Raw genomic sequence first — 498,866 nt, 5'->3', positions numbered from 1 at the left:
TATATTCTTTACTATAACTAGTAGGAAAGTAGTTAGGAAAGTATAGACTAATAATAATATAGATAATAGTACTTCTTAATTTAATATCTTTTATAGTAATACTATTAGGACTATCTTTAATAGTAATATTAGAGATTATTTAGATAAATTTAGAATTAATAATTATCCAGGAGTATCCTATATCTATATAAATATTAAAATAGTTCTTAGTAATATTTAAACTAATATATACTATAGTACTATAGTAGATCTAGAGTAATTTAGAGATATCATATTAATTAATAGTATATTTTAACTTAATAATATATACAGCCTTAGGTATAGTAGTAGGAATATTATCTATAGACTTAGTATAGATATAATAGAGTAAGTATTTATATAAAATATTATTTAGAGTAAAACTAGTAGAGTAGTAGTAGTAATTAATAACTATAGAAATAATATTAGCTATATAAGTATAAGTATTTAATCTAGTGATTAATAGTTTATACTCTCTATAGTAACTAGTAGTACTATTACTAAGATCTATATTATATTAGTAATTAATAATTAAAGATTTAGAGTTATAGGTAGTGTAGATATCTTACTTAAATAATTTAAGGATGCTGTAACCGGGGTTATAGGGATTAACCTATATATTTTAGTTAATATTCTTATCATTATGTTACCTGAACCACAGTTCAGAGAACTGAACTATTTAACTCAGGGAACTAACTATTTCTTAGTTAGAAATTAGTTATAATAGTTAGTTAAGTTCTTCCTTTATAGAAGTTCTAGAAATTAATAACTTTACTATTATAATTAATATTAAATAGTACTATATCATAAATAACATACTTCAAGAATATCAGGACTTTTTATTCTTTATTTATTATATTTTAATTTAATTTCTGATTCTATAATTAGGGTCTAATAAGTTTTTTTTATTAAATAATTAAATCCTTCTTATTAACTAATTCTCTATTATATTAGAGACTATCTCTTTTATTAACTATTTAGATCTATAGATTATATAGTTAGCCTACTAGATTAACTAGTTCTAAAGAAACAGGCTTAATTTTATTAATAATTTTAATAATAAAATCCTGCTATTTATCTAGTTTATAGTTATTTATATTAAGGAATTTATAAACCCTTTCTTCTTTAATTTTCTACCTAACTAGAATATTAATTATAGGATTTTAAATATAGTAGTTTAAGATTTTATTTACTATAGCAAGACTATAGACCTGTTATCCTATAAGAAGTTTAGAGAATAAAGAAACTTATAATCTAAGTTATCTTATCTAAATTTTTCTTAATTATTAGACTATACTACTAAATATTTATACTTCTAGAGTATATCTTCTTTAAAAACTTCTTTAATTTTCTAGCTAAATCTTCTAAGTTAAATATTTAAACTATTATATAATTAATAAGTTAGCTTAAATCTTTCTTTTTTACTAAACCTACTAAATTTATTAAAATCTTAATATTATAATTTAGTAGTTACTATTTCTTTTCTAAATTAACTACTTTAAAGTCTTCTTCTATTTTAGCTCAAAAAATATACCTAAAACCTTAATCTCTTAATCTCTTAATTTTATAATAATATAAGTTCTATTAAATAGACTATCTCTAGAAATAACTTTAGAATCTATATCTTCTAAATCTAGATTAAATATATAGTCCCTGTAATTAGATAGAGATTATAAAGATTCTTAATAAATTATAAAATTATCTTTATCAGCTAAACCTTATACTAGAAATAATTTATATAATTATAATCTCTAAATAAAGAACTACTATATAATAGATTAGTTCTAAGATATAATTTAAAGTAAACTTTAAATCTATATATATAATCTATAAGATTAGAATAATATTTTCTAAGAGTCTCTATAAGACTAAAATATTTAATTTTATAAGAAAATCTATATAGAGAATATCTAGATTTAGAGTAATAAATTAAATACTAGAACTAATTTTAGAATTAAGAATCTTTATTTTAAATATTAAATTCTTTACTTATTCTCTTATTAGAACAGGCTAGCTAATTATATTTATTAAAATAATACTATAGAATTAGATCTAATAGATATATTAATAAAAGCTAAACTTAACTAGTTTTATTAGAAAATTAAGAATATTAGCTACTTTGAGCTAGACTAAATTAATAATCTAGAAAATCTAACTAAAGAATAGAGATCTAAAACTTTTTATAAAAATATATATAGTTTTATTAATTAAATATAGAATATTACTCTTTTTAAGAGAGAAGCTATTATAAAAATTAACATTTATAAATATTTTTATAGAGTAGCCTTGAAATAATATACTATTAAACTTATTAAAATAAGAAGTAGCTTCTTTAAAATTTAAATCTAGAAAATAAATAATTAACTAAGTTTATAAATTACTTTAAATCTTATATAGCTAAAGTAATAGTAAACTCTAATATATATTTTATTTATATTAAAATATATAAAAACACTAAACCCTCTATTTCTTTATCTAGAAGATACTTTAGAATACTTAAGCTACTAATATTAGAGATACTTATAATTAATTAATTATAATATAGAATAAGCTAGATAGTAATCTTTAAATTTATATTCTAGAATTAATCTCTATTACTATAAAAACTTAATTTCTAGAATAGCTAGATAGTTAATATAGTATATAGAAAAATATAATTATTAAATATAATTATAAGAGATTCTTTACTAAATCTACTAAGCTAGTAAACTTATATTTTACTAAAGTAGTTTATTCTTAGCTAGCTAATAATCCCAATTAAGTTAAATCTTAAGGTAGGTACTAATTTAGACCTAATTTCTAACTATTTTATTTTAATTATAATCTAGTTATAAACTATACAGGAGTCTTATTATACAGGCTAGCTTTATATAAATATTTATTATAGCAGGCCCTCTTATATCTATAAATAAGTAATCTAAGCCTGAATCTAACTAGACTAGTTAATTAAAGAACCTTAGCTTTATTAAATTAGAAGAACTAAAGACTAAATATTAATAATAATTATAAATTCTAGAACTAGAATAACTTTTAGAATAATAATAATAATAATATAGACTATTTAATTAAGATAAATCTAGTAAGTCTAAATACTTTCTAAGTATTTTTCTATTATTTTTTTTATTAGGCTACTAAAGCTCTAACTAGTCTTCTTCTAATAAATTTCTCTTTATTTATACTAGATATAATATACTCTAGAAGTATAGCCTATTCTAGATTCTTCTTAATTAATATTAAACCTGATTATAGTAAGCTCTATAAAGGATATAAAACTAAATTATTTAAAAAAGTCTCTAAAAACTTAGTTAATTTATTTAATATAAAAGTCTTTTATATTTATATTAATAAAGATAAGATTATAGAAATTTATTAAAACTATAATATAGAGTTTATCTTCTAGAATATTTTATTTAAATATCTTAAATATTATCTATTAAAATAAGTAAACTAATTAATTTATTTACTAGCTTATCTAGCTTATATAGATAAAATTCTAATTATAAAATTAAAGTCTAATTATATTTTATTAATTAAATAATAGTATTACTCCTGGAGATATCTAATAACTAAAATATAGATTAATAATTATAATTTTTTTAATACTATCTATCTAGATTCTAGCTATTCAAGAATATTTATTAACTAAGATTTAATTAAGACCCTAGGCCTGAAGCTTATTTAAATTAATATAATTAAGATTTCTAAAATTAGTTCCTAATATTCTACTTTAATAATAGTAGAATTTAATAGTTACTTTCTAGACTAGCTACTTTTAGAAAGTAACTTAATCCTTAATAAAATCTATATATATATATATATATATATTATTACTAATCTTAAGATACTTCTTCTAGTTAGTATAGATATTATAGGACCTGAAGACTTTAAGCTAAACTTTTATATATAATAAATTATTATTTATTTCTATTAGAATCTTTGAATCTGAGTAAAATTTAGAATAAGCTTAATTATATTTAAAAAACTCTAATATATACTATAGATAAGTTTATTATTCTATTTTATTTATTAAATTAAGTACCTATTTATCTAAAGTCTAAACTCTTCTCTAATTATAACTTTATTTTTAAATCTACTTAGTAAACTAGATATATTCTCTATAATTAGCTTATTAATTTAAACTTTATAATAGTTTAAATCCTGAACTAATTTACCCGAAGTATTAATATAGAATATTAAACTAAGTTAGGAATAATATCTAATACTAACTTTACTATTACTTATTAACTCTTAATAAATATAGTCTATTTAATTAAATTAAATACTATAGTTTTTAATTAACTCCTGTATAATAATAATCTAGATACTATTTTATATTATAACTTAAAGATAATTAATTAGGAATCTCTTATTTATTAATTACTATCTAAATCTTCCCTAACTAAATTATTAAGATTTAATAGTAAATTTAATACTATAATACTCTCTAATAATATATTTATTTATAGAAATAATAATTAAGTAACCTGGCTTTCTATAGTACTATTAAAATATTATATTTAAGATAATAATCCTAAAGAGAATATAGTTAATATCTCTAAATTTAAATAGATAGAAATCCCTCTAATTAATAGATAGGAATCTTGAATACTAAAATCTAAGATCTACTATACAGGCTCTAAAGATTAAGTATTTATAGATAAAACTATAAATAGATTATATTTATAAGATTATATTAACTAGACTACAGGGTATATCCCTAGTATCTATCTAGTATTTATAATTTAATAAAAGATAGTAAAGGATAGTAAGACTATTATAAAAGATTATATTATTATTAATATTTACTACTTAAACTAAATCTCTAAACCCGACCTTTACTCTATCCTATTATAAAAGAAAATATTAAATATACTTAAAAAAATATTATATATTAGTTATTAATATAAAGGCCTGATTCTACTAATAGCCTGTAAAGAAAATATATTATTAGAGACTTATTATTATAAGTTATAGAAATTAGGAAATCTCTAAAATAATTATTATAGATTATTATAATTTAGTTATCTTTATTTAATAATAGATAGATATTTATCTATATAACTTTATTAAATTTTATAAGATTTATATAAATAATATAGTAATAGCTTCTATAATCCTTATAGAATATATTTAATATATTAATATTATTCTTTACTACTTAGAGAATCTAAACCTTATCTTAGATTTAGAGAAATTATTTATAGATTATCTAAATATATAATTATTAAGCTAATATATTAATATCTTTAAATTAATTACTAATAACTCTAAAATTACTATTATTTATAATTTAAAGTTTCTAGAAACTCTTTACTAACTAAAAAACTATCTTAATATTACTAGATATTTTTACTATTATATGCTATATTATATCTCTATTATATTATCTTTATAGGAATAAAAGACCTGGTTATTTAAGAAAGTTCCTAAAACCAGACCTGATTAAAAGAACTAGTTATTAAATATAAAATTCTTTAATCTAACTTTTATAAAAAGAAAAGCTTTTAATTTTCTTTAATAATAATTTATTAAATTATATTTTCTAACTTACTATAATCCTATAAAATAATTATATATAGATCTTAATACTTTAGCTGAAGAATATAGTATAATAATTTAATATATTTAAAGAAATTATAAATATATTAATTATACCAGTCCTTCTTTCTAAACTATAACTAAACTAGTATACTTTCTTAGTTAAAAATTAATATCTACTTAATCCTGCTATTAGCCTATAGAATTAGAAATATTATATCTAGTATAAATAGTTTAAAAAGATCTACTACTTAATTTAGGCTGCCTCTAAAGAAGTTCTATTTATTATTTATTTAGACTATACTACTACTATAACTATTTTATATTAAGCTAGTCTAAATTGACTTACTATAGAATACTTAAATCTATAATTAATTTATACTTTATAGTATCTATAATAATTTAGTATTTATATCTATTATTACCTGGAAAAAATAAATTTTATTACTAATAATCTTCTATCTATTTAAATAAAATATCTAATCTTTAGATATTAATCTTAATAAGCTCCTGACTTCTATATACTTTAATATCTTCTAAATAATCCTGAACCCTGGGTTTAAAAAGTAAATTAAAAAAGTCTATTTCTAAGACTTAAGAATTAAAGCTATTATAGATATACTTAAATAATTAAATTTAGATCCCTTACTATATAAAATCTTATATTAGCTAAATAATAATCTATTATATTTAACTAAGGATTTAGATAAATCCTAGCTTATAATTCTAAGATTCCTAATAATAGAAGTCCTCTAAATAATTTATAATTTTAAAGACTATTAGGGCTATAAAATAGATATTTAAAAAAATATAAGATCTAGTGGTCTATAAGAAAACTAAATTATTAAATAATTATATTAATATCTATCTATTCTACTAGTCTAATTAAACCAGGAACTATAAATCCTATAGCTAACTATAATTTATTATTTAAACTAGTCCTATATTATATAATAATTATAGATTTTATAATCAGCCTATCTATTACTAAAACTAGGTTTAACTAGATCCTTATAATAATAAATAAATTTATTAAATAGGTTAATCTTATACCTAGATTTATTTCTTAAAAAGTAGAGAATTAAAGTAAAATATTATTATTCTTCTTTTAAATTATAGACTAGGAAATCCTGATTAAGATTATATTTAATAGAAATATAAATTTTATTTCTAAACTATAGAAAGACTTATTCTAAAAACTTAGAATTTACTAGCTTTACTTTATAGTCTAGTATCTATAAACTAATAGTTAGTCTAAATAAGTTATTATAATTATTAAAGTAATAATAAGATATTATTTAATAGTCTATCTAGAATATTTAAAAGATTAAGATTAAATTTTTTTAAGCTATATAATCTAAAATTAATAGCTTATTAAAGATCTCTACTAGTTAATTATCTTATAAACTTATATATAGAACTACTATTTACTAATTTTAAAATCTTCTTTATTAACTCTCTTCCTAGAACTTTACTCTCTATATAGATATTAATAAAGCTCTAAAATTTATAGCTATTACTATAAAATAAAATTATAACTAGTAATACTTACTAATATATTTTAAAAAGAACTAAAAGATATTAATCTAATTTTATAAAAATTATAATATCCTTATTAACTAAATACTAGATAGAAAATTTAGAATTTAGTATTCTAGATCTTATATTATTCTAGAATATATTAGTGAACTTACTTATTATCTAGACTTATCTAAGAAATAAAAAATCTATTTAGTAATATTAGTTACCTAACTTAAACTATATATACTAGATCAATTTAAATACTAATCTTCTAAACCTAAAGTAATTATTAATAAATAGTATCTAGATAATAATAATTACTAGAAGATAGAAAAAATAGTTAATAAGTAAATTATCTATAAAAGATATAAAAAATAATAGTAAGGCTTCAGACCTGAAAATAACTAGTAGCTTAATAAAGATAGAATTACTAGAGTAAAGAAGCTTATTAAAAAATATAAGAAAGTTTAATAATAATATAATTCTAGTATTTTTTTATTTTATTTCTCTTATTTCTTTTAATCTTTTTCTTTTTTTAATCTTTTCTTTTATTCTATTCTATCTTTATTACTAATATCTTATATCTCTCTTTTTCTATATAATTAATCCTTATTACTTCTATTATTAATCCTTATTACCCTCTATTATTAATATAGCTAAGGCTAGAGATTAAACTTCTAATCTATACTATAATTAAGATTAAGCCTTGGTTACTGAATATCTATAAGTCCTAAATAATTCTAGAAAAAATAATAAACTAAATTATTAGTTAAAAATATATAATAAATACTCTAAGGTACTAAAGGCTGTTCCCCTAACTAAACTATTAGAATAGATAAGATTAAATACTTAATCTACTATACCTCCTTATAAATATAATAGAGAGAAATTTAATCCTTATAATTTTAATATTTATTCTTATATACTTATAGAATTTAACTTATATAATCTTATTAATATAGATTTTAAATAGTTCTCTAATAGAACTAAACTTTCTAACTTTAGAATTTATATAGCTATATAATATCTTTAAAAAGATATTTAATACTATAAATACTCTACTAACTTTAAATCTAATAGATATATTTATCTAATCTAGGTTCTCTATAGTCTAACTATTAATTTTTATATTTATAGTACTATCTAGTTCCTGGTATATACTAGATACTATATTCTTTATAGAGAAGATTATATTTATTAAGCTATATAATTATTTAAATCTTTTAAAGATTTTAAAAGATCTCTAGTATAGTATTCCTATAACTAGTTCCTTGCAGGTCTAGTTATAGATAAAGTTAAAGAATACTGTATTAAAACTACTAAAAGTAATATCTCTAATATCTAAGATTTATAGTATATTAATTATATAAATAATAATATTTATTCCTGGGATAGAATCTAGTTATATATTAAATATAATTAACTAGACTATATTATTATCTATAATATTAATTATTATATCTAGTTTCTTAATCTTTCTACTACTCCTGCTGGTATTCTTATTTTTAAGAAATTTAAGAATAATCTTAATATTTTAATTTCTACTCTTTCCTATTATTACTAATCTATTAAAATTCTGAAATAGGCTAATATTAATAGTACTAGCTAAAGTAAATATACTAGTCTTTTATTTAAATAAAATAATATTAGTAAAGATAAATCTCCTATAGTATCTTTATTTTAAATTAATAATCTAAATCTTACTTTCTTAATTTAGAGTCTCAAGATTTCTGCCTGATAAATTAGATTCTATAAGCTAAACTTATAATTACTAGTTTAACCCCTATTATTAATACTATTACTAATCTAGTTCTATAATTTAAACTTACTACTACTGGCTTGGCCCCTGCTAGATTATCTAGTAATTACTAGCTCTAATCTAGCCTGTAATATTTAAACCTATTATTACTAATTTAGAATTACTAATTCTAGTTAACCCCTGCTATTAATACTATTACTAATCTAGTTTTATATTCTTAACTTACTATTACTAGCTTGATTCTAGTTATATTACCCAGGGAATTAATTTCTAATCCTGAGCTATTAGCTCTAATCTAAACTATAATATATAAACTAATTACTACTAATTCTAGTACTAAACTAGTAATCTCTAATCTAGAGTCTTTAATCTAGATAGTAATATCTATAACTATCTAGCTAGCTATAATTTAGAATTTCTAACTTAAACTCTACTATTTAATTCTATTATTACTTTAGTTACTCTAACTAGTAATTCTTATTTTTTATATAAATTTTATATTCTAGGTCCTTCTTAATCTCTACTAGTTTAATATTATTTATCTATCTTAAACTATTAACTTAGATTTAATAAATTTCTTGATTAAGATTTTAATAATCTCTACTCGCCCATGCCTAGCCTCTAACAAACTTTAGAGATATAGCTTAGTAATAATCTTAATTTATTAAAATATTAATCTAAGTTAACTGTATTAAACTTACCTCAGACTTTAGAAATAATAAATACTAAAACTAAGAAGAATTTTAATAATTATTTAATTACTAGAAGCTAGATTAAACTTTATAATCCTACTTATTTAATTAGAATCTAGACTAGTTTCTATATAGTTACTAGATTATACTTATCTTTTCGAAATCTTATATTCCTTGAAAATATAAATATTTATTCTCTAATAATACTAATAATAAAGTCAAGGCCTTGTATTATTTACTATATTTAATATAAAGAAATATAGATATTTCTTTTTATATTTCTAGTATTTATTACCTAAACTGTAGTTTAGAGAACTAAACTATTTAACTCAGAGAACTAACTATTTCTTAATTAAAAATTAATTATAATGGTTAGTTAAGTTCTTCCTTCATGGAAGTTCTAGAAATTAATAACTTTACTATTATAATTAATTAATATTAATCAGTAGTGTTTAATAGTTTAGATTAGATTATATTAATAATACCAGCAGTAGTAGGATTATTTTTAGTAGTATAAATATAAATACCAGGGTTCTAGTATCTACTTTAAGAATTATTTTAGGGTTAGTAGTTTTCTTAATTAGAGTAGCTATTCTAAAAGCTATTATTATAACTAGTAAAGCTATTATAGGAGTAGTTATTAGTATAACTAGAATTATAAATAAAACTAGTATTACTATTAATTATCTAATATTAATTTATATTAGAATATCTATTTTAATACTGCTAGGGCTGGTAGCTATATTCTCTATTATTAAGTCTAGCTTAAAAACTAGATACTATTCTATTACTATTATATAGAGGTCTGGAGTAATTATTCTACTAGAAACTTAGCTAGTATACTAGATAAAATAGATAATTAATAAATAAATAATTTAATAAATATATATAGCTTTAATTTTAGCTACTAGTATAACTATTAATAGGTAAACTTTAATAGCTATAAAAAAAGTTTAGAATAAAGTTTTAATTAAAACTAGTATTACTATAGAAATCTTAGTAATTATATCTCTAATAGTATTAAATAGTAATATTTTTCTAGAGAAATTATTTTTCTTTAAGGATTTTAAGAAATTAATCTAGGGTTATTATATCTTTAGATATAGAAATATCTTACTAGAGGTTAGGCTTAAGTTAATCCTAAATTATTTATATTTAATTTAAGGAATCTACTAGGTTAGTAGTATAAGTATAATAAATAATATTTTTAATAAAGCTTTATAAAATTTAACTAGTATAGATATTAGTATAGCTATAAAATAAAAAAATTAGTTTATATAAAGCTACTTAAGTATTAGATTTAAATTATTTAGTAATTAAGATAAGCTATCTAGTTTTTATAAAAATAATATATATATAAAGTAATCTTTTTAAGATTATTTAATTAAGTAATAAATTAATTAAGAGTAATATTATAAAGATATACTTAGATATTTACTTTTACTATATCTTTACTCTTATAGATAATAATATCATAAATTTAGTCTATAAAAATATGTATATTCTTATAGTAGATAGTATTATTAATTTATTTTATAGTAATATTATCTATAAGATCTAGCTAAANGTAACTAATTTCTTCTATTTTCTAGAAACTAATAAAGTTATTAGTTATTAGTATAATAGAAATATTATTATTTATATTTTAGATTTAATTAGTATTTAGGTTTAGATTTAGATTTAGATTTAGATTAGGATTAGGATTAGGATCAGGATTATTATTTCTATTAGAATTATCAGGATTACCAGGATTCCTAGTATCTTTAATATAGTATTAATAATTTTTGTAGATTCTATTTAATCTTTCTTTAAATTATATAAGATATTAATTAGTATCTTTCTAATTTTAATATATTAGTTAATTTATATTAGCTTAGTTATTTTAGATTAGTATAAATAGATTAATAAGTAATAGACTAGAAGAACTAGTATTTCTTATTTTAGTATCTCTAATAAAACTAGTAGGGTTTACTAAACTTAATATTATTAATTCTTAGTAACTAAGATAGATATTATCTATAATATTATATTAATATAATAATTTACTGAACCTAAAGTAAGAATCTAGTCGGGTTTATAGTAATACTTCTAGTAAAGATAAGATAAATATAGATAATAGAATTAGTATCTTAGCTAATATTTTTTAAATAAAAATAAATAATAACTTAGAATATTTAATCAAAAATATAACTATAAGAATAGTTAGATATATATCTAGTAAAGAATAAGAGAATTAATAAGAGATATTTTTATAAAAGATACTTAATATAGAGCTAGCTATATATAGTATAATAGATAGTTAATAATCTAGTTAATAGATCTTTAGATAATACTATATTTAATAATATAGTTATATTAGTCTTAGAAGCTCCTTTAAGAGTAAGATTAATAGATATAATAGAAGTATCTATAAAAATAAGATAATTATTAGGTAATTTACTATAAGATATATTAAGTAAAGTAAATATATTTAATTTATATAATTATTAATTAATAGTATGTTCAGGCATGTATTTATATTTATTAATAATATATAACTTATCTTTTAATATATTTAATAAGACTGAGGTGGAACAGGAAACTAAATAGGATATATAACTAAGTACTTATTAAGAATCTATAGTATTAGCTTTAACTAATAATATAGTATAGTAATCTATTTAAGATATTCTAGCTGGTTAATAATTTTTAAGGTCTTTATAAGCTTATAAGATTCAGTAATAACTTTTTAGTAGAGATAGATAGAGAATATATAGATATAAAAAATTTAATAAAATAGATAGTTAGTCTATTAAATTTAATAATATCTATATTTATAGAATAATATTTAAATATAGCTAGCTAATATACTAGCTCTAAAATATATTTTATAGACTATACTAGTATTAGTGGAGATAGGAATATAGGTTTATATAAACTAATAATTAGGAATACTAGATTAATAATAAATCTATAAAAAAGATAAAATTAATAGAAGTAATAAAATAATAACTTCAGTTATTAAATAAAATAAGTAATTTAAATAATTATATTAAACAGGCTATCCTAGCTTAATCTGGAATATACTACTAATTATAGTAAGTTAATATTAGCTTAATATAATTTATTAGTAATTAGTTATTAAACTAAATAAAAGCAGGAACCAGAGCTATTAAAAGACAGGAGCTATATAGTTAATTATAGAGACTAACCATATAACACCCAGAAGAACAGTAGAACCAACAACCAGGAGGATCCATGTCATGGTAAGTATAGTATAAAGTATAGTATAAGTATGCGACATTTTTTTAGATTATTCTTTTTCTATCTAGTAGTACTTAGAGTATTATTATTCTAGAGTACTTTTATTATTAATTTAGTTATTATATAAGTAATATTAATCTATACATTATAGATAGCTAATCCTTACTTTTTTATTTAATAATATTATATTATATAACTAATTTTATTATAGTTAAAGTACTTTCTAGTAAACTTCTTCTTATTCTTACTATTTTCTTTAATTATAGAATTAATAATAGTAGTATTTAGCTATATTTCTATATCTTTATCTTAATCTTAGTAATTCAAGTATTTAAATTAGTTTATTCTTAACTAGTCTTATTATTACTTTTATTTATAGTATTATTTAACTAGTTAATTCTTAATTCTAGAAGCTATATTAATTATCTTATTAAAAATATTAGATTTATTTAGTATATATATTATTATATTCTTAATTTCAGGCTTAAAATTTTAAAATTCTAATAAATTATATTAAATTAAGATCTTAATATTTATCTTTCTAGTTAAGATTTAATATAATTTATTAGGATTTTAAGATAAATTCTCTAATACTTATATTTAATTCTTACTTTAGAGTATATGTATATTATTTAGTAATTTTTTTAGTATTAGAATCTTCAAAAACTTTAGTAATTTATTTTTTAAAATCTTTATAATTATTAAAAATAGTATTAGTTAAGTCTTTTTAATTATCTAGCTTAGGATTATCCTAGAAGTTTTATATATACAATTTAAATTAATTAAAGACTAGTTCTCTTAGATAGATTCTAGTGAATATAATCTTATTTAATTTATCTATATTTTTAAGATTATCAATATAAATATATATATTTATAGAAGTTAGATATTTTCTTAAAATAGATTATTTATTTTTAAATGTTTCCATCTTATTTATCTTAATTTTCTTAAATATTTAAAGTAAGTTAATTTAGCTTATAAGTAAGTTAACTATATTATTAAATTAGATAATCTTTCTAATATTAGTTAGTTTATAGATAGCTATTTTAGTAATAGTAGTTTTTATATTATTATCTATAATAATAATAGATATTCTCTTTTCTTTTAAATTAAGGATCTATTATTATTAGATAAGGTTTACTAATCCTTCTTAAGTCTAGTTAGTCCTAAGAATATTTTTAAAATAAGTAGAAAAGAGTCTTTAATAAATATATTAATAAAAGAAAATAGAAATATATAATAGTCTTAAATAATATTAAAATATAGACTAGTTATACTTTTAAAAATAATAAATAAAGAGTAGTACTCTAGATACAGTAATAATAGTTCCTTAAATACCTTTTCTTCTAGTATTATTAATACTATATATCAGAGCAAGTAGTAATACTACTGTAGTCCTAATTTATCCTAGCATCATATCCCTGATATAACTGGGTTGGTTTATTATTATTCTACTGTTATCACAGCGCTAGCTGTGGTGCAGTAGGTTCATTAGCTGATAATATCCATATTTCCTGATAATTATCTAGAAATTTTACTAAATATTATATAAATTTATATACTAATTAAAATATTTATTATCTTATATTATAATAAGAAATTATTACTTCTTTTCATAATATCTCTAAATTATTAATGATATATAGTAGTATGTTACTAAAGTCTCTTTATATTAAAGATTATAGTAAAGTAGTTTATATACTTTTTTAATTATATAACTAGATACTAATAAAAGTAATAATATTTGATGTATTTTTTTAATTTTTTTTATAATATTTTAAGAATACTTAAAAAAAATTATACAAAAATATTAAGTTGAATATTTATATAAATTATAGCCTATAAATTCTTTTATCTATAATTATTCTTTTAAGAACTTTTTTTATTAAATAATCTATTTTTATAAATTAATTATTGTATAGGATTTCTAGTATTAATTATTTTATATCTTAAAGATCTTAGAATAATATCTCTATATTTATTATTATAATTTTATTATTTATACTTAGTATTACTTATAGCTTTATTTGTTTATTTTATAATATTATAAATCTTATTTATATAATTATTTTTTTATTTAATAAATTCTATAATTTCTTTAAATATTTATAAAACTTTTGAAAAATAAAAAAATATTTATAATATTATTATTATTTTATTTTTTTAGTCCCTATTTTCCTTTACTATGTTAGAATTTTATATTATTTTATTATTTTATATTTTTAGAGTTACCTGTATCTACTTATTATAACATTAGACTTATCTCTAAATTTAGGTCCATGATTCTATTATAACTATATATTAAGTCTCTAAAAGATAAATAATTAGAATTATAAATTTATAATACTAATCTAATAGCTTTAGAATAATGATAAAGATATAATATTAATAAAAAATAGCTTATATATTATATAAAACTAATTACTAGTTCTCCTAGCAGAGAGTTAGTAGTATAATATATATCTTTATGTTATATAATAGCTGTGAGGCAGCTGCAGTTTATCTCAGGCACACATGCCCGGCGCCCGCATATAGCAGTGCATAACATAAGTTTATAGAGCTGGTTCTATAATTATAAGCTATAATAGAGATAACTACTATAGTATTACAAGTACTTTAATATAATATAATATTATTAATGACACTGGTCATGCTTGTTGTACAGGAAACACTAATATAATAAACCAAGCTTATTTCTTCTTCTTGGCACTTCGTGACTCTAAAAAGACAGTCAGTAACATTGAAAGCGACAAATTGGCGAAATAGAAAAGCAACGGCCCTACCTGCAGCAGTTCGTTTCTTTTTCGGTCTTCCCTTTCCTCTCAACTTCGCACTGGTTCAAAATGTAAGTAGGGCGCACCGTCACAGGACCAGAATAGACTCACATCTGGATAGCCTCTTCCCTGTCATCTTCGGCCTCGTCAAAAGTTGTCAGACCCAGCGATTTGCATGTTGTTCGTAGATCTCGGAAAGAGACGACTTTCTTGGGGTACCATGATGCTAATGTTGGACCTCGTAGTCTCTGTCGCAAAACTTTATTACCAAGCCGTAGCCCATTGGGGTTGAAGTTCAGGGAAAACACTCGGCATTGAACCTGTTTAATTTAAACCGTCAGATTCAAAACTGTAATGATACAGAAGGACAGGAACATGGCCACTAGATACCTTCGCTAAGTCCAACAATCGGCTGTACTGTCCTGCCATCTTGGGGGTAAAGATGATTTTGTAAGTTCGGCGAAGTTACTAATTATCTCAGGAACAGATAGACAAATGAGTTGTTATCTAATATCACGTGATCTTATCGCACTGACATGCCGAGCCGACTTTCAAGGAAGCCCTTAGAAACCCCGACCCAGCAGCTGCACCCTGTCTTGACAATCATTATGGATAAGAAGCGCAAGTCAGTCTTTTCATCGCATCGTGGTGATTCAATACTGACAAGGGCGAAGGTTAACACCTCCAAAATTGAAACTCTTCGCCAGTGCTGACTTTGGACTAGAAAAACCATATTGATCATAGTTCCAATACGGCCCCTTTGCAGGGATTCTTATCAGACACAGAATTTGCCAACGATGTACAAAATATTTTCAATTTAGTCGACAAAATTATCGCAACATCTGAAGATAGTGTTGTTAAGCCCAGCCCAGTCATTTTAAAAGCGACCAAGGACTTTAGGCAAGCTCTACGGCATGCGTCTACTTCCAGCAAACCAACTACAAATATCTGTCATGATCGTGATATGCCGACAAGTTTATCATCAAGTTCTAGCCTGCCACAATTGCCCCGAATTATTGACGAGGAACTTGAAAGAGCGGTTTTTACACACCCGGGAGTGAGCAAAGATCCAAAAACAAGTTATGATAGGCTTGAAGTCCTTGGCGACGCATATATAGAGCTCATAGCTACAAAACTTATCTGGGACAAATTCCAGCAGATACCATCTGGCCGAATTTCACAGATTAGGGAGATTCTGGTCAAGAACGAAACCCTGGCCGAGTATACCACCCAATATGGGATCGACAAAAGAGCCTCAGTTCCGCATGATTATTCAAGCCAGCCGAAGCGGTGGATCAAAACGAAAGGGGACATCTTCGAGGCCTACGTGGCTGCTGTTGTACTATCACATCCCAATGGCTATGATATTGCCGAAAAGTGGCTCTCACAATTATGGTCCCCAAAACTTGCAACCATCGAGGAATCGCATGCACCCTCACGGGCCAAGGAAGAGCTTGCCAAAAAAATAATGGGAAAGGGCGTCAAACTGAAGTATGTTGATGAAAGGAAGCCCTTACAGCATGAGGGAGGTATGCAAACTTTTTTTATCGGTGTTTACCTCACGGGTTGGGGATGGAGCAATAAGCACCTTGGATCTGGTCAGGGTTCAAACAAAACAATTGCTGGGAATAAGGCGGCTCAACAGGCCCTAAAAAATGACGGTTTAATCAAGGATATTGTCGCATCCAAGCTCATGCATGGGACAGACAAGCCGTAGGATTTACTTTTTGACGGACAATCAACCCTTGTCGTCGTACGAGCATAGATAGATACGTACCGGTCATATCTTGTTGTAAGTCTGCGAACTGGATCGTGGGAAAGAGCAAAGCTATGAGTTATTTTTTTTGTTAATATATGGAGAGAAATATAACGTCGGTTATACTAGTATAGGCTCTGGGTTAGTACGGTACCTGGACTTGGGCGCGTCGCATAGCACTAAATTAGGCAAGGTGCCAAGGTCTGAATGGATGAACCAAAACAGACCAAACAGTTTCTGAGCAGTCTCGATGCGTCTTTTATCTTTCTGGGCAGGGCCAATGCCGGACTCGTGGACGACGGAGTCGATGGTACCACGTATGTAAGAAGGTAGATAGTACTATCCACATCCATTTAAGCTTTTTTCGCCGTGTACCCTGAACGTACTGAGTACAGTTGCAGTGGTCCACCGCAATCCGTTCTGGCAAAGATGATTCAGCATTGTTGCCACACCTGTCAACTAATTACCAGTGGCTGGACAACGAGCCCAACCAAAACCTCGTAATTTGATATTTTTCGAGGCAGTTTACCTGAGCAACCTTCCGGACTTCGGAGGCTATACTGTTCTACACCGAACACATGCAGAGTACGTACTGTAGCTGTACGAGTACTCTGTCAGTGGATCGTCTTCGGAAATCCGTGTGGCACTTTGCCATGTCAGGTGTTTAGCGCTTGACCCGGTCAACTCGAACATCCCCAGTTAGGTGCCCAAGCCGCTTCTCTTTCCTTCAAAATTGACACGAACGCCACAGATGGATTGGGAGCGTACAAGGAGGTTTGTTTACCCTATGTCACGGTTTGTCTATCCCATATACTGAACATGGTATTTGTTACAGATTTGATGATCACCGTGGCGGAGAGAGTTATCGCCCAGGAAGCTCTCGAGGATACAGTCGTCGCAGCAGGTCCCCCCCCCGGATACGCTCACCCCCTAGTCGCCTTGTTGCCGATACGTGGGCGCCATCTACTGGTCGGCCGTATACTCGCCCGAGAACCCGTTCGCCGCCTTCATATAGGCGCCGTTCACGAAGTCCGCAGCTGTATAATAGGGATACTGGTGTTGGTTCGTATTCGAAGACGTACGTACCCCGCCGATTCTCCCCTCGTCGTGATGGGAGGCCCAGATCCCCTGCGTCATCTTCAAGACGGCCAAGGTCTCCGTTCGGGGAAGATCGGGCTCGTGATGCTGGATGGAACCAGAGTACCTCAACCTCTAGGCCGGCAAGGGATTCATCTGCCGCAGGCCGCGATTACGGGTACTATAGGAAGGAGCGTTATCTGCCTTCTGCTGGTCGACACACGAGATCTGGGTCACCTCTGAGACGTGGACCATCATTCGAAGACGATCAGCGCCCGCCGACGACAACTCGTGCCCGGAGCCCTTTTTATAAGGGCCGTAGAGACGCTACTAGCAACCGATATCTGGGGCAAAGGCGACGGTCCCAATCCCCAAATGATACACACACCAAGCGACCTTCTGCCCCTGGCTCCATGTCCAACTCAAGGCGGTCGTCTCCCAGCGACAATAAGAACAATACCCCTTCAAGAGGCAATAGAAGCCGGTCACCACCTGCCAGCCATCTTCTGGGTCGTCGTCGCTCTAGAGACTGGGGAGACTCGCCAGCCCAGAATGATCCTACGCCCTCAACAAAAAGTAAATTGACCACTCCGGAGGGCAGGATTGATTCACCAACTGGAGAGCAAATACTTGGGAAGTCACTGCCCAGTAACGACGATACAGGACCATCCCCACTGCCTGAAATACAGGGTAGGTCAAATCACATCAAAGCATCATATCCGAGTAATGCTCCAAGTCAGCCAAAGGCGTTCACAAATAAGCGCAACCACAAATCACCTCCACCAGGACCGCCACATGGTCCCAAGACCTTTGCATCGCATCCCCGCGCATCGAACATTTCCCTTTTGTCTGCCCCGACGAGGCCACGTGGAAACTCAATTCTCAAAGACAGTGGTTGGACAACTACGCAGATACGCCGTGGACCTGCACCTGCTGGGTCACATGGAACGCCCACTGCTCCTCGAGGCAGCCAATTACCAGCTCTTGGTGTCGAACCACAACGCCCCCGTTCGTGCCATCATAACAGTGTTTCCAGTACCCCGTCTCCTCACACCCCAAGGTACTTCAGGTTTCTTGTAGGTCTCAATACCATCATTCCTGGAGGTAGGCTCCATCCATTGGAGCTTGACAGTATGACGGAAAAGCGCCTTTCTCAGCTTGACGCAGATAGGGGTCGACTTTTCGAACAGTTTGCAGAGAGCCAAAAGCTGAAGCGTGCTGGGTTAAGGGATTGGGATAAGCTGGATCGGGAGAGCTCTATTTGTGCCCTGAAGAGCGAACTTGCTGAAGGACATTTGCAATGTATCACTGACACTGAAGGTACACTTGGCAGGGCATTGTTTTGATACTTCATTTCATCGTCACAACACTAATGTTTTCAACCACGTGCGGACTGATTTCAACATGTAACTTCTTTTGGGCGTGGTTCGCGTAGCGTTTAGCTCGGAGCAGTTTTGTTCTTAATGCGGTCCGATCGAGTGTTCCTGAGCTTTTGATTTTTGAGCCCCAGATGAACCTAGGGGATAGGGCTTTTAAAGGACCCAAAAAATTTCCAAATAAAAAACTGTTATTATTGCTACACACGGGTTCTACATGCGAATAAAAATCAAATAGCATCAGTTGTACTACGTAGTCGTGCCTGCATTAGTCTCTGGGCCTATTAATTATGTAGTCACGTACCCGGGCCTAGGTTGTAAATCGACAATTCCCAAGCTTGGGAAATGCGGCGTAAATGTGGGGCTCACCCAATCCGTCTGGCGCGGTCGCGCATCTTGAACTCCAAGAGGCTTCGTGTCAACATTCATCTCTCCTTCGCAGACCTAAATGGAATCAACCCTTCACACGAAATTTGATGAACGATCTAACTGCCGGGTAACGCAATTACTCTCGGATCAGTGTCTGTACTCATTACTTCATCGACAGCAACCTCAATTACCTGCTCTTGCGCACTTGCCTTCGCCCACAAAGCAAACATTACGAGAAGCACGATGAATATCTTCAGGTTACTGGGTGAGTGCGGTCAAATTGCTGGTACTAGCGGTCCTGACGATTTATTAGCCGATTTCTCCCATCTTGCTTCAATCTTCGTTCTGCTACAGAAGATGAAGTCGTCGAGTGTGCGTGCGCCCATTTGGGATTTGCTACGCGTAAACTAATCATAGATCCCAGAGCTGCTCGGGGCTGTCTTTCAAATCACAAGCCTTGTACTTGATGGTGTTCGTGACTCGTTATCTTGGTGGGTTCCAGGGCATCAAATCTATGATCCTTGTTGCAACTGCTAATAAAGACGCTAGATTTGTTTTGGGCATTTACCGACTCGCTGTACAATACGACCTTCAAAATATTATTTATCGGGTCGTCGGGGTACATTATTTACCTTATGCTCAATGATTATCGACCTACACATGATCCGAACCTGGACACGTTCAAGGTGCAATACTTGCTTGCTTCGAGTGCAATCCTCGCACTTTTCTTCACACATGACTATAGTATTTCGGAAGTGTGTCAATTTCCCTTTTAACACCTGGCTGATGTTGACTTGTGGCAGATTCTCTGGACTTTTTCGATTTGGTTAGAGTCCGTGGCAATCCTCCCTCAGCTTTTTATGCTTCAACGTACTGGAGAGGCAGATACTATAACCACCCATTATTTATTCGCACTCGGTATATACAGGGCCTTTTACATCCCAAACTGGATATACCGGTATTTTTCAGAAGGTCATCTGGACCCTGTTTCGGTCGTAGCGGGCGTCATTCAGACCCTTCTATATTCCGACTTTTTCTACATTTACTACACGAAGTAGGTTTAACCCCTTCTATACAATACGCCAAATCATTGACCTGCATACCAGGATAATGAAAGGCAAGAAATTTTCTCTTCCCGTCTAAAGGAAAAAGGCCTGGTCCGCAGAAGGATATATACGTACATTGGTAAGAGCATGCCGCTTTACGTACAAGAAATTTCAGGTGCGTTGGCACCTGCCGGGGGTTAATGACTACGACATCTTGCATGAGAAGGTTTGACCCGGGAAGACAGAGCCGAAAGATAATCCTTTTTTGAAAATAATATCCTCGCCAGTCGTTGTGTGCCATCCCAATGGTATGTGTCAAGTGGCGATACAACAGTTAGGCATTATTCCTGGTTATATGTACTATATGATGGAGCTAAAATCAATGCGAATTCTTTGACCACCTTGCGGCTTTTACTTAGACTGAGACCCCAACGCCAGGACAATAAAGGCAACGTTTAAGAGAAACGATTGTTTTATAGCGATAGGAGTTAGAATGGCGATGTTTGAGCGTCGAGTTATCGGCGCTGATCGGCGTTCATTTTTAAGCCGCGAAGACACCGCATTATATCGACCAAATCAAAACCCGGCCTCCCTCTTTAATGTGGATAAAAAAGGGGAAATGCATCTATGATCACAAAATCCCTTCCACTGCTGCGAAAAGGCCTTGGGTTTTCATGAAACAGGCATCAGCAAGAGAGATCTCGGTGGGTGGATGGTCCTTGTGTACTGGAATATCCGGTGTTATAATTGATTTGAAGCGACGACATTGGAATGTCATTTTGGAAGTGATTCAAGTTTGCGGAAATCGGGCCTGGAAGCTGACCAAGTTCTCCGCCGCTAATTGATCGCACGGGCCCAATACTCAAGCTTGCGTGCCGATGTGACTTGCGACCCGGCTCTACCCAGTTGTTTTGTTGGTGAAAACACTCCATCTGGATTTTCTCCAGGGAAACCGGTCCAGCAATGGCTGACTCGCGTCTTGTTACTGGTGGCGAGGGAAATTTTGAAGAGCGGGAGGATACTTTGAGAGAAGGCGAGCCTCTTCTCGAGTTAGGGGGTGTCACACGCGCGGTCCCGCGGCGGATTTGGCAAGTCGGGCATATTTTTACAAAACGGGATATCAGCTCTTTGGGAACCCTTTGGGGAAGTGAGGTCAGCTGGGTGTTCAAGTTGTGGACCTGCTTCTGTCGCGAGATGCTGGATTAACTCCAGCTGTGACCAGTCACATACCATGAGTATATTTGCCGGACTTGGGCAGAAGTTTTATCCCGACCCCCATGTTGACATTGTTGGTGCGCCTTTGTGAGTATCTTGAACAGCTTTTCTCTGACGGCGACAGGCTTGCCTTCATGGCAAATCATGCGCCTGCACTGGATGAGACAATAAATACTATTAGTATGGCCTCTCGTGTCACTCCAGACTGGTGTGGCTTACGGACATCTGAGGTATTACCTCCAATCACCTGGAGTTTAAACATTTTCTTCACCCAGAACCTAATACTGCTGCTTAGTCTGGAAATTCCCATGCTAACGAGACAGAGAATAATCAGGCCGGAGGGAGCGGTGCCATACCGAAATTGGGCTGATTCGATAGCTGTATCCTTAGGATCTATCAGAACAGTTCTTATGTTTCGCGCCCTTTTGGCGTGTATTAGGGCTTTGTCTTGCTTTTTCACAGATAAATCGTCCACATAACTGTCCAAATCTCATTGTGAGCCCAATTCCTACCTACTCCGATGTGCCTGGGCACCTGACTTACCTTTTGACAAGTTTATCAAATTCCGTGACATTTGGAAAACCTTCTAGGTGGGGAGTGATTGGCTCTGAAAGCATTGTGTCCTCATTCCTGGAGTCCTGGCTCTCGAACTCCGTCTCGGCTAATACTTCATGTAGATGGAGGTACGCGGGCCCTTGGAGATAACGCGGCTGTGGCATACACTGCGTCGACGGGTGATGTAGGGGTGTTTGGTCAGGAATTGATGGCATTGACACTCCAGGTGAATGGTGAGAAGTTATGCCTGTATGGCTATAGGGCAAGCTAAAATGAGATGCATATGAACTGAAGTTATGTTGAGGGAAATGATAGGAGCCTGCTTCGAAATCATGGCTCTCTCCGTGGCTGCCCGGGATGGGTAATGACATGTGAGGGTTGATGAAGTACCCTTCATGACTGTCATTACCGCGCCTATGGAAGCCACTCATTGCTGCGTTGTCTAGAGCCGTTGTACGCCTAATTGAATATCCGAACTCGAAAATACTCTCGGTCCGACGTTGCCTGAGAGGTGGTCGTCTTAATCCCCCCTCCTGGCGAGCAATGCTTTCACAGGCCTCTGTATGTATGTTTGGTTTCTCCTGGGGCCTTTATAAGCTAAGGTGGCGTCGAGTCTAAGTTTGCGGGAAAGACCAATGTAGCCCTACTGGGAACTGTATGATGAGAGAGAGGCAAGCCCGATTTCCTTGAACAAAATAGATGTGGAGGAGATTTTAGTTTTCGTAGGCTGGTATCAAGACCCGAATGGACGGATACAGGATTATATTTAAACGCGACATGCCCTACGTCTTTAATAACTCGGTTTCATTACCACTGTGTTATTTTTCTATTTTCCCCCACTTCACCCCATCCCCCTTCTCTTCTTGGAGTTCCTGCTATGCATATCCAATGGACAGTAGTGATGCAAGGTGGCAATCAATTAGTCTCTGGGTGGGCGACAATGCAGAGGACAGATGGAAATAGAAATTCCTGGATTGCTAGGCCTAGTTCTTGTCTCTGCTCACATGTGATACAACAACAGGGGACTGGAAAGGAGGGGTAGGTCTAAACGACAGGCAGGAGATGTAGGATTGGCGAGAGAGATTGGTAGCAAACAATCACGACGAGATGCAGAAAAATGAAATCAAACCCCAAAATCAAGACCAACAGTGTGCTCTGCAAAGAGCGTCCGTCAATACGACGACGACCAGTGAGGCTGCAGCAGGCGTGCTAAACAGGAACAGAAGCGTCCAAGGCTTGATAAAACTGACCAGGATCAAGCATCTCGAGCAGCAGAGCCTGGAAGGGTTTGCAGAAACACTGAGTATGGAATGATTACTTAGGGAAGAAGAAAGCACGTCATTTCGTTCATTGGCTACCTGGGTACCAGGGCCACCGGTACGCCCACATCTGCTCGTTCAAGCAAGCTGGCGTCCGCCTTCTACAGTGACGAGCCAGTGCCCTAACCAAGAGTTAACCTAGTGCTCCACAGCTCAACGCCTCGTTAATCCCTTTGGGGCTACAGTGTTTGAGTATACTAGTACATATCCCACATGAATTGATTGGGCCTGTATGAAGTTGTATGAAGTCGTATCGGGCTGGGAACGCCCATAACGCTGTGCGTTGGGGCCGTTAATTGTTGGCCCCTCTATGACAGCAGCTCGTAAAGTCCGATACAGCCTGGAACAGGCGTTTTCTCATCGACCGACTGCATAGCCCGGGGCTTTCTGTGCTGCTTCAAAAATGGAGGATCCTTGTAGCAGCTCAGGGAAGATCCGTGATGTGGCTGGGATTTCCCGCGCCAACGAGTTATCGATGGTCCATCCTCGCAGCACCACGAGGTGGGAGAAACATTGTCAATTTTCCCGCATATTCCGCGTATGTCCCGGCCCATGGATTCTTAATTCCTCATTGGGTTCTCCTCTTCGTCGGGTTTATCTGCTCGGGTCCTGTTGCAATAGTTCTTCAGTCATCGATACGCTCGGTTGTTTTGCTTCTTTCTGTACTACCTTTGCTTAGGTTGCCATCATGATGGTACTAGAACCTACGGAGCAACTTGCAACAACCCATGCAGACGCGTGGGCAAATATTGCTCCTTTGTGATGACCCAAGGCAAGGAATGAGGCCAGGGATAAATCGGTGTCTTTTTTCTGAATATCATCCCCAAGAGGTAGGCTGACTACCATCCCCATGCTTTTGGTAGCTTTGACTAAATTAGTTTCAATTGACCACCATAGAACTTTTTTTGCTTCCACGCACTGCAGGGATCCATGCTGATGGCAGGTAAGCGTATATGGTAGCCACTTTCAGCGTCATCGTAGGCTGATTTCTATGTATTGATGTGCTGGCGTTTCGGCGTATCTGGACCACTATCTCTATTTAGCAATGTGGTGTGACTTACTTACATGTCCACGGAGTAGAAAATGTCAGCAGGCTTCCCAATCACGCATGGAAAGTCCTCAATATCTATCAATGGATGGCGTAAGTTCGTAACCATCGAGTCCAGGCCAGTGCGGACTGCACCTAGCTGCCGACGACGTAGTCTTCTTTTAGCGCACTTAATTCTCATTTTCGATTATTCCGAATGCCTGACCGTGCCAAAGGGCAGGCCGGCGGACTGGGATGTATAAAGATAATGGGGATGAGAATGTGCATACTGTTTGTTGTACATAAGTAAATATAGATAACAAGGATGTACCACCCGCATGGCCCGTCTGGATAGTGTGCTTGATGCCTAGGCTCCTCGAGTCCAAATGCAGAAGAGGTCCTTATTCAATATATCCCCGTGGCGGCGCCATTGTTGAGGGGGTTTTATGTGACAACTTCCGGGAACACCTAGTTAGCTTACTAGGGCATTATTTGCCAGGTGCCAATGAGCAATCTGTCACTAATGTTGCCACCTGTAGCTCTGGAGTTGCGGGCCCTTGGAGTCGACGCATTAAGACAAGGAAGATCAGATCCATTGACTTCGGTACGTGTTTTACACCATATACTGATTACCCGAACGACCACCATCGTGCCGAAGAACCCAGGGTTTTTAACGATCGTTGTGATGGCGTAGGGTCCAGTAGCAAGCTTAGCTGCGGATAGTCTCGGGCAATAATTTCACCCGACAGAAGTAAGTAGGATCAAAATTGAACCTCATAATTTCTATACTATGTTTCATCAGTTCGAGTGAAGTAATAAGAGTATCCACTAACACGAAGAGAACAGGGATGTGGTTTTATAACAAGAACATTTATTGCAACGCAGGAAAAATCACTGCAACAGTCGAATTTCTCGCCACATTATCAGAGCCCGAACACAACAATCAATAGAAGAAGCTCCGCTAAATTCATGGGTATCATCATTATGGTCTCATTCGTCTCACCTCAAGTCTCGGGCGCAGAGGCGGAAGCAATCAAATCAAACAGTCATGCATTATTGAGTTTACGAGCCCCAAGCATGTTGTTGGTCCTTACCAGATCCCGGATAGCCCACCTCCAGTTGCTTCCAAAACCAACATGGGTATGGTTCATCCATTTGTCCACCTTGCGCCTCCACTTTTCTTCTTCCATGCGCTGACGTCGAATGAATTCCGGCCCGACATCAAACTCCTCCGTCATGGGCCATTCATCTAACGAATCCTCGCCGCTCCTGTCATCCCCACTAACTGCAGGACCGAAATCTTCTAGGGTCCCTTGTTGCCTTTTATCGGAGACGCTAGGTTCATCTAAATCTGCCAGGTTAGAGAATATGTCATCCTCGTCCTCAACCGCAACGACTCCGTCCTTCCCGGGCTGCGAGGGTGCCATTTTGAGCCAGCACATGCGTTGTGGATCAAAAACCATCCCGCCGACCACTTGTACATTTTGCATTGCTCCCACATTGGTGATTAGAGCAGGTGAGGGTTTCGGTGATTTAGGTGCGCTAGTATCAAAGTCATCAACCAGGTTCTCATTGCCTTCCCACCGGTAAGAGACGGGGTTGTAATGCATGCCATTCACGGCTTGGTAATTATTAGTACAATGTTCAAGCATATCATTGATAGGAAAAGCTGCTTACATTTCCGTTCTTGGACACCCGCACCAATGGGTTTGATTAACTGCGGCCTGGGTCCAGAGATTGAACCGGATAACCCTTTTTTGCTTCTTATGGATCCCGTTGCTGACGGAGTCCGTGAGACGTTTGGGAATTTCCAGTTCGAACTAAGGGGAGTAAGTGGATTATTTTCCCGAAGTTTCGAAATTGCAGACATAGAAGCAATGCGTTGTTCCCTAGCGTTCCTTGACGCATTGGTATCGCGCGCAAATCGGGGAAGAGATGATTGTTGCAGGGATGGAGCATTCCTTGGCTGCGCCTGCTGTGGAACTTCTGACTTTTGGGGTGCGGATTGGCTTATGCTCAACTTGTTTCTCAAGGATCGCGGAGCTCCACGTCCGCTGGGCTGCTTGACAAATTTGTTCTCGGTGGTTGCCGATGTAGGTAAGTCATCGAAAGAAGCCAATTCAGTTCCGTCACCATAGTTTCGGCGACGCGCTGGTCGGGTAAGAGTTCGCTTAGGAGTTGTGCTCAGTGTTTCTAAGGTCGTGTTGTTAAAATTGCTCCCAGAACCGTGGTGACGGCTTGACCGTGGCAATCGCATAGCGGGGCCCTGTGTATTAACGGTATCGGTAGTACCCTCGGAGCTCGTACGACGGGAATATCGATAGTTTTTAATGCTGGCATGATGAGATTGTCTTTCGGATGCCCCGGCAGGCAAGAATGGCACCTGAGTTTTACGAGCTAACAGCTTCCCGTCTAGTCCAGTGCGATCGATGGAACCAAAGATTCGGGTGTTTAGCCAGCTTGAGCCACCTTGACGAGGGGGGCTTGGGAATGGGGTGCTTGTCTTTGATTGCGGTGCATTCCGCATTGACGGCATCGAGCGTTTCGGTTTTAGTAGCTGCTTCCCAGCGCCGCGTTCATCCGCCAAGGCCTCTTTTGAGATACGGGTTCCCACTATGCGTCGGGTTGGTGTAAAGGGAAGTGATGGTATTGTTGTTGAGCCGGATATAGGGAGACTGGATACGGAGGAGTGAGAGACATGGCCTGGTCGGCGTGGTGAAGTACGAAACTTGGACAAGGGAGCACCACTCTCCGATACTGTTTCCAGATGCGTGGAAACCGGTCGATCATGTCCAGAAAGGCGAGGAATGCGAGTTTTGGGAGATGTCGCCGCATTTGTAAATGTGAGCGTGGTTGCAGAACGCCGAGCCGGACTTTGAAGAGCCTCTGTTCTGTATTTGATATTTGGATTTATTGAAGACTTTTTGCCAATGAATGCCTCGCTGCTGCTTATCTCAAGATCAGAGAAAAAGTCGTCGCAGCGAGATTGATCTTGATCTTGACCCTTATTCTCGGGTGTACAATGAGATAGGTCGGGTGTGTTTGCTTTCCTTGGCTGAGCTAAACGCGAGCCTAGGTCTAAAGGTCCTTCTGGAATCACAAGTCCGTCGAGCCCATCATCGTCACTCTCGCCTGTCAAGTAACTTGAGGCACTTGGGCTGACAATCGAAGCCGAGGAGCTTGGATTCGACCGATGGTCTCGCGTAGTGCCACCAAACCGCACGCCAATACTGCCTTCGGACCAATCGACATCAAGATCATCAGGGTTTGGGCTAGAATTTCTTGCGGAGGGATGCCGTAGTTGAAGGAGGTTATCTGTTGGAAGTTCAAAGTCACCTTCAAAGTCATCCACCGTGGCTGTTCCATTGCTCGGCTCCGTATCATGAATGATACCCGGCCTTTGTGCAGAGCATTGTTTGACTGCTTTTATCGTGGGGACATTATGAGTCTCATTGTTTAGAAAGTCACGCGAGATTGTGTGGGCGGGTGGTTCCGGTGCCGGGCCGTCGCCAGACGATGGAGAAAAGGCATTCAAATGATCTACTGAAGTAGAACCAACTTGCAGAAGGGCCTCAGGGAGAGTGGTCTCATGAAATCGCTTCAACTCTAAAGCAATACTGGGGTTTGGTAGCTCTAAGTCGTCAGACCAATCATCGATAAACTCTCGCTTTGTCTTTTTCTTCCCCAGTCGTTTAATCGTGCCCCCGACAAGGGCATTTTGGGGAATGTCCGCTGGCAATGGGATCCCAGCATTTTTGACAGACGCCATAGCTTCTTCGTTTACGAGTTCGTCATCGTCCAGCAACTGAATCTCCCAATCCTCGTCTCCGCCCGCGGTGGAGTCGATATCGGAACGAGCAGAGCGGCGTGAAGATATCGAGTCACGATGCCCAGACCGACGGATGGATGAGTTTGTCACAGACGTAGCACTTGAGGTAACGCGGAGGTGGATATCCTCGAAGCATTGTAGGTCACCGTCGTCATCCCAACATTCAATTGCCCCGTCACTATTCTGCGGCACTTCAAGAGTAAATGGCGCCATAGTAACTCGATTGTAGGCGTCGTGCGATATGGCACGGACCCATAAAAGAAATATATAGTTGAGGATCGTGAATTTTAAGTCCTTTGCATCGAACGCTCCGGTGCTGATAGGGGGTTTGGATAAGGTAAGAACGTCATGCCGTGCTACTGCTAGATATGTTCGATCCCTGTGAGATGAAAATTAGGACAATTTGTGATGCGTTGGGATTCGACTTGTTGGACGGCTAGGTAGTCCGATTGGCGGTTTGTGTCCTCGATGATATATATGTAGTCGGGACGTGAGGGAAACGACACTTGAGGCCTAATCCAATTATCCGATTATCACGAGGAACTGAAAGGTGGTATGGCAAGAGCGGAGGTAAATTTATAACGTGGGAGAAGTTGGGCCTGAGGGACACGAGTCAAGGTGTCCGCGATCGTGCGAGAGCTCGTGTGTCGTGACAGGGGTGGCTGGTGGAAATTCCCTCGGGAGGAGGGAAATGAGCGTTATGGATACCAACTACGCGAGCATCCGAGGGCCTGCCGAAATAATGTTCATCCCGTCAAATACTTCGTATGGGAATGGCGAAAATTAGGGGATATTATCAGGTGAGGTGGGAGGTGAGTGTCTGGAAGAGAGAAGAGAAACTCGTTTGGTTGATGAGGCCCAAATGAAGTGTGGATTAGATGCTGCGGAGGTGCGGCGTTCCATCCACTAGTTCTATACTAAGTCTCCGGTTGCTCGGACAGTCGTAATAGTAATACTTGTAATGCATCACACTAATTCGAATGCATCAGATTGAGAGGTCTCAGTCTCTCACTCGCATCAGCCTCACTGTCTGACGTATGCTTTGCAGTGTCTCAATTCTGAGAAGACCTGTCGCTGGTCACATCTCAGACATCACTTGCATACTCTGCGCAGATGAGATCTTTGTTCATACTACTTTAGTATGGGCTGTGAATTCTCTAAAAAAAAAAAAAAAAAATCAAGCACAGCACTAGTACTCAGTAATCAATGTCCAGGAGATGCTGATACCAATGCGGTGTTGGTTTTTGGGGACGCGAAACAACTGACAATAAGATAAGCATGCACTACCACCTGTTAGTGTGTGTATATTGTAGAAGCTTCCCAGATGCTGGTGGTGTCAGATACATTATTATATATCAGATGGTTGTTTTACGTTTTTAGATCATGTAAGACCTTGTTTGCTATTGAAGTAAGCGCATACCAACTTGACCGACAGTTGCCGAAGCGGACATCATTCCAAGGCTCCTTTCCCCAGTCTCTAAGTACGTCGCTATAGCTGCTAGTCCCACTGTTTCTTAGTTCTCTTGCGCACACAGACGCATATTCACTAAAAAAAGCTACAGCTCAAAGTTTTCCATACAATAGCACAAAGTTTGTGGTATCAACTAGGTATTAATATTGCCTGTGGGTAAACCCTCCATGGGACGTACTTCATTGAGAGTAGTGATACCAAGGCTACAGCCCAGAGCACAAGGCACCAGCACCTGGTTGCCATGGACTGAGATCTCACAATAAGAAGAAAGAAAAAAGCCGAAAGAACTACTCGCGCCATCTTTCCAAAGTTCTAATTCCACAAGTTCGAGATGTCTCCTGTAAAAGGTACCCTGTCTCCCCGCGTCCTCCACATTCGTCGATCGGACGAAACCGATTCTCATGTTCTTCTTCACGTTTCGCGCTCCGACTCTACCGGGGAGTTGACTATCATAGCGACGGAGGGAGAATTCCCTTACACCGCAACTTGTAAGCGGCCCCTAAAGTTGCTTTCCCTGTTTCGAGCTACTAACGTACACGTGCAGTGCAGCAGTCTCAGCTGAAGAAGCTAAGAACGAAAAGCTACGAAGGTAGCGATGATGAGTGGAAGGATACTGTTCTTTACGTCCTCGGCCTTCAGGGCGAGATGGCACAAACGACAGAGCTTATCGCGGGCATTGAAGCGTCAGCTACCATAAATGACTCCGGAGATGGTCATAAGGCGCTAGTGATCGCCGTGAGGAAGAGAATACAGACAATCACAGTGGGCCTACCCTGATGCGAATATCAAGAACGTTGTATCTGACCATACTCAGCAAAAAATAGGATCTTTAAGCCTCCAACAGAACGATGAACAGGGTATCGAGCTATTTGAATGGTCTAACCTTGCCGTTACCAGGGCGGATATCCTCGAGCAACGCTTCAATTTATTGCTCGATCGCTTCCGTACGGCCGAGGATACAATAACTTTGTTGAACAAGCAGTTGGAGGAGTTCATCAGCTTGAAAACAGAACATGACCAACAACTCATATCTGATTTTGCTCAGTTGTTGAATGAAAAGAAATTGAAGATCCGCAATCAACAACGTCTACTTGCGTCCGCCCAAGTTGACCCCGAGAAAAGTAAGTCGTAAATTACCTGATTGGCGTAACACGAGTCTGATATTAGGAAAGTCTCTACAATGCAGAGGGCTACTGTAACGGACGACCCGAGGCCAAATGTGAAGGAACGGAGACCAAAACGCCCCGCAGAAACGACACCTGATGAATCAGACGGCGATGGTGGGTTTGAGAAAATGCACACCGATGAACTAAAACAACAAGTCGGCAATGTTGCGGATGAGGAAACGGACGATGAAGGAACATCGACCCCCCAGCCATTTGAAGATGATGATAATGCAACGTCTGATGATGAAGATTTGGTCTCAAGTGCTAAAGGACCACAACAAAGAAATCGAAGAAGTCAAGGACTGCATGAACAGGCTGTCGCGAAATCACCGCCGCCAAGGAGAGAGCTGCCCTTTTTAAACAGGACAGGAGAAAAGCCGACACTCACACGACCTTCTCCGGTGCAACGAAGTCCTGATGAAGCAGGAGGAATGACGGATGATGATGAACTATAGTTCGTATTAGCGCATTGGGGCAGAGAAGCAATGTGTTTATTTTAAGTTGATTATTATGCTAAGTGTTGGGAGTTAGCAACGACATGACTATTTTAGAAGTCGTTCGGCCGTACAAGTGCTGGTTTGAGTGGACCAATTGATATCTACACTCTAATACGTATTCTATACGAATACTTTAAGAATCAGTAGGGTTATCTATTCCCGAAGCCGATTTTGAGCTTATGTACAGGTTGGCCCCGCAAGCTTTTGACCTATGTCAGAATGGAGCTAGAAACACTAAAAAAAAGGGATTGAAACAATAATATGATTAAACAGGGACCAATGACAATGTTTACGTAGGTGTTACAGCAACAACGCCTTAAAAAAAAAAAAAATAACAAACCAAAGCGGCCATGATAATCAAGGCTCGAAAGGGTTTTCTTTCTTTCTTTTTTTCCTCTTAACCGTACATGTGCTGAGGAGACACTTCACCACCTGTAGACATGTAGTTTGTATCAGGGTTCCCAGAGGCCTTGGCCGCTGAGGAGCGAGCCATCGTTGGTGAGCTGCGATAAGGTTAGCGCTTAGTGATGGATATAGACGCAGGAGCCTTTGATCTTACCTTCTAGAGATAGAGTCTGTGAAATAGAAATCTTCAATCACCTTCTTGAAGGGCGTGGTGGTTACATTAGCACCCTTGTTTTGATCGACCAGTTGAACTTTGCTTAGTTGGGCCAACGAGGCGGGTTCGACAACATCGTAACGACGCATGACGGGGCTAACTTCTTCCATGCGGTCGCGAAGAGCCTCGATATCATCGTACATGAGAGGGGTGTTGAGGAACTCGCTAGCGGCACGGATGATCTTCCAATCATCACGGGAAGCACCAGGCATCGAGGTTGCTGCACGGGTAACCTGAACACGGCCTTCGGTGTTGATGTAGGTGCCTGATTTCTCAGTATAGGCAGCGCCTGGCAGAACAACATCTGCAAGCTGAGCTCCGCGGTCACCATGGTGTCCTTGGTAGATAACGAATGCGTCACTAGGAATATCGGACTGTGTGACTTCGTCCGCGCCAAGTAGCCAAACCATTTTGGGCTTTGTCTGCGCAACTTCTGGGGACGGTGTGGTGAAGCCGACTTCGTACGCGGCCGCACGCGATGCCGCGCGCTGAAGAACGTTATAACCCTGCCATTCCGGTGTGTTGAAATTGCTAGAGTGCTTCTCCGCAAAGCTTCCGACTGCCTCAAAAATTGCCTTTGCACTTTCATGCTCTGCTGCAGCACTGCCGACAATAATCATGGGTCGCTTAGCGGAAGCCAGCTTCTTGCCAAAGGAACCTGAGAGGGCGGCCTTCAGAGCACCAACATCCGAGCCGAGGTGTTCAAAGTCGAAAGTGCTATCAAACGTTTCTCCAACGAGGCCGATCTCGAGATCAGAACGAAGGTACTGTTTGCGAATGCGAGCATTAAGAACAGAAGCTTCATGGCGAGGGTTCGTTGCAACCAAGAGTATGGCATCCGCCTCCTCGATTCCATAGATCTTAGAGTTGAAGAGATAGTTCGAGCGGATGTCAACACCGTGGGCGATGGGTGAGTTACCGCCAGGTTGATCCAAGGCAAGGTTATCAGAGCCGAGCTTGTTAGCCAAGTCTTTCATGGCAACCATGGTTTCCGCGTCCACGAGGTGGCCGGCAATGGCCTTGAACTCGTTCTCTTTTGGCTGCAGTTTTTGGTGAACTGATGCGATTTCGGTTAGGGCTTGCTCCCATGTCGCAGGAGCAAACTTTCCTTCCTGCCGGATTAGGGGGGTAGTGAGTCTCTGAGTCTTAAGACCATCGCATGCAAAACGGGATTTGTCATTGATCCATTCCTCATTAATGTCATCGTTGAGCCTCGGTAGAACGCGCATCACTTCCATACCACGGGTATCTATCCGGACGTTGGACCCTAGGGCGTCATGCACATCGATGGATTCGGTGTGTTTCAGCTCCCAAGGACGAGCGCGGAAGGCGTATGGTTTTGATGTCAGGGCACCAACAGGACAAAGGTCGATAATGTTGCCGGAAAGCTCGGTATCCAGATTCTGTTCTAGATAAGTCCCGATCTGCATATCGTTTCCTCGGCCGGTGGTTCCGAGCTCGGGGGCGCCAGCAACATCATTCATGAATCGGACGCAACGAGTGCAGTGAATGCATCTGTTCATAGAAGTTTTGACCAAGGGACCAATGTTCTTGTCTTCAACAGCGCGCTTGCCACTAAGTTCGTGAAAACGTCCGCGGTCCGCACCGTACCGCATTGACTGATCTTGAAGATCACACTCTCCTCCCTGGTCACAAATTGGACAATCAAGAGGATGATTCGCAAGAAGGAACTCCATAACACCTTCCCTAGCTTTATGCACTAGTGGAGAACTTGTTTTGACATTCATACCCGGTTGGACGGGCCAGGCACATGATGCCACCGGTTTGGGGGCTCTTTCGACTTCGACTAGACACATGCGGCCTATTCAGGTTAATAATTAGCATAGTCGTGGTTCTTCCGTAAGACTATTGGGGCCATACAGTTTCCTGCAATCATTAATTTTCTACCGAGTGCATTAGTAGCCGACGGTGAAAGTAGGGGGGGAGGGGGAGGGGAGAATCGCATACTCATGGTAACAGTATCTGTCACGAATTGTCAGCAACCATTTATAATAAGTCTCGGGCGAAATCACGTATATACCTAGGAATTGTAGCTCCTGCCTTCTCGCATGCTTGAATAAGAGCCGAGCCAGCTGCATTGGTGAATGTAAGTAGCGTTCTTCCGGGAGAGTTCCAAGGAGTCGATAATCACCTTCCACCGAGACTTTCTTGCCATCTATTCGATAAAAACATTAGATATTAAGCCAGGAGAGTAATATGGATGTTAATGACATACCAATTGTGAGTTCCACCTCAGCAGAACGAGGGATTGTGGTTGCGAAGGCCCTGGCAGTATTGACATTTGGAACCCGGACAGACCGGGCGGCCGCGCGGAATAGCTGCGGCCGCATACTGTGTACGAAAGAAACAAGGGGGAGAAATGGAAGAAGACGAAGAGAGAAGCCTAGAAAGAAAGGCGGCCGAGGTGCAACTTGGGGAGAAACTGGTGTCTTTCGGTCAAAGCACTTTTGGTGTCAGGTTGGATTCTCGCAGTTCCGGTCCGGGCGTCACTCGCAAATTGCTGCCTCCGGATTGGCTCGGTGCCACGGGAAATCCCTTCATCCGAACCAAAGCCTTTTTCTTGCTTTCTCAGCAAATTCAGGTTTGTTTTTCTTTTTTCCTTTTCTCTCCATCTCATTCACGGGCATGTTTATTGTAGGTGGTAGGGTTTCATTTGTCCCTCCCTCCTCTGCATCATGATCCAAGAGCAGGATGCACTGAGCTGGAGCCCCGGAAGGTAATCCTCAACAGTTGAAACACTGGCGGAGATGCCTACTGAAGGTAGAGTTCCTTACCGACAGCGGCGACAATTCGCGACGCATGTTAAATAATACTATGTGGTTTTGTCTCTTCAATAATTTTTCTAGCTCGTGCCTGACTTAGCGCCTAAATATATCTACTTGTTCCCTTGAAAAAAGAAAAAAAAAATAAAGACCAATAAAATACGTATCCTTGCATCAATTACTACCACCTGTCGCTCTACTAGTTATCTTGGTTTAAGACTTTTCGCAGGCTAGTCATAAGAAAAGGTGACAATACCCTTATTGTATGGTAGTGTTCCATCTGGTCAACTATTTTCTGCCCACTGGACTATATAACTAAGACGCCCAGCAAGCCAACAGCAACAAAACCTCTATGTTCCTAATGGTTCATTAATTTTGTACATGCAGGGGCAATTTTGTTCCTAATTCAACACCGCCGCGACATGCTACAGGACGGGAAATTCTAATCCAAGATACATAATTATTGGCGAAACACGTGCAAAGGCTGCTAATCAGGAGTCGCTTGCTTGCCAAGTCATCTCTTGTTTTGTGCCAGGCGGCAACCAAGCTTTCGCATTGCTACTTGCCCTTGGGCGAGCGTGACCGATACCATCATCTTTTTTCGAGTTGCTGGAGATGGAATGCGAATGATTCGGAACGTATCGACCTAGGGATTTTCCTTGAGGAAATGCATAACCGTTGGAATCCCAGGCTTTGCTGGCCGGGCGAGTATTCAAAGGGAGGACCGTTTTATTCGAGTGGAAGTGGTCCGCGTTGGCTCTCTGATCTGCGGCATCGTCATGGCTATTGCGATCGTAGAGATAAAGTCCAATGAAGGTTAGGCCAATGCCAACACCTTGAACGGATGTCGTAGAGTTACCAAACCAAACAATGGCAACAACAATCACAAATACCCTCTTTATGAGAGACGCGACGGAATACGACACAGGTGAAATCATGGAAAGGATGACGAACGCCAGGATGTTCTGAGCGAAGTGAGACACCCCATTGAACACAAATTCGAGGAAAAGAGCGCCATGGTCCAATGATCCAGCCTTGTTTGTGAGGGAGATGGCACCATCGTACATCAGATCAGAGAATAAGGGATAACCCTCGGTGACGAGCCAAATGGGCAATGTGAGGATGAAAGCCAACCCAGAACAGTAGTAGAGCAGATTCAATTTGTCCAGCTTTCGGCGACCTGTGGACTGCATATCTGACTCCGCACGTTCGGCTTCGTTGAAAAGCTTTTTCGAAAAGATATTTTGCGAGACAAATACCAGAGCCGCAACTAGAGCGCATAGTATGCCAAAAAAATTTGTGGAAAAACCTGTCGAACAAGCAAGCATGACACCCAGTGTCAGCGGCACGAGAGATAGGTAAGTTGCCATGGCATAGCGAATGCGGAAAAAGAAGCGGTATGCTATCACAGTAAACAATGGAGAGAGTCCCTTGATGGTGTGAACTAGCGAAACAGGTATTTGAGATGTTGCCATCGAGCTTAGAATATGTCCTGCTAGTTGGAATACGGCGAGAGGTAACGCGGACATTATAACATCGCGCGACGGTGGGCGAATATTGTTCTTGAGTGCCGGTATGCTGACTTTGAGCGAGGGAATCACGGTCGACAGGTATGAGAGTAGGAGGCAATATATCGATACAAACGCAAACTGCACGGCCGTGAGTGTGATTGGTTTTGGAAGCGCGTTTAAAATAGATTTCGAGGATGTATTTGTCAAAGCCGAAGTAGTATACCAAACGAGGCAAAGCACCTGCAGACGAGTAAGCGGCGGCAATTGGCGGGACTTTAGAAGGGGGTAGGTAGGTAGAGAGTTATACTATTAGTCTGTATGAAACAGGTGCTCTAAGCGCTTGAGCCAAATCTTGCGCATTAGCGCTGACACTACCATTGCGTGTCCTAATCGCACTTATGGTCTCGCTGATGCTCTTTCTGGGCTTTCGTTTTGGATCTCTGGCTGGTCTATAGTCCCACCGATCATTGGGCGCATACCTGACTGTGGAATTGAGATGTAGCGTTTTCGACTCCGTGGAATCATATTCTTCGTCATGGAACGGTGGGAACTTGTCTATCGGACTGGCCATGTTTTGAGGGCTGGACACTTTGACTGAAGTTTGTAACTCTGGTTGTCGTATCGACGCGCGCCGCCCCGTGCCTGTCACAGTGGTTGTGGACATTTTCCTATCCTTTCAAGTGCGCCCGTGTAGGATTGTCGTGCAATGCGGGATAGACACAAATTTTGCGTCAGCACGGATAACGCTTTTCAAGTGTTGCCCCGGATGGTTCCCTTGAGACCGGATGCGGCCAAGTTGTCTCTTCCGATACGTTTCTAAAATCGATGATTAATCTGCGCGGCTATCCGCAAAACCTATGGCTCTCGAGTACTGTTTTAGGCGGTGGATGTGGCATGGGTCGACTTCGTGGCAGATACTCAGGTAGTATCCATCTGTCACCATCCTGATTTATTGGGAGTGAACTTCAGAGGTCCCGAGGTCTCGACGGAACTCTTAATGTCGGAGGGGACGAGAGCGGAAATCCACTAGCGCGCTTTGGTGTTAGTGAGGAGAGAGATGACGAATCTCTGAGTCACTACTGACCACTTACATTCAAGATTTGAGGAACGCTTGATGCACACGACGGGAAGCTCTCGCCGTGGGAGGAGCGATACACCTTCTGGACAAGGGACCGATCGACTCCCGACATTGTTACCTGGCTGTCCCTGGCGATCAGATAGTTAATCAATTATCTTACTCCGTAGATAGCCTAAGACCCAACTTCAAGTGTCAACCTTTGCGCGGGTCAACTCTTTTGAGCAGCAAAATATTTTAAAAGAACCGATCATTTGAGCGCGACCAATTTCTAACTACTCTGAGCAAGGACGACGCGCTGATTTTGATGAGGGTGTCCAGTTAGGTTTCTTACCTACTTGATTCAGTACACACAATCCCGCATTCTTAAATGAGGACCCAAGGTCGCAGCAATCTGATGCCAGCTCCACCTGTGGTGTGGCATGCATAGAACCATGTACTTCTCATCGGCATACTTCTCAAAGATACTGGTTCATGTGGCCCTATTCCGCAGTGCACTTTGCAGCGTATGGTCTCTCGGCCCACAATTTCACACACCCCAGTACCCGCTTGACGAGATCTCCAATGTTCACTTCTCAGAGAAATGGCAGGTCCTCGGCCCTTTCGAATGCGGAACAAGAGGTTAGTATTTCTCTACCTCACTTGTGGAGTAATATACCAACCAGACTTTTATAATCGTTTTTCAGAAGCCATTTGGGGAACTGATCCTCTGGAGTATTGGGGCGGATTCACAAACCTATCATTTGACGAGACGGTAGGGTTCAACAGCCCTCTTGCGACAGACGGAATCGTGAGATGGGACTCGGTGTGGGCCAATGTCACCAATTCTCCCCCGGCACAAAGCAGGGCAGAGCTTGTGGTAGATTTTCCACAAATAAATTGGAAGTCCCTTCAATCCGTATATGGATGGTCGGCGCTGCAGTACCAGGCTTGGGTGCGTGGATACATCAACTTGCCTAGTTCAAATTACCAGGCAGTTGGGATATTTACGGACGGTATCTTGGATTTATTCATAGACGGTCAACGGTACTTTGGCGGTGACTTTTACAGCTATCGCAGAGCACCTCTGATACTGGGGCTCGCACCCGGAGAGCATGTCATTGAACTGCGGCTCATTCGTGATGTTCGGGCCTTGGGTGGTCAAGGTGATCCCACAATAAATGTAGTGCTCGAGGCCAAAATACGCCACGAACTGTTAACGATTGACGAACGAAGCCTTTTGATACCCGAAACTACAAATTGGCATTTTGGGAGTTCCTGGGGGTCAGTGAACGTGCAGAACAATGCCGCTGAATGGGTAGAGGTGCTTTCCCTCAGCTGTTCTGATGTTGGTGCCAATATTACCCATCACTTCTAGCTCACAAATGACAAAATCGGATAGTTTCCTCTAGATATGAGTGCGCCATTGCCTCTTGCTCCATACCAAACCCGGCCACTGCCTTTCCGGCTCATAGGCCGCAGTCTCTTGAGTGCCAGGTTTTCGGTCGATATTCGCTATAGACTGATTCAAGGCGGAAATACCTGGGTGCAATCTTTCATCATCAAGGTTATCAATAAGTCTTTCTCTGAGCCTCAGCGGTTGACATACATCCACCCAGCCGGCATTGTTTCGTATGCTATCTTACGTCCACCACCCCTCGATTCTCCTTGTTTGTTGAATAAGGCGATCATGTCTCTACCTGTCGTAATAGGCCTCCATGGAGCAGGACTTGAGGCTGACAGTGCGCAAATCCGCCAGATGCTGGACTCTGCTTACGGTATCTGTGCGTGGATGTTGTTCCCAAGCGGTGTTACCTCTTGGAGTGGCGATGACTGGCGTAAGTACTTGGTTGCGGTGCTTCTTGGTTCTGTGTCTGAGAACAACCAAAGCGCCTTTTTGATTAGAATGTCATTTTCGCTAATTCCTTTTCGCAATAGATACTTGGGGTGTTGCAGATATAAGGGCTGCCGTGAGAGCTGTGCCTGACTGGAAGGGAGCTGTTGGTTGGAGTGGCCCGGGATTCTCGACTGATGATTGGATTGCGCTAGGGCATTCAAACGGAGGTAAAGCCTCGGATTCAGTGTTCATGATTACATTGGATGGCTCACCAAGTGACAGGTCAGGGTGTCTGGTTTCTTGTCACTCATCATCCCGATAATATTATCGCTGCTGCCCCGGTGTCGGGGTATACATCTATTGAAAGTGAGCTATTTTTACCCGTCACTCCAAAGAAATCCACCCATAATTGCAGATTCTGATCATGTAGATTACGTACCATATAACATGTGGCGAGATTCCGAGCCTCTGATCTCCGCCATCCTTCATCAATCGCGGGCTAATTTCAAACATGAACTTTTGGTAGCAAATGCTGCTGGTATCCCAATATTACAACAGCATGGCTTAAACGACACAAATGTCCCGGTATATCATTCGCGCCTTATGCATCAGTTGCTAGAGGAGACTGGTCGGTCATCTGGTTATGTCGAGTTACCTCATGAAGGCCACTGGTATGATGGTGTGATGACAACCGCTCCACTGCTGAAGTTTTATAATGATTCCTTACAATCGATACCAAAGCGTACTCCATTGAAGTACACAATGTACGTTCCACCTCCCGGAGACATGGTGTCCAAAGGCGGAATATGTGTGGATCAGCTACAGTCTCCTGATATATTCGGGCGTTTGCATGTCAAAAAAGATTCGCATGCAAGGGTCTGGTACATACAGACGCAAAACATCCATCGTTTCCATCTTACAGCCAAAATATGCAAGACTGAAGCAGATCCCATGATCTTGGTTTTAGATGACATGGACATTCATTTCGAAGTTGACCAGGTCCAGTGTGAGTCCACGTGGTATGTAAAAGATACCAAAAGTGGTTGGATTAGCTCGACGAAAAATGATTGGCGGTCTATATCCCAAAGATATGGCCGTCAAATGGGTGCAATGGACGCTATTCTGCGAACCAATGGGATATTCACCATCAACGTATGCTCGGTTGGTGTTGAGCAAACGGCGCTCCAAATTAGCCGCAACCTTTTACAGTATTTCGCCGCCGACTCGCACATCAATCGGGAATGCAGCTTATTGAACACAACATTCCCGGGGAATGTCATAACGGTCTCGTTAGGGAACGAATTGCCAGTCTCATTGCTACCGTCATATCCAATTGATGTTGCAGATGACCATATCGCTTTATATAGAGGGTTACTCCCAGCTCCAGGCAGCATTCATGGAAGTGTAAATTTCGAGATGGGAGGACAATATCAAAGGTATACCGTCAACCGTGAGCCCGCAATGGGTGCTCTATTCCTCCGTCCTCTGGGAAACGAGAGTCTGGAACTGGTAGTGTGGGGTGAGGATATGAATGGCCTTGAGCAGGCTGCACGCCTTGTGCCTACACTTACCGGAGCTGGTCAGCCCGAATTCCTAATTCTCGGTGACAGTTGTCGCTGGAAGGGCCACGCGGGGCTCTATGCGGCTGGTCATTTTGACAAATTTTGGCAAATCTCAATAGGGTCTTATATTGCCAGTGGCACATAAGGTTTTTGGATCTTTTGTGGCTGGCCGAAGATATGGCATTTTCGGCTTGGGCTAGCTTGTTAACAAAGCATGTACGTGTGAGTGACGAATTCCCACTTTATACCTGGAGTTATTGCTCTCTAGCTACTCTGTACTACCTACATAATACTACGCTAGTAGGCCAAAGAGGGCCCCGGTATTATTTCGGAGCTTTGGCTTCGTAATTCAAAGAGAGTGTATTTTTGAATCTGCTGTGTGTCCATTAAACATGGACCCTAGTTGGTTATGCAGCAGGTAAGAGAGTCTCTTAGTGTCGTAATTCGCGTGCGGTATGTTGATGAGCTTTTCCACCGAGTAGTTGAGGTGAGGTCTCGCGAGATGGATGGTTCTCTTCCTTCCATTTTCAGCAGATCCTTCTACTATGATGGACAGGCGCCTGGCTTTCTTCTCGTTTGCAACATTCACCCAGGAACCTCCCTGCCTCTCCTTCTTCTCCACTGATCCTGTCGTTGTTTCCCAATTGTCTGTCTGTACTTGCTCCTTGAATCTATTCTGCTGAGGTATCTTTTCTAATTCCCGCATCTCCCTCTTTCTCTCCCTCCCCCTCTCTCTTCTGATCTCTTTTCTAGATACTTTAGTATACCTTCTGCTGCGTCCCAAGCCTCAAGTGAGGGAAGTCAGTAGGAAACACCTGCTTCTTTTCTCTGCTATTTTTTAAGCACTTTCTCCTTCAACTTGCTGTTGCATGTACGAGCGGTTGGACTTTGTGGATGTCCTTGTCTTTTACGGCATCCTGATCTCGGCTTCGTTTACCTTCTTCGCAACGCAAATCCCTGTATTGAAGAGATCTGGTTTCTTTTGATGATTCAACATGTCTTTGCTTTCGATCGCGTTGCCGGAGACTGGCTGCAGAAGCCCTGGTGAGATACAATCTTCCAATAATGGAAATGGTGAAATTCGCTCCTTATCTATTGGGGGTGAAATATCAGTATGTTCACATACGCACTGCACTGCATCTATCATTGCTTTCCTGGTCAAATTTCTAACAGACTTTGTGAATCTCCTCCAGGGCCCCAAGCACCAAAACGCCTGCATCAGCCCCCCCGAACCGCTGGAGACATCCAAGCTTGGAAATCTTCAGTCTCCCGTCAGCCAGAAAAATGACAATACCCCAAATAAGGTCGAGTTTCTCTCAATTTTATCTTCTCCCTTGTTAAAAATGGTATCTCACAATCCCAGAAGCAGAAGTTAGAGCATTTCAACAATGCCGTTCCTTTGGTGGGAAATTCCAAAATAGAAAAACTGCTAGCGAAACTGTCGCCAAAGGCTCAGGTTTCAGACACCAAGCAGGCCTCGAATCACGAGATCCTCTCGAAACTATCGGAGCAGCAATTATTCCTTGACCAGCAGAAAAACGTTCTGTCCAAGAATGAAGTAGACAGCATGGGGAGCCCTGGGGAGCTTGACGAATCTCCTGGTTTTTCGCTGCATACGGGTGTCAACAGGCGTAATAGCGCACAAGACGCAGCGAGTCAAGATGGTTCTGACCCGGAAGCTTCTGAATTACTTCGTCTGAAACACGAACTTCAGGCTGCAAACTCACGAATCGCCCTGCAGGAACAAGAACTGGCACAATCCCGTGTTATCAACCACACCCTGGACCAGGCTCTTGGTCCTCCATCTGAAGCCGATTTTAGTGGACGCGACATAAGCGAACAAACGTTCAGCAACCTGCAAAGCGCATTCAACACATCCATACCGACCCCTAATTTACTCCAGGATGGCTGGAACACGCAGGAAGATTCACAGTCGGATATATCCGATGCACTTTCCGCCGGCGCTTACAATAGGGCTAAAAGATTTTGGCCACATTCTACCCAGTCAGTTTACGGCGGGGGACTCAACTCGGAAAAGGCCTGTGGTGATAACAATCTTCCCCTGTCCGGCGCTTCCTTTGGTCAGGATTCAAGCAGATTTTGGAGACAATCAGCAACAACCCCTGCTGTTCCGGGCAACGGTTCTTTTCACCCGCAGCGAGTGCTCTCTGGCCCTTCTGTTACCCCTTGTAGTTTTGACGGACCATTCCCGGAGGATCAAGGTAGGTTTTTTCATGCATCGGGGCTTGGACCTCGCCATCCAATTGCTCAGTCGAACCGCATCGGACCATGTTTTCCCGGGGCAAGCTCTCCCTGGACTGCATTTGCTCCTTGCTCAGGCGACAGCCAGGGCTCTCGATCACCCCCGAGTAAACCAAGCAGCACCTATCAGCAAGTCGGATTGTACCCACTGCCGCCATATCATCAAAGACCTATCGCACCTCCGCTTTCACCAACAACGACGGAGTTTTCAACCCCCAGCGGTAATTCGGTGCAATGGGCTGCCTCGTCTGTGAGTTATACTTAAGTTGATACTTGTGCCTTAGCTGACTGGCTGAGGTCGGTGGGGTTCCCATCCAGACGTACATTTCGCCACTTGAACCACTCAACTACCGGCGCCTACTTGATAAGAACGTTTCCTGTGATTGGAAGTATATAGTGGACAAAATCGTTTGCAACAATGACCAGCAGGCCTCAATATTTTTGCAGCAAAAGCTCAAAATTGGAACAACAGAGCAGAAATATGATATAATCGAAGCGATCATACAACAAGCGTACTCGCTCATGGTAAATCGGTTTGGGAACTTTCTTGTCCAACGTTGCTTCGAACACGGAACCCCTACGCAGATTATTGCCATTGCGAATGCTATTAAAAACAATACTTTGAGTCTCAGTATGGATCCTTTTGGTTGCCATGTGGTCCAAAAGGCATTCGACTGCGTGCCCGAAGAACACAAAGCCGTTATGGTCCACGAACTGCTGCGTAGGATTCCTGAAACCGTTATCCATCGGTATGCATGCCATGTCTGGCAGAAACTCTTTGAATTACGATGGAGCGGCGAGCCTCCACAGATCATGGCGAAGGTTAATGAAGCATTGCATGGAATGTGGCACGAAGTTGCGCTGGGCGAGACTGGAAGTCTTGTGGTCCAGAATATCTTTGAAAACTGCATTGAAGATGAGAAGGTAATGAAACTTTATGTCTATTCCTCTAGTCACATATAACTTGCTCCACAATTGAACAGAGTGCTAACTGCTGTGCCTAGCGCCCAGCCATTGAAGAGGTCCTAAGCAAGGTCGATGTGCTTGCTCACGGTCAATTCGGAAACTGGTGTATTCAACACATCTGTGAGCATGGCGCCCCGCATGACAAGAGCCGCGCCATTGAACATATCCTCCTTTGGGCTGTGGATTACAGCATGGATCAGTTTGCGTCCAAGATCGTTGAGAAATGCTTGAAGATTGGCGGAGCAGACTTCCTAGACCGCTACTTGTCGCGAGTGTGTACTGGTCGGACAGATCGGCCAAGAATGCCGTTAATTGACAGTAAGCGAATTCGATTCTGTTCCTTTATACCCTTTATATGGATATCGTACTAAAACTAAGAAGTTGCTGGGGACCAATACGGCAACTATCTCATCCAGTGGATTCTTATGAATGCTGCTTCCCACCAGCGGGAGCTTGTCGCAACCCATATCCGGTAGGGCTTCTTGGTCACGCCATATACAACGATTCTAATAAACCATCCCAGAAAACATATGGTTTCTCTCCGTGGATCCAAGTTTGGTTCGCGCGTGGCAATGCTTTGTTGCAATCTGTCTCATACCACTCGCACAGGACCCGGGACGGGCGCCCAGATAGGTCGGTTCAACAATTTTAACGATGATCGATTCCAGGCACCGACCCAACACGTAGGGCGCTTCAGCCGTGGAAGTCAGTGGAACCCTAGCTATCCCCCTTTCCGTTAGGAGAATGACAGCCGGAATGTTACAAGATACCTGAAACATCTCGAAAGTACAGAAGCCGGCATGGCCGACCAAAGACATAGATTCGATCTTAGTGTGATTTGTCGCATGAATGGCCTGCAAGTCGGACTCCGAGCTTTCCACATCTACATGGTTGGGCGAGGCTGGAAAAAGCTTGATATCCTATGCCACGTGCTCATTTCATTATACTCATCTGGTTGAAGTCTTACACTCTTCATTGTTTATGTTTTTTTTTGTTTTGTTTTCAGTGTCCATGTTTCCAGTGTCCCATCAGCACAGAATTTGATGGAAATGTATTATTTTTTGTGGAAATGACCCGCGCTTTATGAGTGCACAATTATGGATTGCGTTCGGAGAGGTCACAGCAGCAATGGATTGCTTGCGCAACTGCTTTTTAGACTCGACTCAATGCTGTTTGTTTGACTATTGCATATTCATAACTATGGATTTTTTGTATTCATATATGTGGTCCCTTCTTGATAGGCATGTCATTACTAGTTCCTGCTCCAGAAAGAAGCTATGATCCACGAAGTACCATTTCTAGCGTTTTATATTGGGCTTAGATGTGCAAAAAGAAAAGAAAAGAAAAGAAAAACTAGGTTTCAATTATATATTTCCGAAGCTTGGGTTCCTAGACAGTTCGTGAGCGGCCTACTTCACTGGAATCGTTGTTATAGTTGCCATACCTCATCCGACGAGATGATACCTAGAGCCCCTAGGTAGTTTCCTCACTCTCCCAGGGTTTTAATCTCCTTGGCTTCGCACTTGGGGCACCCTGACCCGTCAAAAGAGTATCCGGTATCTCTTGGATCCCTGGGATAGGCTGGCCGGTGGTAATAAGCTCGACTATATGGGCAAAAGAAGTGGGATAGGTTGGTTCTTGTAAAGTTGATTTCGATACTTGATGCTCAGAAGATGATGCCTCAGATACTGTGAATGAACTGGTTTCTTGGGATTCATCCAGGGAGTTCCTGGGTCTTGGCCTTGTTTCAAGCCAAGATTTGAAGGCCGCAATATTCAGCGGCGACGCAAGGTTCTTTTTCCTGGGAAGAACAAGATCAGATCAGCATAAACAACAGAAATATTTACCACCATACATGAAAATATCAGGATTAGGAACCATCACCCACCGCTTACAGGGGGCATACCTCGTAAAGTAATAACACTTCGCCTGTAGAACCAAATCATCGTCGCGGGCTATCTCCTCTTCCGATGCGGGCGTCTCGGGATGTCCGAGTATTATCGCAAGACCTGCTGCAAATTCACGGTCCTTTGTGAATGGATACGTCCTTAATTGTTCAAAAACTTCTGTCTGATGTTGTGGGGTTTCTGTTTGCAAGGTGGTGCTCCCGTGGAAAGGTGAAGGCGGAGAAGATGTCTCCGGCTCTGTGGCTGTATTCATTGGCGGCCAGGTTTGTGTCGCCCTTTTTATTTCCTATCTTTTGACTCGTACAATAGACTGTCGGCTTTTTGGGGAGCTTGCCTCGTTTGAATCACTGGATTACTGAGAGTTGGTTTTGCTTGGTGCTGCAGCTTTGTAGAAGTTGTGGATTTGGAGTTTGCGGAGGAAGCTTGGAATAGCCGAGGCTTCTTCTACTGTGACTTACGGGTCTGGTTTGTCAGTACTATCGGGAAAATTGTTGCGCGTGGCTCTGACATTTTGACAGGTATTCAAACAAGATATTACTGAACAAGAAGCGGGTTAAAACGTCAAAATTATGCAGCTGACCCAAGCTGCAGCCTCTAACTCGCTTTGTATTGGGTATCTATATTTCACTTTTGTGTGCAATCGCACCATGCCTAATATTTTCAGATATCCATTTGATCTAGACCATGTTGTCCTCCAGAACCACCATCAAGGGGACGATATGCAACACTGCTCTGGCAGCCAGGACAATTGTGCACCACCTCATGAGAAAAGAGGTCACAATCAATACAGAAATGATTTTTGCAAACCGTACATTCGTAGCGACTGCTTACACTCATTCCCTTGGCAAGATTCTCAGTGGCCTGCCATTGTTCCTTCGGAGGAACGGCGGGGAAAGGTATGCCACAGGCGAAACAAGCGGTGCTGCGAGAAGCGCGTTGCCAGGGTACTTCAACCCAGTTCATCAAGGGAAATAAGTGATGATAAGACCGTGCGAGATGGGTTGATAGGATCAAGGTAAGGCCACAGGATGGGCACTCCGCAGGAAGACCGCAGACTTTGCTATTGCATCGCGAGCATAGGTAACCCCCGGAAGTGGGATTAGAGTGGCATGCGCAAAGAGACGGGAATGGTGCAATGGTACGCGATGGAAAGCCCATCATTAAGAGGGAACTTCTGGATTGTTTCTGGGAATATGTGGCTGGTGGAGTTGTTACATCCATCACCAACTCTCGAAAATGTTGTTCATTAAGAGCCACACCGTAGTAGGTGTCGTCACCACCGTTTGTTTTCCAGCATAGTTCACGGCAGATTGCTACCTGAGCTGCAAGTCCCACAATTCCGACCCGGATCCTATCATCAATAAGTGTAGTAATCGTTTGGTGAATGTCACTAGGGTCAGAGGAAAGCAAGGAGCCAAAGATGATGAAAATTTCTCGGGTTCCGTGGCTGGGGGTATGACTTTGAAGGTGTTATTATTAGCGTGTGGTATAGAGTCAGGCAGTGGCTTCTAAACCTGGTGAACCTACAATAGCGCACCTCGGGCCATCTCAAGTCCATTCTGCAGACTAGGAAGACCCTTCGGATCTTGACTCCTCAAGTCTTGTATTGCACTAATATGTTCCGTAGGGTTTCCGCTCATGTCGCTGATCCGGAGCGCAAGGCCATCTCTTAATCCGACAATGCCAACCTGAGAGATGGGGTTTTGCTCAAAGAACTCTCTCACAAACTCTTGTGCATATCGCAGAGTCAAAAGATATCGCGTTGGTCGCAGGTCTTTCTCCATCATTGACTGTGACAAATCCAAAATCAAAACGACATGGCGTATTATGCCGCGCTGTAGTGGTGTTGTGTCCTTCAAGAGCCTTCATTCGGCAAGAGGAATCAGCGCAAGTTCTCCGATGATGACTGCGGCAATGCGATGGATGAATGGATAATATCGGGTGACTCACCTCTTTCTTTTACTGGCTTCTAAGAGCCCTTCGACTGTTGAGCTGATCGTGCCATCGGCACCTTCAACTAATGTCTCCCAAGTCCGCGACAGCTCAAATTCCCCTCCGCCTTTCTGCTTCCTTCGCTTCGAAGCCGGACCGGCCGCGCCTCGAGAACCACGAACAACATTATCGTCGCCTTCATCTTCAGAAATACCTCCAATATATTCTTCATCAGAATCGGCCATTGTGTACAGAGAGTGTTGGTGATGAAAATTCGGCTTTGGCCTCGTGAGTACCGCCCGAAAGGTCCGCTGGAAGCGAGGATTGTAGGTACCTCCAGGATCGGCGCCAGGGAAGGTCCAAGCTCCTCCGCCCGAGGGTCCGGACTCCGGACCGTAGATTTTGCTCCGTAAGAAGCTGAGGGTTTGAGCATACAGAATGCAATTGGCAGAACGATAAGCGAGGTTGATGACACTCGACAGATGCTTCTTGGTCAGCCCCTTGCCATCCTCTGTATCCCCAAGGGACTTTTTTTTTTTTTTTTTGAGAAAAAAAGAACTAACCACTCTCCCCGGCGATAACCGCTGAAGTGGTTTGATCAAATGTGGGGGAGACGCAGCATCGCGTCACCCAGAGCTGGGCTCCGTCGCCTGCCAGTGCCTCGAGTTTATCGACCCCTCCGACCAGTTTCGTCCCTCTTCCGTCCCTTCCCCTCACCTCGCTCAACCACCCTCACACGGACTCATCTTTCATCCCGCACACGCTTGGCTTGTTCGCTCAGGCCTGTCATATCATTCACCACCAAAAGGCACTGCTCGTCTGAAGTTCGCGCAATGGAAGCAAAGGACAGAGACATTCTGCCCAGCGTGTGAGTTGGTTTTCTCTGGAATACCCTAACCAATAGAGTGGGTTTGATTTAATCCATACCGTAGGGTCAAGCCCAGCCATTATGGCATATCACTTTTCGACCTGCAGCTCGGTGAATCGTGGGCTTACAGGGGTATTGTCAAAATCAACTCTAAAGTCAGCGGTCCCACGACGGACGTGATACTCAATTCCAAAGAGATTGAAGTACAGCACGCGGAGCTTATAGCGGCAGATGGTATGTGATAGTCACTTTATTCTGAACGCCCTATCTCTGGCCAACGGACACCCTTAACAATGATGCTGCTGTAGGCGCAGAGCTAGCGAAGGCATCTGAAATCATTTACGACCAGAAATCGGAGCGTGTGACGCTTAGGTTTCCCGACGAACTCCCTCAATCAGATGTCGTTGTCTCTATTTCATTTACTGGCACAATGAACAATGCCATGGCTGGGTTCTACCGCTCAAAGTATAAGGCCGCCGTTAAGCCAACCCATGATACTCCCAAAGAAGGAGACTTCCACTACATGTTAAGCACTCAGTTTGAGTCCTGTGATGCGCGCAGAGCCTTCCCTTGTTTTGATGAACCCAATCTCAAGGCTACGTTTGACTTCGAGATCGAAGTGCCCAAAGGTCAAACGGCTATCAGCAATATGCCAGTCAAGTCTGAGAAGGATGGCAGCAAGCCAGAGCTCAAAGTGGTTTCTTTCGACACCACTCCGGTGATGAGCACTTATGTTCGTATATAATTCCCTTGGAATAAATACAAACTGACACTTTTCATCAGCTTTTGGCCTGGGCAGTTGGTGACTTTGACTACGTTGAAGCCTTCACTGAGCGGAAATACCGAGGAAAGAGTATTCCTGTTCGCGTTTATACGACAAAGGGGCTTAAGGAACAGGCCCGCTTTGCTCTTGAGTGTGCACACCGGACCGTTGACTATTTCTCGGAAGTTTTCGAGATAGAATATCCTTTGCCCAAGGCAGACCTTCTGGCCGTCCATGAATTTGTAAGTTTCCCCGTTTTGTTTCATCCGGCCAATCCAAAGTTTCGATTTGTTCTAATTTATCTTAGGCTATGGGAGCTATGGAAAATTGGGGCCTTGTGACATACCGCACAACTGCTGTATTGTTTGACGAGGGAAAGTCTGATACTCGATATAAGAATCGAATTGCTTACGTCGTTGCGCACGGTAAGTCTGATTTTCACTCGCAAGCCATAGCATTAGGGCCCGGTTGACGTTAGGTATATGTTAGAACTTGCGCACCAGTGGTTTGGCAACCTCGTCACAATGGATTGGTGGGACGAGCTTTGGCTGAATGAAGGGTTTGCTACTTGGGTTGGATGGCTTGCTGTCGATCATTTCTATCCCGGTGAGTAATCTCCTGCTTTTCTTGTTATTGAAAGGGATTGCCTAATATTTTGAATAGAATGGAATATCTGGTCTCAGTTTGTGGTACGCAATGCCCGAGGTAACTTTAATTTCTGGCCTAAGTGGTTGACTATTGCTTAGGCTGAAGGTGTCCAACAAGCATTCCAGCTGGATTCATTGCGCGCATCTCACCCAATTCAAGTGCCTGTTAAAAACGCTCTAGAGGTTGATCAGATATTTGATCATATTAGTTACCTAAAAGGGAGCTCGGTGATCCGCATGCTAAGTACTCATCTTGGCCGAGAAACTTTCCTTCAAGGTGTTGCTCGGTATCTCAAGGCTCACGCATACGGTACGTACATTTCCATTCATAACTACTTTACTTCTATGGCAGCTGCTAATGGACCACATACAGGCAACGCTACTACTAATGACCTCTGGTCTGCGCTTAGCCAGGCATCTAACCAGGATGTTAATAACTTCATGGTAAGTGGTGTCAAGGTTAGATTTATAGATAAAGTCGCTGATATTCGACTGCAGGACCCTTGGATTCGAAAAATTGGGTTCCCCGTTGTCACTGTTACGGAAGAGGCTGGTCAACTTGAGATTCGACAAAACCGGTTCCTCTCAACTGGGGATGCTGAACCCGAAGAAGATCAAACAATGTGGTGGATCCCACTCGGCATCAAGTCGGGGCCAGATCTGGCAGCTCAGCAGCCTCGTGCTCTTGTTTCCAACGCAGATACTATTCAAGGTCTTGGACGCGATTCGTTCTACAAGATCAACAAAGATCTGTCGGGATTTTATCGAACCAACTATTCTCCTGACAGACTAGAAAAGCTCGGAAAATCTCTAGATTCTCTAAGTACTGAGGATAAAATCGGGTTGATCGGCGATGCTGCCGCCCTTGCTGTATCAGGTGAAGGCACCACCGCGGCTCTATTGTCTCTCCTAGAAGGCTTCAAGGATGAGAAAAACTATTTGTAAGCCCCCACCCCCTGGTCTAGACAGACCTTGTAGTCCCCTACTAACACATCTCGTAGGGTTTGGTCTCAAATTTCGTCCTCTGTCGGCAATCTGCGATCCATATTCTCCCAGAATGAAGCTGTGGCTGGGGGTCTGAAGAAATTTGCTAGTGGATTATCGTCTCCGGCTGTGAATAAAATCGGCTGGGAGTTCAAGCCCGATGAGGACTATCTGACTGTCCAGTTGAGGAAGCTTCTCATTGCGATGTCAGGGCTTGCGGGCAATGAAAGGTACGCAATTCCCAATTCTCGTCCTTCGTGTTCTGTCCACGATTAACCGTATTGTCCAGCATTGTTACGGAGGCTAAGAGACGCTTTGATCTTTGGGCCACGGCGAAGGACAAGAGCGCTATCCACACAAACCTCCGCTCTACTATTTTTGGCATTGCTGTGTCGGAGGGTACTCGCTCAGAGTACAACTCCGTTAAAGACGAGTACCTCAGAACCGATTCCGTCGATGGCAAGGAAATCTGTTTAGCTGCGCTTGGACGTACGAAGGATGCTATACTGGTTGATGATTACCTGGATTTCGTGTTTTCGGACAAGGTTGCGATCCAAGACGTGCACAATGGTGCAGTCTCCTTGGCTGCAAACTCCAAAGCTCGCCACCTGCTATGGGAGTATCTCAAGAAGAACTGGGATTTTGTAGAAGGTCGTCTATCCACAAACAATGTCGTTTTCGAGCGCTTTGTGCGGATGGGACTCTCCAAATTCGCGGATCACAGCATTGGAGCGGATATTGCTGCGTTTTTTCAAAAGAAAGACACAAGCGCGTATGATCGTGCACTGGTGATTGTGGCAGACAGCATCCGAACCAACGCTAACTACAAGGAAAGAGATGAAAAGCAGGTTTTGAAATGGCTTCAAGAGCATGGCTATGCTTGATGGTTGGTGGGATTAGAAGCATGTGCAGGTTGCATTATTCGGGGGAATGATTCTTATTATGCATATTATTAATATCGAATAAAATGAGCTGAATAACTATTCAATTATGGTGTCCTCGAAATTGGTTATCAAACTTGTCCCAGTTCAATGTTCTTGAACTAGGTATTATCTTAGACGTTTAATTACTATATAACATACCTACATTAGTCCAAGTCGTAATGTCCATTGAACGCTCCCTTGCTTGACTTGACATCTATATCCGCTCTATCTATCCGTAGGCCAGTAGGAAACTCTAGGTTACATAGGTTTACATAATCCTGCAAGTTAACTAAGTTAGTTAACTGGCTAACTAGCTAGCCAGGTTCCTTCCTTTGAAAAATTCCTGCTGTTTTTGGAGTTTAGTCCGTAGTGAAGCTGGAGGTGACAGGCCAAGGGATGTTACGGGCTATTTTTGAATGGAACACACTAGACCTAATCTGGTCAAGGTTGGCTCTGGGCCGGGTCAGAACGTGGAACGGTCACAGGCTACCTGCACGCTGGGCTCCTTTGCTCACCTGCACTTAGCAACACCGCCGAAGTCCATCCTGGCTGACACTTTTCAACGACATTTACATCACTTAGATTTCGCTCTCTGTCTCGCTGCAGATACTGTCTCCCATCTAATCGTACTTTACTTTCATTCCAGGAATACGCTGTCGGATAGTATCCAAGATGAACCCCGAGTGGTAAGTTGTTTGAATGTCTGCCTACAATGATATGTCTGCACTCCGGCCATTACTCTGCCCCAGCGACATGGTGCCTCCTCTCAATTTATCTGCCTTGCCTACACAACTCCGATATTCCGTCTTTGTTCAACTGGCTAATTTGTTCAAAACTCAGAGTACTCTACCCCCATGCCATACCCGCTGTTACTCTCGAAATGCCGATTAATTCGGACTGCCGTGTCCTAACCGCATGGATAGATACGATTACCTCTTCAAACTTCTCCTTATCGGAGATTCCGGCGTTGGAAAGTCTTGTTTGCTCCTTCGATTTGCCGATGACACCTACACAGAAAGCTACATCTCTACTATTGGCGTGGATTTCGTACGTATCCCGGCTAACGGTTTTGTCATTTTTTACAATATTCTTATTTGTTCTTTATCTTCTTTCTTTCTTTCTCCTTTTTTGACGTTCCAAGTCGTCGTCAAGTATTCATTCCAGAAAGCGAACATCAGTATACTGACAGCTCCCTCACAGAAAATCCGCACTATCGAGCTTGACGGCAAAACAGTGAAACTTCAAATTGTACGAAGACCCAGAACACTTCTTCCCATAATCAAATATAGCTGACACAGTATGTAGTGGGACACCGCCGGCCAAGAGCGATTCCGAACCATCACATCGTCTTATTACCGTGGCGCTCATGGTATCTGCGTTGTATATGATGTTACCGACATGGATTCTTTCAACAATGTGAAGCAGTGGCTCCAGGAAATCGACCGTTATGCGACCGAAGGTGTCAACAAGCTGCTTGTGGGGAACAAGAGTGATATGGAGGATAAGAAGGTCGTGGAATATACTGTCGCGAAGGTATGTAGCCACTACCCTATGCCAGCACAATCGATCAGTGACCCTCTCCGCTTTCGTTCACGTAATCTGTCTAACTTGCGTGTGTGCCTTTTAGGAATTTGCTGATAGCCTCGGAATCCCATTTTTGGAAACATCTGCCAAGAATGCGTCTAATGTCGAACAAGCCTTCTTGACGATGGCCAGACAGATCAAGGAGCGCATGGGCACCGCGACCGTAAACAACAAGCCGACTGTGCAAGTTGGTCAAGGACAGGGTGTCCAATCTGGATCCGGTGGTGGCTGTTGTTAGACGAATCATGACACAAAATCACTATTGCCGAACCCTCCCCCTTTGGCACAGGGCACAGAGAATCATTCGTGGGGCCTTGGTTTGCTTTGCGAAGTTTGGCGGCTGTGTTCATTCAGCATGGTATGAACGAACGGTGTTGATCGGTTTAATTAGCTGAGGAAGAGTACGGGGGGTATTTCGATTGTCCGCCATGCTTTAGCCGGCTTACTACACTTCGTCTTTATACAAGATCTTTTTTTTAGGGATTAGCACCCTGTTTCTCTGCGTACTTTTTACCCCGACACTTCGTTCTTCCTTGCTTTCTGCTTACTTTCTGTTTTGCGACTCTATTATGGACATCTTTACTTCATTTTCTTCATGTTGCTTAGGTTGGATTCCTTGCGTATCTTGTCGGGCTCAATTAATAGGAAACGCATGAATGACTTGTGGCTTGCTGCTGTGGTAAATTAGAAGTTATCGAGTCTTTTCTAGCCATAATCAGTACCTCACCCAGATTGAACTAAGAACTACGGAGTATGCTATTAAATCTCCGGAATTTGTAAAACCTGGATTAGATGCACTACCCGGCTTCAAGACTCAGAGTAGATGACTCTACACCTGACTCCCAAGGTCGACCGCATTATTTCCCTGGGAAACAACAACAAAAAAGAAAGAAAGAAACAACCACGAGCGCGATCATCCGGACATCTGATCCCTCCATACGGCCCCTAGTATATGCTGCAGTATAGTTTCAGCAAGATCACATGCAGGATACACCTAGCGACAAGAAGGGTCGGTCCCTAGGAAGCACAAGGGCTTCATTCATTACTCGTATAATGTAAATTGATGCTATTATTACTTGAGAAACAGGGCCCCATATAGAAACTGATAATGCATCAAGATTTAGGTACAGGCTTTCTACCACGGTGACGGCGAAAACAAAATTCAACCTCGGCCAAGGGCCAGGTGAAGCTTAGTGTGACAATCTGATATCGTCTTTTACCGTCTCGACCACGCCCACACCGTTACGCTTGGGAGTGACCGAGAAGTTCCCCGTATTGAGATGAACGCGAAAAAAACACTGATACTGGTGAAGAAGTTCTCGAGACCATAAAGGCGGTCATTTAAGTAGGCTACCGGTCGCTTTTTGTAGCTTCTAGTCTTCTACGAGGCGTCGGAAGGAGGAGGGAACTTCATCGTAAATCAGCCGAGGTATAGGGATTCGGCAACGTCATGAAATCGGTCATCGTTCCCCAGTCGAAGGCGATCCAAGCATCTTCACTCCGTTCGAATCACACTCCATTTATTCCGATTGTAATTCGTATACGGTACCGCTCCTTTTGACACCTCCTTTCATTTCTTTCCTCCTTTACCCCCTTTCTTTCCACCTCACTATAGCTTTCAATCCATTGCATATTCACACTCCTTCGCGTCCGAGTTTGAAGGGATAGTCCCCATATCTCATTATGTCTTTATCGAAGGTCGAGGATCCGAAGAAGGTCGCTGCAGCTGCAGCTGCACAGCAGAGCGACAACATAGCCCATGCGCTGGCGGGCGCTGGAGGTGGGATACTGTCCATGGTTTTAACGTACGTGCATGAAACAGAATCCGTTTATGGCCCCCAAGCGTAATCTCACATGGATTTTTCTTAGATATCCGCTTATTACGCTTTCGACCCGAGCGCAAGTCGAATCGAAGCGTGCACAGTCTTCCACCATTGATGCGATTCGCCGTATCGTGCAGAGGGAGGGAATAATCGGACTTTATTCTGGTCTTGAGTCGGCGTTGTTTGGTATCAGTGTCACTAACTTTGTGTATTACTACTGGTATGAATGGACTCGATCGGCCTTTGAGAGAACCGCCGAGAAAGCGGGTCGCTCAAAGAAGCTGTCGACGGTTGAATCAATGATCGCTGGTGCGATTGCAGGGAGTGCTACTGTCCTACTCACCAACCCGATCTGGGTTATCAACACCAGGATGACCGCACGCAAATCCGCGGAAGATGACCCATCGTTACCCGGTGGCCCTAAGAAGCAGCCGGCCTCTACATTTGGCACACTCATGGAGCTGCTCCAGAAAGAGGGCCCAGCTGCACTTTTCTCCGGTGTTTTGCCTGCCCTTATCCTGGTGATTAACCCTATTCTGCAGTATACCATATTCGAGCAGTTGAAAAACATAGTGGAGCGCCGCCGCCGTATGACACCAAAGGATGCCTTTTATCTCGGCGCGCTGGGCAAAATCCTGGCCACCTCAATCACATACCCTTATATCACAGTGAAGAGCCGGATGCACGTTGCCAGTAAGGACGGACCCAAGGAGAGTTTGAATGGAAGCTTGAAAAGAATAATCAACGAAGAAGGTTATACTGGATTATACAAAGGCAAGTTGTCCGTCTAACCGACGCGCGCGCCCATGCTTATGATTCTACAGGAATTGGACCTAAGGTCACCCAAAGTGCAATCACCGCCGCATTCCTATTTGCTTTCAAGGATGTTCTATACGATTCAATGGTGACCCTTAGGAGAAGCCGTGCTGCCAAATAGATGAGATTGTTATAGGTGGTGAAATGGTCCAATGGGTCATTGGGGTTAACAGTAACAACCAACTAAACCCCACTGCGGAGCAGTTGTGGAATGGGTCTGTATCCCATGTTTCCAAAGATGAAATTTTTCATTTAAATTCTAGGCCTGGCCGTCTATCTAACAATGGGGCGTTTTCTTGTACAACCTTTATACAGTTAGAAGGCTCCTGGCGTCTAATACGATCCGTTCACAAAGCCGAGGCAATACCTACCTTCGGTACTTCTAGTGGGAACGATTAGTAATAGGATGGTTCTTTTAGCTCAGTTAATAATGTATATAATTGGCCATACATGATTCTGTACTCAGTCTCCTGCCTTTGAAATAACATATAACATACCCAACTCTCACTCTACTCTTTTATTTTAAATCATACTTCATATCGTATCCACTATCTACACCATAGCCCAAGTTCCCACTGAAATTGTAGGTTATTAACTAACCAGTTAGTGAACTTACTTAGCTAACTACCTTTGTGTGGCTTGACTTTGTCAGCAAAACTTTACCGCCTACTGTTTATGGTAAAAATTGGCTGTCGCGTTCACGCGTCGCGAGATGCTTCCTCTTTCTCTTATTCACTACCAGACCTTCAGCAACCATTCTCCTTTCCTTTCCAAGAACACACTGAAAATTTGAGCATAGTTATATGCTAAGCACATGGCTTACTGAGTGGCTAAAAAGTAAAGGCGATTGTGCTGTCTTGCATTTGATAAATCCTTACCTCGACGTCCCCCTCATGTAAGTCCTTTTAGGCTTCTTCTTCTTCCCCTTCAAACTAACCATAGTCTTGCTCTAGGCATAGCCTTTATAATAGGCTGTCTTTGTTTTTGTACGGCTAGTGGCTTTAATTTTCCACGTATTGTTATATCTAGTAACCACTTTAGGGTAAAGCTAGATATTATGGTTATACACTCTAAATGAGAGTGAGACACTACTTGGTACCCTATTCCTTGGGCTATTAACACTATTTACCTTAAAGTTCGCCCATAAGGGTGTCTCTGGAAATTTTCGTTTAATCGGACAGTGCATACATATGTCTTGTCACAAATATCCAATACCCTTGCGATAATGTATGTTCTAACCTGAGGATCCCGCATCGAGCTGAGACTAGGTAAGAACCTCTAAACAGCACAGCCAGGGCCAATATATTAATACCTTTTTCCACATTAGACAACACAAATAACCCGGAGTCTAGTTAAAATGGAAAAAGACTCTCTTAATTCTCGATATCCTATACGGTCAACCCTCTTAGGATCGGATGACCCCTCTATGATCAAAGAGTCAGAAGATCTACTTTCAAAATTCATGAGAGGGACGTCTGAGGAGTCACGAAATACCTTCCAGCAGCCTCACAACACGGAGAACCCAGTCACCAAGTTAACGGCCGATAGATCAAAAGCCCGAGTGAAGATTCCCAGGGGGAACGTTCAGTTACGCCCTCAAAGTAACCCACGGGCAACCGAGCATGTGCCACCAAAAGCTCACGTCAATCCGGCGATGATGACCAAGCGAACAGTTACATTACCGACACCTAGAAGAAAACCATTGAGGGCGCCGCAAAGAAAGCAGACCGTCCAATCGCCTTCACCTGATAGTGAGGCACCAATACCAGGATCTGCGGTGTTACGACGTTCTGGTCGTTCAAGAGGTCCCAAAGAGTACTACAAGAAACTCCCTCTGTTTAATAGTGAGGGTGAGGAGAAAGCGCAAGAAATCAAGGCCATGCCAATCCCCAGGGGCTCGCTACGGTACTCCCGTTATGCTATCTCTTCTACAACAACCCAATATCCTGCGAGCAGGATTAGTAGACACCGGGATACATCATTCAGCAGTCTGTTACAACACCGGGAATTGGGTGAACGCTCGGACTGGCGATTATATTCGCAATTTACCGGTGATTTCAAAGTATCAAAGGCATGGAAGGGTGCTTCCAATGATGTTGTTACTCTAGCATGGTCACCTGATGGGACAAAATTCGCAGCAGGTGCTACCGCACAATGTGATGAACATATGATGGCGTATAATAGGAAAAACAATCTTTTGTTTGGAAATCTCACCAACAGTGAACTATGTGAGTTGCCGGACCACTGCATACCACGTCCCAGGGATAGGGGCTCAGCAAACGATATTGTGAATGATTCTCGTCTTTTCATGAGTGTTACTGCTGTGCGGTGGTTTGAAGACACGTTATATACTGCCAGCTATGACCGCACCGTTAAACTATGGGATACTTCAAGAGGGAAAGCTACGTGTCACAAGACCCTGAAGCACGACTCAAAGGTGATAGTTATGGCACGTTCGAACTTCGCCGAAAATATATTGGCTACGGGGACACGTACAATTGGATATTGGGACACCAATGATGCGAAATATACAGCACTCGAACTACCGCGTGCGAGGTCAAGAAAAGAAATTGAGTTGATACCGACGTCAATTGCATGGGGGTCTAGTCACGCAACAAAGGACTACCTACTCGCAGGAATGTCCGATAAGGAAGATGGCGTTGCTCAATATGGACTTCTCGCTGCATTTCGTGTCCGGGAATCATCGGTCGACCCTGAGTACTTTTCACCAAATTCACAAAATGTTTTTGACGTTGCCTGGCACCCCACCTTACCTATATTTGGGGCAGCTTGCACTGCGGGTCAGCAAGTTTCTCGGGGCACCCGGTCGGTTGTGAACATTTACGAACCACTTAGACTCAAGTCTCGAGTTTTAGAGCTTGAGTGCCCAGCTTTGGACATGAACGAAGTGGCGTTCTGCCCCGCTAATACAAACTATGTTTCCACTAGCTGTACAGACGGCATCACCTATGTCTGGGATATGCGCAATTGTGGCGAAGTCGTTCACAAGCTCAACCATGGAGCCCCCTTGAATCAACTGGACGAAACGGTTCCTAAAGAAGAGGCAGATACCGGCGTCAACATGCAGTTATGGGGCTCAACATCTGACCAGTTGTATACAGGCGCTTCAGACGGTGTAGTAAAAAGGTGGAATATCCTTCGCGCGCCTGATGATGTGCTTGTTGAAGATGTGGCCGCTCTCAATGAAGGAATCATGTGTGGAGCATTTTCGCCGGATCGATCTAATTTGCTGATTGGAGATGTTTCTGGGGGTGTGCATCTTCTATCTAATAGTCCATTCTGCCCAGACGACGCTGCGGCATTCATTTTTAAAGAAAGCCCTCACGGCGTTGGGCGAGAACCCGATCCGGAATCCGGTGTTAAAGCTGCTCAGGATCTGGTTTCATCAGGGCAAATTGAATTCCACCCTGTGTTTGGGCCTGGCAAGGGCCCTCGCTATAGGGGCCCGTTTGCTGCATGGGCACGACCAACTGGAACCTCGCTGGAAAGTATAGCATTCACTCCACTCACAAATTACTATAAGGCGCGACAGCTCTGTGGCATGCCGCCTCAGTATCGCGAGGGCTTGAAACCTGAAGTACGGAAAGAAGTTGAAGGCCACATAACACTTGCAACAGTGCGCAACCAGATGCGTGCTCGGAACAAGAGGCGAAACCCAGGGACTGTGATTGTTAAATCTGAGTGTGCTGATGAGCATAACTTCATTGATCTATGCAGTGATGGATATGATGATGAACCTGCGTATAAGATTTCACCAAAGCGCAGGCAGCCAGATTCAGCCGCTCTTGACAATATTGGCATTGAGGTCATAGATCTTACCGGTGACTCGGATGCGGAAGATCTTGCGAGCTCGCAGGCATCCTCTCTGATATGCTCTAAACGCGGGGGTGGTTCAGATGACCTCGATGATCTTGAAGATGACTTCTGGTGGCCCAATAGCAGCACAATAGACCCAAACTTTTCCGACTAAATGGGAATAAGCTGCGAATTCTCGGGTGATTATACAAGGTACAATAGATGGCTTTTTCTTGCATGGATTTAATGAAACCGGTAAGGCATCTACTAGACCTTCTGCAAACCACCTCGTACTTGTAACGGGCTTGAGTTTATTAGCCAGAGGTAAAATATAACCAATATAATAGCTAATAAAACACCATACAACTGTGCGGGAAAATATAAAAATAACTCCAGTCTTCAATCATAGAGTTTATCTAGGGCAGTCCAATATTTACTCAGTTGATTGAGATCACAGGGGATATAATTACAACATATAGTAAATATTAATCTCATGCGCACGATGCGATGAAAGTTAGTATTCATACCTTGTTCTAGGTAGTTCGAGCTCATTAGTAGGGCTGGATATCAGCCTGTATGACGTCAGTTCTGAATTTCACATTTTGTATGTTGCCTGGGCTCTTATAATGTTACACGCAAAAGTACTTAGAATAACAATCTGACAACTTATCTGATCCGAGGTCCCTCCATTCACTATCCATCTACTCCGTATGTTCTTTATATTAACGGTGGCTTAGACGCACAGCCACACAATAACCGTCGCTCCATTCAAGGAGGAAGGTCACAGAATATCCGGTCCACCAATAGCATCGTCGAAGGATTCTCGTGGCAATTGTGACTAAAGGCTATATGAAACAGCCATGGCAATCCCCGCATCTCACCTCACCACTCTTGCATTCAATACCTGGCCTATCGCGCGAGCTTTCCATCTGTATTGATATAACTCCCGCTACTTCAAGTACGTCGACTGAAGCCCTTCGTGCAACCTTAAAGAGATTCGATATACTTTTTGATGTCGTTCGTCCCGCCGCCTGGCCCCCCTCCCCCTTCTGTCCCGGAGGGGTGGACAACACAGTTTGACGATACATATAAGCAATGGTATGCATGCCATCAATTTTGCTCTTCCCTCCTCAGACAGATCTGACCAGACTCTGCTCCAGGTTCTTCATCAACCTGGCCACAGGCAAATCCCAATGGGAGCCACCCCAGTCCACCCCAGCATCTACACCACAAGCCCCAGCACAAGCCCCAATACCTGCGTCCGAACAACCACACGCAGATCAACCAGGCGCACCACCGCCGTCATATGAGGACTCCGGACCGGGCAATCCGTCCGCCGTCTCCGACGCAGAAGACTCTGGCAAGAAGAAGGCCAATCGTTTCTCGTCAAACAATCCATACAACGGCGAACCGGCTTCCGGTCCGGGAGTATCCGGACCAAGCGCCAAAGACACCATCGAGAGCGACGCGGCGCTAGCAGCGCGATTGCAAGCTGAAGAAGACGCAAGGTCTAGTTCCACAGGGCCTGGTGCGGCAGCAGGCTATTACGACAATGTCAACCCACATTCTCCAACACCCTCCTTCCCAGCGGGGGACAGAGATAAAGGCAAGGACAAAAAGAAGGGCTTCTTCAGTAAGCTCATGGGCAAGGCTTCATCCGGTCAAGGATATTCTGGTCGTCCGTCGGCAGTGCATGGAGGGTACCGGCCTTCCCACCCCGGATATGGCGCTCCCAGTCCTGGTCCTGGGTACGGGGCCCCCGGTGGATTTTACCCGCCACAACAGGGGTATGGACCTGGACCTGGGTATGGGGCTGGATATGGGCCGCAGCCCGTTTACGGGTACCCGCAGCAACCCTATTATGGCGGGGGAATGCAACCGCAGAGACGACCAGGTGGAGGGGGAATGGGGATGGCTGGTGCGGCGGCGCTGGGTGTAGGAGGTGGGTTGCTTGGGGGTGCGCTGCTAGCAGATGCGATTGACGATCACCATGACCATGATGATTATGGAGGCGATTATGGTGGTGGTGGAGATGACTTTGGAGGTGGAGATGACTTTGGAGGTGATTTTTAGTTATACCTGTAACTTTAACCATAACCACCGAGGTTATGCACGTATTATGATGATTCTGTAATGGTATTTTGGAGGCTGTCTGTGTTATTCGCACGAGAAATTATAGGCAGCTCGCATGTAGCGTCTGGCGAACCATTGCCCTGGACCTATCTATACCATACACATACGTATCTTCAACAACTAAATATACATCAAAGAACACTCCTCGAGCGGCTCACCTCCTCCGCGCTCCTCCCCTATTTTCCCTCCCAGTCGCCGCACCAGGACCAGGAGACGCCGGAACGGGTTGTGTCCTCGGCGCAGCTCCAGCCATCCACCCTGCAAGATCGAAGTTTGCGGGACCACCACCAGCCATTGCATTCTGCGCACCAGCCATAGGCGACGCGCGAGACTGTTTCTCGAATTCCTCACGCATTTCGGGGTCCACTGCGCTCAAACCGTTAGCAACCCACATCGTAAAATAACAGACAGAACACGACCAGGCTAAGGGCAAATGCAGATAAGAATGACCAAACATACTGTTTTCCATAAGCTTTGGCATCCCAAAGGTAAAACCCAGCGCAACAAGCGCAAGCAAAATCATGGGGTTCTTGATTAGTGACAGCGGCGAGACTACCCGAGAATGTTAGCATAAGACCTGATAGACCGTTTGAACAGCGCCTCCGAGAAAGGAGATAACATTTAAATGGAGGCGACTGGCGGGTGAGGAAACACATACAGGTCTGTCGAACTTCGTAGAACCCCTTCCTCCCAACAACCTTCAAGTCAACGACCACATCACCGGCATCCCCTTGCCCGCCATCAACTTGCACATCCGCGGGCCTCAGATACTTCTCAACCCCGCGATTACCCCACTCATTGCCTCGGAATGTTTCCCAAACACCCTTCACATATCCTCTCTCATCAAGATCAACTCTTAACGGTGTAAAAACATATTCCGACGATCGAATATCGAGCAGGTACGAACCAGAGAAGTCGTCTCTTTGGGCAATCTTGTACTCAGATGAAGCGATTCCGGGGAAGACAAATGTTGCGGAGCGGGTAAGAGGTGCTTTTAGGGGTTTTGCGAGAGATGCCGAGGTGAGTGTTGCATGAGTGTCGGCGGGCAAGGAATGAGGGTTTGGGAGGAGCTGGGATGGCGGAATGGTGAATGTTAAGTTCGAGAGGGCCGGCGTTATTATAAAGAGTAAGAGAGAAAGCGGATTTAAAAGATGCATCTTGTCGAAGGTGAAACTAGAATTGGTAAGTTCTTGCCGGAGTGTGCTGTTGTCGGAATGACAGAAACTTAGGAAGTTGAGGCTGGTGCCAAGCGTTAAGCTAGCAGATCACATGTCGCCTCGTGCAGCGTAGGTAGAGCTCACTATACAAACGATTCAACATGCGCAAGTCTACCAAGTATCGATATCATTAATTCGCTAAAGTGTTGCATGGTCGATTGATTCGATAAAAAGTTAATTAACATAGTTTATCATACAATATCAATTCTAAATTCATACAGAAAGACATCCGCCATCAGGTGCTATGTACAAAAAGGCTTCGCGCGTGACTATGTTGTAACCGGATGTAAACTACAACTTAGCTTTAGGCGCGGATTGCTCATTGTTAGCAGCTTCGTATAACTGGTCTAGAAGCTGGCGATACTTCTTTACAACGGGAGGACGCTTGAGTTTGAGACTAGAATCCAGAGTTAGCATCATTCTCATTTTCAAAAGCGAGATAAAGTAGTACGTACGTTGGTGTCAGTAGGTCATTCTCTACTGAGAATGGTTCGACCATCAGAGAACAGTTCTTTACTCTCTCGTACCCCGCGAGCTTGTGTTTCTTGGCGACACGCTCGAGGTCTTTCTGCACCGCTTTCTTGATTTTGTCATCTTGCAAGACCGACTTGATAGCTGTGAGATCGGTGGGTTCGATGGTTCGACCAAGTACTTTGGAGGCAAATGTAGCAAACATATCGGGCTGCACACCGAAGATACCGACCAAAAAGGTCTGCACGCTGTCGCCGTGCACGTAGGCCTGCGCGAAATATCCCAACTCCGACATGATGATGCCCTCCAATCGCTCGGGCGAGATGTACTCTCCCTGTGCTAGCTTGAGAACGTTCTTACGGCGGTCAATAATGATGATACGGCCCTTATCATCAATCTTGGCGACGTCGCCCGTCTGAAACCATCCGTCCTCCGTGACAGCCTTGGCCGTCTCTTCGGGATTCTTCAGGTACTCCTTGAATACATTGGGACCACGAATGAGGAGCTCACCGCGAGGGAAAGGCTTGTCATCAACGGAGTATTCCATGTCTGGCAGAGACAGTAGGCACACCTCTGTACAGGGGGCGACGCGCCCACAGTTCCCAGAAGAAATATCACTGGAAGACTGCGCGGATGCCATAGCATAAGTTTCGGTCAAGCCGTAGCCCTGGGAGAAATCTGCGCCAATTGCCACTCGCAAAAAGTTGTGCAGGGACGGGTCCAAAGGCGCAGAACCAGAGACCATTGTTTTTACATTTTCAAGACCGATGGCTGCGGCAACCTTCTTGGCCCAGATCCGGTCATACAGAGCGTGCTTCACGGTGGCTTTGCTGGGATCCGGGTTTTTCAAGTTTGCGGTCTTGGCGGAAACGATGTGCTTGGACAAGGTTCCTCGGAAACCGGGGGCTTCGGTGGTCGCGGCGCGGATAGCGGTTCCAAAACGGCTGTATAGACGTGGGACAGAGACAAACCCAGTCGGCTTGAGCAACTTGAGGTCGTCAACAAGCTCGAGAACGTTCCCATGGAAGTAACCAATGCGAGCACCAGACCAAAGAGCCGCGTGTTCGATGAGACGCTCAAAGATATGAGCCAACGGAAGGTACGACGGAAACGTATCATTTCGCGCCTGAGGAATGGAAACCAATGCACCAGTAGTAGCTGCTACCGCGTTCTCATGGGTCAGGACCACACCCTTGGGAGCACCAGTAGTTCCCGAAGTATAATTGATGGTGACGATGTCCGAGGGTTTCGGGGGATTACAAGGACGGTTAGCGGCAGCACCCAGGGCCTCAACTTCTTCCATGCTGTAGATCATCAGGTCATGGTCGGCGGCCATAGACTCTAGAAGCGCGCGCTTGGAGTGACCTGCCTGCTCGCCCGCATCGAGTGAGTCCAAGCTCACAATGATTTTCAGGTTAGGCAAAACCGGTTTCAGCTTGATAAGTGTAGGGATATGAGGTAGAGACGCCACAACACAGCTCAATTCGGCATGGTTGATGATATATTCGGTGGCATCGGCGGCGAGCACATCGTAGATCGAGACCGAATATAAACTCTGAGACATACATGCCAGGTCTTAAAACTTAGCGGAGACCATAATAACCTAGTGAGGGAAATAGATACCTGTAATCTGCCACTCCGGGCGATTCTGACACCAAAGACCAACACCATACTGCCCAGGACGGACACAATTGTGCTTGTGATGTAATTCAACCAACCCGGAACCAAATTCAGTGCGCCGTTTCTGGACAGTGGCATAACTCATCCACTGGTATTGACCCCACGTCTTTTTTACCGGATCATAAGGGCGCCATCCGAGACAATCGGACTTGGGGGAGTGGTTCGCTGTGGACTCGAAAATCTCGTGTGCGGTGGTGACCTGGTGTCGTTAACCCTAGCACTCACCAAAAATAAAAAAGGAAGGGAAAAAAAAAAAGGATATTATGGCGTACCTTGGGGTCCAGTGTTTTCACCAGTTCCTCCTGTGTATTCCAAGCACGGTATACCGGACTCCGTCCATCCTTCTGGGTGCCGGGAATGGGGACAGAGTAAGGCTTGCCTTTCGGAGGCTCCTGGTTGAGCTCTGCCGCACGGACGAAGTGAGCTCGCTCCTGAGAGAAAAACATGACTAGAGGGTAGTCAGATATGTTTGCAAGTAGATCTAAGGTGACGAGGCCAGGGATCCCAACCTGGTCAATCGAGTATACTGCAGGATCCGACAGTAAAAAAAGAACCGGATCTGGTGTTTCGAGGGCGGCGGAGATAAATCCACTGGCCGTGCGACAAACGGCGTCGATCTGTGAGGGAAAGCGCGAAATAGCGGAAGGGAAGCTTAGAGGAGAGAGGTGCACAAGGATAGAGGAAGAGGGAGAGAGAAAGGCACGGAGTCGAGCCTGAGAAGCTGGAGATTAACTATGCAGCAGCGGTTGAAAGCCCTCCTGTCGGCGGGCCCGAGAGATAGGAGGCCAATGATATGAGTGGTTAAGCAGGACAGCAAATGCCCCACAAAATGTACGATAACGGTAAAAGCCTCGGTATCTTTCCTAGATGCAGGTTTCCATGCTCCTTCGGGGACAAACAGCTGGGATTATGAAATTTGAAGGGGTTGACGGACAGAAATGGGCTTGATAACCGAGGCCATCCGTTACACGACAATTATTTCATATTCTCGACGGGGTCGCTCAGAGCCAGCGCCCAGGACTGCGCGTCCGTCTTGTGATCGGTTACTCACATGCCTCGAGTTGCATACATCATGAATTCATGATGACAAGACGCTAAAGCTATAGCCTTCGGCCAAGTATCGATCGATCCATGGGGTGTTACTAAGAAAGGTGTCTGCCCCGGTTTCAAGCCAGCATGTGAAGTCCTTTCTTGACTCTTGATGATATCCCGAATTATGTTTCTCACATCGCCACTTAAAACACCAGTTCGTCCGCTCGTGCGCCACTGTCTTCTACACGAACCCTGGTCGCCACCGACCATGTAGTCTGCTCCATATATACTTCGCATTTAGGATGCTCAGGTGAAAATCCCGTACCCGTTGTATGGTCCAGTTCTATCTCGGTCACTCTGACCCCAATCCACATGATACCATTCGGTCGCCGCAAATTATGAAAGTCAATTCACCCAACTCCATGTAATGCAGCAAATAATACGCGCATAATATACAACTGGAGATAGACGGGAAACAAAAAAATAAATACATCGAAAAAATGGCTGAACCCTCTCCCATGCGAATGGCTATAAACAGTAGTAAAAAAAAATCATTAAACATCGGGAATTAAATGGCAGGGCGATCTATGTAAACGCCGCTCTATAAGCCCGTTTATACCACTTCTCTGAAGTCGTGGTCTCCCAGTATTCGTTCTCCAAAGCAAGGCGGCCGGTATCAATGTCTGCTTCGATCGGCTTGACAAAGGCGGGCCTGAAGATGATCTTGTGGCCAAGATAAAGTACCACAAAAAGAATCAGACTGATGTAGGCAATGAAAAAGTTTGTCACATCGAACTCTGGTATCCACGCCGTGAATCCTTGGGTCAAGATAATTATGATGTTGAAGAAGAGCCCGTACCATGAGAACCAAGGCTGCCATAATGCTTTATAAGGGAGAAGATCGCGAGAGATATTGCGGGCTTTCAGGGCACGCATGAAGGCCAAATGGCATCCCAAGATGGATGCCCAGGAGATCAAACCGGCAACACTAGAGATGTTGAGGAACCAGTTGAACACGGTGCTGCCAGAGTCCGAAACATTCATGAAGCCAAGAAGGCCGAAAGCAGAAGTAAACGCAACGCTATAGTAGGGGACACCCTGCTTTGAGGTTTTCTTAAAACAACGTGGAGCGAAACCCTCCTGGGCGAGACCGATCATAATACGACTGGCACTGTAAACATTTGAATTGGCAGCTGAAAGCACCACCGTCAGGAGAACCGCATTGATGATGTCTGGCAGCACAGAGACACCTGCACGTTTTGCTGCGATGACGAACGGTGACGAGTTAGCATCATTTCCACTCGAGTTCAAAAGCGCGTCGTCGTTAGACGGCATAAGGATGCCGATGAAGAAAATCGTCAACACAAAGAAGAATAGAATACGGAAAAAAGCCTTTCGGATGGCCGAGGGCACAGTCTTGCGAGGATTCTCGGTTTCACCTGCAGCAATACCAACCAACTCGGTTCCTTGGTATGAGAATGCGGCTTGAATAAGAACAGCCCAGAATCCAACGAACTTGGCCGTCGAATCTGGGGATATCCCGTCGTAGGCCACAAAGGGGCCCGGATGTACCCAGTAGCGAAATCCGAGATATCCCTCTTTGCCCCCGCCTGACGACATCCAGATCCCAAAGATCATGAAACCGATAACAGTAAGGACCTTTATGCTGGAGAACCAAAACTCCAGCTCGCCGAAAAAGCTAACAGGGAGCAAGTTGAAGAGCGTGATCACAACCCAGAAGACACCGATGAAGATGGCGATGTTGACGTCCTTATTCCAAAAGTGTATAAGCAAACCGGTCGCTGTAAGCTCGAGAGCAAATGTGATTGCCCAGGAAAACCAGTAGATCCAGCCCATAGCAAAACCCAAGCTAGGATCAACCAATCGAGTAGCGTAGGAAGTAAAGGCCCCGGGAATGGGCAGGTAGGTGGCAATCTCGCCCAACGCCGTCATCACAGAGTAGACAATCGTTCCGATAAACATGTAGGCGATCAATGCGCCAACGGGACCTGCGGACGAGATAGCCGAACCGGAAGATATGAACAGGCCAGTACCAATTGTGCCACCTGCAATTGTCAACACTCTGAACCAATCAAGGTATCACGAACCTCGGCGAGCAGGGAAAGATATCGGAAAGCATACCGATGGCAATCATTTGCAGATGTCTGCTTTTGAGCTTCCGCTTAAGGTCTGGTAGCGGATTCGACTCGCGACTGGCGCCATGCTTCTCGCAGTCGGCATCATCTAGGCCGGAAGACGGTTGTGTGGCAGTGACCAGGACGTCGCCATCGTTGGTCATCTTCTCCTTCTCCCCTTGAGACGCGGCCCGATCAAAGTTGAAGTCGTGCTCGGAAGACATGACTGGCCCTAGGCAGTCTAATAGCAGAGGGCTTCGAAGGGAGAGTTGAAGGCGTCGCTGAAAGCTTAAGGACGTTATAGGTAAGAAGGTGAGAGGAAGAGGAAGAAAGTGGTCCGCGTGAAGAAAATGTCAGGGCCGACTCCACCCAGACCAGAGTGTGACACTTGCGCTCCAACCGGCGGAATTGAAGCAATCTGGGAAGGCGAGAGATCCAGCAGGAACCCCAGAACTGCGCTTTTAAAGGGGGTTTAGGGTTACCCTCTATCTCTCCCCTCATGCAGCGTGAGTCAAAAGATAAGAAGACATGGCAGACGACGGCAAACGGGGGATAATGAATTGGAAGATGTTATGTAAGGAAAACCAGGCAAAATGAGGGGACAAAGTAGGGTCTCCTCACGATGGCGATGGATGCAACGCTGGCTGATAAGGGGAACTAGGGCACGAGACGGGCATCTTGACGGCGCCTTCTGAAAAAGTTTTTTTTTCCTTTTTTTTTTTTTTTTTTTTTTTTTTGGCTTTCATTCGGAGACCGCCGTCCATGCCATTGCCCTCTCCGGCATGGCACCAGATCCAGAAACCCAATCATGGCTTCTAGAGCGCGAAAAGTCAACGCATCGCAGCTGTATCCGAAGTGGGCCGGAAAGGTAGTGAAATTTTTTTTCTCGTAAGAAAGCGGCAAAGCGCCACTCCACCCAGTGGATGGACCCAAGACTCAGAGAGGCAACAACCGCCGAATATCCGGCGGAGAACTTTTTCATACCCCAGTGAAGAGTGAGTATTACAGAGTCCTTATTTGTACGGAGTCCCCGTGTGACTTATTCATACTCAGGGCAGTAATCATACGTACCTTAACTCGAGCTCGATAGTATAGATATATGCTAGACCTAGAAGTCGTGCTGTGGCGGATTTAGCCTGTTTACCCTTGACCCGTACCCCTTTCGCCAGACGCCAATTGCTTAGCTCCGCTGCCGTTCCTGGCGATTTGTTATGAACGTGGCGCAGATGATGGCCGCCATACAAAGTCACTCACCCCCGCCAGTCACCACGGGGTCCCCGGAACTATCAGAAACAGCCATGCGGCATACGCCAAAATAAAAATACGGGGCATATCAGCTTCCAAGATCATTCAAGGTCATGCTCCATGGCCCATAAGCCTCTTAACCTGCAGTAGTTGCCGCCGCAGCCGCTTCCGGGAGACAGTCACCCAAGAACGTGGCGGCAATGCAACTCCAAAGCTTAGCCCCTCACCACCAACCAATTCCAGGCCAAGCTATTAGATGCACAAGACATTTCTTCATGCTACTCACTGTTTAACGTTTATAATGATGACCTAGTTACTACACCTAATCGGGCTTACTTGGTTTCAGCTACCAACGACGCCAAAGAGAAGCGGATATACATTCATCACAGTAGTTTAGTTGATCATTGTTTTCAAATGATGCAGCACACGGGGGTATTATTAAACCGATGCCAAACAAAGAAAAAGACCGGGTATCCACGAGCTCAGTACATGAGCTAATGATATCAAAAAGAAAAAACAGAAACATTGCATCCAATATTCAAATACATGTTATGTTGCACATAAATCTCTCAGTTGAGTTGCTCAGAAAATGACGTCATGGGAACAGTCAGTTGTTGACCCTTTCAAGTACATTCAGCACCTTGTTAACTCAAGGCACATGGGCAGTAGGAGGTTGAGGGCCGGGCGCCGGATCTCTCCGAAGAGCGCCAAGCGCGTTCAGAACGGTTGTGGCTAAAAACAAAACCCTAGATATCTGAGTTAGCGATCAATCACATATTCCTATGGGCCCGCTTTCTAATCTGGGGGGCTGCCTACCAGTTGAAAGCCCCAAAGGCTGTGGCAGCCTGTATCTCTCGGCATAGGGAACCCTTCGAGCAACCTTGAGTATCACCAAGGTCGGCAGCTAGGGCAATGAAACCAGCGAACCAGAATATCATGGTGACTGCATCCACAGCCACGAGAGCGAAACGGTGGGCAAGTGCGGGGACAAAGATCGGCGCCAGGATGAAATAGGGAACGACGATAAAGAGTGACCATACGCCGTTGAAAAGCATGAAATTGACTGTATCAGCATGGCTGTAGGCTCGGTTCACAACTTAGCAGGGTTAGTGTATGATTGAAGACAGGTCAACTCTTGAGTGTACGAACAATGTCCGGTTAAGCCCAAAACTATAAGGGCGAAGATGGCTTGGACGCCCCGCAGAATATAAAAGAGAGGGAAATCGAATTTTGGCATAGTGAAGAAGCTCGGTGGGTGATTTATGACAGTCAACAAGTGAGAGCTTCAAGCGTAGATACTTCCGTCAGTGAAGGCCGTTTATTGGGACAAATCCGGTTAAGAATGGCTGACCTTGGTTTGCGGGCTTGGACGTACCTCAGTATTTGTACCTGCACCGACGAATACAAACAGAGGATTTGAGATTACGGCACGGAATTAAAAAGAAAAAGGGTGAAGAAAAATAACAGTTGGTGTGGGTTGGAAAGCGGCTAGAGTGCAGGGTTAGAGCTTCAAATATATGACGAGCTGAGCCTTGAAGAAGCAGGCAATAAAATTGGGAAGTACGTATGGGCGTCATAGGGCAGATCTCGTTAAATCGTAATTGCTGGAGCAGCCACAATGCCACATTCCCACCCTTGTTCGTCTGGTTTAGTCTCACTAGCGCTCGCGTGTGATTGAAGGAATTCGGCTGCCTTGTGAGCAAGTGGCTCGGCGCGACGGTGGACACGAGGTCCAGACAAAAGCTGCAGGTTGTTCTGCAAAATATGACGACATCTTTGCAGCAACCCGTTTTGAATATGGGAAAAGGGAAGATGTTGGGGCGAAAAACTATGCTGAGGAACTGTTGTGGACTTGTGTCTACTGGTGTGATATAGAAATTGCAAACACTTTGAACCATGGAACGATCGCCATGCTCGGAGCTCGGAAACCAAAAGCTGTCGCACGAAGAAGTCTTTAGGCTTGCTATTAATAACTACTGCTTTCTGCTTGGATTGCTCGGCCATGTTTGGGCAATATTATGGAGTAGGCGCCCGTCTTGCAGGCCAAATTCTGACCTGTCGATGAGAGAAAACAAGTACTTGGCGCCTGTGGTTGGTAATAACGTTAACTAATAAGTGAATAATTGCCGACGACACCAAGAAGTTAACCAGACACATGGTTATTACTACCGCATTGTTGTAGATGTAATTACTAGGGGCCCAATATATATTAAATGTCGACTAGCCTGAGACCCTGGATCGAGGCTCTGCGTGGAGGTCCACTGCGACCAGTTTCCGACCGATTAATACATACAAATGAACCGCTGGAGTGTAGCCTGGTGACTGCCAGTTTTTTTGTTCTCCGCAGAGCCCTGGTTTGATGTACAACCTGGAGTTTGGCGCGTTCCAGGATACGTCTTGCCCGGCCCCTGCCCATGTCCACCCTGTAGAGGACCTCTTGTTTTCCAACTATCGATGGTGCAATGCCTGCGAATTAACAGACTTAACATTTCCTGGGCTCGATTTCCATTATTCACCCAATTACGATACCAATTTACGTACTTTGTTTTCCCTCGCCCAAGCCAATTTGGTCAAGACTCAATCACGCCATTGCGGCCATCGGAGAGGTGCTGCTTTTCTCCCCCGCATATATTACCCCTCTGTCGGCTCTCTGAGATTCGAAAAGCTCGAGATCCCTATTTCACATTCTGCAAGAGAGATCTAAAGAAATACATACTTACCACCAAAATCAAGAAGACGCCATGTCCGACTCTGCCCAGCAACATTTCGAGACTCTCCAGCTCCATGCAGGGTAAATCACCCCCGCCTCCAGGCTCTATACGCACCCCTCCATGCGCACCCTTCCAACCCTTGTACTGACTAGCGCGAAGCCAGGAGTCTGACCCTACGACTAATTCCCGCGCTGTTCCGATTTATGCGACGACGGTAGGCCCAGTCCATCATCGTCAATGGGAAGATACTGATGCCCTTAGTCCTATACCTTCAATGACTCTGCACACGGTGCCAGGCTCTTTGGCCTCAAAGAGTTCGGCAACATATACAGCCGGATCATGAACGTATGTGATGTTAATACTACTGTATTTACCCCCGGTTCAAATACTGATTATAAATGAAATCCTTAGCCTACGGTCGACGTCTTTGAAAAGCGTATCGCTGCCCTTGAGGGTGGTGTAGCCGCGGTTGCTGCTTCTTCAGGCCAAGCTGCCCAATTTATGGCAATCTCCGCGCTAGCTCATGCAGGAGATAATATCATATCCACGAGTAACCTGTACGGTGGTACCTATAACCAGTTCAAAGTTCTCTTTCCGCGACTGGGAATTACAACCAAATTTGTTCAAGGTGACAAGGCAGAAGACATCGCTGCTGCCATTGACGACCGCACCAAGGCCGTTTACGTTGAGACCATTGGAAACCCCCGTTATAACGTCCCTGACTTTGAGGCCATTGCAAAAGTCGCCCACGAAAAAGGTGTTCCTGTCGTAGTATGTTCTTCCAAACATAATCCCCCACCCCCAAACGTAAAAGTCTTAGGTAAAGGCCATTAGCTCACTCATGGGTTCCAGGTTGATAACACCTTCGGGGCTGGTGGTTATTATCTCCGGCCCATCGACCACGGTGCAGACATTGTTGTACACAGTGCTACCAAATGGATTGGTGGACACGGTACAACAATTGGAGGTGTTGTTATCGACAGCGGCAAATTCGACTGGGGCAAGAACGCTGCCCGGTTTCCGCAGTTCACGCAACCATCTGAAGGCTACCACGGCTTGAATTTCTGGGAAACCTTCGGCCCCATTGCGTTCGCCATCCGTGTCCGCGTTGAGATTCTTCGTGACCTTGGCTCTGCCCTAAACCCCTTCGCGGCTCAGCAGCTCCTTCTGGGTCTCGAGACTCTAAGCCTCCGTGCTGAACGCCACGCCACAAACGCAATCGCTCTTGCCAACTGGTTGAAGAAGAATGAGCACGTCAAATGGGTCTCCTACCTCGGTCTCGAAGAGCACCCCAGCCACGCAATTGCCAAGCGGTACCTCAAGCGTGGCTTTGGTGGCGTTTTATCCTTCGGTGTCAAGGGCGAGGCAGCAGTTGGTAGCCAGGTAGTCGACAATTTCAAGCTCATCTCCAATCTCGCGAAGTAAGCTTGACCCTAACATTTCCTTCTTACCATGACATTGTGAGAAGTCGCTAACCAAGAGGTAGCGTGGGAGATTCCAAGACCCTCGCAATCCATCCTTGGAGCACGACCCACGAGCAATTGACCGACCAGGAGCGTCTAGACTCTGGTGTCACTGAAGATGGAATCCGTATTTCAGTGGGCACCGAGCACATCGACGACATCATTGCTGACTTTGAACAATCTTTTGCCACAACATTCAAGACTGTTCGAAATGCTTAGTGCGTCAGGCTTAGCGCGTCAGGCTCTGGACAGGGGGTTCAAAATGGTAAACGGGGGATGAGTGACGGAATGAACTTGGCTACGGCGTTCTCAGGCAGCTAGCAATATACCTACCTATCTTTCTATTCTTACTTAACTCGACATACTTGGTTAAAGTAGGGCACTTTATGTGTCTTTAATTCGATTTACTGCTCGGGCTAAAGATATGTAAGTTTCTAGGTGTAACCTGTAGGAAGTCTTCGCTTGCCCACTATGTTTGTGAATATGCTTGCTGTACCTTTACTCAAGGCTCCAAGTTCCCCCACTAACAGGTACTTACACGTCCCCCCACTGGTGAAATATTAGTTTCATAATTACGCTTAACGGGTTGGCATTATGAAAATATAAACTGTCCACGAGTCGAAGCAAGAATCAAAAAATACATTCAGAATCAACGAAGAATGTAGCGAAAAGAAAACAAATGAAACCTCCGACTGCCGGGAACTATATATCAACAAGTCCTCAGCTTTTCAACCCGATCAAACAAATGGCCAGATCAACGGAGATATCGCAAGAGAATCTGGGAACTTAACAAAAAGAAAGAGAGAGAACACAAATCTGCGAATAGCTCAGGCGGGGTAAATGGACGGTTTCAACCCTGTAAAAAGAACTAAACAAAAAAGAGAAAAAGGTGTATGTGAAATAAGTACATAAACAGAAGCAAAAAAGTAGTTAGAAGACAAGATGAGAGAAAAAGCAATCCGCTTTGATGTAAACTTTTCGTCCTCTCCCTTGTTTGCGTCGATGGAAGGTGTAAAAATGAATTAAGTTCCGTCTTCAAAACATGCTCCGGCCCAAACGCCATGATCTGCAGCAGAACAAATTTCCGTGTGTTCACATGGAAAGAGATAGGAGATAAACGAATAAAGTTGGTATCAAGACAAAAGATTGAACCGAACGGCGGAATGATCCACCATCTGACAGGGAAATATCATCCTTCGTATTCATCGCGTTTCGAGGCCATGTGTGACTCGATTGTCTTACTGGCCAGGAGGTGGAGGTTGTGTTGCACTGCCAGCTCCAGACTGCGCACCACCCATCATGAAGCCGGGAGGGAACATCGGCATGCCGGGGAAGGAAAAGCCGAAACCGGGTACTGCTGGAGGAACGCCGACGTTGTTGACATTTGACTGGTCTGCCATTTGGGGCCCTTCGCGCTCACGACGAGGAGGACGGTCATGTTGTACACGGGTCGAAACTGGGCCACGTTTGCCTCCGGTGTCGGTTGCAATTCGTCTACTGATTGCTATTCGGGAAAATTAGTCTGGGCAGTAATTTGATAACATAGTTGGTATTAAACGAACCTTTCGAGGACACGCCAGCGCCGATTTCAATGTCTGGTTCTTCAACGATCATGCCTGATTCGATGGGTCTTCCCCCAGTACCGCCGTACTCTGCAGTAAGCATCCACTTTCGGTCTGCCTCTGTTAGCCTATCGATGGGAATTATACTGATTCCAGTCTGATAGTCACTGCAGTCGCGGGGCCCAAATCCGACCCCCCAACGTGTCTAGATTTTTGATGCATGTTAGCGATTGCCAGTAAAGTGATAGAACAAAGGGGGCCGGGCAGTGCGCAAGAAAGAAAACTTACTCGGAGCTGCATGTCTCCGGTTTTGTATGATTCCATCCCTTCGCGAGCGGCGATGGCATCTTGTCGACTAATCATTTTGATAAATGCATGGCGCTTGTCGGTGTTTACAATACAAGTTTGGACAATACCAAATTTGGAGAAGAGAGAGCGCAAATGGGCTTCAGAGGAGCTGCAAGATGGTTAGTAAAACTCATTCCTGCGGTTTATTGACAAGTAGCACTTACGTTACACCACCAACAAAAAGTGTACGGCTCAGAACTGCGCAAAATTCACGTTAGCACAACTAAACCAGGAAAACGAAAGAGGCTGCCAATGCGGACCTTTGATACTGCCTTGGCCAACTGAATAGTCCCATTCGATGAACTTGGGGCCTGGAGGAGGGAGTGCCGGGTCCTTGCGCGGGGGAGAGGGAGAACGGCGTCTACGTCCTGGCGGACTGCGTTGACGGTAGTCGTTTCCTCGCCGACCACGTGGATCCGCGCCCCTGCGCCCAGGGGAATCGCCGTGGTACTCTCCATAGACTGGGCTATCGCGGCGACGTGGTGGGGACGCATCGCGGCGCCTGTCCCATCCAGGAGAACGAGAGCGACGACGATATCCGCTAGGAGAACGCATGTAATCCCGATCACGCTCGCTGAAATCCCGTGACTGTCCATCAGGATGACCACCCCATGCATTGGCGTTCTGACCGGGGAGATTAAAGCCAGGGCCTTGGCTGGGATTGAGATTGGGCATGCCGGCGGGATTGGAAAGAGTAAGAAGTTGTAGGGCGGTGGCCCACTGATCCTGAGGGATTCCCTGTGCTGCCAGCATCTGCAAAAGCTGAAGCTGTTGCTGCAATCCATCCGGGGTCATGCTGGGAGGCTGAGCTGGAGCAGCGGTGGCCTGCGGCAGAAGCGCAGCCAGCGGGTTTTGGGCAGCTGTTAATGGATTCGGTGTATGAGACTGACTTTGGGGTTGGACCAGCGCTGGATTCTGAGCCAAATTACCTAAAGCTGCGAAAGGGTTTGCCACCGCACCATATGCGTTTACGCCAGGCTGTCCTGCCTGGGACTGTAAAGCCTGGTCTACGGAAGAAGGCGCCGGCTGCGGAACTGTACTCTGCTGGCTTAATGCAGCAAGAGGGTTAACTGGCGCGGCTGCAGCCGGGGCAGCCGGAGCAGCGGTGTTCTGCTTGGCCATATCCGCTAGGGCTTTCAGGATACTTGACGTGTCTGGTGCTGGCTGGCCTGGGGTGGCCGAAGCTGCGCCATTAGCGGGCGGTGCTTGCTGTTGCTGCAGACCTCCTAGAATGGCGTGGTTTTGTGCTGGTGAGCCTTCTGGGGTAGTTGACTCAACATCTATTGTAACAAATATTAGAGCCGAATTATCTCAAAAAAGCTTTATTGGAGCTAGAAGTCGCGCTCCTTAAAGAAGGCCAAGCGGTCTGGTATACAAGCAACCGCTGGTTGTCATGAAAGGGGAAGGCTGCTTACTGTTGGATGCAGGTGCATTTAGCTTTTGCTTGAAAGACGCAAGCATGGGAGCGGGGAAAGTGTATCCACGTTCCCAAATGTCGACTAGCTTCTTGATTTTTTCCTATGAAGATGGGTGAAATACGTAAGTTAAACTATACCCCACCAAACGACCGAAAGGCGTCGCTAGAGAGCGCGGTTTCTATGCAGATAGGGGTTGTATCACGGGATATACGTAGAACAGAGACTTTTAGTCGGCAGCGCGAAGGAAAATAATTCATCGCGGCTTATCGGCCTTACTGTATATGCCCGCAAGTCCCCGTGGGAATAGGATATTTGCATGTTTGCATCTAGAGCGTACCTTTTGATCTTCTGGCGCATTGTTTATGATATCAGTCATCAAGACGGGTAACAACTCAGTCACTCTGTTAACACCAGCGGCAAAGGTCCCGTCAGGAGCTGCACTTCCAGAAGGTTGTCCTGCCTTGCGCGCTGCATCTACCCATTGTCGAGTTACTGAATCTACGACATAGAGTACGCCCAACTTGTGTGTGCCCGGTGCTTTCTTGAAGTGTGTGTAGATTTTCTGAATAAGGACGGATTCGTTCTGAGAGTGTAGCAAAAAAATGTTAGTCTGCTGTTTGGTACTAAAGAACCTGAAAAGTGGAAGAAGTACCTGAACATTGGCTGTGCACAGTGATGTTATACTGTTGATTTTAGAGCCCGAAACACCCGGAGCCTTGAGAGCCAGCATAGACTGGAGATAGTTGTCCAGCTCTGCTACTGCGGACGACATGGCTGGTCGTGTTTGTTGCAAAGTCGCAATTCAATACGGAGAACACTATCGTGCGATAAAGTCGCAGGTGATTCAATGTAGCAGGCTCCCGATGAGTCGCTTCTACTGGGAAATCCAGCAAACGGCAACAGAAGATTGTATGCTTAATATGAAGGGTAGAGAGAACTCCGAATCGCGGTGCCTCCAACTAAGTGCTGAGGATGGTAGCCTAAGCTGACTTCTGGTCGCGCCACTACGGCCAGGGGGGCCTTTGGCCTAGTTACAGCTGGAACACAGCGATCGTGTATAGGACCTTTTCAGCTCGTCAAAAAAGTACGTGTACAGTGTACGACCTAACGCGAGAAACAGAAGAGATTCAAAAAGAAAAGAGAAAATGATGAAATTACAATGAGGGTTGAGGCGGGAAGTTGTGAGTTATGAACAACGTCGTTGAAAGAAGGCAGGGGCAGTGGTAAGTGAAAGAAAACTTCATTGGTGGTGAGAGTCATGTGAGCGTAAAACTCAAAGCCTAAGCTAGTCCTCAAACAGTCTCATTAGTCATTGTTCAACTTAGCCTGTCTCGTTCTGAGTCACGTGTCAAGACGGACACGTGAGATCATGTGGCATTGTTCCCGGTGAACCGAATGGGGCGGATGCCGGACCTCACCCAACAAAGGATCATCCACTTGGAAGTTGAAACGAGAAACCTGATTGTCTCTTTTCATAAAACAAACATATTAATCTACAAAGCGTACTGGTCTTATTATTAGAATCTATTCTAAGCATAAGGTTGATTGAACCTGTTCCGGGTTCGAGTCGACAGCTTGCAAACTTACCGAGGAAGGCATAAGTATGAGAGACCACAAGAACGGATACTAAGCTTGAGTGCCGACGTCACTGGCCGTGGTCCATGGGCGAGCTGAAAGGACACTGAACGGTTCGCGTCAAGGCGGCAAGGGCACCAAATTCTAAGAAGCCATATTTCCTACAGTCTCTGTTGTACACTGAGAGCTGGCGAAGCATATATTTAGCACCTCACCTTTGAGAGATCATTCTGAGACATACTTCGTACATAGTAGACCTTCCATACTCCGGACTCCGCTCTGTGTCACTGCGATGACGGAAGCTGGCGGGTAAGACTAAGAATGAGCACCCAGGCGGGAGAAGCTCGCCGAGTCTGTTGTGGGTGGGTACTCGGGAGACCGGCCCCATAGAAACGATGTGACGGTACCATACGGTCTCCCATCACCGTTATGCCGGATGCCCGAATGTACCGTACGGCTCCTGTACCGGCTGTCCTTGTTACGGCCAGATGGAAAAAATGAGGATGGGACCGAAAACAGCTTTCAGGTTCTCCCCGAAACCTGAACTTCTTCTTTCCTTTCCCTCTGCTATCTTTATCTTCCTCAATCTCCTCTCCATTCCTTCATCAATCAATCAACTCCACATCAAGTTGTTTGATCCGATATGGCTTCCACGCTCAGACTCGGTACCTCTGCCCTTCGCTCCAGCACTCTTGCTGGCAAGCCGGTCGTTCAGTCTGCTGTCTTCAATGGCCTGCGCTGCTACTCTACCGGCAAGACCAAGGTTCGTCTTCATGCGGCGCTTTTTTTGGTCAATTGATCGCTAACTTGGCTTTGTTCGATGTAGTCCCTGAAGGAGACCTTCGCCGATAAGCTCCCTAGCGAGCTCGAGAAGGTTAAGAAGCTCCGAAAGTGCGCACATAACCCCCTCCGGACGGCCCATATCGCAATGATCGCTAATACCGGAGCTTGAAATCTGTAGGGAGCACGGCAACAAGGTCATTGGCGAGCTTACCCTTGACCAGGCCTATGGTGGTGCCCGTGGCGTGAAGTGCCTCGTGTGGGAGGTAAGTCATAGGTCGATTTGCGAAACATCTAAATTCTAGCATTGCTAACGATTATTTAGGGCTCCGTCCTGGACTCTGAGGAGGGTATCCGTTTCCGTGGTCTCACCGTAAGCGACATCATCCGTCTCGCGACTAGATGGAATCACTAATGACGCCGCAGATTCCCGAGTGCCAAAAGCTTCTTCCCAAGGCCCCCGGTGGCGAGGAACCTCTTCCTGAAGGTAAGTTATCCTGATGCAGTTCCCAGAATAGGATGTTAGGGGACCGCGATTTTAACCGGTAATTAGGTCTCTTCTGGCTGCTCTTGACCGGCGAGGTTCCCTCTGAGCAGCAGGTTCGCGATCTTTCTGCTGAATGGGCTGCTCGCTCCGACCTCCCCAAGTTCATTGAGGAGCTTATCGACCGCTGCCCCAGCACCCTTCACCCTATGGCTCAGTTCTCCCTTGCTGTCACTGCTCTTGAGCACGAGTCTGCATTCGCCAAGGCCTACGCCAAGGGTATCAACAAGAAGGAGTACTGGCACTACACGTTTGAGGATTCCATGGACCTCATTGCTAAGCTGCCTACCATCGCTGCTAAGATTTACCGTAACGTTTTCAAGGACGGCAAGGTTGCTCCTATCCAGAAGGACAAGGACTACTCCTACAACTTGGCCAATCAGCTCGGCTTTGCCGACAACAAGGATTTCGTTGAGCTGATGCGCCTGTACCTCACTATCCACTCCGACCACGAGGGTGGAAACGTCAGCGCTCACACCACCCACCTTGTTGGTAGCGCTCTGAGCTCCCCCATGCTCTCTCTGGCTGCCGGTCTCAATGGCCTGGCTGGTCCTCTTCACGGATTGTAAGACCACACCTTTGTTCTATACCTCTCGTCTTTTGCGACTCAATTTATCTAACATATTCAATCAACAGGGCCAACCAGGAGGTTCTTAACTGGCTCACTGAGATGAAGAAGGCCATTGGCAACGACCTTAGCGACCAGTCCATCAAGGACTACCTCTGGTCTACCCTCAACTCCGGCCGTGTTGTTCCTGGCTACGGTCACGCCGTCCTCCGCAAGACTGACCCCCGCTACATGTCTCAGCGCGAGTTCGCTCTCCGCAAGCTGCCTGACGACCCTATGTTCAACCTGGTCAGCCAGGTCTACAAGATTGCTCCCGGTGTTCTTACCGAGCACGGCAAAACCAAGAACCCCTTCCCCAACGTTGATGCTGTAAGTCTTCCGCTCTGTGCTCGTTAAATGCAAATGCGGCTTGGTTCACTAACGCGCTTCTAGCACTCCGGTGTCCTCCTGCAGTACTATGGCTTGAACGAGGCCAACTACTACACTGTCCTGTTCGGTGTCTCCCGTGCCCTGGGTGTTCTTCCTCAGCTGATCATCGACCGTGCTCTCGGTGCTCCTATTGAGCGTCCCAAGAGTTTCAGCACCGAGGCTTACGCTAAGCTTGTTGGTGCTAAGCTCTGAATATCTTGAACGATATGAAGGTTTTGAAGGGGGATATATCTTTTACGCTTGACAAACAGCCATTTTTGTATTATTTATTCAACGTCTTGATTAGACACGGACGTACCAAGTGTTGGGGTTAGTTCGATTAATGTATGATAGGACTTGTTCGAGCGGGCCTTGTAACAACACTTAAATTCCATGTCATCCATTATTACTTCAGATTGGACCTTAAACTAGATCGGCGCGCTGGATCAATCAACCGCCAGCGATGGTTGAACGATACACTCGTACGTAATCTTGGGAGGCCGACCATAAGTACAAGCCATATTACAACAAAATTGTTGCACAGATAACTGCATCTTTTCATACCAAAAAGGAAATCCGCGAAATAACGCAACGAGCCAATAACACTCGTACGGAGTTGTGGATCGTCGTCATGGGCAATTGAAATTGACTCCAATCGGTAGTAGAAACAATCGCGGGCGGGCACCTTCCAATGCCCGAGGCTTATAGTCTTTGCTCAACGATTTCTGGTTGGGGCACCCGATTTCCCCCGGCTCCCAACTGATGGCCCGAGGATTAGGCAATTCCATTCACCGCCTGACCAAAAGTGAATTAGGGTGAATCGGCCCGTCGACTCGCTCGATCGGTCCTGGTATCCAAATGACCCCATCTGATTGGCTGAATGGCGGCGCTTTGCTGCCTGAGGCGCCTGAACCTCGGAAACTGGCCGTCTGGAACTGTTATGGCCCCAACTCCCCCAAAGTGACAGGAGCTACCGTGTACTTACAATCCCTGTTTCTCGAGGATCAACCTAGTACAGACTCAGCTGCGAAAAATCCAGTCCCACCGCCTGACTTTTCCTGTTCTCTTATATTCCAGCTTGCAAACCTCCCTTCGACCTTCGTCTCTTACTCTCCCTCTGTTTCCCTCAACATTTGACCTTGCCCCTGTCCCAAGTCATCCTTCGTGACCGACACCGAGCACACCTCTCTCTATCGCGACCCGACTAGACTTCCGAGTTCTGGTCGTTTTCAATCGATCATTCACTCGTGATCCGTTCGGCGACGAGGCCCCCTAAATCCCTTGGTCAGGGCCCCTTTCAGTGCTCTCCCGAAATCAAATAATGTCTACCGCTGCGGAAGAGTTGGGCACCGTCCCAAAACTCGAGAAGAAGCCCGTCAAGTTCAGCAATTTGCTGCGTATGTATCTTCATTCTATATTTCATCTCATTAAGGGGCGATTTCTGATGGAACTGTTATGCAGTGGGCGCAGGGTTGAACATGTTTGAGTAAGTATTTGGCAGCATGTGAATCACCGAGAAGCTATTGCTAACACCACATCAGGGTCACTACTTTGGGACAGGTACATTATTTTCCTCGAAATGAAGCGAGCATGGGATTTATCTTTACTGACATTATATATCTAGCCACTGGAAGTGATCAAGACAACCATGGCTGCAAACCGGGGCGATAGCTTCGCTGGCGCTATGGGTCGGATATGGGGTCGTGGCGGGATCCTCGGTTGTAAGTGCACCCGCAACCCGCAACCCGCATATCCCGAGGTATGGGGTGGGTACAACTTTCCGAGACTAATCTTCGCTATCGTGCAGATTATCAAGGTCTCATTCCGTGGGCCTGGATTGAGGCCTCTACGAAAGGCGCCGTCCTTTTGTTCGTCGCGTCCGAGGCGGAATTCCGTGCCAAGGTGTTGGGTGCACCTGACTTCCTTGCTGGTATTTCTGGAGGTATGGCTGGTGGTGTCGCCCAGGCTTATGCCACTATGGGATTTTGTACTTGCATGAAGACGGTCGAAATCACAAAGCACAAGATGGCTGCTCAGGGTGTTAAACCCCCCAGCACTTTCGCAACATTTATGGACATCTACCGCAAAGAAGGTATCCGGGGTATTAATCGCGGTGTCAATGCTGTTGCTATCCGCCAAACTACCAACTGGGGATCCCGATTCGGTCTCTCCCGATTGGCAGAACAGGCCATTCGTAACGTTACTGGCAAGGATGATAGTCAAAAGCTCGGAGCCGTTGAGAAGGTTATTGCCTCAGGTCTGGGTGGTGGTCTCTCAGCCTGGAACCAGCCTATCGAAGTGATCCGGGTTGAGATGCAAAGCAAGACTGAGGACCCCAACCGCCCCAAGAACCTTACTGTCGGCAAAGCTTTCAAGTACATCTACGACTCGAACGGTATCAAGGGTCTGTACCGCGGTGTGACACCCCGTATTGGCCTGGGTATCTGGCAGACCGTCTGCATGGTGGCTCTTGGTGACATGTAAGTCTATTTTCTTTTGCTCTTTCGGGATAAATGTTCCCGAACTTGGAAACTCGATCTCGTATCTCCCTTGCTCCGACTTCATGTGATAAACCGAGGCGCGAAACAAGGCTAACCTGTGGGTCTCCGTTGCACCGAATAGGGCCAAGGAGGCAGTCGAAAAACTGACGGGCGACAAAGTCACCGCCAAGCACTAGAGAAGGTTTGAAATACCCTTCTACTATCCAGGGTCTCCGTTGTGATGCTGTCTGAGTTATACAGCTCGACTGGCTTCGAGTACCCCCAACAAATCTGATCGATGTTATATTATTTGTACTAGTTTCGGAATAGAGAAAACATCGTAATAGTGTTATATCATTGCGCTTCGATCACGAAATAGAAGAAACAAAATTGCAATAATAGAGAAATTTGCAGTCTTGGACAGCAAACCCATGCATCAGCATCGCAAAATCCGCCCGATGCGCGTGGTGGGTATACTCTGAAGCCTTTCGCAACATACATCCGGAGACAGCGTCCAAAACAGCTATTTCGTGTTTATGGATCCAGCTCTCGTATACTGTCCGAGACGCCCACTTCCATCACACACAAGTACTTCGCGGGTCACCCTTACAATCGGAGTTTAAGCAGTGGTGATCTCCAGCCTGTTGTTTGGTTGGTTCCTTGTGTTGAAAAGCTTTTCAGCTACCGCATTACTATTCCAAACTGCTACGGCAAGCTGGTATTGGCCTGTGAGCTGTTATTAACCTGGTATGCACGACGAGATTAAGCAAAGCTCACCAAATTTAGCAGCTCAGTGCACCGCATCTACAACGTGGGTTTGTGTTTAGAACCTACGCAACAAATGTGCCCTTGGGTTTCTAAGGACTGAGCGTCTAATATACCTCGCATAAGATAATGTCTTTGATAACAAGTCGAGAAATGATCGGATAACATCGCATACCGCACGGCATGTATGCGCCCGGCTGGTATCTTAAGAGCCCCAAAGCCAGAGCAACAGCTCCCCAGAATCCTCTTTTTGGGGTTAGTTCCACTTTGCATCTCGGAACAGAGATGCGTCCTGGCATTTTTATCATGGAGTTACCATGCGGATCCCGATCTAATTGGACCTGACAATATTTCTACAGGGCTAGGATTGGTGACTGATCACGGACTCTTGCTGAATGTTTGGTAGCTTTTTATTACAATGCATTTACTGAGCTAGAATCCGGCAAAACACTTTCAAATCTTCATTCCTACAAGTATGAACAAGACTTTTGTATGGGAAAAGATTGCTGGCAATGGCTTTGAAGTAACTCTTTTGATTGGGCATGTAATGTACCGTTACTATCAATTCAGATCCCCTCGCTCAGGTAAATAGAATTATACAGAGATTCCTGTAAAGTTGAATTAGACATGTAAACGAAGGGGCCGAGTGCTTTTAAGCGGTGGTAAGTGTCTAACACTAATGACTATGGTCGTCATGTGGGTGACGGGTCCCAACGTTTACGAATAAGCGTACATACTACTTATTGTTGCGGGACGGATATTTCCCCAAATACCGCCCCTGTGTCGGCTTACTACTGGCGACGATTGATATGTAGTCTATAAAGCTGTATAGATTTGATGCGTAGCGGATATAAACATAAGAATACAGATTCGATTGTATTACAGTCACACAGCTACAACCACAAGAACTATCACAAAAAAAGAAGTCGACAATGGATAAAAGGAAAACAAGGGAAAAAGATATCTGCGGAGATTTATCTAGACACATGAAAGATTCGGCGCTCAGGTTTTGGTTCTTTTGTCCCGGGACAGTCTAGCATGTATTGTGTACATTCGTTTTGAGTCAATTGTGGGTCGGTGTGCGAGGGTGTTTAAACGGGTGTTTAAACAGTCAGGCCCAGATCGGAGGCGTAGGGGAGCTGGGATAGGTCACCGACGGAAGCGACAGAGGCCTTGCCAGAGAGGAAGGACTTGGCGGCCTGGATAAAAACATTAGATTGAATTAAATTAGATTATGTTTTGGAGGGATAAAAGACTTACATCCTTGACCTGCGCCTCGGTGACACTGTCGACACTCTGGGCAACCTCAGCGATCTGGTAGGGCTTGCTGCCGTTGATAAGGCCGGAGCCAGTAAGCTCGAGGCCGGTCTCGAGGGTCTGAGCAGACTCGAGAGCGCGGAACTTGGCAAGGGCGGAGGCCTTCTTGATCTCGTCGGCGGGGATTTCACCGGCGGCGGCCTTCTTCAAAACATCGACGACGCTCTTGCCGGCGGACGCAACCTGGTCGGCCTTACCGTTGAGAGAAACGGCGAGAAGACCAGCGTCGGAGTAGGAGTAGTTCTTGGTTGAGACGCGGAGCTGCGAGAAGCCCTGAGTAGCCTGGCTGAGGAGCGAGAAGCCGGGTGTCCACTTGATGGAGGACTCGCCGCCGAGGAGGGCAGCGAGAACGGAAGCAGCGGGCTTGTAGGCAGCGGTGCCGAAGGCGCCACTACCGGGGAAAGCAATCACAACGGAGTTACCAGCCTTGGTGGAGATACGCTGCTCACCACCGTAATAGGTGGAAGCGGAGTCGGACTTCAAGTTGCCGGCACTGGGCAGACCCTTGAAAAAGTCACCAACCCACTTCGAGAGCTCCGAAGAACTGACACCGCTACCGACGAGGGCAACGTTGGATTTGGCGTAGGCGTTTTTCGCGAACTCAGCAATAGCCTCGGCGGAGAGATTCTTTTCGTAGGGGACGTGGGCGGAGGGTGAGATGCTGTTACCGAGACCCTGGTGGAAGGCAACACCGTGAGCAGCATCGACAGCGATGGCCTCAGGGTTATTGGCAATAGCGACCTGTCTAAGTTTGAGGAGCTTAGAGACGACTTCGTCGAGCTCGTAGCCTTTGGGAAAATAAAGCTCGTTAGCAAACCGAATACCAAGGTTTTCACCGGCTGCCTTCTCGATGTAAGGGACTTACCAGGGAACTTGGTCTGGGAAGCAACTTCCGCCAACAACTCCACAAAGTATGGAAGGTCGTTTGCAAGGAATTTGGTCTTGAGAACGATGTTCTCACGGGAATGTGTCGAGGAGAATTCACCACCCAGCAGCTCAACCTCCCGAGTGATCCGCAGCGCCGAACGTTTGAGTGTAGACTATCAATTGATTAAAAGAAAGGTATTAGCACGTTACAGTTCATCCAGTAATTCGTGGGAAAGCAGTGAGAACAGCAATTGAGGTGTAATGACAAACCTGGAAAGCAAAGAGCTCAAGGGCATCGGAGAAACCAGGGAAAGGCTCATAGCGGGAACCAGCCTTCGCAACCAAAGCGAGGGCACCAGTGACACCGGCAGGCTCCCTGTTGGCAATCTTCACGCCAGCAGACTCGGAAACGTCGTACTGGAGGCCTTGAGGAGCGGCAGAGGCCATGCCCCGACGGCTAGCACTCTGGAGCGCACGGGGCGCATTTCGACTGATGGTGGACCGCGACAGCATCATCGCATGTGTGGGAAGACAAGGAGGAGAGGAGCGTAGAAAGCCGGCGAAGGCTCGACAGCAATTGGAAGGGTGGTGGTGGTGGATGGGAGGTGGGAGGGGGGAGAAAACGGCTCTCTGCTGGCTGGTGGTTTGACGACGTCTGAAAAGCTTCAAGTTGATGCCGGCGTTGTGATTACTCGTTTTCTGATTGGTCTGAATTGCGAGCGCGGGCGGAACCGGTACTCCTAGTCATGTGACATCAGGTGACTATAATCGCACGTGAGTCGTGGAGAACATTTGCGATAAGAGAAAAAAAGACAAGACAGCAACTTGAACCTGGAAAGCAGCCGAGCCTCACAAATTACTGAGAATTTCTACTTGGCTGAATTTCTCATATCCACACATTCTCCCCATGACCTTTTCGCGGTGACCACCGTGCTCCTTCTAGGGAATTGAAGCTGGAGGATTCTCTAGAAGACTAAAAGATGGCATCGCAGGTATGCGAAATTACGCAGTTCGGATACAAGAAGCTTACTGCATTTGCTGACAATGCGGGTGACAGTATGCAGCGGAGCTCTGCATGCTCCTAGTCGAAGATAATTTCGGCGAGCTTTTTGGTGTATGTTGAGTTCGGTGAATCAAGGGTTTGCATATAGTACGATGACAGTGTCGGCTGACCTTGGACTTGTTGAAAATGGCAGCGCATATTCTCGACTCTGCATCGCTATGAACGACTCACTCTGCAGCGACTGCTAAATTTTACCCACCTTTCCGAAAACCGGGTCCGTGCGGCGCTCGTTGCCATGATCCAGCACCACCTTGTGTACTTTTATACTGCCGTCGAAGAAGGCGGCGTTACCTATTACAGTGCGAATATGCAGGCGGCATACTATCTCACCAGGTCTGGGAAAATTTTGGAACTTGTCGAAAATCGACTAGGGAAATACGCCGCCACTGTCATGTCGACGATCATGTACCTCGGTCACGCCCAAGTAAGTCACCTCGAGACTCTACCGGAGTTACGACCCGACGCGCCAGGAACAAATGGGGTCAATGCGGACCAGGAGAACCTGGTAGAAGAGGAAACGGAAGTGAACGGGATAAATGGCGAGCATGCTCCAGAGCAGCCAGCACTTCTCCACCCTACACTGAAGGCCCTATCTGGGCATGGATATATCGTTCGTGTCCGGGAAGCACACTTTCAAAGCCATGCTGATAATATCCTGGCTATTGAACGGCAAATAAGAGCAGGAGATTCAGCGCAAAGCCTAAAGGGGAAAAAACTGGAAGAGTATGTGTTAGAAAAGACAGCCGAAATGCTCAGAGAAAAGCTAGACGGTGACCTCACACGTGGATTGGTCGTCGGTGGAGTACCCCGGGGAGTCAAACGGAAACACGCCAATGGAGTTACAGACGATACCGATAATAAAAAGGGGCGATTCGACTACGACGATCTCGCAGGCGGAGAGGAGGAAGAGAATGAATGGTTGGACGACGAAGTCCCCATGGAGGTATGACCGCAATCTCGTTCTTACAACTTGGTTGCAACAAATCTAACGCTGCGTTCACCAGTCCTCATTAACAGTCCGGGTGAACTATGAAAAACTGGATGTTGCTCTTCGAAATCGGCGCTTCCTGGAATTTGCTGAGCGTGACGCGCCGCCAGAAACAGCACAGATCTATGACTACCTCCTCCGTCGCATCGAATACCAAACCACTAGATGTCGGGATACAGTCGAGATTCCTCGCGAAGGCGAAGAAGGCGAACAGTACTCAGTTTCCATCCCCCTGAGCGCCCTCGCACAAGATATCGACCCCTACCTTGACCTCACAGGGTCCCTAGGGCCCACAGAAACCCCGACAAATAATCGACTTGGTAAACGCCATTTGAACGACACCGTAAATGGTGACGATGATGACGATGGTGACACCAATGGGAGCCGCACCTTCCAAGTCGACCAACACCTCTCTCTCCTCGCTCAACCACCCCTTAACCTGACCTCAAAGCGTTTAAATGGCGGTATTATAACCTGGACAGTCGAATTCCGTCACCTAGCCCGCAAACTCCGCCACCTCGAACTCGAACGCATCGTCGAAGCCCGCTATGGCGACGTTGCCCTCCGCGTCCTCCGCGTCCTCCAGGCAAAGGGAAAACTGGACGAAAAGCGCCTCCAAGAAATCAGTCTCCTGCCATTCAAAGACCTCCGCCAGGTCCTCGCATCCATGCAGGCAGGGGGCTTTGTCGATCTCCAGGAAGTTCCCCGTGACGCGCAACGTCAGCCCTCTCGCACCATCTACCTCTGGTTCTACGATCCAGACCGCATCCGCGATAGTATTTTACAGGACACATATAAATCAATGTCACGATGCCTGCAACGCCTAAGATTTGAGCGTGGTCGACTGAAGGATTTCCTTGAAAAAACGGAACGTAGCGACGTTAAGGGAAATGAAGAACTGTATCTTTCCGAGGGAGAATTGGAGAGGCTGCGTGAATGGCGAGCCAAGGAATCGTTGCTGCTTGGGGAAGTTGCGCGGTTAGATGACATGGTTGCTGTGGTCCGCGATTATTGAGTTGGCATAGCTTCCTGACATTTGGAACGGAGTAACGAGCAATGATAATATTGAAAAAAAGTTCTCTTTCTGACATATGTATCTTTACCCTGCTGCTTAGGGAAATGCCAGTCGTCCAGACGGCCACTATGGAATAACAATTCTTAGATCTAAAATAAAGTGAGAGACCCGTGGTCTCAACTTATTATTGTCTATGGAGAAAAGTTAAATATCTGGGAATAATCCCAGAGATGATGAATTGGATAGATAATTGTTCAAATGCAAGGCCTCATTATTATATTCGGTTATAATAGGGCAGCAGGTCACCAAGAATGGTGAAGGGGAAAAGAAAAAAAAAATTAAAAAAAATAAGAAACAAGAAATAGAAACAAGGGTGAAGCCCAAATAGCAGTCGAAGATGAGAACGGATATGCTTGAACCACGAACACCAGTAATCAAAACATGACGTCCCACCAGCTGCGAATCCGAGAAAAAAACAATGAGGGGAATCAACGGGCATAATCAGAAAGCCTCCCTAACCAGACCAGATAGGTACAAATCAAACTATAATTGTCTCATGGTACAACCAAATTTTCACACCATTCACTCTGCCCGTCTACATATCGCGTTCAAACCGTTTCTCATAAACAATACCACGTAAACACACACGATTTAAAGGTTATGACTGAGCAAGGTTAGCCTTTATTATGTCGATTCTATAGCTGAAGCCTGAGCGCTGTCCTGCTCGGAGTTGTCGTTGGCCGCCTTGGGATCGCTGGGGAACGTTGTTGACCCGTTTGATACGCCATTTTTCCTGTCCTTAGAATCCCCGGTGCTTTGGCCCGTTCCCAATTTGGCTTCAGCGGCTGCGAGTTTCGTCCTCGTTACGTCGAGTTCCGCTTTGAGCGATTTTATATAGTCAATAGCCATCTCCACTGTGCTGGCTTTGCTGATCGGTTGGTTTCCGGCCTTTTCTTTCTCCTTGTCAGGCTTCCCGTTGAGAGCTGCCGCTTCCTTACTTTGTTTTATTTGAACATAAGCAGCCGGGATGAGAGTTTCAATCTCTTTGAGAGCGTTGTTAATGCGATTCCGTCGTCCCTGCTCTGCGAGCTTGTGATTTGTTCGCTTTGAACTTAGGTTCTCAGCCAAGTTTTCGGGGTAAGAGACACCAGGAAGAAGGGTGCCGTCTATTATTTGCTGATAGTTCGACTTTAAACCGGCAAGGAGTGTCGATGGGGTATCACCGGACACCAGTGGCTGTATGTTGGGGCTAATTTTAGGCCGCAGGCTAGGACTGGGATGCGCTGAACTAAGACTTTGCCGCTTTCTGTTCACGGGCCCGAGCTTTGGGGTTTCTGATTTCCTCGCAACTGGGCCACTAGGAGATGGCATGGCAATGGAACGGGGGCTCGGGGCGACAGAGGCGGAGTTTCTCTCTGAAATCCCGGCTTGATGAGACTCCGATTGCGTCGTACCATTAGCCGATATGCTTGGAGATGCTGTACTGGTCGTATCTATACGAGACATCTGGGGCCGAAAAAGTTGGGCAGACGGAGTTGCTGCCTCAGGGAGAACAACATCCTCCATGACATCGTCATGGTTTTCAGCCACTGGTGGTTGAGTAGGAGTTCGGTTATGGTCCGACACGGCGCGAACATGCGGCGATCGTTGAATACGCATCAGCATCGCCGGCGTCGCTGGCTCGCTGCTGTTTTGCTGTTGACGGGTATGCGGTGTGATTGCAGGTGACTTCCGGGCTGGTGGTAGCGCCGGTGGTGGCATCAATGGCTCAGAGAGCGGCTCGGGAGACACCGAATCCTGACCGGAGCTCTCAGCGCTGCCATATGGTGGTCCATGTGGTCCACTTCCGTTTTGCGGTTGCGATGTAGGGTTCACTTGGCCTTCTGTAAGGGAATTCATGACCTCATCCGTCAAACGAGATTTCGTCCGCATTGGTCGCACCGAAGGAGATTGCTGTTTCTTAGCCCGAGAGATGAAAGTTTTACTGGCGGCAGACGGCCGCCGCTTTTGCTTGCGCGCTACACCAGGCGAAGATGGAGCAGATGATAATTGAAAGCCGTTGTCGACGGGCGAATGGACAAAGTTCACTTCAGTGAGCGGACCAGAATGAATGGGGAAGCCGTTCGAATTAGTATTTTGGGCCTCGATGGCAGGTGAACTGAGAGGGCTGAAGTATTCTCCAGGGATGGTATACTCGGGCTGTCTGAATTGGGATTCTAAGGGCGTCATAGCGGGAGAAACAAGAGGAGTGTAGAGGGCCTAGAAGAAGAGAGCAGATCAAAAAACGCATTAGCGATGGAGGTCTAAAATGTCAAAGCCGATAAGGGACTTTGGTCCGCGCATACCTGTTCCTCCATCATGCGAGAATATCGATCGTACATCTCCGAGTTATCACCCACGCGCTGAGGGTAGGGTGCTGCATTTCCCTGAAGCTCAATACTGTTGGGAGTCGGCGGAATCATCATCTGGCCCTGCGGAACATACGTCTGAGAGGTCGACTGCGGCTGTTGCTGTTGCTGTTGCTGCTGTTGTTGAGAGGCGTGGAACATTTGGGGTTTTTGAGCATAATACGCCGGTGTCATTGGGCCATTGGAGTAGGACGAGCTATGCGGTATTCCTTGTTGCCCATGGCCAGGCAGTTCGACAGGAAAATCACCCACCATGCGGGTGTAAGACTGCGATTGATCGGCAACACTGTTTGGATCCATGCACATCATCTGCTGTTGCTGGGGCGGGGCGGTTGAAGTGGCCATCGCAACTTGATGAGCGACGGTGCGAGAAGGGAGGTGATCAGTCGGTCCGTGCTGCCCCTCCAGATCCGGGAACTGCATTCCAAACTCGAGGAAATTACTGAACTCATCTTCGGCGGGTGCAGGCATGTCCGACCAGGACATTGAGGGATCTTGCTCCATGGCGAAAGGTTCGTCTCTTGTGCTTGCTTTCAGCGTTGATGGTTTCCCCTTCCCCCACTGCTGTTGTACTAGTTGAGTTATGGTAACGCAGGCCGGAGATTAGTAGTGGTGGACGTATTTCGGGTCGAGACAGAGTTTGAAGAAACAGCGATGGTAAACAGGGGAGAAAGACACCAAATGCTAGTTTCTAGCACCAGCAATTGTTGAATATAACAGTGAGCGAGTGGATGAGGATGAGGGAGGTCTCAAGCAACGCAGATGAGCATGGTGGATATAGGCTACACGGTCCACGAGCGAGCAGAATAATCAAACAACAGAGGCCGGGCTGATATGTTCCAGGCGATAATAAAAGGCCCTCGCGGAGGGAGAATCGAAGCGAGAGAGCGACAGAGCGTGGGGAAGGCTCCGAGACGAAGGACGAGGGTTGGAGTGGGAGCCAAAGTCGCAACGGAGTGGAACACGAGCGAGAACGCCCGGCTCTAACTTCGAACGATTAATCGCTACTGCGCCGACAGTCCCAGGTTCAGTTACTACCTGCTCCACTGGGAATAGACGATTCAAGTTCAACCCTGGCCTGACACTGTCTTTTATCTTGCTTTGCCATCCATTGGCCGCCCACGGCTGCGCATCTGATTTAGATCTTCGCTGGGATTATTGCCGGCGACTCGACGGCCTCTCCAAAACTGACAGACTTCGGCTTCATGATTCAAAACTTAGGCACGGAGCCGACCGGGCAGTCGCTCCTCGCAGCCTCGCAGGTTCTGGTCTCTAGCCTCCTCCCCACCCATGGGCCATGATGGGGCCCATTCGGGAGAGCTCGACTGTTGGAATTCTACTCGGCTGCCCCGATTCGCTGCAACAGCTGTGGCGAATCAGGCCTACTGAAATTTTATCCTCTCGACCCAGCGGAATTATATTGCAGATGCACGGAATGGGGAGACGGAAGTGAAACAGAGCATGCAATATTATTTAGGTTAAAGTTCTTTTTGCAGCATCGCGGCCTTTTCTACTGCTTCGGAACCTTCTAGTGCGCTTTTCCTGGCGGCAGTTGCGCTAAAAGGTTTTAATCTTGCCATCGGTTGGATTGGGGGGGCACTCTCGCGCTTGGGAGGGTTCCCTTGAGCGGCTGAGGCAGGCCTGGGACTCGGAATCGGAGCCTTTCCCCTTCGCCCGCCTCCAAACGGTAATCGACTTGCTCAGATCACAGACTGCAGCTTGTAGTTAACCACCCCATCGACCATAGCAACACCCAGTGCATATGGACCGTCGAAGTCGAACCCAGTAATCAGTCACTAAATCCTTCTTGCCGATCTTTTGCCAGTTGCGTCAACCTGCGCCGACAGGGCTCGAAATCAGCCACAACACTAAAATTCACATCAAACAGCGCCATTCACGCGAGAAAAGGCTAGTCGCTCTGTCGAGGACGGAATGGCCACCTCTCTGGAGTCTGGACAGGCGCATGTAATATCTCAGTCTAGCGTGAAAAATAGATTGGTTGGCACTAGCACTCAAGACAACCGAACATGGTCCCCCATTTGTTATCATGACAGAGATTCCCCCCCTCCTCCCAAATTGATATTGCATGATCGAGCCACTGAGAAAGCTCAAAGAGCTTGTGGCTGGAAGAACCGACATCAACGCTAAGTCAGAAGGGGTAGTAGCACTACGGTAGGTGTCGAGATCAAACTGGAGCCTGCGAAGTCGGAGAATATTAATCCCATGGGACGGTCAAGCACAAGCAGTCTTTAGCAGTCTTGGACATCGACCTCATCCGATGCTCCTCCGAAGTAGGTCAGTAGACTCTGAAACAACAATCCCGGTCGAACCTGAACCAGCTGTGTTGAATGAGAGGATCATCAGACAAGTAGTAGCCTGTCAGCCCACCACTCTCATACGTATCGCTGTGACCGTAAGGATGCGGGGGTCTGGGAGGAATTTTCCAGGAACGTGACCACATCTGACAATACCAGACCAGCCCACCATTGGGACCTCGCTCTTCATCACCAACATCAACTCCATCTCTTCAATGTCTCTATTCCTCTCGCCTTGCATCGTCTGTTTGACGTCTGTGGTTACAGCATTTAGTTCACCATGAGGCCACCTGTCCCGGACGTCGCTCTTCCGCGCTCTCGCAAGCACTCTGTTGAACAACAGCAGTGGATTGATCCCCGCAGTACTACTCCATCCACTTTCTTCCTCTCGCGCAGTCCTCACCCTGATGGCTCTGAGCTCTCCCCAGTTGAATCCGATAATCCAAGAGATAGTATGTACGGGGTACAGAGCTTCGATGAATCAATCTCCGGTGCTTCGGATGTAACTGCTTCGCTTCCGGAGTTGGATTCCCCGTCTGTCAGCAAGCCTGTCACCGTTTCAGCCTCGCCCGCATCCCCTCAACAATGGAGCAACAATTTGGAGGAGGATTCTGGTTGTGCTTCCCCAGAGACACATCAAAGCTCAAGTATCAAGGATTTCGATTCTACTCGCCACAACAAGCTAGATGCACCGTTCGCTTTTTCTAACTTCACATCTCCTCGACCTCTAACTCCGCTGAACCTTTTGAATCCCGATGAACCATCGTCCCTTCCAAGCAGCCCCAAGTCAATCACCAACCAATCCACGAGACATCTCGATGAAATCTCCATCACAGATGATCTCAGCAGTCAGGCAGTTGCTTCCGGCGAAGAAGATGAGGACTCCCGTCCCACGCTCAACGCGAGTTCCGACACCATGTCACAACTGATTATGCCGAGCATCACAATTCCTGATCGAAGACCATTTACAGACAAAGGCAAAGCACTTGGTCGGATGAAACTACTTATGGCGGGGTCATCTGGTAAGAATACACATGGATAGGCGTTTGATATTTGAGACCTGACTGGCTGACACCTACGAGGCTCTGGCAAAACGTCCCTCATCAAGTCCATCGTACAGGTTTGCGAAGACATTGTCCATGTTGACCCATTTTGTGAATCGTCCTCCGCGCTGTCTCTTTCGCATCACGGTGGATCACCCCGCACCTCAAGTCGGCCAACCCACGTCCCCACATACATTTCCGAGATCTACGCTAGCTCGAAGCCTTATCCCAGTTGGTGGTCAGATCTCGAAGACTCCCGTGTCCTTCGAAGACGGAAAAGCTCGGGCGAAGTTGTCCTCGAGCGCAATATTTGCTTCGTCGATATACAGGGAAGCCGGCTAAATCAGACTGCGCAGGTCGACGTCATTATCCAATATATCAGCCAACAGCTTCTCCGTGCCGCCTCAGCACTTGATTGTTCGAACACCGACTTCCAGAACATGCTGGCAGGTAATGGAGGGTCTCAGGTGGACGCCATTCTATATTTCATATCACAGGGTACGTCCCCCACCCCTCTAAATGATGAATTAGATTTCATTGACTCACGGTTCTAGATACACTCCATTCTGACATAGAGTGCATCAGCAAGCTTAGCTCCTGGGCTAATGTGATTCCTATCATAGCCAAGTCAGATCTGTTGACCTCAAATCAAATATTAAACCTCAAATATTCATTTCACGAGGAAGCTAGAGCAGTTTCGCTGAAGCTTTTCCACCTTCTTGGAGAGACATCTCCGGATATTGATGAACCTCCTTTCCCGGTTTCGTCGGCAAAGTCAATTGATGATTCCATCATGGATGCTAGTACATTGATGAGCCCTGACTACGTACAGCCATTGGTTGCCTCCGACCTTGCTCCTTTGGTCCACGCCATCTTTGATCGCGAAAATATGACCTGGATCCGTCATTCGGCGGCTAACAAACTTGCGCAGCGACAAAGAGAAATGACAAACCACCGACAAACTCCACTGCAGAACAATGCTTTATCTTTTTCTCCTAGTCAGTATGGATTTGGATCTAGTTACACGATGGCGCGGATATCCGATTACTCGAGGCACGAGGAGAAGCGCGCTCGAATCCAATTGGCGAAATGGGCATCAGAACTACAGCAAAGCCTCCAAAACGAGCGTGAACGATATTCAGCACTCGCAAGGGGCGAGCGAGCTGTCTGGCTGACTGAGCGACTAGGAGAATGTGTCGTAGATGGCTCTCTTATTCCAGTCACGCAAACTCCTGGCTTCTGCGGACTTGGTGTGCCATCTACAGTTGACAGGCCAAATGGAGGCGTTCTTGTCCGGACCCAAAATGGCCAGAGCGTTGAATATCATATTGCTAGCATTAGTCCTCTCGATCCACTCGGTATCGTCCGGTGGTCTGAGGATCTTAAACAGCGAGGCTGGGCCATTGTCCAAATTGTGGGCAGTTTTGGCGTTGTTGGAGGGCTTGCTCTCTGGCTAGCGAAGAGCTGGGGCTTGTCTTCACGAAGTTTCTCCGAATGGCGTTTTGATTGGTATTGCACCAGCGATTAGACCATTCTCAACACAGAAACAGAAAAGACCGCTGGACGACGACCTTCGTGTCAACAGCCGAGCGGTCTTGGTATTTACATCATGCACCCTTCGTTTCGGCCCTTCTAGCGGCATTATGTCGTACACGATCACGAACCTTTTTTTTTTTTTAAACCCTTCATTCCTGACCTATCTTCCACTCTCATCAAAGTATCTGGGTTGGCGTCTGGCGGTTGGTAGGCATGATATGATACCATGCATTTTGAGGCTTTTTACTCCGCCTCATATCCGGCGTTATCGATTCCCCCTTATCTCTCTTCCTATACCTCTTTCTATACCTCTTTCTATACCTCTTTCTATACCTTCATATATCCTATGCATTCTCACCTATTTCTTTCCTCTTTCGTGGCTATCAAATGGTTAAACCACGGAAATCACATTCTTACTCATACCCCCGTATTCTTGAAATGGCGCAAATTGACAGTTTACTAAATCTGGAGTTTTGGAGTAAATTGAATAATCTATCTCTTGAAGTTTCACCTACCCCCTCGTATCTCTACGATTTATATATGTTTCAGCCAGGGGATTATTCCTAAAATAAATTTTTGGTTTGTATACAGGGAAATCTTCGTATCCATCCTCAAAAAGCGTTTGCTAATACAGCTGCCTGGATAGGTAGCTACGAGTCTCTGTAGATCTTGAAGCCTATACGATGTTGTTTTTCCACGGCGTACTAGTTCAACGATGAAGTAAAAGGATTTTAAATAGTCCCCCACTGAGTGAGACTAGACTGGGTTTGACTGTTTGACATATTACGCATATTCTACGAAAATTTTACAAAAGGGAGTTGAGATAGAACAACCAGGCCAATATTGCATTTGGTTTAATAAATTAGAACGCTCATAACGCCATCGAGATTGACATCGTTGATAACATGAAAGACATTATCTTCTGCCATTCCGTCAATTAAAGAAATAAGCCGAAGCAGTTTAGTGTCGTAAAAAAAGATGTTTACATCTCGTTTTTTAACCTTTTTTTTCCTTCGCTCATCAGTTGATCTAGTCAACTTCCTCCATGGCGCTCTCGCCAGTTGTGGCAGCGGCGGGAGCCTCCTCAGTGGTAGCGGGCTCAGCCTCAGCCTCCTCGTCGATGTTCAGACCAAGAGAAACGAGCTTGTGGATACGTTCAGCGAAGCTGGCAGGCTCATCAATGGTGAAGCCAGAAACCAGAAGAGAGGTCTCGTAGAGGAGCTGGGTGATAGACTTGACGGTGCGGTCGCTCTCGCCGTCGGCCTCGACCTTCTTCTTAAGCTCCTTGACAATGGAAGACTTAGGGGAAATCTCGAAGGTCTTCTTGGAGGACATGTAAGAGCTCATGGAGGTGTCACGGAGGGCCTGGGCCTTCATGATACGCTCCATGTTAGCGGACCAACCGAATTGGCCGGTACGGATAGCACAAGGAGAGCCGATGAGCTTGTGAGAGACAACAACCTTCTCGACCTTGTCGCCGAGGATGTTCTTCAGGGCCTTGGCAAGGTCCTCGAACTCCTTCTCCTCCTTCTCACGCTCGGCCTTCTCCTCCTCGGTCTCCTCAAGCTCGAAGTCCTTGGTGATGTCGACAAGCTTCTTGCCATCGAATTCCTTGAGCTGAGTGAAAGCGTATTCATCAATGGGATCAACAAGGAACAGAACCTCGAAGTCCTTCTGCTTCAGGCTGTCAAGGAAGGGAGACTTGGCAACGGCCTTGATGGACTCGCCGGTGATGTAGTAGATCTGCTTCTGGTGCTCCTTCATGCGGGTAACATAATCGGTGAGGGAAGTGGTCTCGTCACCGGACTTGGTTGACTGGTAGCGGAGGAGCTTGGCAAGAGTGTTGCGGTTCTGAGCATCCTCGTGGATACCAAGCTTGATGTTCTTAGCGAAGGCGCTGTAGAACTTGTCGAACTGCTCGCGGTCCTCAGCAATTTCGGTGAAGAGCTCAAGAGTCTTCTTGACGATGTTCTTCTTGATAACCTTCATGATCTTGTTCTGTTGCAGGGTCTCACGAGACAGGTTGAGAGGAAGGTCCTCAGAATCGACAACACCCTTGACGAAGCCAAGCCATTCAGGGATGAGATCAGTGGCATCGTCAGTGATGAAAACACGGCGGACGTAGAGCTTGATATTGTTCTTGGTCTTCTTGGTCTCAAAGAGATCGAAGGGAGCACGCTTGGGAACGTAGAGGATGGCACGGAACTCGAGCTGACCCTCGACGGAGAAGTGCTTGACAGCAAGGTGGTCTTCCCAGTCGTTGGAAAGAGACTTGTAGAAAGCAGCATACTCCTCCTCGGTAATATCAGCTGGGTTGCGAGTCCAAATAGGCTTGGTCTTGTTGAGTTCCTCCTCTTCGATCTTGGATTCCTTGACGGTCTTGGTCTTCTTCTCCTTCTTCTCCTCATCCTCGTCGACCTCCTCGATCTTGGGCTTCTTCTCGTCATCGCCCTCTTCCTTGCTCTCAGCCTCCTCATCAGGAACCTCCTTCTCAGTCTCCTTCAGGACGTGGAGGTAGATTGGGTAGGAAATGAACTCGGAGTGCTTGCGGACAACCTCCTTGATACGGCTCTCCTGAAGGTACTCGGCCTGCTCATCCTTGAGGTGGAAGATCATCTTGGTACCACGGCCAAGAGCCTCGCCCTCAGTGTCCTGAGTGAGAGTGAATGTACCACCAGCGGCGGACTCCCAGATGTATTGCTCATCATCGTTGTGCTTAGAGATGACAGTGACGCGGTCGGCAACAAGGTAGGCAGAGTAGAAACCGACACCGAACTGACCGATCATGGAGATATCAGCACCAGCGGAGAGAGCTTCCATGAACTGCTTGGTGCCAGAGCGGGCAATAGTACCCAGGTTGTTGATGAGATCCTGAGAAGGGTTGTTAGTATGAAACTCATCGATAGGAATGAATTGCGACAAGAACTTACAGCCTTGGTCATACCAATACCGGTATCACGAATGGTTAGAGTCTTGTTTTCCGCGTCGGGGATGATGTCGATGCGAAGGTCCTTGCCCGAGTCGAGCTTGGAGGGGTCAGACAGAGACTCATAGCGAATCTTGTCAAGGGCATCGGAAGAGTTGGAAATGATCTCTCGCAGGAAAATTTCCTTGTTGGAGTAGACAGTGTTGATAATCAGCGAGAGAAGCTGAGAGATCTCAGCCTGGAACTCGAAGGTCTCAGACATTGTGAGGGTTTAAGATCTGTGCAAAAAAGTAGATTTGTTAGCTAGTTTTCTTCGTCTTCGACTTCGACTTCCTCGGCCAAATGCATCGGGTGGCAAGTGAGAAAATCCACAGAAGTAGATTCGCCCGTACGTGGAACAGCCACAAAATAGGGCAAGCTCTGGAAAGACAAGAAAGCTCCGAGAAACGGAGCGGGGTTGGAAACTTACAGAAATCGAGGGGAGCGGTGAGAGGAAGAAGGCAGCCACACAGACGAAGATGCAATGGAGAGTATAGAAATGAGGGAGGAAAGGGAGTATTTAAGCACACGGGAGAGGTATGAGAAAGAGAAGGAAAGGGAGGAGGATGGATGGATAAAAGAAAAAAAGAGGGCGAGGTGAAAGCGGGAGACTTAATGTTTCTTTGGGCCTGGAGGGACGAAACTTTCCACGGTGATCCAGCAACTTCCACACCTTCTCCGCCCCTTCTGGTCACTTCCTGTTCCAGCGCCTTCCACTCTCTGCCTGCTTTCAGCCTCGTCTGCGATTCACCACTAACATTCAGCGGTCCCGTCTCAATTGGCCCCAGCTCTCACTCTCCAACCTCTCTGTCTTCTATCAAAAGCAAATTTCAATCATCTAGACAATCCCATTCGCCGTCCTCAGGAGCAACCTGGAGATACCTCGTACACTCGATTTTACCTCATTCTGCAGGCTCTCAATCTAGAATGTTCCGCTCCACCAAATGTGGCTACCGGACCAATCATATTTCTGAAATTTCAGTATTGTACTGTCAGATCCTTTCACGCTGTTGGTCTTGATGTCGCCCCGGCTCCTGTACTACGGACTCCGCCCACGAGAACTTTCCACTTCCTCCCACAGTGGTTGCCAGGCACTCACTCAATTTTCCTTTCTGCGGCCTGTACCGTAGATCGTCCGGACCCGGAGATGCAAATGGCTGGGTATCCTCTGCCTGCGAAGGACAACACTGGAACTTTCAGATTTGTGGACAGCCTGGACCAAAGGACCTTGGAAGACGGGTCCGAGCATTATCCCCGTAGTTCTTTATTGGCTTATAATAATACTGAATACATATTGTATGATATTTTCGATGATTATCTCCTGTATCGAGGCTTCATGTCCTTTCTTACATGCCCACGCACCTCCGATGAGGCACTCGACAGCCATCTTCTCATGAAGCGCTCAATAGCCATCACAGGCTCACGGCCAGTTCATGATTCATGTTGAAATATGAAAAATAAAAACATCGTCATCTAGGCACCATCCTCAATATGAATGCAAGGAAAGTATGCTAGGTGAGAAAAGTAAAAAAACAGTAAGAAAAAAAAAGATGGAGTGAAATAAAAAGAAAGGAAAAAAATATTAACAATACGGGCATTGAGCTCGCTATGCTAAAAGTGAAATAAATATCATGGCAACACAAGGATAGAAACAAAAGGTCATGAAGGACCTGCCAAATGAAACCCTCAGCTAGAAATGGAAATGAGTATGACACTTTTTCCAACCGCTAATATGCATTGTGATAAGGGGTAGGGCGTCGCATAACACATGTCATTATCAGTAAATGGGGGAGAGTAATACATGTCCTGGATCACAGAAGCATACAAACGGAAAAAGCCTTGCATGCCGTCTCGAACCAGGTGAAAGGTTAAGAGTCATACGACCGAAATATGCAATGAGACTGTGTCACAAGAAACGGCCTCATTCTTTTTACCTTTTCTTATTGGCGAAGGACACGCTTCAAGCAGCCTGGCTCTGGTTGCGTCCCTTGGCATTGGTGTTTCCACCGCGACCTCGAGGAGCGAAGCCTCCACGTCCATCACGCTGGAAACCACCGCGACCCTGGCTGCCGGCACGATCGCCACGGCCACGGCCGGCACCACCACGTCCGGGTCCATAGTTGGCATTCCCGCCGTAAACGCTCCCACGAGGCCGGCGTTCCTCGACCTTAACTTGTTCGGTTCCAATCTGGTGAGGGTTTGCAGCGGCGGCGGCGTTGTAGCCGGCACGGTCAGCAAATTCGATGAAAGCACAGTTCTAGGGGAAATGATGTCAGTAAAAACCAGCATTTCATTGTCGAGTAATGGAATGAAGATACCTTCTGACGGCTCACGTCGAAATGGGTAAGCTTTCCAAAGCGCTCGAGGGTTTCTCTGAGCAAATCCGCATTGACCTTTTCAGTGACGTTCTTGATATAGCCAAGGACGGCCTGGTTGTCACCGGAGCGGGCCTGGGACTTCTTGTGATCATGGCCTGCAGTCTGCCAGCCAGAACCGTCTGTGGAAGATGGTTGACTAGGTACACTCTCAGGAACAGGAGCCGCGGTAGTAGCCGGCGCGGCGGCGGCGGCAGCAGCAGCAGCAGCAGGAGCCGGTGCGGCAGGCTGGGGGGCAGTGGAAGTCGCAGCGGCAGACTTAGCCGGGGCAGCAGGGATGGCAGGGACAACAGGTGCAGTAGCGCCAACCTTAGAGGCAATGTTAGCCCAAGTCTTTGGAAGAGCCTTGGAGGGAGCGGCTGGCTCTTTGGCGGGAGCTTGAGCCTCCTTCTGCACTGGGGGAGCTGGGGTCGATTTGGGGGTCGCAGGCTGCTCAGGCTTCAAGGATTCGGCCTCAGCCGTGGCGGCAGGTTCCTCTGCAGCTTCGGCAGCGGGTTCGTTCTTCTCGGTTCCATTGGTCTGAGGAGTGGGTTCAGCAGCAGCAGGTGTTTCTGCTTTGGATCCTTCGACGTCTTCGAGCTTCTCGTCCACTTTAGCAGCAGCCACCTCACTATCCACTTTTGAGTCTTCGGCCTCTGGGGTAGTTTCAACGGCAGTCTGGGCAGGTGCCTGGAGCTCAGGTTCTTCGGCGACGTTGTCCGAGACGGCAGCCTCGTCGGTGACCTCTTCTTCATCGGCCAGGTACCTGAAAACATCATTGAGAACATAGTAGCCATTAGGTTGCTCGGCCAAAACAAAGGTCTGCACGAACTTGCGAGAGGGTTCCTGCTTGTTGGAGATCTCGCCAATCACCGAGATGAGGATGTTCTCGAACGAGGCCTGAGCATCGACGTTCAATACGCGAACTTTGCAGTCCTGAAAGTCAAGTTGCTTAATTTTCTCTTGAATAGCCTGCAAAAAAAGGATAATGTCAATACTCGCGGGCACGTTGTTTGGCATGCAAGGAGGACTTGGTAAAATTGACGCACCTTTTGGCCAACGGAAACCGGAACGGATTCGGCCTCTGTACCGAATACAAGCTGCGATCGTCGAGAGTAGAAAAGGTGTAATTTATCCGGACTACGGCTCATGTTGGTATAGTATTGCTCAACGAAATACCACCCAACCTCGTCCTTGGAAATACCATTTTTCTGGTCGTTGGATGGGGCGTTGGAAGGCGTGGAGGACTGTGCCGGCTGGAAGTTCGAAACACTGTTGACAGCAGTGTGCGCATGATTGTATGAATCGGGATAAGCAGGCTGTGCGTGGTAGGTGCCATTCATGGGAATCTGGGTTGTGTCGGCCATTGTGTTTGTGAACGTAACTTTTCGAAAGCCGGGTCGCAAAGAGAATCTAGCAGGGCGGGAAAATCGAGGATACAGGGCGAGAAATAGCGATAAAATAAGGCCTCTATTGTAATGCAAGAATGGGGCGAAAGATCTAATAACAGCTTTCGCTCAACTGTTCAGGAGACTGTATCAGTATACATTGCGGCTAAGCACGGGTGGATGAATGGGGTAGGAAGGAACACAAAGTGGCATCGGGCAACCCACAGCTCCAAGCAAGTGAAAAATATTCTTCAGGAAAACGAAGCGACCTCGTGCGAGAAGTGTCCGAGACCTAAGATAGAGGGCGAAATGCGTCTGAGAGGGTTGCGTGGAGGTGGATTGGGGTTGGGAACGGAGGAAATTCTTGTGCGATCAATTTGAATTGAAATCGATGTCGGGGAAAGGTCCTGAAAGGCGAATACAGATGCCAAGGTCGAAGTGAGATCAAAGCTTAGTTAAAGCAAGATAGAAGTGTAGAAGGCTCTTTTAGAAATGTAGAAGGGTGGGCAAATATAATTGGGTGTGGAGAAGCAGAATCGAAGAGCGACGTTCACGAATGACTTGGAATTGGTCAAATTGCAAAGAGCGATGTTCCCCAATTGTGGTGGTGACAGTGACGAGTGTTACAGTGTGGCACTACCGACCGCCTTCCACATACAGCTGGCCTTCTTTTCTGCCGTCTGCAGGTCAGATCGCGAAGTTGGCAAGAGACGCAATTGTGTAGGGTGGCAGGAACATCCGACAAGCGAATAGTGACTGCACATTCGTGATAATTGAGTGTCCTTTTATTTATCTAGCAGCGAGTCTACAGCCGGAAATCTTCCGGGCGCACATCTTGAAGAAACAGACGCATGTGTTGTAGACAGGACGATGTAGTATGATCCAAGCCCCTAGTGATCTGCAACTCAAAAACAATCATCATGATCAAAAAATCAACATTTAGCGGAAATGAGAGGGGTATGAGAGACATGAAAGCACAAACTTCTGAGACAAATATCAAATTTCATCCACATTATCCGCCAAAAAGGGGAAATTAAGGGGAGCGCAATCTTCATAAACAATCAAGGAAAAGTGCTAACGAACGATCGCAAAAAACCAGAAACGACAAACAAAAGAAAAGGTATCTCAAAGCATCTGGGGTCGGGAACATTCCCGCAAGAAGACATAAAGTTCATGAAGAGGACCGCTCAGAAGCAGCAGCTTTCTCGTTCATCGCAGGTTTCGCCCGCATGACGGCGTCCTGGCCCGTCATTCTCCGTCCGAGAGCGCGCTCTACCTTGGCACCTAGCGCAAGCTTGCTGAGGTTGTCGGTCTTCTCGGTGCTGGGGACAAATCGTTGCTTCGTAAGGGGCTTGTTTTCCAAACGATCCAGGCCCTCGCGAAGGTTATTATATTCAGTAACCTTAGGGTCGCCGCTTGGTAGGCTTCCGGTTGTACGCTCTGAGGCAATCGAAGGGCTTCCGCTTACAGTCGAGAATCTTTTCGAAGCACGGTTCTGTATTGTGTTAGACTGTTATCACAGATACATAGGCGCCGGAATAGACTTACGGACTGGCCCATGATGGGACGTTCTGAATCGAGAGAAGATTGTCTCGCCATGCCTCCGTCAGTACAATGTTCGATTGTGATGTTTGAATGCCGAAACTGAGGGCGCAGGCAGTCGTCGCAGTCTATATGTGCTATGAATTTCTCAGCGACAGACCGATTTGTGGAGACGACAGTAAAACAGAGGGGAAAGAGAATGTGTCGGAAAACCAAAAAAGAAAACGAAAGAAAGTTCGCTAGTCAAAAGGGTCATCGCAAAAAAAATAAAAATTGAAAAATAGGAGTCATGCGTGAGGGATCTCCAGAGGCGCAGGCGATGGCGAGCGAAAGGGGAAAAGCGTGGCTTACCTCAGTTGAATGCGGTAAGTTATTGTCCGATGGTCAAAAGCAAATGGCGTCAGGAACAAAAGCTTTGTGAGTTATGCGAGCAAATCGGTGCAGTAGATGGGAGGAAGTCAGGAAGAGTAAGAGGAGGAAGAAAGAGGAGAGAGAGGGTTTGTCGAAGCCAAGCGGAGTGACATGCAGGTGAGGCAGAGGCGCTGAAGATGAGGGACCCGTCTGAGGATTCAGGAGAGCATGCGGTGGGGCGGACCAGACAAGTGTATTTTCTGACCGTTTTGAATCGACTCTGCTCTCTCTGTCTCCACGAAATGAAGTCTTCTACTCTAGTATATTTACTGTGGATATTCAGGGAGCCCTCCTTGAAGGGACAGCGGCGAGTAGGAAGCAGAGAGTGGGTGCTTGCATCATACCATGTAGTTCCACTCGTGTTATTATCGCCGCCCCCAGTCGCCAACACAGGCAGGTATGAAGTCAGCGCTGGAGCGAGGTTCAGCGACAGAAGAGGAGAGGACCAAGCACCACATTGATCAGGAGAACCAACCTTGGGAAACCACAAGGCTAACGCTACCATATCCACCATACATCATATCTATGAATCTTAATTCTTACTTTGCGCTCGGCTTCATCAGCTGCCACGTGTCGGAGACAAATAAAATGGGCTCCGTTTGGTCCCGGCAACCAAAAAGCCACGCGAGTTGATCCCTGTTGCGCCGTCGCTGCAACCAACATGTCAGATCCAGCCGTCCAATTCCTGTGTGAGAGCCACCGATGGGGCTTCCTGCATCCTGCCATCCCTCTGCCCCGGCCAATTTATCTTGTGGGAATAATGCTGAATGCTCTGAGACAACAACAATCTCGATGTTGAATTGGAAATGCCGAGCTGATTGCTGATCCCTTACGACTGCGGTAGTTCCTCGTTTCCGACCCTACCGGCCACAGCAACAACCACGGCTTGTTCTCAGTGACGGACGGCCATGAACGTGATTCATCCGTTTTCCTCTTTCGGTACAGTTTCTTCTGTACTCCAGCTCAGCCGTTCTGTATGACTCGGTCGTCCAATTTCTCAGGGCTTGGAGTCCCGTTAGACTGACGCTAAAATTGTTGACAGATTAATGATTGAACGATCGCTCAACCAAGACGGCTCAAACTCAGGGAAACCGGCGACGGTAAGACCCTTCAGCCCGTCTCCAGTACCCAATATGCCGATAACCTGATGTCACTCGTCACCGCGTGGCATTCTGAGGTTCCATGCACTTTGATACGACAATCCGACTCCGTGATTGGGTAGAAGTGATTATTAAGTTATTACGCAGGCCCGTCGGCGAACCTGTTCAGACGGAGACTGGCGTTGACCGAAAGATTTGCACAGGGAAGACTGTTCTTCCAGTTACCCCTTTCCTACGGAGTAACACTCACCTCGTAGTCATAGCCCAAGACGTAGACCCGCCTTGGCACACCTATATAAATGTTTGCTCCGTCACAAAAGTCAGGTTCTGGGGTAGGCGAGTAGGGTCCCAGCACCTAGAGCCGTTGGCTTTAGACACTTCTCACGCTCCTGTAGCTGTTGTTGTAATAGCAGACGCTACTGTCGAATACTAGTGCTACTTAGTAAGTCCTATTTCGCAGAGTATGGCCCGTGGGACAGTTATTTTAACTTGTGTTGGGTCAATAATTATACGCATAATCTCAGTTTATTGGACGGTCTACTTCACACTTTGATACTCCTGGCGCCAGATTGCCGTTTGTTCAGCCCGAGCCACTATCCTTTATGAGTGTCATTAGATGGAGGGTACATGCCTATGGTTGTTCCACCGTGTAATATACTTACGGTGTATACTTCCTGAATGACGCTGGTCAAATCACTCGCGTTAGTTATATATTTATTGGCCATGTGCTTACCGGAAATTATCCTGCCGCTCCATGTGTCCAGATAACATTGTGCCAAAAAGCAAACCAAAAATCGAGTATAAATTAGCCGATGATTTAAAAAAATTTTTTCGCCTCTTTCCCTCATACTTCGGAATACTTTGGAGCTATCTGATATCCCAAGCGCCGTTCTTGGTTCCGTGCGGGGCCCCGCGCCCTGTAAATATTTGAGGCCGTCGGGAGAAGTATATCCACCAAACAACTACATGGATTATAATGAAACCCTACACCTTTGGAGCCATAATGGAATAACCCTCTGGCCACATATAATTCGCGTTAGAATTAGCCCGCGGAATCCTCCTTGCTCATCGTGTCCAGGATGCGAGCCACAAAAGCGCACAAAAGCGCCTTTTCCCGACAACAACCTAGCTTATATCAAAATATCTACTCATCATGCGATTTCCGAGTATTTTCGCACTCTACTGCGTCACCCACGCAGCAACCTCTCAGGCCTGCAAGACCGACGAAGATTGCAGTCTCAACGGCCTCTGCCGTCCCGGTTCATCATGGCTTGGGCCACCCAACCCCAAAAGAATTTGCGAATGCGATCCCGGCTGGTTCGGCGACGACTGCGGGCGCCTCGATCTCCAACCTGCAACCAAGAGCAATGGCTACAACCACTCCATCGATGCAACCGCCTCCAACCGTCTCGGCCCACACGGCAACTCCTCCTGGGGCGGAACAATCCTGCAAGACCCGCATGACCCAAGGCTTTTCCACCTCGTCGCCTCCCAATTCGCAGACGGTTGCGGATTGAGCGGATGGAGACCGTTCTCATTTATCATGCGCGCAGAGTCAAGGAGCGGACCTCAGGGGCCTTACCATTTCGCCGACACCATCAGCAAGCCCTTCCGACATAACCCCGAGGTGATCTGGAGTCCCGCAGATGAGAAATACCTGCTTTACGCCATTGGTGTAGACGACAACGAGGAACCAGAGCGTGAGAAATGCTCTAGCCTCTCGAACAAGCAATGGCCAAATAACATTTCTGTCTCGACGGCGCAGGATATCCGGGGCCCGTGGTCACCCTTTGAATTAGTTCTGGCCTCGACAGAACCGCATTCGACGAACCCTTCACCCTTTCCTCTGTGGACGTCAGAAAACCGCACAGGCGAGATTGTGCTGGCCGTGGAAGACCTTACTTTCTTTTCTGCAGACGGATACAACGATGAGTATGAGGTTGTGCATTCGCAAAGCTGGAACACGAGTGAATGGAGTCCGACATGGACTGAGGATAGTTTCTTGTGGCGCGACAAGCGCGGAAATTGGCATGCACTTGCACATTGGATGATTGACCTCGTTGAGCATGATGGGCAGAAGTGGCCGAGGGTTGGGGCACATGTCTTTGCGAGGGAATTAGCAGGACCATGGCACTGGCATTTGCACGAGGCGTTTAACTCCACGATCACGTACACTGATGGGACAGCTCAGACACTAAAGAGGAGGGAAAGGGCAAAAATTTTCTTTAGCGAAGATGGCGAGATGACACCCTTGTACTTGGTTAATGGCGTGCAGGAGTTGGGCGAGAGTTCGAGGAGCTCTACGTTTATTCAGCCAATTGGGGAGAAGTCAAGGGAATTTGAGACACAGTTGGGGTTTTAATCGATGCATTAGTCGGAGTGGCGTAGGTAAATTAGCCTCAGACAAGAACAGGCTATGGTTATCTTGCTAGGGAGACCCAGTGCGTAGCAATTTATAGGGTGTTTGTGTATACAATTTGTAGCCGACCCGCTCGGCATGCCGAGGCTGTGGACTCCCAATTTCCCAGCTTTTTTCTCCCCGCAAGCGGTCGCCAGAGCGGTGGGATGATAGTGGGCATTATCGGTTATAGTGGGGGGTTTACTCTGGCTAAAAAAATACTGAACGTCATCTAGCAATTATAAGTGCTGAATTCTATACTTCGTCCCGTGTCGCACTTATCGCTGTCTTTGCTTGCCTTCTTCTAATCCAGATCAGATATTTACATTACTGAAGTGAACTATATATAAACACAAACAATGCCGAAAGCCAAGTCATTCCTCAAGGATACGAAGTCGAGGAAGAAATCCGCGCAACAGCAGGTAATATGGATCATACCCTATCCTACAGCGTCCTTAGGAACAAGCCTGAATCACTTCAATTTGGGGAAACATGTATTAATTTGTTGATATCTATAGGCTCCTCGAACAGCAGATGAATTTCTAGCCGGTTGGTTCCCCAAATCGAAGAGTGCAGGTCGAGAATGAGGGTTACTGACTAAAAGTCTAGTCGGAGTCGAACAGGAAGAAGCCGGTGAGAAATGGCGCGCCGGCGATGCGGCAAAATCTCTGCGGTTCTTTATGCGTGCTATTGCTACATACGATGAAGGGCTGCAGAAGCATCCTAACGCGTTTGATTTAGCGTATAACAAGTATGTCTCTGTTGCACCTATTAGGCCTGTTACCCGTTATCGACGTAAAGCTAACGAAGGCCTTGCATAGGGCGAGAGTTCAATACGAAATCACGCAGCACCCGAGATTAGCTGCACAACTGACGACTCCGCTGGGGGAGGTCCTGAGCGTAGCCTTGCATTCACATCGGGCGGCTCTGCAATTGGAGCAGGATAATGCGGATGCGCTCTTCAACACAGCCCAGGTCTTAACGAGTCTTGCCGAGGCAGTTACCGATACGAAGCGCCCGGTGGAGGAACAACTCAACCAAGGGGCTAAGTTTCTGCAAGAAGCGATAGAGCTTTTCCAGCGGTGCCTTGTGCTCCAGGAATTGAAGTATACTGAGATGCAGGAGCAGATTAGGCAGATGGAGACCCGGGAGGTACAGCAGCCTGAGCAGCCTGACCAGGCGCAAGATGTGCAACGAAGCCCTGATTCTGGCGAACCGAAAGACTCGGAACAAGAGCAATGGGCTGCTGTTGTTGAGCCTGTAACCAAGGACACGCTCGTGGACACGGCCATCGCCCAGTTAGACGCGCTTGCAGCACTTTGCAACCTCTTGACGTATGATCCTGGCGTTGGGCTCAATTGGGTTGAAGAGTATTCTACCGATTTGCTCCAGGAAAAGATTTCCGCATACGTGGAGGGCTCGAGCCGGCACTATGAGGCAGAGTTGGCTCGGGCCAGATTCAATGCTGCTTTGAACGAGGTACTCTACCGAAGCGGACGGACAGATGTCGAGACATATGCCGCTGTGGTGAATCCCTTCGCGCCGAACTTGGATATCTCAGCAGACCCAGGAGCCCAATGCGCTAAAGCTGATGCGCTTGTATCATTCAACACAGCCACCGCAGAACAGCCTCCTTATCACGATCCAGAAGCCTTCAAAAAGTCGCTTGGCCTCAGATGGCAGGCATTATCCGCTGCCGTAGACGCGCTAACCAAAGCGTCCAAATTTCCGGATGCCGAAAATCTGCCCAAGATCCATCTCGCAAGGGGTGACACTGAAATGAGCAGATGGAGGCTTGGTTTCCCGCCCTGGGAGCACGGAATGGCCCAGCAATATGGCGCAACCCTGCTTCGGAATGCTCAAACGTATTATCGAGGCGCCGCGGCATTGGCTCGGAGAGAGGGATCTGGCGACGAAGAGCGCGATGGGACATGCAAAGAAGCGATCGCAGCCGCTATCGAGGGCCAAAAGGAGAAACTAGCCCAACTCAAGAGTACGGCACCCAAGGAGCTGCTAGTCGTCGCTGAAGACATGGTGGAGGAAGGTTGGGTCAACGGGCCTGACATGGAGGCCCTTTTGTCGTAGATAGGATACCCGGAAATTTTCCTTTTACCGTAACGTTGTGTGCAATGCTTATATATCCAATCTTGCCTTGACCTCTTCGTCCATTTGTAAAGCCTCCTTGCGAAGGTTATTGCTGCTCCCATACTCAGTCGCTGCGGCCGCGGCGCCCTCAACATCCGCAACTACCGTCTCCAAGCCAGCTAGCAGGCGCTCAATCTCAACCCGTTGGGCCTGCACCCGCTGTGACAACTCCTCATTCTCCGCCTCGGTAGCCTGTATCTTGCCCTCTAGAACGCCCTTCGTCTTTTCTAACTGAGGGGTTAAATGTGCCCTAAATAACTCATCCGGTGGTAATGTATGCGGCCTGTGACCATGAGTTAGTTATTTCTCCACCAAGTTGTCCAAAAAAGGTGAAAACCTCATACGGTACATTGCCCTCTTTCTCATCTTCTTCCATCTCGTCATCTCCCCCAGTATGCTCTTTCCTGTCATGCTCTGCCCTTTGCCTCCTGGCTTTCGCCTCCCCGACTAATCGATCCAGCTCATTCAACTGTGAAATCGCGTCTCTTTCGACCAGAATATCATCAAACTCGGCCTTCGCACTTTCCTCTAATTTTGCATTGAGCTGGCGCCATACACTCTCCAGACTAGCGGGGACATGCTTTGCCGGCGTAGGAAAGCAGGACGCGAAATTGGCATAGGAATTCGAACGGAGTGTGCGTGCGAGCGCCTGCGAGTAGATCTCCTGCAAGCGGGTGACGCGGGGTCCGGGGGTTTGCGCGATGGGTGGCTGAGGTGGTGGGGACGGCGATTGGTCTTCCCGGCGGTGATTGTTGGCTCCTTCAGCCATTTCTAGTGAACTTGAGGGGACGTTCGGTGACTAGATAGTAAATTGCGAGGAGTTTGTTAGTGTTGCGTTGGTTGGGGGAGAAGCGGTGGAATGTAAGTAGTACCTCCGTCGCGCCGCGCAAAGCAAATTACTCGACGTGTCGATCACGTGTTTTGAATACATTTACTACACGCAGATAGTTGTCAACATTCTCAACACTAATTATGAGAATCTAATAACGTTCTTTTTTATTGTCGCTAAAAAAAGCAGAAACTATTACTATCGCCAGATTTTTGTGGAGTGTTGTGGATGCTCATGCCGTTAGACTGTTAGCCTGCGAGTGCTGTCATTCCCACTCGACGGACGTCGCAGCTCAGCACCGGAGTATGCATGTCCAAATGGACTAATACGAAAATTGGCAAAGGCCGACTTGAAACAGTGCCACGATATGGACATATATATCAGGCTATTCCAAAAACCCTGCAGCGGAAGGACAAAACTCGATGCATAATTCAGTCCGAAATTGGATACGTCGGGATAAACGAGTGCGTACACGCGATTGACTGTCGACGGGACCTGTTCCAAGTCAGCCATGTACTTGAATAGTAGCCCTGAAAGGGGGGGAACGAAAGAGATGACTCACCCAGGTAACGAGTAACGCCACAAAGAACAGCATGGCATACTTAGTATACGCCCAAGCTGCGGCGTTTACCTCAGAAGTAGTTCTCGAATTGTGATAGGGCTCGTCATCCGGAGGAGGGTTGTCGGGAGAGTTATCGCTGCATATCGTCTCGAGCTGAACCTCGGTGGGTAGAGCGATGCCTGCCTGGACATTCACGGAGTAGGGCCGATGCGACGACTGAATATAAGCAAAGCTTGAGTTCTGCTCTACGGAGGGCCCGGCCTCATCCAAGCGGAAGGGAGCGGCGTCTTCCCTTGTAATCCGAATTTCCGTGACCTTAGAAAAAGGTGGATCATCCGGGATAGATACGTCAATCGTTGTATCCATCCCCCCAGCTTCCTTTAGCTGTTGTCTCCGCCGCCAAACAAGGTTACCAATTCGTGCATATATGGCCAAGGTCACAAAGATGACGAACCACACCGGGCCGTAGAAGAGCGCAATACGTAGGATGTCCCATGATGGGGCCACCCAGCACCAGAGCTGCGATGGGGTAAGAATGCTGTCACAACCTGTAAAGGAGTGAACATACTATAGCCGAGCCATAAATCTTGCCTCGAGACGGACTTTTAATAAAAAAATATGTAAATGCGGGCATCAATGGTAGGCCATAACATAACACAATGTACTTCCACTCCAAGCGTCGCAGCTGATCTGAGTTATATTTCCGAAAGAAGGTGAGATAGACGTTGAACGCCATGGCGAAAGTCCATAAGGCGTCGGCGGGCATGAACCTGACGGCGTCAATACAGTTAAACAACTCAAGAGTGCACAGCTCTGCACTTCCACAACGAAAACGAACCATTGGATCAAGAAAGCTTGAATCTGACATAAATTGCTGCTCGTACCTGCTCCGATACCAGACTGCGAGATGAGAGTTGCGACATTTGCCATGATATTTCCAAACGAGGCGTAGAATACCAAGCGATTTATTGGCTTGCGGAATGACGACGAGGAGAGAAAAGAGACGATGATGATGCTGGTAGCAGTCAGGGAGATCGTAGAGCATGTCCGCTCTGTGGCCGAAATGGCGAAGAGTTGGCCCGCCGACAGAGACATAGCAACATGACTGACTGGTAATGAGCTGGATGTTCACATCGCGAGTAAGTATTCCAAGAACCAGGTAATGCAGGAGACAAAATCTGGGAGGAACTGCGGTCCTCGGCGCGATAGGAGCGGCTGATCTAGGGTGAGCTCCTGGGTATGCAGGAGGAATAATCCGATCAATATATCATATTATTATAAATTCTTATTATTACGAGTCTCGACCATCCGGACTCGGGGTTTCTGGCCCTCTGATTGATAGGCCCAATCTTAGCGCTGAAGAGTGTTTTCAGCCTGCAGCCTGCGACATGGACATGGTCTGCGTTGGCCAATGCGATCAAACAGAAAGTCCCGAGACGCCCTCGCCTCATCAAGTTTTTGTATTCGAGCCCGTGAAATGCGGGGGATCAAGATTGCCATGGAAAATGAGCGGTCAACATGAAAGGAGCTGATTAACTGCCTTGAAGGAGGCGAGCTCCTGGCCTCCTCCATTGAAGCTCGTGGACGATCTGAAACACTGAGATTCCCAATCCGAACGAGAGGACATACGGTAATAAGCGACCCGGCCCCGTGACCCGAAGGTTAAGGCCCGTAACTGGGCCTCATGAAGGAGAGACACCTCAGAAGTGAATCGGTGTCCGGAAGAAGAGCTTAAGTGATCAATCACCTGGTCCAAACTCGCCACAGGATGGATTGAAATGGGACTGTTTGCTGCTGGAAGGATTCACTTCCCCGCAGGTCGGACGGAGGAAGCTCCAGTCGTGTGCCCTCGAGCTCTGGCCAGTCACTGGTTGGGATTTGTGGGATAAAGGGAGCCGGGAAAGAAGCAAGTTCCCTTCAGACGACAACTCAGCATGGACTGCCTGATGGTCTATGCAAGCTGTGAGGTCGATCATTTTTAGTGCCTGAGGCGGCCCGCTCGATCGAGAGTTCGAAACTGATCAATTGACTCTGCGAGTCTGCAAGTCCATGAGATGAGGTGTGAGTGTGACATACGGGCCGTGGACTTTCTTTTTTTTTTTTTTTTTTTTTTTTAATTATTCCAGTAGTCAGTATCATGGTTGGTTCATTACCCGTTGTGTCTTAACGCCGTGCTCTCCTATCTAAAACTAGTCCTCTCATCATGTCTTGCTAACAATAGAATAATCCCATGAATCTCAACGCGTAAAAAAAGGGACGAAACAGAATGGAAAAATTTAACGACTAATACGCTTGCTGCGGCGGCATCATTCCCCCATACCCAGCCATTTGCTGTTGCTGCTGCTGATGCAACTGTGCTTGTAGCTGTTGAAGGTCGCGGAACCACGGATGTTGGAGGGCCTCATGGGCGCTGATGCGCATCTCCGGTCGTAGTTGGAGCATTCTATTCAAGAGATCAAGGCCGATCGGGTCGATTTGAGGAAGGATAAGGCCGAGGTCTTGTGTGGCATAGACATGGAAATTGGCTCTGTACTCCGGAAGCTGGGAGATACCCGGCCAGGAGCGCTCCGAGGGCGTCCCCATGAGGCGGAAAATCTTCTGCAATTGATCTTCGTTGGTTGTTCCCGGGAACAACGGGCGCCCTGTGTATAGCTCTGCCATAATACAACCCGCTGACCAAATATCGATACTCGTATTGTATGTTCTGCTGCCAAGAAGGACATCGGGGGCACGGTACCAGAGCGTCACGACTTCGTTCGAGAATGTGTTGACAGGGATGCCGAATGCGCGAGCAAGCCCAAAGTCCCCCAGTTTTAATTGCCCTTTTTTATTAATCAACAAATTTTGTGGCTTGAGATCGCGATGCAGAACTCGGTTGTCATGGCAGAATGCAATGCCATTCAAAAGTTGATGCATGAATGACTTGATGGTAGCTTGGTCCAATTGCCCCCGATCGCCCCGAGTGTCCATATACTTCTTTAAATCCTTGTCCATGTATTCAAACACAAGCATGAGCTTATTCTCTGTATGAATCACGTCGTAAAGAGATACGATGCTTTCATGTTTCAATTCCTTCATCAACGAAATTTCGCGAATGGCGGTGGACGGCGTTCCTTCTTCGGAATCAAGGTGAATTTCTTTTAAAGCAACAAGTTCGCCGGTCTGGCGATTCCGCCCCTTGAAAACCTATGATACCCCCACCTTTAGCATGGACATGGCCCGGTCATGGAAGGGGTTATTCAAGCAAGAAGTGGTTTGCAAGAAGACAAAGATGTGAACGTACGGTGGCATATGTACCCTCTCCGAGCTGGAAGAAAGAATCATGATTAGTTTCTGAATAGCTCCCTTGCATCTTAAGCCCAAAAGTAATGGGGTCTTACCTTCTCCAGCTGCTGAAATGAGCTGGGTTGCTGTGCCTTGTCCATAGTCGGCGCACGTTGGGGCGGGAGTGAAGGAGGGGGTGTTTTGTGGTAAGCGTTGAAAAGGAAAGACTTCGGCGAAACGAGGTTGGATGCAAGGTCCAGCAAGGACGAAGACGAAGGAGTTGTGTGCAGTCGCTGGGGTTCTTGTAATGAAGTCATGTCAGTTTCCGTTAATTAATTCTGTCGCGGCGGGATCGAGCCCCGCGACTCTAGGTACCTAAGAACGCAAAGCACGGACGGGCGCCGAAATTGTTCGTCCCGCCCAACCGGCGGCTAATGAGGGAGCATCAGCCCTTGAGCAGTTTTATATTACTATAATTATCTTCCCAGCGGCACGCGCCCTTCAACCATAATTCTTTATTCATCGGCGCTCACTTAAGTATAGGAGTTTCTAAGTATAGTTGCTCTATGGTACCGATATTCTATATTCATGTCATTGGCTCTAATTAACGCGAGAGATTTGGCAGTTGAGACGCAACGAATGGTAAGATGGAATCAGAATCGAGGCTGCAGCGGGTATATCGCGAAACCATATCGTTGCCTTTGTCAACTTCATTGACCAGGATTGACTCGTTTCGAACGCCTCCAAGGTTGATAATGCCAATCGGCATTCCTCTCTTGTAGGCTCTTTCCACTAATCTCCATGCAGAGTATGTGGCTAAAGATGTTCCGAGGACGAGTAACCTTCCCGCGTCGTCAATGGCTTCTTCTGCGGCAGGCTTGACAGCCGGATCGATGTTCTCTCCGAACATGATCACCGCAGGTTTCAGAATACCCGCCTTCGAAGTGGGCAGCCAGGCTCCATCCTTTTCAACCTCAACCCGCGCGGGGGTTCCATCTTCAAGCCGTGGAGGTTTCTCAAGGCAGGTCGGACACGAAGGGTAGCGAAACGTGGAATATGGTGCCTCTGGAAGCTCAACGTCTCCGTCTGCATTGAGCTTTAATCCCATGCGCTGTTGCTCCTCTGGGTTATTTACGTCAAGAGCTCCACTGTCGACCATCTTCGCTAGAAATTCTGCCCAGGCTGGGTTGAGCTTCTCGAGAGATTCCTGAAACTCGGCTCTCGAAAACTGATTCCGACAGCTCAAACAAACAACAGACCTCAGGTACCCGTGTAGTTCAACCGATGGGGTCTCTGGATGAGCTATTTGATGGAACGAGTCGACGTTCTGTGTGATCACCGAGCTAACATAGCCTTTGGCACCGAGCTCTTTAACTGCCCAGTGAGTTGAATTTGGCTTTGCCTTCACAAGCCCGGGCCATCCGACAAAGCTGCGAGCCCAGTATCTCTTCCGTGACTCATGTCGCGTTGCGAATTCATGAAAATATATCGGCCGATATGTCTTGTTCGTGACATACGTGCCATTTTCGCCCCGATAATCTGCCAGTCCAGACGCTACCGAAATCCCAGCCCCGGTCAAAAGGACGCTCTGGGAGTTTCGTCCAACATCAACTCCGCGGAGGTAAGGCGACGGCGCCGCGGTCAGAAAGTTGAGGAAGGCATCGATTGCTCCCGACACTGAACTGGCGGACGGCGGGACAATGATCGGCGGGGGTAATGGGCCGGTGAAGGGGATTCGGATTGCTGGAGCCGTCATCGAGCACACATGCTTAACCAAGTTCTACACCGGCTCAAAGAAGGTGAAGCTTCGAAGTGCTCATCGGAGGCTCGCCGGACTTGCCGCTCTCATATTCAGGCTCCACACCTGAGCTGACTAACAAAAACATGTGATGCGCATTGCTGCTTTTAGATCTATCTTATTTGCAATGCTCACCAGGTTGTATCCTGTCGATTAAAATAATCTATTTGTAAAGATTATAGCCCGTTATTTGAGCGGCAGTTTATATATGAGATTAAAATCCTCATGGACAGTTGATGTGTGCTTGATATGCGTCCTGGGAAGCACCATGACTTGGGACATGTTACGTCATAAGCCCTAACGAAGAGACTTTTTCTCTCAACCCCGGATTTTCCCTCTGGATCTTCCCATTGACGCCATTGTCTACGCTCAATTGGACGCGATTCGAAATGTTTCCCCCTCAAAACTTAAATATCGACCTGGAGGCCCTGAGTGGGATTTGTGGGTGCGTTAATCTGCATTGTGCTCCTCAATTTTCGGACTCAGCTAATCGCTTCCAGCTCTATCTCGATTGCTTGCTGGGTCGTCGTCTTCTCGCCGCAGATCGTTGAAAACTTTCGCCGTGGCTCTGCCGATGGCCTTTCCCTACTCTTTCTTGTAGTCTGGCTGGCAGGAGATGTTTTCAACATACTTGGCGCTGTCCTGCAGGGTGTCCTGCCAACGATGATCATCCTGGCGGTCTATTACACCCTCGCCGATATCGTGCTCCTTGGCCAATGCTTTTACTACCGTGGTTTCACTCTTAGCGATGAGGTGTCTTCATCTTCCGGAGCAGATGAGCCTGACGAGATAGAGACTCCATCACCGGTCATTTCAAGAAAACCAAACGAGCAAACATCTCTTCTCTCCACACATGATACCCATCAAACCTACAACGCCAGCGCAAGTGCATCGAATTCAAGGACGCCCAATGCCAATGGGGCGGTTTCAGCACCACTACTATCGCAAAGCCATCGCAGACACTCAGCCTCCTCGTTCCTCCACCCAACTATTGATGGGACACATCTCTCGCCAGCAACCCCATTCGTCGAACCCTCAAAACCGTCGCGTAAAGCAAAAACGATCTCGACCCTCCAGTCCGTCCTTCTTAATCTATCTGCCGTCGCTCTCGTCTGCGTTGCAGGAATACTAGGCTGGTATGTCAGTCGCTCTGCGCCGGCCAAACACGAGAAGCATAAAACCCACCACAACGACAGCCTCTCCTTTGATAACCTCGGCCAGGTCTTCGGATATCTGTGTGCGGTTTTGTATCTCGGATCGCGGCTCCCTCAAATTCTTCTCAACTACAAGCGGAAATCCACGGATGGTGTATCCTTCCTGTTCTTCCTCTTCGCCTGTATCGGGAATCTCACGTATGTGCTGTCGATTCTAGTTTACTCGCCTGTATGTGAGCGGGCCCGCCACTGCAAGGACGGTGAGCTTGGAAAGCTGTATGGCCGGTACATACTTGTGAATCTGTCCTGGTTGATCGGGAGCTTCGGCACGTTGTTTTTGGACATGGTCATCTTTCTTCAATTCTTTTTGTACCAGGATAACGATGCGCGATCAACGATGGTTGTCTCTTGAATTTTCTTTACTGGTTTCATCCTGAGTTTTTAAAGAAGCATGGAGGTTCTAGGCGTTATGGGATACCACATCTGCTTCATGTTGGTTTACGTTTCTGGTGATACAACGGCACGTTTTAACATACGAAGACAAGAGAACAGAGTCAAAATTTTAGTCTTTGCCGGGACCATTCAGTCTCATAATGTAGCATGACATTGGAAAGGAGATACCAACAATCAATTTCTTGAAACAAACACCCACTCCGTCGCTCCTTTAAACATCAAAAAGACAAATGACCTGAGAGAGCCGAATAGAACTAGATTTTGAAAGCTCGGAAAGCTTCGTGAAGATTAGTCGACTTCAATCCTTGGACTGGTAAGGTTCCACCTTCCCCTTCCCAACTTCGCTCCAATTCGTGCTTAGGGAGGTCCCGTTACTCTCAACAAAGCTCTTCATCATAGCACGCCGGGTGTCATCATCCGCACCAGCGTACAGTTTCTTGAAGAACCCATCTACGGCATCGCCGCCATAATCAGAGTCCACGGAGCCTTCGTTGTCGGATTCGTCTGCAGACTCTTCTGCTCCACCGTTGGATTTTTCTGTGGCCTTGCCTTTACCCTTCTCGTGGGAATGGGATTTCTTGGGCTTCTTAGTTGTGAGCGTAGAGGCGACTTTGTCCCAGTCTTTGGCGCCGTGGCGTGAAGAAGTTGGGTAAGATGGGCCAGATGCGGGCGTAGGTGCGGTATCGGTAGAAGTGACCGTGGAAGGCTTGATGGCAGATAACGAGGATTCAAGGGAGCTCCATTTTTGTCCGGGTATCTTCTTGCGCAAAATCAATTCGATCTTTGTTCCAAATGTGTTGATTTTGGAGGTGGCTTCTTCGATGAAGGCGAACAGGGGGTCAAGAGAAAAGGTATACTCTGAGCCTGATGGGAGCGGGAATTGCACAGATACCTGGGTCATGATTAGTATTGCCCATTGGTTGAAGCAGATTGGTCGAGGGTAGTATGCATACCGAGTCACTCTTGAGTTCAGCGTTCACGCGTTCCTTAGCCACGCCCTTGGCGTAAAGGGTCACGACAACGGAATCATTTGACTGATACCACTCATGTCGAATACTCCCAGGGGCCTGAGAAGGGGCAGCGGCAGGGGGTTTGGCTTCGTTAGAAGCGCCCGCGCCCGCGCTTCCGGTTTCTTTTTTGTCCGCCACAGCGCCAGTGTCAGATGTAGCACTAGACTTATCCTCACCACCAATCTTCCCAGCCTTCAATGCCTCAAGTTGCTTCTTCAGATCCTTCTCCGATGGCACTTTCACACCAACAGGAAACTCTTCCACATTGACCTTTCGCCTCTCATCACCCTCCTCCAGCTGTCCAAGCTTCGTCTTTATCTTCATCAACCAAATCGGCAGCTCCTGTGGCAAACTCTTCGCTGGTCCCGATGACTTCGATCCACTCATAACATCTTTCACTCTACCAGCAGCATCCGAATTACCGATACCAGCGCTGCCTTGCTTTCCCTTATCTCCCACCCTCTCATCCAACAGCTCAAGCACAAAACCCGCATCTCCGTACCTCTCTAGATGCCAAAGCGCTATAGCTCTCCTCATCTGCGCAGCAAGGATGAAGTCGCGTTTCGCACGCTCTCGACCGAGCGTCACAGCGATTTCAGCATCGCGGAGTGCAGCTTGCGCATTGGGGCCGCCATCGGAGGCCTTCAAACGGATGTACGCGGTTGAGCGCTTGATATAGTAGGTAGGCGCGCGGGGAAGCTCGGCGAGGGCACGAGTGTAGTGTTGGAGAGCACCGAGGAAGTCAGATTTTGCGGCGGCATTGTCGCCCTGAGAAGCGGCGTTCATGTTTGCTCTTTCACGGGCTGGATGTTTTGCAGCGGGGTGTTGATTCCAGCTATTTCTTTTGTTTTCACGTAATTGGAGGGGTTAAGTGCTGTTTTAATGAAGAGGGAGTTGAGAGCTTTCTGAGAAATAAGTGAAATTTGGATTTGTGAAAAATTAAATAGGCTCGAGTTGAGGAAGCCAGCCCCAAAGTCCTTTTGTGTTTTTGTTACCTGTCGCATGACGATTCCATAACTTTCTCTTCCTCCGAACCAACGCGGGGAAGAGCTTATGTAATTTTATGCGTCTTCATTCTTTCCCCAAAGTATAAGTTCTTTATATTCTTTGACAATTGCATGGAATTAGAGTTTCTCTTCGAATTAATGAATTAGTTGTCAATTAAAAGTAAGGTATGTATCCTATTTTAAGGCCATATTAAGGCGTGAATACCCGCTTCTTGTGCTTTGGCTATTATTATCATCAGTTATACAGAGAACCAGCTATTGCAACTCCTCATTTCCAAACTTCCTACTGTACAAGCCTAGGGCACGGATAGGCCAGTAGAACTTGTAGTTGGGGTAAGATATCATGCTAATATTGTGTTAGCTTCGCTGTATAAGGCGGGTATCATTGGAAAGCCTACCAAGACTGGTTGAATACTCCCTCAATGGACTCTTGCAGCCATTCGCCGTTGGGTTGTTGTCGGGACATCATGAGCTTCATTGCCTTCTGGAGCGGTTCTTTGTGTGGATATCCCGCTTCCATCAGAGCGAGACAGGCCCAGGCCGTCTGGCATACTTGGGATTTCTCGTGTTGGACATACACGTGTCTCTCGCTGCTGAGGTATGATTCTCCCCAACCTCCGTCCTCCTTCTGCTTCGAGATTAAAAACTCGCAGCCGCGGCGAGAGTTTTCGCTAGTCTCGTATGTCTCTCCGATGCTTGCAAGGCTTTCCAGGGCGAACAAAGCAGCATAGGTGAAGCAGATCCCCCAAGAACCGTACCAGCTACCGTCAGCTCTTTGCACGCGCTTAATGTATTTCACTGCTTTGGCCTTCGCTGCTCTAATCTCCTCCGCACGGTAACTGGGATAAAACTTGCTGAACAGGGAAAGGGCCGTGACTGAGGCAGTAGTACATTCGGGGTAGTCATAACCAATCATAATACCACCGAATACTTCAGCGGCATTCAGCCATTCAATCTTCGCAGAGCCACGCGTGGTTTCATATTCGGTGAAGCCACCAGAGGGGTTCTGCATTAGCAGCAAGCAGTCCACACTGTCTTTAAGACGTTCTTCGGAAATAATCTTCGGAAAATTATGCATTTCCTGGAGCTGAATTGACGATCGTAGACCTTCTGCAGTGCAGTCGCTGACAGTGTACCCTTGAGTTTTGTTGCTGAATGGCCATGCCCCCTTCCGATGCTGACGATAGCACTTTTCTTGGTCGGGGACGTTCTCTCGAAGTTGATGTGCGTCTAAAAATTCCAGGGCTTTGGTAAGCATCGGGCGCCATTTAGGATCATCAGCAAACCCTGCGACGACGATAGCTTGCGTGATGAAAGAGGTATCCCAAACTTGAACACCATTGGTGCCATTCATTAACATGCCTTCACCTTTCACCCACATGTAGTCATTTAGACGCTCTCGATGTCGGCGAACTGAGTAACTATCTGTCCCATCGTGGATGTAGCACGCAATCATGTTCATTGGGTTGCTAACGGGCCCGAGGCCGGCATAGTCCGTATTCTCGTCTTCCATGCGAATCAGCTCCCATGTCCAATCCTCTGCCCGATTGACTATGGCAGAGATACGAAGGACAGGATTCCAAACATTCACGAGTAGTGAATTTAGGGTGTTCAGAAGCCATGTTTTAGGGTAATAGTTGTCGGCTTTGTGGATTGAGTTTCGGTGACTGGCGAAATCAATGGAGTCATAGGACTGCGTGTACAATTCCTCTCTTAGCTGTTTGGTGAGAGGAGTCAGTGGGCACGCGAATTTTTTAGACCACAAGTACGACATGGGCAAAAAAACCTGGCGCATATGGATCCACCAGCGCCAGGGGGCGAAGGGTACCCAGTCAGGGAGTAACCTGCAAAGAATTAGTCTAGAACCCGAGTCGCAGTTGTAGAGTCACAAACCAGATTTCAGGAGGAACAGGGTTGACACAGTCCCAATCCATGACGCCGAGAATACTAAGCCAGAACTTGGCCCAGTGAGGTCCATATAAGGCACCGCCGAAGCTATGTAATAACCCGCGGGCTTTGATCATCCGAGGATCATCTTCATTGACACCTAGAATACGCAGCACGACGTAGTTCATGCACGTGCCAAATACAGAGCTATGAGCCTCAATGTGCAGGCCCCAACCTCCATCTTCCGGATGCTGTCGAGCGAAGAGGTATCTTCTGATCTCAGTCGCGTACTCCGGGGAAATTGGAGTGTTGGTGACATAATAGGTGATGATCAGCCCTGGGAGCAGAAACATTGGGCCTCCATATTCGCATGCCCAGTTACCTGGAGGCAGTTGCAGCTTGGAAAAGAATTCTAAGCCATTTTCTGCGCACTGCAAAGGAGACTTTGCTTTGGGCAGTTCCGGAAGTCCCTAGTAGGAATTAGAATTTGATATGTTAAGAGTACGAAGGTATTACCGTAGGAAGACCCAGAAAGTATTTGTCAGCAATTGATTGGGGCCACTTCTTATTTTCCTCATCGGATTCAAGATAATGCCAAGTTTGGCGACCATCGTCGTCCAGGAGTCGCCATCTTGAATAGTCGGTCTTTAAGTCGTTGTTAGCGTCAGGGGAAAGATGGCCCTGAGCTTCTGTTCGCCAGGGCGCAATGTGGTCGCCTAACATTGCTGTACCACAAGAAGACTGCGAGAATGGCGACTGTTGAGGCCGAGCAAACAATGGATCCAAGAAGCGGCAAATCAATTGCGTGATGTAAACAGGAATCGGAAGAGTTCTGGACTGAAATCTGGGGATCATCCTGATTGCTTAGTCATTTGCTCCCAGGATATTGCCTTGGTGCCTGAGGATCATACGTTAATTAGAACTATACACTAGCTTATAGATACTATGATTGTGGGCAAAGAAAATGCTGGAAGGGTTGGAGGAAGCAAATTGATGTCTTTAAACAGTGGCCTGACCATGATAGGTAATGCGCAGTATCTTATCCACACTGATGTACAGCAAGTCTTATACGGTATGATCTGAAGTAAGCTTATAATATTGCTTATGTCGAGCACGACTAAAATGCTTCAACAAACTCAATTTCTAGGAATACGCTCGTTAGCATACGCAGGAGTGTGTTATGCTTATCCTTGAATATAGTTAAGCTAAACAGCTTGGCTACATAGCATGCTGCCATTATTGCATTCAAAAAGCCGAAGAAAACGATCTCTCCATTGTCCGGTGTTCCTCAACCTAGCCTCTCCCAACACAATGGACAGCCCGCGAGAAAACCCCAATTCTACTTTCATAATGTCTACTCACCAGAATAATACTCGATCCCCCCGTGCCCGCATTAATAATTATCTCGAAGACACACTTGAGACTGTGCTGAGCCAGCTCACACTCTCCGATGATGGGGACAACCAGAACGCAACAATCACCTTAAAGCGAAGAGCAGCAAATGCGAACACTCTCTTTCGTATAGATCCCTCGACAGGTGCGCTTGGAAGCATTCGGGCAGAAACGACAGTCGCATATTCGTTTCCAGGAAAAGATGGATACGAAGCGTGGAGATTTAGTGAGACCTTGTCGCCATCAATGGAAGCTAGTTAGCATTGACTTTTGCAGCTATTGCTCTTCGCATTCTCTCTGCCATACGTGAAGCCGTGGAAGTTGGGCTGGCGATTTCGATAAGGTGCGTACATGACCCCAGATTGTGCATCCGAAGACGAAATCTGATATAAATGTTATGATAGAGATATATATTACAGTGATCCGGAGTACTTCGGGTCCCAGGGTGTTGTGAGCCGGTTTGTTGACGACCTGGCACTCACGATTGGCGTGGAAAGGTCTGACTTGAACGTGGTATTTGCCCTGAAACTATCTACAGTTGCACTGTGCCTTGACCGTAAACACAATAGGAAGCCGCCGCGAAGGGTCTTGTCACGGGATACTACCAATCAGTAATGGCAAGAGATGGTATCGTTGGTGAGCGAGAATCAACGAAGGCATGAATAATTAGCCTTCGCTAGTAACAGTGGTGCTAATATGATTGCTTTCAGGATTGCCTTATACCGCAGGTACAAGACATAGAGGAGCTTGATACTCCAGAAGTTGAGTGGGTCCTAATTATCGAGAAAGAAGTATATCCTGGAAAACTGGACCCCTGCATAATGCATTCAGATACTTATCGCAATAGGCTGTCTTCCGAAGACTCGCGCGCAGCAACTTCCACATCCACGCCGCAACTGGAAAGGGGATCCTGGTCACGGTAAGCCCGTAAGCCCTATATACTCTGAAGTACGAAGATGAACGAAAATAAATAACGAAAAATATAGGGAAAGGGATACCCAGATCTCGGAACCCGCGCATTCATCCACAAGATCATGGATATACTGCCATCACGATCTGGCCGACCTCCGCACTGCTACGCTCTTGTCGACGGTGATCCAGATGGAATGGCTATCATGTCTACATATAAATACGGCTCAATGGCGCATACACACGAGAACTGGAAACTGAATATCCTATCTCTGCGCTGGCTAGGGCTACGTACGTCGGAGGTAGTCGAGAGTTTAGGACCTGATGGTGACGAAGCACTGATGTCTCTGACGCGGAGGGACCGGAGGAAGATTATTTCAATGTTGTCAAACAATCCTGTGTGGGCGGTTGATGGGCCCGAGCCAGAATGGCGAGTGGAGTTGCAGCGCATGCTCATGTTGAATGTGAAAGCTGAGGTTGAAATATTGTATGACCAGGAAGATGGACTTGAAGGGTGGGTCGATCGGAAGATGAGGCGATAGTAACAATCATTCCGCAAATTTATTGATACTCGGATATGTGACCAGTATATAAATACTCGGATCCATGTGTAGAAAGTAAAGTAGAAGCACCAGGAACGAATATCAACCCAACGCCCACCCGTCCTAAACGCGATGCACGATTAATGGGATATGAACAGGGCTATACATGCACTGAGCAGCAGCAGAATAAAAAGGGACGAAATGCCAACGAAAAACCAGCCTTGAATATGTACATGCGAACCAAGACCTAAGCATGGCGACGAACCTTGCTTACAATCCCAGACCCTTTTTCACCTCGTCTTTGACCTTCTTTTCATACTCGGCTCTCCGCTCCCTCCACATCTTCGCTGCCTCCACGTTCGCCGGACTCTCGTCATTCGGCTCCGCAAGCATGCTCATCACGGAGATAAGGATCTTCTCCACACTCTGAATAGGCGACCACCGCTCCGACGCATGTTCATAGTGATTAGGGTCATCGCCAGGGGGATGAAGGATAGAAATGCAGACCGTTCCGTTAGGGTAGACTGCGATTAAGCAATCATTAGAATAGGTCCCCACAAATAATAGATAAGGACTGAGCTCACCATTTGGATGCCAGACCCCACCACCAACGAACTTCATCGTAGGCGGGCTAAGCGGGTAATCTTTTGGAAACTTGAGTTCTGCGGCGAAGATGCCGCCCTCGTAAGGCGTGCCCTCAGGACCCTGGATGAGGGCTTCCCAGTGGAACATGTTATCTTCCGAGACAGGCCCCGCGGTGATACCATCCGGGGGGTTTGTTGAGAGCGTCTTGTACTCGCGAAAGAGACGGTTTTGTGTCATGGACGACATGTTTGGCAGAAGATATTATTTGGGGGTCAAGCTATCGTCCCTGATGACTATTGCAGAGCGGTTTGCCAGGGCAATGGCTCTGAATTCGCGGTGGTGATGCGGAGAAGAAGTCGGCGGAGTGGGGAAGGAGGTGTTGAGTCGGAGTTGATTGTTGACCGGCCGCAGGATGGAGGGGACGAACGATAGAACAGAAAAGGGCCACCTTTGAGAAAATTAAGCAGTGGATCTAAGAATCGGCTAGAGTAGATCCTGTGGCGATAAGGAAACTATGGAGAGAACCAAGAATCGGCTCTTTGTGTCCACGATTAGTGACCACCCGGTGATGCTTCGCTGATGCCTCAGGCATAAAAGTTCGACATCATACTAAGAGATGAAGTCTTACGGGAGATATTAGGAATTTGTTAATAATACAAAGTTTGTATAGTTATATCAAATGTGTCGTGTCTCATCAAAGTATGCTATTAACAAGCCTGGTCTATTAAGTAATGTACAAGGGCCTTGTCGCCACAAAGGCCTGATAGACACTGCTTTGTAGGTCTAGAAGAAATCATAATCATCCCCTCCGCCCCCTCCGTCTCCTCCATCATCATCATCGTATTCATCCGCCCATGGATTATCTGACTGGCGGTCACTTTTTTGTTCTGGAGCCCAGACATCGCCATACGGACCCGTTTGGCTGCCCGTTGGTGAATTCTGATCCACGGGTGGCTGAGTCGGTGCACCTCCTTGCGGTCGACTTTCGCCCGTCGTACCTCTGGACATGGCATCGTATCCTGCCATCGCACCTGCTCCAGCGACACCTGCCGCAGCGCCTTCACCCATACTTCCAGCAGCCCCTCTTCCAACGGTCCCAGCCGCGGCTTCGCCTACAGCCCCAGCTTCGCCAGTTGCTGCACCACCAGCTGCGGCATCTCCGCCAACACCGGGAATCCACATTGGGAAGAATCCCATGCCACCGGCACCACTGTGGCGACTGAAATAGTCGAAATCAACACTGACAGCCGTGGCCAGCATAACGGCTCGCTGATCAAGAGTCATGCCAGTGATCGAGGTACCCTGACCCGGTGCTTCAGCAGGTTTGAGAGCTGCCGAATCCATCCGTAGAGCATAAACACCAGTATCCGTGAAGATTTCACGAGCAAATCCGACAAAGTCACGATTAACGGACCCGATCAAACGGTTATCGGCAGAGCGCAACGAAAAGTCCCATGATAAGAAGGGCTCATCGACGTAAGCAAATTGATTAAATTCGCCAAAATCGCGATTCCCTTCCGGTGTCTGGGATAGTTGCATTTGCTGAGAATTGGACAGCCCGGTCTCCGTCAGAGGTATCCGCTGAGTTCCCATCTCAGTCGCAATATTAGGTGAATGATGGTATGTAAATAAGTTGTATTTGCGCCGCAGTGGCGCCCACTGTTGCTGTGCTTCTCCAATGACGCGCATCTCATCAATTGCAAGCGGTGATACTCGGGCATTTGGGTAATCCGAGGCCTGCGCAAGAGAGCCGGGAGTATTGGGTTGAAGGGCGGAAGACGAAGAGTGTGAGCTTGTACCGGCGTTGAAAGGATCGTATACTCGAATCCGTGAATTGATCCATGAAAACGGACGATGGAACTGAGATATTAGCCAGATATGTAAAAGCATAGGCCGCAGGAAGCTTACTCGGAGGACTTCGTTCTCGTGTCTATCAAATACATGCGTAACAAAGCTTCGGTGTGTGCGAAACCATTGTCGCGCCATCATGCTCCCCATCCCTCTCTCCTGCTCTGCCATATATCCAACATGATTTCCTGCCGCATCTAGTATCACGTACTTATTGGCTTGCTCGAAGCCGCTAACCAAGAAAAGTCAGACTCTATCTGTTAAATAAATATGTAAGTGTGTCACTAACATCATTACATTCATCAACTCCAGCTGTCGTTGCACAACCAGTCCGGAGTTCGCTAGAATCCCAGTGGCGGGATGGGATTCCTTGAGGACACCATGGGGATCCTCCGGGATGTAGACGGGCGAAAGCAGTGTATTTTGCGCGGGGTCATAATTCGGAACTGGGGTTCCAGTGTTTCCTGCCTGTGTTTGGGAGGGCTCCGCATCATTTCGAATCGGGGTAGGCCTTCGAATGGAGTTTCGAGGACCGCGAGCGGGCGTGGCTCGACCTCTCGTGAAAGAGCTGGCGGAAGCTCTTGGGCATGAAAACCACCTCGCGGGGGGTATTTGGACTCTTCTGGTCCACATAAGAAAGCGATATTTCGGATAATATACTTAAGACTATGAAAAATCTATATGAAGAGAGTTGTCGGTACGATAAAGGCAAGACGGAGTTCTTCTTGGTCGAGAATCCAAAATGACGAAGGCGGCGGAATTAGCGGGGATAAGAAGGCAGAACGATCGAGAACGTGAGACGAACGACGGTGAGTTGTACGACCCCCTGAACAACTAGAAACCTTGATTTTCTTTCTTTCTTTCTTTTTTTCTTTTTTTTTTCTCCAAGTCCAATACACGATTTTACGAGGCTTGCAGTTTGTTGTTAAGCCTATATTTATTCTGCCGGAGGTTTCCATATGATCCGTACACACAACGGACAAACCAAATCATTTATAAACAGCAACTCCGGTGACAATTAAGCCAAAATAAACACACTTAATAGTATCCGTCAATCAAAGAAGACCTTTCCGAGCCAGCTCTACCTTTCGCGCAGCTTCCCCAGGCTTGTACCCTCCCCTCGAGACACAGACTGCACTGCCGTCGCCCAGCTCGAACTTCTCCTCCGCGGCAGGGTGTGGGCACGGGCAATGGTGCGGGAAATGAACGCAGGCGAGGGTACCAGGGCATAGATATTTATCGCATCGGGCTGTCGGAATGTTAGCTTCCTGATTGGATATAGAAAACAGAAAGAAAGCCCGCAGGTTAACTGCGGAAATCAAGTACCTCCTTCCCACATGCTCTGGTATCGAGAACTGTCGCTGGGTACATTTTGTTGTGAATTTTGCTGACGTTCTTGACCGCCTCCAAACATGTGCTCGAAGAATTGAAACTGCGCGTGCGCCAAAGAGACTAGAAGGAGGAGAGCCCCAAGAGATCGGACTATGTTGAACATCGTAGCGAGCTCGGTGGTATGCAACTCCCTAAAACAAGATATGAATCATTCAGAATACCTCAAACCAACTCAATCTTCAACAAGTGAGAAGAAGTGCAGGACAAACTTGACTACAGAGAAGCAATAAGAAGAGTATATCTTGTGAAATGCCACCTTCCAATAAGCTGTAGACTGCACGTGACAAACGCCAAGACTCCCGTCCCCGAGAAAAAAGTCGCTCCGAACCTCAACTCCGTCCAAACGCCCCAGATTGCAATCAAGAAACAATCGCGCAATGATGCTTCAACCCAGGCTCTTAACGCCCCTCCGGGCCCTGGGAGGAGCACTTGCTCGGTCACCTACACCAATATCCCGCCTACTCCCGCAACAATCAACATCACAATCGCTTCTCCGCCGGACAGCCTCCGCTGCGACAACACCATCACAAATCCTTTCCAGCAACCTCCCTCTGTTTTCATTCTCCCAAGTCCGACATGCTTCTCACTCTGCCCAAGGAGCCGCAAACAAACACTCTCGTGATCCAGCCGGAAAGCGCCTCGGCGCGAAACGCACAGGCGGCGAATACGTCGTTCCCGGGTGCATCATCTTCCGCCAGCGCGGCACAAAATGGTTTCCCGGTGAGAACTGCGCCATGGGAAGGGACCACACCATTTACGCTACGGAGGCCGGATATGTACGCTATTACCTTGACCCCGAGCGCCATTCGGAGAGGAAGTATATCGGAATCGTCTTTGAGAAGGAAGGCAAGTTACCTACGCCCCGGAATGCGCCGAGCCGACGCAAGTTGAACCGAGTTGCTGTGCCGAGATTGCCGGAGGTTATCGAGGAAGGACAACCGGATCTAACTGTTGTCATGAATGAGAGCGGGACAACGGTTGGGGATGTGGCGGCTGTGGATGCGGGCGCTGGGAAGCAGTTGCGCCCAGGGTACATGTGGCGTGAGGCAAACTGGCAGATTGGACGCGCCGCTGAGAAGGCCGGTATCACCGCCAAGCCGTACAAGAAGGATAATCGGTGGTTGGCTTGGAGGAAGAGACAGGCTAGAGCTGAACGTGTTGCCCAGATGAAGAGTTTGAAGAATAAGAAGAAGGCGTCGAAGAAGGCTAAGCGATGAATGATTGACCCTCTAATAGTTTGTCTTCAATTGCTCGTGTTCTCATCTTGGGGCTGGTGTTCTCTGTACTATAGGAAGATATTATGTGATAAGCCTCTGTTCAATATAACCACTTTTCAGATTATTACCAAGCAAAATAATAAATAAAAACCAAGGTCATTCTTAACATCAATAACGTGATATCTAACATAAAACAAACAAGGGGGTATATTGTGCTATTGGGAGGTCGTTGTACTCCAACGTCATATCCTTCGTACATAAAAGAAAACAGATATATGACAAACATAGATTACAAGTGAGTTTGAGGTACGGTGCAAGGCCGACAATGTCACTGATCAACTAATCGGCCAAGAATCAAACTCTGGCAGACAAACTCATTGCCCACGACCCGAACGCCGTTGTTTAAGCTCAGGTCATCCCCATTTACTGGCTCAGTAAGCCTGGACTTCCTCCGTTTCTTTGACGGCAGCGATGCTGGTCCACCGTTCCCTGCAGTCAGGGCTTTTGCTGCCTTGTCATCATCGTCGATATAAACCCAGTCCCAACTGGATGATTCTTCGCCTGAATTTTGCTGGTCGAGGATGGCTCGAGCTGACCGAATATCAGGAACGCGTTCAATTTTTGACGCGCCCAGAGCGTATGTTAGGAAGATATAAGCCTTCCTTCGTTCCTCGTCTGCCTTGCCACTACGGCCCGTAATGAGCAACACAGACTGGCCGTTCAAAAGATTTGGCCGCGCTGCAACAGTTTCAGAAAATCGAGCTTTCGTGGCTGGGTAGGGCGTGAGAATTCTTGACTTTGTTGCTCCGTTGAGGTATGATGATTCGCCTGAAGGGAGAAGATACATCTCCCAATCTAGAACCTGACCTTTTGCAACACAATCTTCTATCCAGCGGTCTGACAGACATGGAAGGCTAAGAGCCAATGCCTGCATGTATTTCGGGCGACGAGAGTGTTTATCTGCGATCAAACATGCGAATCCAACTTCCTCCGCCCCGGGCCTAAGACGGAGACCACCATTGGCGCCTGTTGCTTGCGGAGCTGGTGATTTCGTCGGTGTCGTCAGGGGCGCGTTCAACGGCAACTCGAATAATTCGTTGAACCCGTCCTCGAGAATTCGCCCATCATTTTCTAGGATCATCTTCGTTACGCGGTGCTTGGTCTCGCTCTTGTCACCATACGACACTGCAAATACCATTCCAGAAAACAAGCCATTTGAAAGACGGAAGCTGCGGGATAGCCGCGTGCTCGGCGATGTAGGTGTAAGGTGCCGATCTGAAGGGGTTTGCGGCCTATTTTCTGCGCTCACAGACACGGAGTTGTAAGTGTAGGGCCGGTCTTTGAGTTGGTTCCATAGTATGGTGTCCAGGTATATTCGGGAGATGGGGACGTTGATAACATTTTCCGGGCCTGAGAGCCCTCCGCTGGGAAGACTCTTGCGTTGCTTCGGCCCCAAGACAACGGTTAAGTGCCCGTGCACGTCGGTGACTGGAATGAACCCCGTTGCAGTCTCATTCGACTGTAACTCGTCTGCACTTAACTTGTCGGTGAAGCCTCTGATAATGTGGGTAACTTTAGGAACATTTGGCATATCCACTTTCACTGCATCGCCGATCCGCAGTTCGAGCCTCTTAACGGTACCTAGCGGCACCTCAACTGGAGCGCTGTCTTCAAATTTGACCAGGTACTGATCCTGGGGGGTTCCAAATGGCTTTCCAAAGCAAGCTGCCGGATAGTACGCCCGCTTCTGGCCCCTCCAGGGCGCAAGGACCTGATTTGGCGCTACTAGAATAGTATCAAGAGCAGGTTGTTGGTCTTCGTCGGCGAGTGCTTCCTCAACGATCGGTGCACTGCTTGGTGCCCCAGGAACTGGGGTAGGAGTAATTTCCTCCGAGTTCGGAGCAGGAGCGGGAACTGAAGCGGAAACAGGTGCGGGAACAGGGGCAGGAATAGGTTGCGAGCCTTCTTTCGTCTCGGATACTGGAGCAGGTGGAGGTGGACGTTCTCGAGCGAGAGAACGGGCAAATATCCTTGATCTTTCTTTGCTAGAGACCTTGAATTTCGGTGAATCTTCCATATCCCAGAAGGAATCGGATCGTCTCGAAGATTTCGGCCGTCCGGGAAACGTACGCTGACGCTGGCCGACCAGTTCTGTTGGTTGTGGAGGTGGTGCCACGGCCACCTCTTCAACCTCTTGTGGCGGAGTTAGACGTACTTTTGAACGGGGTGTAACTGGGATTATTGGGTCAGAGGCTGGGATATTCCGACCATCGTTGCTCCGTCGTTTCTTGCGTGGTGGAATGGGTGACATTGCGACAGCAGACCGGAATTCGTGATCGTCTGCACTCATGATATTGATGTTAACATCGAATGCCGAGCCTCCAACTTGGGGCGAAGCATCAGCCGCTATTTCCGTCAAGGCCCTGCGCTGCCTTCCACTCGGGCTTGACAGTATTTTGGAATTGAACAAGGGTTTAATGGGAGAAGAACTATCGGAGACAAGGGGCTGTGACTGGTTGGCACGATCAAATGTTCTCGGGAGAGGAGGAGGTAGGTCATCATCCTCTTGGTCCCCGGGATCGTTGTTTCCATCACTCATCCAGCCTTCATTATTTACGTGGTTCGGACTTGTCTCTGGAATAGTGGCGAATTGTTGTAAATCGTGGGAGCTTCGCTGCTGCTGATGCACAGGTGTTTCGGCTATACGGGACGGCATTGAAGACGATTTGCCTCGAGAACCGTGCACCGTTGCCTTGTCTCCGTTGTCAATGCTGCTTGGAGCCGATGAGTTTTTGAAACGGACAAAATTGGTTTGCGGGCCCATAGAGCCTTCCCGGGACGGATTGGAGGACCTAATAAGGCCGGCGGCAATATCGGGTCGAGTCGGACTAAAACTAACAACATGGGCGGTTTCAAACTGGTTGTTACCTTGTTGAGACCCCTGGATGGAAACTCGATGATTAACCTCCCTAGCAGGGATCGAGTGGCATTGTTCGTGACTAGGCGTGGATCTGTTTTGTAGTTGAGAGCCATGCGAACGACTTTGGCTTCGGTTACTCGGACTGTCAACAAGTTCATCTTCGGGCTGCTCCACATAATCACGGCCAGGAGAGCGCTGTGAATCTTTCACCACATATATCGGTGATGATCTAATCGCATCAACTGGACCGTCATTTAATCCATCGTTCTGTGGATGCGGCTGTGTATCTAATGATGACTTTGCGGACCCTTTGTGAGGAGCAAGCGGACTCTCATGTAGAGAGAGGGCCTGAGAAAGACGGTCGTGGGCACTTTCTGTGTTAGATAGGCCGGCGGTAGACGGGTCATTACAATTCTCTTTATCTTCCTCGGTTGATGAATTGGGCGGTTGAGATCGTGGGGTAGGGTTCCGTAATTCTTCCTCTTGCTCTGTCTCTTCTTCACTCGTCCCCACAGTCTGCAGCTCCGAAGTAGGGCCATGTGGTTCTTCGAGTATAGTTTCTGTAGACCCATCCGCTGATCCTCGCCGAGGAGCCCCAGTTAACGAACCGGCTATACTCCCTGCCTGGTTCTCAATGGGGCTGAATTGCCTCGCAGGCGCCGAGAGCATGGCGAACTGTACCCCAGCCTCCTCATTAATTCTCCGCTGACGACTCTGACGTTCAACAAAGCTAGGTTCCTTATCAAACTCTCCATCACTCTGATCTTCGTAGATATGGTCGGCAGATCGGGTCATTCTGTCTTTTAATAAGTCATTCCTGTTGGTTTGAGATTCTTTCATGGTCACATATTTCAACGGCGTGTCCGATGACTCGCGTGGGAAAGTTGCTGCGATGGTATTGAACGGGGACGTGAGGGACCGAGCAAGTGGCCGGTGTTGTATTGGGACATTCGGGGAGGGCCGGTCGGACATGAAATCTGACTGTAGGCCATTGACAAGAGGGGACGATGGTGCCTGCGTGGCCTTGAACACTTGGCTAAGAGCCATGATACCACTGGCCGATTCTAGATCCGATGCTAGAGGATTCCGAGAAACCAGAGGAGAGCCCGTAGAGATAGTCCCAACATCATGCTGCTTCGTCGCTGTCACAGGAGTCTTTGTAACAAATCTTTGAGATTCTGGGAAATGATCACGCTCGTAAACAAGAGGAGAAGAGTCGCCTATTCGAGAGCTGCTCTGATCATCATTTTCATTCTCATTCTCGTCGGTGTTGGGTGCACGAATTTGAGCGGCATCAAATCCAGAAAGCAGGTCTATATGACCACTATCCCCCTCCTGCAGTGACATGAGTGTATTCCGATCAAAAGCATTACTATCAAATCCATTGTTGCCGGTTTCTTTGTTTTGTTGGATAATTTTGTCAATTATCGACTGGGAAATCTCCTGGGTGTCCGAAGGCAGTGCTTCGGCAGAACTCATCTTCACAGTGGGTTTCCCTGTGGAGGATAGCAGTGCTGTTCGTTCAGGAGACTGCCGATTCGTATTTAATAGCTCTGCAGCATAATGGCCCTTCTTCCCCCCTGCTCCAACGGTTCCGTGCACAGGCGACTTGTCGGGCGCGATTCGAGAAATGGATGTCTCGACAGGCTCATCCGCGAGCCGCAAGGTTACCGAATCGTGGCTGTCTTGGGGAGTATTCGTTTCAGCTGTTATGGGCGCATAAAACAAGGCCTGCGATGCCTGAGCAAACGAGTGGCGTTGGTTAGTGCAGGGATCATGGCTGGAGATTGACCTGTAATACTCACTAAACCCAGCGCGTCGCGTTGCAGCCTCGCGATATCTACGCTGTCGTCCTGGGTTTCCATTATCGCAATCAGCCCACAGATATTAGTGTTAAAAAACGCCCAATTACCCGCATTTTTCGCCTGCCTTTACTTGTCGCCGCAGGAGTCTTGAACAATGCCAGAAGATGTTGAGTTTTATCCAGTAAGTTATCCGAATCGAACGCGAAACGCGTGGGACACGTGATTCTGTAATATTACCTATTTAAGTTAGACCAAAACTATTGGTTCGACATCTGGCGACAGCCTATAGGAATTCTGACCGACTTCCTGCAACTTCCTACAAAGAATAAGGTGGTTGTCTGAAGGAATCAATTATTTTGACACCAATTTCACTTATGCAGCCCTGCCCTGAAATGCAGGCAGTGTTAACTGTTTAATTATAAATATAGTTACCCCGAACATCAAAATGACCAAATGAATGGATATTCACCGCTAAGATCAAGAAAGTCTCCAATGTTGCACAGGTTATTCAAGACTAGTCCCGAGAGCGATTCGGTATCCAGCGCCTGATTACTAGCTCTCTTACGGAATAGCGAGTAAGCAATGCCCCAATATCTAAGTCATCAGTCGAGCCAGATCCCAGTGATTGCGCTGGGGGTGGTATCTCCACATAGCAAACAACAAGAGTCTTCTTCACCTGCGCCTGAACACGGTTAACGCAGTGGAACCACCACCAGCTCCGTGCCTGTTTACCAGCACACTCCGCTCTGCGATCTTCGGTTTCAGACCAGTATGGATGGTCATATGAAGGAATAATCACGACGGCGAACTCGGCATGGGAAAAAACTGGGCCGCGGTTGTATAGTAGGTAGTCGACTCCGAATTTTACACCGGAGCGGACGACCCACCCCAGGGATCGAAAATGGTGGTACACAACGTAGGAAATAAGAAAAGGGTCGTCAGTTTTCAGGTCGAGGGACATATCCCGAGGAGGCGAGTATGAATGGTGACAAAACCGTGTAAGTAGTGAACGCGGCGACAGAACCGTTTTTTGATCCTCGTCGAACACGTGTAAAGCTCCCAGTCCGTATACAAGGAAAAACGCTTCCTCGTTGGATATTTGGAGGTGTTCTTCGTTATCTACCGTCGTTTCTTGAGTGGACTCGCCCCCGTTGACTATTGTATCTTCGGGCTGCTTAAACGTGGAGTCATTTCCTTTGGTTGTGGTAGAGAATCGGACCGCTTTGCCGGCAGTCTCCCTATCCCGTTTCGCTAGTTGTTGCGCTTCAAAGACCTTGGCTTCTCTGGCTTTCTTTACAGAAAACTTTTCTGCAGTTATGGTAGTGCCATTTATGGCACCAGATGGCAGCCCGGATTGAGTTTCTGGACTCGTGCGATCTTCTCTTGCAGCGGCTTCTGCCTGAAGCCTTTGCTCGATTATCAACTTCTCTGACCTTGCTCTTTGGAGTTTCAATTCACGGCGCTCGGCTCTTCGCTGGCGAGTAACTTCTTCACTTGTCATACCTCCAAGGAGTCCCCTCCGCTTTTTTTCTTGATCTAGCCAGGTCGGCTCGCTTCGGCTTAGACTTCCTTTTCCAAAGAAGCCCATTTCCCATAAAGCTCGAACAGTCTTTTCATCGGTGACATGGACCGACGACGTGTTTGGATCGAAATAGGCGGAGTGGGTATCATTGTGAGGCGGAGCAATGAAATATGTAAGGTAGGAAAGTAGCACACTGACAATGGAGAGTGGGTTATGTGGGATCAGAGGAGGAAGTGGATGGACAGTGAGAGGAAGAGGGAAACGGTGAATGTGCCTATAATCCGGCCTTTGGCGTCTCGGTGGCCGGGTTTTTGCAGGAGTAACCGGCTCCTGTGTAGAGAGACCGATATTAGGTTGGGGTTGAAAAGCCATTGTAGAATATTATTCAATTGGATTGTCTTTGAGTATCTACTACGGTTTGAAGGATCAGCAAGGCGTCTCTTCATTACAGTAAACAATCCCTAGACTCAAAAAGACGTGTTGCGATTTATGTTCCTCAGATACCGTTGTAGTCTGATAAAAGCAGTCATTGACAACAGCTAGAAATCAAGGTTGCCATTGCCTTAGCTTTAAGGAGTCATCACCGGAACAAACGCGAATACTTCTTCTGAGTCCAAGACAGTTCTGGGTTTTGAGGCTTACCAGAAAAACTGTGTTTCTGGGATATCAAGCCGAGTGGGATAACCAGCACTGGGAGGTAGCGTGGACAATTATAACGACTAGAGTAGGCTAGCGATGAGTAACATGCACTGCATCAAGTGTCATGCTGAAGTCTTGCTTGTATGAACTTCGTCAAACTCATCCCTTCTCTTCTGTCACGAACAGCGTTTTCGCTTATTCTTGGGTTGCGGGAGCAAAAATTTCGGAATCGCAGCGCGGTTAAAAAGCGCACGGCGATGACTCAGCCGAGGTCGCATGGTCCGTGCATCGCCCTCTCATCCAAAAATTTTCCTGCTTCGCATCCAGAGTTGTCGAGCAAAGCTACAGTTCTCGCAGTTCAATTTCCGCCGCTATTTGCAAGTATATCTGTTAAGTGAGTTTTCCTATATGAGATACACTATTCATGCTTTATGTCGCTGACAAAAATTACCTAGAATGCATCTTATGGTATGTTCAGATCCCGGTTCTCTCTCAATCCAAGGCACTCGGCTTCGAGTTATTCGATCGCTACACCTTGAGCAACTTCAAGGAACTTTTTCGTGTAAAGTCTAAACGACTCCGATTAGTACACTCTGGACCAGGAGGGAAAGCGTGTCTACACGCTGAAGAAGGTCTCTCCCTCCGGCGAAGTCACAAAGAGCGCTCATCCCGCTCGTTTCTCTCCGGATGACAAGTACTCTCGGTAAGCTTCTACTTGCGCCTCCGTGTATACATGTCTCTATGCCGTGGTTTCTACGACGATACTAATCAAGTTACTCTCGCATTTAGACACCGTGTCACACTCAAGAAGAGATACAGTCTTCTGCTCACCCAGCAGGCCGGTATGTTAATCGGTTCCCATCCACTATGTGAAAGCAAGGTCTAACTGTTCTTGGTACAGACAAAGAGGCTGCGCAACTATAGAGCTTAAAATTTTGATTTGTTGGAGTAATACCAAAAGGTGGTTCCGATTTATTTGCTGGCGAATGGTGTTAAAACATGGATTAAGATATACGAAATTTTAAATTTCACGATACCAATAATTTCACCTCAGGGCAGTCCTATAGTAGGCGTGAGATACAGTGACGCTACTGATAACTGATGCATTTCTTGTAATTGATTCAATATTCCTTACATTTAGCGATATACTCTATGAACCACTAGCATTCAACCGATCATAAATCCTTTGACTTTGCCCGAAACCATCTTGACTTTTGTGCACCATAAACTCCGAGCCACATAATGCATTTAGAAAAAAGGAAATTAGACATTCATCGCTTTCTGGAATTCACGTGTCTTCCGGCTCCGACCCTGATACGGCCGGTCTGTTTGTTCCTTTCTCCAGTGAGAATACCGGGAAGGTAGTCATCGTCCATCAGATCTCGTTCTCTCCGAAGTTTGCGGTTCTGCTCCGCCGTAGCTCTGGTATATTCCTTTTGGTCTTCGGCGAGGATCAGTTCTGTACCCCAGCCGCCTTTGCCGCCGCCACCTTTCCACTTTCCGTTGGAGCTGCCATGGACAGGTTTAGGAACGCTAAAAACGTTTCCTCTATTATTCCACTGCATATTCTTTTTCAGGTGCATCTTGAACTGTCCATTGGCATCGGTGGTGCATGATACACGAGTGAGGGTGTCTCCACCGCAGCGCGGACAGAACTGTTTGTTCATGTCCTTGGTAATTGAGAAACATGCGTGGCAGCGTTTGACAAAAGACTTCAGATGCTTGATCCTCTGCAGCGTAGCTGTAGACAGGAGGTTCAGATTCATTTGCAGCAGAACGTTTTGACACTATTCAACGTTAGTCAACGGCTCAATATTTCGCCAGGTATGAAGGCTAAACCAACCGCAAAATCAGTAGTCATCGTCGCAACTTGCATCACTTTGGGCTCAGGGGCAGTGGTTGTCGAGCCGGTTTCATCGCGGACCTGTCGCTTTTTCAAGTTTGATGGAGTAATCCACTCGCCGCCGTCAGAAGCTTCTCCGTCTTCCTCGTTCCCAGCTTGGTTTTCGGTCTCGGGGTCTTCTTGCTCGCTCTTTTCTGTCCCAGGGGCATCCGTCTCAGCAATCTCAGCATTATATTCTTGCTCCTTGTTTTCGAGTGATGCCGTTCTAAGGTCCTCAGTGACCTGCTCGATGGCTGGTTGTTCCATGTTTTCTTCCGTCTTCGCGGCCTCCTGCTGGGGCTGCCCTGATTCCGTTTCGGCCACCTTCGCAGGAGGCTTGCCGTTCACTTGTTTCTGTCCGGGCACGCTACGTAGCCGCCAATCCCCGCCATTCCTCTCGCACTCAACTTCATATGCGAGAGCCAAGACCTCAATATCGGTTCTACTCAGCACTGCCCTGTCGCCAGTCTTTCTCGCAAACTCAGCCACTAAAGCGACGCTTTTCGGAGATGGGTTGCGTTGTCTCAAGAAGGGAAGGTACAAGGTTTCAACTCGTTGACGGGCATCGGGATCTCTGATTTCAGCAACTACTGAGGGTGTGATAAGGAGCTCCTCGCATTGTGCCAGTAGGGTAGAAAGTGGGGGGTTATTCTTGAGAATGGGACCGGCGTCAAGAACAATCGTGTGGACGGGTTTTGCAGTTGCGGATTCCGCCATATTGGGCAGATCGAAAATGGTGTGATGCTTTCCAAACGTCTCGAGCCGGGTCAGAAAATGATGACAGTCGTGGTGTTGCGGGGTTGTTAAGATTTGCGGTGGTGGTGGGTTTGAAATCTGCTGGGTTTTTTGTTGGTCCGTGCGTTATACTTATCTTATCGGTTCCTCATACTCCAAAGCCCTGGTTCGATTGATTCCTCCATTGTTCTCCCACTGATACCCTGAGCATGTGTTTTTCAAGGTCTTTTCTGTGCTTGGAATAAGTGCCTCGTTTCAGACACCAGTTCTTCGGGTTCTTTCGCTAACTGCAAGTGAATATTATGCTACCCTGCAATGTGGGCGAAGCATAACTCTGTTGCTCGAACGAGAGTAATCTAGGACCCATTCGCATTGCCATCGGCAATTTGGGCACCAAATGATCTCCCCAAGAATGGGGTGCTAATATGCTGAAATCTGACACTTGCTCGCTAATTGCGACTCGAATTCAGAACATGACGCTACTCCGCTCGTTTGAGGTACTGATCACCTTTCTGCCAGAGAACAAAATATGCTGGCTATATGGTAGCTCTGTTGAAGACGTTTTACACCTGCAAATTCGCGGAGCAGTGGGTAATCGAGAGAGTGCAAGGCTGCCAGCATTTTCACTTTTCCCTTGCGGCTGTTGACATGAGGTGTACCCTCATCAATAGCATCCAGCATCTGGTTCGACTTGGACCTCCGGGCCCTCTCATTCGAGTCATGAAAATTTTCCACTCTGTACAGCGCGGTCTTCCATATTTCCTTTCTGACGCTGTCGAACCATTTAGTTCTCACGTCTATCCAATAATCTCGCGCCTCATCTTCTCTTTTTTGCCGCCATCCAAGTATATCTTGCTTTGATCCACTTACCTCGTAAACTGCCGGTATAGCAAAAACTCAACAGTGCGTGTTTAATTTTATCACTTTATTACTAACCGAAACTAGACATAAACGTGAGTGGTGACTGGATTTATCATGGGCCGATGGTGGGCTACGGGAACCCCGAGACGCTGCCATTTTAAGAGGACCTTTGCTGTTCAATTCATCACTAATTATCAGCAACGATCAACCTATATATCCTCTCCCACTTTTCCATCGCCGCTTCAAGCCGGTGTCAAATCCGTCAGAACTGAAGGATACGAGGGGAACGGACGTCATGCAGCTCGGAGAATTCCCAGTAGTCGATAATCGATCGCATGAAACTATGATATCAATAACTGGTCGGATGTCATCTGAACTTTGCAGGATCTCAGGAGCTACAGCAAGAAACTGGCTTCGTTCTGAAAAACAGCCCTTCAATATGATACATCTACTATCTATCGCCGTTAATGGTTCATGGTAACCGTTCGGCAATTATTGCAGAAATAGTTCTCTCGAACCGAGAACCCGGAATAGAAACATGATCCACCAGCTCCATAATTGGTAACTGTGTGCCCGCTTGCCCGTTGTCTATTCTGTCTCGACTTTTCAAGGACTGTGCTTGCCAGTTTGGTAAAGTTGAACGGATCCTGGGGCAGGAGGAAATGTGATCTGTCCGATTGTTTAACAACCTCTCAGACCCTAAACTTTCTCCTTCGCCCGTGAAGCTGAAAGTAAAGAAAAGAGGAAGGACAAGAAGCAGAAAGTCGTGCCCCAGTTGCGTCCCTTGCTCATAACTTGTTTATGAGTATCCCTCGGCGACCATGTGCGGCATCGTGGGCTTTGAAGGGATTGTACTGGGCTGCTCAAAAGTCTACTGCAAACCCAATCCCACACGTCAGCACACCAAGGACCGAGAACACGCAAGAGCCATGGCATCTCTAAAAAAATTAGTTCTTCAAGGCATACATCCGAGCAGAAGAGGGGCTCATACTGGATCCATGCACCGTGCATGGAACCTTCAACCACGCGAGGATGCACATCTCGATCCCCGTCCGTGCATAAGAAACTTTAAGAAACTTTCGATACGTCGCTGATCCTGATCCCAATGTCCACATCACCCATCCCTCACTGGCCGGAATGACCATTTGAAAGTGAAACATATCGCTAGCGTCATGCTGAAGTCTTGTCTTGATTTGATACAAGAGCCCTGCATCTCTGACATTGGCAGAATTTCGCATAGTTCAGCCCCATCAAACCTCAATTTGGGCTGGGCTGTCATGGACTCTCCACGCTTCAGCCAGTGGCTCCCGTGCTCACTGTGGCCCTTTCTCTATCATATGCTTATTACGCATCCCTTGCGTACAACGCCTGTTCAGATCTCCTCATCGATCCGGGCATCATCCGGTCAAAACGCGGAAGCATGGGATATGAGTCGCACAGTCAAGCCCCATACTGACCGGATTGCGGGATGGGGTACTCCTAGCTATCTATAACAACTCTAAATTACACTTATAATACGTCTGTTCCTGGCAATCTTTAGGCGACGTTAACCTTTAAGTCAAGGATCAACCTGGACAGCGTGATGTCCATTCGTTGCATCCCTTTCATTTTTCTGACGACTCAAAAGCCCATTGCAACGTCAATTCTGTCTCGAACACCTGTTCATTTAATTTGAAACCAAAGCTGCTCGTCAACTAGGCTTTAGGTATAGCGATGATGGGAACCAATTTCCACTGGCTTTATCCTCGTGGAGAGCAAAAAGATGTCTACCTCTCTGCTCGTGGAACTCAGGGCTTGGTGATTAGCATCATCTTCACCAGCCTCGCAGTCTTCTTTGTTCTTGCGCGGGTATATACTCGGGCCAAACTAATTAAACGGATGGAAGCTAATGACTGGATGATTGTTATTGCTTTGGTATACAACAGTCAAGATATCATGTATAGCATGCTAATAAATGAATATAGGTGTTTTCCTTCGTTTTTATGTCATTCTTCATAGTTGAGGCGCTCAGTGGAATGGGTATGCACCGAGTCGACATTCCCGAGTCAATTCTGTTGAAGCAAATGAAGGTAGTCTACTCATTTTTGCTTCTATCACACTGCGGTCTAATTCAAGGCGTAGGCGTTCTGGATTACAATCCCCTTCTACAACGCCGCGCTACTTTGTGCAAAAGCATCCATCCTGATGCAGTACTTCCGCGTCTTCCCGTCCAAACGCATGCGTCATACCTGCTGGATCATGATCGCTTTGCTTGCTACGTATGGCACATGGGCTGTCCTGAGTGCGTTCCTGAACTGCGTGCCCGTGGCACGGTTCTGGGACCCTACAGTTCCAGGAACCTGTCTCAGTTCGAAGGGACTGTGGTTCTCCAACGCATCTATGCACATTGCCACTGATCTCGCTATCCTGATTATCCCAATCCCAGCATTGGCTGCGCTTGAACTGCCGAAGAAGCAAAGAGTAGCCCTCATCTCGATCTTTGCGCTAGGTGGATTGTATGCCCCCCCCCTAACCCTACCATATATTAAATAACAGCAGAAGAAACAACAAAGCTAATTATGCCAAAATCCAGCGTTTGCGTAACCAGCGTCTGCCGCCTAGTCGCCTTAAAGAAGATTTCGGATTCATCTGACCCAACCTGTACGTTCCCAAATCCCATCATCACTCTAAACCCCATTTCCAGGCTAACATTATAAATAAACAGATGACAACGTCGGCGCCGCCTCTTGGTCCGCAATAGAATGCAACGTCGGCATAATCTGCGCCTGCCTGCCAACCCTACGCCCGCTCGTCTCCCGAATAATCCCACAGCTCCTCTCTTCCCTAACAGCGAGCCGCCATCCCAGAGCCAAGAGCTGCTCCCGCGGCCACATCCACGAGATCCACCCGCAGGCCTTCTGGGGCGTTGCAGGGATGGGTGGCATGGGTGTGTCCACGACTATCACGACGCATGTCGACGATTTGGAGTATGGATCTTGTGAGGGTGATGCGGATAGGTTCTTTGCTATGAAGTACGGGGTTGGGTATGGGAGGACGCAGGCGCGTGTTTATGTGGGGAGTGATCATGATGGGGATGGGATTGTGAATACGGGTATCGTCAAGGATACTAAGGCTGGGAATGTTTCACGGGCCGCTGCTCAGGAGGTAAGAGGTTCGGAGGAGGAAGGAAAGGATGGGTGCGAGGGTGTTATTGTTAGGTCTCATGTGAAGGTTGGCTCGTCGTCGTCTTCGTCTGTTCCTTTGGCAGGCAGGAAGAGTGAGAGTGATGGGAGGTAGACAGACAAAAGTGTCTGTCTTTCCAGTGGTGTGCGGTTTACTCTCCAATACTTGATTATTGGGGTGCGCTTCAGTTGTCCAGATGGGATGATGTCGCTGCGCAAACCACTGGTTGGTTGTTAAATATCCCTGGTGATGTGGATGGTGAAGAGGGAGGGGAACTCGGTGCCATATTCTTCTTTCCACTATTGTTTCTTTCATGTTTATAGTTTTACAGATCGACAGAATGATATAATATTTTGGCGTTTCTTCACACACGGATTTCTATTAGCTACCAGCTGTCTAGAATCTAATGCAACTACGCAAAACTCCTAGTCAATATACTCATAAACATCATCTAGCACCAACCAGCGAGATCTCAATACTAACAGACTATGCCTGTCAATTCACATGAACCAACCACGGCAGGGTGGAGAGGCAGACGTTTAAAAGTCAGCAAACTCCTTATCCACCTCCTCAAAGTGATCGAAGAACCCCTTGAACAACTTAACGCCTAGCCCAGGGTCGAGGCTGCCTGTCGTTGCACGAATACTATGCATACTTAATTGCGGTATCCCGACATCAATAGCCCGCATACCGATCCGTGCACTGGTCATCGGACCAATCGTTCCACCGCTCCGCGAGTCGTTCCGGATCTGGAAGACCTGTAATTCGGATCCGGTTCGTTCAGCGACACGCTTGATGAATCCGTAGCTAACGCTGTCGGTAGCCATGTGGCCGTTCGAATCAGCAGACACAGAGACACCAACGTTGAGGCGCGGTGAGTGGTTCTCGAGATAAACGTTCAAGAAGTTGGGATTAACGGCGTGGGTGACATCTGAGGAGATAAGAAAACTGTTTGCAATAGTTTGGGCAAGCAGGTCGGGGCCATATGAGGCTGCAAAAGATTGGGTGATGCGTTCGATGACGCTTGACATGAGGTTGGAGCGGGCTCCTTGGCGGAGTAAACTGCCAATTTCTTCATTATCAAAAAATCCGACCATCTTAATTGCCGCGGGGGAGGTGTCATCCGAAGACGCAATGAGGGCTTCCTGTGCGGCATAGCAGCAGAGTTTGTCGTCGATACGACCGGCAAAGATGAGATCTTTTTCGAGACCGCCGAGACGTGCAGGCTGGCTGTCGTACAGCTCGAGCTCCCAGCTGAGAATGCTGCTGTAATTTGTGATGCCGAGCTCTTTAGAGATCACCTTGACGAGTTTGGGGGGTTGCGAGGCGGCGAAAGTGCCTGGCTCAATTCCCTCGAAGGCCACAGCGGTGGCGGGCTTCTCAGCGGATTCGTAGAGATCGGAATTGTCAACTCCGATGATAGGCACCATCTGTGTCTCCTTGTTGAAAGGTCCCTGCGAGGGAGCACCAAAGTGTTCCGCGAGCGATGGAATGCGCGCAATCGGCCAGTCAAGCTTAACAAGCTTGGATTCGATCTTGCCAGTGCTGGAGTTGCGGACGAGAACCTTTCCGCCAATGGACAAATCACGGTCCCACCATGTTTTGCCTAAGCCGCCGGCATAAGGAGCAACGCCCAGTTGGGTGTAGCCAGCCTTGGTGGGAAGCCTGGAGACGGGCTTCAGCTTGGCTGTGAGGGCATCGATATGACCGGCGACTATAGCAAGGCCGTTACCACTCTTGTACTGAGACCCAACAGAGAATGCGATGAGCGAGCTCCCGTTCCGTGTGGTATAGTATTTTCCTCCACGTTCGAGCTTCGGCGTCCATAATTCCCGCTCGGAAAGGAACCTGTATCCCTTGCCCTCGAGTTGCTTTGCGAATCTGTCGACGGCGTGGAAGACGGTGGGGTTCTCGGTCATAAAGTCGCAGTACGACTGTGAGTAGTCCTCGGGGTTGATTGTCGCCGAGTTTACGTCGGGGTGTGCAGCGGGGGCAGCAGTCGGAGGCCGGTAGTCAAAGTGAAGGGTTTCGGGCAGCTGCCCATACTGGCGATAAGCCAAGCTGGGCTGATGGTTAAATACACTCTTCTTGGTCATTGTGTGATAGTAAGAAAAGATGGGTTACGGAGATGACAAAATATTCTTAAAGAACGTAAAGCTAGAGAGAAACAAGAAAGCAGGACGAAGTGAGGGAGAGAGTTGGAGATGAGACGAAGGGAGAGCGGCGGTCATGCGGAGAACTTATCACTACGTAAGAAGTCGATAGGCAAACACTAAACAGAGTGGCTGCTGCTGGCGACAACCACCCACCAAATTGCGAACACAACACGAACTCCTGCGTAATTTCACATTTTAAAAAGCTAACTTGATCCAACAAACGCATTCCAGTTCACCATGCCATCCGCACAATTTTCCGTTATAGCAGGGCCCCTGGTCGACTCGATTTCCCTGCCATTGCGCACAATTGCAAAATGCACTGGCCCTGACTGCCCGTTGAAAGGCACAGACACGTGGTTTACTCCGCATTCTTCTGCAGATAAAATTGTCGGTGCTGCATCACCAATGCGAATGTGCACATCGCTTGGTTCAGTCACCAGCACACTGACAAATACTTTATCCTGCGACACCTCACCTGGTTTCAATTCCGGCTGGCCCATGTTCGGGTTGTTCCCGGTTGTTCCGTTGGCATTCCCAGAGGTGCTCGGATTGAGTCGATACCAATACACAATCTTGTCCTTATACGGAAGGGGTTGTTTAGGGTTATACGAGGTCACCGCGCCTGGGTTTGACACTCCCTCTCGAATCATCGCGTTCTGCCGACGATAGGCATCGATATAGTGTGGTAGGAGTTCACGCCACGCATCGTGGGGACAGCCTTTCACGAAGCGCATAGCTCCATCCGGGACCCCCGGCTCATAAATTGGCCCGATGTAATGCGTTTCTCCGTAGTCGTTCCAACTGAGGATCTGCGCGGACAGTTCAGTCAGAACTTACCCCCTTCCATAGGAATCGCCAAACATACCTGAACCAATGCTGGCTGCAGATCCATAACATGACGCCAGCGATAATGCCATAGGCTATCGCCACGCCAAAGCCAGTTCTTATTCCATTGTGGAAGGTTCGTGTAGAACCATGGAGAAACAGCCATCATGTACGGTTTCCCGGCGAGTGCATCGATCCACGCCTTGTCGCTAGACGAGTCCTTGTCTTCCGCCCCAACCGGCCAGGCATCCCAGCTGAACGCGCCGTCTATCACATTGTGGACAGTGTGCAAGCCCGATGGCGCCAGACTGGTCCAGGAAGGAATAAACATGCATCCAGTCGCGCTCTTTATATTTGGCCAGTCACCCGAATTCCCCACACCTTCAAATGTGGACACCAGTGGCTTCCCTTTGTAGAGATATTGGGCTCGTCTGCTCTTATACTTATTGATTATGGTGATGACTTGGTCTTGCGGCCATGGACCTCCAGACAGATAGTCGAACGAAACGAAAAGCGAGAAGTTGCCAATTCTCTCGGCAGCATCATAAGCTGCCTGTAGGACTCTATCGGTGTAGTCATCTTGGGGAGCAACGTTAAGGGCGAATCCGTCAATATGAGCTTTCTGCGCCTCAATGATATCGCGTTCCCACTCGGCAGGTGACATAGCTCCGGCAACCCCGACCTAAAACGTTATCAGTGATTGGGCTTCGAATTCTTGCGTTTAAGTTGCCTTACCAGGAAATGAGCGAAAACGCTCAGTGGCTCCGACGGGGCAATTGGAGCTAGTGGTGCATTTTGAGCAAAAGTATTGGGCGGCGGTTGGGAATATACCCCAGGTCCAGCTAGAAATATTAGTAAAAAGATCAGAATAATGAGCATTCTCCAGGACATTGTTTATATGCGGTGAAGGAAATGTGGACACCGGAGCGAGCCCAAAGCCGCATCCCAATGCGAGGGCTCTACACCGGAGTGACAACTCGAAAATGACATTGATAGATTAACGGCGCCATTTTGGAAATCCAGATGGTCGAGAAAATCCAAAAGGAAGGTCAGTCTTTGCATTGTCTCGGACACCATGAACCATTCCAGCCCACACGGAATGGGCGGAGGTGAGATTGAGTCGACAAAAGTGGAACATCACATAACTCAGTGGGAACTCGGCTTGATGGAATGTCCAGGGCAGAAATTATCAAAGAAATGAACCAACTCACCCTGGTGATGGTTATCATACGGACTCGGCTCACTCGGGGGCGGCCGGTCTGGTTTATCTTTGCCCTGGACATGACGTAGAAAACGGTCCAGGTGTTTCATTTTGGCCACACGACGGAAGTACGTATATGGACTTTAGATCTGTCCGAAGAATGAAGAAGATAGCAACAACCAGGCACTTGCAATTGGGACACTCGTAGACTATAAATTATCGTTATTCCAGTCATTGGGGTGACGGTGAAGGGAGCGCAAGGAGAGAAAACCCATGAGACACGTCAAAATCTTTTGCACTGTTTCGTATTGAAACTCGTATCCTCTATTTTGCATATTACACATATAATGCATATAAAGCCAATAAATGTATGTGCTGCGTCAATAATTTATTCATAAATGCAAGCAGCTTGTCAAAATACAGCCTTTGCTGCGCATCCGGTCACCGCTGCCCATGACTCTATAAAATAATCGCCAAGCCTGCGTTCACGTAACGTATCCCGAGCTCGGAATCTAGCCAGCACCATTTACCCCAAAGGGACGTAGCCAGCTGAGCCCAGCCAGGCTCAACTTTAGTAGGGCTAGAATAAGACGTATGAGTTCAGTCCATCAGCCCCTCCAGATGGCGGAAGAAGACTAGTTGGGTCCTGGAGCTGTGGCCGATAGTGCCGTTTATCGGTGGTCAAAGCTGGCGCACGAAGCGCAGCTTTTTAAGCTCAAGCCGTGCCAGCCGCGACACAGGAACCCAATTACCGAGCTCTTACTAAAGAAAAAAAGAAATTTCAACCCTCCACTTCAGAGAGTATCCAGTCAGCTCGGTATTATTGATCAGAGAGTTGGGGGTGTGGAGGACAGCAGCAGGCCGGGATTCCGGAAGGGGAAAGGCGGGATCAGATAAGATCAGACAACGGGGGAAGTTCGGTTCCGGCCAGCAGCCTTCGAGGCTTCAAGATACAGACAGCTACTCGTGCATTTCATGCATGTGATAATGGCTGGCTCTAATTTTCCGTATTGCCATAACTAAAATATCCGATTACAAAAGGATAAATGCCTTGACGCTGTGTTCATCATGATGGCACGTTCAACCCTAAAATATGGAGTTCAGGTCGCTCGAGCAAAACGGCTGGGAAAAGAGGATGCGCGTTCACATTGGATGCACCTCGGTGACTGAACCCTATGGTGGCCAATCAGTTGCCCGTAGAAAGCCCTCATGGTCCCACCGGGCGAGTCAACTTCTCGCTCCGAGGTCGGATGGAGCGCACGATAATCTAATCTGATCCGATGGGCTTTTCTCCCCTCCCGAACCCAGGAAACTTCGCCTATAATAAAACCATCTTCCCTCTCATCCCGAGCTCCCTCAACCCTGCTACCTCTGTCGCCCCCTCCCCCTTCCTTACCCCCCAATTCTGCATCTCCCTTTCCGATGCTGGAGGAGTTTTGTGCTAGAGCAAATTCTGCTTTCAACACCCCTCCCGTCGCCCCCGACCGCTCGCTTCTGCTGGAAGGACGCACATCCGCTCCTCCGGCCGAAGCGGTAATACCAGCGTCACTGCCGCCAGCCGTTCGTTCTCCCCCACCATGCACCAATTATTTACAAGCAGTTAACCGCGCCGCAGGATTATCCAAACTAAATAGAGGTTGTATCCTCACCATGGCTGCTCAGCCAGCGCTTTCCATCGCTCCAGCTTCGGCTGCCCCTTTGGCCCCCGCGTTGGTTGCCAAGCCCACTGTTTCGCCGTCACCCGGACCCGGCACGCCCGGATCCGTCACCTCCAAGGAATGGGTAATTCCACCCCGTCCTAAACCAGGTCGCAAGCCGGCCACAGACACCCCGCCGACGAAGCGAAAGGCACAAAATCGTGCTGCTCAAAGAGCTTTTCGAGAACGCCGAGCTGCCCGTGTGAACGAACTCGAAGACCAAATCAAGCTCATCGAGGATGACCATGAAATTCACGTCAACACGTTCAAGGAACAAATCTCGAACCTCTCGCGAGAGGTCGAACAATGTCGAACCGAGATGTCATGGTGGCGCGACCGGTGTCATGCCCTGGAGAAAGAGGTCTCTGTCGAGAGAGCTGCAAGGGAAACTCTCGTGAAGGAATTCCGTGAGTCTTTGCCCGATAAGAACATATCGAGTACCGATGCAGTGCCTTTGCCGCCTCGGCCATCAAAGAGAGCCCGCGTTGAAAGTGCAAAGAATTCGTCGACCCACGACCACGCCGAAACGGATGAAGAAGTTCCATTGGGCTGTAACCGATGCTCTACCACACATTGTCAGTGTATTGAGGAGGCATTTTCTATGCCCGGCGTCGAGACGAACAGTGCGCCGCGCGAGCCTGAGCCGAAGATCAAGCCTGAGCCAGAGGAAATGGAGATTGACTTCACAACTCGCTTTGCTGCTCCTCACCATGAAAACACTGCTAGCCCTGTGTCTTCGCCCCCGGTCGACCCCTGTGGATTCTGTCAGGATGGAACGCCTTGCATTTGTGCAGAGATGGCCGCGCAGGAGGACCAACGCCGACGTGGCAGCACATTTGAGAACAATCGCCTAGCACCCATTCAAAATTTCTCCCAATTCACCCCACCCCCTTCCGAAAGTGATGTGCGCTCGGAGGTCACCCTGCCTCCTATCAGCCAGGCAACTGCTGCAAACCCTTGCGCCAACGGTCCGGGAACATGTGCTCAGTGCGTGTCAGACCCCCGAAGGACCCTCTTTTGCAAGACTCTAGCGGCCTCTCGCTCCGCCAGCGGTACCCCGACTGGATGCTGCGGCGGTAAGGGTGCCGATGGTGGATGTTGCCAAACCGGTGCACCACCACCGCCACCCACTCGCAACACAGCAAACACCGGCCGAGCATCAACGCCCCTCACACTCTCCTGTGCCGACGCATTCACAACCCTTTCTCGTCACCCTAACTTTTCCCGTGCCAGCGATGAACTCACCTCCTGGCTACCAAAGCTTCATACCCTTCCCAATCCTCGAGATGTCAGTCAGACCACAGCCGCTTCTCGGGCCGCGATGGAAGTCGAGGCCGCGAGCGTCATGGGCGTGCTGCGTTACTTTGATCGACGGTTTGCCGAAAAATAGAGACCCAACCAGTCGTATCTTTTCTTCCTATATTTTGATTTCGTTTTTTCTTTTTTTTTCCTTTCTTTCTTTTTCTATTTATGATACCCAAACCTGACTCATTTATGTCTGAGTTTGTATTATACGAATTTTTATCATGGGCGAACCCGAGCTGCCGTGAACTTCTACTGGAGCCAAGGGTTCTCTACAAAACAATCAGCCCGAATACACGGGACTAGGAACGAAGCTAAAAGCCAAAACCGGGAATGGATTGGGAAAATTTGGGCTGGGATGAATTGGAATGGATATGTCGTTACGCTACACTTACATATCGGCATGTTTTCCTGGGATGTTATAATTGCTATGATTAGACGGGTGAATGACGGCGTTGTTTGTTATATTGACCCTCACTCGATATGTGGCCAATCGAGTGTACTTGATTTCCAGTGATTTTTGGCTTTGGGCGTATGGATGATGGTTTACCAGTACTTCCGGTACATTTAGTAGCCTACTTCACTCATCTGATATACATAAAATTATAACCCAAGAAAGAAAGGAAGTCTACTGGTGCCTTGTTTACTTGATGTTAAAACCGTAATGTATGAGTAACCGTGTCAGAATAAAACTAGAATACTGCCGGCTAAGCGTAGCTGGGACGAAGAAGCCTGCTCTACATGTTCCGTGAATTACACAAAGTGGAATGAGTACGCTGTTAAGAGACGAAGTACTGGCATTGAATATATTATATTAGGCGGGTTGTGTTGTATTGCACTGTAGGCAATCGGAGGAGCAGAGAGGCGCTAAATCCAGCAGATTATGGATATGGACGATACAAGACGCCAAATAGCAAATAGAAAGGAGTAATAATAATACAACCAACGCCCATGCTCCCCTCATTCGACGCCGCTGTATATATAAGCTTGGGTATAAGAGGTATGTCCCATCACGACGTTAGTGGTACTACAGGAGAAAGACAACAACAACATAGATCATAGAAAGAGAAGGGGTATATGAGCTGCTTCAGCCGGAAATTAGGAACATACTAGAATCGACCGCCACTGGGCATAGGTCCATCGTCTGCGCCCCCCGCAGCAAGGAGGCGAAGACCTAAGGTACCTGCAACACCCCACATGCCGATTCTCCAGCCCCGGTAAAGGCCATGGACGCCCTGGCCCTGGCGTTTCCGTTGAGGGAAAGGTTTATTGAGTAGTTCCTGCGCGCGTTGAGCCTCTGGCGTAGGCTGCACGCCCTCTTCATAGACAATACTCCACATTGTACCAACAACGCCCCGGTATGTTTGTGGGGTCGGCACGATCGTTTCGATTTCTGCGGCTTGAGCTGCTGCATCTGCCGCTGTGGGACGAATGTGACCTGCACAGTTCTGTCGGATACTGGGAGACGTGAATGTCGAAATTTGCGCACGGCGAAGGACAGTTTCCAGAGGAAAGCGGACAACCTGCTCTATACCGGACCCGATGAAACTCAATATGTTCCAAGCGGACGGGTTTAGGACGGGGTCAAGAGAGAGGTACGATTTCAGGAACAATGGAGTGCTGTTGATAATCAAGTTTGGCAAGCTTGAATGCAGGATGGTGATTGGGACGAGATGCGGGGGAATAGTATAGTTGGGTGTTGGCAGCTGACGAATGGCGCGAAGAAGAGAGCGAGGTCCATGAGTGACGGGTGTCAGGATGAGAAATGTGCGTGCAGTATCGATGGGAGATAGGAGCATGGCCGACAGCGAAGATGAAATAAAGGAGAGGACCAAGGTTGCTGCTGGAGAGGTAGAAGTGAGGATATCGCTCGCCATGGATGGGGTAATGTCATCCTCCGGTAGCCCAACAATGGCCGACAAGAGACTGCGAATAAATGTATTCAGGGTCGGGAGGAGCAAGGAATAGATAANTGTTGCATTGGTCGCCTTCCACGGCGATGTCGGGCCACTGGTGGTCCAGAGCTGAGAAAGCACCTCCATCAATGACGCAGGGTTCTTCAGGGCGAGCGCATGCCGGGAGGTAGACTTAGACGAGGGCGAAGACGCGATATAACCGCTGCGGTCGGTGATCCGATGACGAGGCCTTGGTGTACGCCTAGTAGACGGTGACGAGACAGTGGGAGCTGCGGAGGTGAAATAACTGCTTTCATCGTCGGAGGATAGGTCCTAAGAGACTCTGTTAGCGGGAGAAGCTCTCTTGATATAACCGGAGGATACTCACATCTTCTTCGTCCTCATTAGAGCAGATATCATCATAGGAATCAGTCCTACTGCCCATCCCTGATCCCCGCCGGTCGCTCTTGGGAAACTGGCTGGCTGGAACATCATTTGGCACCACATATGCTTGCAATATGGTCTTCGCGACGTCGAATGGTTGAGCGATTAAAACGGACGTATACCGCTTGACCGCGACGTCCAAAGCATCTCGGACCCAGCCAGAGACCGTCGGAGAGCTATCAAGGTAGTCCGAATAGTCTAGGTCGGGGAGCAGGTCGCGCGCTGAGCCGCCAAAAACTTGAGCCGACGATGCATTGGGAGGCGAGGAGAACGAGAACTCATCTTGCTCAAGGCCGATCGACGGGGGAACGTAGTAAGGACGGAGAGGATTTGGGCCGTCGCGAGAGGCCATGCTGAGAATTGGATACTATGATTATTATCGGATGGCGATGGTGGGTGAGGGGTAGAAAGAGGAGAATGGATGAGGAGGAGCGAAAACGTGAAGTCTTCGAAAGTCCGAGATTCCCGCCTTTGCTCGGGATTTTTATTTCCCTGCTTCTTTGCCGTTTGCCTCTGGACTCTGCGACTCCCACCCCAACAACGGTCTTGCTCTCCCTTCGCCTTTTACTTTCTGACTCGCCAATTATTCTCATTTCCATCTTCTCACCCATGGCACTTTGGAAAGACGCCGGCTTGAGCGTGCTGCGGCATGCAGTCGCCGGAGAGCATGCTTGCCGCTCCCAGTCAGCGCGATTCCTCAGCTCTTCCTCACGAGTCCCTCGCGTATCCCGCTCAAACCGAACACCGATGATCACAGGAAAGACCGTCTTTCCCCGGAAACAACAGCATTGGAACCAAGCTGGTACATCGCGGAGCTTCTCCGCCGCAACGAGAATGCAGCATGGCCATATCACACCCCCAAAGCCGGGGGAGGAGTGAGTTTCCCGAAAAAGTCACCCACCTATTTTGTTATTACCAAGGCGCTGATTGGCCAGAATCAATGTGACCTTCATTGACAAGGACGGTGAAAAATACGACTTCCAGGTGGCAGAAGGTGACAACTTATTGGACATTGCGCAAGCCAATGATCTAGAAATGGAAGGTTCGCAATATCCTTGCTTATGACTCTTCTCTCGTACTGATCGGGACGATCTATAGGTGCCTGCGGCGGTTCATGCGCTTGTTCGACCTGCCATGTTATAGTGGAGGAACCAGATATGTTTGATAAAATGGAGGAGCCTTCGGACGACGAGAATGACATGCTTGATCTGGCATTCGGACTGACGGAAACATCGCGATTGGGGTGTCAGGTATTGATGAACAAGGACCTGGATGGGTTAGTGGTGCGATTGCCGTCAATGACTCGGAATCTACAGGCGAGCGATTTTGAAGCAAAGAAATAAAATGACGACCTTTCGGGGGCATGTATAATATTGGTGAAACTATACATTGGCGTCTAAGTAGTGTAGTTGTAAGATAAATAGGGTATCCCCATCTCCATTCAGATATTTCGCGTACCAGCAGACGGTCTAATAAACTGTACAAAACTTTTCTCCCAATGATATCATATAACGCCGTAAATATGACCGATTCCATTAGAACAAAAAACGAAACAAATCTGTCACGCTTCTTCAATGTTAAGCGGCGTGCCTTTCTTTCCATTGATCAATTCCAGGAACCCTTGCTTGCTAACCTGGTTGACAGCCTTCTCTCGCTCGCCCATTCCAACCGTACCCTTCTTTCGCTCTTCCTTCGCGGCCTCCTCTCCGCGGACTTGTGCCGCTCGGACGGCATTGAAAAGCTTCACAACACCGCGCTGAGCGATCTTGCGCAGCCGCTTCTCCTCCTCGGCCACAGCACCGGCTTGGCCACTCGAAATACCCCGAACATCACGAACACGGCCCCGGTCGAGCTCTTCTTTCTTCTCAGCTCGCAGCTTCGCGCGCGCCTGGTGGTCTAGCTTCTCCTCCGCTACTTGACTGGTAGTCTGTGTGACGGCTTTACTGCGCGATAGCACGGGATCTGCGCGAGCGGATGTTGGTAGTTTCGTGGCAAGAATTTTAGAGATGGAGGTAGAAAAGGCGGATGGATCGTGGCGTTTGGGGACACTTCTTTTCCCTGTTGCGTCGGCATGCATAGAATCGTCAGACTCTAAACCATCGTCTTCATCGTCGTCCGCATCGGAGGAAGCATTGGTTGCGGAATCTTCTTCTTCTTCTTCTTCTCCGTCGTCGTCGCTTTGAGGTTTTTGCTCAGGTTCTGATTTTCGTGACTTTTTTGTCTTAACTTGCTTCGAGGGTTTTTCCTCTACTTCCTCGTCGGAATCTGCAAGATCGACTGCTTTAAAGTCGGCGGGCTCATCGTCGGCCTCATCGGAGCTGCTGTGGTAATCACGTTGCTTTCTGAACTTCTTGTTTGGGCGGTTTGTTTTACCCTGAAAGCCCTCAAGAACCTTCCTCTTCTTCTGACTAGTCGTAAGCGGCATGATGAAGCTCTGCCGTTTCGAATTCGTCGATGTACTTTGTGAATTGTAGAATGGATGAAGCTTTCACTTTTTTTCTGCTTTGCGGGCGGAAAACGGCCGCGGGCTCTGATTGGCTGCGGAGTTAACGTTGGCCTCTTCGGTTTCGCCTTCGCCTCTTCCAGTGCAACCACCTTATTATCTTCGCAAGGAACTCGCTGTGAGGGAATTCCGTTTTGTTAACTGAAACCTATCATCATCATCAGAATCTAGCACAATGGTCCTCCAGGATCTGGGGCGGCGTATTAACGCCGCCGTCAATGACTTGACACGGTCTCCTAATTTGGACGAAAAGGTGCGCACCCCGCCTACACTTCATGACGCCGGAGCGATGCTAATACACCAATAAAGGCATTCGAGGAGATGGTAAAAGAGATATGCGCTGCCCTGCTCTCCGCCGACGTCAACGTCCGTCTTGTCCAGTCACTCCGCAAGTCTATTAAAGCAAACGTCAACTTCGCCTCCCTCCCCGCAGCCGTAAATAAGAAGCGAGTGATTCAGAAGGCCGTCTTTGATGAGCTCGTCGCTCTCGTTAACCCCCACGCTGAGCCGTTCCGACCTAAGAAGGGCCGGTCGAATATTATCATGTTCGTTGGTCTTCAAGGTGCGGGTAAGACGACGACCTGTACTAAGCTCGCCCGACACTATCAGATGCGCGGATTCAAAACGGCCCTCGTTTGTGCGGATACTTTTCGTGCCGGTGCCTTTGATCAGCTGAAGCAGAATGCAACGAAGGCCAAAATCCCATACTATGGAAGCTTAACGCAGACCGACCCCGCTCTCGTAGCAGCAGAGGGTGTGGCCAAGTTCAAGAAGGAGCGGTTCGAGATCATTATTGTCGATACTAGTGGTCGTCACAAGCAAGAGGAACAGCTATTCACAGAAATGACTCAAATTCAGACTGCGGTAACACCCGATCAGACGATTCTTGTTTTGGACGGTACTATTGGACAGGCTGCGGAGGTACAATCATCAGCCTTTAAAGCCACCGCAGACTTCGGTGCAATCATTATCACCAAAACAGATGGTCATGCTGCAGGTGGAGGTGCTATCTCTGCTGTCGCAGCCACCCACACCCCTATCATCTTCCTCGGTACCGGAGAACACATGATGGATTTGGAGCGGTTCGAACCAAAGGCCTTTATCCAGAAACTTCTTGGAATGGGTGATATGGCGGGACTAGTTGAGCACGTTCAAGCTGTAACAAAAGACTCTGCTGCAGCCAAGGAGACCTACAAGCATATCGCTGAGGGGATCTACACGCTTCGCGATTTCCGTGAGAACATCACCTCAATTATGAAAATGGGACCACTCTCCAAGCTTTCTGGCATGATTCCAGGCCTCTCAAACCTGACTGCAGGGCTTGACGATGAGGACGGCTCCATGAAGCTCCGCCGCATGATCTATATTTTCGACAGTATGTCTGCTGTTGAGCTTGATGGTGACGGCAAGATATTCGTTGAACAACCTAGCCGCATGGTTCGTATCGCTTGTGGCAGTGGCACAACAGTTCGCGAAGTTGAAGATCTCCTTTCACAACACCGCATGATGGCCGGGATGGCGAAGCGTGTTGGTGGACAGAAGAAGCAGATGCAGCGCGCACAAAATATGCTCAAAGGTGGCAACAAGGAGCAGCAGCTGGCTGCTATGCAGAAACGAATGGCGTCGATGGGTGGAGGCGGTGGTATGGGAGGCATGCCCGGGATGGGCGATATGGCAAAGATGATGCAGATGTTGCAAGGCCAGGGCGGCGGCGGCGGCGGCGGCGGCGGACTGCCAGGTCTAGGTGGGATGGATTTACAGTCGATGATGAGCCAAATGGGCGGCTTGATGGGTGGCATGGGAGGTGGAGGCGGCGGCGGTGCTGGTGGAAGGGGACGTGGCCGGTAGGCCCGCTTTCTTTTTACCTCCGCTTCTGCTGATATGTTTTTTATCCGTTTCTTACACTGATTATACGATGACGGGAGTAGTCGTCCGCATTGACGGAGTTTGGAGTTCATTTAGTCTATATGCTTCCTCAGAAACGACACCTTTTTTTCATTTTAATATGCCCATCTTATCTACCCAACCCAAAAAGCAAAATGACACGACTTCTAATAGTATTATCCACAGTAATGAGCCTATCTTCGCTTAAATTGATCAAACAACCCAATCCTTACTCGGATGATCCACCATCATAACATTCCACCCGAACACCTTGGAAATAACATCTACCCATCCCTCAACGGTCTCATCGACCAGAACCTCACCAGGCGGCAGCAAAGCTCTTGCCGCAGAAGTGTCCTTTGCCTGCGACGCCGACGCAGCAGGCTGCGCCTTAGACTCCGAAGTCACCCCCAAAGGCACACTTAACCGATATTTCCAAACCACGCTCTCGTCGATATAAAGGGAGTACGTGAGAACGGAACTAGGCACGCCATCCACAGAGGCATCTTCTATATCGACAAGTCCGTACTTCGTATTTCCATCTGGAAGGTATTTGATAGGGACGTCGTCCGGGCCAGACTGGTAGTATGTGCGGACAGGAAGGTAGAACATGTTTAGCGGGCCTGTACAAAATTCGACTAGCTCTTCACCATTCTCAATATTTTCTTGCCTTTCAGCGGTCTGTATCTGGCTAGGAAGCGGGGGAAACCGGGTTGCCGCGAATTCGTGTCTGTCGCCTGAGAGAAGGACGATTCTGATTCCGAGTGTTCGTTGCGCGGCGCGCATTGCGTCGAAGACGACACGGCGCTCAGTGAGGAACCCACCCCATGTATCGGAGGTCCCGGCGTGCCAGTTGCGAGTGAAAGGGACGCTGGACGTGATAATCTTCCAGCGGATGTGTGGAGGTTCTGCGCGGGCGAGGAAAGCCAGGAGGGAGTTGAGCTGGGCTTTGCCGAGGATAGTCTCGTCCGATGGGGAGCGGTAGGACCGGGTGTCGAGCAAAAAGAAGGCAGCGGGGCCGTTGGTAAACATTGTGTATGAGGATTTAGTGTTTTCTGTCATGGTATCAGGTGCTGGAGGGTTAATCGAGGCGTGATAGTGGAGGTAAGGGTCGATAGCAGCTGGGTAAGGGGGTGTAGTGTTTCCATGGCTCCAATCGTTGGCAATTTCATGGTCGTCAAGAGTGTGAATCCACGGGAGATTGGCTGCGGGCCATGTCCAGGAGGGAGATGAGTAGACTCGACGATATTCGCTACGGTAGTGATCGACGGACGACCCGAAACGTTGAGGGACGTCAATGTAGATGAAATCGCCAAGGAAAAGCATAAACGACGGAATATGGGAGAGAGAAGAAATGGCCGTGGTCATCTTATCGAGCCCTGGAATACGCAGTGGGTGGCGCCTGGGGTCATAGGGGAAGTTGGGCTTCATGCAGCTAGAGGTTAGGAAGCTGAGCTTGTTGGCAGCAGAAGACTCAGGAGCCGGACTGGTGGAGAAGAAGCCAGTCTGATTGTTGGACAGAACATAACGGTATGTCGACGCTGGGCTCAAGTTGGTGAATGTGACTGTCGTTGTGAAATCAGTTGACTCGCCCAGTGAGTCGATTGTAGCTGCCTGAATCCATGACGAAGGGTCGCTATCCTCGTGGGCTTCCGTATAAGAGACAGTCAAAGGAAGCCGAGTGGTATCAGGCTCTCGGAGCAGTAGATGGACAATGTCATGCGTGACGTGCCCCACTCGGGAGAAACGGAGGTCCGCGGTCGGATACAAAATGAAGCCGCGCAGGAGGAAGTCCGCAGTGAATAAGCCGCAAATAAGATTGATCACGACGGCGATGCGTGTCGCCCATGACTGACGACAAGGAGCTCCAGTAAGTAGGGATTTGACAATGCCATTGTTATTACTTTTAGCCGACGAGAAGTAGATTGAGGTCGAATAAACGGCGAGCGATGTGAAGATTACCGGAACAAAAACATGGCCTGGGATCTGAATGTTCCATTAGCAATTGTCTGCGGGGTAGCACGGATACAAGGCGGAAAATACCCAGCGAAGAAAGAGGATAGATGAGAGACGGAGGAGGACAGAGCTAGTAGTGGCTAACATGATGCTACATCGCACGCGCGAAGGTGGACGGGGAAGAAACGGAGGAGGCGGAAGAAGAGGCGGAGTTTGGAGAAAGCTCCAGCTCCGATCATATGATGTCATTCGGGGATAGCTTCAAACTACCCCAATCGGGAAATCAACAAGTCCCTCGCTTTTTGTAGCACTGTCCTCATTCCCATGCTCAGCGACATCTGCGCTGCCCATTCCCAAGGCCGTGCTGTCTGCCCGGGCATCGAATTGAAATACTCCCAGCCCATTACGCCACCAAAATTCGGAAACTGCTCCACCAACAGGGCTAGCACAGGCCCTATCACTTCTTGCGGAACATATCCCTGAGAGCCATTTCCTGGGTTTGTCAAGAGGCCATACACGACTCTCCGCGGTGACCAGCCCTGCGCTATTATGGCGGCGTACATGCGAGGATCTTCCGCCGGACCCCAGCCGTTGTAGAACTGGGCATTATACCACGCGATGCTACCAGATCGCTGCGCCTCCAACTCACGATAATCAAAACCGGAGAGGTTTCCAATCCCTAACAGGGCTGCCGCTACTGGTGCGAGGGAAATGAGAAACTCCTGGCCAAGGTCGGCCTTAAGCCGGTCAATAAGGCGTATAATGCCGGACAGTGACATGGGTTCCTCAACATCCAGATCGATGCCATCTAAGCCATGCCGACGAATCGTAGCCAGAAGAGGCACGTAATATTCCTCGAATTGGGCGTCGTCACCGTCTAGGCAGGAAAAGGTGCCCTTCGCAGCACCGCCCAACATGGCCATCACTTTAACCCCACTTTGCTGTAGTAAAGGGACCTCAGCCCACAATGTGTCATACATAGAGTGACTAGGAGGGTCGTCATTGAGAGTGATATGGTTGGGGTTGGGTGCGTTGAGATGCAACGCTGCGAGAACGACGTGCGTGATGCCCGTGTGATTGTTCAAGAGGGGAAACAGAGAAACGTAGGGTCCTCCGTTGGGACATAATGTCTGGTGATACAGTACGATGCGATGAGGGTACGAAGCGGGAGGAATTGGAGGCATCTTTCAAGTTCTGGATAGGTTTGTTTGATAGTGTACGAAGTGGTGAAAAGTCGAGATTATGCAGGACAACGCGGAGCATAGAGGGGTAATCAGCCTGCAGTAACCCTAAAGCCCTAAAATCCCCAACATGTCAAAACGCAGTATAGTAAGACTGCTAAAATCTAGATAGCAAGGATGATTGTCTTGTCAATTGGAAGGTTCTCTAATAATAGTATCCCCAGACACCTCTCATCGCATCTCCGTCTCAGGGAAGAGAACTGAGGCGTTGAGGCGGCAATGAAACTAGCCCGATATGGCATATCATCAACAACAGCTGCCTGTGCTTTCAGGCATTTCCGCGCGTCGCGTTTTCTCCCGCCAACTTCAACATTTCACATCTCACTCTTCGCAATTATCAATTTAACTGCCGATATTGCTTCCCTTTCAATCTCTCCATGTAAGCGTTGATTGTTTGCAATGGCCGATACAACAACCCACGATACCGTCGGCGCATCGACCATGGCCGTTCCGTATTTCTCCCCTTCCTCGCCGTCACCATCTGATCATCCTCCAATCGACTCGCCCGACCGTCTTCCAAGCCCAGTTAGTAGTCCGGGCGCGCGATCACCGTCTGGGTCACCCCCTTCTACTCGTGAAGTTTCTCTCGAGCGTGCGGCCCGGGAGCTTGATGCGCGTCTCGCTCAATACACCGTCGATTTCAGCCAGCTCCCTAGCGGACACGGACCCGATGACGCTATAGATGAACAACCAGAGATCGAGGAAGCAGACCGGCTATCAGCTGTCGGTGGACCCGAGGATTTTACCGCCAATCTGGAACGCTATCTACTTGGGGAGGAGGACTCAGTGGATCAGGACATTCACGACGAGGACAAGGACAAGGAACATCCTCAGGAAGCGTTGGACGGCGAGCCAGAGCTGCCTCAATCCCATGAATATGAACAACCAGTCCGATCACGTACGACCCAGTCGCAACAACCGGCAGTGGAAGATGAAGCAGAGCTTGGCGAGTACAGCGAATTTGGACCTCCAGTCGACATGTCTACCCCGTCGCATCTGCTGCGCCGCAATGCGGCCCCTACCCGAGAAGTGACGCACCTCGAGGATATCGAAGAAGATCCTAACGATGAACCGAGTCTAGAAGCAACGCCAACTGCTCGTAAGCCCAAGTCACCAACCAACAAAAATGCAGAACGGACGGATGAGGACCTATGGCGGCAAATTTCCGAGTTGACGCAGGCCGTTAAAGACCGTGATCACCAAATAGAGAAAAATCAGAAGCGCGTTCTTGAAGCAGCCACCGCCGGGGAAGAGATCAAGCACTTGCGGGCCGAGCTGCAGAGAAAGAATGCCCTCCTAGAAGAGCTTCAAGAAGGCCACATAGATAGGACCGGATCGCGAAGATCCTCTGTCAACATATCCGAGCTCAATATCCTTCAAAAACAGATCGCTGACATGCAAAGAGACATGCAAACACACAACTCCAATGCGGGCATCGATGCCGAGCGACTAGAGACTATCGCGATGCTGCGTCAACAGTTATCGCTGACTCAGGAACAATTAAGAAAGCGGGATGTGACACTCGACGAGACTATTGCGAAACTTAAAGAGGTCACTGCGGCTAAAGAGCTACAGCTCCACGAAAAGAACACAGAGATTGACAGACTCCGTGGCCAAGTCGACTCCCAGCGTGTGGAAATGGACAAGCTCGAGATGGACGTTTCGCGCACTCACCGGGAATACCGTGTTCTTGAGGATCAAATGGTCTTGCTCGAAACCAAGAACCGTCCGTTAGAGGAGAAAAACAGCACTCTTGAGGCCGATTTGACCCGCGCTCAGTCACAGGTAACGGCACAAGAGAACGCGCTCAAGGCGATGGCAGCAGACTTACCAAACGATACACCGGGAGGAACATACAGTGAAATCCTCGAGTTAATCAAAGATTTGGGTCCGCCAAACACCAACCGTCCCGCAAAGCCCAGAGACAACGGCGACCAGGAACTGGAACAGATCCACGAAGAGCTAGCCAAACTACGCACCGAATCAAGTGAGCGAGCCACAGCCAACAAAACACTAGAGGTGCAACTATCGCGTGCGCACGATCAAACCGCAGAATCTCAACTCCTCATCCAATCCGTCGAGGTAGAGAACACGCGACTCACCAAACAAACAGAGGAACTCAAATCTAAATTTGACAAAACCCATGATGACCTCAACCGTCTCCGTACGCAATACTCTGAAGCCGTAGAGACCATCGAACGCCTCCAAGAAACCCGGAAAACCCAAGCTCGGCCCCAGACTCATCCCCAGCAACCTAGCCCTCCTGCAACGCCTCATACAAACTCCAACCTGGAGACAACTCATAAAGCCCAAATTGCCAACCTCAAAACCGCTCACTCAACAGCAATCTCCACCCTCCGCTCCGCGCACGCCGACTCAACCCGCAAACTGCGCGCTCTTCTCGCTGCCTCTGAAAAGCGCGAAGCGGACCTCCGCACTGAACTAGCTCAAGATCAAACGAGGCCCCGAAGCTCGCATAGCAACGAAAATGGGGATAAAGAGAATACGTACAAGGATGAAATCGACTCCCTTCGCACCGAGGTCAAACGCCTCCGTGGCATCATCGCATCCAAAGACGAAACCGCTGCCGCAATGGACTTGCGCATTGCCAAATCTGTCGAGAAGCGCGAGCGCGAGTGGGAGCGTCGGGTTGAGTTACTTCTAAAGGAACGCGAGAGGATGGGCAAGGCTTTGCTATGGACTTGGGGAGAGAAAGAGCATCCTCGGGAGAAGGATAGTAAGAGCAAGGGTAGCAGCAAACCTACAGCGGACGAGAACGATAAAGAGAATGTAGACGAGGACGGAAAACGGAGACAGCCGTATCGGTATAAATACGTGAAGAGGGCTTGACTGGGCAGATCTAATGTATAGCCTCCTAAGTCCGACTCATCCTTTTACTTTCTGCTCTTATCACTGTATTTACTTTTCGGGATGACATGGGTGCGGCGCTGTAGGATGGTTTTTATTAGTTACTTAGGGTTCTGGGACATGGTTAGGATGGCTGGGCTTATGGCGTTAGATGAATTATTAGACGTTTTTTGGGATTTATTTAACCGCAAATTCGCTGTATGATATAAACTAACGTAAAAGGTCCTTGAAATATGCACATTTATAAAACTGCCGAATTCTAAACCCTAAGATGGTATTTTCTCGCTGTCGTGTAGCAAACAATTAAACCGGTGCCATAATAAAACTTGACTGGAAAGGAAGAAGAAGAAAATAGGAAGAGAAGGAAAGAGGGAAAGAGGAGAAAGAACTGTGTACCACACCATCGATCCTACGTTCTATCGCACTTGTTCAGCTAGGATACGCACAAGTATCTGCCCTGCAGAGTAACTAGCCAAGTAGCCAAGTAGCTAGTAGCCCTGTCCCCTACCACCGGGTAGTATTCTCATGTTATCTGGCGGCAATTCATCAATTGACGCACCGGTTTCTCGAATGCAGTCAAGATGACCTGATACTGAGGCGATGCTCACATTACCAATGGTACTGCGAGGCCGCCGCGGACCGGGCTGTTGGTATGCGACACCGGGAATCTTTGATTGGTTCCGGCGGCTGTAGAAATTCCGGCCTGGAGGGAAGCGTTGGCTTTGCGTGTAGCGCGGCATGTGATGAGGATCGAATTGGCCTTGTCGTCGCGGGTTGTGCATTGTGTTGATGCGCAGTGGCTTTGGCTGGGTGTGGTCAAGGAGATTGGCCCAGCCGCCGGGGACGGGGTGGGAATTGAGAGGGAGAGGAGCGGTTTGGGTGGTGTGCGATCTGCGGATTTTGAGGGGTGCAGGTGTGACGACTTCGGGAGCGTCTGCGGAATTCGTTGTTGTTGACCTTGGAAGGGAAGTGGTGGATGTGCTGGGTTCAGTGTTTTGGGAAGATTGGGAGGCCGGCTGCTCGTCCTTGTCGGGCTGTGGCGGTGACTTTGCTGGAGACGCTGACAGCTCAGGCTTTTCCACAGCAGGCTCTTTGTTCTGGGGCTCCTGCTTCTCGAGGTCCACCTGGGCGTTTGCCTCAGCGAGTGCACGTATTTGAGGATCTGATGACAAGGGCACCGATATAGGGAGTGATTTTGGCAGGAATCGGCGAAGAGAGGATATTGAAGACTGATTTTTTGTATGGCTTGAATGTTGCTGCCCCATTGCAGCTGGTAGCTCAGAGAGGATTTGATCGTGAGCTTGAAGGTTGGTCTGCGCAGTCGCAGTAGAGGGCGTACGAGAGACGTTGTTTTGGAAGGAGTCAGAGAGTGTGCCGAGAGTGGCTGTTGTTCCTGTCAAGTATCCCGCTTCGCCATCTGGGTCTGGACCGAAGCTAGATAGAAAAGACGCTGGACGTATCGGCATAGGTTGCTGTATGCTGGGAATGCTTCCCGATTCTTCACTGTGATCACTTGGTGTTATATATGGAGCCCGGCCGTATGTAATATCGGGATGGCGGCAGACACATAGAATGTCACGCTTTAAGCTCTTTTCGCTATGTAGAGTGGAGCCTGAAAGGATACTGCCATCCCGGCTTCTTGCGGGTTGGTGACGGTAAACACCAAGTAACGAAACGTCATAAGGACGCTGGCAGAGCTCTCTGGAGCAGAAGTAGAGACAAACAGTGATGCTGTTTCACGGTCAGTGGATACACGTAATGATCAACATTACCAACTTACAATGACAGGACTGAAACAATGACCACGGCTCGATGGAGAGCACAACTGACGCCAACCTTCCAAAAGCTGCCGCCAGCAGAATCAGGAAGACAATATGCCTGTTGCGAGACCACCACCAAGCCCGCCACGCTGGATCCAAGCCAGATGAGAGTTGTTAAGCGCAGGACGTAGGTGCACGCTGTATGGAGCATCGCCTTCTGGTTCATATATCCAGCAACGTTGTTATACTGCCACGCGAGAAAACTGTGTAGGACTACAAGAGGTACCGTAAAGAACGACTATGTGGATTAGATTGGGTTCGATCAGGGTTGGAACAGCCTTACCGCCACAAGAGATAATATCAGACTCGGTGTCATCTTCGAGTCTACTGACTTGTTGCTGTACAGATAGAGCACAACTGCCCATTCGATAAGGGATTCAAGTAGTAGGACGTATAAGGAGACAAATATCGTGACTTTCGTCCACGCCCCTCCTCTCTTAGGCGACATCGTTCGATAAGACATGGCTTGCAGTTGTGTATAAAATGTAGAATGAAGAAGAAAAAAGAGTCACGATATTGCCCTTTTCAAAGTGCCGGGCAGCGACGGCCACTGTTGGCGTGGCAGAAGATATAGTTACGCAAAAAAAAAAAAGGGAAGCAAGTATTGAATATATCCAGAGTCAATGAACGCAGATGTTGAGGAGTAGTTGCCAAACCTTGGCGAACAGATACACCGATGAAAGATGGAGGCTGTCTGTCATTGTGAAGACCAAAAGCAAGAGTCAACTAAAAAGGTTATATGCTTGAGAGCTCCAGGCGCGTCAACGCGAGAATGAGAAGGATCGGAATGGAGGAGCAGCAAATATTCCCCTAGGCGGGAAGTGTCCAACATCCGCGACGGCTGTTTGCCCTGGAATGCGGGACACGAACGTCTGCCGTTGATGAAAGCTAGACGTGCTAGGAGTCCCAAGATTTAGCAGTGCCGTCAGCCCGTCACCCTACACCGGGGTCTACGGTATACCCTACTTTGGCCTTTGTTAAGCCGATCTGCGAGGTACCCTCAAGGAGGGTCAACAGGGAGTTCAGCCTGTAGGATGTCTGATTGCGACAACCACGCGGGCATTATTGCATCAAATGCAGGTACCATGTCAAACCTAGGGCTCTGATGCAACGCAGGAACCGAGACAGCAATTAAGTGGTAGAATGTAGGAGCGTCGGCGGGATGATGGGAGGTCGAGGGATAAAGAAGGGAGTGGGAGATGGAAGACTGAGGACCGACTGAAGGGGGGACCACAATGGGAGGACACGTGATGGCAGGCTCCAAGGGGGTTTTCAGTTTTCACCAACTTTTCAATGTAGGAGTTTCTACCTCCTGTCTGAGCCTTGAGTGTCCAGGGGCTGCTGCAAGGACAAGCTCCTATTGGAATCTGCCCGATACGTATAGAGGGGAGTATGAAGGGCCAAAGCCAGCTCAGTTGGCACCTCCTAGCAACTCGCGAATCGCGCTTGTCTGCCAACACGATAATTTCCCACCAGAGAATGAAACTTTTTGTCGAAGGTAAATACTATAGGATGTGGAGCGCGCAGAGGCGAAGTCTGGTGATTTGGTGGGTGGATTTTGCTCTTTTTGGGAACTGCTCGAGGGTTTACTCGGTTACTAACGTCTAACTGATCCACCATTTCATAGAATGGAAGCCCAGAATTACTTTTGGCATTCCCTACGGCTCAACCTCAATTCAGATGTGGTGTCGCCTCTATTTGGAGGGTGTACCATAGGTCGGAATAGGCAGGACATCACAGATGAGCTGTGCACTCAATCTCAACATCTGTATTCAGCGGCAGCGTCTTAACTGCGACACACCTACAACCAGAATACCCGGTATCAATTGTTCCATCTCTAGATGAGAAGGAAGGAAGAGGGGACTCACGTCCGACAGGGCTTAACTTCCCCCCAATGCTTCATATATTCCTCGTTCATGGCCGCAAAATCATCCATGTTCGATAGAAACACATTCACCTTGACGACCTTCGTAATATCGCTTCCGGCTTCTTCGAGAACCGCGGTCAGGTTCTTGATACACTGGGCCTACATCACGGGGAATGTTAGTCCAATCTCGTCATCCTCATGCATATCGCAAACTCAAAATGCGTGGGCGGGTTCAGTACCGTGTGGGCCTTGACATCGCCATCGACTAGTGTCCCGGTTTCAGGGTCCACGGCGACAGCACCGGAGCAGTAGACCATGCCGTTGCAGACGATGGCCTGGGACAAGATCCCGGGGAGGGGCGGAGGGGCTTTGGACGTGAGAACGGGGGTTTTGGAAGCCATTATTGACGAGGCGTATATTTGGGAAGAGGTGCAAAAGCGATATTGGAGGGACTGGAGGGTGCGGGAGAGGCGGTAATAGCTCTTATGGCTGTGGTGAGTTGTCATGCAAGGGCGTTGCATTGGGAAAGCTGAAACCCCTCATTTGGGTTCCTTCACTTCCCCCCTCACCAGTTTGGACTGACCGGCTTATCGCGTCTACTCGCGATGATCGCTGCAGAGAGTCGTATCTTAGGCTTCTGTGATAAGCCAATTACAACGCACAGGAACATAGAGCCCCTCTTGCGGTTCCCTGGTTACAACCAACTTGGAGTACCTCCAACGGTAAAAGAGGCGGGGTGAATTGGCCACTCCCCCTTGCATAAGACACGAGGCCGAACCCAGATTCTGACTTTCGACAAAGTTCAGAGACCATCCGTTAAACCGTGTGACTATTTAATCAATGCTTCTTTTTTGCACTGTCGGGTTCCATGAAGTAGCCATCCCAACTGCCAATTCCCTGTACAACCAAGAGCGATGTCTGTCTCTCACATTTCTCCCCCATACCCGCTTCATCCGTCCGTCCAAGACCTTTTAGACCCCGAATACGTCGCATTTTATAATGCACATGTGGCCGATAAGCAGCAGGTTCATCTGCAGCCCGTCGAGGACTCACGCACAAGCGGTATTCTGATACCCGGCGGTGGGCCTCTCATAGACGTCGGCAAGACGACCGACATAACCATCCCGCGGCGGGAAACCGAAGGCCCAGACGTATCTCTTCGTGTGTTTACGCCTAGCGGGGAGGCGCCACTTGAGGGATGGCCAGTGATGTTGTACTTCCACGGAGGCGGTTGGGTGCTGGGAGACATCAACACCGAGAATGTGGTGTGCACCAATTTATGTAGTAGAGGGGACTGTGTAGTTGTTACGGTCGATTATCGGTATTTCCTCCTCATTCCTGTTTAATAGGGTTCGTCGCATGAGGGCTGACCTGTATAGTCTTGCGCCGGAAAACCCGTGGCCAGCGGCCGTCCATGACTGTTGGGAGGCACTTTTGTGGTTAATATCGGAAGGTCCGACCACTCTTAACATTAACACCAGCAAGATGGCGACAGGTGGTTCATCGGCAGGCGGGAATCTAGCTGCGATCATCACGCACAAATCGCTCACGTTATCACCGCCCGTCAAGTTCCTCGCGCAGCTGCTCTCCGTCCCAGTGATGGATAACACGGCAACGGTATCGAACAACGACTCATACAAAGCCTATGAGTTCACTCCCGCCCTGCCCGCCGCGAAAATGCTCTGGTACCGCAATCATTACCTGCCAAAGGAAGAGGACTGGTCTCACCCCGAGGCGAGTCCCTTATTTTATACCGGAGACTGGTCCATGTTACCCCGGGCGCTGGTCATGGTCGGTGAACTGGACGTGTTGCGGAGCGAGGGGGAGCAGTATGCCGAGAAGTTGAAGCAGGCTGGGGTGGAGGTCGATTTGCAGGTGATGAAGGGAATGCCGCATCCGTTTTTGGCAATGGACGGTGTGCTGAAGGAGGGAAAGAGATCGATTACACTGATGTGTGATTTGTTGAAGGAGGTTTTTTCCAAGGGTGTTTATCATGGAAATTGTTCGCACGTCGGAGATCCTGGAAAGGCACATAAACGATAGATATATGATAGATGCATGCAGCAGCAGTACAAGATGACAGGAACCACAAAGTAGACCTGGCTGTTAGCGGATGCTTGAGAATGTTTTGTTCACGGCACTTTGGGCTTATAGGTAATATCGGGTCATGTAGTCTGTATCATCAACGGCCAGCGGCGCAAGCACGTTCATGGCTGCGGTTATACCACGAGCCGGGCAACTTTATCCCAGTTTTAGTGCAGGACATTCAACCAAGTAAAAAGGGCTGCGCTGCCATAACTTCGCTATGTGCAGCATGGATTCTTAGCATGGCGCATGTCAACTACCCTCCTAACATGGAATGTGTTCGATCCAGTTCAAGGTATTGAGCCCCTGCCTGTACGAATCGACCTGAGCACGAGTGAGAGCCCGGATGAGTATTATCTTTCCTAGCGCGTGGGCATTGTGCTCCTGCGAGATTGTGACAATTTTACCTCGTCATAAACCGGATTTTGCACCTGCGCTTCTAGTATCAGGCTAGCGCAAACGGATGTGGATGGCAATAGCGGGCATCCTCCATATCCTTGTAGCATAATTTCAAATTTCGTGGATGACTCGGAGTCGTGGGTGACTGAATGGTGTCTGGTGTTGTCACAATGTGTAAGGCCCACAACCGGCACCACTTCCGGTTCATCCAGTCCCTTCTTGCCCTGGCCTCCCCGGCGAGCCCATGGTCTGAGGGCGAGAGCGTTAGCAAATTAGACACTCGCAGTCTGCCTGCGTTAGCGGCTATACAGGCCCAATGAGGCTGATGACCAATTTAAGACAATTTTAACTTGGACGGGTCTTCGAATTTAAAACCCAATGACAGCCATATGTTGGGGGGGTCGCGATTTCATGAACAGGCTAAGACAGGCGCTAACGGAGGAACCCCCGTCTGGTTACTTGGTTAGCGAGGCAAAATCGATGCCCGAGTTCGGTCACAGACACCCAGATCAAGCTTGTTACCAATTTGGTATGATTAAACGATACTGGACTCTGGAGACTGATGCAACCTCGCCTCGCTTCGCGCTGCTGAAAGCCGCTTTGGATCCTGGAATTACCGTTCGTAAGTCCGATCCTAACCCATCCTGTACTGTATATGCTGTAGAGTGTAGAGACAGCGTAAATAAAGGATCCGGCCGGAGCAGGACAGAGTATACAATTTGTCGAATCATGCCTGCCGATCCGATGATCCGGGTGCAAACCGACGGGAGTTTCGTGGATGAAGTCTGACGCCGGTTGATCGCATCCAAATGAATTGTCAGAGTGGGCGACCAAAGGCCGACTGGAGGGGACTCCGTCACCTGATTGGTGTTCCTGGCCAGGTGATGCTGCACTAAGCCTTCTCCAAATCTCCACCCACTTCCAACTTCCACTTCTCCCACTACTCGACGCTATGCTTAGCGAGCCATTCATCCAACCATCCGCCGACCATGAAACCAGGTCAGAGCGTGCCCCGACATGTCCGTGGCGAAATTGGGCTTGAACCTGGTGACAGAAGCGCAGCCATGGCTTGGGGTCCAAATCCACTGATGCTGGCGGAATGCCCTCAGGAACCCCAGACGAGCACACTGTCGATACTAGCTAACGCTCATGCCTAGGCCAGGCTCTTTTACTTACATGAGGCTCTCTCCTCTGGATTGGGAGTTGTCCGCTAAGGCTGATCCACCTATCTTGGATCAGGGAAAGCCAGGGACTCTCGCTTGTGAATCGGGCCCACTGACGAGCTATCAGAGACTAGGTCGCTGACTCGCTAGGCTTTTGCCGGATATCTTCCAACGAATGATATAATGTTATCTCAGCCTCTAGGAGGCATCGAGCCCTAGTAAATTGGGCCTTGGAGTGCTGTGCCTCATACGCTTACCACAAGCCTGATATGCTGGCTCCTGAGAGTGGCCCACGGGATGCCACACACCAAGCCAATAATCTTGAGGCTCTGTTACGACTTACTTTGTCCAATTTCCCAGCATTATTAGATTTAGAACCCATATATTGCCTCCCTTCTTCCCCTGGTTCTTGTAGATTCTCTCGCCAGCCTGTCTTTCGTTGTAGAGGCCGTACCAGCAGACGTTTGTCTGCGTCCTTTCTTTGTTGGTTTACTATCCACTGGTTACATCCAGTTGTCATTCATTTCAGACCATGGCGAAAAAGCTACTTTCCCTCGTTTCGGCTATCTCAGGCCTAGCCTCGTTTGCGTCTGCTTTTGTTCCTGAGGCCAAGTCCAATGTCGCCGTCTACTATGTAAGAATTTGTTTTGACTGAGACAAGTTCAATTCGCTGTGCTAATTCTTGAACAGGGCCAAGGCCTCGCCCAACCTCGTCTTGCCGAGTTTTGCCAGGACACGACTTTCGACATAATCAACATTGGATTCATCAATACCTTCCCAGATCAGGATCCACTGACCGGCTTGCCTGGCAGCAACTTTGGTAACCAATGCTGGGCTGATACCTATCTTGTCGATGGTGTCCCATCTAAGTTGTACTCGCAATGCCCTAACTTGGTGGAGGATATTCCCGCCTGTCAGGCAGCTGGCAAGAAGATCTTCCTGTCCCTTGGTGGTGGATATAAAACATATGAGATTGAAACTATTGATGCCTCCACCAAATTCGCCGACTGGCTCTGGGGAGCGTTTGGTCCAAAGACCGACGCATGGGAATCCGCTGGCAGCCCTCGTCCTTTTGGCGATGCTGTCGTGGATGGATTTGACTTTGACATCGAGTACAACGGTAGCTGGGGTGAGTTGTCTCTATAAAACAAAACCATTAAGTCTACATTCTAACTTTTGCAGGCTACGCCAATATGATTAAGAGACTCCGGAGACGCTTTGAAGAGGTGCCCGAACGTAGGTTCTACATCTCTGCCGCCCCCCAGTGCCCAATCCCCGACGAGCAACTAGGTGTCGCCATCGCCAATTCAGTCATCGACTTTGTCTGGGTTCAGTTTTACAACTCACACCCCTGCTCCGCTCGCGACTTCGTGGCTGGTACAAAGAATGGCTTCAACTTTGATGAGTGGGTTCAGGTTATCAAGAATGGTGCCAACCCCAATGCGAAACTCTACGTCGGTCTGCCTGCCAGTGTGCTTGCAGCAAATCTAGGGTACTATTTGACTCCTGAAGAGGTCCAGCCCCTGGTGAAGAAGTACATGAACAAATATCCCGAAACTTTTGGAGGTATCATGCTGTGGGAAGCTACGGAGTCCATGAGAAACCAAATTGATGGGGTTAGCTATGGCGAGAAGATGAAGGACATCTTGTATGACCTTGATCCCAATCATCCTACGCCAACCCCTTCGCCTACCCCTACGCCGACTCCTACACCGACTCCCACGCCTACCTCGACCACGACAACGACGTCTACTACTTCCACTATTTCGGACACCTCGACCTCGACTTCGACCTCGACTTCGACCTCGACCACTTCTAGTACCTCGACTTCTTCCACGACCACTTCTACCCCGACCCCTACTCCTTCTGCAACCACGCCTACACCTACACCGTCTGGAAGCTCGTCAGGATCTAGTACCTCGACTTCGACCAAGACAAGTTCTGTTTCGGAAACCAGCCACACCCCCTCAGTGACTCCTTCTGAGTCGAGTACTTTCGTGTCCTCGAGCTCGCATGTCCCTACTCCCACGCCTTCGGTGCCCGCATCGAGCTCTGTTGTGTCTTCAAGCACATCTGTGTCAGTAACCAGCTCTTCTACCCCCTCGAGCAGCCCAACAACATCGAAGACTCCAACCTCGAGCACTCATACCCCTACATCAACACCCTCAGTCCCTGAGTCTAGCTCCGTTGTCTCCTCAAGCACGACTGCGTCGACTTCTGCCGCAATTCCAGGCACCAGCACCTCTTCCCCTGTGTCTTATTCGACCCCCAGCACCAGCATCCCGTCTAGCACACCAAGTGCCTCGGAGACCCCATCAGCTAGCTCTTCAGTCGTTTCGCCTTCATCATCAACTTCGTCCGAGACAACTGTAACTTTCACTGTGTTCCCGACACCTAGTTCCTCACGCGTGCCTACCCCGTCAAGCTCTGTTCCTGGTCCCAGCACCGACTGCACAGAAACCGAGACCGAGTCCACTTCCTCCGCAACGTCTCAGACATTCAGCACTTCGACGAGCAGGCCCGTGATTCCGACAACGTCAACCTCTAGTAGAAGCACGATTTCGACGTCAGGGACCGTGACCCCTACGCCGAGCGTGTCTGGAGTGCCAACATCATCCTCGTCTGAGACGACCTCCTCGTCGCAAACCACTGACAGTGACTGCGATGAGACAGGTACTGCCACAGGCCCAGCAGAGTCGACCACGCAACCCACCACGGGGCTTACTACCCAGCCAACCGACACTGGGTCTGTCACAACTCAACCTGCTACTACGGAACCAGCCACTACCACGACAGTTATTGTGACTTCATACACGAGCATTTGCCCGACAGGCTTCACCACGATCACCACCACGATTACCTCAACTTACTGCCCCGGCACGGCACCTGCCACTGCCACAGGAACTGATATTCCTGGCTCTGTGCAGCCCACAGGTACCCCAGATATCCCTGAGGGATGGACGACTACAGTGACGGTCTGTAACGTATGTGATGCGACCCCAACCACGGTCACCCTGACTCTGCCACCCGCAACCACAACTGCAGACTCTACCCCTGCGCAGCCGACAGGCATCCCCGCCGAGGTCCCATCTGACGGTGGCTACACAACTATCACCGAATCCGAATCCACAACTGAAGAGTCTCATCCCACACAGCCGACAGGTAATAGCCCTGTTGGCGCTCCCCATTCTGGTGAAGGGTACACAACCATTTTCGGACCTGGATCCACCACCACAGTTATCGTTGTCCCTGCCCACCCAGCCTCAACCAGCAAGTCTGTGATCGGTGGTATCAGCAGTGCTTATCCCTCTTCGACCTTCTATGTCCGACCGTCAGCCTCCCGGATTCCTGTGGAGCCTAGCGGCACACAAGGAGGCGAGCCCCCTGTCTTCACAGGTGCCGCGTCTCGTGTTTCTGGCATGGCAAAGGGAGCTTCTATGCTCATTGCGGTTGCGCTCTCTGTGCTTGTCGTGATGTAAATTTATTACTTATTTTCTTGATGATTGATGCTATATAACCGCGGTTGTATCAGTGTCGTTTTATTCTATGATGTTGATGTAATGTTTCGAGAAATTCGAGTTTGGTGGATAAGTTACATACTTTACAATCAAATGCGCTATATGTATTTTGCCTTGGGCGGCCGTCTATTCGTAATTTTGAGCTTAAATGATGAGAAGTCCTGTTTTGTAACACTTAGGGCTGGGTTAGTGGCTTTCCATGGCAGCCTTGTTGCCTAATTTGGCCGCCTGGCATTCCTCACCTGCTGCGCCACTTCTCTTCTTTCATCTCCCCTCCCCTCTTTCTATGTAGGGTCCTGGGCTCTCTTTGCCCCTCATATCATGCTTCTACTGGCCCTCCGCTGATATTGAAGGTCTTGACACCTTACTCTTGATCTGATTAATGGTTATCGGCGACACCGTCTGTGCCGCACTCGACCATGGCGGGGGTGTTCGCTTCGGTCCCCAAACCTTCGCCATTTACTCTTGCGCGTCCCTGCCTCCAGGGTTCGAACATTTCAAGCAGAATATTGCTCTCTATACCCAGCTGAAAGACTCCGCGTCGCGAGTCTGCAAGTCGCTGCCCATTTATGTGAATTTGGACGATTCCGCAGTGGCCCAGATAGCCTCGCTGCCAGTGTTGTCCCCCACCCAGCCGTCAGCCACCACTATCTATCAGCTTCCGTGGTTCCTGATCAATGCAGCAACATCCACCCAACACTGTGTAATTGGAAGAGGATCGGCAGTGGAGTCATTACTGGTCATCTTGCAGCGGCCATGGTGTGTTCTCGAGGTCTGCTGCACTGATATCGAGACCGTTGCGGCGGTGCGGCAATTCGCTCTGCTCGCGACTCAGGCAGACCCTGACAGCTACCATGTAGCAGTCCAGCTGTTGTCTCACGAGTACCGGGCGAGGATATCCCCGGTGTTAACTGATGTTCTCCATTCTGCTGATTCGTGCGCGTCGCGTTGCTCGGAGAAGGCACTCTGCGATATTTACGCAGCGACAACTCTTGTGCACTCGTATAACCGGTTCTGGCTGCCGCTGGTCTGCAGTTGCGCGGTTTATTTGGACATCTCTTTCTCCGAGGTGGTACGGCGGATCCGCGACGATTCGTGCGATGGACCCGGCGACTGTCAGGGCTGGATTCGCCTGTATAGAGGATTGCTTGGGAGAATCGGCGATTGGGTGGTTTGAATATACTATAGAATATCATCGTTTATAGAGAACCGATTGGGCTTGAGCCAGTAAGCAGGCGATTCAAGCGCCAGTTTTCTGGTGCCATCCTATAAAAATATTTACCAACTAGAAGACTAAATCCCGGCTCTATTGAGAACCTCGAGCCATATAGAATTTACACTAACGCTCATTACTTGGTTATTCACTACATACATTCATATCGTAACATTCGTTAGCTCGTTGTTTCCAGCTCATCGTTCAAGCGCGCAACGAGTTCAGGAAAGCATCAAGGCCACGGCCACCATCACTTAGCAAGTGTCTCACTCTGCGGCGTCGCCGTCTCTTTGGCATCCTCCTCGTCCATAAGTGCAATCCATTCCTCCACAGCACCACGCATCTGCTCGATCAGCCGTCCAGCCAGTCCCTCGTTCCCCTTCCTCGCAGCCGTCTTCGCCTTCTCATCCTCTTTGCCCTTCTCCGCTTCTTCACACGCCATCGCCATGTAATCAGCATAGTATACCTCCATCTGCGCCCTAATAGCGTCCTTCTCCCCTTCATTACGTGGAACGCTTTTCTTCTTCTTTTTTTTCTCTTCCTTCTCAATCTCGTTCTGGTACGCATTAATCCGGGCCAGGGCAGGCTGCATCGCACTAAACGCCGGCATGTTCGGAAGCAATCCCATAGTAATCCAATCAAACCCCTCAAGCCGACAGACAGGGGTAATAGCCAAGGTCGCATAGATGATACTCTCTGTGCGCTTCTCTTTATTCGTCAACAGCGCTTGGGGCACATCCCCCTTCGCCTTCGTCTGCAACCACCGCGAGATCTTGGTCGCGACGATCTCCGCAATGGTCGCATATACCAGGACAGCCAGGAAGGCAAGCTGCATATACCCGTGCATATTGACCATGCACGCAATCGAGGAGAACGCAGCCAGGGCGCCCGTTACCATGAATGCCCAGTGCAGTGTGGACTGGACCAGCGTCGGCTCATACTTCCATGTTGTACGCGCCCAGGCCTCCATGTTCTTCTTCGCACCCTTGAATATGACCGTCCCGCCCTCGGGCCGCTCGTAGGCTGCATATCGCGGCGTTTCCTCCTGGTCGATTGCCGGTGTCGATACCCGTACCATGGGTAAGAAGGTTATTAGCGCCGACGCAATCCAGTGGCTACCGTACAGGAAGAAGAGCGTAAACGCCCAAACATCCGCGGCCAGAATGCCAATCAACATCGCGGCCAGAATCATACCGCCGTTCGCCAGAATCAGGAGATAAAGCGAAAACCGCGCAAACATCCACCAGCCCAGCCCCGGGTCCAGACTCAACCGGAGCCTCTTGTCCCTGGCCATATCGCCGACCTCGCGCGGCGTCCTTGCAACCTGGTCGATGTGGACGACCATAAAGTCGTTACCGGGGTTAATGTCCCCGGACCGGAAGGAGATCAGGTTATTCAGCCACACGTTGCTGAAATCCAGCGGCAGCTCGCGAAAGACAAAGTCCGAGCGCACGGGGATCATCGTGATGTATTTCGCGCACATCTTGATCGGCGCCGAGAGCGACTTGGACGGTAAGCCCGAGGTCACATACTCGACCAGCATCTGCATCGCGGGCAGCGTGCCCCCGATCATCGACATGTGCGGCCAGTGGAAGGTATCCTTGTCGAACTGGACGTAGAGCTTTGCGGCGCTGGCGTCGGCGCGCGGGTTCCCCAGGACAGCTGCAACGCCGAGCGGGTCGAAGGATACAGAGGTGTCATCCTTGAGGGTTGCTTTGGGGCCGTCAGATGAGAAGGGGTATTTGGCTTCAGCTATGGATGCGAGCAGCGAGATCGCGACGGTGCGGAACCATGATTCTATGGTGCGAGAGCGCCGCATTGCACTGACTCTGGGCCTTCAATTGCAGTTGGAATTGGAACTGGAACTGGTTTCCCCTACAGGACAATGCTCTATATATATATATAAACCGCGAGAGAAAAGGAAGATTAATCTGACGCGGCAGAGGGTTGGTTGTTATTTGCTGGCACTGGGCCAAGCCTGCAGGAATCATCGGTGCGGCTGAGGTGAGCTGCCAGTTGCTGCACCAAACTCTTTTGGGCTGAAGATGTTCGTTGTGGGACCGTTAGACTGGTGATGATATTCCGTTGAATTCAAGGTTCTAGTAGTAGAGGTATACAAAGTATATAATGAAGAAGCTTCAGCGTCTGACTTGTTGAGTAACTATGCGTCAAATGTTTAATATGCCCAAATCGATTAATCCATCATTACTGAAGCGGGAGCCAGTTGACCCCATCGAGTAACTTCCTTTATCTCTCTACAGGACATCCCTACACGATGATCCGGAGGTGTCTCCTTTTTCATACACTTCCCCAGCTTCCCCTTGATCCCTCCCGGCCCAACCTTCCAGGTCCCATCCTGCATGAGCGGTATCCATTTCTCAAGCACCCTGACAAATGTCGCATCGTGGAGCGGCCAATACGGCGATACATCAATTCACGCCAGCCAGGGCGTCTTAGACGTCGGTGGTTGTCTCCTTTCAGATGGTGGTCCAGACCAGCGCTCTTTGACTAGGCAATCATAGCGCCGCCATATCAACATCAACAACTCCTTTATCACCCATGGCTCACCACTCATCAGAGGCCCAGAATCAATAAACAAGGGGGACAAATCGACGACGGCTGTCTTAAGCTACAAACACTACATCCGGGTTCTAGGGAGCACCGTTTCGCAGGCAAGAAAAGCAGGGCAGCGGTTCAAATCTCCCCGTTTAGCTGATTTCTCGTTAGACGATCCAGAGTACGAACAGTTAGAGGCCTCACTGTTATCGCGCGAGACCGAGTCCAATGAATGGTTGAGGGAGTCGACTCGCTCAGACTATCCAGTAGTTCCTATCTCATTCTTGAATATCAACCGAAAGGTATGTGCGGGGTATCCGGAATGTCGAAATACTAAATGTGGCCGTTACAATGGAGCAGCTTTGATTGCTTCTGGCCCATAATGAGACTGCGCTTTCCAACGCGTCGTTACGGTATGGTACTCCCTTTTGGCGTTGATTACTGGAATCGGCCTGTGACTCCGGAGCATACTGCTCGGTCTTTTGAATAGTACCCTGTCAGGAGAGCCTGGAGATGGCTCCTGGAATTCGGGGTTCGGAACGAGCTTGCGTGGTATGTGGAGCGTAGCTAGCTCTCTATACTGATCTGTACCGTATACGGCACTAGCTTTTGCTTCGTTATCATCATCAGACTACGTTGAGGCTTTGAGCAGGCGAGGCGCAGTTTAGTGATCCTGTAGCGGAGACATGCAGATGTTGCTCAGCTATAATCTTCATAGACTGATCCAGCTGAAGCACATCGGCTATTCTACAATGTACTACGTGCATTAATTGTTGGTTGACGGCCCGTCTTGGCCAGTTCGGCATGCCGACATACAATCCATATGGGAGTACGGAGTAATGAGTGCTGGTCTTGTCGCCCACAGTATGCAGTTGAACATTATTTCTATCTTCAATTGTTTAGCCCCTCCTTGGTCCAGGCAAGGCGTATTTGCAATCCTGCACGGCCCTGCCAGGAAAAAGCCTACGAGATCTATTATCCGAACACTCAACATCCTTCCCCCCTGAAAATCACGAACAAATATAAATACTGGCCCCCACGGAATCAGACTCAACGAGTCAACATCGCGTTGCGGCTGTGCGGGCGGCTCGTATCGACTCACCAAAACGATGGCGCATAACAGACAGATGCAGTATTGACCTGCAGCGCTAAGCTCGACCCACCGGTTAGCAGAAGCTTAGGGCCCCCCGTGCTCTGGTTTCACTGGGCCAAGCAAGTTAAACAGCACAGCCTTTTGCAGCCCCCAGACCCAGTGGAGTCGTGGACCCTAAATCCGAATTCCTAATCATCGTGCACGCACAGCGGCCCAGTCTCCGTCAGTCATTGGCGCAGTCTCCGTAAGCCAGTTTCGGCCCGTTGATGCGAAGTACGTATACGTACCGGTATAATCATTTCTTTTCGGCCTGGGCCAGGGTCCGGGTCTGTCGCGGCTCGGGTGGTTGTCCTTGACTCCCTGGTATTTAGAGATGGCAGTGTCCTCGCTCTCTTGCGGCAATCGTCAAACTCGCAATCAATTCCTCCATCACTTTTTTTTCCATACCTTAAACCATCCCCTCCCAGCCAACCGACACAATGGGCTTCCGCGACCTCCTCGAGTCCAAAATCGACTCTAAACTTCACCACAAGACTTCCAGTACCCAAATCCAAACCGAGTCCACACCAGCCCCGGCTCCCAGCTACCCGTCTGGTCCTCCACCCCCTCCGCAAGTCCCTTACCCCTGGGCTCCCCGATGGGACGAGAACTACCAGCGCTGGTACTTCTTCAATGAACAGACGGGAGTGTCGAGTTGGGACGTCCCGTCTCAGGATCCATCCTACGGTGCGCCGCCTCAACAGGAGAATTATGGCGCTCCTGCTCCTGCTCCTGCTCCTGCTCAGAACGGATACTATGGACAGCAACAGCAACAGCAGCACCAGCCACAAGAGTCAACGCAGGAAAAAGACGGTGACGCCGAGAAGGACTCTGGGAATTTGAAACCCGAAAGCAAGACGAAGAAAAGGCTTAGCGCTATCAAGAAATTGGGCAGTAAGGTGAAGAAAGCCCATGATAAGAAAAAGAGCAAGGGCAAGAGCAAGAAAAATGGTGGGGGCAAGGGAGGTGAAGGTGAAGAGGGAGAGGAAGAAGAAGAGGAAGACGAAGATGAAGACGAATCGGGGTCAGGTTCAGGGTCAGGGTCAGGTTCAGAATCAGGATCAGGATCAGAGTCAGAGTCAGAATCAGAGGACGACGATGACGATGACGATGACGAGTGATGGGATGTCTGAGTGTGATTGATTTGATGCTTATGTTGATGTTATTAGCTTACTCTGTATACCTCGGAATCTTGAATCCATCTTGGCGATATGCAAAAGAATAGCCTAAGCAGACCCGAGCTGCGCATCGTAACCGTGCTGCGAGCCACGGGCCGGGGCCAACTGGTTCCCCGCACGTGCCCGGACCTCGGCTGCGGAGAGCCCACCACGTTTATATACCTCTTTCGAATATACTTTGTTCAACAGTTCAATTTTTCAAACAGTGTAGAAGGCAGTCTGTCTCTCATCGTGCCCAATGTCCGCGCAACTACCACTAGCCGGCATCCGCGTCGTTGAATTGGCCGGCCTGGCACCCGGTTCGTCAACAACTATACCCCACGCACCAACAGCAAGTTACTGACAGTCTACCCTAGGCCCGTTCGCTGGCCTCCTCCTCGCAGACTACGGCGCTTCGGTGCTCCGTATCGACCGTCCCAAAGCCGTCAGCGCCGACCAGCTAACCCGGGGCAAATCATCCATTACTCTCGACCTGAGAGACACAGCCTCACACCGACTCTTGCTGGACCTCTTGTCCAACGCCGATGTCCTCATTGACCCCTTCCGTCCAGGCGTGCTGGAACGCCTCGGCCTCTCACCCAAGGATGTCCTGCTGAAGCGTAACCCAAGGCTTATCGTTGCCCGCATGACAGGGTTCCGCCGCGACGGGAAATACAAGGACATGGCAGGCCACGACATCAATTACATTGCCGTATCCGGCGTGCTGTCTATGCTGGGACGCGCCGGCGAGCGGCCTCACGCCCCGGGGAACATTCTCGGTGATTTCGCCGGCGGCGGTGCCGTCTGCTTCCAGGGTATCTTGCTGGCGCTGCTGTCGCGCGCCAATACCGGCCGAGGCCAAGTCGTCGAAGCAAACATGGTTGACGGCTCTGCGTATCTAGCGGCAATGCCTCGATTGAATCTGCAGACGCCGCTTTGGAGCGACGCCCGCGGCAAGAACATGCTTGATGGCGGGAGTCCGTTCTACGATACCTACGAGACCAAGGACGAAGGGAAGTATTTCTCGGTGGGCGCGCTGGAGCCGCAGTTCTACGCGGCCCTGATCAAGGGTTTGGGGTTCCAGAAGGGGGAATTGCCGTCGCGTGACGACCGCAATAACTGGCCCGCGCTCCGGGAAGCATTCACAAAGCGGTTTAAGGAAAAGACACGGGCGGAGTGGGAAGCCGTGTTTGACGGCACGGATGCCTGTGCGACACCCGTGCTGGAGCAGTCTGAGCTGCGGCAGGCGGGCTTTGAGCAACGTCCCATTGTGCATTTGTCCGATACCCCAGCCCGACCGATCGCGGCGGACGATGGTGGATGGGATGGGGGGATCCTGGCGCCAGGAACTGGGGGGGATGAGACCTTGAAGACATGGTTGGGATGGGAGCAGGGCCGGGATTATGAAGTGAGGAAAGACGGAGCGCTGGTCCAGCCGGATGGCAAGTCAAAGTTGTAACGTTTAGTACTGGATACCCGAGTCATGTTGTCGCAGAAAGCCCCAAAGAATGTTAACACTTTGTAATCCGTATGTAACCCTGGTTGGTATTATTTCCCGGTTCGGTGCTCCAGGCGATCCACGGGCCGACTGAAACAATCGGAGCAGAGCCCCCTTTTGCGTGCTGGACTTGTGAACATCATCGTGGGACACAAAGCCCAGAAGTCGCGACTCGCGAGTCAGCCGCCCAAGATGGAGAAAATAAATGAAGACATTAGACAAAGGTCGGGCTGAGCTGAAAATAAATGTCTCAGATCAAAGCAATCAGTCACAGCCTCACAGGTGGAAGTAACGGTTAAAAAAGGGTTACAACTTGGCGCCAAATCCGGAACGTGGATTCGATGTAACTAAACACATGCTGGTCTTGCGGGGAGTGATTCGTTTTCCCTCATTGAGCCGTTCTTTTACTAGCGCGCCTGGTTCTGCTGCTATCAATCTTAGTGGATGGATGTTCACGTCACTATCTGTCCTCCGGTCTCCGGTTCTGAGGGGGAAAAGGCACTTCCTTGGATGGCGGCGCTGAAATTCCCCGGTGTCAATACGAGCAGCAATTTCAAGTTCCCCTCAACCCTCCACCAGGAGAATTGTCTAACCCTTCTCTTGTTTCGTGATGCCGGATTTCCCGGGCAGCAGTGGAGTTCGACGTCATGATCCAAAGCAGTACTCCGACACATAAAGTCATAAGTGACATAAAAACCCACACTTTCTGAGACTGCGAGGTGAAAATCAGGTACTGTTCCTAGCGTCCGGTACGATACCGTAAGCCTTGTCTCGGCGCTGTATTGGGGCGTGCACTGCAGCCACTGCTTGTGCGTATTGAGATCTTCAAGCCACGTGTGGGGAGTGGCGCAGCATTCACCTCGTCTGGCTCCTCCACTCCTTGTCTCGGGAGTGATGGAATCCGAGACGCAATGTTATCAAGAGGACCCGGGCTCCGTGGAGCAAAGCATCATAAACCAGACACATGACTGGGAGAGACAAGAAGTGGTGTCATATGTGGCTGTGCTAGATCTCGTAAAATCAATCCGTGCCCATGACCGGATGTGTATTTAGTGTCGTATCATACGGTACGCAACCATACCCTATCGTTTCTCTCAGCTTCCTTTTCCCTCCCGTTCCTTTTTCTCCGCCATTGCTTCAACTTATCATCCAGCTCAGTCCCCTTCCCCTCTTTCCTCCCTCATTCACAGCCGTGCACGCTTTATATACCTGCCTTGAATCCCCTTCTGGCTAATTGGGATTCTGTCTTGCACGAGCTGCAATTGCTGGCTCATCATTAGTTATCGCCATTTTCTGCGGCGAAAACCCTCAGGCCGCAAGGTGTGATCAGCCTTAGCTAGCCGCCAGTGTCGCCTTGCAGCGTCTTCCCTTTGGCCTCAGCCAGCCAGTCCCTTTCTTCGAGCGGATCGCCTTTGTTGTTCACTTTGTTTCGAGGAGGGCCCGTGTCCAGTAGTCTCGCACGTTTCGCACGTTTCGACCTTCGCACGTTGCGCACCCTGCGAGGCATCCCCTTCACCTCGCTCCGCCCGCCGGAGTTGCATATCTGGTCCTCGTCCGACGCCAGAAGCCGCTCGTCTCCGAACCGCTAAATTGTTCACCCTTTTTTTTTCTCTCTGTGGATTGTGTTGCGAATCATAAATTGAACCTAGAATATTCCTCTGGTTCAATCCCGACCAGTTGCTAAGAAAAAGCAAACAATAACGCTTTCAACCCAACCGTCTCCATCGGGCCCTACATAGCCGATGTACAACTCTAGACGCCCACAATGACAGACTATCGACTGCCGATTCATCAAGTGCCCCATCGGAAACCGGTCCCTTCCGCCCATGCCGGGACTCAGTTTCAGGGATACAATAATAATGGATACCAGCAACCACAGTACCAAGCCCGGCCGCCGCCTCAACAAGTTGCCGCCCACCCTTCAGTCGCTTCTCTTGCGCACAGCCGAAGTCGGACGTCCTCGTCAAATGCCTTGCCGTATGCAGGACACCAACAGCAGTATCAACAGCAACATCAACCATATGCTACAGGGCCTTCTCCACAACACAGTATGACTGTGCCGTACAACCCAATGGCAAGACGATTGTCAAGCGCGACGGCATCCACAGCCTCCACGGGCAACAACCTGGGGATGAATCCTGATATACGGCGGAGCTCGTCCGGGCGGTCAGCCAACTCCCAAAGCAGCTATGTTGCTTTGCTGCGTCGACAAAAGGCAACCGTTTGGTGTGACCGTGCGCAGCCGGAGGATCCTCGATTGCGGCAACAGAAGCTCGTAGATAAAAAGCGAGCATACCTTGAAGTCCACGGTGCAGGCGCCGGGCGTGCAAGCACCCTTGGAAGCGGGAAAGGCAAGCATGGCTCTAAAGTTACAGACCTCTCTCCCTCTGCACTCGTTGGTGCGACTGTCCCGGTTCGACTAAGTGCCAACGAAGTTGGAGATGCGGACGAAGATACGCACAGTGAAAGGGATTTCCCATACCGCCGGACTGGGAGCGGACGAAGCTCTCTCGGTAGTGGCCACCGGTACCCCAGTGGTTACCAGCGAAACACGCAGGGCACTATGGGCAGCAACAGCTCACCACCGAATGAAAGAACCGATCTACCGGGCGTATCTGAGGATCCCGCCATGGATCACGCACAGGAACAGAAAGATACAGCTCCTGCCAAGGACGAGACCGCCACAACCCATAGTCGAAACAGTGAGCAAGAAGATAACTTTGGAACAGTTGGGGATATGGCCGCGCCGAGTGCCGCGACTATGGCCGAGCAAAAGGCCAAGAAGGCAGCTGAGCTTCGACGCCGGGGTAGTGTGGACGATCGAACGACGTCCATGACCAACGTACGGCTGTTTGTCGCAAACCCAGATGCGGATAGCGATTAGGGGAGACTAGCATTGAAAGTTTCCATATCCCGTCGTCTGTTGGAACTTGACGATGATATTTCCGTCAATACTTGCATTTTACCGAGTTTTCAGCATCTTGATATCCCGCGCCGTCTTTCTCTTTCGCTTTGCTTCCTCTGTCTTTCACCTCATCACTCTACTTTCGACCCGGTGTCTAGAAATTTATTCGTGTCAAGATCAAAGCATTTGCATGACGAAGGGAGCCGCGACCAATGTGCATCAGCTGAGATTATTTACACGGGGAGATCACCTACTGCCAGGCTAGTCCTGGCTCTGTCTGGTTTATGAGCTGTTGATCAGACGTTGAATGCTCCCGCTGTATCGGTATTCATTGCACAGTTGAGGCGTCTTATGAGGGAGTACCAATAATAATAATAATATCTTGTACATACATACTCATACCAACATAACAATTTTGAGCTCCCTTGAAAGTCTTACGCTTTTTACTTTTCTAAGCAAACAAGTTCTACATTTATCTACATGAGCGCATCGCATACTGGTTTATTGGTACATACTACGCTTGCCTTTCTCAGGGGAGGAATGCTACGAGACCTAGAGGTGCCTGTATTGAAACCGAAGCGTCAATTCGATACCGTCGACTTGCGGCAGTATTGATTATGTAACGTATCACGTGATGGTGTCGACGCGAGGCAAGCGCGTGAGGGCCTCAATTAACGCGTCTGGACCTCTGCTCGAGACCGGCCCACCCTGTTCTTTCCGCCTTGGTTGAATTGGAACGCAACTCCAGTCACTCTTTTTGATTGTTGTTTATGGTTGACATTTAGCTATTCACAGTCATTGTCTGATTACATTGTTGTTAGGCCTCAAATCTCTTTCTGTTTGTCCGGACAGTCTGTATTCACTCGCGTGAGAGCGGCTCTTCGCGCCCAACCACAACCACAACCTCAAAATATACCATTCTCTCTCGCTTTCCCGTCTCCAACTAGGAAAAAAGAATACCATGGAAGTGTCCATCTCGATGGACCCCAATTCAGCACCTTCGTCGACATCGGCACCATTCGCCTCCACACAGACTCAATCATCGCCGAGCCAGAAAAGATCAGCTCATGAAACCGATACACCTACACTTACGCCTGCTTCTTCAGCGCAAAACGACTCGACCGCGACGTACGTCGATGATAAAGAAAACAGAATGGATTCTCTAGATATGAAGACTGCCGAACACACCGTGACCATGGCTCCAGCCGTGACTGTGCCGGTTCAAACAACCAGTACCGCGGGGAGTCCGCCGGCGTCAAATAATAGCACGGGTCAGACACCACCCTCGGCTGGGAATGGCGGGGCTGGATCTCCTCCTGCAGCTAAAAAGAGGAAGCTGTCTCCTGCTAGTCGGGAGGCTAAACAGCAGGAGAAAGAGGCGAAGGAGCGTCAGAGACTCGAGGAGAAGGCTAGGAAGGAGGAGGAAAAGGCTAAAAGGGAAGAAGAGAAACGAAAGAGAGATGCTGAGCGAGAGGAGGAAAAATTGAAGAGAGAGGAGGAGAAACGAAAGAAGGATGTCGAGAAGGAGGAGGAGCGGAAAAAACGGGAGGAGAAAAGGAAGGCCAAGGATGACGAGAAGGCTGCTAGGGAAGAAGAAAAACGCAAGAAAGACGAGGAGAGGCTGAAGAAGGAGAGAGTAAGTTCTTACGTTGTACCTTTTTACTTTCGTTCTCTCTCTTTCTGTATTCGGCGGATATTGATTTGGAGTTACTAACATCTGGGCAGGCACAAACCAAGCTGAATTCCTTTTTCGCTAAACCAAAGACATCTGGAGATCAACCTCTCTCGGTCGTTGGCAGTTCGCCCAAGAAGCCGTCCGGCGATAGAGATTCTCCTGGCTCATCCGAGACGGTCGAAAAAGTGTCCGATTACAAACAAGCGTTCCCGGACTTCTTCCTACATCCACATACCTATATGGCGCCTCAACATAGGTTCGAAAGAGATGCTGAAGCATTACCTCATTTACGAACGTCGGTTGATTCGTCTTTCAACACGGGATCTGCTGAACAAATAGCTTTTCGCCCATCAGAGCTATTTAAGATGATGCCGTACAAAAGACGACGGGGGTGTCAGAACATGTCAGTCAAAGACATTCTTCTTCAGATGCAGAGCTTAAGCGACCTGCCGGAAACCTCGGAGGCTGCTCGAAAGCTGCAGGAATCCTTGAAGCAAGTAAGAATGAAATCTCTCAAGTTTGGGGAAGACGTTCGCCCGCCTTACCAAGGGACTTACACGAAGCATTTGCCCAAAGAAAAGGGAGCTAAACTAATGCGCAACCCGTTCAGTCGTGAGCTACCTGAAGTTAATTACGACTACGATTCCGAAGCAGAATGGGAGGATGCCGAAGAGGGAGAAGAATTGGACTCTGAGGAGGAAGAGGAGGGCAGTGAAGAGGGAGACGAGGACATGGATGGCTTCCTGGATGACGAAGATGACCACCTAGCAAACGGCAAACGGCGACTACTTGTGGGCGATCTTGAACCAGTATGCTCCGGCATCAAATGGCAAGATCAGGAATCCGATCCTGAGCTGCAGAGCTACAAAATCGAGACGATTTTACCGTCTGTTACATTTCCAATCGATCCGTTCTCAACGTCGTACTGGCACAAGCCAAAAGTTCCAGAGCCAGGACAGACCAACGGCCTGGGACAACGTTCAACCTTGCATTCATTCATGGGGAACCCAGCACAGCAAAACTCGGGATCCTTGGCGATGCAGGACGGGAATGCTGTGGCCGCCGGCAAGACCAAGCGGGCGTTTCCAGTGGAACAACTGGCTGAGTTCAAGACCGTTGTTGAGGGAAGTGATCTAACCAAGACGGGCTTGATCGAAATCTTGAAGAAACGGTAAGCAATGTTATTTGGCCCTAATAATTGGATGGAGCCAACTAATCACTTTTCTCCAGATTTCCGAAAGTGTCCAAAGGCACTCTCAAAGACACTTTAGACTTAGTTGCGACGCGGGTTGGACAGAAGGAAGCAGACAAGAAATGGGTCTGCAAGTAGTCTAGAGCGCCTGCAACAAGGACGACAGAGAACAAACGACAGCTCAGGTTTGCGTGACGGAAAGGATGAATAGATCCTCCACTATTATTATTCTTCGGCCGATATCACTAGTGACGACTCTGCAACTACGGTATACTGCTGTGCCCTGGTGGGAGACTGCGGGCCCATCAAATGCGAGACGGTTGTATAGCAGTGAGACTGCAATCCCAACTACAAATATCAACCAGATTGACACAGTTGCGGAAAGAAACCCAGCAGCGACTCAATGGTATGTCGTACTTACTTGCCGAGGAGAGGGGCACACAGCGCAGGCCGTGGAGTGTACCCCGCCGGTTGAAGCGATGGATCGATGCGAGAATGGAAGGAATGTGGCGGGGACAAGCGCAAGCCAGGAGCAGATCTACCCTTACTACATAGAGAAATGGGAGATGGAGAAATCGACATAATGAGACACGTGCAGTAGCCATTAATACAGTTTGATTGATTCCGCAGGACGCACTCGGGAGCGGACAGTAGAACCATGGTAGAAAGCCTCGGGAGATCTGGGATGAATCTTGGAAGCGGCGAATCAAACCTAAAAGCAGACGTCTGTTTCGACGGAGGCGATCGTGTTTCAGCGCAAGAATGAGAAGTCGAGTCGAGAAGAGCAGACGAAGCACCCGAAGCGAGTGTGGAAGCAGTCGAGCAATCCGATTCCAACTAAGTTGTGGATGGGAGATTTTCGTGGACGAGCAGAGGCGCGAAGGAGGGCGGGCGACAAATCAGAGCCGCGGGAAGGCTTCATGCATGCAGTGCCAACGCATCACTTCTTCATGTTGGACGACTGGCGAGCCACTTCAGCTGCGACTCGCGCTGCTCGTTGGACTGAGGGCGACCGCCTGTCAGCTTAGATGTTCACGAGGAGGCGATTTTATTATCTAAAAGATCGAGCCAGACACTGTATCAGACTCGCAGTCCAGCACATGAATGCGTAGAAGTCGACCACTGCTCCGGATTAGCAGCCAGCATAAGAATAAGACAGATGCAGGCGGCCGATTCGAGTCACCGCCTGCCAGCTCACTCCCTCGTCGCGCCCCTCGATTTGTTGGCATCCCCATCGGCGAGAGTTCATCTCATTCTCGCGCCCTCGCGCCCTTCTCGACTGCCAGTCTGCAAGTCATCCGTTCAGCTCCCCGCTCCGTAGCATCCTTGGAACCTGGAACTGCTGTCGTCCCGCCACTTGTCGCGCTGTGCACTCTCGGAGTTTACCCCGTCTGCTCTGCGACTGCGTTACTGCGTTGGTGACTGCAGCTTCTATACCGCTGCCAATAAGAACCCTGCGCTGTCTTGCCCTGCGCTGCTTCCCATTTCTTACTTATTCTCCCTGTTTCAACCTCTACTCGTCCTCTCCGCCCTCTCCCTCTTCCTTTCCCTTTCCCTCTCCCTCTCTACCTCTATTCCCGCCCCCTCTGTCGCGTTATCATCCTGGAGACCCTCATCGTGTCAACTCTACCCTCAAGGCTGCCTCCGTCGCCAGACCTGCCGCCTCATGAAATCCGTCCGTCGTCGTCTTCGCCCTCTTTAGAGGAGCCATGCGATAATCGGGAAGTCGCCTCTGCCGCCGCGGCCGCCATCCATCCTCTTCCATTGTCCACCCCCCATTTTGAGCCATCCGAGCCAAGCGGTCCACCACTGGCGACTGCCCATGGCAACAACATCATGTTCGATGCCCAACCCGATGGTCTTTCTTCCCCCCTGGCTTTTGTGAGCAGTGCGTGCCTCTTTTTCTTTTCGTCTTTTCCTTTTCTTGTTTAAATCGCCCTTTTCTTTCCCTTTTTTTTTCTGGCTTTTGCGCCTGGCTTATGAGACTACTCCACATCTCTCTCCCCTTTCCGGAGATAAGATCGGCGTCTTTGGGCATAAACGCTGTGATTTGTCTGGCGCAGTCAAATCAATATTGAATTCCTTCCCGCGAGAACTGGCTGCGCATTTGATTTCCTAACTTTTTTGGCTTCTTTATTATCAGACCTGCTCCCTGCCGCTCTTAAAACGACCCGACTATGTGAAGCCGCACCTCCTGGTGCTGACGCGACGGCCAGCATGTCCCCTATACTGCATTCCCCACACTCGACTTCGAGTCACACTACAGGTGAGTCTGGCGACTCGGACCGCTCCAGTTGGCGGTTCATTTCAACGCCCATTTCTTCCGAGGATGAACAACCCTCTATTGTGAGACCCACTGCCGTGCCAGTGGAAGAGCGCTCCAAGGTTTCCTTCGAGGAGTTGGCTGGTCGTTATCGCCAGAACCAGCACAAGCAGGCGCGCAGGAGGAAACTAGAACAGCGTCTCTATGCGACCAAAGTGTCCATGGGAATATCGTCGCGCCTAATCCGCCTCGGAGCCGCTGTTCAACGCGGCTTGGTTGATAGGCTCAAGCATGACGACAAGGCCAATTTCATCACTCTCTACCACACCATGATTGATCTCCAGGAACCCTGTTCTTTACCATCCCGGCGCCATCTTCACCAGCCGGATCCTTGGGAGGATTGGCCGGGCCCTCGAGACTCTGCTTTGGACCGCAGCCCGGATTTCTTCTCCCAGCTGAGCCCTCAGTCGAGGGCTGATCTTCTTGATATCCTTCAATCGGTCCGCACGGATCCCCAATTTTTGTTTGAAAAGTTATGCAGCTTGACTCCTAACCAACTGTCTACTTTGATATCTTCCTCCGTCACCTCCTGGGAGGCCGGTGGGGATCCCTCGTTCCCGGCTACGTCCCGTTCAAGGATCTCCAGTCTAAATTCGAGAACCGGCCCTGTTTCTGGCATTCCATTCAAGGACCGTGTTTTGGCATTTGAGAGGACGGACCCTCTGTCCACCTTGCTGTTTAATGTTTATGCAGCACCTTTGGAGTCGGAGGCCCCGGAGGCACAGCTACGATTGGATATGTGGTCCTCGGTCTGTGCAAAACTCATCGCCGATGGTGCCAGCAGGTCTTACGCGCTCATCGACCATATCCTGACACTATGGGCCACAGGAAGCGATTGGAAGGCAAAGCCCAAGTTTGAGCTCTATCTCATGGATATCCTTCAAACCGGTGCATTCCTTCTGGAGCATGTAGAGCCCCCACCCGGTTATGATATGGACCCGATAGACCCTCTGAGGACGGATGTTGCCGAGGAGTACTTTGCGTCTACTGTGGATGCGTTACTCGAACTTTTGGATGATCAAGACGCCGGACTACCCCTGTCAGTTTTGCAACTGAGCAAAGCAATTCTGCAGAAGCTCGACCATCAGGGCTGCCGCGACCGCTTTTTGGATTTCTTGCTCGTTCAATGGTTTTTCCCCAAGTTCCTGTACGGGGCTCTAACTTATCCTGAGGTCAGTCCTATCCACCATACTCAAACCCGCATTCGCTGACCTAAGTTCATAGGGCCACGACCTTTTGCTTGATTTTTATATCAGGAAAGACGCAAGAGAGAAACTGCTTGGCCAGGTCGGGTTTCAAGCTTATTCGCAGGCACTTGCAATTCTTCGCCCGATGTGCGTATCTGTCCAAATTGTTTGATCCGCCGCTTTACAAGTAAGTGCGGTTTGCTAACGTTATCTTACCACGCCATTAGGCATCAGTATCCCATCGCTCGCCCTCGAGTCAGACAACATATTGAACATATGCTTGACCACATCCACGATCCCACCAGCAGGAACATTCAACATTTGGGCCGCCCCGCGGCGCTTTCTAATGGACCAGCTTCTCCTGCGGTATTTTTGATGCTCTCCAATACCGATGTACTTACATTGTTGAATTCGCTTTTCCCCACGCCCAGTCCACCGGCGTACAACTCCCAGTCGCCGTCCTCAGGTATTTCCCTGTCACCACTTGGATCACAACCAGACAAGCATGTGATGTCCACCACATTCGAGCCAGGCTTCTATCGTGCATCTGTGCCATTTTCTCCTAGGCCGACGTTCCATACCAAAGGGCCCCTCCCGCCGGACGTCCATTTCTTCTCACTGCACGAGAACACTTTGGAATCTAAAGCTGACAGGATTCGTTTTGAGTTATCTGACCAAGGCGAGCATGACTTCCATACCCATTTAGAGACCCCGTCAGCCGAGGAATGGACACTATTCACTGTTTCGCAGAATGGTATGAGACTAGTCTGGGGACTGTTTTCAGACGGACAACCCAACTATTTGGGGAACCACCCCGCCGATGAAGGAAACTCTTCCACCCTCGGAACGGAAGACAACTTTGAGGCGCTACAAACAGCCATTGTGAAACTGATTCAGGAGAATCCTGCCGGTGACCGCGCTGAATATGGCCTACAGCTGTCTGGAGGTCGATCGCAAGCAGACGCCCTATCACTTAAGGAACGGTTTAACCGCGCCATGGCATACTGTCACCAGAACTCCGATTTCATTGGCGCGCATTACTGGTGGAATGCAAGTCGGCTGCTCCGCCGGAGTGCCGCTAACTCATCAATTCAGCATGGCGATGATTCTTGGATATTGGAGCCAATGCACTCGACCTGTGTGCGCTCTCTTCAAACATCGAGCTCCATAATCGAGCGCTGTGAATCTGATTTTGTTGCTCTTGACCGCCATACACAACGACTTCAACAGACGGTGAAGGAGATGATGAGGGCCATGGCGAGGCTTCGAAACAAAATGTGGTTTATGACTGATGTAAGAAACTCCAGACGCTACGAGGAAGCTAGACATGTCGCACTCGCGCTTAAGACCATGCCCTACGCTCACAAGTACACACAACCCGAACCACGGTTTCGTGGCAGCGCCAGGTCTTTTGGAGGAGCGTTGCTCCAGAAGCCTGAGCTGCAAATTATGAACGTCATGAAGGCCCCCAGCAACAAAGCAGGTCCGACCAAGCTTGCAGATGAACAGGTTGATTTAATCCGGAAATGGCTGGCCCATAACAACATCGACAATTTCTGTAAAGGTGAAGAACGGATTCACCGTTTCTGTTACGAGGTTGGAACCAGCATTAACCGCTTGGTTGGGGAGACGATGGCAGAAACACCGGTACTATGGGCCAGTGAATTGTTCCACAAAGAACGAGCCAAGTACGAAGGGTCTAGTAACCGAGGCTTTCTTGGCCTTGCTTCCAGCCTACGGTCGTTTGGCGCGACTAGTGATGATTCTCCTCACTCTACACCCTCTCTTGCCAGCACAATTCTACGTCCCCAGGAATCATCAAGGGTCTCTCAGGATTCTCCTAGGCTTAATCTGAAGCCCTCCTTCCAAAGTCTAGATTCTGATAGGTGGAGAGCCCCAGGCGCCAGCACTGATACATCTTCCATCCTCGGCGATAGGGCTCCATCAACCACTACTGGAGACTCATGCAGCACGTTCTGGTCGGCTCCTCCTCCACATACCCAGTATGCACCGAGTGCGTCTAGCTTCTATTCCCGACCTCCCTCCATGCTCAGTGATAATGCTATTCAGCCACCGCGGCGTGCTGATCAAAAATCGCATGGGAAGACAGCATTCCTGGACGACATTCGGCACACATTGACAAGCCTACTGTTGAGCGATCTTGGCTCACCAGTATGGAGTTGTGGCACCGAAACAGATGCTTGGTTTGGCAACGTAATAGACCAAAAGAGAATCCAGGCGCAGATGAGGAAACGATCTCGTATCCAGCGTTTCTACTCGGAGTGTGATGAGCGAGCGGTTCGCCAATCAATTCATCGCGTCCCATCCTCTCGGAGAAGCAGATCACTTGATCCTCTCAATCGGGAGACTTCAGGCGTTTCTTCCGAGGCTACGAATACCACAGCTGGCTTGGAAGTTTCAGCCCCGTTCTCTTACAGCACGGTATTTCGACGTCTCCTAGACGTATTTTCCCGTCACGGGAACCCATTCGTCAAACTCGACGCACTTCGAGATCTCCGAAGCTTGGTAATCGCGTCAATAACTACTGCTAACGATGACCAAGCATCGTCTCCCTACGTTCCCGATCCCACCCCTCGTCAAAGACGTACGTCTGTCATTCAAAGGAAGCGCGATGCGAGGTGCAGTTTTTCCGATCCCCATAGGCGTCATCGGCCTGAGAAAGACCCGCTACATACACCGACGTCACCTGCTGTTGAGTCAGTGATCTTCGATTCTCGACCATCTGACTATTCTATACCCAGCGAGAAGCAGATCGTCGAGGCGCTTCGGGAAATTATTCTCGATATGAAGCCAAAAACTCTCTTCCGCGATCTCCAGTTTATATCGGCTTTTGTTCCGAGTGATACACTGAACAAAACAGACAGCGGTACTGCATTCTTGCAATTTGGACTGGCTGCTCTCAGCCTGAAGGATGAAGTATGTAACAGTATGGTGGAGATTGCGGACGAGATCGTCTCCCAAGAACTCACCCGTCGGCATCCTCCGCATATGTACGATATGCACCCTCGTGTGGGTGATCCAATGAAAGAAGCAGCCAACATGTGGATCATCACAGCGAAGGAGGGCCACTCTGTTGCTCAACGCGAACTGGCGATTCTATACCTCACTCACCCTGAACTTGTCCCACGAGTGACCTTCCCACTTACTTTACTAAGAGATACCTTCAAGGCGGAGATGATGTACCGCCGAGACAAGGACTCCAAATCAGACCCCCATACTATGTGCCTGGCGCTGCACTGGATGCAACTCTCAGCCAATGGGGGGGATGAGCTCGCACGGAACCGGCTTCGTGAGCGCGAGGAGTTTGAGTCTATTGCTTAAATTCTCTACTCTCTTTTTACTTATATCTTCCTTCATATTATTGATACCACCTTGGAGCATTTGGATGACATGATCTGTTATTCCATATTCCACGTCACTAATTTCGGAACAGTGGTTTGTTTTTTCTATTTTCTAGTTGTATGTTTGGGCTGTGTATCTTTCTCGACTTGTAGCTGTACTGGGAATTTCTCTCTCGGCGGAGTGCGGGTTATTTGATTGATATATTACAGCATACAAGGCCCGGCTTTTGGGTGGCACTTTGAACTTATACCATCGGAGTACCCTTTTATTACGCAAGAATATGATCTTTGGAGTTGCGCTGGAAACGATTAGACATTTAATCCAGGATATCTTGTTTATTTTTGTGCCCCTTTAGTTGTAGTTATGCCTAAATAAACAGCTTACCTAATACGTCGACGACGTCATCCTGGTAACCCCACGTGCCAAATCAGACGAGCCAAACATGTGGTCTTGGCACTGCCTTTCCCTCTTCATCTTTCCATTCCAAGAACGCTGTATCTGGCTGTCACGCGTTTTGGAGGCTGAGACAATAACAAAAATTCTTTCAAATCATCTGGTCATCTGCGCGGATTGTGACTACAGTACTTAGTCGCCACTGTCAGGAGGGTTAGTGTGCGAGACCTGATCTCAGCTCTGCGGTTAGACCTTCAGCTGACTTCGGGGCGATATGTATAACTAGGTCGTCGCGCGCTTTCGAGACTTTGCCAATTTTGCTTCTAGATCATTTACCCGGGCTGGGGACTTTGTTTTTGCTTGATCACGACGCCCGCGAAGAGAACAAGGATCACACAAGAGAGTGCTTCAACGACTCGACTGCCCATCCCACTTCGATCCAAAATGGCGCAGAACACCGAAATCCCAAAGAGACCCAAGGGTGAGTCGGTTGAGATCAAGGTCTTTTAACGTTTAGATCCGATCTAACTGCGCATGACTTTTGCCTCCTCTAGGTATTCTCAAGAACTCTAGTTCTCAAAACCGCCTCCATGTTTCGCACGACGACGTCCACGTCCATCATAGCCCCTCCCCGCCTGCGGACACCAAGGAACTCACCTTGCAAAATACACTCCAGAATGCCGGTCGTCGTCCCTCTGCGTCTTCCCGTCGCACCTCTCTCGCCAGTTCCCACGGCCACCATGACGACGCCTCGCCCCGCCTCAAGTGGGATGAGGCCAATCTGTACCTGACGGAACAGGAAAAAACGGCGAAGATGAAGATCGACGAGCCCAAGACCCCGTATGCGCCGCACTATGACCCCGCCGAGGACGAGGAGGAGATGAGACTCGCAGAGGCGCAGGAGAGCCTGATCAACGCCCAGGGCGTTGTCGTAGACGAGCTAGATAAGGATAAAAAGCCGTCGTCTTCCTCTACCTCCAAGAAGTTCTCTGAGGATGACATTCCCGAGCTAGAACTGGGGGAGCCTGAAGAGGAGCTCACGCACGGGACACATCTTGGGGCTGACGATCGGATTACACGTGCGCGCAGCTTGAGCAATGAGTCCCATCGCAGCGATAAACATGTCGTGGTTGGCGCGAACGATGCCAGCGAGACAAATGGTGATGAGCTCTTGACACCTGAGCAGGCGAAGGAGAAGCATGCGCAGTTTGAAAAACAGCGGAGGAAGCATTATGAAATGCGGAATATCAAGGAACTCCTGGCGTGCGTGCCCAACCATCCTTCCCGTTTCCCATCCCCACCTACTGCCACGTGAGGCGTTGGGTATTAATGCTAACCAGTTGTGATAGACACCCTGAGGAGTTGGATGAAATGGACGAGGACGAGGACGATGAAGACACCAACTCTGGCGTTCCACCGCCCATGCCGCAAATTCCGCAGCGGTTTTTGAATGGCGGCAAGTGAGTGACGACACGGTTGATTTATTTCCCTTTTCCTATTGTATATTCCCCAGCGCCTTTGAGTTATGGATAGCAAGGAGACGAATAACGAATGTGTTTTGTTCTTTTCATTTATTATTTTTTTTTTTTTTTCTCCCAGCATACTGTGTTATTTACGTCAGCTTGGCTTGGTTTTGTCTCCGTTTTCTGATAGATCTCCCACGGTATATCAAAGTTGAATTATCAACTGCATATGTGTTTCAGATACCCACCCAAAGGACACCAGGAATAGCCACTAGGGTAACAGGGTAACGGGTTGTTGAACTTGTTGTTTAAGAAGACGCTATATATAGCAGTGGCAGCCTAACTATAAAATGACACTGGCAAGCACATTCAGGAGTAACCGACTTGGAAAGAAATTCGCGAATCAATGGATCGTACGACCGAATCAAAGCCGACTGGCCATGAATTAAGAAACTGAGCTAAAACTGATAGCCCGGCACGACTTTGGGTATAATAATACCAATTAACGACACCTAATCCCGCCTGTTCTGGGCCCTGCGTCAGGTTTTAGCTGTGTTTTGCTTTGTTCTTTTCTTCTCCAAGGCTGCTCCTGCATCTTTATTTCTTTTTTCTCCCACGCATCTCTCTTCTGCTCTCCCCATCACAATTGCATCTTCTCCCAGTCAAACCCTGTTACACTCAGTATCTCTTCTCTCGTCTTTCTTAATTGATTTTCCGACCATGGCCGACCAGGAAAAAAAGGACCAGCCTCAGGCCGCTGCCCCTCAGACTCAGGAGCCCGACATCACCAAGTCCGAGCAGCCTACCGCTACTGAGTCTGCGCCTGCACCGGAGCCTGCCACAGAGCCTACCGCTGCTACGACTGCTCCTGCAACTGAAGCTGCTCCCGCGGCCCCTGAACCCTCTGCCGCCACAGCTGCCGCTGAAACACCTGCTGCGACAAGCACAGAACCAGCTCAGCCCGCTGCCCCAGAGGCTACCAAGTCCGAAGCCCAGCCCGAGGCTTCCGGCAAGGAAGAGAAGAAGAATGAGCCTTCCAAGCCAGAGTATTTCACCAAAACCCCTGCTCTCGAGCAACTGTTTGACCGCCTCCCCGGTATCTTGAGCAAAACCGGACACCAGGAGATGTGGGGGGTGCCCCTGAAGCACGACGCTTCTGATATCCCCACCATCAATGTGCTCATTAAGTTCCTGCGTGCCAATGAGGGTAACCTTAAGCTCGCGGAGGAGCAGTTGACCAAGGCCTTGGAATGGCGCAAAGAAAATGATCCTGTTGCCCTGGTTAAGAGTACCTATGATGCCGCGAAGTTCGGCGGGTTGGGCTACCTCACAACGTATGCGCGCGAGGGGAAGGGTGATTTGATTGTTACCTGGAATATCTACGGCGCTGTGAAGAAGATCGATGATACCTTTGGGAATATCACTGAGTATGGCCTCGTCTTTTTTTCATTTCATTCATATTTCCTTTGACTGACAGATAATGCGCAGGTTCATCAAGTGGCGCGCCGCTCTCATGGAGCTTGCTGTCCAGGAACTGAAGCTAGACCAGGCCACTTCAGTGATCGACTACAACGGCGAGGATCCCTACCAGATGATCCAGGTCCACGACTACCTGAACGTTAGCTTCCTCCGCCTGAACCCGACCATCAAGGCTGCGACCAAGAAGACCATTGAAGTTTTCAGCACTGCGTACCCGGAGCTGCTGCGCGAGAAGTACTTCGTCAATGTCCCCACCATCATGGGCTGGGTGTTTGCGCTCGTTAAGCTGTTCGTTAATGAAAACACCACCCGCAAGTTCCACCCAATTTCCAACGGCGGTAACCTCGCTAAGGAGTTCCCTGGCTTGACTGAGAAGTTCCCTAAGGCTTATGGTGGCGGTGGTGCGGATTTGGAAGGTTCTGCACGAACTGTTGCTCTTAAGAAGGAAGAGAAGAAGGAGGAGCAGAAGGAGGAGCAGAAGGAGGAGCAGAAGGAGGAGCAGAAGGAGGAGCAGAAGGAGGAGCAGAAGGAGGAGCAGAAGAAGGAAGAGAAAGAAGAGCAGAAGTGATCGCTCATTCCGGGGTTTTCGCTGCGGATGTGATTTGGGAAGACCGATCGACTTGCGTTTTCTGTTTCTTATGATACCTCTTAGAATTTTTCTTCAGACCAGCGAGGCGTCTTATTGTCCAAGACTGTCTTATTGGACTTTACACAGCCTTTCTTGTATAGTTAATCAAATCAACACCACTCTTTCAAACTTAAACAAATACCATTGTACGAGGTTGCTAGAGCAGATCTTTGAATTTCGGACTCCGGTCCTTAGCCAACAGTAAATTCCTGGTCATGCTAATTGATGATCTACAAGTAGACAGTGCTATCAGTGCGAAGAGCTGTGGCTGTACGCTTTATAGATACTGGTGCTGAACTCCACACCGCCTTTGGTCCATCTCAGATTCCAGTCGCGGAGTCACTTCAAGCTTCCTGCAATCAAGCCCGGCTTCATCAAATCCCAATAACCTGTTGCCCGTGCTCGTCCAGAATGCCGCTTGCCCTTCGCGATTGGACTCATCCCCCAATCTGATCGACTGACTTCACCTTTGGCCCAGCACCAGCAATTTCGACACTCAACACCTCACTCTACAATCACCTTTCACATACCGACCTACACCTTCCCCGATCCGAAAACCAACCACCAAAATGTCCGTTTGGAACCCAGACAACATCCGCGATGTTGCCGAATCAGTCGGTATTGTCAACCTCAACAACGATGTAACCGACACCCTCGCCCGGGACGTTGAGTACCGCATCGCGCAGGTTCTCGAAGAAGCACTGAAGTTTATGCGCCACAGCCGACGCACGCTCCTCACGACGCAGGATATTGCGCTCGCCTTGCGTGTTTTAGACGTCGAGCCGCTGTACGGGTATGAGTCGACGCGACCGCTGAAGTTCGGCGAGGCGTCGCTGGGACCAGGCCAACCGCTTTTCTATGTGGAGGATGAGGAGGTGGATTTTGAGAAGTTGATTAACGCGCCCCTGCCTAGGGTGCCGAGGGAGATTAATTTTACCGGTTAGTGCACTTATTTCCCGTTTTTGTTGATTTCGAGGGAGGTGAATGATGGCTGATTTGTTTCCTGTTGCTAGCACATTGGCTTGCCGTTGAAGGCGTGCAACCGTCTATACCACAAAACCCGACTGCGGCTGATTCGCGCAACCTTGAGTTGTTGTCTAAGGGGCCGAATGCGAATGCGACGCTGGCGGCTATGAGCGGGAACGGGAATGTTGCTGTTAAGCCTTTGGTTAAGCATGTTCTGTCTAAAGAATTGCAGCTTTACTTTGAAAAGGTCTGCAATGCGTTTTTGGACGAGTCGAGCGAGAAGTATCGGACCTCAGGCTATGCGAGTTTGCGCGAGGATCCCGGACTTCATCAGCTCGTGCCGTATTTCGTGCAGTTTATCTCGGAGAAGGTTACCCATGGCTTGAAGGATATCTTTGTCTTGACACAAGTGATGCACATGGCGGAGGCTTTGGTTCAGAATAAGTCGCTATACGTTGATCCATATGTATGCCGCTGCTCTTCTTTCTCTTTTCTTTTGCAAACTAACCGACTACGCAGATCGCATCCCTCGTCCCCCCGATCCTCACCTGCTTAATAGGCCGCCAGCTCGGCGGCAACGCCGAACTCTCTGAACAATTTGCCCTACGCGACCTTTCCGCCTCCCTCCTCGGCCTCATCGCAACCAAATACTCTCCCTCCTCACACACCCTGAAATCTCGTCTCGCGCGCTCCTGTGTAAAGACTCTCCTTGACCCCTCCAAACCCTTTGGCGCCCACTACGGCGCCATAATTGGCCTGCAAGCTGTCGGCGGGTCCGAAGCCGTTCGTGTTCTTATCCTACCTAACCTCTTTACCTACGGGGACCTTCTCAAAGACGGGCTTGCAGAGGATAGCCCCCGGCGGCCAGAGGCGGAGAAGGTCCTTGTTGTTTTACTCAGTGTTCTTGCCTCGTTGCGCGAGGGGCGTGCGGCGCTGACGAACGGACATGGTGCGGGGATGGTGACAGATGAGTTAAAGGAGAGACTAGCTAAGAAGCTCGGTGGGTTTTTGGCGGAGAAGGTTGCGGATCTGGGCGATGGGCAGCTTGTTCATGCCATTTTGGTGGAATAGGGTAGTTAAGACCAAGGAGTTACCTAGGATGGTATTTGTTATGATACCTTAGCTTATTCAATATTTATGCTTTTGTGGGTCTTTTGCATCCGCGCTTTCTTGTATTCAATGGTGTAATTTGCCTATAGAAAGGTTTGTGTTAGGACTGTTGATTGTATATATAGTTAAACTTACTGTCTTGATCTATGCGCCCGAATCATATTCCACTCACTCCTCATAGCAACCACGTTTTGGTATATAATTACTAAATCAAACTAGATAATAAGAACAAAGGCCACAAAATATATCCCTAGGAATCCAAGAGATCCATGCCAATTTCTAGTCCGCTCCTTTTATCAACTCGCATCATGTATGACAGTATGGGCCATTGAGCGGGAGACCGGCGTGTAGATCAGTCCGGGACGAGTTTGGGTGTCCCCACTGGCCCTCCAGCTCCCTAATCCATATGGACGAGCTAATAATTCGGATCATTCCTAATTAACTGAAGATTAACTACAAGGCTTCAAGGAAGAGGAGCCATGGAAGGTGTCCCCACTGCCCCGGCATTTGTTCAGTGGAGAACACGGTGCGGTATGTTTATATAAACCTACCCAGGCCGGATGCTCTCTACCAGTTACTTGAGAACCAACTGTGGCATTGGCTAAGCATGATGCTCTACCAAAATATTGCAGCATGCTTATTGACACTGGCTTCACCTGTCACGTCTATATTTCTATCCCATCATGGAGGCAGCGGTCCGTTCCCAGCAGTACGTAAATTCTTCCATACCTACCTACCCATACTTCCACTTCCACGCAGTAAGACTAAGTCTAGTAAACAGACCTGGTTCACAGACCCAACTCTCCCAAGACACACAATCTACAGCCCTTCACCACCACTACCAGACACGCTCACTCTCCCGGTTCTAGTTTTCGCCGAAGGCGGCTGCGATAACAACGGGACCAAATTCGAGCCGTTCCTTACGAACATCGCCTCGTACGGATTCATCGTCTTAGCTCTCGGGCCACCTAACGGCACGGGGAAGATATTCCAAGACGCAATGGACGAAGCCGTATCGTGGATCCAACGCCGGGGTGGCAAGCAGGGGAGGTATGAGAAGGTCGACAGCTCTAGGATTGCGGCTGCAGGCCAGAGCTGCGGCGGGCTATTGGCTTACACGCAGCGCAGCAACGATGCGGTTGGCTTTTTGGGAATCTTCAATTCTGGACTGCTGGGAAATACAACCGATTCACAGGAAAATCTGCCTGACGGGGTGATTATCGAGGAGCCGGGGGTTATAAAGGAGGTTCAGAAGCCAGTTTTCTATTATATTGGCGGTCAGGGGGATGTTGCATACCCCGCTGTAAGTGGGCCTATGGATTTTTGGAAACATGATGCTGTTACTCGCTGATACTGACGGTTTTTGTTCAGGGTACGGCAGACTACGAAAATCTGACTGGCGTCCCGAAGTGGGTTGGGAACTACCCTGTTGGACACACTGGGACGTATAGGGAACCTGACGGCGGAGAGTTTGGGGTGGCTGCTGTGAAGTGGTTAGAGTGGGTGCTCAAGGGAGATAAACGGGCTTCGGGATTCTTCGCTGGTGGCGGAGCTGAGGGTGCTGGATGGGTTGGCACCGACAGCTGGGGACTTGAGAAGATGGACCTGTATCTTGAGAGTTGAAAACAAGTTCACAATGAAGGCTGATCCGGGGCCGAGAGTTGGAGACAGGAGACCAGACGACGTCATTGTTCCTGAGAGTTTAGCACCGCCTGCTATTTATGGCATAACCTCGTGTGGACGTACCGGTATCAAACCGGTCAGTACCAAAGTTACCGGAGTGTTACAAGAGCTTCCAGACTCGGGTCCAGACTGGGGTGCAGGCATCCGCCGCTTCTTCTTCAAGACGCAGTCTGCATTCTCTTCCCAGTCACTTTTTCCTCGACTCTCCGGGATCGTCCGCCTGCGCTTTTATTCTCATTGGGACCTGCTCCTGTTCAGCTACCGGATTTGAGACTCGAAAGTTAAAATCCTCAAACGGCGCCCAACCGGGGTTTGTATGTTACTAGTAGTACAGTTCAGTTCACGGCCCCGCTTGGCCCTAGGTATTTATTACGGTCGCTGGCAGCTTTTGTGGGCCTGAGAAAATTAAGGAAAAGACTTCACAATTCAACGCCAACAACCTCCTCGCTTTAATCTGCACACCCCACGTTGGTCTGCTCTTTTTCCCTCAAATACTCACGTCTCTTGTCGTTTGACTTGACTTGAGATTGTTTTGACCTGATTCTTCGTCTCCTTTTTGCGCTTCTAAAAAGTGGCAAATATCCAGCAGATGTCAACAGCCGTGGCGTCTCGCTCCATCGTGCTCATCTAAGCCCGAATTCTTTCTGCCTTCCATGAGCTCAAGAGACCTACTACGATTCCTGTCAAAGCCTGCGAAGTCAGTAACTGCCATTGCGTCCCCGTATTCCTGCTTTATTTTTCTCCATCGAGTCTTGGCTTGCCTGTTCCCGCCTTCTTTAGAGCACGCGACTAACTCATGCTCCTAAGGCCCAGATAACACCCCGCCAACAACATCTTTCCACATTTTCTATCTTCTTCTCAATTTTTTGAAGCAGATATCCTCGTCTGCTAGACCCGATACTTTCACCGGTATCGGTATCTTCAGCACGAGGCTTTACAGATAGCCACAATTCCTTTTTCCCGAGGTTTCTTCCTCCTTTCGCTCTCTTTCCGCCCTCCCTAGCACCCCATCGGGTTCTTCGAGACTTCCCTACTCGGCTGAGTGCCATTATTGCTCTCTATTTTATCAGGGCCTTCTCTTCACAGGCGAACATCCCCCCCCTTGTTCGTCTGGGTCGCAGATAGTGCTTCTAGGCTTCCTTGTCTACGATTCACAAGCCAAATCGAGCGCAACGCCAATTGCAATATAAAACAACCCGTCGATTGGACAAATTTGATAAAAAAAAAGAAAAGAAAAGAGGGCATCTGCCACTGAAGAGATGGTCAACCTTATCCCTCAGCACTATACGCAGTCGCCGTCTTCGTTCACTGCGACTCCGTCTTTGACAATTAATCATGAGGCAACCCAGGATCTCGACTCCACCAGTGCCTTTGAGGGTATGTTTGTTTATTTCTGCATGTGCTGACAAATGACTAACAGGGTGTGTAGGTCCTGAGAAGCTCTTGGAGGTCTGGTTTGCCGCCTCTCCAAAGGATCTAGGCTCCTCGAACCCTTTCGGTTTGAAGGCAGTTTCTGAGGAGATTTGGAAGGAGATGCTGGACATTGTCAATTGTCAGGTACTGTCCATTGTCTCGTCTGAGGATGTGGATGCCTACCTCCTGTCCGAGTCCAGCATGTTCGTCTGGCCGCATAAGTTGATCCTAAAGACTTGTGGCACCACCACTTTGTTGTCAGGACTGCCCCGCATTCTCGAGATCGCAGCCATGTACGGTGGATTCCCCAAGTCCACTGCTCCTCCGTCCCGTGGGATCACCGTTGCCGCCGCTCCGTACCGCGTCTTCTACAGCCGCAAGAACTTTCTCTTCCCCGACCGTCAGCGTGGGCCTCACCGCAGCTGGAGGGATGAAGTCCGCTCCATGGACAAGCTTTTCTTGAACGGCAGTGCCTACATGATTGGGAAAATGAACGGCGAGCACTGGTACCTGTACCTCACCGAGCCTAACACCATGCTCACCCCGCCTGCCACACCAACTGCGGATTCGGATGATGAAGAAACCGAAATCAAATTCATTCAGCTTCCCGATAGGTCTGAGTTGGGCATCGGTGCTGAGGACGGGGCTTCAGATGAGACACTTGAGGTGTTGATGACGGACTTGGAGGAGGAAAACGCTAAGCAGTTCTACCTGGACCATGCTACTAGTGTTGCTGAGAAGCGGTACTGCAACTTTGATTCCCACAAGGAAGACCACGTGGACGTGTTCAGCAATGGCTCCGACATTGAAGTCGATGATGTTTCATCCACCCAGGGCAGCGGGATCTTGCCTGCAGAACTTACCACTGAGGGCCACGCTCTTGGCACAGTCGTCTCCGAGTCTTCCGGTTTGTCAGACGTTTACCCGAAGGACAAGTTCCCCGAGTCGCGCATTGATGCCTACCTTTTCACCCCATGCGGTTTCTCTGCGAACGGCGTAATTCCTGCACCTGACGGTGGCGCCAAGGGCACTCACTACTTTACTGTCCATGTGACACCTGAGCCTCATTGCTCGTACGCGTCTTTTGAGACCAACGTGCCGCACTCGCAGAATGGCCAAACTACCGCCGGAATCATTCAGCAAGTTGTGAACATCTTCAAGCCTGGTCGATTCACTGTGACGGTGTTTGAAGCGAAACCCAGAGTGGACGGCGACTGGGACAGCAACAAGGGGGCCCGATATATCGAGCGACAGGCAGCTCGTCGGATGCCCAAGGGCGAAAATGTGGAGGGATACAAGAGAGTCGATCGCATTGTGCATGACCTTGACGGATATGACTTGGTGTTCCGTTACTACGAACGCCTCGATTGGAAGGGGGGGGCCCCTCGACTCGGCGAAGAGCACGTATAGGTCACTGCTTCTGATGCTGGATTTCCGGCCACTATCGGCCACTATTGTTTTTTGACTTGCGAAATTGTTGATTATGAAAATAGTTGATTTTTGTTTCAAGTGTATGTCATGTTCCATTCACGATAGTCCTTCGTTGAGCCAGCGGTGTATGGTTTAGTTTCGCTCCTTAGTTACGCAGTGATTTTATCGGCGATAATCAATTTCGGGCATTTTTAATCTCAACCAAACATTAGCAATGAGGTTAATTTAACCTTGACATGAACTAAGTAGATCTGATGAGAGGTTTGGGTCATGTTCAAAAATCGTGCCTTGGCTGGAACATACCGAGTTCCATATCGGCTGGGATGCGGAGTATTAAATATCGGCCCGGAACATCTTGGTTCCATTTGAATGCGATCATCCAAGCTGCACCGCGAGCTTCAGATATCAAGCAACACACGACCCTTTCTGGGCTTACTCCATCTCATTTCACCTTCGATACCCAACTAATCTTTCATTATTTCTGACTCTCCGTGGTCGATACTTTCTCTCACCTCATATTCACTACCTCGCCGCCGTTCTACAATCCGCCGCCGCATCTCGCATCAAAACCACAGCACCCAACTCAACGCGCAACAAACCATCCAGACGTGGTTCTAACAGAACCAGGATCAAGCGAAAATGTCCTCGCCGCCACCAAATCCGCCCCCGAATTCCAACCCGCTAAAACGCCCATCCATATCCTCGGCGTCAGTAAGCCAACAGAACCTCAAACGTCAGCGTATGCACCCGCTCCGCCAGACCTCGTTTCCTGTGGACCCGGATCTGCGCCCGTTCAGCGCGACGGCGACCAGCGACGCTGGTAGCGTGACGGGAAGTTTCACGGGGAGCCTTGGCGGCGCAAGCGCCGATGGAGTCTTCAGGAAGAAACGCGGGCGGAAAAGCAAGGCTGAGAAGGAGCGGGAAAAGGAACGTGAACGAGAACGGGAGAGGGATATGGACAGTGAGGATGCGGTCAGCGTTGCCAAGGGTGGTGCAGGTGGTGGAAGTACGGCAGGTGGTCAGAATGGGGCCGAAGAAGGGTACGAAGACGATGACTTTGACGACGAAGGGGAGCTATTGGGAAGGGAAGACGGGGCTGAGCGTGAAGATGTGGAGGGGGAGAGAAAGAATCTTGCGTGAGTTTCTGATGATAACCATTTGTGTTTCCCATCTTAGCTGTCTGGCTCTTGGGTGCCACCCGAAGCACCCTACAAGGCTGTGAAGAGAATCATTACTATATGCGGGGATGGCATTGCTAATCAGAGGTCTTGTCCGTGGTAGGTTACTTGTGGATGCTTTTAACCCTCTCCAGTCCGAACGGTATGACTTGTTCAAGCGAGCGAAGCTGAGAAAGGAGACGTTGCGGCGGATTGTCAACCATGCACTTTCACAGTCTGTCCCGGCCAGTGTTGTGACTACAATCAACGGGTTCACGAAAGTGTTCGCCGGAGAGATGATCGAAAAGGCACGGACTGTCCAAAAAGAGTGGGCGGATGCGCACGACCAAGCGGCATTAGCATGGCTCAGCCAGGATGATCCTACAAGCGAAGAGACGAATCATTCTGCTACAAATAATGAACGCCTCCCGGGGGTAAAAAGTGAGCCGGCGGAGACGGACGGAGACGTGAGCTCAAGTGCTGAAGTGTTTCGGGTTTCGGCACATAGTGGAAGTGGTCCCGTCAAGCTTCCGCCCAACCCACACCGCGGACAGCTGCTCCCATCCCACCTCCGAGAGGCCCTTCGACGCTATAAGCGAGACAGCGAAGGCGGTGGTGTTGGCTTTTCTGGGCTGAGTCTGGGGAACTTGGGGGTCCGAGGGTCAGTAACGTGGAGTGCGGGAAGCGTGGGAGGACGGCCGCTGTTTCGGTGAGACTTGACACAACTGCAAACTCATTCTGACTTTCGGGGTGAGCCCGTGCTGTGTATATACATAGATTAATGTTTCAAGTATTGATTGGGACGCGAATGCTGATCGGGTTTGTTGGACTCGTGATGTCGTTATTTTGGGCCTGTTCGACACCATGGCCCGCCAAACCAGCGCCGGTAAAGACCGCCAAGCCGCTATACCGACTAGGGCGGCGCCTAATAGTGACTAAGCCACGCTAAGCAGCCTTAATCACCCACTAAAAAATCGCGCTGATGAACTTGAGCGGCGGAACCGCGTATTTCGATCAAGTTCAAAGACAGCCCCAAATCCTGCGAGTCCCTGATTCGGGGCCCATCGCGCCATCTCTCCCTTCGATTGGAACAGCCGCTGTTCAGACCCTGGGATTGCGCCGCGGTTTCCCAGACTGGGTGCTCAGGTGGGTCCTTTCGCCCCCAGCGCTGTCCCTGAACCGTCGCCCTATGTCGGGATGCCACTCTGCAGCGGGTTTGCAATGCTGTGACTGGTCCTCTGGCTCTCAATCGTGGCCCCTGAATGACCTCTATTCAAGCCTTTCTTTGGCCAACTTTCAGTTGTATTCCTTGGCAAAGGCCACTGTGGATTCAAGGCTGAGACGCAATGTTCCATCGCTATGCATCCGAGAATTTTTGTGTCCTCGTTCTGCGGCATGGCCCGCCCTGCACTGAGCAAAGAATGGTTCTGCCTGCCAAATATTACTATTCTCGTTCCCCTTCCTGCTGCGCCCTCGCTGCTTTTTCCCTCTGTTCCGTAGCATCCTTTGCTCTCTTTGCTTTCTCGAGCGTCGGGGTGGATATCGCTCTTTCTCGGCATTCTCCATACTACTCAACGTTGATCCATTCTTTTTTCCCTTTTTTCCCTCATCTTCCGTATCCTGCCCCGTATTTCGCTGTCAGCCCTCCAAAGCCAAGAAAAAGGAAATCACCGGCTTCCTTTGGCCCTTTTTTTCTGTCTCATTCCTTCCTCTCCTCTCCCTTGCGTGCCTGGATTTCTTCTGTCTTACTTGTCCTTGAGTTTCGCATTCCATGCTGCCGTCGTGAACACTCACACCTTCCGACTTCCATCCATCCCTTCACACTCATTTGGTTTTTGGCTTAGCTTGTGTTGCATTTGAATGATCTTGCTTTCGGGCTCTTAAGTCTTGGTGCAGGATGTCCCAAGCTGCTTATCTTTACACTCGAATTCGAGAGGCGCTCCCATGGAGTGGCGGCGACCCCAATGTCAAGGGTGACCCCCGAAAAAGCGTCAAATGGATCGATGTACGTACCCTTGGACCATCTTCGCTCTCTACCCCTCACCTAGCTGGGACTGACATGTAAAAATAAAACCACAGGGCCTTCGAGGTATCGCTTCTTTCCTTGTCGTTCTCACTCACCTTGCTCGAGCGTGGGATTATGATCTCTTCGCTCCTCGCGATTCTGAGGATGCGTCTCCCAGGCTCCTGCAGTTGCCCGTGTTCCGCATTCCCTGGCAGGGCCGTATTGGTGTTACCATTTTCGCGTTCCTGACTGGCTACGTCTGCGCTTTGAAGCCTATCAAACTGCAACGTAACGGTAATATACTGGGCGCTTTTACTGCTGTTGGTAAAAGTGCTTTCCGCCGCCCCCCGCGTCTCATCATGCCCGCGACGATTGCGATGATAATATCTTGGATACTGGCACAGTGCCGCGCGTTCGTTGTTGCCAATCGCTCGGATTGCTGGTGGTGCCGATATGCCGCTCCTGATCTTGAGGACTCGTTTGGAAAGGAGGTGATTCGGCTGGGTCAAAACTTCCTTACTACCTGGACGACAGGTTACATGGCCTATGACGACCACCAGTGGGCGTTGCTGCCACTGCTGATGACCTCCATGTTGGTCTACATCTTGACATGTGCGACGATGTTCATGCGCTTCCGCTGGCGGTTGTTTGTCTATCTTATTATGGCGCTTTACTTCCATCAGGACAATGCGAAGAACACAGGTAAACTAGTCCATGAAATCTGCTCGATGGGAATACACTAACGATATCAGAAACTTTCCAATTGCAAGGTATTTACGGCATGTTTCTTAGCGATTTGTCCTACGAGGTCTCTTTCCAGGAATTCCTCGAGAAGTGGAAATGGCCGCGCCGAGTCGTGGCCTTCACTTTGTTTGCCGCTGGGATCTTCATTGCTGGCTACCCTGGTGAACACCCCGAATGGGCAGACTGGTCGAATGTTATGTTCAACATCTCACACTACATCTTCCCTCCCGATGTTAACGTCGGCAAGCGGTACTCCGCTATCGGTGTTGATCTCATCATTTTCGCTATCTATATCTCGCCAAGCGTTAAAGAATTTCTATCCAGCCGCCTCCTCCTTTGGCTCGGCGGGCAGTCGTTCGCCGTCTACCTCGTCCACGGAACGCTTCTCCGTACTGTTCTCTGCTGGATGCTCTACGGGATCTCGGGTCAGCCCTTCGACCCCGAGAAGAAGCAGGAGGGATCAGACGAACCGGTCTGGATTCCGATCCGCCCACCCTGGGTTGTTGCGATCAGCATTCCTCTGTGGATTGCGTTGGTATACTTCTGCGCGACGATGTGGACGAAATACGTGGATCCGTTCTGTGCACGGATGACACAGAAGATGGAAAACCACATGTTCATCCAGGAGGAGAAGCCTCAGCAGGCAGAGTCATTACCCTTGACATCCGTGCCGATGCAGCCGATGCAGACCATGCCGATGCAGAATGCGTAACCTCACTCGAATCCCATCAAACTTGACAGACAAAAGCTGACGGCTACCGTTGTTTGTTTGACTATATGACACATCTACATGATAATTTTACTTGTTCTTTTTCAACAAGCATTTTTTAGAGCTGATTATACATTACTTTATCTTCTCTGTTTGCATTTCTCGGCTTTCTTCTTTCGAGAGATATGGCAGGTCCATTTTGTGACTGTTCTTTTTTCTTTTCTGACTTTTTCTTCTTTCTTTATCTGAGGCTGGAGTTGATTTATTTCCGCTGGCCTTTGTCAGTGTGTTTCATTTTCGTTTTTCATTTTTCGACACATACTTATTACCCTTCCTATTTTCTATTAATGTACAAAAGACACAACGAATATAGCTATGATTATAGAGGTTCCACTTCTGGCAACAAGGTAGTCCTGCTGGAGCTCTGCTTGAGCCTCGTGCAACATTCATATCTTCCAATAGTTTGACCGTAGCCCAGTAATCGGACGGGTTTACATGGAAGCCTGCTTGGCTGTGATTGCATTGAGATGGCCAGCTCTTGTTTGCGCAACGTCCCGGCTCTCGTTATTACACAAAGAACAGACTTAACAAACCAAAACATCGGCTTTCGTAAAGTCCCCTGTCATTGGTTGAGATGCCTTCCAAAGAAAGTCCCGGGTTGAGATTCTTCTATCTTTATCTACATTTTCTGGTATAAGGCTTTGAATCTTGCTAGTTATGTTATACTTTTCTGACCGCAATATCACCAGCTACCTGCCTTTTCTTCAAATCTTATATATCTTCCATTTACGTCCCACTCCATATCCTTTCTGCCAAACTCTACTCGGCCTACCTACTCCATCAATTTTACCCAGTGCAGCACCCGCAAAACAAACCAAGGTCTAGGCTAGGATCGTACCATGCTCATACTCAACCCCCCCAGCTGGGATGTCCCCTGCGACAAAACCTCAAATCTCCAAATAACTCCAGAAGAATCCCCCGAACTAACCCCCAAACGCAAGCGCCCAAACACATCCCCATCCCCACCACCCTGGAACTGGGATTGGGACTCGACACCCTCGCCCATGCCGTCATCATCATCACTTCTACTATCCTCTCCATTACTTTCACCTTTATCCACCCACCCAAATCCAGAATCAATCCCTAGTTTCAACCCAAAATCCTGGCTTTCCGCCGCAAAATCTATACTCCATAGTGCCAAAGCCAAAACCACGGGAACAGAAACAGGAACAGGAACAAAAACAGACCCCGCAAGTGGACCAATACTGAAGAGCCTAGAAGATACCGTGTGGATAGTCAATGAAGAGATCACCGGGATTGAGACGATGATGGAGGAGATGAGGTGTTGGGATGGTATTTCTGTGCGCGAGGTCGTAGAGATAGTGGAAGAGGCTGAGGGTAATATCTGGGCTTGCCTTGAGAGGGCGCGTGCTGAGATTGCGGAGATGCATGGTGGTGAAAGGAATGATAGGGTAAAAGAGGCTATTCAATGCCTTCTTGCGGGGAGAATTGGGGAGGTTGATGTTTTGCTAGAGGGTATGAATACTTAGATGGACAACTTGTTGGTGAATCTATAAACAGGAATTAGAAGGTGAGAATTGACTTCATAATGCCCATTCAGCTAGGACAATCCAATTCACTTGGTTTAGCTAACGAGAGCAATTCATTGTCCATAGTCCACCATTGGCCTCCACATTTTCAGCTCAATCAGTCTTCATAGTTTGCTCCAGAACAGTCTCTGAACTATAGTGGCTTGTCCTCCCTCCGAATATTCCATAAATAACCCTCAAGGCTTCTCCAAGAAGCAGATGGCAGCACCCAGACAGGAGACAGCGTAAAGGAAACTTGAGCTCCCACGCGAGCCATTATCGAGGGGTAACGGGTGTCGCGGACATGCAAGAAAGTCGTAGGATAGGAGAGAGAGAAGATGAGGTGGCTAACAAGGTCGGCCATTTTGCTTGACTTTAAATGTTTGGGTTTGTTGGTTGCTCTGGTCTTTTTTTGTTTGTGATAAGCAAAACGGTAGGCCGTATGCTCATTGTGGCATGAAGTATTGTCTGTAAAACCACGTTAGCCACTATTTTTTAATGCTTGAGAGTAGAGTTTTTCGTATAGTTGTGAACTATACATACTTGGATAGGTGTCGTTCTTTATGACTAGGCAGGCAGCAATTGACAATGGCAGCAAGAAGATGGTAGAAGAAACTTCCTCAGTGAGCAGTCTGTGAACAATTCCCTTGGTACGCCCTCAACTGCTTATCTTCCTTGGATCTGCGCCATCGAAGAAAACAACCTGCACCGTCATATCGTCCCTCAGACGACGCGAGTGTGGAGGAGTAAAGGAAAGCCGGCCTGCGATCAACTCGTGATGATTCCCTCCCAGAGAATTGCGGACCAGATGAACAGCAGCATTATCATCCTGTACTGTTGCCCTTTCCTCGACAAATTTCCAGTCTACGCCATTCCAGAAGTGCCCAAAATCGAACTGTTTGTACGTATGATCAGACTCTCTCCGTGACGATATTAGCCACTTGCCCACAAGATCAACAGCCTGTTGACTGGACAGCATATCCCACAGTCCATCCGTTGCCATGATCAAAAACGAGGGCTTGCTGGCATCAATCCTGGTGCTTGTCACAACCGGTTCAGCGGTCAGGTATGGCGGCGTGCGGACATCATACTTTGGCGGCAAGGGCCCTGGACCGTAGAATCTGCGTTTCATTTCCTGCTGCACTTCCAACGGCCACTTCCATTGTCCATCGCCAAAGGCCCGTGAGACCATCATCCCCAACACCCGTCCATTTTTGACAATGCCTTCCTCACCAGGGTGCTCCTTGGATATCCTGGCAGCTTCCTCTTCGTTACTGCCAGTCTGATCAATCGACAACGGTGTCGCCTCCCAGCTGCCATTTGGCAACTGCTGTGCGAGAACTGCTCTCGAATCCCCAGTGCATGCAACATGCAAGTTCCTCGTTACTGGGTCATATAGCGATAATAAAGCGCACGAACCCGCATAAGCAGGAAGAAGCCTCTCCACTTTCTCTTGCAGAGGAATCCCACTGTTCCGAGCCGTATCCAGAGCTGTCCTGGAGATAAACGCATCGAGGTCCGCGAATCCCTGTTTAACAGCCTCCTTAATAATATTATCAGACCTAACGCCAGAGGTCAACTGAGCTTGCTCCAGCCCGCGTCGCACAAAAGGCAAGAGTTGTCTCTGTAACAAATCTGCCGTCTGCCAGCCTGAATGGCCATCGAAAACCGCCCACGCCATCCACTGTTGATTCCCACCACCGTCATCATCATAATTGCCCAACATAAACGGCGAGGAAACCTTCCCATGCGCATACCTATCCTCGCAGGGACTATTTGAAGCTACCTGGGCACCATCATACCGGTTCACACCGGCGACAGTCTTGACCAGAATCGAGTATGCGTCTTGTGATATGAGCTTGGTTACCTGTTCTCTGGAAAGGCTGCTCTTGAGGTCGTATTCGGTGTCCGAATGTCCTTGTGTAGGTAGTAGTGCACTTTCGTCTAGACATGGCACATTATCCTTACCAACAGCCTGGACTTGAGTGCCGGACATAAGCCACCAAAGACAAGGCGTACTGACACCCGCTACACCGATAATTGTCATGCTTCTCCTTAAGGAGCTGGGTAAAGATGAAGAGCCATTTGTTGAATAGAAGAAATTTCTGGCCTGCGGCCGTAAGAGCGGTAATGCTATCTTCCTGGTGCGAGGCAGTCGCGACCGGATTGTTCTTAGTGGTAGCATTGTGGGTAAGGAGTTAAGTTCATATGCAAGACCTCAAATATTTTTAGACACTTGGACGCTAATATGGTAGAAAACCGAAGGGATATGCTGAATGGGTTTTGGTTGTCGTGGACTCGTGGTTGGTATTGACTATAAATACAGAGGAAGGCACGTAGGGATGCTCTGTACGATTTGAATTAGGTTTAGCGCGTAGTAAGGAGGTTCTAAGGGGGTTCTATATTAACTTGTATCTGGTTCGAGTTGTATAAGGAGATATTGCGCCGAAGATTTGCATGTGGTTATTTTGGGCAAGTTCTTTACAAAAGACAGGGGATTGAAAGATGGTTGGTTATGTTCTAGTGATTGCGGCGGTGACCAGTGAGCTAGGAAGGTAGACGCATATCTATTTAGACAAAACCGAATAAACTGCTATAATACAATGTGCAAATTATATGAGACATATACCACGTTCACTGCTTCGTGCTGGGGTTTTTAAAAGCCGACTTGGCCTTTTCCCTTTCCCTCTCCAACGCCTTCAGATGCGCTTCCCTGCGCGCAAAGTTGCGCTCCTCCCGCTTCCAATCCTCTTCTTCCTTCCTGCGCTTCTCGTAGTCCTCCGCCAGTTTGCGATCCTTGTCGCTGAGGCGAGCGGGTTCCGCGAGAGACCCGTCCGCGTTCGTCTTTGGACCCTTTCCGCTCATCTCCTCCAACTTCTTCGTGGTTTCTTTGGTGAACTGGTTCTTGGACTCCTTTATGTTGTTGATGGCACGGTCGATGAAGCTGAGGTTAGGCTCATTGCCGGCGGCCTTCTGTGTCTTGGCGATTTCAGCTTTCTCGTGCTCGATGGCCTGCGTGAGCAAACGGAGAGCCCTACCCGTATCAGGACCGGTTATACCAGATGTATCAGTTGGGAGCTGTTGCTGGGGAATGGTGATGCCCACGGCAGCACGGAATGAGCTGCTGCTAAGCATGTAGGCCTGGGTGAGACCGAAGAGACCGGTTGTCATGAAGTACATTTGCAGTGCGGCGGGAAAGAATGCCAGGAACAGGAACTGAATTGCCGGCATTCCGTACATCATGAGCTTTCGCATCTGCTGTTGTGATTGATCGAGATTTCCGAACTCGCCTCCTTTCTATAGAAAAAATGGCCGTTAGCAGAATGCGACGAAGTCAACAGGATCGAACAAAGATAATGAATCATACCCTGAGACTCATAAATAAGAAGCCAGATGTCAGCAAAGGAAGGATGTAGAACGGATCAGCAACTGTGAGGTCCTTGATCCAAGCAAACTGCTCCGCAGCCAGCCCGGGGACAGGCAAGTGAGCCATGCCGCTGACAACACGGTAACAACCGTAACCGAAGGGGATCTGGAGGAACATCGGAATAAACACATTGCTCGACTTGATACCGAGCTCGGAATTTAGCTTCGCTAAATCGGCCCGATACTTTTGCATCTCAACATGGTTCTGAGACTGCGCAGCGCTCATCATCTTGGCCCGAAGAGGCGTGATGATATGCTTGTTGTTTGAAATCCTCGTGCTGGCATCGGCGGAGCGGAAAAAGAAAGGCAGAATGGCAAAACGGATCAAGACACCCGTTGCGACGATACTCCCTAGCCAGGGCAGGCCACTCCACATGTGAACATGTTCCATTATATATTCAACCACTGATGACGGACCCCAGCCGTAATCAAGCCCGAGCTCCTTCAGGTATCCAATCTTCTCCGGGATGGCTTCGATATCGAGATTTGAAAGGTCCCATTCGGTTGGCTGTTGAGAGGATTCGGGTGCTGGCTCGCCGGGATTCGCAGCGGATGAAGTCGAATTGAATCGAGCAGCAGGCAGGGCAATTGAGGGCACTGGCGGCCTCCATGTCGTAGATCCGCCGAGAACCTTCCCATTCCGCACAGGGAATCTCGAAATCTGCGGACGAAATGAAGAAAACTGCGTGCGCGTGTCAGCACCGAATTTCCGGATTGCAGGGAGTCAAGACGAACCGATCGGGTTGACCGTGCAAAGGCAGTAAATTGCTGCCGGGCAAGGCGCCCTTTCAAACTAGGGCCTCCCAGCATTGTGCACGACGAGATGACCGAACGGAGAGAATCGGTAGATCGAATCGCGGATGCGGACCTGAAGACACTTTTTTGCCAAGACGCGGATTCTGCCGGGCGGTCTACCGGGCGAGAATCGGCAATGGCACGATCCAGGAGTATACAGCGGGAATGAACAATAACTATCAGTCTCCTGGATCTATTGAAATTGTGGGATAGTCACAGGTTGAAACGTGTTGGATTTTGCTCGCCGAACGCCGTCAAGCTAATTACTGCGCTGCCTACTTGGGTCTATGTATATACATGTAAACATCACTCCAGGTGCATCCCGTTCAAGCAGGAATAACAACACTAAATCCCAGAAAATCGACCCATGCATCAAGTCCAATTTAAATGTCTATTTGTTTCCCGATACTGCCCGCCCATAGCTCTTCTGTGCCCCGTAAACATACTCCGGCGAAAGCTACGGCTATAATCCGAGCCCCGCGGCCGCAGGCCTAGACCGCCGATACGTGGGAAAGATCTAAGCAGACCATGATTAGCCAAACCGCATCACAGATGTAAGGTTGAAGTCCCGACGAGAAATACCTTTGTCCCGGACCACCCTAGCCTAAATGCTGCCTCATGTGCAAATAGCTCACCAAATCCGAGCATCAAGCCATTCACAAACGGAAGAACCAGATTGATTGCCGCACCGCGGACGATGCTCCAGAGCGTCGTGGAGGGTCTGTAGAGGATCAAAGGCGAGTCTGATGATGTTGAAGTGGCGTCGTGGTTGGCTGAATAGATCTCCGAATCGGAGGGGATCGTTAAACCGGACTCGTAGAGCGCTGGTGCTGAGTTGGAGACGGAGGCGGTCTCGTTTGAAGCCATGATTGATGTAGGGGGGGTGGACGGGTCAGTGAGCGAGAGACCGTGGTGAAGAGAAGTTGGTCGGGCTCTCGTCGCGAAGCCAGTTAAGAGGAAAGAATGGCGGAAATGCCTAAAGTAGCTGACAGGATTCAATAAGTTGAAGCTGGTTGGATCTCGAACAAACCCATAGATTAGTCCCGGGCGGACATCCCCAGCTTCCTGATTCAGCAGCCGCTGCTTTAACGGTAAACACGTGACCCGCCTGTCACGAACTATAAGGTGGGGCCTCTTTCGTTCAATGGCAGAAGAAATTCTCGTGGTCAGGAACATTGAACATGCTATGTGTATTTTCTGTTGTGGGTATTCACTGATAATGTTGGGCTTATCCTAGCGCCCGGTTTACCAATATTCTCATCCGGGAAAAGAGGTTGTAGAGCCTCCTGACTAGTCGGTACAACAAATATTAACGAGATAGCTATAGTGAGCCCGGTAAAAGTGACTACGTAGTCTCATTCAACATTTACGGAAATAGTTATCTTTCACATATTCCGGCTAAGGTGTATTCGATGAGTTTCTCAGAAGAAGTGGTGTCATTTTTCTCGCTTTCCTGACTAGAGGCAATGCAAACAATCAAACGGCCCATACAGCTGTTAGGTCATGAATTTCATAATCATTCTTCTGATCTATATTGCTTAGTTCCTGGGATTGTTATGGACAGCTTTGAATTCATGGTATATTCACGTATTAGTCTGTAAAACGAGGCTGATATGGTTCCTGAGGCAGCACGGAATTTCTTGTTCCCGGATGACCAATCAGACAACAGTGACGTACTTTGCTTTTGTTGAAGGTTGGAATCCCGAAGAACCTCATCAGCTGTCCTCACTGCTCGGTGTTCACCTATTTGCTCCGATTCCTTAATCCTTCTACCGTACTCTCTTTTTCTGCTCTCTAGCTGCATAACCGAAGCCAGAGCTGCGTTTTTGTCCGATTATTAGCCACGGGCAGTAGATCAACCATGAACCCCGCCGATCGCGATGAGGTCGTCTCGCAGTTCTGCGCTATGACTAGGGCACGTCCCGACGAGGTTAGTATCTTATCGCAATTCAAAAGCCTTGCTAACCTGGATAGGCCCAAGAATATCTAGCAACCAACGGCTGGGATCTCGAGTCCGCAGTTACCGAGTTCTTTGCGGAGCAGGACGAGAGCGCGGGGTTAGTTGGACAACAAGGCCAGCCTGCAGCCGAATCCTCATCCTCCACACCTCGAGAATCCTCCACCTCCCGCGGACAACCTCCGAAGAAGTTCGCAACGTTGGGTGACCTTACATCTGGCGCGAACGACAGCGAGGATAACGACGACGATGAGAACCAGGACTTCTTTGCGGGGGGTGAAAAGTCCGGGTTAGCTGTACAAAACCCAGACGACCTCAAGAAGAAAATCATTGAGAAGGCTAAAAAGTATGTCGCCGTAACCCACTCTGTGTAAATAGTTGAGACATTCTAACTGCTTATAGGACTCAACTGCCTGCATCCGATGACAACGAACCGAGACGAAACAACTTCACGGGTTCCGCCCGCACATTAGGTGGCGAGGACATGCCCAGCAGGGTAATCGATGCTCCGAGTGCGCCTGCTGAGCCACAAGTTCCTCGTCGCGTACGGAGGACACTACACTTCTGGGCGGATGGTTTTTCAGTAGACGATGGTGACCTATATCGATCGGATGATCCCCAAAACGCCGAGATTCTCAATAGCATACGGCAAGGTCGTGCGCCGCTCTCAATTATGAACGCACAACATGGTCAGGATGTGGATGTTGAGATCAAGCAACATGACGAGAAGTACGTTAGGCCGAAGCCCAAGTACAAGCCATTTGCAGGCCAGGGACAGCGACTAGGAAGCCCGACCCCTGGTGTTAGGACTCCTACTCCGTCTGAACCGACCCCTGGCGCTCAAACGAGCTCTGAGCCCCCAAAGCCCAAAGTGGACGAATCCCAGCCCGCTGTCACACTACAAATCCGTCTCGGAGATGGAACCCGCCTTACCTCCCGATTCAACACCACTCATACAATCGGAGATGTTTATGAGTTTGTGTCTGCTGCCAGCCCACAAAGCCAAACTCGCCCATGGGTCCTATTGACAACATTTCCTAGCAAGGAGCTTAGTGACAAAACTGCTGTGCTCGGCGAACTGGCCGAGTTCAAGCGCGGGGGAGTGGTGGTACAAAAGTGGCAATAGACTACGGCAATGAGGGTCTTAAACCGAAAAGCGTCATTCTACGAAACAGCTACTAGTATATTCTGACTTTGGCAACACACTGGACAAATGATGAATAGTTTATTAGATAGTGGCGACATACCAGAAGAATGAGGACTCATGGGGTAGCGTGGACCTGAGGTGTTTTATACCATTTGTATTGTAGAGTTGGTCGGTTAGTAGACGTTCTCCGATTGATAAGCAGCTCCGCGGAATGACGCAGAAGCATGAACCACCACTGCGAGATCGGCTTCCCCAACTTTCCCTTCTACTCTTCCTACAACATATTACTCCCGCAAGTATCCGAAAATGCCTCTAGAAGGAGTCAAGAATATCATCCTGGTGCGTTCAAACCTACAATATCTTCTTCTCGGAGGCCGCCACTCGCAATGAGAAAATTTCCAGCCCCTCCACGTCTTATCGATAACAATCGACAGAGACATGCCCCCTCCATGGCCACATTGAACCGCCAATACCGAGCATACACTTACGAATGAATTGATAACAGGTCCTCTCTGGCAAAGGAGGCGTCGGAAAATCCTCCGTTACCCTCCAACTCGCGCTTGCCCTCTCGTTACAAGGAAAATCCGTTGGGATTCTCGACATCGACTTAACGGGGCCCTCCATCCCACGCCTCGTCGGACTCGAGGGCGCAAAGATCACACAGTCGCCAAACGGATGGGTACCAGTACCGGTACACGACTCCAGCACAACAAGCGATGCCGCGACAGCGGGCGGTAGTGCTGTTGAAGGCAACACAGACGGAGCTGGTAGAGATATAGAAACAGAAACAGGGAAACCAAGAGGAAGCCTCCGTTGCATGTCTCTAGGTTTTCTCCTCCGCGATCGCGGCGACGCCGTAATTTGGCGCGGGCCCAAGAAAACAGCTATGATCCGACAATTCCTCACGGACGTATACTGGGGCCAAACGGACTATTTGCTCGTCGATACGCCACCGGGTACAAGTGACGAGCATATTGCGCTTGCGGAGGAGCTTCTTAAAATATCTACGACTGCCGTGAACGCTGATGGCTCTATTATTAATGGACTGCCTCGGCTCACGGGGGCGGTGTTGGTAACAACCCCGCAGGCGATTGCGACGTCGGATGTGCGCAAGGAGGTGAACTTCTGTGTGAAGACGAATATACCGACGTTGGGGGTTGTTGAGAATATGTCGGGCTATACATGTCCTTGTTGTGGGGAGGTGAGTAATTTGTTTTCCAGCGGTGGTGGCGAGGTTATGGCGCAGGAGATGGGAGTGAGGTTTTTGGGGAGAGTGCCGGTCGATGTGCAGTTTGGGGAGTTGGTAGAGGGAAAGACTCAAGATGAGAGTGAAAATGAGGAGGAGGATGGGACCGAAAAAGGGGATGCGGATAAGATGGAGGTTGTGGATGAGAGGCCGTTGGTGGAGAGGTATAGAGAGTGTTGGTCGTATGGACGGTTCGAAGGGTTTGCGAAGACGTTGATAGGGGAGATTGAGGGGTGATGAATCGGTTTGAAATGTGTGAAAAGTTAATTTTGGTGTTTTATAGAGACGATTTACATCGTGTATAGCATTGTATTCATGGATATCTTGATTAGAGGGGAAATATCAGTTCTAGGTCTCAATGAGTATGTTCGCTAAGCTAAGATAAATAGTGCTGAAGAAGGGGTATTGGTCGTTTATTTTCGGATATGGTCATCATGTATGGACAAATGTATCCCACCGCGGGAGTGGTATGCGTGTGCGTATATTCATGCTGCTCGTTCATTCTGTCGCTCTAGCATAGCTCGTAGTCTGCCCTCTGCCGTCTGTTGCCCAGATTCGCAACTATCATTCCACGCAGCTTGTTTCAGCCAGCGGAAGAGCGATTGTACGTCGGATGGCTTGGATGGGTCTGCCCACTGGCTAGACACGTCTGCGGTTTGGTGTACTTGGTCAGACAAGTGGTCAGGCTTAATGTGGCCGTTGGCCTGGGCGTCAAGGAGAATCTCCGAGACCAGCGCCGGAGTAAGGATGTTTTGCACTTGATTGTCTTCGCGTTGCTCGGTAGTTCTCAGCAACACCCGCCCGTCCGCTTTGGGCCTCGAGGCAAACTCACGCGTTGTGGGAAGAGATTCTAGGTTGTGCTCATGGTCAAGCTGTTGTTGACCTGATGGATCGCTCGGATGAACCACCTGCGACGGTGCTGAGATAGGTGGTAAGAGGGTGTCAAAAAAGGTGTAGTTTGAAAACGACGCATGGTCACGGCAGTCCGCAGTCATTTCATCATCATAGATGACTATATTATCACCAGAATCGGAGCTGGCTTCTTCGACAGGCAAAAGCCCACCAGGCGGCGCACGAATCTCGCCTAAAGGCGCAATATGACTCCCATACTCGTTGGCTAGACTGAGCCTGCTACGACCGCATATCTCTCCGATCGAGTCGAGCGTGCCGCGAATATTTGGCTCGATGGCCCGAAGGATGCCATCTATACTGAACTCTTCGTCCGAGGGGAGCTCGGGCTCCTTTCTCTGTGAACTCGATGTCCCGGGGAACAGAAATGACCGCCGTGTAGGCATCTTGGATGGACCGGAGTTACCATCAGGATCCCCAGAATAGGACCTGACAAGAACAGGCTGTGAAGCTAAGCTCGAAGGCCTCCCGCTGCTAGAACTTTGGGCTGCTTGGCGCGCCTTCAAGGACAGGGGCTTGGGATGACCGTTGAGATGGCGTAACGCAGTAGTGCGATAAGCCCGAGCGGTCTCATCAAGAGCGTTTTCATAGCGACAGGGATTCGCTTGGTGGGAGGAACTAGCAGTCTCAACGGGGGAGAACGAAGAGGACTCTGGAGGGGGCTGCGTCCACCTCGGCCGCGCGGACGTAGAGGAGGATGGTCGCAATGCATCAAGGTGGGAGGGCAGCCTGCTGGAGGGTGTCTGATCCATTTCCTTTAACCAAGCGAGTGTCGACGAAGCGACCAGTCGCTCTTAGAATGCGGCAGTGGTTGCGTCTGTAGCTCCAGACAATAGCGTCGTGAGCTCCTCTGGTGATGCAGGGAAAGACACGAACGCAACACGACAACGTCCACCGCGGGCCCAGAAACCCCGCTTCTCAGGTAGAAAGACTGTCAGTGTCAGGCCACAGACACGTAGGGGTGCTCCAGCGCATTGCATAGAGGACCACAAAGTGCATGGGATCAGGCAGTGTTGGACAAGCTGGCATGCATCGAATAAGCATAACCGGGTTCGACGCTGGCAGCTGATTGATGCGGGAAGATGCAGATGAGACAGTCTGAGTTGGCAAGGAATTGAATTCGTCTGGGCGCCTGAGTCCGTGCCTCTGTGGGATTACTCCGCAGGCATGGTTACGGAAGTTGGTTAGTTAAGTCGGTGATCCGTGGCGGCGGAGTCAACCCTGCGCTGTCCAGATGGAGACTCGCCCAACTCCGCATTCCACTCCAAACGCAAACACCTGCCAGCTCGACCCTTCACATGCAGCTGCCTGCTTGTCTTCTCTGCCTACTCGATAATTTGGCTGACGATTTGTCTGAGTGACCCCCAACATGAATAAATTTCGCGTATGCAAGCCCAGCTGTCCCCCCCCGCCCCCGATTGGCCTCCGGCAGCATTAAGCTGACCTCAGTTTGAATCCTCCCAGTTTGGCGATTCTGACGAGTCCGCATCCGACTTGGACGATGATACGTCCGGTCTTCCATTTCCTGAACCTTTATCCCGCGCATCCTTCCTCTCACCAGACTTCAACCCGGCGACATACCTCTCCTCCTTAACCAATCGCCATCAGAGTCTTGAAGACCTGCGCCAGGAACTGCGGGATCTCGATCAATTGCTCAGCCGAGAATTGCTGGACTTGGTCAATGAGAACTATCAGGATTTTCTGTCCCTGGGGACTGCGCTAGAGGGAGGGGAGGAGAAGGTCGAGCAGGTTCGCGTCGGGCTGCTTGCGTTCCAACGGGATGTCCAATCAGTCCGAGATAAAGTCGAAGCGAGGCAAGCGGAGGTCGAGGAGCTACTGAATGAGAAGAAGCGACTACGAGCGAATGCGAACATTGGACGTGCGTTGTTGGATTTTGCGGATCGGGTCGAGGAGCTGGAGAAGAGATTGATGATTGGAGAGCAAAGTCCACAGGGAATTTCAACGGAATCATCTGATACCGAATCAGACTTCTTAGAGAGTGAGAACGAAGACGAGGATGAGGATGAGACGGAGGATGACGAACGTGGAGAGAATACGGCACCGCTGGTCTCGCTCAAACGACTTGAGCACCACCTACAGAAATATGTCTACCTGACTAGGTTGTCGTCTAGAATCGGAGATGAACATCCGTTCCTACTCGCGCAACAGCAGCGCATGTCAAAAATCCGGTCGGCGTTACTTTTGGACTTGAAGAAGGCACTTGAACAAGCGAAACAGGCGGGAGACAAACGAGACACCAAAACGCTGGCCGTTTTGCGTCTGTACAAGCTCATGGGAGAGGATACAAGTGCCGTCTCCGCTCTGAAAGACCTGACCATATAGATAGAGTTTTGGTTGTTATTGCATAGCGCCGGCGTTGAGAGTATATGCTTGAACCAATTATCATTATAATACACCGTATCCATCCTAATAAAACATGTTCTATACAGCAGAGATCAAAACTATTTTACACGCCAGTCAAGAGGGCGGGATCCACGGAATTTTCCGTTTTAAATTCTCCGTTGAGGCTGAAGCCGGGGCCGTTGGTCGAGCTCAATACCTGCAGTCAATCAGTAACAGTTAAGGAGGTGTTATAATCTTGGACTCACCACTTCATAGATCTGCTTTGTAATTCGGTCGTTAAGACCGAGCGCGTCCTTCTTCACTTGCTCAATAGTAACACGAAGGTTGTCCCTTAGTTGTTCGGGGGTAAATCCCAGTTGTCCGATGGGAAGTCGGATCACAGCATCACGCTCCCTGTACACCGTACCCCCACGAAGCATCTCAACACGAGAAGCCACGTCTTCAACGACAGTACCTGTTTTCGCGCTGGGCATCAAGCCTCTGGGACCGAGAATCCTGCCCAGCCCAGCCTTGTTCATCGCGTCCACGCTGTCGGGATGGCAAATGCATCGATCAAACTCAATTTTTCCGCCCTTCACAGCATCGAAGACCTCCTGTTCTCCAACTAGAACTGCTCCGGCCGCCGTTGCTTCCTTCGCGTGTTTTGAGCCGGGGGGACAAATGACGCAAATTCGGGATTCGGTTTGAACTGAGTGAGGGAATCGGAGCATGTTACGGATGACAGGACCGTCTCTTCTGGTTTTCAGTCGGATGTGGATTTCGTACTTCGAAACAGCTGGCTCCCGGCCAACTTCAAATGCCCGAAGGTATCTACCATGGAGGAAAGATTAGAGATGTTGCTGGTTCGGGATAGTCGGTGTGCTGTTTACCTCATGGCATCGCAGAGCGCGAACTGCTCCACATCCTTCAGATCCCTTTGTTGGAACTCACGAGGAGCCTTCTTGGACTTTTTGAGAGCGGCTTTTTCTCTCTTCCTCCTCTGGGCAGCCATATCGCTCCCAGCTCCCCGAACCTGATGATAACTAGAAAGAACGGAGCCCGCCATTGGCCCTTGTCGAATAGATGGCCGGTATATTGAGAGCATTGCTCTTGCCCCGCTGGGCATCAGCGAACTGAGCGACGACATGGCGTGGACGTGAAATGGATATGTGCTCTGCTCTCTCTTGTCCAGCAATTGTTTTCCGCCGCAGGTTTGCGCCGGTCGGAGATCAGATCGGCCGGAACAAGGAAATTCCGACCACCTTTCTTTTTTGAGTCACGCCGCATTAAAGCCCCGCCGTCGATTCAAGAGAATAGTCACTCAATTCTTGCTGGATTTTGCTTTGAGAGTCACTTCAAGATGTCTCAATTCCAGCTTACCTTGGCCACGAAGGCCAATCAGGCTGCTTTGCTTCCTGTCCTTCTCGTCGCAACTTCTGTGAACGAAGCTCGACCCTCTCCGATTGTCGCTATCAACTATGAGGATGTTGCAGTTCTCCCGCGGGGCGACAAGGCCGTTGTCGAATTTGTCGGTGCCAGTGGTACTCCTGCGTATGGATCAAGTGCTTTGGAGGAGCTGCGCGCCACTTTCCCTTACCTGAACAGCAAAGAGGAGAAATTGGTAAGTCGTCCAACCCCGCATACCTTCTATAATGCTAACGGCCCTTAGGAGAATGACTGGCTTTCCGAGCTCGATGCTCTTACCTCGCTCGACTTCAAAGCTGTCGATCCGAAACTCCAAAAGCTGAACAACCATCTCATCCTGCGGTCATTTGTCGTCGGATACGCACTCTCCACCGCCGACATTGCCCTCTGGGGTGCCCTCCGCGGAAACCGTGTTTCAATTGGCGCCATTAGAAAGGGAACTCTGGTCAACTTGACCCGTTGGTTCAACTTCTTGGAACAGCTTTGCCCATGGGCGGTCGCTGCTTTGGAGGCCCTGAATGCTTCCGCCAAGGAGAAGAAGCTTGCTAAGGCCAAGGAGGGTGCGAGCTACGACATTGCCCTTCTCAACACCGAGAAAGGAGTGGTCACTCGATTCCCTCCCGAGCCGTCTGGCTACCTCCACATCGGACACGCGAAAGCTGCCCTTCTGAACGACTACTTTGCCCACGAGAAGTACAAGGGTACACTTCTGGTCCGCTTCGATGACACTAACCCGTCGAATGAGAAGCAGGAGTTCCAAGATGCCATCGTCGAGGATCTTGCTCTTATGGGTATCAAGCCCGATAGGACCAGCTACAGCAGTGATTACTTTGACGAACTCCACCAGTACGCCGTCCAGATTATCAAGGACGGGAACGCCTATGCGGACGACACTGATAAGGAGACCATGGCTTCCCAAAGAATGAATGGCGAACCCAGCAAGCGCCGTGATGCTACCGTTGAGGAGAACCTGGCCCGATTTGAAGAAATGAACAAGGGTACTGAGGAGGGAACGCGCTGGTGCATTCGGGCTAAGATGTCCGTTGATAACCCCAACAAGGCCATGCGTGACCCCGTTATCTACCGCTGCAACCCTGCCCCTCACCACCGCACAGGGACAAAATACAAGGCCTACCCTACCTACGACTTCTGCTGTCCAATCATCGACTCCATGGAGGGCGTTACCCACGCTCTTAGAACCATTGAATACCGTGACCGCAACCCTCAGTATCAGTGGTTTTTGGACACGCTGAAGCTTCGTGACGTTCAGATTTGGGACTTTGCCCGGATGAACTTCATCCGCACACTGCTCTCCAAGAGAAAGCTCACCAAGCTGGTCAACGAAGGCGTAGTTGACGGTTGGTCAGACCCCCGTTTCCCCACCATCCGTGGTATCAGACGGCGAGGTATGACCATCCCGGCCCTGCGGGAGTTCATCCTCAAGCAGGGACCCAGCAGGAACATTGTTAACCTTGACTGGACCCTCTTCTGGGCGACCAACAAGAAGTACATTGACCCTGTTGCTCCCCGTCACACTGCTGTATTCAAGAAGGACGCCGTAAAGACAGTTCTCAGGGGCGGACCCGCTGCTCCATACACGCAGGACAAGCCCAAGCACAACAAGAACCCGGATGTTGGCACCAAGAAGGTAACCTACAGCAGCTCGCTTCTCTTGGACCAGGAGGATGCGAAGAGTTTCAAGCAGGATGAGGAAATCACGCTTATGAGCTGGGGCAACGCCTTCGTCCGAAAGATCGTCACTGACTCCTCTGGCGTTGTTACCGAGCTCGAGCTGGACCTGAACGAGAAGGGAGACTTCAAGAAGACCGAAAAGAAGGTCACTTGGTTGTCTGCGGACCAGGACTTGGTTCCTGTTGAGTTGGTTGACTTTGACCACCTTCTCAACAAGGACCTGATGCAGGAGGAGGACCGCCTTGAGGACGTCTTGAACCCCAAGACCGAGTTCCGCGAAGATGCCATTGCAGACAGCAACGTCGCTTACCTCAAGGAGGGCGATATCATCCAGTTCGAGCGCAAGGGATACTACCGTCTCGACAAGGCTTCCGCGCCTGGCAAGCCTGCTGTCCTATTCAACATCCCCTCGGGAAAGACCGGTAAATAGATTAGAAATAGTCTAGCGATTGATCATGGTTTTATGAGATGGATGAGTAGACGAATATAGTACAGCCGCGACAAGGCTCGTGTGCAGAACTCGCATGCCAATAGAAGAAGAATTTATTAAACTCATTATTTCGTTTCTACCGTACTTGCAGACTTCCCTCGCTTAACCCGTCAACGAATCGACGAGAAAGAGATCAACCCTGTGACCTTCCTAACCTCACCTAGAGCTCTCCTGGGGATCTTGGAGTAAGTGCAGCATCTATTGAAACCTTGATACGAGTTTTGGTCCCACGTGGGTGTCGGAAAGAGTCCTGCTTGGTTTCCTGGCAAACCGTAGTCCCCATTTCGAAAAGCACGTTTCCAGATGATTGCAATCGGCATAAGAATGCGAATTATGGAATATATAAATACTCTGCGGAAAAATCGACGACCCTGCAGACATTGTTTGCATAGGCGGTTGAAAAGTCAACTAGTTATTATGCTACCATTACTTATCACCATTTGCGCATTGGCGCTGGCAAGCATTGCTTCCGCCAAGAATGGCACCGTCAAAAAGACATTAACCGGTCACATTGACCCTTCAGAGGTATTTTCCTTCGTTTATGTGCCGTTTGAAGTAGAGCTAGGGACGACCTCCATCTACGTCCTGCAGAACTACTCCGCAAAGGATACTGGAAACGCTTTAGACCTCGGGGTCTTCGACCAACGCGGACAGATCCTCGAGGCCTCTCGCGGTTGGAGCGGAGGATTTCGCAATAACTTCACTATTACGCCGTCTTGGGCTACCCCAGGGTACAATGCCGGGCCTATCGAACCTGGTACCTGGCACGTCGCCCTCGGACCATATACGTCAAATCCCGCAGGAATCGACTGGCAACTAGATATCGAAATGGGATTTGAACCAGTCGACTCCTATTTCGTGGTTGAGTCTGCATCAATGAACATGGATCCTTTGTGCAATGGTCTCTGCACGGAGGATGCACAATGGCTCCGTGGTGATCTCCACATACACACCGTCTACTCTGATGGGCGATATACCCCGGACGAACAAATTAAAATCGCGCTCGAGCAGGATCTTGATTTCATCTTCTTCTCCGACCATAACACAGACTCTAGCAACAATGTCATGGGCTCGTTCCAGCACCTCGCGCTGGACTTGCTCATCGGTCGAGCAATTGAGGTTACGACTCGCGGCGGCCACTGGCAAGCTCTAGGTCTCGATCCGGGTCAACTTGTTGAATGGCGCTATCAAGACAGTAAGGGCTATATACCGGCTGCCCAGGAGGTCCATCGGAGAGGCGGATTAGTTTCTATAAACCACCCGTTTGCCGAATGTTCTGCCTGCAACTGGGTCATTGACGACTGGGACCATAATGATGCTATTGAAGTATGGAACGCGCAGTGGGATGTCGCGGATGAGCAAGCCGTGGCGAAATGGCAGGAACTGCTCGTCGATGGGAAACTCACAGCGGCAATTGGAGGCAGCGACTCTCACTCCCCACCTGCATTGAACGGCGTCCCGACGACAGTTGTGCGCAGTCGCGGCAAGTCTCAATCAGCTATCATTGAAGGTATACGGGCGGGCCGGGCGTATTTGGCCCGGGGACCGGGTATAGAGCTTCTCTTCAATATTCGCCTTCCGTCTTTGTCAAAGGCTGGTATAGCACAGCTCGGTGATAAGATCAAGGCGTCCACGGACGGTGCAGTGGCGGTACTTGGTACGAAAGGCCTCGCAGGCCAGAAGGCCTGTTTTATTACTGATCATGGATACGTCCATAATGATACAGTACGGCACAGTGGGACTATTGAGCAGGCTGTGCCTCGAGGAGCGAAGTTCATGAGAATCGAGGTTAGGAATGTAACGAACGATGCTATGTTGGGAATAACGAATCCGATTTGGTTTTTGCAATAACGCTTGTGCAAAGGCAGTATATACTGTATTGCAGAGTGACATATCTAAATAGTTATACAGCTACTGAAACCTGACATGATGTACTTCATAACCCCCAACCTTGCTGACAACTGCCTGCCCACTTTCCTGCACTTCCTTCCTGGTCGTGGCGTCCAACCGCGCCTGCACCGAAGTCCATGAGATAGCCGCATAATGAGCCTTTCCTTTGGGCTCTGTTTCACTAGGAGAGATCTCCTCGACTACATCACCGCGGGTATACCGCAGACACCCCTCCGAATCGCTTCCAACAGCCAAAGTTCTATCAACAGCCTCCTCAAAACCCTCAGTAATGCCATAGAATGTCGCAAGCTCAACAACGGGATCATCTAGAACCTTATTTATGGCTTCCTCATCGAAATGGGCGTGGATAAGCGCCGGAGCCACGGCGAGAAGGCCGTCCAGGGTCGCAAGGAGATTTGGGTACGCGGGGCCTTGCATGAACTTGTAGTGAGAGGATATATCATCCCAATCTGTAAGTTCATCATTAGATTTATGCAATCTATATTCCACCTGAATAACACATACTGATCATCATCTGGACTTTATTTGCGTCTTCTTCCCACCGACCCCATTTTATGCGGCGGAGACCTTCTTGCTTGGACAGGATCTCGGTTAGGCGTGTCATGGGCTTGTCGATTTCGGTGTCCGAATTGAAGGTTAAGTTGACGATTTCGGTGACTACGCGGGACATGTTGGGTGTGATATTCTTGATTCACTTGTTTCAAGCTTTTGAGGTGAAGTTGTTCGATTTCTTGCTTTGAAGATGTGTTTATGCGGGGCAAGGTGGGCTGGCTATAGGAGGGCCTTTGGTGGGGTTGCTCCCGTGTGTATACCCGTGGCGAAGACACCCGGGTGAGATTTTCGGCGGATATCCACTCCGGTTCTTCGAGATAAATATGTGATAATATCGTTGGATTAATAATGAATTGCTGGTTATCAGCTTGGGCGTCTGTCTATCTGTCTTGGGCGAGAGTGTACAGAAAGGGGGAGCACAGAATGGGTCTTGTTAGGGTTAGTTATAGATAGCTTCCCATGGACCGCGTTGGGCCCGTCTCTATTTCAATGAAATACTAAAATTCTAACTAGTTAACTAAAAAAAGGAATTAGCAAGAAGTGTTTGTCAGCCTCTGCAACTTTCTTTGGATCGGCAGCTGAGCTCGCTGTCCGTGGTTATAGTAGCGCCTTTCAGTAACTAACTTATACAGATACATGATCATGACAAGGACTATAGAGTTAGATTGGACAGTAGGAATAAAATTCAAATATTCGAATACATTGTTGCATTTGGACATGCTAGCGGAGAGAATAAACTTTGAAGGGTGCAAGGTTATTCATATGCATCCACGGAAGTCATGTTGACAAACACCCCTGGCCTGAGCATCCAAAACCTGCAAATGGTAATAAGTAGCTGCGCAGGTCCAGACTCATACAGACAGATGCAGACCCCTGCAGATGCAAATACCGCGATAGGCGTGCCGGGTATGGAGTCGCGTGATCCCACTAGTACTTTTGTATACTGCCAGGCAGTGCCCGAGCAGAACTGGGGTTGGACCTGTCAAATCAGCGTGGACATCGTAATCTTGTGAGCTGCTGACGAATATGGGGCCACCACTGTCTGAAGATCTGGAGTTCTGGACTGTCGTGTTTATCTTCAGCAAGGTCGAGCCCCGCATCCCCATTGCAATGAGTCACCATGGATATTCTTCACAAAACGCACTCGGTAACAAACCAATAGACAACACCTGCAAAACGACCAAGCCTCGGTTTTGGATAGGAAGTGCACTTTATTTTGCTTGGCAGCTCCTCTTTTTGGAGACCAGTGACTGGTGAGTCAGTTCTCTTGCGCTAACGAGTGAGCCCTTGCATACGATAGCACTGACATTGAAGATATAGAGACTGCAGGGTCAAAGACCTTTTTTTTTTTTTTTTACCTCATCTCCCCCCGAGGCTCTTCTCAGTTATTCCCGGGCATCTAGCCAGCCATGAAGCGCACGATAAGTTGCAGCAACACGCTCTCTGTGGATATCCGTGTCAAGAAGCCCCCGAACGCAAATGTTATACAAAATTACGTCTCGTCCTTTGCAACAGGCGAGAAGATCGAGGGTGTTGTCTCAATCGTCTCACAAAACGATCTCAGCTTTGACAATCTTTACATCTCATTTATAGGTAGGCTTTTCTTAGTCGCTTAGATCTTTCATAGACTAAAGTAGAACAGGGGAAGAAAGTGCGGATATCCCCAGTAGCATTCCTGATAAAGCACATCGGCAATTTTTAAGGCTTGAACAATCAATCGACGAATCTGCAATTCCCAGCCCCAAGGTCTTTAAAAATGGGCGGAGATATGAAATCCCCTTCAACTTCGAAGTCACGGACTATCTCCCTGCCTCTTCCTGCCGTCATTCTGCCAATCCCCTTGTCAAGGCAGCCCATCTCCACCCTCCTCCGAGTTGTGGTGATGCTAGTATAGCAGGATTCGGCGGCAAACTGCGGGATGACTTCGCACCATCTGGGTGCCATGTTAATTATTATATCCATTTCAAGCTCGACCGACCCAGTATTACAACTGGTTTACAGGAGACTATCATGGCGAAAAGGCTGAAAGTGCGAATCAAGCCAGCTGTTGGCGACGTGCCGCTGCCAGATATTCCACTTGGTAGTCTCGCCGATGAATACAGCCTACACCATGAAGAGCCCATCCATAGCAACTTCCCTAAACGCCTGATCGGCCACTTAGCAATGACGTTAGAACAACCGGAGTGCTTCTACCACCCCCTGCGCGATCCTATTAGGTTGATCAGCAAAGCTATCCGGATTTTCTTAGTATACCAGCCCTCTAAACCGGCTGATTCCAAACCACCGGAGCTCAAATACCTTCGAGCCCAGATAATTGCGACAACTATATACACCACAAACATTAACGATACCCATCCCCCCTCTAAGAAGAAGGACTTCCTCGGTCGCCCAATCAACTTCCGTGACGCCGAGCTTCCATTGTCCATTCCTTCTCTTCCACGGCTACGCTGGACGCTGGACGGGACGGGGGGCTACACAGCAACTCTACTGGTCCCAGTGACTCTACCCAAAGACAAGAGTTTTATTCCAACGTTTCATTCCTGCCTGATATCTCGAGTATACAGTCTTGCGTTTCAGCTTTCTGCCCAGGGCACATCTTCGCCATTCCGGCTGCGGGCTGCGATGCAGATTGCTGCAGAGCGAGATCCATCTGCATTGCCTTCGTATAATGCGTCTTTGGGGGTTATTGATACGGCTTAATGGTGAGATTTGCTTTAATGAGGTTACGAGATGTATTTTGCATCGGCCAGTTATTTGAGTGTATAATATAATATAAGTATGTTTTCTCGATTCAATTATTGCTTCTATGTTGCTTTTCTGGAGCATCGAAATGACCCTGCAGTTATCTACAGGCTTCTCGATCTGACATTTCACTGCATGGATATCACTAGCCCTAACGGCGGGCAGATCTTCGGGGCTGCAGTGGTGGCTGTAGATATCTACTATAGCCGACTGTTGCATCTTTATACAACTCTTTGATGTTCGGAACACTAAAACAGTTTGTGTTACCAGTCTACAGCAATAACCATCTGAGAAGCAGGCCAGAGGAAACATGACTCCCCAATCAGGTTGCAGCCTCTCCGCATTACCACAACTTCTGATTCCCACCCCCATTTTCCCATCACCTATCTGACAAACAGCATAGGGATCTGGTTATAATATTTAATTTATTGTTAACTAGGTGGGATGTTGAAATTCGTGAGACCGTCGTTTAGAGATCCGCATTCAACCCCTTGTGATGTCAACGTCACATCCGAACCCAATATCATCGGAACCACCGGGATGCCTACCATCATCCTCCCAAGCTCCGTTATCCGTGATAGGTGGGAGAAAACAAGCCTGATCTGGTTCCATTGGCATCAGTTGTTCCTAACGAAATATCGTTACACCTCCTAGGTCTTAGCCTGTCTTTCTGCACTTTCAGCCTGTCCGTGATGAAGTCAAACTCTAAATGTCTGATTTAGTCCCACTGCATTAAAAACGAGGAATGATGCCGTCAATTTGCGGCTATTTCGGATATGGGGCCTTGTGTCTTCGACGTCAAGACGTCTTAGAACGGCCCTCATGTTGATGGGGTTTCCCAACATGGCCAATGCGGTCATTTTGAGTATGCGATGCGGAGATGGCATCCGTTGCCCATAGGCCAGGCATTTACTGTTCGCCGTAAACTCAAGACGGGTATCATGCGCTTCAACCGGAACTTTACTTGACTCTACGACGTCAGCAATTTTGACCCTTGGGAGCTGTAGCCCGAATACCGAGAGTTTTCTGGTTAGCAAACTCCGTCATCTTCTTTCAAACCCGTGTCAGGATATTTCTGTGCGGGCTTTTTATCGAACTGCACAAGCTTGCGGTTATAGGCGTCTGACTCGGCGTCTGACTCGTCGCTCGCTCAGTTTCCTTTGCAGCCAAAACAAGTCATTCATTCGCCAACATGGCTGAGCGCACCGGTGGCCCGTCTGGCAATGTCAAGATAGCCGAAACAAAGGCGCCCAGGGGAGAAGGGATGGCAGGCGAAGGTGAAAGGACAGCATCGTCAGCATCTGCGTCTGCCGAGAGACGAGGCTCGAGACGCGTATCTCGCTCTTCTACTAGGACGGAAGATTATGCAAATCTCGACGAGTATGGTAAACTCGTCAAGTACATCTCAACTTTTCGTGACAAGGGCGACGAAGGGGGCGAGGAACATGTCGAGGAGAGGAGGATTTGGTACGCGCCTTGGAAGAAACGCAAGATCCATCTCAAGGAGCAGGAAGAGCCAGGAAAGTACCCGGAGGACTGGTTGATCACGGACATCAGCCAGGGCTTGCCTAGCAGTGAGATACAAAATCGACGGCGGCGATCTGGATGGAACGAGTTGGTCTCCGAAAAAGAGAACCCCGTAGCCAAGATTCTATCGTATTTCCGGGGACCGATTCTATATGGTACGTGTCGGCCTCCATTGGCTGGTTGCTGAATATTTCTAACTTGTTTAGTTATGGAGCTTGCCGTCCTACTCGCTGCGGGTTTGCAGGACTGGATTGACTTCGGTGTTATTATTGGCATTCTGTGCTTGAACGCCGCTGTCGGTTGGTACCAAGAGAAACAAGCTGCGGATGTTGTCGCTAGTCTTAAGGGAGATATCGCTATGAGAGCCAATGTTATCCGCGATGGCCAGCAACAGGAAATCCTAGCGCGAGAGCTCGTGCCCGGTGATGTGGTACGTGATATAAACCATTGAGTACATATATTGGTATTAAGATCAGCAGATCATTGTCGCAGATGGCCAGGTTGTGCCTGCAGATTCGAAGGTTGTGTGTGATTACAACGACCCCAATGGGTTCGAGGAATACAAAGAACACCTCCAGCGTGGCGATCTCAGCAGCACGTCAGAATCCGATATGGAAGAAGGCGAAGGCGAGGGCAAGGAAAAGGAAGCCGAGCAGAAGAAACCGGCCAGAAAGCGTGGCTATCCAATTTTGGCCTGTGATCACTCTGCTATTACAGGAGAGTCACTCGCGGTGGATCGCTACATGGGCGGAATGATCTTCTACACGACAGGATGCAAACGTGGCAAGGCATATGCGATTGTCCAAACCGGTGCAAAGACATCGTTCGTCGGACGCACGGCTACTATGGTTCAATCAGCAAAGGGTGCAGGCCATTTTGAAATGGTCATGGATAACATTGGCACATCACTCCTGATCCTTGTCATGGCATGGATTTTGATAGCATGGATTGGTGGTTTCTTCCGACATCTCCCAATTGCTTCCCCTCGCCAGCAGACCCTCCTCCACTACACTCTATCACTGTTAATTATTGGTGTTCCTGTTGGTCTACCTGTCGTGACAACGACTACAATGGCTGTAGGTGCAGCGTATTTGGCAAAAAAGAAGGCTATTGTGCAGAAACTCACTGCCATCGAATCTCTTGCTGTATGTCTTCAATTCCGGGAAAAGGAGAAAGATCCAGCTAATATTGTCAGGGTGTTGATATTCTGTGTTCCGATAAAACTGGAACGCTGACCGCAAATAAACTCAGTATCCGCGATCCCTACGTGGCAGAAGGGGTTGATATCGACTGGCTTTTCGCCGTGGCCGCTCTTGCATCTTCTCATAATATTGATTCTCTCGATCCCATTGACAAGGTCACAATTCTAACGCTCAGGTCATATCCTGGTGCGCGAGAGATCCTCCGGAGAGGGTGGACAACACAAAAATTCACGCCATTTGACCCGGTTTCCAAACGTATCGTATCGGAGGTGAGCTGTGATGGGGTCAAATACACCTGTACCAAAGGCGCGCCAAAGGCAGTTCTCCAAATCTCCAACTGTTCGAAGGAAACCGCCGACCTCTACAAGCAAAAAGCACAAGAGTTTGCGCACCGAGGCTTCCGATCTTTGGGCGTTGCTGTTCAACGAGAAGGGGAGGACTGGACACTCTTAGGCATGCTTCCAATGTTCGACCCGCCGCGAGAAGATACAGCCCACACAATTCGCGAATCGCAAAATCTTGGTATCAGCGTGAAGATGCTTACGGGTGATGCCCTGGCAATTGCAAAAGAGACGTGTAAAATGCTTGCCTTGGGGACGAAGGTGTTTAACTCGGACAAGTTGATACATGGCGGGTTAAGTGGAGCAATGGCCGGCGATCTGGTTGAGAAGGCAGATGGGTTTGCAGAGGTGTTTCCAGAACACAAATATCAAGTTGTCGAGATGCTTCAAGAACGAGGCCATCTTACTGCGATGACTGGTGATGGCGTCAATGACGCACCGTCGTTAAAGAAAGCTGACTGCGGTATTGCAGTTGAGGGAGCTTCGGAGGCAGCACAATCAGCAGCAGATATTGTCTTCCTAGAACCCGGATTGTCAACTATCATCGACTCAATTAAGATGGCACGACAGATTTTCGCGCGGATGAAGGCATATATCCAATACCGCATTGCTCTCTGCTTGCACTTGGAAATCTATCTGGTAACATCGATGCTTATTATCAACGAAAGTATTCGTGTCGAGTTGATTGTCTTCCTTGCCCTATTCGCCGATTTAGCGACTGTTGCGGTTGCCTACGACAATGCCTCGTTCGAACTGCGCCCCGTGGAATGGCAGCTTCCAAAGATCTGGTTCATTTCTGTCCTCCTCGGTATCCTCCTCGCGTTGGGCACCTGGGTAGTCCGCGGCACATTGTTCCTGCCATCCGGCGGTATTGTCCAAAACTGGGGTTCTATCCAAGAAATTCTGTTCCTCGAGGTTGCACTCACAGAAAACTGGCTAATCTTCGTCACCCGCGGAATTGAAACTTGGCCATCCATCCACCTCATCTTGGCCATCCTCGGTGTCGACGTTCTGGCGACTATATTCTGTCTCTTCGGTTGGTTCAGCAACGAGACAATGCCCACAAACCCTGCGACGTCCTTCGTCGAAACCACCAACGGCTGGACGGATATCGTCACCGTCGTTCGAGTCTGGGGATACTCGCTTGGCGTTACAATCGTCATCGCGCTCGTTTACTTCATGCTGAACAAGTTCCAGTGGCTTGAGAACTTGGGCCGATCCAAGCGCGATAAGGGAGATGTCAAGATCGAAAACCTCCTGGGCCACCTTTCTCGGCTGACAATCGAGTATGACCAGCCCGGAAAGCCAGTCGGACGATTCTTCTTGGCAGCAACTAAGGAGGAGGAGGATGTTGAGTAAGGTGGATGCTTTAACTATACTCCGTGTTTGTTGAAATTCGGGTGAACTGGTGATAGGGCTTTGGAATCTGGGATCTGGGAAGGTGGAGGGCGAGATGGAGAGGGACATGTTGCGGTGGCTGAACTTAATACACTGTTTTAATCTGGTTTACGATATATTAATGACTAGTGTTAATTAATATAATACCACATGTTCTAATAAAACGTGCAGGTGAATACTTATGCTTGCATTATATTATTACCGTATCACTCTCGGGAACAGTGAGTGCTCATCACCTTTCCTCGTTAATAAACCAGGATGGCTTCTTTATTGATTAGATAGCGGGCATAAGGTAGTCATCATAGCCAAATTACGCATCAATGCGCTTCCAGATCCTCTCCAGATCATTGCCCATCGCTCTCTCAGTCTCCTTGTGCAGGGTGCGAGTGTCTAGCGAGCGCTTGGCGACAGAAGCAGCCATTTCCTCCTTGGCCAGTTCAACTATGGCGTCGTCAGTACACTTACTCTACATATCAGAACGAAGGGAGAGGGAAAGAGCAGGATTGACATACCGTGGCTGAAAACAGCGGCACGCTTTCCACTCCACATGGCGTGAGGGACATTGGTGCTGCCATCATTGTTCGCGTCTCCGATACCCCAAACACCATCAAGACTGGTCCTCAGGCCAGATTTGGTGCTGGTATCGATCTTGCCATCATCCATTTTCAGACCCATGTCATACGGAAGTGACGAGCGCTGCGAGGTTCCGAAGTTCGTCAGGAACGCATTTCTAATCACAGGCTCGCCCTCGGTGAAGTGAATGCGGAAGATATCGAACTGTTTGCCGTCATCGCTTCGGTTGTCGCCGCCGTCCTGCAGACGTTCGATGGAGGCAATGGTTCGGTTGTCGATCTGGACGTTGTACGCCTCCATGGCGGCCCGCCAGTCCAAGGAGCCTGCATCCAAGATGGCAACTTCCTCATTGGTGTAAGAGCCGTTCACGAACGCAATGATGTCCTTGTTTAGCGTCGAGATCTCGGTAACACTGGAGACAATGTGGTGCAGGGTTCCAAGGATACCGTAAGGCTGGTCGCGGTGCTCGAATCCATCGCACCAGGGACACCAGTAGATGCCCTTTCCGAAGGCTTCGCGGAGGCCGGGGGTGGCGGGGAGGTCATCGACGAGACCGGTGGCCAGGACGATCTTGCGTGCCGTGTACTCGGTACCCTTGGAGTCTTTGGCGCGGAAGATGGTGGTTGCGTTGGTGCTGTCCACCGGAGTGATGGAGGCGATGGCGTTGTCGATGAAGGAGGCTGTGCTGTTGTAGAACGAGGTGATTTGGTTCCGGGCCGCATTGCGGAATGTGGCCGGGGGAGTACCTAAAGTTGTCGTTAATCTTACTGGTATGTACGTGGCGGTTTTATGTATTGGGAGGAGGAGACTGTACCATCGTTTCCGATCACATCATGCATCTCACGAGTGGGATCATTGCGGTACTCGTGCGAATCGAAGAGAGCAGTCTTGCGACGGACACGAGAGAGACCGCTCAGTGCGCTGAGACCCGCAGGGCCTCCGCCGACGACGATGACATCGTAGTCGGTCTCAGGGATGGAGGCAGCAGAGACGGCCGAGCCGCTCAGGGCAAGGGCGAGAGAGAAGAGCTTGGAGAGGAGCATCTTGGATTGACTGCAGATTAAGGGGGCTGCTGGGCTGGCTACAAAGAGGAGAATCGGGAGGATGTGGTGTGTTTATTTATACCATGATGCTCTGGCCCGAAGGAAAGAGCATGCTGCCCTTGCAGTCTGCGAGTTCAGCTGTTAATTCCTCGGCCTTCAGCCAAGGACCAAGAGCAGGAAGAGCTCCAGCTTGAGAAGCTGCAGGATCGAATCACCATAAAGATCGTCAAAATAGTTCATGCAGGATGACGATCTGTGACTCGTGATTTCTGGAGGAAAAGGCCGTTCGGGGCTCCTGCATACTGCGCGTTGCTCCAGTGCAGTCTACAAGAACTGGAATTTGGAAGAGAAGATATGCCGTGGGGTGAAATGGTCTCCCTTGTGCGACATGGCTATATATACCCGGAATATTAGAATGTCACTAACCCATCAAAGTAGACACGAGAGTGAGGAAAACAAGTCGACCGAAAAGGACGGATGTCATGTGCAGATCAGTGCTGTTTCTGACCAAGCCCGCCCACTGTCGACAGCAGCCCATTCAGAAGGTTCGGGGGTTGATCATGATCGTCGGCCTGATCTTGGTTCTGGTTCTGCTGCTCTCCCGGGCGTGGTGGGCTTGCGCTCGCCTGCCCGTCCTGCTGCGAGGCGGGCTGCGTTTCCTGCTGTCCTGCAGAATCTGAGTGGCCTTGTTCCGCTTGTTGCTGCTGAGGGAGCTTCGGCGCGGGCGAAGCTGCAGCATCTGTTTCCGAACTCGATCCGTGTGCAGATTGCTGCTGAGCGCCCTTGCCCAAAGCCTTCTTGACACCATCCAAAAACCCCTTATTCGCATAGGCCTGGCTCACATCCCACATCATCACACCTCCAAAGCTCTCAAACCCCTTGCTGTACTGAATTACTGGCTCCAGGCTCTCAATAGGCAGGTACCCCGTGCTCGCAGCGCACTTGTTCGCCGGGACGCCGAGGAACACACGCACGTCCTTATTCTTACTCTCTTGGAGAGCCCACTTGTCCCAAACGTCGAAATTGAAGCCCTGGGCTGCGGTTCTGCTGCCGGTTTCATTGGCCTTGGCCGCCTTATCCTTCGTCTCATCCGGCGTATATGCATTCACCCCACAGAAATTATTGTAAAACTGCACAAATACCGCATCGACAGCCGCAGAGCTGTTCGTGTTCAGGATGTCCTTGTCCGCGGCATCTGGGAAGGGACACTGCGGCGCCGCAGTAAGGTAGTATTTCTTACTTTTATCCGCATCCGCGAGAGATCGCAGCTTCGTCGCGAACTTGCCCATGTGTGTGACCGCGGCTTCGAAGTCAAAGTCGAATCCGTCGACAACAGCTTTGCCAAACGGTCGGTGTATCTTGCTGTCACCCTTGTCTGGCCCGAATGTTGACCAGACGAGGTTTGCTCCGTCTTCGGCGGCTTTATCGGATTTGAAACCACCCTCACTGTAGGTTGCGCCGCCGATGGAAAGGATGATTGTCTTGTCTTTAGATTGGCACTTTGTGATGTCTTCTCTGTACTGGAGTTAATCTTCTCCCCTCAAACTCGTGGGATGCATAGAAATTGGAACACATACCCAATCTCAGGACAGTTCTTCAGGTTTGTGCCATTGAACGTGTCGCAATCTTTAGATGTTGAGCCAAAGTCAACTTCTGGAGCGCCTCCTTGGCCATTGATTGTCATTAAAAAGGCCATAACGATGACATCGATATTGGAATCTATAGTGGCCAGTCAGTTGGCACTCAAGGGCCCGAAAACAGATAATATACTCACCATCACAGTAGTCCCCCAGCCGCTTCTGAGCAATATCTCCTCCCGAAGCTTGGTATGAATCCTGCCCTAGACTCAGTTAGCTCACTGTAATCCTATTCGAGACCATCGGGTCTCTATTCACCCCAGTATACCACAACTGTCGAGTTAGACGACAAATCCAACTTGGCGTACACTGTCTCCAGGAGCGCCAGGCCAGCTGTCAGGGCGAGGAACCTCGTGAAGAAGCCCATTTCCTTTTTCCTTATCTTTTTCCTTTCCTATACTGCGCAACCCTGAAATCTCCGTCGGCGACAAGACGGGACAACGACGAGGTACCTACCTACCAGAGCCGGGGTCGAAATGAACACACAAAAACGAAAAGATAAAACAGTCCCATCCAATTCCAAGTATTCAACTGCCGACTCTTAAATCCCAATATTGCATACCGACCAGACATGTTTTTGTCAGCATGTCATTCCATATACAACAGGAATATGGCATTCCAAAGATGTCTGAAGCAGGTGTTAGCTTGTTACTGACGGCGCCTCATCAAGTCATCGGTTCTTTTTTTGTTAGGCAGCAACTGAGGAGTTGTTTTTTCCTTTGCTCTTTCGAGTTGATGATCTCTGCTGATTTCAGGTTTGATTGGTGTGTCGCTTGTTCGTGGCATACAATCCAGCATGCCATGTACCCGTGCTGATCTCCCTCCTTGAGTCTTTTTTTTTTCCGGGTTTGGTGTGGAATGTTTGTGGTATGCGGAGAACTGATCATGATAGGTGAACTGATCATGATAGGAAGGATGGGATTATGGTTCTCCGGGGAAGATGGAGACATTTTGAGGCCGTTGGTGCCGTGACCTGAGGACTCGTCATGTTATGACATAGATGAGCCGTGACGCGTGGGATTTGGGCCTGCGTGAGAAAAGTCTATCTGATGGTTTGCGTACGACTTGTGTGTTTGGAGTCGGGGTGGAATGTTGCAGCAGGAGATGAGAGACTTCAAATGTGTCTCTCTTGGATCATGCGCTGCGGTCTATACTAGAGAGTAGAGGCCATGGTCCTTGACGGTATATGTTATATTATATAAAAGCTGCTGCAGATAACAATTATTCCCAGTAGCTATTAAGCACGTTACTAGAGTCTGGACTAACACCCTAAGAATGCCACTTGGTAGAAGATGTACATTCATTTGCGATGCCCACACTAAATTAGAAAGCTGACCGTCGGATGTGGTCGGAATGTGCATGCAGTCGTCAAAGGGATGCGGTATTTCTCTCGTCTATCCCTTGACTCTTGGTCCTTGCTCCAGCTGACAGCTTCAGTAAAATCATACGATGCAGAGTGTAGACTTCGTCACTGTTAGGCCATGCTTCACCTCCGAATACCCACCACTCTCCGCACGGCCTCCTCGTTCTGCAACCCCGAATCAATAACTCCCGCAACCTTGAGAACATCCACGACACTCTCGATGACCTTCCCACTAACACCCCTGGTCCCGTCACTGAACTTGACATCCTTAATCCACTCGCTCGCATCCTCCTGTCCATAGGTACACCCCAATTCCCCAGTACCCAAAAGGGAAACAACCCTCCCCAGATCCGCATTGAACTCCTTGACCCCCTCGTCAAACGCCTCGAACAACTTCTTCAACCGCCCATCAGCATCGGGGTCCGGAAACACCGCCGTCGACGCAACAACCATCCAGGATGGCCAGGGGGTAAAGATCTCCCCGATCTTCTTGAGCGGCGGCTCAGGGTTGTCGCTTGTAGCATGGAAATAAGGCTTCGTGGTGAACTGTTCCCACATGAAGAACTCCGCCGATGGGCTCTTTGCCTCATTGTCGCCGGTGACAGCATCCCGCAGAGCCCCGAATGGACCCGTTACAACGGGTGTCAACGAAGAAGGTCTCCAGCCTTGTTGCTGCGCGAGAACGAATGACATGATATGCGATCCGCTGTCATTATCGGTACCATGTTAGCTTAGCTTAGTCTTCTTCCGCATCTTGCATCTAAAATGGACAAGTAGATGCTTCCCCGGTCGATAACTATATAGATATAGACATGGATAGACAATGGGTATACGAACTCACCTCCCTAACCGACTAACCCCAACCCGTCCCCCTTCTAGCCCCTTCACGTCCGTCAACTCATCTCTCTTTCTCCCCGTAACAATTGCCCAGCGCAGCGGGGTATCAGCCCAATGGCCGACGACTTTATATCCGCGCTCGCTCTCGTCGGTGGGTGCCGGCTTGCCTGCGAGCCCAGCGACCCAGCCCTCCGTGAGTCCGATCGCGATGTCGATTTCGCCGGAGCGTAGCGATGTAATCATATGCCCTGTCCCGGAAGGGAATGGGGTCAGGGCGAGCTTAAAGGGGAGGGTGTTGGCGGCCGCGGAGCGGAGTGCCAGGTGCAGCGGGGCGAGGTAGTGTTCTGCATTGGTAAAGAAGTTAGTGAGTTGCCTAGAAATAGAGTGTGGACGATGGGAGATTATAGGTTGTAGGCCGGAGGTAGGGTAGAAGGGAGTTCGTTGACTGAGGTTGAGGCTGCTGGTGTGGGTTATGGAATTTCGAGACCAGAGGTGATTCGAGCGTACCCGGCACATAGCCAATTCGGATAGTTGGTTGTTCTGAAGCCATTGCAGTTGAGCTGAAAGGATGGTGTTAAAAGTGTCTATGGTGATGTAGGAAGGAAGTTCATTAGAAATATTAAGAGAACCGTTATCAATAATATACAATTCGTCATGATCTTTCCTGGTGGGGTCAGAAAACGCGGGGCTGCAGCCCTGCGCCATCGGCATATCACGGACAAAATAATGGAAGTACATTCAAAAGCGAAAACAAATATCTATCGGTGGCTGATAAATCGCTGACCAGCCGTCTACATGCATCGTGCGCCAATCATCCAATTAATCGTCAATTCATTCGGATTTCCTTTTCTTCCAGCGGAATCTCGCTCTCGAGACGCTGCTGCGGGTTTCCGACACTCCCTGAACCTGAGCCATACATCCAGAACTGCACGCCTAGGTAGCCATCACAGATACATTGGAAGATGGCGCACAGCCGGAAGGCCCAGGGGATTACTTGCTCACTGGTGAAAAAGTAGCTGAGTTTCATCACGTCACCCAGAATCCATGCTGCACAAACGGACAGCCGGAATCCCTTGCATGATTGAGATTGGTGATTGGCGATTACCTGCGGCAGAGGTAATGTCGCCTCAATGGCCAAACCCAAATAACCCAATAGATTGATGTAGGCCGGAGAGTTGGAGATCGGCGTCAAGAGATGAATGAAAGACAGGACTCCGACGAAGTAGGCAATGAACAAGTAGTATCTGTGATGGAAAGCGCATTAGATTCTATCCATATCGCTATCGGGTAGGTAAACCATACGGCCGTGTATGCTTCCACTGCCAAAAATCGTACGGCCTCACGAACCGGTCCTCCGCGCCGCTGAAGGGAATATGAGCCACCCCGCTTTTCTGACCAGGCGCCGGTCGGTTATCCAGGGCAACCTTCAACAGCACAAATTGCACACCGATCGTAAGGACAGCCTGCGCGAGGAGCGCAACGGAATAGTAGTCGCCGAACCAGAAAAAGACCCTGCTGAATGTCAGCATCACTCAATTATCACGGCGGCAGCGGCAGCGATAGGGCGTACTTCAGGATTGATGCAACAAGCATAATCAGCGGAATATCCAGCGAAAATCCAGCTGAGCTTCGGTTTCTGTGTATACTGAGGATCTGGTCCGCATAGGAGGTTACCGGGGACGTAACGATACTATTTCCGAGCAGGTGTCAGCAACATCTCACGCGACTAAAAGGTCTTAAGTGCTGTGGAATTGTAAGACGTACAAAAGTGGAGCTCCATATTCCAGGAGCTGCGACACGATATACATCGCGTGAGGACCTCAAATCGAACGAGTGGTTGATTGAAAGGATAGGATCGGAGTCGGGAGTCCGGATGCTCAGGAGTCCGAGAAGCGGGAGAGGCGCAGACGCGGAGGAAAATGGTGGATCGATGAGAGCACGAGGCAGTTACGTGCGCATTGAACGGCGGTATCGAAGATGCGAAGCTAAGGAACGACAATGTATCACAACCTGAGTCCTCGAGCAGGAAACTCTTCCGCAAGCGAACTTCTCAACTGCTTTCCTTCTTTTTTTGTCTGCTGAGTCAGACGGGCCTTGGAGCCCCAACAAAACAAGCTTCCATTGGTTTCACTTTGCCCGATCCGTCTCGCGCTAACACGCACTACGATGGCTAGTCTGGTGTACTTGGGGGAGAAGGTCCAAGAGGTCGTGTGACGGTGTGATATGTTCGTGTATATACTACCCCGACTGTCAATGCTAAGATGGATATTCCACTCTATCTCTAGTCTAGCCAAGCATTGCTCAAGCTCAAAACTCAATCCGCCAAGCCTTCCCAATCCCCACATTGGGGTTCTTCACCACTGCATATGGAGCTTTGCCGTCTCCTTGGGTATGGTACTCCAGGGCAGCTGTCGCCGATGCCTTTGCCCCATCCTCAATGACAGTCACCGTGTTTTTGCCCTGCCACTCCTTCGGTGGGTCAATCACCACTATTCTTTCAACCCCGACGCTAGCGATGCTCTTGAGATAGGCAGTAGTTTGAGGGCCGTGAGTCGCAATATCTTCTGACACAAGGGAGGAATCTTGGAAGCGGAAGCGGCGATGAACGTATCCCCCGCGTTGGTAGTCGAAAGTTTCACCATCATCGAAATACAGAGTGCCATCCGCCTGTCCGCTTTTGTCGAGAACCACCACGAGCGTGTATGGGTCGTACTTCATGAGCCCGCTGCTGCGGCGTGGTCGGTCTTTACGGGGAATAACATGTCCTCCCTGCATCAGCACTGGCACCTTTTCAATAGGAGCCGGGACTGAATGAGTCTTTCCTGCGCCCTCGTATACAGTGTAATCGAAGTAGTCATAATACTTCTCATCATCCGCAATGTAAATGTCGGCCGCTGTGGCATCCTCAGAGACGACCGGCTTTGCAAGGATACCAGTGGAGCCAAGGTAGAGTTGGTCGTCAATTGTGAAGCCTGTCTCATCTGACGGATGTTCGTAAAATTGAGGTCTCACGATCGGAGTTCCATTCACCGAAGCTTCATGGAATGCAGTATACCAGGCAGGGAGAAGTTGATACCTCAAACGGATGGCTTGCGTAATGATCGAGCGGAATGGCTCTTGGATCAAGTAAGGCTCACGGCGGCGAGTGTCAATATGAGCGTGAGCGCGGAAGAATGGATACCAGATACCTGTCTGATACCACCGCGTCAAGAGCTCCTTGCTCGGGTTGTGGAAAAACCCACCAACATCTGCACCGGCAAATGGGAAACCGGAGATCCCGTTATTAAGCACCATCGGCAATGAAATTGCCAAATGTTCCCAGGTGGCCTGGTTGTCTCCAGTCCACATGGCAGACATGCGCTGTGCACCAGCGTAAAATGACCGGGTTAGGATGAATGGTCGACGGATTTCTCCCTTCTTGCGCTCCACCATAGCTTGGTATGTAGCATTAACGAATGTGATACCATTGACATTGTGGATGTCACGGTGTTCCCAGTTACCGAAGTGCATGTTATCCTTGGGCATCGTGGTTTCCGGGCCGTTGAAAACAGAAGGCTCATTCATATCGTTCCAGATGAACACATTTGGGAGGGTTCCCTTGAATTTGTCGTACTTGAAGAGGCCAATCCACCATTTGATTGCCGCAGGGTTGAAACAATCGACCCAGTTAGACGAGCCTGGCCAACACCAGCCCTCGTAGACTTTGCCGTCCTTGTCTAGTGTGGCCAAGCCTTTGCTCTTCATTTCCTTAGAAATGTCGAACTTGTCTTGGTTCTTGATATGTGGGTCAATGATCACTACAAGCTTGCGCTCCGACTCATCAAGCTGCTTCTCCATGCTGATGGGATCGGGGAAGGTTAGAGGATCCCAAGTGAAATACTTTCGGTCGTCGAGGTACTCAATATCGAGCCAAATAATATCATACGGGATCTGGTACTTGTCGAAGTTTCGGTCAACCTCCTTGACGTCCTCGTCAGTCACGTAGTTCCAGCGGCATTGATGGTAGGCGATAGCAAAATGTTGAGGGAGTTGAGTGTAACCAGTGAGTTCACCATATTTCTTGCTGATCTCGCTCGGCGAAGGTCCCAAGAAAACAAATACATCAAGCTGCCCGGATTCGGAGAACCAGTGGCTTTGGGTGTCGGTTTTCGACTTCACAATGTCGATCCAGGTCTCCGCAGCGTTGAGCCAGAAAACCCCAACGGTCGAGTCTTTGCGGTGGGCCTGCATTAGCGGGATTGCACCGTACAAAGTCATGGGGCTGTTTAGCTCATATTCGAACACGTCAGAATTATACAAGCGGTAAGGCTCATCGTGATTACCAGAACCTCCTCTAAATAATGTTAGTTCCCCATCGTCATTGAATCAAGTCCGGGCCGTCTTACCGAGTTTCCCTCAAGGATAGGGAGTCTGCGTGTTCAGGAATACCAAACACATGTTGGTAACCAGGGAAGCTGATGTCCAGTCCCACACTCTCTGGACCTCTGGGCTTTGAGTCTGTGTTGCCACCGAAGGTCTCTTCCCACCAAGTGCTCTCGTCCTCCTGGGAACCAAGAACATCCTGTTCGCCTTCAGCGGGTGCCTCCACCTTTTTCCGCCAGTGTTCCATATTCAAATAACCCTTGTGGTTAAACTGAACATGCGTCTTCCCATCCCTCTGGAATTCCACAGAGAAAGGAGAATGATGAATCACAGCCTGATACGTATTATCAGGTCCATACATGACCTTGGTTATCCCATCTTGAACTTCAGGGCTCAAGGTCGCAGACTTGCTGGCCTCTAGTCCTCCAACCAAGACCCAAGATTGGGCATCATTATATCGTTCTTTACGTGCGGAACTTCCGTGGCGGATCTCAATGTCCCCAGTCATGCGCTTTTCTTCATCAACAACGACTCGTGCGACTCCGGATTCGAGGAAAGAGATAACCAGCGGCAGCTTGATCTTCTCGGCGGGAGATATGGTCTTTAAAATCGTTCCATGCAATTGGCCATCCTTAAATTGGACGCCCGAGGGATCGAGTTCGTAGGGGGAGCTCCAGGAAGAGCCCTTGGCGGAGACATCGTCGGCAAACGCTCGGTTGCGTTTACAGAATCCCGATTGGGAGCATTTCTTGAAATTTTCATGCTTCACAGTGACTATGAGGACCGATAGGTCAGAGCCGAACGGCGGAATAAATGTGTGGGTGAAGTATCCTTACCTCCAGGTGCGACGAAGCACCCAAATAGTATCGCTAGGGTAAGCAGCAGGGTCCAGCTGGGCGACAGCCGGCTCCGGGCCATGGTGGCTGATTTGGTGAATGCAACCAGAGGCCCTCAATCTCCGAGAGTATCAATGCTTGCAGCAAACAGTGGTCTGACCTGCATCGACCAGAGCTGAGGTCCTTTCGCGTTGCTGATAGACCAACTTGGAGAACAGTCAGTGCTTCCAGGCTGGCCTCATGGAGTGGAGGCGGAGAGCTGCTGTTTGGGCTAAACAGACACTAGTCCTCTTTGAGTAGCTGGGGTTTGACACCTCACCGCTCAGGCCAGATTAGTGAATCCTGACCATTCAGGCCGCAAGGCTGTCAGGCATGCACCGCAGCCCCTCGACCAGATTCTCTCAGCGCCCCACACAGGCGTTTAGACCCGGAATAAGAATTATTTCGCCAGCTCAACACCAGCTTCCGATTCTTCCCTCCTTTTCTAACGCATCTCACTGACTTTCTTGTCTTCTCCTTTTCCAATTCCTATCAAAATGTCTTCTGAGCAGACGTAAGTACAAGAACATATCCGTCTTACTCCAGTGCCAGTTCACCTCTCAACTTTTCCCTCCTCGACTTACCCCTCATCGTCAACGCAACAAAGCTAATTGTTCACCGTAGTTTCATCGCCATCAAGCCCGACGGTGTCCAGGTACGCATTGAGCAGTCGTTTACACCATATGAAACGTCCTCAGACAAATTGGACTGCTATCTTCATTAATAAGCCTCAACTGACAATTCCCGCCAGCGTGGACTCGTCGGCCCCATCATCTCTCGCTTCGAGAACCGTGGGTGCGTATTATACCTTTCCATTTTGTACCAATCGCGATTCTGACGATAGCCAGCTTCAAGCTCGCTGCTCTGAAGCTCACCTCTCCCACCCGCTCTCTCCTCGAGCAGCACTACGCTGACCTGAAGGAGAAGCCCTTCTTCCCCGGCCTTGTCACCTGTAAGTTTTCGTCAACGCTTCCAATACGCTCATGAACAAGGACTCATATACTGTTCTAGACATGCTCAGCGGCCCCGTCGTCGCCATGGTCTGGGAGGGTAAGGAGGTCGTCAAGACCGGCCGCACCATCCTCGGTGCCACCAACCCCCTTGCCTCTGCCCCTGGCACCATCCGTGGTGACTACGCCATCGACGTTGGCCGCAACGTCTGCCACGGCTCCGACAGCGTCGAGAGCGCCAAGAAGGAGATTGGCCTTTGGTTCACCCCCGAGGAGATCCAGAACTACAAGCTCAACGCTTTCGGCTGGATCTACGAGAAGGAATAAATTTCTTCCAATGAGCCTGCGCTTTGGACTTGGGAAGCTGTATCCGCTATAGCGCGGAACAGTGGAAGAAACACAGGGCAAACGCTGTGAGAATAGAGCTTATACACCAATAAATAAGAAAATTTTCACGACATATTTCCCGTCCGGTTTATTGCCTTCGGAATAATTTGCTCGCGCCTCTCCCAATTGGACCTAAAACAACTCTAGCAAACCACGGCGTCGCCCAAACACTGGCGATGATCCGCAAAGGCAACAAAGCCTTCGTAGCCGCATACGCAGTCGCAAACTCGAGAACCAAGCGCACGCCCTTTTTATCAGTAGCAGTCCCTCCCGTAACCTCGTCGGCATCAACGCTGTCCTCCACCCAGCCCTTCTTCTTTAGCCATCTCGAGAATCTACTAGTCCCTTCTTCAAACCCGCTATATGATGTGAAATCCGGGAGCCATTCGCCATAATGGAACGCCGCAACGAGACCGAAAAGCGGCACAACTGCAGTTATCTCGTGGAGAATCAAGAAGGACGTGACGTGTGTTGCCGGCGCACCGAGTAAGGGGGTAGTGTAAGCGCGGAGAAATGGGGGGAGACGATCATTGAAGCGGCGAATACGAGATTGAGCGTCTTCCTGGGGTGGAGGATGTGGCGGTGGTGTTGTTGTGAGGTTTCGACGAGTAGATCTCAGGCCCAGGCGCGATGAGAGGCGACAGGGCCGCAGCGTGGGGGTTAACGGCATTCTGAGGGCCTTCAGTCAAGAATTGAAGGTGAGTGACAACTTGAAGTGAACTCCGCGGACAACGGATAAGTGTCACATTAGAGGATCCATAACATAACCGTCGAAGGTTAGAAATTGGTCAGCTTTCTTTGGCTCCGCTCAGCTGAAGCCGAAGGATGGGGCAGCGATCACTTTAGATACTCTTGTGTTTGTTGTGTTTGCACCAGGTTTCATTGTGCCGATGCGGTTTGGACTATCCTATTATAAGGAGGTCTAACTGTTGATCCGGATTCTGTTCCATCATTTTGCAGTGCATGGAATGTTGCTCACTGTTCAGTGTTCAGTGTGATGTGGTGCAAGCTGGACCCGCGGTGGGAGGTGGATACGGTAAGTGGGAGGACGAGGAAAAGCCGATGAGTTGACAATGCGACACCAGATAGCCTCGCCAGATATGCCATCTTGATATGATAGGCGGCTCAGGAATATAGTCCCATGCGAGAAAGAGGCAGAACTTGAATTTCCGAGTCAATGGAGTGGCAGTCCGAAATGCGGCCTGAGGGGCAACGAAGGATACGTACAAAAAAACCCACCTAGTCCTCCCCGAACTTCGTCACTCTTTCCTTCTTCTTCTTCTTCTTCTTCCTCCTCCTCTCCTCACTCCCACCGTACCTTCAGTTGGAAGATTATACCTCCAACCATGGAGAAGATCACGGACAAGATCGCGGCTTTGCCGCCCAACGCAAATTATTTCTCTCTTGAATTCTTCCCTCCAAAGACTCAGATGGTGGGGCTCTACTACTCCCCGCATTTGGCAACTTTGCGTCAATGAGCAGAGATTCAGTGCTAACAATGTGGTTTCTAGGGTTTTGCCAACCTGCAAGCGAGATTAGAACGTATGGCGCAGGCATTGCGCCCGCTCTTTGTCACAGTCACTTGGGGAGCTGGGGGGAGCACAGCGGCAAGATCGTTGGAGCTGGCGGAGATCTGCCAGCGCCAACTACAACTGACGACATGCTTGCATTTAACATGTACGAATATGAGTCGTGCTCTGGTGGATCAGGCACTTGAGGAAGCCAAAGTACTAGGGATTAGGAATATTCTCGCGCTGCGCGGCGACCCTCCACGGAGTGAGGAGTACAATATGCACGGAGAGGACGACAGCAACAAGGACTTCACTTTTGCCGTGGACCTGGTCCGGTATATCCGACAGAAGTACGGTGACTATTTCTGTGTAGGTGTTGCGGGATACCCAGAAGGCCATCCTGCCGATTCCTTCCAAGATGTTCAGGATCCGAAGGTCGACTTGCCGTGGTTGGTTGAGAAGACACAGGCGGGCGCCGACTTTATCATGACTCAGTTGACTTACGACATTGACGCTTACACGAATTTCGAAAACTTGCTACGGAATCATGAATCCGGCGCTTTCAAGACTATTCCTATCGTCCCCGGTCTGATGCCCATTCACAGTTACAAAATCCTTACAAGAGTGACCAAGCTCAGTCATGTTAAGATCCCGCCGCCCATTCTTGAGAAGCTGGAAGAGGTCAAGCATGATGATGATGCCGTCAAGCGCCTAGGTGTCGATATACTCGCCGAACTTGTGGAAGGCATGAGGAAGCTACCGACTCCTCGTTCCCGAGGATTCCACTTCTATACCCTGAACCTGGAGAAGACTGTATCCTTCATTCTTGAACGCTGCAAGCTCATTCCGGATCACACAGATGACGATGCAGCGGCTGTCAGTGAGGAAGATTCATTACTCACAGCTGATGCAGCCAGAGCCGCTTCATCAGCCAGGAGAAGGAGAGCCTCTTCCCTCAGCTCCCTTCCCCATAACCGTGTGATTGTCGATAAGATTTCGGAGCCGTCTTCAAAGGAGTCGGTAACACACGAAGCAACTGCTGCTAGTGCAGGTATGCCTGCGCAGCCCCCAGATCGCAACACAACCCTCCAAATCTCCGAAGGTCTGGGTGCTCTGGGCCGAGAAGCCACTTGGGATGACTTCCCCAACGGTCGATGGGGTGACGCCCGTTCTCCCGCCTTCGGTGAAATTGACGGTTACGGTCCTTCTCTACATGTTGCCCCCTCTGTTGCTCATAGAATCTGGGGCTACCCCGTTTCCCCAGAGGACATCAGCAAGCTCTTCCGCCGCCACGTATCCGGAGATCTACACATGGTCCCGTGGTCTGAAGGGGGCGCAGAAGAAAACACCAGTGGTCTCAACGCCGAGACAGAAACCATTCGTCCCGAACTCCTCGCCCTAATTGACAAGAAGGGCTGGTGGACGCTCGCCTCCCAGCCCGCCGTCAACGGAGTCCGCAGCGACAACCCCATCTTCGGGTGGGGTCCTCCAGGCGAAGGCTTCGTCTTCCAGAAGCCCTTCGTCGAGTTCTTCTGCCCAACCTCGGATTTCACAGACACCCTTAAACCACTCCTCCAAAAGCACGGCCACGAGAAGCTCGCGTGGTTCGCCGCAAATGCCAACGGTGACTTCGAATCTTCGCTCCCCGCCCAAACATCAGACACCGAGCCCATCGAAATGAATCCAAACAATGTTAACGCCGTCACATGGGGTGTGTTCCGCGGAAAGGAAATCATCACACCAACTATCATCGAAGAAGTCAGTTTTAGGGCTTGGGGCGATGAAGCCTACCGAATCTGGGATGAGTGGCGCCGGATCTACCCCAGGAACTCGCCTACCGAGCGCTTCCTTGAGAAGACGAAGAACGATGTCTGGCTTGTTTGTGTTGTTGGCCAAGACTTCGGCGCGGGCACAGAGATCGGCTCGAAGGAGGAAGATGATGAGCGAAAGTGGATGTGGAAAACTTTGGCAAACTCTTAGTTGTTCCTCTATGGATTTACCTAGTAGAGTTGGCTCTTTGGGTGTGGGCGTTGCGGTCAGTAGTAAGTAGTTGTTGGTAGGTTCCTTGATATACCCTCCATCTACTTAGTTTCTCAACTTAGTGTATATAAATTCAACATAACGTTTTCGGGAATATCTCGGTAGACAATATATTCGTTTTACTTTGGTCTACTTGGCTATGTTGAGATGATCTTTCCTATATGAGGGCAGCACAAGATATAGATAATCGCGCGGCTATGAAGCAAATTCGCTTATGCATCAATTGACCAAGAGAAGTAAATACCAAAAAAAGACGTACGTAATTATATAATCTTGATTATTTCCCACAGGAACCAAAAGCTCGCGGCATCAATAGAAGGGTTCTACGCCTTCTCCGCGAACCCGTGCTCCTCGAGCCCCGAAGCTCCGGTATCAGGCGTTGCAATCTCAGATTGCGATTCAGCAAATTTCTGTGCGGCAATGTCGAGTCTTCCATAAGCTGGTGGGTAGCGACGCGGCTGGGCTGAGCTTGATGCGGGGAGCTGGTAGCCACGAAGTCTACAGGCGTGTTTGTTAGCATGGAAAAGGGTTACATGAATAAGTGCGTAGAGAGTAATGGTGAGTAATGGATGTAGTGATTTTGTAGAAAAAAACGTACCTTGGTCCTTGACCTGTGGCCTCGGGAAACTCTGGTGCGTATGTTTGTTGGAACGCCCGAAGGCCTTCGTCGAATGTCCCATGCTGGATACTGTCACGGATGTTGGAGAAAAATAGATCCATGGTGTAGTGGTTGTGGATTTGAAGAAGCGTCCACGCGAGAAGCTCTTTCGCGGAGAGAAGGTGGTGGATGTATGCGCGGTGGTGGTTTTGGCAGGCGTAGCAGGAGCATGACTTGCTTAATGGACTAGTGTCTGTGGTATTTGATGACGACCAGAGATCGTCGGCCAGCGGAAGAGGCCCGGTGGACTGGTTGGGTTCTGATGAGGAAGGGGGTGGGAAAACGAAGTTAAAAGCCATTCCTGAGTCCGACATGAGGTTCAGAAAGGGGATGGTAATGAGGTCCGCTCCAAGTTCAATCTGACGTAGAATTTCATGTGGTGTTCTTGGTCCGCCAAAGAGGAGACGGGGGAGGTCACCCAGAAGTCCAGGTACAATTGAGAGGGAATTCGACTCGTAGAGTGCGAGACCGGAAATGAAGGGCCGTACATCCGTTTCCAGATCTTCTAGGTATAACTGTTGCTGCGCGTTTTCAAGAGGCAGTATTGGTGCGAAATATGCCGCCGTCGACCTGCTATGCTCTGAGATATCAGGGCCGTAGAGGTTATCCGTCGCATGAGTTGTATAGGCGTGCGTTCGATCAACCATCTTCGCCCTTCTTTTGATGCCAGGCGGCTGCCCAGTTACCAGATCTGCCAGCCCGATAACAATGTCTGGGCTGAGCCTTTGGATAGCTTCAACATACTCGGTTGCTTCCAACTGGGTGAACCCTACCGATGTAGAGACAGCGATTGACGTGTCTGTATTCGTTGGAGGGCAGGCGATTGGAGGCTCGCGGCGGGGGCCGAGGATTGTTAGGAGGTCGTCAGGAAGGCAAATAAACTTGCGCAGAGCCGATTCATGAGGTGCAGTTGGAATCGCGTATATTGGGATAGGTATAGGGGACTTCTTCTTGTTTTGCTCCCGTTTTTCTAAGACTGATATCTGAGCCCCGGTGGGCATTAACTTGTCAGTTCCACACATATTTCCCTCATTTCGGAAGGGCAATACATACAATCTTCTAGGCCAACGAACAGGCTACTCATAGAGGTGCTATCACGCATCACATCATGTGCCAGATGGGGGACTGCCCCTCGCGATGTTAAAGGAACGTAGTGGGGTGTCGAGATAGGCTTGCGGCCTGCAATCGTGAGTCGTCCCAGACGTGGGGCAAGGATTGACGCTGAAGGGCCCAGCAGGCTGAATTTGAGCATTTCACCTGTGGACTGTGAAGGCGTATCTGGTCCCATTGCGATGTACAAGTCAACAGACAGATTACAAAGTTACTGACTGGGGAGTAGAGGTGGCAGAAAAGAAAGGCCGTTATCGATTTAGCTCCGATCCAAAGATTTGGTTTATCAGTGTGGGCCATCTCCAACACCACGACACACATCTTCCTGAAACCGGCGCGTCATAAACAATTATATTTCTCGTCGGTCAATATTTTTCGCGGTTATCTACTACGCGCGACTCGATCTAGTACGACTCTGTTGCGGTTGAAATATTGCCACAAACACCATGGTCGCGAATGGGACGCGTGGAAAACGCGGGGCCCTGATTGTTGTCGAAGGATTGGATCGAGCAGGCAAATCCAGTCAATGCGAATGTCTTCGTAACTTTCTACAGGAATCGGGTCGCCCTGTGAAATACATCAGATTTCCAGGTATTCCCACTCTCTGTCACAGAGAATCGTGAGTGCGCAAACTGACAATCTAGATCGAACAACCCCCATAGGAAAGCTAATTGATGGCTATCTACGTGGACAATCTCATTTGGACGACCATTCTATTCACCTTCTCTTCTCCGCGAACCGTTGGGAGCTTGCCCAGGATATTGAGGCTGATATCGCCAACGGAACCAACGTGATTGTGGACCGCTATTCATACTCCGGCGCAGTCTACTCAGCTGCGAAAGCCAACCCTTCGCTATCGCTAGAATGGGCTTGGCTCCCAGAAGTTGGCTTACCAAAGCCTGATGTCTGCCTGTTTCTCAGCATATCGCCGGAAGAAGCTGCGAAGCGCGGTGGATTCGGTGGGGAACGCTATGAGAACGAGACGATGCAATCTCGCGTTCGCGAATTGTTTACTGCCGTCTTTGGCCTTCAGAAAAATAGCAATATTCAGGTTATTGACGCCGGAAAGACATTTGAAGAAGTTTCGCAAGATATCTCGAAGATTGTAACCGAATGCATTACACGTGTGGACCCGGCGAGTGCTCTAGGAAAGATGACATCCATTTCCTAAGGATGGGTCGACTGGCTCTCTTTATTTATCGGTGCTTTTGACAGCAAAGCCATGAATCGCCAATACCGCATCGACTGTAAACGGAGCAATGAGTTTCAACAGTCAACACTGACTCCAGCCCACATTAAGATCACTCAATGAGGAATTGAGACCCTGCGGCATTTCGCGCACTTGGCAAGTCAACCATAATTCCGAGAATCGAGCGCGGATTTCTTACCCAGGACAGGAGCGGTCCAAATGCCAGCAAGGCCGTTCCGATAGGGGAGAGTCTAGCCAAAATGCGCCCTTTCCTTTTTTGATAAACGTCACGTGATTTTCTTCGCACACACGGTATTCTCGCAGCTGCTTGGATATTGAACGGCAACCTTTCTAGAAATTATATCAACGATAGAAAATAGACCCACCTTTTTCGCCTGATATATATCTATTGTTTTTGTCGCCTGTAGGGGTCTTGTCTGAATCTCTGCAGGCAAGCGACTCAAACACTCTTCCCATTGCCCCGGTTACGAAATATATATACCTCCTCCCGTCCTTTCAGTCTCGACATACTTATGGCAACAAGTTTTTAATCATTCAATCTCTCAATCCCAACAATATCAGAATGCTACAGGTCATATTCAACATATTGAACTCTCCACCGTGATAATTCTCACTGCACACCCACTTCGCGGCTACCAGTGACAATACCGGTGTCTTGCGACGATGGAAGACGAACAATATGACTTGCCCAAAGTAATCCCGGCCTACTATTGCTGTTATTTACTTCGATCGTTGGGTACGGGCTATAAAGGATCAGCCTTATACATTGGTTCAACACCAGACCCTGCCCGTCGCCTCGCCCAGCATAACGGGCTCTCCAAAGGCGGAGCCCGCAAAACGGCCAATGACAAGAGACGGCCATGGGAGATCGTTATGGTAGTAGAAGGGTTTACCAGTAATATTGGGGCGTTGCAATTTGAGTGAGTATTGTATCATCTGATTCTTGTGTCCATGCGTTAAGAGGATGCTATAGGTGGGCATGGCAACACCCGGCGGCTACTAGACATCTTACCTCAAAAGTCTCAGACGAGAATGGGGAATTAAAGGGTAAAGGCGACATTGATAATGACACCGTGGTGGGAGAATCACAACAGAAATCCAAGGCTCAGAAGAAACCTAAAGCTATGAAAGGACCTAGAGCCTCTGAAAAGGGTACAGAAGATGATAAGAAAAAGAAATCCAAGAGAAAACCACCACTTCGTCGTACGCGACACTCCTTAAAGGCTCATTTGGAGGACCTACACCTCCTATTACGGTCTACATACTTCAAAGACTGGCCTCTTACTCTACGATTTTTTGCCGCCGATGTTTCCCAGGCCTGGAGAGGATGGTGTGATCGTGTAGACGGAATTATACCTGATCATATCAAGATTATTACAGACGGAAATTGCACAGGCATCTTTGCTGGCCGCGAGGAGCGCAACTTGGCAGTTGGAAGCGTCCAAGATATCAATGTCGACTACACACCAATACGGGAATATGTGGAAAAAGGGATGCTCCTATTAGACGATATCAGGAGCTCGAATTGCAAAGTATGCGAAGCACAATATAAGGAGAATGACCTAGCTGTTGTTTGCCCAACAGCCGGCTGCAATAGCACCGCCCATCTATTGTGTCTCTCAACAAAATTCCTGGATACGGCAAAAGATTCGAGTCGGTTTGTCCCGCTTGCTGGGAAGTGCCCCATGTGTGCTCAGACCGTTCAATGGTCGTTCATGATGCAAGAGCTGAGCATTAGAATCCGCGGACGAGATATGACGCATGCGATATTGAATAGATGCGAGAAGAAGAGGAGGAAAGCCTTGAAGATTACAGAAGACAAGGCAGCGACGGTGGAAAAACCGACAGCTGCCGCAACTATGGAGCGTGACTCCTCGGATGGGGATGGAAATGATACAGATTCTCTGGATGATTACTGGGACAAAGTTCTCGATTCTGACTTGGAATCTGGCGGAAACAGCTCCCCACAAAAAGGCTCAAAGGTCTCGAAGGTTGAAGTGGTCATTGAAGATAGTGAGCTTGACGATGATGAACCACTGGATTGACCATTTTCAGCCTACTAGGTGATATACTGTAAACGCCCTATTTAACATCGAAGTCCAAGTGAATGACTACTATTTATCGATTCCGTTCATCGCCGTTCATGAAGATCATGGCATTGCAATTAGCCTGTGTATGCCACGTTGGGGCCTACAACCTGAGAAACCCTTGTAACACCAGCTTGATCGCGAAATTATTCCCAGAGCTGTGCCCTGTCCTGTTAATCAATTTATGCCCCTGGGGCTATGTTTGAAGTCACGGCACGAGAAGTTGAGGGACACTGGAACAAGGACGAACTTCGGCAGGGAAAGAACAGATGGGAGACAGCCTTACCGGCGTCTCGGAAAAAGACAAGAAGCTCGAGGTGACCAGTGTTGAGATGATGAATGTCGATGAATGTCACTACGAGCATCGTGGCATCATGTGGTTCAGTAAAGGGTGAGGTTGGGAGTTCTAAGGCTCGAGAATGAGAGGCCTGCCCTTCGTCATATGACGCTCGAGAGATAACTAGTTAGTTACAGCGCGGTTAAATAATAATTCGCGCTGCAGTTGATAAAGAACGGACCTGATGTTTCTGATTTTTTTTTAATTTTTTTCTGTAGAATAATAAATGTCATGCGGGATCATCGTCGATTTTAGAATGTATGTGTGCTGTGCCGAAATCCACCAGAAACGGGCCGACCCCATGTCCACGCAACAGGAAGAAAAGGCGCTAACTCAACACACCACGGGCCGCTGTAACCTGCGCGTTTTTACCCGAGAAAAGCATACTGTGCGAGTCAACGAGACGACAGTCCGGGAGTAATATCCGGGTTAACAGCTGGAGGAATATCAGCCTTTAGCGTAGACGAGATGAGATACCAACACTGCACGATGGTCGTGGACAGCTTGGCATTTTCCTGCAATCGAAGCTTTTGGGTGCGCCTGCAGACAGACAATACCTAAGTGGCTGGGATCGGTGGGATGTGACGGGCCTGGTCTGTATTTCGGTTACGTATCTTGCGGGATTAGCCTCGGATCAGGTGATTGCAACTATCGAGGAATCCATGATTCACTCGGTCATCAAAGTCAGATTGGGTTCGCAATGCTTGATCCTGGAGGTTAATGATAAACGACATCTCTGGACTAGTTTTTCCCGCCTTGGAGCTACCTACTGGTAGTCCGAACTCGCCATTACGGTGTAAACCTCTAAATACATTAGAGAACGCGACTGACGGACTGAGGCTCCAGTACCGTTTGCGGATCATATCTTTCCGTACGGTATTTGGAGTTACTTCAAGGCCTGAGGCAGAAACTAGAGTCGTGACCAAATCCTGATCAGGTCAAGTAAACCAACTTTCTACCGAGATCCAGGGTTCTCTGTTACAAAGATTTCCCATCTCCAGGGCGTCGCGATCGGAGCCAATCGACCAGTTCGCGATTCCGCCGTCAATACAAGGTAGGTCAGACCACCGCAAGAGGTCCCTGTCGGCCTGTCCAGCCATTAGTTTTCCGTTTTTGGCCCGACCTGCTTGTCGACGAACCAGTGCCCTCCTATCAATCCTCCAATCGTCGCTGCTGTTCGTCCGTGGATATTGCCTTGGCCATAATAGTCGGCTAACGACCGCTAATTTATAGACACCTACCCAACCTTGAGTCCTTAACTGACCCGGGTGAGTGAATTGTTGCTTTGCTTGTTCTCGTTGCTCTTCCGAGACTCCACTCTGCTACTAGCAGTGCTAGCCCTCCCGGGCTCATCTCGGCCTTCCCTTCACAATTGCTGGAACTCCACGGCCATCGCTTTCATCACCTCTTCATTTCTCCAGGAACTTTTCTCCTCCCCTCCTTCCCCCTCTACACCTCGCCAACCCTCCTGACCTCTCATCTACTGTTTCCCTCTCGTTTCTCCAATTTAATCGCGTGACTCGTCTTATTTGTCTTATTGCTTGTCAGCTCTCCCATGGGTTTTTCGCATAGGACCCTGGCCTCCTTCCGTCCGCGATAAACGCACGCGCACATCTCCCTTTGACATCAATTCGACCGATCATCGTTCATAAGACATGGTGGCTCCGGCCGCGACAGGAGGGAACTCGACAGGCACACAGCCGCCAGTGAGCCGTCAACCCGCCCGTTCCTCTAGTACTCATCCGTCCCACTCTCATAATGTACCGTTGAGCACTCGACGCTCCGCACCCCTCGACTTATCGACGGTCGAAAGACGAGGACAGCCAAATGCACCCCGCGAGCCGACGGGTCGAGTCCGCCCTCATGGCCTCCAAGAGGCGCCGACTTTCCGCCCAACCGAGGAGGAATTCAGAGACCCCGAGGCCTATATCCAAAAGATCGCGCCGGAAGGAAAGAAATATGGCATATGCAGAATTATTCCGCCAGAGAACTGGCAGCCGACATTTGCCATTGATACGGAGGTATGCGCATCGCAGTTTTTGTCGTGTCTTTTTGTGTTCTCTTGTCATCCTGAGAATTTTCATCCCTTGCACCGTGGGTTTGTGAGAGTCCTAAGCTAACCACCAACCGCTTCCAGCGGTTTCACTTCAAAACCCGTCGACAGGAGCTTAATTCGGTCGAAGGAGGTATGCCCCCGCGTTCAGCGTTGCTTGCTGCCGGTGGTACTCCGCAGCCCAGTTCTGACCCAGACCCAGGAACCCGTGCAAACTTGAACTATCTTGACCAGCTAGCCAAGTTTCACAAGCAGCACGGTACCAACTTAAATCGATTCCCAAGCGTCGATAAACGTCCTCTGGACCTGTATCGGCTGAAAAAGGCTGTCGAAGTCCGCGGCGGCTTTGAGCAGGTCTGTAAGATGAAAAAATGGGCGGAGATCGGCCGTGATCTCGGTTACAGTGGCAAGATCATGTCTTCCCTCTCAACGTCTCTCAAAAACTCTTACCAGAGGTGGCTCCAACCCTATGAAGAGTATTTGCGTGTTGCGAAACCCGGAGTACAACAGCAGCTTGAAATTGAGCATGGTGGTCCTTATACCCCTTCGCCAAATCACTCGCCCATGCCTAAGAAACCAACGCCTCTTGAGAGCGATACACGTTCTGCGACGCCCCATGGCCAAGTGAACCCCGCCACTACATCTTCCCAAAATACTCCTCAAGAAGTCGCTGCGACTCCTGATCAGAAGCCCACGCTGCCGGTAGAGCCCACACCTCCGCGACCAATCGCATCCGGATTTACAGCGGTGAATTCTGGCGGGTTTACTGCAGTCAACAGATCACCTTCATTTGTAGCGGTGAACAATGCACCGCCGGTGAAACGAGAAACCGAACATGAGTCTGCTACACCTCGGAGCGTTGCCGAGTACCCGAAGGACTCGACACCGATGTCAAATGGTCATGGCCCACAGTCAGCGAAGCGTGCTATCAGCGACGATAGCGGATCTCAGGCGGAAGCTGGCGAATTGGATGCCAACGGACGACGGAGCAAAAGGCTACGGAAGGGTTTGTCATACTATTAATGAGCCATTATAGTCACACACTAATTGTTCCCGACAGATGCGCCTCTCCCAACTGTTGCGGGCTCGCAAATGAACCTTCTTCGCCCTACTCCTTCACGCTCGAGGAAGAGTGACTCACGTAAATATGGTGATGTATGCTCTAACAAAAGACAGAACCCTAGATGAGCCAATTGCTAACTGTAGTTTCAGAAGTGTGAGACTTGTGGCAAGTCCGAGGATCGGTCCTCAATCTTGGTGTGCGATAGCTGTGACCAGGGCTTCCATAGATATTGTTTGGACCCTCCTTTGCACCACATTCCGGAGTTCGATTGGCACTGCCCCAAGTGTTTGGTCGGAACAGGAGAGTTTGGTTTTGAGGAGGGCGGTATCTACTCGTTGAAGCAATTTCAGGAAAAGGCAAACAATTTCAAGAAGAACTATTTCGCTTCGAAAATGCCTTTTGACCCCGTTCTCAACACTCATCGACGGGAGTCTGAAGATGACGTCGAGCGAGAGTTCTGGAAATTGGTGGAGAGCCTAACGGAGACAGTTGAGGTTGAATATGGTGCTGATATTCACTCAACTACTCACGGTAGTGGCTTCGCCACGGTTGAACGTAACCCCCTCGATCCGTACTCAAAGGACCCCTGGAATTTGAACAATCTTCCTTTCCATGGAGAATCCCTGTTCCGCCACATCAAATCTGATATCTCGGGCATGACAGTTCCCTGGGTTTACGTTGGCATGTGTTTCTCGACTTTTTGCTGGCATAACGAAGACCATTACGCATACTCCGCCAACTACCAACATTTTGGAGCAACGAAAACCTGGTACGGGATTCCGGGAGCTGATGCGGAAGCATTCGAAGAAGCAATGCGACAAGCTGTCCCTGAACTCTTCGAAGGCCAACCTGACTTGCTTTTCCAACTTGTTACTCTGATGCCTCCGGATCAGCTGCGGAAAGCTGGGGTCAATTGCTACGCCCTCGATCAACGCGCAGGCCAATTTGTCATCACATTTCCCCAGGCGTACCATGCTGGGTTCAACCATGGGTTCAACTTCAACGAAGCTGTTAACTTTGCACCTGTGGACTGGGAACCTTTTGGCGCGATGGGAGTCGACCGTCTTCAAGCCTTTCGCAGGCACCCGTGCTTTTCTCACGATGAGCTACTCTTCACAGCCGCTGCCCGGGATACGACGATTTCCACTGCCAAATGGCTTGCCCCAGCTCTCCAAAGGACATGTTCTCGTGAGTTAGGTGAACGAGCATTATTTGCCACCCGGCATCAGGAGGCGGCGCCCCATAATTGTGCTTTATTTTCCGAAGATCCAGCTGCCGCTGGTGACTGCCAGCTAAGGTTCGTGGTTGAGGATAAAGATATTCCGGAGGAAGACTATCAATGCCACTATTGCAAGTCTTACATCTTCCTAACCCAGTTCAAATGCCACAAGACCGGAAAGACGCTGTGTCTGATACATTTGGATGCCCATGACTGTTGTGGAGAACCGCTATCGCAAAAACTTCTAGGCCCGGATCATACGCTGCGCTACCGAGTTAGTGACGCTGAGCTGAAAGACATGGTTTTGAAAGTCCAAGAACGTTCCAGAATCCCGGAAGCATGGGGACAGAAACTCGACAACATCCTGGATGATGAGCCGAAGCCCCAATTGAAGGTCCTTCATAGCCTACTTAATGAAGGTGAGAAAATCCCATACCATTTACCTGGTCTCCAAAATCTTGCGGACTTCGTTCAACGCTGTGATAAATGGGTTGAGGATGCAACCAACTACATTACGCGAAAGCAGCAGAACCGAAGGAAGAACGAAAAGGCTTGGCGCAAAGCTGGTTCCAAGGCCTCGCAGCTGGAAGAACGTGACCGTGAAGTTCGCAGCGTAGACAAAATCTACGCCCTTCTTGCAGAGGCTGATAAACTGTCATTCGACTGTCCACAGATGGCGGCTCTGTCAGAGAAAACCCGCGAGATCGAGAAATTCCGCCAGGACGTTAACGTTGTGCTCATGAACCCACATATCCGGTCAGTACAGGAAGTCGAAGAGCTTGTGGAGAACTCCCGGAATTTCAACGTGGATTTACCCGAAGTTGAGAGAATGGAACATATTGTACGACAGATGAAGTGGAACGAGGATGCAGCGCGAAGACGTGACCGTTACCTGACCCTGAAGGACTGCCAGGAACTTATATTGGCCGGTGAACAGCTGGGACTTTCTGAGACAAACGAACACCTAGCACATTTTAAAGATAATTGTCGCCATGGTGAGGCCTGGGAAGCAAAAGCCAAGGAGCTGATGTCAGCAGAAGTGGTCCATTATCAACAACTGGAAGCACTATCGGCGCAGGCGTCCCGGTTCCCTGTCTCCCCAGAGACTCTCACTGCTGTAGATGCCATATTAACCAAACAACGTGAAGCCCAGAAACGGATACACAGCCTATACGAGAAGAGCAAGGATCCGGACTACAAAAATAGGCCCAAGTACAAGGAAGTGCGAGAATTAATGGAGTCACTGGAAGAACTTAACAGCCGGCCTACCGGTGCGGTCGACTTAGAGCGAGAGCAGAAACGCCACGAAGATTGGATGAGGAAAGGGAAGAAGCTGTTTGGAAAAGCCAATGCCCCTCTACACATTCTCAAGTCACACATGGAGTATGTTGAAAAGAGAAATTCTTACTGCTTTGATCTCGAAGATCGCTTCCGCCCACCAGTCGAGCCAGCCTCAAGAGACAATAGTCCTGATGGGCAACGACATTATTGGGCTGGGCAGTCGATGGCCAAGCGGGATGTATTCTGTATCTGCAGACACTCGGAAGCTGGAATGATGATTGAGTGCGAGATTTGTGGTGAATGGTACGTTCTATGTGTGTCCGCCTATAGTTGTGATTAATCGCTAATTTTGCTAGGTACCATGGCAAATGCCTGAAAATTGCTCGGGGCAAAGTCAAGGAGTGCGACAAATACACTTGTCCTATCTGCGATTGGCGACAAAAGATCCCCCGAGATGCTGCTCGCCCAAAACTTGAAGATCTCCTCGAGTGGCAGGCCGAGATACCTGGCCTCCCTTTCCAGCCTGATGAGGAGCAAATCCTTGAGAGTATCCTAAACCAAGCGACATCTTTCCGCGATTTCCTGCAGGGGTTTACCAATACTGCGTGCACTACTACTGAAGAAGTCCCTACCTTGATCTTCTATTTGCGTAAGATTGAGGGAGCCGAGGTTCTTCTGGCGTATGAGACGAATTTGTTCCGGCAAGAGATCCACAAATGGCAACCTGTCGCTCCTGAACCTCCACCGATTTTGGAGCAATCTTTGTCGACGAGGAAGCCGCGCCCAACGAAGCAGCAGAAGATAATGGCTCAAATGGGGATTGAGCGCCCTGAAGACCTTCCTGCTCATCTACGTCCCAAGCAGCCAAACCCTGCGAAGCGCAAGTCGATTGATTCTCAACATGCCCGGCCGCCCACACTTCAGTCATCACAGACTACAGGCGGTAATTCAACTGCAGACAGCTCGCGCATGGGGCCGACATTGACGCCAGGCGACACGCAAAATGCTCCTTACCCATTTTCTGCAAGCTATCCACTTCCTGCGAGTGACAGCACCTCCGCATTTGCACCAGGGTCATCGGCCTTCTTGCCTCATGTTGCCGCAGATTCACCCCCGCTCCCCGCAAGATCCCCCTCACCTGCTCCCCATCATGGCCTCAGTTCGGCTCTGTTTAGTCCTCCCCGCTTTTCGCGGGCGGCCGCAAACGGACCCCCTGGGCCCGAGGTCGACCATTCGAACCCATTCGGTAGTAGTCCTCGGAACCTAGACGATGTCTTTGCAGATCTCACAAACCAGGATGCCGACCCGGAAGCTGACCAAGAACCCGAGCTTATGGAAAACACGCACGCAAACGAAGCCCTGGAATTGCTTGATGTCGGCAATGACAGGGAAAGCTCCGCGCCTGCACCTGATGGGGAGGTGGAGGATAAAGCTCAAGAGGTCAATGGTCATCCCGAGCCCGAAGCTGAAGCAGCCGCGGCAGCTTAGCTCTTTCTCCATCCTTCCTGTACCCCTCTATTCTTTTAATTGGCCCTTTCCTCTTCACAAATGTACTTTCCGGAATTTGTGTGGTTCTTATTCGCACTAGACGTCCTGGTAAAACACTACCGTTGCGATTTATGATTCTTTCATGTCTGATGTTACTGCTATGTCTCAGTCCCCTTCAACCTTCTTCTTTTGTTGTGGAGTCTGGTCGTCATTTTCAAAATTTCTGTTTCTTTTTTTTTTTTTTTTGGTTTCCTTATTCCAAGGGGTCGTCGGTGTATTTGGATCGGAGGGCGATTTTGCTTTTCTAAGTTTCTCATTTTCTTTTACTTCCTTTACTTCCTGCATTCTGACTGGGAATGTCCATCCATGGGGGCTACGAATGTGTGCCTTAGCTGTTTGAGGGCTCCGAGATTCCCCTCCTCTTTTTCTCACTTTTTTCCCTCCATACAATGTACGACTAGTTGAGTTTTCCTCTTTCTTCACACAGAAGTGTATGTTTAATTGATAGATTCGATTCGGTTCAATTCTGTTCAGCTTTCGTACTTTATATTCTAAAGTCCGCGTATGCTCCAAGTGCAGACTGTCCGCCTGTATGGATAAACAGAGCGTTTACCTGCCTCTGTTCTTGTTCCTGACCAGTAGAACTGGGTAGTATATCCTTCTCTATCTCTCCTTCAGCAACCCAGTGCATCATCCCCCTTGCCACCTTTGCTGTATACACTGGGTCCAGAATAACCTCTTCCTTCTCCGCCACTAGAGAGAGTGTTTCCTTTGTTTGCGCATCTAGTACGCCGTACCTTGAGCCCGCGAATCGATCATCGAGAAGGACATCATCCATTGTGATATCGTCCTCTGGATCCAGTCCCATCAATTCCCCTGCGCGACGGGCAAACCGGAGGATCCGTTCTGCATGGTAAGGTTTCCGTCTTGTAGGAGAAGTTAGGATTCCGACGACCCGGCGTGGTGGGCTTCCTTGTCGTCGCGGTTGTGTCTTGTCTAATAACTTGAATCCCGCGATGAGTCCACCAACTGTACTCCCACTCCCACAAGCGACAAAGATATAATCGAACCGAGACCCTTCAGGGCTCTGTCCCTTGAGAAGAACCTCCTTCTCCTGCGCCGCAATCTCAAACGCACACCGCGCATACCCCAGCCCACCAAGCGGATGCAAGCTCGCACCGGATGGGATCCAGTATGGATGCTTCCCCTGCGCCCTCAACTCCTCCAAAACCTCCTCAACAAGGTCATCCCCAGTCTTCGGTGGCGTTGGCGGCTCAAGCATCCTTACATCAGAGCCCAGCAACTTAACAACCTGCACATTTCCCGTACTCAAAAACGCCTCTTTGTCCGATGATGAAGACAACCCGCCCCCCGTGCCCTTATGCAAGAGCACAACAGACTCAAGCCCGATCTTTGACGCAACGGCCGCAACCTGTACAGTGTGGTTACTCTGCACCGCGCCCTCCGTTACAAGCGTTGTTACTTTTCCTCTGGGGGTCCCCAGCCCCACCGGCCTGTCTGCCGCGACACCGGCGCCGTACCGCGGCTGTGTGGATAGGATATCCGGTATGATGTATTCCAGCTTGCGGTACTTATTCCCTGAACAGGCGAGCGGCGAGGCGTGGTCTTCTCGCTTTGCGTACAGTGAGACATGCACCTTTTGTTTGCCCGTGCCTCGAGCTGAAGCTGATAGACTCTGTAGTGGATGAATAGGGGAGAAAAATGGGTAGAGTAAATTCACCCGCGGCAGAGCCGCGAGCGTCTCTGGGAGTTGTAGTTTGAGGGACATGTCTCTTTTCATTTGTTTATATGTCATATATATGCGTAGTGCACAGGTAACCAGGCGCTAATGTCCAGCGTGTGAGATATGTTCTGCAAGTATATCAGTTGCGGAACCTAGTATGCGGATGGGAAAAGCAGCTGAGGAGATACCTATGGCCCTCGCTTTTCCGAGGAAGGAAATATCTAGGAGATCTCAAATAATAAATACGATGCCACCAACCGAACTGGAAGAGCTAAGTCTATATTCTTAAAAGCAACACCGGACTCAGACTCAGAAGTGGTTTAAGTGTTCAATGCGGGCGAGATCGGACTTTCCTATTTGGGAGAGGGACGATGGTATCATTAAGCGGTCTAAAGGGCGGTCACCCAATTTACGATTCTGACGGATTTATTTTCCACCACGACACTATACAGATTACTGTGCTAAAAGCATTAAGAAGGCAGTGATTGTGATAGTTAATTCCTGATAAGTAGAGTTACAACACGGAGTTTGACTAGTCTACTCTAAGCATGTAATAACTGACATGAAGACGTTACTCAAACAGGCCCTAAAACGGGTTAGGGTTGGGACGAGATGGAATCTAGTTTTAGAACGCGAGGCCTCAACAAGAGCGTGAAGGTCGAAGCGGTACACAAATAGTACAAGATGAGAAACACAATATTCAACACCGATTCATAAGGCGAGTCAAATTCAAAAATTTCAACAACTCCGATCATGTAGATGGCAAAAGAAGTACCAGATAATGTCCACGTCCCGCATGACGAGATGCAATGCAACCACGACCCGATGATGTATGCAAGAATGCAATAATGCAGTGGAAAAGAAACGAAACAATCTTCTAGCATGCGGCTGGGGAATACATCACGTAATGCAATATGTAGATGCAAGATCAAAGTCAAAGACCGATACAAGACAGATATGAAATTATTAGAAACATTCCCATTCACAAAATACACACCATCGCGCGACACGGTCTGCTAGGACAAGGCCTCGCCAGACACCACGTTCACCAATCTTGATAACCGTCTCCCATACACTGCCATCGGCGGTGCACTCACTGGGTGAGTCGGAGACGCTCGGACTGCTGATCATGTGGTCAGCTTTTCGCGTAAGCCGCAGAATTTTACCAGAGGGCGATTGAATTGCGAGCTTGGCAGGCTTTTCTCGTCCAGAGCCAGAGCGTGTAGATGAGATCGCCGAGGTTGAGGCGGAGAACTCATTGGATACTGTTGACACAGTTGAACCTCCAGCAGAGCTTGAAACCATACTGAGGGCACTCGCTGGCCGAGAAAACACTGACGGGGAGACACGGCCACTGAAGCTATTTTCGGTACTCGCTGGATGGGGAGTAGGTGAAGAAGGATGTTGGCGAACAGCAAAAACAAATGTGTTGTTGACAGCGAGTTTAGAGCATTGGGGTTGAATAATGTACAAGTCATGGCGCTGGGCATGGGGGGTCGGGTGGCGGAGGACAAACTCGTACGGAGGATTTTCTCCTGCGTGAATGATCGGAAGCGCAAAAGCAAGCGGATGAGGAATGTCTCGGCTGGTGTGCATGAGTCCCTTTCGACCTGCATAAACCTTGACCATCCCTTGTCCTTCATCGCCCGGCAAAACAGCCTTGACAGTTATGCGCTTTTGGCCGCTAACCCATTCAGGTTGGACAAGCGCTCGTTTGCGCACAATCTCTCCACTTTCGAAGAAGTCCCCGTCGGCGTCACAATCGAATGCTGGCGCCTCGACTTCTGCAGCACATTCAACGTCTGGTGGAACTAGGAGACGAAGTTGAAGGACCTCCAAGCCTTCCAGTCGGGAAACGCTGGTGTCATAATCCGGAAACTCCATGCCCATCTTAAAATACGTGGGGCACGTCGTCGGGAGCGCGAGGAGCACATCCGGAGAAATAGGAGGACAAATATGCTGTCCTTCGGGCTCGAGCGGCACATGCGTATAACAGAGTTCGAGAGGTCGAGTTAGGAAATACCAAGGCTCTGCCGTTGCAGCGTTGATTGTTGCAAACTGGTTCCTTCGAGGGTTGGTTGGACTAGCAAGGGAACAATCCATGAAGCGCCATTCGCCGTCCACGAGCACCGCATTCCACCAATGGTTGGGACGCGAAAGACTATCCATCTCGAACATCTCACCTGGAGTTTTGAGGAAGCCTTCTATTGTCTCAGCATGCAGACCAACCGCTGCGCACATCTCCCGGACCAGGTAGGCGACTTCCTGGGCGCAACCTCTTTTGGTTTGCAGAACACGCTTCAAGTCGATCTCGACCTCTTCGATTGGCTCGTCCCATGCAATCTTTTCGCTCACCCAAGTGAAGATAGCGCGTAACCTTTGGACATCGCTCTTGTAGGGACGGCAAACATAGCCTTGGGCGAGGCTCATCGGATTGGTTAGTGGAGGGAGACTGTTGACGAAACGTGCGCTTTTGTCGACGAGGGTAAGGTTGACGTTGCCAAAATCCGTGGGCTCTCCGATAGGTAGACCATCAATACTCTCTTCCCCTTCTGCAGTCTCGTACAGCTCTTCCACTGCGTAGATTACCGGGTGATCCATCATTTGACACCTCTCTGCCCTTTCGACCCTTTCATTTCGACTGGGAGAGGTTGCACGATTAACATCGCGCCGAACCTGTACCCAATCTATCGGACTATTGCCCATTCCCATCTCACGAGCGGCGGTTTCTCGATGCGAGTGCGAGGAAAGGATTGGGGAGATCGCTCTTCCTTTTGTGGGAGAATAAGGCCCTCCGTTTTGTCCAACAGCTATGCTGCTCCTAGCATTGGCGGCGCCAGTTTTGGCTGATTCGAGTATCTTTTTGAAAAACCCCTGCTTCTTTGCTTTAGGGGTGGCCAGCCCTCCAAATACGCTGCTTGGTTCTTCTGGGGTGGTGGCCGAAGATGACCAAGGGATGGCGGAAGAAGCTCCCTGGCGGGAAGTATTGTGGCTCGAATGGTAGGATATGCCGCTCATGGGTGATTCTGGCCGTGACATTCGCGCGAGATCGCTAAAACCCCTTGACCGGAAGGTCTCGACTGCTGTGTTAGGCCTTTCCCCCGCTCCAAGTCCTCGCTTGGCATAGCTGCCGGCACTTGTCGCACTGAAACCACCAGCAGAAGCACCGCTCATTAAACTTTGATTCGTTTTGTCCGTGCTAGAAGTCTGATTGGTGCTGTTGCTTTGCACGCCACTGGACGAGTTTGTTGCACTCGACTTATTAGTGAAACTCCGATTTAACATATCATTCCTAAGATCATTGCCGGATCGCCTGCTCCGCAATGAGGGCAGGTGAGTGGGTATGGAGTTGTGTCGTCCATGATATGCCGCATGTTTTGGTGGTGGCGGAGGAGGCATATCATCATCTTCTTCATCTTCGTGCTCACCCGCATCACTTGCCGGAGGGTGTATATCTTCAGAGCCTCGGCGGCCTTGCTCTTGCATTTGGCGGAGCCGGCTTTCCATACGTTGTACGTAGTTATTGATTTGCGGCGGACCCTCAATAAAAGGATCATGTGTGTAGACACTGTTTCTATGGACCGGGTCACTATTGTAGTATGTCTTTTCTGCTTCGAAGCCCTGAGACGTCAAAGGCCGATTGTTAGTTTGCGGCTGACTATTATCGCGGAGCGACTCGAAAGCGTCCGGTGACCAGGGATTATTAAACTCAGGCTGCGGGGACGGCGATGGTGAAGCCTTTGTCATTCCCATGTCTTCAAGCGAGGTCATTACATCTTCCATGGCATCGCGCAGTGGCGAAGGCGTTTGCCCATGCGCATCTGAATGAGCAGCCGGCGAAGGCGTCCTTGTAAAGACAACATAGCGATCGTTCATATCTAATTGATGTGGTACGCTCGGACCTGGGGAGGGTTGACGTTGGACAGCAACTCGATGAGGTGGGGGTGGAGGCGGTGGGGAGTCCTCGCGTTCCGTTAATTCCAGGGGAGAAATTTCTCGAGACGTTTGATGCGATAGTTGCACATGATTGTGCACAGGAACCGAGGGAGATAATGGCGAGTGATGCGCAATCTCGGGAAGCTGAGGCCGGGGAGACCTTGCACGGGGTGTGGACTGCGACATTTGGGCATAATTGTGCATAGGGACTGAGGGCGATATAGGCGAATGTTGCGTGATGTCAGGAAGCTGAGGTCGAGGAGACATTGCACGAGGTGAAGCGCGGCTATGCACCGGGATCGAGGGATATAAAGGCGAGTGCTGCGCGATTTCAGGAAGTTGATGTTGAGGAGATATTCCCCAGGGTGGCGCATGCACCGATTGAGCGCGACTGTGCAACGGAGGCTGAGGCTGGGGTGATGCTGCCCGAGATGGAGGCCTAGAGCGCGAGCGACCATGAAGATCGCGTTGCTGGGGAGCTAGCTCTTGCGGCGGACGTGGTGAAACACCCCGGGACGGAGGCCCAGATATCGACAGAGGCCGCGACAGGGAACTCTGCTGCTTGACTCCGCTAGTGGGGGTGCGCATTGGCTTCGTCCGTCGAGAAAGACTGCCATCTCGCGGGGGGGTCTGGGGTATCGTGCTACCGACAGGGGATGAAGACGGTGAGCTTCCACCAGACGGCGCAAGAGCCTCCTTGTGAGCCTGGAACGGCTTTCGGAAGACAGTCTTCTGCTTCTTCGGAGCGGACGTGGGGTTTGTGATAGGAGAGGCAGCTGAGGGGGCCATAGGACTGATTGACCGGCTGACTGGGACAAAATTCTCCTCCAGCAGCTGGACAAAGTTGGAGGGAAATAATCCCACCATGCGACGGTCTCTCCGCAGCCGGCCCATCCACCATTGACCGTCCCCCGCATTTAGACATTCAATCAAGTCACCTTCCACAAACCCAAGATCGCGTTTCGTTTCCCCTCCCCACGAGTATACCGCTCGACACCAGCAAGGGAAGCGGGTCGGAAGCTGGGGTGTAGTGGGCGCCATCGCAACGGCTAGGAGGTATTAAGCGCTCGCGATGATGCGTATGAGTGTAGCTTCTGCGGCGACAAGTGACGGGAATACAAGAATGGCGTGCGAATCGCTCAATTGGGGTGGTATGGAGTTGCTCGATCTGACCCGTCACTCTGGGGAAGCACAGCAACTGAAGGGTGGGTGGGTTCAAGACCGGAGAGATAGGCTAAGGAACACAAACATGGTACGGAGGAGAAGCGGAGAAAAGGGAGCCTGGAAGGCGAAGGGATACACGGGCGGGAGAGAAATTGCGAAACAGCACCCGCCCTGCAGCCAGTCGGTCGAGGCTTGGAGAAGAAAAAAAAAGGAAAAGAAAAAGAGAAGAGAGGAGGAAGTGGACGAAGGGATGGCGAGGCGAGCTGAGAGTTGGAGGAACAACAGACGGTGACGCCCGAAGTTCCAACTTCCAATTGTTTTGCTGGTTGACTGGGCTGAGGCCCGTGTTTACGTGGGCGCCTGTTTGGGACTAGCGCGCCGCCTCTATCGATAAGCTTATGCTGATCCCCAGCTTCTGTTTCTCCTTGCTCTCGAGGCCCGATCAACGCTTTCACCGGGCTTGTTCTCTCTGCTTATCGAATTTATCAGTTATATTTTATATAACATTGAAACGGACTTCAAATGAAAATGCTTCAGTCTTCCATACAGTCATTGCCCTCGGAGACCCTGACTTGCCAAGCCGCCCGAGCTATACTAGCAGACCCATGGTTCTCCGATCCCGTGCCAGCACCCATGGTTAGGTTCTCATTTTGCCGGAATGTGCTTGAAGGCCTAAGCTCATCGGAGGGCTAGTGTTCTCCAGAACCCCCGGCACCAACTGACGATTGCTTAGCTTTTCACTCGGACCGATTTACCAAGGTGATTTCACGTCGACGCTAACGCGTGGCCACAGATGTTAAGTTAGACCGCACCATTATTCGTTTCGCGCTAGTGGGCACTGACCGAAGCCCGCCACTATGCATTCTCGAGTTGGTATCGACAATGGCGCTCGTGGATTCCTGGACAGTGAGTCTCTGATGTGTTGATCAGCCACCAATCCCGGAAAGCCGCATACCATGCACAACAACTAGCATAGCGGCGGCAGGTCGGAACATTCCCTCTTACGCGGCATATAGATGCTGGCCTCTTAATCGGCTGAATTCTCAACAATTGGGACACTTTTAAAAAAAAATAAACCAGTTTTACTGGAGAAATATGCTAGTTTTTGATCCAAGCGCAGGAGTGCGGGCGAGAGGAATCCATCCTGCGAGAGTTAGACCAAGTCTAAACACATGCAGGCCAGTGGACTGTCTCCCTTAATGGCTCGCAAAATATTTAGGCCACTGAGATCACCAAAAATAGACCGGTATGCCGTCAACGCGAGCCTGGGGGCAACATTAGGAGAGTGAATCATGTTTGATTAACTTGAGTGAACCCGACCACGTCTTCCACAGCCACATAACCCGGTGGTTGCTTGACTAGCCCTGCGCATGGACGCAAAACCATACCATGATGGTTACGACCTTTTAATGTAATCCTTTCTGTGGTCTAGATGATTTCAATACGCAATTCACTTGCGAGCTCGCAGCCAGCCAAACGCCGCTGTGGGTTCTGGGACACCGACGAGAAGGCTGACAAGTAGAAGATTTTGCACAACCATGTGAGCACCGCAGCGTTACAACCAGCTATCTTGCGAATTTGGGATTAACTTTGGAGAACATCCTATTATTAATTAGATCCGCTGACTATCATGCCAGTGTCAAGCTTTTTTGGTAGTGATGACGTCCCAGCACGTTGGAATGCGCTATTCCCTGACAACATTAATGTAACCCTAAGGAGAATCGACCAGGGTCGGATGGTCTTCCGCCCACTTATTACCATTGACACCTTGACATGTGGGACCTTCAGAAAGCCACGCGGTTCATTACTCCGCGGTTGAATATGGTCGAACATCTGACAAGACTGAGAGTGTCATTGGCGATCTGCCATGCTTCAGTCTATTGTCATATCGACCAGCATATGTAATGCCATGCCAATTTCCCTTTCCGGGATTCTTGCAGTTAAAGTTTTAAAACATTTCAAATCTTTTGTTCCGCTGCCATTTCCCGCAGGGCCCATGTCATCCCCTTACCTACCCGTCCGCTTGCTCGAACTACACGTCCGATTATTTTCTCTCGCTCAACGCTGTTTCGTCAGGGAACCTGCCTGTCTTTGGATGGAAAGCCCTAACACCGCCGAGCTCGGAAGCACGCGGCTGTCTTTTCCGCAATGATAAGGTTGCGATCTGGCTGAAGGTTCCATGCGCTAAGGCAGCGCAGACCCATGGTAAGGGCGACGGCGGCGGAACCGGGCAACTCCCTGATCTAGATCCATCTCTTCACAGAACGACCAGGAAGAAGCTTCAATCTAGGACCCACCATAGTGGCGGTGGAATTAGGACAGGCTGAACTAGATGTCTTTCCAATGCTACCTCGCATATGTGCTTGAGAGTAGTAGTATAGTAAGTGATGTGTACAGTCGGCCGGTCGAATGGAGGACGGATATGAGCAATGACCCACCTCAAGAGAAGGCAGCCTCGAGCAGTATACTATAAAGTGTGCCCTCGACAGAACCCACGGCTCACTCAGATACTGGATGGATTGAGTTGGACTTTTGTGGTCCACCAAACAACCTGCGATTTCCTATCTTCTGGTCATGGAAGACCTGTACCGCGTCTATCTCTTCGGAGACCAGACAAGTGACTTTGAAGGTGGCCTTCGTCGCTTACTACAGGCAAAAAACCACACAATTGTTGCTTCTTTCTTCCAAAAAAGCTACCATGCATTGCGTCAGGAAATATCTAGTCTTTCGCCTTCTGAGCGCAGCATATTCCCGCGATTCACGAGCATCGTGGATCTATTGGCAAGACACTGCGAATCCCCGGGTAACCCAGCTCTAGAGAGCGCGTTAACTTGTCTTTATCAACTGGGATGTTTCATCTAGTATGTTACGAACAAGCCTATGAGCCTTACTTTGCCAGCCAATGCTGACAATTGACAGCTACCACGGTGACCTAGGCCATGCATACCCTTCAAATTCAAGCACCCAGCTTGTCGGGCTGTGTACAGGGCTGCTCAGCTGTGCCGCTGTTAGCTCAGCAAGCAACGTCGGAGAGCTACTTGCACCGGCCATCGAAGCAGTTGTTGTTTCCCTCCGACTGGGCTTGTGTGTCCTCCGTGTCCGAGAGCTAGTTAGTCAAGAGAGAACAGCGCCGCTAAGCTGGTCAGCTTTGGTGTCTGGCATTAACGAGTCTGAGGGGATGGATCTTGTCTCTGATTTTAGCATCCAAAAGGTGAGCTTTTTATTATATTTTTATCTTTTCTTTCTCCTTATTGGTGATATTTCGATACTGACGAACCCTAGGCTATCCCTCCCTCTTCTCGCCCATATATCAGCGCGGTCTGCGCAAACACACTGACCATCAGTGGCCCTCCAGCTATCCTCGACCAGTTTCTGGATACTACTCTATCAAAGCAAAATAAAGCCATTAGAGTACCGATCCATGGGCCGTACCATGCATCTCATTTGTACGATGACCGAGACGTGGAAAGGGTCCTCGAGCACTGCGACACAGACCTTGTACGCGACCGTCAACCGCATATCCCAGTCTTATCAAGCAACACTGGGGAATTAATTATAGCCGAGAATATGAGGGACTTTCTGAAGATTGCTTTGGAGGAGATTTTACTCCGACAGATGTGCTGGGACAAGGTAACAGATTCATGCACGACGATCTTGAAATCGGTCAACGATCGTTCAAGCAAGAAGCTACTGCCGATCTCTACCTCAGCTACACAAAGTCTGCTCAACTCGCTCAAGAAGGAAAATGTGTCGAATATAGACGTGGACGGAAGTGTCGCCGACATCACAAGTCCTGGCCCAGACAACAATCACACAGGCAGAGCAGAGCTTTCCAAGATAGCCATCATTGGCATGTCGGGACGGTTTCCGGATTCCGACAGTCCCCAGGACTTCTGGAATCTCCTATACAAAGGACTTGATGTACACCGAAAAGTTCCTGAAGACCGATGGGATGCCGACGCACATGTCGATCTCAGTGGCACGGCGAGAAACACAAGTAAAGTCCAGTATGGATGCTGGATCCGGGAACCTGGTTTATTTGATCCGCGCTTCTTTAATATGTCGCCGCGCGAGGCACTCCAAGCAGACCCTGCTCAGCGGCTCGCGTTGTTGACAGCTTACGAGGCGCTAGAAGGGGCGGGTTTCGTGGCAGATAGCACACCCTCCACGCAGAGGAACAGGGTTGGCATCTTTTACGGAATGACAAGCGACGACTATCGCGAAATCAACAGTGGTCAAGACATTGATACATACTTCATTCCAGGTGGCAACCGCGCGTTCACCCCCGGGCGCATCAATTATTACTTCAAGTTCAGCGGACCTAGTGTCAGCGTTGATACGGCATGTTCTTCCAGTCTTGCTGCGATCCACTTGGCTTGCAATTCCATCTGGAGGAACGACTGCGACACAGCCATTTCTGGTGGCGTGAACATCTTGACCAACCCAGACAACCATGCTGGCTTGGACCGCGGCCATTTCCTCTCCAGAACCGGGAACTGCAATACATTCGATGACGGCGCGGACGGCTACTGCAGAGCAGACGGGGTTGGAACAGTTATCCTTAAACGGCTTGAGGACGCTGAAGCAGATAATGATCCGATTATTGGTGTCATCAACGGCGCGTATACAAATCATTCAGCGGAAGCGGTTTCAATTACTCGCCCGCATGTGGGAGCCCAGGCCTTTATATTCAATAAACTGCTCAACGAAGCGAACGTCGATCCTAAGAGTGTCAGCTACATCGAAATGCACGGCACCGGTACCCAGGCTGGAGATGCAGTGGAAATGCAATCGGTCTTGGACGTCTTTGCTCCAGACCACAGACGTGGGCCTGGACAGTCGCTTCACCTTGGCTCCGCCAAGTCCAATATTGGACATGGGGAATCTGCATCTGGTGTGACTTCTCTTGTCAAGGTGCTATTGATGATGAAGGAAAATATGATACCGCCGCATTGTGGGATCAAGACAAAAATCAACCACAACTTCCCAACTGATTTCGCCCAAAGAAACGTCCACATTGCCTCCCAGCCGACTCCTTGGAACCGCCCACCATCTGGGAAACGTCGCATGTTTTTGAACAATTTCTCCGCCGCTGGTGGAAATACTGCTCTCTTACTAGAGGATGCTCCTGTTGCAGATCGCAACGAATATGATCCTCGACGAGTACATGTTATCTCTGTATCTGCACGATCTCAGACGGCTCTTCGGAATAACATTGAGTCGCTCATTCAGTATATGAGCGACCATGAGAAGACCTTCGGGGTTAAGGAGAGCACCATTCTTCCGAGTCTGGCATATACTACCACCGCACGTCGCACTCATCATCCTTTCCGGATTACTGCTACGGGGTCTAGTTTACAGGAGTTGCGTGATTCCCTAAGTGCTAGTTCGCAGAAAGATGTCACCGCGGTGCCTGCGAAGACTCCTGGCATCGGCTTCCTTTTCACAGGCCAAGGTGCCCAATATGCGGGAATGGGCAAACAATTGTACGAAGGCTGTTCCCATTTTAGATCAACCATCCAGCACTTTGACTGCATCTGTCAGAGCCAGGGCCTTCCCTCTATCCTCCCTCTTGTTGATGGCAGCGTGCCTTTGAGCGAGCTGAGCCCTGTTGTGGTGCAAGTCGGAACTACGTGCGTGCAAATGGCCTTGACCAGTTTCTGGTCGTCTTTGGGTATAACCCCTTCATTTGTTCTGGGGCATAGCCTTGGCGATTACGCTGCGTTGAATGCTGCTGGCGTGTTATCTACCAGTGATACTATATTCGCTTGTGGCCGTCGAGCTCAGCTTCTTACAGAGCAATGCCAACCAGGGACACACGCCATGCTGGCAGTAAAGGCTCCCCTTGTTGAAGTCAAGCGATTCCTGACAGAGGGTGTCCATGATATGGCTTGCATTAATTCGCCTTCGGAGACTGTTATCAGCGGACCCAAATCTGCCATCGATGAGCTCAGCCAGGATTGCACAAAGCAAGGATTGAAATCAACAGTTTTGACTGTACCCTACGCTTTCCATTCTGCTCAAGTTGATCCCATACTCGGAAGACTCGAAGAGATTCTACAGGGAGTCACCTTCAATAAACCCTCTGTACCCGTCGTTTCAGCTCTTCTCGGGGAGGTAATCACTGAAGCCGTCTCGGATGTCCTCAATGCGAGGTACCTGGTAAGACATTGCCGAGAGACTGTCAATTTCCTAGGTGCATTCGAGGCTCTAGGGAATGCAAAATTAAAGAGTGATCAGACTCTCTGGCTCGAGGTTGGTCCGCATACGATCTGTTCAGGTATGGTAAAGGCCACTCTTGGACCACAATCAAACACCATTGCATCCCTTCGACGCGAGGAAGACACATGGAAGGTTCTCTCGACAAGTCTTTCCAATCTTCACCTTGCTGGTATTGGCATTAACTGGAAGCAATATCATCAAGACTTCAGCTCTAGTCATCAAGTTCTTCCCCTGCCTGCCTACAAGTGGGATCTGAAGAATTACTGGATTCCCTACAAAAACAACTTCTGCCTCACCAAGGGTGCTCCTGCGGCTACTATTAGTGCTCCTGCGGAGTCCAATTTCTTGACCACTTCTGCACAGAAAGTTGTAGAGTGTCGTGACGAGGGAGCAACAGCAACGGTGGTGGTGCAAAACGATATAGCAGACCCCGGCCTAAATCGGGTTATTCAGGGTCATCAAGTCAATGGAGCAGCACTTTGCCCCTCGGTAAGCACCAGCACACACAGAAAGCCCATTCCTTTTATTATAATACTAACCTTCTTGGAAGTCACTCTATGCAGATATTGCCCAGACACTGGCAGATTACCTCATCGAAAAGTATAAGCCAGAACTTAGGTCTTCAGGCTTGGATGTATGCAACGTGACTGTCCCCAAACCACTTATTGCAAAGACTGGAAAGGAGCAATTCAGGGTATCCGCTACTGCCAACTGGGCAGATAAATGCGCATCAGTCCAAGTTTACTCTGTTACACCAGAAGGTAAAAAGCTTATTGACCATGCCTCCTGCGAAGTCAAATTCTTCGACTGCGCGGCAGCTGAACTGGAATGGAAGCGAAGCTCTTATTTGGTCAAGCGCAGCATCCAACTTCTCGAAGATAATGCTCTTAAAGGAGGCGCTCATCGTCTGCAGAGGGGAATGGTCTACAAGCTTTTCAGCGCTTTGGTTGACTATGACGAGAACTATCAATCAATCAGGGAAGTTATTCTTGACAGTGAGAACCACGAGGCCACCGCTTTCGTTAAGTTCCAAGCACCACAGGACAATTTCCATCGGAACCCATACTGGATCGACAGTTTTGGCCATCTGTCTGGGTTCATCATGAACGCCAGCGATACTACAGACTCCAAAAACCAGGTCTTTGTTAACCATGGATGGGATTCTATGCGATGTCTGAAGAAGTTCTCACCAGATGTCACTTACCGTACCCATGTGAGGATGCAGCCATGGCGTGACTCCATCTGGGCAGGCGATGTCCACATTTTTGATGGGGATGATGTTATTGCTGTGTATGGAGGTGTTAAGGCAAGACACACACCCATGAACCTAATAGATAGTTGGCCACTGACACTTGCCAATAGTTCCAAGCTCTGTCACGACGAATCCTGGATACTGCTCTTCCACCAGCAGGCGCCTCGAAGGCGCGAAGCCCGGCGGTGCAGCAGCCTTCAGCCCCCAAGAAGCCTGTGCAAGCGGAAAATACAAATGCCAGCAGGCCAAAGCCTCCAATGGCCATGAAACCTTTCGCCAAAAGAGCTGCTGGCCCGAGTGTCGTAGTGCGGGCGCTCAGCATCTTAGCATCGGAAGTAGGGCTAGCAGAATCCGATATGTCGGACGATCTGGTTTTCGCAGACTGCGGTGTCGACTCGCTGCTTTCGTTGACTGTCACAGGCAGATATCGTGAGGAGTTGGACTTAGACTTGGAGTCCTCTGTCTTCATCGACCAGCCGACGGTCCGCGACTTCAAGCGACTGGTGGCTCAAGTAAGCCCGGCTGAACCATCCGACTCTTCCTCCAGCGAGCACGAGTCCGAATTCTCATTCAACGGTGATATCTCTTCGGGAGAATCAGACCCAGCAACTCCTGGAATTGCTTCACCGCAGAATGAAAAGGTCATGCAAGTCCAAGAGAGTGGCGCCATGAAAGAGATTCGAGCCATTGTTGCAGACGAAATTGGTGTTCCAGCCGAAGATATCAAGGGCACCGAGAACCTGGGCGAGATGGGAATGGATTCACTTCTTTCTCTTACCGTCTTAGGTAGAATCCGTGAGTCGTTAGACATGGACTTGCCGGGTGAGTTCTTTATTGAGAACCAGACGCTTGATGATGTCGAAATTGCCCTGGACCTGAAGCCCAAGGCTGCTCCAGCTCCCACCCCGGTGCCACAGCCTATCACCGTGCCAGAGATAACCCCAGCAAAAGAACTGAACACTCAACCGGCAACGAGTAGCCATCCGTCAGCAACTTCTATCTTATTGCAGGGAAACCCGCGGACCGCTACAAAGTCTCTTTTCCTCTTCCCCGATGGCTCTGGTTCCGCAACATCCTACGCCACTATTCCGGGTGTCTCTCCTGACGTTTGCGTATACGGACTCAATTGTCCATATATGAGAACACCGGAGAAGCTCAACTGCAGCCTTGACGAACTCACAGCCCCATATTTGAAGGAGATTCGTCGACGACAACCAAAAGGCCCATACAACCTTGGCGGGTGGTCTGCAGGCGGCATATGCGCGTACGACGCAGCACGAACCCTAGTCCTCAAGGAAGGCGAGGAAGTTGACCGTCTGCTCCTCCTCGATTCGCCATTCCCCATTGGACTCGAGAAGCTCCCACGCCGTCTCTACGGCTTCTTCAACTCCATCGGCCTCTTCGGCGAAGGCAACGCTGCGCCTCCATCCTGGCTCCTCCCGCATTTCCTAGCCTTCATTGACTCCCTAGACGCCTACAAAGCCGTCCCGCTCCCCTTTGACGACGAAACATGGGCCAAGAAGATGCCAAAGACTTACATGGTCTGGGCTAAGGATGGAGTCTGCTCCAAGCCGGATGATCCATGGCCCGAGCCGGCGCCCGATGGGAGTAAGGACCCCAGGGAGATGGTCTGGCTGTTAAGCAACCGCACAGATCTTGGCCCGAACAAGTGGGATACACTCGTGGGGCCGCAGAACATCGGCGGCATTACGGTCCTTCAGGGCGCAAATCATTTTACAATGACTCGGGGCGAGAAAGCGAAAGAGCTTGCGGCTTTCATGGCAGATGCTCTCGGTGCTTAAGCCGGATATACTCTGCTAATATTTTATGGTTTTTACGGCTGGATTTACTATTGTTGCTTAAAAAAGGGGCTTCTAATGAATAATATATCATATATAGTGCCCTGGGCAAACTAATACTTAATTATCGTGTTATAATAGTTAATGAATACCACTGTCCATTTGAACTGTGCTTTCCGTCTGTTACTTGGTCGCCTAGGAACTAGCAGTTATGAAATTGATGACTGCTCGCGGGCTTCAGCCTCAACATACCTGGGCCACCATCAAAATGTCTAATACTATGATAGAAACGCCGAGGAGTCCGTATCTAGACCGTTGAATTACGTTGGGGATATGGCATGGCCCACATATACACCACGAAGGCGAACGTAGCGTAGCATTCTACAGAAACTCAAAAAAGAACAGCCTAAATCAATGAGATCTCATAGCATATAACAGAGGCTGGTTTACTCGGAAAGGTTGTTTATGTTGAGTAGTTGGTAGGTGACATTCGTTCCTCTAAGTAATCGTCATAGAGTGCAGTAGTGGGGCGCCAAATGTTGACGAATGAAGGAAGGCAAAAAAAGAAAAGGAAAAAAGAAACAGAAAGGGTAAATGAAGACGACAGCTCGCCACTCTAACATTTGGAAGTTCCATGAATCGATTGATTGCAAAGTTAAAAAATCGAATTTGGATGGAGTAGGTAGGTAGGTATGGTTACGTTCATAGAGACATCTCAGAGCTGAATCTGAGTGCGCTGCCACGACCCGGGAAATTTGAGCCGTTGTTATTGAGCCCCGGGCTTGTTGGGCGGCTGTGGTTTCCCGCAGTTAATTTTGGGCTTCTTGGCTGTGTGCTCGTTGAGCGAGTGGACGGGCGGTTTTTGCGGATTTCGCGGAGCTCGTCCTCTTTCTTGTGAAGCAGGTACTCGCGCGATGACAACAATGCTTCTAGTTCTGCGATGCGGGATAGGTGGTGGCTTTCATCGTTCTTCAGGTTAATTTCTCGTAACCGGGATGCTTCACCAGCAACCTTACGAGTGAGCGCCTCGTTTTCTTCCTTGAGCTGGCGTAGTTCGTTCCCAGACTGGGCGGCCACGTTGGAGGCTGTTTGGTATTGCTCTCGAGTGTATTCGGCCTGCTTGTCTGCGAAATCGGCCTTTCGCTCCAAACTTGCATTCTCTTTTGTAAGACGGCGAATTTCCTCCCTCGCCTTCTCCAGTTCGGCCATATCACCTCCGCCATTTTTAAGGGCTTCTCGGGCTTGTTCCAGGTCAAGCTTCAGTTGACTACGTTCGTCCTTCAGCTTCGTTATATCTTCTTTCTGTTTCTCTAGTCTTTGTTCAGATGCTGACTTGGTTTCGAGCAACCGGTCACGTTCCTGTCGAATCTTATGTAGATCATTCGTTCGGGATTCGTAGCGATGCTGCAGTGATCCGAGAATTTTCTCTCTCTCTTGTAGGCGAGACTCAGCTGCAGCTAACGCTTTCTGGAGCGTCTCAAGAGCAGCCGTATCCTCACTCTTCTTTTGCACCATGCTTTTCTCCAAAAACTGTATTTGGCTTTCCAATGATTGTGATGCTCCCTTCGAACTGTCGGTGAATTGACTCGTATCTTGGGATTCGTCCATTCTTGGCCTTTTGGAGTTGGGTTCAATGGACTCCTCAGCCTGCTATACAGTTAACCGACAGACATACAAGGAGAGTGCTTTTGAGGTGTGTACTCACAAATAAGCGTTTTTGGGCCTGTGGTTTAGCGGTTTTGGCATTTTCACCGTCAGATTGGATAGGTGTTTCGGACTGAGCGGGCTCCTCCAAGTGCGCTTCGCGCAGAGGCTCAACTGGAGGTAGCGACCAAAATGCATTGAAATTGTCAGAAAGCAGACATGTCATGATTTCGTTCGCATCCTCTTGTACACCTAGGGCATCATCCTGAAGTTCTCCCACTATATCGCGAAGTTCTAGTGAATATTGGATGAGCATAGAAAGGTGTTCGGTTGTTGAAGGGCCGGGAAAACATAGTTCAACATGCTCACTTGAGTTGGCGACCATGAGTCGGATAACCGGTAGCAGGTGTCCATTGCGAGCAAATGTCGTTCGCATATGTTCCACGGAAGGGTTCTTAATATTTAATGAGGAGTCAAGCGCAATCAATGCCGACGGAGCTTTGTACGTTTCGACGATACCCTCACTTCGGACTGCTTGAACTCCAAAACTTAAAGAACCCTTTACCATAGAAACCTCCACGTTGGTACCGCTGCCCATCTCTCGTGGGCGTGTGTATTCGAATCCTTTGCCGTTAAGATAGCGTTCAACAACCCTCTGCGTTTTTTCGCCACGGACCATTATTACCAAATGGATATCATGGTCACCTGCTGCTTTAATAAGGTAGTTCAGCAGCAAGAATTTTGCACTTGAATATTCTGCCCAAGCAGCTTCCTGTTCAAGTTTCGATTCGACATCTTTCATATGTTGTGCGACATTTATATCAGGATGGGTCGCCGCGTTGCTCAATCGCTCCAGTGCCTGCTGGATCAAGGATATAACATGTTCCTGCTGTAATTAGCGTCAGAGTGAGAAACGCCACTAGACACTCGATAGCTTTACCTCAGATGCTTCTGCTCCCTGTGGCCTGTCAGCACCAATGAGCCCCAGGGCATTTTCTGAATCCGTCAAAAGGATTTGTTCATAGTCGTCCTTTACTCGTGAATCCATTGGAAGAGGCACAGCGAACTCGGAAACGCCAAGATGGAGAGATCCTGGAGGTTTCTCCTCTGTGTGGCTTATTGACAACGCGCTGGGGTGAATGGTCTGGATGTTATCGTGCTCATGTTCTTGGGGCTCTGCCTCGTCAAGGGATGTTTCGGGCACTAATTCTTTGGTAATGTCTGCGTGTGAGGGCTCCTTATCTACCCTAACGCTGAGGGGCGCGACTGTTTCGGGTATGGAGGGCGGCTCAGAAGCTTCGATATCCCCGACAGAGGATGGAGTTGCACTCGGGTCATTTTGCATGGACTCAAATGTGCTCTTCTCACGGAACCTAGCATGCAAATTCATGATCTTTTCTCGTGGTGTCGAACCTTCTACATGGCTATATTTCTCCATAGCTTGGGCCAAGGAACCCCCTTCGTCTCTCTGGATTTGGTCATCCATGGTATCGGATGTGCGTGCGAAATGAATGGGTGCGAAGCCTCTATTCGGAGTACGTGCGATCGGTAGGGAACCTGTATCACCAAGGGGACGCTGGGAAAGACAAGGTAGGTTACCTGAAGGCAACAACCTCTGTGTTGCGGGTGGTTGTCGCGCGAGCGCAAGTTGAGAGTGGCCGACGGTGTCGCCGGATGTGTGTTCGGTATATGTAGTCGAAGATAAAGCATACAAAGGCTGTAAAGTGTTCGCAAGAGCGGATTCTGGCACAGAAGCTGTATGTATGGAGGGGGAATACACACGTCGGGAATCAAGATTAGTACTAAAAGCAGGGTTCAGGCGTCCAGCGGATGTATGCGGATTGGGTAGGTAATCTAGAGAGGGATTGCTTAATGGGAGCTGGGTTAAGCCAGCCGATTGTTGCGAGCCAAATGTAGGGAATCGAGGACCTGCCCGCGGAATTTGGCTCTGTGATGGGGCAAATGCAATAGACGGCGTTTCCGGGATCTCTGATTGAAGAGTAGCCTGCGCAGTCGTGGTCTGCCGAAGTATCCCAGGATGATCGGAAATTTCCTTCGTCAGGGTCGAACTCCGGGTCTCCGGTGTGGGCACTGTACCAGTAGTAGATTCGCGCTGCTCTTCAACCTCGCCGGGGAGGCAGTATTCCGACGGAATAGGTGCTCTCGGATAGTACTCAAACACGTTATCACAGTTTCTCGTTGTTGGAGCCCTCGTATTTGTTGATCGACTAGCGCTCCCAGTAGTTAGATTTGATGGTGGGGGTCCGTTGGTGTTTTGGGATTGCGTTTCCGGCACGGTGTCCAGCGAAACAAATAACGGAGAGTCCAAGTGTTGCTGCAATGCAAACTCTTGTTCAGGAGTCTCAGCGCGCTGGTGGGAGACTGAGTTATGGAGTTGCAGTTGCGATTGCGATTGCAATGAAGGTGGTTGGACCGAGGAACACTCAGACACAAGTTGTGCTTTCCTCTTCTCCTCCCAAACCTGTACCGCAGATTCACTGGCGTTTTCTTTCGGTTCCTGGAGAATCAGTAATGTTAAACAATAGTTCAGAATGATATCAGGCTAAGTGTCATAGGCCGAACCCACCCAAGTCGGCGAATAAGGTCCTACCCAATCAATTAAGTATTCTGATTGATTTTCGTCCAGGATACCATTAATTTCCCACTCTTCGTCTGAAGACCCGTCTTCAATCTCGTCTGTGCTTGCGTCCTCCTCGTCGCTGGACGTGACGACGTAGTTCTGGTTCCACTGCTCTCTTCGCTTGGTGGGTGACGCTGTTGTAAACACTTGCGATGCTTTCCGCTTGCTGCGCATTTTATGCGTGCGGAGAAACAGCGCGGCGGTGCTGGGTCATGATGATGGGAATTAGGAGGCTTGAGAAGGAAAAACTATAAAAAACGCGGGTAGCAAAATCCCGCGACAGCTCTGGGAAGGCAACAAAGGCCAAATCAACGGGGCAAGGTGAGGAGCAGACGGGATGAATGAGGAGAGAGTATGGACTTTGGTTGACGGAGACGGAGAGCTTCACGGGTGATCGCCCGCACGTGATTTATGTGCTATCAGCCCAACTCCACTTGCGATCCAAATCCTGCTCAAGTTGACAACACATTGGCGTGAATGGGAGAAAAGAAAGTAACCGGGAGCAAGGAGCTCACCAGTTGCATCTTGGTGTTGATGGGGCCATTTGTGTTATAGATTGAGTGAGGAAATCTGACACTTTGGCTATCACCTCGGCACTGCACATCCCAGAACATATACTTGATTCTCTACTGGTGGAATTCTAATTCGACTCTAGTTATACCAACTCTATTTTTTCATGGAAAGTGATCCTGCTCATTTCGCCACCTCCGGAAATCATATCCAAGCTGTTCAAGGGTTTTTATCGAGCGCCGCTGCTCGCCCTTGCTAAAGAATGCCTTCCGCATCTCCGGGACCATCTCTCGCATCCATCTCTCTTTCTCACCCCAGCGGTTGCATTGTTTGCCCCTGCCATCGTTGATAAGCCCAGGACGCACGTCGGCTTCCAATGTCCAATCATGGAGCATGTTTATGTAGTCGGCATCCTGGGGAAACGGCATAAGGTGAAAAGCCTGGCCATCGCCTTTCTTGGTAATGACTGAACTTTCCCAGTCCTCCATTTCGCCGATAGACGGAAGACTGAGACGGCCGGACCACACACGAGAAAAGACAGCAGCCTGGTTCTCCGATAGCGGGAAAGGAATGATCCTCTGAGGCAGCACAGGGAAAACAAGAGTGGGGTCATGGATGTAGAAAAGGTGCTGGTAGGTGCTTTGTACCCTACGGCCATGCGTAACGATAGGAGGGTGAAGGGAAGATAGGAAAGGGAAAGAATAGAAAAACCCTGTGCAAAAGACAATCGCATCGATGTTCTGCTCGATCCTCCCATCCGCAAATCGGACAGCTCTCTCATGACTATCTGGCGAAAGGAACTCGGTAATTTCGGGGTAATAGGCTTTGTCCGTGGTATCCGAGGGTGAGAGATGAAGTTCTGTCCTTTGGGATGCTAGGACCTTCCCTTTGCACACTTCATTGATTTGATTCCCAATATCAAGTCCAGAGGCGGAGCTTCCGACAACAATAACCTTCTTGTTCTTGTAAGGAGTTGGCGAGTCATAGAACTTGGAGTGTGTAATAACACCTGTGTAGGCCTTGTTCCACCTTACGATACCTGGAATATCTGGTAGATGTGGAACATCGAAATGACCACTTGAGGCAACCACGGCATCATATGAGGCACTTGTTGATGCTCCATTGCGCAGATTTCGTGTCGTCACTGTCCAGACCGCTGTATTGCTCTCCTTGTGAACGTCTAACACCTGGGTCTCGAACTGGATGTGCTTTTTGATGTCTTCTCCATACTCCCTCACATAATCCTTCACAGTAGAGTGTCTCGGGAAGTCTTGCACTTCGGGTGGGAATTGCTTCTCTCCAAATGCCATCAATTCCTTGGGCAGGTTGGTATCCAGAGTATCGTATATCGGAGAAATAAATGTAGGTTCTTGAGTATTCCTGGAAGCCTCTCTAGGAAGCCAGGACGGCTCCTCTAGTGGCTCGTTTGGACTGAGCTGCGGTACTGGCGTGGGGATGGCCTCCTTCAAAGCGCTTGGACTATAATTCCACACCCCTCCCGCGAAACTCCTCCGTTCAAAGACATCAATTGTGTCAAAAAATTTCTCAGCCAGTAAATACCTAGCAATACATCAGCCAACGGGCGATCATGGGAGGGGTAGGTTTGTATACTTCACAGAAGCAAGACCGGCCGGACCAGCCCCAATGACCGCTATTCGACGAACCTGCTGGGGCAATGCCATTATTCCACTTGATATACTTATTCAGTGATAATGGCCAGAATATGAAGAAACGCCTTGAATGGGTTTGGAGGCTCGACTGTCCACGGTGCCGCTAAAATGGCGTGCGCCCCGATGCCGGACCATGATATCAAACCCCACGGAACTGGCTGCGAAGGATTAGCTCCCCAAAACAGTTATAACTGCATAATAGATGAGAGCAGGGCCCCTTTCTGTTTCCCAAAATTTATAATGCTCGTTAAAGACGATATTATTGTTGAAAACACTCAAATACCGCAGTAATGTCCACATTCCCATATTATGAGCATTGATACAGGTAATATTACGTCCGCGGTATAACAGGATGGGGCCGATCGTTTACAAGCTCCGTTGGTTGCGACCTCAAACCGCCGCCCAACGCGTCTTCAAAGACTGCGTCTACAAACGCCCACCACTGTTTTCAACTTTTCCGGCACTTTCGCGGACCGGATATTTCACCTCACGACGGAATACGCAGCGCTTCGGACTAAGAACCATGAGAGAGAGTTACTGATTTCTGGCGCCGACGATGGATACCAGCGACCAACCTTCAGCGCCGGAGCAAATAAGTTCAACAGCTATTCCTATTGCGCAGCTTTCTCCGGATTTTGATCGCCTTCAGCATAGCTCTATCCATGCTGTCGTAACACTTCTATGGCCATACTCGTCGTTTACCAGGTCCCTTACTCTCCTCCTAGCCGAGCCCGATTTTCGCCTTCGTCGATCGAACGGACAAGTAAAAGTATCTTTCCACGGAGATGCCGCGGAGGAGGTAGCTCGAACTCATATTGGTATTGGTGATACCGTGAATCTGAAGCTTGCTGGGTCAAGGTTGGCGGAGAACGATGCAGTGGCCCAAACTCCTGGCAAAGGCGTTTCATGGGATGTGCATTTCGATTCCTCCGCATTTCTTGAGGTAATTCTTGGAAACGCTCCGTTGACTATTGGCAATGTTCTTACTTGATATAGGTCTGGCGCGACTCCAAGCTCCTGTCAACTGTAAACCTCAATCGGCCCCGGCAGACACCCCCGCCCGCGCATAACATTGCGGAATTTCCTAGTACGCCTGTTCCTAATGGCGTTACTCACGCATCCGGACACCTTGGTTCAACATTATGGCAATCTCCAGCTTTTCTAGGGCGGTCTCGAGCTTCGTTTGGTTTCACCGGTCCCGCCATTGATCCTTTTGTGGAAGAAGATGGGACCGTCCCTGGGAAAGGAAGGAAACGACCGAGGTTCAGTATGCGAAACAATGAATGGCGCGTGATCGATGAACCGGAGAGCCCTAGAGACAAGGATTTACCGGAGGATTGGATGGCTGTATTCGACGAAGAATTGGCGGACGGGTGGGATGTTGGGAATGAAGCCGTTGCGCAAGGTGTTGAGGATAGCGCGGTTCCGCCTTCTCCAGAAGCTGTTGCGGAAAGCACCTCAGCGGTAGATAACGGTGTCCCCATGGAGGACATTCGACCGGACACTTCAACCTCAATACCACATCAACTTCCTGACCAGTCAAGAGACGACGTCCAGTTTATCCGCCCTGCCTTTGCTCCGAGCAACATCCATGCGCCCACTAAGACGGGTGATCTAGACTACGGCCACCATCCACCAACAGACACGCCTCGCCTCCACCCAATTCCCTCTCCTGGACTTCCACTCCCGTCCCCAATTACTACAACATCGAATACCCCAACCGGCTATTTTACAACAGCGATTGATACTGCCACCGCAGCCGAATCCGTTATATCTGCTGAGCCTGCGCCCGTGGAGACATCTGAGCCGCATAATTCTCCCCCTCCGCCGCAAGACCTGACTGATACCGGGCCGACACATGTATATGAGGATGATACGGTGACTGTATACACCGACGATGTCCAAATTGTTCCCGACTCGGTTGCAGAATCTAGTCCTCTTCCGAGTGACAGGGTTGCTACAAGCGTGGTTTTAGAGGACAAAGAAGAAAGTGAAGTGGAAGGGACATCGGAACATGTCGGGTTAGGATTCACGGAGACTATCGCAACTGAGGCTCAAATAGAGGGCTCAGGTTCTGAATTGGAGGAAGATTCCGAAAGCGAGCAAAGCGAAGGGTCAGAGAGCATTGATTCCCGGAGTTCAGGACAGGGGGATTATCGGACGAGAACTGAACGATTAACAGAACGACTGGACCAAGGACCGGGAGACAAAAGTGATGGACTTTCCGCGGCGGGGAGCGACCATGAGGAAGTTGATACGGAGCGCAGACGGGTACCCAAACAAGAGAGCCCACAACTTGTCGAAAGCCAGACGCCCTCGCCAAGGGAAAGCAAAGATGTATCCGAGGAGCATGACGACTTTGGGCCGTACGATGAAGGGGATGGAATGAGCAACTATGATGAGGATGCAAGTGATCAGGGCTCGTACGAAGAAGACTACGAGGATGATGAGCAAGAAGGTCGGCGCCGGGACGAATACGGCTACTCGGAGTCTGAAGTTGAGTCAGAGTACGAAGAGCAACCTCCCGCACAATTTCCACCGAAGAACGCAGAACCAGAAATTATCGTTTTAGACAGCGACAGTGAGGATGATGTAGCTGCTTCGCGTGCAGTTGAACCAACTAATCGAGAGGCTGAAGGACACCCTGATGAGGGCTCTGATGAGGGTTCAGATGGCTCCGAGTATCAAAAACAATTGGAGGAAGAAATATATAATGAAGAAGATCCATACAGCGATGAGATCGAAGAGGATGAGGATGAGTACGCTTACGGCCGAGGAGCAGAGGATGCTGTGAGTGAAGATTTAGAAAGCGGGATCGAAGACGGAAAGGATGATCAACATACAATGGATGAGCGATTTGAACATGGTTGGCGTCCTGAGCCAGAACGGGTGGACGAACATCTCGCAGAGCATAAATCCGAAGAGACCCAGGAACATCTCGACATACCTGCGGAACCGTCATTGTACCCCGAGCAAAGTTCAGCGTCCAACGAATTCGTGCAGTCGCATGAATACCTCGAAGATTTTCAGCCGGTTCCCGACTACTCGCATGGGTCAAACCATGACTCTCTTGATTATCTCGCCACAGTCTCGGAATCCGCTGAACGCGTCCATGCTACTGCTGAACCTGCTCATTCCGGTTATGATATGGCAATTGATCCTAGTCTATACGAGTCTAGGGAGCCACAGTATAATAAAGCGGTGAATGCCGAGGCACAGGCCTACTCAAGGGAGCACCCAGCTGATAGTAATACGGAAACCCGCGAAGAGTCACCCCAAAGCACACACGAGAGACACATGGCGTTCCGACTAGACGGCGCTGCACCGCCGGAAATTGCTACTACGTCCACCGAGGAAACTGTGCCTATGCCCATTCGTCAAGACAGTGGGCAATTGATGACTCCGGGACCTTCTCAGCCGGTGGAAGCTGACCAACCCGGAGCTGGTCCAACTGGAACTTTGGGTCAAATGTTGCCAACTCCAGACTTAACACAGGAAGCCCTAACAACACTGGAAACCGAACAACCACACACTGCAGAAGGAGCCAAAGAGTCATTTGACGTTTCGGAAAACAGGTGGGATTCGCCCATTATGGCTGTTAAGTCAGAAAATGTTCCCAATACCATAAAAATTGAACAAAACGAATCTACACCGCCAGAAATTGTTTCCGATGTTGCCATACCCGCATCGCCTGATCAAGAGCAGAAGCTACAAGCCAGCATCGAGGTTGATGAGCAGTTTGAGGATTCCATCAGAGGGGCGGATGACGTTTCAGTAGACCGCCATTATCCCGGCCTGCGAAGCAAACTCTCCTATTTTGCACCTCTCGCCACGCTTATTGACCATTATAATGCACTGGTGGACACCATCTCCGTCGCTGCCGAAGCCGGGCCCCCAGTTAAAGCAGCAACAGGAAAGAAGGACTTTATCTTGAATCTCCAACTCACTGACCGATCCATGGCTGGTACAACCGTCTTTGCTCAAATATTAAGACCGTACAAGTCGGCCTTACCATCTCTCCAAGAAGGCCACGCTATACTTCTTCGAAACTTTCGCGTAAAGACCCTCGACCACTCCGTCATACTCGTTAGCGACAGCACCAGCGCATGGGCTGTTTTCTCTGGATCCTCCGAAGACGCAGAGATGACCGGTCCGCCTGTTGAGTACGGTGCCGAAGAAAAAGAATTCGCTACCGACCTGCGCCAATGGTACTTAGAAGACGGGTTGGCCATGGTAGCGGATAACCAACTTCAGGCATCCGTGGGCAGGGAAAGTGATATCGAAACCCCGGCTAGTAGCGCTGCACAAAGCGATGCCGAAAGCATTGATTTGGCTTTACGCGAGGGAAGAGATACGTCTTCTAGTCGAGGTTCGAGACGGAGAAAATCTCATCGACGGATCACGATCCATGAATTGAGGGATGGCAGGCGGTATACGGAAGTTGGGTCATCGCCTGGAAATAGCAGCATTCATGAACTTCGGGATGGGACAGTTTATGCAAATATGTGAGCGTTTTTTTTACCTTTTATGTAATAATTTTAGTTTGGAGTCAGGAGAGAGTGGCATACTGGTTTATTTGGGCCCGTTGGATACCATCACTGCACGCTTGGTTAGAGATGTTCGTTCCACTCCGTACATATCAATTTGACTGTTTCGAAGCAACTTCATAGCAAATGCAGTCTATATAGTAGTATTGTCTATGACAGCTCTACATTTTCGAGTTCTTATCCCCCGCAAGGAAATCTATATCGATGGCCGCTTGTATCAACTGGTTGGCAATAGCTGTGGCCGGCGGCAACCTCAACGCTCCCTCCTTATACCCCGGCCCAGCAGCCTGATCCAAGTTACTCGTTCCCACTCTCAAAGCTTCCTCAACCTCCTGAATCTCAAACCACCTCGCATCCTCAAGCTCAGGGTCATGCTCGAGGTTGATCGTCTCATGCGCGGGGTCGCTGACCTGCGCAATGGCTCCAATCATCAGGTTGGCAGGGTATGGCCATGGCTGGGTTGAGTGAATGATAACGCGCGAAAGCGTCACGCCGGCTTCTTCCCATACTTCGCGCCTGACTGCATCCTCCACGGACTCTGCGGGCTCGATGAAACCGGCGAGAGTCGAGTACCAGTTTGGCGGGAAGCGCTTGGAGCGGCCGAGGAGGATCCGCTTCGCATCGCAGGAGACAACGGCGACGATGATGGTAGGGTCGGTGCGCGGGAAGGAGAGGTTGGACAAGGTGGTGCGCGTGGTACAGGCGGGCTTTTCGGCGGGTTTACCCTCGGCCTCGCGGGCTGCATCGGTGGGTGGGCAGGCGCGCTTTGTGCCCGAGTTTACGGAGATTGTGCGGCTTCCGCAGGTGCCACAGAAGCTGTTTCGGGTGTTCCAGTCAATGAGGGCACGTCCCTGGGCATATATAGCGGCTGTAGATAGTGGTTAGCGTTTGTTTCCTCCAACCCATAGAGGTAGGCAAGTAGTAAGCATACCTTCATCAGCTGAGAACGTCATCGCTATTCTCGCCTGCAGGAAGCTCAGCCCTTGAGATTCAAACTCGCTAAGCACGCTTTTCGCATTTGCCTGCTGCTCCTCCGATCCCTTCTCCGACACATCTAGAGCGAAATACGGCGTTCCGGAGTAGATTTTCCAGGTGAATGGGTCCTGTTTGGCCGCCTCATCCAGACCAAGGAAGATGAGGTGTGGTTCTGTTTTTCGCGAGTCATGGTCCTTGATCATATCCTCCTCCGACTTATCATAGATCGTCTCGGGGACAAGTTTTCGCACTTCATCGTACTTGGCATAATACAGCGCCGCAGGGGTCCTTGTAAGTGGCGCTAGGTCCTTAAGAATGACGAATCGGGTTGAAGGGTGCCTGAGTGCGGCGGAGAGAAAGGGGTGGTCTGATCGAAGGAACGAAAGACGGTTCAGAGGAGAGCCTAGATTGATCTTTAGTATCCGTTCGGGTACTTAATGACGCTTATCGGGTTCCTTACTCGAGAAATAATTCACTGTCTCTTTGCCAAAGCGCCTCGCCAGCATTGAGTCGGCTTGTATATGGGCTGGGTTCGGAACTTGCGAATTATTGGTCATGATGCCTTATAGGAGTGAAGCCGTCCGTATATACAAGAAAAAGGCTTTGGAGAGAGAAAGAATCTTGTACCAGGAGAAATCCGAGGGGATTTCCCGCTCCTGTTCCTGTTCAAAATCGCGGCAACTCCGATCAAAGCATTAATCAGCGATACTGGGCCGAGGGGGAGCGGGGGATGTTATGAAATTACCTATTTTCAGAGTATTGCAAGCCGTAGAAGCATGTATCTATGTATTACGATGACGGTAGAGGGGTAATGCGGATGAAACCCCACACACGTGACTGTCGTCATGCCGCCGATTCGGAGATTCAAGCAACTCCAAAATGTTTCTCTTTTGCTCGTTCACTGAATTGGAGGCCAGCCGGAAGCTCATTTCCTGCTTCGGAGTCATTCAATTGGTTCATATTTGATCAGTATCGTGTGATCCAAAATGGGGCGCCTCGTCACCCTCGCAACATGGTTCGTCCCACTGCGTCTTCGTGCTCATATCTAAGCTAACTATCATCAGCTCCCTTAACCAGTGGGCTTTGGACTGGGAGGGAAATGCAGAGCGGATTATTGAGAGTATCCGACAGGCCAAAGCTGCCGGGGCTACTCTTCGAGTTGGTCCCGAACTTGAGATCAGCGGTACGATAGTCTTGCAAAAATCATTTGACTAGATGGGTTGATTTTGACGTCGAGTAGGATATGGAGCTCTCGATGGGTTTATGGAGGGAGATACATTTCTTCATTCCTGGGAAATGCTCGCCCGTATCATCGACCACCCCGATTGCCAGGACATCGTTGTCGATGTGGGTATGCCGGTTCGTCACAGAAATGTGCGATACAACTGCCGGTTCGTTCTCCTCTTGTCTTTCCCAATTGGTAATGATGGAATTTGAGATACTGATATAGCTGAAGAGTTATTTTCTATAACCGGAATATCATCTTGATCAGACCCAAGATGTGGCTTGCTAATGGTATGCTGAACCCTGGTGTCTGGATTGACACATACTTTGGTTGGACTACGCTGATGTTGACCCGTGTAGATGGGAATTATCGTGAAATGCGGCATTTTACCCCGTGGCAACGACCCCAAGAAGTCGAAGACTATTATCTAGAGTCGATTGTTGGCAAGATAACCGGGCAATATAAGGTTCCTTTCGGCGATGCGGTTATCAGCACGAGAGATACATGCTTGGGATTGGAAACCTGCGAAGAATTGTTCACTCCGAATGGGTATGCATAGAATAATCGAGTATGGTCTGGATGCTAATGCTGTGTAGTCCACATATCCCATACGGCCTTGCAGGTTGGTAGTTCTCTAAAATCTGTCTTTTGTGCCAGTTGCTAATGCCCCGTGAAGGTGTCGAAATCATTTCCAACTCGTCTGGAAGTCACCACGAGCTGAAGAAGCTTGATACCCGTATAAACCTCATCACCCAGGCTACGAAATTGGTAATTAATTCTTTCATTCCGCATGGATACCTTTGCTGATTTTGTCAGAGCGGTGGTATCTACCTGTATGCCAATCAGCAAGGGTGCGACGGAGATAGACTTTACTACGACGGATGCGCGATGATAGTTATCAATGGAAACATTGTGGCTCAAGGATCACAGTTCTCTCTGAATGACGTTGAGGTGGTCACGGCAACTGTCGACATCGAAGAAGTATGCCCACCAACCCGATGCTATCTTTCAGTACACTAAACGAGACAGGTGCGAACATACCGCAGCACAGCGAGCAGAAATATGCAGGCTAGCAAACAGACACCTTTTGTCCGCCTTGATCTTGACATGCGATTATCTCGTACCGATGAAGATGCTGATCCTAGCCTTGCACCCTCCGACGTACTCGAGCCGCGCTATCACGCGCCAGAGGAAGAAATCGCTTTGGGCCCTGCATGCTGGCTCTGGGATTATCTCCGGAGAAGCGGCGCTGCCGGATTTTTCCTTCCTCTGAGTGGTGGGATCGATAGTTGTGCTACTGCAGTCATCGTCCACTCAATGTGTCGAGAGGTTATCAAAGCTGTCTCGGAAGGAAATGAGCAAGTTATCAAAGATGTTCGGCGACTATGCGCGGAACCAGCCGACTCGACTTGGATCCCAACCACAAGCCAGGAAGTTTGCAAGTGAGATCTATCGCCCCAACTCTAATTCTATAACGGTAACTGACCCTTTTAGCCGCATATTCCACACCAGCTTCATGGGCACCCAGAACTCGAGTAAAGAAACAAGAGACCGAGCGAAAGAGCTTGCTGTCGAGATCGGGTCGTACCACGTCGACTTTAATTTCGATACCGTCGTGACTGCTCTTACAAACCTGTTTACTGTCGTAACCAACTTCCAACCAAAGTTCAAGGTCCACGGTGGTGGCCGGGCAGAGAACCAGGCACTACAGAACATTCAGGCCCGTCTGAGGATGGTCTTATCTTACCTATTCGCATCACTGCTACCGACGGTTCGCCAGCGCCCCGGTGGAGGTGGACTCCTTGTTCTGGCATCGTCCAATGTTGATGGTTAGTGCCCTATCCCAAATATTAGTTGGATTATATACTAACAAATTTTCTAGAATGGTACGCTATCTGGCCCACTCTTACATATCCAGCCGATATCGACCCCTATGTTATAGATACTGATAATCTACATCTAGTTTACGAGGCTATCTAACAAAGTACGACGCCAGCAGCGCCGACGTACGTCCCCGCTTCAACTCTTCAACCACTCAGCCAATTTACAAACTAACAAAAAAAAATATCAGTTAAACCCCATCGGATCTATCTCAAAGGTTGACCTCAAGAAATTCATCTCCCACTCCTCGGACTCCTTCGCCATGCCGATCCTAACCCAATTCCTAAACGCCACTCCCACAGCCGAGCTCGAACCCATAACAGCCACCTACGTGCAATCCGACGAAGCCGACATGGGCGTGACCTACGCAGAGCTCGGAACCTTCGGGTACCTGCGCAAGGTCTCAAAGCTGGGACCCTGGTCGATGTATGAGCGCCTCCTGCACCTTTGGGGCAATGAGTACAGCCCTCGGGAGATCTATGAGAAAACAAGACATTTCTTCTATAATTATGCGATCAATCGCCATAAGATGACGGTTATCACGCCTAGTTACCATGCAGAGCAGTATAGTCCCGACGACAATAGGCATGATTTGAGGCAGTTTCTTTGTGGGTTTCTGGCAGTGTTTCCTATATAATTTCAGAGTGAAGCTAACGTGTGCTTTAGACCCGCCATTTACATGGGCGTATAAGAAAATGGAGGATAGTGTCAAGTACTGGGAATCGAAAGGCTGGACGACCGGTAAGGCGCAGAAGAAGAGCGTAAAGGCTGATTAAATCAATCGTTATGAAATGTGCAATTACATGATGATATGGGAAGGTTGGGGAGAGGCTATTTAATAAGAGTGGCAGAGAATACCTAATTTCGTATAGAAGACTGCAATACTGTTTCCTGCACGAAGCCAATATTTACTTCATATGGTTATCTATCATGGAGGACAACCAGTAAATATGACTAAGTATATGATAAGGTAGTTACCCAATATCTCCAAAACACGATATCGAACTATTACAACGAATACCGCGTGCAAATACAGATCACCGAAACCGAAATAAAATCAAATGGTCAATGGATACAACGACCCAGCCATAACTCCCGCAAATAACGCTGAACAAAGTATGAATCAATCATTATGTCAAGAGGGCACCCCAGTGAACGAATATCAGCTAGACACCGCAACATCTAGTCTTTCCAGAACCACCCGTTTTTCTTTTCGCCAGACGAAGAGCCCTGGTCTTGTTGAGGTGGACTGACAACCTCAGTCGACTCGTTCGTTTCTTCACGGCCATCGGCGAATCTCTTGGTTTTCACGGTTTTCGTTTGAATCGAGCCATCCGGAAGACGGACGCGGTCTGTGCTAACTTGGGTCGATAACACGTAGTTTTCCGCCGGGGATTTCTCTTCTGCAGTGGTTGGTGGACGAGCGGCATCGGTAAGTTCGTGGGCAGAATGCTTATTCCCGCCAGATACAAGCTCCAACCAGCTCTCTGTGTCGTCGTTAGACTCTCTTTCAGCTGATAAGACGCCGTTTCTGGCGCCGAGCCTATCATCGATAAGCAACCGCAGAAGAGGGCTGTGATGGAAATCGCCGAAAAATTCCTTTTCACGGGCATCAATGTCCGCAAGGAAGCGGTCGTATAGATCCAGTTCCGTAAGCTGCTTAGCGTTCGTATCTTCCGCGACCCAATCAGTCCTCTCTGTCTCCTTTAAAGAGCGGGCCTCTTCTTTAGTGTCCTCCGAGCGCTCCAATGTAATACTCGACCACGGATGTTTGTCAGATCCAGAAACAAACTTCCAATGGTTCCCCAGACTGCCGCGTTTAACCAAGCTATGTATCCACTCCTTCCCAGATTCTTGTTTGGCAACTGCGCCTGGTTCGCGGTCTAGCATCGGCATTCCATTCTCAAGTCGCAGTAGATCTTCAAAAGCTTCGCGCCATCTCGGTTCTTCGGGATCGGGATCGGAAGAAGGACCCATAGACGATATCAAGGACGAAAAAACTCCCTGCTCACGATGAGACCGATATCGCGCCTGGCGCTCGAGGTGTAGAGGCGAGTAAGGGCTGAACATGAGATAATTGACAGGCCAATAGGCGGAATCGGAGCTCACGAGGGGAGAAAAGAAGGTCTGGTGCGACGGGTGGAAGAAGTCGAGCAAGAAGCGATCGAAGAACGAGTTAAAGAACATATCCATATCGAACGAATTTCCTAAGTTAGAACGCTCTGATCTCGACGACGAGTCTGGTGAGATATTGTTGGATTTAGCATTGTTTTGTGTTGACGGGGAGCCTTGATTTCCTGAACCCGACGGTGCATCTCCGTTGTTTGCGTCATTGGAGTTTTGACGCTGGGCGTCGCGGTAGTTTTGGTCTTCAGTGAAAATGGACCATCGTTCTGATCGTGGAGGTGTAGACGAGGAGGGAATGCCCATTACGGACTGGAGCATGGAGGAAATTTGTTCGTCGGCGAATCGACGGAACGCGACGAAAGGATTATCGTCATCGGGCCACTGGCGGGAGCTCTCAGGCGAGGAAGCAGACTGCTTCTTGTTAGAGTCTTCCTCGCCTGCCATGGTGAGCTAATGCTGTAAATATTTCCAGCAATATAGAACGGGCAGCGTAGGATTAAAGGGCAACTTGTCGCGATAGACGGAAGTGAAAGTGGTGGTGCAGAGATGAGCTTCGAAACTTCTTGAATGTTGGATCTTGAAGCTGTTGGGAATCGCCCCACTTATTCTAATCGCCACGTGATACGATGGGGCAGAGATCCATTCCTCAGGCAGCAACAGACACCTGGCGTGGTCTACGAATCGATTAAGCCTTGGAAGTTCTTTTTAAGGTTAAAAGCTTCATTCCATACATATTCTGGAATTATATTGACTGAGCTGTCTACCAATCTGGTCTGTATATAGGCAAAACACTGAATCAAATCTACCGGCTGAAATCTTCCATCTCCTTCTTTCTCTTCTGGCGGTCTCGCTCGAGCTTCCTGAAGAGGGGATGGTGGCCTTTCTCCTTCAGCTGCTTATTCCTGCTCTTATTATACTCAATGTAAGCCATGTCCTCACCGCCAGCCAGCCCACTGAGAGTAGCAGCGCTCCGTTTGACGCCCCCCTTAGCCCTGGCTCTGTTGCCACCGGATCGTTCAGAGAACAGATCATCCGTGACGGCCTCTACGTCCGCGGAGGTTTCGTTTTGTAGCATAACCTCCTGCAATAGCTCGCGGCGTTCCGAAGGCGTGGCATATGCTAGTCCGCTGAGGTTTTCGATTCCCTGCAGATGAGTAATTACTTTAAATGCGTATCCCTGATCGACCAAGAACGCTTGTCGTTTGGAAGAGTAAAACATTTCATCCGTGTCTTTCGAGACCAGCGAGTAGAAGAACGCGTTGAAGCCCTCGTCATTTCGGCGCTTTGCTCGTAGAATTCGGCCTAGACGCTGTGCTTCCTGACGACGAGAACCGTAGTGTGAAGAAATTTGGATGAGGCAGGTAGCCTCAGGCAAGTCAAGGGATGTATCGCCGATCTTGGATAGGAAGATCGTATTGACTTGCTCGTTGTGCTGAAAGTTCTCAAGAATACGCATACGCTCGTTCTGAGGTGTCCCTCCGTAAATGTAGGCCTTGTTCAGCTTGAGTGCGTACCGCTCAAGAGCATACACATTGTCGGAAAATACAATGACCTTGTCACCTCGTTTCTCGTGGTAGTCGATGAGGAATTGACAAGCCTGGAACTTACGAGGATTCATGATATAGAGAAGTGCGGCCTTTCTCGACTTCTCGCGCATATACTCGGTATAGAACTCGGTGGTCATTGGACACCACACCTCAGCACATTGCACCTTGGCAATATGTCCCTGTTCTGCGAGTTCCATCCAGTTGGCCTCATATAGCTTCGGGCCGATAAGGAAGTTCAGATCCTTAATCTTGTCATCTTCACGCAAGAGCGTGGCGGTTAAACCAAGCTTGCTTTGAGTGGCAATAGCCGATGTGACTTTTCGGAACATGGACGCAGGCACGACGTGGACTTCGTCGAGAATCATGAGACCCCATTCCCGTGATTGAATCCAGTCCATCATCTTCTGCGCGTCGTGAGACCGCGCCCTTGTTTGAGAAACCATGGAATATGTCGAGACGATAATACCGGTCGACCGCCGGAACTTCTCCTTATTGTCGGACGTGAAAACAGCAATGTCGCCAGGGTCAATGTTAGACCACCGCAGGAACTCATTTCTCCATTGAACGACGGACATGGAACTTGTGCAAAGAATGATCGTTCCCTTCTTGATCGTACAAGCAGCGGTGATGCCGACCAACGTTTTTCCCGCACCGCAAGGCAGGACGATAATACCACTCTTTGCACGCCCATTACCGAACATCTTACTCAGACTCTTTTCCTGGTAGCTTCGAATCCGAGCATTCGGCTTTAGATCGATATCTAGTGTTGGGTTGATTTCATCATTTCGGAAATCATATTCTTCAAGCGCGGGGCATCCCATAGCCTGACAGCGCGCCTTGACGGGTTCCACGGCTTCATTCGGGATCTCAAAGCTGTGCACTTGCGCCTGCTCTTCATCGTCATCATCGTCGCGGATGGCGAGAAGAATATCATCTTCCTCTGGGCGTTTTGCGGCCCCTTCCTCGGCAGATTTCTGCTCCGACGTCTCCTTCACACCGGCAGCATCCCTAGTACCAGGAATGACAAGACCCCCCATTTTCGGCGCTGCCTGCTGAATTATCCCCTCCGAGCCTTGTACGCGCTGAGGTCCGATAACTTCATCCTGAAGCAGCATCTGTAGCATGGACGGGTCTGTACTCTCGACGAAGAACCGGTTGTGCTTCAGAACCACCTTGATCTTTCCATATGACTTTGTGAAATCGATGATAAACGACTTTATCGCTTCCGGGAGTGGCGTCTTCGTCAACCGATCCAAGAAGTTAATAATATCTTGCGGCAGCAGGCCAACCGACACAGCGGCATACAAACTGTTCCCCGTCAACCTGTATTCGTGGAGGTGCGTCGGGCGCGACAACGGTTCGGCGATCGTAGTGAGGAAGTCCTGCGCCTGAGGCGCAAGCGGAGAAAAGCTCTCGAGCGTGATGGTGCCTTTCAACGGATCGATCCATAACGGACGGTTCGCATGGTCAGGCTTAAGGGAAAGGGAGGAAAAGTCCTTGTAACCAAAGTTCGGGTCCTGCTTCTGTGACTTTTTACTGAATGATTCGAGGGAAAATTTGTCCACCATATCTTAACATGTCAATACATCAGTATCCAGGCATCGACGGATAGTTTGCTCCCGCGTGATGTGATTACCTTTCAGCTTTTCTTCCTTTGCATCCTGCTCATAGTCGGAGTACTCATCGCTACTGCCGATTTCCTGAATATCAGGAACCGGTGTTGGACGCTTCGACGCTCTACTGGACCGACCACCTATCCGAGTTAGCCTGCGCCGGGTCTACCTAAGGCTCGGTAGAAAATAATGCATACTGTCAGTCGCCTTTCGCTTTGGCGGCGGCATGATGATGGATGGAGCAAGGAGGTTTGGATGATTTGTTTCTTTATGCTGAGAATCTATCGTCTAATATGCAAAACTCGTCTGTTCCGGGCGAGCCTCAGCTCTTGCGGGCTACCAGCGCCCAGTCGAGCTTCAAGGAAAACAGAACATTCCTATCTCAAGCGGTCCAAGTCGCTCGTTATATTAATCTGATGTCACCGGATAAGGAATACCTCGTCGGCGTGGAGCGGAGTTGAGAGACGAAAGATGCGCTGAAGGAGAGGCGGCGACTGAGTAATATGAAGATGAGGATTGTCGCCACTCAGCATGTGACTTTCGGCCGATGCTAGTCCTCTTATGGACAGCACCATTCCGATTTCGGAATAGCTGCTGAGGGACGGCTTCGGCCTGGCTGTTGACGTAGTTTATTTTCAGTTTCCTTTCACTTCAGCTCGCACTGTGCTGTGTCTCTTTGCTGTGGTCGAGAAAATATATCATAATGAATACAGTAAGTCATGAAGCACCTAGTGGCCAAAATTTCGAACCATTGCTAACAGAATGACCACCAGATCCGATCCACTTGGTAAGCGGACCTTGGAGTCGCCCAGACTCCCGCAGGGAGCTTTTTATCACGAACATGGACTGCTAACATTGAATCGACATCTACACAGGGTAGGCTGGGGTACTCTCTGCGTCGGTAATGCTCCCCCTTTCTAAACCGCCACCGACTATCCAGAACCCAACCCAGCTAACACCCAATCCCGCATCCAGCCGGCGGCGGAGCCTACTACTTCGCAAAGAAATCGATTAACGCCGACCGCGCATCCCGTTACGAGGCCGAGATAAAGAAGAAGGCCCAACTTGCCGCCGCGGAATCCGAACACCGTCGGCAAGCCGTGAAGAACGAGCCAGCCGCGATGCATACCCCCTCCGACGATCCGAGCTTCAAGCGCGCAAACCAGGCTCGATTCCAGAATGCTTCAGATGATGTTGCTTCGCCGAGCGATGAAGCGAGTCATGATCCCGCCCCGACTCGTCATGAGCCCGACACTGAGCAGGACCGGTTGACGGAGAAGGGGAAGTATGAAGCTGCGCGGCCTTTCAGACCTCCTCCTGGTAATCGGTTGTAAGATGTTTGTTCATTCTTGGCATTTTTTGGGCGATATCGTCCTCTGGCGAGCGAAATCGTAAAGGTGATGTGGATGTGAATTGCTGAGGCTTTTGCGCTCTTGCCTGATGGTCAGTCCGGGCCGTCTTATGGCCTGTAATATATTCTTGTATCTATCTTAGAGGTGGACGTTGTGGTCAAACATGCAGCAGCAACTCGGTTGGAAAATTACGGGGAAGTATAATAAAGTTGTGGAAGGCAGCTTGTTCTTCATGTAGGATTCTAGATTCACCCCACTCACAGTAAGTAGTAGGCCATCTAGACAGCCCGTCTTTTGAAGTCTCACATGGTATCTGCCTCACTCGCGCAGTTATTCAACAAAGAAAATGCAAATCCCCACATCGGCAGACACATGGGGTTACGAAGTCTAGCCGCATGGGTAGACCAAATAGATGGGTAATAGTAATAAGGTAGGTAACCAGTCACGCCAAACACCGCCTCTGCTTGAATGGGACGCACGTCGCCCATATTAAAAGGGAGGTCATCACAATGAATAAATTGCACCCGAACGCCCTATGCAGAACCCAAACAGTTGTTGGAAAACAGTGATAAAGATGGTGGTTATTTGTCATTAAGACCAGCCAGCCAGTCGGTCGGAAAGCGTGGTTGAGGTATTTCGGGAGCGGGTCCCGATCGACAATCCGGACAAAGTGTGGTATGATCTCAACGAGCATGGAAACAAAGGGGAGGGTGCGGTCTGGAAAAGAGGTGTTAGCATATACTGTACGGACGAGAAACCTCTCAGACAGTCAAGAGACTAGGGGGGAAAGCAGAACTCACTTGCTGTGGTTGGGATACCCTAGGTTCCTCTCGCGCGAGCTCTCAAGAGCTGGTGGGACGAAGGGAAGCACGACGGCAGAGACAAGACATGATGTGGCTACGAAGCGCGATGTGCGAGTGCTTGCCTGAGAACGGTGGACTGAGAAATGGCGGATTGTTGGGCGGGCAAGTTGGATAGTAGCCATGGTGTTGGTGTTATAGTAAGACTTGACAGTTATCGGGAAAGTCGCAATAATACCCTGGTAGGAAGCACAACGACTGGCACAGAAACTAAAATGTGGCACAGAGGAATCAAGGGTGAATAATAGCGCTGAGACTCAAGAAGGGGTCCGGATGTTATATATAGATGGCAGCAGGCTGTACAGCTCGAGTGACAGGCAGCAAGTGCTGCAGCCCGAGCGAACTGGCGCTGGCGCTGTGGGGGTCATGCGGGGCCTCTCCACTAGGTATCCGGAGCTGCAGCTCAATGACATCGTGATTCATGAGCTCTCTCACTCAAGAGTCAAGACTGTAACTGAAGGACAGTCACCTTGTGTAGCTGGTTACATTGACAGAGAACGCCTACATTAAAACTGGGCCTTTGTTGCAATATACCCTCTCATACTCTTTACCAAGTTGGATTATTGAAGGCAGAGCCAGGGATCCAAAACGCGTGTCAAGGGGACCATCTCACGCCATCAGCGAGATCGAGTCCCGGCCGGAGACCTGCGGGGCGATGAACAGCCAAGGACTCACTCAGCCCAGGAACGACGCGAATCATCGCCCCGGCCTTGATGGCGGTATCCGCGCTTAAAATCGCGACTTCTGCTGAGAAACCAGCTGTTTTGTTTCAATATTGGGCTCAAATGACGCGACCGTATACTCCTGGCCACCTAAGACAAATTTTACAACTCTTTTCCCTCAGCGGCAGGCAGAAATCGCCCATGGTGATCGTCGCGTGTTGTCCTTTGTTTGTTGAGCGTTGACCGTCTGCAGCGGGGAATACGGTAAGGAAACCCGCAGCAGAGATCATGCCACCCCGCCAGTGTCCAATTGACATCATCCGCATTCCCGCCAGGTTCGAGCTCAAGCTCATGACTGGATTCGCCACGGAAAAGGAGATCCCGTCTCTGCTGTTCTCGGGCGATGTTCGAGACAGACAGCCCACTGGGATTCGAGACGAAGGCGTTCCGGCAGGGTTGAAGCCGTGTTTGAGAAGTCGAAAAAATATGACAACCACATTGGATTAACGAGGCCGCCCCTCCATCTAAGTACGTAGTAAGAAGTCTGCCGAATATTGCCTCCACTGCCTTGAGGTTTCACGGGAAGACTCAGAGGGAAGAAAGGTTTAAGTATATTTCTCGGGAACCGTGGCCATTACAGCGATTATTGGACATGGGTGTTGAATAAACCATATCCAATTACGATAAAATACGACAGTTTGAAGGTATATAGCCCAGATTTGTAACTTTCTTGGCCCAGTTAAGAGATCCTTTTTCATTTCAGGGTTGAAAGGGTAAAAAAGGATCGGACCCAAAAGCAAAATATAAATGACAAGGGTGGAGGGGGGATTGGACCACGCTCAACTAAGAACACGGATATAATCTGTATTGATTTATAGTTTTGAAGTTCAGTGGACCCAAACCATGCCTTAACCACTCGGCCACCTTGCCAATGGATACCCAAGGCTCAGACAAAGGCTCTTTTGTTCACTTTTCCTTGATTCATTTGGGTACTAAACGATCAACTTTATATATAGTGAAGGGATCCAAGATCATTTAGGTTACACAGATAGTCCCACTTATTACTAGCGCTGAAATGTACACATACAAACCGGCCTTCTACAGCTGTGTAAGATAAACAGATATGCTCCTTCTCAACAACAGGTCTCTTCAGCGGCGGCAACGGTTAACACCATCCTCATTTCTCACGAGACCCTTTCCTAACAAAACCCTTTCCTGACACTCATCCAAGATAAGGCGTGTTAAACAAGCGATTGCCCGTATCGGTACTTCCACTACCGCTATGTTTAATATTCGAGAGACGAAGCGCCACGATAGAAAGTTTCGACGAGCGCGCCAGTGTCCTGATAGGACTGCCCCCTGAAACCGCCTGCTCGTGAACAGCATCAGCGGCGACGACGATCCGAATTGTACCATGCATAGCCCGGATGAACTGCACGAACTTGACAATTGTGGCGCCATTCTTGATTACCGAATCAGCGAGGATGACGGTAGCATTGCCCTCGATATGTTCGCGTGTGATGTCCTTTGGCTCTTTGGCGTACAGGAATTGGGCATTTGGAAAGGCATCATTGATGCCAAAAGCAATGGACTCGCCGCCGCGCATCAATGCAACGATCAATGTCTTGTCTTCTTCGAAAAGCCGGTATCCGGCCGTGTCGTTGTCGTGAGCGCTGCGTATTGTGACTTCCTCGACGCCAATAAGCTCGGAAACACACGCCCTGGCGAGGAAAGTGCCGACCTTGTAATGAGAAGCTCTCAGAGATGGACCACGGGTAGAAGGATCCTCTGGCGGGCTCATCAACAACATCGCTGCGGCGCTATCGGTGGCATGGAGGAGCTTGAGGCCTCCAGGTGGGCTATGAGTCTGGAGGATTGAATTCACGAATTCCGGGTCAGCGATGTCGACGACAGGAAGAGAGTCTAGTCCGGCCAGTCGGGGTGGCGAAAGGCTGCCCGCCATTAAAGCCTGACGAGCTTGCAGTTTACCGCTTACTATCGCATCTAGCAGTCCCTGCTCCATGTCTTTGCTGCGGGTTTGCTCGTCCCCAACTATAACAATTGGCTGGTTCGCAGCACTCAGCATGGGCAGGTCGAGTGGACTATCCCCAAATGCCCATGTATATGCTGAATGTTCGTTTTGTGCGCGGAGGACCAGATTCTTTGTCACCGAGGGAGTAACAACAAAGCCGTCGTCAAGCCGTGCACCACCCACGACTTTCACCACATCGGAAAGACCGTTCTTCGCCATGACTTTCTCCCAGACGCGATGCAATCCGTAAGTCACGATCACGGGGCAAATGTGGTTATGAATTCTGATCTGGTGCAGAAGAAAAGATATCTGTGGGTAAAGAGCGGTGCGCGAGGCCACCTTGTCACAGATGGAGTCAAACTCAGCGTCACTGCATGACTCCTCGTACAGCAGCATCACTTGTCGAAATGCCGTATATGAGTCGCTCATTCCGTTTTCGAATAGAGTGGTCAAGGGGCTTTTCTTTGTATCATTCTGGGTGAGGATTTGCCAAAACAATTCACCGGTGTCTTGAGGTGTCAATGTCTTGTCAGCGTCGAAGAAGACGACGGTCCGCAATTCCTCACGTTGACTTGAGAGCGCCCAGTCCAAACGCTCGTCAGCAACTGATTGGTTATGGGTTTCTCCATGATCCCGGAAGTCAAGGATCAGACTGGATAACTTGTCCTGCAAGTTCGGGTAGACGGTTGCAAATAGAATCCCATGCTCACGGCACAGCCCTCGCAGTTCTTCAATCTCAGCTTCCTGCCAGCGGCGCAAATGCTCGATAGACAGCTTCCGCCGACGTTTCATTGTATCCATTTCTCGTTGTCTTGCCGTCAACTCCACATGCGTGTTCACATAAAGAATGTGGGTGTAAGTGGAGAGTTCACACTCGTTACAAACTCTCAACACTTCTTCATTCTCTTCGCCCTTCGACCAGAACGAGTTCGCGGCAACGATGCCGACTTTGCCGCTCTCGCTGCAGATCGACCTGATCCTTTCGATGGCGGAGTTTCGACGGTGTGCCCTGTCCTCCTCGCTGAGCTTCAGGAACGCGGCGAACCCGCCGGCGGTCACGCTGTTGACAACTTCGGAGACTTCAAAGAAGTGAAAGTTAGAGCCATCGGGCTCGTGCTTCAGCTTGTTCATTATAAACGATTTGCCGCAGCCCGGGATGCCAAATAGGCCTATCACACGCGGTGCGGACTGGGGGCTGGGTTCTCTCCGTTCCGGGCTAAAGTCCATGGTGGCGCTGCTGTCTGAAGATGCGCTGCCCGCCATATTGACTGTTCAGGGCGAAACGCACGCGGTAACTCAGGGGAATATAAAACAACCACTGTCTAGGTTCTGCGGTTATATGCAAAGGTACCGGCTGGGAAGTGTTGATGGGTCCTAGCAAAGTTTGTTCGAAGTGGTTATGAGGAAGAAAAGGAAGAGCAACAGAATAGAGATATCTTATAGAGATACTTCACAAAGAAAACAGTATTCTGTGGGTGTTCATTCACAAATGTGGAATCCCATAAAGACACTCCGTTTGCTCCAGGTGGGATGGGCGAGTCTGTCAAACGAGCACCAGTCATACATCTGAGCCAGCAAAAAGACAGAAAACATCAGCATAACAATATGGACTTTTCGTCACAGCTGTACAGCTTCATCTGATCATTTTTTGTCCTTGTTTCACCCAATGCGTCCCTTGGCCCAAACCAAAATAACTTCACAGCATACCAACAGCACAATCTCTGATTTACCATGTGCAATATCAGGTAAGCCATCAATCCTTCATTTTCAATTACTAGGATAACTAAGTTACTACGACTAGAACTTGATTGCTCGGAGCATCCGTAGCCATGTCCATCCATCACCACAACCACCTGCATTAACGCCAGCAACCCCGAACACACCCTTCCCAGGCTATATATATTCTACCCGACGCTCCAAGCCGAAACCACAGCTTAGGTAGGTAGGTATTTCAAATTGCCTGCCTCACCAACCCCTCCCAATCGACCTGCGGCCCTTTGAACGTCCTCCGCCCACTCACGGCCCAAAACAGCAGGATGACGGCAAAGATCCCCACCACCACCACGGCCGTGTAATTCACGCCCTCCACGCTCACGGGGATTTCGGGCGGGAAACACACGAATACGCCCAGGACGACTATCCAGAGGACGGAGAAGAGGTTGCAGAATGGGCCGATGACGGGGCCGAGGTTTAGATACCGGCGGGGGAGAATTGTCGTCGTCGTCGTCGTCGTTGTTGTTGGATTGGTACAGGGAATTGTGGTGCTGGTGGTGGAGGTGGTGTTGGAGTTGGAGTTGGTCTTTGAGGTAGTGAACCGTCTAACGAGAAGGATGCCCTGCGGAGTGACATAGGTGATATTCAGGAAGAGCACGGCGGAGGTGATGATGCTGTTGAAGGCGGTTGTGGAGGCGAGGTAAAGGAGGCCGTAGAGGAGAACGAATATAAACGCAGCGAGGGTGGTGCGGACGGGGAATTGGAGGAGCGTGCTAACGTGGCTGAAGTAGGGGGAGAAGGGGACACCGTTCTATATTAGCGTAATTTCTTGTTAGTTGGTAGCAGAGTTGGCTGGGCTGGCTGCTTACGTCTCGCGCAAAGGCCCATGCGATGCGGCCGCTGGTTACCCATTGTGAGGGAAGACATGCTGTATAAGAGTGGTCAGAAGGGTTGTTGAAGATGATACGATTAGACTTACAGATGTAGACAACAAGCAACCACGTCGTAAGGAATATCGTGCCAGCTCTGCTGCCACAACTATAAAACAGTTAGCCATGTTAAGTTGTATAGCATAGGAGTCTTACGCCTGGTATATGAGCTCTAAGCTCGGCAATGGTGAATGAATAATAGCGTCAGTATCACTGGAAAACAAAAGCAGGGCAATAAACAGCGGCAGCGTCGTAACGAGGCCGATGAATAGCGTGGCAATGATAATCTGCGGCACGCGGCGTCCAGGCTGTTGCATTTCCTCGCTGATGTGGAGGGCTACAGGACACTGTCAGTAACTCGATCCAGTGACAGGACAGGTGGTTGCATATGCATCTAGCCTCTTCCTGGTATCTCACCTGCATCTGTGCCTCCAAAGGCATACATCCCGTTACAAATACCCAGCATCCAGGAAACCCCTGGACCCCAGCCCGTGTCGCCGGCTGCTGGACTCGCGAGGAACGAAGCTGGCTGGACATGTTGGTGCATACCAACCGCAGCAAAGAGCATCAATGTCACCCCGACTACAGAGAGAAGCAGGGTGATTTGGCACATGAATGCAACTTTCTTGGATGCTACGAAGATGGGGATAACTGCAGGTTGTCAGGCTGCGAAATTGAGCTCCGAGTATATGCGCAAGTGCTTACTCGTTATCACGGCCGTTGCTGCAAAGAAAAGATATATCTGCCATTGCGTTGCCGTGAAGTTCGGATGTGCAAAATGGATGATTCCCGCCAGAGTCGTTGCAGCAAGAGATATCCCAGAGGATCTTTAGAGCGTCAACTTCCATATCCCTTGATAGATTAAGACCAAGCTCCATCCATACGTAGTAACCCACCAGGCAATAACAGACATCCACCCGATGATGTACCCAGAAAACCGCTTCGTTTTCTCCGGAGCCAGCAAGAAGCAGAAGTGGTACTGGCCTCCCGAAGACTATACCTATCCGTCAATAACATCCCAAGACTTGAAAGAGGCTCGACTAACTGGAAATGCCGACCCGATCTCCGCGAGACCGACCGTGATAGTCGATTGCACCAGGAACGCAAGTACGAGACCAGCAATAACAAGCCGGGGCCCTCCATACGTCATGACCTGGCCAAAGTTGCTCTACAGTCGCCATGGTTAGCAGTGGTGTCCGTATTGCCCAGATCAGAGAACTTACCAGGTACCCCACCCACGAGTTGGTGATGGAGAAGCCGAGACCCAGAGCAGAAAGCCAGTTAAACTGACGGCGCATCTGGGGCTTGTGCCCGTTTGCTCTAAGGATAAGATCATCGGCGTTGTCTGCCAGAATGGCGCCGTTGGAAACGGAAACATCTTGGCTGTCGTTGGAGATATTCCGTTTGGTCTCCGCTTGTGAGACTTTTGATTCCATGATTGACTAACTGGAGAAGGACTGGACAAATTGGCTTCGCTTGTTATCTAGCGCTGTAGATCCACGATGTTTGGGAGCTCTTATATACTATCTACCCTGGCGCCTACATTCTTGAGAGCGGAGAATTGGAAAGCAAGGAGGTGAGATTTGAAACTGCGAGGGAGAATGTCATAAGTTTTAACAGTTGGAACTCGTCAGCCTTTAAACCGAGTATGATAATAGTTCGCATAGTATAGAGGCGCCGTAATCCGAGAACTAGGGCTCCATGGAGAAACCACCACATTATGTTGGATCACCTACTAGCATGAACTTACTCCGCACTATTGCCATCTCGCTGTAACTTGCAGGTGTCACAATTAGTAAAGTAGTCATTTACTGCCATCTGCAAGGCGAGTGGAGTCTGTGGAGCCTGATTTGCTACGCCCTTTGCTGCCAGCATTGCCCAGAAGGGAAATGTTATCAACCACGCTCCATCCCAAATCGAAGTATTCCCAACTGCTGCTTTGAAGAGGGAAAGACATACTTCCTTAAATCTACACTCCGAAGCTTGCCACTGCTATCAATTACTCCAAGAATCAAACGACATCGACTTACCTTACATCATGACCAACAAAACCAAATACAGCCTCCCCGCCCAACAAGTCCCCTAGGAGGCCCAGGCACCATCGGACGATATAACCCACATCCCCCAGCGCAATATTAGTCGTATTCGTGCGAGGTCTAGCCTAATCGCGGCACCTGACATCAGCGCCACCTACGCTGAGTGTCGTACGAAGTTGGACAGCGACGGCGACAGCGACGTTGAATGGCTGGGACAGTACGTTTTAGACACCGTGTGTTACACTGGAGACCCAACATACATGCGCACAAGTCATGGGTCCAATCTCTATTCCGGGGGCATCGTGGATCACTTTTTGACTGACCATGTGCACGGCGTAGAAATTGCATCTGGATGTCTATATTAATCTAACCATGTTGACCACGAGACGTAGGCGTTGAGTGGCCCGGCTGTGGTTATGTCGAAAAGATTAATTGCAGTTGTAGAACTGGAGCTCAATACCAGGCCAAAAGACTTCTGGACTTGTACTACTGTCTAATAATTTATATGGCGCGGTCAATTCCCGGGTATGTTTTCCAAATTAGGGTTATCTCTTATCAAGATTACAAGCAACCAGAAGTCCCTCTGAGGTAGCCTTAGTATATTCAATACTATACAGCCTTTATAAGCCAGAACTATTGAATAGATACCTCCTCTGGACCGGCCTAGGGCTTAGTTGTACAACCCCCCATTGGCAGACAACACCGAGCCAGTCGTCCACCGCGCGTCGTCCGTACACAAAAACGCAACCAAAGGCGCAATATCATCCACCTCTGCAATCCTCGCCGCTGCAGGGGTAGATTCAATCAAAGGCTGCATATCGTCCCTGAACTGGTCGTCGCTTTCTGCCCATTGATCTGGCAAGTCACCGCACATTAATATTAATATATTAATATTCGAATAAATTAACAACGTTCCCCTCCCCCCCAACTCATCATGGGCAAGGCAAGACAGAACGAACGTACGTACCTGTCGCAACAGGGCCGGGGTTCACGCAATTCACGGTAATACCATGCGACTGTCCCAGCTCCTTCGCCCACACCCGCGCAAGCGATTCATTGGCGGCCTTTGTTGCGCCGTACACGGTCTGGCCAGCCACGCCTAGTCTGGCGGCGGCAGAGGAGACAAAGACGATGCGTCCGCCTTGAGGGATATGGGGGACCACTGCCTGAGTGAGGAAGATAGGTGCTTTGACATTGGTGTCGAAATGCGTGGTGTATATCTCCTCGGTGACCTGGTCGAGGTTGGCGTCGACTCCGAGAGCAGCACTGACAAGCGTTAATTCGGCCAATGGGGTTATCGAAGAGGGAGGCGGGGCGTACTTGTGGACGAGGATCTCGATCTTTCCAGTCTCGCTTATCTGCAGAGCGGAGTCGATGAGCTTCTTCAACTCTGGGAGTTTAGTCAAGTCGGCCTGGCAGAGAATGGCCTTGTGTCCTGTGGCTTGGATGTCGTTAACGACTTTCTCAGCGCGCCCCCGGCTGTTGGCGCTGGTGTAGCTGACAACAACATTGGCGCCTCTTTTGGCGAGTTGCACAGCGGTACCAGCGCCAATGCCTCTAGTTCTGGTTAACTGGGTGTTTTGTTTATTTGGTATGAGCATGTCCTACCTCGAGGAACCCGTGACAATGGCAGTCTTTCCACTAAGGTCAAGTCCTTTGAAGTCCGGCATTCTGCAAGTGGTATGATGTGAGTCTTTGGGGTATGTCTATGTATGTCCCTTGCCTCCAAGTGGACTGAAATACTTCACATTTAATAATGTCAAGACCGCAATGACGCAGTTCCATAACCCCTCTGCTGGCAATATTACCGGATTTGGCCAAACCCTCAGCACTTCCCGATTAGGCCAATACGCCAATTGCCTCCACCACCGACCTCGAGTCCCCCGCCGTGCCCTAACCGGAGTATGCAGATATAGAGCGGATGGAATGCCATGCAAATCGTTATTTCTGTACCGCAGTTTACATCTTGAATGACTTTACAAAATGGCATCGGCGGTCCAAGCACCGCACCCCTTGAGCCCGCTGCGTGCCCGCTGCGTGCCCACGAGATCCATCGGGCCTCCAAAGCCCTTCTTCAACATCTGCGCTGCGCTGCGCCAAAGATCAAGTCCATTTCAAGGTGATTGATCTGGCAGAGCCACCCAACCATCTATGGCTGAGCTATCTCTATGAGAATGGGCCAGTCCCGGACCGCAAGGCTCGGATCTACTTTCATCAGAAGAACACCACCACACTATCCGTTGCCATCGTGAACATCAGCAGGTCGGCAGTCGGGAAGGACTACGATGTGCCTGACGTGCAGTGGGCAGTCGACTGCGGTTCTAGATCCCGAAACCCAGCCATGGGAGCCCGTCAAGCCGTCGAATACAGCGCCGGTATTCTAGGCCCAGACACCTTCCGCAGGGACGTGAAGCCCCTGCAGGTATCTCGACCCCAGGCACCATCGTTCAAGACTACAGACCACCATATTGAATGGCAAAAATGGTCCTTGATTCTTGGCTGGGCCCCTGGACCGTCCGCGAAGGCCCCGTCCTCCACGACATCAAATACGACAACAGGCCCCTATTCTACCGCGTCTCCATGTCCGAAATGACCGTCCCTTACGGCGACCCTCGCCCGCCCTACTACCGCAAACAAGCATTCGATCTCGGCGACTCCGGCTTCGGCCTCACATCCAACACCCTCTCCCTAGGCTGCGACTGTCTCGGCCACATCGCCTACTTCAGCGGCATGCGCGACGGCCTCCCAGTCGCCATGCCCAACGTCGTCTGCATGCACAAACGAGGCGGGCTGCGCGTGGTGATGAGGGGGTCAGGAATGAGGACGTTGTGCTTTGGCATATTTTTTCGGGGTGACGCATGTTACGAGGCCGGGAGGTGAGCTGAAGCCGTCGAACGATGTGCCGGGATCGAATCAGAAGGATAACCAGTCTACTCTGCATCAGGGAGATGAGACAGATGCAACCATGGGGCCGTTTCTGCGAGGCTGTTCCTGGTGTGTTTCACGATGCAGCCGCCGTTTCACGTTTATTACTAGCAGCGTACTTTATAAATCATTGGGCTGAAGACTGGAACCCTGCATTCTGATTCTGTGTTCCTTTTGATTTTCGATGCGGCCAAATAGGATCTTTTTCAAATTGGTACCTCTTTTAATATGAGACTCACCCACATTCGGGCTCAGTTGGCATCCTGGGCTTGCTGATAGCTTTCTATTAACAATTTAATAAACAACTGCCCTGAGGATAACTGCCATCGATCCGACAGCCACAGACCCAACAACGGCAGAATGATCGACGCCCAGTTCAGCCACCGGCTGCACGACGACGGATCCCACAGCCCCAATGTCAATTAGACAGTCCTGGTCAATCATACAATATGGGGCCAATACGACGTCCCTGCGCCTGCCGCTGCCAACCCAATGCCGTTACTGCTGGTAAACACGAGCATCTGCCGTCTTTGCATTCTTGTCAGGACCATCGGGTCCGAGCTTGTATGATCCTTTTGACTGTTTCTGCTCGGAGAGTCCCTTCTGTCGAGATGAAGGATCAGCGTGGATTCGTTTATAAAATCAACATATATAAGCTGGTGTCTCGAGGAAACATGTCTCTACAGAGAATACATCCCACCACCCCAAACAGCCGCTCAGATGGCGAGGTTTTCACGAAACTGGCTGGTCGCTAGTTTCTTCTTCATACTCTCCCAGATCGGCTTCGCTTTGGTGTTCGATGAAGTGCCCGCGTCTGATGTCGTCCCTTCGAGCCTTCAAACCAGGGCGAGTGAAGATGTGGACCTTTCCATGCTGGAATTGCTGAAAAGAGATTCGTTCTACTGGACTGGTAGGATTGCTTTCATACCACCTGTATCCCACTAACCAGTTACAGGAACACAGAATGGACACCTCGCCCTGGCCAACCTGACAATCGACCTACCCGGCGACGACGAGACAGTCATCTCGCTAGACCGATTCAAACACCTCGTCGGGTCTGTCCAATGCACGAACAAGACCATGACCGTTGGCCTCCAAAGCCAGAAAGCGTTCGACCACGTAAAGCGCGTCTGGAAGTGGCTGAACGAGGGCGATCCACACAAGATAATCGTCGTCGCCGGCGCCGGCGAGTGTGGGTGGAATCCAACCCGAATCCCCTTCTCTGCCTCGAAAGTCAGCTTCAGCGATGCAGATAACACCGCAAACCTCGTGGGCAAGACGATCGAATGGAGGGAGTTCCAGAACTACGAACTCACCGTCGGCAACTACCAGCCTGTGTCGACGAGTGCCTTGGCCCAACGAGACGTTGACGAGTCCATGAGTCTCCCCTTTGACATCCCCCTCCCGTTTAGCAGTGGGAGTCTCAAGACCCCCGTTGATAATCTCAAATTGACCTGGTATTGCGGTGACTGCGGCACCAAGGGGTCTTTTGACCTTGGTTTCCATATAGAAACGAAGCTGGGCATTCCAACGGACGCATCCATTTCGCTCTCCCCCAATGGCGTCTCAACGGTCCTCAACCCCCGAATTGGCATCCAGTCCGACCTTACCGGTGACCTTGGGGATGAATGGGAGATTGGAACGATCCCCATTGGAGGCATCACGGTCCCTGGTGGGATCCTCGATGTCGGTCCGGAGATTATATTCAGCCTTGGATACTCGGTTGGGCCTCTCCAGGGTTCTGCGGGTATTGAGACGGGCGTCACAGTTACCATCTCGGATGAAGCAGAGCTTGAAATCGGGCTTCTAGACCCGGATGTTTCCTCTGATGGTTGGGATGCTGAGGTTGAGACTGAGGATGTTACCCTTGATGCGCGGTTGACGGGTGATGCCCTTGTGTATTTCAAGGCTGCGATAGGTCTTTCTGCTAAGGCGCTTGGTATGACACCCACCCTCTACCTGTAAAGTCTCTCTTTTAACGTTGCGCAGGCCTTGGATTCCAAGCTGGTCTCAACCTCAAGCCCTACGCCGGTGCCGGGTTCATGGCCCAAGCATGTAAGTATACCTACCCACTCTACCAGCCTAACAAATACTAACAGTACCAGCAACCGACGAAGTCTGCGAAGGAACTGACTACCACTACGGTATCAAAGTATTCCCCAAAGCCGGCATTTCATTGAACGCAGACGTAGCCAGGGCGAGCAAGCCCGAGGATCCACTAGCGGAGGCTGTCATCGCGGTAAGCTGGGCCCTTGCACCTTTTTTCTTTTCTTTCTTTTTTTTTTTTTATATTATTAGAGGCACATGTGCTAATATTTTCTAATACATAGTCTATCACTGCTTCTAATCTGCCGACATTTTGTACTGGCTTCGGTGGGGATGCGTCTAGTACGCCGGTTCCATCGAGCAGTGGGATTGCGACGACGCCGACGCCGACTCCTAGCTCTAGCCCTAGGCCTAGTAGCACGCCCCTGTCTTCTAGCCATATTGCTAGTTCCAGGCCTAGCAGTACTCCTCTATCTTCCATCCCTAGGCCTAGTCCTAGTAGCACCCCGGCATCTTCATCGTATCCGAGCAATACGCCCAGTTCGTCGCCGTCGCAGTCACAGTCCAAGACTCGACGTCATCACTTCCACCATGGAGCGCATGGCAGGAGGGTTTACTAGTGGACTGGCTCGTTTTGAGGGATTCTCTCTCGACTGTATATAGATTTCTCAGAATATACCCCGGAGCTCTGTTGTCCAATACAGGTATGAGTGCAGGTGTAATCCGCTGGAAAGAAACTGCATAATCATTAAAATATGTAGTATTTCGCTTTCTCTGATGTTAAGCATGGAACAGGATCCAGCCCCATTCTTGGGTACGGTACAAGTCAGATCTTAATCACCGCAATCACCGTAATCCCCGGTCGGGACCAGACAGCTTGCCATCCCGATATGAACAATCAAGCATCAAAGGATCCTCCGAGAAGAGCCCGAGGGGATCCGTCTCCACCGTTGTCGACCTGAACCTGGTACCTACTTGGTAGGATATCAAGCCCACCAGCTATAGATCCACAGCAGCTAGCCACGGCTATGCATAGACGGAGAGATCGATAACCGGATTGCATAAATCAGGCCAGGCTAGAGATGGACTGGTCATCTGCCAGCCTTACCTACTGGCGCACTAACAGAATCCGGTTAATTGGACGTGGGGTTAACCACTGGTAACTGGGCTATGCATCGGCGTCTCTCCCCGAGCATAACTCGGTCGGGGCGCGCATTAATCACGGCATTCCGTGATTAATACACTGACTATTCGCATTTCCGGTGCACAATTCTCTCTCAAACCCTAAGGTCATAAAGTATATACGCCACGCCACGTAAGATATCTGAGATATGCAGTCAGATTGTGTTTTGTGATATACGGTCGGGCAGAGTATAAAGATAAAGTTTTATTTTCCGGCATGTCAGCAACTCAGCAAAAACGTGGAATCGCATCTGGAATTTTATCCAAGCGAAGTGACGTACTGACTATTAACCAACTTGGCAACCTCTGCTGTTGTATATCTACCTGTCTTTCCCCGTCTAGCAACACGCAATAACCCTTTCACTTCTTGACTCGGTCATGGCAGAACCGAATCCGACGCAATCTGCGTCCAAACACACTGAAAGCATTCCCTACTGGCAACTAGTCCTAAACCAAGGCATCCTCACTGACCGCATCCTCAACCACGAATACAACGGCTCCGGCACCGAAGAAAACCCTTACCTGGTGAACTGGATCCAGAATGACCCCCGGAACCCAATGGAATGGCCACGGGCCACGAAATGGACTTACACCATGCTGGTAGCCTTCGCGACGCTGGCCGTCGCCCTGGTCAGTTCGGCCTTTAGTGGAGGATTGCCCCAGATACTACAGGAGTTCAAGATATCCTCGGAGGTTGGGACGCTGGGTCTGTCGCTGTTCGTCGTGGGATTCGCTATTGGGCCACTTCTGTGGGCGCCGCTGAGTGAGATGTATGGCCGTCAGCTCCTGTTCTTCGTCAGTTATGCTGGTCTCACGGCGTTTAATGCTGGGGCTGCTGGGTCGCAGAATCCGTGGACCTTGATTATTCTGCGGTTTTTTGCAGGTGCTTTTGGGTCTTCGCCTCTTACCAATGCAGGTCTGTGCTCATTTTTATTATTATTATTATCATTATTACAAATTGAGAAGTCGTTGCTAATAAACGTAGGCGGCGTTATTGCTGATATGTTCCCTGCCAGTGAGCGAGGCCTGGCCATGACACTTTTCGCATCTGCTCCGTTCCTAGGCCCAACCATTGGGCCGGTTATTGGCGGTTTCTGTATGTTTACCTCTCCTTTGATATGGATAAAAACTGACTGTGCAGTGGGAATGAACGCTGGCTGGCGATGGGTGATGGGCTTCCTCGCGGCCTTTTCTGGCGTATTATGGATTGTCTGCTCGGTGTTTGTCCCTGAAACATATGGCCCAGTACTGCTGCAGAAACGAGCTGCGAGCCTGTCGAAACACACAGGCGAGGTGTACGTGAGCATCCACGATGCTGAAAAGGGAAAGATATCCATCAAGCAAGCGTTCAAGACCTCGCTCCTACGACCGTGGATCCTGCTATTTCGCGAACCCATTGTCCTCCTGCTCTCGATTTATATGGCTATCATCTACGGCACCCTCTACTTGTGTTTTGGCGCATTCCCAATTGTTTTTCAGGGCGAGCGCCACTGGAACCAAGGTGTCGCAGGCCTGGCCTTCCTCGGCGTCATGATAGGTATGATCATCGCCGTCCCATACAGCATCATCGACAATAAACGCTACGTCCAAACACAAGGGAAACACGCCGGCTTCGCACCCCCAGAAGCCCGACTCCCACCCTGTCTCGTCGGCAGTATTGCCGTCCCCATCGGCCTATTCTGGTTCGCCTGGACCACGTTCCCCTCCGTGCACTGGGTCGTGCCTATAATTGCATCCGCGCCATTCGGCTTCGGAATGGTCCTTGTCTTCCTCTCTATCATGAACTATCTTATCGACTCTTACACCATCTACGCGGCCTCTGTTCTCGCCGCGAACTCTGTCCTGCGATCCCTGTTTGGCGCTGCTTTCCCGCTCTTCACGTCCCAAATGTATGCCAATCTCGGTACGCAGTGGGCATCGAGCGTACCTGCATTCCTTGCGCTGGGCTGTGTGCCTTTCCCCTTTCTGTTCTATAAGTACGGGCCCGCGATCCGGAAGAAGTGCAAGTTCGCTGCCGAGTCGGATGCTTTTATGCGCAAGATGGCTGAACGCATGGCTTCTGCTGCGGATTCTCCCGATGACAACAACAAAGTCGGTAATGAGAATGAGAAGGACGGTAGTAAAGATATTGATCTCGAAGCAGGCTCGCACCATAATGCCCCGGATTCACACACGGAGGTTGAGTCTAGTGCTGGCTCTAATCTGGATGAGCTGCATGGTGTCTCTCGCAAGCAGAGTATACCGCAGTCTGTCCACTCGAGGAATTCGAGTGTTTATGAGGGGAATCCTTGAAATATTGACCGGGTGACGACGCAGGAGCGGTGATCTCTCTTTATGAGACACTCTTCTTTTGAAAGTATATCGCATGTATAGACTATTTAATACATTATCTACTTATAGTCTGCTACTTTTACAATACTAGTAAACAAAACGAATTACACGAGTAGTATTTTACTAGGGAGCAACTAAATATTTTATTCAATATTAACTCATCCAATAACTAATCTTTCTTCGTTTCGTCTTCATAGAGATATAATGGATAATGGCCGTAATTTGTTCTCATACTTCGAGAATTCACGTGACGCGAGTCCCGGTCGACGATCCTGTCTCGACCTCAACCTTGACAGACAACCATCATAAGTCAATCCATCCAAGCAGCATGGCCTCCCACCAAGTCGCCATAGCAAAGGCCTCGCTAGCCGCCGGACTCCTCCGTCCGGACCCAACCTCAGTCGCGCGCGACGAGATCACAGCCCTGCACACCTCTCTCGACAGAGCGCTGGCCCACTGCTCTCGCGCAAACATCCAGGTTTGATCTGCGTGTCCTTGCCCGCCGGTAATCGCGAAATACTAAATCTGCTTTCTGCCGCTCGGATAGTCCTGCAAAGAATGGCTTCTCAGATATCTTGTCTCCTCGTCTAACCGGGTCGGCTTGTTGGGGAAGTACTTGGTTGCACTGTCGGGGTCGTCCGAGGATAACGCCAACGCCAACACCAACACCAACACCAACTCCGCCGCGAACACGAACACGAAACAGACACAGGCACAGCGGCCGTCAACGAAGAGGAAGAGGCTGCATATACTGTACCTCCTGAATGACCTGTTCCATCATACGAAATACCACAACTCCTCATCGGCTGCGTTCTCGACTCTCAGCGGGTCGCTGCAGCCGCATATGGTGGAATTGCTAAGCTACGCGGCGTCCTACGATCGAGAGAAAAACCCGAAACACCATAGACGGCTGGGTGAGTTGTTGGATATATGGCAGGAGCATGGCTATTTCGGTGCCGACTATGTAGGCAAGCTCCGAGAGGTGGTCGCCAACTCGGCCGTCTCAGGCCCGATCAAGACGTCGGCGACTCCCGGTGCGGAGGGCGCGGAGCAGCCAGATCGCAAGTCCAGGGATGCGCCGTTCATTATGCCCGCTACCCACGGCGACCAGTCTGCTCCTTTCTACGACCTCCCGGCTGCGAATCTCATCCCGCATATCGTTCCGAATTCGACAGCTCCACTGCGGCCGGATCTGATCAAGCCGTTGTTCTTGACGGCGGGACCGGCGGACCAGAAGCTAGTATCAGCGGTCAAGGCGTTTCTCAATGACGTGGACCGGATCTACGGTCCGGGTGATGAACCTGAGCAGAAGGACGGCGGGATCGTGGACATTGATGAGCTAGGCCAGACTGTCATCCGCGATGAAATCACGGGAGAGATACTCGAAGGCGAAACGTACTATGGCTGGTCCCGGTCGTTCTGCCAGCAGATGAAGAAGAGAAACGCACGAGACAGCCGGCGCGGGAGCCGAAGTCGCAGTCGTAGCCGCAGCCCTCATAAGCGGCGACGGTACAGCGACAGTGCTAGCGATGACAGCAGATACCGCAGCTCATCACGAAGCCGGTCACCGCGACGAGACAGGCGGTATGACTCGCGGTCTCGCTCGCGAAGCCGTTCCTACTCGCCGCCAAGTGCACCTCCCAAGCATCAGCCCTCCCACCCACACAATCCATACGCTCAACCGCCAGGCTTCCCACCACAGCCTCCTCAAATGCCATATAATGGTGGAAACTTCCCGCCGCCGCCGCCGCCGCCAAATTACCAAGGCGCGTGGCCTCCTCCACCTCCACAAAGTTTCTCCAACTTCCCGCCTCCATTCCAGCAGATGCCGCCAGGTCCGCCGCCGCCACCGCCGCAAATGCCTCCTGGCTTGGGACCATATAATTTCCCTCCACCCCCGGGCGGACGAGGTTGGCATCCTCCGCCGCCTCCTGGACGTGGATGGCGGTGATATGTATAATATAATACAATGCAATATTGAATGAATTCGTATGAAGTCAGAACTATAAATTGACAAACAATATAGTAAATACAATAATCACAATAACCCAACTCAACAAAAGGGTAGTAAGCAAGAGACCTCAACAATAGACCCAGTCTGTTATCCGGTCTTTGAAACCCCAGAATAGAGTAGAACAGAGTATGCATCAACAACCCAACCAAACAAACCTATTCAAACCCTCCCCCTTCAGATACTGCACTTGACACTAGAACATCCTCGAAGTCGACCTCGGAGTGGGAGTCGCACTTGCGCTCGCATGAACCAACACCGAACTCGACGCCGACGCCGCCGCAGCAGCAGCAGCCTCCTTCTTCCCCAACTCCACCGCGTCGTTGAACGAGATACACGCGCTCTGGAAGATAGTTTGGGTTCCGGGCTAAAACAAACAAACAAAAAAGCAAGCGTATCAGCATATATATATATATAATCCATCTTACATCAAAATTGAGGTAACGCAGGTAGATAGGAAAAAGGGTTGGTTCGGGCTTTTGGGGTTCATTCATTACCTCCTGCGGACCCTCACTCGGGGTTTTATCGTCCTTCTTTGGATTCCCAGCTTTACCGGAGCAGCACATCAGACTGAGGCCGCATTCGGAGTTTTCGACGACGGCGTTGCCTTAAAAACCAAACAAGTAACGTTAGGGACTCATTCACTCGGATACATCCACTGTGTATATCGATAGATAAGATAGACAACAACAACGGCAACAACAACGATAACGATAACGATAACGATGATAATGATAATGACAAGGGCAAGGGTAAGGAAGTGTAGGCAAACATACAACTCAACCCGGTCCTCGAGTTCGCAGTAATGTCCCCAACCAGCGGTAGGACTTCACCTAGTTCGCCGAAGACCTCCTCGAGCTGGTCGCCGATGTTGGTGCAGCATTGCTTAGAGGCGTGTGAGGGCGGGCAGGTGGCCGTGTTGTTTTTTATGCCCGCTGCGCCGAATGCGATGGGGGTTTCGTGGGCGATGCTGGATGAGAGAGCGGCGGCTGGGGGGAGGGTGGATGAGGATGAGGAAGACGACGACGACGACGTGGTGCTTGTGATTGTGGTGGTGGTATAGGGGAATGCGGTTGCTAACGGGGATAGAGTTAGGAAGAGGGAGAGGAGAGATTTGGGGGTGATTGAGTGGTGCATTTTGGACTGTTAGTGTAAAGTATGTAGGTAAGGACCGTGGTGTAGCTATAGTAGACAGGTATAGGTATAATGAGTGAATGAAGTTGGTTGGTTAGTTGGCGAGAAGGAAGGACGGGAAGGAAGAAAGAAGAAAAGACTATTTTCAGCCACGGCGATGTTATTCAGGCGCCATGATGCAAAACAAGGAGGAGCCGATTAATGCCGCAGGGGGACTGTGTCAGAGGAGGTCTGCTGGAATGAGCACGCCAGGGCTGGAATGCAAGGAGATACAACACTACAGGATTGTTGTCAGCAGGTTTGCTTGGGACTGCACGAAGTCATGAACAGTCAACAAACAGCCAAGCCAAGTCTACACTCTACAGTCGACGCTACGATGAAATCAACACGGAAAATTGACGCGTCGAGTTCCTGTAGGAACAGCTCAGAGAGCAAGGAGGGTGGTGGGTGTCGCCCTGTTGGTGGTTGGACTGCAAGGGATAACCCTAACAGCTGCAGGAGCAGAACGTGTTGACTTGTTTTAGTCCACTGAAACTCTGATTCCCGGATGGAAGTTGCATGTCGGTCGCAGTCGAAGAAACATTTTATTGCCTAACATGGGTATCGCGCAAAAACAGGAAAGATTCTGGACTTGGGTCGCATAACTCGACTATCCGACTAGCATATCAAGAAACACTGACACTGACACTGACACTGCTGGCACATGCTAATGACCAAACATTCAATACAGGAAGAGAAAAAGCCTGGACGAATGTCGGCCGGTCTCCAAAATCCAGTTCTGGTAGGAAAGGCAACATATAAGAGAGGGGATGCCGCGATTGTAAAAAAGGAAGACGCATAGAGGGCATACAGAGATGTGGGCAGAGGCATGGAAGGACTATGTCAAAGGTGTGAAAGTAGAATCGTTGCCTAAGTTGGTCGCTATATCGCTAAGGGGAAACGCTGAAAGGGAATGGAAGCCATCTAACAATCACAGCCCTGCCGATGGACGATGCTGCAGGTAGCAGGGTAGCAAGCACCGCTTCCATACCTCGGAACAATTCACAATGCACAATACACAGAAAAATAAAATAAAAATCGTCGACGGGCGTAAGGCGGATGCTCTATGCCGCGACTATACCGCCGACTGAGCGCCAGCGCTATCGGGGCTGTCGCCGGGGAGCTTTGACGGGGGAGAAGGACCGGACGCGTGGCCGGCGAGGATGCCGCTGGTCGAGTTGCCGCTCTGGCCGCTGGTGTTACTACTTCTGCTACTGCGGCTGGCTGCGTAGCGTGTGTCTTCGGGGTCTGCGAACCCGGCCATGCGGCGCTGGGTGTACTCGAGCATGATACGGCTGTAGTCCTCGACCGTTGCGTTCTGGTTGCGGTCCGCGGTGTATTCGGGCTGGATGACGGTGGCATTCCCAGGCGGGCGGCCTGCGTCTGTGTCTGATGGGTGCATTGAGTTGGAAGAAGGCATTGTTGTGGTGGAGAGGGGTCTGTAGGTAGGGTTAGTTGCGGCTCCACACAACGGTCAGGTTGCTGATTGTCGAGCAGATTGGCAAAGCAGCATCATCATCGAGACAGCCATGTCCAGGCTCCAAGGGCCTAAACGGCGCGCGACCTGTCTCCAGATGAGGGTAAGGGTGCGAAGCGCGAAGCGCGAAGCTTGAAGAACAGTACAACGCAACAACAGGCAAAAGCAGACCCAATAAAGGCCGACGACGGCATAGCTCACCTTGAAGACTTGAGTAGAAGTAGTAACAACCAGGTCGAGGGTTCGCGAAGGATTCCGGGGAAGATCGTACGTCTGAAAGTGTAGTGGGAGAGAAAGCCACCACGGCACGAACTGTCGGAATTCTTATAACCATAGGCCGGGCAGATGAAATCAGTAATCCCAGCCTGAGCAACGGCGGAGAACAGACGTATCCCACAGCCCCACAACTCACAAGTCCAAAATCAAATCCACCGTCACAATCTCGGGCCCTCCAGGCCTAGTCGTCTTGGTGACTGCCTGGGTCCAGCCACATGGCGATCAAAGGGGCGGGTGCGCCTGGGATTCGCCTGCGCCAGCGACGATGACATCAGGGGTTCCTGTCCCTTAGAGCCTAGTCGGTTAACTCAACGCTGATTAGCCCTATTCCGGCGCTGCTCCAGTAGGAGCGACTCCATTGACGACGTTGTGGTTCGCTGGCCCACACGCACTGCACCCGGCGGAGCCCCGATGAGGTCACTGTACAGGCCCCCGCCGTTGTATAAGATTAAGAACTCGGATACTCTGGTTTCCGATTCGACAATACTCTGTACAGTCTACACTCGCTGTCTCGTTTGTTGTCTCGTGTAGACTGCCAGGACGGTGGGTGACGCGCCCGAGACAGTGTGTGTGAGAGACTCCTCAGCGGCAACGGCAACGGAATCTTCAAGACAGATTCAGGCTTCAAAGTCTGGTCGCGATGAGCCGTCCATCGACCTCGTCTGGATGAACCCACCTGCATCCAACCGAACCAAACAAATTCCAGGAATTCGTTTCCGAGCTGCGGGTTTTTGCCTTTAGAATTCGACTCTGCGCCGAACGCGCATTGACGGTCGAGAGGACGGGGTAGGGAGCGAGGCAGTCTAGTCGGACAGAGGAATGATTTTCGTGCTTAGTTTGATTATTATTTACGAGCTACCACTGATTTACTCCGCTCAAAGCTGCAGCAAATCTCCGACAGTTGCGTGCCAGTCGGCCAGTGTTTGTGCCTGGGGCGCCGATTGCCTCGTCCAGCCAATGACGTCAAGGGTCCGACGTGGGTTCTATACACGACTGGCCATCTGAAAGCTTTGGCTCAAATCAAAGCTGACTTAGAGTAGGATGGGCATGGTCTTACCAGTGGCAGCTCGCCCACGACGGGACTGGTATGGGTATGTCATAGGGGCCATACCGTAGACGAGACGCTCCCCGTATGAAGTCATTGGCTTGGACCCTTGGACGAGGACCAGACGGAGCAATTGAACTCTGCTCGCATGCTCTTCGCCGGCCCTGCTGCTTCCGGCAATGGAGTCGGACCAAAAGACGTCAGGGGTTCTTTCCGCTGCAGTTAAGAGCTCCTGTGGATGCCGCGAATGCAGGCCTACTCCCTATAGTCTACTATACTGCATCCACCGCGGACATCCACTGGGCCGCCACCAGGCCAATTGAAGCTTCCACTTCTTCATCATGGAACATAAATCCGTCATATTCACTAGTCATGTTTGTATTATCGTGCTGAGATTGTCGAAACCTCTCAGCATCGACATCCACCCAGTGTGACAGCCAGTAGGATCTGCTCAAGCCTCAGCTATGCCGACTTCTGGCCCTTGTTCTCCGGCATGATCTCCATTTGCGCAGCTTTACCCCTCAGGCAGCCTGACAAACAGTTCAGCATCACATCCTTCTCGACAATCCTGCCACAATCGGTGCACATTCTTCAACTGATTGGGCTGGTTGAAGCAGCCAGCCGTAGTATACGAGACGAAGTGACAGCCAAACCTAGCCCACAAGCTAAGAGAACAAGATGGTGTGAAGCGACCGTCCGCCTTCATCTCCTGGTGGAGGATGCTCGTCATACCAGCCTCCCCTGTCTGTCTAGGTGTCCACACTCGCGGCTGTCGGCAGCAGCCTCGACAGCACCCACACCCCCTTGACCTTCGGAGTAGTCGAGGAGAGCCACCTCACCTTGCACGACGCTAGCTCTACAATCCTTACCCTCTACGGATGCACTTTGATGTCACATACCGACTGACCCAGCGCGCCGTGCGTCACAGAACAACACCCTGCTTACCCATTGCAGTAGCCTAGTAGGCTCTCGTAGGGAGCTCCCGACTCATGCATGTCAGCCATCGAACTGATATTCTTTCGCATTACACAGACCCAGAATGTGGAGAACTAGAACTAGATATTACTACGTCGGTGGATTTCGAAGTGGTTCCATGCATGCTCCATACTTCCCTAGTTTACGGTGTAGAGCACCCGCCTGGTGGAGTATGACGCCGTTCGGTATCTTCGCTAGGGCCTACGCTTATATTGAAGAATGTATCTGATCTAGTGTGCTCTGACTATGTCATCATATTGCCTATTAGGGAAGATTGTCTCCTTGGCGTCTGGCCATGCATCATAGGGTCTGCACCTGGGCACTGCATCCGATGTATCTCGGGCTACCCAAAAGAGAATTCACGGCACCATGGAGCTGGAGGCTATGCTATCATCGCTATACTTCTTCGCTACCTTATGTCTCAGTACAATGCTCTTTTACCCTATTGGCATTTCTCTATCGTTGCCAGAAACAGCCCCCAACAGACTAGTAAAACCCTCTACTGATTTGGTACCAATTGGTACAGACACATTATGCTAACTATAGCCCGGAGTATGCAGAACAGATATCTCATTTCCCATTATGACTGAATTCGCTTACGGCGCCTCGCACCGAATACTCAAACCAGCCAGCCCATTGCCAGAGGATATGACAACAACGTTTCCATCCCAGTCTGACGTATGACGTCTGCCCTCGAATCTTGAGAATCACAGTCCGTGATCCGTGGTCTGTGATCCATGATCCCACGTCCTCAAGAATATGACTGTAATTCCCCCACAGATCACAGTCCGAATCATCCATGAAGTCCGTCTCTAGACCCTTCCTTCCTTCCTTCTTCCGTCCTACCTACCTACCTACCTCCGACCATACGACGACTCGAAGGAACCCCCGGTGACTTGGATAGTATACTGTAATAGCAGATGATGTCTCCGCCCGGCTATCAAGAGACATCTCCCGGCACAGCCTAGAAGCTCATTGAGTCATCTCACCTCATCGCCATCATTCCTGAAGTCATCACGCTGGATCTCTATATTACAGAGGTGACATCCATATCCAAGATACCAGGGTCAACAATAGTAAAGGAGAAGTGCACATCCTCGTCTTCTCAGGCAGCCGAGCCAGTCTCGTCAGATCCTCCCATCATTCCGACGGGTACCGCAGATAATTAATTAACATCCAAGTACGGCGTTATAGATAGCGTGATTCAACAATCACCGGCTAGAGATTCTTTAGGATAATACATAACGTACGGGAATATGGCGTCGAGATAAAATTTATCTTGCAGTGATGGGTCTCCTGGAGAGACACCACCCATGTCTACCTCGCTAGATGAGGAGGAGGAGGAGGAGGAAGAGGAAGATGAATTAACGGGGTAAGGGCCTAGGTACCTAACCTCCTAGCCAACTACAGTCGGTCAAGATATTATGGCTCCACCCAACCCACGACCCCTGGATGGATTACCTAGCATCTAGTAGTGCGATAGGGAGGCGTTCTTGCTCAGTTTGAGTTCCTCAAGCAGCGTCTGTGAATGGGATGGATCGTGTCCATTCATGTCACTGCATGGTAGACTATGTATGGAGTACAACAACTCCGTAGACAGACAGACCAAAGGGACAGGTAAAGAGCTGTATTGAGGAATAGGAAAAAAACCTGGCGCTTAGCTGATGCCTTAATCTCATACCAGTTTCTTCTCTTTCTGCCATAGAGCCATGTTTTCGCATCCAGGTAACGATTATGATCTCATCTCTCAACTATAGTGCAAGGTCACTACGGTTTATTTTACTCTCTTGAAGGCATAAAGTGAAAAATAAGATCAGGTTTTGATGGCCAGTGTTTGTGGCCGAGTTCTAAATAAGTAGGGCAGTGATGTAATAGCCCCATGCCATGTCAGGTATCAATCTACAGTTCAACTACTCAAGTAACAACCGGTAACCCCTGGTGGCAACAGACGCGCCGCGCCCGCTCTATCAGAAACCTAACCCGTTCACTCCGTCATACAGCATTTAGAGCTCCGCAGGGTAGATTCAATACTACGGAGTATGCGATACAAAACAGGATTCCAACTGAGCTGGGCTGGACCGGACTGAGACATAGGAACTACATGCTAAACCAAGAAGCCAGGGAAACCAACCCCCCAACGTCATACGTAGCAGTCAACCTTGCCGTGCAAAATCCGCTTCGCGTGGAGTTGACAAACTTAGACGTCTAAACGGTATGCAGGTCTGCTTAGGGAATGTAGGCCTAGCCAACATGAATCCCTATTCTCTGCCCATGCACAGACCTCACGAGGTAGATAACCGATTCAATTCGGGAAACGACGAAAAGAAGCGAACCTGCCCTGTTGGACTGCTGGACTGCTGGAGCCCTGATGTTGCCGCTCCGCCTCCGCATCGAACCAAAAGCCAGACAACCAGAAACCCAACCCCCGATCTAAACCCACTTCCTTGATCCTGATTTCGAAGTGCGGTGTAGACAGCACAGCTCAAGAATTCGATGGTCTCGCCTCTGGGTCGACTGGGGACGTCAGACGACGTGGTTCCCTGATTGTTATGGCAATGGCAAGGGTGGCAGGTGGAGGCCGATTCTTCTGACGTATCCTCCTCGCCTTTCCCTCTCTTTTTGCCTCTTTTTGATTTGATGCCCTATCAATGTCGTGCGGTTATGGTTCGCTTGTTTCGAGCACCGTGGGATACGAATGGTATGAATCAGCCAACCTTGAATGGCGAGGACATGTCCGTTTTTGGTATTGCCACCGTGGCGGGACCTACGTAGCCGGTGAGCGAGAAGGACGGTTAGACGGTACGGGAGGGGAAAAGAAAAAAAAGTATGGTGCACCCATATGACTGGATAATCGTAAACGTTCCTCCTTAGTATTCAGTAAAATGCAAAAACAATAACTCGCGTGGATGGACACGACATCGCTCAATGCAAAGACAGTAAGATTGAGTCTAGACGCAAGAGAAACATAAATACAGATACAGACGCCACAATTCAGAGATCATATACTATAGTCATGCTCGCTCATCACACGTAACCTGTGCCCGGTAGTTAGTCAAACTCAAGTTACCGATTACGCGTGAACCTGAGACAGTCCCCTAATTGGATGTATGGCCGTGGAGAGAGGAACGTACCTTTGCGGGCTCCCTGGAAGAAGAACCGCACAACAAACACCTGCAGTCCAGCCATGGAAACCATCATCAATCCCTCAATCACGCTGAAGTTCCAGATACGGCGCTCGGTGCTGCGCACAGTGCTGAAGTTGCGGTTCTCGCGCGTCCGGAAGTACTTCTGGTTGCGCGAGATGGTGGACAGTTGGGCGGAGAGCTTGAAGATGGACTCCTCGATGGCGGAGGCTTGTTCGGGGTTGGCACCCTGGCGCGAGGGGAGTTCTGCGCGGGATTCGTTCTCAAGCTATAAAAGGGGAACAGTCAGTGGGGTTGTTTTCGCTTTTCCAAGGTATAGGGGTAAAGTAGAGGCGCACCGCGATCTCAAAGTCAACCATCTTCTCCGCGAACGTGGACATTTCATTGTTGAAGCAGAACCGGTATTCGCCAACGCTCTGGGCCGTGAAAACAAAGTCTCCCTGACGTTCCTTGGTGCCATCTAGGACCGACTTCTCGCCAGGTCCGACAACAGCGTAATCAACATCGAAAGAACCACCGGATTGGACCTGCAAAAAGTAGAGCGTGTCAATCTTTTGCCAATTGCATAATATCGAGAGGATTGGAGCTCACAGCAAAGTAGAATGCGACTTTGGTGTTCCGCTGGTCGACAAACTTGTAGAAGCAGGCCTTCTCGTTGGCTTCGAGTCTGTACGTCAGGGCGGTTGCGGTGACGGACGACACAAGGCAGGCAAGAAGGCCGATGACCAGAGCTGTGAAACGCATGTTGAGCGGGTTGAAGGGTCAAGTTCGGTGTTGGGGACTCCTGTTGGCACACGCGACTCAGCTTCGGATTCTGGAGAGGAAGTTCTGGCCAGCTTGTTGTTGTCGCTGTTTGTCCTGTTTGCACTCCCCGCCTCCACTGCGAATGGCATTCACGACACACGTCAAGTCCAATGGCAATACAAAGCTTGGTTTGGTGTTCAGACATTAATCCATAGTTATTCAATTGGCTACCATTGATGCACTAGTATGTTTCATAGAAAAACTCCGCCTCCCCTAACCCCCCAAGCTTCGTAACCATAACACTGTAAGTTCAGCCGTCTACTACATTTAGAAGAAAAGAAAAGGAAAAATAACTTCATTGCGCTCGAGCCTGTTTGACATTCACTGATCGGCGCCACCAGACCGTAGCTGTACACTCTTCAACCAAGCGGCATGGTGCAAGTACCTACTTATGATCATGTCTCTTTCTGGCGCTTATCTGATGAAGAAGGATTCGCTTCTGTTCCAAAAGTTCTGCTTCTTGCTCGGATGGTCCAGACCGAGCATGTCGTCGGTATCACCGATTACATCTGAGAGAATATCATCTGGTTAAAAGTTAGTTATGATATCAGTTATGCTATACTATTTCCCTGCAACATACCATCTTCCAGATATCGTGGGGTTGAGTAAAGCTGGCGGGGAACAACAGCAAACTTGATCTTCTCAAATCGCTTCCCCTTGAGGCCGGTTCGCTTCGATAGTCGTTCCTTGGTTTCTTTGAATATTTCTCCCTTCTTGTGGTTAGCCCACTAATTAACAATGTCTGAAAGTTGCCTGGTACTTACTGGTTTCATAACGAATTTGAAAGGCACACCGTGCGGTTTGTTGGTTTCCTTGTCGAAGTTGTAAGCATTGACCGTCTTTGAACCGGGCTCCATATCCAATTCCTCCTCTGGGATTTTCTCCGCATATAAGGCGACAAAGTCATTGTTACCGCCGAATTTGCTGTCTTGCGCGAACTCCTTGTATATCTTGTAATTGTGCACTTCGAAGACACGGGCATTGCGAATCGTTTCGTCGTCCAAGCCCGCCTTCTTCTGTAAGCCGGCTAGGACATCGGTTACTGATCCTTCCCGGGGTACCAGAACTTCCACAGTTTGCTAACGCCGAGTGTCAGTTAAAAAAAGATTCAATCCGTAACAATCGGCGGTATAATTTCTCACCTCTTTAGTGATACCCTCGGAAAGCCATGTCACGCGGAGGCAAACCTTGGACTCAAAATCGCTTAAACTTGTTTCCAGAACCTCATAATATAGGGCATCTTGCCGAACAACGTTAATTCCGTAACCAGATATCTGCGTTCCCAGGATCGTTTGCAGAGTCTGTGCATTTTGGTTCGCATTTCTCTTGATGAACCCCTTGGCTTTTCCGCTACTGGCGACGACCGGTGAGAAGCGCAAATGCGTGTAATCAACGCCCAAATGCTCACCGACCTTCTTAGAAAACTGATCATACGACATCTTTTTGCTAAGAACCAGTGTAAACTCTTCGCCTCCAGTCGCCTTGATGGGCGCAAAGGTGATGTTGACACGGTTCAGCAAATAATCGTAATAAAGTTTAGCATCCGGATAGATCGCTGTCGGAGGCAGCTCCGATTCTTTGATGGACTTTTGGAAGGTGATAATGTCGCCATCCTGGATCTCCGATTGCTGGAAGGTCTGCTTCGGCTTCATGAGGTCGATCATGTTGTGTTTGATCTCCTCGTAAAGGACGAACTCGGTTCCGGCCGGCCAATCCATGGTCTCGAGTATTGTGGGCGCAAGGTCCGCAACCTTCTGGTTCTTCCGTACATACACCGCACCAACTCCATTCAAGGTTTGCTTGAGCACGTCGAAGTGCTTCAAGAAGATGAGCACCGAAGTAGAGCTATCAGGCCAAGATACGGTGCCATCGGCAGACCCTTCTCCGACCTCCAGCCAAACCCTGAATGCATTGCCCTTGGTGCCATACCGGCTATACGCCTCTTCCACTGTCATCTCCGGGTCCTTGATGACTTGGTCGGGTCGCATTGTCTTGTTCTGCCGGTTGACCATGACCCAGAACCGAATTTGGAGCGGGTTCACGCCTTTTTCCTCTGCAATCTTTTCCGCGAATTCACCAACCTTGGTGGTCCTCAGGAGTCGGTATGGTTTCGGGAAAGCCGCTTCTTGGGCCGGTTGCTCGAAACTGGTTAAATCAAACCCATTATGGCATTTGAAGGTCTCCTCCGACAAGACTCCAACATTGATATACAAGTGAGCCTCTTCTCGCTCCTTCCTCCTACGTGCCAGGTCTGCACGTTCTTCAACTAGTCGTTTTTCTGAAATTTAATCATGTTAGCAAAAAAATTCGGTAGAATGATCGGGTTGCACATACCGATATGAGTGGGCACGTCCTCTTTCGTTATCGGAAGGAGAACATCGTCCGACCTGGATTTGCGGACATAAACCAACATGTAGGCGTTCGTTGACCGCTTTGTGGATAGTGCTCGAGTGTACGGTTGTCTCACTCCAACCGAACCATTGGGAAGCTCATACTCTCCACCATAGTTTTCTTCAAGCACTTCTTTATCTGTCGCTCGGGTTACCCGGTCGTCATCAAAGCGGTACCAGTGTCCATCTTTAGTTGGTTTCAGGAAAGCAAAGTAGTGACCCGCATTCAGGTCACCGCTGTGGACTAGAACACCATGCAATTCATAAATCCATGACTCAGACTTATCGGCATCCTTCGAAAGGTAAGGGGAGGCATCGAATTCCATCGGGAACGCATGTCGGTCATTAATCTTCATCATCGCATCTCGGTGGATATCATATTCAAAACGTTTCAAGTGCAAGTGTAACACAGGAGGGAAACTCTCAAAGATCTCTCCTTTGTCAGCATCTTGTAAACCGTAGGGTTGACCCGCATCGTATTTGTTTTCGCCCTCGAGTCTCTCCACTTGGATATAATCCTTGAAACTGTCATCAAGCGTCTTGTTGTTTCTCACGTTCAGCTGAATATCCCAGAAGTCTTCCACTCGTGATGATTCGTAGTCGACATTAATGCATGAAATATACGTCTTCGATTTTCCAACAAACAAATCGGGAAGTGCCTTTTCCGCCGGAGTGCCCTTCATCTTCTCCTCTAGTCTCTCCATTAACTTTCGCGACAGTTCTTGGACATCTTGCTGTTCAAAAATTTGCCTCGACTCCCAGCCAAACGATGCCGTAAGCTCCGTTGTCGAAACAGGATAGTCGCTCGTTTGAAGGTTGTTGAAGAGCCTCTGAAGGGTCCAGGCGCTGTTATCTCGTGATGCCTCCGCTTCCGTCGGGATTTGGTAAACGGCCTTTCGGAACGCATTGGTGAAATATAGTGACTGCAGTAATGAATTCAGATAGCATGTCGCTCCTTGATTCTTCAACCCAACCATGCCGGTTTCTTTCTTTGAGTCATAGCTATGCAATTGTCAGCACAACCACAATATTAAATATGACAAGGATACATACTTCTGGAAACTGTGCCATAAAACACCCGTCGGATCTTTGACAACACGAACATATGCGGTGACGTTGGCCTCATCATTTTGTACAAGAGGGACTCCGTGCCCTTCCCAAGCCACGGTGAAAAGCCTACGAAGCTCGCAGAACCGTGTGAAACCCCAGTCACCCTCGTCCGCGTTGAATCTATGAGTAGCGACTACAACGTGGGTAAGCATACGAAATAGGGTTTGGAAGACCGGCTGTCCCAACTTACCATGTGATAGTTGAATGGATGGATCGTTTGGATTCCAAAGTACCAGTGCAAATTGCACGCAGGCATACCAGTTCTCGGGCGGATCCTCTTCCCATGCATGCTCTAGGTAGAAAGAAGCGTGTTCAACGTGGTTTCCATAAGGAAAGAAAAGTACTCGCCTGCAAACCAGCGATGTGAGCGCGTCGTTCGGACAACAATGCGGCTATTTCCACTCACCATGGGGATCCGCCGCACTGAAAAGTTGGTCCATGCTCCTTCTTTTTCAATTTCCGCCAGTCCTGAATGTTCCATGTGTGCCAAGTTTCGTCTTCGGTTTCAAGATCTGGGTCTCTGGGGAGGACGCGGGCCATCACAGCCGGAACTGTAGTGAAGACAAATTTTAGAACATATTCTTACAATCAATTGAACGCATTGACAAGCCATAGCCAAAATGCGGGGATCAGCATGGACACTGCGGGGAAGCCAGGTTGGAGCAGCCGTATCCTTTGCGAGCTGATGTGCGATCTTCCGGCGACAGGGTAGAGTTCATGTGAGGGTCCTTACAGTCATCCGCAGGGGGCTCAGCGTCTGCCTCCTCAGAGCCGGACTGAGAAACAACGACATCATCGGTTCTGTCATGTTGGAACTGTTCGTATTCATCAACGAGCATTTCACTATCTGCGACCTGGTCAGGTTCAAAAGATTGTTAGTCAGAAGTTGTACGCTAGTAATTAAGTTGTTGTCGTTGTTGTCACATCTGCGACAAACCAAGTTCAAGGACTCACGTTGTCCATGAAGGAAGAAAAGTGCGCTCGAGCACCCGAACTTGGAGACGTTCGCTGCTCGGGGAGGAGGGGACAAAAACGACAAGTTCCAAAGACAAAGGAAAGATAAATCTATTCCACAGATCGCAGGGAGGGGGCGAAGAGGGAGCAAGCAAAGGTGTAAAGGGACAAGCAGATCTTGTCTGGGTCTGAGCAGGTTCCAGTTCAAAGGGAGTTGAAGCCTGTGGCGGAGTCTTGCAGACAAGAACAACGAATAATAACGGCCTGCGGGACACACTGAGAACCAGATTATTAAGACAGCGCAAGCACAATATGCAGGTCTGCCACCAAGAAATTGACCCTGAAAAGTTGAGATTAATTTCTTTACTGATTTTCTTATCTACAGTCCAACTTCCCTTTGCTGCTCCATTCACCGGAAGCTGAGGGCAAGAGGCAGCAAATTCAGGGCAGCGCACAGTGATATCATAAGAATTGGTCTTCCTTGGTTTTCCCGCACTTATGAGCACTAGCCCCGAGCATAAGTCTGTATACATACAAACAGCCCCGTACTGATTGCCGGCCGGCATGCTGCAGCAACCAAGCCCGTCTCGAATTGGAATTGGGTCTATAGTATTGTTTTGTTTTCTCCTCCAATGTCAAATAGAATATGACTTTCTCCAAACTTTGAGGATAAATGGGTCACTTTGCTTTTATGCAGTCAGTCACATGTCAACCCAAAGCTCTCACCGCCCGGTCAAACAATATCATGACTCCGCCCGCATTCAGCAATCATGCGACCAGCAAACAACCGCTCGACAACCCCCAGGGAGTCATGTATGAGACTCATCGGTCACATATAGTCTCGTCTCCGGTTCCTCGAGATTTTACTCACCCCCGGAGTACCCTCTACCGATCCATGAAGCAAACTTGACACGCTCATTCGTCGAGATGCTGCGGAGTCGCCCAGCTCGATGCTGGCGGACCTTGCACAGACGCCCTCTCTCAATACGAAGTCACAACTCAGAGGGGTTTGCACATAATCCCCCACCATGGAGACCTGTCTCGGCTCTAGATGAGTATGTTACCTCTTTCAGATTTTCGAGTGATTCATCGCTAACATGTCATCTAGATTTGTCGAGCGCCAGATTCGGCCGATCAGTTTACGGCAACTCACTTTCTTCGGACGAACCTTGACTGAATCGAGACTGATCAGCTCGGCAAACTACGTGCGCACCGAGCTTCCCACGAGGTCAGTAGGGCTTACCCTCATTACATCTTGCTTCTGCTAACGCGAGCTGTTGCGGGCAGATTAGCACATCGTCTTCGAGATATACAGAAACTACCCTATGTCATTGTCGCTAATCCTCACTTCTCCCTGGTGTACGAGCTTTACTACAAAGCGTTTGAGAGGTTTCGCACCGTTCCAGAAATACGAACGCTTGAGGATAATGATAAATTTTGTGACATCTTACGCAAGACACTCACAGAGCACCTCGTCGTGATACCGAGGTTAGCTATGGGAGTACTTGAATGTCGTGGTCTGCTGCCTTCCAACGCAATGGATGATTTCATGAATACTTTGCTTAGGGCGGTAAGACAATAAGTTACTACCTAACCCGATGAGTCATGTCTAATTTGTGCACTAGAGAATCTCCCGTCGGGTCATTGCGGAACAACACCTTGCATTAACGGAAACATTCAACTCGCCGTGGCACTTTCCCGGATCACAGGATAGGACAGACCTGAACGCAGATTTTGTCGGGGAGGTGTTCCTGAAATGCAACGCCAAAGAGGTCGTAGAGCGGTGCGGCAAGTTGGTACAGGACATGATTCGACAGAGTACTGGGTCCGACAAGATTCCAGAAATCTCTGTGCAGGGGCACCTAGATGCCACATTCCCATATATGCTCAGTCATTTGGAGTACATAATCGGGGAGCTCCTGCGTAATTCAGTCCAGGCTGTCAGTGAAAAATATCAGGACTTGCAGCAAGCACCGCCACCTATTGAGGTGCTCATCTGTGAAGCACCTCAGCATGTTATCATGCGTGTCTCTGATCAAGGCGGAGGAATACCACGAGAGATCATGCCGTACCTATGGTCTTTTACCAAAGGTCCTCACAGCAAGGTGCGACTTGAAAATCTAGGACAGGTCCCAGCAATGGCAGCCACATTGCAGGAGCTTTCAGTCTCCAGCGATATAAAACATGCGGACAAGGAAACTTTCCGCGAAAGCTCACTAGACACACTAACTTCGCGGCTCCCAGACCTACGGCTGGGCATCGGACTCCCAATGAGCAGGGTCTACGCAGAGTACTGGGCAGGTAGCCTGGAACTGCATAGCTTGGAGGGATACGGCGTGGACGCTTTCCTTCAGATATCGAAACTCGGTAACAAGAACGAGCAGGTCACGACAAGAGCGGCAATTGACGCCGTGTGATCAATCTCGACTTTCCCGCTCCATTGGTATATTAAATCTCGGCGTATACTCTATATGCTTTTTCTCCCATGTAAATACAATCCGGGGGAATTCTCTCGAGGGCAAGAGGCGTCGGAATGTACGTTTGTACATACTCTAATATTGTTCTGCCTAGCCCTACAGCCCTGGCGGCATCTTGCGGCATGACGTCAACGGAAAAAACCGCGTTGGCGCTTGCTTCTCGCCTACAGTATAATACGACTTTATTGTTATACAGTCTCTGTGGCTATCAGATCTGCGTCCATTGTCGCACCCATTTTCCTAGTATTTTTTAGCCCAGTGACGTCGTCGCGACCCCATACCATAAAATGAAACGCATGAACTCTGAACACGATGATTATATTCCCATTTACATCTTCATCCTTCTTTTCACTATTTTCTTTCTTAGCTTTGTCGGAACCTATTCAGATACCAACGAACGTGCTGAACAAGCTGCACATTCATAAATCTCAAAATGGCCGGAACAGCTTCTATGCTCTGCCTGATCATCATTACTCTCTTCAGTACGTCCTACACCAACGACAAGAGCTTTTGGAAGCTTCGCGCGATATACACCATACTAATATGCTTCCTCAGTACCTCCTCTAGGCGTCTTTCTCATCTCTGGCTGTAGCGCCGACTTCCTTATCAACATCCTTCTAACAATATTGGGGTTAGTCTTCTCCAATCCATTCTATCCTTACCCACAGGATCTCGGGCTAACAATTAGCGCTTCTTAGCTACTTCCCCGGCCACATCCACGCTTTCTATTTGGAATACGTCTATTACCATAATCGCGATTCTATGACCCAGGGACGTGCACCGGGTGTATACTCCGATCGGATTCAGCAGGGTGGACATTATGGTAGACATTACAATGCGCCAAATCATGCGCCAAACTATGCGCCAAACTATGCGCCAAACTATGGGACTGTTTCTTGATTATCCGGTTGTTTTGATAGATCGAACGTTGAGCAGCTAGAATGTTATTGGCGTTTTGAAAGGATCTGCAGATTGCTTTTTATCGATTGATTGCCGCCGTTCGTCCTCCTGCTCTTGCGTATCGAATTCATGATAAGGCCAATTAATCTAGTTCAATTAATAATAACCCAATTTCACAATAAACAACATAGATATCCGTTCGTTCGATTCATATTTGAGCCTCTTTCTGTATAAATACTAGCCCTCTAGGGCGAAGCCGCCTGCTCCCCCTTGGGCTTTGATCCCTTCAACGCCGGAAAACTAAACGCCTTGGTCACTCCCGTCTTCCCCTCCGTCCGAGGCACCGCACCGGTTCCAGGTGCCCACCACAGTGCTCCCACCCAGGGCTGCACATTCCACCCAACAGCCAGCGTCACGTTAGACCGCTCGGCCATCTTCCCTGTGATATCACTGATCTGGTACTTGCTCTTCTGGTCGCGGATGCGGAGGACGCCGGGGGTGGGTTCCGCCTTCTTAGTCTTGCTGCTGTTGTTCTTCTTGCTCTTGCTCGAGGCCTTGCGAGCTGCGGAGCTCTTGCCGCCTGTGGGGAGGAATCGTTCGCGGAGATTATTGAAGGAGTATGGCGATTCAGGGGCTTCAATGATGGTGTCCCAGATAATGGATTGGGATTGGGGAGTTGCGGATGGGTCGTCCGAGGAGGAGTAGGCGGCGTAGACGTAGACAAAGAGTTGTTTTGTGTTCCAGTGGAAGAGAGGAGAGAGGTCTGGTATTATTATATTAGCTCCGCTATCGTTATTGCTACTTTGTTGTAGACTAGACGTACCGGCATCCAGATCAAACCTGATCTGGGCGTACTCTTCTTTCTTGGTTGCGTAGTAGTGAGGTCGGCCCTTAATTCTACACCATGCAAAACGCGCAGATTAGCACAATACACCAAATTAATCAGACCATAAAAAATCAATAAAGAGACAGCATACACTTTGACATCTTTCAATTGAACATCGGCCGTCACGTTGTCGGTTGGGAAAACAAGGACCGAGAGCGCAGCGAAACCGGCGACGAAGAGGGCGACTGTCGTGAAGAAGCCGAAGACCGCTTGCGCGCGGTTGAGTGCTGAGTGCATGCTGCTGGTTGTTTCTGTATTCGCACTCCTTGTGTAGACAAGGTGAAGTGATGGGATCAGCTCCGGGGCTGTGATGAAGCCACATGGGCCTTTTTCGGAGGCGGTGATCGGGGCTTATCGATAAGGATGGCTTGGTCGCAAAAGTACAACGGCGATGCATGCGAAGAAATCGTTTTTGGGCAATTGCAGCCTTACCCGGTTGCTATTCTGTATTCTATTTGATTAGTCGGATAAAATACATCTCACATTTCATTTATTATGCTCATGGCACGAATTCGCCCAACAAAGAATATAAGCATCGTATAGAAGCTCCGCTCTCCACCTCAAGCTAACCCCGCGCTACATCTGCCAATTCCTCCAAGTCACCCTCCTCTTCCCATTGCGCCGCAACATTATTTTTACACAAACTCACTCAAATTTGCACAAGAAGAGCAGCCAGTATGGGCGACCACGTCCTCTTCTTCTACGGTACGTCCAACCCACCCAAACTTACCCATCCATATCTTCCGTAACTCCGCAGCCTTGCGACAATATATGTCCACGCCACCCAACACCTCACCACTTCTACTTAAAGATCTAACAACAACAAACTATACAGGTACCCTAATGGCCCCCCAAATATTACACCGTGTAATCCACGGATCGCCGACACCCCAGCAATGGCAGAAAGACCTCATCCGGTTCCGCCCCGCAATCTTACATGACTACCGCAGACACCGCGTACGGTACGCCGACTACCCAGGGATAATACAGGCCTCTGCTCCTGGGTCCGACCCCTCGACGACAGAGGGCGAGGAAGCGAGGCCGCCCAGCGCAAGCGTCCTGGGTACGGTAGTCTCGGGCCTAACGGATGGGGACTTGCACAGGCTGGATATCTACGAAGGGCCCGAATATTCGCGGGAGCAGGTATCCGTGCGAATATTGAGGGAGGCGTTGTCCGAAGATAATCTGGACGGGGGTGAGGATGCGGATAGACATTTGAAGGATGTGTTGGAGGCTGCGGGGGCGGAGTTTGCGGATGAAGGGGAGGAGGTTGAGGCCGAGACATATGTGTGGATTTCTGGGAGAGAGATGTTGGAGGACGCGGAGTGGGATTTTGAAGCTTTCAAGAGGGACAAGATGGCGTGGTGGGTTGCGGCAGATGAGAGTGAGTGGTAATGTGCTATACATACCTAGGTTGGTAGACTTGTGGAGATAGTGCTAGTATATGTGTATCCAGTGTGCTGGTTTATATAGACTCGTACCAGATCAGGGTAGAGATGATCCATGGTATATTGTTTTGTATTTGCGCGCGAAGCATGCAAAGAGCAATTGTAGCTGGTATTCAGTATGCAATAACAAATGCGACGTCTGGTATCTCATGCTCCCATCGAAAATATGCCAAACATCCGTAACGCCAGTTAAATACAACTCTAAGAATTCTAGGTAAAATAAAAATGCAGTCAGGAAACAAAACCGACAAAGTAACATAGTAAAAGGTACAACATCGGTGTAGCGATATCTTCCATCAATGCCTGGGACTTCGTGCATTTTTATCTGACATTTGGCGGTGGTGTGCCGCGAACTTGTATTTCAACGTCTGCTGACTCGGCTCTTCGCGCGCCGGTCTCTTTCCGCTGCGGAGCGGAGTCTTCTACGACGTCACCGTCGTCGACATATACGGGATCTGCGCGCTTCCGCTGTTGTTGAGGAGAGCGATGTTCAATTATTTGCGCAGCATCGGTTGATGGTGCCTTAGCCTGGTCTTGGCTATCTGGTACCTCAACGACCACGCGCTTGGCATGTTGATCTTGTGCATCACGCCTGGGAGATGTCGAGTGTGATCTGGGTTTGTGGTCGATTAATACCACCGATTCTTGTGTTTCAGCGTTCGCGGTGTCCTGGCCATGCGGGATGTCAGGTTCGGGGCTCCTCGGTTGCACCGACGGTTCACGACTTCGGGCATGTTTCGTCGCTTTCGCACTGAGTGGCGGTGAACGTTCCACTTGCACATCTGGACTGTTCTTTTGGTTTTTGACTTTTTCCTTCATAACGTCCGTAGCCGGAGTACCAAGCAGATAGGATATTGGTTGCTGATCTACCATCAACACATCCTTGTCTGCTTTGGCCTTAGTGAGCTGCTCTTGCTCGTTATACAGCAGCTCCATGAATTTACGTAGCCTGGTCCGTAGGAGACCAGATTGTAACGGAGGCCAGTCCTCTATAGAGCGCATTTCTTTCCGCAGGAGTCTCCTGGCGAACACATCTGGATCCTGGACAAATTTCTCAAGGTAGGCTAAGAGATAAAGCCCACAGTCGGAAAAGTTTGGCTGTTGTGGGATTTCCTTTGCAGTCATTCCCTTTATCATGGTCTTGTTGATCTCAATGCCTCGCTTGGACTTTGCTTCTGCAAAGAGGTACTCGCGGAGATGGCTGATGGTGGAAGAGCGGCTTTGATTCAGTGAATCGAAAGTAATGACAATTGGCTGACAAGCATCATATTTCATGCCAGCTGGTGGCCGTTTCTTTGATTTGCGTGATTTCTTCGGCGATCCAGCCGATTTTTGGGAGTCGGGTTGTGCCTGGCTTGAGAAATCGGAGAATTTCGCCGGGGTTGGATCTGGGTTCTCTGCATGCTCTGGCCAATCTTCCTCGCCTCGCTTTGATCCTTTCTCGTGTGCTCCTTGCTTATCGGACATATCCATAGAGGCTAACGACTGCCTGATCGTTTCCTCTTTGGTGGTCTGCCGAGCTCTTTCCTGCCCATACAGAGAAGGCTCTGGTGTCTCCGGTATTTCTTGGGTGTCGCTAAGCTGTTGAGAGGCAGGAGGTTTGCTCTGGTCCATGATTCCCTCCAAGTACGGAAGGTTGCATATTATGGCAAGGTACCAATGCGCGTCCTCGTTGATCGGTACGACGACGTAGTCGTAGCTGAATAAGTCGACGCTCCGAGTCCATTTCTCAACGCCCTCATAATTAACGCTGCGCCTACCTCTGGGAGAATTGGTAAGCCTTGCGAAGAAGTACGAGTTGAAGAAGTAAACCCGCTTCGCTACCTCCGCATTACACCGTTGGAGGTGATCTTCGAGGAAGCGTATGTAAAAGCCGATAATGTTGTCGTTGAGAAATTCGTGTGGCGCAAGTCTTTCCAGGTCCAATGCGTTCACTTCGGCCTTTTTCTTCCCGAATCGAGGGTATACGAGAGGTTTCCTAATTTGTTAGCACGACCCACCGGAAGGCGAAGGGGGCGAACTATACTTATTCATTTTCTTATCAACGCCATGATCTAGTTCCAGTGTATATCCTTCGCCAGGACCCTCATCATCGTCGCTAACACGGGCGTCAACAAAGTTTCTTAACCAGGAATAAAGCAACTTACCAAACCAGGGTAGTCGGTACTTGCCGCGCCATTGATCTCGTCGAACGCGTCGGAGTCTGTAAGTTTTGATCGGATTTCTTCACAGGAATTTCAACACCTATGCTGTGTTGCGGACCAGATGAAGGGCTTGAAGCGCGGCTGGGATTGGGAGTCTCGTTGTGCGTGATTGCAGGAAAAGAGGGGCTGTTTCTTTTTTCTGACGCAGTTTTTGAGCTCGTTTGCACATAAAGATTTTCATCTTTGTGCTGAAGTGCGTCTGACAGCCTCATTCTTTTAGCTGTACCCGAGGGTGGGTTAGGTGCTTCTCCCGTCTCTTCTACCAGTCCAAGCGGGCGTTTATGCCCATTTGTTGTTCCAGCGAAGTGTTTATGATCCCGTTCGCTCTTTTTGAAAATCCGATCTATATATTCCCTTCACAAGGTATGTCAGCGTCTGATGCTGACCAAGACAATAGGAGTGTCCGAATAAATCCAAAGTAAACTTACTCTTCCTTTTCTCGCACGTCAACCTTGAGCTTCTCCAGTAAGGAGCAAAGTCCTTTCTTTTCCTCTGAAGAGGATAGCTCAAGGTCGAGTTTTGTATCCTGCCCTTCCACCTTGGATAATTCAAACCGAACTTTGCGGCTTGGGGTGTCTCCTACCAAAACCTTCAGGACCGTCTTGAGAGAGATTGAACGAACAATTCCAGAATTGGCTATTTTGATGGTTATTTCACCATCGGCAGGATCGACAATGAGCTGGTCAGTTTCGGCGCCTAGGTCATCCAGTAACCAAGGAGTTCCTCGATAATATAAGATTTTGAACCTTTGGGATGCTGGGTGGCGCTTCTTAGACGAATTCTCCTTTTTGTTCTTATGCCCACGTTTCGGTTTTTCACTAGATATGAAGACTGTTGGTCGAATATCTGAAGACGGGTTTGTGCTCGGTAGATCTCTTCGAGGATTGCTCAGGGAAGTTGGCACTGGTTTGACTGTCACCTCCCCTTGCAGCTCATCAGGACTTTCCCTTGAATATGGTGCACGTGCTTTCCCGGTCCGACGTGGTGGGGGGCTTTGAGCAGCACTGTCGTCAGGGATAGATGGCCGTTTCACTATTTCCACACTGAGATTTGACGTTTGTTCCGGTAGCTTTCGTGGGGCGAATTCAAAATCCTCTGCCGTAAAGGTCGGTCCCTTTTGTCTTTCCTTGGCTGCGTCACGAGTAAAACTGAGGTCCTCGTCATCCGAGGAAAAACGATGATGGTGGTTTGTGCTCTTCTTAGGGCTAGACTTGGGATTCCTTGCGTCTTTGTCACTTGTCCGATGCACTGATGCTCTGCCGCTGTCGGTGTCCCGCTGTTCTTTCGCTTGGCCGGAGAGCTGGCTTGGTGTTGGCGAGCGCGCGTCTAAACGAATTACGCTCGGAGAACGCCTCGCCGGAGACCGATCTGAAGCTTCCTCGCCTGTAGTGGTTCTTCGTTTAGGTGTTTCTTCTGGACTCTCAACCCGGCGACGTTTCGATGATCTTTCCGGGATGTTTGTAGAGTGCTTCGGGCGAGACGGGCTGCTGAAGTACTGTTCTTTTTCCTTTCCCCTCGCACGCACCGGCCCACTCGATCGCGACCCCTTTGATAAAGAATCGTGAGGTCTGAAACCCCTAATGTTGATATTCTAGAAGTGCCAGTATTAGCGACACGGGAAAAAATAATAATAAATAAGTAAATAAAAATAAAATAAAATAACCACAAGTATCTCGTGAAAGCATGGTCTCACCTTCTTCTTCGCATTTGCCGTTTGCCCTGGGATTATCGGAACCCCATGAGGGTCTTGCCTAGTAACGAAATCCGTTAACACCAATTTTTCCGCACCCATCAATATTCCAATCAGACAAAGCGTAGGAGAGACGTACTGTTTGCTACCGCCGAGTAACCTGTATTCGTCCGCATCAACGGAAGAGGCACCTTTACGGATTGGGTCCCTCTCCCGGGATCTAAAGATGGGATATATCAGTATCACATTGAACTCCCCTTATCGCGAGCTACTCACAGCTTCGGCATCCCTAATCCTGGGTGGGGGATGGACTTGCGCAACAGCCGACGTACAGATGGAGATCTCCGATCGGGCTCAAAGCTGTTGGCATAGCTATGGGGTGACTGTCGCAGCGCAGAGAGTTGCGTTAGTAAAGCGCAACGAATATGAAAAGCGAGTTCGCGATAAGGCCGAGTTTAGATCAGATAAAATGCGAATAAAAAATATAAGCCGCAAGATCGTGAAGGTGAAATTGAAGAAAACAAGGACCGACTATTAAACGAAGCCTCTTACAAGTTGTTCGGTAAACGGGTCAAACAGAGCGAATTCTGAGCCTTTTGGGACAGAGGCAAGTTCATTCCTCACAGGCGGCTCAGAAGCCGTATTGGACGATGGGAGAGGAGGGTTGAGAAGAGGGGGAGATGTCGCGCGCGGTTGAGGAGGGGAGCTGAAGAGATGATCGGATATTGCCCTGATGAACTGCATGTATTCACCGCGAGTTTCATAGCGGGATTATCAACCCGGTTGCACTCCGCAAGCCATGGGAGCACAGAATAACGATGTGCAGACGCCCACCGTCATCTACAAAGGCGGTCAACCGGCATGTTTTCTGCCCCCGCTGCGCAAACTTAATAAGAGGCGATCGTCACCTACTAACGCGGTTCGTGGAAAGTAGACTCTTGTCAAAAAAAAAAAAAAAAGGTTTCACGCTGCAAACAGATGTTGCTTTCTCTACTCTGGAGGTACTAATAGATAGTATGACTAGAGCACCACCTTCGAATATCTCCACTGGTGCCACCCCACATCCAAGTGTGAGAAGACGGGAGAGATGTCCCCGGTAAAGATGAGACAGGAAGTGATAGCGCAAGATCCAAGAACGAAAACAGATAACCCCAAGCCATAAACACACGCAATGTTCGCCCCAATGCCCCGTGCCCAAATCATACCGATGATTTTTGTGTTTTCTTTACTATACACGATCATAACACAGAGTCAGATAAAGCATGTCAAGACGCCGGCCCTTTCCCTTTATCACCCGCAGAGTCATCAGTTGTCGTTGGCCTTCGGCGGTCCCCTCCATATTGGTGGTTGTGATGGTTGTGGTGATGATGGTGGCTGTTGGTGGCCTTCTCCTGGCGGGCCTGGTCGATAGCAGAGCGTTGGGCGATGCTGTCATCGTGGCTCTTCCACACGATGTTTGTGTCTGCCGGAAAGGCAAGCAGCCGTTTGATCGTCTCCCTGCATTGTATTAGCAACAAACTCCATCCTCATAAGTATAAAGATACATACCTGATCTTAATGTTCCGCCCACCGTCAATCCGAGTCCAGACACTCAAGACGTCCTCGCCACTCCGCACACTGAGAACAGCACCGCAGACTTCATCACTAGCCTCCGCAAACTGGTCCCCAATCATCGCCAAAAGAAGATCCTCCCAATACCGATCTGCCACACCCTTCTTCAGTCTTACCACCCATTTTCCACCCTTCTTATTAGCCTCGTCTTCCCATACAGGACGAATTCCCTTCTTGAAGATGTGGTAGTCTGAAACAGTAGGAAGGAGAGAAGGTCTCTTCAGATGCGAGTATATCGACCAGAAACTCTCTACCGAGTAGATAGAAGCGATGGGCGCGGTCGACTTTTCGTAGTCGGAGTACTTAGGTGTTGGAGGGCGGTACCAGATAATCCAGGTCGATCGCAGAGCGTGCTCCTTGAGCGACGGTAAGGATTCCTTCGACTTGATGCCCTCGGCGGATAACACAGCCCGATCCGCCGACCGTTCGCCAGGGGTTCTCACCTCTGACAAGCCTCCAGGGGTCTTGGGAGCTCCGAACGACGCAAAGGCACCCGAGCCGAGACCAAACGCAGACGAAGCATTTGTGGATGGTGAGGAGACGCCGGCGGAGAGAGGGGAGAGAGCGTTGAAGGGATTGGATCGACCGTGGGAGCTGTCAGGGCCGAAACGCTTCGATGTGCGGGAAATGTCAACTCTGGCGCCACCCTCTTTGTTGTCAGTCCCTGCCATAGACAGAGATAGCTTGGAGGTACTAGAGGTGTAACGGGTTCAGCGTTAGTCGGAATTATACATGCATACAATTAGACATCCAAAGAACAGTTGGGACATACTTGTTTCGGCGAGTCCACAGGTTTGCGTTCTCCATGGGGGGCAGGCGACTTGAGGTGGCTCAAGAGCGAGCTCTCATCGGGGGAAAAAGAAGTAAAAAAAAGGAAAGATCCAGAACCGTTCAACGTACAGTCGTCGATATAGCAAAATTACAACGAAGTCAAAACCAAACGCTAGGGCAATGCAAAAATCCAAGCAATGCAGAATGAACGAGCGCGGGAGGCGAGCGGAGTTTCAAGGTCAAGCGTTAGGTAGAGAGGGGGAGAATGAGGAGAAGAATCGTGGCAGAATCGTAATCGTGATGGTGAAACAGCGGATATAAGAGGTCGGACAGGATGTAGGGATAATTCACGGAGAGAAAATGGAAAGAGAGCTTGGAAAAGAAGTGGGATTTTTGAGGCGGAATTAATAGTAACTTTGAAATATGGATATTCAGAACTTGATCGTGACTGCAAAGTTGAAGGTTTGGCATCGCGTGCCTGAGGCCCCAACCCTCTCGAGCTCCAGTGGCGCTGGGCCAATCAGTACCCGGCCCGCCTTCTACGGCACGCATCATCATTCCTCCGCCCGACTATCCGCTGCCAGTCTTTTCTTCAGCTTTTTCTGCTTCTCCCTCTTCTTTTTCTTTTTTCTTTTCCACAAACCCAAGACCACCAACTCAAATCATCGCTGTCTGCAACTTTGTTACTTGACCACTGCACCAGCGATTCCGATGAGTGTGTCGAGAAAAACCTTTAACCCGCTTCTAAAACCATCATCACGAGGGCTTTCCAGCTCCATGATGCGGTGATGACCTGTATGACGGGACAATCCCATATTTTTCGTCCCGGCTATGTCGACGAACTGTTATGACCCTATATTGTATATGGTACACTGGACGTATTAGTCCTTGCGTGCGTTGCTCTTGCAATGCCCTCAGTAGATTGATTAATGGTGCGTTCGACGATTCCACTTCTGCACTTGCACCTCTGTTTCTCTGTGATGAACTGTATGATACAACATACTCTGGTAATCCGATGTACTCAACCGCTTGTAAAGACGGCCTTATAGGCTGTTTGCTGGTTGAGCTTGAGGTTCAACGGCATTGTCTGATTGCTGAGACCCGTTTAAGCCTGGCATTGTCAGTTGTTTCGAAGCGCAGCCACTAACATTGTTTCGTAGACAAGGCTAGGCATTTACCCATACGGCAAGGCGGAACAGCTACTATTACAGAGTACAATTTATCTATAAAAAGTATTATTACTGGTACATTGTCAGGTAGTTCTACAAAAGCCCACGGACGTAACTCGATGTTAAAAATTATATTGGGGATATGATAAATGCTTCGTTATGGAAGATTAAATGTCTCCCGTCAAAAATGGGAATGCTGGAGCCAGCCTTCTAGAGGCTACTGCTGCTCAACCGCTGGGACTGAACGGGCCATCCCTCCACCCGTATCTTGTTTGACACGCTTGGGTTCTCGCTCATCTTGCGTTGTGGCGGTTCTTCTCTTCTCCTTGTCCTTCTGGTATTCCGCGCGTCGGGCTTCCCTATCCCTCTCTTTCCGAAGCGCCTTGGACTCAAACTCGTGCCAGTCACCTTGGATATTCTCCAGTCTGAAAACAATTAGTATAGGCACGATAGTGTAACAAATATATAGACTTACTCAATTGGCTGTTGAGGGCTTGGTTCCTCGGAATGGAAATAGGGATGCGCAAGAACCTCCTCAGCAGTAGGACGCTTGGCTGGGTCGTAACGAAAGACCTGCGAGATCATGTCTAGCGCAGCTGGAGACAGGATATTCCGATATACATCCTCGAATACTCGCTTCTTCCGTTCTGTTGGCCGCATGAGCTGGAACCAAGGCATTTCAGCGATATCAGGCCACTCTGTCCGATTTGGTGTTCCTAGCATGTTATAAAGCTTATCCAGTTGGCTAATCTCCCCTCCCTCTCCAGGAAAGACTGCCTTCTTCGTGAACATTTCGACGTATACGCAGGCCGCACTCCAGACGTCGACGGCTGGCCCATATCTTGTTTCACCCAACAAAAGCTCGGGGGGCCGATACCAAATAGTAATCACGCGATTTGTATAATCGAGCTGGCGACTCTTTGAGAAGAACCGAGCCAAACCGAAATCAGCATATTTCAGTCGCCCCTGATTACTGATCAGAATATTGGCAGCTTTGATATCCCGATGTAGAACACCTCGGTGATGTAGGTAATTCAATCCTTCGAACATTTGCTTTGCGAGATCCTTCTTATGGGCCGCGGTGAGAGCAAAGGTCGGGTGGTTGATCAAACCAGTGAGGTCATGTGAAAGATACTCAAAGACCATGAAGCATTCGTTCCTTTCAACCATAACTTCAAGCAAACTGACAACATTATGATTGCGCAGGTGCTGAAGTAATTTGATCTCTCGGACAGCAGTCACAGGGAATCCGTCCTTCTCGCCCTCCATTCGAATTTTCTTCAATGCAACCTTTCTTTGCGTATACACATGGATCGCCTTGAACACTTTGCCGTACGTACCGGCACCAATCACAGATTCATTTCCAGGTTTGCGGAAATATACCGAGTCTGATTTGGCAAACTCTTCAGAAATCGTGGGACGCGGTTTGGGTCGAAGCAGGATCTTTGATCGTTTAACCGGCTCTGGAGAGCGCTCCTGGCGACGGTCCGGACGGAAATCGTGAGCCCTGTCGTTTCTCCTTTGACCTTGGCGATTGTCACTCCGGCGATCATCTCTCCTGTTATCACGGGAATCTCGAGGATCACGGAAGCCACGTGGCTCCCGCGGCTCCCTATAATCTCTTCGGTCACCCCTGCCTCGATTGCGATCTCTATCACGATGTCTGTCGCGATCGCGATCTCGACGATCAAAGCGCGGCTCCAGCTTGAATCTGGGCGGTGGTCCATTAGACATCCTATTGCGTGGAGGCTCAGGAACACGCGGAGGAGGTTCCCGCGCTAGCATTCGTTGAGTTAGATCAGGTATAGGTTTAGGAGCAGTTGGTGGCCCAGTCTTGGCTTTGAAAGCAAAGCTTATCTTGCCACCCTTGTTAGGGGTGGAAGACGAGTCCTGTGGACGAGAATCCGATTGTGCACTTTGACCAGTTCCGGCTCCTGAATCATGCTTTGAGCCTTCCTCTCGGGGATCCTGGCCTATAGTTTGATGACTGGAGAAGTTTTGATATGCTTCTCGGTGCGATCGGGGTTCTGTAGGTGGAGGCGGTGGTGGAGGATTTTCTGATGGGGGGCCAGGCGGAGGGGGACTGGGAGGCCCTGGCCTACTTCGTGGCTCAGCAGCGTCACGCTGAGGGCTGTTGAAACGACTTCTTCCATGAGGAATGGGACCACCAAATCCAGATGCAGAAAAGCGATGGTCTTGGTGTGATTCACGGTATCTTTGATGTCCATCACGATGGGCGTGTGATGATGTAGTATGGGATGAAGGAGGCCGGCTATGTGAGTGATAGCTTGGAGAAGTATCTCCAGACGGATTATTTTGTCTGGATCCATGTGTTAGTATGGTTCTTGTAAAACGGACGATAAGTCGGGAATATGATATCATACCTATGGAGGCCGTGGTGCGAAGAGTGCTGCCCATTTCGTCCACCCCGCGTACTGGAAAAGGGGGAATTCGAACGAGTAGATCCATGATATGAATTAGCTGGAGACCTTGAGCGACGACGTTGCCCTGGTGCACGCGTTGTGTCCGCGGCAGGGTCTGGATTCTCTCGAAACGGCGAAGCGGGTGGATACATCGCAGTATCGCCTTTCGATCCTCGGCGAGAAAACGCTGATGGTCTCGAGTCTAGTGTACCTGCGGAGTTGCGAGAGGGCGATCGATGATACGAACCCCGCTCGACTTCGTCATCTGCTCGGGGACTAGGAAAGCGCCGACTCGGGTGTGTATACGGTTTATCGTCCCAGCCGGGGGATCTGGAATGCCTGCGCCGTGACGAATCCCGGGGACCTCCCTCGTGTTTCCGTCGGTCCCGCCCACGTCGAGGTGACGGCCTTCGACTGGGCCTACCACGGCCTGGCATACGCCCCCCTCGTCTTTTGCCCCGGTCGAAGTCGTGACCGTGTCTTGGGTGTGCGCCGCGGGGATGGGTAGGTGGACGGCTATGGAAACTGCCAGGCGACGGGCTGCGTGTCCTTTTCCTTTTAGATGGAGGTGCTGACGGAGAATCCTCTCTGCGATAATCTCTATCATCGGACCTCATGAGTGAGTCGGGACCGCGGTGGTCGGAGGGTTCAGGAGAATGGAGGCGATTTGATTTTTGATTGGGGCGTATTTCCGAGTGTGACGGGCCCGGAGATCCACGGGTGGAAGCGTTGTTAGTGGAAAATTCACGATATCGAGGTTCGTTATCTGGATCGAGGTAGGAACGCGGTGGCGGCGACCGTGGCGAGCGATCAGACTTAGACCAACGACGACGTTCTCGGTCGCGAAACCTATCCCTCCCTCTGTCACGATAGGAACCTCGAGGCCGATGTCTCTCACGGCCAGGTTGGTCTCCAGCGTCGCCAGAACCTCTCCACTGGTCCTTTAGACCCGGACTCCTCTGGGACCCAGCCATGAAATCTTCGCCTCCAGCTGCATCTGGTTGAAAAAAAAGGTTGTCGATGATTGAAAGCGACAATACGACGTGCCAGAGACGTGGGAAGCCGCAAAATTTGACGATGATAATAGGGGCTGGGGTTTTTAACAACCGTCCTCGTTCGTCTGGATCGTCAAGCGTGAATCGCCCGTGTTGAAGTCTTTCTGTCGGGGATCGATTGGGTGGTACGGACCGGTTATTTTTCCGGGGTCGGGTGCTTCTGTCAAGGGAAACGCTGGATGTCGTCAATAGAGGACAAAACGCGGGAGGCAATATGAGAAAAATTGAAAAGCCGTAAGTGTAAAAACTTAGAAAGGGGGCTGGGGGCACGCACCTCAAAGATAGTAGTCCTCAGGCTAACGAGGACTACAAAGCGCGTTCTCGTCTACTAGGTAGGTAATATTGGCCTACAGAGGCGTTCACCCCGACAATTTACTTGGGCGACGGATTTAGGCCCAGGCATTTGTTCTGCCTGTTCTTCTGCCGGGGTGCGGCTTTTACTACGAAATATGTGGCCCAAAGCCTCGCTGCAAATGTTAGTCACAGCGGGGCCAAGATCGAGGACCTCTCTCCGCGCCGAGAGTATAACCAGTAGGCGCTGAAAGAAGATCAAGCGACTCCAGCCACTGCCCAGACCATTGTTGATATCGTGGAGGATGCCTTTGTCGGAAGCGACAAGCCTTGCTTCCCATCGGTGCCATGTTGCCTGGAGTGGTTTATACGGCACTCTTGGGCAGTTTCAGATCAGCTATAATGTATCTGATTTCCCCCATTTCGCTTCCCCAGCATGAACCTGCGGTATGAGTCCGCAGTACTTGCCGAATGTCGCTTTCAGAGACCTTCAGAGACTGTGCAGTCGGTCGTGAGTTTCATTCAATGGTGAGCCGCCCGCTACCTTCCAACGACGCATTTCGTCATCTCGGCAGAAATGGCCATTGACGCTTCCGCCAGAGAAAGCCCATCTACGGATAGTAAAACAAACAACTGGAACATAGGCTGGGCGTCCACTGAGCAGAGGACAACTGGGCCTGGTTGTAGCTGAGCCCCAAAAATGATGGGCATTGCTGTGCGGGGAATAGTCAAATATTGAGTATCACTGTTGGCGCCGGACAGTAGGGCCAAAACTAGAGATATCAGTCGTCCTGTTTGGTGCGCATTCACGCACCGGTATGTCGTTTTAGGATGAATAACACATGATTAATCCCGCTGACCAGGCGCAATCACGGACTCGACATGCGAAACGGCCTGCCTGTTCCACGTCGATGAGTTGGAGTTCCTCGAGGAGCGCAAGAAGCTATGAGATCCACCATGCGAGAGCAAAAAATCTATCCCCGACCCTCTTTACTGGGAAAATTGTCAGATTGGGGAGTATCAGACACACCAGGGCCCAGGTCCCACGATAGCGGTACGTTGGAGATACGCTGGTGCTTTTCCAGGAAAGACCAACCCATTGGTGCGAATTGTAGACACCACTGTCGGGCGTCAAGCTGTTATTAATAAGTTCGGCAACGCCATAGAGTTCTCGAGACCGTTGGTAGTTGTCATATCTAAAGCGCTGCGGAGGAAAATGCGAGTTAGTTCCCAGCGACAATACGTACCTTGTGGATGCATTAATATGACCGAGGATATCCGGTAAATATCTAACCAGGTTTCGTAAACCCATCGCACAAAACAAAAGGGAATTAAAAACAGTCCACGCATAACACCCGCCCATTTCAAGGTCGACCACACGCCCTGGCGCAGCCGGCGGTAACACGGATGCTGGGATAGAGATGTGTGTAGATAAGGCGGTGGGGGTGCGGGATTCGATCGATCACCTTGGAACTTTGGGTTCAACCCAGGGGAGCTCTCCAGCTCAAACCAGTTGGCCTTGGCTTGATAGAAAAACATATTACTTGTGCCTCGAGTAGTCATACTCTGGCTGCTTCACTTCCAGGATAAGATCGGATGATGGATCTGTCGACAACATCCTGTTAGTGGTAACTTCATGACAGGTTGAAGGTTTCCACAGCTTTAGAAGTGCGGAGGTCAGGTGAATTATTCACGTGATGTCATTGCCGAAGAAGTCGAAATCACGTGGCTCTTGTTCTCAACACCATGTTCACCAGCCTCCTATAACCCATCTTCCTCCAATAAAAGAGCCTGGTCTACCTGGAATCTCTATCTGTAAAATCTGCGTGCGCCTGCAGCCGACTGATTTACAGTATTTGGTACGCGCTACCCTAGTACTGCCAATTATCTATCCTACTATCTATTACCAGAGACCAAACCCTAAGTGTTGAATATATATTTACAGAATTTAGCACTTAGCCACACTCAGGAACTCTGGATGAACTATTAGGAAATGTTTTCAGTTTCAATTATTCATTATAATTGTGTCACAAAGCACTTTTGATGCTAAAGTTGCTAAGGCACTAAAGTAGTACACAAAAGAAACGCGCCATCCATTCATATCGGTTCTGTTGTCGATCCAATAAACAAAGTTCTTTAACTTTCACATGCTCAACTACCCGTAGTAGAGAATCCTGCAGCAAGTACAGATCAATCCAATCTCAGGATATCCTGAATGGGGACATCAGGGCTGCGAACCGCTCTCTTGATCTCCTCGTCCCATAAACTATTTGGCCGATCACACACCGTAAATTCCTGCGGCTGAGCGTAAAGAAAGATACGTTGGTACATGTCATCCAGATTAAGCTGTCGTCTGCGTGTTTCAAGGAGCACAATTTGATCTGGACGCTGTAGTTTTTTGCTCCCATCTCGCTGACCCTTACCGTAATATTCGTACTGCAACGAACCGACCTCAGCAGCCGGCACATCAAAGAAGTCGCCCTGAAGAATCTCGCCAGGAAGAGGGTTGTAACGCCAGCGAACCAATTCCTTGAGAAGTTCCAATTCGGTCCTCAAAATGTTTCCATTTAGAACATCAAGGCAGAATTTGAGGCCACGTTGAGCCATGATGAGGCGTCTCTGGCCACCACTGGCGTTGTCGCGAGCGGTCTTCACGTACAAGTCGATACGCACGATGAACAAAGTTGCCATGAAGAGGTCCAGGTCTGTCCAGAGATTTCTGTTTTGGATTGTCCACATTCGGCGTTTCATGTCGGGGATATCCATCAAGAACCACAGCTTGAAAATAGTGGGCTTGTAACGGTATGGAAAGCCATACCCAGCACTTGTGAGGGCATGTATGATTGAGTGGACAGTTTCGTCGCGGTACTTGACCATTTTCAACCAGCGGAGGGAAACGGTGTAGGCTGTAACGGATTCGGTTGGATGAACGCCAGGAAGGCGCTGGGCGTCGTAATCTAGCGCAGGCCTCTTAAACCACAAGCGTTGGTAACATCTCCATGGAAATATATGACACGCTGCTCTCGATTTGTGTAGAGCTTGGAGTCGAATTATTTTCGGGAGATACTTGACGGTAAATGTACGACATGCCTTTGACGTGATCTGTAAGTTGATGAGGTCTTCGATGTCGAGCTCCTCAGTGATTCGTAGAGCAATATCAGGATGAGTGATAATGGTGTGCAAGATGTTAATAGTCTGTGACGCGTCCCTTTTGGCAGGCTTTTGGTCCTGTTCGTCTTCAGGCGCAGCGGAAGGGTACCGAGATCTAACCAGTTCCAGACTTGGAGGCGGCTGCGACTGAACCACAGTAAGCCCATCCGGCCTTACAACGTTCTGATTCTGACTTCTATCTTGGCCAACCCCGGTGTACTTTGATCTATAGGCCTGGGGCGTGTAAGGACGTGCAAGTCTTCCCATCCCATAAGGCTCGGTGAAGCTAGGCTTGTGTTCCGGCTTGATTCTTGGAACAACAGGAGGGGCGTGTGTATGGTCATTGAATCCAGTGGGGAGACCGCGATCAAAGTATTGGAATGGATAGCCAGACATGCCCTGCTGAGATTGGCCCACGTTTAGTTCGCTTTTCGGGACAACAGGATAGCTATGTGTATGATCATTCATTCCACCAAATAATCCGTCCTCAAGACTAGCGACCTCAAGTCTAGGGATCGGGTAGTCCGACATGCTTTTCAGAATTTCGTCTACATCTGTTTCGCCTTCTGAAACAACAGGAACGCCATGGACCTGACCGGTGATCCCACCAGAAAATTCATCACCGACAGGAGGAATCGGATAGTCTGGGATGCTGTGCAGAAGCTGGTCTGCGTCTGGTTCAGTCTTCGGAAGGACAGAAAAAGGATGAGAGAGACCGTTTTTTCCAGATGGAAACCCGCCGTCAAGGCTTGGGTTCTGGTAGGGTAACATGCCTTGCTGACCCTGGTCCACATCAACTTCGTCTTTGACGACAGGTGCACCTCCATAGCCAGCCCCGTTCGGGTTGAAGTTTCTCGCAAGGGAGTTGGGATATGACCGATAGCCGTAAGGGCTCTGGGTGCGCGCGCTGATTCTTGTGTCCCTACCCATGGGCGCTGGAGGAGGATATGCTGGATGTTCCCACGGAAAGTTAGGGCCCACGGATTCCCATCCTATAGGGGTTGCATTGTATTCGAGAATAGACCGTGGTCCAACATCAGACACATCCAAAAACTGTCCATAACGTCCAGGATGAGCAACCGGACGAGAATTTACTTCATCCACGTTCCCAGGGGGGTTCGGATATGAAGTGCGAGGAATGAAGGTTGCAGGAGATACAGAGGGAAAAGAGACGCCTTCGTTGGTTATTTGGACCAAGCTGGGTGTACCCTGCCTGCTGCCATTTGCCTGTGGCTGTCGCTGGTTAATAGTGATAATGCTTTCAGGCGCTATTCCAGCCATAATTTGCTGACGTATGAGATGAGATTGTAGACTCTGGTTCCCGTTGTTCATGTTCATAGAAGCCGTATCCTGAGTTCCGAGTCCCAACGGGACGTTGTTGGCAGGCCTGAGCTGAGGGTATCGGCGACTACCGGCGGCATTTCTGTTGTTTGTGTTTCTTCCTACCCTAGTCCCTCTCTGGTTTTGAGGTCTGGTAGTAGAGCGTCTCTGCTGGCTGGGTTGCTGTGGCTGGGTGCTTGCGTCTATGCTCTCATCCACGCCTGGAACGTGTGCCATATTGACAAGAGAATGGGCGAGGTCCAAGCCACGGCGCTTGTGTCGGTTGGGATGCACCATGGTGTGACGCAGTGTTAAAGATGCGTGATGTGGGAGAAACAGGGAGTGAAGGGGCCCAAAGACAGCCAGCGTTAGAGACTGCTCATGAGAGAAATAATAAAAAGGTAAAAAGGCGCAATAAATCTACCAGGCAAGTGAGAGAATCCTATCTAGTAGAGATGGGTGGAAGTGTTATTATGTGATAACATAGGGCTTGTTTCATATTCACCCCTCACTTCACTTCAGTTGTGTTCCAATTGTTGTTAAAGCAGCGAGCAGAAAATCGAACACCCTAAAGACATGTGTGCCCAAGAACTAGTAGTGTAGTCCAGATGATTGATATTGTTGAGATTGTATATTTGTACAACAAACGAGGAGGACCGACGAGGTGAAAACAGTTGAATCAATCTCATCCTCAGGCCCTCCAAACAGTGAGTTCAAGTCTCACATACAAATTGTAGATAATCTTCAGCTGCGCGCCGGGCGAATGGTTGAATCATTTCGATGCCTCCTCTTTGCCAATTAACGATGATCTCGAGAAGGCATCCGCGGTAATCAAAATACCTGCCCTGAAAGTTGAATGCTTTTGGCCGTTGGAGGCTGCGGTGAACAAATCTATGTGAGTGCGTAATATATGCAAAACTGAAAAACAAAACAGACACATCAAGATCTAAACGACAGTCTCGCGGTCCTGTTTAATGAAACGAAAACAAAAAAAATCGAGAATCCCAATGCCCAACCCAACAAAACCTGTTGTAACCTGTTGAGAGGTAAACCGCCAAAACTCCATAAAATCACCGTAAATGAATACCGTCCACTGTTAAAATGAGGGGTAACCGATTAAGGAAAGATGTTGAGTACAGATTGGTTGAAAGATTACTTCCTGTTCAAGAGGGTCAAGAATTCCTCTCGGGTCTTCGCGCTGGAGCGCATGCATCCGAGCATGCAGCTGGTGGTTGTCGTGCTACTGGTCTTTTGGACTCCACGCATCACCATGCAGAGATGCGCGGACTCCATGACCACACCGACGCCACGAGGCTTGAGGACTTCGGAGATCGCAAGCGCGACTTGTTTGGTTAGGCGTTCTTGCACCTGTAGTCGTCTGGAGAACATCTCCGCCAGGCGGGCGAGTTTGGAAAGACCGAGGACACGGCGATCGGGGATGTAACCGATGTGCATCTATAGAGAATATTGTCTTAGTGATATCCTAGAGCCAGAGACTTCAGTGAGCCCTACCTTGCCCGTAAAGGGCACCATGTGGTGTTCGCACAGCGAGAACACTTCAATATCCTTGACAATAACTAACTCGTCATGGTCTTCATGGAAGACAGCGCCATTGACGAGATCCCTCACGTTCTCCTCATAACCCTTGGTAAAGTAGAGCATGGCTTTCGCATACCGGTCAGGCGTTTCCCGGAGGCCTTCCCTCTCTGGGTCTTCCCCGAGGCATTCGAGGATCGTCCGTACAGCTCCGGACAGCTTCTTGATCCGCTCCTCGTTTTCCTCGGGTGATGACTCAAGCCGCGCCCGCGTTCCGGGACCTGTCAGATAGACACAGCATCAGTAGACTGGATTGCAATCTGGTGTTGAATGTACTCACAGGGCCAGCTCAGGCCATCAAAGTCGACTGCGGGGGCCAACGTATACGGACTAGCGGGGCGGCTGGCAGTGACTGGTGGGGTGAGGGCGCCAGCTTCATCTCTGGGATCGCGAGCAGGGTCGTGTAACGAAGGTCTATATTTCGTCATAAGTTAGTCGATGCTCTATAATTGGCTCAGTGAAGCAACCTACTTGGACACTGAAGATCTGCGACGAGGGTTGTCGTAACTGCTAGCATGTTCGGCTGAATGCGCCTCAGACTCAGGCTGATCAAACTCGACGGGAACACGAGGAGCGAAAGATGTGCGAATTGAAGAGTTCAAGCTGTCCCGCTCGCGGGCATCCCTCGAGGCGACAGATGTGCTGTTAAGAGGAGAGCCACCGTTCAATAGGTGAGAAGGGATCGCCTTGGGCTTGGGCCCTGGGGGTGGAGGAGAGCCAGAACCCATAACTGAGTATAGCGGAGGAGAATTGCGGGGATACCGGTGGACAACGTGAAAAATATGAGTTTTTAGATATAATGGACTCGAACTTGTTCGTCGAGGGATCGATATGGAAAATAAGAAGAATGTGTCTAGAAAACCCGAGGCATTGTCAAGCAAATTGGGGTCGTCGGATTTTCTTTTGCTGAGGGGAAAAAAAGGCGCTATGACGGCAAGGCGATGATTAGACTAGCCCCTCCGATCACGCCGCACGTGGAGACAATCCCATACAGCCTCTTACAGGTTCTCATTCATTCACCGCCTCAAAGAGAACCACTGACAGGCAGACTGCCCGTTCAAAGGAAATATGCAGAACAATGGCATTTCCAATGCCATGCATGCATGCTGCGGGCTAATGGGGCGAGTACAAATAACGACCGGGGCGATTGTCATTGGAGGCTGAACTGTGTAGAATTCACCCACTGTGAATGCTTTTGTGCTTGCCAAATTCATGGTCGACTTTTTGTTATTGAGGTCAAAATGCCTATCCGTACTGTTTGTACCGTGCAAAGACAGTTTGCCGTACAGAGAAAAATAAAGAGATATGAAAAGTACAGGGTCAATAAATATATTCGCCTCTCGAGTATGGAAGATTCGCAATAGGCCGGAACAAAAAAAAAGGAGAAAACTCTCTAAAGGTAGCTGAATCAAGGCTCCAACTCCTCGGTCGGCACGTCCTCCATATCCTTACCGACAATCGCATCCGCGACCTTCCACACCTGTAAGAGGTTGTCCTCCGCAGCGGAGCAAAGAACCCAAGGATCGTTAAGATTCCAACTGAAGTCGGAGATACGATTGGTATGACCACCGTGCATGAACAGTCTGTAAGAAACCCGATGTTAGCAAAGTGAGACCGAATATCTGACATGAGAAGTACGTACAGTTCTGGTGGCCCGTCTTGGGCATCCTCAGGAGTTTGTTCTTCGCCGGCCCGGCTCAAGTCCCAAAACATGATCTTGCGGTCGTAGCTTGCACTTGCAAGTACGGCTTCTTCAAATGGATGCCAAGAGATCGAGGTGACCGAGTCGGCGTGGTTTTCGAGTGTGTGTAGCTTGGTCTTCAGGTTACGCAGATCCCATAGACCGATGGTCTTATCCGCAGAACCCGTTGCTAGGACAGTTTCGGCAGCAGGGTTGAAGGCGACGGCGTTAATGGCATCACGGTGCTGGCCTTCAGCTGATGCAGCGGCGCGGGTAGTCTCCGCAACTCGTGTGTCAAGAATCTGAAGAGTTATATCGTCTGAGACAGTTCCGATAAGGGAGGAGTGAAGGGGATGGTATTGAACATCATTAACAATCGACGAGTGGTGGGTATAGGTTCGGACTGGCTGGACCGCCTTGTTGCCCTTTGTGTANGTGGTAAGATCCCTAGACTGTGTTAGCGACATGTTGATTTAAAGGCACCAAACCAGGTAATCCTTACCAGAGACGGACTGTTTTGTCTTCGCTTCCTGTGGCGAGGTTACCCACAACATGAGGGCTCCAGCTGAGTCCGAATCCTTCTTGNTTATGCCCAAGAAGTTCCATCTGAGGATTTACATTCCCCGTTGGGAGACTGGGGTGTTTTGAGCGATCCCAAATCATGACTCTTCCGTCCGTACACATTGTAGCAATTATGTTGGGGTTTTGAGGCTGGTATCGCGCTTTGTTGACTTCGCCCTTGTGGTCAATTTTCTGCACGATGTTGAACTTGATTTCCATCGGAGCTTTCTTTGAACTACCACCGTAGCCGCCGATTTCCCCACGCTCCTCGTCGTAGTCATCAGGATTAGGAGCATTAGGGTTGGGTAATTGAACATGAGCAATCTGAAGATAATTTTGAGCGTCGCTGGAGGTGTGAGTTCCTAGGAGCAGACGGTGGGTGGAATACGGCTTGTCCGGGACTCTGCATTAAAACATTAGAAAGCACGTCGACCGCTACAGCACCGTTTTACGTACTCTTGCTTGTCAGGAAGCCATTGAGTTGTAAGGGTGGGCCACTCTAGCGCGGTGCTGAGGATCATGTCGTAGAGGAAGGGAGCGTTCTTTTTCCATGTCTTGTATTCTGAGACAATGGGTTTTAGTTCGGATGCCGACGACTGTATGAGGCATCGGGATTATTTACCTTCGTTAATGATCTTCTCCTCGGTGCGTTCCTCCTCTTGCTCCTCCTGCTCCTCAATGAAACCTATGAACAAGGTTAGATAATTTGTTGCGCGCAAAGCGATTGGGGACGAAAATCGTACCATCGTCGTAGGGCTCCATAGCGTTAATTGGGTAGTATGGGAAGGATGGGAGCGCCGTCTATGGTGTTCGTGCAGGACGGGGTTAAAAGACTGCGACGTTGCTGTTCAACACTGGAGCGAGAGAGCTTTGCAGTTGCGGATGGAGCTTCTTTCGAAACGCGACAGTTGTTGGCAGCGCGTTAATGGGCGTCTGCACCCTAAACCTATTTGGGCGATTATGAGCTTGGCAGAGCTATTCCCAAACGGGGTTCCGCTTTGCGGCTCGGGCTCCTGGAGCTCTCGCCTCCTCTCGGACGTGAGCCTAAGGCGGTGTCAGCCACCTTGAGTGAATCATCTTTCCACCGACACCTTCGAGGTAACTTCTTCTTTTGTTTGACGTTCTAGTTTATTTCTCTGCTTGGAATCATTGTTCCTTCTTATGTTGCTCCTTCACGCTCCTTGAGTGTTTCAATCACTTTTCTTTTGATCTATTATCTCATCGGATATTTTGCGCCTTGAAGCTTGGTTTCTTCATTGGGTTTCTGACGACGCATACGACGGTCACGAATACACCACGGACTTTTCGCCTGCTCCTTTCGCTTTCTTACTACTCTTCCAGATTCGATAATACCTTGAGTCACCATGGGTGTTCCCAAGTTCTTCCGCTGGCTGAGCGAACGGTATCCCGCGATCTCCATGTTGATCGCGGAGAACCGTATACCGGAGTTCGACAACCTATATCTTGACATGAACGGCATTATCCATAACTGCACACACAAAGATAGTGACTCTCCGACCTTCCGAATGACCGAAGATAAGATGTTTATAGCCATCTTTAATTACATTGAACATTTGTATGGCAAAATAAAACCGAAGAAACTCTTTTTCATGGCCGTGGATGGTGTCGCGCCACGTGCCAAAATGAACCAACAGCGCGCGCGGCGATTTCGAACAGCTCTGGATGCTGAAACGGCGAAAGAGAAAGCAATTGCGCAAGGAGTTGAAATGCCGAAGGAGGATGCTTTCGACAGCAACTGTATCACTCCGGGTACTGAGTTTATGGCAAAGCTCACTGAACAGCTGAAATATTTCATCAGCAAGAAAATATCCGAGGATAAGGACTGGCAAGGTGTGGAGATTGTGCTTTCCGGTCATGAAGTACCCGGTGAGGGTGAACATAAGATCATGGAATACATCCGGCACGCGAAAGCGCAGCCTGGATACGATCCCAACGTTCGCCATTGTCTGTATGGACTTGATGCTGATCTGATCATGCTTGGTCTACTCAGCCATGACCCTCACTTTTGCCTTCTCCGTGAGGAAGTTACGTTTGGCCGACAGGTGCAGAAAAAGCCCAAAGAGCTTGAGCACCAGAATTTCTATCTCTTGCATTTAAGTATGGTTAGAGAGTACCTAGAACTGGAATTTCAGGAACTCGAGGAAGAGGGAATCATAAATTTCCCATATGAATTTGAACGCGTGATCGACGATTTTATCCTCATGGCGTTCTTCGTTGGAAACGACTTCTTACCCAATTTGCCTAACCTTCACATCAACGAAGGTGCATTGTCGTTGATGTTCAAAGTTTACAAAGAGACTTTACCCAAAATGGGAGGCTACATTAACGAGCAAGGTACAATCAACCTCGAACGGCTTGGTATGCTTCTGGATGGATTAAGCCATGTCGAATACCGTTTCTTCGAAAGCGAATATTCAGATGCGGCGTGGATGCGCGCAAAGCAGAACGGTGACGAAAATGGCGCGGATACAGACGCAAAGCCAAAAACATTTACCGTCACGCCTGATCAGAAAAACATCCTCAAGACGGTCAAGAAGTACGTTTTGAACCGACCTGGAAAGGCGGCAGATTCCAAGCCTCTTGACTTTCCATCTACGCTTCCGGCTAGGGACCGTAAGTTTGTGGAACAGCTCGCTGGTGACCTTCGGTTGCCTTGGAGTACAGTTTCGAATGATGACGGAGACCGATTTATTCGAGTCCAATTCCCACCCAGTGAAGACGATGACAGCGAAGAGGAGGAAGATGAGGAGGCCTCTATGGCGGTCCAGCGGATTATCCGCAAATATGAAAACGCCAAGGTCCAAGAATTGTCTGCGGAGGACGCCCAAGCAGCGGCCCAGAAGAAGTACGAAGAGAAGTTCCAAGATTGGAAGGACAAGTACTATACGGAAAAATTCGGCTGGGGCCTGGACAACCAAGAGGAGATGCGAAACCTCACGGAGAACTATGTGCAAGGTCTTCAGTGGGTTCTGTTCTATTACTACCGAGGCATTGCATCCTGGCCATGGTTCTTCAATTCCCATTACGCCCCGATGATTTCAGGTTTGTGCTTACCATCGCTTTGCAATCTACGGAAATAGATGCTGATGTGACCTAGATGTTAAGAAGGGATTGAAAGCAGATATGAATTTCCGACTCGGGAGACCATTCAGACCTTATGATCAGCTCATGGGCGTGCTTCCAGATCGCAGCAAGAAAATTGTTCCCAAGGCTTATCACGACTTGATGTCTTCACCGGATTCTCCGATTATTGACTTCTACCCTCGTGACTTTGAACTGGACATGAACGGGAAGAAGATGGAATGGGAAGCGGTCGTTAAAATCCCGTTTATCGATGAACGTCGTCTTTTGGATGCGCTCGCGACGAGAGAGCACTTGTTAACCCCCGAGGAGAAGGCCCGGAATGGTTTTGGGGTTAGCCTCAAATTTGTTTACTCACCAGACACGCAGTATACCTACCCCTCATCATTTGTCGGGGTCTTTCCCGACATTCCCAACTGTCACTGTATTCAAAACGTCTTTGACCTGCCGACGATGGACGGACTAGAGCCTTATGTTGGTCTCGTTGACGGTGTGCACCTTGGCGCATCGGCCCTTGCGGGTTTCCCTAGTTTGAAGACATTGCCTCACGTCGGACAATTGGGATTCCACGGTGTCTGTGTCTTTCAACAAGAAAGTCGCAATGAAAGTATGGTAGTTACCGTGCTTGACCCGGGAAGTCGATCTAGCTCTGAACTAGCTAAGAAGAAACTCGGGCAGCGAGTTTTTGTCGGATATCCATTTCTGCAAGAGGCACTAGTCATCCGGGTTTCCGATGAACTATTTTCTTACACTATCCCGGAGGGAGAAGAACTCCCTCTTGCCACCCCTCATTCAGATGTCGAGATCGAGCAATGGAAAAAGAAGGCGGACAAGATCGAGGGTATTTACAGCAGGAGATTTGGCACTATCATTGGTCCTGTCGAGGCCATGGTGCACGTCCAGCTTTTGAAGGGTCTCATAAAAACCGACGCAGGTGCTACCATTAAAGAATTCGCGGACATTCCCGGGCAGGAGACGGATTATGCCTTGCAACTTGTCGTTGATGAAGTGGTCAACCCTGATGAACGCTTTATCGAACGGGGGGCTCTACCGGTTGAGGAAGAGTTCCCAGAGGGCTCGCGTGCATTTTTCCTCGGCGAGTTTAACTACGGTAGACCTGTTCATATCACTGGCCATGATGATGGCAAGGTGAATGGACTCATTGCTTCTATCAAGGGTCGCGAGCCTGAGTTTGGAAGAGAACGAGCCAAGAGCGCGGAGGCACTTTGTCCATACATGCCATCCTTTGCTATCGCTAAGAATTTGCGTTTGAACCCCTTGGTTTTGGCGAAAATCACCTCATCGTTCTCGGTTGACGTTGAAGGCCAACGCGCTAACCTAGGTCTCAATCTGAAATTTGAGGCTAGGAAGCAAAAGGTTCTTGGATATTCCCGTCGGGGAGACTCTGGCTGGGAATTTAGTGCAAAGGCAGTTGGCCTACTGCAGCAATATATGATCAAATTCCCAGAGTTCATCGCGGGTATTCAACGTAACCCTCGGAATGATAGGTACCAGCCCACCGACTTTTATCCAGCGGACGTTGCACTCGAAAAGATAAACGAGATTAAGGCTTGGCTCAAGGAAATTGAAGCGAAGAATTTTGAGAGGGTTCCTTTAGAGGCAGAGCAGCTTGATTCAGACATTGTGAAACTCATTGAGCAGGACGCCGACGAACTTCTAAGGAGCCAGCCGCCTATGGAAGCGAAGAAGATGAGGGATATTCCCCGAAGTGGGCTTCTCCGCCCATCTGACGTTGAGCACCGGCTTGGAAATCAGACTTTCAAGCTTGGAGATCGTGTCGTCTACGCCCAAGACTCTGGAAAAGTTCCGATCGCTACGCGGGGAACGGTGGTTGGACTTACACGGACACCGAGAACTATTTTGCTCGATGTTGTCTTTGACGTTGCTTTTATGAGTGGCACAACCCTTGGAGACCGATGCTCTCCATTCCGCGGACAAACCGTTCTGGCATCATCTGTCCTGAACGTTTCCTACCGACAACTCATCGCCAGCACTAGAGCAGCGGTCAACCAAAAGCAACAAAACCAACCCTCTCCTTTGACTGTCGCAGGATACGGTGCGCCTCTGGGTCCTGGTGGTCAGGGACAGCTGAAAGAAGCTCCTGCTCCGCCACCACTTCGAGGCTCGTTCCGTGGTGTAGTGTCTGGTGCGGCGGCAAGGGGGCGTGGTGGACATAATGGCACCACAAGCTTGCCTTTCCGGCCGCAAAACGACATGAACGGCGCTGCTCGTGGTGGCAGAGGTCGAGGTGGCCGCGGCAATATGGCGCGTGGACGTGGTGGTTATGTCTCGGTGGAACGTACTGACCCCGACGCTGGCGTTGTCCAGAACAACCCGAACTTCCGGCCAAAAAACTATTCCCAAGTTCCTCCACCTAATGGCCTAGAGTCACGTGGTGGCCGAGGCCGAGGCCGAGGCCGTGGTGCTGATCGAGGGAACGGTTATCGAGGTCGGGGAGGCAACCGTGGAAGAGGCGCGGCTGCTGGAAATGCGTGATATCCTTTACATGGGGTTTCTAGAGGGTCGTTGAGCTAAGACTGGTTTTTGTCTTATCATACTGTGTACTATAGAGGGTCTCAATCTTGTGTATATACTTGTATTCCTCGAATGAACCAAACTCGGCACTCCCCGCCTTTTCCCCGCAGCTCCAGCTCCATCCCCGGCCTCTCTCCGAGCTCTGTATCTATTTCACGCCTCACGGGATAAATATCCGAGGCAGGATAACCGAAATTGTGTAATAATAGTTAAATCGTCCCTTTTCTCAAGATTTCCTCCATACTAAGCTCAAGTCCTAAGCTTTCTCTCGATCAATAATGGCCCCCTCCATTCCCACCTTTGACAGCCTCACCCTCGACCCGAACGGGCCCCCAGGCAACGCATGGGGTCTCTTCGGCCCAAGCAATGAGCTGGGCATGCTCAACCTACTCACCCCAGAGCTTGTTCGTAAAGCGGCCTCGGAGGAAATACGCGATGGTGTTCGAATCTCACTTGACCTTCCGTTGAATCGGCTGCCGTACCCCAGTTTTGGCAGGAATCCCTTTAAGCAGGAGCTCATCAACAAGGCGCCAAGAATTGTGAATGATGATGTCTTGACATTTAACACGCAAACGAGTACGCAGTGGGATGGGTTCAGACACTACGGTAGGTTTTACTGTGGTTGCGCTCTTTGTTAGGTTACCTGGTCGCTGATGTCTGGGTTGGTGGTGTTATATTATAGGGAACCAAACGCACGGGGTTTACTTCAACGGACATTCGTTAGATGACCTGAACCAGTCTAGGGTGATTGGGATTGACGGTTTGTTCTTAAACTCTCCATAAGGCCCAAAACAGACTAACTAATTATTTCTTACAAGCATGGTCTAACACCGGCGGTATAGTCGGCCGCGGAATCCTAATCGACTACGCAGCTTGGGCAAACAAGAACTCTATCCCTTTGACACCCTTCAAAACAAGCACAATACCCCTCTCTTCAATCCTCCAGATCCTCCAGGAAACTAATCTCACCCCGCGCGCAGGCGACATCCTCTTTATCCGCACGGGCTTCACAGAGGCCTACAACAAACTCAGCCCCGACGAAGAGCGTGCCATTGCCAGCCGTCCCACACCCGACTTCGCGGGTATCGAGAACGGCGAGAAGACCTTGCGCTGGCTGTGGCAGAATCAGTTTGCGGCTATTGCGAGTGATTGCCCGAGCTTTGAGCCTGCGCCACTGGTGAGGGAGGGTACGCCGGCTGAGGTTACTCTGCATCAGTGGTGTCTTAGTGGATGGGGGATGCCAATTGGGGAATATTTTGCTTTGGAGGAGTTGGCAGGGTATTGTAGGGACAAGGGAAGATGGAGCTTTTTCTTATCGAGTGTGCCACTTAAGGTTTGTTCTCTCCACGATCTCCCCTTTTTTTCTGTGGTGGGATTTGATTGCTGATGATTGTGGTATAGGTTCCCGGGGGCGTGGCCAGTCCGCCGAATGCGGTTGCTATTCTCTAAGCATATAGTTTGATATTGAGCTTGACTTTACGTAGGGGGTGGGTTTGTTATGAATCTCTATCTTATTTTAATTTTCACTTGTTTACCGCAAGTATTGTATGTCTGTTATGATCACGATATATTAAATAATCTGTTAAATTCTCATCCCAATCTTTGGTATATCACAAAACGACCGAGCAGTAAATGACAGCCCATTTCTGATTCCCAACTCCGTACCAAACAACTTCACCAGAATAAAAGGAAAGAAATAATTAGTTATTCACGCCCCAATTCATGCCGCGAAACCAGATCTATGGTTCGCATCCGGTTAACCCTCCTTGTAGAAATAAACACCATTATTCACCTATCATAACCTATTCACTTGCCACATGCCTAATTAAATATTCACCGGTCTTTTCTTAAACAAAACCTTCGTATAGAAATTTGGCATAATTTGCTCCCCGTTCCGAATATTCATAGGCCGCTTCCCCTCCTTCCCCTTCTCGAACTTCATGTCATACTCAACGAGGAGGCGACTGAGAATCGCCTTGGATGTGTTGACCGCAAAGTGGCGGCCAGGACAAGCCTGACGTCCAAACCCGAAGTGCAGGTTCAGTTCATTTATCAAGACAATGCTTTGATTGCGAGTCTCAGGGTCCTTGCACCATCGGAAGCCATCGAAAGTTTCGGGGGAGTCGATGAGGGATGGGTCCCGTGAGAGGGGCCCTGCTGGGAAGGTGATGTATGTGCCTTTGGGGATTATAAATCCGTCGGGGAAGGTTATTGTTTCTCTCGCGATTCGATGGACGTTGACTATAATACGGGGTGTTAGTTAATGTCTTGGGTGGATGGAAAGCGGGAAATGGATGGGTGGATTTGATGACTTACCTTCACTGGTAGGGTGCAAGCGCTGAGACTCACGCAGAAAACTATCCAGACGAACCTGGGCTGCAAAATCGGCTTTAGTAGCATTTGCCCAGCCGTTTTGGAGTGTATCAATGATCTCATGGCGCAGAGGCTCTAGGTACTCGGGGCGGATCATGAGATCGTACAGGCCCTGGGTGATGAGCATAGTGGAAGTATGAATGACAGCCAATGCCATGATGATCATCAACCCGTGGGCGATATTCGCGGGATCTTTATCAAACTCGCTATCTGCGCTATCCATCATCCATTGCATGAAGTCATCGGGCTTCTGATATTCGGGGTCGTTAGCTTCGGCTTCACGGCGTTGCAGAACCATCGGAACGAAGACATCCTCTGTGACCCACTTGAGGGTCTTGCTAAGGTACCGGACGCTTGGGAGGATTTTTGCGACTAAGGGACGGAGGAATCGGGGGAGAGGACGAAGGAGGATGATTGTCAGACCTAGGTTCTCTGTGTATCTGGTGACCGTGTCGAGCCATTGTTCGCTTCGACAGAGAGTGTCTCCGACAATTATGCGGGACGTGGACCGGTTAATGAGCTTCAGAATCAGGTAGTAAATGTTGACGGGGACCCATTTATCTGGTTTCAGTTGTTAGCATTCAGACTGGGCCAGTTTAAAATCCGAGCAGGGGTCACTTACCGCTGCATTCTGGCACTTCGACTTCAAAGGCATGCTGAAGCTCGTCGACAACTTTAGGGATAAGTCGAGCTGTTTCACTGTTAGCTGTTAATCGTCCTCGGGGCAAAGCAAAAGAAATGACTTACTCAGAGCTGGATTCAGTTTTTTGGTAACAGTGTGGGCCGGCAAGTTGTTGTCGATCAGAATACCGGTATACTGGCCACAAACACTCTGCCAAGGATCAGTTTCAATACGAATAAGAGAATAGGGGGGCATGGTGGTGGTAAGGAGTCAACTCACATCGAACTGTGCATCCAACAGACTCAGCTTTGTATGAGGAAGTTGTCGAACATGGGGGAGGTATTTGGCAGGGAGCACTATGATATCTGCATCAACCTTGCGCACTCGATATGGCACGTCCTTGAACTAAGACAACTAATGTTAGAATACTAGAGGGCTCGATTGCTAATGGCAAGATGTACATACCTTTTTGTAGCCGTCATGAATGAGAGCCGGGGCCCTGACGAAGAACATAATCCGGTTGATAAAGTCAGGGACGAAACGGCCGTAGGACACGGTTGGAATATTGCGAGGGACGGTGACACCAGCTGGCTTTGATAAGAGCCAGGCCAGGAATGTAAGACACACGGCAAGTAAAACAAGAGGTGACATCTTTGGAAATATCTCGAATAAATCCGGCTGGTGGGCCCGTTAGTTCGAAAAATCCTGTATAGATAGGGTATATGGGTGTCCAATGTGCTTACGGCAAAAGCCCAGGGTGGCCCTGAAAAGTAGTAAACCTGTAAATAGGGCGGAGCAAGAACAGAAATCAACACCAAGACGCAGCACTGTATACCTCTGTCCTTATATGCACTGTTATATATCACGTGGACTTGAAAAAAGGGAGTGCGTGCCTTCTTTTTTTTTTTTTTGTGACTCAAATGCGGGGATTAGAGCTCCCTTGGCTCACACCGGGGCTTATTCACAGATTTATACAATATTTTATGGTTAGACAGGCAGTTGAAAGCATCACGAGGTGTGAAAGCACATTCTAGGCCTGCGTTTGTGCGGGAGATGTTATTAAAGCCATTGTATGATTATTTTTTTTGTGAATAGAATAATGCAGTGGCAACAAACCGCTAAGGGTGTAGTGACCTGATTGGTGTCTGAATAGTGAATTGAAGCCAGTCATAGGGTCTAGGTTAGGCTAAGTGAATATCTGTTTTGGTAAAGGGCTTTACAATGCAGGCTAACGATCCTTTCAAGTTTGAGGACAAGTATTACTCTACAAAGGCTATTGATAGATGCTCCAAGGCTTCCCTCGAACAAGTTCGATTGATGTGCTACCGCACTGTCTATGTACACTAAGGACACGAGAACTTTTAGTTGTCCCTGTTTATCTTCCAAGGTATATAGCATCACAAAAACAGAACGCCAAGCGCAAATGCAAATTTCTGAAACAGCGCAATGTTTGCTAGAAAGAGGCTGGCATATAATCATTCAAGACCAAGCCATTCACCCTCTGCATCGTCGCCACCATCAGTCATAGCCGCATCGCCGTTCTCAGCAGACGCTCCGCCGATGGTGTCGATTGCTTTAGGAAAAGAAGGAGCTTTCCTCCCGGCAAGCATAGGCTTTGAGAGAAGGAAGTTGAGATCATAAAGGTTCTTTTCTGAGAGACGTTTTAGATTTTCGTTGATGTCGTCAAGCGCGCGCTGGACAGCACGAAGCTCGGGGCCTAGTGTGCCTGCATTGTCCTTGAAGTACCTGCCGTGACTACTTAACAGAGACTCGATCCAGAGTAGGTTGAATTCGAGATGCGGCGTCTGCTCGCAGGAGTGGGCAACGAATCGAAGCAGGCGAGGGAGGTATACAGTCGGGACGGAGCGAACAACGTGGGCGATATCTGAGGGTGGGATGGATTCATGGACGGCGCTGATAAGCTTGGCCTCATTCAGGCGGAATGCCATGACCAACGCCTTCAAGAATGTATCATCATTGTTTACTTCGCCAGTTTCCGCTGCCTTTTTGGCGCCTCCGACTGTAGCAAGAATGGTTTCGGGTGTAATAGAAATGTCAAGGTCAAACGGGTCGAAAACAAATTCAGTGTCCAAGCTATAAATCAGAAGTCCTTCCGTAGAGGCTGCACAGAACGAGCGGCCCGTCGAAGCGAAATCCACACAGCTGACACGAACTTCAGGTCGAGTAGTCCGCGAACCAGCGTCACCACGCTTTGCTCCAGGAAGAGACCGATCGATGCGTTCCTCGCGGTCTGAGGCTTCTCCAGCCTCATCGATGAGACCCCGAGCGCCAGCATCCGTCAGATCACGGCTGTTGAGGAACTCCTGAGTACCATCCAGCGATGTGTTCACGGAGACGGTGTATTTTCTGACCAGGCAACCTGACATAACGTCGTACAGGCAGATATATTTGCTGTTGCCGGCAGCGAGGATACAGCTTCCATCGGCGCTGTATGTGATGCAGTGGAAGGATTTGGTGCCGGCAGCGTTGGCGGCGGTCGTACGGTCTGTGACTTTGCGACCTCCAGAGATATCGCGGCGCCCATCGATACCGGTCTCTTGTACAGCGTCAGCCACCGACCAGAAGGTCAACTGCCCATCTAAAGAGGACGCTGCTATCTGCTTCCCATCCGGCCGGAATGCCACGCTCAGGATATCCGAGGTAAGCACCAGGGGCTCGCTAGTCTGTGTTCTCCCGAAGATACTCCAAAGGCGAACAGAACGGTCCCAACTGCCACTGACCAAGTGATTGCCATCTGCTGCAAACGCCAAGGCTGATACCGGTCCCTCATGGCCAGATAGCTGATCAAGGAGCTGTCCGGTCTGCACTGACCATACATGAATATCGAAAGAGTCTGGAGATCCAGCACAAATCACTTCGCCACTGGGATCGACCGCGAGAGAGGCGAAAGGAAGCCGAGATGGGGCTGTGAACGTGCGGAAATTTCGGTAACGGATCAGATCCCATGCCCTAACTGATCCATCCAACGACGCTGTAAACAAGACATTTCCCTTCTTTGAGAACTCACACGCGGTCACGCCACTTGAGTGCTCCGTAAATGTCACCAAACAGAAACCAGACTTGACGTCCCAGACCTTGACCTTGCCATCATCGGCAGCAGTGACGATCCTTTGGCCATCGGGTGAGTATACAAGCGCATTCATGGAATCCAAATGGCCCTGTTGTTTTAGAATGTACGACTCTGACTGCCATTCCCAAACCAGCAATTGGCCGAACTTCGAGGAACCAAACGCCAGCCACTCGCCAGATTTATTTATTGATACAACGTCAATATTACTCTGAGAGACACTATGTATTTAATCAGCTTCGTAATCACCCCCTAGGAATGAGACAACGTACCTCAGAAGATGTATCGTGTTAAATTCAGGTAGTTCGTAAAGGCCAAACAGACCGTTCGAAAAGCCAACGACAAGTAGATTTGAGGGGCCATGGAATGCTGCGCATTTAACCGTTGCATGTGGCTGTTGGAAGAACTCCTTCTTGACGATCCTCCAGCGTGGTTCTCCCACATCCTCCATCGAGTCTGGATCCTTTTTGGAGACGTATTCCCATCGAAAGAGTGCACAGTCTCGGCTGACGGTGTAAATCTACCTTTACGTTAGGCCGGGGATTCAAGAGTAGTGACGGGGATACCTACCATCTCTTGATCGGCAGAGAAAAAAGCCGCTCTAACTCCTTGTCGGTGACCTGAAAGAGTTGTAGGCTCGAAGCCATCCTCGGGGTCCAAGCTCCATACCCGCGCCGTCAAGTCCTTCGAAGCCGTCAAAAGGAAACGGGAGTCACTCGACCACTCAATGCTCTGCACTTCATCGAAATGACCTGCGAGATCTCGGTGTAGGACAAATGGCGCAAAGTCGATTTCTCCATCACCGCCGACAGTAGGCGTTTCGGGGGTGTGCCATATCTGCAGCCGGCGACCCACACCAACAGCAAAGTGACGGCCGGACGGGGAGAATTTGAGGGCAGAAACGCGACCCTTGAACGAAAAGTTGTAAATTTGGACCCGACGGTGAAAGTTGGTTAGGATTGCGCGACCATGTTCGTCGACAGAAAGGAGAATGTTGCCCCGCGGAGTAAGGTCTAGTCGGTCGATATTTGTCCGGTGCGCAAAAGGAAGCGTATGGGAAGTATTGCTAAATGCGACCACCGGGTTAGAAATCTGCAATATGAAATAGAGCAAAAACTGAGCCGCGCAAAATCATACTTCACTAGGTCAAATACAGTGACCCTGTTGCCCACTGGCGAAATCAAGCAATTCCCATCAGGCGTGAAGAGAAGGTTTCCTTTGCGATATACCGTACCGAGGAGGTTCGAGAACTGGGGCTGGTTGTTAGCATGGTTGAAGCTTCAGAGTCAATTGTGCAGATATAGCACTCAGTTTCTGACGTAGACTAACCTTGAAATCGGTCTTCATGGTTGATAGCCAGAGAGTCGCTCCTCAGCATATACTCGCCGACCAACTTGCTCGGATCTTCAAAAAAAAGTCGGCCCTGCGATAAGAGCTCGGATCAGCCATTTTTCCCGGTGCCGAAAGCCAAGTCTAGAAAGGCACTAGCGTTGTAGCCTCAGGAGTAAAGATCCCCGAAAAACGTGACTTTGGGGGGTTCGGATTCTTTGGATTCAGGGGCAGCAGGAGCCAGACTAGACTCAACCAGGCACAAACAAGATTCGGGTCGTTGGCTGCTGTCCTCTTGTCTCCTACTCTCCTCTCGACGACTGCCCTGCTGTCTCCGACTCCATCAACTCCTGAAGGGTCTTCTTCCCTCGTCTTACCCTAATTCTTCCTTACATTTCAAGAAGCCCTCGGGTTGTTGTCCTGTCCCCGGCCCAATTGATTTTCCTCCTTTGTTGGTCGACCCCCTATCATCATGGCCCCCATCAACGAAACTGCTACGCCAATTGGTATTGCCAACGTGAGTTTTTAATATCATACGCGAATCCACTTGAGGAATAATTAATGTTGACGATGAATTCCTTTTTCGACAGCTCCCAAACCAGCGGTATGTACAGCTTGCGAGGATGCGGATATCAGGAGTAGCTGTGTCGTTCTAACGGAAGCCTTCCAGGCACAAGATTGTTGCTAAGCGGGGTGCGGCTTTCACTATTATGGTGCGTTCAATTAATACTCCATTGGAATGATTCATGGAGCTAATACTGAATTCCTCAGGTTGCTGGAGAGTCTGGATTGGGAAAGACCACGTTCATCAACACTCTGTTTTCCACGACTATCAAGAACTACGCCGACCACAAGCGCCGACACCAGAAGCAGATCGACCGCACTGTCGAGATTGAAATCACCAAGGCCGAATTAGAGGAGAAGTTCTTCAAAGGTTCTTTTTGGATAGACCCGGTTTAGGAGTAGCGGCTGGCTAACAACAATTGCGCTGTATAGTTCGCTTGACCGTTATTGATACCCCCGGATTTGGTGACTACGTCAACAACCGCGATTCCTGGCAACCGATTATCGAGTTCCTTGACGACCAGCATGAGTCTTACATGTTGCAGGAGCAGCAGCCCCGCCGAACGGACAAGATTGACATGCGCGTGCACGCGTGCCTGTACTTCATCCGCCCAACTGGACACACTCTGAAGCCCCTGGATATCGAGGTCATGAAGCGCCTGAGCTCCCGTGTTAACCTGATCCCCGTTATCGCTAAGGCCGACACTCTTAGCCCGGCCGACCTCGCCCGCTACAAGCAACGAGTAAGCTACTTTATCTAACATTGTTACTTTGCTAGTTGCTAGGGACTAATTCTACCCTCCAATACTAGGTCCAAGCCGTGATTGAAGCCCAAGGCATCAAGATCTACACCCCTCCCGTGGAAGAGGACGACGAGACTGCCGCCACTCACGCTCGCAGCTTGCAGGCTGCCATGCCTTTCGCTGTTATCGGCTCCGAGAAGGATGTGAAGACCAACGATGGCCGCGTGGTCAAGGGCCGCCAGTATGCTTGGGGTGTCGCCGAAGTCGAGGATGAAGAGCACTGCGACTTCAAAAAGCTGCGCTCGATTCTCGTCCGTACCCACATGCTTGATCTCATCCACACAACCGAGGAGCAACACTACGAAGCGTATCGCGCGCAACAAATGGAGACCCGGAAATTCGGCGAGGCCCGACCGAGGAAGCTCGACAACCCCAAGTTCAAGGAAGAAGAAGAGAACCTGCGCAAGCGCTTCACCGACCAAGTCAAGCTCGAGGAATCGCGGTTCCGACAGTGGGAGCAGAAGCTCATTGCAGAGAGGGATCGCCTCAACAAGGATCTCGAGGCCACCCACGCTGCGTATGTTCCTGTCCCCAGATTCATATTCCTCGGAAGTGTATTTTAGCTAACTTCAAAACAGTATCAAGGCGCTGGAGGGAGAAATCGAGGGGCTGCAGGGATCATCCACTCGGAGCCACGGCCGTCGCTAGACATCTTTTCGTACCACTGGAGGCGTGCGGTAGTGGTTATTTTACGGACGGTGGAAAAAGCAGAAGTGTGCATTCGTCTCAACTAATATGGTTTTACTCTCGACTACCCCTTGACGGTTTCTTTTCCTTTCTATCATTATTCGCCTTTTGACATTCTCCGTGATTATTTTCGGATCGTGTTTACTACTCAGAAGCTCGCCACAAATATTGGCTTCTCCATCCGGTCTGGCATGACCTGTTTTCTAAATTTGCTTGCTAGTCGCTAGCGATGGTTTGTCTACGTCCTTGATAATAGCCCTCTTGTATCCGGCATCTCAATCAATACAGATTTAATTGTCACATCGTAAAGTATTCCCAGGGTTTTATATAGCGCTGGTCCCTCTCAGCTTTAAGGTGGACCCCATTTCTGTATGGTGTAAGGGCGCAAAGCCTACGACCAAACCTTTCCTCTATTTTATGTCCAATGTTAGTTATACTTAATATCCCCAGCGTGAAGCAAGGGGCAATAGAAGCACTAGGCGGGACTGACAAGAATGTTTTCGACCCTATCCATGCGATTCTGAGTAATCGACAATTGAGAAGCTTGGTACAGGTAGCCCTAGGAGTGATTTGGAACACTGTTTCCGAATGGCGAAATAACTATTGAAGTAGGTTGAGGTTGACAACACAGCTATGAGAACAGGGCACGGAGCCTGACAAGACACAGAAACTATATAGCCCAACTAGGTTTAGTGCCCTGTCCCCATAATCAACCTCTCTGAGACCCATAACGAACGCTCGGGGTTTTCGGCCTTTCCGCACCGACATCGAAATGGACAACCGCAACGCTCCAAAGCTCGATTCGCCTTGATTTTATCGCCAACCACATTTATATTCCCTCCAGGGCTCGTCAATGACTGCAACAGGGAGATTCCCCTCGCAGTTAGTCCATACCCTCAAGACACATAATGGTAATACCTAAGCACGGTTTCCCGCAAGAAGCTCTCTTAGCTAATTCTACAACCATTGCAGGACCCGTGAACGCCGTGACATTTTCGGGTGGCCCTGGGACCTATATCCTGACAGGATCCACTGATCGCGCGGTGCATCTCTCCCGCGCCGTCCCGAATAGCAACAATGCCTCTTCGGTTGTTGAGACAACATCCCCGATTCAGAAGTACGAGGCACACGGGTACTCTGTGCTAGACATTGCGGTTGCGTCGGATAATTCGAAGTTCGCAAGTGTTGGCGGCGATCGTCAGGTATTCCTGTGGGATGTTGAACAGGGTATCACTGTGAGGCGATGGGGTGGACATAACGCGAGGGTGGAAGCGGTACAGTTTGCTGGGGAAGACGACGCGGTTGTCGTATCTGGTGAGTATCCCGAAGTAGTATCATTATGCTCGATAGAACTGATCCTAACGGGCTCTCTTCTTGCATAGGCAGCGCTGATACTACGATCAATATGTGGGACGGCCGCTCAAATTCTCATAAGCCCATCCAGACTCTTAGCGATGCTGGCGACACCGTCTCCTCATTACATGTGCATGCGCCGACCTACTCGATTGCGAGTGGCAGCTATGATGGACGCGCGCGGGTCTACGATATCCGCATGGGCAGGACGACAGTGGATGTTCTCGGGAATCCAGTTACAAGCGTGCGGTGTTCAGCAGACGGGAATGCGCTTTTGACTTCTACTCTCGACAGTCGAATTCGGATGTTAGATCGCGATGACGGAAAGTTATTGAAGGCATTTGGACAGGAGGATACCATCCAGAATACCACCCAACACGCGCCTCTCACACTGGGGAAGACAACCGGCTATCGAAACGTGGAGCTGCGCATTCGGTCCGTATTCGCAAATGCTGACGCTGTCGTTCTCAGCGGTAGTGAGTCTAGCAAGGATGATCGCTTCGCGCAGGCACATATTTTTGCCTGGGACGTCCTGAGTGGAGATCTCATTGCGTCCATTCCAGCAGGAGAAAAAGTCAAAGCCGTCAGCAGCGTAGCGTGGAATGAGAAGGCTAAGTGCTGGGCTGGCGGATGCTCCGATGGTATGTGTTCTCTTTCTGATATTCCCAATTATCCAACCTACTCAGGCTTGGTGCTGACTGTGACGCTTTAGGAACCGTCAAAGTCTATCGGTAAAAATCCCCGCTGATAAGACTTGGACGCTTAAACACGGAGGTTGGCTGGATGGCTGGCTGACCCTAAAGACTCGCCACCGGAAAACCACGGGCTTTCTTCTACAGCGGAGAGTCAATGCGCATGCGACAACCCTTCAGGCTTCCACGTTGTTGAAGCTGAAGCTATCATTGCGGTAACTCAATTATCATAATTATCATATCTGGGCCCCACCCACCTTTACCTGCCATGTACCACCCCATTCTGCGTTCCACGTGTACGCCCTGGAATTCGTACATCCTCGGGTGCGGCATCAAACCACGCACTCACCAGGATACGCTAAGGCCTACCGTGACAGCCTTTTGCGTCAAGCTTCGTCAGCTGAAGCAAACGCACTTGCTCGTCGTTTCATATCCTTGCTGGGGCTGGATCGTGGCGCCATTCCTTCGATAACCTGGCAGGATGCTGGTTTCTATCGAGTTATAATGTCGCTGAACGTTGGCTCTCTTGCGCTAGATGATCTGGTGCTTCGGGCTTAGCTGAGGCTCGGTTTCTACACGCTATTTACTAGACTTTTTTCCGTGCTGTCACCAATTATAGTGATAGCATTAATAAAAGAAACCTACACAATTGCATATGATCCCATGATTCAATCCTTCGTCAATTTCCAGTATATTCAATAACTGGGCTGGTTGCCGAGTAATCGATGGACGAATGCGTCTTCCCAGCTGAAGCCGAAACGCCTTGCTATGCGTTGCTTTGGCCTCCTGTAAACTCCAGGGGGCCAATCAAAATCAATGGTACCAAGCTTGCATGAGATAGGTGATCGAACGCCAAAAGACAAAAAATTATAACAAAATTGTGCCGCTTGCTGGGGTGTATCATATGACATCCAAACGTATAGCATAACATAAATCGTCATAGTTGAAACCGGAACAAGGAGAACAAGAACTCCAACCTATTTTTTTTTCCCGCCAAACAATTTCCCAGTTTTTACTCAAGAATATGCAATAGTAAGAAAATGAAATGTCCAGAAGGGGGAATCTGGAAGCCAAAAAAAAAAAAAAAAGGAAAAGAGCTTTTGTGAATCCAAACAAAGACAAGATTTGCATGTAAAGCACCTACAGTAAGCTGTTATTATATTTCCAATGCTTCAATCCCCTTTTCAGGCCCATGGCTTTCGGCCTCCAAGGCGTCCATAGCATGGTTGAGTTCCTGCTCTCCAACAATGATTGTCCCTGCACGTGCTGTGCTAAGGAAACTGATTTCAACGGCATCGAAGGATGTGTCCAAATCTGGTATGAGGCGATGGGTAGGCGGGTTAACTCCATTAGTTTTCTGGCTTGGGCTCTGACTTCCATAAAGGTTTGATGTCGTTCCGGTACCATTCGGTATCGGTATGTCAACGTATTGATGTTTTGGCGATCCATAGTCGAGATTGTCGACAGAAAGCGCATCAAATGCTGTGAGACTGTCTTCATTACGGTCGTGTGTGGCATCAGCAAGCCGACTCGCAACGCCGCAGACAATACCGGTGGCCTCTAGAGGAAGGCTGCGGAGGTCTAGCATAATCGGGAGGAGAATATCCTCTTTTGAACCGAGCAACAGGCTAGAATCGTTGTCCCCGTCGGTGGGGGAGGCTGGCTCGTTTGAGAAGCGAGGAAGAAGACGCTGTTCAAGGAGGAGAGAAGCAGCAGGGTCTGCGGCAGTTAGGGTGAGTGAGAGAAATCGAGGCTTATCAACAACTAGTGCTGTTGTGAGGGCATCACGTAGGATGGCGATAGAGCTATCTTCGTTTGTAAACCGGTGATGAGCTGCACATTGCACCAAACGAAGAGACCTGTCAACGAAGGGGGTGATATTGTTACGACGTAGAGACGAGAAGGTGCGTTTCTGGAGCTCGTTGAGAGAAGACGGTGGAGGTGTCGCCGGTGGTGAGCTCAAGGAACTGACGGAGTGAGATGATATAGGACTAAACGGGCCGTTGGCCGATGGTTGGTTGTTGTTAATGAAAACCTCGGTGGAAATTTCAAACTTGAACCCCCGGTTTTCCAAGGCTTCAATAACTTGAGCCTTGCTTTTAAATGGGACGATTATGTAGTCGGCAAAATAAGTAGATATGAAGAAGATCGAACTACACAATGCCAGTTAGTGCGTATTCTAACAACAAGATGCGGGGAGTTGCACGTACATTCCTGCCATGGCTAACGGCGTTGTCAATTCGAGAACCCGCTGGCCGGCCTCCAGTCCTTCCCCGTACACCTGCATGGCGATGAAATCGTCCTTACTGATCGATAGGCGACTTTGAGTAGATGTACTAACTTGGAGGAACCGCTCAAGCAGAGGAGCAAAATACTCGTCGGCGAGCTGTCGAGGACACATGACTGAGCATTCAACCGGCGTAATTGAGAGGTTCAAGAAAGCGGGCTGCACATCGCGAGAGAACTCAAGAGGGCTGTCACAACCACGAGACTCAGGCTTGTTCTCGTTAATCGGAGCGACCTCATGGAACAGCACCTGTAGAATGGGGTCCAAGAAGAACGGGTATAGATCTAGGGGTATATGCACCAGGGCCAGTCGGTCCTCCTGTAGTTCCACAACAGTAGTCAGCGCAACCAGTCGATGCCAAATATCATCCATCCGAGGTAATTTCCGGGATTAGAAAAGACAGCGAGATAGAATGCGGAAGCCAACAGCCAGGATGATGGCGTATATATTGAATGTTGGGCAACTCACCATGAACTGGACCTGGGCGGATATCAGCGACAATGAGTTTTCCATCCTGTCAGGCACTTTCTAGAATAATGGTTTCCTGACGATAAAGCGTGGGTAAACAGGATAAATGGAGGGAGAGGAAGACTGCGAGAAGGTTAAAATTGCACATATTGAAAAGAGATAATTTTGACTCACAAGGTAGTAGTATATATGTCCCAATCGTAGAATGTAATCTAAACAAGAATATCGGCGTAGTGTAGGAGAAGATTAGAGAATGGAATTGGTTTAGCCAGGATTAACAAAGCCAGAATATGCGCTGAGTATATTTGAGCAAATAAGACGAGGCTAAAAAGCCTTCCCAGCTGCAGCTGAAAGAAATGGCTTGTCCCTTTCTTTTCCTTTCTTTTTCGCTTGTGTCTTTTGTATGGCACAAAGACTTGCGTTGTCATTGTCGTGGAAATTCTCGAGTTACGCCATTCTTGGTAGGATGGTATCAAGATTCAAGAACGGGTGGATGAGGGTTCGGAATGCAGCAGGCAGCTGTCGATGATGGTGCTATCCAGGGAATGGATTGTGACAGAAGACGTCGTCACAGGAGAAATTGAGCAAATGGAATCTGAGGCCAGGAGGGAAGGCCGTGATGCTGTGCTGTTCGGCAGGTGACTCAACGCTCTTGACCTGCTCGCTCCCTCTTTGCGTTGTCTCTTCCCCAGTTCTTTACAGTCCAAGTCCACCAGCTCCACTCAAACCCTCGGAAAACGAAATGCAACAGGGAATGGAGAAGGAGCGGGAAAGGGCAGAAGGAAGTAATAAAAGTGTAAGTCAACGAAAAAGAAAAGCTTGACGATGGTGGTGTGCTCCCCACTAACAAGCTCTGTCCTTTAGATAGCGATGATAATGTCCTCAGCACGGTCGACGCATTTACCTAATCTGCTTTACACTCCAAAACCCGCCCGTCGGACCCTAAGTTGGACCGTTCTCTGACTTTATCTCCAGCTCCACCAGCAGTGGCCTTATCTGTACCAACAACCTCCCCAATTGCCACCCCGCGCTATGCGCCGGTACCGATAATTCCGAGGGTCTCATTCAGCGTTTGGACAAGACCCATACAATCAGCTGGCGTCAGCGGGTGGCCAAAGCAGAAGAAGCTCGTGGGTTCCCCGCACTTACGGGGACAAGGATGTGGTGAACCTGTGGGAGCTAGTCAGGCACATCGCTGCAAATCAACCTACCTGGTCTCACACACAGTCAATCGTGCGTAGTGTGGCATCAGCCACTGGGAAATTCGGGTGCCCACAACTGTCAATCCTTGAGGGGCCGAGGCAGACTCGCAGTGGTTGGCGACTGATAACGAGGTGGGAGAGGTGGGTGGCATCATGGTGGAGTCCACGGTTTGTCCACCCAACATTCCGTTGTTCATGGAAGCAAGGACGATTCCGATCTCAGGCATCCCTGCTGTTCCCGTGGGAAAAAGAGCATTTGGGTTCTGCAATATGGGGTACACTTCTCGCAACGGATCGTGCCACCACAAAACTCTACGTATCATGATTAATTTCTTCTTTCTTTTCCCAGCCCCAAGGTTTGCTGGCCCACCACTCAAATTCCACTAGACTCTTCATCCGCCCTCAACGGTGCCATCAGGACGATAACCCCCGCTTAATAAAGCTTGCTATAATCGGCCGAGCTTGAACCTTCCGAAACTCAGCTTCACTCTGCACGACTCAGATTCGAGGTTTAAGCTCCGAGTCTCAAAACATCAGCGGACATATATTCGTCAGCGCTTGCAGCGCTGTGTCAAGAAAGTAAAAAGTGCCAGGGATTATTATGACCTCTTTTATCCAGAAAGCGATCCGTATGTGGAGCTTGTGCTTAAGATGTAGCAAATCCTAGAGCCTAGTTGGTGGGTGATCTCATCCCCCTGTCAGGCTTTCTTTGACCACGGCATCTCCTCCTTTCTCAGCTAAATCCTGGGCAAACAAATGGCCATACCCCCCGTTGCCCGCTTTTTTACCAATCATGAAAGTTCTCAACCGGTATTCCTGGTCGAATGTTTCAGTGATCTAGGGGTGCCGCCCTGATCCCCGGCATGGTAGATTATTATGGGATTCAACGGCCAGCTCGCCTCCCCTTTGGCAATGGCGTTGTCCTGCTGACCTCCTTCACGTCGATCGTCTTTTGGTTATTACTCCTCCAGCGTGATTTATGATGATCCAAACTAAGGCATCCTCCTTGGAATTCATGAGTCAGAACATATGTCGCTTTGTGAACAATAGTTAGTAGTAGGCCGTCCTCTGCTTTGGGATTACGCATAACAGACCACTGAGCTAGTCCAACATTGTCTTCTCCTTATCGACCATCATGATTTACTAGTTATGCACGTATAATATACAGGTCGGATAATACTAAAAAAGAATTGCCTATACTCCCAATGAACGACCAAAAGGCCGGACTAAGTCGTGAAGATTGATAAAAATCAGATCTGAGCAGATAGTATCCGTAGCCCTAAAACATGGAATGTACTACGTATTCTTCAAATTTCAGATTCTAAACCTCGAAACTCCCAAGTTCGAATCCCAAGCCCCCATGCTATGTGTGCATGGCACGGTGCCCTCCCTCCTCATTTACGTTGAGTTGGAGGGCTAGACCACTGGGACATTGTCCCAGATAGCGGGGCCAAATTCATAGATAAGCGCGCATCCAATCCAGTTTCAAGAACATACTAGATGACCACCTATCTCCATATCGACAACCAGTTGGAAGCTAATGCAGTGAGCTGTAGGGTAATACTACTATTAGCAGCAACAGTACCCATAACTATCAAAGCTGCTCACGAGGTACGCATGCATGCAATTCCTGGACAGGAAGCGCATTAGCCACAGGGCATCGACGCCAGGTTGTAGCATTTATTTGGCCGAATATTATTTTATTCATTTGTCCCATACCTACTATTCCGTAACCCCCACCTAGATAACTAATATAACAAGACCTGAAGTACCAGCCGATCGCCAATCAATCAATGAGTAAATCAATCATCCTCATCGACCCTCGCGCGCTTCGATCCCCGGGTGTCAGGCTCGGCTTCCTGGATTCCGTAGCGCTTCTGGCCTGCTCCACCACCTCCTGTCACGTCCGCAATCATGTTATCAATTCCGAATGGATCACCAGAGTCCTTCTCAAATTGGACAGGCCCACTTCGTTCCTATAGACACGGGGCTGGTTAGCAAAGTTGTGCTTAAGAGTGAGGGGAAAAAAAATAAAATAAAGAGCCTTACCTCTGCATCCGCGGCACCTCGGAAACCCTCCTTAGCTTTGCCCAAGACTTCAAATCGGTTAGACTTTTGAAGTTTGCTCATTTCACCTTCTGCATCGGCCTCGTCCTCGAAGTCAGCTTGAGGCTTGGGTCGGTAAATGCTGTTTATAGCGTCCTGCGCGGCAAACAGCGGCTTGTCGTAAGGGTTATCTTCGTTGAATCCGGTGCTCATTCCACTAGTTTGGTTGAAAAGGCGAGAATCCCACATAGTCTCGGATGATTGTGTTGGCTTTGCTAGACCAAGAGCAACCTTTTCTGAAATGTCACGGTTCTGCTCGCGAGCCATCGCCTGGATCCTCCGCTCAGTACCCATACGTGACTGACGCAATTGTCGCTCTGCATCCTGCCGTCGCTCACGACGGATGCGCTCACGCTCTCGTGCAGCGTCCTCCTCTTCGTCAGGAGTGCGGGACCGGGACCGAGCTGAAGCGTCGGAGTAGCTGCGGCTGCGGCTGCGATCGCGGCTTGGAGAGCGAGAGGTGCGAGACTCTTGGCCTCTCGTCCTCTCTTCACGCGCTTTCTGGGCCAGAGCACGAAGATGATCTTCCTTTTGTGCCTTCTCCTTCTCTGCCAACTTCTGTTGCATCTGAGCTCGGAGTCGGACTTCCTCACGGGCATGCCGATCCGCCGTAAATAGAGCCTCCGCAAACTGCGCAAACTTATCGTTAATCGAAACATCCTGTAGACCACGCCCATCAGCAGCCAACCGCTTATCCAACGGCACTGTATAACCCTTAGGATTCTTCCAGTTCGACACTGGAGGCGGAATCTTCCACGCCTCCTGATCTTCTGCCGTAAGTTTTCTCGGGGGCGAGTGCATAATCGGCGGCGGCGGCGATGGTGGTCCACGTGGGATCTTCTTGTGCTTGAACTTCGGAGGCTCCATCGGATCCTGCTGGCGCTCAACAATCTTCATAATCCGATCGTTCTTCCGACCTGTATCGCCCATCTGGTTTGCCGGCGTGTATCGCACAAATGTAGGATCCGCCCTACTGCCGCCCTTCACATTCTTAGGTTTTTGCGCGGCTACAGCACCCGACACAAGACTCGCAAGCGCGTTCTTCGTCTTCTCCATTTGTTGTTCGACTTCTTCCTCTGATGGCCTATCCAATGATACTTCGCCCATATCCACCCGCTGCCGAAGCGGGATTAAATCTTTGAATGAAGCATGGACAATCCGGTCATCGCTGTGTCCACGTCGCGCGATGGCATCGTATTTAACCTTTCCTTCCGCATCGACCTGTACTGCGAGAGCGTTCGATTTTGATTGTGTGCCCTTCCGACCCATGTCTAGGGGGTATTGCGCGACTAGAATTTCGGGGAACGCGCCACCGTCGCCAAAATCTTCGGGTGCTCGAGGACGCCATCCTGTTCGGTTTCCATACGGAGGCGGGCCAGTCCTCTATAAGAGTTGTAAATTAGTACTTTAAACTGATCACAAAGTAATTTTTGCGAAAATACTCACCCGGAGAACAACCTGCGTCTCATCTAGTTGACCAGGCCCGACGATGCGCGGTCCACGCTGGCCATGCTGTGGCAGTTCCTCCTCTTCACCTGTGTATTTTGGTTTCGGTAAAGATTTGAATAGCCCCTCCGCAATGGATGTCATTGTGGATGAGGAGAAATATTGTAAAGCGGTATTGAAAAAGAAAGTGGTGATGGTGAAGTGACGATTTGCTTGATACTTTTTTCGATGGGGTCGGCGGCGGCATTGCGGGAATGGTAGCTGCCGCGCACCGTATGATTAGATAACGTCCCGAAGAGGAATGTAAGGCCGGCTGTAAGTGAAGTATAACTTTTGACGGGACGAGACTTCTGGGAAAGATTACTTTACGGGGAATTGGCATGTTAAACAATTATACAGATATTGGCGCCATTATTCTATCAGAATCTTATATCTAATGCAACATAAATCGCTAAGTAATCCAAAGCCGTATCCAAAGAATATGCATGGCCGCGCAACGGCCAGTAACGATACAGGATGAGAGGAGGGCTGGCTTTAGCCATATAAGTATTGGCGACCATACGGTGATGTCGGTACATAGGCACCAGATATAATAGCAAAATTAGTGATTATCCAGGAATCGGGCTGTTTCAAGCAGCAAGGAGATGAGACCGCATAGGACAAGTAACGCCCTCTGCATCATTGGCTTCGACATAGTGTTCTTTTCCATGGTAGTGATACCATATTTTAAGCTGTTTGGCCTTCAGCGGTGCTGGGTCATGGAAGCCGAGGATGTGAAACTGCAAAGGAGTCAGCAAATTTCAAAAACAAACAAAAAAGTGAGAGGTGGAAAAGGGTAATTTTATGGACGAAACACACCTTGGTCGTTTTCTTGGAGATAATGAGCTGGCCATGATCCACCAATGAAGCTACGGGAATGGTGACATCTGCAACTTCTGGTTCTCTGGGTTCATTGCCAGCCTTCCGGGTTGTAGAAGGATAATGGCCGTATTCCGCTTTGGTTATGACAAGACCACCTTGCTTGTCCTCTTTGTTTTGTCGGCGTTGCACTTGATCCGCCATGAGCTCAATGGCCTGCGCGCTTTCGGCTCTCTTTTGGGGCAGTAATCTCCTCAGCCGTTTCTGGTGTCGTGCGACCAACTTTCGGCGATTACGTCGTTCTCTAGGGCGGATATACCCGAACTCAATGGCACAGTACGCTAGCCATGGTAGAAGAACACCTAACGTGGCCGAGTTCGCATTAACATGGTCAATTGGGCATATGGCAATGGGGAATTTGAGCGTCTGTCCAAGCCTTGCCCATGAGAAAGTCATAATCAGACCATGAGACTGAACACCGACCCCAAAGCCCACTCGAGTCAATTCACTAACCCGTCGGGACCCGTGCACAGACCATGCAAGCGATGCGTCCATATTTATGACACTGGAGATGTCAAGACGAACAGAGCGCGGCTCGCCCGCTGGTGGTAATGAGTAATGCTTCTCAGAGCTCCACTGGGATTGGGCAACATCGGTGGCGGCTTTCCCAGAAAATATGTTCCTGGAATATTTGAAAACAAGGCCGTGCACGGCTGGAGAAGACGAAATAGCAACCTGCCAGGCTTCGGCAACTCTGCGTTCCTCGCGCTGCTTGGCACGTAATATTTCAAACTCATCTTCACCTTCCTCCTGTGCTTCCGGTACTTCCGAATCCTCTTCGCCTAAATCAGACGCAAGCCTCGAGGGCTGAGATGCAATGCCGACCTGGAGTTGACTTAGTTCTTGCCCTTCGATCAAGAAATCATCCGAGCCAAGACCGGCAAAGGGGAGTAGTAGCGTCTGGACAATAAGCGGCCATTCAATAAACCCACTCGACCAGTTGCAGAACGCCATTTTTTTCTGTCCAATTCCCTTGGTTAATTGTAGGTTGAGTATCGGTGGTGTCTGAAAGGGCGAGCGAGTGAAGACCGTCCCGAAAACAACATTGAAAGGCCTCGTCCCTGGAGCGACTGTGATGCTCTTAGCCAGGTTTGCTTGTACCGTTGCGGCTGGTAAAACGGTAGCATCGACGCTCAAAATCGAACTCTGAAGAAATGAGAAGGGCCATCTACTGAGTATTCCCTTCGGGTTTGGATCTCTAAAAACTCGGCTTGTGCTGGCTCCAAGGTTGATGCTTTGCGTGGACAAAATCAGAGGAAGAGGAACCTGTTGAGTATTGTTGAGTATTATTAGCAATGACTGGTGGCCACAAGACACCTGCTAAACGTTACCTTTCGAGATTCGGTCTCCCCGTCCTCATATTCCAAGTCGACTTCTTCGAATAAGCGCTGAAGGCCCCCCGAGACACCAGCATATATCTCTAACTCTGGCTCTCCATCGGCGTGCGAGTCCTCTTCCGTCTTGTTTTCCTCCTCATCCTCGACGTCGTCCTTCTCGTTCTCCCCAAGAACAGCCCGTATCGTTGGAAAAGGTGTCACAAAGGAATATCGGACAGCCAGATCCGAGAGCTTGGGAGAAGGGACGTGAAGGAATACCTCATCCAACTCCTCATCGACCGAAATCATATCCTGAGCATTGATGCCAACAGTTAAGGATCCCTTTCAAATCCGTTAGTCAAGAATCGTGATAATCACTACAGCACGTAGACAATAAGGATAAAATGAATAACAGGAATAGCAAACATACCTTACTCCTAACAAATGAGTTAATCATACCCCTCTCCCTCTTCTTCATTGTCTCGAAAAACCACTTCCGAAATTCCTCCGGCTTCATCGCCTTCACCCCGATCTGGTTTTGTTTCTCTTGTCTCTCTGCTTCTCCTCCAAGGCCCATTGCACCCATACGCCCCCATTCCCTCTGCACCCCTTCCGCGCCCAAAACATCATACACGAGTCTTTTCTTCGGGTCAATGAGCGTCTCGTAGGCCTCACGGATCCGTTCAAACTGTTGCTTCGCCGCGACTTGTAGTTCTGGTGGCTGTTTATCCGGATGGAAGCTCAGCGTGAGGGTTCGGTATGCGGATCGGATTGCGCCGTCCGTTGGGGGAGGGTCGCGGGGGAGTCCAAGCAGGGCGTAGTAGTCCGCTTCTTCGGGGTAGGACATGAGGACCGAGTATGCATCCGTGTCGCCGGAATCGGCATTGGCGTCGCCGAAAAATAACCGTTCATGATTATCATCCATCGTGCCGAATAATAGGCGCGTTGAACTTGGCGTGTTTGAGTCTTTTCTTTTGCGCTTTTTTGTCTCCGCTCAGCACCAAGGTACCGGCATTGAGCGGCAGCAAGGGGAACCGAAGAACCAAGCACCGCAAAGCTCAATGTTATGCCCGAATCACACGACTTTGCGGTGCATTTTACGCGTGGAAAAGCAGCTGCTGTCGGCGAAGGGTGGTGAGTTTTTATTCAATGCGGAGGTGGAGGGAGAGCGGCGGAATTCCACACATTTAGCAGGTGACGTTCGACAAGTGAGTGGAGGGCGGAGCGGGACTGATCCGGTTGCCTTGCCGTTCGTCTGATTGATCAACATTCGAGCCGACGGAGTAAGTACGTCTTCAGAATTGCTTGAACCCTTGTTGGCAATTTGGCATATTAATATAATGTTCTATTTCTGAAGCATATAATGACGTGGCGCTAGACTGCTGCACCAAAAATCATGCATGGTTGGTAGTGAAACCGCAGATACTTGTCTTGCTTTCGGAGGTTCCAAAGGTCATTTATCGTGTTCGTGTCGTTCTTCACCTCATATAGACTTTAAAGAAGGAAATATCCAACAGAACTCACTAACTGCTGGTTTAAAGTCAACACCGGTCGGAGAGATCTCAAAACGGACCTGGTATGTCCGGAAAAGCTAACCCCCCGCTTCCGATCTATACAACAGTAGTCAGCCATCTCTGGCAGAGGATACGAACGATGCATGATACTTTATGACTGGGAGGAGTAATGCCTTATCGACTTCTCCACCGGATCACTGTAGATATTTAGAGTCCAACTCCTATTACTAGGAACCTACCATGTCGCATTTTGAAAAGCTAATGACCTACCGAGGTAATCACGAGAGTTGATAACCTGACCATTGCCAATTTCGAACCACATCAATATCATGAATACATACCACCTACAAGTATAGGTTTTAAGTACCATCCATGATCAAATAGATATACCTTTTTATTAGCACACCACCATAACAAAGTTTTGCATTTGTAAATTGCATCCCAGCTCAAACTCAGCGCTCTGAGTCACCGACAGTTGCCTTGATCCTCAGTCTCCTCTCCTCTCAACTATCTCCTCTCAACCACCCACTTACATTTTGTTTTTACTTGATCGACTCTATTCCCGCGTCCTACAACGCGACAACTTCCCCTTTATTTCAACTCACTTCACGTACATTGTCACGTCATGGCTTCTTCAAACACCCCGACCTCACGTCCCAACATCAAAACACGTTTTCTCGTCCTCTCTGATACCCATGGCCACGAGATACCACCGGAGTACTTTGAGTGCCAGGCCGACGTAGCCATCCACTGTGGCGACTTGACCACAGAATCTAAAATCGAAGAATTCAGGTCCGCCATCAACATCCTTCGCAATATAAAGGCACCCCTCAAGCTGGTCATCGCTGGCAACCACGACCTCACGCTGGATATCCCTATGTTCCAACGAAAAGTCGCAGAGGTAAACCCACCCTTGGAACCGCAGTTAGTCAAAAGAGAATATGGTGACTATGGAGAGATTAGGAAGTTGTTCGACCAAGCTGGCACAAGCGGCATTGTTCTCCTCGACGAAGGCACCCATCATTTTACTCTCGCAAACGGTGCATCACTGAAGGTATATGCAAGCCCTTATACCCCCTCGCTTGGCGACTGGGGTTTCCAATATCGCCCTGATATGGGCCATAACTTCGAAATTAGTAACGACGTCGACCTCGTTATGACGCATGGGCCGCCCAGGGGCATCATGGACACGACTTATTCGCGTGAGCGGGCCGGTTGCCCCAACCTCTTCGCGGCTATCGCTCGCGCGCAACCACGGATGCACTGTTTTGGCCATATCCACGAAGGATGGGGTGCAAAGCTAGTAGCGTGGCGGGAGATAATCAGCGAGACGCCCTCACATCTCACCGACATCGACAACGGAAGATCTACAGTGGTTGACAATCTCTCCAGGCTCAACCCTGGAACTCGACTCCGCAAAACGAGCCTTTACGAGGCGTCCCCGAACCTCTCGCAATCAGGCTCTCAGACACTCTTTGTTAACGCCGCTGTCAAGGGCACTGAGGAATCTCCGCTGCAACCGCTGTGGCTTGTTGAGTTCGGTCTTCCCCCTGCTGCATGGCTAACGCCCTTTGAGGGCCCCGTTCCTTTTCTTTTGGACTGTTTTGCCATTTAGTTCATCATATACTGTTTAGAAATATGTTAATTTAACTGGCAATGACTGGCGATTTCTTCTTTTCTCTTTCTTTGCTTTTTTTCTTTTGACTCTCTTTTCAGAAAGTTACCTTCGGACCATGTCCCGTGTATTTCTAGGATTTCATTGCTTGCACCATGTTATCAGGGAATAAGGAAGCATACCACAACCGTGATCATTTAATGTGCTATTTATTATAATGGACTGTTCTCAATACCAGTAGCAACCTAATTCTTTTCACCTCTTCACGGTTACGAAATCTGGAGCATATACGTATATTCTAAGTGGACCTGTTTTACGGAATTACCGTAGTTCCAAAGCATTTCTTGGGGATATCAAGCAAGGAGTGAGGACGTCACGGAACAAAACCTATATACGCCCATGCTGTGGAACGGATGCTTGAATCGATGCATAGTTGGGCTGGATCTTAGAGAGGACAGTTACTCCTGGCTATACATTTGGATCACAATTTTTAACAACCGGGAGCTATTTACTCTAGCCTTATTAGAAATGGGCATACATATTTTCTATTTTACTTATTACTAGACTGTGTCCATCTGTTTTGCTGCTCAACTAATCAGTGCTCTTTTTAGCAATTAGGAACCTCACATCTGCCTAGCCATGAAAACTGCTAGACTGACGATCTGACTTGTCAGCTTCTTGCACCGTACGAAGATAATACAAAGCTTCCGCCAGCAAGGTGCATTCGGAATCGGTCGTTTCGTCATATGAACCCTTCTGCTAATTCGCTTGGTCCGCTCATTGTACGCGCTAAAAGCACTGGGTTCTCGTATATCTTCGCCATATATAACGGGAACTAGATTAGGTAGTATATTGGCCAAAATCTAGGCTGTAATTCAAGCTATCAAGATTCAATTTCAGAACAAAGCTGTATAGATTATACTCAAAATTTAAAGACTTCATCTACTAGCTTTCCTCTAAGGAATTTTCATCGATGGAACATCGGCCAGGCATACTTCAATGATGTCAGGGTACATAGACCAATAGACCATGGTCGATTTTTGGCTATAGAAGTTCATATCTTAATAAAACGACCACATATAATTACCAATTAACAGATCATACTGTATTGCGGCTGAAGACTCGGGGGATATATATTTAGTTCGAGCCAGCAGGTCAATACTCATTAATCTATGGTTCTAAGTCTTATTTATAAGAAATGAGATAGCTAAAAGGAAATAGATCTCAGTAAATTTTCTTTTCTCTCAAAAGCTTCCTCTATCTAAAGTATAACATATGATCTCTGACGGTAGCTTTTCAGATAACTCCGATTTGGCATGAAAACCGGCGAGGTTTCAACGACCAGGCGAGAAGCTTACAATAGGAGCCAATGGTTGATTCTATTATCTATTGCACCGTAAATTTCGCTCTAGCAACGATTGACCATTCTTGCCGGAGGGAGACTAGGAACACAATCCGAAAACATTGCCTTTCTTGCAAAGGAAATATGGGTGGGTCCAAAGAGCGGGAGTTGAGTGTCTGCCTGAGGCAAGATTGCCAAGACTTTGCACGACCCAATCTGGTCGCAGGGTTAGGGCTTTCCCGCACACGATGGGCCGGGATGCAAACTAAGCGAAAATTTCCACTACTTCGTGAGAGACTTCGATCTGCAACTTCGAACGACGACAACCAGCCTCACGTCGACAACAATGGCCTCTCGTCCTACCGTCTCTATCGCCTCCGGCGAGGGCAAGCCCACCGGGGCTACCACCCCTCTGCCGGCTGTTTTCGCTGCTCCCATCCGTTCGGATATCGTCCAGTATGTGCGAACTTTGCTTTTCAACGCAGGAGGATCGATTGGCTTTGGGGATCGCAACTCTTAGATATGAGAGAAAAGAGAGAAATTGGACTGACGGTTGAATTACAGGCAGGTTCACACCGGTATGGCGAAGAACAAGAGACAGCCCTACGCTGTGAGCGAGAAGGCTGGTGAACAGACCTCCGCTGAGTCCTGGGGTACCGGTATGTTTTGGACAATGGACAACTGAGCAGGGTTAGGAAGGCAGCGTGTGTGCTGACTTGGATATTTAGGCCGTGCTGTCGCTCGTATTCCCCGTGTCTCCGGTGGTGGTACTCACCGTGCTGGTCAGGCTGCGTTCGGTAACCAGTGCCGCTCTGGTCGCATGTTCGCTCCCACCAAGGTCTGGAGAAAGTGGCACCAGAGGGTCAACCTTGGCCAGAGGTACGGATGAAACAACGGAGAGATTGAATAGCAGTAGAATTTTTACTAACCAGCGAGATAGACGTTTCGCTACCGCCTCTGCCCTGGCTGCCTCCTCCGTCCCCTCTCTCCTCTTCGCCCGCGGTCACCGCATCGCCAACGTCCCCGAGGTTCCCCTCGTCGTTGACTCCAAGACCTTTGAGAATGCCGCTATCACCAAGACCAAGGCTGCTATCGCTCTCCTCCAGGCTCTCGGTGCTGGTTCCGAGCTCGTCAAGGTCTCGAAGTCCCGCAAGATTCGTGCCGGTAAGGGTAAGCTGAGAAGCCGCCGCTTCCGCCAGCGCCGCGGTCCTCTCGTCGTCTACAACCCCGAGACCGACGGCAAGGAGCTTGTCCGTGCTTTCCGCAACATCCCCGGTGTTGAGACCTCCTCCGTCTTCACCCTCAACCTCCTCCAGCTCGCCCCCGGTGGTCACCTCGGTCGCTTCATCGTCTGGACCTCCTCTGCCTTCGAGGCCCTCGACACCGTCTACGGCACCACGAACTCTCCTTCCGCCGTCAAGAAGGACTTCGTCCTCCCCTCCAACCTTGTCGCTAACGCCGACCTCACCCGTCTCATCAACTCTTCTGAAATCCAGTCCGTCCTTCGCGGCCCCAAGGGTGAGGCCCGCACCAAGCGCGCCAACGTCCAGAAGAAGAACCCTCTCCGCAACAAGCAGGTTATGCTCCGTCTTAACCCCTACGCTGCTGCGTTCTCTAAGGAGAAGCTTGGCCAGAAGTCTGTTGACGGTGGCAAGCCTGAGTCCACGGCTGAGTCTTTCATCAAGACTCTCCACGAGAATTAGACGTCTCGTTCTTTCTCAGGTTTTAGTGTCATGTTGATGGTTCCGGTTTTAAAAATGGTAGCAATAAGCAAATGAACGGATTTGCAATACCCTATTTCGTCTTTATTTAAATACTCACGTGTAATGAATATGTAATTGATTCAAGCGTGGATGGATTTCGTAGCTTTTAAAGTACAATTAAATGCCTAAGTACGGATTGCATAGTAGAGTATATTGGACGATTGAAGTGTCTTTCTATGCTCACTACTGGAAGCCCCCGGATTTTACAGTTCCGCCCTGATCATCTATGTTTACTTAATCGTACACAGAAAAGAGCACACGTTGCTCTTCCGAGGCCTCGTTGAACATTGAAGATGCGACAATTGGACCGTCGCAACTGGGTGGCTTGGCCGCTGCAGGTAGACTAGCAATGCTCCATAGTAGTGTCGATTCGACATCTGGACTTTACCAGACCCCTCGCAATAGTATCTCCCTTCGGTTTAGCCTGCGTTAACTATAATATCGGATCAACTATGACCAAATGTCTCACAATTCAACCGACGCTATCTGAGTGGACGATTAGTGCCGGCTAATGCCATGAAACCACGCTACTTCGTAGCTCGTCTTTCGGGGCATCTGCCGTGCGTCCACAGTTCGATTGGGGAGCCTTGCTCGTATGAATCCCGAAAGGGCCCAGGGCACGGAACATCGGGAGTTACATCCAGATAAAGTAAGGCGGGGCTTTGCCTTGCTATCTGCTACGCATGTGGCATGTGCAGATGACCGGGCACGGAGAAATGGAAAACGAGGAGGAATTCTTCCGGGTGGCGATATACGGGGACGACTGGCGACGTCTAGACGAGGGATTGGACCAGCTCTACAACGGATGTCTTTCTGTTTGCTGGCCGGGCTCTTATTGGGTTAGTATATGGCATGGCAGGCAACGGTCGAACGACACGGAGAATAAGAGCATGGGAAGAACACGGCGTAAAAAGTTCTGGGCGCGATAGCGAAACCAGGTAGAGAAGACACAGGCCGAGTATAGTTTGTACCATATAATGCCCTCTCCTTTCTTTCTTTTTTCTGAACGATGGCATGACAAAGGATACACTCACCATTGGCGTCTATCAACTCTGATATTTACTTCAGCGCATCTAAGCATAAGCGTCTATCAAGTTTCTGCTGACACTGACTGCACTGTTCTGACTTGTGTTATGGCAGAAGTGGACCGTACTAGGGTTATTGCTCATTTGCGCGCGTAATACTGTACTCGTTGATTTGATCGAGTGTTTGCAACGTTAGGCTGGTTTGGAATAAGTGGCATCTGATTATTCTCGATCGGGCAGGTGGATTCTCTTGGTGGATTCTCACCCTCATGTATCATTGTATGGTTGTTATTTTGTCGGCCTTGAGGCAATATACCAGCATATCCCTGTACTTGTAAAGCGTTTGGAGGTTGAATATCCACAACTATCGGACCAGACAGGCCAAGCGGGCCTATACGCGGAGAACGATTGCTAGGGCGCGGTCCGCTGCTCAACTCGGCTCTCAACGGTTAGGCTTCGCGATGTCTAATCTTACCTACTAGACCACTCATCCCGTTTTCACCGATCCTGGACATACTGATGGATGGCGTCTATACGCCGTTAAACTTGAGCCCTTGGAAGACGTAGCGAACAACTGAATGACGATGGATTAGCTGGCCCAGGGAAACGACACTGTTCGAGAAAATACATAGCTATGTCCTTATAAACCGGGGATTAAGGTCGTTTATGTACTATTTTCCCCGTGTGCGGAACGGGAGAATGTGTTGTGCAACTTGATTGTCATATATCGTGTTTTTGTACCTACTCGTGGCCCGATCCAGAGTCAGTTCCTGCCCGTGCTAACATGTGCGTTTCCACAAGCTGTGGAGTGCAAAGAGACAAGGACACTCATAAGCTAGAAGCTATAAACTGGCCAGGGTAGACTGCGCTGGTGAGCCCTCCTTAATCATGCCGTGTCGCTCGGTGCGCCAGGATGAAGCAGAGAATTCTGGTATATTATAGTAAAGTGAGAAGCGTGTTAAAGTTTCTGAATGATCACCTCTAAGCGAGTGCCGAGATTAGATGGACGGATGGAGAGGAGGCCGCTATTAACGCTAGGCATCCTTACCGTCAAAGAAAGTGAAACCCCCTGCTCGGTACTTGGTATGATCAGAGCCTTCGCACGGGAACCCTGCCAATTAGATTATGGGAATTGTGAGCCGGCTCTGATCTTATATTAGGACCAAGACGTTAATAATTTAGCCGGGAGTTGGGACCTTTAACAAGCGGCGCATAACTGATGCACTAACCATCGTGCCAATACAAGTCATGGCTGGAGGTATAAGGATATTTCGGAATTTCGTACCAAAGGATTCTTCCCCGCTGACCCGGAGTGTTATTTCGACTGATTTTGGATTTTTGTTTTATGATGTATTCTTAGAGATGGCGACTAGTGCACCTGTTATTGTGACTGCAAGTTATGTGGAAATATATTCCGTGGGAACATGCTATCCTGTCGGGTCTACCCGCTGTGCACTTTGCCTTGAGGATTTCACGGACGCACTGAGAAAGCAGTAAGACGATAACAGTGCCTGCAGTGACCTCAATTGGTAATATTGAGCCAATTTTTAGAGAAGTGTACATCCCGAAGACTTGTATGGGCTAAGTAATTGCTGCCATTGCGCAATAGGGTGGGTTATCCTCCCGGTCCTCCAGGGTTCGAGATAAGAAACCCCACAGAAGCTCATCGACAGAGCCCGGAAGTCGCGAATGGTATCCCCGTTCCGCTTGAGAAAACGGCACATAGTTTCAAGGTAAGTGACCCTGTAACCGCCGTCAGGCCCCGTTCATGAACAGGAACCCCAGCTAGATGCATCCTGGGTAGATGAAGGGTACCAAAACGTGATACAAAAGTGTGAGTGAGAGAATAGAATGATCCAGGCACGAATAAAAAGCAAGGATTGTCTTTGTCCGACGACCGGCCGACGGAGGCGATTAATGAAGCGAACACGGCTTCTGCCCAAGGAGGACGAGGATCAACTTTCAAGCCCAATGAAGGAAGCACGTGAGGCCTCCAGCTTCTCAGCCAGAACACATGACGTTGAGTTCCAAAGTCCTCCCTTTTGTCTGCAAGTGCAGATTGGGTTTCTAACCACTGAGTTATGCTTACCGGCGAGGCTGCTGGCATTGCCTTCTCCGTCCGAGGAGCCAGTAGCACAGACAGGGACTATGCGCCACCACCCATTTCAATTTCTCGTTAGCACATAGTCGTGTATGCAGCTCCAGCGGCAACATACAGCTCGACCACTCCCCAGCTCCTTGTAAGCCCACGGCTTCAAGCCAGCGCCTGGCCTAGTGCTGCACTTTGCATGTGGTTGAGGGGGCGATGTCTGAAGTTGATGTGGCTATAAATTGGTCTTCCCCAAATTTCGATGCTTGGGATCTAAAAAGTCAGTGATCTACATGCTTCTACACTAGGATCAGGGCCCTGCTCGGTAAAGGGGATCGTCTAAATTTACGGAGGACGTACGGTTTTATGATGCTTTAGCCTCTTCCGCTCACTGCAGATTCCCCTTTGCACAACCTTTTTGCGCTTTGCTAACGAGCGAGGAGCCTGGTTAAACTTGTCTTCACCAGCACCTCAGCTACCAAAAGGTCGAGTCATTTTCGAATCCCACCTCATCGTGGCGTTTTAGTCCTATCGGGGTCGACCCGGTCCAGTTGAACCCCAGCAACGGGGTCACGACCGCCGTTGGCGCTAGAACACAAACCATGAGGCGAGCGTAAACTCAATTCAGTTTACGGGCCAGCCCCAGTTCTGGTATCAGACCCCCCGGGCGGAAACATTGGCTTCCTTCGCGGAAGGATTGTCGGGCGCAGAGAGAATTGGTTGATTGGCGTGAGCGGTACTTTGTGATGATGATCAAGATCGTGGTTCATCCAGATTGATCTCTTTATAGCTCCGTACCGTGCCTAGGTCCGAGCGGCAGCATGGGGAACTGGAGGAATCAGTGGACAGAAAGCTGCGCTTTCCATTCGACGATTAAGTCCGACAAGGCCCTCGTGAGGGGATGGAAGGAGTCGACCATGATAGGGCAAGCAATCTCGGGACACGCACGGGTAAATTGGATCGCGACTCACATCGCACCAATGACCTCCCAGGCGGAGATTTTCCTTGGCTCGAAAGATGCAAACTCTGGAAAAAAAAAATGACACATGTCAATATTGTACTCAAAAAAATTGTCTACCTATACTGAAGACAACGAGAGCACTGACTCAATGCACCAGAGAAGTGCGTAATTATTGTCAGACAAACGGGTGGTTTATGGGGCCAGCATAGAAGCAAAGAGACCTGGTACTAATAATAACGAGGCTGCAGATCCGATCGCCAGAGCTTGAGACGGAACGAGACAAGTACAGTATGGTCCGCAGCGTCAAAACAGAGGCCAAAGAAACCTGAAACCGGGATTCAGTCTCACCTTTCGATTGCGCGTGTCTTCTTGCAGGAGCTGTGTTTCCACTTGTTTCTTAGCGCAGCCCTCCCCGCGAACGACCAGCACGAACTGGACTCGCGAAACCGAGGCTAGTCTCACTCTCAGATTTCAACCTTACACTTACAAAGGCCAAATTCGAATGGGGCATGGTATGCTAAATAAACAGATATCCACCCTGCCAGAGTCCAGATGTATTCTATCCGTACCCGCACAGGTAATCGAAGCTCCTGTGGGTCTCGCATCTTCGTTTTGTCTTCATCAACCATGGCACCAGCAAGCCGTTAAAAGAGCCCTCGCGTAGCCCAGATACCTGAGTAAGAAGAAATGACTCCGCCTAAGTACTTGATATCCCTGGTAGTCAGTCAGTGCGCACAGGGACGGAGCAAGTAGGAGGTATCTTTTAATGATCGACCGTTGGCTTTGCCTGCCAAGTGAGACGAAATGAAAGGAGCTCAAACATCACGGAACACTCGTGGTTCTGATATCCCAGACAAGACAAAACAAGGTTATTCTCAAGTGCCGTCCCGAGGATGCGAGGAGTCTCCTGTGCTTCCAATGGGCTCGGGCTGTGCAATATGGAGGTGGAAGGATCGTTTGAAACGCCGTCAGAAAATCCTTCTTGCGGGGCGCAGGCGGAACCCAAGCCAGTCAAGCCCGAGGCGAAATGAGAAAAAAGCAAAGCGAAGATGCTCTTTTTTTCGAAAGGGATTTCTGAAAAGGGGGTAAATAATCATCAATTTGTTCGTCAGCGTGGACTTGCGGCTCGGATGAGGTGTCGTCGAACCGGCGAAGAGAGAAAGAACTTGCTTCGGCTCAAGCGAAGCGAATCTATAAGGGGTGGCCCCAAATTATGAGATCCATCGATCAAACACAACAAGCCTGAATCAGCCCTGGGGAGGATATGGCGGGGCCATGATGGGTTGTTGCTGCGGTTCGTATCGCAAACAATCACAGACCCAGATCCAAGTTCTCGAACCGTCGTCCTACTGCGTTTCCTCTTCACTACCGCAACACTCGCTTTTTAGTATTTATCTTTAGCTACTCGATATTGTTTCCTTGGTTTGATTTCCTGTTCCTCGCGTCCAATTCGTTTTGCGTTACTGGGCTCCTCCGTCCTTCTCGTTCTCCGCTGCACCCCCTGTCCACTGCAGGGTTCCCATACCGGGGCATCCTTCTCACCAGCGTCGTCGAAGTCGACTTTCAACCTGGCATCCCTCCCCGCCTCCAAACCCAAAATATACCAGTCGCAGCCCTAGTAGCGAATCGTTGATCGCTGCCCACTAGTCTTGTCCCATCAAGATTTTGCCGCCGGCATGACATCCTTCCCAGCATTCATTGTCCTCCGTTAGCGGCTGCAGTCATCTCGCCAGAGGCAAGCCCTTTTGCCCAATTAGGTACGTGGGAGCGGCTCCTCAGTGTTGGTGCTGTGTCTGTGTTTCCCTTGTGAGATCATCTTTGCTTGAATTCAATATGGGCCCAAAAAAGAAAGAAAAGCAAATTAACGGGAATAATAATAGAAGAGAATCCACGTTTTCACCACCCTAGCCTTCCCTTCGTCTGGTCTTGCATCTGGATGTGGGATGTGGAGGGCACTTCACGTTGGCAAACGGGCGCCTTACACTTTTCTTTACTTTTCCTGTTCATGGTCCCCCAGTCTTTTTGCCCTGTTCTTCTGACCCTGTTCGAACCTGCAGCCCAACATCCGCTACCCGTCTTTGTCTTTTTCTTCTTTTTTTGCCCCTCTGTATTTTGCTCAAGCCTCTTTCTCGGTGAATTAACCATTTGCAGCGTCGGTAACCAGGGTTTTCGACCTCGCTTGCTTGAGTCCACACCGACCTGGATAGACATTCGTCATTCAAACGCCGGGGGGAATCAACTGGGATCCTGCAGCAACCCTGGAATGGGGAGCTCGTTCCGAGAAAGAAACCAAGAAGCAAGAGGTTTAAGGACGTTTGCGCTATAATTGTTCACTTTTAGATCTTACTCAGGTCTCCACTTGCGCTGGTTTATCCTACTTATCCCTCGTGTATGGGAAATTTCAGTAGCCTGTGTGGCAAACCCATCTTCTCTGGCGAAGATTCTTCTCATTGGTTTCAGCTATTCCGGACGATTCGGCCCCAGAAACGGAATAAAGCTCTTTCTTCTGCGCTGGGTTATATACCGAGCCTTGACCGGGCGGATTTCCAGGCTTCCGTCTGACAACCTACACTGGGGCTGAACACCTTCGTCCTGCCCGTCACTCTGAGAGGTCACAAATTTATGACGGCCCAATTTGGTGACGCCTTTTGCGCGGCCGAATATCGAAACGAAAGGCCAGAAAATAGAGGTGTGTACTTTAGATCTGCCAGACGTGGAACGTTCCCACATGTATAATCGTACATGCGGTCCTAACCTTTCGACTCTTCCCAGACTGCTACGAGTCTTACTAGCTCCCCAATCAAGAGATTTTACATCAGCTGTTTTCGCATCTTTCAATAGCTCCTGTTAGAGGTGTGGTGCCACAAGTCGCTTGCCGTTGGGTACTTGACTCGGGTTTCGACTCGAACAACCTGAAACGAAAGCACGATGTCGTCAACTTATTATGTCGGACCTTTCGGGCGTATGTTACCTGCTGCCGATGGTCTCGCGGAGCAAGAACCGGAACGTCCAGCTAACCTATCAGTTCCGGGAACTCATCCATATCAACTCCCACCGCCACGCACTTCGGCGCCATTACAGTTTGGAACCGACCCATTTCTACGACCACGGAACCGTGCTGAGAGGGGTGATGAAAGTGGAGAGATGTCAGGTTACTCTAGAGGCCCAGACTACCAACAGGCGAAAGAGCAACTCCCTTCTGTTAGCCAGCTTCTTACACCAACAGCGCAGTTAAGCCGTTCACCATCACCTTACAATCCCCGAAATTTTGGAATACTCTTACCTCCAAGCGAAACAGGGGAGCCTCTTGAAAGATTGCACCATACTGAACCTAACACGCCTTCTCAGGAAGTGCGACCAGTGTTCTTCGAAAACCCTAGGGCAAATGTGGATTTGATGGTTTCGCCGCAACCTCAAAGCCTACCTCCTATATCTCATATCTCCACTCACGCAATTGGACGTGATACCCCAGCATATCTAAATTTCAACCCGAATCCATCTCGCACGTCATATCCGCCTAGCCTGCACCGCCGGTATAGTGACGAGTCAAACGACAGAACACCGGTAGCAACCGCCCCGAATGCCAGCAATTTGGGGTTATTCAGCGCTACTGGAAAATCTGCGAAGGCGCAGGTGCGCCCACACGTCGTGGACGAGAGGTATATAGATGGTGAAGGGTTGTGTTATATATACGCGGATGGGTCCCACTGCCCTAAAATCATTGACGGCATTCCGGTTAATGCCAACTGGGGAATTACGAAAGCCGGTAAACCAAGGAAACGATTAGCCCAGGCTTGTCTCACATGCCGAGAAAAGAAGATAAAGTGTCACCCTAACTTGCCGAAATGCGACCAATGCCAAAAGTCTGGGAGGGAGTGCAGGTTTGAGAGTGCGTAAGTATTCACGAAACGCAGGGGGTAGGGACCATAGCGTTAATTGCTAACTTGATCACAGACCGCGTGGTCATCGTGCGGCCTCAAGAGCTTCACAATTCGCGAGGAAATATGACATGAGAGATAATCCTACAATGGGCAACTCTAACAATGCAGGTACCTCCAGTTCACTATATTCTGTTGCGAGGGCTTCGGAAAGTTCGAACTCCCTTTCGGGGACAAACTCCCAGTCTCCTTTATCTGATGATTCCATGCTTACGCCTCCTGCTGTGGATAGCAACCGTGAGAGCATTACCGATTTGGACCAACAATATACAACTAGACTACCGCAAATATCTTGTGGGAATGTGAATATGCCGAGGTATTCCACAGAGAGTGTTAACTCGGGCTTCATGGACTATGCCGAGATATTGACGGAAATCAAGGATCTAGACTCCCACGAACCCCTGGCGAACGACTGGAGAGTAGATCCTCATACAGTCGACCCGGAATCTACTATACATCTTACCGAAACGTATTTTACATTTGTCAATGACCGCTTGTATTATATGTTTCCACGAAGGCGTTTCCTGCTCTGGTTGAAATCATGTCATACCAAATCACTTGATGATAAAATGCTCGTCTATTCTATCATGGCTTTAGGATGTATTTTCTCCGACCGGCCTGATAGGATAGCGGCCATGAAGAGATACTCTCGCACCGCTCGGTATGCACTCGAGCATAACCAGCACAGTCTTTCTTTACAGCTTGCCCAGAGTCAGATCATAATGAGCCTCTGGTACCACGCGGTTGGCGCGCTGGTGAAGTCTTGGGATGCCGCCGGCGCTGCGCTGCGAACAGTGTGCGGCCTGCGGTATAACGTTGAGATGGGAGGAGTTATCGTGGAGCAAGGCCAATCCTGCGAGTACGGCCTGCATCCCCAAGCCCTAATTGAATGTCGCCGACGAACTTTCTGGATCGCCTTCTTAACTGACGTAAGTAACGTATTAGACTATGCCCGAATCCCCTACCTTTATTTCTTGCTTAACATTTCTAACTATCGTATAGCGTTTGTCATGTTTTTATGCGCCTTCAACTACCTTCATCTCCTCTCAAACAGCATTTTTGAGGCTTCCTTGCCGCGAAGAAATCTACGAGGCCCAGGAGTACACGACGGTGCCGTTTTTCCAAAGCTTTTTGAACCAGGTCCCTTCCTATGATAATGAAATGTCCGGTTTAAGTGCAATGGCACTTTTGATAGACGTTATATCCATATGGGGAGATATATCGGACCATGTTTTCCGGCTGTCTTTGACCCCGGCAGAATCGTACAACAAGCTTTTTGAAGATTTCTATAATACCATGATCCATCGATCAGACCAGTGGCTTTCAAGACTGCCGAACTACTTGACGTTTACCGCGATGAACCTGGAGAGAAGTATCCAGGGGGGAAAGGTCGATTCATTCATATCAATCCATCTCTTATACCATGCTGCTCTATTGAAGCTGAATCGATACGCACGTTCGCAGCTTCTGCGACCAGGGATGGTGTCAAAATATGTGCATATAGCCAGGAATCACGCGGTGGAAATTCTTCGGACCGCGCTCGCCCTGGAACGTTATGTCTCCAACTACAACGTGTCTCCGACGACAACCGAACCAGTGGCCCCAAAAGGCACTTTGGTAAACCCGTTCCTCGGTTATGTGATACTGTCTGCAGTTGATGTCCTCAGCGCCGGTGGACTAGTGATCGATCTACCGGAATGTATCAACCTGCTCCATGGCGGACTAGAAGTCATCAGAGAACTCAGCCTCTTCTGGGTTAGCATGAAGCCCTTAGTGTCACTGATCAATGCACGTTTGGATGCACTCATGGAGGCTTTTCATCGAGTGGATTCCGGAGGAAAAGTAGCTTTTCTCCTAGACGGGCCGTCCCTGGATAGCCAGGTACAGAACGAAGTTCAGAAACAAGATTCATCCACCAACGAGGACTTGATGTATGGAGGACTTCCTTGGGAGCAACTTTTTCTTGCATTTGGTTTAGTTGATGTTCCGTTCTCGATGCAGAACATAGTTTGGATCAGACCCCGAAGTTGAGGATGTTGACTGTGATGATTGATGTGTAAGATACGTAGCGACCAGTCGATGACACAGAGTACGCTTTACACTTAATATGGGATCTTGTTTTGTGTATTTCTCTTGATATGTTGCCTCTAGTCATGAGGCAAAGACAGGCGTTGATGGCTTTTCTAGCAACCATAGCGGACATGAATTCCAGCATGAGCTATAGATAATACTCTGATTTTGCCAATTAATTACCACATTAGTTACGGTATCTTCACGCTGAAAACAGTGACCGAGTCAATTCCTCATTTCCATCCTCTCGGCAGACTTTTGCATCGTCGCCCCCTCCATCTCTAGTATACGCACGCGCACGCTTTCGTCGCGATCCCCTCCACCTCCACTTGTATGGCGGTCTGCAGGCGTTGGTCCTCCTTCTTCTAGTGTTGCGCTCGCTTGTCAGTGTTTGCTCGAACAAAAATCCCATTCTAAACCATAATTACCAGCTCATCGAAGGACATCGCGTTGGTATCCTTTTTGCCCCTATGGGCCCCGCCGCCATCCTCCTTCTTGTCCTTCCTGTCTTTCTTCTCCTTCCTGCCCTTCTTCTCCTCCTTGGCCATCCTGGCCTTGGTGACCTTGTTTGGCCAGCGGTTGCAGGGACCGGCCCCAGTGATAAACCCGCCGCCGACAAAGATTGCTTTGTTTATTATCTGGCCCGTAGCTAGTCAGCATTTGAATGGTTGGAGCCGCTTCCAGGCTTACCGTAGAGGGGGGGGGCCATGGTGGGTTGATTTGCTATTTGCGCGGTTAGCAAGGTATGCTACCTTCCGTACTTGGATGTGCAACGTCTACATACTTGAGAATATATGTGGCTAATTCGAATTTAGAGGGTAAGTCGGAAATCACTTCATCATCTTTACGGGTTCTAACTGCTAGTTAACTAACATATATACCTGGCTTACTTAGCAAATTCTACAACGGTAACTATCAATTAGAGGGGGCAAGCTATTGTGCACTAATTTCAGATAGTATAGAAAATCGATTAATTCAACCTATTGTCTAACACTTATGGTTAGTGTTGTTTCTTTAACAGGGTTGTCTTATTGTGGTTGTTTGTTAATCGGGTTATACAATAGACAACACAATGCAGCAATGGCAACAATAAGATAAAATCACAATAGAATAGAGCCTGACAAAGGTCAAATCCAGCCCAGGGCATATTTTCACATTACACTGCTAGAGAAAAAAAGTCATGCACAGCTGGTGGCTAGCCAGGTCTCTCCATCATATTGGTCAGCAACAGATCGGTTTTCTGGACATGAAATTCTAGCGAAGCAGGTAGAAAAGTTATCGCAGCACTGACAGCCCTCTCACCACATAGGATAGGAAACAGACCCTAAAAACTCCTGAAGTAAAGTAAGGGATAGAGTAGAGTAAATGAATAAATTTAGAATACAGTACCTGCCTTCATAGGAATTAATGATCGAACTCGCTGTTTCAGTACTGAGTATTGCCGTGGAAAGGAGCTAAGGGATTTTGGTAGAGCCTCTGTCTTCAACACCCTTGGTTCCATCTGTTACCTACTGATATCGATTACCGAAGCAGTTTGATTCCATATTTTATCAAAGGTCTATCCGAGGATGGGTCTCGTTTTCATGAGCTTTAGCAGTGGTGTATTCCTTTCACAACAGTACCTAAGTCCTATTCTGTCTGCTTCCATGGAACTTCACGTACCAGCCATCTGTCCATAATCTGTCCACACTCTGTCCATATAATTTGCACGACCTTAACTCTATTCACCTAACAAGCTTCCGCGTCCATCCTAGATACGTCATGTCCTGGATACTTCTAACAAGACAGCAATTTTTCATTATCATCCTGCGACTATTCCGCCTGGCATAGCACACAATGGCAATAAACATTCACCCAATGCTCGATTTCACTCGCTGTATACTGTGCGGATGTGCCACTGCCACCCCGACTCCAGTCTGGCTTGACGCAATCCGCGTGCGTAAGTTCTCGACCTTGTCTTTTGCCGGTGGTTTCTCACGCGGTGCTCTCAATTCTATCATGTCAACAGGTTCACTGACCATATTCATCAATCAAAGTACATCATACAGCCCGCGGATGGGTAAACTTAACGGGGATAGTCAGCAGGTATAACCAGGTCGCTGCGGGGGCTCACGAGAGTAGGAGAATCAGCTTCGGCTACTGCTACTGCCTGCCGACGCCCTGGCAAAGCCGGCATTGTGTGGACATCCCAAGCGGGAGATTTTTCGTTTTGCATGAGCAGTGCTGGCGATATGCAAGGAAAAAGCTTTACCCAAGCGGTAAACCTAATCTGAAGGAACTATATGAAATATTATGTGAATTACCGCCATCGAGGGGTATGTATCATTGTGTGCTGTCTTGTCTTTGCATTTTCTAACCAAATAGTAACTGACGATGATGGTGCGTGCATAGACCCTGCATATTCTGGCCCTAGCCAGTATTACCCTTGTAGAGAGCAGAGTCTGGAGGAATTCCTCCAGGGTGACAAGGAATTTCCTGAGCCCTCCAGCTCCATGATGGAGAAGACAAGCTCGTTTTACAATCCCACCGATCCTTTCCGACGACTGCCTCTGGAAATCCGTGAAAAAGTCGCACTTTTACTTCCCAGCCACGAATTCCTGGCCTTGCGTCGAGTCTCACGAGTAATGAGTGCCGTCTTCCATGACAACTTCTTCTGGAAGTCGCGGTTCAGACGAGACACTGATTGTGGATACCTCGATTACATCGTCTGCGGCGTTACTGGCCTTGATCAAAGCGAGCTCCAGAATCAGAACACTGACTGGAGGCTTTTTTATCATGCTTCCATGAAGATCGGGAATAAATTCGAGACTACCATCAAGGTTTGGGAAGTTGTCCAGTGGATAAAGGATGTTATTGCTGCGCGGACTGGCTTGCATGCAGCACCATTGTGGTTCTCTGGACGTGCACTACAGCATTATCACAATGACTCTTGCGCTACCGGTAGAAGAGTTGAAAGAGCCAAAGTTTCACCCTCGCTGGTTAAAATTGGAGTGACGATGGTCTCGAGCAAGACGGTTCACGAGAGGGACAAATTCTGGCCACGTTGGAAAGTATTCGATACTGAGACGGACATCCTAGCAGTGGAGCTCATCAGCAAAGAGCACGAGGATATCACTCTAGGGACCAGAAACAAAAAATCAAAGAACATATGCCCTAGGAACCTGGACAAGGCAATGGACGCTTACTACCGCCAGCAAAATATCAGGAACAAAAACAAAAAGGCAGCCCCCGAAAGCCCATTCGATGGCAATGGTGTCCGTGTACTTTTCAATGCAAAGCCTGAGGACTTCAATGGATTCCGTATAAGATACTTCAATGAGAAAATCTCGTCTTTGGGAGTGCTGTGGAAGAATATCGCGTATTCCTTCCATAATCAGCCACAGGCTTTCGGATTTGATGCCAATGATGAATGTGTATTCGACATTGGAATGCAAATGCAGGATGTAGTTGAGGTTGTCGCTACCTTTGAGGTTCGTCACTCTCAGCCTTTGACTCTCTGCTCTTTATAACCACGCTAAAACGTTTGAAACGCAACCTAGGGTCGTTTACTTGTAGACTTGGGTGTCAGAGGATATTAGATGGGCCAGCCAATGTAGATATTGGAGGCTGAAGGGACTGCTTGACGCGGCAAAGTTGCATTAAAGCGATGGGACCAAAACCTGACAAAGTGCGTTTTCGCCTCGTTAGCAAAATGGAACTACTTGACTTTAATGAATGTTTCCGGATTCTAAAGGCTTCTTGCCCCGGACGAGCTGAATGAAGGCTGCTCCGGAGAGAACGCAGGACGATTTACCAAGAATCTATATTGGGTATAAGCAGAAAACCATGAATGTATTAAAAATTGCTTTTATTATGTCTACAAAAACTCAACCGAGCATGACCCAAACACGCAAAGGAACCCCTAACTAAAGCTTAGACTTATGCTTAGAATACCACCCCCTCACAGCCCCGGTAACCCTCCGCACATCCTCAACCCCAATATCACAATGCAACGAAAACCTCAAAAGCGGCGCATCAGGCGAAGTCGCCGGTGCCAAAAACGGCGCCGCCAGAATCCCACTATCCGACAGAAACCGATGCAGACCAGCCAGTTTATCCTCGTTCTCCATATGCACACTGACAATCGCACAGGGAGTATGCTGCAACCCACCCGCAACAGGCGCAACCTTGTTCATCTCCTGCCGGAAGAATGTCGAGATGTTGAGTAACCGCTCGCGTCGAGCGTCGGCGGCTTTTATGACCTCCCAGATTGCGCGGATGCGCACGACGTCGTTCTGCACGAGGCCTGAGGAGAATATAAAGGGGTATGAGCGTTCGCGGACATACAGCGCGTTCGAGCTGAATACTATACCGGCGCGAGTGGCGTAGGCCTTTGCCAGGCTGGCGGTGACGTAGTCTGCATCGGGAGCGAGATTGAGGGAATGCAAAATCCCGAGGCCCTGTGTTCCAAAAAGGCCGATGGAGTGGGACTCGTCGACGAGGAGGATGCAGTTGTGTCTCTTTTTGACGGAGACGATCTCCTCAAGGGGTGCGAAGGAGCCCGTGGTGCTGTAGATGGATTCGACGAGGATGAAGCCCGGCCCGTGCTTTTTGATTTGAGACTCGAGGCTGGCAGGGTTGTTATGTTTGAAGAAGTGCAGTTTGACGCCGCGGGATGCGAGGCCATCGTAGAAGGACATGTGGAGGAGTTGGTCGGCGTAGACGTGCATGCCCTGGTGGCAGACGGCGTGCATGACTCCGACGTTGGCGGCGTAGCCGGACTGGGCGAGGTAGCAGTCTTTGCCGAACCAGGCTGTGAGGTCCTTTTCGAGGGCAGTGTGAGGGTCGAATTCAGAGAGGAAGGCAGAGGAGCGGATGTTGTCGGTGGCGTCGCTGGAGATTGACTTGATCAGGTCGTCAGCTTGCTTGGTGAGGACGTCTCTGTGGTGGGCGATATTGAGATAGTCGTTGTCACCGAGGATGATGGAGTGGTCTTTGTTAAAGGTCATCATGATGTCCTTCCATAGACCGTTCTGGCATTTGGTCCTGGTCTTGAAGTAGTCCGAAATACGCTTGTTATGGTCGTCCATTTTGTCGATTTGTATGAGGTTTAGTCTGAGATGGGGTACAGGATAGGATACCGAACAGTAAGAAACCGTGGAATGGCTACCAGGGGACAAAAGAATAAAACAACAGGAAAAGTTCCACTTGCAAGATGCTCATTGTTATATCTTAGCCAACGAAGCACGTTAGTGAAGATCTTAGGGCTATGAAGGCCTAGACGTGACCCCATTCATTATGCTTTCACTTGGTGGTAAGCACTTACCTTTAATGAACCTATGTAGTTTTTATGACGGAATATTCACTATAATGATTTTCCCATGTCCCTTTACCCATTTTCTGCATTGATCTGGGCAGGTGTTTGACCTGTTGTACGGTGATATGAGATGCATCAGACCAGTTGTCTGTTGGTTACTTCAATCAAGTTAGGGTTCCGACTTTCTATTCAACTTGTATTCGACAAGTAGCAACAGTCGTTCAGCTCCTTTGTACACATGTGGGATTAAACTGACCATTGCCTGTACACCATACTCGAACTGCTCTACGTCAGGGGTTTGATCTGACGCCCGTTTCATCCGTAGAGATCAGATCTTTAGTCAATCCAGGAGCCCAGGCGCTTGCCAAGCAACGTTCAAGTTTCTTTACCTTCATCGTGTTAGCAAGACCATATCTTGTATGAGTTTTACAATTTCAAACCCCCGGGATACAGAATTCAAATAATAGAGAAAAAGATAATACCGGATTCATATTCTGACACCTTAGAGCATTACTTACGCTTATCCTCGTCTGTAGTACTCTGTGGTACAGAATTCTCTGAATCCGGAGTACTCTTCTTCTTAGGACGTCCAGGGCGCGTGGCATCTTCGTAGTGTTCCTTTTTAACACGTAGAGACTCTTTTGGATTGTATCCGCGGTCTTTTGCTTTCTTTACAATGTCCTGAATTGACCGCACAGGAACATCGACCATGGCTGAAATCTCCTCAGTTCGAATACCAACCCCATGCAAAGTAAGGATCTGGACGCGAAGCTCTGGTGGGTGGTATCCTGAGGCAGGCATCGCGGAGTTTCAAGGGCGTTTAGGGATCTCAGTAGCTTGTAAGTATTTTATGAAGATAGGAACGGTTTAGATGGCATGAGAAACTTAAGGAATCGTGAGAAACGCGATCTGAATAGCTTCGAAATTGAGGTTGTCGCGAAGGATTGAAGGAGTGGAAGATCAAAACAAGGACAGAGTACTATGTAGTTAGTTGGATGATGTTCCATTTCCTTACTATTTACGAGTAGAATTGAACTGACACTAGCGTCGCGCGGATACTTTTGGGGCCCACTGCTTTCTGAAAGTGAAAGCAAACCACATCGATATAATATGTCTCCCTCGGACCATGACGATATAATTGGAGCTGCTGAAGACCAGCAGGGGCACCGCGGAGAATCTACCAAGTCACGACCTGGCGAATAAGCCCTGGTTTTGCCTCCTAATAGCGTACATGATCTTTGTTCCCGGGGTATTATGACCGAGGCAATATCTAGAGAATGCCGCAATCTCAGACCCAAAATTGCAATAATAGGATGATTTCATCTCCATTCCTGATTCCTGACATCAAAAGCGCTGGCGCATATACCCCTCATTGATGCCTGAGCTCCTGGCACTCAGAGTCCCAAAGCCTGCACCCAACCGAAAACAGTTCAAAATCCTGCATCCTGCCCAGAAATCAAGGCCCTATAGATCGAGAAGCACAGATCAAATTAGAAACCCTGAATCATTAGGTCGGTATGTACCTGATCTAAGCGCCGTGATAAAGCCCACCCCAGAATACAAACATCATTGGTCGATCTGCGATCTCGCAAAACGAGGAGAGAGGATCTCCACGGGCGGGGGCATATTTGACACTGACAACTGACAAGTGACTTCAAGACAGCCAGGGTCAATCAGATCATGAGACAAGGAGCTAATAAACAATGTGCTCCACTGCAAAAATGGGACCAGGATTCAGGATTCAGGAAATTCCAAGATAGTGGGATCGTGGCTTGCTACTGGCAGATCCTTAACCGCCGGCGCTAAATTCTGACGAGTTGTCGACTGACAGCTCGCAGTAGAGAAGCACAGAGCTTCAGCGGTATGACGTGGTCGTGGATCTTCCTGCAGAAAGCGCTTTGTTTTAGGTTTGCAAGGGGTGAGGCGAGTTTATTTTGGGTTTATGTTTTGAGGTTGAGACTGCGTTTGGGATTTGGCTGGTGTCCACTCTAGATAGGTTGATGTTATTGGGTCGGACAACGATACGTGAAGCAGGACGGCGGTTAAGCGACTAGAGTTGTCTACTTCTACATCCTGTCAGTATGCAACTGCGAGTTTAAGTTCGTTTAGATTGTGACGTGGTTGGGGTCGTGGGCGTAGCATGGTGGTTTGACGGGATGGAGTGAAGATGGAAGCGCTCTCGGGCTATTATCATCGTATACCAGCTCGAACCGGTGACTTTCGATCTGAACAGTGTGGAGCCTAGTTAGTGGTATTTTATAACTATGCAGGGGGAGCGTTCTACAATTCTAGAGTATCCACACGGTGCACGAAGAATATCAGAAAACCCAGGCAGCAGGCCAATTGGATATGAGATGGTATCTGGCGCCCAATGCCCTATATATACTATGCTAACTCACACCCGCTGCGTCCAACAAATGTAAATATATGAAGCGAAACGAAAAATAAAACAGTCCCATGCCAAGCGCATGCAAGGCCACAACACTAAGCGAGTAGAAACGAATGTAAGCTTTGCATAAGAGTAAACGTACCATCCGAGCCAGCGGACGGGTACGCATCTATGCGTGGTTGTGACCGTGCATGCGCCGGCGCTTCTCCTTGAGCATGCGGGACTTGACCTCGACAGCCTTGACAGCGAAGTCGGCGTTCTGGCCGGGGGTGCACTGGGTACCGCTCGACATGGCTTGGACTTCCGTCCATTGACCGCTGGCGCAGCGCTGGAAGGAGGACCCTCCAACACAGTTCCAGGCACCCTCGTCGGTACAGGCACCGGAAAGCGCACCCTCGGTGGACCCTGAAGAACCGCCGGGAGTTGAGGTTGGGGCGACAGTTGGAGCAGCAGGGGAGGATACGAAGGTCGATGACGCGGTGGGAACAACGGGGCCGGGCGCCTGAGTGGTCTGTCCGGTTTGGATTGGGGCAACACCGGCAGCTCCTCCGACACTGACTGAGGCGGTGGGTGTTGTCTCGGACCCAGCACCAGCGTCTGCAGAGGTAGGCTCAGGGGCAGAGCCACCACCGCCGTTCATACCAGCGTCTCCCCAGGTAGGCGAACCAGTGTTACAGACCTCACTGGCATCTGCGATAAGATGGCTCTCATTGTAGGACTCAACGTCATCACCAGGGTTGGGGTAACGCGGAGATTTGGTTTCCTCGGTCTTGCAGCCGTTGATGTTGGCAATGAACATATCAGGATAATCTTCAGCACGCTTCTCGACCGCGGCCACATCGGATCTCTTCGAAGAGGAACCGCCACCCAGAGTAATCGGGGCGCAGTTCATGTAGAATTCACGGTTTCCAATGCGGTTGATCCAGGTCCACGCGAGAGTATACTTGCCATCCTCGAAGCTGTCGGGAATGGTAAAGCTAGGCGTGAAGGAGCTCTTCGCACTCGCGTCATTTCCCGTGTTACTGCCGCTTTCGTTGGGGTCCATACAACCTCCCTCGATGGATTTTATGACGCTCCATTTCGTTTCCTTAGTTGGAGCCCGGTCTTTGGTGATACTAATCTGGCAAGAACCACCACCGTGTGTAGCACCGCCCTGGAACTCCAGTTTTGAGGGCTGACCCTGTGTCAGGTGGTTCTCCTCAGTGACTTCGTAAGAAGAAACCTTGCACGGGAAGTCACTTCCTGATGCATCAATCGGTTTGTTGTCCTTTGGATCAAAGCTGTATGGTACGGGGTTGACCATAACCATATGGGCATTGACAAGGGAGGAGCCGAGGAGGGCGATTACCGCAAAAGCCGACTTGGTGAACATTTTGATGGATTTCGACGATTCGATGGCTGATAATCGTTCGACAGTTGAATGAGTGTGTATTCTGACCGTACCAGACGAATCAGGATATATATATAGACAGGAAGTGGTAAAAGAAATCTGGATACGAGTTAGTCAATGGACATCGTATGCTTATATAGCACGAGTGTAACAATAATGACTAGTACACCATTGACGAGCAAGTATCCAACGAGGACAAGATGGGGTTGCCAAGGCAATACCTTTTCTTAGGGTAGGATAGGAATATCCTAAGACGAAGGGCTCGTTGTCACTTGATGTCTCGAAAGGAATGTCGGTGGTCTGCCACAGGCAAAAGCACCAAGAAGTTTTGGAAAGGAATGAGACAGGAACTAGCCTGTAGAACTGTCGAACGAATTCAGGTAGAAGGATCGAAACGCGCTGCGTGATGGAGAGAGAAAGAGAAGAAGATACCAAGAGTGGCATTGAAGGGGGGTCTTATATCTGCCATCTCGCAGCGTCGCAAGCACATAGTCTTCGATCCTAGCCGACGAAGGCGCTCCAAAGTGGGGGCTTCAGGGGGAATCGTGGCCATCAGGGACCCTGAGTTGCATCGCGAATGGATGCATATTGCAAAAGATGAAACAGCCCGCATCGGAGGTCCACTGCAGACCAAGAAGGGAGGATGGCAAAGGTCAAAGTCAAGAAGCGAGGATGATGTTCTATTCGGCCACCTTTGATATCCGCTAGGCCGCTTTGGGCGCTAGCCCCAATACAGGGATGCTGGCCAGCCCACTCTCTCTGAAGAATATCGACCAACCGGGCTAAGCCCATACCGTCAATACGTGTATGCAGCAGAGGTGCGCACTACAAGGGGGCGTATCAGGCGGTACGGCAGTTCGTAAATTCTCCGCATGGGAAACTTTCGCCTGAGACTGGGCATGTCGCACCATCTGGCCGTTCAGAGGGTCATGGCCCCAAGTGCCTGGTTCAACAGTCCACCGTCAACGTCAGATTGGCTGACGAAACGGCTGATCGGTTGCCAATCAGCGCTCTGTATTGCACTTTCTGTCGAAAGATCCTCCTGGATTCAGGCCAGAAATTTCGGTCTGAATGTCTGCAGCGGCGCAACCTTCGACGACAGCGCCTGTGTTACATTCGGCAGGGTCCAGCTTTGAGGAGTCCCTCTCATGTCCACGGTTGGGTATATCACCCACTCTCTATTATCCCGAAGCGAGATTATCACATCCCACAAACTGATGGATCAAGAGAATCTTGTCCTCCGAGCCATGTAACATGTGCCCATCACCCTAATGATTGCCAGATGGACCGAAGAATGAGATCAAGAAGCGACTCCAACGATCTCCACGCCACAGGCGATTCGGCTCATCCTTCAGCTTCAATTGGATTCATGATTCACCCGTCATCGCCGTACGCTCTTGCTCTCTCGAATTCCTTATCCAAACTGGGAAGAATCGGATGGTTCCAGGCTTCCCCGATCAAAATACGTGGGGCGATCCGCGCCAAAGCCTTTAGCCACTGACATTTGCTATCCGACGGCAACAGAGTCACACTTCTCGGTTGGGTCATATTATGGGGAGCATTGCCGTTTCATGCTGGTGGGCTGGCTGTCAATCAGTTTGGACGGCGAACTCCGGATACGACCACTCCTAGTCCTGCGGTCTACTGCCTTGGCTCGAGGGACTCTGGAGCTCACAGTGCCGAGAAAATAACTACAATTCCGTCGCAATTTCCGATATTTCTCTTACTCGATTGTAATTGAATCAATTCAGCCGTTCAACTGTGGCTGAGGCAATGACTGAGCCTCCTCAGCAGCATAAAGTCGCTATTCAGTGGGGTCGCGGTGTGGCAAACCAGACCTGTCCACATGTACCTTTTTTACCGCTGCCTGGTCTATGACACCTCACCAATCGTCGCTCCGTCCATCGATACCTTTCGCTATTGGAGTGACCTTGCTTGGAAGGCGAGGGATGGTGGACTTATCAGGCGGAAAAGAATTTGAGGTTGGGAATCAAGGCGGCAACTGAATCATGTTCCAAACCTTGAGTTCCTCATTTTTACCTTGCGTACCTTGCGTACCTTGGTACGTGATTTCACTCCCGCACAGAACTCCGACCGTCCAAAGTTTGCAATAAAAATGGTATGAACCCATGGTTGAGCCCATCTCCGCATCTGAACCCAACTCCCGAGAGTTTTGGAACCGGTTCGGTTGTGGCCTACTCCCTGACAATCGTTGGTTCCTCATTTCTAAGCGAGCAGTCTTGGTTTCAGCGGTTACCGGTGTAAAGCAGGAACCGACTGAGTTTATGAGCTTGATGGTTTTATGAGTTTGATTTGTTACGACCGTGCGGCCATTCGGTGTACAGAGAGTCGAGACCTCGTTCGAAAAGAGCGGACCGGTCTAATAAGCGAGAGCTCTGGTAGACTTTGCGTTTCAGATACTGAAATGTCCCCGCATTGAAACTCGAAAGAGCACCAAAGCCATCCAGCATCCATCCATCTTTCCCGTCGGCGACCTTTGGCTTGTGATTCTCCTGTGATATTTGGGTCTTCGAGATCTCGGAGAGTAGGACCAGTAAGTGATAGGGGTTTCTAGCTAACTAGGGCTTCTTCACAAGACGGTTGTCAGTTGTTACAATTTAGCCGTTACAGCCATCCTTTGGCCCATAGGCTCTTCGCTAAACATCCGGCCGGTGTTGATAATGCGTCAAGCGCAACTATGCGACTGTGCGAGACACCTCAAATTGTGGCTCCTACCTATGAGTGCACAACGCGAACTTGGGCCGTTCTAACGTAGGCTTAAGATCTTGCGAGCCTTCTTGGTGTTGCCAATTTGCCTACGAAATTGCCGATTAGTATCCATGGTCGGCGGCACCGTCCGCCTCCAGCCCACCAGGCAAGTCAGCCTCAACAACAAACAAACTATAGTCATGTGTATATCAATATGGTGTCTTCCGCAAATAGTTTCACGCTTTTCCTTTCCCATTGTTTCACATTGCTGTGCCGCAGAGTAGTCGGCGGCAATCACCAAATTTCCCCACTCCCGATAGGACACGATTGGGCGCTGAAGTCGCTCATGCCCTCGTAGCCGCCGCCGAGCCTCCCCAGTTTGTTAACTTGCCAATTCTACAGCGCTAACATGCTAAATTTGGTGTTATTGCATGGCGTGTGGCAGCGTTGTGTGCGACTTAAGAATGACTGGGCCTTCTCCGGGTCTTGGAGCTGCAAAGTTCCTCGCTCAAGTGAACTCCCCATCGCATCACCATGGTTCAGCATACAGAAGGAAGACCATCCATCCCTTTTTTAAGAAGCTTCTCATCAGGAAGCACTCTGCCGTCAGAGGCTGCCCCTCCTAGAAAGGCTTTTTCCAACCAAATACCAGCCGACGCACAGGAAAAATCTGGTAAAATATTGAAAAGGCCAGCAGGCTCTATTATAGCGTTTATTCTCGAAACGCTCCTCTGTTTGGTTGCCCTGTGCTTCATAGGTAATCTTTCTCTCACCCACAGAAGCATAGCTCGGTATACTAATAGTCCATTAGCACTCGCGCTGGGGGCATTATGTATCAACAATAGGCCGACGGGCGATAGGCTGGGGACAGTCATGGAGGAGGCAATGAAACTCGTATGTAAAGAACTCAGCGGCGAATCAATGCCCTCTAATGGAGCCTCCGTCTAATTGGTCTAGGGACCCACGATATACCCCATCATATTTGCTGCATTGCTTTCGAGTTCCCTCAAAAGCATCGGTCGATACAGTGCGCAGAAGTCTGTGCGGATGTCGGTGAGACAGCCCCTTCCTCGTATACTTCGCAACTCCAACTCTAACATAGCGACTCGGGTTTTTAGACATTATGGGCCTTGATGAATACCAATTCAACTTCGGATCCCATTAAACATCTTTACACGATGCCACTCTCTCTACTCGTCTGGGGCCTCCTCGTCCTGTGGGTGATGTCTCCTCTTGGCGGCCAGAGTACAATCCGGTTACTATACAAGACCAACTTGACTGATATTGCCTACCCTGAACTCCGGTATTGGGATAACGGTCCGCTAGGGTCCATGTTCACTTGGGTAGCCATCATGGTTGGGAACGATGGTTCATGGCCATTATCAATGCGTGATCTTTACACAGCTGGTCTAATGCAGAGTTCTGAAATCAAGACAGGCCCAGTTGATCAATGGTCAAACGTTAAGATTCCTCGCCTCGAGGCAGGGAACGATACAGAGGTCACTGCCGACGGCTGGATGCCTGTCAGTAATTCAACCCGAATTGAGGACTATATCTCTCTATTTGGCATGCCAATTATTGGGCTTACTGAAGCGATGAAAAAGGGCGATGTCAATTTCAATGTCGAAACCTCTTACGTCGAGCTGTCCTGTTCACCTTTTAGCTACCAGAAATCTGTTAAGAGCGGGATGACAGTAAGCTGCAATGATTGCTTTACTTATACGGACGAAGACCACTGGGTTCGCTCCCAAAAGTATCTCGGTCTCCCTGCGGACTTTTACATACCTTCCGGCAGGAATTACGATTACGCATCTCTTGGTTTAAGCACCAATTTCTCCAAGGTCAATCAGAACAACCCAAATTACACTCTTCCACGGACGATAGTTTTTAATTCGTCTGCCCTGACCGACGCATCATTAACCACATGCCAAATTACCCAGCGGTTTATCGAAGCCTACATTGAATGCATTGATAAAAGCTGTGCAGCCAAGAAAATCCGCCAATCCACCACAGACCATCGGGACAAAAACTTCACTGTGATCGATTATTGGGGCTGGAAGATTCTAGATATGATCACAGCTGTAAGCTCCGGGAACGCCGCGGCGAGAGATGTGATGTGGGGGTCAAGCAGCTCTGAGCTGTTCCTGAATGATTCAAAAAGCGCCCCCATTCAAACAGGAATAGGCGGCATTCCAGACGTCGTTAACATGTCCACGGTAAACACCGACACCTTCGCCACCAGAGCCTCTATTCTCCTCAACACAGGGATACAGGCCTTCATGGCCCCCACGGGCTTCTCCGGCAGCCTACCAGCGAATAACCTGACTTTCTATGGCAAACCCCATATCCCAATCGATGGACTTTTAACAGTTGCCAACGAATCTATGTGGAGGGAATATGATGCCAATAACTTTCTATACCCGCCGGCGATCATTCATCTCGTAAATTCAGGTGCGCCCTTCATCGGTGCATCCACTAGCGCCACCTTGAAGAGCTATACCGAAGTCTACAAGCCCGAATACGTGTGGGTCGTTATCCTTATAATCTCATCTTTCACGATAGTCGGGATAGGCATAGCTGGTCTATGGGTTCGGTTGAAGACAATGGCACCGGATATGTTTGATTGTGTTATGGGCCTGACGTATGACAATCCTTATATCTTGCCCGGTGGGAACAATTACGAGCCGCTTGACACGGACAACCGACTTAAGCTACTCGGTGACAAAACGGTTCAACTAGGTGAACTCAACGACGGACAGGGAGCCAAGGCTGTCTTTGGTGAGGCGAGTTTTGTTGCGCCGTTCCGGATGGGGGTTCCATATCATTGAATTACGGCTGCTGCCTGACTACTCTGCCGTTTGCTCGGGCCGGTATAAATGGCTGTCCTCTTGTAATTGTTCTTAGCGACTAGGGATTCATGTACAAAGGCTTGCCTGCAGGCGCCTGTCTAAGGGGGATGAGGTTACATAGTTTGTTTTAAAATGCTGACAGGATAGAAAATAGTCGCCAAGCCATCTGTTCAGGAACCCCGTGTGACAGGCATTTCTCAGCGTGAATATATGAAACACAGTTGATTTGATATTATTATTCAAGAGTAAATTATTTCTTGCACAATGTACATCTCCCAAAGTGTAATATGACACTACTAAGAGACTGCTACTCCATGTGGACTTCAATTTACAATCGGGACAAAATGGAGTACTTCCTTATGACTGATGGCAAACATCGCCCCATTTCATAGTGTCTTCTATTCCGGGCGATCATGCAACATCCGTGCAGCAATGCATGCGTCTCTATTCTCTCGTACTCTCTGAATCCCTGTCAATAACTGAATAGGTCAACGCCATTGTCAGTCTCTCGGTGTACGACATTGGGGCCAGAAAATGGGGAGGCAGTGTAACGTGTTTCGGGACACGGGGTTGAAGAGCCTGTACCCACTAGATTAACGAACGGTTAGCGCTGCCGGTATTATGCGAAGGTCTCGATTCAGTCCAGTCGATTAATTCGATTCTTTGGACTCGTGGATTGTCGACCTGACGGCACAGCATGGCCGGGTCCAAGGTAGATAATGTCCACTCAGCCACTGGACGGCCCATATGGTGAAACCTGCCAAAAGCTCCAGCTTAACTCTATCCTGTACTTTTTTGATTTTTCAATAGGGGAAGAGTGACTGCTTCCGGATCCGAACATGATCATCTCAATATTTTTTCCTTCAGGAGATCTATCTGCTAATTAATATCGGATTGTGAGGCGGGGCCGTGTAAGTAACATTCCTTTAGGCGTCTATATTCTGTTTCGCAAGGAGAGAGTTTTGATCGTTGTTACAAGTTGTGGCACACGGGTACCCCGACAACACGACTCGCGCGTATCCTCTTAGGCTATGGATTTGAAGTTTGAAATTGGATAGGTAGGAGGGTGAGATCCCTAATATTCAGCCCGCTCACGTCCCTGGATCAGCGAGCTTCAGCATCACGTCGGACCGTAAAGCTGCGGTCGATCCGGATCCGACGCGGCTATCCAAGGGGTCGCACCAGGGCAGTCTGTCAAAATGGCCGCGGCGGATGTGATGGCTACTCGCGGAGTCACAATTCCTTGGGAATGACACGCTGCGCGGCCGTATTATCCAAAGAAGGCAGTTGTACACGATGTAGTGCCAATCCTTCAATCGACTGACTGGGACGGTCGAGAAATCACTTCTTTCCTTTCTTCTTCCCCTTCTCACCACCAGCCTCTTTCTTCTTCTCAAATCCGCCCCTAACCAACGCGTCCCGTCCAGCAGCATTGATTATCCGAAACCGATCCGGCCCCAAATGCACACCACCGTACCACCTTGTCACGACGACGACAACATCCCAGACATCCATCAACTGCATGAGATGGAGCAGTCGCCCGCCCGCAGCCGTCTCCCCGTCATCGTCGCAGTCCTGTATTATCATCTCCGTAGTGGACGTCGGAGATAACCCTTTCCCGCCTCCTCCTCCATCCTTCGAACCCGCATGCGACGCCTTGCTCAGCTGCCGAATCCGCCACGCACTAATATTGTGCGTTGCAGACGCAACCTTCTTGTCACTCGCGAGCAAATAATCCAGGTAAGTCTTCGCCTGGTCCAGACTGGTAACATGGGCCGCGCGCGCAACAAAGACGGATTTCTTTTCGGAGATGACCTCGGAGAGAATCCAGGGTGGTGGTTCGGAGAGACCCATGCTCTCGTGCAGGGTGAGAGTGGCAGTTGTTGCGGTTATAGCTTCGACGCCATCACCGTCGGTGCGTGCAGTCGCTGCTGCGGTCTCTGCTGATGTGGTATTTGTACTTGTATTGTCGGTACCGATGCGCAGTTCTTCGAAAGTCTCGATGGCTTCGTTTATAAGGTCAAAGAGGCAGACTGCGCCGGGTTGGTATGTCCGGCTGAGGATATCCTCGAGGACATCGATGGCGATTTTGCCCTCCCCGCGTGAAGCTGTAGATGCGGTCCCGAGTATTCGAGGAGCAGTATCTGGGTATGTTGCCTCAAAGGCGAGGAGGAATGATAGGTTTGCATGGTTCGGAATTTGGAGTTTGATCGTTGTCGCTGCTTTCGTTCCAGACGAACTCGAATTCCCTAAATCTAGCGCTGATGTAGAGTTATATTTGGACGTGTCTGATATTGTAATAGTGTCCGGGTCGTAAATGGCGTTAATGGCTTCGATTTCCTCTGCGAGGTCGGCGTTGAGATCAGACATTTTGTGAGGGGCCGTTTAGACAAACACCTTTAACAATACTCTATCACAACTCAATCGTGGAGTGGTATATTTAGACCAAGATGAGAGGCAGGGAACTCTATAAATCCATTTGCAATAGAGCACTGCTAAAGGTGTCTCAGCGTGGTGGGTTTGAATTGAGGTTGTTGGAGATTTGGACGCGGCGTTCATCTCCCCGCACTGCATAATTTTACAAGTTGTATAGCTGCGTTGTACGATCTTGATTAGTAATGTATAAATCGGACATAATGCTGCATTAGATGCACATCAGAGCTGAAATCCGCATTCCAACATCAACTCCTTCAAGAGTACAATTTTTTAAAGTTACAAAGTATTGCCGTCTTGATTCATTTCATTAATTCGTTATGTACTTCCGTTACTTCGGATTTCAACGCCAGATTCATCTCACATTCAACACCCCATTCCCATGAAATTAACAGACGGCTCCATCTGCAGGTGCTCCACCGCTTGCGCCGTGTTATCATCTTCAAGGCCATCGAGGTTTTTTCTCTGCCAGAAGGTTCTGAAACCGTCCACCAACCGCTGGGCGACCGGGGCCACATCATCTGCAGGCATCGCAGCAAAGCACAACCGGAAGTACTGATAACCACGCGCCTTGATGTCATCCGTTGGCGAGAAAATCATTCCTGTTGCAAGGAGACAGAGATGCGGCTTTTGTATCAAGTGCGTCCATAGGGCTTTTGATAGCCTCTCGGGTGCGTACTTCCGACGCAAGGGGTGGCTGTCGAAATCCGCCTTCATCCAAACGAACATTCCTCCTGTGGGCCAGGCGAAGTCGTACATCTGAACCTTATCCAGAACCTCCCATGAGTCTTCCTCAGTATCCTCGCCCAAGGTCAGATCATCCAGTCTCTCAGTATCAAGCACGACATATTTTCCCTCTTCCAGACTACTACACATCTGCTGCATGCGGTGCTCGTATCCCGCGCGTAGGCCCTCAAGCCACCGAACCCAACCGTCCATCTGCCATCCTCTCTCACCGTTGTTGCCCTTCCGTGCATCGATGGACTTGTCACCCGCCTGCTGGCCAAGAATCATTTCAGCTACCAGCGCTTGGACAAATCCTGAGGGAGCTTGAGTGGTTGACTCTGCAATACGAGCCAACCTTTCAATTACAGCTGGCTGTGCTGTTATCCAACCGAGACGGCAACCTGGGGCGATGGTTTTGGAGAAAGTGTCAAGGCGAACAACCCGGCCGTCAGTATCGAGTGACAGGTAAGAGGGCACAAGAGAATCAAGAAACTCGTATCCAGAAGATTTTTTCCCAGCGTTATAATTACGCGGTGTCAAATGCGGGTTAATTGAAGTGTTTCGGTATTCAGCTTGTTTTTCCTGGGCTGATGGGTATTGCAGGTTCCAGTATGGATCATCTTCCACGATGACAATATCATACCTATGGCAGATGGCGTAAATCTTCTTGCGACGTTCGACAGACAAGGTGCCGCCAGTCGGATTCTGGCCGATACTTGAGGCGAGTCATTAGTCGACGAAACGAAGGTCAGCAGTAAATTACTCACGTTACGGTATACATCAAATGCGGACGGCAGCCTCTGCGGAAATCCCAGTTTTCCAAAACATCGTCCAATCCTCCTGGGCCATGCGGCAACATACCCTCCGCGTCTATGGCTACAGGGACAATGTTGAGTCCTCTTGGTTGAGCAGCCTGGATGCCGTTCATATACACATATTCCTCACAAAGAATTCCCTGGCGAAGGTGTACCCAGTCACGATCTGGATTCCACGGGTTGGTGAAGGCTTCAATGGCCTTAGAGAACCCGTCGGTTGCCCCTGTGGTCATAAGGGTATCTGGGCCACCAGCATACGGAACGTTTGGGTGAAGATGTTCACGAACGAACTTATTCACAAACGTCGCCAGAGGAGGCAGTCCTTCAGCAGTGCCATATTGCAAGGCTGTCGTGATGTCGATCTTCTGCGAGATGGCGCTCTGAGAGTCCTTGGGCACGATTATCCGTTCGCTCGGCTGTGTGCCCTTGGCCTTTCCACCTGGAACAGTTGGAAATCGCTGAGAACGGGCGGCCGAGGCTTCTAAGGTATCGTACGGGAAATAAGACGCATTTGGCAGTCCTGCAGGAATCAGATTCGTGAGAAGTCAACCAGCTAATATTGAATCAGAGGCCGTACCGCCCGCCAAGTTGGCAATTCCGGGGATGAGAAAGTACTTGTAAAAGTCTTTCACGGCACTCGGCGCGCGCCGCTTGGTTATGAAGCTGAAATGATGGGACAAGTCCACTGGAGGCGACAAAGAAGCCATGGTGAAGGATGTCTTTGCACTAGGCTACGGACGCTGATGGGCTGTCAACTCATCACCTCCCGGCTCCGGGTTATAAGGCTAGTTGGAGTTATCTCCAATTTGCTTGATAAGCAACTAGAGCCAAAGAACGGCTCATTTCCACAGCCAATGGCACCATCTCTTTGGCGAGACCTTGCCACAAACGCTTAATTTTATGGGGAACAAAGAGAATGTGGGGAATGAAATAGATTATCGTGGCCATCGTTCTAATATCGGCAAGAAATTGCATTGATTGAGCATGGCCCTGAGAGTAGAGACTAGATTGGGGACCTAAAAGCAGGATAGCCGTTAGCCGTTCCAAAGCCGTTAGAGTTTTAGTATGACACCCACAGCCGCCGCAACAAAAGCATTCTGTACGCACGGGATGATCTCTCCACATCCTTGCTGTGCCTGAGCGATATCTCGTCCACTCTCCTGCAGATCCATGACTGCAGCCTTATTTTCTTTTTGCCGACCAGAATGACTCCAACCAAATTATATTTCCTTAGTTCGTTGCCTTGGAGCCTGCCCTGGGGATCGGAATGGCCAGCCGATGACATAAGCACGATCGGTGCCCAGCGCGCCACCCTCCGCATGATCTCGTCCGCTTACCGGTCTCCGCCCTCTTGACTCTCGACTCGACTCTCTCCTTCCTCATCGCTCATTCCTGTTGTTACAACTATCTTTATCCAATCTGCTCTCATTATTCGATAGCCGCGAATTCGCATTGACTGCGCTCTTTTGACGCTAAAATAGGCCCTTTTACTGGTTGAGAGGGTCTGCTCTAGACCAGCCGGCAATCCCGCCTCTTGGCTGTCGACAATCTATATCCATCGTTTTTCTCCGCGCTTTCGTCGTTGATTCGATCTACCCCCTAAGTTTATCCCGGGATGTTAGGCGAAGGTCCAGGTGATGGTTCTCGGGTGTATATACCTCCTGCGGTAGAGGTTGAAGATCAATCCGACGATCCCGACGCCCCCGACCTCCTCCCTCGCCATGTCGACACCGGTCCTACCGTCCTTCCCGTCTGGTTACGGGAATCCTCGAAATCTTTCCGCTGGGGCTGGGTCCCCTTACCAATTCGAAAGGCTGCTCGCACGACGGCTGAATTCGTCAAGGGCCCGGACCCGCCATACCCGCTCTTGTTAAACCCTCTGTTTCCCCAGATCCAGGAACTGCCTAAGCGGTACCTGGACAAGTTTTTCCCGAAACGCAAACATAAGGTGTCCCTGCTTCTGCTCCTATATTTCGCTTGGTTCCTGCCGTGGGCTATCCTATTTCTGCACTCTCGATCTGCTGGTTACATCGAAGGCTACGGGCGGCCTATCACACTGTCTTGCTCGAGTACCTTCTGGTGAGTAACTTATCTGGACGCTTATGTCAGTCATTTCTAACGAATGTGCCGCAGGACGCCTGATAATGGCTGTGGACTCAATGGAAACGATTGTCGTCCTTTTACCGCTGCGGCAACTCCGTTCCGATGCCCAGCCAACTGTCGAGACGCGAAGAAGATCGAACCTTACACCTTTGGTAATCAGACAATCAACTATAGGGGACTTGTCATCGGAGGACCTGAACCGGGATCAGATGAGCCTGGCGTATATCGTGCCGACAGCTTCATTTGTCAAGCCGCCCTCCATGCAGGAGTCATTGACAACGATGGGGGTTGCGGCGTGGCCCAATTAGAAGGACCAGCGCATTCGTTCCACGCATCCAAACAAAATGGAATCAGCTCGCTCGGTTTTCCGTCGACCTTCCCCAAGTCTTTCAGCTTCGTCGAACCGTCGTCAGATGCCACTTGCCCGCAGGATCCGAGATGGCCTCTACTAGGGATCACTATTGGGGCGCTCGCCGCCCTGTGGCTCTTCTGCTCGTCCCCTGCGGTGCTATTCTTCAGCACGTTCTTTATGCTTTTTAGCCAGGTTGGGTTGGTCTCTGATCCGCCACCTCGGGCTGAACTGGCTGCTCTAATGTCCGTCTTCGTCGCTCGGCTTCTTCCAGCATCATTCGTTGCATATGTCTTGTTTAGGTACTGTGCGCGACCACTCCTAACGCCGCTATCGTCGCCTATCTATCAGATCAGCAAGACCTTGCTTTTCTTGCCCCCTGCGTTCTTTGGTGGTCTGAACAATTATACTTTCGCAAGATTGATACCCCTTGAACGTCTGACGCCGCATGATATTCAGCAACAACCCGGTGCGAAGCTCGCGTTAGCCATAGTCATTCCTACCGTCCTCGGTATCATCTTGACTCAAACCCACCAAATTCGCATGGGCGGCTTGATGCCACATTACCTGAAGGTCTACGGGACAATGGCGCTGATTCTTCTGATTCTACTCCCACTTCCCGGACTCCGCCTCCGCATTCACCATTACATCCTCGCGATTCTCTTGATGTATGGGACGGCTTTCCCCACCCGACCATCATTAGTCTACCAGGGATTGCTGCTTGGTCTCTTCATTAACGGTATTGCTAGGTGGGGCTTTGCTTCTATCATCGAAACGCCCGCTGCTCTGGGGGAACAAGCCCCAGGCCCTGGTGGGGCGCATGGATGGTGGGGAGGCACCTCACCTAATGTCAGCGATAGCTCTGTCACTATTTCCCTCCCAGATACAGGCCCCGGCGAGCCCTATCATGGCAACGGCAACATTACGTTCACCCTATGGGAGCGAGAACGCATGGACAAACTAGGAGTGGACGGAGTCTCGGTCCTAGTCAACGATGTTGAGCGCTGGCGCGGTTACCTAGACGAGGACCCCGCAGGAGAATTCACCTGGCATCGCCACGGTCACGCAGGCCTCGAACTACATCACACATCCTCAATTGATGGTGATTTCGAGGTCCCATCCTCGGACCTCGAGCTCGAACAAAACTACGCCAGCGACGAGGACAAGCCCGAAACCCTCTTTTTCCGCTTCGCGTTCTTGAGGGGCGCCGAGGCAGGGAAGTACAGCGGTGCTGGGATCTGGCTCGAAGAAGGGGAGTGGATCTCGCCCCCGCCGCTCAAAAACTAGATTTCTCTCCTTGTATTTTCGTTTGTCTTTATCGGGGGTACTGCGTACTAGACCGGGATACACTCAAACTCTGCAGTAATTGGGTTGGATACGAACACGATCAATTTTGTTTGGATTTGCATATCATGAGTTATGAATGGATTCAGTTTTATGTAACCGTCTACACAATATATTATTTCCGTAGCAGTAATTATATTTCCGACACTATTCACGGGTACCTGGTGCAGGGCGAATGGCCGGTTTGGAAGCCGAAACAGCGGGCGGTGAAGAGCCGCGACCTCCGTTCTCAATTACGTATCCGCATCAACACCGTGAGCTTCAATCTCCATCGCATCTTCCTCAATCCATATTCCTCTCATCAGACTCCTTCTCATGATCCATATTTAATTTTCTTTCAAATAACACGAATGATGGAGCACACAGACCCTTTCCTTCAAGTACAGGCGTAAGCTCCTACGAAACCCAATCTGGCACACTAGCTAACAACGAATTGCAGCGACGTCCTCTCTACCCTCGGCACTACAAGACCCCTATTCTCCTCATACCTCCGCATCCGCTCTCTCGCAAAATCACCCTCAAACCCGGAACTCCAGCAAGCGCGTTCGGAACTCGAAACGACCCTTACAGACCTCACAGCTGACCTCGATGACCTTGTCGAGAGTGTCCGAGCCGTCGAGCAAGACCCGTACCGCTTCGGGCTCGAGATAGAGGAAGTACAGCGCCGTCGCAAACTCGTCGACGATGTGGGCAAGGAGCTCGAGGATATGAGGGGAGAGTTGGTGAAGGTTATTACGAATTCCGATGCTGCTGCTGCTGCGGGGAAATCCAAGGGCGCAGGGCTTCCGAATCCAGCGGAATTCGATGATGATGATGATGATTCTGAGGGCCATGGGGATGATTACTATGCCGAGATGGAACAGCAGCGGCAGACGGAGCTTATGCATGAGCAGGATGAGCAGCTGGATGGGGTGTTTCGGACGGTAGGGAATCTGAGACAGCAGGCGGATGATATGGGGAGGGAGTTGGAGGAGCAGGCGGTTATGATTGGGGAGATTGATACGCTTGCGGATCGGGTTGGGGGAAAGTTACAGAGTGGGATGTCGAGGTTGAAATGGGTTATCAAGAAGAATGAAGGTGAGTATATGTTTTTCTCATTCATCGCATTGCATTATTTCAATCTGCGTTCATTAAGTGCGTCTTCCAAATTGGGCTTTGCTAACTAAGCGATTAGATACAATGTCGTCATTCTGCATCGCGCTCCTGATTTTCGTGCTCGTTTTGTTATTAATATTAATCATTGCCCTGTGAATACGAGGGTATTTTTGTTGAAGAGGTCTTTTTGGCGCGATTAGACCTTGGTCTTCTTGCGGGGGTGGGACTCGTCATCCTCCTCGTCCTCTTCGTCCTCGTCGTCGATTTCGTCAAAGTCGAAATCCGGGGTGTCGTCGAAGGATTGGACTAGGAATGTTAGCTGTGGTTTTGTTGGAAGGACGGTGGCAGACATACCATAGTATTTCAGGGCGTTGGGCCAGAGGTCATCAGCAAGAGCATTGGCCAATTCGGGTCCATCAGGGAAGGACTCGATCTGGTCAAAGTCGTCATCGACATCCTCGTCATCGTCAGCTTCGTCATCCTCGACGTTCTCTCCCTTGAGGATCTTCTCGAGCTTCTCGTTCTCCTCCTTAGTGGCCGCCGCGGATTGCTCAGCGGTCACATCGCCTCCGCGGTAGCCGAAGAAGTTGAAGAAGCTTTGGCCGGAGGACCCTCCCATGGGGTCATCATCCTCCTCGTCCTCTTCCTCATCAATGGCCTCGATCACAGCAAGCTTCTCAATAAGCTTCTTGAACTCGGGCAGCTCCTTGCGGTCACCGCCCTTCTTTTCAGCCTCGTACAGGTCGCAAGTGGCATCGAGCAGACCCTTGGTGACATCCATGTCCTTCTTCCAGTTGATGCGAACTGGCTCCGAAACAAGGCCATCCCAGGTCCTCTTCTTGCCGCTGGGGGTGGTCAAAACCTGCTTACGCCAGTAGAAGTCCTTAACGAGCTTCTTGTCCTCGAAGAACGGGTTCGACTCGCCGGTGTTGAATTCGAATATGAAACGAACGCTGCGCGGCTCACCCTCACCCTTCTCGTTGACTTCGAATCGCTCGACGGTCAGGTTGCTCAAGGACGAGCCAAGGATCGCTGCATCAGAAGAAGTGATGTACTCATCAATCTCGCCGGGCGCGTTGGACAGCACGCGAATCCAGAAGTTGTTCTGCACTTCGGGGTGCGAGACGATCTTGGCGCGCTTCTCAAACAGCGGACGGAAGGAGACGATGGACTGGCGCACTGTTTCATTTCATTTTGTCAGCGTATATATACAATAAATGTCCTCTAGATCGTTTGTCGCAAGGTGTTGTATAAGCCTAGGTAGACTAGACAGGAACGCGCAGGATCAGAATCAACTTACACTGCTCAACCTCCGCGCGGATAAACTGCTGCTCCAAAACACCAATATCCTTAGCAACTTGAGGCGGCACAATGGGCTCAGAGACGCGCTCCGCCAGGTCCTGCTGTTGATCGTTCGACATGGCGCTGATTGAAGATTAACAATGACGACACGGGCGCGTAGGGATAGCTAGATAGCTGTAGCTGTAGCTGTAGGAAGGGAGGCCGGGCAAGTATCCAAGAGCCTCAATTGAGAAAGAAGACTTGCAAAAGATGAAGATGAAGTAGTAGGAGGAGTAGTGTAGTCAATCAGGGGCCGGGGTGGAAAAATCTGAAAAATTGCGCCTGAGAAACTTAAGTCCGGCGACGGGGTTGGTTTCGTCACTCTTTTTCCATTTCCGTTTTGGACTAGACCGTCTTGTCGCGGGATACTGCTGGCTGCTTTAGCCTGAGCGGTAGGGGCTAAAGCGGCGGGTGCACTGCATTGACTGTGAGGTATCTGCTCTTTGACCAGGATTTCTGACGTTGTTAAGGTTGTTATCTTCATGATGTATCATTTTGTGATTTGTGTCTAATGATATGAATTCTGAGTTTGGTCCTAGGGTACACTATTTGACGGTCATGTCTTGTGTTTTGCGACGGCGTTCTGCATCATATGTATTCTGTACTCCAACCGTTTGGACATGACCTGGACAATTATTGGACGTGCGATGGAAGAGATTTGCTTGCTTCGTAGGCCAATAATGCTCATTTAAATTCACGAAACATGGATGTGTCATCTTGCTCACTGTGCCGTGAAAGCATTGCATTCCAATCAAGCTTGCTTGAGGACGCGACTACCACAGCACGGATAATCTGCATATTGCATTCTTATGCTTTGGGGGTTTCCTTTAATTTAAGCTATAAACCTTTATTCCTGGTCGGGATCATAGGATGGTATGTATACAATCAACCTTCAAAAGCGTGGGAGACTGGGATGTGGTAGAGATACTTCCCCATACATGGAAATTGGCAGATATATATTCACTGAGGATCTCAACAAAAACAACGCGAAGCCGTCAGAACAGGCTCAAACAGCTAAATTGAGAAATATACCAACTTAGATAAAACCTTGAATGCTTGCTTGGTGCTGATGATAGATTCTGGGTGATGGTGCATCACGGGGCTACGACCACGGCTTTTTCTCGCGTCACTCTGGGGCATCCTCCGCCACTTCGCGCCCGATTCTGGGGTCTACCCAGTACGTATCCACAAACTCGAGCTGATGTTCGAGAATTGTTCTGTTTACGGATATATATTCCCGGAATTAAGCCGAAACCACTTGTTTGACACAACTCGTGGGTTTTTATTGTCGTGGTCTGAAGATAGAGCCTCAAGGGCTCAATCATCAAACGCCAGCTCAGCATGTAAGCTACTCCAGCATCGAATCTTCGTTGCCATCCAACACCATTTTGTCCAAACCAAAGGAGGAAAGAGTCAGCGACGTCCAGGTCCTTGAGGTGAGGAAAGAGTGGCGGGGACGAAAATGTCTCAACTCTCAACGGTACACTAACACCAAGTGGCTCCAGATCTCCTTGCCGCATCCACAGAAACGCATGCCGTACGTAATATGGACCGCTGCTGAAAACTCTCTGCAACACCACGAAGAAGAATAAGAGGGGCAGACGATGCACTTATCGTTTCTCCGAATTCCGGCTGGATATTCTAAAGGTCAAAGAGACGACGATAACCCCGCGATTTGTGATTGCATTCTGGTCCAGACTCCTTATCTCGCCCGCGATCTACGCTTGAGGTGCCTGAAGAAGGATTTTCAAGTTCGGGCTCAGTTTTGCAGTACCTTTGACATTAGGGCTAGAGAGCCGCGCTCTTTTCGTGTCATCGCACCACAGAGATCTTCCTCTCCTGTCTTGCGTTATTTTTGTTAAGTGAGAGCCTTACCGGTCTGATTTAGTGATTATCTACAGTTGCAAACATGGTTGCCGCCGATGATATCATCCCCGAGCTGGCTGAGGGCCAGACGGAGCAGCCAGTCCCCGAGTCGCGGGTATTGATTATAATGACTGGTGGTACGATTTGTATGCGACCATCGCCAGCGGGGTTGGTGCCTGCTCGAGACTTCCAGGAGCAATGCTTAGCGCGGGTGCCTACGTTCAACGATGGATCGCACTCGACAATGATGGATGTCGTGACCAACGACGCGGGGGAGATCAAAGGCCATCCAAGCCTGCGAACCCCGATGACGGCATATGGCCGACGAGTGAGGTATACTGTTTTTGAATTCGATGAACTGCTGGACAGTAGTTCTATCGACGCCAAGGGATGGGCTCAAATTGCGCAAACCATTGAGCGAAACTACACATATTTCGACGGGTTTGTTGTGCTCCATGGAACAGATAGTCTGGCATATACCTGCTCCGCACTGAGCTTTATGTTGAAAAATCTAGGAAAGCCTGTGATTCTCACCGGAGCACAGGCTCCAATGCTAGAGCTACAGAACGATGCTACAGACAACCTGCTTGGGTCGCTGGTTGTGGCTGGCCACTTTATGATTCCTGAAGTCTGTTTGTATTTCAACAACAAATTGCTTCGTGGCAACCGGTCCACCAAGGTAGCGGCAAGCGACTTCAATGCGTTTAATTCGCCCAATTGCGCGCCGCTGGCTGTGACAACATCGATGCGCACGAACGTCAATTGGGAAATTGTAAACCGGCCCAAAAGCCTCGAGCATTTTAGCATCCAGACCAACCTAGACACCACTCATGTTGCGTGCCTCCGCATCTTCCCAGGTATCAAACCAGAGATGGTGGATGCAGTATTGAAGCTAGACGGTCTTCGTGGCCTGGTCTTGGAAACATTTGGCGCCGGGAATGCACCCCACGGTCAAGACAATGCCATGACCAAGGTCTTTGCTGACGCGATTTCTCGAGGAATTGTCATTGTCAACATCACCCAATGTGAGCATCCCTGGCGTCAGGAAACGATCAAGGTACTAACCTGAGTAGGTCTGACTGGCAGCGTCAGCGCAGTATATGCTACCGGAATGAGCCTGTCCAAGGCTGGGGTGGTTGCAGGGTTGGATATGACTACAGAAGCGGCACTGACCAAGCTTGCCTACCTGCTTGCGCTGCCTGGGGCAACACCCAAGGCCGTAGCAAACAACATGTCTCTGTCGCTTCGTGGCGAATTGACGGAGTCGTCGCAGCCAGTGTTCCGCCATCCAGATGGAGCTCTCCCCGAGCGCGTGCAGGCACTCACAGTCCTGGGGTACGCCATCGCCCAGGGGGACCTTGCTCGGGTTGAGGAAATTGTAAAGAGTGAGCACCATTGGTTGCTGAACGATGCCGACTATTCCGGAAATACTCCAGTGGTAAGCCCTTTCCCCCTTCTGGGCCCTTAAGAGTGGCAGCAATATTGACACTACTCCATCCAGCATCTTGCAGCGACATCACCATCGGTAGATATTCTGCGGTTCCTGCTCCTTCAGGGCGGGTCTGTGCATCTACGAAACCGCAACGGACGCACCCCGCTCTTCCTGGCGGCTAACGCTGGGCTGTCAGAGCACGTTCTTCTGCTTCGCAAATCGGGAGCGCATCTGCACTCAGATGAGCGGACAGCAGCGCAGCTCCTCGCCCGACGGCGGCCTGGGACCTGGGGCCTGGCCGGAATTGGGCCACGTGAAATCAGTGACAGGGAGATGGAGGAAGCAGGCGATGGGTACCGCGCGGGGTCGTCGCACTGGCCGATGGCAGGATCAGCACCTTGACATGACATTGGTGGATAACGAATGATTGACCCCAGGATTATGACAGCAGCGATAGACTACGAAGTTATGCTGGCATGGACTAGAATTAGGCATTTTCTTGTTTGTTTCCGACTCTGTATGAATAGACAGGGTTCCTCATCGAAAGTCGGGGTATGCATGGCAGGCACGAGGCTAAGACGATGCCAAAACTAGCGAACTCTTTGGAAGAATTGCTGGGTGACCTGGTACTGGTAGGGATCGGGGTCTGAAGTTCTGAACCGGCGGGACAGCCGAAAAAGCGTGCAGAGAGTGACCTCATGGAACTTCCATTGAGAATCACGGGCTCCTACCCGGCAGGCCAGCCTAACCCCAATGAGGCTAAGCAGGGCGTGCCCCTCCGCGGAGTTGGCTGCTCTCCGAGCAAGAGCTGTCCCCGCCTCCAGAATTGCGCCATCCGATTCACTTCTAGTTGACAGCTGGGCCATCTCCCGAGTGGTTTGTGATGTTTAGTCTATAATGAGCAAGATCACGATCACAATTGTTGGCAAACACTGAACAGTGTGGAAAGTGCATTAGATAGTGGATCCTAGGGTCCCCAAGACAATGGAGATGGCCTTAAATTCGCTCAGTTTCTTGGCAACACCGTGGAAAGCCGCCGCACACAGATTGGCTGGCTGGCTGAGCGCCGGGAGATTGAGTCGGAATTGTTGGGCTGTCGCCGGTGGCAGTCGCAGAAAATGTCCTTCGGCTGCCATTATTGACATGGTTCTCCCAGGACCTTCTGTTTTGAGAGCTGAGCTGTCATGTATCTGGGGATGTGGTGTATTTGCTTTTTACCCGCCCTAGAAATCCCCTAAAAGGCTTAGGCCGTGATGTCGCGATTGACATCAGACCACAGCAGCAGCATCAGCTTGGCCAACTCCAAAGCTACTATCGGGGGAAAGGAGGCTACAGTGCTTCTGGGGTGTCGCTCGTCGCATGCTCCATCTGATACCGACTCTCGGCCCAGCAGAATACGTGTCAAGCTTCGGGGCCTCAGGCAGACAGGGCCGTTACGTAAAGGAAAGGAGCCGCTGGCCAACGAACGAGCAGCTCTCGCCAACTTCGGCCCTGCGACTTTTGTGCGATCTTCGGTCTGGACTCTGGAATTCTGTATACCTTGCCTTGCCTTTGTAATGTCTTCTCGCAGCAGAGTTTTCTTAATGGACAATGGACGTTCCTGTGCGCTGAAGACTGCCGAGCACTGAGACTGTAGTTGCGCAATCGGAAAAAGAAAAGACATTAAGTATTAAAGTTAGTAACTAGATCGCTGCATGATCTCCTCGACTCTATAGACTGCGATTCGGTGACTGATTCGTATTACTCGATGCTAACATCGGAAGGGAATCGGACACTAGAAATCGAGCATCAAACAGCCTCAGTCTCCCCCAGCACCAGCAGCAGCACCTGACACTCGGAACCAGACCACCGCCAGAGCCAGACCAGACTTCCCTCCGTACCCACGTCTTGAATATCAAGTGATTAAAGCCGAAAATTTTTCAATCCTAATCAGGTTCGCCTATCCACTTTGGCGTTGTTGGATCCTCTCATTATTCATAATTTCCATCCTTAGCTAACAGAAACCCTCACCTTGGAGGCACGCCGCCTGAGCTGCATCCTCGCGGAGATCATAGCATCTCTTATTTCTTCTGAGCCCCTTCCTCTTGCACCATCGATTTCCGCAATTGCGGCATTATCGAATCATCGCTCGCTTGTCTATACTGCCTGTCGCCCCGAGCTTCTTATACATACTTCCCTGCTCCAGGTGCGTTCTTATCTTGACCCAACTCCGTCCTGCCCTTTCCCGCTTCCCCACGCCGCCCTCCTCACTCTCCAAGTCTCGACTCTTTGCTGCTGCGCGCTCCATTCGTTCCACTCGCCTGCTCTGTCTGAGTCTGTGTGTCGGATTCCACCTGACTTTCTCCAGATTCCCTCCGAGCCCTCCCTTCTCCATTAGGTCTCGGCTCCTGCTGCTGCTCGTCCACTACCCCGCATAATTTTCTATCAATTTTTTCCCGGCTCCTTATCTCCCCGACTCGCTCATCAACCAGCCTTCCCCTCTAAGGATAACGCGAGGATCAGTTGAGGACCAAAGGCCCGGTCGAGAGATAGAGACAGACATCGTCAACAGTCCCAATGACGATGCAGAAGAAGACAATTGCCGTCGTGAACGCGACGGGACGCCAAGCGGCTTCCCTCATCCGCGTCGCCGCGGCAGTCGGTCACCACGTACGCGCGCAAGTCCATTCCCTCAAGGGCCTCATCGCAGAAGAGCTCCAGAGCATCCCAAATGTCACATTAATCCAGGGCCCCCTGTTAAATAACGTTGCGCTGATGGACACCCTCTTCGACGGAGCTAACATCGCCTTCATCAACACAACGTCGCAAGCGGGCGATGAGATTGTCATTGGCAAGGCGCTCGCCGATGCCGCCAAACGCGCCGGCACCATTCAACACTACATCTACAGCAGCATGCCAGATCACTCGCTCTACGGACCATACCCGGCTGTGCCGTTATGGGCTCCGAAGTTTACCGTAGAGAACTACGTCCGCCAACTAGGCCTCCATTCGACCTTCGTTTATGCTGGAATCTACAATAACAACTTCACAAGTCTGCCATACCCGCTCTTCCAGATGGAACTCATGCCGGACGGCACTTTCGAATGGCATGCGCCTTTTGATCCAGATATTCCGCTACCTTGGCTGGATGCAGAGCATGACGTTGGTCCGGCGCTGCTGCAGATCTTCAAGGACGGTCCTCAGAGGTGGAATGGTCATCGGTAGGTGGTCGTCTTGACCGACTTGACAATTGGGTGCCGAATTGTTGCTGACCGTTATAGAATTGCTCTCACTTTTGAAACGCTATCCCCCGAACAAGTATGCGCGGCATTCTCCCGAGCTCTCAATCGCCGCGTAAAGTACGTCCACGTCCCCAAGGTGGAAATCAAAGTCAACATTCCTGCCGGATACCGGGAACAGCTTGAAGCCATCGAAGAGGTCTTTGGCGTGCACAAGGCGCCTTACTTTCCGCAACCCGAATTCTCCCGTCCGGCCGCTGGATCTCCCAAGGGATTAGGCCCAGCCAATGGCAAGGGCGCCGGTGCGGGAATGATGCAGGGCCCCGGAGGTGTCATCTCACAACGTGTCACGGACGAATCCCGCCAGTTATGGCAAGGCTGGCGAGACATGGAGGAGTATGCGCGTGAAGTCTTTCCCGTGGAAGAAGAAGCCAACGGGCTAGACTGGATGCTATAACGGTCGGGGAAAAATCGAGCGCTATCGGAAAGGAAACCCCGCCTGCCCAGGACGAGCGTGCGAGCGCGCGAAGAAACGTCAGCTCCCTAATTAAGCGGAACGTTGCAGCTTGCAGCTCAGGTCAGTCGGTGAGTCGGCGGACAAGACCTTTATCACAGCGACTTGACATGATCCGGAGCGCGCGATTGGCCCGATAGGGAGATTGCATATCCATCGCCCTGCCTGCCGACCTACCTTACCTACCTTACCCTGTCTTATCCTGGATTCCCCCCTCAATCTCAATTTCTCCACCGAAAATCAATCAACCTCTCGAGTTCGAGTTTTGTCTGATACCAAACGACATCTAAATCGCGCAATTTTTCGTGCATTCATGGCGAATTGGCTTGGGTTTATTATTATACCTATACGTTTACCTCACTTGGAGCGAGCAAAAACAAAGAGCAAAAAACCAACCGTCTTCTATGCGGATTTCGTGTCCTTCCCGAAGTCGGAGTTCGAATTCCCTCCCTCTCCTCATCTTCTTCTCCCTTTTCCTATCGGAGCTCCTTTCCCCCCCAAAAATACTCTACCCAAAAGAAAAAGAATTCTATCCTACCTATTTAATGGCTTGACTATTGAGCAAAACCCAATCAATCCTTCTTCCTATCCATGCATATGAAGAGAATTGAACCTACCTACCTACTCAACTAGTAGTAGGATCTATAGGAAGGTAGACATGATGTTACGAACTTGCACCATGAGACAAAAAGTTACGCTCTTGATTTGATATTACTTCAGGTTCCTTCACTCTTATTTCTTCTTTCTATTCTTTATATTTTCCTTTATATATCTCTGGCGTTACCATATTCGTGATTGATTTTATTGTCTTGTCTTGGCTTGACTCCACTTGACCTGACCTGACCTGACTTGACTACTACTGGTGGCTGTTTGACCAATTCAGTGAGGATACCATGTCTACAACCAATTATCGTTTCTTCTCTTCTCTTCCACATGGTCCTTGTCAGATCTGCATCGTATAGTATCTGCTTGATAGGAACGGGATACATACCATTAAACTACGTACTAAAGCAAGGACCCGACGCTTAATCAAAATCCACAGTCCATAGCCCGCGGTTTAAGTTTGAGCATGAGTTTTATTGGAGCCAGCAAGGAAAAGAAAACATGCGTTCGGGACTGTCACAGTTCAGTTATGCCGAGCCCTATCTACACGTTGAAGGCTGCGTAGATCGCCGATGTCGAGTCATGTCGGATCAGGATCATCAGATCCAGATCATGAAATCAATCAGGGCATTGGACAGATCCAGATCCAGCCTCCCTTGGCGTGCTGTGTGTGGTTTGTTGGATATGCCACGCGGAATCGGTGTGGTGGAACGAGCCCGAGATAAACTATACGCCGATAGATCCATATTTATATGATGTGATGTGATATGGTATGGTATGGTATGTGGATGGCCTGATAAGATAACTGACCTGGCATTTGCAGTGTCTGAAGTTCTGAAGTCTTGTCTTACTCGTAGATCCGGGCGAGAGCTGAGCTGTATGTATTTGCTTTTTCTCGTTAGCTCATTTATTCCTGCTCCTGCTATTCAAACTGGGAGCTCGATATGGGTGAGAGAGTTCTCAACAGGAACTCGAGTTGCTGCTTATTAGTGGCATCTGGCCCTGCGTAAAGGTTTGGGCATGGATAAGAAGATCATTCGGAGTATAGTCAGTTATATGGAGAGCATTTTGGGCTATGGCGGTAACCGCAGATGATAGTTGGCAAGGCACTAGAAAATGTGGAAACGTCTCTACTAAATCGATATGAAAAGAAGTGCATGGTTTTCGATTAGANACAGCTATGGAAGGCCTATTTATACCTCTACATTGACACGCTAGGAACAAGCGAGCTTTCCTTGTGTAACTCTATGATGAAGGCTTCTTTGAAGGTGCAAACGGTGAATTGTCGACCTTGCCAATTCGATATTGATGTAAACGGTGAAGTTACCGCCTTCACCGGGATCGTCAATGTCGACAGAAAATACTCGGTATGAATATTCCATCCTTTACCGCTGTGGTTTGAATTTATATATAAAATATGGAACAGAACTATGCGGCCACCAAGATGTTCATTTGGGTATCCTGTTTTGCTTTTATGCCAAAAATATATATTGGGTTCATTTGAGTAAGACATGCCAATGAAAGCATTACTCACTAGACTCACGCAAAGACTACTTATTGAAAAACCATTCGTTCCATCGAACATCCACAAATTATATTGGACACAACTTCGACCCATCTCTCGCAACCACAAGGCCGTCAAGCAGTTGACGAGGTCAAACAATGCAGTCTTGCCGAGAAAACATTTACAGCTACGGGTTTGGCTTGCCACTTGCAAGAATGAGGACGAAAGACCGAGTCGACTCTTGGTCGGTAGGTTTGTACGCGTCCTCCCTAATCAACTCATGCACACCAACCCAACACTACAGGATTTGGCTTATGGTCATGCCCATCAGATCGTTTCCATCTGATACTGCAGAGCGTGGCAGTGTCGTTTTCTTCCTGCGTCTTCCCATCCTTGCGCACCTACCTTTTGACGTTGGAGTTTCTCTTCAATTTCTCCTTTTTGGGCGAGTACGTAAATGAATCTCAATTATCTCCAACTCGTCTAGCCCATGCAGCTTCATCGCAGCGAGACGCGGCACTTTGCCTTTCAGCCCCCGCGCAGGCGAGGTTGCAACCTCAATGCCGTCCTATCAAAGATCGTGCGACGGAGGCTTAAACCGTCATAGACATAAGCCAACCATCCTTCACGACGGTCACATCCAGGCATATTCCAGCGTTTGAAAGGCGTACCGAATAGTGATGGAGCATATACCTAAAACGCAATAGCACTTGTAGTTGCATTAAGCAGGCTGTAGCGATGCCCGGGCCAGTCTATCACACTTGTCTTGTGGGGATGGGGCGGTTTCTATAATCTCGGTAAGCGGGGATGCGATGTACAGTGGGTGGCGTTGGTGGAAAGGAGAGGCCCGGCTGTCTGCTGGTTTTAGTTGCGCCTTCCTTGTGAATACGAAGGAGAACGGACGGTGAACGCCTCACGAGTCACGAGGAAGGTGCGGCTGCGAGATCCCTGCCTTAGTTGCCTGGAATCTGTTTTGGAAGGAGAGACACGGCGAATCGTTGTTGCCTTCATAGTTCGTTCGGGAATCTGTCAAGTGAGAAGGCGTGGTTCCAACAGTCCAGGATGTTGTTGGATTGTTAGTTGGATTTGGAGTAGGCACGGGTACAATCGGTACGGTGACACTGATGAGATGGTGCAGGCTGTAGTCGGACCAAACGAATATCATCCTTCATGCGTTGTACTTCTGGCTTCGTATTGTTCCGTGCCACTCCATTATGACGAAGGTGTATCCGCCTATCCGGTGTATGGAGTCGAGACCAAAGTGTATTCTGGATCCTGCTACCGATCGAGGGAACGTGTTCGACGACTCGTATATTTGTTAATTCGGGGCATCGGGATCCTCCCCGCAGCCCTGACTCGCGATAAGGGCTTGTACTTGTTTCACTTTCAGGCAACCGTGAAATCTTAGCTGGAAACCAGATCAAGCCGAGATTTAGGACAGTAGAGGAAAAAGCTTCGATCCGGGGTCCCTGCTGTCGTCCACTGACTCGGCTTGATCATCGATGAAGATGTAGCTAGTTTGCGTCTAGGCGCATCTTGAAAGACGGCCAAGTTGTCCGGCAAGGATATGCGACATAAGGAATCTTCGGTGCCGCGGGGTGTTGGTGATCAGCAGGGAGAGGTACTTGAGCCACGAAGGCCACGAGAGGATGGATTGTGCCTTCTGCCTTGCCCTTGCGCCTTGCGTCTGGGTGAGTGTCAGACATTATTCGATGGCGGCTGCTGAATTTCAATATTATTCAGGGTCGTTGGAGAGTCAAGCTTCTGCCATTGAAGGGTGGCAGATTGGGATCAACGGGGTGTGATTTGCGGATCAGCTTACAGAAGCCCAGATGGAATAATGATGCAGCCGCTATTGGGAAGATCTGAATCTCCCGACGGGAAGGCAACAAAAGTGGTCGATGCTCCACCATTCTTATTGGCTTCATGATTCTACAACACCAACACCGAGGTGCTTCTGTTCCCAGCTTTCCTCCAACTACGAAATACGGTGTGCGCATATCGGAGAATGCGGGAGCGACTGCTGGGCTCGTCACACTTGGACCACCCTTTGTGTCGCACGCGGGTTTCAACTGGGTGGATTGATGGAGGTGTAACAGACTGGACAGTTCGCTCGATGGTTGCGGATGGCGACCTGAAGAGCCGGAGGGTCGGGGGCCGGGCGAACTTGGAACGCTGGAGTTCTTGCTCGACCTGATATATGCCACTAATATCCCGAGGAAGGCGATCCACCGTTCGTGCGCGTTTCGTGTTATCCGGAATTATCTTGGCTGCGGAGGTATCGTGAAGGCGGGCGACGGCGAGGAGGATAGAGGAGAGAGAGCCAAAGCTGTATTGATAAGAGCAGCAATTCATAGATTTCATTATTCAGACACCTGGAAAGCGCCGCGCCTGTTTGAGTATGTACATGGTCGAACAGCGAACGGTGACACTGACGACATGGCTCCATCGGTCCATCCGGACCCAACTCCATGTCCGACCGTTTCATCCAGTTGGATTGGGCGTGGTGCCTTGGCAGGCCACGATGTGATTCGACCGGTTCCTGTTTCAGGAGCGAACCCTGCAGTGCCGGCGTCTACTGGGCGTGGTTCCGTGGATACGAGAGTTGGGCCTGCTGGCTTCCCCTGGAGATCAGTCCAATTTCTGGGTGGAGCGCAGTGGGGAAGGGCAGGCAGGCACTGCCTCTCCTAGTCTCCTGGCACCTTGGCCCCCTTTGATGAAATTTCTGGAGCACGAGGGAGGACCCCTGACGGTGATCGATGAAATGATGGAAGTGGCAGCGTTGGATTCGGGTTGGATGAGGAAGACGAAGAGAACCCCCGCGCGTAAGATGAGTGGCCCCCGTCTGAGAAGATACGAGGTATACCAGCCAACACATTTGGCCCCCGATTGATATTATTGTTTTCTCGACACCGCCAGTTCTGTTATTCGGATCATCTCGTAGAGTTTGGTCACATCGATAGTCACCAGTTAGGCTCTTAGCAGCCAAGGCGGGGGGACTGAGAATGAGGACTGGGACTGAGATGGATCTCACAAGATGGATTACTCTTAGTCTTGGATAGTTAAATTAATTCTCTGAAAGCCAAAGAACGGGCAACTCGGCCGCTGATTGGCCTGCAATAAGATTGTTTGAGTGTTGACTCCTTTCCCCTCGAACTCCATATCAAACGGCGCTTGGGCTGATTTTCGCTCTTCCGCTTCTTCTGCTCTGCTTTTCCTTCTGCGTTCGTTCCAACTCTTTTCTTCATTTGCTTCACCCCAGTCTCTCGTTTGCTCGCTTGCTTGAAGGGTGTTGGCCTGCTGTATCGCCCCAGGTGCGTTTTCCCATACCTACCTGTGCCTGCATTCCTGGTTCCTCTCTAACACTTTCCAGGTCGCATCCATTCCAGCTGCTTCACCCGTCGCTCATCACTAGGTACGTTACTTTTCCGTGATTGTTCTGCACTGCACACTCTGTCGCCGTCGCTCTTCGTTACTTTCCTGGATTTCTGTCGGCTCCGTTGCGCTCGTTATACTGCTGTCTGCTCTTCGATCTCGCCATCGCCCTCGTGGCCCTGCAGGGGTTGTTGCAATCCCCCATTTCTGTACTGCAAGGGGCTCTCCCTTGTTCGCGCACCCGCCACCTGCGTCCACCTTCCTTTGGAACTTTCCTTTTACTGGCCACCCAGTATCGGACCTCCTTGGCCTTCTGGGGGAGGAATGCGTCGCTTCCTGGTTTTCTTTGTTGTTGTTGTTGTTGTCCCTTCGTGTTTGATATACCCCATTCCCTGCCCGGTGCAACTGTTTCTTCCATTCGACAACACTCAACACGACCCGACGACGCCAATGCATTGATTCATTTCTTGTTACGCTTTATTGATTAAAGTCTAACCATCGTCCGAGGCGATAGCTTACAGCGCGACTGAGTCGTGAAGACTTAACCTCAACACTTTTCGCTCTTTAGAACCCAACTTCGTCACTCCTTTTGTCTGTTATCGATCACGATCATGCCTTCGAAGATGCGCCTTGATGCCAGCCTGGTCGCGGGTCTGGCCGCCTTCGCTGGCGTTGCCGATGCCTTCTGGCGTCTTCCCTGCCAGGGCCGAAGCGGTCTTGCTAGAATGGACCCTTTGATGGACCCCGGCGAGCCTTCGTACCACGTCCACACTGTTCACGGATCGAATGGTTGGTTTAACCTCTCAACGTTGCTTCGTTCTCACGCTAAATTTCGTCCCTTTAGGGTTTTCCATGGATGCGGACAGGTCGACCCTGCTTCAGGGAAGCTGCACATCGTGCGCCGTCAGACAGGACAAGTCGGCCTACTGGGCCCCCTCCCTGTACTTCATTGACAACGAGACCGGCGACTCCGAACTCGTGGATGAAGTCGGAGGCTTGCTTGCGTAGGGGACCCTGTTCCAATAACATCTCGTTGTACGACTAACCGGATGGACGTTTTTTAGGTACTACCTCTTAACTGGCGAGAAAGTTGTGCCGTTCCCCCAGGGATTCCGTATGGTTGCTGGCGACCCATTCCGCCGGAACTTCACCTTGCCCGTCCCTGACCCACCGAAGTCTGAATGGAGCGGAGATGCTATTTCGCAGAGCGCCCTTGAGCAGAAGGCTCTTGGTTTCAACTGCATGAACTACGCCGGACAAGCCGAGGATTCTCTCACCCGTCACTACTTGCCCGAGAAGAAATGGCTTGATGAGAACTGCCCTAACGGTATTCGTTTCGAATTGATGTTCCCCTCGTGCTGGAACGGCAAGGATAAGGATGCTGACGACCACAAATCCCACATGGCCTACCCCTCGCTGGTCAACGATGGTGTTTGCCCCGAGGGTTTCGAGCACCGTACTGTCTCTATGATGTTTGAAACTATCTGGAACACATATGCGTTCAAGCACCGCGACGGCTTCTTTGCTCTTTCCACTGGTGACGCCACTGGATACGGCTACCACGGTGACTTCATGGAGGGCTGGGAAGATGGTGTCCTGGATGAGGCCGTCAAGAAATGCACAAACCCATCTGGCGAGATCCAAGATTGCCCCATTTTTGACATCCAAAACGTGATCGAGCAAAACCTCTGCTCCTTCGACATCCCCGACATTCTCAAAGATGAGGAAGTTAAGAATGTCAAGGGTGGCCTTCCTAACAACTTGAAGATCACATGGGGCCCCGAGCGTGCCTTCCCTATCGAGTACACTGATGGTCACGACGACTCTTCCAGTTCCTCGTCTTCGAGCTCCGCCGCTCCGTCAAGCACCGATTCAGGCATCAGCCTTTCACTGCCCGGCGTGGGAGACCTCGGCAACGTGTTTGCCGCTGACCCCAAGACTTCATCCAGCTCGACCACTGAGGTGCCAGCACCGACCGCCACCTCTACTTCGACCTCGACCTCGACCCCGACCCCGACTCCTACGCCTAGCACCTCTTACATTGAAAACTCCGTCACGCAAGAGATCGTCTGGGTTGAGGAGGAAATTGTTGTCCTTGTCGACGAGAATGGCAAGCCCCTGAAGACTGAGACACACCCCGTGGAAGTCGTTTCCACCGACTACAAAACTGTCACCCGGACCTCTTCAACCGTTGTGCAGGTCCTCCCAACTGAAACAGCCGCCCAACAGCCGGCGAAGCGTCACCACGACCACCTCGAGGCTCACAAGCGCCACAGCCATGGCCACGGACACTAAACTGGAACATTTTGTACGGTATCATGACTCCACGATAGGCGTTCTGAGATGAAAACCTATTGTTTCGGGAGGAAGCCAACCACATCGCTTGCGATCTGTACCTACAGTTTGTTTTTGAATTTACTTTCAACCATTTCGGCCGGTCACTTCCACACTCTTTTGCTCCCAGCTGCGGGCCGACCACTTGATTTCACTTCTCGAAGATATATTTGATAGCTACCACTTACTTTTTTCTTCTACCTGTCCTCGCTCATGTGAATACTCCGTCTCACCACCCATCTTCATTCCGATGTACATGCTCACTTTACCTGCTTTTCAGGGGAAGTATTGCATACGACTACGTTGCAGTAGGAGATCGATTCTTGCCGTCATTCTGCTCTTTCTCTTGACGAGTAAGTGACTGGAGTGTCGGTACTGATCGATCGTGCTAAATAGCAAAATGTATGCGTTACGCGCATCTAGGGGCTAAGGCTGGGTCGCAGCCGCCCTTTTTACAGTTTACATTCTGATTCCCATATCATGTCCTTTTGATTGTTTCATGTTTTTAGCATTACTTGTCGGAGTATCAGTTAAACGATTTGAATTACGATGTCAGATCCATGTAGATCTTCATGTAGGCTACCGAATACCGGATTTCGTCACTCCAGTGCCCACTATCCATTCTGCCCTAGGCTCGGAGTTCCGTACTGATGGAGAATTTATACTGTATATCGTAGTTAGACCATAGCCAAGTCCCGCCTGCCGACTCCCGGTCCCTGAACGCGATCTTCACGTGTTCCAATTCTTCAGATTGCTTCCACTCAGGGTCTCAGTGCCTCGGACTACATCGTCGGTTAGGCTAAGCTCCAAGTTATCCATGATATCAATGCGATCGCAACCTTGGCATCCGAAAATCAGCCCTCCGACCTGAAATACCCCTAACGGGCTCGGACCTCCACGCACGCTCAAACACCGATCTACATCATACATGTAGTTTCGGCATTCCAATCGACATTCCAATCGACGCAATACACATATTCCGGAACATTCATCCTATTCCCAAGTGGAGCCTGACCGCATTATACGTACTCTGTATTCTGAGTAGATTTGCCACCCGCAACCTGCCGCATACTTGCGCCGTAGATAGCATGACAGCCAAACTTAATCCAGCCCAAAACAAAACAAAAAACAAACCCCAGCACCCCACAGACTACTGTACCCGAACTTCTCCAAGGCTGAAGGCCGAAAGCTAAGGCTCGCTAGGGGGTAAGCTAATCTAAAACACCGTTGCAAAAATCCCCATCGTAAACGCCTGGTGTAGTCCGACATGCCTCTGGCCCCACATCTCTTTCAGATACCGCTCTGCGGCGCGGTTGTATCCTCTGCCCTGGTTATCGAAGAGTGCGGGTTTTACGCTCCAGCTGCGGACGCGGCGTTTGCAGTTGCAGTTTGAGACTGGGTTTGATGATGTTGGCATTGGTGTTGGCGTTGGATTGAGATTTGTGTTTGTGTTTGAGTTTGAGTTTGAGCTTGAGATCTTGCCAATACGCATATTTATGCTTCTGCATAGGCGGATGTCTATCCCCATATCTGCGTAGGTGTCTGCATCTAGACCTGGACTTACACATGCACCTTTGCGCGCCCCCGCACAGCCAAGGCCAGGAGAATCCTTCCATGCGTCCCAGTATTCGTCTAGTGGGTTCGAGAATAAGCATTCCTCGCCATCTGTACTGGGGTCCGGGTGGAAATGGTAATGGCAGCATTCATCCTGTGGGGTGAGTACTAGTTTAGCCAGATCCCGCGGGCCCTGGTTAAGCAGAAACCACGAGACGACGCTATACTCGTTTCTCGTGTCGCGGTGCCAGAGTCTGGGGCCGTGCCGGAGAACTATCCGCTCTAGGAGCTCGCGGAGCATGCGGAGGGTGCAGTGGAAGGCGACTTCGGATTTTTCGTCTAGGTGGTTTGCCCGGAAGTCGAGGCGGCGCTGGCCGATTTCAGATTCTGTTTGGGCCCATTTTAGGATTTCGGTGGTGTGGGATTTTGATCTTGGTTTTGTGTGGTCTGGTTGTAAGAGGAGTTTCTGGTAGTAGTAGTAGTTGTTGTTGTTGTTGCTGTCCGGTGAGTTGAAGTCGAAATTCATATCACTGTACTCTTTCAGGCGCTTGTGGAGCTTGGTTAGGCGTTTAGACATCGACGATGAGAGGGATGCCTTTCTATGGAATTGGCGCCCTCGTTTAATGTCGCGTGAGATGTCGGCCATGTGGAAGAGCACGTGGAAGCCTCGTTCTAGACGGTTGGCAAGTTTAAGCTCTGCCTCAAAGTTCATTTCAGCCTTGTCGTCGTCGTAGAACGGACCCCATACGGACGGGACGATCTGGCGAGACAGACAGCGTGCGACATTATGGCGGTACAAAGATCGTACCAGGGTGTGCACTGTTAATGCATTTTGCTTGCCGGTCCATGGGTTCAGGGTGAGTAATGGGCTAAAGGTGTCGATGTCATGGAGGCGCATAAACCATTTGCAGATGTGCGGTTCTAGGACCTTGATTGTGTCGAATGTGGTTTTGTTGATTAGGCAGAGCGTCAATATAGTGCTCGCATCGCCATTGATGATGATCTGGAAAAGAACATCGGCGATAAGGCCGAATGGTGGAGCGCATTGCCTTCTATGAATTGGTCCCTAGATATATTGGAAGGATTAGGGTCGCGTGCTTGGTTTCCGTTTGGAACTCCCCAAGGTTTGTACACTTACCATGTTTCCTTGGATCATCCAACTCGCAATGCGTTCTGGGGGTACAGAGTAATATAGTCCATTGAAGGAGCCCCTCGCAGAAATTCGGCCCTCGCTGTCTCAACAAGCAATGACTTCAATATAAAGAAATCCCGCAAATCCCTCAGCTGCCATACCAAGATAGGAGGTATCATGTGCGACGGGATGACGCGTTGGCCGAATCGCCAGCCCTCCTTGCGCTGCAGACCGAAGCACCAAGAAGCGGAGTATGCAGGGTGCAGGACCAGTGGGCTACCTGGAGGTATCGCTGGCTTTTATATCATACGTGGAATGGCACCATCCCTCGCCGGATCTCCCTCTCCCTGCAGAGCTGGGGGACGTGTCCTGACATCAAAACGGACTATCCTTGATTGAGAGGTGGCGGACTTGTTTGCTGGTCGGGACTTAGGGAGGGAGGGCCCGAATTGACGCCCGGCTCACAAAGGACACCGCGGAGACGACGCCTCTGCCGCGATAGCCCGATGAAGAAAAAAATATGTAACCTGTGAGTGGTCTATGATAGGATCAGCAGATGCCCTGGACCGCTAGTTTGTTTTCGTTTTTTCCGCTGCTCCAATAGCGGGGGCTCCAGGGCCTTACTAGTGGCTGTTGGGATAGTGTCATGGCGACAAGGGCACACCGCCAGGAACCGGACGGACGTAGAAACTAGAAACAGAGAGAAAGATCGTGAAGAACGAAGATCAGTTCCGGCTATCCAGGGTCCAGCCAACACTGAGTTTGAGTTTGTGGTCGATCCTGGGGGAACCGTCAACCGAGAGCTGGAGGAGTCGAAGGTTCCCCAGACCGAGAGATTCCCGTTCAGTCCGGGCCCGACCGACCCCACCACTGCCCGTTGAAATTTTCTGGATATCTGCCACCAGTCTAGACGGGCCTCTGATACAGCTGCCGCGCTGGAGCTTCATTCATCCGTTATCTAGGCGCCTTGTCCATGAATTAATACTGCAATCCTACCCGATACAATGCCCGCAATGCCCGCGACGAGAAGCCTCCCACTCCCCGACGAGTGGTCAGACCCAGATGCCTACGTCGAAGCTCTCCTGTCGTTCGCTACGTCCTCAGACCTCTTCAGGCACCTCTGCGGAGGCGTACATATGCTGGATTTCTTGACGCGCGAGCCCGACCTCTATACCACGCTTCTGCCCGAAGACTGGAGAGTTTTTTTTGAATACCACCACATCGCAAACATCATTGACCTGCTTCTGCGCGACGACATCGAACCGATCCTAGCGGCTCACAAACAGGGAAATGTTGCAGGGCAGGAGTGGAGAGATGTCCCGGGTTTACCCCCGCTGTCGCTGCTAGAGTACATCTCGCAGATTCGCCGACTCACCCTGCGCCGGGAGTTTACGCCTCGCGAATCGGGCAAGGCCACAATTCCGCCGCGGATTGCTGTGGGGATGAAGGTTAAGAAATACCACGAGGTGGCGCATTTCTCGAAATACGTCAATTCGCTGTGTAATACCGTGAAGGAGGAGCGGGGCGAGGGTATCTCGCATATTGTGGACTTTGGATCGGGCCAGAACTACCTTGGGCGGACGCTGGCTAGTTCCCCGTATAACAGGAATATCGTTGCCATTGAGCGGAGACACCAGTTTATCAACGGCGCCAACCGTATGGACGTCTACGCGAGGTTAGCTGAGAAGAAGAAGGTGCGGCTTGACAAGAAGCCAGACGATTGCAAGGTCTGCGAGAATCCAGATTTGGCAGTGGAGAAACCAGAACCCCAGCCAAAACAGACGGATGTGCCCGATGCAGACAAGGGTGAAACTGGAAATGGCGAGGATGTGGCAGAAATCAATATTTTCCGTGATATCAGCGTCACAGCAGATGAACTCGGCTCATTCCCGAAAAGCAATAATGTGAAGAAGCCAGCCGCAGAGCCGGATGGGCCACGAGGTGCAATGGACTATATTGAGCATGAAATCAAGGATGGCTACCTTGAGCCAATCATCAAAGACGTTGTTTCCCCGACGAGCGACACCCCAGCGGAGACGGAACGCGCCGAGCAGGCCTCGGATGCAAAGGTCATGGTCGTGTCATTACACTCATGCGGAAATCTTGTCCATCATGGTGTTCGAGCCTTGATCCTAAACCCGTCCGTAAAGGCGATTGCCATGATTGGGTGCTGCTACAACCTGATGACGGAGCGGCTTGGGCCTGCCACGTATAAGCTACCTGTCTTACGGACTATGCACCCGCGCCTGACAAAAGATGCTGTCGCATACGATCCACATGGATTTCCAATGTCGAAACGCCTGGAAGACTACGGGCACGACGGTGGGACCGGCGTGAAGCTAAATATCACCGCTCGATCAATGGCCGTCCAAGCTCCGTACAACTGGGGTCGGGATGATGCGGAAGATTTCTTCACCCGCCACTACTACCGCACACTCCTCCAGCGTGTCCTGGTGGACCGGGGGATCGTACCAAAACCGTCCGTACCAAAAGAACTCTACGGTAACGATTCTGAGAACCCAGACAAAGTGGGCAACCCTCTGATTGTTGGGTCTTTGCGCAAGGCGGCCTTCACCTCATTCCAAGCATATACCCGCGCGGCGATTGTGAAGCTAAGCCGTGACCCTGTTTACGGCGAGAAGGTGAAAGCAGGTATGGCCAACATCACTGACGAAGAGCTGGACCGTTATGCTACCGAGTACTGGCCAACGAAGAAAAGACTCAGCGTGACCTGGACTCTGATGTCGTTCAGCGCGTCGGTGGCTGAGGCCATTATTGCCGTCGATCGATGGCAGTATCTGCGTGAGCAGGACTGCGTCAAGGAGTGCTGGGTGGAACCAGTGTTTGATTACGGCGAGAGTCCTAGAAACTTGGCTGTCATTGGGATCAAGAAATGAACCAGGCAGTATGCCGCGAGTTGCAAACCCTGCCATTGATTCTAGGCCGTGGCTTTGAACAGTCTGAGATGGCCATGAGGCATAGTCCCCAGATTACCCGGCGGGGCGGATACAGTCCAGAACCCTGCAAAGAGAAAATCGTCCTGCGAACCATCGATATGGTTCGCATAGAGGACGTCTAGATATAGACCAGATACCCGGAGCGAACCACAATGCTCCACATTTAGACACTACATACTACAGCATAAAAAGTCTCATGGAAAGCAATAGAACATTTAACATCATGATAAATCAACCTCAGCAGAGCCTTCGATTTCTCACTGTAGAGCAAGATGATTTGTGCAACCGCTGCTAATATTGTTGCCTGAGGATCCACAGTCTCGCCGCCCGGAAGCCGCGGGGTCCGAGCAGACAACGACGAGCACTTGAGTCTGTCCAAGTCCCTGCCTGAACCCACGAATCCGGCGACAGTGCAAGGCGCTGTGCTCGAAATCAAAGTATAATTCCGATTCCCTTCACGATGGATGCAGACAGCGCCGATAGCGATGGGAAGGAGGCCCTCGTGCGCCGTGCGGTATGTGGGACAGATCCTGTCTTATCTTGTCTTGAAGCAAGGAATGGGAGGACTGTTGGGGTCCTCGGTATTGGCATTGCTAACCTTTATTGAATAATCAGTGCGACCAATGCCGGCAGCGAAAGGTATGTCCTTACGTACTTACACGATTGGATATGTCCATGTGCTGTGTCCAACTAACCAACGAGTGCAGATTCGCTGCGACAAGCGCTCGCCGTGCTCCAACTGCCGCACGTCCAAAATTATATGCAGCTCTACAGGAGCGGGCCAGAAGCCTCGGGAGCCGCGGAAGCGCGTCCTGATTTCCAACGAATAGTGAGTTTCCTCTCTTGTATTTTCACTTTTGACGCTGTCGTGGATCGTGATTTGATGATTTCCTTAGCGAGAAGAAGATTGACAAGCTCGACGATCGCCTCGGTGGGATTGAGCAGGTCCTCCAAGACATCAAGGCTAGTCTGGGCTCGAACACAGGGTCTCAGATGTGCGCGGGTGCGCATGCAACGCCCGTCTCTAGGCATCTGAGCCCCTCTGCCACGCAGCAGGAGCATAGCTACACCTCTAACCCGCAAGATGCAATGGACCAGCACGAGTCGAAGATTGGGTTTGAGGGCAACTCGCTGATGGCGACGGAGTCGGCGTATGCGAGTGACTTTTTGCAGATTGCGGTGTCGCGGAATCCGCTGCAGATGTCTGTTTCGAAGATCAATGCGGCGCTGTCGACGCTGAAGCAGCTGGTTAGTATGCAGGATAACCAGCCGGTCTCTGCGAGGGAGTTCCCTCTTCCGAAAAGGAGTAAGCTCTCGGATTGTGATTTGCGCGAGTTGACGATGCCGCCGATGAATGTTGTTATTCCGTTGTTGCGGAAGGCGAGAGGTGTGTCTTGTATGGTGTTGCGTGGTGTAGTTGAGGTTGGCTGACAGTTGGCACAGAGAATTATGGCAATACTTTGCAGTCGTATTGTCCGTTTATACCATTTGATCGTCTGTCTGATAAATGCCGGGAGGTGTATTTCAACACGGAGGATTACTCTGACGCGACATTCATCGTGGCGAACGGGGGCCTGTATCAAATCTTTGTCGCAGAGAGCTTCATGTCTGAGGACCGCGCGATGCGGGAGGAGTATCAGAGATATGTTGATATCTGCAAACATAATCTCGATACGACGTTAGCGAACTTGCATCTTCTGATGCCGGCGACTAGCGAGTCTATCGAGGCTCTTGCGATGGGAGTATGAACCCTGAAACAGTACCCCTTATGAATAGAATCTAACTGAAACAGGCTGCTCATGCTATTGAAATTTCGAAACCTTCGTTTGCTTTAACATTAACCTCCACCGCATCCCGCCTGTGCCAGGCTCTGGGGTTCCACCAAAGGGCCTCATTGGAAAATGTCAGTCCTAGGGAGAAAGAGCGGAGGTTGGCTCTCTTCTGGTCAATATACTGCATGGACCGAGCTCTTTCACTCCGGTTAGGCCGCGCGGCGACCATCCCCGACTATGACGTTGACGTACCTGTGTCATTTGAGAGTATCAATGCTTCGGAACCATGGAAATCCGCTTATGTATTGTGGATAGAACTCGGCACGATCCAGGGCCTCGTATATGAAAAGCTTTACAGTCCAGCTGCGCTGCGCCAGGGCGAGATGAGTCGAGTAGCGGAGGCACGCACGCTCGCAGCTCGGATGCGGGACCGCGTGATGCAGCCTTTCGAGGTAAGTTATGACGACCTTACTGGGTTTCGTAATACTGAACTGGCTAGAACATGTACCCTATCGTTAACAACCTGAGCGGAATTGAGTCTCTTTATATAAAATGCGACGAAGTTTGTCGCTTGTCGCTCCTGACCCTGATCTACCGTGCCTTCCCACCGCAGGCAGGCAAGCCAGGGACATTCGTCACTGAGTGCGTTGAAACAGCCCAAGCTGCTCTAGAATCTCACAAGGTGTGCATGGCGCAGTTAACAGAGGCAACCGCCGCTTCGAAGCTCTCATACCTGCACTGGTGAGTATCCTGGACCACAATTGCTGGGCTTCTCTAACTCTGCAGGTCCATTCTATACTCTCCCTTCGTCCCCTTCATAGTCCTCTTCTGCCACACAATCGAAGTCTCCTCATGGGTAGACCTAGACCGTCTCGAGGAATTCGTCGCCTCGCTAAAGCCAAACTGCTCGCTCTCCACTGCAATCTCCAAACTCCACCGCCTCTGCCAGGTTCTCAGCAACGTTGCAAGACTCTACGTCGAAGCCAAGGCACAAGCAGAGACGCAGGAAGACCAGGCCCTTGNGTCTGTCGGCCACGAGTTCGACACGTACCTTAGCGCGCTCGGTCTCGCACCGCCAGCTGACGACGGCGAAACCCGCTGGGCTGGTCCTATAGTGGCGCCGGGGAATGCAAATGCAAATCCAAATCCAAATCCGATGGGCGGCGAGATGAACTATCAGGCAGCTCATATGCAGAATATTGGTCCGCCGATGCCCCATATGACGCAGCTTGGGAACTGGTTCTCAGGGAATCAATATATGATGGGATTGCTAGAGGAGGATTTATCCATGTTCGACCAGTCGAACTTGGTTTGACCGGACACGACATGATGCATAATGACTTAATCTATATATATATATATATATATATATGACGAGTATATACAAATCATACCTTGCTCTAAGTAATTGCCATGATGGCTAATAGTAGTCTAAATACACTTGCCTCCATCAACAACCATCTCCGTCCCATTAACGAACGCCCCCTCGTCACTCGCCAGGTAAAGACACATATTGGCAACGTCCGCAGGATCGGTCAGCCGGCCCAGCGGCACATTCCCGATAAACTTCTGCCGGTTCTCCTCTGTATCCTCCATGCCCGTGAACATGCTGAACAGCCCTGTACCCGACAGGAGCGGTGCAACGGTGTTTACGCGGATATTGTGCGGGCCGTATTCGGCTGCGAGGCCCTTTGTTGCCTTTACACGCGTCATTAGCAAACAGAACCAAGTAACCAAGCTTGTCTGAAAAGGGACCCCCGGGTACTCACGTTCGAAACAGCCCCCTTACTAGCATTATACCATACCAGGCCAGGCCGGGGTCTATTCGCGCCCGTCGACGAGATATTGATCACGCTCCCGCCATTTCCTTGCTCGAGGAGCTTGGCAATTACAGCCTGCGATCCGTGGAAGATGCTCTTGACGTTGACGTTGAAGACGCGCTCCCATTCTGCCTCGGTGACTTCGAGGGTTGGCTACCATCACAGTTAACACTTGACAGATATCATAACAACCCCAGAACAAACAAAAAAATTACGAAAGGAGACATAATATAGAAGGAGAAGAAAAAGTTAGAGGTACCTTATTCCGATAACTCGTCCCCGCATTATTCACAAGCACATCAAGTCTGCCAAACTTGCTCACCGCAGTCTCAATGACAGCCTTCCAGTCCGCGGGACTTGTCACGTCCACCTTTTGGAAGATGATGTTTGCCGGGTCCTGGGCTGCGACGCTCTGGCCGCCGGCTTCATTGATGTCGGCGATTATTACTTTGCCGCCTTCTTCTGCGAACCGGGTTGCGATTGCGGCGCCGAAGCCGGAACCGCCGCCTGATCATTGGATCGGTGTTAGATAGAGATAGTGTGTGTTTATGGGGTATGCGATTGAGGGGAGGGGAGGGACGGACCAGTGACGATGGCGACTTTGTTTGCTAGACGGGGCATGTTGTTGTTCTAAGGAATGCTGGGAGTTGGCAAGATGGCGAGATGGTGAGTTGGTGTTGTGTGGGATGAGTTGGAAAGACTGGACTGAGGGGTTATAGAGAGATAAAAGAGAGGAGGGGCCAGGGTCCTTATCCGAGGTCGCAGAGAAGGCCGATCCTGCTGTCTTGATCAAAGTCGACACTAACACTCAGGGACTGGCGGATCTCTTCCGACCCCGCACTCTCCGCACGCATGCAGCCTATACAAAATTATGCAGCCGATGGGAATGGAGTAACTGAGGTTGGTAGATACGCCAACCAGATATGCCCTGCACGTCGCCCGTCAGATGCCATACAATCTGCAGTTGCACAGATGCCAGCACTCGGTGCGTTCCGATCCAGAATCACGGCGCATTTCTGCTTGGAACGGTCCGCGGTGTGATTTGGTAGATCATGCTTGGCCTCTGGACATCTGTCTGTGGCTCTATCTGGTGTCAGCCATGACAATCTGGCTGAACAAGATGAAGAAAGTAACGGCGATGGCTTGGCCTAGGTTGCAACGGTGGTGGTACCTAGGATACGAGTTCGATTCCTTCAGTACCCCGGATTAATTCGAGCACAAGGACTCGACAGCATGTGAACGCTTCAATGTCACCCTTTGCTGCTGTGCAACTAGCTCTTATATCCCCAGCGGTTCATGTGGGCTGCTTCCACCCATACATAAGCATGAGATGTCCCATTGACAGACCTGCACCAAAATGCGTCCCTCAACCGGAGCCATCAAGCTCATCGTCCTGACCAGTATCTGGCTGGGTCTAGTCAGTCCCCTACCCAGCCCAGAGAAAGGCAAAGACGTCGACCCCGACGTTATCACCCGCGATGTGGCCATAATCGGCGGCGGCGCTTCAGGCACATATGCCGCTGTCCGCCTCAAGCAACTAGGCCAGAGCGTCGTCTTGGTCGAGCAAGAAGACCATCTCGGCGGGCATACAAATACATACGACGACAATGGGAACCCCATCGACTATGGCGTGTGGGTGTACTCCAACACCACCGAGGCGCGCAACTTCTTCGCCTACCTCAATATCCCGACGACAGTGCAGAATCTGAGTAGAGACCCCAATGGGACCCAGAGGTATGATTTCCGCAGCGGCGAGTTTGTTGCTCCGCCGAGTGGGAACGTTACAGAGGCGATGATGCGCTATGTGCTGCTTCTGCTGCAGCATCCGTATCTTGAAAACGGTTGGGATCTTCCCGATCCTGTGCCAGAGGATCTTTTATTGCCTTTTCGGGATTTTATAGAGAAGTATGACCTTGACGCTGCGGCAGAGACGCTCAGGTTGTACGTCCAGGGACTGGGGGAAATACTCGACTGTCCCACTGTCTATATCATGAAGTATTTCAACTTCGACGTCGCCCAGGGCATCCAGTCAGGCTTCCTGAGACCTGCCAGCCTCGATAACTCAGAGGCGTACCGCGCGGCAACAGCAAATCTAGGCGATGATCTCTTACTGAGCAGTACAATCCTGCAAATGAACCGCTCTAATCCCGACAACGATGACAACGATGACAACAAAGCCAGCGTCACCCCAGACTCCCGCCAAACAATCCTCGTCCGCACGCCCTTGGGCCTCAAAACCATCCAAGCAAGCAAAATATTCATAACAGTCCCTCCCATCCTCTCAAACCTCAACGCCTTCGACCTCGACGCTCGCGAGTCCCAAATCTTCGCCAAATTCCGTGCAACAACCTACACAACCTCCATCCTCCAAATGACCGGCCTGCCCCGAACCGTACAGTTTCTCAACAGCGGTATCGATACTCCTTACAACATACCCCCGATACCAGGGACATACATTTTCCTCCCAACAACCAACCCGTCCCTCCGAATCGCATACCTAGGAGGAGACGGCGACGGCAACAACAACAACAAAACAGGAGAAGGAGGAGAAGGGGAAGAAGGAGAAGAAACTCTCCCATTCGACACCGTAAAGCGTATAATGACCGAAAATGCACTATCCCTGCGGAATGCAGGCTACGACGTCTCCATCCCCGAGATCAGGGCCTACGCGAACCATTACCCGTTTGGATTGCGGGTGAGCGCGGCCGAGATTGCGGGTGGGTTTTATAGAGACTTGTATGCGCTGCAGGGGTATCGGGATACTTATTACTCTGGGGCGGCGTTCCATGCGCATGATTCGGGGGCGTTGTGGAGGTTTACGGAGAGGGTTATTGGGGAGTATGGCCTGGCTGGGTGATGGTCTTGCTTGGATTTGGATTTATATTATATTATATGTTGGAGGAGAGTGAGAGAGTAGAGACGAACGGACTTCTGATTCAGGGTAGTTATTGATCTGGGGATGTCGTGGTGTAGTTGGTTTGTTGGTATGATGCAGTTATAATGTTAAGATTGTATGCAAATGCTGACCCGACATCTACATTTACATCTTCCCTGCCGCATCGTCGAAAACATATACGTTTTGATATTTTTTTCAGGAAATAAAGTCTGGGATTATTAGACTGCGAGCTTAGGGTAAGCATATATTCTCCTTTTGGCTTTGTATGGGAGTCTAGCTATTAGAAATGTCTTCCAGGGCGGATCTGTATCTGGGACGTGGAGGGCGGACGAGAGAAGCCTGCGAAGATGATCGGCCATCGTCATATTTAGGGTTAGACAGCCTCAGGCGACGGATGAAGGTAGCACCGTCGGATGTTGGTGGCCTTAATACCGCTCTTGAACCTAATGATTGCTTTTGGAATAAAGGAGAGCTCCCATGGCAGCAAGGTAGGGGAACAGCCAACTTCAATTGGGGTAAGCATACAAAAGCCGATCCTACATACGCCAAGTATGCCGTGGAGCACAGAGCCAGTCAACAGCTTCATAACGAGATCCTCTGCGAAGATCAGAGCGGGGAACCCTGTAGAACGTTGCACTGGTAGCGGAATACGCTGTGATACGAGGATTCGGATACTCCGCTTGAAGGGGATGAACATATATAATAAGCGCACAGTAGTCGGTGAAAGCCGATATAATCCTACAGTACTAGACCCCACCAGGTAGGAACTGGAGCGAGTCACTCAAAATGGCCCTTTCAACAAGCACCCAGACCTTAGGATCTGGATCTGGGCAGTGGCAATGGGCCTCATTAGGGCTCGCCAGCACATCGCTGAACATGTCCATGCCGGACCACGTTCTCCGCACGCAGGCAGATCTGGGCGAGCTGAACGAGTATTATAATATCGAGATATCACCCCGCCGTCACGCAGCACTGCAGGAGTATCACCAGAGTGAGCAGGACCTGCTTTCCCAGATTGACTTCGATGCGCTGGACCAGCAGGGCCGCGTGGACTATATCATGCTCAGCACGTATCATACGCGGCAGCTGAATAACCTGGACTTGGATAAATCGTCACGGGAGGAGTTTTCGCCGTTGATTCCGTTTGCAGAGGATCTTGTTGCGCTTCTTGAGGAGAGGCAGGATGTTGAGACGCTGGATGCGAAGGGGGCTGCGAAAACGCTGGATGATATTAATAAGTCTATCACTAGGGTACAGGGGGAAGTGGCAAGCGGGGGGTTCAATGTCACCGAGACAACGGGGTATCTAGCCAGCAAGGCGATAACAGACCTGCTTGATCATCTCGGCGAGTGGTACGGTTTCTATGCAACATACGACCCCCTCTTTGACTTTTGGGTGACGACGCCCTGGACGACAACGAACACGACACTTACGACGTACTTGACTACCGTCGAGACAGAACTGGCAGGAATGCACCAGAAAGGTAAAGAAGACGCGATAATCGGCGAGCCGATCGGGCGGAAGGGCCTGGAAGTCGAGCTCGAGGCCGAGATGATCTCGTACACGCCCGAGGAACTGATCCAGATCGGAAACCAGGAGCTGGAGTGGTGCATGGCCGAAGTCAAGAAACAGTCGCGCGCTCTTGGATACGGAGACGACTGGGAAAAGGCCCTCGAGCATGTGAAGAATGACTATGTGGAACCTGGGAAGCAAACTGCGCTGGTACGCGATCTGGTTAATGAAGGGAGCAACTTTGTGACGGATCGCGATCTGGTTACGGTGCCGCCGCTGGCAAATAGTACCTGGCGTATGGTCATGATTGGAGCTGAGCAGCAGAAGGTGTCGCCATTCTTCCTGGGAGGTCCGACGATCTATGTCTCGTATCCTGTGGTGTCGATGGAGCATGACCTGAAGCTCATGGTGATGCGCGGGAACAATAGGCATTTTGCGCGTGCGACGGCGTTCCATGAGATGTTCCCCGGTCATCGACTGCAGCTTTATATGGCGGACCGGTATAACAGCCATAGAAAGGAGATCTTCGATACGCCGTTCTTTGTAGAGGGCTGGGCGCTGTACTGGGAGATGCTGTTCTACGAGCGAGACGACTTCCACCACTCGCCCGAGGGCCGGATTGGGGCGCTTTGGTGGCGGATGCATCGCTGTCTGAGGATTATTTTCTCGATCAAGTTTCATTTAGGCGAGATGACGGCGCAGGAGGCGGTTGATCTGCTGGTTGATACCATCCATCATGAGAGAAGCACCGCTGAGGGAGAGGTAAGGCGATCGGTCGAGGGCACGTATTCGCCGCTCTACCAGGCCGGGTATATGTTGGGTGCGTTGCAGCTGTGGAAGCTGAGAGAGATGGTGGTGGACACTGGGGAGATGGGCCAGAAGGAGTACCACGACGCAATCTTGAAGCTGGGCGCGCTGCTTATTGAGATGGTCAAGGCCGTTATTAGGGGGGAAGAGCTCTCGCGGGACTTTAAGCCGGGCTGGAAGTTTTATGACTTCAACTAGCTGGAAGTTAGGGCTAGAAGGACTGTCCTTTCAAAATGCTTATTTTGACAGTAGCATGTCAGATGCTTCCACAGTATACTATTCAGCATACAGCTCGCACAGATCAATATATATAATACCATTGCTACATGCATTGGCCCTCTTGGTGCTTTGCTGATACTGTTTGATGATAGTGTCGGCGCGGCGATTGTTTGGTGGCCGAGCGTCCGGCAGTCAAGGCCGGCGCAATCAGGATTTAATCCCTGTTAAAACTGACTCGTTGAGTGAACAACGACTGATGTTCAACCGCCCGGGGCGGAGCAAATTGCACGTCCGAGGACAGACTCACACACTTCCAGGTTGATTCAGAGAGCATTCAACAGAGCAAGATAATTGTCGATATCTTCGGCTAACACGCAAACAAAACATGTCTTCACTTCACCATCCAGGAGATCCAGCCACCCGGTCAGCTGCACCTCGCAAGCGCATCGAACGCTCATGTCTCCTATGCCACCGCCGAAAGATCCGCTGCGATAAAAAGTCTCCCTGCTCAGCCTGCACCCGCATGGGCGTGCTCTGCTGTTACCCCGGTCCAGAGAAAACGCCGCGGCGGCCTCATAAGACGACCATTTCTGATGTGTCGGCGCGGGTGGCACGGTTGGAGAGAACGGTTAGGGCTCTGTCTCAGGACTCGGCGCATTATGACTCCGGCGAACTATCAGTGTCGGCGCAGGCATCCTCACGCACGCATTCTGCTGCAGGAGAGTCCCCGGGGCATGCCTCTGATGGGGTATTACTTAAAGGAAAGCATTCAAGCCACTATTTTGATGAGATCTTGCTATCTCGTGTGGTAGAAGAGGTAACATAAAACTAACCTCTCGTACGTAAGTTAGGATAATACTAAAGATTCCTCAGGAACGGGAAATGCTGTATATGTTGAGCACCGGAGAGACCAGTGAAGAGAAACTCTCAGCGTCCCTGGACATCAGTGGCATACTTGCCAGCTCCCCAGCTGCTCCAAGCAGTGTGTTTCAGCCGACCAAATGGCAGGCAACGCAATTATGGCAGACATTTGTGAACAATGTGGACCCTCTCACCAAGATTCTCCATATTCCAACAGCTCAGGCTCATATTTTTGGAGCGATCAATGATGCCAGTGAAACAGCTGAAGATATCAATGCCCTCTTGTTTGCCGTCTTTTATGCCGCCACAACCAGTCTTGAAGAAGACGATGTTGATGCGCTTCTTGGTCATGATAAAGAGACTTCCCTAAGCTTCTTTAAGCGCCGCTTTGAGCAGTCACTTGGCCGGGTTAATATCTTGGACAATCCCAGTTTATTATCGCTCTAAGCGCTGGCTATATACCTGGTTGGCTCTCTTCCCCTTATGTATACTCACTACAAATGCTTATATGTTTAGCTATCTGCTCGCGCAAACAAGGCGGGCAGATCTGTCTGGGTCCTGAACGGCCTGGCCATCCGGCTAGCCCAGTCCATCGGCCTGCATCGAGATGGCAAAGCCCTGAACCTCTCCCCGTTCGATTCGGAATTGCGACGGCGACTTTGGTGGCATCTTTGGGCCAAAGATATCCGAGCATCAGAAGACCATGGCATCACCGTTTCAAGCCACGACTTCTCCAGTGAGATCGACTTTCCGCGAAATGTGGATGATAACGAGCTCGACCCTGCCATGAGCGAACTGCCTCCCTCGAAACCGAGGTGGTCAGAAATAACGTATCCTCTTATAGTCATGAAGGCAAACCATGCGCTCCAGGAACTTTCCTCCATGATGGCAAAGCCGTCTCCCAACAATAGCAACGAATTTAACGAACCTACTCGCAAAGAAGCCGTTCGACGCTTGACAGCCCATATCGAGGAATATAGCAGAAACTGCAACGCCAACATACCCATTCAACGCGCGACTATGCTCTTCACACGCATTATCCTTCGTAAGCTCGACTTTGTCAGCCACCAGCAACTAATGAACCAGTCCCAGTCTCAGACTGGCTCTAAGCCTGAAGAAGATCGCAAGTCCCTCGCCACAGAAGACAACCTGGTCAATGCGTGTGAAATCCTCGAGCTATATCTCCAGATCCGATCAGACGACCTCCTGCGCGGATTCCGCTGGGCGTTCGAGGCGTACCCGCAATACCATCTGCTGCTATATGTTCTATGGCATTTATGCGTTAAACCAAGCGGCCCGAATGTTGACCGTGCCTGGCATGCGGTCGAAGCAAGCTTTGGATGCGAATCATCAACGGGCCAGAGCCAGAGGGATGTAATTACTGTTACTGGACCGAAGCTGGCGATTTTGGAAATGATGAGGATAAAGGCTGTGCGGTTTAGACAGGCCACCAGCCAGTTTAACTCCGATTTTACCGCGCCTGTGCCGGCAGCAGCAGCAGCAGATGATGATGAACGGCAGTGCATTCCCGCTAGAAATTTCCCGGGGCCTGCGGATAGCTTTGATGCGCTAGCTGGGTACGGAATACCGTCAGATGTAATGTGTTGGACTCATGATGCTGCTTTTCCGGATTGGAATACGTTGATTGATGATTTCAATATGCACCCGGAGGCATTCGGATCTGGTGGGTAAACAAATGGATTCATTTGTCAATAATTCATTACTTTGTATTAAGCTTTCAAAACAGTCTATTATTTGATAGACTTACTGCTGAAACACTGGAAGCTTAATTTCTGCAAGCTTGATTTCTGTTATATAAGGAAACATGACCATTACCAGTGAGAGTAGAACATTCTATCTAGATAGGACCTAAGCGAAAGGTTTTTCCTTCTTTCTTCCCTGCAAAACCCTTCCTAGCAATAAATTAGATCAAAAAACAGTCCACAGACCCGACCCAGCCATCTTAACCCTCGCAACGAACACAAAGCTCGATCCCGCAAGACACAACACCCCAGAGAAAACTTTCACCCCAGTCCAACCAGACGCCTCTAGGATCCGTCCCGCCATAGGACCGGTAGTCAGGCCGCCAATCGACGCAAGGAGGAATACCAGACCCGTTCTGATCCCGATCTCGCGGAGCGGGGAGATCTGAACGATAAGTGCGGCAATCAGGGAGACGTATGCGCCGGAGAAGAACCCGAAGAGCACGGCGAAGGTGATGATTGCTTGGTCTGAGTTTGCGGGGATCCAAAGAGCAAGGGTCATAATGCCAGTGAGGTAGCAGACAATGATGAAAGTGTTGTATCGTCCGATCTTGTCGCCTGCGAAACCGGATATGAGTCGACCAACAAGGCTGAGATGTTAGCATACCCTGAGGACGCGGGAGGAGGAGGGAACAGATGGGAGGAAAGACAAGGCTGGTATTTCTGCTTACCTTCCGGCATTGAGGATGGGGACCAGATAGTGGGCCAGGTTTGGATCCATTCCGGCGCTGATTGCCTGCACGACCAGGTATGTAACGGGGACGAAGAATCCAATAGTGAAGAGAAATATGCCTATCATGACTGCGACGAAGCCCATCTCAGTGAGAGATTGAATGATCTGGTCTTTCGTCGCTCTCTTAGACATTGGGGGGTTCCGGGTTTTGACGGTGGCCGTCGCGATGATAAGCAAGGACAGGATCAGAAAGGCCGAGATGCGCATGGCCCAGCCAAAGTTGATCTCGTCGATCAGACGGCCAACCATGATAGGGAAGATAATGCCTCCTACGCTTCCGCCTGTCGCGGCTACGCCGTATGCTATGCCTCGCTTCTGATTGAACCATCCTCCGATACAAGCTAGGGCTAGGGCATTTGTTAGCAGATATCTCCCGGCGAAGGATATTTCCTAAACAATACCTGCTTGAAAGACAGCGGCGACTCCGATGGCGCTGCAGACGCCTTGAGAGAGTAGTATTTGATAATACTCGGTTGAGATGGAAGCCATCATGAGGCCAAAGACGTGGAGGAGAGTCCCTCCGATCATGAGCCACCTGGGACCATAGGAATCGAATATCTTGCCAACGACTGGGCCCTATCCGATGTTAACTCTCAAGCTAGAACTAAAACCTAACGAAGCAGCTGCCTCACCATGGCCATCATGAAAAATATCTGCAAGGAAGGTATCCACGAGATGTCACCCTCGGAGTAGCCCTGAAGGAGCTGGGAGGAGTAGTAGTTTTGGAAGGTACCGATGCCTGGGCCATATTTTAATGAAAAGGATATATATACGCCTTGGGGATATGACTGCCACATACTGTTGATCCAGCCAAAACTGCAAAAGGAAGCACACCAATTGCCAACGATAACCAACCAGGCTTCTAACCCCCCGTCCGGAGCATTCTTGCCCCATCCTGCCTGACCGGAAGGTGCAGGCGGTCCGGCCTTTATTGTGTCTTTCGGCTGCGAGTCACTTTGCAGTGAAGCATCACCGTCTTTTTGGGTTTCCTCTGGACCGGGATAGTTGTCGTGTTGAGTCTGTTGGTGGCCAGAGTTCGCTGTGGACGCAGTATGGGTTCTGTCTTCAGTAGTCATGGTTGGTTTCTTTTGCTCTAACCTGTAAACAATGGACGAGTGACATATTAAAAAGACCAGGCCAATACAGCAAAAGAAAGACAGCATATAAATACCCGAAATCTTGCCACAATGTCAATAGGGTTAGAATGGCGGGACCGGGCATTCATTCGGCGCCGACACCTACTTAGTCCGTATAACTCGCAACAGGGATTTATGGATAGCTCGGTGATAAACCTCAAAAACCTCCATTCACTGCTTTGTCCCGAGGTGGATCAGTATACTGGCAGACCTCCGTTCTACTACGGTACCAACCAACTAATACGGCGTAGGCTCACTTCAACAGGCAGCGTACTCTGGCCGAAACTGGCTTGTTTGCTTCGTTAGCATCCAAATATATGTACGCTGCGTAATAACGTACTATTACTATCCCACTAGGTGGATAAAACCCAACTGCTCGGGCCATACAGGCTTCGCTTTCGGCGCGGCGAGAATTGAGGGCCCGAGGTGGCTGGCTGCCCTTCGGCCTTACCAACGACCGATCTCCCTTCGCTTGATTCATTGCCAGATGGGGATCTGAGTATCCGTGTATGCCAAGAGGAGAGACAGCATTCATTGGAGATGAAATCAGCCTCAGACTGGCGTGTAGTGCCGGCGCCTATGCGAGTCCGTACCTCCGTCAAGCCGGGGACGCGGCTACTTTGTACTTATTTCTCCTATTTCTGCCGGCAACTTTCAGCAAAGGGAAGGAGTTCTGAGGTCTAGAGTTTTGGATTTAAACGTAGCTAGCCAAGTGTGTAAAAATATTTAATTAATCTAGCTCGAGTCTCCTTATTAAAAATTATATCGGTCCAATACTGATATTTGTGGGGTGAAGTAGAGGCAGTGGAGCATTTTATCAACGAGCCGGACAAAGCTATCATTGAGCTGAAACTAAAGGATAGAATCAATCAGCTTTAAAGTGCCTGATCTCGTATTTAAGATCATTGTGGCACCTGCCCTAATTAGTCACTTCACCTTTTCATCCCAACCGCATTCAACATGCGCCTTGTCCTACATAAGGGTACCCTGGTTGCCACTGCAGGAGGTGGCTAAGGAGGCTAAGTTATAACTGTTACTCCTTCAATCTAGTCTGAATACGTCCCATTGATCGTGCTATTGAAGTAAGTAGCCTATAAACCTTGAAAATCCTCCATCTGGAGTGGTCTGTGAGCTACCATTAGTAGTAGTGCTACCTACTCCTTACGTAGTTCCAATTCACCTCCTGTCCTCATATCAATATGTAAAACCATCTCTCATAGAAATGGCGTCAATACATTTTATGACTCCCATAGTCAGTGTAGCTAACCAGCTAAGACGCTCTTTTTCTCTGCCTCCCTGCAGTTATTCGAGATCACAAGAACAAAATCAAAACTACATGATCTTCTCCATCGGAGATTACTAGACCGGGCGAAAGCCAGCACTGGACTAGCATGAATCTAATAATCCAAAATTTGAAGTGAAACTATAAAGTCGTCTGTCTGATAACTCCGAAGGGCAAGGATACTTCCACCACGAACAAACTCAAAGACAAAAGGTTTCGGGCAAGTTCCGGCAAAGGCGACGGCCTTGAGCAGTCACAGCCTCACAGGTACATCGGAGGAGAATAGTTAAACTGTATGTCGGAATACGAGGATACGGTTTCAAGTTACTTCAAAGTCTTCTGGGGTACTCCGTTGGTACATAGACAATAGCCCCCTCGGCATATTCGGGAGCAGAACCAGCCACTCAAGAAAATCGATGTGATGAATGTCTCCTATAACCTCCGCGACGAACTTATCCGCGAGTCATGCGATGTTGCCGCTATTGCCAAGGTAGCCCTTCGGGGTCCGGATGCCGGCAGGTTGCCCTCGTTCTTGTCGGATTCTCCGGTGCTCTGGGGCGGGGCCGGTAGGGGCAGCGCCGCAGCGCCGCAGCGGGGAGGGCTGCGTGATTCATGGAATTTAGGCGCGATATAAGTGGTTGATTAAGGAGATTGTGCCTGATTGAGAACGTGTTAGTCTGAGTTGAGTGTTTCAGATTCCTTTCGGCATGGGAACCATGTCCGAGCAGCCACGAGTTGGAGTAAGGTGGCAGACAGAGTTCGCCAGAAGTACTTTTTTGCCTTGATTGAGCAGGGTCATCTTGGTTCGGAAACGATCTTCCCTGGCCCGCATTTCCACTCTATCATCCAATGGTAGACATGGACGGCGATAAAGTTAGGCGGAAGGGGCCCGAGAATCCGGTGGGTCTGGGACCACATTTCGTGTGCCACTGTAGCCGAGCCAGTCGCAGTCCACCGAAAAGACGCAAGGAGCTGCAGACCAAGGAAGGACTAAGGAAAGAGGGCGGAAAAAACGTAATGAAACCGATTGACCAGGGTTCGGACTTCGGAGTGAACAGGGATCATGAAGGTTTGCGATTATCGAGTTGTGTTTCAATTCTGGCTTTGTTCTTGGCTGATGCAGGTACACTCTATTCTTCCTTCGAAGCAAAACCTGGAGAAAAAGTCAAGAACTGTACTTCTTGATTCTTGAGGTTCTGGAAGTGAGCTTGGTCAATGCCCGACCGGGGCATCCTCGGTACCGCAGCACTCGCCCGATTGCGTGGAGCAAGACGCGGCCAGACTAAATACGGCGCAGACGCTGTCAGTCCCCACTGCTCCTGGACGGCTGGCAGTTGGGGTAGAGTGCGGCGCGAGTCCGACGGCAATAATACGGCCGCATAATTTAATAAACATGGGCTGCTGCCGAGAATCTTCCCCCCATCAGTGCCTGGTATCTTACCTCCGTGCCTGCCCCTTTGCTGCTGTCCCTGTTGCCAGTACAGACGCAGTGGTCTTCAACAATGCTGGGTACATTTTTGACCGGCCTGCTGGCCCTCGCGGGCTCCCCTGTCGCCTCTAATGCCGACTCCTGCCGCTGCATTCCAGGCGACCAATGCTGGCCTTCGCGCGCGACCTGGTCAAGCTTCAACCAGTCCATCGACGGACGACTCGTCGCGACCGTACCACTGGGCACACCCTGCCACGGCGCTGCATATGACAAGGTGAAATGCGAAGCGCTAAAGGAAGAGTGGACGCAGCCGGAGTTACAGTGAGCAAGCCCCCGGCCCCCAACACTGCAGACCGCGTTAGGAATGTGTCTAACTAACGGTTATCAGCTATGAATCCTCGTCCTCCGTAATGGCGCCCTTCTTCGCCAACGGCTCGTGCGACCCGTTCCACCCAGTCTCCAAGCCCTGCACGCTGGACAACTACATCGTCTACGCCGTCAACGTCAGCAAGCCCGAGCACATCTCCAAGGCGATCCAATTCACCACCGAACACAACATCCGCCTCGTCGTGCGCAACACCGGGCACGACTACAATGGGAAGTCCACCGGTGCCGGCGCGCTGGGTGTCTGGACGCATTATCTCAAGGATATCAAGATCGCCGACTGGAAGGATAAGCACTACCAGGGCAAGGCGATTAAGCTTGGTGCTGGTGTTCAGGGATTCGAGGCGTACGCGGCAGCTGATGAGCAGGGTCTGGAGGTTGTGGGTGGTGAGTGTCCGAGTGTTGGCCTTGCGGGTGGATATTCCCAGGGAGGAGGACATTCGGCGCTTGCATCGACACACGGGCTCGCGGCGGACCAGGTGCTGCAGTGGGAGGTGATTGATGGCGAAGGCAACTTCATCACCGCGACCAGAGATAACGAGTACTCGGATCTGTACTGGGCGCTCAGTGGTGGTGGCGGCGGGACCTACGGTGTCGTTTGGTCGATGACCTCGAAGGCGCACCCTGGTTTGCCTGTTTCCGGGTTCAACTTGACTTTCACAAACACTGGCATCTCGAAGGATACGTTCTATGAGGCTGTTGGGCTGTACCAAGCCAGTCTCCCCGCGATCGTTGACGCAGGGGCTATGAGCGTGTGGTATTTCACCAACACCAGCTTCAGTATCTCCCCACTGACCGGCCCTAACATCCCCGTCGACAAACTGAAGAAGCTGCTGAAGCCATTCACCGATGGCCTCGACAAGCTCGGCATTAAGTACACCACCAACGCCGGCCAGTTCCCCAGCTACCTTGCCCAGTTCTCAGCCATGCAGGGCGAGATTCTGGTCGGGGAAGCGCAGTACGGCGGCTACCTGATCCCGCGCTCGACAGTCCTAGAGGACAACGACGCTCTTACATCTGCTTACCGACACATCACCGAATCCGGCGCGACCTTTATCGGCGTGGGCCTGAACGTCTCCAAGGCTCTCGTCGGGAAAGATATCTACAACGCCGTCCTCCCTGCCTGGCGTGACGCTCTGATCTCCACGACAATCACGACGCCGTGGGCGTGGAACGAGGATAAGGCGATGCTTGCGGAGCAGCGCAAGATGACCGATGATTATATCCCTGCGTTGAGCAGGCTTGCGCCCCAGTCGGGTGCGTATATGAACGAGGGCGACTTCCGGCAGCCGAACTGGCAGAGCGTCTTTTACGGCGAGAACTACGATGCGTTGAGGGAGGTAAAGGCCAAGTATGACCCGAACGATGTGTTCTATGCCTGGCAGGCTGTTGGGTCTGACGAGTGGGCTGTCCGTGATGGGAGGCTGTGCAGGGCGTAGTTAGATCATAGTATTAACTATTAAGTATTCACGTATTAATCCTGTAGCCAGCGGAGAATAACTCCCGTTGGCCCCCTGCATAATTGCATTTTTCGGTTCTTTGCGAACAGAGTTTGACGAATGCACCGATCTTAGGGCTCGGGAATAGTGGCAGACACTGTACTCTACGGAGAGCAGACTCTCAGTGTCATCGGTCTCCGCCGAGTGGAGTTCGAGTCGCCACGACGCTGAGCCAAACTTCCGATGCTTGAAATTGGGTCTCTTCCTTGGGAGAGTTACATTGAGGGCCAAACAGTGGGGCGTGTCCACCAAATCTTCAGAGACTCTTCAGTCAGTCGTCACCAAGTCGATCTTGGGCTGAGCCGTCAAACTTAATTGCCGGATCCGTTGCTTCTAGTCTGACATGGCCTCGTGCCCGGGCCCGTGAATATACCTCGTCTATTCCTTGTCTATTCCCTTAGTATCTCAATAGTCCCTAGACAACTGACATGCACCCTGCATCTGTGAAGCTGAAGCTGAACCTGGCCTGGTCTGTCTCCGTGGCTAAGCAGGGTTCATAGACTTCATAGCACATAGATCGCCCGGTCCCCATGCTCCGGATCTCTCAGCTCCTCGTGCAGATGCGAGACTACGTCCGTCTGTCGTCTGGGTCCCACTTTCCGGATACTTCTTAATATCTCGACCCTGCCCTCCCCGACCCCTCCGTGCCATCGGTGCTCTACCCATCCCTCCGCTCTGAAACGGCCATACGTACGTACGTACGTCGTACATACATACCGTCTCACCAATTCTCCCGTTGGATGGAGTCACGCCATGGGCTGGGTGCATAACCTCCAAGCCCGCGATCCAGACGACCACACTGCCCGCGTCATCGCAGTATGCATGACCTTTGCGAGCGCGTCCCTGGTCGCCGTGGCCCTGCGCTTCCACGTCCGCATCTGGGTGAAGAAGGCCGTTTGGATCGATGACTATGCCGCGCTGTTTAGTGCCGTCCTTACGATGGCGTATGCTTCTCTTGCTGTTGCTCGTGCGTCTCCCCAGCCTATCCTTCCACCTCTTTACCCGGGGTAGGTAGAGGAAACTAGTATGCTAATTGAATTGTTTTCTTCTTGTGTAGAAACCCGCTGGGGCCTAGGCCTGAGCGCCGAGTACTTCCCACCCGAAAACGAAATCCCGTTCAGCAAGATGCAGTATGCCGGCGGGCCGATCTATACGCTCTCCCTGCTAGGCTTCAAGATTTCGCTGCTGGCGTCGTATCTGCGCATCGGCGGGTTTGTGAAGACGTATCGCCTCGTTATCCATGCGGTGATTGCGGCTTGTGTCTGTAATCAGATTATCTTTACATTTCTACTTTCGTTTGGGTGTAATCCGGTGCGTTACTTATACTTACTTACCACCCGAATAATAATCGAACTACTGGGAGATTGTCATATGGCTAATGGGGTATGGATGGTGTATACAGGTTGCGAAGCAATGGGACCAGACGATTCCAGGGAAATGCATCAATACTGTGGCCTCGTATTATGCGCTCGCGGGGACGAGTCTGGGCTTCGATGTTATCATCATAGCCCTACCGTTGCCGATTCTGATGCGACTGCAGCTGAAGTTGCGGCAGAAGGTGGCATCCATTTACCCTAGACCTTATGGAAATAAGATAACTAACTGGTTTACGGTATAGATCTTCCTCGCAGCCCTCTTCGGCCTCGGCTTCTTCGTCACTATCATCCAGATCATCCGCGTCTTCACGATCAAGAACCTGCGCACGTATACAGACAGCCAGCCGATTATCATCTGGTCCATTATCGAGATTAGTCTTGGGGTGTGTTCTTCCTCGTTTCTCCTTCTCCCAAGTTATGAGTGTCAATGCTAATAAGGATGTTCAAGGTAATAATAAGCTGCGTCCCCACATACGGCCCCTACGTACGCGCCCTCGCAATCAACATCTCATCCAACAACCGCAGCCGACGCCAAACATACGATGTATCCGGATATGGCAGGTCTGGCAGGTCTGGCGCGGGCCAGTCATATAATCTTTCTTCGCGGAATATGAAGAGCGGTGGGAGTCGGGTTTTTGATAACAGTGTGTCTGCGACGGGCATTGTGGGATCGCCCAGTGTGAGGGGGAAGAATTCTTCGACGGAGAGTATTCTGGCGGATCGTGATGCGATGGATACCTTTGAGCATGGGCATGAACATGGCCAGGAGGGGAAGAGAAAGAAGGGGATTCATATTGCGACGGAGGTGAGGGTTGAGAGGGGACCGAGAGGGGAGGACGAGTGAAGCTATTCACTTTGCTATTACTGTTTATTTATGATGACTTGGATGGGTTTGTATATAATGATGTTATACCCAAATTATACTATATTATGTTGTTATTCCAGACGCAGTTTCCGTCAGCGTAGTTACGGTTCCCATAAAGTCAATTTTCCTTCACTATATATTTTATTATCATTTATTTATTAATTAATTAATATTTATTCAATAGTGCTGACAGCCACCGGATTCCACATGCAAATGTCCAGGCCGGGGTTGGTCGGCATGTGATTGCAAGACCATCAAATCGGGCGTATCGAGGCTATGAAAGGCTACATGAAAAGTGTATGTGAAGATCGCCCATTTGACATCCACAGTTCCACTTCCACTTGGAGAAATTCCTGATCCTGATCCTAAATATTCCTGATCCTTTGGGGCTTTCCGATGGCCGATCGCGGTCCACCCGGCGGCGCCGACATACCCTGGAAGCCCGCACGGAGATCGTCAAGCGAAATTAGATGACAACAATAAGATGTTTTAAATTGTTCTTCATCATTATCCTGTATTTGAATTTTAAACTGAATTTGCAGTATGCTCGATGACGTCGAGCATTTCATATCCTCTCTCGTAGGTATTGTCTTCAACGCCAAAATCCCCCTGCAGACACTTCAGCACGACCTCCTCGTATCGCTTTCCAACTCGCGATTCGAGACGTCTCTGCGCATGCTTGACTGCGGTGCGAATAGGTTCCGCTGGAGCTTGATGGCAGGCTCCCACAGGCCGATCTCCAAGAGGACGACGCCGAGGGAGTAGATGTCGTGGATTTTCTTGAACGGAGTGGTTGGCTGGCCCTGGCGCTCTGGATGGCGGTAGATATCTCGATTCGGTTCGAAGAGGATCCGCTGGAGACTGGTTGGAGACCATAGGGGGCTCGGAAGGTCGAATACGAACGCGATATAGTTTTTGTCAGGTAATTCCCTCCATCCGACACAGGGAAGGATACGAAAAGTCTGTTCTTTTGGCTGATGTAGCAACCTCGCAAGAGATTCAACTCTGCCTCTTGTACGTACATCAAGGCGAGACACCTGTTCCAGAACCATTTGCAAGCACCTGCGCATTATGCCGGTGATTTTCCTGCACATAAACATGGGAATCTCTGATCAGGACGCTGAAAAAGCCCTGGTTCCCCTCTGGGGCAATCTCTTTGAGGTGGGAGTCCCGCGACGACGGTAGTTCAAGAGTAGTATGCTCTCCTGCACCTTCGCCTGTACATTGCTGAGCCAGGCGAATAGTGGCGTCCTTATCGAAGCCAAGCCGCCTGGATGGCTCGTCCGTTTGGAGGTGTCTCAGATGGTCTGGAGATATCCCCAGCTGGAATTCCGGTCTTTGAATGACTTCAGGATTGTTTCTACCCGGTTCTCGTCCCGGAGAGACCAGCGCAGGAGCAGGAGAGTCGGTAACAAAGGGCTTGTCCGACCGCTGCTGGAGACGTCTGGCAACGCAGTAAGCAAGCTGCTGAAAAACTGGCGGGTCGTCCCATTCGAAGGCCCGTCTGGAACACAATATCGGCGCTCTAAGAGCTCAACGCATTTTCTGAGGATTGATTCAATTTCACGTGCGAGGTGCTCGATTTGTTCTTGGATATCGGGATCGAATTGTTCAAACAAGGTCTTGCCGCCATATACCTATACGCGCGGCGAAAGTGGGTATATTTACTATGAGATAGAGATATGAGAAACCGACCCAGGACACGGAAAAAGACAAATCCTTTAGAAGTTTACTTTGGAAGTTCTCATCCACGACGAGGTTGTAAAGTGCATTAGAATCCTAGAGCAGTGTCAGCTACGTCCACACCGGTTCTGGGACCCCTATATCGTTGAACCCTCTGGCATCTGATAGGTATAGGCTCGGCAGTTCTTTCGCCGTATCGAATCAACGCATCGACAACAGCGACCGTCAAGCCTGCCGCAAACAAAGGATCCATGGTTCAAAGACGGGAATGGGCATCATGAGGGGCACCATGAGGGTGCGAGGCTGGCTGTTTCCAGCTGCGGGGCTGACAGAGAGCACTGACCTCATTGGACATCGTTGCCCAGGATGAGACGCCAGAAGATGACCTCCAATTGAAGATCTCCCGCGCTGGGGCGTCTCGTATTCTGGCGACGTGAGCCCCAACAACTTGACGCATCGACCGCACATCAACATCTCCAGAGCCACCGAGGAAGCAATGGCGGAGAGTTCTCTAGACGACCAATGGATAAGTGCGTGGACCGATTCTACTGATGATATGTTGCTGAGACAGAAGCGACCTGCGCAGAAATCAAGCGGCCGGCACAAGGCCACGATACGCTATCATGGACAGCGTCAATTTCGAGGACTCGAGTGTCGACTGTCGATAGTCTACGCTTCAGCGAAAACCTCGACACGGGCATGATTGGAAATCTAGGAAGTCTGCTCTCCGCGGTTCAGAACATGAAGCTCAAACAGTTCCCAGCCGACCGCATAGAAGAGGTCCGGACGGTTGGTGTCGGAGAAACGTTTTCTGTCTCTGAGAGCAAATTCGATGGCGATATCATAGCTGTAAAGCGTATCCGACTTCATGAAGACATGGTCAACGCCAACCGGACCGCGTTCCAGCGACGCCTGCAGGCTGTGCTGAGAGAAATCCGGATCATGCACCACCCCCCTCTTGCCCATCACCCGAATATTGTTAGTCTGCTGGGATACGGCTGGGTTTTCGAAGAACAGCGACTCTCGCCTTTTATAGCAGTGGAGCTTGCTCGGGAAGGCTCCCTGCGGAACTACCTGACACAGACAGAAAGGCACTTCAAAGCAAAGCAGATTTTTGCTGGAGATATTGCGGCTGGGCTGATGGCCCTTCACAGGTGTAGCATAGTCCACGGTGATCTCAAGATCGACAACGTGTTGATTGCTCCTTCGCTTGACCGTCCGTCAGGGGCAGTTGCCAAAGTGTCGGATTTTGGCCATTCCATCATTCTCAGCCCAGAGACTGAAGAGACGGCTCATTACTTTGGTACGGAGCTGTAAGTCAGCAATAGGCTGCATTTTCTCTGATATAAACTGAGGTTTCTGTCCAGATATAACGCGCCTGAGGTACGCCATCAAAGAAGCCAGCCCATCCCGGTTGAGCAGCTCCACAAGTGTGATATCTGGGCATTTGGGCTCTGTGTGTGGGAAATACTAGCAGACGGCCAAATATATTTTCAAAAGTCGTGGAGGGATAATCCGGCCTACTGTCGGCCAACATCGTCTCTGACTTCATCCATGAGTATTGTGGAACTAGACAATGAGCCAGCTCCTGAGGTGGATGACAAGCATATATTTGGGCGATTCGACCCTTGCCATCTGCAAACCCTTGCTCAGTCATTCGTCCAGCGAATAATGACTCCTGAAATGTGGTTCGAAAGGAAGATTCTCCTCGCATTGTTTAAGCATACGTTACAGATTGACCCCTGCCAGAGACTATCAGATCTAAGTCGACTTCCGGTCATGAATACCTGGAAAAATTCTGCCGGGGGCTCCTTCTTACAGTCACAATTGGCTTCTCTTGCCATGGCAAGTGAGATGAAGTACACCATATTCGCCGGGCATAATAGCATGCATATACCTTGGGCACATCAGCAGACACTACTACACGACCTGGAAACAGAGGCGGCAAGGGGTCACCCTTCCCTGAGTGTAACGGAAGCCGCATTCCAGGTCATGCTGTGCTATATAAATGCATTTGGAACGTCGAGGGATAGTGGCAAGGCCACTGCCTTCCTTCAACGCGCAAGCAGTGCAGGCCACATACTGACTCGAACTTTCGGCCCGCAAATAGAGTCGGGACTCTTGCAGGGGGGCGAAACGTCAAGGCCGCCTCATAGTTATGCAGAATCTCTCGCTTTAGGGTTTCGTCTTACCAGCAAGTTGAAAGCGTCTTCTAGTGTCGACGTGCACTTTGGCAAAGCTATAGTCAAATATCCTGATTATATGTCCTTCAAGAATGGACTGGTGGATCTACGATCGACATATGCTGAATATGGTGATATCACCGTGGTCACAGTGCGGAATCACAGACACCAAGTTCGTTACAATATCCTTGAGTTTGCAATCTGCCACCATGACAGCAAACTGGTGGAAGAGGTCTTGTCCACGTTGCCTGATATGAACATTAGCAAGGAATCCCTCCTTCACACCGCCGCTCGCTGCGGGAACTTGGACACAGTGGAACTTTTGATGAGGTACTGGAGCTCAACAGGTTCCTTCGATGCTTCTGCGCCTCTCTACTGGTTGTTCTGTTTCTCAGACACACAGATTGACCGGCTTGTCCGGTTACTGCAAGAGGTATGCAGAGAACAGTTCAACGTGGAAGAAGCCCTAGACCGGGCCATGCCTGTCAAAGAAGAAACTCCCCTGCACCCTCAGTGGCCTTTTAAAGTACAGGGAACTCCGCTGGCAACTGCTGTTTCTTCGGGAAATACTGAAGCAGTCAAGGCCCTCCTCCAACTCGGGGCCAACCCCCTGGTCCCGGCCTTCTCGCCCAGGGAGGACCAGGACCACTTGATGGCGGATTTCACACCACTACACATGGCGGTCAAGTACAATTTCCCTGGGATCTTCGACCTCCTGTGGCACTCGGCTTTTCCCAGCGGACACGTAATGATGGAAGCCGCTTGCTCTAACCAGCATTTGAGCAGGCTCCCTCTCGCGTGTGCGTTGTCGCCCTTGTCCAATGCTGAGCGATTGGCGATACATGGAAGTAGGCATATGGATAGATTACGAGAAACTGTGTCGTTAATTTCTCCAATGGTGCAGCAGCAGGATCCGGATGGTAGGACTGCTGTTAGCCAGGCAATTGACATGGAAGATATCGATGCCCTGGAGGCTCTACTAACCGATTGTCCTGAACTTGCCATGACCAGGATCAAAGCCACCTGGGATGGGGGTCTCTACACATATCCACTGCACCTAACCACACAGGCATTCTCTGACCGAGAGTCCGAGGAACTTAGAAGAATCATTCTTTACATTCTGCGACTCGATCCAACGGCGATAGATCGCCCCGATGCGTCATCGTTCAAGCCAATTCACATTGCCGCTATGGGCAGTTCAACTTCGCTGGTAAAGATGCTACTTGAGCAAGGGGCTTCTCTAGATAATACAGGTAAATCTGGCAGAACGCCTTTGCATGCCTGCAATACTGCTGCCATGGTGCAATTACTACACTCCCGCGGTGCTTCGCTCAACCAGCGAGATTCGAAAGGGATGACTGCAGTACATGTCGCAGCAAATAAGGGAAGCGAGGATGTTTTACGATCACTTAATCAGTGCGGCGCAGAAATCAATCTCACTGATGACGATGGAAGCACCGCTTTACACTTTGCGACCAAAGGGAAACATCACAGAGCAGCCAAAGTCCTTCTAGAAGCCGGCGCATATGTTGATGCGCAAGACTTCCGCCAACAGGCAGCACTCCATTTAGCTCTCAGCAGTGAGCAGTATGGCCTGGCACATACCCTGTTCGAACACAGGGCAAATCCGTTCTCACAAGACTTTCTAAAATCGTCCCCCTTCCTCATTGCATTGGCCTCGAAGGACGCTTCCATCTTGAAGGAATTCTTGAATCATTCGGGAATTCATTCCTTGTCTCATGCTTCTCTCATCGAGGCGCTGTTTTGGGCTGCAGCAAATGGCGAACCGGCAGCATTGGCAGTCTATTTGCCGTTTTTATACCGTACGTTGCCTAGGACTGAAGACATCAACTACACAGACGCGGCAGTTGCTGTACATCGCGCAGCTAAAGCATGCAGAGTGGACCTTATGGAAGTCCTTTTATCCCACGGATTCCACCTCGAGAGCCTTGATTCGGAGGGAAACACGCCCCTAATCTCCGCCTGCAAAGCAAACCGAATACAACCGCCGAATAATGTCGATTCCGATAAAAGGAACAGCATGTGTGAATACCTCCTCCACAGAGGCGCCAACATCTTAGCAGCAAATAAAACCCATCAAACGCCGTTCCTCATCGCACACCAGTCCCAAGACCTGCCATTGATGACACTCCTTCTTGATCATGCTGTTGAAGCGAATAAACAGGCTCCATCCTCCCATCTTAAATCTCTTTTACATTATGTATTGGAAGATTCCGAGGAGCCTCTGCCTACACTACCCCGTCAAAACGTGATCAGGTTGTTTGACGACAAGACGACTGGCAAAGAACTGTTTGACGCTGCGCTTGATATCGAGAATTGGCACCTTGCGACATACCTTTTAGCTGGCAAATTTGTAGAAGACTTGCACGCAAACTCTATCCGTCTCCCACGCGAACCCCAATACAGTGATGACGATGGCGTTGACATTGACATTGACATTGACCGTGATATAACTCGGCAGATGAAGTCCGCCGTGCGCCACTTCTATGCAGAGCGAAAGGACTGGGAGATGGTTGCTTACTTATATCGCAGAGGGCCTACTACTGCTACTCAAAATCAGAATTCGGATTGGTATCATCAGTATCTGAACAGCCGCCGGCTCTCTGTGGAGTTCGAAGAAATAAACGCCATTGTGTTTAGATTCCTATGGACTGGGTTTGGTTACGATGGGAGAGGTAGAAGAAGACCTGGAGAAGAAAAACGGGCTGCGATGCGGTCCTGGCTCCTTTAGCTCTTGTTCTCGGTGGTGCAGGTATAGTGGCAGGAGGAGGGCTGGGGGATGGATATTGAATGTACTACCTACATGTTTTATATATATCCTTTGAACACTGATCTGTGCTACAGCTCGGCTAATCCTCCCTCCATTTCTTCTCCGGGCCCCAACAATACCCTGTGTCTAGTGCATAGTAAATATCTTTTCAAAGGGTATTATTATTTTAGTCTCACAATACATAAAAAGCCAACGTCCATATCTATACTAATTAATGCATAAAACAGGCCGTTCGTGTCTATATAAACAAAGGATATAAACTTTTGAAGCTCCTACTCCCACAACGAATATCAGGGGAACTAACCGACCGATATAGACTCCTGAAACAGCCCATTAGAATATCTTCCTAGCACGCTCCCTAAGAACAGCCCCAAACCGATAGAATATAACCGGCATGGGAACAAGAAGCAGCGCAATAAGTCCTAGCAGTGTATTCCCCCACCCATACCCAAGAGCACGGTACATATAAGGCCCAGCCAGCGGGAGCAACGCCCCAAACATCGAGCGCGTAACAGTGATAGCCGCGATCCCAGACGCCGCATACCGCGGATAGCAATCAATGACATAAGTCTGCAGCGTGCTGAATATACCGATCATGCCCACAGCGAAGGGGGCAAGCCCGATAATGGGCACGATCCAGTGGGTAGGCTTTTGGACGGACCAGCCGTACCAGAAGAACGAGATGGGGACGAAGAGGGCAAAGACTATGGCCAGCGGCAGCCGCATTTCTGGGGTGAGGGTGTTGTTGTTGCGTGCCTTGAGGCGTTTCAGGACTTTATCGCTTGTGAGGCCGAAGATGATCTGGCCGATGAGGAAGCCCAGGCCGAGGCCGATGTTGGCGAGGCCGCTGGTGGAGAGCGGCCAGTGGTATGTGTCTTCGAAGATGGAGGTGACTGTTGTGAAGAGGAGGTAGAGGCAGCCGTAGATGACGGCGATGTAGAGGGCGATGAGGGTGACGATGGGGGAGTGAATGAGGAGTTGAATTGGGATTGTGAGGCGGTGCAGGAGGAAGCGGAACGCTGCTCGGTGGGTTTTGATGGGTTCTTGGTCTTTCTTTTCGTAGCAGCTTCTGAGGTCGGGTCTGTCCAGCTCCTTTTGCAGCTTGCGTGTTTTGCGTTCCATTAGGATCACTGGGTTGGTCTCGCGGCTGAAAATGATAACGAAGGTGGTGAAGGTGCCGCCTGTAATAGTGAGCACCCAAAATATCTATAAAATTAGTATTTAAACAGTCACTTAGACGGCATTTATACTAACCCACCGCCACCCAACATCCTGCGCAATAAAGGCACCGCAAATCGGACCAATGACAGGTCCAAGCAGAGGACCCAGCGAGAAAATTGACATGGCAAGCCCTCGCTGCTCAGGCGCAAAGAGATCTGATATAACTCCACCGCCAATTGTCAGACAAGCAGACCCGCCCATTCCGGTGATGGTTCTGAAGACAATCAGGGCGGCGATATTAGGTGAAAGAGCACATCCAATCTGAAACAAAACGAACAGCGTCGTTGCCACGTTCAGGACGATTCGGCGGCCGTATAGTTCACTGAGGGGTGATAAAATAAGAGGTCCCACCTAGACAGCTTGTCAATGAATTGAGGAAGAAGAAGCATGGCAGACGCAGACTTACGGCGTAACCGAATAGATAAGCTGTGACCGCTAGGGTGCTTAATATAGACGAAGTATTGCCGAGTTCTCGCGCGGCGTATCCGGCAGCAGGGGCAAAAAGAGTAGACGCAAATGGACTGATACAGTTATTCTCGTGTAAACTCCAGCGTATATAAAGATTTCATACCTGATTAATGTGACGATACTGACGATACCTAGAAGAAACCATTTCCGAGAAGGTGGGTAATTCCTGGAAAATTTAGCACTGGCAATCGTTCATTGAATTATTGTTACTACCTTGGATTTTGAGGATCCTTGTCATATTCCCAGCCGACTATTCCTCTGGGAAGGTCCATGAAGAGCGGTTGCTTCATAATACCAGTCAGAGAGTCTTGATCAAGTGGAAATGCATGCAACATACCTCGTTATTTTTTTCGTTGCTCTTTTTTTCGTCCTTACCAGCCATGTTAGTGAGTACTTGCAAGACAGGGAGATGTTGCTGTTATTGGAAAGAGCAGCAACTGGTGTGCTTTTGTATAGAACTCTGTCGGGGTGGGTGGAAAGTCCCCGTAAATGTGGTTAGCGTCATCCGTTATGATTGGCTCCCTCGGTCTTCGGATGATTTAAATCCGTATTTACGGTTAGCGTAGACAATGTCTTGGCGTAGTGTATACGGAGTTAACGGAGTAATAATCGATACTCGACAACTATAGCCAGTTCTGCAGATCCAGAAACTCGTCGAGATCGCCAAACCCCACTTCTCCGGTATCTGGAGGCATTTCCACCGACTCGTGGCTAGGCCCAGGCGCATTGCTGCCTAGAAAGTAGTCCCCGATGTTGTTATCAAGTTGAAACCCCTGAGTTGAATCTAGACCCGGCCGGCACGAAGGAGACCGACAGTCTTCATGTTCGAAACATCCAATACCAAGGGCTTCAAGATGATGGGGGGCGAGCCATTTGACTTTATCGGCAGCTGAACTGTCGCTGCCTAGGAGATTTAGTGCCGACGCCCCTAACGAGGTTGTGTAGATATCATCCGGTGTCTGAGAATTGTCTTTGTAGAAACTCATGTCCGGGACCTTGTTGTCTAAACTTAGGAGCTTCTCTTGGATATGGCGAGCACTGCTTGGGAGTGTTGCAATCATGACCTAGACAGAGGACTCAGTAAGATGTTACGAAAACGAGACGAGAGAGAACATACCGTCATCATGACTTTCCACCGATGAGCAAGACCGCTACGCTTCGCGATACTGTCCGAGATTTTTCTCCCCAGAGCCAAGCGCGTGCAAATAGATCGTGTCTGTGCCTGAAGGAGTCCGGGGTCTCTGGACGTTAGGGCGACGTAGAAGAGAGTTAGAGTCGAGCTAAACAAGGCCCGAATCGCAAACCAGCTCCCGCCGCCTAATAGGCCCCGTTTATACATGTCTTCGCATAGGGTGATGATGTTCTCGCATGCCTGGATGCATATTGTCGCGAGCCATCTCGAGCTCGTGCTATCTGCCTGGTCTGGATTTCCTGGGTGCACCATGAATTGTCGGAGAAAGGGGCGGTATATGTAGAGTTGCGTGTGTGCGTATAGTATGCAGAGGGTAAACCGGGCTCTATATAATTCTTTCTGTCAGTTCCCTCTCCTCTCGCAGCAATGTGTAATCTGCCAAGGACCTACGCGGCGAGTTCAGGGTTGTCGGGTCCATTCCCAAGAACGAGATGATCGGGTAACTCTCGAACCCATTGGTGAAGCTCCTTTTCAATTCCTTTTAATCTACCCATGCTCACAAGATAACTTCCTACACCCCCTGTCTGGAGCAGGTTGGACTGGTTCTCAGAGTAAATCTGTTTGCCCGCCTTTTGAAAAACATGATGCAGTCGTCGGTAGATTGTTGCGATGGCCGTGAGACAGAATTCACCTTCTGGCTGCGGCAGGATTTGTCGCGCTTCAATAGAAGAGTCGCTAACCTCAGTCGGGGCTTCTTGGTCAATCTCCTCATTGTTGAGAAGAACTGGAAGCCCACAGGTAGCGGCAACTTCGTTAGTGAGCGTCCAAACAGCCCAGAATACTCGCTTGCCGGTTTCCCGCTGGATCAAATCCTGATGGGTTGTGGAGGAGTCCACTCGATGGAGTCCCATTCGTACCGCCACTGATAGCGCGGCGCTCACGTAGGTGTAGCAGGTGAAGACTCGAGTGGTTGAGAGGAGGTAGAGGATCTTGAAGAAGATGGCCTGGAGGGAGACAAGGTCTTTGCAATCGGCAATGTTTTGCAGCTGTAAGCTTTTCTCATAGTAAAGGGACGAGTTCGAGAGTACATCGTTCTCGTGTTCATCAACGCCGCTGATGAACAGACCGCCGTATGCTAGAACTGCGTATAAAAGGGCAAGGAACCGCCATTCCTCTATGCTATAATGAGACGGATCAAGGGAATAAACAAGCGTGAACAGATTATCGAAGGACGGGCGGTGGATGATGTCAAAGAGAATCTGGGCATCCAACGCGGCGTCAACTAGCTTCCTAGCCAAAACCTTCGGTGGGAGCTCGACATCAACCGGGGGTCCGCGGGTTGTGTCGAAAAGACCTGGGACTGCAAAGACAGCAGGGACACGTTTATGCGTCGCGTCAAGCGCCCAGTCTCCCAGTTTGTGTTTGAAGCCTTCGATAAAGGTGCGATCTGCCGAATAGCCTGTGAACTCTAGGTCTCCTTTCTCAATAGGTTGATAGATTTTTGCACCGGGCTGGCCTGCCTGCGCCTGTGGCAGGCCTCTCGGTCTAGGTGATGGTCTTGTAGTAGGCAAGTCTGGAGCAGCAGCCTGGGCGGATGCTTCTTCCATGGCCTTTATTCGGCCCTCGAGCAGTTCGATTTTCTCCTCAGTTGCCGTTTTCCGCTTCTTGCGGGCTGGCTCGGAGAATGTGCAATCTGACGAATTAACATTGGCATTCTTTCAAAGTGGTAGGTGGAGGGTACTGTACCGTAGAATGAGGAAGTGCACTGGCTACATGGTTGGGTTCTGTCGCATTTGACTTTCCGTCGGCGGCACGCATCGCAGGAGGCCTTTTTGGGGAGTTCATTCTGTGGCTTGGGATTATGAGTCGAGGTTGTTACAGCAAACTGGACTCCGTTTACCATCTTGGTGGAGCTGGAAGTTGGAATTGATGTAGGTAGTTGTGTTGTCGACTTTCGCCCAGGTCGCTTAGTTAAGCCGTTCCAGCTTTAAAAAACATCCTGCGCCCAACTAGGCCAGCCGTCTATACGTACGTACGTACAGTAATGCTCTGAAGAGGAGAGAGGATAAGCTCCAGTTTTCGTCCGTGCGGAGGCAAGGGGGGAAAAAAAAATAAAAAAGAAAGCCCAACGCGGGGCTCGAACCCGCAGCCTTGAGATTAAGAGTCTCACGCTCTACCGATTGAGCTAGCCGGGCTAGTTCATGCAAACGGAAAATTTTTATGACTATATAAGGTCAAAACAGAGGATAATTCCATGTCCAGGTCCAGTCCCTAGTAACTCGATGATGTTGTTGTATTGACAAGATTCGTAGATGAACGTTGGCCTGGCTAGCCTCAAACCGCAATTTCTTGTATAATGCGCAGGTTATGAGGCCTCACTACTGCATTCAGAAGTAAGTTTCTAACTTTCGCGTTCTATATTGGAGCATTGTCTATATATATATATATATATATCTGTCTATCTGTCTATATAGTAGGGTTGCTCAATGTTTGAGTTGCAAGTGTTCGAGTTGACTATTTCAAGTCTTACGAATACAAACATGGCATCTCCAGGTCTTTCCTAGGCAAGGAACTGCTATTTCCCTTTCGTCGTCCCTTTGATAACTGACTTGGATGTAAATGCCGCATCCTACCCCTTGAACTTGATCTGTAGGCTGCGGTCTATGATCTCAGTCATCGACGTTACATGTCATAGTGCAGCGAGTAGCGACCCTACGGAAATTTGCGAGCGGCTGAAGACCGGACAAGTCCACATTCCCCCAGAAGGAGTACAATTTCGTCATCTGAATGCCATACAGGATCCTTTACTTGCTAGCGCAGAGACACGGCGACCAGCTGGCATTGGCCGGGTTTTACTCCGGGTATAGAAGTTTGCTGCGCAGTCACTTGGCGGATTTATGTTGGTGATTTCGCTATTCCTTTGATGTTACCTTGTTACCTTGCATGATCAAGGAATGATACTAGCGGATACAAGATATTAGGTTTGTAACTCTATTTCTGCGGTTGCAATGCATATTCACCAAATGTCTATGGTTAATTGCGATCAGCCAAACACCAACTGATGGACGGTGTCAGATTGACATCGAGATATCCGAGAGTTGCATTATCTGACGTACCAAGACCGGCCGAGTGTGCGCCTTAAACAAGGCCTCCGCCCAAGGCTACTCTTAGTATCCTCGGCATTCGGTCTGCTGGCACCGACATTGCGGTGTATTTGCTCGACCAGTCAGATCGGCGGATCAGCATCTGGCAGCCAGGCGAAGCTGCAGGTGAGCTCCCAGCCACTCTTGGCTGCACGCTTGGCTGCAGAACCTGACTGGGCTGGTATCAGTTCTGCACAGTGGGGCAGCCCTGGTAGTGGATAAACATGCTAACAATGCCAGTGCTGTGCCGCTTTGTGGGCTGGAGTTGCTTGCGAGGTCTAATAAAAGGCTTTGACTGCTTTGAGGCTGCTGATGACGGCCTAATAATAGGCTTTGAGCGGCCTTGAAGGATCTAGCTAATAATAGGGCGTTGGTGAATTCATCCCCAAGGGTTAGGATTAGGCTTTGATGAGCTGTTCCCGCATGCATGAAGCTGCTTTCCGGACATATATAAACATCACCCTCCCCCTTCCATTCTGCATAACACTCCAAGCAACTCTTCAATTCCTTATCACACCACAAATATCCATCAAACCGAGCCAGATCATACCATAATACCTCAATCAAGATGAAGACCACCATGATCACCTCCATCATCGCTGCGGCCCTCGCCGCTCCCCTCGCCAGCGCCTGGACAATCAATGCCTGCGGCCACACCTTCTCAGGCGAGGGCTCTAGCGCCTGCACCACAGTCTCCTGCGACACGGGCGAGATCGTTGACTTCAACGCTGGCAATCCGGGCGGAGCCATCGAATTCAACCTCTACTCCGACGCTCAGTGCACCAACGAGATCACCCACTTTGCGTCTGACAAGTTCGGCTATGAGCTTCCTCAGAACCTGCGCTCTTTCTTGGTTCTTACTTAGATGTTGAACGATTTATTTTCTGAACGAGTTATATTCTGAACGAGTTATATTCTGAACGAGTTATATTTTGAGACAATAATGCAATCATTCTTTGAGGGCGGGCTCTGGCTATCCCGCCTATGTGGTAGCGGAGCGGAGCCATATGATATTGGGATTTTGTTTATATACAGCGAGCCAGTTTAATAGCTGTTAATTATTTAATTTATTATCGGTGATGAGGGGAAAAGGAAACCAGAAAAATAAATTAATATTCTTTGTTGACCACTTGACCTTGTTCAAACCGACCCAATGTAGACGTACCTGCAGTAATTATGTCCCTTTAGATTGCAAGCCTGCCTCACTATGCAGACCAGTCGGTACTATAATTATTAGGTTCATCACACGTGTAATTCGTTTTCTGGAAAAATCGGCGAAGCCGAGTCGCTGATATCACCACTCCCCGGTGTGCAGCCACGATTGGACACTGATATAGAACCATGGGTCAGCCCCCGAATCAAGTAAAAAGTCGGCGGTTGAATCGGCAGTGGCGACGTCGAGTCCGAGCCCAATATAACCCAATTGACGACCCCAAAGAGTAAACGAACGTCTCAGTGCCCAGCGATTTCTATTTCAAGTTCTCCCATGCCTGACAAAAGGCAGGGCCGCGCCGGACTGACCGATAATGGCTTGCTCCGGGTCAACCTCAGCACGCAGATTCTGTGCATTGCCCTTGTGACACCGGTGGTGATCCTGAGGCTGATTATTCGGAAACGGCTGAGACAGCCGTTTAGTGTTGAGGATGGTATGTATTCAGCGAGGTATTGGACTGGGCTTCATGCTTACTAGACAGTGACCTGTTTTCTGGCCTGGGTGAGCGACTCTCCGATTTTTATATGCTGGCTTCTTACTGGAATAGCTTTTATTTATGGGCTATTGCACGTGTTCTATAATGTGTATGCACGGATCCTCAGTCAGGTTCTGGACCACTTTTCTAACTATCTTGCAGACGGCTTCGCTGGTGGTGCAGACAATATAGCGTACTTGACTCAAGATGAGAGCGACACCAGCTTCAAAGTCCGTATTACTCCCCTTAATCAAGAATATCAACTGACAGCCAAGATATTATACGCATCAACAATCATCTACGCACCGCTCGCCATGACAGTCAAAGTAACGCTCCTCCTCGTCCTGGCCAGAATCTACAGCCCGTTTCGCGGCGTCATAGCCGTCTACGTGCTTCTAGCCCTCAATGTCCTCTACTATTTCATCATCCTGTTCATAAAAGCATTCATATGCGACCCCGTTTCAGCATACTGGACCGAGATGACCAGACCAAAAGGGAGTGGGACATGCCTCGACCGGTCTGCCGTGATAATCGCCGACTCCCTGATCAGCGTGATTTCCGACATTGCGATTTTCGTGCTTCCCGTGGTTTTCACCTGGCCTTTGCAGATGCGCAAGAAGGTCAAAATCAAGGTCATTTCGCTTCTGGGCCTTGGTGGGATTGCGGTGGGGTTTAGTCTGTATCGGTTGGTGTTGCTGATTGTAGATGGGAATTCGCCTGACCAGTCGATTCTTTTCATGAGGGTTCTGTTATCTGGGTATGAATCCAGTTTAATAAAAAAACTCACTGCTTCTGTTATACGATACTAATAATAAGGGTATAGAAATGCCGAGGGAGGAATCGGCCTTATCTGCGCCTGTCTGCCCGCGCTCAGCAAGTACATAACCCTCCGTCGCCAGAATCGCCGGCCATCACAACGCGACCAAGAAAATGCTGGTTGTGTGAAAGCGAATCCCATCTTCGACGGGTCTTCAAACTGCAATAATAATGGCTTCGCCGGTGCGTCTTTACAAAGTCATATGGAGACGCGTATATGGCGCGGGTCGGAGGGGTCTGCGGTGGACGCTGCTGGTACTATGCCCCTCCAGAGTGAGATATCGAGATCGTCTGCAGGTCGTAATAGCCCGTTGACTATTCGGACGAATGTTGTTGTTCATCGAGAGTCGGAGAATAATCCAGAGTATTCGCCGTCGTGATTGGGGCTGATGGTATTTGTTTACGTAGATTGTATAATGAATCTGCAGTTGAAATAGATGGTAGAACAGCTCAGTGAATAGAAATGAGATCTCACTCTACTCTTAAAAATTCATAGTGAATTAATAATTCCTTCAGCAATAGATGCTGATCATTAATAGGTCATGCTCTTGACAGGAGTTCTGGCAAAATAAGTAGAGGAGCGGCCACCACTCCTTCCACAGCAGTGCTCAGTATCTACACTTGGTGTGAAAGGAACATGTGTTATCACTAATGCTATTTTCTTTCTTTGTTCCTGTCACTGTTCACTGAGTCCTAGTTGTGTTTGATATGATACAGACAACAATTGTGACAACACTTCACATCAACACAATAATATGCACTCTCCAGCTTCTGATATGTTCACTAACTGGCATATAAAATACTCAAAGATGGAGTATTCTGCAATATCCAAGCTTCAACAGCTTTACGACCACCGGTTTCAATTGGAAGATCCGCATCGTCGCCATGTATCTCCACGAACTCCCTGCCGATATCCTTTACTGCATCGCCGATGAACTCGATTATTCCTGGACTGTCAGCTCGCTTGCACTCGTCAACTCGCGTCTCCATGAGGTCCTCAACCCCTACTTATACCGATACACCAAGCAGTACTCGCACACCGGCGCACTTTCCTTCGCGACTTGGCATGGCCCCAACTCGGCCGTGACAAACCTGCTCGTCTTGCAGTCGAATGACCTTGACAAATTTACATGGCAAAAGCTCATGTCATCCGCAGCTATAAGGGGTGATTTAGACATTGTCAAACTGTTTTTGGACGTTGGAAAAGGGTTACACGCTTCTTGCGGGTGGCCGTCAACTCTCCCTCGGTATCTGGATTCTGGACTTTGGCATGCAATGGCTCAACATCATGAACCTGTTATTGAGCTGCTAATACAGCATGGAACGGCGCCCGTCCTACGCGACGACGCGAACTTCGTACTCTACCGGGGTGTTTGGACGCACGTACCCGTTGCCAAGCTGCTGATACAGCTCGCTCGTCAGTCTACAGTTTCAGGCTCGGTCTCGGTTGCAAATCTACTTCAATACGCTATTCGAGATCCCGACGGTTGCAATCCTGAGATTATCCACTACTTATCGACCATGAACCTGACCCAACCGCTTTATGCCGTTCGATAAGGGATGGCCATGGTCTGGGATACTGCAGCGATCCGGAAACAGTCCGATGCTTGCTGGAGTACGGCGCCGGATCTGCACTCCCTGGTGAAGCTCTCCGCGGAGCGCTGGATATAGCCATTATGCATCGCAGGCTTAATGTTGCAAGGACGCTACTGGAATGCGATGATATTACGCAAGCTCTACATGAATGGATAGCAGCAATAGACATGTTCGACATGGCTGTCGTGACGGGATCGGAACGGTTGGTATGTGAGATTCTGCAGAGCGGCGCCTCCGTAGAAGGATGGAGTGATAATGAATCTGTTTGTGAACCTCCGCTCATGCGCGCTGTGAAGAATCGCCAGGAAAACATGGTGAGACTGCTGCTTCGCCATGGAGCAAAGCTCCGCTCGCAAGCCCTAATCGAAGCCATCAGATTGCGCAGCGTGCCGATGACGAGAATGCTGCTAGATGCTGGCGCTGATCCGAATTGCAAAGACAAGTTATACATGCGTGGTCTAGCCCTACTGGTTGCAGTGGGCCATGAGGAGCTGTTTCGACTTCTAATCGAGCGAGGCGCTGCCATGCCGAGTGGTGACGACCTCACGAGTATGCTGAAAGGGATACTCAGTAAAAGTGGATTACCCGAACTGCAGATGATGCTGGATAGAGGCGTGTCACTCGCAAATCAGAGCTTCAGTCTGCTCCAGTTCGCAATGAGGGGAACACTGGAGATGCTGGATTTCTTATACAACAACGGCTTTTTAAAAGAAACGACTTACCCAGACGCGAGATATATGCGTCATGTCTGGGCTCTCATGGCAAATCCTTTATTTATCCTTCATCCTCATTTACTTGGGTGGCTTTTGGATAAAGGCCTGGTTGACATGCCATGCTGCGGCGCTGACCCGTACTCGATACTTGTGGGTTTGTTCCAATCCAACGCAGACGATCAGCAGAAAGAGAAAACGGTTGATGAGTTAGTGAGACACGGCATTGATATAAACCTCACGACGCAACAAAACAGCCGCCCGGTCGTGTGGAATAAGGTCATCCTGCACTCCAAGGTAGCCCTCAAAGCGTTCCTGGATCGCGGAGCGAAGATGCTGCCGGAGCATGCGGACGGCCACAAGTCCCTTTTATCCCGCTCGAGATCTGCCGAGCATCTTGAGATGATGTTGAATGCGGTTCTGCGCGACTCGTCCCGTGCGCAGGCGCGGAGGCTGCTGTTGGATATGAAAGAATATGCGGGAGAGAAGAAGTGGCCTACTGTGAGATGCCTGGAGCGCTTCCAGTATCAGAATGGTCTCTATTGATGGTTCAGTAGCCACGGAGCAGGAGTGTTATTTTCTGGTTGAAAGGGGTGACTATTTGCATTTAGAATGGGAAGATAGTGGTATTAATGGATGTTCTTAATCGAAGTATTATAGTCCGATATGTTAACAAATACAATCTAGGCTTAGTATTACTGAATAGACTTAACAGTCCTGCGTAATAGCCACCAGAGAATCCGCGTACATAGGACGCCATACTACGGAGACATTATGATGAGAGTAAATCTGGTCCTTATCCCGTAGTATAATTCGAGTTGGTGAGTTGGCCGTGGAATGAGCGAGGGCAGCATACTTATATTGCACCTTTCTCGCCAGAACTTCCTGTCAACAGCAACTATCTCTCAATCGCTAGATTCATTAAAAAGGCGTTTGAATTATACTATCTATCAGAACCGATTCCCAAGACAATCCAGTTTTCCAACACATAGTTTGCAACCGCATTTCCTCTTATCAACTTCTCTCCCCTACCACAACAATGACAGAAAACAAGCCCCAGATCCTTCTTCTCTGCCTCGCATATCAAGAGGACCTCGACGAAACATACCGCTTGCTCTTCAGTAGACTCTCCGAAGTTGCCCACGTCAAGAGCGCCAGAAATCCAAGAACCGCACTCCGAGAAATGGCCGAGAACACATTCAAAGCAATCATAATAACAGACGCAGCCCTGGCCATTGCCGACGGCGATCAATAGTCTGGGTGCAATACAGTTTCCTGCAGTAGCTTCACCAGCTGCACCAGTAGTCTACTGCCCTACCATGGGCAAATAATGAATCCGCTTGGATCGTGGAATGGATGACAATCAGACCCCTATCAAGGAAAGTCCTAAGTGCGCCGACTGACTGAGATCTCAGCCACAAAGACGAGGGAAAGGCTGTGTCAACTATAATTTTTGGATCTAGCGAACAGTGATCTTCCTATACTATACTGTTCCTGGTGGCATCTCGCGATCACGATCAGACAAGAACAGAGGTTACACGGCGAAGAGGCTCTGCCACAATTAAGTCAATACCATGATGATCACTTCTCTGTGTTCTGTGATTATTGGCTGTCGTATACGAGGGCAATCCCTTTTACCCCTTGGCAGCTGAGGCTGAGGCGGCGATCAGTTGGAGATTCGAGGCTCGGCAGGACATATCGATGGCCCAGGTTGCGAGGTTGGCCAGACTTTGTGATTGAAAGACTTGTTTTGCTAGCAGTTCTCCTTGTGAATGGTGCAACCAACTGAAACATCAACCTCACGTCAATTTTGCTTGGTGATGGCTGAAGCTGCCAAGTGACTGTGGTGTAGCATCTCGTATACATGTTATCTCAGCGACGACAAGGCAGAGTGGGAGGCGTCGACTGGCTTGACATATAAAGCCCTCTCTTTCCAGAGATAAAACCTGACAGAAACTCATTCCCCACCAGCAGTGTCTCCGCAAAGAAACTCAGAATATCGTGCTCTACCTTGATCTATCAGTAAGTCAACTCAAGCTCTATACCCTCGGCAAGTCCCCATATACGATAGCTAAAGAGCCGCTTGTGCCAGGCCCAACATGAAGCTCAACTCCAGCATCCTCGTCTGCGCCTCGTCTCTACTGGTGACTGCCCATGGTGCGTCCATCCGGATGTGCTATAATGCAGACTTCAAAGACTGCATCGATGTAGCCGCACCGCACGGACAATGCGTCTATGTCAACAAGGCATACAACGACCATGTTTATTCGGCAAAAGTCCCCATCGGCCACCACTGCGACTCGTATGATGTCGCTTGCGCGCCCGGAAGTATGCTGATCCAGGGCATAGATCGGGAGGGGTACAGAGGACTCCCTGAAGGTCATCGGGTCAGCGGGTTTAAGTGTTATGACTAGGCTCTGTGTTGTGCAGCTAGTCCGAGCGAGGCTGCTATTTTTTCGGTCTCGGCTAATGGTTATGGCTAATTAGTTTTTGCTTGTGGTTGCTCGGATCATCGCTACTTTGGTGGATGGTGCTCTAGGCGTGCATCATAACATGCACATTTCCGTCCATTCAACATGGAACGGGTTCCTGAAATCAGCATGACCCTTGCGGATGTTGGTACTTGCAGCGTATGGTTAAATAATATTAGAAGGAACTCAATCTTTGCTGTAGGGACTTTACCTTGTGCTTTATTGGAGTAGGTAACTCTGCTCCTTTACCGGTAGATGCCATATCCTGGTAGACGTGTAGTATAGGGAATTGGAAACATACCAGCTCTGTCCTGCCACTTCGGAGGCGGCCCAATGATGCGTGAACTGGACTTATTCTGACTTGGCCGTCTTGTCGTTGTGCCCCTCCATTCCAGCCTCCTGGTCAACAAATACGAGCGATCAACAGAGGCCGAGACGCTAGATTCTGGGCAGCCAAAGCCTTTCTCTCGACATCTTCACAAGCTCTTATCAGGAAGCTCAGCTCAACCTCAGAACGCAGGTCACAGACTTATCAAATTGGTCAAGGGCTGATCAGCCCTGAAGGAAGCCGAGTAACCGACCGTCCACTCCTCGTATACTTGTGTGATATTAAGTGCCGAGTGTGAATCTCCTTGGCTGCCCTACCATTGGAGCCTCAATACGAGGTGGGGGTTTGATCTGCAGTGGGATTTTCATGGCGCCGTCATGGCGCCCTGCCAAAAGGCTTGTGTAGTTCGTGGTGTCTGCTGGACGGCTCGTGTTCTTTGCAGTTGACATGGAAGGGAACAATGTGGAGGCTGTTTGTGCGCGGAGGGAGGCCAGGGCGAGTTAATTAGGCTGTCAATATGTATGTAAGGTGGTGACACTGGGAATATTGCCAGGTTGTGGTGTGGGAAACAAAACCTGGCGGACGTGGGCAGATTGTGGGCTCGGGGTGGCCATTTGGGCATTCTCGAAGGGAGTAGCAGCTGCCTTGATGAGCCACCGGTGGTAAGGACATAAAGAGAGATTCCGATTGCTTGCGAAATACGTGTGATCTATTCAATATGGGATGATACTCCCTTGAATGTGTTTAGTTCTTGAACAACCACGATCGTTACTTGCTGTGCATCCCTTACCTGGAATCTGTAGACGACAGAGGGGTGGACGACAGAAGATTTGTGGCATGGGGTTTCCCCTATGAGATCTTCTTGTAGACTCTACCCAAAGGCTCGATAAATACAGTATTTCTTAGGTCTTCTAGTTATCTATCTTATTGATTATCCATTGAAATTCGCCCCCTTGGCTTTCTGCCGTCGTACTGGACGTATACCTCTTTCAGCTTGGGCTCATCGTAGAAAAGTCCGGATTTTTCCTCGTAGCAATCTTCTTTGCGACCATAGTTCTCTTGAGGTATTCAACCTGAACCTGGAAGTGAGGTCCTATTCCACGAGGATGCGTTCGGCCTGCTCCAAATCTAGCCGGAGTAAACCACCATTGCGAGCACGACAGAAAGTTAGTACTTGTAGTGGACTATCTAACGAATGATGATTTACTTATACATGCCTTGATTAAACCCTATAACATGAATAGCTACTGAGTGTTGAGGAATAACTAGTATGTCGTGAGTCTGCCCTAATCCGATTCGACAGATACTCTACAGAAGAGTTCCAAAATGGCCGCTTAGAACGAGGAGTACGGCTACGGAAGATTCCAGCGAACCCGGTAGGAACGGAAGAAGCTATTTCCTTATAGGACAAAGCTTGGGCTACACTCGAGCAAGTCTTTGGCATTCGTCCGGCGGACTGCCTATCTCGGACATCGAGGACGTCCGGCAGGGAAGAGCATCCTTCTATTTACTCCCACCCAATCATACCACAAAAGTAGTCCAACAGCCCTGTCCACGCCGCGTCATCCAACTATTAGCAACGGCTAAGCCTCCAGCCCAGCGGCGCATGACATTTAATCCCAAGCATTTTGACCAAGTCTGCTACCCCAACATCCCCAACCCCCCCTCAACATATTCGCCTGCCGGAATAACAAGCTCTCAGCAACATGGAGCCCCTGAATATCCTCATTGTCGGCTGTGGCATTGCAGGCCCGACACTGGCATCCTTTCTGCTACTAGCGGACATCCCTGCCGCGCAGAAGCCACGCATCACCATCCTAGAGCGCGAATCTACAAGCCGGGCTCACCTGCGCGGCCAGAACATCGACATACGCGGGGCGGGAGTGACCATCATCCGCAAGCTCGGGCTCGAAGCGCAGATCAGGGCTTCGACGACGGGGGAAGAAGGTGTTCAGCTTGTCGATGAGCAGAATCGCGTGTGGTCGGAGAACCGCGTTGATAGGAGTGGAAAGAAGAGTCAAGTGCAGATGCCGACGAGTGATATTGAGATTCTTAGGGGGAGGCTGGCGGAGTTGTGTTGGAGGAATAGTCTGAGGGTTAGTGCTGATGCGGAGCGGGAGGGGGCTAGCGGTATTGAGTATGTATTTGGGGATTATCTGGATGGGATAGAGCAGGATGGTGATAAGGTGCGTGTGCGGTTTGCTAAGAGTGGAGAGACGAGGAGCTTTGATCTCCTGGTTGGAGCGGATGGGATGCAGAGCCGGACACGGAAGATGGTCTGGGGGGAGGAAGGGGAGAAGCAGCGAGTGAAACGCATCGGAATGTATGCTGGCTTTTTCAGCATCCCCCGCGAGGAGCAGGACGGTAAATGGCGACGGTGGTTTCATGCCCCCGGCCGGCGCGGTATCATGTTGCGGCCAGACAATTCAGGCGTGAGATCCACCATCTTCATGTATGTGGTAAATGAGAAGGACAGCAGGTTTGAGCAGGCCACGACTGGCGGCATCGCAGCTCAAAAGGAACTCCTGGAGGAGTACTTTAAAGACGCCGGGTGGGAATGCGACAGGATCATCTGGGAGATGAACGCAACAGACGACTTCTACTACGACGCCGTCTCGCAGGTGAAGATGGACAGCTGGACGAAGGGAAGGGTGGTGCTCCTGGGCGACGCTGGGTAGTCAATTCTTCCATATCCACCCTTCTGTCCACACGTTCTTACCACGAGCAGGTATTGTGCGTCTCCAATATCGGGCTTGGGCACGACTCTGGCGTTCAGCGCAGCCTACAAGCTGGCAGGCTACCTCCAGCCATATATCAAAGGCGAAAACCCGGACCCTTCAGCTGCGCTTGCACAGTACAACGAGCAGATGCGACCGATCATTGAGGATGCACAGCAGCTGGCACCTGGCGAGCCGTATATCATTAACCCAGAGACTGCCTGGGGTGTCTGGATCATGCGAGTCCTCGTCCGTTCATTATCATATACCAGAATCCTCTTCATTATTGTTAAATACCTTGGAAGGATTTTCCATCTGGGACCTCAAGCAGCGGACTATGTACCTGTTGAGGACTTTGGCTTTAAGGAGATGTCAGAATGGAGGGAGGATACTGATCACAGGAGTTGAGGTGTTATTTCCTGCTAAAGAGCCTTTCTATTATGGATGATATGTTTAAGACCCTTCAGCGACTCCTGTATTTTAACTATCAGGGAGCTAGATACTTACAGCTATGCTGAATAGGAAACATGGACGTATGTAGGAAGACTCACGGTACTAGGCATTAGTATAGATACGAATGATAATGCCCATGCAATCGGCGAAGAACCACCCCCAAGACCAGCTAATCAGGCGTTGATCAACAAGCTCGACCTCAAATCGCGGGCACCTACCGCAAATTGGCCAAGGGACGGCCTGCTGTAAAGGAAACTGACGCCGAAACCCTCGTATATTTGTGGGATGTTATGCCGAGTGTGAACTATATGAGCCCAAGAACCCTGCTCTCCCTGGCTGCCCTACCACAGGAGCCTCAATACGAGGTGGAGGTTGATCTGCAGTGGGATCTTCATGGCGCCGTCATGGCACCCAGCCATAAAGCTTGTGGTTCGTGGTGTCTGCTAGACGGCTCGTGTTGTGACAACACATCGGATGGCAGTGCAAGAGCTGAACGGAGGGAAGACGAAGAGGCTATATAAAGGGTGCTTCATTCATACCGACGGTGGTTCAACAACTTTCCTCAAAGGATCTCGTCTCGTCTCATTCTTCCAGTGTTCGGTGACAGACAAGTCAAGTCAACAAAATGCAGCTCAAATATCTCCTTCTTGCATTGACAACTCAAAGCGCCGTCACTGTTGCGCTGCAGACATACACCCTCGACGACGGCACCCCCCTTGACGGCACCGTCGACCCAGCAAAAGTCTTCGACACGCTCGACCCGAACATCAACGACGCCAACGACAAGCGCAGCATCAGCCCCAACCCCGGCGGCGCCAAAATGCTTATGCGGCGAGACTGCGACCCAAATTCAGACTACCCCTGGCTGTGCCAGTCCGGGGACCGCTGCTGTCGACGCAACGCTGCCTGCTGCGGGAACCGCAATTGCATCTACCCCGATTCCCAGAATTGCTGCTCGGATGGGCGCTACTGTAACAAGCCTGATCAGTGTGTCAAGCGTCCGGATGGGAGTATCGGGTGTCTGACTCCCTAGACTAACCTTGACCACATCATGTTATGATTGATGTGTGGAGTGGGATACTTCCGGGGCAAACTAGTAGATAGCATATCGACAAGCAATTGTTGTATACTCACTTGCTACTAGGATATACGAGGCTTATTCTTCGTCCGTGAATGTTACTCTTCCCTTATTGGCCTTACTGGTATAGGGATTCCCCTGCCCGATGTAGAACCAATTCATATCGCCCTATTATGTGTTAGATAAGTCTTCTTGTACCAAGTGCATATGGCGTTCAGGCTAGCGGGAAAGAGGGCTTCAAGCCTTCAGGCTGTTGTAGTTATTGGTTGTAAAAAATGGAATGTATGGTATGATCGGCAATCAAACTCGTCGTCTATACGCATCCACATATCTCACGAATTTATTTCTCCCAGCCGGAATTCGACAACGAGAGGTAGGAAACTCACGGCCAATTTTGCTAGTATTGATGGACTGTCGGAAAAGATCTCCCGACTGCAGATCGGTGGACTTCATTACCAATAAGGGCCTGAAGAACAAGATGAATGTGGATCCCCAATGGTCACTTGGTACTTGAACCCACAAATCAACATTCAAATACCATACAGTGATGCCAGTACCCGCGACGTTGATCAGGGAAGCGCTTGTTATCGTCGGATAACTCGGTGGACCTAGCAGTCCTTCGATTTAGTATGTTCAACTAAACCCACGCCAGGCTCGTAATACTGGCTGGGTAAAGATCCAGCCATGCGTTGATTCCAATACACAAGGCTGCTGATGTGCGGCGTCGCATTGCCAGCCTGCAAACCTGCCGCTCTCATGCGCCTTTCGCAGGGCAAAATCGGACTGCCAGCCCCACCAGATGCCCAGCGAAGAGAAGGCAACTGACAGCCCATCGTGATTGGCCCAGAATGTCGGAGGTCATTCCCGCCTCTTGGCCTGGCCAATCAGCGCCGCCGGAGAAGAAACCCGCCAACAAGCGACCAGCCATGCGCTGGAGCCACCATCAGCCCCTGCGATCATGCTTGAGATAAATACCACGCTGTCTCCCGTCTTCGCCACACTCATAAAGGCAGTCCTGTGCCGACCATGTCTTCTCAGAATTCCCTTAGACCTCTTGCTTCGGGACCCGGACCCCCAGGGGCCCCGCCGCCGACCAACACACAGGTCCGGAGAGTGAGCAAGACGTCGCTTGCTTGCACGGCCTGTAGAAGTCGAAGATCGAAGGTAATTCTGAACCCATTGGGTAACGGTTAAGAGAGTCATTGGCTGCCTGCTAAGCTAGATTACAGTGCACAGGCAGCCGACCTTGCACAAGCTGTGTCAGGGCCCAGACAGAATGTATTTTCGACGAAGAGGCAGACATGCGCCGGAAGGTCTCCATCAAGAGGAAGATCGAAGACCTGGAAGAAGTGAAGGACCTGTTTCTCGATCTGATCGACAGCCTCAAGCACAGTGACAATGACCACGCCGTGCAGTTGATGGATCTGATTCGTAGCGGGGCCTCCCTTGGCGAAGTCAAGGCTTTTCTCAATATACGGCTTGATCGAAAGGCGTTCCAGAGGTCGCCGGAGCTTATGGAGGCCCAAGAGCAAGTCGAGAGACATGACGATGCGCGAAGCGCTGGCCGCGCGAATATCATGCGTATACAACGACTCGTCGATACGCCTCCGTTCGATGTCCCAGCGAAGCCGTGGACTACGGTCACATCTGATGACCACTTTGTCTCTCATCTCCTCTCGCTATGGCTGACTTGGACTCACCCGTTCTTAAACTGTCTTGACCCGGAGCTTTTTATCCGGGATATGAAGGCCGGAAACCTGGATTGTGAATTCTGCTCTCCCTTCCTGGTTAATGCAATTCTCGCCGAGGCATGTGTGAGTATATCAAGCAGGCCGCTGGTTAATTGGTTTAAGACGTGCTGACATACAACCTGCTCAAGTACTATACCGATTACCCCGAAGCGTTTGCGAAGCCTGGTGATGTGAGCTCAAAGGGACAGCAATTCTATGAAGAAGCAAGGCGTCTCCTGGAAGAAGAGGCAGGACGCGTCTCCATTCCTACTCTTCAGGGAATGAGCTACTTGGTTAATTAGTATGACCGCGAGTTGCTGAGCACAAACCTGCCCGCTGATTCCGTCGGTAGTATGATACTCATGGGGAAAGACAGGATGGGATGGATGTACCTGGGGATGACCGACCGTGTTGTCTTGGAATACACGGGCTCGATTCTCACAGCGCGAGGAGGTCACGACAGCGAGAAAGAGAACCCCGAGCTACAGAGAGGTATAAACAACTGCCTCTGGGGTGTCTTCAACAGCACAACGTTTGAATCCCATCTGAAACACCGTATCAATTGCAGTGGCTGACCGTGGTGACCAGGATATCTCGGTTCGCAACATTCAAACACACAGACCTCGACCCACCTCGACGTGGTCAACTCGCAACTGACCATGACCCGAAGGATACCTGGGCGTGTTATCCGAGCAGTTTGGAACCAGCCCCTGCGCATACTTCATGTGTCTTCAATAGCTACTGCGAGTTGAGTAGGCTGCATTGCGAGATAATCCACGCGCTCTTCCATCCAACGCAACGACCATCCGAGGCCGAATTAGAGGACTCAGTGAGACGCTTTTACAAGAAAGTGCAGAAATGGCGACAAGATCTACCGTCCTGTATACAGACCGAAGACGCAGCTGGTCCGCACATTCTCTGTCTCCTGTACGTTCCACCAAAACCCTAACACCCTAACATCCTCTGGAAGTTTTGCGCTACTGCTAGAGTACTTACCTCCCTATACCTCTACCAGGAACTGCTACTCAACAACCAAAATCCAACTCCACAGCTTGCTGAAACCCCTCGAAGCCGGCGACGAACATCTCCCCTCCTCACCCTCATTTCCCGCCGAAACCGCAAAAGCCATCTGCCTCGCATCCGCGCGCGAGATCGCAACCAACATCGCCACCCACCGCCGAAAATGGGGCATCGACCGTTTTCCCTCCCCGTCAATCCAATGGGTATCCGCGGGTCTCTTCGCTCTTCTCGACGGGCTCGACGACCCCGCAAACCGCAGCGCCTTCATCGAGCTGTGCGTCGTCGCCCGCTCGTTCTCGCGCCGCTGGCCACTCGCCAAGGCCATTCTCCGCATGATCCAATTAACCGCGGAGCAGATGGGGGTGCTGCCGAGTGAGGTGGAGCCTCTGTTTTTGGATTTTGGACGGACTGGACAATGAAGGACCGCGAGACTCTGAGTAGCAGTTATCCTAACTTTGCTGCATATTATCAGCCCGGGGCGGCGCAGCCGGGATCCAGGGCTGATGAGGAGGATATGGATGCCTTTTTGAAGAAATGGGATAAGCTGCGGTTGGAGTGAGCCTTCTGTTATTCTCGACTTCGCGCACGGTGTTTCGGGGGGTAGACGGGGGGAAGCAGCAGATCGCTAGCTCTCCAGGCAGAACCATGGTTTAGACAAGATAGTCTTTCGGGCAATACTATTCGCTGCATATTTACTACTACGCCATTAGACATTGGGATGAGATGCATTGTATATAAATTACCCGCATGGTAAAAGCTGAATACAACAATCGAGGTGCTGATCGATGCCCCCGGCAGCATTTACTTGGTCCTACGTAGACATTCATACATGTTGGATTAGGGCTGGTTAAGGCCTTGGTCACCCTAGGTTTAGGTTTAGGTATAAACAATATTGACCTAATTTATAGCCAGTGACAAT

General features: G+C 49.3%; 187 protein-coding genes and 1 non-coding gene across 188 annotated transcripts; 94 read left to right on the top strand and 94 right to left on the bottom strand.

Annotated features, from left to right (window-relative positions):
* Positions 1-15,385: 15,385 nt before the first annotated feature.
* ASPSYDRAFT_50784 (mitochondrial 37S ribosomal protein mS33) lies at positions 15,386-16,004 on the bottom strand. Its single transcript, XM_040848151.1, has 4 exons — positions 15,936-16,004; positions 15,657-15,865; positions 15,555-15,604; positions 15,386-15,490 (listed from the first exon to the last, which is right to left on the bottom strand). The coding sequence occupies exons 1-4, from the start codon at positions 15,972-15,974 to the stop codon at positions 15,462-15,464; spliced, it is 327 nt and encodes a 108-aa protein (XP_040697815.1). The 5' UTR covers positions 15,975-16,004; the 3' UTR covers positions 15,386-15,461.
* A 149-nt stretch (positions 16,005-16,153) lies between these two features.
* On the top strand, positions 16,154-17,262 carry ASPSYDRAFT_161738 (ribonuclease III; the record flags this gene model as incomplete). The annotated part of the gene is made up of 2 exons (XM_040843024.1): positions 16,154-16,219; positions 16,270-17,262. 2 exons carry the CDS (start codon positions 16,154-16,156, stop codon positions 17,260-17,262), a joined length of 1,059 nt encoding a protein of 352 aa, XP_040697814.1.
* Positions 17,263-17,771: 509 nt separating this feature from the next.
* ASPSYDRAFT_50782 (uncharacterized protein) lies at positions 17,772-19,998 on the top strand. The gene is made up of 2 exons (XM_040848150.1): positions 17,772-18,075; positions 18,137-19,998. The coding sequence occupies exons 1-2, from the start codon at positions 18,053-18,055 to the stop codon at positions 19,722-19,724; spliced, it is 1,611 nt and encodes a 536-aa protein (XP_040697813.1). The 5' UTR covers positions 17,772-18,052; the 3' UTR covers positions 19,725-19,998.
* A 107-nt stretch (positions 19,999-20,105) lies between these two features.
* Positions 20,106-21,344, top strand: ASPSYDRAFT_50781 (uncharacterized protein). Its single transcript, XM_040848149.1, has 6 exons — positions 20,106-20,388; positions 20,437-20,495; positions 20,548-20,614; positions 20,673-20,878; positions 20,927-21,177; positions 21,230-21,344. Exons 1-6 carry the CDS (start codon positions 20,367-20,369, stop codon positions 21,264-21,266), a joined length of 642 nt encoding a protein of 213 aa, XP_040697812.1. The 5' UTR covers positions 20,106-20,366; the 3' UTR covers positions 21,267-21,344.
* Positions 21,345-21,855: 511 nt separating this feature from the next.
* On the bottom strand, positions 21,856-23,370 carry ASPSYDRAFT_36228 (integrase zinc binding domain-containing protein; the record flags this gene model as incomplete). The annotated part of the gene is made up of 4 exons (XM_040845404.1): positions 21,856-22,366; positions 22,400-22,514; positions 22,604-22,863; positions 22,928-23,370. The coding sequence occupies 4 exons, from the start codon at positions 23,368-23,370 to the stop codon at positions 21,856-21,858; spliced, it is 1,329 nt and encodes a 442-aa protein (XP_040697811.1).
* Positions 23,371-24,275: 905 nt separating this feature from the next.
* Positions 24,276-25,153, bottom strand: ASPSYDRAFT_50773 (uncharacterized protein). Its single transcript, XM_040848146.1, has one exon. It carries the CDS (start codon positions 24,810-24,812, stop codon positions 24,567-24,569), a length of 246 nt encoding a protein of 81 aa, XP_040697809.1. The 5' UTR covers positions 24,813-25,153; the 3' UTR covers positions 24,276-24,566.
* ASPSYDRAFT_50774 (uncharacterized protein) lies at positions 24,629-25,138 on the bottom strand. Its single transcript, XM_040848147.1, has one exon. The coding sequence runs from the start codon at positions 25,108-25,110 to the stop codon at positions 24,934-24,936; it is 177 nt and encodes a 58-aa protein (XP_040697810.1). The 5' UTR covers positions 25,111-25,138; the 3' UTR covers positions 24,629-24,933.
* A 1,178-nt stretch (positions 25,154-26,331) lies between the features above and the next one.
* Positions 26,332-29,327, bottom strand: ASPSYDRAFT_36227 (putative cytokinesis regulator (Byr4); the record flags this gene model as incomplete). Its single annotated transcript, XM_040845403.1, has 2 exons — positions 26,332-26,906; positions 26,963-29,327. 2 exons carry the CDS (start codon positions 29,325-29,327, stop codon positions 26,332-26,334), a joined length of 2,940 nt encoding a protein of 979 aa, XP_040697808.1.
* A 1,589-nt stretch (positions 29,328-30,916) lies between these two features.
* ASPSYDRAFT_82264 (uncharacterized protein) lies at positions 30,917-32,206 on the top strand (the record flags this gene model as incomplete). Its single annotated transcript, XM_040851144.1, has 4 exons — positions 30,917-31,073; positions 31,175-31,347; positions 31,400-31,706; positions 31,758-32,206. The coding sequence occupies 4 exons, from the start codon at positions 30,917-30,919 to the stop codon at positions 32,204-32,206; spliced, it is 1,086 nt and encodes a 361-aa protein (XP_040697807.1).
* A 439-nt stretch (positions 32,207-32,645) lies between these two features.
* ASPSYDRAFT_161454 (putative NADH-ubiquinone oxidoreductase, subunit G) lies at positions 32,646-35,218 on the bottom strand (the record flags this gene model as incomplete). The annotated part of the gene is made up of 7 exons (XM_040842994.1): positions 32,646-32,751; positions 32,808-34,689; positions 34,749-34,771; positions 34,836-34,850; positions 34,909-34,960; positions 35,020-35,043; positions 35,104-35,218. 7 exons carry the CDS (start codon positions 35,216-35,218, stop codon positions 32,646-32,648), a joined length of 2,217 nt encoding a protein of 738 aa, XP_040697806.1.
* Positions 35,219-35,833: 615 nt separating this feature from the next.
* ASPSYDRAFT_520589 (putative ER to Golgi transport protein (Sly41)) lies at positions 35,834-38,274 on the bottom strand. The gene is made up of 3 exons (XM_040848422.1): positions 38,253-38,274; positions 37,469-38,187; positions 35,834-37,401 (listed from the first exon to the last, which is right to left on the bottom strand). Exons 2-3 carry the CDS (start codon positions 37,823-37,825, stop codon positions 36,142-36,144), a joined length of 1,617 nt encoding a protein of 538 aa, XP_040697805.1. The 5' UTR covers positions 37,826-38,187; positions 38,253-38,274; the 3' UTR covers positions 35,834-36,141.
* A 396-nt stretch (positions 38,275-38,670) lies between these two features.
* Positions 38,671-41,759, top strand: ASPSYDRAFT_161569 (uncharacterized protein; the record flags this gene model as incomplete). The annotated part of the gene is made up of 7 exons (XM_040843002.1): positions 38,671-38,857; positions 38,923-39,195; positions 39,253-39,489; positions 39,628-40,053; positions 40,154-40,279; positions 40,335-40,418; positions 40,483-41,759. 7 exons carry the CDS (start codon positions 38,671-38,673, stop codon positions 41,757-41,759), a joined length of 2,610 nt encoding a protein of 869 aa, XP_040697804.1.
* A 102-nt stretch (positions 41,760-41,861) lies between these two features.
* ASPSYDRAFT_519221 (uncharacterized protein) lies at positions 41,862-42,464 on the bottom strand. The gene has a single exon (XM_040848392.1). The coding sequence runs from the start codon at positions 42,318-42,320 to the stop codon at positions 41,964-41,966; it is 357 nt and encodes a 118-aa protein (XP_040697803.1). The 5' UTR covers positions 42,321-42,464; the 3' UTR covers positions 41,862-41,963.
* A 145-nt stretch (positions 42,465-42,609) lies between these two features.
* ASPSYDRAFT_161722 (Pumilio-family RNA binding repeat-containing protein) lies at positions 42,610-45,582 on the top strand (the record flags this gene model as incomplete). The annotated part of the gene is made up of 6 exons (XM_040843020.1): positions 42,610-42,918; positions 42,978-44,126; positions 44,174-44,800; positions 44,881-45,160; positions 45,224-45,314; positions 45,366-45,582. 6 exons carry the CDS (start codon positions 42,610-42,612, stop codon positions 45,580-45,582), a joined length of 2,673 nt encoding a protein of 890 aa, XP_040697802.1.
* Positions 45,583-46,315: 733 nt separating this feature from the next.
* ASPSYDRAFT_162000 (DUF5572 domain-containing protein) lies at positions 46,316-47,002 on the bottom strand (the record flags this gene model as incomplete). The annotated part of the gene is made up of 2 exons (XM_040843048.1): positions 46,316-46,643; positions 46,749-47,002. The coding sequence occupies 2 exons, from the start codon at positions 47,000-47,002 to the stop codon at positions 46,316-46,318; spliced, it is 582 nt and encodes a 193-aa protein (XP_040697801.1).
* A 407-nt stretch (positions 47,003-47,409) lies between these two features.
* ASPSYDRAFT_161418 (TFIIH/NER complex subunit SSL1) lies at positions 47,410-48,926 on the bottom strand (the record flags this gene model as incomplete). The annotated part of the gene is made up of 3 exons (XM_040842990.1): positions 47,410-48,208; positions 48,277-48,612; positions 48,700-48,926. 3 exons carry the CDS (start codon positions 48,924-48,926, stop codon positions 47,410-47,412), a joined length of 1,362 nt encoding a protein of 453 aa, XP_040697800.1.
* Positions 48,927-49,514: 588 nt separating this feature from the next.
* On the top strand, positions 49,515-52,827 carry ASPSYDRAFT_94487 (M1 family metallopeptidase; the record flags this gene model as incomplete). Its single annotated transcript, XM_040852973.1, has 12 exons — positions 49,515-49,549; positions 49,614-49,783; positions 49,858-50,282; positions 50,333-50,554; positions 50,620-50,737; positions 50,802-50,918; positions 50,976-51,001; positions 51,059-51,269; positions 51,333-51,403; positions 51,458-51,900; positions 51,961-52,173; positions 52,233-52,827. The coding sequence occupies 12 exons, from the start codon at positions 49,515-49,517 to the stop codon at positions 52,825-52,827; spliced, it is 2,646 nt and encodes an 881-aa protein (XP_040697799.1).
* Positions 52,828-53,781: 954 nt separating this feature from the next.
* ASPSYDRAFT_161781 (Rab family GTPase YPT1) lies at positions 53,782-54,688 on the top strand (the record flags this gene model as incomplete). Its single annotated transcript, XM_040843030.1, has 4 exons — positions 53,782-53,913; positions 54,067-54,114; positions 54,172-54,399; positions 54,494-54,688. The coding sequence occupies 4 exons, from the start codon at positions 53,782-53,784 to the stop codon at positions 54,686-54,688; spliced, it is 603 nt and encodes a 200-aa protein (XP_040697798.1).
* Positions 54,689-55,895: 1,207 nt separating this feature from the next.
* On the top strand, positions 55,896-57,594 carry pmp47 (putative peroxisomal membrane protein Pmp47). Its single transcript, XM_040848145.1, has 3 exons — positions 55,896-56,255; positions 56,320-57,047; positions 57,098-57,594. Exons 1-3 carry the CDS (start codon positions 56,134-56,136, stop codon positions 57,208-57,210), a joined length of 963 nt encoding a protein of 320 aa, XP_040697797.1. The 5' UTR covers positions 55,896-56,133; the 3' UTR covers positions 57,211-57,594.
* A 397-nt stretch (positions 57,595-57,991) lies between these two features.
* Positions 57,992-61,578, top strand: ASPSYDRAFT_519687 (WD repeat protein). Its single transcript, XM_040848402.1, has 2 exons — positions 57,992-58,316; positions 58,442-61,578. Exon 2 carries the CDS (start codon positions 58,447-58,449, stop codon positions 61,078-61,080), a length of 2,634 nt encoding a protein of 877 aa, XP_040697796.1. The 5' UTR covers positions 57,992-58,316; positions 58,442-58,446; the 3' UTR covers positions 61,081-61,578.
* A 339-nt stretch (positions 61,579-61,917) lies between these two features.
* On the top strand, positions 61,918-62,978 carry ASPSYDRAFT_94483 (uncharacterized protein; the record flags this gene model as incomplete). Its single annotated transcript, XM_040852972.1, has 2 exons — positions 61,918-62,003; positions 62,066-62,978. The coding sequence occupies 2 exons, from the start codon at positions 61,918-61,920 to the stop codon at positions 62,976-62,978; spliced, it is 999 nt and encodes a 332-aa protein (XP_040697795.1).
* A 107-nt stretch (positions 62,979-63,085) lies between these two features.
* ASPSYDRAFT_518128 (uncharacterized protein) lies at positions 63,086-64,370 on the bottom strand. The gene is made up of 3 exons (XM_040848365.1): positions 63,697-64,370; positions 63,498-63,590; positions 63,086-63,404 (listed from the first exon to the last, which is right to left on the bottom strand). Exons 1-3 carry the CDS (start codon positions 64,193-64,195, stop codon positions 63,193-63,195), a joined length of 804 nt encoding a protein of 267 aa, XP_040697794.1. The 5' UTR covers positions 64,196-64,370; the 3' UTR covers positions 63,086-63,192.
* Positions 64,371-64,546: 176 nt separating this feature from the next.
* ASPSYDRAFT_94481 (putative AMP-binding enzyme) lies at positions 64,547-66,852 on the bottom strand (the record flags this gene model as incomplete). The annotated part of the gene is made up of 4 exons (XM_040852971.1): positions 64,547-64,652; positions 64,711-66,301; positions 66,350-66,605; positions 66,679-66,852. 4 exons carry the CDS (start codon positions 66,850-66,852, stop codon positions 64,547-64,549), a joined length of 2,127 nt encoding a protein of 708 aa, XP_040697793.1.
* Positions 66,853-68,023: 1,171 nt separating this feature from the next.
* On the bottom strand, positions 68,024-69,797 carry ASPSYDRAFT_162102 (putative arginine transporter; the record flags this gene model as incomplete). Its single annotated transcript, XM_040843059.1, has 3 exons — positions 68,024-68,670; positions 68,740-69,504; positions 69,581-69,797. The coding sequence occupies 3 exons, from the start codon at positions 69,795-69,797 to the stop codon at positions 68,024-68,026; spliced, it is 1,629 nt and encodes a 542-aa protein (XP_040697792.1).
* A 1,247-nt stretch (positions 69,798-71,044) lies between these two features.
* Positions 71,045-72,287, bottom strand: ASPSYDRAFT_50756 (MARVEL domain-containing protein). The gene is made up of 4 exons (XM_040848144.1): positions 72,170-72,287; positions 71,968-72,101; positions 71,635-71,914; positions 71,045-71,564 (listed from the first exon to the last, which is right to left on the bottom strand). The coding sequence occupies exons 2-4, from the start codon at positions 72,053-72,055 to the stop codon at positions 71,468-71,470; spliced, it is 465 nt and encodes a 154-aa protein (XP_040697791.1). The 5' UTR covers positions 72,056-72,101; positions 72,170-72,287; the 3' UTR covers positions 71,045-71,467.
* ASPSYDRAFT_518690 (uncharacterized protein) lies at positions 72,035-72,994 on the bottom strand. Its single transcript, XM_040848377.1, has one exon. The coding sequence runs from the start codon at positions 72,714-72,716 to the stop codon at positions 72,195-72,197; it is 522 nt and encodes a 173-aa protein (XP_040697790.1). The 5' UTR covers positions 72,717-72,994; the 3' UTR covers positions 72,035-72,194.
* A 565-nt stretch (positions 72,995-73,559) lies between these two features.
* ASPSYDRAFT_162094 (O-acetylhomoserine aminocarboxypropyltransferase/cysteine synthase family protein) lies at positions 73,560-75,211 on the top strand (the record flags this gene model as incomplete). The annotated part of the gene is made up of 6 exons (XM_040843058.1): positions 73,560-73,609; positions 73,689-73,743; positions 73,791-73,874; positions 73,941-74,300; positions 74,382-74,950; positions 75,016-75,211. 6 exons carry the CDS (start codon positions 73,560-73,562, stop codon positions 75,209-75,211), a joined length of 1,314 nt encoding a protein of 437 aa, XP_040697789.1.
* Positions 75,212-76,230: 1,019 nt separating this feature from the next.
* Positions 76,231-79,092, bottom strand: ASPSYDRAFT_161976 (Nrd1 complex RNA-binding subunit; the record flags this gene model as incomplete). Its single annotated transcript, XM_040843045.1, has 8 exons — positions 76,231-76,496; positions 76,555-76,759; positions 76,843-77,011; positions 77,067-77,100; positions 77,163-78,182; positions 78,318-78,420; positions 78,658-78,903; positions 78,973-79,092. The coding sequence occupies 8 exons, from the start codon at positions 79,090-79,092 to the stop codon at positions 76,231-76,233; spliced, it is 2,163 nt and encodes a 720-aa protein (XP_040697788.1).
* A 1,446-nt stretch (positions 79,093-80,538) lies between these two features.
* On the top strand, positions 80,539-82,408 carry cit1 (citrate (Si)-synthase CIT1; the record flags this gene model as incomplete). The annotated part of the gene is made up of 8 exons (XM_040843015.1): positions 80,539-80,658; positions 80,722-80,786; positions 80,857-80,941; positions 81,001-81,048; positions 81,102-81,162; positions 81,229-81,784; positions 81,856-82,156; positions 82,220-82,408. The coding sequence occupies 8 exons, from the start codon at positions 80,539-80,541 to the stop codon at positions 82,406-82,408; spliced, it is 1,425 nt and encodes a 474-aa protein (XP_040697787.1).
* Positions 82,409-83,516: 1,108 nt separating this feature from the next.
* ASPSYDRAFT_161880 (putative mitochondrial DNA replication protein (Yhm2)) lies at positions 83,517-84,872 on the top strand (the record flags this gene model as incomplete). The annotated part of the gene is made up of 6 exons (XM_040843040.1): positions 83,517-83,592; positions 83,657-83,681; positions 83,737-83,755; positions 83,820-83,916; positions 84,003-84,675; positions 84,818-84,872. 6 exons carry the CDS (start codon positions 83,517-83,519, stop codon positions 84,870-84,872), a joined length of 945 nt encoding a protein of 314 aa, XP_040697786.1.
* Positions 84,873-86,306: 1,434 nt separating this feature from the next.
* Positions 86,307-88,229, bottom strand: ASPSYDRAFT_50750 (ubiquinol--cytochrome-c reductase subunit 2). The gene is made up of 4 exons (XM_040848143.1): positions 87,895-88,229; positions 87,623-87,797; positions 86,701-87,545; positions 86,307-86,639 (listed from the first exon to the last, which is right to left on the bottom strand). Exons 1-4 carry the CDS (start codon positions 88,135-88,137, stop codon positions 86,544-86,546), a joined length of 1,359 nt encoding a protein of 452 aa, XP_040697785.1. The 5' UTR covers positions 88,138-88,229; the 3' UTR covers positions 86,307-86,543.
* A 453-nt stretch (positions 88,230-88,682) lies between these two features.
* ASPSYDRAFT_50749 (putative DNA directed RNA polymerase III subunit Rpc82) lies at positions 88,683-90,815 on the top strand. Its single transcript, XM_040848142.1, has 3 exons — positions 88,683-88,738; positions 88,821-89,630; positions 89,692-90,815. Exons 1-3 carry the CDS (start codon positions 88,700-88,702, stop codon positions 90,688-90,690), a joined length of 1,848 nt encoding a protein of 615 aa, XP_040697784.1. The 5' UTR covers positions 88,683-88,699; the 3' UTR covers positions 90,691-90,815.
* Positions 90,816-91,374: 559 nt separating this feature from the next.
* ASPSYDRAFT_162108 (phosphate-sensing transcription factor PHO4) lies at positions 91,375-93,602 on the bottom strand (the record flags this gene model as incomplete). Its single annotated transcript, XM_040843060.1, has 2 exons — positions 91,375-92,949; positions 93,036-93,602. 2 exons carry the CDS (start codon positions 93,600-93,602, stop codon positions 91,375-91,377), a joined length of 2,142 nt encoding a protein of 713 aa, XP_040697783.1.
* Positions 93,603-95,693: 2,091 nt separating this feature from the next.
* Positions 95,694-97,984, top strand: ASPSYDRAFT_36203 (uncharacterized protein; the record flags this gene model as incomplete). The annotated part of the gene is made up of 3 exons (XM_040845401.1): positions 95,694-96,435; positions 96,496-96,954; positions 97,011-97,984. 3 exons carry the CDS (start codon positions 95,694-95,696, stop codon positions 97,982-97,984), a joined length of 2,175 nt encoding a protein of 724 aa, XP_040697782.1.
* A 1,037-nt stretch (positions 97,985-99,021) lies between these two features.
* hsp90 (chaperone Hsp90) lies at positions 99,022-101,180 on the bottom strand (the record flags this gene model as incomplete). Its single annotated transcript, XM_040850054.1, has 2 exons — positions 99,022-100,863; positions 100,923-101,180. 2 exons carry the CDS (start codon positions 101,178-101,180, stop codon positions 99,022-99,024), a joined length of 2,100 nt encoding a protein of 699 aa, XP_040697781.1.
* A 1,737-nt stretch (positions 101,181-102,917) lies between these two features.
* Positions 102,918-104,678, bottom strand: ASPSYDRAFT_161755 (NTF2 and RRM domain protein; the record flags this gene model as incomplete). The annotated part of the gene is made up of 3 exons (XM_040843027.1): positions 102,918-103,214; positions 103,276-104,283; positions 104,361-104,678. The coding sequence occupies 3 exons, from the start codon at positions 104,676-104,678 to the stop codon at positions 102,918-102,920; spliced, it is 1,623 nt and encodes a 540-aa protein (XP_040697780.1).
* Positions 104,679-105,870: 1,192 nt separating this feature from the next.
* Positions 105,871-106,298, bottom strand: ASPSYDRAFT_61914 (uncharacterized protein; the record flags this gene model as incomplete). The annotated part of the gene is made up of 2 exons (XM_040850053.1): positions 105,871-106,194; positions 106,248-106,298. The coding sequence occupies 2 exons, from the start codon at positions 106,296-106,298 to the stop codon at positions 105,871-105,873; spliced, it is 375 nt and encodes a 124-aa protein (XP_040697779.1).
* Positions 106,299-108,562: 2,264 nt separating this feature from the next.
* On the top strand, positions 108,563-110,132 carry ASPSYDRAFT_50742 (glycoside hydrolase family protein). The gene has a single exon (XM_040848141.1). The coding sequence runs from the start codon at positions 108,906-108,908 to the stop codon at positions 110,112-110,114; it is 1,209 nt and encodes a 402-aa protein (XP_040697778.1). The 5' UTR covers positions 108,563-108,905; the 3' UTR covers positions 110,115-110,132.
* Positions 110,133-110,509: 377 nt separating this feature from the next.
* On the top strand, positions 110,510-112,235 carry ASPSYDRAFT_161989 (uncharacterized protein; the record flags this gene model as incomplete). Its single annotated transcript, XM_040843046.1, has 4 exons — positions 110,510-110,572; positions 110,669-110,699; positions 110,760-110,901; positions 110,972-112,235. The coding sequence occupies 4 exons, from the start codon at positions 110,510-110,512 to the stop codon at positions 112,233-112,235; spliced, it is 1,500 nt and encodes a 499-aa protein (XP_040697777.1).
* Positions 112,236-112,283: 48 nt separating this feature from the next.
* ASPSYDRAFT_61911 (putative cAMP receptor-like protein) lies at positions 112,284-114,781 on the bottom strand (the record flags this gene model as incomplete). Its single annotated transcript, XM_040850052.1, has 6 exons — positions 112,284-112,578; positions 112,640-113,054; positions 113,544-113,619; positions 113,687-114,205; positions 114,255-114,456; positions 114,525-114,781. 6 exons carry the CDS (start codon positions 114,779-114,781, stop codon positions 112,284-112,286), a joined length of 1,764 nt encoding a protein of 587 aa, XP_040697776.1.
* A 1,188-nt stretch (positions 114,782-115,969) lies between these two features.
* ASPSYDRAFT_161723 (cyclin-dependent serine/threonine-protein kinase phoA) lies at positions 115,970-117,267 on the bottom strand (the record flags this gene model as incomplete). The annotated part of the gene is made up of 3 exons (XM_040843021.1): positions 115,970-116,872; positions 116,970-116,993; positions 117,067-117,267. 3 exons carry the CDS (start codon positions 117,265-117,267, stop codon positions 115,970-115,972), a joined length of 1,128 nt encoding a protein of 375 aa, XP_040697775.1.
* A 287-nt stretch (positions 117,268-117,554) lies between these two features.
* On the bottom strand, positions 117,555-120,253 carry ASPSYDRAFT_161926 (putative SIR2 family histone deacetylase; the record flags this gene model as incomplete). Its single annotated transcript, XM_040843042.1, has 3 exons — positions 117,555-118,718; positions 119,376-119,385; positions 120,192-120,253. The coding sequence occupies 3 exons, from the start codon at positions 120,251-120,253 to the stop codon at positions 117,555-117,557; spliced, it is 1,236 nt and encodes a 411-aa protein (XP_040697774.1).
* Positions 120,254-120,653: 400 nt separating this feature from the next.
* ASPSYDRAFT_61907 (uncharacterized protein) lies at positions 120,654-124,982 on the bottom strand (the record flags this gene model as incomplete). Its single annotated transcript, XM_040850051.1, has 6 exons — positions 120,654-121,247; positions 121,309-122,158; positions 122,638-122,718; positions 122,771-124,216; positions 124,266-124,729; positions 124,776-124,982. The coding sequence occupies 6 exons, from the start codon at positions 124,980-124,982 to the stop codon at positions 120,654-120,656; spliced, it is 3,642 nt and encodes a 1,213-aa protein (XP_040697773.1).
* Positions 124,983-125,609: 627 nt separating this feature from the next.
* On the top strand, positions 125,610-127,102 carry ASPSYDRAFT_94458 (putative meiosis-specific topoisomerase Spo11; the record flags this gene model as incomplete). The annotated part of the gene is made up of 7 exons (XM_040852970.1): positions 125,610-125,877; positions 125,928-125,994; positions 126,056-126,164; positions 126,221-126,283; positions 126,362-126,442; positions 126,499-126,570; positions 126,638-127,102. 7 exons carry the CDS (start codon positions 125,610-125,612, stop codon positions 127,100-127,102), a joined length of 1,125 nt encoding a protein of 374 aa, XP_040697772.1.
* A 270-nt stretch (positions 127,103-127,372) lies between these two features.
* Positions 127,373-127,933, bottom strand: ASPSYDRAFT_94457 (E2 ubiquitin-conjugating protein UBC7; the record flags this gene model as incomplete). Its single annotated transcript, XM_040852969.1, has 2 exons — positions 127,373-127,626; positions 127,687-127,933. The coding sequence occupies 2 exons, from the start codon at positions 127,931-127,933 to the stop codon at positions 127,373-127,375; spliced, it is 501 nt and encodes a 166-aa protein (XP_040697771.1).
* Positions 127,934-128,346: 413 nt separating this feature from the next.
* On the bottom strand, positions 128,347-130,259 carry ASPSYDRAFT_513510 (scramblase family protein). Its single transcript, XM_040848276.1, has 2 exons — positions 129,825-130,259; positions 128,347-129,767 (listed from the first exon to the last, which is right to left on the bottom strand). Exons 1-2 carry the CDS (start codon positions 130,166-130,168, stop codon positions 128,471-128,473), a joined length of 1,641 nt encoding a protein of 546 aa, XP_040697770.1. The 5' UTR covers positions 130,169-130,259; the 3' UTR covers positions 128,347-128,470.
* Positions 130,260-130,590: 331 nt separating this feature from the next.
* lcl2 lies at positions 130,591-131,030 on the bottom strand (the record flags this gene model as incomplete). The annotated part of the gene is made up of 2 exons (XM_040850050.1): positions 130,591-130,784; positions 130,862-131,030. The coding sequence occupies 2 exons, from the start codon at positions 131,028-131,030 to the stop codon at positions 130,591-130,593; spliced, it is 363 nt and encodes a 120-aa protein (XP_040697769.1).
* Positions 131,031-131,304: 274 nt separating this feature from the next.
* ASPSYDRAFT_94455 (mitochondrial 54S ribosomal protein bL27m) lies at positions 131,305-132,144 on the top strand (the record flags this gene model as incomplete). Its single annotated transcript, XM_040852968.1, has 1 exon — positions 131,305-132,144. The coding sequence occupies one exon, from the start codon at positions 131,305-131,307 to the stop codon at positions 132,142-132,144; it is 840 nt and encodes a 279-aa protein (XP_040697768.1).
* A 328-nt stretch (positions 132,145-132,472) lies between these two features.
* On the bottom strand, positions 132,473-138,763 carry ASPSYDRAFT_162004 (uncharacterized protein; the record flags this gene model as incomplete). Its single annotated transcript, XM_040843049.1, has 3 exons — positions 132,473-136,795; positions 136,870-136,917; positions 137,435-138,763. 3 exons carry the CDS (start codon positions 138,761-138,763, stop codon positions 132,473-132,475), a joined length of 5,700 nt encoding a protein of 1,899 aa, XP_040697767.1.
* Positions 138,764-139,353: 590 nt separating this feature from the next.
* Positions 139,354-140,135, top strand: ASPSYDRAFT_50727 (H/ACA ribonucleoprotein complex subunit NOP10). Its single transcript, XM_040848139.1, has 5 exons — positions 139,354-139,424; positions 139,486-139,498; positions 139,618-139,733; positions 139,820-139,872; positions 139,932-140,135. Exons 2-5 carry the CDS (start codon positions 139,487-139,489, stop codon positions 139,952-139,954), a joined length of 204 nt encoding a protein of 67 aa, XP_040697766.1. The 5' UTR covers positions 139,354-139,424; position 139,486; the 3' UTR covers positions 139,955-140,135.
* Positions 140,136-140,301: 166 nt separating this feature from the next.
* ASPSYDRAFT_94451 (rRNA-binding endoribonuclease) lies at positions 140,302-141,629 on the bottom strand (the record flags this gene model as incomplete). The annotated part of the gene is made up of 2 exons (XM_040852967.1): positions 140,302-140,817; positions 140,874-141,629. The coding sequence occupies 2 exons, from the start codon at positions 141,627-141,629 to the stop codon at positions 140,302-140,304; spliced, it is 1,272 nt and encodes a 423-aa protein (XP_040697765.1).
* Positions 141,630-144,111: 2,482 nt separating this feature from the next.
* ASPSYDRAFT_513522 (uncharacterized protein) lies at positions 144,112-146,276 on the top strand. Its single transcript, XM_040848278.1, has 5 exons — positions 144,112-144,422; positions 144,473-144,577; positions 144,630-145,003; positions 145,081-145,148; positions 145,213-146,276. Exons 1-5 carry the CDS (start codon positions 144,222-144,224, stop codon positions 145,782-145,784), a joined length of 1,320 nt encoding a protein of 439 aa, XP_040697764.1. The 5' UTR covers positions 144,112-144,221; the 3' UTR covers positions 145,785-146,276.
* Positions 146,210-149,962, bottom strand: ASPSYDRAFT_161536 (uncharacterized protein; the record flags this gene model as incomplete). The annotated part of the gene is made up of 5 exons (XM_040842999.1): positions 146,210-147,752; positions 148,049-148,635; positions 148,692-149,333; positions 149,387-149,493; positions 149,887-149,962. 5 exons carry the CDS (start codon positions 149,960-149,962, stop codon positions 146,210-146,212), a joined length of 2,955 nt encoding a protein of 984 aa, XP_040697763.1.
* Positions 149,963-151,502: 1,540 nt separating this feature from the next.
* hapX (bZIP transcription factor HapX) lies at positions 151,503-152,939 on the top strand (the record flags this gene model as incomplete). Its single annotated transcript, XM_040843010.1, has 1 exon — positions 151,503-152,939. The coding sequence occupies one exon, from the start codon at positions 151,503-151,505 to the stop codon at positions 152,937-152,939; it is 1,437 nt and encodes a 478-aa protein (XP_040697762.1).
* Positions 152,940-153,960: 1,021 nt separating this feature from the next.
* Positions 153,961-155,542, bottom strand: ASPSYDRAFT_61896 (mitofusin complex protein UGO1; the record flags this gene model as incomplete). Its single annotated transcript, XM_040850049.1, has 2 exons — positions 153,961-155,079; positions 155,135-155,542. The coding sequence occupies 2 exons, from the start codon at positions 155,540-155,542 to the stop codon at positions 153,961-153,963; spliced, it is 1,527 nt and encodes a 508-aa protein (XP_040697761.1).
* Positions 155,543-155,937: 395 nt separating this feature from the next.
* On the top strand, positions 155,938-156,533 carry ASPSYDRAFT_161590 (ferredoxin family 2Fe-2S iron-sulfur cluster binding protein; the record flags this gene model as incomplete). Its single annotated transcript, XM_040843004.1, has 3 exons — positions 155,938-156,065; positions 156,126-156,232; positions 156,289-156,533. The coding sequence occupies 3 exons, from the start codon at positions 155,938-155,940 to the stop codon at positions 156,531-156,533; spliced, it is 480 nt and encodes a 159-aa protein (XP_040697760.1).
* Positions 156,534-156,751: 218 nt separating this feature from the next.
* Positions 156,752-157,615, bottom strand: ASPSYDRAFT_61895 (rRNA-processing protein RRP15; the record flags this gene model as incomplete). Its single annotated transcript, XM_040850048.1, has 1 exon — positions 156,752-157,615. The coding sequence occupies one exon, from the start codon at positions 157,613-157,615 to the stop codon at positions 156,752-156,754; it is 864 nt and encodes a 287-aa protein (XP_040697759.1).
* A 49-nt stretch (positions 157,616-157,664) lies between these two features.
* ASPSYDRAFT_512711 (RNA-binding signal recognition particle subunit SRP54) lies at positions 157,665-159,666 on the top strand. The gene is made up of 3 exons (XM_040848262.1): positions 157,665-157,946; positions 158,003-159,398; positions 159,504-159,666. The coding sequence occupies exons 1-3, from the start codon at positions 157,869-157,871 to the stop codon at positions 159,539-159,541; spliced, it is 1,512 nt and encodes a 503-aa protein (XP_040697758.1). The 5' UTR covers positions 157,665-157,868; the 3' UTR covers positions 159,542-159,666.
* A 124-nt stretch (positions 159,667-159,790) lies between these two features.
* Positions 159,791-162,717, bottom strand: ASPSYDRAFT_61893 (alkaline phosphatase family protein; the record flags this gene model as incomplete). The annotated part of the gene is made up of 2 exons (XM_040850047.1): positions 159,791-161,563; positions 161,845-162,717. The coding sequence occupies 2 exons, from the start codon at positions 162,715-162,717 to the stop codon at positions 159,791-159,793; spliced, it is 2,646 nt and encodes an 881-aa protein (XP_040697757.1).
* Positions 162,718-166,130: 3,413 nt separating this feature from the next.
* Positions 166,131-167,910, bottom strand: ASPSYDRAFT_94439 (uncharacterized protein; the record flags this gene model as incomplete). Its single annotated transcript, XM_040852966.1, has 3 exons — positions 166,131-167,373; positions 167,423-167,700; positions 167,746-167,910. The coding sequence occupies 3 exons, from the start codon at positions 167,908-167,910 to the stop codon at positions 166,131-166,133; spliced, it is 1,686 nt and encodes a 561-aa protein (XP_040697756.1).
* A 1,286-nt stretch (positions 167,911-169,196) lies between these two features.
* On the bottom strand, positions 169,197-169,730 carry ASPSYDRAFT_161804 (putative L-PSP endoribonuclease family protein Brt1; the record flags this gene model as incomplete). The annotated part of the gene is made up of 3 exons (XM_040843035.1): positions 169,197-169,263; positions 169,331-169,488; positions 169,569-169,730. 3 exons carry the CDS (start codon positions 169,728-169,730, stop codon positions 169,197-169,199), a joined length of 387 nt encoding a protein of 128 aa, XP_040697755.1.
* Positions 169,731-170,243: 513 nt separating this feature from the next.
* ASPSYDRAFT_161851 (alpha/beta hydrolase) lies at positions 170,244-171,372 on the top strand (the record flags this gene model as incomplete). Its single annotated transcript, XM_040843037.1, has 2 exons — positions 170,244-170,650; positions 170,709-171,372. The coding sequence occupies 2 exons, from the start codon at positions 170,244-170,246 to the stop codon at positions 171,370-171,372; spliced, it is 1,071 nt and encodes a 356-aa protein (XP_040697754.1).
* Positions 171,373-171,983: 611 nt separating this feature from the next.
* Positions 171,984-172,484, top strand: ASPSYDRAFT_36169 (uncharacterized protein; the record flags this gene model as incomplete). The annotated part of the gene is made up of 3 exons (XM_040845399.1): positions 171,984-172,108; positions 172,233-172,435; positions 172,480-172,484. The coding sequence occupies 3 exons, from the start codon at positions 171,984-171,986 to the stop codon at positions 172,482-172,484; spliced, it is 333 nt and encodes a 110-aa protein (XP_040697753.1).
* A 1,024-nt stretch (positions 172,485-173,508) lies between these two features.
* chiA1 (class III chitinase ChiA1) lies at positions 173,509-176,455 on the top strand (the record flags this gene model as incomplete). Its single annotated transcript, XM_040850046.1, has 3 exons — positions 173,509-173,610; positions 173,667-174,105; positions 174,159-176,455. The coding sequence occupies 3 exons, from the start codon at positions 173,509-173,511 to the stop codon at positions 176,453-176,455; spliced, it is 2,838 nt and encodes a 945-aa protein (XP_040697752.1).
* A 275-nt stretch (positions 176,456-176,730) lies between these two features.
* ASPSYDRAFT_512457 (uncharacterized protein) lies at positions 176,731-177,865 on the top strand. The gene has a single exon (XM_040848257.1). It carries the CDS (start codon positions 176,877-176,879, stop codon positions 177,669-177,671), a length of 795 nt encoding a protein of 264 aa, XP_040697751.1. The 5' UTR covers positions 176,731-176,876; the 3' UTR covers positions 177,672-177,865.
* Positions 177,815-179,810, bottom strand: ASPSYDRAFT_512447 (uncharacterized protein). Its single transcript, XM_040848256.1, has one exon. It carries the CDS (start codon positions 179,524-179,526, stop codon positions 177,958-177,960), a length of 1,569 nt encoding a protein of 522 aa, XP_040697750.1. The 5' UTR covers positions 179,527-179,810; the 3' UTR covers positions 177,815-177,957.
* A 1,842-nt stretch (positions 179,811-181,652) lies between these two features.
* Positions 181,653-182,957, top strand: ASPSYDRAFT_50712 (WW domain-containing protein). The gene is made up of 2 exons (XM_040848137.1): positions 181,653-181,748; positions 181,804-182,957. Exon 2 carries the CDS (start codon positions 181,836-181,838, stop codon positions 182,514-182,516), a length of 681 nt encoding a protein of 226 aa, XP_040697749.1. The 5' UTR covers positions 181,653-181,748; positions 181,804-181,835; the 3' UTR covers positions 182,517-182,957.
* ASPSYDRAFT_50709 (CaiB/BaiF CoA transferase family protein) lies at positions 182,726-184,352 on the top strand. The gene is made up of 2 exons (XM_040848136.1): positions 182,726-182,872; positions 182,930-184,352. The coding sequence occupies exons 1-2, from the start codon at positions 182,812-182,814 to the stop codon at positions 184,009-184,011; spliced, it is 1,143 nt and encodes a 380-aa protein (XP_040697748.1). The 5' UTR covers positions 182,726-182,811; the 3' UTR covers positions 184,012-184,352.
* A 1,463-nt stretch (positions 184,353-185,815) lies between these two features.
* ASPSYDRAFT_161802 (uncharacterized protein) lies at positions 185,816-186,934 on the top strand (the record flags this gene model as incomplete). Its single annotated transcript, XM_040843034.1, has 1 exon — positions 185,816-186,934. The coding sequence occupies one exon, from the start codon at positions 185,816-185,818 to the stop codon at positions 186,932-186,934; it is 1,119 nt and encodes a 372-aa protein (XP_040697747.1).
* A 1,336-nt stretch (positions 186,935-188,270) lies between these two features.
* On the top strand, positions 188,271-189,954 carry ASPSYDRAFT_120776 (putative chromatin assembly factor 1 subunit A; the record flags this gene model as incomplete). Its single annotated transcript, XM_040840414.1, has 3 exons — positions 188,271-188,591; positions 188,681-189,801; positions 189,861-189,954. Coding segments are annotated over 3 exons (1,536 nt in total), but the record flags the coding sequence as incomplete, so codon positions are not given.
* Positions 189,905-190,676, bottom strand: ASPSYDRAFT_511548 (uncharacterized protein). The gene is made up of 2 exons (XM_040848234.1): positions 190,244-190,676; positions 189,905-190,170 (listed from the first exon to the last, which is right to left on the bottom strand). The coding sequence occupies exons 1-2, from the start codon at positions 190,425-190,427 to the stop codon at positions 190,004-190,006; spliced, it is 351 nt and encodes a 116-aa protein (XP_040697745.1). The 5' UTR covers positions 190,428-190,676; the 3' UTR covers positions 189,905-190,003.
* A 1,363-nt stretch (positions 190,677-192,039) lies between these two features.
* On the top strand, positions 192,040-196,674 carry ASPSYDRAFT_161939 (uncharacterized protein; the record flags this gene model as incomplete). Its single annotated transcript, XM_040843043.1, has 3 exons — positions 192,040-193,317; positions 193,370-193,479; positions 193,560-196,674. 3 exons carry the CDS (start codon positions 192,040-192,042, stop codon positions 196,672-196,674), a joined length of 4,503 nt encoding a protein of 1,500 aa, XP_040697744.1.
* Positions 196,675-197,532: 858 nt separating this feature from the next.
* ASPSYDRAFT_61883 (PP1-complex regulatory subunit GLC8) lies at positions 197,533-198,552 on the top strand (the record flags this gene model as incomplete). Its single annotated transcript, XM_040850045.1, has 3 exons — positions 197,533-197,569; positions 197,643-198,351; positions 198,438-198,552. 3 exons carry the CDS (start codon positions 197,533-197,535, stop codon positions 198,550-198,552), a joined length of 861 nt encoding a protein of 286 aa, XP_040697743.1.
* Positions 198,553-199,271: 719 nt separating this feature from the next.
* Positions 199,272-200,598, top strand: sfh5 (CRAL/TRIO domain protein; the record flags this gene model as incomplete). The annotated part of the gene is made up of 2 exons (XM_040850044.1): positions 199,272-199,978; positions 200,040-200,598. The coding sequence occupies 2 exons, from the start codon at positions 199,272-199,274 to the stop codon at positions 200,596-200,598; spliced, it is 1,266 nt and encodes a 421-aa protein (XP_040697742.1).
* A 405-nt stretch (positions 200,599-201,003) lies between these two features.
* Positions 201,004-202,889, top strand: ASPSYDRAFT_50704 (TATA-binding protein-associated factor TAF6). Its single transcript, XM_040848135.1, has 3 exons — positions 201,004-201,597; positions 201,672-202,090; positions 202,144-202,889. The coding sequence occupies exons 1-3, from the start codon at positions 201,228-201,230 to the stop codon at positions 202,693-202,695; spliced, it is 1,341 nt and encodes a 446-aa protein (XP_040697741.1). The 5' UTR covers positions 201,004-201,227; the 3' UTR covers positions 202,696-202,889.
* Positions 202,890-203,127: 238 nt separating this feature from the next.
* On the top strand, positions 203,128-204,396 carry ASPSYDRAFT_50703 (uncharacterized protein). The gene has a single exon (XM_040848134.1). The coding sequence runs from the start codon at positions 203,342-203,344 to the stop codon at positions 204,083-204,085; it is 744 nt and encodes a 247-aa protein (XP_040697740.1). The 5' UTR covers positions 203,128-203,341; the 3' UTR covers positions 204,086-204,396.
* Positions 204,397-205,676: 1,280 nt separating this feature from the next.
* Positions 205,677-207,240, top strand: ASPSYDRAFT_36158 (adenosylmethionine decarboxylase SPE2; the record flags this gene model as incomplete). Its single annotated transcript, XM_040845398.1, has 2 exons — positions 205,677-205,794; positions 205,847-207,240. 2 exons carry the CDS (start codon positions 205,677-205,679, stop codon positions 207,238-207,240), a joined length of 1,512 nt encoding a protein of 503 aa, XP_040697739.1.
* A 660-nt stretch (positions 207,241-207,900) lies between these two features.
* ASPSYDRAFT_94424 (transcription initiation factor TFIID subunit 11 family protein) lies at positions 207,901-209,131 on the top strand (the record flags this gene model as incomplete). The annotated part of the gene is made up of 2 exons (XM_040852965.1): positions 207,901-208,397; positions 208,543-209,131. The coding sequence occupies 2 exons, from the start codon at positions 207,901-207,903 to the stop codon at positions 209,129-209,131; spliced, it is 1,086 nt and encodes a 361-aa protein (XP_040697738.1).
* Positions 209,132-209,448: 317 nt separating this feature from the next.
* Positions 209,449-210,670, top strand: ASPSYDRAFT_511287 (uncharacterized protein). Its single transcript, XM_040848229.1, has 2 exons — positions 209,449-210,396; positions 210,626-210,670. The coding sequence occupies exon 1, from the start codon at positions 209,765-209,767 to the stop codon at positions 210,260-210,262; it is 498 nt and encodes a 165-aa protein (XP_040697737.1). The 5' UTR covers positions 209,449-209,764; the 3' UTR covers positions 210,263-210,396; positions 210,626-210,670.
* ASPSYDRAFT_36156 (acyltransferase family protein) lies at positions 210,316-211,879 on the top strand (the record flags this gene model as incomplete). The annotated part of the gene is made up of 3 exons (XM_040845397.1): positions 210,316-210,423; positions 210,498-211,125; positions 211,176-211,879. The coding sequence occupies 3 exons, from the start codon at positions 210,316-210,318 to the stop codon at positions 211,877-211,879; spliced, it is 1,440 nt and encodes a 479-aa protein (XP_040697736.1).
* Positions 211,880-212,559: 680 nt separating this feature from the next.
* On the top strand, positions 212,560-213,522 carry ASPSYDRAFT_511245 (uncharacterized protein). The gene has a single exon (XM_040848228.1). The coding sequence runs from the start codon at positions 212,776-212,778 to the stop codon at positions 213,424-213,426; it is 651 nt and encodes a 216-aa protein (XP_040697735.1). The 5' UTR covers positions 212,560-212,775; the 3' UTR covers positions 213,427-213,522.
* A 601-nt stretch (positions 213,523-214,123) lies between these two features.
* On the bottom strand, positions 214,124-215,461 carry ASPSYDRAFT_162061 (PP2C family serine/threonine-protein phosphatase; the record flags this gene model as incomplete). The annotated part of the gene is made up of 1 exon (XM_040843055.1): positions 214,124-215,461. One exon carries the CDS (start codon positions 215,459-215,461, stop codon positions 214,124-214,126), a length of 1,338 nt encoding a protein of 445 aa, XP_040697734.1.
* A 638-nt stretch (positions 215,462-216,099) lies between these two features.
* On the bottom strand, positions 216,100-217,701 carry ASPSYDRAFT_161607 (membrane insertase OXA1; the record flags this gene model as incomplete). The annotated part of the gene is made up of 3 exons (XM_040843008.1): positions 216,100-216,762; positions 216,833-217,552; positions 217,627-217,701. 3 exons carry the CDS (start codon positions 217,699-217,701, stop codon positions 216,100-216,102), a joined length of 1,458 nt encoding a protein of 485 aa, XP_040697733.1.
* A 167-nt stretch (positions 217,702-217,868) lies between these two features.
* Positions 217,869-218,783, bottom strand: ASPSYDRAFT_50699 (TOM13-domain-containing protein). Its single transcript, XM_040848133.1, has 2 exons — positions 218,269-218,783; positions 217,869-218,203 (listed from the first exon to the last, which is right to left on the bottom strand). Exons 1-2 carry the CDS (start codon positions 218,551-218,553, stop codon positions 218,150-218,152), a joined length of 339 nt encoding a protein of 112 aa, XP_040697732.1. The 5' UTR covers positions 218,554-218,783; the 3' UTR covers positions 217,869-218,149.
* A 614-nt stretch (positions 218,784-219,397) lies between these two features.
* ASPSYDRAFT_211861 (uncharacterized protein) lies at positions 219,398-222,273 on the top strand (the record flags this gene model as incomplete). The annotated part of the gene is made up of 5 exons (XM_040844024.1): positions 219,398-219,616; positions 219,661-219,989; positions 220,046-220,751; positions 220,876-220,944; positions 221,296-222,273. Exons 1-5 carry the CDS (start codon positions 219,548-219,550, stop codon positions 222,271-222,273), a joined length of 2,151 nt encoding a protein of 716 aa, XP_040697731.1. The 5' UTR covers positions 219,398-219,547.
* ASPSYDRAFT_509058 (uncharacterized protein) lies at positions 222,248-224,160 on the bottom strand. Its single transcript, XM_040848175.1, has one exon. The coding sequence runs from the start codon at positions 223,695-223,697 to the stop codon at positions 222,522-222,524; it is 1,176 nt and encodes a 391-aa protein (XP_040697730.1). The 5' UTR covers positions 223,698-224,160; the 3' UTR covers positions 222,248-222,521.
* A 154-nt stretch (positions 224,161-224,314) lies between these two features.
* Positions 224,315-225,288, top strand: ASPSYDRAFT_94415 (COG2 family protein; the record flags this gene model as incomplete). Its single annotated transcript, XM_040852963.1, has 2 exons — positions 224,315-224,329; positions 224,410-225,288. The coding sequence occupies 2 exons, from the start codon at positions 224,315-224,317 to the stop codon at positions 225,286-225,288; spliced, it is 894 nt and encodes a 297-aa protein (XP_040697729.1).
* Positions 225,289-225,412: 124 nt separating this feature from the next.
* ASPSYDRAFT_162077 (mitochondrial 54S ribosomal protein uL1m) lies at positions 225,413-226,435 on the bottom strand (the record flags this gene model as incomplete). The annotated part of the gene is made up of 3 exons (XM_040843057.1): positions 225,413-225,505; positions 225,555-226,119; positions 226,179-226,435. The coding sequence occupies 3 exons, from the start codon at positions 226,433-226,435 to the stop codon at positions 225,413-225,415; spliced, it is 915 nt and encodes a 304-aa protein (XP_040697728.1).
* A 160-nt stretch (positions 226,436-226,595) lies between these two features.
* ASPSYDRAFT_72723 (glutamate--tRNA ligase GUS1) lies at positions 226,596-228,983 on the top strand. The gene is made up of 2 exons (XM_040850671.1): positions 226,596-226,909; positions 226,958-228,983. Exons 1-2 carry the CDS (start codon positions 226,649-226,651, stop codon positions 228,833-228,835), a joined length of 2,139 nt encoding a protein of 712 aa, XP_040697727.1. The 5' UTR covers positions 226,596-226,648; the 3' UTR covers positions 228,836-228,983.
* Positions 228,984-229,312: 329 nt separating this feature from the next.
* Positions 229,313-230,746, top strand: ASPSYDRAFT_162071 (PHP domain protein; the record flags this gene model as incomplete). The annotated part of the gene is made up of 1 exon (XM_040843056.1): positions 229,313-230,746. The coding sequence occupies one exon, from the start codon at positions 229,313-229,315 to the stop codon at positions 230,744-230,746; it is 1,434 nt and encodes a 477-aa protein (XP_040697726.1).
* A 60-nt stretch (positions 230,747-230,806) lies between these two features.
* Positions 230,807-231,476, bottom strand: ASPSYDRAFT_36146 (uncharacterized protein; the record flags this gene model as incomplete). Its single annotated transcript, XM_040845396.1, has 2 exons — positions 230,807-231,255; positions 231,311-231,476. The coding sequence occupies 2 exons, from the start codon at positions 231,474-231,476 to the stop codon at positions 230,807-230,809; spliced, it is 615 nt and encodes a 204-aa protein (XP_040697725.1).
* Positions 231,477-232,365: 889 nt separating this feature from the next.
* ASPSYDRAFT_50689 (uncharacterized protein) lies at positions 232,366-234,273 on the top strand. Its single transcript, XM_040848132.1, has 3 exons — positions 232,366-232,611; positions 232,679-232,951; positions 233,001-234,273. The coding sequence occupies exons 2-3, from the start codon at positions 232,768-232,770 to the stop codon at positions 234,056-234,058; spliced, it is 1,242 nt and encodes a 413-aa protein (XP_040697724.1). The 5' UTR covers positions 232,366-232,611; positions 232,679-232,767; the 3' UTR covers positions 234,059-234,273.
* Positions 234,274-235,364: 1,091 nt separating this feature from the next.
* ASPSYDRAFT_161859 (putative plasma membrane H(+)ATPase) lies at positions 235,365-238,529 on the top strand (the record flags this gene model as incomplete). Its single annotated transcript, XM_040843038.1, has 4 exons — positions 235,365-235,782; positions 235,834-236,057; positions 236,107-236,772; positions 236,823-238,529. The coding sequence occupies 4 exons, from the start codon at positions 235,365-235,367 to the stop codon at positions 238,527-238,529; spliced, it is 3,015 nt and encodes a 1,004-aa protein (XP_040697723.1).
* Positions 238,530-238,878: 349 nt separating this feature from the next.
* ASPSYDRAFT_162148 (uncharacterized protein) lies at positions 238,879-240,184 on the bottom strand (the record flags this gene model as incomplete). Its single annotated transcript, XM_040843063.1, has 3 exons — positions 238,879-239,009; positions 239,081-239,887; positions 239,956-240,184. 3 exons carry the CDS (start codon positions 240,182-240,184, stop codon positions 238,879-238,881), a joined length of 1,167 nt encoding a protein of 388 aa, XP_040697722.1.
* A 581-nt stretch (positions 240,185-240,765) lies between these two features.
* On the bottom strand, positions 240,766-242,188 carry ASPSYDRAFT_98891 (uncharacterized protein; the record flags this gene model as incomplete). The annotated part of the gene is made up of 4 exons (XM_040853269.1): positions 240,766-241,699; positions 241,762-241,903; positions 241,959-242,024; positions 242,080-242,188. Coding segments are annotated over 4 exons (1,251 nt in total), but the record flags the coding sequence as incomplete, so codon positions are not given.
* Positions 242,189-243,039: 851 nt separating this feature from the next.
* Positions 243,040-244,709, bottom strand: ASPSYDRAFT_508396 (uncharacterized protein). Its single transcript, XM_040848163.1, has 3 exons — positions 244,529-244,709; positions 244,026-244,365; positions 243,040-243,890 (listed from the first exon to the last, which is right to left on the bottom strand). Exons 1-3 carry the CDS (start codon positions 244,569-244,571, stop codon positions 243,308-243,310), a joined length of 966 nt encoding a protein of 321 aa, XP_040697720.1. The 5' UTR covers positions 244,572-244,709; the 3' UTR covers positions 243,040-243,307.
* Positions 244,710-246,169, bottom strand: ASPSYDRAFT_509301 (PQ-loop repeat-containing protein). The gene is made up of 4 exons (XM_040848184.1): positions 245,786-246,169; positions 245,592-245,711; positions 245,324-245,533; positions 244,710-245,265 (listed from the first exon to the last, which is right to left on the bottom strand). Exons 1-4 carry the CDS (start codon positions 245,827-245,829, stop codon positions 244,848-244,850), a joined length of 792 nt encoding a protein of 263 aa, XP_040697719.1. The 5' UTR covers positions 245,830-246,169; the 3' UTR covers positions 244,710-244,847.
* A 159-nt stretch (positions 246,170-246,328) lies between these two features.
* On the bottom strand, positions 246,329-249,301 carry ASPSYDRAFT_161614 (glucan 1,3-alpha-glucosidase ROT2; the record flags this gene model as incomplete). The annotated part of the gene is made up of 3 exons (XM_040843011.1): positions 246,329-248,354; positions 248,407-249,157; positions 249,220-249,301. 3 exons carry the CDS (start codon positions 249,299-249,301, stop codon positions 246,329-246,331), a joined length of 2,859 nt encoding a protein of 952 aa, XP_040697718.1.
* A 66-nt stretch (positions 249,302-249,367) lies between these two features.
* On the top strand, positions 249,368-250,641 carry ASPSYDRAFT_508253 (nucleoside-diphosphate kinase). The gene is made up of 7 exons (XM_040848161.1): positions 249,368-249,436; positions 249,506-249,772; positions 249,883-249,913; positions 250,010-250,053; positions 250,107-250,210; positions 250,270-250,545; positions 250,610-250,641. The coding sequence occupies exons 2-6, from the start codon at positions 249,756-249,758 to the stop codon at positions 250,533-250,535; spliced, it is 462 nt and encodes a 153-aa protein (XP_040697717.1). The 5' UTR covers positions 249,368-249,436; positions 249,506-249,755; the 3' UTR covers positions 250,536-250,545; positions 250,610-250,641.
* A 42-nt stretch (positions 250,642-250,683) lies between these two features.
* Positions 250,684-251,208, bottom strand: ASPSYDRAFT_122461 (uncharacterized protein; the record flags this gene model as incomplete). Its single annotated transcript, XM_040840429.1, has 1 exon — positions 250,684-251,208. A coding segment is annotated over one exon (525 nt), but the record flags the coding sequence as incomplete, so codon positions are not given.
* Positions 251,209-251,941: 733 nt separating this feature from the next.
* Positions 251,942-254,086, top strand: ASPSYDRAFT_161971 (methylenetetrahydrofolate reductase (NAD(P)H) MET12; the record flags this gene model as incomplete). The annotated part of the gene is made up of 2 exons (XM_040843044.1): positions 251,942-252,028; positions 252,107-254,086. 2 exons carry the CDS (start codon positions 251,942-251,944, stop codon positions 254,084-254,086), a joined length of 2,067 nt encoding a protein of 688 aa, XP_040697715.1.
* A 383-nt stretch (positions 254,087-254,469) lies between these two features.
* Positions 254,470-256,056, bottom strand: ASPSYDRAFT_61857 (tRNA-ribosyltransferase family protein; the record flags this gene model as incomplete). The annotated part of the gene is made up of 3 exons (XM_040850043.1): positions 254,470-254,644; positions 254,745-255,780; positions 255,858-256,056. The coding sequence occupies 3 exons, from the start codon at positions 256,054-256,056 to the stop codon at positions 254,470-254,472; spliced, it is 1,410 nt and encodes a 469-aa protein (XP_040697714.1).
* Positions 256,057-256,360: 304 nt separating this feature from the next.
* Positions 256,361-257,085, top strand: ASPSYDRAFT_94400 (bifunctional thymidylate/uridylate kinase; the record flags this gene model as incomplete). Its single annotated transcript, XM_040852962.1, has 2 exons — positions 256,361-256,505; positions 256,559-257,085. The coding sequence occupies 2 exons, from the start codon at positions 256,361-256,363 to the stop codon at positions 257,083-257,085; spliced, it is 672 nt and encodes a 223-aa protein (XP_040697713.1).
* Positions 257,086-257,787: 702 nt separating this feature from the next.
* ASPSYDRAFT_124322 (structure-specific endonuclease subunit SLX1) lies at positions 257,788-259,163 on the top strand (the record flags this gene model as incomplete). Its single annotated transcript, XM_040840438.1, has 3 exons — positions 257,788-258,044; positions 258,098-258,200; positions 258,300-259,163. Coding segments are annotated over 3 exons (1,224 nt in total), but the record flags the coding sequence as incomplete, so codon positions are not given.
* A 2,040-nt stretch (positions 259,164-261,203) lies between these two features.
* On the top strand, positions 261,204-266,652 carry ASPSYDRAFT_94398 (putative PHD transcription factor (Rum1); the record flags this gene model as incomplete). Its single annotated transcript, XM_040852961.1, has 5 exons — positions 261,204-261,569; positions 261,686-262,607; positions 262,662-262,756; positions 262,814-265,467; positions 265,521-266,652. The coding sequence occupies 5 exons, from the start codon at positions 261,204-261,206 to the stop codon at positions 266,650-266,652; spliced, it is 5,169 nt and encodes a 1,722-aa protein (XP_040697711.1).
* Positions 266,653-267,196: 544 nt separating this feature from the next.
* Positions 267,197-273,793, bottom strand: ASPSYDRAFT_211816 (putative SH3 domain protein (Cyk3); the record flags this gene model as incomplete). Its single annotated transcript, XM_040844023.1, has 3 exons — positions 269,435-273,793; positions 269,198-269,284; positions 267,197-268,498 (listed from the first exon to the last, which is right to left on the bottom strand). Exons 1-3 carry the CDS (start codon positions 273,371-273,373, stop codon positions 267,197-267,199), a joined length of 5,328 nt encoding a protein of 1,775 aa, XP_040697710.1. The 5' UTR covers positions 273,374-273,793.
* Positions 273,794-276,070: 2,277 nt separating this feature from the next.
* pksP (polyketide synthase alb1) lies at positions 276,071-282,772 on the top strand (the record flags this gene model as incomplete). The annotated part of the gene is made up of 5 exons (XM_040850042.1): positions 276,071-276,357; positions 276,416-276,707; positions 276,779-280,207; positions 280,269-281,024; positions 281,081-282,772. 5 exons carry the CDS (start codon positions 276,071-276,073, stop codon positions 282,770-282,772), a joined length of 6,456 nt encoding a protein of 2,151 aa, XP_040697709.1.
* Positions 282,773-283,111: 339 nt separating this feature from the next.
* On the bottom strand, positions 283,112-287,516 carry ASPSYDRAFT_50671 (uncharacterized protein). The gene is made up of 4 exons (XM_040848129.1): positions 287,001-287,516; positions 285,354-286,931; positions 284,475-285,302; positions 283,112-284,416 (listed from the first exon to the last, which is right to left on the bottom strand). The coding sequence occupies exons 1-4, from the start codon at positions 287,226-287,228 to the stop codon at positions 283,472-283,474; spliced, it is 3,579 nt and encodes a 1,192-aa protein (XP_040697708.1). The 5' UTR covers positions 287,229-287,516; the 3' UTR covers positions 283,112-283,471.
* Positions 287,517-287,526: 10 nt separating this feature from the next.
* Positions 287,527-289,328, bottom strand: ASPSYDRAFT_187060 (putative flavin dependent monooxygenase). Its single transcript, XM_040843589.1, has 2 exons — positions 289,176-289,328; positions 287,527-289,124 (listed from the first exon to the last, which is right to left on the bottom strand). Exons 1-2 carry the CDS (start codon positions 289,244-289,246, stop codon positions 287,729-287,731), a joined length of 1,467 nt encoding a protein of 488 aa, XP_040697707.1. The 5' UTR covers positions 289,247-289,328; the 3' UTR covers positions 287,527-287,728.
* Positions 289,329-289,790: 462 nt separating this feature from the next.
* Positions 289,791-293,743, top strand: ASPSYDRAFT_36127 (uncharacterized protein; the record flags this gene model as incomplete). The annotated part of the gene is made up of 2 exons (XM_040845395.1): positions 289,791-290,177; positions 290,231-293,743. The coding sequence occupies 2 exons, from the start codon at positions 289,791-289,793 to the stop codon at positions 293,741-293,743; spliced, it is 3,900 nt and encodes a 1,299-aa protein (XP_040697706.1).
* A 51-nt stretch (positions 293,744-293,794) lies between these two features.
* On the bottom strand, positions 293,795-295,397 carry ASPSYDRAFT_507782 (NAD(+) diphosphatase). Its single transcript, XM_040848148.1, has 3 exons — positions 295,217-295,397; positions 294,713-295,159; positions 293,795-294,649 (listed from the first exon to the last, which is right to left on the bottom strand). The coding sequence occupies exons 1-3, from the start codon at positions 295,311-295,313 to the stop codon at positions 293,943-293,945; spliced, it is 1,251 nt and encodes a 416-aa protein (XP_040697705.1). The 5' UTR covers positions 295,314-295,397; the 3' UTR covers positions 293,795-293,942.
* A 345-nt stretch (positions 295,398-295,742) lies between these two features.
* Positions 295,743-298,638, top strand: ASPSYDRAFT_161992 (glutamine-dependent NAD(+) synthetase; the record flags this gene model as incomplete). The annotated part of the gene is made up of 13 exons (XM_040843047.1): positions 295,743-295,771; positions 295,821-295,939; positions 295,994-296,147; positions 296,213-296,271; positions 296,341-296,530; positions 296,578-296,603; positions 296,658-296,749; positions 296,798-296,962; positions 297,011-297,423; positions 297,476-297,814; positions 297,945-297,987; positions 298,053-298,470; positions 298,529-298,638. The coding sequence occupies 13 exons, from the start codon at positions 295,743-295,745 to the stop codon at positions 298,636-298,638; spliced, it is 2,157 nt and encodes a 718-aa protein (XP_040697704.1).
* Positions 298,639-299,044: 406 nt separating this feature from the next.
* ASPSYDRAFT_161584 (uncharacterized protein) lies at positions 299,045-300,433 on the bottom strand (the record flags this gene model as incomplete). Its single annotated transcript, XM_040843003.1, has 1 exon — positions 299,045-300,433. The coding sequence occupies one exon, from the start codon at positions 300,431-300,433 to the stop codon at positions 299,045-299,047; it is 1,389 nt and encodes a 462-aa protein (XP_040697703.1).
* Positions 300,434-300,688: 255 nt separating this feature from the next.
* On the bottom strand, positions 300,689-303,694 carry ASPSYDRAFT_50665 (TFIIH/NER complex ATPase/helicase subunit SSL2). The gene is made up of 3 exons (XM_040848128.1): positions 303,347-303,694; positions 303,173-303,289; positions 300,689-303,106 (listed from the first exon to the last, which is right to left on the bottom strand). Exons 1-3 carry the CDS (start codon positions 303,375-303,377, stop codon positions 300,792-300,794), a joined length of 2,463 nt encoding a protein of 820 aa, XP_040697702.1. The 5' UTR covers positions 303,378-303,694; the 3' UTR covers positions 300,689-300,791.
* A 39-nt stretch (positions 303,695-303,733) lies between these two features.
* Positions 303,734-304,510, top strand: ASPSYDRAFT_136711 (uncharacterized protein). Its single transcript, XM_040840774.1, has 4 exons — positions 303,734-303,861; positions 303,923-303,936; positions 304,025-304,050; positions 304,125-304,510. The coding sequence occupies exons 1-4, from the start codon at positions 303,853-303,855 to the stop codon at positions 304,481-304,483; spliced, it is 408 nt and encodes a 135-aa protein (XP_040697701.1). The 5' UTR covers positions 303,734-303,852; the 3' UTR covers positions 304,484-304,510.
* Positions 304,511-304,713: 203 nt separating this feature from the next.
* Positions 304,714-305,682, bottom strand: ASPSYDRAFT_507397 (uncharacterized protein). The gene is made up of 2 exons (XM_040848140.1): positions 305,298-305,682; positions 304,714-305,218 (listed from the first exon to the last, which is right to left on the bottom strand). Exon 2 carries the CDS (start codon positions 305,193-305,195, stop codon positions 304,944-304,946), a length of 252 nt encoding a protein of 83 aa, XP_040697700.1. The 5' UTR covers positions 305,196-305,218; positions 305,298-305,682; the 3' UTR covers positions 304,714-304,943.
* Positions 305,217-305,716, bottom strand: ASPSYDRAFT_50662 (uncharacterized protein). The gene has a single exon (XM_040848127.1). The coding sequence runs from the start codon at positions 305,484-305,486 to the stop codon at positions 305,298-305,300; it is 189 nt and encodes a 62-aa protein (XP_040697699.1). The 5' UTR covers positions 305,487-305,716; the 3' UTR covers positions 305,217-305,297.
* Positions 305,717-307,245: 1,529 nt separating this feature from the next.
* Positions 307,246-309,282, bottom strand: ASPSYDRAFT_161658 (uncharacterized protein; the record flags this gene model as incomplete). The annotated part of the gene is made up of 1 exon (XM_040843013.1): positions 307,246-309,282. One exon carries the CDS (start codon positions 309,280-309,282, stop codon positions 307,246-307,248), a length of 2,037 nt encoding a protein of 678 aa, XP_040697698.1.
* A 584-nt stretch (positions 309,283-309,866) lies between these two features.
* On the bottom strand, positions 309,867-312,330 carry ASPSYDRAFT_72699 (uncharacterized protein). The gene is made up of 9 exons (XM_040850670.1): positions 311,921-312,330; positions 311,743-311,865; positions 311,582-311,691; positions 311,403-311,524; positions 311,115-311,348; positions 310,854-311,034; positions 310,748-310,806; positions 310,638-310,696; positions 309,867-310,579 (listed from the first exon to the last, which is right to left on the bottom strand). Exons 1-9 carry the CDS (start codon positions 312,131-312,133, stop codon positions 310,007-310,009), a joined length of 1,674 nt encoding a protein of 557 aa, XP_040697697.1. The 5' UTR covers positions 312,134-312,330; the 3' UTR covers positions 309,867-310,006.
* Positions 312,331-313,205: 875 nt separating this feature from the next.
* On the bottom strand, positions 313,206-314,494 carry ASPSYDRAFT_187037 (SDR family NAD(P)-dependent oxidoreductase). The gene is made up of 4 exons (XM_040843588.1): positions 314,342-314,494; positions 314,054-314,290; positions 313,701-313,999; positions 313,206-313,588 (listed from the first exon to the last, which is right to left on the bottom strand). Exons 1-4 carry the CDS (start codon positions 314,401-314,403, stop codon positions 313,404-313,406), a joined length of 783 nt encoding a protein of 260 aa, XP_040697696.1. The 5' UTR covers positions 314,404-314,494; the 3' UTR covers positions 313,206-313,403.
* A 222-nt stretch (positions 314,495-314,716) lies between these two features.
* Positions 314,717-315,819, top strand: ASPSYDRAFT_36118 (uncharacterized protein; the record flags this gene model as incomplete). Its single annotated transcript, XM_040845394.1, has 4 exons — positions 314,717-314,852; positions 314,917-315,247; positions 315,292-315,609; positions 315,678-315,819. The coding sequence occupies 4 exons, from the start codon at positions 314,717-314,719 to the stop codon at positions 315,817-315,819; spliced, it is 927 nt and encodes a 308-aa protein (XP_040697695.1).
* Positions 315,820-316,170: 351 nt separating this feature from the next.
* On the top strand, positions 316,171-318,560 carry ASPSYDRAFT_50653 (uncharacterized protein). The gene is made up of 5 exons (XM_040848126.1): positions 316,171-316,568; positions 316,614-317,597; positions 317,648-317,713; positions 317,764-317,897; positions 317,989-318,560. Exons 1-5 carry the CDS (start codon positions 316,379-316,381, stop codon positions 318,322-318,324), a joined length of 1,710 nt encoding a protein of 569 aa, XP_040697694.1. The 5' UTR covers positions 316,171-316,378; the 3' UTR covers positions 318,325-318,560.
* A 468-nt stretch (positions 318,561-319,028) lies between these two features.
* Positions 319,029-321,381, top strand: ASPSYDRAFT_82174 (MFS transporter). Its single transcript, XM_040851139.1, has 3 exons — positions 319,029-319,802; positions 319,872-319,982; positions 320,028-321,381. The coding sequence occupies exons 1-3, from the start codon at positions 319,265-319,267 to the stop codon at positions 321,176-321,178; spliced, it is 1,800 nt and encodes a 599-aa protein (XP_040697693.1). The 5' UTR covers positions 319,029-319,264; the 3' UTR covers positions 321,179-321,381.
* A 140-nt stretch (positions 321,382-321,521) lies between these two features.
* ASPSYDRAFT_211779 (RNA polymerase II-binding domain-containing protein) lies at positions 321,522-323,168 on the top strand (the record flags this gene model as incomplete). The annotated part of the gene is made up of 2 exons (XM_040844022.1): positions 321,522-321,695; positions 321,765-323,168. Exons 1-2 carry the CDS (start codon positions 321,546-321,548, stop codon positions 323,166-323,168), a joined length of 1,554 nt encoding a protein of 517 aa, XP_040697692.1. The 5' UTR covers positions 321,522-321,545.
* A 128-nt stretch (positions 323,169-323,296) lies between these two features.
* ASPSYDRAFT_507153 (uncharacterized protein) lies at positions 323,297-324,493 on the bottom strand. The gene is made up of 3 exons (XM_040848138.1): positions 324,005-324,493; positions 323,726-323,835; positions 323,297-323,595 (listed from the first exon to the last, which is right to left on the bottom strand). The coding sequence occupies exons 1-3, from the start codon at positions 324,363-324,365 to the stop codon at positions 323,425-323,427; spliced, it is 642 nt and encodes a 213-aa protein (XP_040697691.1). The 5' UTR covers positions 324,366-324,493; the 3' UTR covers positions 323,297-323,424.
* A 983-nt stretch (positions 324,494-325,476) lies between these two features.
* Positions 325,477-325,821, bottom strand: ASPSYDRAFT_36113 (uncharacterized protein; the record flags this gene model as incomplete). The annotated part of the gene is made up of 1 exon (XM_040845393.1): positions 325,477-325,821. The coding sequence occupies one exon, from the start codon at positions 325,819-325,821 to the stop codon at positions 325,477-325,479; it is 345 nt and encodes a 114-aa protein (XP_040697690.1).
* Positions 325,822-327,185: 1,364 nt separating this feature from the next.
* Positions 327,186-328,711, bottom strand: ASPSYDRAFT_72691 (uncharacterized protein; the record flags this gene model as incomplete). Its single annotated transcript, XM_040850669.1, has 3 exons — positions 328,145-328,711; positions 327,932-328,082; positions 327,186-327,431 (listed from the first exon to the last, which is right to left on the bottom strand). Exons 1-3 carry the CDS (start codon positions 328,222-328,224, stop codon positions 327,186-327,188), a joined length of 477 nt encoding a protein of 158 aa, XP_040697689.1. The 5' UTR covers positions 328,225-328,711.
* Positions 328,712-331,237: 2,526 nt separating this feature from the next.
* On the bottom strand, positions 331,238-332,061 carry ASPSYDRAFT_161552 (emp24/gp25L/p24 family protein; the record flags this gene model as incomplete). Its single annotated transcript, XM_040843001.1, has 3 exons — positions 331,238-331,585; positions 331,656-331,844; positions 331,909-332,061. The coding sequence occupies 3 exons, from the start codon at positions 332,059-332,061 to the stop codon at positions 331,238-331,240; spliced, it is 690 nt and encodes a 229-aa protein (XP_040697688.1).
* A 339-nt stretch (positions 332,062-332,400) lies between these two features.
* On the bottom strand, positions 332,401-336,861 carry ASPSYDRAFT_506883 (ubiquitin-specific protease UBP15). The gene is made up of 10 exons (XM_040848131.1): positions 336,576-336,861; positions 336,355-336,475; positions 336,028-336,172; positions 335,812-335,969; positions 335,565-335,754; positions 334,456-335,513; positions 333,264-334,399; positions 332,886-333,200; positions 332,702-332,831; positions 332,401-332,645 (listed from the first exon to the last, which is right to left on the bottom strand). Exons 1-10 carry the CDS (start codon positions 336,582-336,584, stop codon positions 332,536-332,538), a joined length of 3,372 nt encoding a protein of 1,123 aa, XP_040697687.1. The 5' UTR covers positions 336,585-336,861; the 3' UTR covers positions 332,401-332,535.
* A 641-nt stretch (positions 336,862-337,502) lies between these two features.
* ASPSYDRAFT_1163268 (protein kinase PKP2) lies at positions 337,503-339,396 on the top strand (the record flags this gene model as incomplete). The annotated part of the gene is made up of 4 exons (XM_040840130.1): positions 337,503-337,630; positions 337,684-337,803; positions 337,863-338,145; positions 338,201-339,396. 4 exons carry the CDS (start codon positions 337,503-337,505, stop codon positions 338,990-338,992), a joined length of 1,323 nt encoding a protein of 440 aa, XP_040697686.1. The 3' UTR covers positions 338,993-339,396.
* Positions 339,397-339,485: 89 nt separating this feature from the next.
* On the top strand, positions 339,486-339,952 carry ASPSYDRAFT_61834 (YqaE/Pmp3 family membrane protein; the record flags this gene model as incomplete). Its single annotated transcript, XM_040850041.1, has 3 exons — positions 339,486-339,534; positions 339,608-339,683; positions 339,751-339,952. The coding sequence occupies 3 exons, from the start codon at positions 339,486-339,488 to the stop codon at positions 339,950-339,952; spliced, it is 327 nt and encodes a 108-aa protein (XP_040697685.1).
* A 208-nt stretch (positions 339,953-340,160) lies between these two features.
* On the bottom strand, positions 340,161-341,075 carry ASPSYDRAFT_61833 (signal peptidase complex subunit SPC3; the record flags this gene model as incomplete). The annotated part of the gene is made up of 4 exons (XM_040850040.1): positions 340,161-340,178; positions 340,213-340,715; positions 340,776-340,849; positions 340,930-341,075. 4 exons carry the CDS (start codon positions 341,073-341,075, stop codon positions 340,161-340,163), a joined length of 741 nt encoding a protein of 246 aa, XP_040697684.1.
* A 411-nt stretch (positions 341,076-341,486) lies between these two features.
* Positions 341,487-342,233, top strand: ASPSYDRAFT_211762 (gamma-glutamylcyclotransferase family protein; the record flags this gene model as incomplete). The annotated part of the gene is made up of 2 exons (XM_040844021.1): positions 341,487-341,543; positions 341,674-342,233. The coding sequence occupies exons 1-2, from the start codon at positions 341,516-341,518 to the stop codon at positions 342,231-342,233; spliced, it is 588 nt and encodes a 195-aa protein (XP_040697683.1). The 5' UTR covers positions 341,487-341,515.
* A 187-nt stretch (positions 342,234-342,420) lies between these two features.
* Positions 342,421-346,992, bottom strand: ASPSYDRAFT_506805 (uncharacterized protein). Its single transcript, XM_040848130.1, has 8 exons — positions 346,733-346,992; positions 346,457-346,563; positions 346,320-346,400; positions 346,184-346,241; positions 344,919-346,081; positions 344,434-344,844; positions 344,313-344,384; positions 342,421-344,264 (listed from the first exon to the last, which is right to left on the bottom strand). Exons 1-8 carry the CDS (start codon positions 346,922-346,924, stop codon positions 342,608-342,610), a joined length of 3,741 nt encoding a protein of 1,246 aa, XP_040697682.1. The 5' UTR covers positions 346,925-346,992; the 3' UTR covers positions 342,421-342,607.
* Positions 346,993-347,118: 126 nt separating this feature from the next.
* ASPSYDRAFT_50642 (eukaryotic translation initiation factor 4E) lies at positions 347,119-349,029 on the bottom strand. The gene is made up of 3 exons (XM_040848124.1): positions 348,564-349,029; positions 347,729-348,484; positions 347,119-347,677 (listed from the first exon to the last, which is right to left on the bottom strand). The coding sequence occupies exons 1-3, from the start codon at positions 348,596-348,598 to the stop codon at positions 347,446-347,448; spliced, it is 1,023 nt and encodes a 340-aa protein (XP_040697681.1). The 5' UTR covers positions 348,599-349,029; the 3' UTR covers positions 347,119-347,445.
* A 919-nt stretch (positions 349,030-349,948) lies between these two features.
* On the bottom strand, positions 349,949-353,128 carry ASPSYDRAFT_161709 (putative protein kinase; the record flags this gene model as incomplete). Its single annotated transcript, XM_040843018.1, has 3 exons — positions 349,949-350,156; positions 350,207-352,018; positions 352,116-353,128. 3 exons carry the CDS (start codon positions 353,126-353,128, stop codon positions 349,949-349,951), a joined length of 3,033 nt encoding a protein of 1,010 aa, XP_040697680.1.
* Positions 353,129-355,535: 2,407 nt separating this feature from the next.
* On the bottom strand, positions 355,536-356,514 carry ASPSYDRAFT_50639 (uncharacterized protein; the record flags this gene model as incomplete). Its single annotated transcript, XM_040848123.1, has 1 exon — positions 355,536-356,514. A coding segment is annotated over exon 1 (515 nt), but the record flags the coding sequence as incomplete, so codon positions are not given.
* Positions 356,515-359,122: 2,608 nt separating this feature from the next.
* ASPSYDRAFT_61828 (GTP cyclohydrolase I) lies at positions 359,123-360,294 on the bottom strand (the record flags this gene model as incomplete). The annotated part of the gene is made up of 4 exons (XM_040850039.1): positions 359,123-359,425; positions 359,483-359,787; positions 359,847-359,980; positions 360,038-360,294. 4 exons carry the CDS (start codon positions 360,292-360,294, stop codon positions 359,123-359,125), a joined length of 999 nt encoding a protein of 332 aa, XP_040697678.1.
* A 680-nt stretch (positions 360,295-360,974) lies between these two features.
* Positions 360,975-362,570, bottom strand: ASPSYDRAFT_36101 (WD repeat RBAP46/RBAP48/MSI1 family protein; the record flags this gene model as incomplete). The annotated part of the gene is made up of 6 exons (XM_040845392.1): positions 360,975-361,149; positions 361,209-361,694; positions 361,750-362,211; positions 362,265-362,370; positions 362,431-362,493; positions 362,552-362,570. 6 exons carry the CDS (start codon positions 362,568-362,570, stop codon positions 360,975-360,977), a joined length of 1,311 nt encoding a protein of 436 aa, XP_040697677.1.
* A 5,174-nt stretch (positions 362,571-367,744) lies between these two features.
* ASPSYDRAFT_161395 (uncharacterized protein) lies at positions 367,745-368,915 on the top strand (the record flags this gene model as incomplete). The annotated part of the gene is made up of 4 exons (XM_040842989.1): positions 367,745-368,072; positions 368,149-368,226; positions 368,285-368,799; positions 368,868-368,915. The coding sequence occupies 4 exons, from the start codon at positions 367,745-367,747 to the stop codon at positions 368,913-368,915; spliced, it is 969 nt and encodes a 322-aa protein (XP_040697676.1).
* Positions 368,865-371,388, bottom strand: ASPSYDRAFT_506447 (cytochrome P450). Its single transcript, XM_040848125.1, has 7 exons — positions 371,205-371,388; positions 370,927-371,139; positions 370,741-370,866; positions 370,587-370,671; positions 370,462-370,530; positions 369,783-370,400; positions 368,865-369,707 (listed from the first exon to the last, which is right to left on the bottom strand). Exons 2-7 carry the CDS (start codon positions 371,110-371,112, stop codon positions 369,292-369,294), a joined length of 1,500 nt encoding a protein of 499 aa, XP_040697675.1. The 5' UTR covers positions 371,113-371,139; positions 371,205-371,388; the 3' UTR covers positions 368,865-369,291.
* A 351-nt stretch (positions 371,389-371,739) lies between these two features.
* ASPSYDRAFT_136686 (snoRNA-binding rRNA-processing protein PWP2) lies at positions 371,740-374,936 on the bottom strand. Its single transcript, XM_040840773.1, has 5 exons — positions 374,879-374,936; positions 374,687-374,799; positions 374,120-374,615; positions 373,822-374,069; positions 371,740-373,770 (listed from the first exon to the last, which is right to left on the bottom strand). Exons 1-5 carry the CDS (start codon positions 374,894-374,896, stop codon positions 371,937-371,939), a joined length of 2,709 nt encoding a protein of 902 aa, XP_040697674.1. The 5' UTR covers positions 374,897-374,936; the 3' UTR covers positions 371,740-371,936.
* Positions 374,937-375,085: 149 nt separating this feature from the next.
* On the top strand, positions 375,086-377,342 carry aspC (septin CDC12). The gene is made up of 7 exons (XM_040848121.1): positions 375,086-375,395; positions 375,469-375,482; positions 375,549-375,591; positions 375,650-375,812; positions 375,875-376,185; positions 376,254-376,762; positions 376,824-377,342. The coding sequence occupies exons 1-7, from the start codon at positions 375,351-375,353 to the stop codon at positions 376,891-376,893; spliced, it is 1,155 nt and encodes a 384-aa protein (XP_040697673.1). The 5' UTR covers positions 375,086-375,350; the 3' UTR covers positions 376,894-377,342.
* Positions 377,343-377,692: 350 nt separating this feature from the next.
* Positions 377,693-379,257, top strand: ASPSYDRAFT_50632 (WD40 repeat domain-containing protein). The gene is made up of 4 exons (XM_040848120.1): positions 377,693-377,843; positions 377,905-378,246; positions 378,315-378,926; positions 378,998-379,257. Exons 1-4 carry the CDS (start codon positions 377,786-377,788, stop codon positions 379,018-379,020), a joined length of 1,035 nt encoding a protein of 344 aa, XP_040697672.1. The 5' UTR covers positions 377,693-377,785; the 3' UTR covers positions 379,021-379,257.
* Positions 379,258-380,049: 792 nt separating this feature from the next.
* ASPSYDRAFT_50627 (ACT domain-containing protein) lies at positions 380,050-381,925 on the bottom strand. Its single transcript, XM_040848119.1, has 4 exons — positions 381,907-381,925; positions 381,733-381,855; positions 381,188-381,582; positions 380,050-381,130 (listed from the first exon to the last, which is right to left on the bottom strand). The coding sequence occupies exons 2-4, from the start codon at positions 381,775-381,777 to the stop codon at positions 380,134-380,136; spliced, it is 1,437 nt and encodes a 478-aa protein (XP_040697671.1). The 5' UTR covers positions 381,778-381,855; positions 381,907-381,925; the 3' UTR covers positions 380,050-380,133.
* Positions 381,926-382,256: 331 nt separating this feature from the next.
* Positions 382,257-382,861, top strand: ASPSYDRAFT_506345 (uncharacterized protein). Its single transcript, XM_040848122.1, has 2 exons — positions 382,257-382,528; positions 382,708-382,861. The coding sequence occupies exons 1-2, from the start codon at positions 382,352-382,354 to the stop codon at positions 382,780-382,782; spliced, it is 252 nt and encodes an 83-aa protein (XP_040697670.1). The 5' UTR covers positions 382,257-382,351; the 3' UTR covers positions 382,783-382,861.
* A 1,875-nt stretch (positions 382,862-384,736) lies between these two features.
* ASPSYDRAFT_161600 (SKIP/SNW domain-containing protein) lies at positions 384,737-386,630 on the bottom strand (the record flags this gene model as incomplete). Its single annotated transcript, XM_040843006.1, has 3 exons — positions 384,737-384,910; positions 384,984-386,423; positions 386,487-386,630. The coding sequence occupies 3 exons, from the start codon at positions 386,628-386,630 to the stop codon at positions 384,737-384,739; spliced, it is 1,758 nt and encodes a 585-aa protein (XP_040697669.1).
* Positions 386,631-386,856: 226 nt separating this feature from the next.
* ASPSYDRAFT_50623 (J domain-containing protein) lies at positions 386,857-389,924 on the bottom strand. Its single transcript, XM_040848118.1, has 4 exons — positions 389,151-389,924; positions 388,736-389,062; positions 387,345-388,670; positions 386,857-387,265 (listed from the first exon to the last, which is right to left on the bottom strand). Exons 1-4 carry the CDS (start codon positions 389,643-389,645, stop codon positions 387,116-387,118), a joined length of 2,298 nt encoding a protein of 765 aa, XP_040697668.1. The 5' UTR covers positions 389,646-389,924; the 3' UTR covers positions 386,857-387,115.
* On the bottom strand, positions 389,625-390,235 carry ASPSYDRAFT_50622 (uncharacterized protein). Its single transcript, XM_040848117.1, has one exon. It carries the CDS (start codon positions 389,988-389,990, stop codon positions 389,796-389,798), a length of 195 nt encoding a protein of 64 aa, XP_040697667.1. The 5' UTR covers positions 389,991-390,235; the 3' UTR covers positions 389,625-389,795.
* A 624-nt stretch (positions 390,236-390,859) lies between these two features.
* Positions 390,860-391,849, top strand: ASPSYDRAFT_161725 (metallophosphatase domain-containing protein; the record flags this gene model as incomplete). Its single annotated transcript, XM_040843022.1, has 1 exon — positions 390,860-391,849. The coding sequence occupies one exon, from the start codon at positions 390,860-390,862 to the stop codon at positions 391,847-391,849; it is 990 nt and encodes a 329-aa protein (XP_040697666.1).
* Positions 391,850-393,537: 1,688 nt separating this feature from the next.
* ASPSYDRAFT_162111 (60S ribosomal protein uL4) lies at positions 393,538-394,894 on the top strand (the record flags this gene model as incomplete). The annotated part of the gene is made up of 4 exons (XM_040843061.1): positions 393,538-393,647; positions 393,756-393,850; positions 393,920-394,070; positions 394,132-394,894. The coding sequence occupies 4 exons, from the start codon at positions 393,538-393,540 to the stop codon at positions 394,892-394,894; spliced, it is 1,119 nt and encodes a 372-aa protein (XP_040697665.1).
* A 5,994-nt stretch (positions 394,895-400,888) lies between these two features.
* Positions 400,889-401,422, top strand: ASPSYDRAFT_505631 (uncharacterized protein). The gene has a single exon (XM_040848109.1). It carries the CDS (start codon positions 400,966-400,968, stop codon positions 401,353-401,355), a length of 390 nt encoding a protein of 129 aa, XP_040697664.1. The 5' UTR covers positions 400,889-400,965; the 3' UTR covers positions 401,356-401,422.
* Positions 401,423-401,957: 535 nt separating this feature from the next.
* Positions 401,958-404,998, top strand: ASPSYDRAFT_36089 (uncharacterized protein; the record flags this gene model as incomplete). Its single annotated transcript, XM_040845391.1, has 3 exons — positions 401,958-402,922; positions 402,984-403,896; positions 403,970-404,998. The coding sequence occupies 3 exons, from the start codon at positions 401,958-401,960 to the stop codon at positions 404,996-404,998; spliced, it is 2,907 nt and encodes a 968-aa protein (XP_040697663.1).
* A 320-nt stretch (positions 404,999-405,318) lies between these two features.
* ASPSYDRAFT_94353 (uncharacterized protein) lies at positions 405,319-405,746 on the bottom strand (the record flags this gene model as incomplete). Its single annotated transcript, XM_040852960.1, has 3 exons — positions 405,319-405,402; positions 405,466-405,662; positions 405,728-405,746. The coding sequence occupies 3 exons, from the start codon at positions 405,744-405,746 to the stop codon at positions 405,319-405,321; spliced, it is 300 nt and encodes a 99-aa protein (XP_040697662.1).
* Positions 405,747-406,873: 1,127 nt separating this feature from the next.
* On the top strand, positions 406,874-408,546 carry ASPSYDRAFT_1163245 (uncharacterized protein; the record flags this gene model as incomplete). The annotated part of the gene is made up of 3 exons (XM_040840129.1): positions 406,874-406,976; positions 407,116-407,352; positions 407,402-408,546. 3 exons carry the CDS (start codon positions 406,874-406,876, stop codon positions 408,544-408,546), a joined length of 1,485 nt encoding a protein of 494 aa, XP_040697661.1.
* Positions 408,547-408,942: 396 nt separating this feature from the next.
* ASPSYDRAFT_94351 (uncharacterized protein) lies at positions 408,943-410,106 on the bottom strand (the record flags this gene model as incomplete). Its single annotated transcript, XM_040852959.1, has 1 exon — positions 408,943-410,106. One exon carries the CDS (start codon positions 410,104-410,106, stop codon positions 408,943-408,945), a length of 1,164 nt encoding a protein of 387 aa, XP_040697660.1.
* A 602-nt stretch (positions 410,107-410,708) lies between these two features.
* On the bottom strand, positions 410,709-411,134 carry ASPSYDRAFT_94350 (uncharacterized protein; the record flags this gene model as incomplete). The annotated part of the gene is made up of 2 exons (XM_040852958.1): positions 410,709-410,722; positions 410,852-411,134. 2 exons carry the CDS (start codon positions 411,132-411,134, stop codon positions 410,709-410,711), a joined length of 297 nt encoding a protein of 98 aa, XP_040697659.1.
* Positions 411,135-412,434: 1,300 nt separating this feature from the next.
* On the bottom strand, positions 412,435-414,380 carry ASPSYDRAFT_505109 (lytic polysaccharide monooxygenase AA11 family protein). The gene is made up of 2 exons (XM_040848094.1): positions 414,334-414,380; positions 412,435-414,155 (listed from the first exon to the last, which is right to left on the bottom strand). Exon 2 carries the CDS (start codon positions 414,092-414,094, stop codon positions 412,892-412,894), a length of 1,203 nt encoding a protein of 400 aa, XP_040697658.1. The 5' UTR covers positions 414,095-414,155; positions 414,334-414,380; the 3' UTR covers positions 412,435-412,891.
* A 2,836-nt stretch (positions 414,381-417,216) lies between these two features.
* On the top strand, positions 417,217-420,099 carry ASPSYDRAFT_505144 (uncharacterized protein). The gene is made up of 5 exons (XM_040848095.1): positions 417,217-417,578; positions 417,633-417,715; positions 417,779-417,874; positions 417,940-418,344; positions 418,426-420,099. Exons 1-5 carry the CDS (start codon positions 417,356-417,358, stop codon positions 419,647-419,649), a joined length of 2,031 nt encoding a protein of 676 aa, XP_040697657.1. The 5' UTR covers positions 417,217-417,355; the 3' UTR covers positions 419,650-420,099.
* A 912-nt stretch (positions 420,100-421,011) lies between these two features.
* Positions 421,012-424,351, bottom strand: ASPSYDRAFT_82151 (putative aromatic amino acid aminotransferase; the record flags this gene model as incomplete). The annotated part of the gene is made up of 4 exons (XM_040851138.1): positions 421,012-422,010; positions 422,524-423,544; positions 423,597-424,164; positions 424,222-424,351. 4 exons carry the CDS (start codon positions 424,349-424,351, stop codon positions 421,012-421,014), a joined length of 2,718 nt encoding a protein of 905 aa, XP_040697656.1.
* Positions 424,352-425,259: 908 nt separating this feature from the next.
* Positions 425,260-427,383, top strand: ASPSYDRAFT_161769 (LCCL domain-containing protein; the record flags this gene model as incomplete). The annotated part of the gene is made up of 2 exons (XM_040843028.1): positions 425,260-425,723; positions 425,778-427,383. The coding sequence occupies 2 exons, from the start codon at positions 425,260-425,262 to the stop codon at positions 427,381-427,383; spliced, it is 2,070 nt and encodes a 689-aa protein (XP_040697655.1).
* Positions 427,384-427,793: 410 nt separating this feature from the next.
* ASPSYDRAFT_161544 (SNARE domain protein) lies at positions 427,794-428,691 on the top strand (the record flags this gene model as incomplete). Its single annotated transcript, XM_040843000.1, has 3 exons — positions 427,794-427,828; positions 427,880-428,517; positions 428,615-428,691. The coding sequence occupies 3 exons, from the start codon at positions 427,794-427,796 to the stop codon at positions 428,689-428,691; spliced, it is 750 nt and encodes a 249-aa protein (XP_040697654.1).
* Positions 428,692-428,731: 40 nt separating this feature from the next.
* On the bottom strand, positions 428,732-429,956 carry ASPSYDRAFT_161605 (histone chaperone napB; the record flags this gene model as incomplete). The annotated part of the gene is made up of 3 exons (XM_040843007.1): positions 428,732-428,841; positions 428,890-429,714; positions 429,836-429,956. The coding sequence occupies 3 exons, from the start codon at positions 429,954-429,956 to the stop codon at positions 428,732-428,734; spliced, it is 1,056 nt and encodes a 351-aa protein (XP_040697653.1).
* Positions 429,957-431,591: 1,635 nt separating this feature from the next.
* ASPSYDRAFT_504023 (putative lysophospholipase) lies at positions 431,592-433,867 on the top strand. Its single transcript, XM_040848064.1, has 3 exons — positions 431,592-432,767; positions 432,816-433,180; positions 433,244-433,867. The coding sequence occupies exons 1-3, from the start codon at positions 431,786-431,788 to the stop codon at positions 433,574-433,576; spliced, it is 1,680 nt and encodes a 559-aa protein (XP_040697652.1). The 5' UTR covers positions 431,592-431,785; the 3' UTR covers positions 433,577-433,867.
* A 1,863-nt stretch (positions 433,868-435,730) lies between these two features.
* Positions 435,731-436,849, top strand: ASPSYDRAFT_161509 (NmrA family NAD(P)-binding protein; the record flags this gene model as incomplete). Its single annotated transcript, XM_040842998.1, has 2 exons — positions 435,731-436,374; positions 436,435-436,849. The coding sequence occupies 2 exons, from the start codon at positions 435,731-435,733 to the stop codon at positions 436,847-436,849; spliced, it is 1,059 nt and encodes a 352-aa protein (XP_040697651.1).
* Positions 436,850-442,478: 5,629 nt separating this feature from the next.
* ASPSYDRAFT_50592 (uncharacterized protein) lies at positions 442,479-442,975 on the bottom strand. The gene has a single exon (XM_040848116.1). It carries the CDS (start codon positions 442,804-442,806, stop codon positions 442,486-442,488), a length of 321 nt encoding a protein of 106 aa, XP_040697650.1. The 5' UTR covers positions 442,807-442,975; the 3' UTR covers positions 442,479-442,485.
* A 24-nt stretch (positions 442,976-442,999) lies between these two features.
* Positions 443,000-444,683, top strand: ASPSYDRAFT_61808 (DUF1996 domain-containing protein; the record flags this gene model as incomplete). The annotated part of the gene is made up of 3 exons (XM_040850036.1): positions 443,000-443,177; positions 443,233-443,392; positions 443,453-444,683. 3 exons carry the CDS (start codon positions 443,000-443,002, stop codon positions 444,681-444,683), a joined length of 1,569 nt encoding a protein of 522 aa, XP_040697649.1.
* Positions 444,684-445,938: 1,255 nt separating this feature from the next.
* ASPSYDRAFT_161741 (uncharacterized protein) lies at positions 445,939-447,330 on the bottom strand (the record flags this gene model as incomplete). Its single annotated transcript, XM_040843025.1, has 2 exons — positions 445,939-446,117; positions 446,283-447,330. Coding segments are annotated over 2 exons (1,227 nt in total), but the record flags the coding sequence as incomplete, so codon positions are not given.
* A 1,506-nt stretch (positions 447,331-448,836) lies between these two features.
* On the top strand, positions 448,837-450,576 carry ASPSYDRAFT_50589 (uncharacterized protein). The gene has a single exon (XM_040848115.1). The coding sequence runs from the start codon at positions 448,851-448,853 to the stop codon at positions 450,303-450,305; it is 1,455 nt and encodes a 484-aa protein (XP_040697647.1). The 5' UTR covers positions 448,837-448,850; the 3' UTR covers positions 450,306-450,576.
* A 249-nt stretch (positions 450,577-450,825) lies between these two features.
* On the top strand, positions 450,826-453,452 carry ASPSYDRAFT_36074 (putative C6 transcription factor; the record flags this gene model as incomplete). The annotated part of the gene is made up of 8 exons (XM_040845390.1): positions 450,826-450,879; positions 450,981-451,004; positions 451,073-451,194; positions 451,262-451,752; positions 451,809-452,107; positions 452,158-452,589; positions 452,637-452,878; positions 452,924-453,452. 8 exons carry the CDS (start codon positions 450,826-450,828, stop codon positions 453,450-453,452), a joined length of 2,193 nt encoding a protein of 730 aa, XP_040697646.1.
* On the bottom strand, positions 453,179-454,706 carry ASPSYDRAFT_50585 (uncharacterized protein). The gene is made up of 4 exons (XM_040848114.1): positions 454,542-454,706; positions 454,217-454,464; positions 453,907-454,110; positions 453,179-453,835 (listed from the first exon to the last, which is right to left on the bottom strand). Exons 1-4 carry the CDS (start codon positions 454,576-454,578, stop codon positions 453,569-453,571), a joined length of 756 nt encoding a protein of 251 aa, XP_040697645.1. The 5' UTR covers positions 454,579-454,706; the 3' UTR covers positions 453,179-453,568.
* Positions 454,707-455,314: 608 nt separating this feature from the next.
* Positions 455,315-456,814, top strand: ASPSYDRAFT_161677 (uncharacterized protein; the record flags this gene model as incomplete). The annotated part of the gene is made up of 1 exon (XM_040843016.1): positions 455,315-456,814. The coding sequence occupies one exon, from the start codon at positions 455,315-455,317 to the stop codon at positions 456,812-456,814; it is 1,500 nt and encodes a 499-aa protein (XP_040697644.1).
* Positions 456,815-457,652: 838 nt separating this feature from the next.
* ASPSYDRAFT_186941 (uncharacterized protein) lies at positions 457,653-459,470 on the top strand. The gene has a single exon (XM_040843587.1). The coding sequence runs from the start codon at positions 457,730-457,732 to the stop codon at positions 459,368-459,370; it is 1,641 nt and encodes a 546-aa protein (XP_040697643.1). The 5' UTR covers positions 457,653-457,729; the 3' UTR covers positions 459,371-459,470.
* Positions 459,471-459,727: 257 nt separating this feature from the next.
* Positions 459,728-462,121, top strand: ASPSYDRAFT_136659 (uncharacterized protein). The gene is made up of 3 exons (XM_040840772.1): positions 459,728-460,208; positions 460,265-460,660; positions 460,769-462,121. Exons 1-3 carry the CDS (start codon positions 459,777-459,779, stop codon positions 461,942-461,944), a joined length of 2,004 nt encoding a protein of 667 aa, XP_040697642.1. The 5' UTR covers positions 459,728-459,776; the 3' UTR covers positions 461,945-462,121.
* Positions 462,064-463,870, bottom strand: ASPSYDRAFT_1163183 (MCT family MFS transporter; the record flags this gene model as incomplete). Its single annotated transcript, XM_040840128.1, has 6 exons — positions 462,064-462,605; positions 462,687-463,095; positions 463,150-463,324; positions 463,381-463,487; positions 463,548-463,647; positions 463,847-463,870. The coding sequence occupies 6 exons, from the start codon at positions 463,868-463,870 to the stop codon at positions 462,182-462,184; spliced, it is 1,239 nt and encodes a 412-aa protein (XP_040697641.1). The 3' UTR covers positions 462,064-462,181.
* Positions 463,871-466,668: 2,798 nt separating this feature from the next.
* On the top strand, positions 466,669-468,418 carry ASPSYDRAFT_94331 (FAD-dependent oxidoreductase; the record flags this gene model as incomplete). The annotated part of the gene is made up of 2 exons (XM_040852957.1): positions 466,669-466,916; positions 466,984-468,418. 2 exons carry the CDS (start codon positions 466,669-466,671, stop codon positions 468,416-468,418), a joined length of 1,683 nt encoding a protein of 560 aa, XP_040697640.1.
* Positions 468,419-468,825: 407 nt separating this feature from the next.
* Positions 468,826-470,801, top strand: ASPSYDRAFT_503404 (putative integral membrane protein (Pth11)). The gene is made up of 5 exons (XM_040848049.1): positions 468,826-469,445; positions 469,536-469,789; positions 469,881-470,036; positions 470,097-470,237; positions 470,303-470,801. Exons 1-5 carry the CDS (start codon positions 469,232-469,234, stop codon positions 470,696-470,698), a joined length of 1,161 nt encoding a protein of 386 aa, XP_040697639.1. The 5' UTR covers positions 468,826-469,231; the 3' UTR covers positions 470,699-470,801.
* Positions 470,802-471,339: 538 nt separating this feature from the next.
* On the bottom strand, positions 471,340-472,702 carry ASPSYDRAFT_136656 (uncharacterized protein; the record flags this gene model as incomplete). The annotated part of the gene is made up of 5 exons (XM_040840771.1): positions 472,554-472,702; positions 472,415-472,498; positions 472,196-472,356; positions 471,757-472,163; positions 471,340-471,686 (listed from the first exon to the last, which is right to left on the bottom strand). Exons 1-5 carry the CDS (start codon positions 472,653-472,655, stop codon positions 471,340-471,342), a joined length of 1,101 nt encoding a protein of 366 aa, XP_040697638.1. The 5' UTR covers positions 472,656-472,702.
* Positions 472,703-477,709: 5,007 nt separating this feature from the next.
* Positions 477,710-479,337, bottom strand: ASPSYDRAFT_61798 (MFS transporter; the record flags this gene model as incomplete). The annotated part of the gene is made up of 5 exons (XM_040850035.1): positions 477,710-478,582; positions 478,631-478,948; positions 479,004-479,118; positions 479,169-479,231; positions 479,279-479,337. 5 exons carry the CDS (start codon positions 479,335-479,337, stop codon positions 477,710-477,712), a joined length of 1,428 nt encoding a protein of 475 aa, XP_040697637.1.
* A 351-nt stretch (positions 479,338-479,688) lies between these two features.
* ASPSYDRAFT_94326 (uncharacterized protein) lies at positions 479,689-482,100 on the bottom strand (the record flags this gene model as incomplete). The annotated part of the gene is made up of 4 exons (XM_040852956.1): positions 479,689-480,129; positions 480,183-480,582; positions 480,648-481,890; positions 481,944-482,100. The coding sequence occupies 4 exons, from the start codon at positions 482,098-482,100 to the stop codon at positions 479,689-479,691; spliced, it is 2,241 nt and encodes a 746-aa protein (XP_040697636.1).
* Positions 482,101-482,319: 219 nt separating this feature from the next.
* ASPSYDRAFT_t127 lies at positions 482,320-482,392 on the bottom strand. The gene has a single exon. It is a non-coding gene; the product is annotated as a tRNA-Lys (tRNA).
* Positions 482,393-483,628: 1,236 nt separating this feature from the next.
* On the top strand, positions 483,629-484,469 carry ASPSYDRAFT_50580 (uncharacterized protein). Its single transcript, XM_040848113.1, has one exon. The coding sequence runs from the start codon at positions 483,909-483,911 to the stop codon at positions 484,203-484,205; it is 297 nt and encodes a 98-aa protein (XP_040697635.1). The 5' UTR covers positions 483,629-483,908; the 3' UTR covers positions 484,206-484,469.
* Positions 484,470-484,821: 352 nt separating this feature from the next.
* ASPSYDRAFT_503319 (uncharacterized protein) lies at positions 484,822-486,293 on the top strand. Its single transcript, XM_040848048.1, has 5 exons — positions 484,822-485,054; positions 485,101-485,137; positions 485,191-485,258; positions 485,304-485,785; positions 485,852-486,293. The coding sequence occupies exons 2-5, from the start codon at positions 485,110-485,112 to the stop codon at positions 486,222-486,224; spliced, it is 951 nt and encodes a 316-aa protein (XP_040697634.1). The 5' UTR covers positions 484,822-485,054; positions 485,101-485,109; the 3' UTR covers positions 486,225-486,293.
* Positions 486,294-486,729: 436 nt separating this feature from the next.
* Positions 486,730-488,696, top strand: ASPSYDRAFT_1163171 (uncharacterized protein; the record flags this gene model as incomplete). The annotated part of the gene is made up of 2 exons (XM_040840127.1): positions 486,730-487,261; positions 487,345-488,696. 2 exons carry the CDS (start codon positions 486,730-486,732, stop codon positions 488,694-488,696), a joined length of 1,884 nt encoding a protein of 627 aa, XP_040697633.1.
* A 1,206-nt stretch (positions 488,697-489,902) lies between these two features.
* On the top strand, positions 489,903-490,825 carry ASPSYDRAFT_136651 (uncharacterized protein). Its single transcript, XM_040840770.1, has 2 exons — positions 489,903-490,176; positions 490,244-490,825. The coding sequence occupies exon 2, from the start codon at positions 490,250-490,252 to the stop codon at positions 490,562-490,564; it is 315 nt and encodes a 104-aa protein (XP_040697632.1). The 5' UTR covers positions 489,903-490,176; positions 490,244-490,249; the 3' UTR covers positions 490,565-490,825.
* Positions 490,826-492,655: 1,830 nt separating this feature from the next.
* On the top strand, positions 492,656-494,074 carry ASPSYDRAFT_61796 (uncharacterized protein; the record flags this gene model as incomplete). Its single annotated transcript, XM_040850034.1, has 2 exons — positions 492,656-493,623; positions 493,678-494,074. 2 exons carry the CDS (start codon positions 492,656-492,658, stop codon positions 494,072-494,074), a joined length of 1,365 nt encoding a protein of 454 aa, XP_040697631.1.
* Positions 494,075-494,678: 604 nt separating this feature from the next.
* ASPSYDRAFT_50576 (uncharacterized protein) lies at positions 494,679-495,327 on the top strand. Its single transcript, XM_040848112.1, has one exon. The coding sequence runs from the start codon at positions 494,745-494,747 to the stop codon at positions 495,150-495,152; it is 408 nt and encodes a 135-aa protein (XP_040697630.1). The 5' UTR covers positions 494,679-494,744; the 3' UTR covers positions 495,153-495,327.
* Positions 495,328-496,169: 842 nt separating this feature from the next.
* Positions 496,170-498,745, top strand: ASPSYDRAFT_82134 (uncharacterized protein). Its single transcript, XM_040851136.1, has 6 exons — positions 496,170-496,361; positions 496,427-497,011; positions 497,077-497,228; positions 497,280-497,459; positions 497,516-497,854; positions 497,943-498,745. Exons 1-6 carry the CDS (start codon positions 496,224-496,226, stop codon positions 498,364-498,366), a joined length of 1,818 nt encoding a protein of 605 aa, XP_040697629.1. The 5' UTR covers positions 496,170-496,223; the 3' UTR covers positions 498,367-498,745.
* The last annotated feature ends 121 nt before the right edge of the window (positions 498,746-498,866 follow it).

Source organism: Aspergillus sydowii (assembly GCF_001890705.1).
Source record: "Aspergillus sydowii CBS 593.65 unplaced genomic scaffold ASPSYscaffold_15, whole genome shotgun sequence".
NCBI lineage: Eukaryota > Fungi > Ascomycota > Eurotiomycetes > Eurotiales > Aspergillaceae > Aspergillus > Aspergillus sydowii.
This window is presented reverse-complemented; position numbering and strand designations above follow the sequence as displayed.

Coding starts and splice junctions, on each gene's coding strand:
- ASPSYDRAFT_50749 (XM_040848142.1), top strand. CDS start 88,700: ATGCTCCTAGTCGAAGATAATTTCGGCGAGCTTTTTGGT. Junction 88,739..88,820: donor ATTTCGGCGAGCTTTTTGGT/GTATGTTGAGTT, acceptor TGAAAATGGCAG/CGCATATTCTCGACTCTGCA. Junction 89,631..89,691: donor ACGACGAAGTCCCCATGGAG/GTATGACCGCAA, acceptor TGCGTTCACCAG/TCCTCATTAACAGTCCGGGT.
- ASPSYDRAFT_511245 (XM_040848228.1), top strand. CDS start 212,776: ATGCTCATACTCAACCCCCCCAGCTGGGATGTCCCCTGCGACAAAACC.
- ASPSYDRAFT_187060 (XM_040843589.1), bottom strand. CDS start 289,246: ATGGCATTGCCCCAGCAGGTTCGTCGAATAGCGGTCATTGGGGCTGGT. Junction 289,125..289,175: donor GCCGGTCTTGCTTCTGTGAA/GTATACAAACCT, acceptor ATGTATTGCTAG/GTATTTACTGGCTGAGAAAT.
- ASPSYDRAFT_50576 (XM_040848112.1), top strand. CDS start 494,745: ATGCAGCTCAAATATCTCCTTCTTGCATTGACAACTCAAAGCGCCGTC.
- ASPSYDRAFT_50585 (XM_040848114.1), bottom strand. CDS start 454,578: ATGCCCCGTCTAGCAAACAAAGTCGCCATCGTCACTG. Junction 454,465..454,541: donor CAAAGTCGCCATCGTCACTG/GTCCGTCCCTCC, acceptor TCCAATGATCAG/GCGGCGGTTCCGGCTTCGGC. Junction 454,111..454,216: donor GGACGAGTTATCGGAATAAG/GTACCTCTAACT, acceptor CTGTGATGGTAG/CCAACCCTCGAAGTCACCGA.
- ASPSYDRAFT_511287 (XM_040848229.1), top strand. CDS start 209,765: ATGTTCCATCGCTATGCATCCGAGAATTTTTGTGTCCTCGTTCTGCGG.
- ASPSYDRAFT_50712 (XM_040848137.1), top strand. CDS start 181,836: ATGGGCTTCCGCGACCTCCTCGAGTCCAAAATCGACTCTAAACTTCAC.
- ASPSYDRAFT_50781 (XM_040848149.1), top strand. CDS start 20,367: ATGAATATCTTCAGGTTACTGG. Junction 20,879..20,926: donor ATGACTATAGTATTTCGGAA/GTGTGTCAATTT, acceptor GACTTGTGGCAG/ATTCTCTGGACTTTTTCGAT. Junction 21,178..21,229: donor TTCTACATTTACTACACGAA/GTAGGTTTAACC, acceptor CCTGCATACCAG/GATAATGAAAGGCAAGAAAT.
- ASPSYDRAFT_187037 (XM_040843588.1), bottom strand. CDS start 314,403: ATGCCGGACTTCAAAGGACTTGACCTTAGTGGAAAGACTGCCATTGTC. Junction 314,291..314,341: donor ATTGTCACGGGTTCCTCGAG/GTAGGACATGCT, acceptor AACCAGAACTAG/AGGCATTGGCGCTGGTACCG. Junction 313,589..313,700: donor CCCCGGCCCTGTTGCGACAG/GTACGTACGTTC, acceptor GTGACTTGCCAG/ATCAATGGGCAGAAAGCGAC.
- ASPSYDRAFT_50756 (XM_040848144.1), bottom strand. CDS start 72,055: ATGCCAAAATTCGATTTCCCTCTCTTTTATATTCTGCGGGGCGTCCAA. Junction 71,915..71,967: donor TTTGGGCTTAACCGGACATT/GTTCGTACACTC, acceptor AACCCTGCTAAG/TTGTGAACCGAGCCTACAGC. Junction 71,565..71,634: donor GCCTTTGGGGCTTTCAACTG/GTAGGCAGCCCC, acceptor TCAGATATCTAG/GGTTTTGTTTTTAGCCACAA.
- ASPSYDRAFT_50580 (XM_040848113.1), top strand. CDS start 483,909: ATGAAGACCACCATGATCACCTCCATCATCGCTGCGGCCCTCGCCGCT.
- ASPSYDRAFT_507153 (XM_040848138.1), bottom strand. CDS start 324,365: ATGCACCACTCAATCACCCCCAAATCTCTCCTCTCCCTCTTCCTAACT. Junction 323,836..324,004: donor CTCGAGGACCGGGTTGAGTT/GTATGTTTGCCT, acceptor TTGGTTTTTAAG/GCAACGCCGTCGTCGAAAAC. Junction 323,596..323,725: donor CGAGTGAGGGTCCGCAGGAG/GTAATGAATGAA, acceptor TGTTTGTTTTAG/CCCGGAACCCAAACTATCTT.
- ASPSYDRAFT_50782 (XM_040848150.1), top strand. CDS start 18,053: ATGGATTGGGAGCGTACAAGGAG. Junction 18,076..18,136: donor GATTGGGAGCGTACAAGGAG/GTTTGTTTACCC, acceptor TATTTGTTACAG/ATTTGATGATCACCGTGGCG.
- ASPSYDRAFT_512457 (XM_040848257.1), top strand. CDS start 176,877: ATGGTTATCGGCGACACCGTCTGTGCCGCACTCGACCATGGCGGGGGT.
- ASPSYDRAFT_520589 (XM_040848422.1), bottom strand. CDS start 37,825: ATGTCCACAACCACTGTGACAGGCACGGGGCGGCGCGCGTCGATACGA. Junction 37,402..37,468: donor CTGTTTCATACAGACTAATA/GTATAACTCTCT, acceptor ACTCGTCTGCAG/GTGCTTTGCCTCGTTTGGTA.
- ASPSYDRAFT_512711 (XM_040848262.1), top strand. CDS start 157,869: ATGGTCCTCCAGGATCTGGGGCGGCGTATTAACGCCGCCGTCAATGAC. Junction 157,947..158,002: donor CTCCTAATTTGGACGAAAAG/GTGCGCACCCCG, acceptor ACACCAATAAAG/GCATTCGAGGAGATGGTAAA. Junction 159,399..159,503: donor GCAGATGTTGCAAGGCCAGG/GCGGCGGCGGCG, acceptor TGGGAGGTGGAG/GCGGCGGCGGTGCTGGTGGA.
- ASPSYDRAFT_505144 (XM_040848095.1), top strand. CDS start 417,356: ATGGTTCAGCATACAGAAGGAAGACCATCCATCCCTTTTTTAAGAAGC. Junction 417,579..417,632: donor GGTTGCCCTGTGCTTCATAG/GTAATCTTTCTC, acceptor ATAGTCCATTAG/CACTCGCGCTGGGGGCATTA. Junction 418,345..418,425: donor CTGCCGACGGCTGGATGCCT/GTCAGTAATTCA, acceptor GCGATGAAAAAG/GGCGATGTCAATTTCAATGT.
- ASPSYDRAFT_504023 (XM_040848064.1), top strand. CDS start 431,786: ATGGTTGCCGCCGATGATATCATCCCCGAGCTGGCTGAGGGCCAGACG. Junction 432,768..432,815: donor CATTGTCAACATCACCCAAT/GTGAGCATCCCT, acceptor TAACCTGAGTAG/GTCTGACTGGCAGCGTCAGC. Junction 433,181..433,243: donor ATTCCGGAAATACTCCAGTG/GTAAGCCCTTTC, acceptor TACTCCATCCAG/CATCTTGCAGCGACATCACC.
- ASPSYDRAFT_505109 (XM_040848094.1), bottom strand. CDS start 414,094: ATGTTCACCAAGTCGGCTTTTGCGGTAATCGCCCTCCTCGGCTCCTCC.
- ASPSYDRAFT_186941 (XM_040843587.1), top strand. CDS start 457,730: ATGTCCATGCCGGACCACGTTCTCCGCACGCAGGCAGATCTGGGCGAG.
- ASPSYDRAFT_50662 (XM_040848127.1), bottom strand. CDS start 305,486: ATGGCTACTATCCAACTTGCCCGCCCAACAATCCGCCATTTCTCAGTC.
- ASPSYDRAFT_513510 (XM_040848276.1), bottom strand. CDS start 130,168: ATGTGGACCAGAAGAGTCCAAATACCCCCCGCGAGGTGGTTTTCATGC. Junction 129,768..129,824: donor GAGTTGATGAATGTAATGAT/GTTAGTGACACA, acceptor TTTCTTGGTTAG/CGGCTTCGAGCAAGCCAATA.
- ASPSYDRAFT_136651 (XM_040840770.1), top strand. CDS start 490,250: ATGAAGCTCAACTCCAGCATCCTCGTCTGCGCCTCGTCTCTACTGGTG.
- ASPSYDRAFT_50774 (XM_040848147.1), bottom strand. CDS start 25,110: ATGGGGATGGTAGTCAGCCTACCTCTTGGGGATGATATTCAGAAAAAA.
- ASPSYDRAFT_519687 (XM_040848402.1), top strand. CDS start 58,447: ATGGAAAAAGACTCTCTTAATTCTCGATATCCTATACGGTCAACCCTC.
- ASPSYDRAFT_50703 (XM_040848134.1), top strand. CDS start 203,342: ATGATGCTCTACCAAAATATTGCAGCATGCTTATTGACACTGGCTTCA.
- ASPSYDRAFT_50627 (XM_040848119.1), bottom strand. CDS start 381,777: ATGGAAAACTCATTGTCGCTGATATCCGCCCAGGTCCAGTTCATG. Junction 381,583..381,732: donor CCGCCCAGGTCCAGTTCATG/GTGAGTTGCCCA, acceptor GTGGAACTACAG/GAGGACCGACTGGCCCTGGT. Junction 381,131..381,187: donor CCGTTAGCCATGGCAGGAAT/GTACGTGCAACT, acceptor GGCATTGTGTAG/TTCGATCTTCTTCATATCTA.
- ASPSYDRAFT_50642 (XM_040848124.1), bottom strand. CDS start 348,598: ATGGAGAACGCAAACCTGTGGACTCGCCGAAACAA. Junction 348,485..348,563: donor CTGTGGACTCGCCGAAACAA/GTATGTCCCAAC, acceptor TTACACCTCTAG/TACCTCCAAGCTATCTCTGT. Junction 347,678..347,728: donor GGGCGGAACATTAAGATCAG/GTATGTATCTTT, acceptor AATACAATGCAG/GGAGACGATCAAACGGCTGC.
- aspC (XM_040848121.1), top strand. CDS start 375,351: ATGGCCCCCATCAACGAAACTGCTACGCCAATTGGTATTGCCAAC. Junction 376,186..376,253: donor TCGCCCGCTACAAGCAACGA/GTAAGCTACTTT, acceptor CTCCAATACTAG/GTCCAAGCCGTGATTGAAGC. Junction 376,763..376,823: donor CTCGAGGCCACCCACGCTGC/GTATGTTCCTGT, acceptor ACTTCAAAACAG/TATCAAGGCGCTGGAGGGAG.
- ASPSYDRAFT_50709 (XM_040848136.1), top strand. CDS start 182,812: ATGTCCGCGCAACTACCACTAGCCGGCATCCGCGTCGTTGAATTGGCC. Junction 182,873..182,929: donor ATTGGCCGGCCTGGCACCCG/GTTCGTCAACAA, acceptor AGTCTACCCTAG/GCCCGTTCGCTGGCCTCCTC.
- ASPSYDRAFT_509301 (XM_040848184.1), bottom strand. CDS start 245,829: ATGTATATCGTGTCGCAGCTCCTGGAATATGGAGCTCCACTTTT. Junction 245,534..245,591: donor CTTGTTGCATCAATCCTGAA/GTACGCCCTATC, acceptor GACATTCAGCAG/GGTCTTTTTCTGGTTCGGCG. Junction 245,266..245,323: donor CAGTGGAAGCATACACGGCC/GTATGGTTTACC, acceptor TTTCCATCACAG/ATACTACTTGTTCATTGCCT.
- ASPSYDRAFT_50704 (XM_040848135.1), top strand. CDS start 201,228: ATGTCCGTTTGGAACCCAGACAACATCCGCGATGTTGCCGAATCAGTC. Junction 201,598..201,671: donor GAGGGAGATTAATTTTACCG/GTTAGTGCACTT, acceptor TCCTGTTGCTAG/CACATTGGCTTGCCGTTGAA. Junction 202,091..202,143: donor CGCTATACGTTGATCCATAT/GTATGCCGCTGC, acceptor CCGACTACGCAG/ATCGCATCCCTCGTCCCCCC.
- ASPSYDRAFT_507782 (XM_040848148.1), bottom strand. CDS start 295,313: ATGACCAATAATTCGCAAGTTCCGAACCCAGCCCATATACAAGCCGAC. Junction 295,160..295,216: donor GACAGTGAATTATTTCTCGA/GTAAGGAACCCG, acceptor AGATCAATCTAG/GCTCTCCTCTGAACCGTCTT. Junction 294,650..294,712: donor GACGTTCTCAGCTGATGAAG/GTATGCTTACTA, acceptor CACTATCTACAG/CCGCTATATATGCCCAGGGA.
- ASPSYDRAFT_82134 (XM_040851136.1), top strand. CDS start 496,224: ATGTCTTCTCAGAATTCCCTTAGACCTCTTGCTTCGGGACCCGGACCC. Junction 497,012..497,076: donor CAATTCTCGCCGAGGCATGT/GTGAGTATATCA, acceptor AACCTGCTCAAG/TACTATACCGATTACCCCGA. Junction 497,229..497,279: donor ATGAGCTACTTGGTTAATTA/GTATGACCGCGA, acceptor TTCCGTCGGTAG/TATGATACTCATGGGGAAAG.
- ASPSYDRAFT_506883 (XM_040848131.1), bottom strand. Junction 336,173..336,354: donor TGAGCCCCCTGCGGATGACT/GTAAGGACCCTC, acceptor TCTTCACTACAG/TTCCGGCTGTGATGGCCCGC. Junction 333,201..333,263: donor CCGAGGGTATCACTAAAGAG/GTGAGAAATTAT, acceptor ACTCGGCGTTAG/CAAACTGTGGAAGTTCTGGT.
- ASPSYDRAFT_50589 (XM_040848115.1), top strand. CDS start 448,851: ATGAAGGTTAAGAAATACCACGAGGTGGCGCATTTCTCGAAATACGTC.
- ASPSYDRAFT_505631 (XM_040848109.1), top strand. CDS start 400,966: ATGTGGGATGTGGAGGGCACTTCACGTTGGCAAACGGGCGCCTTACAC.
- ASPSYDRAFT_136711 (XM_040840774.1), top strand. Junction 304,051..304,124: donor CTGGGGTACTCTCTGCGTCG/GTAATGCTCCCC, acceptor TCCCGCATCCAG/CCGGCGGCGGAGCCTACTAC.
- ASPSYDRAFT_50622 (XM_040848117.1), bottom strand. CDS start 389,990: ATGTTGATCAATCAGACGAACGGCAAGGCAACCGGATCAGTCCCGCTC.
- ASPSYDRAFT_50750 (XM_040848143.1), bottom strand. CDS start 88,137: ATGCTGTCGCGGTCCACCATCAGTCGAAATGCGCCCCGTGCGCTCCAG. Junction 87,798..87,894: donor TTGAGCTCTTTGCTTTCCAG/GTTTGTCATTAC, acceptor ATCAATTGATAG/TCTACACTCAAACGTTCGGC. Junction 87,546..87,622: donor TTCCCAGACCAAGTTCCCTG/GTAAGTCCCTTA, acceptor ATTTTCCCAAAG/GCTACGAGCTCGACGAAGTC.
- ASPSYDRAFT_50653 (XM_040848126.1), top strand. CDS start 316,379: ATGGCGAGGTTTTCACGAAACTGGCTGGTCGCTAGTTTCTTCTTCATA. Junction 316,569..316,613: donor AGATTCGTTCTACTGGACTG/GTAGGATTGCTT, acceptor AACCAGTTACAG/GAACACAGAATGGACACCTC. Junction 317,898..317,988: donor TAGCGGAGGCTGTCATCGCG/GTAAGCTGGGCC, acceptor TCTAATACATAG/TCTATCACTGCTTCTAATCT.
- ASPSYDRAFT_506447 (XM_040848125.1), bottom strand. CDS start 371,112: ATGTCACCTCTTGTTTTACTTGCCGTGTGTCTTACATTCCTGGCCTGG. Junction 370,672..370,740: donor TGTTGGATGCACAGTTCGAT/GTGAGTTGACTC, acceptor GATCCTTGGCAG/AGTGTTTGTGGCCAGTATAC. Junction 370,531..370,586: donor AAAACTGAATCCAGCTCTGA/GTAAGTCATTTC, acceptor ACAGTGAAACAG/CTCGACTTATCCCTAAAGTT.
- ASPSYDRAFT_50742 (XM_040848141.1), top strand. CDS start 108,906: ATGCGATTTCCGAGTATTTTCGCACTCTACTGCGTCACCCACGCAGCA.
- ASPSYDRAFT_136659 (XM_040840772.1), top strand. CDS start 459,777: ATGTCTTCACTTCACCATCCAGGAGATCCAGCCACCCGGTCAGCTGCA. Junction 460,209..460,264: donor TATCTCGTGTGGTAGAAGAG/GTAACATAAAAC, acceptor AAGATTCCTCAG/GAACGGGAAATGCTGTATAT. Junction 460,661..460,768: donor TTGAGCAGTCACTTGGCCGG/GTTAATATCTTG, acceptor TTATATGTTTAG/CTATCTGCTCGCGCAAACAA.
- ASPSYDRAFT_50665 (XM_040848128.1), bottom strand. CDS start 303,377: ATGCCGCCGCCAAAGCGAAAGGCGACTGACA. Junction 303,290..303,346: donor AAAGCGAAAGGCGACTGACA/GTATGCATTATT, acceptor TAACTCGGATAG/GTGGTCGGTCCAGTAGAGCG. Junction 303,107..303,172: donor AAAGGAAGAAAAGCTGAAAG/GTAATCACATCA, acceptor TGACATGTTAAG/ATATGGTGGACAAATTTTCC.
- ASPSYDRAFT_50623 (XM_040848118.1), bottom strand. CDS start 389,645: ATGGATGATAATCATGAACGGTTATTTTTCGGCGACGCCAATGCCGAT. Junction 389,063..389,150: donor ACTCATTTGTTAGGAGTAAG/GTATGTTTGCTA, acceptor CGGATTTGAAAG/GGATCCTTAACTGTTGGCAT. Junction 388,671..388,735: donor GGGAGACCGAATCTCGAAAG/GTAACGTTTAGC, acceptor AATACTCAACAG/GTTCCTCTTCCTCTGATTTT.
- ASPSYDRAFT_503404 (XM_040848049.1), top strand. CDS start 469,232: ATGGGCTGGGTGCATAACCTCCAAGCCCGCGATCCAGACGACCACACT. Junction 470,037..470,096: donor AGCTGAAGTTGCGGCAGAAG/GTGGCATCCATT, acceptor TTTACGGTATAG/ATCTTCCTCGCAGCCCTCTT. Junction 470,238..470,302: donor TTATCGAGATTAGTCTTGGG/GTGTGTTCTTCC, acceptor AGGATGTTCAAG/GTAATAATAAGCTGCGTCCC.
- ASPSYDRAFT_512447 (XM_040848256.1), bottom strand. CDS start 179,526: ATGCGGCGCTCTCGCACCATAGAATCATGGTTCCGCACCGTCGCGATC.
- ASPSYDRAFT_50727 (XM_040848139.1), top strand. Junction 139,734..139,819: donor CCGGATGACAAGTACTCTCG/GTAAGCTTCTAC, acceptor TCTCGCATTTAG/ACACCGTGTCACACTCAAGA. Junction 139,873..139,931: donor TCTGCTCACCCAGCAGGCCG/GTATGTTAATCG, acceptor TTCTTGGTACAG/ACAAAGAGGCTGCGCAACTA.
- ASPSYDRAFT_50671 (XM_040848129.1), bottom strand. CDS start 287,228: ATGCGCAGCAAGCGGAAAGCATCGCAAGTGTTTACAACAGCGTCACCC. Junction 286,932..287,000: donor GACCTTATTCGCCGACTTGG/GTGGGTTCGGCC, acceptor CTGATTCTCCAG/GAACCGAAAGAAAACGCCAG. Junction 285,303..285,353: donor AGGGAGCAGAAGCATCTGAG/GTAAAGCTATCG, acceptor CGCTAATTACAG/CAGGAACATGTTATATCCTT.
- ASPSYDRAFT_50699 (XM_040848133.1), bottom strand. CDS start 218,553: ATGGCTTCAAACGAGACCGCCTCCGTCTCCAACTCAGCACCAGCGCTC. Junction 218,204..218,268: donor TAGGGTGGTCCGGGACAAAG/GTATTTCTCGTC, acceptor TGGTCTGCTTAG/ATCTTTCCCACGTATCGGCG.
- ASPSYDRAFT_50689 (XM_040848132.1), top strand. CDS start 232,768: ATGAAGCGCACGATAAGTTGCAGCAACACGCTCTCTGTGGATATCCGT. Junction 232,952..233,000: donor TCTTTACATCTCATTTATAG/GTAGGCTTTTCT, acceptor AAAGTAGAACAG/GGGAAGAAAGTGCGGATATC.
- ASPSYDRAFT_518128 (XM_040848365.1), bottom strand. CDS start 64,195: ATGCATCTTTTAAATCCGCTTTCTCTCTTACTCTTTATAATAACGCCG. Junction 63,591..63,696: donor CTACGAAGTTCGACAGACCT/GTATGTGTTTCC, acceptor ATTCTCGGGTAG/TCTCGCCGCTGTCACTAATC. Junction 63,405..63,497: donor GCCAAAGCTTATGGAAAACA/GTATGTTTGGTC, acceptor GTTTGAGCGCAG/TGGACCCCGAAATGCGTGAG.
- ASPSYDRAFT_506345 (XM_040848122.1), top strand. CDS start 382,352: ATGCTGTGCTGTTCGGCAGGTGACTCAACGCTCTTGACCTGCTCGCTC. Junction 382,529..382,707: donor CAGAAGGAAGTAATAAAAGT/GTAAGTCAACGA, acceptor CTTTATCTCCAG/CTCCACCAGCAGTGGCCTTA.
- ASPSYDRAFT_50592 (XM_040848116.1), bottom strand. CDS start 442,806: ATGGAAGAAACAGTTGCACCGGGCAGGGAATGGGGTATATCAAACACG.
- ASPSYDRAFT_518690 (XM_040848377.1), bottom strand. CDS start 72,716: ATGGTTCAAAGTGTTTGCAATTTCTATATCACACCAGTAGACACAAGT.
- pmp47 (XM_040848145.1), top strand. CDS start 56,134: ATGTCTTTATCGAAGGTCGAGGATCCGAAGAAGGTCGCTGCAGCTGCA. Junction 56,256..56,319: donor ATACTGTCCATGGTTTTAAC/GTACGTGCATGA, acceptor GATTTTTCTTAG/ATATCCGCTTATTACGCTTT. Junction 57,048..57,097: donor TTATACTGGATTATACAAAG/GCAAGTTGTCCG, acceptor ATGATTCTACAG/GAATTGGACCTAAGGTCACC.
- ASPSYDRAFT_82174 (XM_040851139.1), top strand. CDS start 319,265: ATGGCAGAACCGAATCCGACGCAATCTGCGTCCAAACACACTGAAAGC. Junction 319,803..319,871: donor TTCGCCTCTTACCAATGCAG/GTCTGTGCTCAT, acceptor TAATAAACGTAG/GCGGCGTTATTGCTGATATG. Junction 319,983..320,027: donor GCCGGTTATTGGCGGTTTCT/GTATGTTTACCT, acceptor CTGACTGTGCAG/TGGGAATGAACGCTGGCTGG.
- ASPSYDRAFT_508396 (XM_040848163.1), bottom strand. CDS start 244,571: ATGGCTTCAGAACAACCAACTATCCGAATTGGCTATGTGCCGG. Junction 244,366..244,528: donor CCGAATTGGCTATGTGCCGG/GTACGCTCGAAT, acceptor TTACCAATGCAG/AACACTACCTCGCCCCGCTG. Junction 243,891..244,025: donor GGGGTTAGTCGGTTAGGGAG/GTGAGTTCGTAT, acceptor CGATAATGACAG/CGGATCGCATATCATGTCAT.
- ASPSYDRAFT_503319 (XM_040848048.1), top strand. CDS start 485,110: ATGGGCTATTGCACGTGTTCTATAATGT. Junction 485,138..485,190: donor TTGCACGTGTTCTATAATGT/GTATGCACGGAT, acceptor ACTATCTTGCAG/ACGGCTTCGCTGGTGGTGCA. Junction 485,259..485,303: donor AGAGCGACACCAGCTTCAAA/GTCCGTATTACT, acceptor CTGACAGCCAAG/ATATTATACGCATCAACAAT.
- ASPSYDRAFT_508253 (XM_040848161.1), top strand. Junction 249,914..250,009: donor TCAAGCCCGACGGTGTCCAG/GTACGCATTGAG, acceptor AATTCCCGCCAG/CGTGGACTCGTCGGCCCCAT. Junction 250,211..250,269: donor CTTCCCCGGCCTTGTCACCT/GTAAGTTTTCGT, acceptor ATACTGTTCTAG/ACATGCTCAGCGGCCCCGTC.
- ASPSYDRAFT_72723 (XM_040850671.1), top strand. CDS start 226,649: ATGTCTCAATTCCAGCTTACCTTGGCCACGAAGGCCAATCAGGCTGCT. Junction 226,910..226,957: donor ACAGCAAAGAGGAGAAATTG/GTAAGTCGTCCA, acceptor AACGGCCCTTAG/GAGAATGACTGGCTTTCCGA.
- ASPSYDRAFT_506805 (XM_040848130.1), bottom strand. CDS start 346,924: ATGCAGTTCATCAGGGCAATATCCGATCATCTCTTCAGCTCCCCTCCT. Junction 346,564..346,732: donor ACCCGTTTACCGAACAACTT/GTAAGAGGCTTC, acceptor GCGCTGCGACAG/TCACCCCATAGCTATGCCAA. Junction 346,401..346,456: donor GGATTAGGGATGCCGAAGCT/GTGAGTAGCTCG, acceptor TCCCATCTTTAG/ATCCCGGGAGAGGGACCCAA.
- ASPSYDRAFT_513522 (XM_040848278.1), top strand. CDS start 144,222: ATGATGGGAACCAATTTCCACTGGCTTTATCCTCGTGGAGAGCAAAAA. Junction 144,578..144,629: donor TTCTGTTGAAGCAAATGAAG/GTAGTCTACTCA, acceptor TTCAAGGCGTAG/GCGTTCTGGATTACAATCCC. Junction 145,149..145,212: donor GGATTCATCTGACCCAACCT/GTACGTTCCCAA, acceptor ATAAATAAACAG/ATGACAACGTCGGCGCCGCC.
- ASPSYDRAFT_50632 (XM_040848120.1), top strand. CDS start 377,786: ATGACTGCAACAGGGAGATTCCCCTCGCAGTTAGTCCATACCCTCAAG. Junction 377,844..377,904: donor TACCCTCAAGACACATAATG/GTAATACCTAAG, acceptor CAACCATTGCAG/GACCCGTGAACGCCGTGACA. Junction 378,927..378,997: donor GGCTGGCGGATGCTCCGATG/GTATGTGTTCTC, acceptor GTGACGCTTTAG/GAACCGTCAAAGTCTATCGG.
- ASPSYDRAFT_519221 (XM_040848392.1), bottom strand. CDS start 42,320: ATGCGGGAATTAGAAAAGATACCTCAGCAGAATAGATTCAAGGAGCAA.
- ASPSYDRAFT_507397 (XM_040848140.1), bottom strand. CDS start 305,195: ATGCTCGTTGAGATCATACCACACTTTGTCCGGATTGTCGATCGGGAC.
- ASPSYDRAFT_136686 (XM_040840773.1), bottom strand. Junction 374,616..374,686: donor ACTGTATTTGACCTAGTGAA/GTATGATTTTGC, acceptor GGTCGCATTTAG/CAATACTTCCCATACGCTTC. Junction 373,771..373,821: donor AACACGATACATCTTCTGAG/GTACGTTGTCTC, acceptor TTAAATACATAG/TGTCTCTCAGAGTAATATTG.
- ASPSYDRAFT_50784 (XM_040848151.1), bottom strand. CDS start 15,974: ATGGCAGGACAGTACAGCCGATTGTTGGACTTAGCGAAG. Junction 15,866..15,935: donor GATTGTTGGACTTAGCGAAG/GTATCTAGTGGC, acceptor TAAATTAAACAG/GTTCAATGCCGAGTGTTTTC. Junction 15,605..15,656: donor AGGGAAGAGGCTATCCAGAT/GTGAGTCTATTC, acceptor ATTTTGAACCAG/TGCGAAGTTGAGAGGAAAGG.
- ASPSYDRAFT_509058 (XM_040848175.1), bottom strand. CDS start 223,697: ATGGATCAGACACCCTCCAGCAGGCTGCCCTCCCACCTTGATGCATTG.
- ASPSYDRAFT_72699 (XM_040850670.1), bottom strand. CDS start 312,133: ATGGAATCAAAAGTCTCACAAGCGGAGACCAAACGGAATATCTCCAAC. Junction 311,525..311,581: donor ATTGCCTGGTGGGTTACTAC/GTATGGATGGAG, acceptor GACGCTCTAAAG/ATCCTCTGGGATATCTCTTG. Junction 310,807..310,853: donor TTAGAGCTCATATACCAGGC/GTAAGACTCCTA, acceptor ACTGTTTTATAG/TTGTGGCAGCAGAGCTGGCA.
- ASPSYDRAFT_50773 (XM_040848146.1), bottom strand. CDS start 24,812: ATGGGCCGGGACATACGCGGAATATGCGGGAAAATTGACAATGTTTCT.
- ASPSYDRAFT_511548 (XM_040848234.1), bottom strand. CDS start 190,427: ATGGCTACTGCACGTGTCTCATTATGTCGATTTCTCCATCTCCCATTT. Junction 190,171..190,243: donor TGTGCCCCTCTCCTCGGCAA/GTAAGTACGACA, acceptor TGATATTTGTAG/TTGGGATTGCAGTCTCACTG.